The sequence below is a fragment of the Scyliorhinus canicula genome, chromosome 2, assembly GCF_902713615.1.
Source record: "Scyliorhinus canicula chromosome 2, sScyCan1.1, whole genome shotgun sequence".
Classification (NCBI taxonomy): Eukaryota; Metazoa; Chordata; class Chondrichthyes; order Carcharhiniformes; family Scyliorhinidae; genus Scyliorhinus; species Scyliorhinus canicula.
Genome location: NC_052147.1, coordinates 81,965,268 through 82,541,983, shown reverse-complemented (window position 1 = coordinate 82,541,983; position 576,716 = coordinate 81,965,268). Strand labels below are relative to the sequence as shown.

The window sequence follows — 576,716 nt, the reverse complement described above, 5'->3', positions numbered from 1 at the left end:
TCCTCCTCAAGGTTGCCTTGACCGGCCTGGTTAAACCAATCGACATGTAGATTAAAATTCCCCATGATAACTGCTGTACCATTTCTACATGCATCAGTTATTTCTTTGTTTATTGCCTGCCCCACCATAACGTTACTATTTGGTGGCCGATAGACTACTCCTATCAGTGACTTTTTCGCCTTACTATTCCTGATTTCCACCCAAATGGATTCAACCTTATCCTCCATAGCACCGATGTCATCCCTTACTATTGCCCGGATGCCATCCTTAAATAACAGAGCAACACCACCTCCCTTACCATCCACTCTGTCCTTCCGAATAGTTTGATACCCTCGGATAATTTAACTCCCAGTCGTGACCATCCTTTAACCATGTTTCAGTAATGGCCACTAAATCATAGTCATTTACGATGATTTGTGCCATCAACTCATTTACTTTATTCCAAATACTAAGAGCATTCAGGTAAAGTACACTTATGTTGGGGTTTTTTTTACCTCTGTTTTGAATCTTAACATCTCCAGTTTTATTCCTTTTAGTATTACTGGGCCTATTCACTGAGCTCCCCTCAGTCACTGTACCTTGTACTGTCGCCCTTATGGATTTCTGACTATGTCTTCTCTGCCTTACACTTTTCCCCTTACTTCCTTTTGTTTCTGTCCCTGTTTTACTACCTTCCAACTTCCTGCATCGGTTCCCATCCCCCTGCCACCTTAGTTTAAACCCTCCCCAACAGCTCTAGCAAACACCGGTTCCAGTCCTGCCCAGGTGCAGACCGTCCGGTTTGTACTGGTCCCACCTCCCCCAGAACCGGTCCCAATGCCCCAGGAATTTGAATCCCTGCCTCTTGCACCATCTCTCGAGCCACGCATTCATCCTATCTATCCTAACATTCTTACTCTGACTAGCTCGTGGCACTGGTAGCAATCCTGAGATTACTACCTTTGAGGTCCTACTTTTTAGTTTAACTCCTAACTCCCTGAATTCAGCTTGTCGGACCTCGTCCTGTTTCTTACCTATATCGTTGGTGCCTATGTCCACCACGACAGCTGGCAGTTAACCCTCCCCCCCTCAGAATGTCCTGCAGCCGCTCCGAGACATCCTTGACCCTTGCGCCAGGGAGGCAACATACCATGCTGGAGTCTCGATTGCGTCCACAGAACCGCCTGTCTATTCCCCTTACGATCGAGTCCCCTATCACTATAGCCCTGCCATTTTTCTTCCTGCCCTGCTGTGCAGCAGAGCCAGCCACGGTGCCATGAACCTGGCTTCTGCTGCCTTCCCCTCTTGAGCCATCTCCCTCAACAGTATCCAAAGCGGTATATCTGTTTTGCAGGGAGATGACCGCAGGGGACACCTGCACTGCCTTCCTACTCTTGCTCTTTCTTTTGGTCACCCATTTTCTATCTCCCTCATTAATTTTCACCTGCGGTGTGACCAACTCGCTAAACGTGCTATCTACGACCTCCTCAGCATCGCGGATGCTCCAAAGTAAGTCCATCCGCAGCTCCAGAGCCGTCAAGTGGTCTAACAGGAGCTGCAACTGAACACACTTCTTGCACGTGAAAGAGCCAGGGACAGTGGATGTGTCCCTGAGCTCCCACATCGCACACGAGGAGCATGACACGGGTCTGGGATCTCCTGCCATGTCTTAAACCTTAGGTAAACTTATACAACTACAATTTCAAAATAAAAATAAATAAATTAGACAATGAAAAGAAAAACTACTTACCAGTCACTTACCAGGGTTAAAAAGCACCTCCGAAAAAGCACCTTCTCTCACTCTGCACCGAATTACCTCACTGCACCAAATTACCAAGTTGCAATCCCCACTCTAGATGTGTCTCACTCCGGCTGTGTCTCCTTGAAAAGCGCTATCTTACTGAGTGCGTTTTCTGTCTGTCTTTTATGCAGACCTCAGCTAATCGATGACTCAAAAAATACCTAAACTTCAAAGAGAAGAATACAATGTGCCCTTTGTGCCCCTAAACAGGCCTCAGGTGATTGACAGATAACTGCCTCTCAGCAATTAGGGTGGGGGCAGCTTCAACCAATCAGACACTAAGCTACACACTGCACTTTTAACTGAAAAACAGCATAATTAGATTTTCCACTTACCTTTCCTGATGACCCCACTGCACCAAATTACCAAGTTGCAATCCCCACTCCTCAGGATGTGTCTCCTTGAAAAGCGCTAACACTCGGACTGGTAAACACCCAGACCGGTAATCACTCGGAATGATAATCACCCGGACTGTTAATCACCTGGACTGGTAAATACCAGGAATAATCATCACCCAGACTGGTAAACACCCGGACTAGTAAACACCCGGACTGGTAATCACCTGGACTGGTAATCACCTGGACTGGTAAACACCCGGACTGGTAAACACCCGGATTGGTAAACACCCCGACTGGTAAACACCCTAAATGATAATCACCCGGAATGATAATCACCCGGACTGGTAAACACCCGTAATGATGATCCCCTGACTGGAAATCACCTGAATTATAGTCACCTGGACTGCTAATCATCCGGACTAGTAAACACCCGGAATGATAATTACCTGAATTGGAAATCACCGGAATGATAATCACTCGGACTGGTAAACATCCGGAATGATAATCACCCGATCTGCGAAACACCCAGAATAATAATCACGCAAACTGGTTAACACTCGGACTGGTAAACACCCGGAATGATAATCACCCGGATTGCTAATCACCCGGAATCATAATCACCCGGAATGATAATCACCCGCACTGCGAAACATCCGGACTGGTAATCACCCGGAATGATAATCACCCGCACTGATAAACAGCCGGAATGATAATCATCCGCACTGATAAACAGCCGGAATGATAATCACCCGGACTGCGAGACACCCGGAATGATAATCAATCACCCGAGCTGGTGAGCACCTGGAACGATAAACACTCAGAACGATAAACACCCGGGAGGGTAAACACCCGGACTGCTAATCACCCGGGAATGATAAACATCTGGTCTGGTAATCACCCGAACTATTTTTGGAGTTTATACTTTTAGTGATTTTACATTCGGGTGATTATATTTTGACTGTGTTTCGTTTCGAGTGTTTATAATGTGACTGGTTTTTGGTTCGGGTGTTTATAGTTTGGCTGGTTTTTGGTTCGGGTGTTTATAGTGTGACTGGTTTTTGGTTCGGGTGTTTATAGTTTGGCTGGTTTTTGGTTCGGGTGTTTATAGTGTGACTGGTTTTTGGTTCGGGTGTTTATAATGTGACTGGTTTTTGGTTCGGGTGTTTATAGTGTGACTGGTTTTTGGTTCGGGTGTTTATAGTGTGACTGGTTTTTGGTTCGGGTGTTTATAATGTGACTGGTTTTTGGTTCGGGTGTTTATAGTTTGGCTGGTTTTTGGTTCGGGTGTTTATAATGTGACTGTTTTTTGGTTCGGGTGTTTATAGTTTGGCTGGTTTTTGGTTCGAGTATTTATAGTGTGACTGGTTTTTGGTTCGGGTGTTTATAGTGTGACTGGTTTTTGGTTCGGGTGTTTATAGTGTGACTGGTTTTTGGTTCGGGTGTTTATAGTTTGGCTGGTTTTTGGTTCGGGTGTTTATAATGTGACTGGTTTTTGGTTCGGGTGTTTATAGTTTGGCTGGTTTTTGGTTCGGGTGTTTATAATGTGACTGGTTTTTGGTTCGGGTGTTTATAGTTTGGCTGTTTTTTGGTTCGGGTGTTTAATAGTTTGGCTGGTTTTTGGTTCGGGTGTTTATAGTTTGGCTGGTTTTTGGTTCGGGTGTTTATAGTTTGGCTGGTTTTTGGTTCGGGTGTTTATAGTTTGGCTGGTTTTTGGTTCGGGTGTTTATAGTTTGGCTGGTTTTTGGTTCGGGTGTTTATAGTTTGGCTGGTTTTTGGTTCGGGTGTTTATAGTTTGGCTGGTTTTTGGTTCAGGTGTTTATAGTGTGACTGGTTTTTGGTTCGGGTGTTTATAGTTTGGCTGGTTTTTGGTTCGGGTGTTTATAGTTTGGCTGGTTTTTGGTTCGGGTGTTTATAGTTTGGCTGGTTTTTGGTTCGGGTGTTTATAGTTTGGCTGGTTTTTGGTTCGGGTGTTTATAGTTTGGCTGGTTTTTGGTTCGGGTGTTTATAGTTTGGCTGGTTTTTGGTTCGGGTGTTTATAGTTTGGCTGGTTTTTGGTTCGGGTGTTTATAGTTTGGCTGGTTTTTGGTTCGGGTGTTTATAGTTTGGCTGGTTTTTGGTTCGGGTGTTTATAGTTTGGCTGGTTTTTGGTTCAGGTGTTTATAGTGTGACTGGTTTTTGGTTCGGGTGTTTATAGTTTGGCTGGTTTTTGGTTCGGGTGTTTATAGTTTGGCTGGTTTTTGGTTCGGGTGTTTATAGTTTGGCTGGTTTTTGGTTCGGGTGTTTATAGTTTGGCTGGTTTTTGGTTCGGGTGTTTATAGTTTGGCTGGTTTTTGGTTCGGGTGTTTATAGTTTGGCTGGTTTTTGGTTCGGGTGTTTATAGTTTGGCTGGTTTTTGGTTCGGGTGTTTATAGTTTGGCTTGTTTTTGGTTCGGGTGTTTATAGTTTGGCTGGTTTTTGGTTCGGGTGTTTATAGTTTGGCTGGTTTTTGGTTCGGGTGTTTATAGTTTGGCTGGTTTTTGGTTCGGGTGTTTATAGTTTGGCTGGTTTTTGGTTCGGGTGTTTATAGTTTGGCTGGTTTTTGGTTCGGGTGTTTATAGTTTGGCTGGTTTTTGGTTCGGGTGTTTATAGTTTGGCTGGTTTTTGGTTCGGGTGTTTATAGTTTGGCTGGTTTTTGGTTCGGGTGTTTATAGTGTGACTGGTTTCGGTTTTGGGTTTTGTTGGTTTAATGTAGCTGGATTAATCTCCGAACCGAGTTCTTGGAGGCGAATTCCTGCTCTGGTCACACTCTGACTTGCAAAGTTTTGCACTGGGTATCGAATGCTTCATAATTGTAAACTCCCATTCCCGCCGCATTGCCAAACATTTTGGGGAAAAAAAACTCAGATTGGCCAAGGTGGCGAGCTGGATGGCCAACGTGACGCAGCTTTGCGTATTTAGGTGAATTTGAGAAGTTTGGGTAAAGCCGCATTTTGCAGCTTTGCGCTGAATCCGGCTGCAGATACGCGGAGTCTGGGTGAAGAGGAACTTGTTGCACACAGGTATTTGCTAAAGACGAGGACGAAAGTTTGGTTCTCATTTACTGTTAACGAAAGCCCTGATTCTGCAGTGTAGTTGGGTCATATTTATTTATTTATCCGAGGGAATTGTAAATAAATAATCAAAGTAGAGTTGCTACTTAATATCGAATACCGAATGCCTTCGCTTGGAATGAAAGAAATCTGTCGGCTCCTGTATTGACAAGTAGGTCAGGAGGATAAACTAACAGCACAGCGACTTGATGAAAACCCTTGCTGGGAATTTCCTTACTACTTTCATTTGATATGGTTAATATCCCGAGAAGTGTATCTGGGTTTATTTTGTTCTCTGGTATCATTCGATGAATGGAGTGTGGAAGACAGCGCAATGTCCCATTCTGCCTCGGGATCTGTCACTGGGGACGGTGACAAGGCATTTGTGGAGCTCCTTGTGGTGAATTCAGGTTGTTGTGGTAAACTTTCTTGTTGATGGTATTTTTGATTCAGACACTATTGATCCTGTAGATGTGTTGCATTGACTGTGGGGCATGTGGTTTAACCTTGCTGTAGGTAATGTGTGGTTTCTAATTGAGCAGCTCTGGCACTGGGATTCTGGAGCCTGTTAACAATGTCTGTTCTGAGAATGACGATCTTTTCTCTCGGTAAGTACCTCATTCCGATCAATAATTCAGCAAACAGTTGTGATGGTGCCAGTTACGGAACTGGCGCTTCAGTTGATTCCGGGATTGAGGGGGCGGGGAGGGAGCCACTGGACTCGCCTAAAACTTGCCTGTAACACCAGAGCGATGTAGTGACAGAATAGTCGATTGGGTGTGTGGGAATAATGGGTGTGATCCCGGGCCCCGACTTTCCAATTCAGTCCAGGAGGGGAAGAGCAGCCAGCCCAGGGGCTCTGTCCAGAGTATACGGGGTAGATATTTCATAGAATCCCTGCACTGCAGGAGAGAGGCCATTCGGTCCATCGAGTCTGCACCAACCCTCCGAAAGAACGCCCATTCTCCCACCCTATCCCCATAACCCCCCCCCCCCCCCACCACCACCTTTCTAACACTAAGGGACAATTTAGCATGGTCAATCCACCCCACCTGCAAATCTCTGGACTGTGGGAGGAAACCGATCACTGGAGGAAACCCACGCAGATATTTACAGTCACCCAAGGCCAGAATTGAACCCGGCTCCCTGGTGCTGTGAGGCAGCAGTGCTAGCCACTATGTCCCCATGCCACCCTAAGCCTATGAAAGTGATGAAGTGGCGGGTGAAGTAACTGCACAGCGGTGGGCACCAGGTCCCAAGGAAAATCAGAGTGCTGCTTCCTGAAGTTACAGAGATTTTCACAATGTTGTAATTTCCTTCAAATTTAAAGTTGCTCCATTCACTTAATCAATCGTGGTGAACACAAAATTGCCAATTTGCTCACTTATTTATGCTGCTCAATTCACATTTTTAATGAAAAATTAGTTTTGTATTACTGGAGTTATTTCATGCTGTGTTTTGCTGCACTTACCTTTGAAGGCGATGCTCTGGAATTATAGATATTGTTCACTTTGATATGTGCAGGAGTCTTAACATTCACTTGGCCAGCAAAAGGAGAGCAAGGAGCAGGTAGGTTTTGTAAAAAAAATAATCTTCTGCATGTTTGTTTGTTTTATTGGCCATGTTGCATATAAAAGATTTTAAAAGTACTGTACAATCAATCAATTTATCGGGGCTCAACATCGAGGGCCGAAGGGCCTGAACTGCGCTGTAATGTTCTATGTTCTATAATATGCTCTTATACTGACCTCATTGCACCATGAAGTCCATGAAGTCACACAATGTAAATGTAATTTCTTTGTGCATTGCCTATTCAACATGAAAGGGACAATTTCTGCTAGATTGCCAGGAGTTTACCATTTTGTGTCAATATGTTAAAATATGTTGAATGATGTCTTTAACCATCCTGCTTCTTTGATGTTTATTGCGATTATGTTACAAAGTATGTTTTGTTCTTCAAGTGCCAATTTCAATTGACTGTGGCACCAGGGCTACGCACTACGAGGAGGATCTGGTGGATGTCCTGTGCCCACCAAGTTGTGATCACTCTCGGCTTTCAGTATGGGGATCTAGAGTGTATGCCTCAGTCTCCAGTGTCTGTGCAGCTGCAGTTCACAGGTGAGACCTTCAAATGACACAGAAATGACCCCAAAGCTAATGAGTGAGACCTAAATGAGAAATTAATATTCACAAGCAATGTGATAGGAAGCCATCCAAAACTCATGGTGACTCATTTCAAAACTCATTTGATACATATGAAATCTCAAGGAGACACTTGACATGACAAAGTGTACATGATATTATGGAAATAATGCACTTGACTATATTTTCCTTTATAATATTTTCTTATCTGTAGATATACAAATTTAAAATTTTTGAATATTTGAACAAACAGCTGCCATTTGTAGATGATGGAGAAGAAATTAAACTCATGGCTGTCTATTTTGAAATGAAATAAAATGAAAATCGCTTATTGTCACGAGTAGGCTTCAATGAAGTTACTATGAAAAGCCCCTAGTCGCCACATTCCGCCGCCTGTCCGGGGAGGCTGTTACGGGAATCGAACCGTCCATCTCAGCCACCCAGTTAATGCCCAAGGCATGTCTGATCCCAATTTTCAGATAAACCTCCAGGAAAGTAATTCGGGCTTTACCAAATTCACTTTTGGCTAGGTTTATCACCAAACCCGCCTCCTGAAGCCGATCGAATAACTCTATCAGATGTTTTGAATGTTCTTTCCATGTTTGGCTGAAATGGGTATAAGGCTGCTTAACTATCAAAGTCAGGGTGCTTGATTCAGGTAAAAATGGCAGATCTTGCACAGCCAATCTATCAACCACAGAAATACAGCCTGGCCTGATGCAAGGTTCCCCACGGTCGGCTATTGCAGAAAATACGGAGGCTGGGGATTGAGGGTGATTTTGAGATGTGGATCAGAAATGGGCTAGTTGAAAGAAGACAGAGAGTGGTGGTTGATGGGAAATGTTCAGAATGGAGTTCAGGTACGAGTGGCGTACCACAAGGATCTGTTCTGGGGCCGTTGCTGTTTGTCATTTTTATAAATGACCTAGAGGAGGGCGCAGAAGGATGGGTTAATAAATTTGCAGATGACACGAAGGTCGGTGGAGTTGTGGATAGTGCTGAAGGATGTTATAGGATACAGAGGGACATAGATAAACTGCAGAGCTGGGCTGAGAGGTGGCAAATGGAGTTTAATGTGGAGAAGTGTGAGGTGATTCACTTTGGAAAGAATAACAGGAATGAGGAGTATTTGGCTAATGGTAAAATTCTTGGTAGTGTGGATGAGCAGAGGGATCTTGGTGTCCATGTACATAGATCCCTGAAAGTTGCCACCCAGGTTGATAGGGTTGTGAAGAAGGCCTATGGTGTGATGGCCTTTATTGGTAGAGGGATTGAGTTCCGGAGCCATGAGGTCATGTTGCAGTTGTACAAAACTCTAGTACGGCCGCATTTGGAGTATTGCGTACAGTTCTGGTCGCCTCATTATAGGAAGGACGTGGAAGCTTTGGAACGGGTGCAGAGGAGATTTACCAGGATGTTGCCTGGTATGGAGGGAAAATCTTATGAAATGAAAAAATGAAAATGAAAAATCGCTTATTGTCACGAGTAGGCTTCAATGAAGTTACTGTGAAAAGCCCCTAGTCGCCATATTCCGGCGCCTGTCCGGGGAGGCTGGTACGGGAATCGAACCATGCTGTTGGCCTGCTTGGTCTGCTTTAAAAGCCAGCAATTTAGCCAAGTGAGCTAAATCAACCAGGAAAGGCTGATGGACTTGAGGTTGTTTTCGTTAGAGAGAAGAAGGTTAAGAGGTGACCTAATAGAGGCATACAAAATGATCAGAGGGTTAGATAGGGTGGACAGCGAGAGCCTTCTCCCGCGGATGGAGGTGGCTAGCACGAGGGGACATAGCCTTAAATTGAGGGGTAATAGATATAGGACAGAGGTCAGAGATGGGTTTTTTACGCAAGGAGTGGTGAGGCCGTGGAATGCCCTACCTGCAACAGTAGTGAACTCGCCAACATTGAGGGCATTTAAAAGTTTATTGGATAATCATATGGATGATAAGGGCATAGTGTAGGTTAGATGGCCTTTAGTTTTTTCCATGTCGGTGCAACATCGAGGGCCGAAGGGCCTGTACTGCGCTGTATCGTTCTATGTTCTATGTTCTAACATCTCGGGGTGCGAGATATCTTAATCTCAGTGGATTAAACATGCCCAACCAATGCAAAGCAAGTAAAATGTTGAAATACACAGCCAAAAAATACAGAGTGGGAAAAAATGATCAACCTGTGCAATGTTCAATATATTGAGCATTTGTTCACCAAGAAACAATGGAATCCAGTGCAGAAAAGAGTTAAAGCGTTGTCCCTGGTGTTATGGCTCTGAAATATGAAGAAAGGCTTGAGATGTTTCGACTTTTCAGTGAGGAAAGGAGACATCCGGGAGTCAAAAGACAAATTCAAACGACGAAAGGGGAACTGCAAATTTAATATCAGAAAGTTCTTCTTCACAAAGAGAACAATTAACAATTGAGATGGATTTGGAGGCAGAGTGGCAAAAATTACAACATCAAAATCTTTTAAGAAACAAGTAGGTGTAGATCAGAGCGAGTGAAGGCTTGTTTTTGATGAATGAATATAATGAGCTAGATGGTGTTAATTATCTGTAATTATACTTCAACCCTGTGACATTCTCCCACTTGAGACCTCTTGATATCACACAGCAAGTCCATCAGTGGAGCAATTGTGCTACAAAACGTTTGCACAAATATTCGATCAAATCCACTCATGCCAAAAAATCACATTATTTCCCTTTGTCTCGAGGGTATCGAAAACTCCTCAAGGAAAGTAATTTGGGCTATGCCAAATTCACTTTTGGCTAGGTTTATCACCAAACCCGCCTCCTGAAGCCGATCGAATAAATCTATCAGATGTTTTAAATGTTCTTTCCATGTCTGGCTGAAAATTTCCAGATCGTCAATGAATACCGCACTATTAGGTAATCCAATGACTGTTAGTTAACCGTTGAAATGTGGCTGGGGCGTTTTTCATGCCAAATGGCATAGCTTTGAATTGGTATATACCATCTGGAGTCACAAAAGTTCAAATCTCCTTCGCCCTCTCGGATAAAAATACCGGCCAGTAACCTTTAAGTAAATCCAGTTTGGAAATAGAAACTGATTGTCCTACTTTCTCAATGCAATCCTCCAAACGTGGGATAGGATAAGAGTCCGTTCTTGTAACTGCATTAACCTTTCGAAAGTCCGCACACAACCGTTGGGTACCGTCTGGTTTAGGCACCATCACTATGGGTGAGCTCCATTGGCTGCAACCCACTTCAATTATGCCATTTTTAAGCGTCCTCTCAATCTCTTTGTTAACCTGCGCCAATTTTAAAGGGTTAAGTCTGTATGGGTGTTGTTTGATCGGAACAGCATTTCCCACATCTACATCATGTATAGCCATTTTAGTACTTCCCAATTTATCACCACAAACTTGCCCATGTGATATCAATAACTTTTTCAGGTCAGTCCGTTTTTCCTCTGGAAGATAACTCAATAATCCCAATTTTTAAGAACATCCTCATTTTCCAATTTAATTTGAGGTATGTCAAATTCACAGTCATCTGGATTTGGTTCGTCACTTTGAGTTAGAATAATTAAAACCTCCTTTTTATCTCCGTCCCTTTCAAAGTACCCTTTAAGCATATTCATATGACACACTCGGTGAGTCTTCCTTCTATCAGGTGTTTTTACCACATAATTCACCTCACTTAATTTCCTTTCAATCTGATAAGGTCCACAAAACCTAGCTTTTAAAGGCTCACCTACCACTGGTAACAACACTAAAACTTTATCTCCACTGGCAAAACAATGAACTTTAGATTTCTTGTCTGCTACCCGTTTCATCACATTTTATGCAACTTTCAAATGTTGTCTAGCCAATTCACCCGCTCTGTTTAATCCGTTCCCTAAAATTTGACACGTAATCCAATAATGTAATTTCCGATGTCTCACTCACCAATTTTTCCTTAATCAATTTAAGCGGTCCTCTTACCTCATGACCAAAAATTAGTTCAAAAGGACTAAACTTGGTTGACTCATTAGGTGCATCCCTAACTGCAAACAGTACAAATGGAATTCCTTTATCCCAATCCTCTGGATAATCTTGACAATAAGCCCTCAACATTGTCTTTAATGTCTGATGCCACCTTTTTAACGCTTCCTTGATTCTGGATGGCACACAGTTGATTTAAATTGTTTTATTCCGAAGCTATCCATAACTTCTTTGAATAACTTTGAGGTAAAATTTGATCCTTGATCCGATTGTATTTCTGTGGGTAGCCCAAATCTAGTAAAGAATTTAAGTAATTCCTCCACAATCCTTTTAGCTGTAATATTACATACTGGAATGGCCTCTGGAAATCCAGTAGGCACATCCATTATTGTCAAAAGATATTGATTCCCACTTTTTATTTTAGGAAGCGGTCCTATGCAATCAATTAGGACCCTTATAAAAGGTTCCTCAAATGCTGGAATGGGTATTAAGGTTGCTGGTTTTATCATTGCTTGAGGTTTCCCTATCACTTGACATGTGTGACATGATTGATAAAATTTAACTACATCTTTATGTAATCCAGGTCAATAAAAATGTTTTTGTATTTTAGCTTGAGTTTTCCTTATCCCCAAATGACCTCCCACTGGTACCTCATGTGCAACTCGCAACATCTCCTTTCTATACCCGACGGGCAATACTACTTGATGAACTTCTGCCCACTTTTCATCCGCCTGCATATGTACAGGTCTCCATTTTCTCGTCAAGACATCACTTTTACAGTAATAACACTTTGGTACACACATAGATTCTTCTTCCGTGTATGCTTTCTGATACATCCGTTTTATTTCTATATCTTTTTGTTGTAACTCCGCCAATTTTCCTGAACTAAAAATATCTGCCTCATCCTCCACCTGTTCTTGTTCTTTTTCAACCATCTGATCAAAAATCGTTTCTGACAATTGCACTTCAACGTCATCTTCACTCTTTAATTTCTCCTCTTGTCTTAACCTATGACTTTGCGACCTTGTTATCTGGAAAAGTCCCAGGATATTCGTCCTTCAACACTTCAGTTGTTTGATTGTGCACTGGTTTATCAACCACAGTAGGCATCACTCCCACCTGCAATCCAGCTATACCATTACCCAAGGTAAACTGTATTCCTGGACAAGATAGTTTCTCTATTACTCCTACTACCACTTCATCAGTCTTCACTGGACTGTCCAACCTTACCTTATATAATGGAACGCTACTCCTCTCACCCTGAATTCCACATATTACTAACCTTTCTGGCCACATTCTTCCCAAACTACATAATTCCTCATCTCTTACCATTAAAAATTGACTAGCTCCCGTACCTCTTAAAATTGTGACTTCTTTACCTGCTCCTCCTAATATACATGAGTAAACTTTACCCACACAAGTAAATTCTTTAAAGAGATCTGGCATCTTCTTCTCAATCGCCTCTTGATCAGGCTGTACAATCTTTTGCACCTCCTTCGCTTCGCTTCCCTTGGGCTTTCCTTCACCACTTTAGCAAACCCCACTGTCTTATCCTCTTTTACCACATCAGCCTTCCCAGTGCTTTTCTTCAACCACCAACACTGTGACTTTACATAGCCTTGTTTATAACAGTGAAAACATTTGAAACTTTTCATTTCTTTTCCACCCTCCTGGATTTCTTTTTTAATCTGAGGTACACTCTCCTTCTCATCTCCCATCAGATCACCTTTACCTTTACCACTTGAGTACTTCTCACGTGTCCAGTTTCTACCCCTCACACGCTGAAACTGATGTCTGAAACCAAGCTTTGATTTATGAACTAATTCATAATCATCTGCCATTTCTGCTGCTAATCTCGCAGTTTTAACCACATTCTTCCACATGAGTTCTCACTACATCAGGAATTGAATTTTTAAACTCCTCCAAAAGTATAATTTCTCTGAGAGCTTCATATGTTTGATCTATTTTGAAAGCCCTTATCCGCCTATCAAAATTACTCTGTTTGATCCTTTCAAACTCCATGTATATTTGACCAAAATCTTTCCTTAAATTTTTAAACCTTTATCTGTGAGCTTCAGGCATTAGTTCATATGAACAAGGAACAAAGAAAAATTACAGCTCAGGAACAGGCCCTTCGGCCCTCCAGCCGGCGTTGATCCAGGTCCTCTAGGTAAAACTGTCACCTATTTTCTAAGGATCTGTATCCCTCTGCTCCTTGCCCATTCAAGTATCTGTCTAGATACATCTTAAATGCCGCTATCGTGCCCGCCTCTACCACCTCCGCTGGCAATGCGTTCCAGGCACCTACCACCCTCTGCGTAAAGAACTTTCCACGCATATCTCCCTTAAACTTTTCTCCTCTCACCTTGAACTCGTGACCCCTCATAATTGAGTCCCCCACTCTGGGGAACAAGCTTCTTGCTATCCACCCTGTCTATACCTCTCATGATTTTTCAGACCTCAGAGGTTCCCCCTCAACCTCCGTCTTTCTAATGAAAATAATCCTAATCTACTCAACCTCTCTTCATAGCTAGCACCCTCCATACCAGGCAACATCCTGGTGAACCTCCTCTGCACCTTCTCCAAAGCATCCACATCCTTTTGGTAATGTGGCGACCAGAACTGTATGCAGTATTCCAAATGTGGCCGAACCAAAGTCTTCTACAACTGTAACATGACCTGCCAACTCTTGTACTCAATACCCCTTCCGATGAAGGCAAACATGCCGTATGCCTTCTTGACCACTCTATCGACCTGTGCAGTCACCTTCAGGGTACAATGGACCTGAACACCCAGATCTCTCTGTACGTCAATTTTCCCCAGGGCTTTTTCATATACCGTATAGTTCGCTGTTGAATTGGATCTTCCAAAATGCATCACCTCGCAATTGCCTGGATTGAACTCCAGCTGCTATTTCTCCGCCCAACTCACCAATCTGTCTATATTCTGCTTATTCTCTGACAGTCCACTTCACTATATGCTACTCCACCAATCTTAGTGTCATCTGGAAACTTGCTAGTCAGACCACCCATACCTTCGTCCAGATCATTTATGTATATCACAAACAACAGTGGTCCCAGCACGGATCCCTGTGGAACACCACTGGTTACAGTTCTCCATTTTGACAAACTCCCTTCCACTACTCCACCAGTAGTGATGCAAATACTTCACTAGCTCTACCTTCCAGCTTTGTTTCAATCAGTAACACCCACATGTCCTGTGGCCATTTCATTTGTTTAGCTGTCTTCTCAAATGAAATGAAAAAGGCTTCTACCTCCTTCTCATCAAACCTTGGCAATGCTTGGACATATTTAAATAGATCCCCACCAAGCCTTCGACTTTGACGCTCTTTCTCACTATCCTCATCACTATCATCCAACTGTACATTTACGTCTGACAATTTTAACTGACTGTCATGTTTCATGGTAATTTTATGAAGTTCAAACTCTCTGTCTTTATATCTTTTTCTCTGATCTGTATCTCCCTTTTGCGTTGTGGTAGCATTGTGGATAGCACAAATGCTTCACAGTGCCAGGGTCCCAGGTTCGATTCCCCGCTGGGTCACTGTCTGTGTGGAGTCTGCACATTCTCCCCGTGTGTGCGTGGGTTTCCTTCGGGTGCTCCGGTTTCCTCCCACAGTCCAAAGATGCGCAGGTTAGGTGGATTGGCCATGATAAATTGCCCTCCGGGTCCAAATTGCCCCTTAGTGTTAGGTGGGGTTTCTGGGTTATGGGGATAGGGTGGAGGTATGGGCTTGGGTAGGGTGCTCTTTCCAAGAGCCAGTGCAGACTCGATGGGCCAAATGGCCTCCTTCTGCACTGTAAATTCTATGAAATGAAATTCTATGAAATTCTGCTAGGGCTATTCTTTCTTTTCTCCTTTCTGAAGGGTAGGTCGTGCCTCACAAACCTCATTGAGTTCTTCGAGAAGGTGACCAAACAGGTGGATGAGGGTAAAGCAGTTGATGTGGTGTATATGGATTTCAGTAAAGCGTTTGATCAGGTTCCCCACGGTCGGCTAGTGCAGAAAATACAGAGGCATGGGATTCAGGGTGATTTAGCAGTTTGGATCAGAAATTGGCTAGCTGATAGAAGACAGAGTGGTGGTTGATGGGAAATGCTCTGACTGGTGTCCAGTTACTAGTGGTGTGCCACAAGGATCTGTTTTGGGGCCGTTGCTGTTTGTCATTTTTATAAATGACCTGGAGGAGGGCGTAGAAGGATGGGTGAGTAAATTTGCAGATAACACTAAAGACGGTGGAGTTGTGGACAGTGCAGAAGGATGTTACAAGTTACAGTGGGACATAGATAAGCTGCAGAGCTGGGCTGAGAGGTGACAAATGGAGTTTAATGCAGAAAAGTGTGAGGTGATTCATTTTGGAAGGAATAACAGGAAGGCAGAGTACTGGGCTAATGGTAAGATTCTTGGTAGTGTGGACGAGCAGAGAGATCTCGGTGTCCATGTCCATAGATCCCTGAAAGTTGCCACCCAGGTTGAGAGAGTTGTTAAGAAGGCGAACGGTGTGTTAACTTTTATTGGTAGAGGAATTGAGTTTCGAAGCCATGAGGTCATGTTGCAGTTGTACAAACTCTGGTGCGGCTGCATTTGGAGTATTGTGTGCAGTTCTGGTCGCCACATTATAGGAAGGATGTGGAAGCATTGGAAAGGGTACAGAGGAGATTTACAAGAATGTTGCCTGGTATGGAGGGAAGATCATATGAGGAAAGGCTGAAGGACTTGAGGTTGTTTTCGTTAGAGTGAAGAAGGTTAAGAGGGGACTTAATTGAGGCATACAAGATGATCAGAGGATTAGATAGGGTGGACATCGAGAGCCTTTTTCCTCAGGTGGTGATGTCCAGCACGAGAGGACATAGCTTTAAATTGAGGGGAGATAGATATAGGACAGATGTCAGAGGTAGGTTCTTTACTCAGAGAGTATAAGGTCATGGAATGCCCTGCCTGCAACAGTAAACACATTCAAATGGTCATTGGATAGGCATATGGACGATAAGGGAATAGTGTAGAGGGACTTTAGAAGGGTTTCACAGGACGGTGCAACATCGTGGGCCGAAGTGCCTGTACTGCGCTGTAATGTTCTATGTTCTATGTTCCTTTTCTTTTTCCTCTCTAGTATTCAAGCTGCTTTAATTCTTTCTCATGTTCCATTTGTTTAATTTGCAACTGAATTTTTGCCATTTCCAATGAGTCAAACTGTATCTCGGGCAACTTTAAATGCTTAGCCATCGCCATAATTACCTCATCTTTTCACATTTTGTCAGGTAATGTTAACTGCAATGTTTTTGCCAAATCTAAGTCTGCTTTTAGTCTCTGTCCGTAAGGTACTGTGTGTGACCGTCTCCACCCCCAAAACTTCAGAGCCTCTGAAAGAGCCATTGTACACAACACATTCCCCACTTAAACTATAATACCACATCTGAAAAGCAACCACAATATCCTCACCCCTTGCTGTCTTTAAGTTCACTAAGCCAATCCAATAGATAGACTTTTATCCCCCTCGAGCCCCCAATTTTTATGGGCCAGGGTTTAGAGAATCCCAAAGTGTATCATGGAGTTCACCTGACCCACAACTTTTAATAGATTATGGTATGGGGAGCACACTCTACAGGTGTGGTACAACAGAAATGGACGAGTATTTTTGTTTATTCCATGAACTCAAGTTAACCTTTCTCAAGCAAACAGTGAACATCTTGGCAACCAGTAATTCAAATACATCACCCAAAGAATACAACACTAAGTAATCTGTATGCTGTTCTTTTAACATCCAAAAGACTAAACAAACCTCCAAACAGGAGCACATTAGGTTTACATTCAATAATGAGACCTTTTACAATTCTGATTTCACCAAATGATCCATAGATAGTCTTTGAATGGCAGAGATCAACAGTACAGCTTTGTTTAAACTTCAGATGCAGCTCACTGAAAAACACACACCCAAGTGTTTCTCAAACTGAACTAAAAAGCAGAAGTAGAGCTCTGCTCCACCCACACTCTGACATCACTCCAGTAACATGAGCAGCTCCATTTCCTAAAGGTACATTTCTTAAATACTCATTTCTTAAAGGTACTCTCGCATGACAGATGTAAGGCAGGTATTCAAGGAGCTAGAGTGGAATCTTAGAGCTAGAACAAAAAGAGATATTATCTCTGGGTTGTTACCCGTGCCACGTGCTAGTGAGATGAGGAATAGGGAGAGAGAGCAGTTGAACATGTGGCTACAGGGATTATCATAGATTTTCATAGATTATCATAGAATTTACAGTGGAGAAGGAGGCCATTCGGCCCATCGAGTCTGCACCGGCTCTTGGAAACAGCAGGGACAGGAATGGTTGTTGCAGGTTCCGGGGTTTAGATGTTTTAGTAAGCTCAGGGGAGGTGGTTAAAGAGTGGGATTGTTAGTCAAGGACAATATTGCGGTGGCAGAAAGGACATTTGATGAGGACCCATCTTCTGAGGTAGTGTGGGCTGAGGTTGGAAACAGAAAAGGAGAGGTCACCCTGTTGGGAGTTTTCTATAGGCCTCCAAAAAGTTCCAGAGATGTAGAGGAAAGGGTTGCAAAGATGATTCTGGATAGGAGCGAAAGTAACAGGGTAGATGTTATGGGGGACTTTAACTTTCCAAATATTAACTGGAAACACTATAGTTCGAGTACTTTAGATGGGTCCGTTTTGTCCAATGTGTGCAGGAGGGTTTCCTGACACAGTATGTACATAGGCCAACAAGAGGCGAGGCCACATTGGATTTGGTTTTGGTTAATGAACCAAGCCAGGTGTTAGATCTGGAGGTAGGTGAGCACTTCGGTTATAGTGACCACAATTCGGTTACGTTTACTTTAGCGATGGAAAGGGATAGGTATAAACCGCAGGGCAAGAGTTATAGCTGGGGGCAAGGCAATTATGATGCGATGAGGCAAGACTTAGGATGCATTGGATGGGGAAGGAAACTGCAGGGGATGGGCACAATTGAAATGTGGAGCTTGTTCAAGAACAACTACTGCATGTCCTTGATAAGTATGTACCTGTCAGGCAGGGAAGAAGTGGTTGAGCGAGGGAACTGTGGAGGAAGTGGTCGAGCAAGGGAACTGTGGTTTACTAAAGTAGTTGAATCACTTGTCAAGAGGAAGAAGGAGGCTTATGTAAAGATGAGACGTGAAGGTTCAGTTGGGGCGCTTGAGAGTTACAAGTTAGCCACGAAGGACCTAAAGAGAGAGCTAAGAAGAGCCAGGAGGGGACATGCGAAGTCTTTGGCAGGTAGGATCAAGGAAAACCCTAAAGCTTTCTATAGGTATGTCAGGAATAAAAGAATGACTAGGGTAAGAGTAGGGCCAGTCAAGGACATTAGTGGGAAGTTGTGTGTGGAGTCCGAGGAGATAGGAGAAGCGCTAAATGAATATTTTTAGTCAGTATTCACACAGGAAAAAGACAATGTTGTTGAGGAGAATACTGAGATACAGGCTACGAGACTAGACTGGATTGAGGTTCATAAGGAGGAGGAGTTAGCAATTCTGGAAAGTGTGAAAATAGATAAGTTCTCTGGACCGGATGGGATTTATCCTAGGATTCTCTGGGAAGCTAGGATGGAGATTGCAGAGCCTTTAGCTTTGATCTTTATGTCGTCTTTGTCTACAGGAATAGTGCCAGAAGACTGGAGGATATCAAATGTTGTCCCCTTGTTCAAGAAGGAGTAGAGACAACCCCGGTAACTATAGACCAGTGAGCCTTACTTCTGTTGTGGCCAAACTCTTGGAAAGGATTATAAGAGATAGGATTTATAATCATCTAGAAAGGAATCATTTGATTCGGGATAGTCAACATGGTTTTGTGAAGGGTAGGTTGTGCCTCACAAACCTTATTGAGTTATTTGAGAAGGTGACCAAACAGGTGGACGAGGGTAAAGCAGTTGATGTGGTGTATATGGATTTTAGTAAAGCGTTTGGTAGGCTATTTCAGAAAATACGGAGACATGGGATTGAGGGTGATTTAGTGGTTAGGATCAGAAATTGGCTAGTTGATGGGAAATGTTCAGCTTGGAGTTCAGTTACTAGTGGTGTACCACAAGGATCGGTTTTGGGGCCACTGCTGTTTGTCATTTTTATAAATAACCTGGAGGAGGGCGTAGAAGGATGGGTGAATAAATTTGCGGATGACACTAAAGTCGGTGGAGTTGTCGACAGTGCGGAAGGATATTGCAGGCTACAGAGGAACATAGATAAGCTACAGAGCTGGGCTGAGAAGTGGCAAATGGAGTTTAATGCAGAAAAGTGTGAGGTGATTCATTTTGGAAGGAATAACAGGAAGACAGAGTACTGGGCTAATGGTAAGATTCTTGGTAGTGTGGATGAGCAGAGAGATCTCGGTATCCATGTGCATAGAACAGTACAGCACAGAACAGGCCCTTCGGCCCTCGATGTTGTGCCGAGCAATGATCACCCAACTCAAACCCACATATCCACCCTATACCCGTAACCCAACAACCCCCCCCCCCCCCCTTAACCTTTAGGACACTACGGGCAATTTAGCATGGCCAATCCACCTAACCCGCACATCTTTGGACTGTGGGAGGAAACCGGAGCACCCGGAGGAAACCCACGCACACACGGGGAGGACGTGCAGACTCCGCACAGACAGTGACCCAGCCGGGAATCGAACTTGGGACCCTGGAGCTGTGAAGCATTTATGCTAACCACCATGCTACCGTGCTGCCAAAGATCCCTGAAAGATCCCTGAAAGTTGCCACCCAGGTTGATAGGGTTGTTAAGAAAGCGTACGGTGTGTTAGCTTTTACTGGTAGATGTATTGAGTTTCGGGGCCATGAGGTCATGTTGCAGCTGTACAAAACTATGATGCGGCCGCATTTGGAGTATTGCGTGCAGTTCTGGTCACCACATTATAGGAAGTATGTGGAAGCATTGGAAAGGGTGCAGAGGAGATTTTCCAGGATGTTGCCTGGTATGGAGGGAAGATCTTTTGAGGAAAGGCTGAGGGACTTGAGGCTGTTTTCGTTCGAGAGAAGGTTGAGGTGACTTAATAGAGGCATACGAGATGATCAGAGGATTAGATAGGGTGGACCGTGAGGGCTTTTTTCCTCGGACGGTGATGGCTAGCATGAGGAGACATAACTTTAAATTGAGGGGAGATAGAAAAAGGACAGATGTTACAGGTAGTAAGGGTGTGGAGTGGTGATGTGTAGTTCCAAATGAGGTTGATTTGTGGCATTTACTGTCTTTGTGAGGGATGTATTGTCCACTGTCAAAATAATATTCCAAACAGCCATGATTCAGGAAGGGAAAATTTAGATAATATCACTTTTTTTCCCTAATCCCGCAGCCCCAAAGATTAAAAACAGCTTATTTGCTTTGATCCCCATCATCCCTATCTTTGCTGACATACTGCTTTCCCACAATGCCCAGAAAAGCTCTGAATATGTGGACAAGAGTTTTTAGGTGGCCCAGTGGTTAGCATTGCTACCTCACAATGGCAGGGACCTGGGTTCAGTTCCAGCCTTGGGTGACTGTATGGAGTTTGTTTGTTCTCCCCGTGTCTGCGTGGGTTTCCTCCGGGTGCTCCGGTTTCCTCCCACAGTCCAAAGACGTGCAGGTTGGGTGGATTGGCCATGTTAATTTGCCCCTTAGTGTCCAACAATATGCAGGTTAAGCAGGCTTACGGGGATAGGGCGGAGGAGTGGACCTCGATAGGGTGCTCTTTTGGAGTGTCGGTCCAGATTTGATGGACCAAATGGTCTCCTTTTGCATGAAGGGATTCTATGGATTTAAAAGTAGACTGTGTAATTAATTAATAACCAACTTTGGTTATGCCATGCAGTGCAGGATAAGATGAATTGCCAGGTGATTTGTGGTTACTCACATTTCCCATTCACCATTTTAAGATTTGCAAAGGGATGCCTGCATTTATTTAAGAGCACCAGTGCATGAACTGAAAACAAAATATCCAATCTAGCCTCCATTTTGAGTTTAAGTTGCTATAATGTATATATTCATTTTCATCTGCTTTTTGCAACCTCCCATTTGGAAATTGCCTATATGTGTTTGAGACAGTGATTTGCCATTGACCCCAGACTGTTTCTTCGGCCAGTTAGGATACTGAACACCATTCAGCAAGCAAATTATATTGTTGGAGCTACCAATTGAAATAGTTACGCTAAAACAGTCATTTTCAAACCCAGGGTCGCAGGTGGGCAATCAGTAGCTAGTGGTGTCCCTCAGGGATCCGTGTTGGGCCCACAATTGTTCACAATTTACAGAGATGATTTGGAGTTGGGGACCAAGTGCAACGTGTCCATGTTTGCAGACGACACTAGGATGAGTGGTAAAGCAAAAAGTGCAGAGGATACTGGAAGTCCGCAAAGGGATTTGGATAGGTTAAGTGAATGGGCTAGGGTCTGGCAGATGCAATGCAATGTTGACAAATGTGAGGTTATCCATTTTGGTAGGAATAACAGCAAAAGGGATTATTATTTAAACGATAAAATATTAAAGCATGCCGCTGTGCAGAGAGACTTGGGTGTGCTAGTGCATGAGTCACAGAAGGTTGGTTTACAGGTGCAACAGGTGATTAAGAAGGCAAATGGAATTTTGTCCTTCATTGCTAGAGGGATGGAGTTTAAGACTAGGGAGGTTATGTTGCAATTGTATAAGGTGTTAGTGAGGCCACACCTGGAGTATTGTGTTCAGTTTTGGTCTCCTTACTTGAGAAAGGACGTACTGGCACTGGAGGGTGTGCAGAGGAGATTCACTAGGTTAATCCCAGAGCTGAAGGGGTTGGATTATGAGGCGAGGTTGAGTAGACTGGGACTGTACTCGTTGGAATTTAGAAGGATGAGGGGGGATCTTATAGAAACATTTAAAATTATGAAGGGAATAGATAGGATAGATGCGGGCAGGTTGTTTCCACTGGCGGGTGAAAGCAGAACTAGGGGACATAGCCTCAAAATAAGGGGAAGTAAATTTAGGACTGAGTTTAGGAGGAACTTCTTCACCCAAAGGGTTGTGAATATATGGAATTCCTTGCCCAGTGAAGCAGTTGAGGCTCCTTCATTACATGTTTTTAAGGTAAAGATAGATAGTTTTTTGAAGAATAAAGGGATTAAGGGTTATGGTGTTCGGGCCGGAAAGTGGAGCTGAGTCCACAAAAGATCAGCCATGATCTAATTGAATGGCGGAGCAGGCTCGAGGGGCCAGATGGCCTACTCCTGCTCCTAGTTCTTATGTTCTTATGTTCTTATGTCCCAGGTTCAATTCCAGCAGGGGAGTCTTGCATCCCTTCCCGGTGTTGCCAGCTCTGTCTTTGTAGCTCCAATAACTGAGGTATGACCAAGTCCAGGGGCTCATCATCTGACTGAGCCTCAGCAGATCCCTGGCCTCCAGCAATCCACTATGTGCCGACACTCTGGGCCATTCCTGCCACTACCCGTTGTGGATCAGAGAGAGCAAGGTGCTCCAGTTTGTGATCGCGAGGTCTCTCGATTGATGTGTCCCATCGAGGTGTGTGTCTGCGCTGGTGGAGGGTGTGAGTAAAAGTTGTGACAGCTCTTGGATTATCGCCACTTCCAAGAAGTCACCTGTGATGGTCTTTGAGATGGGCTCTTGGACCTGGCTGGTGATGTGCCTGCAAAAGGAGAAATTTCATTAGTGCAAAGCCTGTAGAGAAGATATGACTCACATTAGATTGGTGTGATGGATGATGGTGTTCTGGGTCCTTACTTGGTTTATGGGCACCCACAGCGCAGGTGCGGTCAAGTTCCTCCTTGGTTCTCTCCTCAATGAGAGAGGTCTTTCAACTCTGGCATCTTTCCGCCCATCTTGGATCTCTCCCTCGTGTTGTGAGCCAACTTGTCCTGTATGAAAACAAATGGGAGGGTGAGATATAGCAGCCCCACTTGCAAATCCTGTTACGGTCACTAAGTCTTGCGAGAGGACCAAAGCAGGATCTGTGCTGGTGGGATCTTGATTTGACATCTTCCTCTTCTCTGCCTATCCACTTGTGGATAGCACTGTAGGGCATCCTATAGGACAGCACGGTAGCACAAGTGGATAGCACTGTGGCTTCACAATGCCAGGGTCCCAGGTTCAATTCCCCGCTGGGTCACTGTCTGTGCGGAGTCTGCACGTTCTGTGTGGGTTTCCTCCGGGTGCTCCGGTTTCCTCCCACAGTCCAAAGACGTGCAGGTTAGGTGCATTGGCCATGCTAAATTGCCCTTGTGTCCAAAAAGGTTAGGCAGGGATAGGGTGGAGGTGAGGGCTTAATGTGGGTCGGTGCAGACTCGATGGGCCGAATGGCCTCCTTCTGCACTGTATGTCCTATGTTGTGCCTGTGTCGTGGCTGCTGAAGGAGAGGTTCAAATCATAACGAATCTGAAAACACTGGACAAGTGACTATCTTAAATAGACATAGCAGCATAGAGATAATCATCAAATTGAGGAGTAAAATGACACAAATATAACTGCTTAAACTTGATCAAATTACATTGCTGCTTGATTTCAGGGTTATATAAATCTAGCATTCTGTTTGTGTATGCCTTTGAATAGCTTTCACATTAAACACTTGCATTAAGGGAAACCTGCCAGTTGTCAACCAGATCAGTGAATGGAGCACTGTAAAGAAGCAGAGTGCACCGCAGGTCAATTTGCAAATCTTCACATCAGGTATAAATTACATAGATTGATTACTGAATAAGAGGGCCCGAAATTTACTAGAAATGCAGTAACAAACTTCCTGTTTGGCAGTACCTATTACTCAAGCAAACAAACTTCCTGTTTGGCAGTAACTACTACTGGAGCAAACTAGAGCTTTAGAGTGCTTTTTGCTTTTTGTAACTATTCTTGCAGAAATCTTTGTACGCTATTTCAATAATTCTGCAAGAGTTTATTAAGGGCAGCACTGAAGCACAGTGGATAGTGTGGTGGATAGTGTGGTGATTGTGTATCAGTGTAGATGCAATACAACTGAGCAAGCACTAGAGGGAGCACGGGAGAGCTATAAATACAGAGGGACAGGAAGTGAGGACACACTTCACAGAAGGGGGACTTGGCAGCAGGACAGGCAGGCAGCATTTGAGGTAGCCGTAAGTTAAGCTCTGAAGACAGAACAAATTCACAATAAAGCATCTACTCCAACTTTGAGACTACGAGCTTTATTAAGACACAAGGAACAAGACCTTGGTACCAAGGAGTGACTTCGGACGCTTACTACAAGACAACTCAGCTGCAGACACAGAAAGACCAAAATGGCAAGAAGAACTCCTTCCGGGCATTGGACTCAGGAAGACCTCGCTTATTCGATGATGTGGGTTGGAACCTCACCTCAGCTGGACCTAACCGGTAATGAAAGTAATGTCTGGAAAAGATTTAAACAAGTGTTCGATATATATATCGTAGCTAATGATTTAGCAGCAGCCTCAGACGAAATGAAAATAGCACTGCTCATCGCAGGACATGCAAGAAGCATAACAAAGATAGCGACAACAACAAAGACAGAAACAACAGCAATAAAACAACATCTTGTACAAAATGGTACAACTCTGCACATGAAGGACATTGCCACAGCACACGGCAAAGCAATGACAAGACTACAAACATGCCATGGGATGACAACGAATTCCACAAACTCACATCTGCTCCAGAACATGCCAGCACACCAGCTTTCAAGGCAGATGACAATAATAAATCGATACCACAAGCACAGAAAAAAGTCCATATCAGTCAACATCAGTGGTTCAACCATGCAAACACCTCGGGATGACGTATTGGTTACTTAAAATAACAAGAACACCAACAACATTCACAACAGAGTTGCAATATCAATATCACCACGTCCAACAACGTAAAAGAAAAAACTCAATGAACAAATTCATCAAGTTTGGACTCACAAATGTTTTTATTATGATTGGACTCCTAAATATAAATTGGCTATGTAAAATATGCAATAGCACCATCACTTGTATAGATACACATATCGTAAGTAATCTAACTGTTTTGTACAATTTTCTTAACGATGTAAAGAAAAAAGGGGGATGTGGTGATTGTGTATCAGTGTAGATGCAATACAACTGAGCAAGCACTAGAGGGAGCATGGGAGAGCTATAAATACAGAGGGACAGGAAGTGAGGACACACTTCACAGAAGGGGGACTTGGCAGCAGGACAGGCAGGCAGCATTTGAGGTAGCCATAAGTTAAGCTCTGAAGACAGAACAAATTCACAATAAAGCATCTACTCCAACTTTGAGACTACGAGCTTTATTAAGACACAAGGAACAACACAGATAGCATTGTTTCTTCACAGTGCCAGGGACCTCGGTTAATTCCCGGATTGAGTCACTGTCTGTGTGGAGTCTGCACGTTCTCCCCATGTCTACGTGGGTTTCCTCCGGTGCTCCGGTTTCCTCCCCAAGTTCTGAAAGACGTGCTGTTGGGTAATGTGAACATTCTGAATTCTCCCTCTGTGTAACCGAGCAGGAGCCGAAAAGCGACTAGGGGCTTTTCACACTAACTTCATTGCAGTGTTAATGTAAGCCTGCTTGTGACAATAAATATTATTATTATCATTATTATTGTCATCATTATTACCAGCTGCCACATTCAGCAATGCAGTTACTGCTGCTACTCACTCAATCTAGATAAACGCTTTTCATTAATTTAAAACATCTGGGGTGGGATTGTCCATCGGCCGACGCTGGAATCGGGAAACACAATTGGGCGGAGAATCAGTTCCAACGCTGAATTTGCGGTGGGCATCGATTTCATGCAAAACCGCAATTCTTAGTTGCCTTGACAGCAGCGTCAATGCGTTCCAGAATGCACGTACAGTAAACACCATTAGCGGGTCTGTCCCGGTATGGTATTCTGCGGGGCCTCCGTGATTCTCTGCCTCCAATAGTCAGAATTCCTAATGGCGAGGTTCACTTGTGCTTTTAAAAATCGTGAAACAGGTGCTGTGGCTGATAAGGGAGAGAGGGGGGTACGGAAAGTGTCCAACATCGTTATAGTGTGCTGACAGTTATGCCGCTGGCCGGGGAGCTTCTGCCAGAGCCAGGGGAGTAGTGGGGGATGGGGGGGGCCAGGAGGTGGGCTGTGGGGTTGGGGTGGACAGGCACGCCGCTGACTGTCCACTGTGGGCTTAGGGCCCACGGGTCTTGTGGGTGTCGCCCAGGACATCTGCCTAGGTGCCTAGGTACAGTCGACCCATCAGCTGTATGGGCATGCTCCAGCACAATCTGTGCCATCTTGTTGACTGCGTTGGTATGTGTGGGGAATGAAGTGTATCTATGTGGCTACGGCTTGTTGGCCTCCTCTGAGTGTCAATCGCAAATCGGCCACCTTTTCTCATTGGAATTCTATTGTGTTCCACGTGGCATTGGTGCTAGCCCCAAGTCGCTGCATCGGCCCAGGTGCAGTACCAGTTTTGATGTCGTGGAAGTCCACGAATCCTGACCCGGCATCAACAATCCAGTCGCTGCTTCTCCCAGGCGAAATGATAGCACCAATCTTATAATGTTGTACACTTTTCCCAAAGGTAGGTTGACTTGAGTATTGGAACCATAGGTTCAAGGCTTGAGCGATGGTCAGTGCTGTGTTGACTAAACTCAACCAGTTTTGTGTTGTGGCACTACAATTTAGCTCTTAGGTTAGATTCCGAGGTTAGAGAAACTAATGGTCGAAAGAATCCCGACAGTGCAAAAGAAGGCCATTCGGCCCGTTGTGTCTGCACTGACCCTTCGAAAGAGCACCCTACTTAGGCCTGCACCTCCTGTCCTATTCCCATAACCCTGCACATTGATTATGGACAACTCTCCTAACCTGATAATCCCTGAACACTAAGGGGCAATTTAACATAGCCAATCCACCTAACCAGCACCTCCTTTGGACTGTGGGAGGAAACCAGGACACCTGGAGTAAACCCATGGAGATACAGGGAGAATGTGCAAACTCTATATTCCTCCAGTTGACAATCCAAACACCTTGCAGGAAGCACACATGCTGCTGTCATGGTGTCAATTTATACTTTGGAGCAAAATGCTTACCTTCATGAAACAAAAATCTGTTTTGCAAACTTGATTGTCCTTCCCACTCACATTAGTGGAGTCAGAGTATCTTTTCAAAATTCGGTTTAAAAAGGAGAGCTTTGTTAACTAGTGTATTCAGCCTGACTAGAGGGCATGGTGAGCTGGATGATTCCTAGATTTCCAGAGTTGAATAGCCTGTCACCACTCATTTTCTATGTTCCTTAGTCATGCCATCAGAAAGTGCCAGGTGAGAAAGGATGGCAGAAAATTGGAAGGGAAACCTGAAATGCCACAAAAATCTGAAATCTAGGAATAAAATATGAAAAAAGCATCTAACATTTAGTATAGTGTCATGGACAGGGGGGTGACGTGTGACAATATCCCCCTTTCTTCCCACCTCTTGACTGACTGCAACAAGACATATTTTTCACCCCCCCCCCCCCCCCCCCTCAGACTGCGGCGATCCAGATCCTTTATCTGAACCTGTCGCCTATTTTCCAAGGATCTACTTCCTCTGTTCCCCGCCCATTCATATATCTGTCCAGATGCATCTTAAATGATGCTATCGTGCCCGCCTCTACCACCTCCGCTGGCAAAGCGTTCCAGGCACCCACTACCCTCTGCATAAAGAAACTTTCCTCGCACATCTCCCTTAAACTTACCCCCCTCACCTTGAAATCGTGACCCCTTGTAATTGACACCCCCACTCTTGAAAAAAGCTTGTTGCTATCCACCCTGTCCATACCTCTCATAATTTTATAGACCTCAGTCAGGTCTCCCCTCAACCTCCGTTTCTTCCAACGAAAACAATCCTAATCTACTCAACCTTTCTTCATAGCTAGCACCCTCCATACCAGGCAACATCCTGGTGAACCTCCTCTGCACCCTCTCTAAAGCATCCACATCTTTCTGGTAATGTGGCGACCAGAACTGCACGCAGTATTCCAAATATGGCCTAACTAAAGTCCTATACAACTGTAACATGACCTGCCAACTCTTGTGCTCAATACCACGTCCGATGAAGGCAAGCATGCTGTATGCCTCCTTGACCACTCTATCGACCTGCGTTGCCACCTTCAGGGTACAATGGACCTGAACTCCCAGATCTCCCTGTACATCAATTTTCCCCAGAACTCTTCCATTGACCGGATAGTCCGCTCTTGAATTGGATCTTCCAAAATGTATCACCTCGCATTTGCTTGGATTGAACTCCATCTGCCATTTCTGTGCCCAACTCTCCACCTATCTATATTTTGCTGTATTCTCTGACAGTCCCCCTCGCTATCTGCAACTCCACCAATCTTAGTATCACCTGCAAACTTGCTAATCAGACCACCTATACCTTCGTCCAGATCATTTATGTGTATCACAAACAACAGTGGTCCGAGCACGAATCCCTGTGGAACACCACTAGTCACCCTTCTCCATTTTGAGACACTCCCTTCCACCACTACTCTCTGTGTCCTGTTACCCAGCCAGTTCTTTATCCATCTAGCTAGTACACCCTGAGCCCCATGCAACTTCACTTTTTCCATCAACCTGCCATGGGAAACTTTATCAAACACCTTACTGCAGTCCATGTATATGACATCTATAGCCCTTCCCTCATCAATTAACTTTGTCACTTCCTCAAAGAATTCTATTAGGTTTGTAAGACATGACCTTCCCTGCACAAAACTATGCTGCCTATCACTGATAAGTCTGTTTTCTTCCAAATGTGAACAGATCCTATCCCTCAGTATGTTCTCCAACAGTTTGGCTACCACTGACGTCAAGCTCACAGGTCTATAATTCCCTGGATTATCCCTGCTACCCTTCTTAAACAAAGGGACAACATTAGCAATTCTCCAGTCCTCCGGGACCTCACCCGTGCTCAAGGATGCTGCAAAGATATCTGTTAAAGCCCCAGCTATTTCGTCCCTCGCTTCTCTCAGTAACCTAGAATAGATCCCATCCGGTCTTGGGGACTTGTCCACCTTAATGCCTTTTAGAATACCCAAAACTTCCCCCTTCCTTATGCCGACTTGACCTAGAGTATTTAAATATCCATCCCTAACCTCAACATCCGTCATGTCCCTCTCCTTGGTGAATACAGATGCAAAGTACTCACCCATTTCCTCTGACTCCAAGCATAAATTCCCTCTTTTTTTGTCTTTGAGTGGGCCAATCCTTTCTCTAGTTACCCTCTTGCTCCTTATATACGAATAAAAGGCTTTGGGATTTTCCTTAACCCTGTTAGCCAAAGATATTTCATGACCCCTTTTAGCCCTCTTTAATGCGCGCTTGAGATTTGTCCTACTTTCCCGATATTCCTCCAAAGCTTCATCGGTTTTAAGTCACCTAGATCTTATGTATGCTTCCTTTTTCATCTTAGCTAGTCTCACAATTCCACCCGTCATTCATGGTTTCCTAATCTTGCCATTTCTATCCCTCATTTTCAAAGGGACATGTCTGTCCTGCACTCTAATCAACCTTTCCTCAAAAGACTATGTACTATGTACCTGTCAGGCAGGGAGGAAGTTGTCGAGCAAGGGAACTGTGGTTTACTAAGGAAGCTGAAGCACTTGTCAAGAGGAAGAAGAAGGCTTATGTTAGGATGCGACATGAAGGCTCAGTTAGGGCACTTGAGAGTTACAAGTTAGCCAGGAAGGACCTAAAGGGAGAGTTAAGAAGAGCGAGGAGAGGACACGAAAAGTCGTTGGCGGATAGGATCAAGGAAAACCCTAAGGATTTCTATAGGTATATCAGGAACAAAAGAATGACTAGAGTAAGATTAGGGCCAATCAAGGACAGTAGTGGAAAGTTGTGTGTGGAATCAGAGGAGATAGGGGAAGCGTTAAATGGATATTTTTCGTCAGTGTTTACACTGGAGAAAGACGTTGTCGAGGAGAATACTCGGGTACAGTCGACCAGGCTAGATGGAATTGTGGTTCACAAGGAGGAGATGTTAGCAATTTTGGAAAGTGTAAAAATAGATAAGTCGCTGGGCCAGATGGGATTTATCCTAGGATTCTCTGGGAAGCCAGGGAGGAGATTGCAGAGCCTTTGTCCTTGATCTTTGTCATCTTTGTTGACAGGAATAGTGCCGGAAGTCTGGAGGATAGCAAATGTTGTCCCCTTGTTCAAGAAGGGGAGTAGAGACAACCCTGGTAATTATAGGCCTGTGAGCCTTACTTCAGTTGTGGGTAAAATGTTGGAAAAGGTTATAAGAGATAGGGTTTATAATCATCTTGAAAAGAACAAGTTGATTAACGATACTCAACACGGTTTTGTGAAGGGTAGGTCATGCCTCACAAACCTTATTGAGTTTTTTGAGAAGGTGACCAAACAGGTGGATGATGGTAAAGCAGTTGATGTGGTGTATATGGATTTTAGTAAGGCGTTTGATAAGGTTCCCCACGGTAGGCTATTGCAGAAAATACAGAAGTATGGGATTGAAGGTGATTTAGTGGTTTGGATCAGTAATTGGCTAGCTGAAAGAAGACAGAGGGTGGTGGTTGATGGCAAATGTTCATCCTGGAGTTCAGTTACTAGTGGTGTACCGCAAGGATCTGTTTTGGGGCCACTGCTGTTTGTCATTTTTATAAATGACCTGGAAGAGGGTGTAGAAGGATGGGTTAGTAAATTTGCAGATGACACGAAGGTCAGTGGAGTTGTGGATAGTGCTGAAAGATGTTATAGGTTACAGAGGGACATAGATAAGCTGCAGAGCTGGGCTGAGAGGTGGCAGTTGGAGTTTAATGCGGAAAAGTGTGAGGTGGTTCACTTTGGAAGGAGTAACAGGAATGCAGAGTACTGGGCTAATGGCAAGATTCTTGGTAGTGTAGATGAACAGAGAGATCTCGGCATCCAGGTACATAAATCCCTGAAAGTTGCCACCCAGGTTAATAGGGCTGTTAAGAAGGCATATGGTGTGCTAGCCTTTATCAGTAGGGGGATTGAGTTTCGGAGCCACGAGGTCATGCTGCAGCTGTACAAAACTCTGGTGCGGCCGCACCTGGAGTACTGCGTGCAGTTCTGGTCACCACATTATAGGAAGGATGTGGAAGCTTTGGAAAGGGTTCAGAGGAGATTTACTAGGATGTTTCCTGGAATGGAGGGAAGGTCTTACGAAGAAACGCTCAGGGACTTGAGGTTGTTTTCGTTAGAGAGGAGAAGGCTGAGAGGTGACTTAATAGAGACATATAAGATAGTCAGAGGGTTAGATACGGTGGACAGTGAGAGTCTTTTTCCTCGGATGGTGGTGACCAACACAAGGGGACATAGCTTTAAATTGAGGGGTGGTAGATATAGGACAGATGTCAGAGGCAGTTTCTTTACTCAGAGTAGTAGGGGTGTGGAACGCCCTGCCTGCAACAGTAGTATACTCGCTAAATTTAAGGGCATTTAAGTGGTCACTGGATAGACATATGGATGAAAATGGAATAGTGTAGGTCAGATAGACTTCAGATGGTTTCACGGGTCGGCGCAACATCGAGGGCCGAAGGGCCCATACTGCACTGTAATGTTCTATGTTCTATGTTCTATTTCAAATGTGGATTTACCCTTAAACAGCTGCTCCCAATCCACATTCCCTTGCTCCTGCCAAATTTTGTTATACTTGGCCTTTCCCCAATATAGCACTCTTCCTTTCGGACCACTCTCGTCTTTGTCCATGAGTATTCTAAAACTTACGGAATTGTGATCGCTATTCCCAAAGTAATCACCGACTGAAACTTCAACCACCTGGTCGGGATCATTCCCCAATACCAGGTCCAGTATGGCCCCTTCCTGAGTTGGACTATTACATACTGCTCTAAACAAACTCTCCTGGATGCTCTTTACAAATTCTGCTCCATCTACGCCTCCAACACTACACGAATCCCATTCGATGTTGGGGTAGTTAAAGTCTCCCATCACAATCACCCTATTGCACCTACATTTTTCTATAATCTGTCTGCATATTTGTACCTCTACTTCACTCTTGCTTTTGGGAGGCCTGTAGTAAAGTCCCAACAATGTTACTGCACCCTTCCTATTTCTTAGCTCTACCCACATTGCCTCAGAGCTCGAATCCTCCATAGTGCCCTCCTTAATCACAGCTGTGATATCATCTCTGACCAATAATGCAACTCCTCCACCACTTTTACCTCCCTCTCTATCTCTCCTGAAGAATATTTCGTTGCCAATCTTGCCCTTCCCTCAACCAAGTCTCAATAATACCAATAACATTATATTCCCAGGTACTAATCCAAGCCCTAGGTTCATCTGCCTTACCTGCTACACTTCTTGCATTAAAACAAATGCACCTCAGGCCACCAGTCCCTTTTGCGTTCATCATCTCTTCCCTGTCTACTCTTCCCCTTAGTCACATTGAGTTTATTATCCAGTACCTTCCTGGCTTTAGTTGCTGCCTCTTTACTGACCATAACTTCCTCATTTGGTTCCCATCCCCCTGCCACATTAGTTTAAAACCTCCCCAACAGTGTTAGCAAAAGCACCCCCTAAGACATTGGTTCCAGTCCTGCACAGGTGTAGACCATCCGATTTGTAATGGTTCCACCGCCCCCAGAACCGGTTCCAATGTCCCAAAAATCTGAATCCCTCCCTCCTGCACCATCTCTCAAGCCACGTATTCATTCTGACTATTCTTGAATTTCTACTCTGACTGTCTCATGGCACTGGTAGCAATCCTGAGATTACTACCTTTTGAGATCCTACTTTTTAACTTATCTCCTAACTCCATAAATTCTGATTGTAGGACCTCATCCCGTTTTTTTACTTATATCGTTGGTGCCTATATGCACCACAACTGGCTGTTCACCCTCCCCCTTCAGTATGTCCTGCAGCCGATTGGAGACATCCCTGACCCGAGCACCCGGGAGGCGATATACCATTCGGGAGTCTCGTTTTCAACCACAGAAACAAAAGAACATAAGAACTAGGAGCAGGAGTAGGCCATCTGCCCCTCGAGCCTGCTCCGCCATTCAATGAGATCATGGCTGATCTTTTGTGGACTCAGCTCCACTTTCCGGCCCGAACACCATAACCCTTAATCCCTTTAATCTTCAAAAAACTATCTATCTTTACCTTAAAACATGTAATGAAGGAGCCTCAACCGCTTCACTGGGCAAGGAATTCCATAGATTCACAACCCTTTGAGTGAAGAAGTTCCTCCTAAACTCAGTCCTAAATCTACTTCCCCTTACTTTGAGGCTATGCCCCCTAGTTCTGCTTTCACCCGCCAGTGGAAACAACCTGCCCGCATCTATCCTATTCCCTTCATAATTTTAAATGTTTCTATAAGATCCCCCCCTCATCCTTCTAAATTCCAACGAGTACAGTCCCAGTCTACTCAACCTCTCCTCATAATCCTACCCCTTCAGCTCTGGGATTAACCTAGTGAATCTCCTCTGCACACCCTCCAGTGCCAGTACGTCCTTTCTCAAGTAAGGAGACCAAAACTGAACACACTACTCCAGGTGCGGCCTCACTAACACCTTATACAATTGCAACATAACCTCCCTAGTCTTAAACTCCATTCCTCTAGCAATGAAGGACAAAATTCCATTTGCCTTCTTAATCACCTGTGGCACCTGGAAACCAACCTTCTGTGACTCATGCACTAGCACACCCAAGTCTCTCTGCACAGCGGCATGTTTTAATATTTTATCGTTTAAATAATAATTCCTTTTGCTGTTATTCCTACCAAAATGGATAACCTCACATTTGTCAACATTGTGTTCCATCTGCCAGACCCTAGCCCATTCACTTAACCTATCCAAATCCCTCTGCAGACTTCCAGTATCCTCTGCACTTTTCGCTTTACCACTCACCTTAGTGTCGTCTGCAAACTTGGACACATTGCCCTTGGTCCCCAACTCTAAATCATCTATGTAAATTGTGAACAATTGTGGGCCCAACACGGATCCCTGAGGGACACCACTAGCTACTGATTGCCAACCAGAGAAACACCCATTAATCCCCACTCTTTGCTTTCTATTAATTAACCAATCCTCTATCCATGCTACTACTTTACCCTTAATGCCATGCATCTTTATCTTATGCAGCAACCTTTTGTGTGGCACCTTGTCAAAGACTTTCTGGAAATCCAGATATACCACATCCATTGGCTCCCTGTTATCTACTGCACTGGTAATGTCCTCAAAAAATTCCACTAAATTAGTTAGGCTTGACCTGCCCTGTCTACTCCCCTTACGATTGAATCCCCTATGACTATAGCCCTGCCAGTCTTTTTCCCATCCTTCTGTGCAGCAGAGCTAGCCACGGTGCCATGAGCCTGGCTACTACTGCCTTCCCCTGGTGAGCCATCTCCCCCAACAGTATCCAAAACGGTATACCTGTTTTGGAGGGAGATGACTGCAGGGGACACCTGCACTGCCTTCCTGCTATTTCTCTGCCTTTTGGTCACCCATTCCCTGTCTCCCTCACCAATTCTAATCTGCGGTGCGACCAACTCACTGAACGTGCTATCCACGACCTCCTCAGAATCACGGATGCTCCAAAGTGAGTCCATCTTCAGCTCCAGAGCCGTCATGCGGTCTAACAGGAGCTGCAGCTGGACACACATCCCACACATGAAGGAGTCGGGGGCATCGGCCACGTCCCTGAACTCCCACATTGCGCACGAGGAGCATAACACGAGTCTGGGATCTCCTTACACTTTACCTTAACTGATTACAAATATAATATAAATAATGAATAAGTGAAAGGAATAAAGATTTTACTTACCAATCAAAATCCTCACCAACACACGAAGAGTTAAATTTCTCCCAGCTGCTGCAAATTGGAGCACTTTCCTTACCAGCCAATCAGGTCACTGCTTTGCTGTGACGTCACTCTTCAAATTTATCCCCAAAGACCCTGTGGCCGCTGTTTAATCCGTGAAGCAGCTAGTTTACATACTCACCGCTCCACCCACGACAACAGCTGAATTCACGCCAAAAAGACTCGAATCCGCGAAGCAGCTAGTTTAAATACTCACCGCTCGTCTCTGTAGCTCTGCCCACTCCAACAGCTGAATTCCCGCCAAAAAGACTCGAATCCGCGAAGCAGCCAGTTTAAATACTCACCGCTCGTCTCTGTAGCTCTGCCCACTCCAACAGCTGAATTCCCGCCGAAAAGAGCAGAAACTTCATAGAGCAGACACAAATCAGGCTTTGTATGTTTAAATCAAAATAAAGACTAAACATGGAATAAAAAGGGCAGTAGCAACATGGATAAAATAATTAGCGGAATAACACGAGGCCAGTAAATAGCAGGAGAGACCAAAATGGCGAATTGCGCCGGGCGCCAAACCTTTTGCGGTGCATAAGGCCTGCTCCAATAAGGCGAAATCGGGATCCAGCCATCGCATGGTGAGAAACCAAATATCACCAAGTGGTTGCATGATGGCGATTAGTGGTCCTTTTTAAAAACGTAAACCTGGCACTGTGGGGACCCGATGGGATAAGTAGCCATCTTTGTTCACTGGCAAAGAGCCTGAGGGCACTGGGCTTGCTGCCCCTATACTCGAGGGGGGTGGGGTCCAACCAGGGAGGTGAGGCCAGCCTCAGTTGGGTTGGCCCACCATGGGGGGGGGGGGGGGGGGGGGGGGAGGTCTCTGCCGGGAGAATGTTCTGCCAGGCCATACCCTGGATCAGGTGTACCCATTCCTGGGCAACCCTTATCCCTGCCTATCTGCCTCCCCAACAACCCATAAACCGCGGAGACCTTTGGTCATGCGGCTAAAGGCTATCGCTGATAGGGAATTGGCATTTGTGGTTATGCGAGCGCCTCAAACATCCCAAATAGATTCCCATGGGTGGGCGTGCCAGGTTGGAGGGGGGAATCAATCGGGGAATGGAGGGTCCCAGGCTGGAAGATATTGCTATTTGTCAGTATCTTGCCTTCTCCCAATCCCTTACAGATATGGGTGATATTTTGGACCCCGCTGAACTTGCCCTCGTGGTGCTGCTGGCAGGCCGGGCGGTCAGGCGCCAGAGACTATGGCGGCAGCAGCAGCGTCAACAAAGAGTCGAGGTGGGACTTCCATTGGCACTCACGAGCAGAGTGGCTGCGTCGAGATGAGGCTCCTGCCGGTCTGTGATTTTTCTGACTTTTTCAGGGTTTCCCAGTGGTTCTCTCTTCCTGGGTTTCTTCGGCCTTTGGGGCCTGAGGGACGGGCCTCGGGTTGGTCCGGTTTGGAGCCGGTGAGGAGCCCCGCAGAGTGTCTAGCAGCCGGAGCAGGAGGCATCGCGCAGATGTCGGATGCGTGGGCGGAGCTTGACACGAGGCGAGGCAATCGAGGTGGCAGGCCTGAGTCCAGAACGCGATGTGGAGGGGGAGTAGAGCACACTGGGTGGCTCCCACTGAAAATGGATCTTTGAGGAGTTTGAAGCCGGTCCCCGGGGAAAGAGATTTTTTGATTTTGGAATTTTTGGAAAAATTGGTGAAAATAATTACTTAGTTATTTTTGGATTGAAGAAAGAGAGAAAAAATAATAAGTCGTTAGAGGATGCGAAAAGCAGCTAGGAAGAAGGAAGAAAATCCGGGTTCGCCGTTGAATGAGAATGCCAGCAAAAGCGCTGACAGGATGGCAGATGCAGGACCGCATTGTGGGGCCTCACTACTTACAGTGGAAAAGGTGACCGAGGTGATGGCGGTGGAGCTGGAAAAGCAGTTTGCGAGGCATATGGAGGCTTTGAGGAAAGAGACGGCGAGCGCATTGAAATCATTGGTGGAGGAGGCAATCGCCCCAGTGAGGGTAGTTGTGGCAAAGACATCAGCTGAGATGAGAGAGCAGGGTGAGAAGACGAAGAAAGTGGAGGAAGCCGTGTTATAGCACAGCGACCAGCTCACCTGGATGGGGGACGAGTTGCGGAAAGTGGTGGAGGTCAACAGAGGACTCCGAGCAAAGCTCGAGGACTTGGAGAACCGCTTGAGACGGCACAATCTGAGAATTGTGGGCTTGTCCGAAGGGACAGAGGGCCCAAGGCCAACCGAGTACTTCGCTAAGAAGTTGGCGGATCTGATGAGGGAGGGTGAGAACTCCTCCCAGAACGAGCTGGACCGACCTTATCGGTCATTCAGGCCGAAGCCCAAGGTGAATGAGCCGCCAAGAGCAGTAATTATCTGCTTCCATAAAGTCTGCATGAAGGAGGTGTGAAGCTGGGCAAAGCAGAAGGTGCAGTGGGACGGTTCTGGAGTTCGGATCTAGCAGGACTTGACGGTTGAGTTAGATAGAGAAATACAGCACAGAACAGGCCCTTCGGCCCACGATGTTGCGCCGAACTTTTGTCCTAGGTTAATCATAGAATTTTGGACAATTTGTCATGGCCAATCCACCCAACCTGCACATCTTTGGACTGTGGGAGGAAACCGGAGTACCCGGAGGAAACCCACGCAGTCACGGGGAGGATGTGCAGACTCCACACAGACAGTGACCCAAGTCGAAATCGAACTTGGGACCCTGGAGCTGTGAAGCAATTGTGCTATCCACAATGCTACCGTGCTGCCCTTAAGAAGTTAACCTACACTCCCTTATTCTACCCTAATCCAAGTACCTATCCAATAGCCGCTTGAAGGTCCATAAATTTTCCGACTCAACTACTACCACAGGCAGTGCATTCCATGCCCCCACTACTCTCTGGGTAAAGAACCTACCTCTGACATCCCCTCTATATCTTCCACCATTTATCTTAAATTTATGTCCCCTTGTAATGGTGTGTTCCACCCGGGGAAAAAGTCTCTGACTGTCTACTCTATCTATTCCCCTGATCATCTTATAAACCTCTATCAAGTCGCCCCTCATCCTTCTCCGTTCTAATGAGAAAAGGCCTAACACCCTCAATCTTTCCTCGTATGACCTACTCTCCATTCCAGGCAACATCCTGGTAAATCTCCTTTGCACCTTTTCCAAAGCTTCCACATCCTTCCTAAAATGAGGTGACCAGAACTGCACACAGTACTCCAAATGTGGCCTGACCAAGGTTTTGTACAGCTGCATCATCACCTCACGGCTCTTAAATTCAATCCCTCTGCTAATGAACGCTAGCACACCATAGGCCTTCTTCACAGCTCTATCCACTTGAGTGGCAACTTTCAAAGAACAATGAACATAGACCCCAAGATCTCTCTGCTCCTCCACATTGCCAAGAACCCTACCATTAACCCTGTATTCCGCATTCAGATTTGTCCTTCCAAAATGGACAACCTCACACTTGTCAGGGTTAAACTCCATCTGCCACTTCTCAGCCCAGCTCTGCATTCTATCTATGTCTCTTTGAAGCCGACAACAGCCCTCCTCACTATCCACAACTCCACCAATCTTCGTATCATCTGCAAATTTACTGACCCACCCTTCAACTCCCTCATCCAAGTCGTTAATGAAAATCACAAACAGCAGAGGACCCAGAACTGATCCCTGCGGTACGCCACTGATAACTGGGCTCCAGGCTGAATATTTGCCATCCACCACAACTCTCTGTCTTCTATCGGTTAGCCAGTTTGTTATCCAACTGGCCAAATTTCCCACTATCCCATGCCTCCTTACTTTCTGCATAAGCCTACCATGGGGAACCTTATCAAATGCCTTACTAAAATCCATGTACACTACATCCACTGCTTTACCTTCATCCACATGCTTGGTCACCTCCTCAAAGAATTCAATAAGACTTGTAAGGCAAGACCTACCCCTCACAAATCCGTGCTGACTATCCCTAATCAAGCAATGCCTTTCCAGATGCTCAGAAATCCTATCCCTCAGTACCCTTTCCATTACTTTGCCTACCACCGAAGTAAGACTAACTGGCCTGTAATTCCCAGGGTTATCCCTATTCCCTTTTTTGAACAGGGGCACGACATTCGCCACTCTCCAATCCTCTGGTACCACCCCTGTTGACAGCGAGGACGAAAAGATCATTGCCAACGGCTCTGCAATTTCATTTCTTGCTTCCCAGAGAATCCTTGGATATATCCCGTCAGGCCCGGGGGACTTGTCTATCCTCAAGTTTTTCAAAACGCGCAACACATCTTCCTTCCTGACAAGTATCTCCTCAAGCTTATCAGTCTGCTTCACGCTGTCCTCTCCAACAATATGGCCCCTCTCATTTGTAAATACTGAAGAAAAATACTTGTTCAAGGCCTCTCCTATCTCTTCAGACTCAATACACAATCTCCCGCTACTGTCCTTAATCGGACCTACTCTCACTCTAGTCATTCTCATATTTCTCACGTATGTGTAAAAGGCCTTGGGGTTTTCCTTGATCCTACCCGCCAAAGATTTTTCATGCCCTCTCTTAGCTCTCCTAATCCCTTTCTTCAGTTCCCTCCTGGCTATCTTGTATCCCTCCAGCGCACTGTCTGAACCTTGTTTCTTCAGCCTTACATAAGTCTCCTTCTTCCTCTTAACAAGACATTCAACCTCTCTTGTCAACCATGGTTCCCTCACTCGACCATCTCTTCCCTGCCTGACAGGGACATACATATCAAAGACACGCAGTACCTGATCCTTGAACAAGTTCCACATTTCACTTGTGTCCTTCCCTGACAGCCTATGTTCCCAACTTCTGCACTTCAATTCTTGTCTGACAGCATTGTATTTACCCTTCCCCCAATTATAAACCTTGCCCTGTTGCTCGCACCTATCCCTCTCCATTACTAAAGTGAAAGTCAGAGAATTGTGGTCACTACCTCCAAAATGCTCCCCCACTAACAAATCTATCACCTGCCCTGGTTCATTACCAAGTACTAAATCCAATATGGCCTCCCCTCTGGTCGGACAATCTACATACTGTGTTAGAAAAGCTTCCTGGACACACTGCACAAACACTACCCCATCCAAACTATTTGATCTAAAGAGTTTCCACTCAATGTTTGGGAAGTTGAAGTCGCCCATGACTACTACCCTGTGACCCTTGACAAAGAGACGAGCGGCATTCGGGCGGGTGAAGGCGGCACTGTACAAAAAGGGGTTGTGATTTGGTACGGTGTACCCGGCGAAACTGAGGCTAATGTATAATGCCTTTTATTTCAAGACAGCTGAGGCGGCTGAGGCGTTTGTGAGGGCAGAAAGCTTGGGACAGATGTGAGGAGCGGAGATGGAAGAGAGACTGTGGACTGTGATTGGGGAGCTGGAAAATGTACAAAGTCATAACTTCCTTTTTACTGATTTGTATTGTAATTTACTTCTCTTCACATTGTTACAGAGTTCAAGTTATTGGTTGGGTTGATTGGCATTCTGTGTTGCGATGGCGATATCTTATTTTAGTGAATTGTATGGGCTGGATTGTTGTTTTTGGTTTTTCTTTCTCTGGGACTGGGTGGGAGGGGACGGTATACCGTGGCGGGGGGAGCCACTGGCGCTGGCTAACTAAAGTCGGCTAGTGAACGAAGGTGAGGTGAGAGGAAGGCTGCGGACATTGGAGCCTGGGTAGCAGGTTTCGATGGGCCTATGAGGCGAACGGGGGGGTATTGAGGCTGGGAGATGTTTTTTCGAGAGGAAATGTGGGGGGGGGGGGGGGGTTCGATGTTAATAATGGATAGGGATGGGTCAGGCTCACGGGGCAGGGCCCGGTGGTATGATGATGGTGGATAAGAAGGGTGGGGGGGGGGGTGAGAGACCCCCAGTTAGGATAGTCATTGATGTGTTGGGTATGCAGGGTCTGTGATGACTGCGTTTACCAGAGCAGTAGAAGGGACAGGCTACCAACACTTGTAGAAGTACAACTCTATTTTATTTAACTATGAGCTGTTAAACATACTTGCACTGTGGGTCGACACTATGTTAGGTTGACTGAAGACCTATGGCTAACCTGACCAGACTATACTGCTAGCACATGGCAGATGCTTGTGCTGCTGATTACGGGCTCTGGCTATCTCAGAGGCTGCATCCCGAGAGAGCGGGAAAACTAGTGCCCTCTAGCTTTATAGTGACCGTGCCCTGTCTGGCGATTGGCTGCTGTGTTCTGTGTGTTGATTGGTCTTTTAGTCTGTCAGTCAGTGTGTGTCTATGCACCATCATATACTTGTGTGTATATTATGACATCTCCCCTTTTTTTAAAAAAAATTATGTGTACGTGGCAATAAATAGTCTGATATGTGAATGTCCCTGACTATGTGGGAAATATGAGCATATTTACAGGGCTATACACAAAATTGCTAACATATATACACGGGAAGGTGTCTAGTGCAGATAGACTGTATGTAACGTAACACGGAACATGAACAAACTAGTGAACGAATAAACATGGTAACGAAACAATCAGTCCATGAGTTTAGAGAGATCATAAATTCAGGCAGTTCATAAATTGAGTCTCTGTGGTGGGTGCCGAATTCTGGTTGTCCACCTCAAGGGTGGGTCAGGGGCCGCCTGCTCTGGAATGGGCGGGACTGTGTCAGTCTCAGAGGGTGGCAGCACAAAAGGTAGATCTGCAAACTGTGTGATGGGCCTGTCCTGAGGGCGAGGCAGGGCATGACGATCTGGCGGCGAGCGTGGAAGGAGTTGTAGTGCCTGCCTATTTCGGCGAAGAAGAGAGCCATCCTGCAGATGAACCAAAAATGACCTGGGGGCCACTTGTTTGAGTACCACAGCGGCGGCAGACCAGCCACCTTCAGAAAGTTGGACACAAACCTTGTCATCAGGAGCAAGAGCAGGGAAATCCGTGGCGCGGGCGTCGTACGCCGATTTGTGTTGGGCCCGAGACAACTGCATTCGTGCAGGACCGGAAGGTTGTCCAAGTCTGGGACGGGTATGGCCGGCACCGTCGTTCGCAACGTGCGGTTCATCAACAATTGAGCTGGTGACAGGCCAGTGGACAGCGGAGCTGACCTGTAAGCAAGTAGTGAGAGGTAAAAGTCGGATCCCGCATCGGGCGTCTTGCACAGGTGTCGTTTGACAATGTGCACCCCCTTCTCAGCTTTGCCATTGGACTGGGGGTAGTGGGGACTGGAGGTGACGTGCGTGAAATTATATTGCCGGGCAAAATTGGACCACTCCTGACTAGCAAAACACGGGCCATTGTCGGACATGACCGTGAGCGGGATGCCATGGCGAGCGAAGGTTTCCTTGCACGCACGGATGACCGCTGTCGATGTGAGGTCGTGTAGCCTAACTACCTCCGGGTAGTTAGAGAAGTAGTCCACTATGAGGACGTAGTCCCGGCCTAGTGCATGGAAAAGATCAATGCCAACCTTGGTCCATGGGGACGACACCAGCTCATGTGGGTGCAAGGTCTCTTTTGGCTGAGCTGGCTGGAATCGCTGGCATGTCGGGCAGTTGAGAACAGCGTTGGTGATGTTCTGGTTGATGCCAGGCCAGTACACTGCCTCACGGGCCCTCCGGCGGCACTTCTCCACCCCCAGGTGACCCTCATGGAGCTGCTCAAGGACGGGTTCCCGCATACTGTGAGGAATGACAATCCTGTCCAACTTTAGCAGAATTCCACCTACCACTGTCAGGTCATCTTTGATGTTGTAGAATTGCGGGCATTGGCCCTTGAGCCATCCGTCTGTCAGATGGCGCATGACACGTTGGAGCAGAGGATCATTGGCTGTTTCACGACGAATCTGGAAAAAAAGAGTGCCTGGGCCTTCTCACGGGAATTGTCAAATTCCATGACTATGTTTATGGACTCCCTAAATTTACGGTCGAACCAGACCACAGGCCATTGGTCAACATTATTTAAAAGGACCTTGACACCGTGCCTGCAACGCATCCTCCTTAAACTCAGGCGGTATGACTTCGAACTGGTCTACACCCCGGGTAAGGAGCTCATCGTCGCCGATGCACTCTCCCGTTCTGTCACTACGCCCTGCGACCCGTCGGGCTTAGTCTGCCAAATTGATGCTCATGTTGAGTTCTGCGCATCTAACCTGCCCGCCACGTATCAACGGTTCATTGAAACCTACTTGTGACAATAAGCGATTATTATTATTGCGTCTAAGTGCTCCCACCAGCGGGAAAACAGGAGTGTTTCCTGTTGTCGTAGGAACGCTGGTCACATGCCATTCTTTGGCACTTAGAGACTTTTTTAACAGGGCCAGGTGTTACTTTGGTCTTGAAAGGGGCAGGGCCTAAATTTTCTGACCGGTCCTGCACCTTATAGATTGATCAGACCTTTAAAAATGGTAGGTGTACCTGCTCTTTTTTTGGAAGCTCTTCAGAACAAAGAGACAGCCTCATTAAATAAAATTGCAGTTAGAAAAAACACCTGCTCAAATGAGGAAGCAATTTAGAGTTTTTGAATTATAGAATCATAGAATTTACAGTGCAGAAGGAGGCCATACGGCCCATCGAGTCTGCACCTGCCCTTGGAAAGAGCACCCTACTCAAGCCCACAACCCATTAACCACAGCTAATCGTTTTTGAACACTAAGGATAATTTATCAGAGCCAATCCACCTAACCTGCACATCTTTGGACTGTGGGAGGAAACCAGAGCACCCAGAGGAAACCCACGCAGACACAGGGGAAAAGGTGCAGACTCCGCACAGACAGTGACCCAAGCCGGGAATCGAACCTGGGACCCTGGAGCTGTGAAGCAACTGTGCTAACCCCTGTTATATCATGCTGCCCTATAATACTCCTATTGAACTCCTATACAGCTGTAAAAATAAACAATGGTATAACTTCCTTTGAAACTTCCTGTACCTGTTGATCAAGAGGCTTGTAAAATACAATGGATCAGAAAATTGAATGTAAACAATGCAGTTCAAAACGTTTAGGCTTCTAAGCACAAAGGCTTGAAAAAGTTAAAGAAGAATGAAATTGACTGTGATAAAAGTACTTCATCTAACAGTTTGACATTTTAGATGAGAGTTTAAGGGCGAGATTTTCCATCCCGCTGTACCCATTTTCTGGAGCGGCGTGCCTCCGCCAGCAGCGGAATTCTCCATGGTGGCAGCCGGCCAATGGGGTTTCCCATTGTGGGCACTCCCACACTGTCGGGGAAATCCACGGGCATGAGTGCACTGACGGCGAAATGAAGAATCCCGCTGACGGTGAAACCAGCCCTAAAGGCTTTAAGGCTACAGAGGGAACACTTTCACCTTCATCTGACAGATCATTAAAGTTAACATGCTGGGAGAGGATTTAAAGGATTTAAGATTACAAAGGGAACACTTTCACCTTCTTCTGACAGATCTTTGAACTTGCTGGGAGAGAAATCAAAGGTTCAAACACATCAGAGAGGAGACTTTAAAATTAAACTTTAAAACACTGACTAGTTTAAAGGGTTTAAAGTGGAAACCTGCCAAATGACCCCATCCCGGGAAAGACCCCCGACCTGAGCCCCTCCAGCCCAGTACAACCCCCCACCTCCCCAGAAGGACCCCCCCCCCCCCCCCTCAGCATCCTCGAGGAACATGTAGGAAGGGTACTCATCCCTTTGCGCCCCCCCCCCCCTTCGGAGTGCAAGGCACCAGGTCTCCACTTATCATTACTTGCACCACGTCATGCCAGCATGACTCCCGGCTTGTTTGGGGTGGGGGTGGGAGGGTGGAGAGACCATCCCAGGAGGCCGGTGAATTGGGATTCCTGCCCAATAATGTTGAAATGAAGTTTAATTAGCTGTTTGCATGTTCCCGTCCAATTTTGGCAAGAACCTCATTGGGGTCGATAAGTCGGGCCCGGAGACTTACAACGGGTTTGATACCCGGCAGGTATCCCATTTTTGCCCTCATGCCCGATTCAGTGGGCCGTCACTATTTCCGCCTGGGGCTAGCAGGTCCGGAGAATCTCCTCCTGTACCTTTGGGAATGCAACACACTTCAGTTTCATAGCATTGTGATTAAATTTTTTAAAATGTGTATTTAGACGGCAAATAGATGTCTGGGAGGTTTCACAGCCAGTCACTATTGTAAAGGAGGGAAACATGACAGGGAAACTAATATTTCCCCAATTGAAGCATGAAAGATCTTTCTCCACTGATGCGTTGTCTTTTCTTGTTGTTTATTCCAGTGGTGTGATTAACACTTTGGGAGGAGTAGTTCGTCTTCAGAAACTACCAGGACAGGAAAATTATCAGGCTTCTTCTGCAAATGGGATAAGATCCTTATCACTTCCTCGATGGATGAGCTCCTTTTCAGTATCCAGTGAGCGTCACTTTATTTTCCTCAAGAATTTCAACTAATAAATGAGCAAGTGGGGTTGAAATTAGAAAAAAAGAAGAGTGATTGGATACTTTCTCAATTAATCACCTTCTCATGAAATTGCACATTTTGATTGGGAAGTATCAGCAATCATTAAATGTGGAGAAAAAAAAGAGTTGTGTCCTCAGCAAGGTGTTTTTACCAGGCTTTATGCAGTCTGGCAAAATTTAAATTCCAGAAGTACACTTTCAAGAGTTGAGCACTGTGCTATCGCTAGGGAAAGACATCTGCGTAGGATTCCCTGCCAGCTGCCGCTGGTGGCGGAGTTCCCGATGTGGCGGAGAATCCAGCATCAGGAGAATACGGAAACCGTTTCCAATGTTCCGGTACCCCTCTCGAGGTTCGTGCCCCGTGCCAGTGGGAGGATGTAATTAGGTTAAAATGATCCAGTTGCACCTTATTAATAGGGCACCAGATTCTCCTTGCATCCTCGATTCCCTGGCCCTCTGGGCCATGATTCATGTGGGCGTGAATTGGTATAAATATTTACCAGCGTTGCCCTGATGTGGTGGACCTAGTGGTGGGCCAAGGGGGGTAAGAATTTAAGATGACCCCCAAATCCATCAGAGGCCCCCCCACCAGAAACCGCATCACAGACACCCATCAGATCACTGGTGTGGGACTCAAACCTCAATGTCTATAAACACCTAGGAGTTAAGTGCTTTCACTTTCTCTTTTTCTCAGCAGAAAGCACATAACTGCTTTTGATGTGATCATGAGCTGTCAATCATAGCTAGATGTTTATAAACATTGCGGTTAGTTTCACAGCAGGGTACTTGAGGTCTGTTATGGGCCAAGGTTTAGAGAACCCCAAAGTGTATCATGGAGTTCACCTGACCCACAACTTTTAATAGATTGTGGTATGGGGAGCATACGGCCCACTCTACAGGTGTGGTACAGCAGAAATGGAAAAGTATTTTTTAAAGCAAAACAATGTTTATTCTATGAACTCAAGTTAACCTTTTTAAAACATGCAGTGAACATCTTAGCAACCATTAATACAAATATAACCCCCAAAAAATGCAACACTAAGTAATCCTTAAGCTGTCCTTTTAACATCCATAAGACTTAAAAAAATAAATTTTAACAGAAGCACATCAGGTTAAAAGTCATTACTGAGAGCAGTTGTTAGTTTTAAATCACCAAAGGATCGATTTACAGTTTTTAGATTACAGAGAGAGAGACACTAATACCCCTTCTGGTTGTGACTGCAGCTATCCAGCTCTGAAAACAAAACTAAAACACACCCTGCAGCAAACAGCCTAAAACGAAAGTAAAAAGCTGACAGACAGCCTAGCTCCACCCACTCTCTGACATCACTACAGTAATAAACACCCAATTCTTAAAGATACTCTCACACAACATCTCCCCCAAGAAAAAATAATAAACCATCAACTTCAAGATGGTTTCATTTTCCACCTTTTCACTATCCTTTAAGAAATGCACACAGTAAATACACTTTTTCGTTTAGAAAAAAACACACGCAAACAGATATAATAATATAGTCCCTTTTTTTTTTGTTCTTCCTCCAACTGAAATCCTTCTCGATTGACAGTCTCTTTGAACAAGGAGGTCCTTGCACGATCCGTCCATTTCTCTACGCCTCAGCATTTCTCTTTAAAGTCACATAATTTAGTTCAATCTGATCAGAGTCCCTTGTAATTCTCCAATACATGAACATTGGTTATCACAGCTTTCACGCCGTCAAATGCCTGTTGAAACTCCGCTGTCCACTGAAATTTTCAACGTTTCTTCAGCAAGTCCATCAGTGGAGCAACCACGGTACAAAACCTTTTCACAAATGTTCGATCAAATCCACTCATGCCAAAAAATCACATTATTTCCCTTCGTCTTGAGGGTATTGAAAACTCCTCAATAACTGTTGGTTTCACATCCCGTGTGACCATTCGACCCTGTCCGATTGTATGGCCAAGAAAAGTGACTTGGGCTTTTCCAAATTCCCTTTTGGCCAGGTTTATCACCAGACCCGCCTCCTGAAGTTGATCGAATAACTCCATCAGATATTTTAATATTCTTTCCATGTCTGGTTGAAAATTACCAGATCGCCGATGTATACCGCACAATTAGGTAATCCTGAAAAGACTTTGTTAGTTAACCGTTGAAATGTGGCTGGTTTTTCATGCAAAATGGCATAACTTTGAATTGGTATATACCATCTGGAGTCACAAAAGCTGAAATCTCCTTCGCCCTTTCGGATAAAGGTACCTGCCAGTAATCTTTAAGTAAATCCAGTTTGGAAATAAAAACTGATTGTCCCACTTTCTCAATGCAATCCTCCAAATGTGGGATAGGATATGAGTCCGTTTTTGTAACTGCATTAACCTTTCTATAGTCCATACACAACCGTTGGGTACCGTCTGGTTTAGGCACCATCACTATGGGTGAGCTCCATTGGCTGCAACCCACTTCAATTATGCCATTTTTAAGCGTCCTCTCAATCTCTTTGTTAACCTGCGCCAATTTTAAAGGGTAAAGTCTGTATGGATGTTGTTTGATTGAAGCAGCATTTCCCACATCTACATCATGTATAGCCATTTTAGTACTTCCCAAATTAGCTCCACAAACTTACCCATGTGATATCAACAACTCTTTCAGGTCAGTTTGTTTTTGCTCTGGATGATAACTCAACAATATATCCGAATTTTTAAGAACATCCTCGTTTTCCAATTTAATTTGACGTATGTCAAATTCACAGTCATCTGGATTTGGTTTGTCCCTTTGAATTAGAATCATTGAAACCTCCTCCTTTTTCTCTCCTTCCCTTTCAAAGTACCTTTTCAGCATATTGACATGACACACTCGGTGAGTCTTTCTATCTGGTGTTTTTACCACATAATTCACCTCACTTAATTTCCTTTCAATCTGATAAGGTCCACAGAACCTAGCTTTTAAAGGTTCACCTACCACTGGTAACAATACTAAAACTTTATCTCCACTGGCAAAACTATGAACTTTGGATGTCTTGTCCGTGACCCATTTCATCACACTTTGTGCAACTTTTAAATGTTGTCAAGCCAATTCACCTGCTCTATTTAATCATTCCCTACAACTTAACACGTAATCCAATGATGTAATTTCCGATTTCTCACTCACCAATTTTCCTTAATCAATTTAAGTGGTCCTCTTATCTCCTGACCAAAAGCTGAAAAGACTGATTAGGTGCATCCCCAATTGCAAACAGTACGAATGGAATTCCTTTATCCCAATCCTCTGGATAATCTTGACAATAAGCCCTCGACATTGTCTTTAATGTCTGATGCTATGTTTCTAACACTCCCAGCGATTCTGGATGGTACGCAGTTGATTTAAATTGTTTTATTCCTAAGCTAACCATCACTTCTTTGCATAACCTAGAGGTAAAATCTGATCCTTGATCCGATTGTATTTCTGTGGGTAGCCCATATCTAGTAAAGAATTTAAGTATTTCCTCCACAATCTTTTTAACTGTAATATTACGTACTAGAATGGCCTCTGGAAACCTAGTAGACACATCCATTATAGTAAAAAGCTATTGATTCCCACTTTTTGTTTTAGGAAGCAGTCCTATGCAATCAATTAGGACCCTTGGAAAAGGTTCCTCAAATGTTGGAATGGGTATTAAGGGTTTTATCACTGCTTGAGGTTTCCCTATCACTTGACATGTGTGACATGATTGACAAAATTTAACTACATCTTTATGTCGTCCAGGCCATTAAAAATGTTTTTGGATTTTAGCTGAGTTTTCCTTATTCCCAAATAACCTCCCACTGGTACCTCGTGCAACTCGCAACACCTCCTTTCTATACCCTACTGGCAATACTACTTGATGAACTTCTGCCCACTTTTCAACGGCCTGCATATGTAAAGGTCTCCATTTTCTCATCAAGAAATAACACTCTGGTATACACGCAGATTCCACTTCTGTGTTTGCTTTCTGATACATCCGGTTGATTTCTACATCTTTCTGTTGTAACTCCGCCAATTTTCGTGAACTAAAAATATCCGCCTCATCCTCCACCTGTTCTTGTTCTTTTTCAACCCTCTGATCAAAAATCGTTTCTGATAATTGCACTTCAACTTTATCTTAACTCTTTGATTTCTCCTCTTCTCTTAACATGTGACTTTACGACCTTGTTACTACACAATCCAGAAAAATCCCAGGATATTCGTCCACTGGCTTATCAACCACAGTAGGCATCACTCCCACATGTGATCCAGCTGTATCATTATCCAAGATAAACTGTATTTCTGAACAAGATAGTTTCCCAATACTCCTACTACCACTTCATCAGTCTTCACTGGACTGTCCAACCTTACCTTATATAATGGAACACTACTCCTCTCACCCTGAATTCCACATATTACCACATTTTCTGGCAACATTCTTCCCAAACTACATAACTCCTCATCTCTTACCATCAAATCTTGACTAGCTCCCGTATCTCTTAAAATTGTGACTCCTTTACCTGCTCCTCCTGATACACATGAGTAAACTTTACCCACACAAGTAAATTCTTTAAAGAGATCTGGCACCTTCTTATAAATCACCTCTCGACCAGGCTGTACAATCTTTTGCACCTCCTTCGCTTCACTTGGTCTTTCCTTTGCCACTTTAACAAACCCCACTGCCTTATCCTGTTTTACCACATCAGCCTTCCCGGTGCTTTTCTTCAACCACCAACACTGTGACTTTACATGGCCTAGTTTATTGAATGAAATGAAAATGAAAATTGCTTATTGTCACAAGTAGACTTCAATTAAGTTACTGTGAAAAGCCCCTAGTCGCTACATTCCGGCGCCTGTTCGGGGAGGCTGGTACAGGAATTGAACCGTGCTGCCTGCCTGCCTTGGTCTGCTTTAAAAGCCAGCGATTTAGCCGAGTATGCTAAACCAGCCCCTGATTATAGTGAAACCATTTGAAACTTTTCATTTCTTTTCCACCCTCCTGGATTTCTTTTTTAATCTGAGGTACAGTCTCCTTATTACCTCCCATGAGATCACCTTTGCCTCTACCACTTGAGTATTTCTCATGTGCCCAGTTTCTATCCCTCAGGCAGAAATTGATGTTGGAAACCAAACGTTGATTTATGAACTAATTCATAATCATCTGCTATTTCTGCTGCTAATCTCGCAGTTTTAACCCTCTGTTCTTCCACATGAGTTCTCACTACATCAGGAATTGAATTTTTAAACTACTCCAATTTCTCTGAGAGCTTCATAGGTTTGGTCTATTTTCAAAGCCCTTATCCCGTACCAGTCTCCCCGGACAGGCGCCGGAATGTGGTGACTAGGGGCTTTTCACAGTAACTTCATTGAAGCCTACTCATGACAATAAGTGATTTTCATTTCATCTATCAAAATTGCTCTGTTTGATCCTTTCAAACTCCATGTGTGTTTGACCAAATTCTTTCCTTAAATTTATGAACCTTTGTAAGCTTCAGGCACTAGTTCATATGCATCTAAGATGGATTTTTTCACCTCCTCATATATCCCAGATACCTCCTCCGGTAGTGATGCAAACACGTCACCTAGCCCTATCTACCAGCTTTGTTTGAATCAGTAAAACCCACATATCCTGTGACCATTTTATTTGTTTAGCTACCTTCTCAAAATAAATGAAAAAGGCTTCTACCTCCTTCTCGTCAAACCTTGGCAATGCTTGGACATATTTAAATAGATCCCCACCAAGCTTTTGACTATGACCTCTTTCTCACAATCCTCATCACTGTCATCCAACTGTACGTTTCCCTTTATGCCTGCCAATTTTAACTGACTGTCATGTTTCATGGCCATTTTCTGAAGTTCAAACTCTCTTTCTTTATCTTTTTCCCTGATCTGTATTTCCCTTTCTCTTTCTTTTTCCTCTCTATCTCTTTCGTATTCAAGCTGCTTTAATTCTTTCTCATGTTCCATTTGTTTAATTTGTAATTGAATTTTTGCCATTTCCAATGAGTCAAACTGTATCTCGGGCAACTTTAAATGCTTAGCCACCACCATAATTACCTCATCTTTTTGCATTTTGTCAGATAATGTTAACTGCAATGTTTTTGCCAAATCTAACAGTCTGTTTTTAGTCTCTGTCCGTAAGGTACTGCGTGTGACCTTCTCCACCCCCAAAAACGTCTAAACCTCTGAAAGAGCCATTGTCCACAACACACGCCCATTTATAAACACCCATTTCTTAAAGGTACTCTCACATGACAGGTCCATACAAGTGTAAAGGGAAATAAATTAAACAATTCTGACTGCCTGGAGGAGATCAATTAGTCTGGTAAACGTATTTTCACTTTGAAGTGAATAGAAACCTTGCAGATCAAAGCGTCTGAGGGGATTTAATCCCTGGTGATGTGGTTTTTGCTTTTGATGAAGTTACAGCTACTATTTTCTCTGCCTGAGGCAGCTACTTTAAGTTTTAAAGCAGTCATTTTTTTTACTGTTTCTGTGTGGACTGGTCTTTAGCTTCCAGCAGGGCTGACTGATGGGGGGGGTCTCTGTTATAGGATGGTCTCTATTATGGGGGGGGTCTCTGATATGGGGAAATCTCTGGTGGGGGGGATGGGGGTTCGATTCACTCGTGTGTGTGTGTGTGTGTGTGTGTGCTCTGTGGGGGGGGGGGGGGGAGCAGCAATTCCTGTGCTGGGGTTGTGCCAGAATTGCGTTCTGGGTGCCGGCGGCTGGATCTCGCTGTCAGGCTGCCTGCTCAAATAGCAGGATTCACGACGGAATCCCTTGCGGCCCTCACCATACATAAATTTGCGTGGCAGGGGACAGTGAATCGTCTCTGGGCGCTGCTCACAGCGTGAGCAAAGAGGCAATTCAGTACCAGCGGGAGTACATCTCCCATACGGACAATCCTGCCCGGACTGCTCATTATCCATCTGTAAGTTTGATTCAAGTATTGCAAAGTTAATTCAGATTTAGGTCGTCTTGTTTACGTGGTTGAAGTTGTACCAACTTAAAATTTAAAATTTGAGCACGTGATTGCTAACTACGGGCTGGATTCTCTGTCACCCACCACTGTACAGAGTTCCCGATGTGGCAGAGAATCCAAGGTCAGGTAAAAAAGGGCTGATCCGTTTTTGATGCTATGGTCCCCTATTGGCGGCGGCATTAATGTGGGATTTCCCTTGAAAATACCCCATGCCACTGGGAAACCCATGAGCAGATTGTTTTGCCAATGGGATCAACGAATCCTGCTGCCAGTAAATGGCTGGCACAGCTTATTCATATGTGGTTAGCAGGAGGGCGCCACACAGCCCATTGATCCCACTTGCATTCAGACACAAAGGATAGATTAATGCACAAGACAAACATATTGGGCAGCACGGTAGCATTGTGGATAGCACAAATGCTTCACAGCTCCAGGGTCCCAGGTTCGAATCCCGGCTTGGGTCACTGTCTGTGTGGAGTCTGCACGTTCTCCCCGTGTGTGCGTGGGTTTCTTCCGGGTGCTCCGGTTTCCTCCCACAGTTCAAAGATGTGCAGGTTAGGTGAATTGGCCAGGCTAAATTGCCCTCGGGGTCCAAATTGCCCTTAGTGTTAGGTGGGGTTACTGGGTTATGGGGACAGGGTGGAGGTATGGGCTTGGGTAGGGTGCTCTTTCCAAGAGCCGGTGAAGACTCGATGGGCCGAATGGCCTCCTTCTGCACTGTAAATTCTATGAAAACAAATATTCTACATCCATACAAAAATGTGCCTCACAATTGTGTAGGAACTGACATACCTCGGGTATATGTGCATCCGTCTTTGAAGGTGACAGGACATATTGAGAGAGTGGTTAGCAAAGAATATGAGATGCTGGATTTCATAAATAGAAACTTTAAAGAGTGAATGTTTGCTGAGCCTTCATAAACTCTGGATATGCCCCAACTGGACTGGTGCCTCCAGTTCCGGTCACCACAGATTCTGGGGAAGAGTTGACGATTTCAAATGGAAACTGCTGGGCACTTGAGGGAAATTAGCCTGCAGGGTTACGAGGAGCAAATGGCCTATGGGAACAGTGTTCCTCGGTTGTGCAGGAACTGAGTTACCTTGGCGCGTTTGTGCATCCACCTTTGGATTTCTCCGAGGAAAGCTAGCATGGACTCAGTGGGTTGAATGGCCTTCTTCTGTGTTGTAAATGACTCTGATTCTAATTAGTTTGAAATCATAACCTTAATTTCTTCTGCAGAAGTTGAAAGGCAAGCACTTGAAGTATCTGGACAGCCAAAAGCAACAATAGTTCCAACCGTTGGTGCGTATTGTTTAGCTGGAAATCCCAGCATACTGTATGTTACCTTATTGGAATGGAATTCATGCACGAAATGTAACGACGTCAGTTCTACTTGACCGCATATAAATTGATTTCATTCAATATTCCATTCATAAGAGGGCTTTTATTCCTATTTTGAGTGGCTAAAAATGTCTAAAATTAGTAGCAAGTCCTCTAAAATCTCGGCTTTTAAAATTTGATCACTTTTTTTCCAATCACCTTATTCACTGTTTTTTTTAAATATATTTTATTCAAGGCATTTTCAGATTATATGCAGAACAAATATAAAAAACTTTGTTCAAGTATTTCTCAACATGTCAGAACTAAACTTTAAAGAATCGAGTAAAAAAAAAGAAAAATCCCCAAAAAATCCCACTCCCGAAACCACCTCCCCCCACCCAGCCACCCACTGGTCATCACCCACCCCTCTGCTGACACTTACCAATCCTTAAAGAGGGAGATGAATGTGAATGGAAACCCTCCTCTGATCCCCTCATGGCAAACTTTGGGCTGGATTCTCTGATCCCTGACTCCGAAATCGCATACAGTGATGGGGATGAGAATCCCCGATAACGACAAAATTGGGGGCGGCGCCGCTTTCGCGATGCTCTGTCCCCTGAAAAAGGGCGTACTCGCATGCCATATCCAAGGCCTCAGGTCCGCGATGCTCCATCCTGGACCGGCCCAGTTCCTGACGGAATTGGACTCTCGTGGTCTCACCGGTCAGGAACTCAGCGTGGCGGCTGTGGACTCAGTCCAGAGCTGCCACAATCGGGGGAAGGCCAATCTGCAGGCGGGGGGGGGGCTTTATTAGGGGGCTGAGGGCACTGTAGGGGGGGCAGTCAGGGGCGCGTGAGCCGACCGAAGGGGGGGGACTATTTTTGCGGTCCGGGTCCGTGGGCTGTGTCAGCCATGAAGCACGGAGCGGCTGCTGCAGGCCGTCGCCATATGCATGCGCAGCCACGGACCCGGCAATGCCCTGGGCCAGATCGGCAGCTAGAGCTGCTATTCCCCCCCCCCCCCCCCCCCGGAGCAAGGAATCGGTGGCCGTTTTGCGCCAGATTTCCTGCCGTAAAACATCAACGTTTTCACGACTCAGTCTCCCAAATGGAGAATCCAGCCCTCTATCTTTTCCAAATGGAGGAATTCTGCCATATCACTCACCCATCTCGCTGTATTAGGCGGCTCTGGGCTCGCCAACCAAACAAGATCCTCCTCCAGGCTATCAGGAGGCAAAGGCTAACCTGTCTGCCTCTCTCCCCGTCTGCAATCCCAGATCCTCTGAAACTTCAAAAATCGCCCACCACAGGCTTGGTGCTACATTCAGCCCTACAAACTCTGATATAGTCCTAGCAAAGGATTCCCAAAACTCACCCAAGGCAGGACAAAAGCTTTTGGGTGTGGTCTGCTGGCCCACTGGATGATCACCCACATTTATCCACCTCTGGAAAAAAGCGACTCTACGTGACTTTGTCATGTACATTCTCCACCACCTTACATTGAAGCAAACTTAACCTCGTGCACCAGGAAGTTGAATTTATTTTCCTCAGTGTCTCACTCCAAATCCCTCCTTCAAAGGTTTCACCTATGTCTTCCTCCCATTTCCCGCTAATGTGTTCCAACAAGGCTTTCTCCCTTTCCATCAGCTGTCCATAAATGTCAGAAACCTCGCTCTCTCCAATCTCGTCCTCTGACACAATCCTTTCAAACAGTGAGGGGGTGACAACCAAGGAAATGTGGCCAACTCTTTTTTTTTTAATCTATGATCAGTAGATACTGGAACCCATGTTGAAATTTCTCAAAGTTCCTCTAATTTTGCAAATCTCCCTTCCACAAAATGATCTCTAAACCACTCTATTCCCTTTCGCCTCCACCCCTTGTATGTTGAGTCCAACACTGCTGGGGTAAATCTATGATGATTACAGGTCAGAGTTCACAATGACATGAACCTCTAAGTTAACAGGTTGCCTGAACTGGTTCCAGATCCTCAAAGAGGCAACATCACTGGACTTATGGAGAACCTCCTGGCGAGAACAGAAAGGACATCAACAGTAGTGCTCTCAAACCTGTCCTCCTACATGAAGCCTCCTGTTTTTGTCTCCGCATTGAACCCTTCTCTGTAGCTCACTTCCGAATCTTCTCCCCATTCGCTGCCCAACAGTAATTTAGTAAATTCGATAAAGCTAAACCGCTTGACCCTCTGTCCTGCTCCAAAAAGACCCTCTGAGTCTATGTAATAACCTTCCCCGCTCATGTAAAGTTCAACATCATCCTGTTCACCCTCATGAAAAAGGATTTAAGCAAGAAGATCGGTTGGTTTTGGAAGATGACCAGACACTACGGAAGGACCATCATCTTCACAGTCTGGATCCTCCCCGCCAGCAAAAATAGGAGAACATCCCATCTCTTGAAGTCAGGTTTAATTTTTTTAAATTTAGAGTACCCAATTCATTTTTTCCAATTAAGGGGCAATTTAGTGTGGCCAATCCACCCAGCCTGCACATCTTTTTGGGTTGTGGGGGTAAAACCCACGCAAACACGGGGAGAATGTGCAAACTCCACACGAACAGTGACCCAGAGCCGGGTTTGAACCTGGGACCTCAGCACGTGAGGCAGCAATGCTAACCACTGCACCACCGTGCAGCCCCAATTTATGTTTAATTTATGGAGCTGTGCCCAGTTATGTGCCATCACGGATTCCTAGATACCAAAAGCTCATTCCAACCAGCGAAAATGGTAGCATCTCCAAATCCCTCCCGTGTATCTGTGCATTGACCAGGAATACCTCGCTCTTTCCCATATTAACCTTATATCCCGAGAACGAGCCAAATTTTGTCATTACCTCCAAAATCCGATCTACACTGGAAACCGGGTCTGTGACATTTAACAGCAGGTCGTCTGCATACAGGGAGACCTGGTTCCCCACTCCTCCTCTCAATTCCTCTCCACTCCATCGATGTTCTAAGCACAATTGCCAATGCGAAAATCATCGGTGACTATGGACATTCCTTGTTCCTCGTTGCAAGCAAAATAACCCGAACTGATGGAGTATGTACGCACATGAGCTGTGGGGGTCTATGTAATAACCTAATCAGTTAACAAACCCTGGCCCAAGACCAAACCATCCTAATATTTGAAAAGGTACACCCACTCGACTCAATCAAAAGCCTTTTCAGCGTCCATATATGTTATTATCTGCGTTTCTGGCCCAATTGTTAAACGACATTTAACAATCCCCTGATATTTGACGATAATTGCCGTCCCTTTACAAACCATGTCTGGTCCTGCACTATCATCCCTGGTATCTGATCTTCCAGGCTCAGGCCCTGGCCAACAACTTTGCATCCACGTTTAGAAGCATAATTGGTCGACGGGACCCATGGTCCTCCTAATCTTTAGCTCTCTTTAGAATAAGTGAAATCGAGGCCTGTGTTAATGAGGGTGGAAGCTCCTTCTTACTCACCGAGTCATTGTACATTCAACCAGGAGTGGTCCCAGAATCGTGGCAAACCTTTTATAAAATTTCACTGGTCATCCATCCAGCCCCGGAGCCTTTCCAGTTTGCATGAGCCGAATGCCTCCCATCACTCCTCCAGTCCAAATGGGGCTCCCAACCCTTGCACCTTGCTTTCCTCCACAACCGGGAAGTTTAAGTCATATTAAAACTATTTCATACATGGGCCTTTTCCCGGAGATTCTGATCTGGAGAGCCCCTGATAGAAGACCTTAAATGCTCCGTTCACCTTCCTTGGGTCAGTGACTACCCTGTCCCCACAGTCCTTTACCCACCTAATTTCCCTCGCTGCCCCCTGTTGCCTCAGCCAGTGTGCACGCAGCCTACTTACCTTTCTCCATGTTCGTAAAATATGCCCCTGACCCGGCATAGTTGTCCCATCGCTTTCCTCGTCAATATCAGATCGAACTCCGTCTGGAGCTTCTTCCTCTCCTTTAATAGATATCCATCAGGAGACTCCAAGTACCTCTATCAACTGCTCCGATGACTTCCACCAATCTCAGCCTTTCCATCTTTTGACTTTATGAGCCTTAATCGAGATCAGCTCACATCTGACTACAGCCTTCAAAGCCTCCTAAAGTGTGGAACGGAAGGTCTCCTCATTTTTGTTGATCTCAATATAGGAGACCACAGCTGCCTCAATCTTTGCACAAGCCCCCCCATCTGTCAGCAAGCCGACATCTAGCCTCCGCAGCGGTCACTGAGTTACCCCTTTCTCCACGCACAGGCACACACCACACCACCCCATCTTCTCCATGAACTCCGATATTTATTTCGCCACCCAGCACTTGGAACATAACTTGGTCCAGCATAGGATCAGGCTCCGTATTGAAATCTCCGCCTATGATCAACTGATGTGTATCCAAGTCTGGGATCTTAGACAACAGCTTCTCCACAAAGTCAGTGTCATCCCAATTGAATAATAAACATTCACCATAGCCATGGGTGTACCTCCCAATTTTCCACTCACCATCACGTACCTACCCCTTGGATCTCCCTCTCGGTTGCTTGCCGAGAAGCTCACCTTTTGCTAATGAGGACTGCCGCCCCTCTCATTTTCGAGTCCAACTTCGAGTGGAACAATTCATAGAATATTAAAATTTACAGTGCAGAATGAGGCCATTCGGCCCATCGGGTCTGTACTGGCACTTGGAAAGAGCACCCTACTTAAGCCCACGTCTCCACCCTAATCCCAGTATCTAACCTTCTAGATACTAAGGGGGAATTTATCACGGCCAATCCATCTAACCTGCACATCTTTGGACTGTGGGAGGAAACCCACGCAGACACAGGGAGAAAATGCAAACTCCACACGGACAGTCACCTGTGGCCAGAATTGAACCCGGGACCCTGGAGCTGTGAGGCAGCAGGGCTAACAACTGAGTCACCGTGCCTAACTTGTCCCACCCATCCCTTCCTCAACCTCATTTGACCTTTGACCTTGAGGTGAGTTTCTTGCATAAATACTATGGTCACGATTCTTCGATCCCGTGGCCAAGTTCTGACGCCGGCATGAAAAGCGGCGCAAACCACTCCGGCGTCGACAGTCCTCGATTGTCAGGTATTCACCCCTACCTAGGTGGCTAGGTCAGCGCCGACTGGTCTCCGCTGCTGCAGCCGGCGTGAGTCCGTGGATGCCCACTACGGCCGGCGTGAGTTTGCACATGCTCGTGGGTTCCCGTCTCCGTGCCGGCCCCTGGGCAATATGACGGAACCCTAGAGGCCCGGCGCGGAGGAACATCGGCCCCCATGGAATTAGCCCGGCCGCCGAATGGTAGGCCCCGAACGCGGGCCAGGCCACTGTGGAGCCCCCCCCCCCCCCCCCCCCCCCCCCCCCCCGTGTCAGAATACAGGAGGGAGATAGAGAACCTAGTGGAGTGGTGCAGCGACAACAATCTATCCCTCAATTCCAGCAAAACTAAAGAGCTGGTCATTGACTTCAGAAAGCAATGTACTGTACACACCCCTGACAGCATCAATGGGGCCGAGGTGGAGATGGTTAGCAGTTTCAAATTCCTAGGGGTACACATCTCCAAAAATCTGTCCTGGTCCACCCATGTCAACGCTACCACCAAGAAAGCACAACAGCGCCTATACTTCCTCAGGAAACTAAGGAAATTCAGCTTGTCCACATTAACTCTTACCAGCTTTTACAGATGCACCATAGAAAGCATACTATCACAGCCTGGTATGGCAACTGCTCGGCCCAGGACCGCAAGAAGAGAGTCAGAAAACACAGCCCAGTCCATCACATGAACCTGCCTCCCATCCATTTACTCCATTTACACCTCCCGCTGCATGGTGAATGGTCAAAGATCCCTCCCACCCGGCTTACTCACTTTTCCAACTTCTTCCATTGGGCAGGAGATACAAAAGTCTGAGCAAATGCACAAACAGACTCAAAAACAGCTTCTTCCCCGCTGTTACCAGACTCCTAAACGACCCTGTTATGGACTGACCTCATTAACACTACACCCCTGTATGCTTCACCCGATGCCGGTGCGTCTGTAGTTACATTGTGTACCAGGACCCAGCTGTGTCCCAGTCGGATGCTGAGCCTCTGGAACAGGTTCACCAAAGCCGATACAGACACTAGATTTAGAGGGAGATGTCAACAACCCTCCAGCAGGTCCAGATCTGATTGGAGGAGTCCCAGAAGCTACAGATGTAGGAGATGGCATCAGTAATGTGTGGCACCGAGGCGAACACTGCTAGGGTGGCAACCGCAGTGGAGAGACTTGTGCATGACGTTAGCAGCATCAGTGGAGATGTCTAAGATGTGGCTCAATCAATGCATGTCCTGGTTGTTGGGGGATGTGTCCAGGTCACTGAGGAGCATCACCAAAGCCATCGACACTTGCTGCATTGGGGAGCCACGGGGGCTGGCGCCGAGGTAGCCGGGGCTCGATCCAGCTGACTCTCCGTACCGAGATGCACCAAAGGGCCCTTTGGGCACCAACCGGATGGGGTGCTGGGTGTCAACCAGGAGCCATCCTACAGAGTGGCGACGGCGGCCACCTGCACCCCTGAGATCTCTGAGGGTTATCAACACCCCCTGCCCCTGCCTTCTCCGGCGCCTGGCCTACCACCAGCACCACGAGGGCAGCTTCCACTGGGTCCAAGATATCATCCATCGCATGTAATATCTGTAAGGAATTGGAGAGAGGTTGGGAGACTGATAGCAGCTGAATCTTCCATCCCAGGATCCTCCATTCCCCCATTGCTCCCCCACCCCTCAACACGCCCTGCCCACGCACCCCCGGCCACTTGTGTCCCCAGTTCACCGGACTCTTGGAGCAAACAGTGGGAGATAAGTTGCCCATTGTTATTGCAATACAATGCTTTTTGGGTTCCAAAAGAAAAGCAGGGCAAAGATTTAGCAAATTCACAGGAAGACAATACACAAATGGCTCAACTTTATTAGTTTTAACAATATATCAAATACTGTAACAGGCAAATGATTAAAAGTGGATTGTTTTCTGAAACAATCTGCCCACATTTAAAAATGCAATTCTCTCTCTCTCAATTTAAAAAGATAATGTAATAGACAAATAGACAAAGCAACCAAGCGGGAGATCCAAGGAGTAGGTACGTGATGGCGAGTGGCAAATTGGGAGGCACATCCATGACTTTGGTGAATGTTTATTATTCAGTTGGGATGACACTGACTTTGTGAAGAAGTTGTTGTCTAAGATTCCAGACTTGGATACACATCAGTTGATCATGTATATTACATTGCGTATCAAAGCATAATGCATAAAAACTGTACTTTAACTAATATTTTACACAATTGAAATATTTCAGCAAGGCCTACAAAGAAAAAAGCTGCAAAAATTGGGAAAAAGAATTCAATGGTAAACAAAGGTAAGTGACTCTGCACTAATTGCTGCTTTAAGTTGTATTATAAGACAAAGCATCTGGGTGTCGTGTGTCACATGATTATGCGGTGACATTATCCGAGGCATTTGGGAGATTTTCCCTCCATGCTACCTAGGGCTGCAAGCAGCACCTCTAATAAAGTCTGACTAGCTGCTTAAGTAACCTACGGGCACCCTTTTCATCCTTTGTTTCTACTGTAAAGAAACAGCAGAACAACTCCAACATTTTTTTCCGAAAATATTTTATTGAAGCATTTATAATTTTCACATTAACATTTCTTAAACAACCGTGCCGGCCGACACACGCAAAACACCTCAAAAGAACAAAAAACAGAAAACTACGACCCCCGCCCTATTCCTTAATTACCCGTTCACTAAGTTCCCTGACCGCATCTAACATTGCCATGCCTCCTGTTTTCCTTCCCCCCGCCCAAATACTGCTGACGTTCAATTTTCCTTGAAGAAATCGATGAACGGCTGCCATCTCCGGGCAAACCCCTGAGTTGATCCTCTCAAGACCAAATTGATTTTTCCCAGACTGAGAAACCCTGCCATGTCACTAACCCATACGCCTGACTTTGGAGGCTCCGAGTCCCTCCATCCCAGAAAAATCCGTCTCCGGGCCACCAGGGAGGAGAAGACCAGGATATCGGCCTTCCTCTGCCCTGGCCCCCGGATCTTCCGATACCCCAAATATTGCCAGTTCTAGACTTGGAGTTACCCTACCTTCCAGGATTCTGACATAACGTCCGCAACCCCCTGCCAGAATCCCCTCAACTTCGGACATACCCAGAACCTATGCACATGGTTCGCCGGGCTACCCCCACACCGCCCACATCTGTCCTCCACCTCCTCAAAGAACCTGCTCATCTGGGCTGCCGTCATGTGGGCCCTATGGACCACCTTGAACTGGATCAGGCTGGCACACAACAAGGATGAGTTGACTCTCTTCTGTACTACGTAAAGATAATAGGGGCAGCAGTGTAGCATGGTGGTTAGCATAAATGCTTCACAGCTCCAGGGTCCCAGGTTCGATTCCCGGCTGGGTCACTGTCTGTGTGGAGTCTGCACGTCCTCCCCCTGTGTGCGTGGGTTTCCTCCGGGTGCTCCGGTTTCCTCCCACAGTCCAAAGATGTGCGGGTTAGGTGGATTGGCCATGCTAAATTGCCCGTAATGTCCTAAAAAAAGTAAGGTTAATGGGGGGGGTTTGTTGGGTTACGGGTATAGGGTGGATACGTGGATTTGAGTAGGGTGATCATTGCTCGGCACAACATCGAGGGCCGAAGGGCCTGTTCTGTGCTGTACTGTTCTATGTAATTGAACAAAATAGGTAGATAAGTGATGACATGGACAAATCATGATGACAGTGATGATTATACAATACCAAATAATATGTATGAGTCCAAAGTTCATGAATTAATATGCTTTCGTGGTTTTCTCGTTTTGTCATTGAGTGGTGATGTTGATGGTGGCATGTCCTTGCCATCAGTGTCCCTGTGCTTAAGGAACCAAGAAGTTGTCAAATTACTTGGTTGTCAGATTTGGACTTTTTTTTTGTATGCTTGTGGTAGTGATGCTGTATGCCATCTGTGTTGAAAGCTGGTTTGCTTTGTTGTGGAGCAAACTTGAATCGGTGAGATTTGCTGTTATGCCATGGTATGGATTTACTCCTGCCAGTGTTGGGAGCTGTGCTGTTACATTGTCCTGCATTTGCAGACTTGTACCAAGTAGTACCAGTTGTTCCAGTGCTTTCGTTTTTGTTGTGCTTGTTGACGTTGGTGCCTTTGGTATGCTTCTTGTTGTTGTCAGTGTTGTTGATTTTGTCGGTTTTGATGTTGTGCTTGTTGCACTCAATGACCACACCGAGTGGAGAATTCGAGTCATTCACAAGGTTACTTGTGTCAGTGTCCTTTGTGGCATCTGCTTTTTCATTGAGCGTGCCGTCTCTGATTCCTCGGCTCTCCCGTCTGGAGTCATGTCCGGTTCACTGGAAGTATCTTTAGCTTGTCGATGCTTCCCGTTTGGAGTACTTTCTGGTTCACCTGATTCAGCTTTGGTTTCTTGACACTCCCCGTCCAGAGTCATTTCAGGTTCACTTGAATCATCTGAGGTGTCACTTGAATCTCCTGAGGAGTCTTGATGCTCCCTGTCCGGAATCAAAACGTTCAGGAATGCATTTTCTTTTGGAGAGGCTCAAGTGGATGAGGTTTGAATTAACGTAGTGTCACTGGAGTCACTAGTAACCTCACTTGGATTGTCGACTGCTTCTGTACATACTAGCTATCATGTTGCACATCTTGTATGGGAATTGTGAAGCCTTTGTCACTTGTCGTACATACAGTGGGTAGATCTTCAGTGTCTTCTTGTCGGTTAGATGAGCTGGGTAGACTGTCAGAGTCTTCTGGTGGTTCAAATAATCTGGGTAGACTGTCATAGTCGTTCTGTTCACGTGAGCGTGGTAGACTGTCATAGTCGTCTTGCTGTGCACTTGAGTGTGGCAGACTTGCATCGTCTGCTGTTGGTTGCACAGAGGAGGTTGCTAGACCTTCATGGTCTTGTTCATGCAAGGACTGCGCTCTGGAGTCTTGCATTGCTTCCATCGTGGAGTCTGTCAACAAGCTCGCTGTGGAGGCTTGTATTGCTCTCTCTATGGAGTCTGGCTTCGTTCTCTGTGTGAAGACGTGCAGTGGCCTCGCTGTGGAGTCTGTCACCACTTTCTGTGCTGAGTCGGGGACTCTTCATGGTGCGTGGACCACTGGTGTGGCATCAGGCCGCTCTCTGTGGGCTTGTACCACTCTCTGCCTCTTGGCTTCAGGCCATAGGAGAATCCTGTACTCATGGGTCGGGTTATCGTCTGTGCTGGGCTGAGGATCCTCAAATCCGAAGAACTCGTCCATGTCCGTGTCGGAGTCTTCACTGTACAACACATCTCGTTGCGGATTTGGAGTTGGTACTCAGGTCGCCACGTCCAATGATGAAATCATCTTCTGACTCGTAGTCTTCAAGGACCATATCATCACTTTCTGTGTTGGAGCTGTCATTGTGCTCGCGACGTCCAAAGAAGAAATCAATGTCTGAGTTGTAGTCTTCAAGGACTGAATCATCTCTTGGGGCGTTGCTAACTGCTTGTTGCAGGGTTCTGCGGAGGTTACTTTCAGCTACTGGTTGAAGTTCAGGCATTATGCTGTCGTTCCAGGTGAAAGAATTGTATTTTCCGGCTTTAAAATCTTTTCCCACTATTTTGAGACATTTCCCCTTTAAGTGGGCGTGGTCCGGGGCCTCGATGTCATGACGCTAGTGACGTAGAGCATAGGAATGGATTGCTCAGATCGCTGTTCTTTTACTGTGCCCTGTTTGCGCAACTGTAACTTCTTTTTCTGTGCGCACTTTGCGCTATTGCGCATGCGCGGCTTCTCGCGCATGCGCAAACCACTGTTTTGCCGGTACGCTTGTATGGCTCCTTTCCCAAGATGGCTCCCAAAACAGCCGTTTTCTGCATTTGCAGGCCTACCTTCGCCTTGTGGTGAGTATTGGCGCCTCTTTTACTGTTCTCTCTTTTGTTTTCCTTGCAGTATGTTTGAAACTTTTTCAGGACTGTCTGGAAGTCTCTCTTGTCTTGCCCTTTGGAGTACTTGAAGGTCTTGAAGATTTCTGCTGCTCTTGCACCCGCAATGGCGAGCAGAAGCTTTATTTTCTCTGCATCCGCCATGCCATCTAGGTTGGACGCTACCAGGTAGATCTCGAATCTCTGCCTGAACGCACACCAGTTTGCACTGAGATTGCCCTGGTACCTGAGCTGCTGTGGAACTGGAATCTGAAACATCTTGCCTGGGTGCTGTTGCTAGTAGTCACGGATTTGTTGAGTTGAACTATAGAGATTTAACAGGCACTCCTGGAACCATGTTGTGTTATGCTTCTTCATGTAGCATAAGCTACTTCCTTGATTTATGCTCTGACAAAGGAAGGTGCAGACTTGGAGATAGGTTTAACACATTTATTGAACAGTTAACAATTCTCCTACTTGAGTTTGACTCTCCTGCTAACCTTGCTATAGTAACCCAATCTAACTAACCAGTCTGCTCTAATCCATGCGGTGGGTGTGATGCTTCCTGATCTGCCCCTGTCTTTCTAAGTGTCGCCTATGGAAAGAGAAAGAGCATGTGTGCCCTGTCCTTTTCTATGGGTTGCCCCCTTGTGGTAGTGTAACCTCTGGGTGTTTCTAGATTTCCCATTGGTTGTGTCCTATCTTACTGAACTATTGGTTGAATGTCTGTGTGTCATGATGTCTCTGGTGCTCCCTCTAGTGTTCACTTAGTTCTAGTGTATCTACATTAACCCCTTGTGCATCTAAAGTGATGCATATCACCACACCTGGCATATGTTGCGGTCGCGTTGACCCTACTCAACGCATTTGCCCAAAGGCCCTCTATCTCTTCCCCCCGGCTCCTCCCACTTTTGCTTCAGCTCCTCGGTCTGCGTCTCCTCCGATCCCATAAGCTCTTTATATATGTTCGAGACACTCGCTCTCCTATCCATCCTCTAGAAACCACCCTATCCTGAATCCCCCTTAGTGGCAGGAGTCGGAAGGTTGGCACCTGCCTCTGCAAAAAGTCCCGTACCGGCAGATATCAAAATTCATTTCTCCTCGCCAATGCAAACTTCTCCTCCAGCTCTGGAGGAGCTTCTCCTCCATACTCGGGAAACTTCCTTCTATAAACAAGTCCCCCATCCTCTCAATCCCTGCTCTCCGCCAAATTCGGAACCCCCCATCCATCCTCCCCGGGGCAAACTGGTGATTATCGCAGATTGGGGACCAGACCGATTCCCCCTCTGCTCCCACATGTCTCCTCCATTACCCCCAGACTCTCCGGGCCGCCACCACCACTGGACTGGGGAGTACCGCGCCTGCGGGAACAGCAGAGGCGCTGTTACCAACGCCCCCAGACTTGTGCCCTTACAAGAAGCCGCCTCCATGCGCACCCATGCTGTCTCCCCCCCCCCCCCCCCCCGGGCCAGCCACCTCCTCATCATGGCGGGGATGGGACGTTTCGGCGTGGCCAGTTCGGCGTGGCCGATTCGGCGGGGCCAGTTCGGCGTAGCCGATTGGAATGGGACGTTTCGGCGTGGCCGATTCGGCGGAGGAGTTTTTCGGCGGAGGGACGTCAAATTAGTTATAGTCGCAAAATGTTTGTGCAGCCCATTTCTTGTATCTTTTCCTTCCAGCCGCCTCAGATATCGTGTTTGTGCACCAAACCGGGTCTGACTTTACACAGCCGGTGTTACTGAAGATATTGTGACTTTACACAATGTGTTAAGTCAGACAGCAGTGTAGATCACTGGGCAGCTGCTTCAATACTTTCAGTAACACCGGCTTTCTTTAAGAGACCCGGCTTGTGCACAAACACGATATCTTCAGTAACACCGGCTGTGTACAGTCAGACAGCAGTGTAGATCACTGGCGAACTGGTTTAATGTTGGTGCCTTTCTTTAAGAGACCCGGTTTGGTGCACAAACATGATATCTGAGGCGGCTGGAAGGAAAAGATACAAGAAATGGGCTGCACAAACATTTTGCGACTATAACTAATTTGACGCCGAAACGTCCCTCCGCCGAAAAATTCCTCCGTCGAATCGGCTACGCCGAACTGGCCACGCCGAAACGTACCAAACCCCATCATGCCAATATTAGCCGCCCAGTAGTAATTGCTGAAATTCGGCAGCGCCAGCCCACCATCCCCCCGACTCCGCTCGAGCATTGCCCTCTTCACTCGCGGGGACCTGCCCCCCAACACAATGCCCACAATAATCTTTATTGATCCGCTTAAAAATGGACTGTGAGATGAAGATGGGGAGGCATTGAAAAACGAATAGGAATCTCGGGAGGACCGTCATTTTTACCGTTTGAACTCTGCCCGCCAGAGACAATGGGAGCGCATCCCATCTCCGGAAATCCTCCCTCATCTGATCCACCAACCTGGCCAAGTTCAATTTATGTAGCCGGTCCCAATCCCGCGCCACTTGGATACCTAGGTACCTGAAGCTTTCCCCTACCAATCTGAACGGCAGTTCCCCAGTCGCCTCTCCTGACCGCTCGCCTGGACCACAAACATCTCGCTCTTCCCCATATTGAGCTTATACACTGAAAACAGGCTGAATTCCCCTAAAATTCCCATAATTTCTTCCATCCCCTCCATTGGGTCTGAGACATACAAATGCAGGTCATCCGCATACAACAGGACCCTGTGCTGCAACACCCCCCCCCCTTCCCGGACCAGCAATTGCCAGCGGCTCTATAGCCAGCGCAAACATCAGTGATCAGTCCTGTCTTGTCCCCCGGTGCAGTCTGAAATAGTCCGAAGTCACCCTGTTCGTCCAAACACTTGCCACAGGAGCCTAGTACAGCAACCTGACCCAGTCAATAAAGCCCCTCCCAAATCCGAACCTCTCCAGCACCTCCCATAAATAATCCCACTCAACCCGGTAAAAAGCTTTCTCCGCGTCCATCGCGACACTAACTCAACCTCCCTACCTTCCAGGGGGCATCATGATCACGTTTAGCAGCCTTCTTACATTGGCCACCAGCTGCCTGCCCTTAACGAACCCCGTCTGATTCTCCACAATAACGTCCGGTACACAGTCCTCAATCCTGGAGGACAACATTTTGGCCAACAGTTTGGCGTCTACGTTCAACAAGGAAATCTGCCTGTAAGACCCACATAGCTCTGGGTTCTTGTCCCATTTCACGTTAAGCGAGACCATTACCTGTGACATCGTCTGGGGCAGAACCCCTTTTTCCCCAGCCTCGTTAAACACCTTCATGAGCACCGGTCCCAATATCCCAGAGAACCTTTTATAGAACTCAACTGGGTTCCCATCCGGTCCCGGGGCTTTACCCGACTGCATGGCCTTCAGGCCCTCCACTATCTCCTCCAGCCCGATTGGGGCCCCCAGCCCTTCCACCAGCTCCCGTTCCACCTTCGGGGAAGTCAGTCCCTTCAGGAAGTGCCTCATCCCCTCCAGCCCAGCAGGGGGTTCTAACCTATACAACTCACTATAAAAGTCCCCAAAGGCCTTGCTCACCCCCGCCGAGTTTCCAACTAAGTTCTCATCCATCGTCAATAACTTTCCCTATTTCTCTAGCTACCTCCCTCTTTATGAGCTGCTGTTCAGGCATCCTGCTGACCTTCTCACCGTGCTCCTAGATCACCCCCCTCACCTTTCTGAGCTGCTCCACTGCCCTTCCGGTGGTTAACAAGCCAAATTCCGCCTGTAGCCTCCGGCATTCCCTTAACAGCCCTGCCTCCGGAGTCTCCGCATACCTCCTGTTGACTCGTAGAATCTCTTTTACCAGTCGGTCCATCTCTGCCCTATCTGTCCTGTCCCTGTGAGCCCGGATCGAGATCAGCTCTCCTCTCACCACTGCCTTCAGCGCTTTCCAGACAACCGCTGCTGAGACCTCCCCGTATCATTTACCTGCAGGTAATTCAGCATGCACTGAATAAAAAGACTAGAGGGGTTGCGATCCTGGTTAATAAGCAGGTGACATTTGAGGTAGGAAGAATAGTCTCGGATGTGGGAGGTCACTGGGCAGCACGGTAGCACAAGTGGTTAGCATAATGGCTTCACAGCGGCAGGGTCCCAGGTTCGATTCCCGACTAGGTTGCTGTCTGTACGGAGTCTGCATGTTCTCCCGTGTCTGCGTGGGTTTCCTCCGGGTGCTCCGGTTTCCTCCCACAGTCCAAAGAACATAGAACATAGAACATAGAACGATACAGCGCAGTACAGGCCCTTCGGCCCTCGATGTTGCACCGACATGGAAAAAAACTAAAGGCCATCTAACCTACACTATGCCCTTATCATCCATATGCTTATCCAATAAATTTTTTAATGCCCTCAATGTTGGTGAGTTCACTACTATTGCAGGTAGGGCATTCCACGGCCTCACCACTCTTTGCATAAAAAACCCACCTCTGACCTCTGTCCTATATCTATTACCCCTCAATTTAAGGCTATGTCCCCTCGTGCTAGCCACCTCCATCCGCGGGAGAAGGCTCTCGCTGTCCACCCCTCTGATCATTTTGTATGCCTCTATTAAGTCACCTCTTAACCTTCTTCTCTCTAACGAAAACAACCTCAAGTCCATCAGCCTTTCCTCATAAGATTTTCCCTCCATACCAGTCAACATCCTGGTAAATCTCCTCTGCACCCGTTCCAAAGCTTCCACGTCCTTCCTATAATGAGGCGACCAGAACTGTACGCAATACTCCAAATGCGGCCGTACTAGAGTTTTGTACAACTGCAACATGACCTCATGGCTCCGGAACTCAATCCCTCTACCAATAAAGGCCAACACACCATAGGCCTTCTTCACAACCCTATCAACCTGGGTGGCAACTTTCAGGGATCTATGTACATGGACACCGAGATCCCTCTGCTCATCCACACTACCAAGAATTTTACCATTAGCCAAATATTCCGCATTCCTGTTATTCTTTCCAAAGTGAATCACCTCACACTTCTCCACATTAAACTCCATTTGCCACCTCTCAGCCCAGCTCTGCAGCTTATCTATGTCCCTCTGTAACCTGCAACATCCTTCCGCACTGTCTACAACTCCACCGACTTTAGTGTCGTCTGCAAATGTACTCACCCATCCTTCTGCGCCCTCCTCTAGGTCATTTATAAAATTGACAAACAGCAACGGCCCCAGAACAGATCCTTGTGGTACGCCACTCGTAACTGAACTCCATTCTGAACATTTCCCATCAACTACCACTCTCTGTCTTCTTTCAACTAGCCAATTTCTGATCCACATCTCTAAATCACCCTCAATCCCCAGCCTCCGTATTTTCTGCAATAGCCGAACGTGGGGAACCTTATCAAACGCTTTACTGAAATCCATATACACAACATCAACTGCTCTACCCCCGTCTACCTGTTCAGTCACCTTCTCAAAGAACTCGATAAGGTTTGTGAGGCATGACCTACCCTTCACAAAACCATGCTGACTATCCCTAATCATATTATTCCTATCTAGATGATTATAAATCGTATCTTTTATAATCCTCTCCAAGACTTTACCCACCACAGACGTTAGGCTCACCGGCCTATAGTTACCGGGGTTATCTCTACTCCCCTTCTTGAACAAAGGGACCACATTTGCTATCCTCCAGTCCTCTGGCACTATTCCTGTAGCCAATGATGACCTAAAAATCAAAGCCAAAGGCTCAGCAATCTCTTCCCTGGCTTCCCAGAGAATCCAAGGATAAATCCCATCCGGCCCCGGGGACTTATCTATTTTCACCTTGTCCAGAATTGCCAACACTTCTTCCCTACGCACCTCAATGCCATCTATTCTAATAGCCTGGGTCTCAGCATTCTCCTCCACAATATTATCTTTTTCTTGAGTGAATACTGACGAAAAGTATTCATTTAGTATCTCGCTTATCTCCTCAGCCTCCACACACAACTTCCCACCACTGTCCTTGACTGGCCCTACTCTTACCCTAGTCATTCTTTTATTCCTGACATACCTATAGAAAGCTTTTGAGTTTTCCTTGATCCTACCTGCCAAAGACTTCTCATGTCCCCTCCTTGCTCGTCTCAGCTCTCTCTTTAGATCCTTCCTCGCTTCCTTGTAACTATCAAGCGCCCCAACTGAAACTTCACGCCTCATCTTCACATAGGCCTCCTTCTTCCTCTTAACAAGAGATTCCACTTCTTTGGTAAACCACGGTTCCCTCGCTCGACTCCTTCCTCCCTGCCTGGCTGGTACGTACTTATCAAGAACATGCAATAGCTGTTCCTTGAACAAGCTCCACATATCCAGTGTGCCCAACCCTTGCAGCCTACTTCTCCAACCTACACATCCTAAGTCATGTCTAATGGCATCATAATTGCCCTTCCCCCAGCTATAACTCTTGCCCTGCGGGGTATACTTATCCCTTTCCATCACTAACGTAAAGGTCACCGAATTGTGGTCACTGTTTCCAAAGTGCTCACCTACCTCCAGATCTAACACCTGGCCTGGTTCATTACCCAAAACCAAATCCAATGTGGCCTCGCCTCTTGTTGGCCTGTCAACATATTGTGTCAGGAAACCCTCCTGCACACATTGTACAAAGAACGACCCATCTAATGTACTCGAACTATATCTTTTCCAGTCAATATTTGGAAAGTTAAAGTCTCCCATAACAACTACCCTCTTACTTTCACTCTTTTCCAGAATAATCTTCGCCATCCTTTCCTCTACATCCCTAGAACTATTAGGTGGCCTATAGAAAACTCCCAACAGGGTGACCTCTCCTTTCCTGTTTCTAACCTCAGCCCATACTACCTCAGAAGAAGAGTCCCCATCTAGCATCCTTTCCGCCACCGCAATACTGTCCTTGACTAGCAGCGCCACACCTCCCCCTCTTTTGCCCCCTTCTCTGAGCTTACTAAAACACCTAAACCCCGGAACCTGCAACAACCATTCCTGTCCCTGCTCTATCCATGTCTCTGAAATGGCCACAACATCGAAGTCCCAGGTACCAACCCATGCTGCCAGTTCCCCTACCTTATTTCGTATACTCCTGGCATTGAAGTAGACACACTTCAAACCACCTACCTGAACACTGGCAACCTCCTGCGAAGTCAAATCTGTGCTCCTGACCTCTATACTCTCAATCTCCCGTACCCCAAAACTACAATCCAGGTTCCCATGCCCCTGCTGAATTAGTTTAAACCCCCCCAAAGAGCACTAACAAATCTCCCCCCCAGGATATTGGTGCCCCTCAGGTTCAGATGTAGACCATCCTGTCTATAGAGGTCCCACCTTCCCCAGAAAGAGCCCCAGTTATCCAGAAATCTGAATCCCTCCCGCCTGCACCATCCCTGTAGCCACGTGTTTAATTGCTCTCTCTCCCTATTCCTCATCTCACTATCACGTGGCACGGGCAACAACCCAGAGATAACAACTCTGTTTGTTCTCGCTCTGAGCTTCCATCCTAGCTCCCTAAAGGCCTGCCTGACATCCTTGTCCCCCTTCCTACCTATGTCGTTAGTGCCAATGTGGACTACGACTTGGGGCTGCTCCCCCTCCCCCTTAAGGACCCGGAAAACATGATCCGAGACATCACGTACCCTTGCACCTGGGAGGCAACATACCAAACGTGAGTCTCTCTCGCTCCCACAAAATCTCCTATCTGTGCCCCTGACTATTGAGTCCCCAATTACTAATGTTCTACTCCTTTCCCCCCTTCCCTTCTGAGCAACAGGGACAGACTCCGTGCCAGAGGCCCATACCCCATGGCTTACCCCTGGTAAGTCGTCCCCCCCACAAGTATCCAAAACGGTATACTTGTTATTCAGGGGAACGACCGCAGGGGGTCCCTGCACTGACTGCTTCTTCCCAGTCCCTCTTACAGTTACCCATCTATCTCCAGTCTTTGGTGTAACTACTTCCCTGAAACTCCTATCTATGACCCCCTCTGCCTCCCGAATGATCCGAAGTTCATCCAGCTCAAGCTCCAGGTCCCTAACATGGTTTTTTTTTTTTTTTAAATAATTTTTATTGCGAAATTTTGATTTTATACAACAATAACGCACCTTAGTAAAATACCGAAAATAACAATAATATTAACAAGTATACATTCGCCCCATCCCCATGAACAACCCAGCATTTTAACAACAACGCAAATTAACACACTATAAAGTTACAGAATAAACACTACAATACTGCACCCCCCCCCCCCCCCCCCCCCCCCCCGGGGTTGCTGCTGCTATTGACCCAGTGACCTATCTCTGAGCCAGGAAGTCCAGAAAAGGCTGCCATCGTTTATAGAACCCTTGTATTGATCCTCTCAGGGCAAATTTGACCTTTTCCAATTTTATAAATCCCCGCCATGTCACTGATCCAGGTCTCCACGCTTGGGGGCCCTTGCATCCTTCCATTGTAACAGAATCCTTCGACGGGCTACTAGGGACGCAAAGGCCAGGACACCGGCCTCCTTCGCCTCCTGCACTCCCGGCTCCACCCCAACCCCAAAAATCGCGAGTCCCCACCCTGGTTTGACCCTGGATCCAACCACCCTCGACACCGTCCCCGCCACCCCCTTCCAGAATTCTTCCAGTGCTGGGCATGCCCAGAACATATGGGCGTGGTTCGCAGGACTCCCCGAACATCTGGTGCACCTGTCCTCACCCCCGAAGAACCTACTCATCCTAGTCCCGGACATATGGGCCCGGTGCAGCACCTTAAATTGGATGAGACTAAGCCTCGCACATGAGGAGGAGGAGTTGACTCTCTCCAAGGCCTCCATCCAAGTCCCATCCTCTATCTGCTCCCCGAGTTCCTCCTCCCATTTAGCCTTCAGCTCCTCCACTGACGACTCCTCCACCTCCTGCATTACCTTATAGATGTCAGACACCTTCCCCTCTCCTACCCACACCCCCGAAAGCACTCTGTCCATCGTCCCCTGCGAGGGCAGCAAAGGGAATCCCTCTACCTGTCGCCTAGCAAACGCCTTTACCTGCAGGTATCTGAACATGTTCCCCTGGGGAAGGCCAAATTTATCTTCCAGTTCCCCCAGGCCCGCAAACCTCCCGCCAATAAACAGGTCCGTCAATTTGCTGATGCCCGCCCTTTGCCATCCCCTGAATCCCCCATCCGTGTTCCCCGGGATGAACCGATGGTTGCCACCCAGTGGAGCCTCCATCGAGCCCCCTGTTTCCCCCCGATGCCGTCTCCACTGTCCCCAGATTCTTAGGGTCGCCGCCACCACCGGGCTCGTGGTAACCCTCTTGGGGGAGAGCGGCAACGGTGCCGTTACCATGGCACCCAGGCTTGTACCTCTACATGACGCCATCTCCATTCTTTTCCACGCCGCCCCTCCCCCCTCCATCACCCATTGACGCACCATTGACACATTGGCTGCCCAATAGTACCCCAGAAGGTTGGGCAGCGCCAGCCCGCCTCTATCCCTTCCTCGCTCCAGGAATACCCTCCTCACTCTCGGAGTCCCATGTGCCCACACAAAGCTCAGAATACTGCCGGTCACTCTCCTAAAGAAGGCCCTGGGGATAAATATGGGCAGGCACTGAAAAAGGAACAAGAACCTCGGAAGCACTGTCATTTTGACGGACTGCACCCTCCCCGCCAACGACAATGGCAGCATGTCCCACCTCCTGAACTCCTCCTCCATCTGATCTACCAGTCTGGTAAAGTTATGCTTGTGGAGAGTCCCCCAGTCCCTGGCCACTTGCACCCCCAGGTACCTAAAGCTCTCCCCTGCCCGCCTAAGCGGGAGCCTACCAATTCCTTCCTCCTGGTCTCCAGGGTGCACCACAAACACCTCGCTCTTGCCTAAGTTTAATTTATAACCTGAGAAGGTCCCAAACTCGGCTAGTAACTCCATCACTCCCGGCATCCCTCCCACCGGGTCCGCCACATACAGTAACAGGTCGTCGGCATACAACGACACCCTATGTTCCTCTCCACCTCGCACCAAGCCTCTCCACCTCTCTGAATCTCTCAATGCCATCGCCAGCGGCTCGATTGCCAGTGCAAACAACAAGGGGGACAAGGGGCAACCCTGCCTGGTCCCTCGGTAAAGCCGGACGTACTCCGACCTCCTATTCGTGGCCACGCACGCCATCGGGGCCTCATATAGCAGCCTGACCCATCTAATGAACCCTTCACCAAATCCAAACCTCCCCAACACCTCCCATAGGTACCCCCACTCCACTCTATCGAAGGCCTTCTCCGCATCCAGCGCCACCACTATCTCTGCCTCCCCCTCAATCGCCGGCATCATAATGACATTCAGCAATCTCCGCACATTCGTGTTCAGCTGCCTTCCCTTCACAAAACCTGTCTGGTCCTCATGCACAACCCCTGGCACACAGTCCTCTATCCTGGTGGCCAGGATTTTTGCCAGCACCTTAGCATCCACGTTGAGGAGAGATATGGGCCTGTATGAACCACACTGCTGGGGGTCCTTGTCCTTCTTTAAAATTAACGAGATCAGCGCCCGTGACATCGTCGGGGGCAAAGTCCCCCCTTCCCACGCTTCGTTGAGTGTCCGCACCAGCAAGGGGCCCACTAGGTCCACGAACTTTTTATAAAATTCCACCGGGAACCCATCCGGCCCCGGTGCCTTCCCTGACTGCATCTGCCCGATCCCCTTAACTAGCTCCTCCAGCTCAATCGGCACACCCAGCCCCTCCACCTTCTCCTCCTGCACCTTCGGGAAAGAAAGCCTGTCAAGGAACCTCTCCATTCCCCTCCTCTCCCCCGTTGGCTCCGACTGGTACAGTTCCCCGTAAAAGTCCTTGAAGACCTCATTCACCTCTACCCCCTTCCGCACCACATTCCCACTCTTGTCTCTCACTCCAGCAATCTCCTTAGCCGCATCCCGCTTACGGAGCTGATGAGCCAGCATCCTACTCGCCTTTTCACCATGTTCGTACACTGCCCCTTGTGCCTTCCTCCACTGTGCCTCAGCCTTTCTAGTGGTCAGCAAATCAAATTTAGCCTGCAGGCTGCGCCTCTCCCCCAACAGTCCCTCCTCTGGTGCCTCTGCATACTCCTGTCCACCTCCAGCATCTTTCCCACCAGTCTATCCCTCTCACTCCTCTCGCTCCTCTCCCTGTGTGCCCGGATGGATATCAGCTCCCCACGAATTACTGCCTTCAGGGCTTCCCAGACCATCCCCACCTGAACCTCCCCCGTTTCATTCACCCCAAGGTACCCCTCAATACTTGCCCGGACCCTCCTACACACCTCCTCCTCCGCCAACAACCCCACATCCAACCGCCACAACGGACGTTGGTCTCGCACCTCCCCCATTTCCAACTCTATCCAATGCGGAGCGTGGTCAGAGATTGCAATGGCCGAATACTCGGCCTCCTCCACTCTCGGAATCAGTCCCCTACTCACCACGAAGAAATCTATCCGAGAGTAGACCCTATGTACGTGGGAGAAGAAAGAGTACTCGCGTGCCCTCGGCCTTACAAACCTCCATGGATCCACCCCACCCATCTGGTCCAGAAACCCTCTCAGTACCTTGGCCGCCGCCGGCCTCCTACCCGTCCTAGAGCTGGACCGATCCAGTGAAGGATCCAACACCGTATTAAAGGCCCCCCCTATGATCAGACCTCCCGCCTCCAGATCCGGGATCCGTCCCAACATACGCCTCATAAAGCCCGCATCGTCCCAATTTGGGGCATACACACTAGCCAGTACCACCTTCTCTCCTTGTAGCCTGCCCCTAACCATCACATACCCCCCTTATCCGCCACCACCTCCGATGCCTCAAACAACACATTTTTCCCCACCAGAATCGCCACTCCCCGGTTCCTCACATCCAACCCCGAGTGGAAAACCTGCCCCACCCATCCCTTCCTCAGGCGGACCTGGTCCGCCACCCTCAGGTGGGTCTCCTGAAGCATTGCCACATCCGCCTTTAGCCCCTTCAGATGAGCCAGTACCCTTGACCGCTTCACCGGCCTATTCAACCCTCTCACATTCCAGGTGACCACCGGATCAGAGGGCGTCCCGCCCCCCTCCCCCGTCGGCTAGCCATAGCCCGTCGACTGCCCGCCCCAGGCCAGCGTCCCCTGCTCGACCCAGTCCTCATAGCGACAACCCCTCACCTCTGTCCCCCCAGCCCCCACCAGCTCCTTCTTGACCCTACCAGCAGCAACCCGGTATTCCCCTTTCCCCCCCTCCCTTCCCCCCCAGGCTAGGAACCCTCCCAGCCGCGAACCGTCCTCCATTGTACTTCCGTGGGTCAGCTAACTTCTGCTGACCCCGGAAACTCCCGCCAATAGCCCGACCCCTCCCGAAGTGGGATCATCCCCCAATCTATCCCTCCTCCTGGCACCGCTCCAGCGCGGGGAAGAACCAGTTAAGGCCCCACCTCCCCCGTCACCATCTCCGCCCCCCCAGCCCCGCAGCGCGGGAAACCAGAGGAAAGCCCGCGCTTTCGCCCTGCCCCACCACACCCTTCTGACGCAGCTCCCAAATATCAGCCCCCCTCCATACCCCCACTCCGACATAGAATACAACATACCCCCCCGACCCTCCCCGCAAGATACACAGCCCAAACAATGCCCCAAGCACAAAAATAAAAACATAGCAGAACAACCCCCCCGTAAATAACCATATCAAAATTGCAAAAGTACTAAAACAAGAAGAAAAAAACAGAAGAATAAGAGAACACAGCAACAGCCGAATCCAGCACTAATATCTTACAGCCGACCTCGCAACCCCCAACCCCTAGTTCAAGTCCAGTTTCTCCGTCCGCACGAAGGCCCACGCCTCCTCCGGGGAATCGAAATAATGGTCCCGGTCCGAATAAGTTACCCACAGGCGCGCGGGCGGCAACATTCCGAACTTTATCTTTTTTCTATAAAGCACCTCTTTCGTCCGATTAAATCCGGACCGCCGCTTAGCCACCTCCGCACTCCAGTCCTGGTAGATCCGCACTAGCCCATTCTCCCAATTGCTGCTCTTCACCTTCTTGGCCCAGCGCAGCACGCAGTCCCGATCACTGAACTGGTGGAACCTCACCAGCACCGCACGCGGGGGTTCATTCTCCTTAGGCCTCCTGGCCAGTACTCTGTGTGCTCCCTCCAGCTCCAGGGGCAGATGGAGAGACCCGGCCCCCACTAGCGAACCCAGCATTACAGCCACATAGGCTGTCAGGTCCGATCCCTCCAGCCCCTCCGCCAGGCCCAAGATCCGCAGGTTTTTCCGCCTCATGCGGTGATCCAGCTCCTCGAAGCGTTCCTGCCACTTCTTGTGGAGTGCTTCGTGCCCCTCCACCTTACTCACGAGGACCACGGCCTCCTCCTCTCGTTCAATGGCCTGCGTCTGCAACTTCTTGATGGCAGCACCCTGGGTGGACTGAATCTCTGACAGCCTTCTGTTTGTTTCCTGCAGAGAGCTCAGTACTTCATCCTTGAATTCTTTAAAGCAGCGCAGGAGATCAGTTTGTTGTTTCTGGGCCCAGAGTCTCCACTCCCCTGGAGCTTTGTCGGTGGCCATCTTGGATCCCTTCCCCCGTTTTTTCTGAGGAGCTGCTGCTGTTTTTTCCACCTTTCCACTCCGAGTTCGAGTCATGGACTGCAGGGAAAGTCGTTCAGCACACCTTCCCCCACCGGGAGACGTCGAAAAATTTCCGTTTTGGGCTCTCAAAAGAGCCGAAAAATCTCTTTAAAACGGGAGCTCCCACATGTGTGGCTTATTGCTGCATAACTGCCACCGGAAGTCTCCCTAACATGGTTTTTGAGGAGCTGGAGTTGGGTGCACTTCCCACAGATGAAATCAGCAGGGACACTGACGGCGTCCCTCACCTCAAACATTCTGCAGGAGGAGCATTGTACTGCCTTCCCTGACATCACCTCTAGATTTAAAAAAAAACAAGAAAAAGAAAAAGAAAGGAAGAGCTTACCTGATGTGCAGGGGTAGGTGGATTGGTCATGATAAATTGCCTCTCGTGTCCAACAAAAAAAAAGTAAGGTGGGGTCACGGGGATAGGGTGGAAGTATGGGGATAGGGAGGAGGTATGGGCTTAGGTAGGCTGCTCTTTCCAAGGGTCAGTGCAGACTCGATGGGCCATATGGCCTCCTTCTGCACTGTAAATTCTGCGTTCTGTGGATGCCGCCTGACTCACTTCCTCAGCCTCTCGCACACTGCTTTGTCCGCCAATAGCCCTACATCCAACCTCCATTGCGGGCGCTGCTTGCTATCCATACTAACCTGCAGGTCCACCCAGTGCGGAGCATGGTCCGAGATCATAATCGGCGAGTACCCCGTGTCCACCACCCCAGCCAGTGGGGTCCTACCCAAGACAAAGAAGTCGATCCGGGAACACACCTTATGTACGTGGGAGTAAAAAGAAAACTCCTTCGCCCTCGGCTGCCTAAATCTCTCCCCCCCCCCCCCCCCCCCCCCCCCCCATCTGCTCCATGAACCGTTTCAGCTCCTTTGCCATTGCTGGCACCCTGCCCATTCTCGAGCATGACCGATCTAGGCCAGGATCAATAACCGTATTAAAATCCCCTCCAATGATCAGTTTATGCGAGTCCAGGTCCAGAATCTGCCCTAGCACCCTCTTTATAAAATCCCCGTCATCCCAATCTGCCGCATATACATTAACCAGCACTACCTTCATCCCCTGCAGCTTGCCGCTAACCATGATATATCGACCCCCCACATCTGAGACTTCCTACCTCAAATGTCACCCGTTTGTTAACCAAGATCCCAACCCCTCTCGTCTTTGTATCCAGCCCCGAGTGAAAAACCTGACTAATCCAGCCTTTCCTCAACCTGACCTGGTCCACTACTCTAAGGTGCGTCTCCTGCAGCATTACCACGTCCACCTTCAGTCCCCTCAGGTGCGCAAACACACATGCCCTGTTTACCGACCCATTTAGCCCCCAAACATTCCAGGTGATCAACCTAGTTGGGGGGCAAAGTACACCCCCCTCCCGCCGATCAGCCATCCCCTTTCTTGGGCCAACCTCCAGCCCCTGCGCCACACCTCCTCCAGCCCGCCCCAAAGCGACCTCCTCACTGTCCCTCCACTGAAGTCCCTCCCTCGTCAGCAGAACCAATCCCCCCCCACTCTCCCCCCAGCAACACTACTCTAAAACCCAACCCATCTAGTAAACTAAACATATGCACACCCCCCACTGTGCTTCCCTGAGCTAGCTCACCCAGCTAGCTTGGCCCCCGGCGCCAAGAAGTCTCCCACCTATTATAGACCAGTACAGCACAGAACAGGCCCTTCAGCCCTCGATGTTGTGCCGAGCAATGATCACCCTACTCAAACCCATGTATCCGCCCTATACCCGTAACCCAACAACCACCCCCCCCCCAACCTTACTTTTTTAGGACACTACGGGCAATTTAGCATGGCCAATCCACCTAACCCGCACATCTTTGGACTGTGGGAGGAAACCGGAGCACCCGGAGGAAACCCACGCACACACGGGGAGGACGTGCAGACTCCGCACAGACAGTGACCCAGCCGGGAACCGAACCTGGGACCCTGGAGCTGTGAAGCATTTATGCTAACCACCATGCTACCGTGCTGCCGTTTCCTTGCTCCCCTCCCCCCGCTCATACAAACAAATTCCCTCATCTAACAATCCCCAGACAAACACCCAACAGCAAGAAAACACGTAAAACAAAAGCACCACCCACCGAAACTCAAACAGGCACGTCTCCATCCCATCTCGCCCGATCCTGGGCGTCCTGATCGATCAATTCTTTAATCGAGTCCAAACATTCCCGCTTCTGCTTGGCAAAACCATCCCGGATGACCTGCATCAAATGCTCTGTTGGTCGCTGCGCTGCCAGCCCAGGGGTCCGGCCCTCCGCCATGATGTCTCCTATTGCAGCTTCAACACAGCTCTTGGCTAACATTTTATTTCTGTCTTTTCGTGCACTTCTGGTTCTTTGCTCCATACACCGATGCGTGGAAACGATGCCCAATTGCCTCAGCCTGGATAGAGAGGGGGAGGGTCGTGGAGCACAGCGTCTCTCTCTATGAGGACAACTTGCTGCTCTATGTCACAGACCCGGTGGTGGGAGGGGTTGGCCGAAATCATGGGGATACTAGGGGAATTTAGGCGATTTTCAGGTTACAAGTTAAATATGGGAAAGAGCGAGATGTTCTTGATCCAGGCACGGGGGCAGGAAAGGAGACTGAAGGAGTTACCTTGTAAAGTGACTGAGAGGAGATTTAGATATCTAGGGATTCAAGTGGCTAAGGATTTGAGGCAGCTTCATAAGTTAAATCTGGGCAAAGCAGTTGATTGAATGAAAAGGGAATTCCGCAGATGGGACATGTTCCCGCTGACGCTGGCGGGGAGGGTCCAGACAGTGAAGATGATTGTACTTCCGAGACTGCTTTTTTTTCAATGTCTTCTGATTTTTGTCCCAAAGGCTTTTTTCAGGAAAATGAAAAAAAACAGAAACCGTTTAAAACCAGAAACTTTCCGGGGGAAAGGTCCAAAAATCCGACCAGAGCGGGAGTCACCAAATATGCGACGTACTCCTTCATAGCCGCCACCAGACGTCCCCGTTGCCATCTCTTAAAGCCCCCATCCAGCCCCCCTGGGGCAAACCGGCGGTTATCACAAATCAGTGACCACACTGGCATCCCTTCCAATCTCATATGCTGCCTCCATTGCCCCCACACCCTTAGGGCTGACACCACCACAGGGCTTGTAGAGTACCGAGCCAGCGAGAATGGCAGGAGTGCTGTCAGTAAAGCCAACTCATACCCTTGCAGGATGCCGCTTCCACTCTCTCCCAGACTGACCCTCCCCCACTACCCACTTCCTGACCATCGATATGTTGGCCGCCCAGTAATAGTTAATAAATCTCTGGAGGGTCAAGTCTCTGCGACCCCGTTGCAGGATTACCTTCTTTACTCTGAGTTTTACCCGCCCATACAAAACCCAATATCGTTGCGTTGATTTTCCTGAAAAAAGCCTTTGGGAACAAATCGGAAGACATTGAAAAAGAGCAGTCTCGGAAGAACAATCATCTTCACTGTCTGGACCCTCCCCGCTAGTGTCAGCGGGAACATGTACCATCGGTGGAAGTCCCTTTTCATTTGATCGACTGCTTTGCCTAGATTTAACTTATGAAGCTGCCCCCAATCCTTAGCCACTTGAATCCTCATATCTAAAACTCCTCTCAACCACTTTAAAAGGTAACTCCTTCAGTCTCCTTTTCTACCCCCGTGTTGTGTCACGAACATCTCGCTCTTTCCCATTTTAACTTGTAGCCTGAAAATTGCCTAAATTCCCCTAATATTCCCATGATTTTGGCTAAAACCCCCCCCCCCCCCCCCCCCCCCCCCCCCCCCACTATCCACCGCTAGGCATTCGATGATCTGAGGGCCATTGCTAAGGGCAATGGCCAGGGCAAACAATAATGGGGAGAGCAGGCATCCCTGCCTTGTCCCCCTACAGAGACTAAAGTATTCTGACCGGAGTCGCTTGAACATAGAACATAGAACAGTACAGCACAGAACAGGCCCTTCGGCCCTCAATGTTGTGCCGAGCCATGATCACCCTACTCAAACCCACGTATCCACCCTATACCCGTAACCCAACAACCCCCCCCTTAACCTTACTTTTATTAGGACACTACGGGCAATTTAGCATGGCCAATCCTCCTAACCCGCACATCTTTGGACTGTGGGAGGAAACCGGAGCACCCGGAGGAAACCCACGCACACAGGGGGAGGACGTGCAGACTCCACACAGACAGTGACCCAGCCGGGAATCGAACCTGGGACCCTGGAGCTGTGAAGCATTTATGCTAACCACCATGCTACCCTGCTGCCCCTTGCTACCCTGCTGGTTCTTACATTTGCCACTGGAGCCAGGTACAATAGCTGGACCCACTCCACAAATCCCTGCCCGAACCCAAACCTGCCTAAAATATCCCATAGGTACTTCCACTCCACCCGGTTGAAAGCCTTCTCCGTGTCCATGGCTAATGCCACCTCAACATCGCTCCGCTCCAATAGTATTATTGTAACATTAAGAAGCCTTCTAATATTCATTTCATTTATTGGACGTCAGGTGCCTGCCCTTCACAAATCCCGTCTGAACCTCCCCGATTACCTCCGGGACATAATCCTCTATTCGGGTGGCCAAGATCTTTGCCAGCAATTTGGCATCTACATTCAAAAGGGAAATCGGCCTGTACGATCCACAGCTCTCCAGGTCCTTGTCTTGCTTCAGGATGAGAGAGATTGATGCCTGTGATAGCGTTGGGGAAAGCACTCCCAGCTCGTTGGACTCGTTAAAAGCCTTGACCTGAAATGGCCCCAGCAGCCCAGAAAACATTTTATAAAATTCCACTGGGAATTCATCAGGTCCCGGGGCCTTACCCAATTTCATCACCCCCAATCCGTCTATCACCTCCCCGAGCCCAATTGGGCCCTCCAGGAATTCCACCAGCTCCTCATCTACCTTTGGGATCTCTAGCCTCTCCAGGAATTGATTCATACCCTTCTCCCCGACCGGGGGTTCCGACTCGTATAGTCGACTATAGAATTCACTGAACACATCGTTAACCGTCTCCGGGTCCATCACTACCTTCCCCCTCATATCCTTTATTTTCCCTATTTCTCTCGCCGCCTCCTGCTTCCTCGGCTGATTTGACAGCATCCTGCTAGCTTTCTCCCCATATTTAAAAACAATTAAAACATAACTGTTGATTTATCAAACAGATTGAAAAGTAATTATTTTATCCACAGAGTGCAAAGCTGACATCGCTTTCTTGCTTGATGGGAGTTGGAATCTTGGTAAACGCAGATTCAACTTGCAGAAGAATTTTGTCGTTAGAGTTACGAGTTTGCTTGGTGTCGGACTACAAGGACCACTTGTTGGTATTGTTCAAGTCAGGTAAACAAAGTGGGGGGAAAATTGTGCCAAAATTCCGTTGTAAATCTTTCTGTAAATCAGACTTTACCGATATTTGCATCTAATCAGTGAAAATGCAAGTGTCTGAATTGGTATAAGAGTAAGAATTATGATGTTTCCTGTTGCATCTTATCTATTATTTGTACAGTGAGAATCCTAAAACTGAGTTCATCTTGAAAGAATTCACTAATTCAAAGGATGTGATCAATGCCATCAAAAATGTGACTTACAGAGGAGGCAGCACTAATGTTGGTGAGTGACATGATCTCACAACAATATTATTCTCAAGGACACATTTTGCATTTTGGGAAATATGTGTTTTTTTCTGTTTCTTTCGCTCTGCTTCTCAACACTCGATTAATGTGTTAACCTGGAACCGCATATTGCCCTGGAACTAAATAATATTGCTTCTCCCTTACTGTAGGTTGTACACGTTCCCTGAACAAGATGGTTACAATAAGCAATTATTATTTCCATCATTTCCTTTGGTTATTGCAGCTGTGCATGATTTCAGAATAAACCCTGTCCTGGATTCTTCTTGATATTGTGCATTTGTATAACACTATACTGCACCTCATGACCACTGTTTTGGGGTATCAGGCCTAGAAACTGATTTCTTTTAGGAAGCCTTCATTTGTCTGACACATTTACTTTTCCTTTGTGTTAGTAAATAGCTACCTGTGTTTGTTTCAAAGCACAAATAATTAATTTCCTAGTTATCAAATGCAAGTGAAAAGTTTCCACCAATGTCATTAAATCTGCATTTTCTTTCCAGACAGTTGCACGCAGACTTGCTGGCAACAAATTTCAAAATCTAGAAACAGTAAATTACTGTAGATAAAATAAAGGGCTTGGTTTTAATGCAAAATCCATTCTGTAAAATGGTCAGTAAGACAGGCATTGGTGATGGTGAGTTATATTTTTAGCATACTGTTGGTTTAAATTAGTCATTGTAATTAACTGAAAGGCTGCCATGTGCGAGGAAATACTTCCCCCTATTACCCATTGCCACTGCGGATAAATGATGTGGAGATGCCGGCGTTGGACTGGGGTGAGCACAGTCTTACAACACCAGGTTAGAGTCCAACATGTGTGTTTCAAACACTAGCTTTCGGAGCACTGCTCCTTCCTCAGGTGAATGAAGAGGTATGTTACAGAAACATATATATGGACAAATTCAAAGATGTCAGACAATGCTTAGAATGCGAGCATTTGCAGGTAATTAAATCTTTACAGATCCAGAGATAGGGGTAACCCCAGGTTTAAGAGGTGTGAATTGTCTCAAGCCCGGACAGTTGGTAGGAATTTGCAAGCCCAGGCCAGATGGTGGGGGATGAATCTAATGCGACATGAATCCCAGGTCCCGGTTGAGGCCGCACTCATGTGTGCGGAACTTGGCTATAAGTTTCTGCTCGGCGATTCCGTGTTGTTGCGTGTCCTGAAGGCCGTCTTGGAGAACACTTACACGGAGATCAGAGGCTGAATGCCCTTGACTGCTGAAGTGTTCCCCAACTGGAAGGGAACATTCCTGCCTGGTGATTGTGGCGTGGGTGTCCATTCATCCGTTGTCGCAGCGTCTGCATGGTCAATGTACCACGCTTCGGGACATCCTTTCCTGCAGCGTTGAGGTAGACAACGTTGGCCGAGTCGCACAAGTATGTACCGCATACCTGCTGGGTGGTGTTCTCACGTGTAATGGTGGTATCTATGTCGATGATCTGGCATGTCTTGCACAGACTGCCATGGCAGGGTTGTGTAGTGTCGTGGTCACTGTTCTGAAGACTGGGTAGTTTGCTGCAAACAATGATTTGTTTGAAGTTGCGCGGTTGTTTGAAGGCAAGTAGTGGGGGTATGGGGATTGCCTTGGCAAGATGTTCATCTTCATCGATGACGTGTTGAAGGCTGCGAAGAAGATGTCGTAGTTTATCAAGTTTATCAAGTAAAAATCGATAATTAACTATGAAGTTTTGTGACTTCCGGTGGCGACTATGCTGTGAACAAGAGCTCCCTCTCTTGGTGGTTTTTCCTCGGCTTTTAAGCTGGATTTTCGAGGAATTTTTTTCCAACATAAGTGGATAAAGGTGAGGGGAGGAGAAGGCGACCCCTATCCTATGGAATTACCCTCGAAAAATAATCGCCAAAGAAGGAATCAAAAGTTGGTTGGCAGTGAGGGTCTGAACTTGGTGGCTGCAATGGCAGAGAAGTGAGATCCGGCCCTGTCGGCTCAATGGTCGATGGATCAGTTGGATACATACCTGGATGAGAAGTTCGCCCGGCACCGTAAGGAGTATGCAGAGGACCTGACCAAGGTGGTAGCCTCGATTAAGGAGGCTGTCGATCGGATGGAGGTGACTGACAGCCTAGGGACAGTCGATCCAAAAGCTACAGGAACAGGCAACGGAACAAGAGGAGCAGTCCACTGGGATGGCACTGCAACTTGGTATTTTACAGGATCGGCAAAAGAGGCTGCAGGAAAAGGTGGAAGACCTGGAGAATCGTTCCCGCAGGAAGAACGTTCAGATCGTCGGTCTCCCAGAGGGAAAGGAAGGATCGGATGCCAGTGCGTATGTTGTGAAGATGTTCGAGAAAATGATGGGGGCAGAGGCGGTTCGACAGGCCTTCGGAGGTGGACCGGGCCCACAGGGCACTTGTGCGCACAGGGACGTGAGCCCCTGAGGGCGTTGGTGGTGAGGCTACACCGTGGGCAGCACGGTAGCATGGTGGTTAGCATAAATGCTTCACAGCTCCAGGGTCCCAGGTTCAATTCCTGGCTGGGTCACTGCCTGTGTGGAGTCTGCACGTCCTCCCCGTGTGTGCGTGGGTTTCCTCCGGGTGCTCCGGTTTCCTCCCACAGTCCAAAGATGTGCTGGTTAGGTGGATTGGCCATGCTAAATTGCCCGTAGTGTCCTAAAAAGTAAGGTTAAGGGGGGGGGGGGGGGGGGTTGTTGGGTTACGGGTATAGGATGGATACGTGTGTTTGAGTAGGGTGATCATTGCTCGGCACAACATCGAGGGCCGAAGGGCCTGTTCTGTGCTGTACTGTTCTATGTTCTATGTTCTAATTCCTGGACAAGGAACGCATCATGAGATGGGCTCGGGAGACAAAACGGTTTGTATGGGAAGAAGCTGGGCAGCACGGTAGCATTGTGGATAGCATAATTGCTTCACAGCTCCAGGGTCCCACGTTCGATTCCGGCTTGGGCCACTCTCTGTGCGGAGTCTGCACGTTCTCCCCATGTGTGCGTGGGTTTCCTCTGGGTGCTCCGGTTTCCTCCCACAGTCCAAAGATGTTGGGTGGGGTTACTGGGTTATGGGGTTGTGGGGACAGGGTGGAGGTGTGGGCTTGGGTAGGGTGCTCTTTCCAAGAGCTGGTGCAGACTCGATGGGCCGAATGGCCTCCTTCTGCACTGTAAGTTCTATGATTCTATGAAGCTGAGATCCGGGTCTACCAGGACTTGGGAGCAGAACTTGCTAAGAGGAAGGAGAGTTTCAATAAAGTTAAAGCAGTGCTGTATGCGAAGGGAATAAAACTTGGACTTCTCTACCCGGCCCGTCTTTGGGTAACCTACGAGGAACGGGAACTGTATTTTGGCTCGGCGGAAGAAGTAGCGGGCTTTATGAAAGACAACAACCTGGGGGACCCATAAGGACTTAATAAAAAGAGAAAACTGGTCGGTAGCGATTTAAATCAAAACGTTCTGCGGTGCACTAACTTGAGTTGCGATGGCCGGGAAGAGAAGGGTTTTTTTTTAAAGTTATCTAACTTTGACATTTCGGTGTATGACTAAGTTAGTTTCTTCCTTTTTTTGTGTTTGTATAAAAGAAAAAAAGGGAAAATTAAAAAAAAATGGAGGGGGGGTGAAGAAAAGTTTTCAAGGAGGGAAAGACATCTGTCTGAGTTTTTGCATGCATAATTATTTTCTGTCTCTTCATTTAACCTGTTTGTTTACAATTTCACTGTTTGGGGCTCTGTTTGAAGGTGATGGGATTAATAAGATGTTGTAAAGGGGAGGGGTGGGCCGTTGAGGTTAGACCTTAAGTGGATGGTGTGTTTGTTTGCTTTTTGTGCTTGGTGATATTGTTTTGAAAACTTATGTTAAGAGCTGGTGTAAAAGATCCAGCACCTGGTAGACATTTAGGCATCAAGGGTGGCGCTGCTAAGCTAGCTGGTAAGGCTAACCCACGGAAGCAAAGTGGGGGGTGAGCTGAAAAGTGACGAGGTGGGTGGGGAGGAGGGGTACTGCTGACGATTAGGGGACTTCCAGGAGGCTGGAGATGGAGACAAGATGGGGCTGCTGCCGAGGGGCGGATCTGGGGAGGTGCGGGCCATGGGCTAAGGGCTGGCCTAGGAAATGTCATGGCTGATCAACAGGCATGTTTGTGGCCTGAATGGACCGGTCAAGAGGGCCCGTGTGTTTGCATACTTGAGACAGTTAAAGGCGGATGCGGCCATGTTACAGGAAACAAACTTGAAGCTGGGGGATCAATTTAGGCTGAAAAGGGGATGGGTCGGGCAGGTGTTCCATTCAGGATTGGACTTTAAAACAAAGGGGGGTGGCCATCCTGATTAACAAAAGGGTGGCGTTTGAGGTTGGGAAAATGGAGACAGGCCTGGGAGGCAGATTTAATATGGAGAGCAGGAAACGGGAGGGAATGGCAGTGGTGCTGCTGAATATATATGCCCCAAACTGGGATGACGTTGCGTTTGTTAGGAAGATGCTGGGAAAAAAAAACGGACCTTGACTCTTACTGGTTGATTATGGGAGGTGATTTTAACACGGTCTTAGATCCTAGGATGGACCGGGTCGAGTTCTGGGTCGGGGAAAGTGTCAGCAATGGTGAAAGAGCTGCGGGGGTTCATGGAGCACATGGGAGGTGTTGATCTGTGGAGATTTGAGAAGCCAAGGAGCAATGAATATTCATTCTACTCTCATGTGCACAAGTTGTACTCCAGGATCTTTTTTTTATATTGGAAAAACATTGTTAGCAGGGGTGGTGGACACAGAGTTTTCAGAAATCGTAGTATCGGACCATGCACCACATTTGCTAGACCTACATGTGAACACGGGAAATTCTCAGCGCCCATAGTGGAGGCTAGATGCAGGGCTGTTAGCAGACGATATGATATATGAACAAGTGAGGGAGGCCATTCGGCGGTATATAAAAACCAACGACACGGAGAGACCGCGGCCGGGGTGGTGTGGGAGACATTGAAACTGGTCATCAGAGGGGAATATATTTTGATTTGACCCCTTAGGGTGAGGGCTGAACGGGCGGAGTTCGACAGGCTAGTAGGAGAAATCCTACATGTGGATAGGAGATATGCGGAGTCCCTGAATGAGGCGCTCCTGAAGAAGCGCCAACTGGATTTTAGGCTCCTTTCCACAAGCAAAGCGGAGGGATAGCTGAGGAGGGTAAAAAGGGCAGCGTACAATATGGGGAGAAAGCTAGTAGGATGTTGGCACATCAGCTAAGGAAGCAGGAGGCAGCGAGAGAGATGGTAAAAATTAAGGATGCGAGGGGGAAAGTAGTGAGGGACCCGGGGGTGGTTAATGACCTGTTCCGCAAATTCTATAGCCGTTTGTACGAGTCGGAACACCCTGCGGGGGAGGAGGGAATGAACCAATTCCTGGAGAGGCTAGAGTTCCCGAAAGTAGATGAGGAGCTAGTGGAAGTCTTGGGTGGGGCCCAATTGGGCTTGGTGAAGTGATACATGGATTGGGGGTGATGCAATCGGGTAAGACCCCAGGGCCTGACGGATTCCCAGTGGAATTTTATTAAAAGTTTTCGGGGCTAGTGGGATCGTTGTGAGTCCAGGCTTTCAATGAATCCAAGGAGTTGGGAGTACTTCCCCCAACGCTATCACCGGCATCAATCTCTCTCATCCTGAAGTGAGACAAGGACCCGGAGAGCTGTGGATCGTACAGACCAATTTCCTTTTTAAATGTAGATGCTAAATTACTGGCAAAGATCTTGGCCACTTGAATAGAAGATTGTGTCCCGGAAGTAATAGTTGAGGAACAGACGGGATTTGTGAAGGGCAGGCACCTGACGTCCAAAATTAGACGGCTTCTCAATGTTAACTGGGTCCGGCTGAAATATCAGGCCCCAGTGACAAATGTGAGAACCAACCGAACCCGGTCAGAATATTTTAATCTTGGGAGAGGGACAAGGCAGGGATGCCCGCTCACCCCATTACTGTTTGCCCTGGCCTAGCGCCTTTAGCAATGGCCCTTAGAGCATCGAGTGCGTGGTGGGGAATAGTGAAGGGGGAGGGGGGGTGGTGTGGAGCACAGGGTCTCTCTTTATGTGGATGACTTGCTGCTTTGTGTTACAAACCCTGTGGGAGGGGGGAATGACCAAAATCATGGAGGTACTGGGAGAATTTGGGCGATTTACAGGCTACAAGCTGAATATGGGAAAGAACGAGATGTTTGTGATCCAGGCACGGGGACAGGAAAGGAGACTGAGGGAGGTACCTTTTAAAGTGGTGGTGGGGAGTTTCAGACATTTAGGGATTCAAGTGGCTAAAGAGTGAGGGCAGCCTCGCAAGTTAAATCTGGGCAAAGCAGTCGACCAAATCAAAAGGGATTTCCACAGATGAGACATGCTCCCGCTGACGCTACTGGGAAGGGTCCAGACGGTGAAGATGACAGTCCTCCCAAGAATGTATTTCTTTTTTCAATGCCTTCCGATTTTTGTCCCAAAGGCTTTTTTTAGAAAAATAAATGTGGCGATTACAGGTTTTGTGTGGGCAGGGAAAACCCCAAGAGTGAAGAGGGCATTCCTGGAGCAGGGTCGAGGGGAGGGGGGCCTGGCCCTCCTGAGTTTTATTAACTATTACTGGGCGGCCAACATATCGATGGTCAGGAAGTGGGTAGTGGGGGAGGGTCGGCCTGGGAGCGAGTGGAAGTGGCATCCTGCAAGGGTACGAGTTGGCTTTACTGACAGCGCTCCTGCCATTCTCGCTGGCTCGGTACTCTACAAGCCCTGTGGTGGTGTCAGCCCTAAGGGTGTGGGGGCAATGGAGGCAGCACATGGGATTGGAGGGGGCGTCAGTGTGGTCTCCGATTTGTAACAATCACCGGTTTGTCCCGGGGAGACTGGATCAGGGCTTCAGGAGGTGGCAGCAGGCAGGGATCGAGAGATTTGGGGATTTATTTATCCAGGAGGGCTTTCCGACCTTGAATGCACTAGAGGAGGAGTTTGAGCGACCGGCGGGAATGGGTTTCGATATCTTCATGTCCGGGACTTTGTCCGGAGGCAGGTCCCACGCTTACCTCGCCTCCCCCTGAGGGGACTACAGGATTAGCTGATGTCAAAAACTGCAGAGGAGAGGGGAGGATTTCGGAGAAAAACAAGGAGTTGATGGGGCCCTGATCAGGGAGGTGAAGCGGAAGTGGGAAGAGGAGCTGGGAAGAGAGCTGGAAATGGAAAAGTGGGAAAAAGCCTTGAAGAGACCTAATTCATCTTCGTCCTGTGCCAGACTTAGTCTGATCCAGTTCAAAGTGGCCCACAGGGCCCACATGATGGTAGCCCGGATAAGCAGGTTCTTTGAGGAGGTGGAGGATAGATGTGGGCAGTGTGGGGGTCGCCCGGCTAACCATGTGCATATGTTCTGGGCATGTCCAAAGTTGAGGGGATTCTGGCAGGGATTTGCGGACGTTATGTCAGAAGTCCTGGAAGGGAGGGTAATCCCGAGTCCAGAACTGGCAATATTTGGGGTATCGGATGATGCGGGGGCCAAGGGGGGGGAGGGAGGCCGATGTCCTGGCCTTCTCCTCCCTGGTGGCCCGGAGACGGATTTTGCTGGGATGGAGGGACTCAGAGCCCCCAAAGTCGGGAGTGTGAGTCAGCAAAATGGCAGGGTTTCTCAGTCTGGAAAAAATGAAGTTCACCTTGAGAGGATCAACTCAACAGATGACTTCTTCAAAGAAAATTGAACGTCAGCAGTAAGGGGGTGGGGGGGGGGGGGAAGAAAATAGGAGGCATGGCAGTGTTAGATAAGGACAGGGAACTCGGTATATGGGTAGTTAGGAAATAGGGCACGGGCAGTTGGGGACATTGTTTTTTTTTAGGTTTTTGTACATGTGTCATCGGCCCACGTGGTTGTTTAAGAAATGTTAATGTGTTAAACTGTGAAAATTACAAATGCTTCAGTAAAATATTTTCTAATAAAAAAGTATGAAGTTTTGTGATATGGGGAAGATTTTCCTGCCATTCTCTTCACCGGGATCTTCTGGACCCGCTGATGGCGAACCCCCACGAGGGGTTTCCCAGCGACAGAGGGGGTGGATTCAATGGGAAATGCCATTGACAGCAGCGGGACACCTCCCAGCGCTGAGAAAGAAGCCAAGGATTCCCTGCCATTGTGCTGAAATCATGTGAAATATTAATATGGAAGGGCATTTATTCATTGGTTTGCCAGTTATAAATCATAAATTTTGAAATTACTATTAATTTTTCCTGGCCCTTACCAAGTGCTGTTCTGCTGAGGTATTTCTTACTGTCAGAATAGGCAGACTTTGAGCTTCTGCCACTCTGAGACTAACTGTTCAGATGGGTGAGAGAACTCCTTAAGATGTCCTGTGAATGATCCTTCACTGCCTTCTCTCAGTTTATGAACTGGGAATTGGAACATGTGGATAACTGTGGGTGATAATATGCACTAAGTGCCATTGGATTGAAACACCAATTTATTCTGCTAAACAACTCTAATACTGCATTTAAAAAATGTTTTGGACAAATATTGACGTCAATTTGGAAGATTCTCCAGTGACCAATTACTTCCTCTTTAGTAATGCCAGCAGGATTAATTATTTGCAATTAATAATAGCAATTGTGGGTATAGTGGTAAACGATTGATCACTTCCTGAAGGGAAAGGATGTCCCCATCTTTGGATATTATAACACAAATTCTGTCACAGATTTAATCCTAGTCCCTAGGCAGTATTCTCTGCCGGCGGTATTCTCTGTTCCGCCAGCTGTGCACCCATGTCCCTGGGTTTCCCAGCAAAGTGGGGTGGCACGCCGGCTCACACACGCCGATCTGGAGACCCTACTGGGTGCCATTTGGGAGAGGTGGGCCATCCTGTACCTTTGGGTGGGAAGGAGGTTGCCACCATTCACTGGGCCTGGGCGCAGGTGGCAGGGGTCATGAGTGCCGTGGGCCCCACCACCAGTTCTGCAAAAAGCTGCACGACCTCGGGATGGCCAGGATTAGTAGGCGCACTGTGCCCCATCCCACACACCTGTAATCTCCCACCCAGCCAGAGGGGAACCAGGCGCCACCCGCCGGCAGTGTGCGTGCTCCCCACCCTGGACCACATGCCAAAACCCATACTGGCCCCCATGGGTGGGCACTCTGGCCACAGAGGCCACCAGCTGCCCACCCGCTGTGCTGCATGCATCCAACTGCCTAATACTTTACCCTTTCTGCCTCCCCCGCCCCACAGGAGAAGGCAACACATAACAACAGGGGGAGAGAGAAAAGACCGGAGGGGGTCCGGCCGATCTGCAACACCTCACAACAGCGGAGTGGAGCGGCAAGCATTGGACCTGGTAGGTGGGCCAGAGAGAGGGCAGCCACCAAGGAGGAGGGCAGCCACCAAGTGAACAAGTGAACCTCCGCTGAGTTGCGGTTCCCACGTGTGGCTCCATCCCCTCACATCCCCCACACCACCACCCACTACCCCAATGCACGATCCAATCATGCATCATGCCCTTCTGGTGTCGTCCACCCCTGACCCCAATCCCAAGTGAATACCAGCAATGAGGAGGACACAGATACTGAAGGTAGCCCCAAAATGCCAACCTGAGACATCCCGGAGCACCAGTCTGGGAACGACACTGGCTTCCCGATACAGCTGTCTCCAACACCCACAACAGGGCATTATAGTGAAGATTCTAGAGGGTGGTATCTGGTGTGCATCACACATGTACTGCGATACATCGGGTAGAGGTAGGAACCCCCGAGAGGGCGGATGCTAGGATGGCGACCTGACCCCAGGGACTAACTGCCGTCTGGACAGATTTTGGACTTCTGGAAAGAGCGGACCTATCGATAGTGGAGACGCAGACACAGAGCCAGGGACTCCATGAGGGGGTGTCAGCATCCAGCCAGCGCCTGCCAGGTGCAGTTGGAGGAGTCCAACCACCTGCAAGTGGCATGAATAGGGGGCAGTGCTGACCATGCATGCCACCCAGGCCAACACTGTATGGGTGGCGTCCACAGTGGAGGCCTTGGCGGCGACCGTAGCGGCCATGGGCCAGGATATCCAAGATCTGGGCCATTCTATGTGCACGGTGACCATGGTACAGGACAGGGCTGGCCTGTCACAAGCAGCCATGTACCAGAGTCACCTGGACATTGCCTCTGTTTAGAACGTTGCTCTTTGATTTTGTTGAGAACATACAAATGATCAGGATCCTTGACTTGTATTAACAGCTAACATTGTTCTGATGTCTCTGTTAAAAAGCATCTGACCTTAATGGAGTTGCTCGGTACACTAACGAAGCCAAATGAATGTCAGATTGAGAATAATTCGCCTTGCTAATGAGTTGCTTGATGATATGAACACCTTTCTCCACCCATTAGATTGTGGGTAGTGTGGACTAGATGTCACATGACGACAGTTGTACTTATTTGAAAACTCTGTCCATTCCCAACCCCCGAAACAAGGACCATTAACGGACATTACCGTGTGTGGATTCCCATGTCGCGAAAATGTTTCCTTACAAGCCTTTATTACAGATGAAGACGTAAGATCCGGAAGTTTCATAACCTCAGGAAAATTTGAGTAGTTGTCCACGATGAGAACATAGTCACGACCCGTAGCATGAAACAAACCGTTGCCTATTTTAGTCCACGGTGACATTTTAGAACATAGAACATAGAACAGTACAGCACAGAACAGGCCCTTCGGCCCTCAATGTTGTGCCGAGCCATGATCACCCTACTCAAACCCACGTATCCACCCTATACCCGTAACCCAACAACCCCCCCCCCCCTTAACCTTACTTTTATTAGGACAACTACGGGCACTTTAGCATGGCCAATCCACCTAACCCGCACATCTTTGGACTGTTAACATTGTTAACTCATGTTGTTGAAGTGGCTCTTTACACTGTGCCGGTTGATGTTTCTGACAGGTGTCACATGTCATGACCATGCCCGTTATTTTTTTGTTGATGCCAGGCCAGTAAACTGCCAGTCGTGCACTCCTCTTACATTTCTCGATTCCGAGATGTCCCTCATGAATCTTGAAATGAATGAATGAAAATCAGTTATTGTCACAAGTAGGTTTCAAATGAAGTTACTGTGAAAAGCCCCTGGTCGCCTGCCTTCGTCTGCTTTAAAAGCCAGTTATTTAGCCCACTGTGCTAAACCAGCCCCTTGTGTGGCATCTCAGAATGAAGGCTCAGTGGAATAACAATTTGGTCATTGCGTAACAATAGCCCATCAACTACTGTTAACTCGGTCTGAATGCTCTGATATTGTGGACATCGTCCCTTTGGTCAACTATGCTGGAGATGCTGCATCACTCTTAGCAAAGTTGCATCTTTCTTCATTTCTTGACCAATCGGTTGTAGCTTCTCATCAGATGCCGGAAGATTCTCCGTGCATAACTGTGTTTGAGCTTCGATGTCTCTAATAAATTCTGGTGGTGAACTTTCTGTGTCAATTGATCTGGGTAACGATCAGCAATGGTGAGACCTTTTCCCGGAGTGTATACCAAGGTAAAGTCATACCTCCTTAACTTCATCACAATACGTTATTGGCGAGGATTCACGTCATTCAAATTCTTATCCATTATGTGAACTAACGGTCTGTGATCCGTTTCCACTATAAATGTAGGAAGTTTGTAGACATAGTCGTGGAATTTCAGTATTCCCATAAGTAGTCTGAGACATTCCTTTTCTATCTGTGCATATCTGCACTCTTGCAGTTACAGACCTGGAAGAGTATGCAACTGGAACCCAATCAGATTGATCGTTTTGTTGCAGAAGAACTGCACCTATCCTGTCTTGACTGGCGTCAGTGGAGATCTTGGTAGTCCTAGTTGGGTCAAAAAAGGTAAGAATTGGTGCTGTTTGAGATCCACCCATTCATTTTGGTGACGTTGTGTCTATTCAAAATCAGTGGTCTTCCTTATCAAATTGCGTACAAAGAAAAGTACAGCACAGGAACAGGGCCTTTGGCCCTCCAAGCCTTTGCCAACCATGCTGCCCATCTAAACTAAAATCTTCTGCACTTCCTGGCTCCATATCCCTCTATTCCCATCCAATTCATGTATTTGTCAAGATGCCCCTTAAACGTCACTATCGTCCCGGCTTCCACCACCTCCTCCGGCAGCAAGTTCCAGGCACCCACTACCCTCTGTGTATAAAAAAAAATTTGACTCGTACATCTTCTCTAAACCTTGCCCCTCGCACCTTAAACCTATAAAGCATAAAGCTGACGTCCTCGTGGACTGGTTTGAGATAAACTTGCCCAAGAAGTTTACAAAGCCCAGAAATCTTAACACAGTCTTTTTATCCTGCGGCGTTTTCATATTATGGATCACAGAAATTTTCGCATCATCATCTGGTCTGGCACCATGAGATTATATTGTATCTCCCAAGAAGTTTAAAGATGTTTGTGCAAACATGCTTTTTGAGTGGTTTGGTTTCAATCCATACTGATGGTTTCTTTGAAACACCTTCTTCAAACGACAAATGTGGTCTTCTTCTGTTGTGGACCATATAATTATGTCATCGACATAGACTCTTACACCAAATTATACCCTCTGTCATCTGTTCCATTATCCTATGGAAAATCTCTGGAGCAGAGATTATCCCAAAAGGCATGCAGTTAAAGCAGAAGCATCCAAATGGAGTATTGAAAGTGCACAACAATCTGCTCAAGTCATCAAGCTGCATCTGCCAGAATCCCTGCGAAGCGTCGAGTTTAGTGAAGATGTGAGCATTCGCCATCTCGCATGTGATCTCTTCACGCTCAGGGATAGGATAATGTTCCCTATGAATATTTTGGTTCAGATCCTTTGGATCAATGCAAATTTGATGATCTCCAGATGGTTTCTTAACACATACTAGAGAACTGACCCAGTCAGTTGGCTGCGTGACTCGAGAGATGATTCCTTGTGAATGTAGCCTTTCAAGTTCTAATTTCAACCTCTCTCGCAAAGGAGCTGGAACCCTCCTAGGCGGATTGTATTGCAGGTTTTGCATCTTTCTTCAGCAAATCTTTTACTGGTAAGGTAAAGTGCCCATACCTTTAAAGACGTCAGGGTATTCTTGAAGTATCTGCTGGATCTCATCCATGCGTGATGTATCCTAAGTATTCATAAAAATTATTTGAACAAGCCGCAAGTCTTTGCAAGCCTGAGCGCCTAACAGTGATGATTTCTGGTTGTCCACGATCTCAAATCGTAGTGTCGTCTTGACTTTCTTATTCACGACCTTAAGATGGCACAATCCTCGTGAAGCTATCTGGTTGTCATTGCAGCCTTTCAGCCTAGATGCAGCAGGTATCATCTCGTGCTCCCCTGGAATCGAGTCGAGATCTTTGCTTGTCAGTAGATTGACTGAAGCCCCAGTGTCAAGCTTGAACAATACTGGAAAATTGTTAACTTGCACTGTTAAGGTCCATTGACTGTTGGAGTTAATCATGTTAATCTGTTGGATTGACTGTTGGAGTTAATCATGTTAATCTGTTGAGGAACATTAGGTATTGCTTGGGGTTCCTCAGTCTTTTCAATTATTCCTGCGAAAAACGTGTTCTCTAAGGAAAAATTATCCTCTTCAGTTGAATAATTTTGTTCTGCTCCGATGAATCCACACTGCGAACGTTGATGTTCTTTTGTCTTGGTGTTGGAGATTGATGTTGCGCTGTAGATCTGCATTGTGAGGCACAGTGATTCAGTTTTCCACACTTCAAACATTGTTTGCCTTGAAATGGCCATTTCCTTTTTCGTGGGTGTTGCCACATCAGTAACACGTCATGACGTTGTCCCTCTGACACACGAGACACGTTCGCGCATGCGCTGACTTCTTTTCTTCAGTCTCGCATTTCGAGTGAGTTGCGCATGTCCCGGGCTGGAGTGTGCGCGCCACGCAAGATAGCTGCTGTTTGAAACATGCTTTTTTTACTGCCTGCGACACCATTTTAACACACACTGGACCTCGTGGTTGACTTTCGCGCCCTTTTCACGGTGATAAAATTCTAGATGTTGATTTTTACTCTTTTCAATTGCGATTTTAGCGTTAAATCTTCTTTGCCCTAACAATGTTTCCCTTAGACCCTCATCACATAGTTCATACACAATCTGATCACAGATCAGTGATATGCAAATCTGCGTAGTTACATGTCTATGCTGGCAATTTTAAGTCGGTGACAAAGCTGGTGGGTGACTCGCCATGTTTCTGCGACCTTTCGTGAAACCTAAATCTTTCAAAGATTTCATTTGTCTGCGTTTTGCAGTGGTCATCATATCTGGTGATTATCAAATTAAATTTGCTTTTGTCCTCCCCTTCAGAGTAAATGAACGAGTTGTAAATATCAATAGCCTGCTGTCCTGCCATGGATAAAAGCAGAGCTATTTTTCTAGCTTCAGAAGTGGTGGTCAAATCATGTGCCTCTAGATAAATTTGGATTGCTGTTTGAAAAGTTTCCAATTTGAGTAAGACTACCGATTTAGATTTTAGTTGACGAGGTCGTTGAACGTGGTCCATCGAGTTGATTGTTCTTCGGGGGATCTGAATACTGTGAAGCCTTCCAAAGTCGAATAATAGTTGGTACAAATTTTTCTTTTTTCTTGCTAATTCTTATCTAATCTATCTAGTAAGCTTTCTTGAAGTGAATAACCTGGTACCTTATTATATTACTTTGTGTAATATATTTTACTCATTTGCTTCTTACCAAGATGATCTTTAAATCAGTGTTGATTAACACATGTAGCCTTCCAATTAAAGAAAATAATTTATTGAGTAACGTTAACAAATAAACTGAGTTCATTCTCTCGCCAACACTTATGCTAGATATTAAATAAACAAAATTGATTAAGAATTAAGTATGATTAACTACCCCTGCACTCTGAGCTACCTCTCTCTACTTCTGGTCACTAGTCACTACACGCATGAAGAGGCGGGAGCTTGGTTTGAGCCTGTCTTTTATACCCATCTCTAGTGCTACCATTTAATGATTACTTAGCTGGTATGTCTGTACATTAACCCCTTGTATACATACAGATGTGCAGATCACTACAGGGCCTAAGACACTACCCTGAGTAACTCCTGCAGTGAAGTCCTGGAGTTGAGATGATTGACCTACAACCACCACAACCATCTTCCAGGAATGACTCTAACCAGTGTAGAGTTTTCCTCGATTCCCATTGACACCAGCTTAGCTAGGGCTCCTTGATGTCATACTAGGTCAAATGTTCACCATTTCACAATAAACATCTGTTCATAACATTCCAACCTGCCTTGGTGCTCTGTCAGAAGGGTGTAAGAGAGGGCTGGGCTGGCTGCAGAGAGGATGGTGGGAAGCGGGGAGGAGATGGGTGGGCTCAGGTCAGGGACCCCAGTTCAGCCACGCTCACCACCCAGTACACTGCCCCATCCCCATCCATCTCTATCGCAAACCCTTCCCACCTTCCCCACACCAAGGGTTCAGTGGGACTGTGTGATGGGTTGGCCAGCTCGCATGCAGGGATCACCTGGGTGGATGGTGAAAGTGCTCCTCTGGGCATAAATCAGACATTGTCAAACGATGTGGAGCACTAGAGATCATCGCAGAGCAGGTCATCATCATCATCCATTCCGTGGATAGACCTGCTGATACTGCCAAACCAGGGCCCACACCCCTGAGGCAGGTAGGAATTGCAGAGGGGGGAGGTGGCGCAGGGGTGGCAGTCATGGGAGGGGGTGGTTGGCTGGGAGGGCTGTAGGGGTGGGATGTGGTGTCCTTGCCGCTGAGCAGGTCCCCTAGTCGGTGAACCTGGAGGAGTTAGAACATCCAGGCGGACACATTGTGCGGCCTCCTGTGACTGCCCAGGCCCATCCTAGCCCTCCCCCGCATCCTCCACAACAGACGAGGCCTGGCATTCATCCTCTTACTCCAGCACGTTGCCCCTCTGCTGCACGGTGTTGTGGAGGAAGCAGGAGGCCACCACGATGTGGAGACCCTCCTAGCGCTATACTGGAGGGCCCCATCGTAGCGGCCCAGACACCTTGAAACGTATCTTCAGGATACTGAAGCACCGTTTGATCATGTCCCTGGTTGCTGCATGGACGTCGTTGTAGCGGGTCTCCGCATCGGCCTGTAGTCTCCAGATAGGTGTCATCAGCCATGACCACAGCGGATAACCCGTCGCCCAAGAGCCAATCTCGAAGGTGTCAGGAACTGTTGAATGTGGCAGGATGAAGGCATCGTGCACACAGCCTGGGTATAGGGCTCAGACATGCATGATGTGCAGCTCATGGTCACACACCAGCTGCACATTCATAGAGTGGAACCCCTTTTGGTTTGTGAAGACCTGCCTGTCATGGGCCAGTGTTCATAGGGCTACATGCATCCCGTCGATCACCCCCTGGACCTGTGGGGCTTCCTGGCAATGGCGATGAATCCTGCTGCCCGGGCACCCTCTGGCAGGTCCTCAAATGACAGGCACTGCCAATACACATGAAGCCTCACGCAGCTCCTCCTTCCCATTTCCTCTTCCTTGACCTGTTGGGCAGCAAATCCCTATCCTCCATGGCTGGCTCGTGTTCGTCTGGATCATGCTCCGCCGCTGCAAGGCCCACCCCGAGCAGCACCAGCTTGTACAGCCTCAGTGCATCCCCCAGGGCTGCGGCAGCTAGGATGAAGGTCACCATTCCTGGTTGGATCCGATAACCATTGTCTGCAGGGGTTGAAATGCAGACATGTTACCCCCATGCCGAACCAGGTCAAACGGGCTGCACAGTGACCCTGACCTGCACTGCAGCCCCTGCCCCCACATGTCCCCCTACCTCTTCTACTCCCTCTGGCACTCTGCCCTCCGTACCGCACCCCTGGCCTCATCAGTTCCCAGCACCGTGGGGCCGCTAGCCCCAGCATCCGTCCCTGCTGATGGGGGTACGGGTGGCTGGCACTACCCATGCCTGCAGAATGTTCTGCGGCCCTCGTCCAGGGCCCTCCTGTAGGGGCTGCGGGTGGCACCTTATTGGACGCGCCAGTCCTGCCAAGTGACAGAACTGGAAGCCCATGTCGCGGCTCTGGGAACATGTCCTACCTCCTCTCTCGTCCTCAGCAGCCACGGCTCCTGTTTCCCGATTTTTAAAACCACAAGTGAAACTCGCCATTGGCAATTCCTCCTGGCGGAGGGGGAGCATTGTGAAGGCCTGGAGAATACCGGGTCAGACCCGTTAATGACAGGACAACAGTGTTTACTGTATGTATGGAATAGAATGCATTGACGCCGCTGTCGAGGCACCGGAGCATGGCATTCTGGCAGACGCCAGGCGCCATTCATGATTTTTGCCTCGCGTGGGATTCTCCGCCCAATCACGTTCACGATTCTGGTGTCATGGACGGAGAGTCCCGCCCCTATTTCTAGACTATTGACGTTGCTGATGTTACGGAAACGAGCAACTGGAGAATCTCCAAGATTCCGTCATTGGAAAGTAGAAAGCTTTGCTTTCACATTCATCCCAATGGGGACCAGTTTGACGCTGTTCCAAGTGACTTTATATGCTTGGTCTGAAACTCATCCATTGCAAACATGGAGATTTAGCAATAAATAGACTGTAACAGTTACAGAACTAAACTTTCTAAGGGAAAATTTTTAATTTCATGTTGAAATTGAATTGTAAATGTAAGTAATTCTGTATAGTTAATCCCCATTAATTTGCAATGTATCCATCATATTATTTTCTTTTTTTGTTTAAAGTGATTTTTTGCTTGCTGTTTTCAGTTTTGAGCTGGGAACTGATCATAGAATTTACAGTGCAGAAGGAGGCCATTCGGCCCATCGAGTCTGCACCGGCTCTTGGAAAGAGCACCCCACCCAAGGTCAACACCTCCACCCTATCCCCATAACCCAGTAACCCCACCCAACACTAAGGGCAATTTTGGACACTAAGGGCAATTTATCATGGCCAATCCACCTAACCTGCACATCTTTGGACTGTGGGAGGAAACCGGAGCACCCGGAGGAAACCCACGCACACACTGGGAGGATGTGCAGACTCCGCACAGACAGTGACCCAAGCCGGAATCGAACCTGGGACCCTGGAGCTGTGAAGCCATTGTGCTATCCACAATGCTACCGTGCTGCCCACCGTGAGTGACAGCAGCTTGGTAATGGGGCAAATAAGCTGATTCCCCTCCCTTCTTTCTCTCAGCCCAACCCTTTCTCTGGAAGTGTAACCAAATAAGGTGCGGGAATTTCTCATCATGTTTCCAAGTGTCGACTTGGGTGGGAAAAGTGACGTGACTGCCGGCTTTTCCTGCTGGATTTTTGAACACTTTGGGAAGGAAAATCCAGAAGGCGGATCCCGTGACATCACAAGCCCACCCTGTCAGCAACCTCAGCTTTCAACAGATTGGGGCACCCTTTCTGAAGGTAGCCCAATATAAGCTTAGGTGAGGAAGGAGCTGCGCTCCGAAAGCTCGTGTTTGAAACAAACCTGTTGGACTTTAACCTGGTGTTGGAAGACTTCTTACTCTGATCACTGGCAGAGGGTGGGAACAATCAAGTGAGGAAATCCAGCCAGTGTAAAGCTGTTTTGGGGTGGCTCCTCAATTCTCCACCCCTTCCTCTAGTCCCACCCACTGAATTGGGTTGAAAAATCTTCCCCAAGGAATTCCTATGGAAAATCCCAAATGCAAAAAAAATTCACAGAAACATAGGGCTAGATTTTAGGCTACGCTGCCAGCAGGTTTGAAGGCCAGGGCCACATAAAACTCAACAGGTGTTCTTCCCAACTGCTCAACTTCTCTGCAATTTTATAGGGAGACATTTTGAGATGTTGAGCTCATTGATGCCAATTATCGGCCAGAAACTCATTCTGCCCCTGCCAAGGGATCTAGTATATATGGGAACCCAGTATGGACTCGGTGGATCTCCTTTGCAGATTCCCTGGGCCCATTGGAGGTCATCCTCTCTTTAACCCGCCCCAGGCGCCTTGAACCAGCCTACCATCCGCTTACTGAGACCCCTGGCTTAGCTGGGCTCCTCGGCATGGTTGGACTATCTATAGTCCCCGATGTGGCCATCACCTCTGCTGGAACGACAGAACTGTGAGCACAAGTGCCGTCTTAAAAGTAATTAATGCTTCCCAGCATTAAATTGCTGCAGGTAGCCATCAAGGTGATGGGCAGTACAGAAGGTCATCCAGCCCTTCCTGCCTATGCTGGCTCTCCGCTAAAACAACACGCCTAATGCCATTCTCCTGTCTTTTCACTGTAGCAGATATTTCTTCTTCAGATTGTCCTGTGAGAGTACCTTTAAGAAACGTATGTTTATAAATGGGTGTGTACATACATTTCTGTAGTGAGAGTACCTTTAAGAAATGGGTGTTTATTACTGCATTGATGTCAGAGAGTGGGTGGAGCTGGGCTGTCTGTCAGCTTTTTATTTTCATTTTAGGCTGTTTGCTGCTGGGTGTGTTTTAGTTTCGTTTTCAGAGCTGGGTAGCTGCAGTCACAGCCAGAAGGGATATTAGTCTCTCTCTCTGTAAATCAATCCTATGGTGATTTAAAACTAATAACTGCTCTAAGTAGTGACTTTAACCTGATGTGCTTCTGTTAAAAGTTTTTTTTAAAGTCTTATGGATGTTAAAAGACCAGCTTACGGATTACTTAGTGTTGTATTCTTTGGGGGTTGTATTTGAATTGATGGTTGCTAAGATATTCACTATGTTTTAAAAAGGTTAACTTGAGTTCATAGAATAAAGATTGTTTTGATTTAAAAAAATACTTTTCCATTTCTGCTGTACCACACCTAGAGTGGGCCGTGTGCTCCCCATACCACAATCTAGTAAAAGTTGTGGGTCAGGTGAACTCCATGATACACTTTGGGGTTCTCTAAATCCTGGCCCATAACAAGACATCTTTTGAAAGTCACAATTAAATCTGCCTCCGCCACATTCTCTGGCAGTAATTCCAGATCACTAACCACTTGCTCATTAAAAATGTTTTTACTCACATCATTGCTGCTTTTTTTGCCAATCATCCGGTTCTCCATCCTTCCAAAAATGGGAGAGGTTTCTGCTTCTCTGCTCTGGCCAGACACCTCAATTTTGAATACATCTACTAAATTTCCTCTCAAAATTCTCTTCTCCTGGGAGAACAGCCCCAATTCCTCCAATATATCTGCATAGTTGAGATTCCTCAGCCCTGGAACCTTTTTTGCACCCTCTCATGTCTTCACGTCCTCCCTAAAATATACTGCCCACAACAAGGATGCAGCAGTATTCCAGTTGATTCCAAACCACTGTTGTACAGGTTTACCATAGCTCCCTAGTTTTGTATTTCTGTGCCTCAATTTATAATGTCTGGGAACTCTTATGCTTTATTAGTCTCTGTGTTCTCTGCCACCTTCAATAATTTCTGCCCATGTACTCTCAGGACCTTGCATCCACTTATCTTGTACCGTTTCTCCATTTTCGTACTAGCGAATGAATCACTTCACACTTCTGTGTATTAAATTTCATCGGCCATATGTCTGCCCATTCCACCAGCTTGTCAATGTCCTTTTGAAGTTTAACACTTTTCCTCCTCACAGTTCAAAATAATTAAAGGTTTTGTATCATCCTCAAAGTTTGAAACTGAACCTTTTACACCAAAGTCTGTCATAATAATAATCTTTATTAGTGTCACAGCTGGCTTACATTAACACTGTAATGAAGTTACTGTGAAAAGCCCCTAGTCGCCACATTCTGGTGCCTGTTCAGGTACACTGGGGGAGAATTCAGAATGTCCAATTCACCTAACAAGCACATCTTTCGGGACCTGTGGGAGGAAACCGACACAGGCACAGGGAGAACGTGCAGACTCCCCACAGACAGTGACCCGAACAGGGAATAGACCCCGGGTCCCTGGTGCTGTGAAGCAACAGTGCTAACCACAATGCTACAGTGCCACCCATTAATTCATCAGTGTCATGAAGCACACTGATGTTATCAGCGAAGGTATCCCAATTGGGAACACTAGCATGTATAGTTTTGTTTTGGTGTGAGGAGACAAGTGAAATCCCAGTGAGAATAAACAGCCCAGTTGTTGTCTAACAATTATTAAAGACTATTTATTAAAGTAAAGAAAAGACCAATATACGACAATTAAAATATGAGTTACCAAACATAAACACAGTTTATGTAGAATGTACGCCATATTCCAAATTATATTTATGATACCTGAACTTCATAAGACTCCCAGGTTCCCCAAACAACATCCGAAGTAAATAAATCTATAAGTTAAACTTAGCTTAATTTTACCACACAATACAGGGATGATAATCAAGTCTGGGAAATGTCTTTTCCTGGGCCAGCGAAGATATTTAAACCGCCTTTATGAAGGTTTTCTGCACTGCCTTGACTCTGAGACTTGGAGGCTGTTAGCTGTAAAACCTCACCTTTAGGTGTAGTGGCTGGAAACTGGTATAACTGCTTGTGCCTGCTAGATGTTCGCTGGCCTCTTTTGCTTCTGAGGTTCTGGCCAATTATATTATTCTTCTAATCAACCTCCTTGGCTCTAGACATTAACATAAGCATATCTCATTGATATTTCCCAATTGTCTATGTAAACTGTTTCTACTCATCAGCTATTCACATTGGATTCTTCTCTAAACTACCTTCTAAACCCATTACTAGGAGAGACTCAACTTATTGGGGTCATTTGAATACTGGCTATTGCTGTCTCTAGGCAGATTTCTACCCATTGCCGAACATGTCATGTCCTATTATGTTTTGTTAAATTCAATTTACTGTTGTTGCTAGGCAAATTCTTGACAGTCCCCCTTTATTAAAATGAAATGTCTGAATATGAAAGAGGTTTCATTTCTTAACCCTTGGCTTACTAGTTATATCATATCAAATATTACAAAATTGAAGAGCATGCATTCCCAGAAAAGATACCCCAGAAAAGTTTCCACTGTTCCCACAAAGTTTCTTTCCCACTCGAGATAAAGCATCCACAATGATGGTTTATCTCCTGGCCATGTGAAATATTTTTTTTTAAGTTACATGTTGCAATAATACACTCCATTGGAATAACCAGGAACCAAGTGTTCCAATCTTAAAATTTCTCCAGAAATGATCAAAGAATGTGGTCCGTTTATGTGATTGTCTCTGCTGGGTTGCTGGCAACATAAATCTCAAAATGTAATGCCAGTACCAGTCCCAGTAAAGTCTCTTTTCTGGTGGTGGGTTCCAAGAAGTCTCACATTATCTGTATTTTTGCATCTCACGGTGCTATTTGACCATGTCCCACAATGTGTCCCAGTTATGAAATTTTGGGTCTTAGCATATTCGCTTTTCATTCGGTTCATTGCATGCTTTGCTTCGTCTAAACAGTCAAGCAATTCGTTGATGTGATGAAGATGCTCTTCTCAATTCTGGCTGAACACCACTAGGTCATTAATATATACGGCACAGTGATTCAGTCCTGGAATCACTCTGTTCAGGAGCCTTTGGACAGTTGCAGGGATGTTCTTCATCCTGAACATCTCAACTTTGGATTGATAAAATCCTTGGAGCATCACACAACCGACAATCTTTTTGCCCCCTCAGTCAGAGGTACTTGCCAATAGCCCTTTAGCAAGTCTATGTTTGCAGAATCACAGAATAATACAGCGCAGAAGGGGCTCTTACGCCCATCAAGTCTGCACCAACGCATGAAAAACACTTGACCTGTCTACCTAATCCCTTGGGCCAAGTGCTCATCCAGGTACTTTTTAAAGGATGTGAGGCAACCTGCCTCTACTACCCTCCCAGGCAGTGATGAATTAGTGATGAATTGCGGCCATCCAATGTTTTTGATGCAGTCTTCCAAATATGGAATATGAAACGTGTCCCTCTGGGCTATGGCATTCCTCCACCCGTTGTCCCCACACAGCCTCTGGGTTCCATCTGGTTCAGGCACAGTGAGAATAGTGAAGCTCCAATCAATTCAGTAATGTCAGTACTCAATTTCCTTGCGTACCTGCGATAACTTAGCATTTGATAAGGTTCTTCATGGTAGGCTCATTCAGAAAATTAGGGGGCATGGCATACAGGGATATTTGGCTGTCTGGATACAGAATTGGCTGGCCAAAAGAAGACAGCAAGTGGTAGTGGATGGAAAGCATTCTGCCTGGAGGTCGGTGACCAGTGGACACCACTGGACACCTGCAAGGATCTGTTCTGGGACCTCTGCTCTTTGTGGTTTTTATAAATGACTTGGATGAGGTGGTGGAAGGGTGGGTTAATAAGTTTGACGATGACAAAGGTTGCGGGAGTTGTCGATAGTGTTGAGGGTTGTTGCAGGTTACAGCAGGACATTGACAGGATGCAGAGCTGGGCTGAGAAGTGGCAGATGGAGTTCAACCTTGATAAATGTGAAGTGATTCATTTTGGAAGGTCGAATTTGAATGCTGAATACAGGGTTAAAGGCAGGATTCTTGGAAGCATGGAGGAACAGAGGGATCTTAGGGTCCACGTACATAGATCCCTCAAAGTTGCCACCCACGTTTATAGGGTTGTTAAGAAGGCGTATGGAGTGTTGGCTTTCATTAACAGGGGGATTGAGTTTAAGAACCGCGAGGTTTTGCTGCAGCTTAAGAAAACCCTAGTTAGATCACACTTGGAATATTGTGTCCAGTTCTGGTTGCCTCATTACAGAAAGGATGTGGATGCATTGGAGAGGGTGCAGAGGAGATTTACCAGGATGCTGCCTGGACTGGAAGGCATGTCTGATGAAGAAAGGTTGAGGGAGCTAGGGTTTTTCTCACTGGAGCGAAGAAGGCAGAGAGGTGACTTGATAGAGGTGTACAAGGTGATGAGAGGCATGGATAGAGTGGATAGCTAGAGACTTTTCCCCAGGGTGGAAATGGCTGTCACGAGGGGATATAATTTTAAGGTGATTGGAGGAAGGTATAGGGGAGATGTCAGAGGTAGGTTCTTTACACAGAGAGTGGTGGGTGCGTGGAATGCACTGCCAGCAGAGGTGGTGGAGTCAGTCATTAGGGACATTTAAGCGACTCTTAGCCAGGCACATGGACATCAGTAAATTGAAGGGGTGTAGGTTAGGTTGATCTTAGATTAGAACAAAGAACAAAGAAAAATTACAACACAGGAACAGGCCCTTCGGCCCTCCAAGCCTGCGCTGATCCAGATCCTCGATCTAAAACTCGCCTATTTTTTAAGGAGCCCTCTGCTCCCTGTCCATTCATGTATCTGTCTAGATACATCTTAAATTATGCTATCGTGCCCGACTTTACCACCTCTGCCGGCAATGTGTTCCAGGCAGCCACCATCCTCTTTGAAAAGAACTTTCCACGCATATCTTCCTTAAATTTTTCTCCTCTTCACCTTGTACTCGTGACCCCAAGTATTTGAGTCCCCCACTCTGGGGGAAAAAGCTTCTTGCTATCCACCCTATCTATACTTCTCATCATTTTGTAGACCTTAATGTCCCCCTTCAACCTCCGTCTTTCTAATGAAAATAATCTTAATCTACTCAATCTCTCTTCATAGCTAGCACCCTCCACACCAGGCAACATCCAGGTGAACCTCCTCTGCACCTTCTCCAAAGCATCCACACCTTTTTGGTAATGTGGCAACCAGAACTGTACGCAGTATTTCAAATGTGGCCGAACCAAAGTCTTATACAACTGTAACATGACCTGCCAACTCTTGTACTCGATACCCCTTCCGATGAAGGAAAGCATGCCATATGCCTTTTTGACCACTCTATCGACCTGCACAGCCACCTTCAGGGTACAATGGACCTGAACACCCAGATCTCTCTGTACATCAATTTTCCCCAGGGCTTTTTCATTTACCGTAAAGTTCACTCTTGAATTGGATCTTCCAAAATGCATCACCTCGCATTTGCCCGGAGTGAACTCCATCTGCCATTTCTCTGCCCATCTCTTCAATCTACCTATATTCTGCTGTATTCTCTGACAGTCCCCCTCGCTATCTGCAACTCCACCAATCTTAGTATCATCTGCAAACGTGCTAATCAGACCACCTATACCTTCGTCCAGATCATTTATGTATATCACAAACAACAGTGGTCCCAGCACGGATCCCTGTGGAACACCACTGGTCACAGATCTCCATTTTGAGAAACTCCCTTCCACTACTACTCTCTGTCTACTGTTGCCCACCCAGTTCTTTATCCATCTAGCTAGTACACCCTGGACCCCATGAGACTTCACTTTCTCCATCAGCCTACCATCGGGAACCTTATCAAATGCCTTACTGCAGTCCATGTATATGACATCTACAGCCCTTCCCTCATCAATCAACTTTGTCACTTCCTCAAAGAATTCTATTAAGTTGGTAAGACATGACCTTCCCTGCACAAAACCATGTTGCCTATCACTGATACGCCCATTTTCTTCCAAATGGGAATAGATCCTAACCCTCAGTATCTTCTCCAGCAGCTTCCCTACCACTGACATCAGGCTCACCGGTCTATAATCACCTGGATTATCCCTGCTACCCTTCTTAAACAAGGGGACAGCATTAGCAATTCTCCAGTCTTCCGGTACCTCACCCGTGTTCAAGGATGCTGCAAAGATATCTGTTAAGGCCCCAGCTATTTCCTCTCTCACTTTCCTCAGTAACTTGGGATAGATCCCATCCGGACCTGGGGACTTGTCCACCTTAATGCCTTTTAGAATACCCAACGCATCATCCCTCCTTATGCCGTCTTGACCTAGAGTAATTAAACATCTATCTCTAACCTCGATATCCGTCATGTCCCTCTCCTCGGTGAGTACCGATGCAAAGTACTCGTTAAGAATCTCGCCCATTTTCTCTGATTCCACGCATAACTTTCCTCCTTTGTCATTGAGTGGGCCAACCCTTTCCCTAGTTACCCTCTTGCTCCTTACATATGAATAAAAGGCTTTGGGATTTTCCTTAACTCTGATTGCTAAAGATTAGCCCTCTTGATTCCTCGTTTCAGATTGGTCCTACATTCCCGATATTCTTCCAAAGCTTCATCTATCTTCAGTCGCCTAGACCTTATGTATGCTTCCTTTTTCCTCTTAGCTAGTCTCACAATTTCACCTGTCATCCATGGTTCCCTAATCTTGCCATTTCTATCCCTCATTTTCACAGGGACGTGTCTGTCCTCGATGTTGCGCCGACCCGTGAAACCATCTGAAGCCTATCTGACCTACACTATTCCATTTTCATCCATATGTCTATCCAGTGACCACTTAAATGCCCTTAAATTTGGCGAGTCTACTAGTGTTGCAGGCAGGGCATTCCATACCCCTACTACTCTCTGAGTAAAGAAACTGCCTCTGACATCTGTCCTATATCTACCACCCCTCAATTTAAAGCAATGTACCCTCGTGTTGGTCATCACCATCCGAGGAAAAAGACTCTCACTGTCCACCCTATCTAACCCTCTGACTATCTTGTATGTCTCTATTAAGTCACCTCTCAGCCTTCTCCTCTCTAACGAAAACAACCTCAAGTCCCTGAGCCTTTCCTCGTAAGACCTTCCCTCCATTCCAGGAAACATCCTAGTAAATCTCCTCTGAACCCTTTCCAAAGCTTCCACATCCTTCCTATAAAGTGGTGACCAGAACTGCATGCAGTACTCCAGGTGCGGCCGCACCAGAGTTTTGTACAGCTGCAGCATGACCTCGTGGCTCCGAAACTCGATCCCCCTGCTGATAAAGGCTAGCACACCATATGCCTTCTTAACAGCCCTATTAACCTGGGTGGCAACTTTCAGGGATTTATGTACCTGGATGCCGAGATCTCCTGTTCATCTACACTACCAAGAATCTTGCCATTAGCCCAGTACTCTGCATTCCTGTTACTCCTTCCAAAGTGAACCACCTTACACTTTTCCGCATTAAACTCCATCTGCCACCTCTTTGTCCATGAGTATTCTAAAACTTATGGAAATGTGATCACTATTCCCAAAGTAATCTCCAACGGAAACTTCAACCACCTGGCCGGGCTCATTCCTCAACACCAGGTCCAGTATGGCCCCTTCCTGAGTTGGACTATTTACATACTGCTCTAGAAAACCCTCCTGGATGCTCCTTACAAATTCTTCTCTATCTAGACCTCTGACACTAAGTGGATCCCAGTCAATGTTGGGAAAATTAAAATCTATCACCACCTCCCTGTTGCTCCTACATCTTTCCATAATCTGTTTACACATTTGTACCTCTGTCTCACGCTCGCTGTTGGGAGGTCTGTCGTACAGCTCCAACATTGTTACCGCAACCTCCTATTTCTGAGCTCTGCCCACATCGCCTCAGTGCTCGAGGCCTCCATAGTGCCCTCCTTCAGCACAGCTGTGATATCCTCTCTGGCCAGTAATGGAACTTCTCCATCCCTTTTACCTCCCTCTCTATCCCGCCTCGATATCCTGGGATATTTAGTTGCAAATCATGCCCTTCCCTCAACCAAGTCTCAGTAATAGCAATAACATCATACTCCCAGGTACTAATCCAAGCCCTAAGTTCATCTGCCTTACCTACTACACTTCTCGCATTAAAACAAATGCACCTCAGACCACCAGTCCCTTTGCGTTCATCATCTGCTCCCTCCCTACTCTTCCCCTTAGTCACGCTGACTTCATGATCTAGTTCCTTACAGGCTTTAGTAACTACCTCCTTACTGTCCAATAACCTCATCATTTGGTTCCCAACCCCCTGCACCTTAGTTTAAACCCTCCCCAACATCGTTAGCAAAAGCACCCCCAAAGACAGTGGTTCCAGTCCAGCCCAGGTGCAGACCGTCCAATTTGTAGTAGTCCCCCAGAACCGGTCCCAATGTCCCAAAAATCTGAACCCCTCCCTCCTGCACCCTCTCTCAAGCCACGCATTCATCCTGCCTATTCTTTTATTTCTACTCTGACTACCACGTGGCACTGGTAGCAATCCTGAGATTACTACCTCTTGAGGTCGGACTTTTTAACTTGGCTCCTAACTCCCTAATTTCTGCTTGTAGGACCACATCCCGTTTTTTACCTATATCACTGGTGCCTATATGCATCACGACAACTGGCTGTTCACCCTCCCCCCTTCAGAATGTTCTGCAGCCGATCTGAGACATCCCTGATCCGTGCACCTGGGAGGCAACATACCATTCGGGAGTCTCGTTTTCGACCACAGAACTGCCTATCTACTCCCCCTACAACTGAATACCCTATGAGTATAGCCCTTCCAATCTTTTTCCAGCCCTTCTGTACAGCAGAGCCAGCCATGGTACCATGAACCTGGCTACTGCTGCCTTCCCCTGGTGAGCCATCTCCCCCAACATTGTCCAAAATGGTATACCCTATTTTGGAGGGAGATGACCGCAGGGGACACCTGCACTGCCTTCTGCTCTTTCTCTGCCTTTTGGTCACACATTCCCTTTCTCCCTCAGCAAACTTAATCTGCGGTGTGACCAATTCGCTAAACGTGTTATCCACAACCTCCTCAGCATCGTAGGTGCTTCAAAGTGAAAATGAAATGAATGAAAAATGAAAATCGCTTATTGTCACGAGTAGGCTTCAAATGAAGTCACTGTGAAAAGCCCCTGTGAAAGTGAGTCAATCCGCAGCTCCAGAGCCATCATGCTGTCTAACAGGAGCTGCAGCTGGACACACATCCTGCACGTGAAGGAGCCAGGGATATCAGCCACGTCCCTGAGCTCCGACATTAAGCAAGAGGAGCATAACACTGGTCTGAGATCTCCTGCCATTTTTAATCTTAAGCTCAACTTAGTCCAACTATAATATCAAATAATAGATAAATGAAAAAGGAAAAAAAAAGATAAATTGTTACCAATCAGACGATTTAAAAAAAAGTAGAAATAGAAAAACCTTACCTTATTAACACACCTTAGGGTAAAGAAAAACTACTTACCAGTCATCAGTCAATCACTTACCTACTGGGTGTGACGTCACAGTTAAACTTCTTTCTACTTCTACCTGCCCTCTAGTCTCCCTCTTGATCTTTCCTGGGCTGGGATCCTTCCAGTGATTCTTTTTTTTTGGTTAGAGGAGGAAGGAAACACTGAAGAAGTGTTTGGGGTTTAACTGTCACTTGACAACAGCTCCTCCACAAACCACCTTCGGGATACAGTGACCCCAATGCACTGATGCAAATTTTCCCCGCAACAGCCAATCAGCAGCTCCGCTCTGCTAGATGCTTGCCTTCATTTGAACACTGAGGGTGTCTTTGCTCAGTACACCTTCTGGATACAGTGAGCGCAATGCACTGATGCAAATTTTCCCCACAACAACCAATCAGTGGCTGCCCTCTGCTGGATGCTCGCCTTCACTTGAACACGGAGGGTGTCTTGCTCAGGGACAGCTTCTGGATACAGTGACCGCAATGCACTGATGCAAATTTTCCCTGCAACAGCCAATCAGCGGCTCCGCTCTGCTGCCCTCTGCTGGATGCTTGCCTTCACTTGAACACGGAGGGTGTCTTGCTCAGGTACACCTTCTGGATACAGTGAGCGTACTGCACTGATAAAAATTATCCCTGCAACAGCCAATCAGCGGTTCTGCTCTGCTGCCATCTGCTGGATGCTTGCCTTCACTTGAACACGGAGGGTGTCTTGCTCAGGTACAAAGAACAAAGAACAAACAAAATTACAGCACAGGAACAGGCCCTTCGGCCCTCCCAGCCTGTGCCGATCCAGATCATTTATCTAAACCTTTCTCCTATTTTCCAAAGGTCTATATCCCTCTGTTCCCCGCCTGTTCATATATCTGTCTAGATGCATCTTAAATGATGCTATCGTGCCCGCCCCTACCACCTCCGCTGGCAAAGCGTTCCAGCCACCCACCACCCTCTGTGTAAAAAAACTTTCCACGCACATCTCCCTTAAACTTTCCCCCTCTCAATTTGAAATCGTGACCCCTTGTAATTGACACCCCCAATCTTGGAAAAAGCTTGTTGCTATCCACCCTGTCCATACCTCTCATAATTTTGTAGACCTCAATCAGGTCCCCCCCTCAACCTCCCTCTTTCCAACGAAAACAATCCTAATCTACTCAACCTTTCTTCATAGCTAGCACCGTCCATACCAGGCAACATCCTGGTGAACCTCCTCTGCACCCTCTCCAAGGCATCCACATCCTTCTGGTAATGTGGCGACCAGAACTGCACGCAGTATTCCAAATGTGGCCTAACCAAAGTCCTATACAACTTTAACATGACCTGCCGACTCTTGTACTCAATACCCCGTCCGATGAAGGCAAGCATGCTGTATGCCTTCTTGACCACTCTATCGACCTGCGTTGCCACCTTCAGGGTACAATGGACCTGAACTCCCAGATCTCTCTGTACATCAATTTTCCCCAGGACTTTTCCATTGACCATATAATCCGCTCTTGAATTTGATCTTCCAAAATGCATCACCTCGCATTTGCCTGGATTGAACTCCATCTGCCATTTCTCTGCCCAACTCACCAATCTATCTATATTTTGCTGTATTCTCCGACAGTCCTCCTTGCTATCTGCAACTCCACCAATCTTAGTATCATCTGCAAACTTGCGAATCAGACCACCTATACCTTCCTCCAGGTCATTTATGTATATCACAAACAACAGTGGTCCGAGCACAGATCTCTGTGGAACACCACTAGTCATCCTTCTCCATTTTGAGACACTCCCTTCCACCACTACTCTCTGTCTCCTGTTTCCCAGCCAGTTCTTTATCCATCTAGCTAGTACACCCTGAACCCCATACCACTTCACTTTTTCTCTGCCATGGGAAACTTTATCAAACGCCTTACTAAAGTCCATGTATATGACATCTACAGCCCTTCCCTCATCAATTAACTTTGTCACTTCCTCAAAGAATTCTATTAGGTTTGTAAGACATGACCTTCCCTGCACAAAACCATGCTGCCTATCACTGATAAGTCTATTTTCTTCCAGATGTGAATAGATTCTATCCCTCAGTATCTTCTCCAACAGTTTGGCTACCACTGACGTCAAGCTCACAGGTCTATAATTCCCTGGATTTTCCCTGCTACCCTTCTTAAACAAAGGGACGACATTAGCAATTCTCCAGTCCTCCGGGACCTCACCCATGCTCAAGGATGCTGCAAAGATATCTGTTAAGGCCCCAACTATTTCGACCCTCGCTTCCCTCAGTAACCTGGGATAGATCCCATCCGGTCCTGGGGACTTGTCCACCTTAATGCCTTTTAGAATACCCAAAACCTCCCCCTTCCGTATGACAACTTGACCTAGAGTATTTAAACATCCATCCCTCGCCTCAACCTCCGTCCTGTCCCTCTCCTTGGTGAATACCGATGCAAAGTACTCATTAAGAATCTCACCCATTTCCTCTGACTCCACGCATAAATTCCCTTTTTTGTCTTTGAGTGGGCCAACCCTTTCTCTAGTTACCCTCTTGCTCCTTATATACGAATAAAAGGCTTTGGGATTTTCCTTAACCCTGTTTGCTAAAAATATTTCATGACCCGTTTTAGCCCTCTTCATTCCTCGTTTCAGATTGGTCCAACATTCCCGATATTCTTCCAAAGCTTCATCTGTCTTCAGTCGCCTAGACCTTATGTATGCTTCCTTTTTCATCTTAGCTAGTCTCACAATTCCACCCGTCATCGATGGTTCCCTAATCTTGCCATTTCTATCTCTCATTTTCACAGGGACATGTCTGTTCTGCACTCTAATCAACCTTTCCTTAAAAGACTCCCACATTTTAAATGTGGATTTACCCTTAAACAGCTGCTCCCAATCCACATTTCCTAGCTCCTGCCGAATTTTGTTATACTTGGCCTTTCCCCAATATAGCACTCTTCCTTTAGGACCACTCTCGTCCTTGTCCATGAGTATTCTAAAACTTACGGAATTGTGATCGCTATTCCCAAAGTAATCACCGACTGAAACTTCAACCACCTGGCCGGGATCATTCCCCAATACCAGGTCCAATATGGCCCCTTCCCGAGTTGGACTATTTACATACTGCTCTAAAAAACTCTCCTGGATGCTCCTTACAAACTCTGCTCCATCTACGCCTCCAACACTACACGAGTCCCATTCAATGTTGGGGAAGTTAAAATCTCCCATCACAACCACCCTATTGCTCCTACATTTTTCTATAATCTGTCTGCATATTTGTACCTCTACATGCTCGCTTTTGGGAGGCCTATAGTACAATCCCAACAATGTTACTGCACCCTTCCTATTTCTTAGCTCCACCCATATTGCCTCAGTGCTCGAATCCTCCATCGTGCCCTCCTTAATCACAGCTGTGATATCATCTCTGACTAGTAATGCAACTCCTCCACCCCTTCTCCCTCCCTCTCTATCCCTCCTGAAGCATCTATACCCTGGGATATTCAGTTGCCAGTCCTGCCCTTCCCTCAACCAAGTCTCAGTAATACCAATAACATTATATTCCCAGGTACTTATCCAAGCCCTAAATTCATCTGCCTTACCTGCTACACTTCTCGCATTAAAACAAATGCACCTCAGACCACCTGTCCCTTTGTGTTCATCATCTCTTCCCTGTCGACTCGTCCCCTTAACTCACATCGAGTTTATTATCTAGTTCCTTACTGGCTTTAGTTGCTGCCTCTTTACTGACCTCTAACTTCCTCATTTGGTTCCCATCCCCCTGCCACATTAGTTTAAAACCTTCCCAACAGTGTTAGCAAAAGCACCCCCTAGGACATTGGTTCCAGTCCTGCCCAGGTGTAGACCATCTGGTTTGTAATGGTCCCACCGCCCCCAGAATCGGTCCCAATGTCCCAGAAATCTGAACCCCTCCCTCCTGCACCATCACTCAAGCCACGTATTCATCCTGACTATTCTTGAATTTCTACTCTGGCTGTCCCGTGGCACTGGTAGCAATCCTGAGATTACTACCTTTGAGGTCCTACTTTTTAACTTATCTCCTAACTCCCTAAATTCTGTTTGTCGGACCTCTTCCCGTTTTTTACCTATATCGTTGGTGCCTATATGCACCACGGCAACTGACTGTTCACCCTCCCCCTTCAGTATGTCCTGCAGCCGATCTGAGACATCCCTGACCCGTTCACCCAGGAGGCAACATACCATTCGGGAGTCTCGTTTTCGACCACAGAAACGCCTGTCTACTCCCCTTACGATTGAATCCCCTATGACTATAGCCCTGCCAGTCTTTTTCCCGCCCTTCTGTGCAGCAGAGCCAGCCACGGTGCCATGGGCCTGGCTATTACTGCCTTTCCCTGGTGAGTCATCTCCCCCAACAGTATCCAAAACGGTATACCTGTTTTGGAGGGAGATGACCGCAGGGGACACCTGCACTGCCTTCCTGCTCTTTCTCTGCCTTTTGGTCACCCATTCCCTGTCTCCCTCACCAATCCTAATCTGCGGTGTGACCAACTCACTGAACGTGCTATCCACGACCTCCTCAGCATCGCGGATGCTCCAAAGTGAGTCCATCCGCAGCTCCAGAGCCGTCATGCGGTCTAACAGGAGCTGCAGCTGGACACACATCCTGCACATGAAGGAGTCAGGGGCATCGGCCACGTCCCTGAACTCCCACATTGAGCACGAGGAGCATAACACGGGTCTGGGATCTCCTGCCATTTTTACCCTTTACCTTAACTGACTACAAAATATAGTATTAAATAATTAATAAGTGAGAGGAAAAAAGATTTTACTTACTAATCACAATACTCACCAACACACGAAGAGTTAAATTTCTCCCAGCTGCTGCTAATTGGAGCACTTTCCTTACCAGCCAATCAGGTCACTGCTTGCTGTGATGTCACTGTTCAAATTAAGTTTTTTAAAGTTTTAAAGAGGTAAACTTACCTTCCCAACGACCACTCGCCGCTGCTCCCACCGAAAATCTGAAGGCCGCTGCTCCTTATCACCTCAGTCTTTTTTTTTTGGTTAGAGGAGGAGGGCGGGTGGCAGACACTACACGTGTAGTGTCTCGGGTTTAGCCGCTGCCCAAATATAAGTTCACTCACCTTCCCAGAGCGCAATTCGGCCGCTCCTGCTCAGCTCCTCCCACGCACTGCAAACTGCAAGGTAAGATTTTAAAGTAGGAAAACTTACCGCTCCCGCTCAGCTCCTCCCACGCACTGCTCCTTCAGCTCCTGCTCCTGCTCACTGCTCCTGCAAGGTAAGTTTTTAAAATAGGAAAACTTATCTTTCCAAAAGCCCCCTGGTTACTGCTCTTCCTGGAAACAGTGACCGCAACGCACTGGTGCAAATTTTCCCTGCAACAGCCAATCAGCGGCTCCGTTCTGCTGCAATCTGCTGGATGCTGGCCTTCACTTGAACACGGGGGTGTCTTTGCCCAGGTACACCTTCTGGATACAGTGACCACAATACACTGATGCAAATTATCCCCGCAACAGCCAATCACCGGCTCCGCTCTGCTGCCCTCTGCTGGATGCTTGCCTTCACTTGAACATGGAGAGTGTCTTTACTCAGTACACCTTCTGGATGCAGTAACTGCAATTAGGATAAATGGTCGGCACAACATCGTGGGCTGAAGGGTCTGTACTGTGCTGTACTGTTCTATGTTCTGTGTTTGATTGGAATGGTGACCCCAAATAGAATCACATAATCCCTGAAGTGCAGAAGGAGGCCATTTGGCCGATTGAGTCTATACCGACCATTGTGGGACAGCCCGCACCGTCGGGAAACACCCAGGTTGCCGGCAAAACGGAGAATCCTGATGGCGGAGAATTCAGCCCCAGGTCCCTGGCACTGAGGCAGTATTGCTAACCACTGTGCCACGTGCCGCCCTATGGCATGCATTGCCATATAGTATATTCCCGCAAATACATTTATAGGACTGCAGTAACTCTAAGTTCCCGCCAGCTCTTATTTGGGAGATGACGTTTTAAAAAAATAAATTTAGAGTATCCAATTCTTTTTTCCAATTAAGGGCAATTTGGCATGGCCCAATCACCTACCCTGCACATGTTTTTGTGTTGTGGGGGTTAGACCCACGCAGACATGGGGAAAATGTGCAAACTCCACATGGACTGTGACTTGGGGCCGGGATCAAACCCGAGTCCTCAGTGCAATAGGCAGCACTGCTAACCACTGCGTCATCATGCCCCCTTTTGGAAGATGACTTAACCATTGGTTTAAATGTTCCAGTGCTTCCTCATTGTCCAAATTAAGTCACTGTCAGGATTTGATCCTTGCTTCATTAATAACAAGACCTCCTGCTTGGTGTTATGTTCACAGGACACACTCTGTGTGATTTGTATCTATCTGGGGTGCGTACGAGATAGGTTTCCTCGCTCATTTTCCTTTCAATATAATGTAGCCCATTGAATCTTGCTTTCAGGGGTTTACCTGACACAGTTGACAATAGGAGCAATCTCACTCCAGTTATCAATCTCTGAGTCTGGGCTTTTGTATCAGCCCTGGATTTTACTCCTAGCTGAACTGTCTTTAAATGTTATACTTTCGAGTCACTCTGCTGCAATTCAATCAACCTCTTTGAATTGGATACATTTGCCTTGTTTTCTTGTCTGTCTCATTTTTATTTAACTTGCTAAAAATGGTATCAGATTACCTGATCTCACTGGCCTCATAACTCCTCCCTCTTAATTTATGAGCTTCTGATTGCATCACCATGCAATCCAGAAATACTCCAGGGGGGGTCCATTGGTAATTTTTCTGTGGTACAATTCTCTATTTACTAAGTAGGCATCACTATCATCTGGGATCCCGTTATATAATTCCTGAGAATGAGTTGCATGCCTGCAAAGGACAAAGTTTCCACCAGTCCTAATACTACTTCCCCTGTCTTCAAGCTATTCCATAAGCTTATTTTTACTAATGGAATTTATTGCCTTTCTCCAAGAATGCTTCTGACCAGCACCTTTTCTTTTAATATCCATTCTGGACAACAAATATCTTTATTCCACAACAATAGGGATTGACTTGTGCCTGTATCTCACATGATTTTAATATATTTTCCCAGTTTATCCTGTCCACATGGAAATATTTTACCCTAGCAGACAAAATCTTTAAATGTGTCTGCTACTTGCTGGTCATCTGCCCATGTGCAAGTTGTGCACAAATGTTCCTTCCTATTATCTGTTCTTTTACTCTGTGTACAAATCCTAGTTGCTTCTCCTGTTCTCCAGCCTCTTGTTTCATATTTCCCATTTTAAGATTTGTAATCCCAACCGGCTGGCTATTTAATCTCCAGTTTAGTGATTTGGTGTGGTCTAGTTCATTACACTGAAAATATCTGACCGTTTTCATCTCCCTCATCCCTCCAGCAGACTCTGTTGTATTCTGAGGTGAAATCTCCTTGGAGTTTCCGACCACTCCCTCTCTGGCTGACCTGTCCTCTCTTGCACCATCCCAATTTCTAGCTTTCTCCAATTAAATCTGGGCCTAAAGAAAGGCTTTGGTCTATGAACCAGCTCATTGTCGTCCGCAAGCTCCATGGTCTGCCTGGCAGTTCTAACTTTCTGCTCCTCAACAGGAGTTCTAATCATGATAGGCAACAAATCTGTAAATTCCTCCAACAGAATTATCTCTCCATGGGCATCATGGGTTTCTTCTATTTTCGATGCTCGCACCCACCTATCAAACTGATTTTGCTTAATCCTTTCAAATTCACAGCAAGTCTGTTCATTCTGACAGCTTGAAATTTCTATCTGTATGCCTACTAGCTTGTAAACATCCAATTTAACTTTCTTCATTGCCTCATAGTACCCAGATCTCTCCACTGATAAAGGCACAGAGGCTTCACAAGCCCTACCTACAAATTTAGCCTGTGAGAGTAGAGTCTAAATGTCTTGTGGCCACTTCATTTGTTTAGCTATTTTCTCAAAAACACAAAAAATGTTTTGGCATCTTTTTCATCATATTTTGGTCCCCACTAGTTTCCCATCTAGAACCACCTTCCTCTGCCGTCTGCTCTAACCTTTCAGTTGTTGCTGTTTGTGGGTGAAGTTGAAAGTCTGTCTGTCTCCCTCTCCCTCTCTCGCGCTTCCCATGTGGCTTGCTCTGTTTACCTTTAAACTTCCTCTCCTCTTATTCCCATTGAATGCTCTCTCTTTTTCCTGTATTTCTAACTTCTTAATTTCTATGTCTCTTAGTAATTGAAAGTTTGCTAGTTCAATTTCTTCACTTCTTGAAATTTTGGGTTGTATATTTAAATAGGGTGCTGGGCTTTTAATAATCTCCGCCTTCCTAGCTCCTGTAGATCAGACTACTTCCAATAGGGCAGCACGGTAGCATGGTGGTTAGCATAAATGCTTCACAGCTCCAGGGTCCCAGGTTCGGTTCCCGGCTGGGTCACTGTCTGTGCGGAGTCTGCACGTCCTCCCCGTGTGTGCGTGGGTTTCCTCCGGGTGCTCCGGTTTCCTCCCACAGTCCAAAGATGTGCGGGTTAGGTGGATTGGCCATGCTAAATTGCCCGTAGTGTCCTAAAAAGTAAGGTTACGGGTATAGGGTGGATACGTGGGTTTGAGTAGGGTGATCATTGCTCGGCACAACATCGAGGGCCGAAGGGCCTGTTCTGTGCTGTACTATGCTATATCTATGTCTGCCAATTCCATCAATTTGGTTTTGGGCACACTTCTCAAACTTTCTACAGTTACATTGTCTATGTCCAGATAAGAGCCATTGTTGCAGCCTTATTATTTAATATAACATGTTTGTACCTGGTTCCACTTGTTTCCCACTCCTTGTTTAATTCAAAAGTCAAAGTTCCCTGCACCCAAGGAATTAAACTTCTAAGATCTTGGACCCCCAATTTCCTGTCATGTAGCACCAGCGTGCTATCTGCGAGGGTATTCCAACTTGGAACACCGGTTCATGGGAGGAGACGAGTGAAACCCCAGTGAGAATAAACAGCCCAGTTGTCGGGTAACAATTATTAAAGACTATTTATTAAAGTAAAGACAAATACATTAAACAGGACTACTTTGCTAAATGATAATTGAGGTAAACACACACAGTTTGTGTAGAACCTACCTCTTATTCTGTCATACCTGAACTCCATAGGACTTCCCCATTTCCCCAAAACAACATCCAAAGCAAATAACCTACAAGTTAAAACCAGCTTATAATTACCACACAATACAGGGATGATAATCAAGTTTGGGAAATGTCTTTTCCTGGTCCAGCAAAGATATTTAAACCGCCTTTATGAAGGTTTTCTGCACTGCCTTAACTCTGAGACTTGGAGGCTGTTAGCTGTAAAACCTCACCTTCAGGTGTAGTGGCTGAAACTGGTGTATCTGCTTGTGCCTGCTAGATGTTTGCTGGCCACTCTTGTTTCTGAGCCTCAGCCAATCATACCTCAGTTCTACTTTTACAGTCTTCTGTATGTTTGGCTGTCTGCTCCTATCAACCTCTTTACTCTAGACATTGACAATTAACGTTAAGGAAAGGGGCTGTACTGGACCTGGTATTAACGTTAAGGGAAGGGGCTGTACTGGACCTGGTATTGGGGAATGAGCCCAACCAGGTGGTAGAAGTTTCAGTAGGGGAGCATTTCTGGAACAGTGACCACAATTCAGTAAGTTTTAAAGTGCTGGTGGACAAGGGTAAGAATGGTCCTAGGGTGAATGTGCTAAATTGGGGAAAGGCTAATTATAACAATATTAGGCAGGAACTGAAGAACCTAGACTGGGGTAAATGTTTGAGGGTAAATCAACATCTGACATGTGGGAGGCTTTCAAATGTCAGTTGAAAAATTCAGGACCGGCATGTTCCTGTGTGGAAGAAGGATAGATACAGCAAGTTTCGGGAACCTTGGATAAAGAGAGATATTGTAGGCATTGTCAAAAAGAAAAAAGAGGCATTTCTCAGGGCTAGAAGGCTGGGAACAGACAAAGTCTGTGTGGAATATAAAGAAAGTAGGAAGGAACTTAAGCAAGGAGTCAGGGGGGCTAAAAGTCACAAAAATAGGGTTAAGGGTTAAGGAAAATCCCAAGGCTTTTTACACGCACATAAAAAGCAAATAGGAAGGATGTGGAAGCATTGGGAAGGGTGCAAAGGAGATTTACCAGGATGCTGCCTGGTTTGCAGGATAGGTCTTATGAGGAAAGGTTGAGGGAGCTAGGGCTTTTCTCTTTAGAGCAGAGGAGGATGAGAGGCAACTTAATATTAAGGTTTATAAGATGATGAGGGGGATAGATAGAGTGGACGTTCAAAGACTCTTTCCTCGGGTGGATGTAGCTGTTACAAGGGGGCATAACTATAAGGTTCAGGGTGGGAGATATAGGAGGGATGTACGAGGTAGGTTCTTTACTCAGAGAGTGGTTAGGGTGTGTAATAGAGGGATACAGACCCAGGAAGTGTAGAAGATTTTAATTTAGACGGGCAGCATGGTCGGCACAGGCTTGGAGGGCCAAAGGGCCTGTTCCTGTGCTGTACTTTTCTTTGTTCTTTGTTAACTTTCCCTCATAATGTAATTTCCCCCTCCCTATTTTAAGTCATTCTTTAAAATTCTGTCCAACCTTCTGACTGATTACTAATCTTCACAGAATTGTATGTTTATTGAGTTCAATTTGATACTACCTTTAACTTCCATAGTTATCAATGGATGGTGCATCCTTCTCTCAGAGTCTTTACTTCCCACTGGAATGTACCCTTGCTAAGTGTTCTGAAATGCTCCTTCAGTATCTGCTATTGCATCGCTACTGACCTACCCCTTAACTTAATTACCCAGCCGAATTTAGCCAGCACCACCTTCCAAAGGGATTGGAGGCCCCCTGGTGCTTGCTCTCTGGGCAGGGTGGCACCCTGGCACTGCCAACCTGGCAGTGTCACCTGCATGCCTGCCTGGCACTGCCAAAGTGCCACACTGGCATTTTTCACATGGTGGGGACCAGACAAGTGGGGGGGGGGGGGGCAGTATGTGAGTTGGGGCTTCGGGGGGAGGGAGGGGGGCAGTTTGAGGGGTTGGGTCAGGGGCTAGAGAGGTTGGGGCACCTGCACTGAGGAGTTCGGGCAAGTGGAGCTCCTCAGTGCAAGGAACGAGGCTAAATGTGGCCTTGGCTGCGCTTTCCCCCCTGAGGTCCCCAATCCACCTGGTGGGCGTTAGATAGTTTGGCATTTCTCGGTGATCCAAACACTGGGGAACACCTGGCTAATCGAGTGCTGCAGGATTCTGTCCTCATTTAGGTAGATCACACCCAATGTTAATGTTTTGAGTCCAGATTTCCAGAATCTGTAATGTTGTGCTTTTATTTCTAAATTGAAGAGATTAAAAACAACAAAGCTCTCAACACCTGGGAGAGGTGCAACAATAGAGGGAAAATGGTGACTCTGTTCAAGCTCATAGGAAATGTTACAATGACAATAAATGGATGACTAAGGAGGGCAGCCATCAATCATGTGTCATACGTTGAGCCCATATGAGGTTTCCCTAGTTCTCCTGAGGTTGTGTCAATCATGTAGTGATCATACAAGGATATGTAGGCCAAGCATATTTCCTTCCCTGAAATCCATTCGTGAACCATTTGGATTTCTACAAACAATCCAGCAGCTTTCACATCCATTATCTGGTGGTTGCAGTGCTGGAATTGTGAACTCTCAATGGCTGGGTTATTGGCCCAGAAGCAATACCACTGGGTTACCGAGAGAAGGAGTGCTGTTGAATGAATTTTCTTCAAACGATTGAAAAATCTTGATTATCCCAAAAAGCACAAAGATTAACAGGTAGCAATTCAACCAGTGCAATTAAATTGTGCATGAATCTCAGAAGGTTAGCAAGTAACTAGGAAAGTCAATAGAATGTCCATTAATTGTGAGGGGAATTGAATACAAAGTGGTGGTTATGCTTCAGTTATGCGGAGCAGTAGTCAGACTACATCTGAAGTCCTGTATTGTCTTCTTGTTTAGGAAGGATGTAAATGATTGGAAAAGTTCAGAGAAGGTTTACTAAACTAATGCTTGGAATGGGAGGGTTGTCTTATGAGGAAAAATTGAACAAGCGCCTGCTGGAGTTTGGCCTACATGTGACTCCAGATCCACAGCTCTGGGTGACTCTTAAATGCCCTCTGGGCTGGGCAATAAATGCTAGCCCAGCCCACGTCCCATGAACAAATTTTAAAAAAAATAAGATTTTGAGGGATTTTGACAGGGTGTATGTAGAGAGGATTTTTTCTCTTGTAGGAGAATCTAAAACTGGGGTCACTGTTTAAAAATATGTCACCTTATTTGGGAGGAGGAACTGCCTGAGGAGGAGCTCACTTGAGATAGAGATGAGGAGAATTGTTTTCTCTCAAAAGGGCTGGGTGTCCAGATTCATAGCTTATCATAGCTTTTACAGTGCCATTTGGCCCATTGAGTCTGCACCAGCTCTTGGAAGAGCACCCTACCCAAACCCCCACCTCCACCCTAACCCCATAACCCAGTAACCTCACCAACACTTAAGGGCAATTTTGGACAATAAGGGCAATTTAGCAACCTGCACATTTTTGGACTGTGGGAGGAAATCGGAGCACCCGGAGGAAACCCACGCACACAAGGGGAGAACGTGCAGACTCCGCACAGACAGTGAACCAAGCCGGAAATTGAACCTGGGACCCTGGAGCTGTGAAGCAACTGTGAACATAGAACATAGAACATAGTGCAGATGGAGGCCATTCGGCCCACTTCCACCCTCTCCCCATAACCCAATAACCCCTCCTAAACTTTTTGGACAATAAGGGCAATTTATCATGGCCAATCCACCTAACCTGCCCGTCTTTGGACTGTGGGAGGAAACCGGAGCACCCGGAGGAAACCCACGCAGACACGGGGCGAACGTGCAGACTCCGCACAGACAGTGACCCAAGCCGGAATCGAACCTGGGACCCTGGCGCTGTGAAGCCACAGTGCTAGCCACTTGTGCTACCGTGCAGCCCACTGTGCTACCGTTTGCCGTGTCTTTGGAACTTTGTTTCAAAGGGTATTGGAAACAGAATACCCTTTGATAAACAGAGTCTTTTAATATTTGTAAGGCAGAGATGGATAGAGTGTAGATAAGCAAGGGTTAGCAGGTGTAGCTGGAATTATGGAGTTTCGGTTACAACCAGATCAGCCATTTTCTTTGTGGTGATCTACCACTGTATATATATATATGTGTGTGCTTGCATTAGGGGATGTATGACAGTACCTGTATTACAGGTTTTCCGGTAAGCCCCTGCCGGCTAGCTCCGCCCACAGGGAGCAGTATAAATATTCAAAGTTTCCCTGAGATGCCATTCTACAGCTGCAGCCGAAGGAATAGCATCTCACTGTAATAACGCCTCTCTTGTACCGATTCGAGTCTTTGTGAGCAATAGTTAGTGCCACAATTTATTACCGTGAGATTTTCCAACATCATGGACATCAGAATTAAGCCTGATCACCTGCAGCTGGATCCGCAGTCGCCACACGCCAGGAAAGACTTTAACCACTGGCTGGCTGTTTTCGAGGCCTACATCACCTCAGAAGACCCTACACCATCGGAGGCTCAGAAGGCACAACTCCTATACTCAAGGTTGAGCTCCAGCGTGTTCCTGCTGATTCAGGACGGGCTGATCCTACGCCCGGGCCATGGAACTTCTCAAAGAGAATTACGCCCAGTCGACGAACACTCTGTTTGTAATACATGTACTCTCCACTCGTGTCCAGCAACCGGGTGAGTCGATTGAGGACTTCTGGCGGGCCCTTATCCCTCTAGTACAGGACTGCGACTGCCAGGCCGTCTCGGCCACGGAACATTCGAATCTCCTCATGCGGGATGCCTTTGTGACGGGTATTGCATTGGACCCCATCCGGCAATGACTGCTGGAAGAGGCCGCTCTCAAACTTGCGGCAACAAAGACTTTAGCGCTTTCAATGATGGCCGCTTCCCGTAACGTGCAGTCCTACAACGCCCGCCGCGCGGCCCACCCATCCTACCCCTCGTGGACCCGCAACCGACCCCCTCGACTAGGGCCGCTCCCGCGCAGTATGCCTGCGCTGCTCGCCGTACCGCGCACCCTGGGGGTCCCCGCTGCTACTTCTGCGGTCAGCAGAAGCACCCCCTCCAGCGCTGCCCGGCCCGCACCGCGACCTGTAAATCATGTGGCAAGAAAGGCCACTTTGCAGCGGTGTGTCAGGCCCGAGCAGTTGCCGCTATCGCGCCCGAACTCTCCCCCTCGCCTCAGCCGATCGTGCAATGGGCCCTGCCGTCTGCTGCTCCCGGGGCCACGTGCGATCAGTGGGCACCGCCATCTTCCTTCCCCGACTCCACGTGTGATCAGTGGGCGCCGCCATCTTGCGTTGCCCCCGCCATGTGCGTTCCATGGTCGCCGCCATCTTGCCCCACCCCCGCAATGTGTCCTGCATGTGCGCCGCCATCTTCTTCCCCGCAGGTACTCCAGACGCCGCCATTTCGTCCTCCCCTCGGAACTGGACCACGGGACCTGGTTTGCTGCTGCTACTCGTCGGACTCTTCGGTCGATCGCCCGCTACTCGCCTCCATGACACTCGATCAATCCTGTCCTCGCAACCTGGCCATCACTTCTACGATGGTGCTTATCAACGGCCACGCGACCTCCTGCCTCATCGACTCCGGGAGCACGGACAGTTTAATCCATCCGGACACGGTAAGGCGCTGCTCCCTCATGGTCCATCCCACCAACCAGCGGATCTCCCTGGCCTCCGGATCCCACTCTGTCCCGATCCGGGGCTTCTGTCTGGTCAAACTCACCGTACAAGGCGTGGAATTCAGCCTTTCCGCCTGTACGTTCTCCCCAACCTCTGACACTTTTACTGGGCCTGGACTTCCAATGTAACCTCAAGAGCCTCACCCTCAAATTCGGCGGACCCCTACCTCCCCTCACCGTTTGTGGCCTCACGACCCTCAAGGTTGACCCTCCCTCCCTCTTTGCCAATCTGACTGCAGATTGCAAGCCCGTCGCCACCAGGAGCAGATGGTACAGCACCCAGGACAAGACCTTCATCAGGTCCGAGGTCCAGCGGCTGCTTCGGGAGGGTATCATCGAGGCCAGCAACAGTCCCTGGAGAGCCCAAGTGGTGGTGGTTAAAACTGGGGAGAAACACAGGATGGTCGTGGACTACAGCCAGACCATCAACCGGTACACGCAGCTCGACGCATACCCCCTCCCTCACATATCTGATATGGTCAATCAGATTGTACAGTACCAGGTCTTCTCAACAATTTACCTGAAATCTGCCTACCACCAGCTCCCCATCCGTAAATCGGACCGTCCCTACACTGCCTTCGAGGCGGACGGTCGACTCTAACAATTTCTTAGGGTTCCCTTCGGCGTCACTAACGGGGTCTCGGTATTTCATCGAGAAATGGACCGAATGGTTGACCGGTACGGACTGCGGGCCACATTTCCGTACTTAGACAATGTCACCATCTGCAGCCACGACCAGCAGGACCATGGCGCCAACCTTGCAAAATTTCTGCACACCGCATCTCTCCTCAACCTCACTTATAACAAGGAGAAGTGCGTGTTCAGCACAGACCGCTTAGCCATCCTCGGCTACGTAGTACAAAACGGACTACTGGGGACCGATCCCGACCGCATGCGCCCCCTCATGGAGCTTCCCCTCCCCCACTGCCCCAAGGCTCTCAAACGATGCCTGGGGTTCTTTTCTTACTACGCCCAGTGGGTCCCACAATTCGCGGACGAGGCCCGCCCACTGATCCAGTCCACGCAATTTCCCCTCACGACCGAGGCACAACAAGCCTTCGCTCGTATTCGCTCAGACATAGCCAAGGCCGGGATGCACGCAGTAGACGAGACACTGCCCTTCCAAGTAGAGAGCGATGCTTCAGATGTCGCCCTTGTCACCACTCTAAACCAGGCTGGCAGACCCATGGCATTCTTTTCCCACACCCTCCATGCCTCCGAAATTCGACATTCGTCTGTTGAAAAGGAGGCCCAGGCAATCGTTGAAGGGTTGCGGCACTGGAGGCATTATCAAGCCGGCAGGAGATTCACTCTCCTCACTGACCAATGGTCGGTAGTTTTCATGTTCAACAACACGCAGCGGGGCAAGATCAAAAATGATAAAATCTTGCGGTGGAGGATCGAGCTCTCCACCTATAATTACGAGATCTTGTATCGCCCCGGCAAGCTCAACGAGCCCCCAGACGCCCTCTCCCGAGGTACATATGCCAGCGCACAAGTGAACCAGCTCCGTGCCTTGCACGAGAGCCTTTGCCATCCGGGGGTCGCTCGGTTGTACCATCTGGTCAAAACCCGCAATCTGCCCTACTCCGTCGAGGAAGTACGGACAGTCACCAGAGACTGCCAGGTCTGTGCGGAGTGCAAGCCGCACTTCTATCGGCCAGACCACGTGCGCCTGGTGAAAGCCTCCCGCCCCTTTGAGCACCTCAGCGTGGATTTCAAAGGGCCCCTCCCCTCCACCAACCGCAACACCTACACCCTTAGTGTGGTCGATGAATTCTCTAGGTTCCCCTTTGCCATCCATGCCCGGATATGATGTCTGCCACCGTCATCAAGGCCCTCGATTCCTTATTCGATCTGTTCGGTTTCCCAGACTATATCCACAGTGACAGGGGATCCTCATTCATGAGCGATGAGCTACGTCAGTTCCTGCTCAGCAGGGGTATCGCCTCCAGCAGGACGACCAACTACAACCCCCGGGGAAACGGGCAGGTAGAGAGGGAGAATGGGATGGTTTGGAGGGCCGTCCAGCTGGCCCTACTGTCCAGTAACCTCCCAGCCGCTCGCTGGAAGCAGGTCCTCCCTGATGCCATCCACTCCATTCGGTCACTGCTGTGCACCGCAACTAACAACACACCCCATGAACGTGTTTTTGCCTTCCCTAGGAAGTCTACATCTGGGCTGTCGCTCCCGACTTGGCTCGCAGCTCCAGGGCCGGTCCTACTTCATAGGCATGTCAGACTCCACAAGGCAGACCCTCTGGTGGACAAGGTACGCCTGCTCCACGCGAACCCCCAGTATGCCTACGTGGAGTTCCCCGATGGCCGCCAGGATACAGTCTCGCTCAGGGACCTGGCTCCCTCGGGTGCCGATCCCATGCCCACACTCCTCCCTACCCACTCGCCACCCTCCTTTTCCCTGGCGCCCCCGACTTCAGCCCCACCAGATCCACCCCTCGTTCCCCTGCCCACACTAGAGGACATGGAAGATTTCGGCTCGCTCCCGGAGTCATCCAGTCACTGGCCAGCACCAAAACTGCCAGCACCAACACCGCCAGCACCTACACCATCGACGCCAACACCGCCTGTGCAGACGTCCCCACCACTGCTGCGTCGCTCACAAAGGAACGTCCGACCACCGGTCCGACTCAACCTGTGACGGGCACCGGGTTGCCCGATGGACACTTGGTTCTTTCCCCCCCTCCCCCTCTGTAAATAGATTACGTTTATGTATTTAGTTTCACGTCACCCCCGCCGGACTCATTTTTTACAAGGGGTGAATGTGGTGATCTACCACTATATATATATGTGTGTGCTTGCATTAGGGGATGTACGACAGTACCTGTATTACAGGTTTTCCGGTGAGCCCCTGGCGGCTAGCTCCGCCCACAGGGAGCAGTATAAATATTCATAAGTTTCCCTGAGATGCCATGCTACAGCTGCAGCTGAAGGAATAGCATCTCACTGTAATAAAGCCTTTCTTGTACTGATTCGAGTCTTTGTGTGCAATTGTTAGTGCCACAATCTTATTGGATGACCGATCAGGCTCAGGGGGCAGAGTACTCCCGTTCCTAATTTGTATGTTCGTTTGCTAATGAGAAAAAACGTACGTTCTGAAGGTAGCTGAGAAATGCAAGGGTGAATTCATTCAAAATACATGAAGACTGGATATTGTGAGAACAAATGCATTGCATTTAAAGAAGAAACAGCGATAAGGAGAACAAACTGTGAGCAACCACTTATTGTAGTTGAAGAATTAACTATTAACTACAGCCAAAGAGGAAATATTTAATGTTAAATGGTGCAGAGTGCTACTGCCAGCACTCAGCAGCATCCATGTCCTCTGATTTTGAAGTATAAGCTATTACAAGATAAAACATCATAGTTGAGGCTCGTAAGTGGTACATGTTTGTTTATATTTGCTACACCATTGAATTCTATGTATTAACTGGGATGAAGAGAATTTAAATCCAGATCTAGTGTTCTTAAAAACAAACCAGCTTATTATGGTTTCTTTCCCCATTTTCAACTCTAATTAGTTTTCTTCCTACTTTAAAAAAAATCTGAATCTGACCCTTTATGATCTGTTGAGGATCCTCAGTGTTTCACTTCTGAAATCATGGATGTTTTCCTTTATTCTAATTTAATTTTGTTTCCTGGTTAATGCTTAAATGACATTTGTCGTACATTAAATTAAACAAATATTTGAGGGGAATATATCGGCACAGCTACTGCAGGCATAAAACGTGTTGGTTACAAGTTTAATTCCATTGAAATCCAAATGGAGCGATATTGTTTGATATAGGGTGGGGTGGGGAATGGGTGTATTTGTCTGGATGGTGCCTCATATCTCTTAGCAGCTGGTCAGGAGCATAGATTAGCCTTTCCTTATGCCCACTGATCTCCAACTATCTACATGGACCTGGAAGACTTAAAGATATGATGATAAATCTTAGAGAGGTTGATTAACTGCTTTAATGTACCATAGAACAATCCATTTTCATCAGAGGAAACACCCTAGCATCTCAAAATCAAATAGCTCAGAGTTTCTGTCAACATTCTCTTACAGTTATTCATAATGTTAAATTTATACATTAGGTAAAGCACTACTCCATACAACAGAAAGCTTTTTCACATCCGATAAGGGTACACGGACTGGGTATCCGAAAGTCATCGTTGTTCTGGTGGACGGATGGCCCTCAGATGAAACTGAACGAGCGGCAAATCTGGCCAGAGAGTCTGGCATGAATGTCTTATTGTCTCAGTTGCCAAAGCTCTTCCAGAAGAGCAAAAGCTGGTCCTGGACCCCAATTACATGGAAAAGGTAAGGCTATTGCAAAAACTATTATAATGAAAACATAAAAGGAATAGGAGCAATAGTCGGAGCAGGCCTGAGGGGCCAATTGACTATCAGTCAATGAGATCTGATGTGGCCTTATTTCCACCTCCCTGGCCGATTCCATAATGTTCGTCTTGCTTGTCAATCAAAATTCTGTCTAACTTGAATATATTCAATGACTTAGCCTCCACCACTCACTGGGGAAGAGAGTTCCAAACATTAATCACCCCAGAAAGAAATTCTTCCACACTTCCGTCTTAAATGGGAAACTCCTTTTCCAAAACAATGTCCCCTGGTTATAGATTTTTTTTTTATTGCTTGTCACGAGTAGGCTTCAATGAAGTTACTGTGAAAAGCCCCTAGTCGCCACATTCCGGCGCCTGTTCGGGGAGGCTGTTATGGGAATTGAACCGTGCTGCTAGCCTGCTTGGTCTGCTTTCAAAGCCAGCCCTGAGCTAAACAGCCCCAAGAAGAGGAAACATTCTCTCAGCATCTACCCTGCCAAGCTCCGTCAGCATATTGTATATGTTTATGTATATATTATATAATAATAATCTTTATTATTGTCACAAGTAGGTTTACATTAACACTGCAATGAAGTAACTGTGAAAAGTCCCTAGTCCCCACATTCCGGCGCCTGTTTGGGTACAAAGCAGGGAATCGAACCTGGGACTCTGGTGCTGTGAAGCAACAGTGCTACCACTGTGCTACCGTGAGATTCGACACAGCAAGTGAGTCCTAGGAGGGAGGAGGTAACACCTCAAGAACTTTCCCAAACCCTCCTTGAAAAAGTGCAACATCCCCACTGCCACCTGGGCACCCCTGACCCCTCCTGGCCCAAGACCCTCCAAAGTGGAGGAAAAGAATCCAGGAAGGAGCTGAACATCTCGTGTTTCACCGCCGAGAGCAAGCTGAAACCAGTATCGACAGCAGAAGGAACACGTGGCAACCCAAGCACCCCACCCATCTAGAATTGAGCCATAGAATTCCTACAGTGCAGAAGGAGGCCATTTGGCCCATCGAATCTGCACCATCGAACCTACCTAGGCCCACTTCCCTGTAACCCCATAACCCCACCAAACTGGCACATCTTTGGACTGTGGGAAACTTTCCCCACTGCATCACCATGATATGACCCTGGTCATTGGGAGTACGCAAGCTATCACCAGCAGACAGGGGTCAGACATTCACAGAAGCTCTCGCAGGACTGTTCCCACTGCAAGTTGCCATCATCCTCCTCCTACAATGTAGGGGCTATGGGTATCTGCGCCCTCTCCATGACAGGAGCCTCATCACAAAGGGTGTTCACTGTGTCATGTGAGAGTACCTTTTAAGAAATGGGTGGTTATAAATGGGTGTGTATATAAATATCTGTCGTGAAAGTACCTTTAAGAAATGGGTGTTCACTACTGCAGTGATGTCAGAGAGTGGGTGGAGCTGGGCTGTCTGTCAGCTTTTTACTTTCGCTTTAGGTTTTTTGCTGCATGGTGGGTTTGATTTCATTTTAGTTTTGGAGAAGCTGCAATCACAGCAGGATGTGTGTCAATCTCTGCAAGCTTATGAATGTCCATTTGCTGATTTCAATGTGGTAACTGTTCTCAGTAGTGAAGTTAAATCTGAGATGCTTCTGTTAAAGGTTTTGTGTTTTAAATCTTATGGATGTTAAAAGGAAAGAACATAAAAACATAAGAACATAAGAACTAGGAGCAGGAGTAGGCCATCTGGCCCCTCGAGCCTGCTCCGCCATTCAATTAGATCATGGCTGATCTTTTGTGGACTCAGCTCCACTTTCCGGCCCGAACACCATAACAACATCCCTTTATTCTTCAAAAAACTATCTATCTTTACCTTAAAAACATGTAATGAAGGAGCCTCAACTGCTTCACTGGGCAAGGAATTCCATAGATTCACAACCCTTTGGGTGAAGAAGTTCCTCCTAAACTCAGTCCTAAATCTACTTCCCCTTATTTTGAGGCTATGCCCCCTAGTTCTGCTGTCACCCGCCAGTGGAAACAACCTGCCCGCATCTATCCTATCTATTCCCTTCATAATTTTAAATGTTTCTATAAGATCCCCCCTCATCCTTCTAAATTCCAACGAGTACAGTCCCAGTCTACTCAACCTCTCCTCATAATCCAACCCCTTCAGATCTGGGATTAACCTAGTGAATCTCCTCTGCACACCCTCCAGCGCCAGTATGTCCTTTCTCAAGTAAGGAGACCAAAACTGAACACAATACTCCAGGTGTGGCCACACTAACACCTTATACAGTTGCAACATAACCTCCCTAGTCTTAAACTCCATCCCTCTAGCAATGAAGGACAAAATTCCATTTGCCTTCTTAATCACCTGTTGCACTTGTAAACCAACCTTCTGTGACTCATGCACTAGCACACCCAAGTCTCTCTGAACAGCGGCATGCTTTAATATTTTATCGTTTAAATAATAATCCCGTTTGCTGTTATTCCTACCAAAATGGATAACCTCACATTTGTCAACATTGTATTCCATCTGCCAGACCCGAGCCTATTCACTTAACCTATCCAAATCCCTCTGCAGACTTCCAGTATCCTCTGCACTTTTCGCTTTACCACTCATCTTAGTGTCATCTGCAAACTGCTTAAAGGATTACTTAGTGTTGTAGCCTTTGGGGGTTGTATTTGAATCGGGGGTTGCTAAGATGTTCACTATATGTTTTAAAAAGGTTAACTTGAGTTCATAGAATAAACGTTGTTTTGCTTTAAAAAATACTTTTACATTTCTGCTGTACCACACCTGTAGAATAGGCTGTGTGCTCCCCATACCACAATCTATTAAAAGTTGTAGGTCAGGTGAACTCCATGATACAGTTTGGGGTTCTCTAAACCCTTCATTAAATGTTTTTAAGATAAAGATAGATAGTTTTTTGAAGAATAAAGGTTGAAGGGTTATGGTGTTCGGCCGGAAAGTGTAGCTGAGTCCACAAAAGGTCAGCTATGATCTCACTGAATAGCAGAACAGGCTAGAGGGGCAAGATGGCCTACTCCTGCTCCTAGTTCTTATATATGGGCCCGATACTGATATGCTAATATATTATTATATTATTATTACATTCCCACTGTTGAACAGCAGGAAGGGATTGGGGGGGGGGGGGGGGGAGAGAACAGACAGGGATGGGGAGGGGGGGATTGCATCCTGGATTCATGCCACCTAAGGCCTTTGTGTCATATTTTCTGATTGTGGTGTTAAACCCGCTCGCTGCAAACCGGAGCGGAAAATCCCGATCACTAAATTCAGACCCACATTTCTCACTCTCAAACTGAATGTGAAATTCTGTGTTATGAGCACTCTTATCTCGAGAATCCTTCATTATGAGGTCCTCAATAATCCGGTCTCATTACACTTTACAAGATTCAAAATAACCCAATCCCTGGTAGGTTCCTGAAAGTATGGTTCAAAGAAACTGTCCTAAGTACACTTGATAAACTCTTCCTCCAAGCCACCATTGCCAATTTGTTTTGACCAAGTGATGTGAAGATTGAAACTACCAGCGAATATTGTAGTCCAATTCTTGCAAGCCCCAACTATTTCTTGATGCATATTCTGTCCAACTGTAATTATTGGGTTGAGTAGATTAGGATTATTTTCGTTAGAAAGACGGAGGTTGAGGGGGGACCTCATTGAGGTCTACAAAATCATGAGAGGTATAGACAGGGTGGATAGCAAGAAGCTTTTTCCCCAGAGTGGGGACTCAATTATTAGGGGTCATGAGTTCAAGTTGAGAGGGAAAAAGTTTAAGGGAGATATGCATGGAAAGTTCTTTACGCAGAGGGTGGTGGGTGCCTGGAACGCATTGCCGGCGGAGGTGGTAGAGGCGGGCACGATAGCGGCATTTAAGATGTATCTATGAATGGGCAGGGAGCAGAGGGACACAGATCCTTAGAAAATAGGCAACAGTTTTAGATAGAGGATCTGGATCGGCACAGGCTTGGAGGGCCGAAGGGCCTGTTCCTGTGCTGTAATTTTTCTTTGTTCTTTGTTAGGAGGCCTACGAACTACTCCCACAGGAATCTCTTTCCTTTGCTATTTCTTATCTCTACCCAAACTGATTTTTATATCTTTATCTTCTCGATAAAGATAATTCCTCACTACTGCACTGATCCCATCCTCTATTAATAGAGCTAGCCCATCACCTTTTCCTTTCTGTCCTATCCTTTCAGAATATCAAATAACATTGACTGTTATTGTAGCCTTGACAACATTGGCTATAAATTACAGTTTTCAATGAGACAGGTTAAATAGTGCAAACAGTTGTGTTTTGCATTTATATAGCAGTAAATGAGAACATCTTATCATTATCATTCAATGACTTATTATTTTCAATCTACTGCACCTGCTGACATTTCAATAGCTTCCCTCAGCACTTTGTTACTTCTGTGTGTGCTTTGCTTTTAGCCTTCATTACCTTGCGAATTAGTTATTTTAATAATTCCCTAACTAATAGTGTCTAATTTGATGCAATTCTTAATGATTTCTGAGCCGATATTATGAACTTAACAAATTTGCCAAATTCTAGACAATTCAGAAACAAAAACAGATTCACTGAAACTCTGCTAGATACACACTCCCAAGAGAACCTAACTAAAATTGGCTGGATACAATCATTTTATAATTTACATAAATCGTTCTGGGTTCATCACTAATTCAGCCTTTTATGCAGTACTACTTACTGCTCTATTGTCTTTTTCTTAGCTAACATTGTATTATAGGACAGACATATTGCCAGTTTTCAAGGTTGAGGCTTCACATTGTTGCAAAATGTACACAATTAGAGCGTGAAGTTGTTGCTTGTAGAACGAGTGCATTCGAGGACAGCAATCACGGACTGCTTCACCATCACTGCCACCAATAAGAAGCAAATTTAAAAGGTTTAATCATCTGCTAATATTATTTTTAAACATTTTAATATCAGCAAGAACCAACATTGTTTTTCTTATGAACATTATAAATATAACCAGCATTTGGACATTTACTAATTCCGGATACTGGTATATCATTTATTATTCAACAATGGTTGCCTCCAATAATAGAGGAAATGTAGCAGAAATGTTTTAGCCACCACAGTAATGGTCAATATTTGCTTTCTGATCATTTTCTCCATTCTCAGACTGTTTGCAAAAACAACGGGCTGTTTTCCTATGCTATTCCAAACTGGTTTGGGATGTACAAGTTTATAAAGCCTTTAGCACAGAGGTTGTGCTCCTACAGCCAGATGACATGCAGTAGAACATGTTACAATTCCATAAACCTCGGCTTCCTCATCGATGGATCCAGCAGCGTTGGAGATGTCAATTTTCGCACCGTCCTAAGCTTCATCTCTGAAATTGTGAAGCCCTTTGATATTCATCAGATCGGTGCAAGAGTTGGTGCTGTTCAATTCACGTACAATCAGAGAACTGAATTTGATTTTGGTGAATATGTAACAAAGGACGCAGTGCTAAATGCGGTCAGTAACATCCGTTACTGGAGTGGTGGCACAGCAACTGGGGAAGCAATTACTTACACCACAAAGAATCTGTTTGGAAAATTGACGAACAACAATATAAACGTGCTGATTGTCATTACTGATGGCCAATCTTATGATGATGTTCGGGCTCCAGCGACTGTGGCACATCAATCAGGTAACTAATTTGTCTGGATAATAAAAACTTAATCACAGCTAAGATAGTTAGAATGGATATATGTGGTGCTACTTTTTTTAACAAAACATAAAATGCTCTTCAGTTTACACTTCACCCTCTTTGGGTTTCTGACACCATGTCATTCCCCAGCTGAAGGATAAAGCAGTCAGTGGTCTATTCTGAACAGTCAGTAGGAAGAGCTGCTTGGGTTTAATTATCTGCCAGTTTCTGTCCCTCTTCCTAGAAGTGACTCCTGTTCATATGGCTGATAGCAAGGATACATTTGTAAAATTCCTGTGGATGCCACTGTGAGCCAAGTTATCTATACTAGGTTAAAGTCCAACAGGTTTGTTTCGAATCACTTGTTTTCAGAGCGCAGCTCCTTCCTCAGGTAAATGAAGAGGTGGGTTCCATAAACACATATATAGACAAAGTCAATGATGAAAGACAGTACTGTGAATGCGAGTCTTTGCAGGTAATTAGGTCTTTACAGGTCCAGATGTTGCGACTGGAGAGAGGAATAATCACAGGTTGAAGAGGTGTGAATTGTCTCAAACCAGGACAGTTGGTAGGATTTTGCAATCCCAGGCCAGATGGTGGGGCGTGAATGTAATGCGACATGAATCCAAGGTCCCGGTTGAGGCCGTACTCACGTGTGCGGAACTTGGCTATCAGTTTCTGCTCGATGATTCTGCATTGTCGCGCGTCCTGAAGGCCGCCTTGGAGAATGCTTACCTGAAGATCAGAGGCTGAATGCCCTGAACTGCTGAAGTGTTCCCCGACTGGAAGGGAACCTTCCTGCCTGGTGATTGTCGCGCGATGTCCGTTCATCCGTTGTCGCAGCGTCTGCATGGTGTTGCCAATGTACCACGCTTCGGGACATCCTTTCCTGCAGCACGGTAGCATGGTGGTTAGCATAAATGCTTCACAGCTCCACGGTCCCAGGTTCGATTCCCGGCTGGGTCACTGTCTGTGCGGAGTCTGCACGTCCTCCCCCTGTGTGCGTGGGTTTCCTCCGGGTGCTCCGGTTTCCTCCCACAGTCCAAAGATGTGCGGGTTAGGTGGATTGGCCATGCTAAATTGCCCGTAGTGTCCTAAAAAGTAAGGTTAAGGGGGGGGGGGGGGGTTATTGGGTTACGGGTATAGGGTGAATACGTGGGTTTGAGTAGGGTGATCATGGCTCGGCACAACATCGAGGGCCGAAGGGCCTGTTCTGTGCTGTACTGTTCTATGTTCTATGTTCTATATGAGATAGACAATGTTGGCCGTGTTGCACGAGTATGCACTATGTACCTGGTGGGTGGTGGTCCCACGAGTAATGGTGGTACCCGTGTTTACGATTTGGCACATCTTGCAGAAGTTGTCATGGCAGGGATGTGTGGTGTCGTGGTCGCTGTTCTGCTGAAGGCTGGGTAGTTTGCTGCAAACAATGGTCTGTTTGAGGTTGCGCAGTTGTTTGAAGGCAAGTAGTGGGGGTGTAGGGATGACCTTTGCAAGATGTTCGTCTTCGTCGATGACATGTTGAAGGCTGCGAAGAATATATTGTAGTTTATCCGCTCTGGGGAAGTACTGGATGATGAAGGGTATTCTGTTGGTTGTATCCCGTGTAGGTTTTTTGCACTGGAGTGCTGAACTTGTGGCATTTGAGTGCAACAGTGAAAGTTTGGTGACTGAGGGAGTATAAGGGTTCATTTTTATTTAAAGTCTAGTATTTCTTTTATTTAGTTAATTAACTTAAAATTTGCTGTTTGGTCTATAAGGTGAACTTTGAATCAGCTTTAAACAAGGTTCTACTTGGACTTACTTGCAGCTGGAGCTTGTTAATTAGTTAATTGCATTAGGCCAGTTTTCAGAAGCTAGAGTCACAGTATAAATAGGAGCTAGTTACAGTGCAGACTTTGTTTGCACTGGAGTGCTGAGCTTGTGGCATTTGAGTGCTACAGTGAGAGTTTGGTGACTGAGGGAGTGCTGAGCTTGTGGCATTTGAGTGCTACAGTGAGAGTTTGGTGACTGAGGGAGTATAAGGGTTCATTTTTATTTAACGTCTAGTATTTCTTTTATTTAGTTAATTAACTTAAAAGTTGCTGTTTGGTCTATAAGAAGGTGAATTTTGAATCAGCTTTAAACAAGGTTCTACTTGGACTTACTTGCAGCTGGAGCTTGTTAATTAGTTAATTGCATTAGGCCAGTTTTCAGAAGCTAGAGTCACAGTATAAATAGGAGCTAGTTACAGTGCAGACTTTGTTTGCACTGGAGTGCTGAGCTTGTGGCATTTGAGTGCTACAGTGAGAGTTTGGTGACTGAGGGAGTGCTGAGCTTGTGGCATTTGAGTGCTACAGTGAGAGTTTGGTGACTGAGGGAGTGCTGAACTTGTGGCATTTGAGTGCTACAGTGAGAGTTTGGTGACTGAGGGAGTTAGGTGAGGAGGGAGTAAGGTGCTCCTTACATTTCATTTCCTATATTTATCAAAGAGCGTGAAGGGAGCCAGGAGTTTAAAGTACAGCTGACTGGAAGTAGAGTCGGAGGGTGGAGGTCCAGTTGGTCCAAGGGGCAGCTAATTCTGTAAAGTAAGAGGGGATGGAGGCTAGGGGAGTTGCATGCTCCTCCTGTAGGATGTGGGTGGTGAGGGAAACCACTGGTGTCCCCGCTGACTATACCTGCGGGAAGTGCACCCAACTCCAGCTCCTCAGAGACCGTGTTAAGGTACTGGAGCTGGATGAACTTCGGATCATCCGGGAGGCAGAGGGGGTTATAGAGAAGAGTTACAGGGAGGTAGCCACACCAAAGGTACTGGACAAGAGTAGCTGGGTTACAGTCAGGGGAAAGAAAACTAACAGGCAGACAGTGCAGGGATCCCTCGTGGCCGTTCCCCTTCAAAACAAGTATACCGTTTTGGATGCTGTTGGGGGGGATGACCTACCGGGGAAGGCCCCAGCGGCCAGGTCTCTGGCACTGAGTCTGGCTCTGGGGCTCAGAAGGGAAGGGGGGAGCATAGAAAAGCAATAGTAATAGGAGATTCAATGGTTAGGGGGATAGATAGGCGATTCTGTGGTCGCGAGCGAGACTCCCGAAAGGTATGTTGCCTCTCGGGTGCCAGGGCCAGGGATGTCTCGGATCGTGTCTTCAGGATCCTGAAGGGGGAGGGTGAGCAGCCAGAAGTCATGGTGCACATTGGTACCAACGATGTAGGTAGGAAAAAGAGTGTGGAGGTAATAAACAAGTTTAGGGAGTTAGGCTGGAAGTTAAAGGCCAGGACAGACAGAGTTGTCATCTCTGGTTTGTTGCCGGTGCCACGTGATAGCGAGGCTAGGAATAGGGAGAGAGTGCAGTTGAACACGTGGCTGCAGGAATGGTGTAGGAGGGAGGGCTTCAGGTATTTGGATAATTGGAGCGCATTCTGGGGAAGGTGGGACCTGTACAAGCAGGACGGGTTGCATCTGAACCAGAGGGGCACCAATATCCTGGGGGGGGGAGGTTTTCTAAGTACTCTTCGGGAGGGTTTAAACTAATTTGGCAGGGGAATGGGAACCGGATCTGTAGTCCAGCAACTAAGGAAGACGATAGTCAGGACGCCAAAGCACGTAGTGATGCAGTGGGGAAGGTAACAATGACAAAGGAGAGTACTTGCAGGTAAGGAGATGGGTTGAAGTGTGTATACTTTAATGCAAGAAGCATCAGGAATAAGGTGGGTGAACTTAAGGCATGGATCGGTACTTGGGACTACGATGTGGTGGCCATCACGGAAACTTGGATAGAAGAGGGGCAGAAATGGTTGTTGGAGGTCCCTGGTTATAGATGTTTCAACAAGATTAGGGAGGATGGTAAAAGAGGTGGGGGGGGGGGGGGGGGGTGGCATTGTTAATTAGAGATAGTATAACAGCTGCAGAAAGGCAGTTCGAGGGGGATCTGCCTACTGAGGTAATATGGGTTGAAGTCAGAAATAGGAAAGGAGCAGTCACCTTGTTGGGAGTTTTCTATAGGCCCCCCAATAGCAGCAGAGATGTGGAGGAACAGATTGGGAAACAGATTTTGGAAAGGTGTAGAAGTCACAGGGTAGTAGTCATGGGTGACTTTAACTTCCCAAACATTGAGTGGAAACTCTTTAGATCAAATAGTTTGGATGGGGTAGTGTTTGTGCAGTGTGTCCAGGAAGATTTTCTAACATAGTATGTAGATTGTCTGACCAGAGGGGAGGCCATATTGGATTTAGTACTTGGTAATGAACCAGGGCAGGTGATAGATTTGTTAGTGTGGGAGCATTTTGGAGGTAGTGACCACAATTCTGTGACTTTTACTTTAGTTATAGAGAGGGATAGGTGCGTGCAACAGGGCAAGGTTTATAATTGGGGGAAGGGTAAATACAATGCTGTCAGACAAGAATTGAAGTGCAGAAGTTGGGAACATAGGCTGTCAGGGAAGGACACAAGTGAAATGTGGAACTTGTTCAAGGAACAGGTACTGCGTGTCTTTGATATGTATGTCCCTGTCAGGCAGGGAAGAGATGGTCGAGTGAGGGAACCATGGTTGACAAGAGAGGTTGAATGTCTTGTTAAAAGGAAGAAGGAGACTTATGTAAGGCTGAAGAAACAAGGTTCGGACAGGGCGCTGGAGGGATACAAGATAGCCAGGAGGGAACTGAAGAAAGGGATTAGGAGAGCTAAGAGAGGGCATGAAAAATCTTTGGTGGGTAGGATCAAGGAAAACCCCAAGGCCTTTTACACATATGTGAGAAATATGAGAATGACTAGAGCGAGGGTAGGTCCGATTATGGGCAGTAGCGGAAGATTGTGTATTGAGTCTGAAGAGACAGGAGATGTCTTGAACAAGTCTTTTTCTTCAGTATTTACAAACGAGAGGGGCCATATTGTTGGAGAGGACAGCGTGAAGCAGACTGATAAGCTTGAGGAGATACTTGTCAGGAAGGAAGATGTGTTGCGCGTTTTGAAAAATCCAAGGATTCTATGGGAAGCAAGAAATGAAATTGCAGAGCCGTTGGCAATGATCTTTTCGTCCTCGCTGTCAACAGGGGTGGTACCAGAGGATTGGAGAGTGGCGAATGTCGTGCCCCGGTTCAAAAAAGGGAATAGGGATAACCCTGGGAATTACAGGCCAGTTAGTCTTACTTCGGTGGTAGGCAAAGTAATGGAAAGGGTACTGAGGGATAGGATTTCTGAGCATCTGGAAAGGCATTGCTTGATTAGGGATAGTCAGCACGGATTTGTGAGGGGTAGGTCTTGCCTTACAAGTCTTATTGACTTCTTTGAGGAGGTGACCAAGCATGTGGATGAAAGTAAAGCAGTGGATGCAGTGTACATGGATTTTAGTAAGGCATTTGATAAGGTTCCCCATGGTAGGCTTATGCAGAAAGTAAGGAGGCATGGGATAGTGGGAAATTTGGCCAGTTGGATTACAAACTGGCTAACCGATAGAAGACAGAGAGTGGTGGTGGATGGCAAATATTCAGCCTGGAGCCCAGTTATCAGTGGCGTACCGCAGGGATCAGTTCTGGGTCCTCTGCTGTTTGTGATTTTCATTAACGACTTGGATGAGGGAGTTGAAGGGTGCGTCAGTAAATTTGCAGATGATACGAAGATTGGTGGAGTTGTGGATAGTGAGGAGGGCTGTTGTCGGCTTCAAAGAGACATAGAATGCAGAGCTGGGCTGAGAAGTGGCAGATGGAGTTTAACCCTGAAAAGTGTGAGGTTGTCCATTTTGGAAGGACAAATATGAATGCGGAATACAGGGTTAATGGTAGGGTTCTTGGCAATGTGGAGGAGCAGAGAGATATTGGGGTCTATGTTCATAGAGATCTTTGAAAGTTGCCACTCAAGTGGATAGAGCTGTGAAGAAGGCCTATGGTGTGCTAGCGTTCATTAGCAGAGGGATTGAATTTAACAGCCTTGAGGTGATGATGCAGCTGTACAAAACCTTGGTAAGGCCACATTTGGAGTACTGTGGGCAGTTCTGGTCACCTCATTTTACAAAGGATGTGGAAGCTTTGGAAAAGGTGCAAAGGAGATTTACCAGGATGTTGCCTGGAATGGAGAGTAGGTCATCCGAGGAAAGGTTGAGGGTGCTAGGCCTTTTCTCATTAGAACGGAGAAGGGTGAGGGGCGACTTGATAGAGGTTTATAAGATGATCAGGGGAATAGATAGAGTAGACAGTCAGAGACTTTTTCCCTGGGTGGAACACACCATTACAAGGGGACATAAATTTAAGATAAATGGTGGAAGATATAGAGGGGATGTCAGAGGTAGGTTCTTTACCCAGAGAGTAGTGGGGGCATGGAATGCACTGCCTGTGGAAGTAGTTGAGTCAGAAACGTTAGGGACCTTCAAGCGGCTATTGGATAGGTACATGGATTAGGGTAGAATAATGGAGTGTAGGTTAACTTCTTAAGGGCAGCACAGTAGCATTGTGGATAGCACAATTGCTTCACAGCTCCAGGGTCCCAAGTTCGATTTCGACTTGGGTCGCTGTCTGTGTGGAGTCTGCACATCCTCCCCGTGTCTGTGTGGGTTTCCTCCGGGTGCTCCGGTTTCCTCTCACAGTCCAAAGATGTGCAGGTTGGGTGGATTGGCCATGATAAATTGTCCAAAATTCTATGATTAACCTAGGACAAAAGTTTGGCGCAACATCGTGGGCCGAAGGGCCTGTTCTGTGCTGTATTTCTCTATCTCTATGTCTTCTGAGAAGGTCAGTGCGGTTTTTTGCTGTGGTGCGTCGGAACTGTTCATCGATGAGTCGGCACCGTATACCACGCTCCAAACGCTAGTGATTTGAAACAAACCCGTTGGACTTTAACCTGATGCCACATCAGTATTACTAAATGTTTAGGTTGAACAATTAGTGATAAAATCACAGCTCTGGTGTACCTCTATTGATTTTTGTGTTCTTTTCAAGGGCCGGTGTAGGCTGGATGGGCTGAATGGTCTCCTTCTGCACTGTAAATTCTATGACCTATGGTCTATGAATAATTACATTCAGCTGGAATGTAGACTTAACAAGTTGTCTAATACAAGAGAAATAAATAAATAAAACTTTTTTAATAAATGTTTTTTATTGGGTTTTTCGAACATAGTATATTTACAGGTATACACAAATAAGAGAAAGAGAAAAAAATGAGAAGATAATACAGACAAGATGTAAACAAAATGCTACATAATTAGCAAAATCACGTAAATAGAAAGTTTAAAAAAAACCAAGGTGTTGGTAAAAACTGGGGAAGTGTGTGTATACATCGAGGTACTGGAGAGACAATTGCAGTATACTTGTATACGTGTCTTGTGTATTCTTCCGTTTTTTTAAAACAAAGAGAGTACATACAACATTAGTAATACGAAACAGATCTGGGTGGGAGTGGGGGGGGGGGGGGGGGGGGGGGGGGGACGCCCCTTATGTTGCTTGTTTCTCCAGGTCGGCTGTTGTGTGTTTGCCTCTGCTTCGGCCGTTTGTCTTTTCTTCCTCCTGTGCTTTCTTACTCTCTGTTGCTGTGTTTGTCATGTTCGTTGTCATTTTCTGTGTTCTCCTTCCAGTTTGTGTCCCCTCGTCTTTCCTTCCCCCTCTGCCTCTATTGTTCTTTTCCCCCTGGTCTACCTTCCTCCCCCCCCCCCCCCCTCCCTCTGCAGCTCACCTTTCTTTTCTATTGTGTTTAGCTACCCCTTCCTGCATTGATTTCCCCCCCACCCCCCAGGTCTTTCCCACCTTCCTTCTCTCGTGTTTTGGCTACCCCAATTATTAAGTAAGGTGTTCTTTCAAGGGCCAGTGTAGACTCGATGGGCTGAATGGTCTCCTTCTGCACTGTGAATTCTATGATCTATGAATAATATGGCCACAAACAGGCCCATGTTCGGAAGAAGCCATCATCCGATCCTCGGATGGCTAATTTGATTTTCTCCATTTTGAGAGATTTTGATAGGTCGAACAGCCAGTCTGCAGCTTTGAGTGGTGCTGCTGACCGCCAGCCGAACAGCATTCTACGGCTAGTGATCAGGGAGGCTAAGGCAAGGGTGTCGGCCTTCCTCCCTCTGATGAAATCTGGCTGTTCTGATATCCCGAAGACGGCCACTTTCTGGCACGGCTCTACCTTCATCCCCACCACTTTGGCTCGAAGAATGCTGTCCAGTACCCAGTAAGTCTGGGGCAAGACCAGAACATGTGGGTGTGGTTGGTCAGGCCTCTTTGGCACCGTTCACATCTGTCCTCCATCTCCGGGAAGAACCTGCTCATTCGGGTTCTTGTTAAGTGGGCTCTATGCACCACTTTTAGTTGCGTTAGGTTGAGTCTTGCACACGTGGAGGTGGAGTTGACCCTGTGCAGGGCTTCACTCCAGAGTCCCCACCCTATTTTGAGCCAGAGGTCTTCCTCCCATTTTTTCTCGTTGCGTTCAGGCCCTCTCTCCCAGTTGTTCGTACATGTTGCTACAGTTTCCTTTACCTAGACTTTTTGAGTCAAGTAACTCCTCAAGTAGTGTCTGTCGTGGGTATGTCCTTGTCTCCCCCCGCGGTACAGGGGGAATTTGTTCCTGTCCATCCTGCTCTTTTTGTTTTGGTGAAACCTGCGCTCCGCCGCCTTATGCGCCGTATGGCTCGTCCGAGTGTGGTCGTCCCTGGCCCCTTCTACGCCTGGTGTCTGTTCTGTTCTGCCTCTAGCTTGATTTCCTTCGGGCATTTTTCCTTCTACTTCCCTCACTTCTTCCTTTCTCTATTCTATTAAGGTTGGGGAATGGATTGCTGCGTCTTTTTGGCAAATTATGTTGAAAAGTGGCTGTTTTTCGAGTCCACAGGAGGAGAGTCACCTAACGTGCGACTGCTTAGCACATCGTCATCACCGGATGTCCTAAATAAAACATTTTAATCATTTTGTATTGAATAAGGAGACAAATTAGCATTTTGAGAGGCTGCTTGGGAAAATATGATGATGAAAGAAAACCTGCTTTTATACAATGTCTTAAAAGAGCTTTGGGTGATATAAGATATAGGAGAAGTAGGCCACTCAGCCCATCGAGTCTGCTCCGCCATTCTTGATTAATGGGGAGAAGGCAGCAGAATGGGGATGAGAAAAATATCAGCCATGATTGAATGGCGAGCAGACTCGATAGGCAGAGTGGCCTAATTCTGCTCCTATGTCTTATCATAGAATTTACAGTGCAGAAGGAGGCCATTCGGCCCATCGAGTCTGCACTGGCTTTTGGAAAGAGCACCCTACCCAAGGTCAACACCTCCACCCTATCCCCATAACCCAGTAACCCCACCCAACACTAAGGGCAATTTTGGACACTTAAGGGCAATTTATCATGGCCAATCCACCTAACCTGCACATCTTTGGACTGTGGGAGGAAACCGGAGCACCCGGAGGAAACCCACGCACACACAGGGAGGATGTGCAGACTCCGCACAGACAGTGACCCAAGCCAGAATCAAACCTGGGACCCTGGAACTGTGAAGCATTTGTGCTATCCACAATGCTACCGTGCTGCCCTTATGGTCTTAATGAGATCATGGCTGATCAGAGAATCCTCAACTCCACTTTCCTGCCTCATCCCAATAGCATTTGATTTCCTTGCTGATTAAAAATCTGTCCATCTCAGCCTTGAACATACTTAATGGCCAAGCAGCTACAGCAATCTGTGGTAAAGAATTCCACAGATTCACTACCCTCAGAATGAATTTCTCATCTGTCTTAAAAGGCCAACCTCTTAGTCTGAGATTATGCCCTCTGGTCCTAGACTCTCCCTGGGACCAGGGGAAACATCCACACAGCATCTACCCTGCCAAGCCCCCTGAGAATCCTCTATGTCTCAATGAGGTCACGTTTCATTCTTCTAAACTCTATTAGGTATAGACCCAATCTATTCAACCTCTCCTCATGAAAAAAAAGTCCCTCCATACCTGGACTGAATGAACCTTCTTTGGACTGCCTCCAGTTAGTCTAGGCGTAGTCTGACTAATGCCTTGTATAGTTTTAGTAGGACTTCTCTATTTTTATACTCCATTCCCTTTGAAATAAATGGCCACATTCCCATTTGCCTTCCCAATTACCTGCTGAACTTGCAGGCTAGATTTTTGTGATTTATGCACAAGGACCCGTAAATCCCTTTTGATCTGCAGCTTTCTGCAGCCTTTCTCCATTTAAATAATGTTCTGCTCCTTTACTCTTCCTACCATAGTGCATACCTTCACATTATATCCTATCTGCCAAGTTTTTGGCCACTCGCTTAAGATGCCTGTATCCTTCTGTGGACTCTGTCATCCACACCATTCATGTGTCATCTGTGAACCTGGCAACAGTGCATTCACTTCCCCATATAAGTCATTAATATATGTTATAAATAATAATAGCTCCAGTATGGATCCCTGTGACACTCCACTAGTTACAGTTTGCCATCCTGAAAAAGCTCCTCTTATCCCAACTCTCAGTAGCCAATCCTCTATCCAATCATGCTATTATAAGACCCAATACCATAGGCTTTTATTTCATTAAGTCGCCTTTTGTGTGGTACCTTACAAAATGCTTTTTGGAAATCCAAGTACATTACATCTACAGGTTTCCTTTCATCTATCCTGCTCAATACCACCTCAAAAAATCTAATAAATTTGTCAGGCATAATTTTCCCCTTCGTGAAGCCATGCTGACTCTGCTTGATTATATGCTGCATTTCTAAATGCTCTGCTATTACATCCTTGATAATCGAATCTTAACACTGCCCCAATTATGGAAATTAAGCTAACTGGCTTACAGTTGCTTGCTTTTTGTCTCACTCCCTTTTTGGGAGTTTTCCAGTTCTCGGGGACTTTTCCAGAATTTAAGGATTCTTGGAAGATTACTACCAATGCATCCACTATCTCTGTATCGACTTTTTTCAATACCCTGGGCTGCAACCCATCAGATCCAGGGAACTTATCGGCCTTTAGACCCATTAGTTTCCCTAGTACTGTTTCCCTAGTGATTGTTGTATTTATTTCCTCCCCCCTTCTGCCCTTGATTATTTAGTATTTTTGGAATGTTATTAGTGTCTTCAACCATGAACACTGACACAAATTAGTTGTTTATCTCCTCTGCCATTTCCTGGTTCCCCATTATTATTTCTCCAGTCTCGTTCTCTAAGAGGCCTATGTTTACTTTGATGTGGAGATGCCGGCGTTAGACTGGGGTGGGCACAGTAAGAAGTCTGACAACACCAGGTGAAAGTCCAACAGATTTGTTTTGATTCACTAGCTTTCAGAGCACTGCTCCTTCGGAAGGAACTGTGCTCCGAAAGCCAATGAATCGAAACAAACCTGTTGGACTTTAACCTGGTGTTGTCAGACTTCTTACTATGTTTACTTTGGCCTCTCTTCATATATGTGTGTGCATATATAGATATATATTTAAAGAAACTCTTGCTGTCCATTTTTATATGCCTTGCTAGTTTACCCTTGTAGATCATTTCCACAGAACCATAGAATTGCTGCAGTGCAGAAGGAGGTCATTTAGGCCACGAGTCTGCACCAACCCTCTGAAAGCATCCGACCTAGGCCTGCTCCCCTGCCGATCCCTGTAACTCCACCTAGCCATTGGACTGTGGGAGGAAACCGGAGCACCCAGAGGAAACCCATGCAGACACGGAAAGAATGTGAAAGCTCCACATAGACAGGCTGGAAATGCATCCAAGTCCCTGCGACTGTGAGGCAGCAGTACTAACCACTGTGCCACCATGCCTCACATTTCTTGGTCATCTTTTGTTGGTTTATAAATCTTTCCCAATCCTCTGACTTACCACAAATCTTTGCCACATTATATACATGCTTTTCTTTCAGTTTAATACTATCCTTCATTTCCTTGGTTAACCTCAATTGATTTATCCCCTTCTTAGAATCCTTCTTCCTCACTGGGATATATCTTTTACTATCTTCATTATTTTCAAAATCATCTGCTATTGGTGATCAACACTCTTTCCTGCTAAACGCCTTTCCCAATCCATTTCAGCCAACTCTGCCCTCATTCCTTTGTAATTACCTTTAAATCATAGAATTTACAGTGCAGAAGGAGGCCATTCGGTCCATCGAGTCCGCACCGGCCCTTGGAAAATAGCACCTTATTTAAGCCCACACCTGCACCTTATCCCTATAACCCAGTAACCCCACCTAACCTCTTTGGATACTAAGGGAAATTTATTATGGCCAATCCACCTAACCTGCACATCTTTGGACTGTGGGAGGAAACCAGAGCACCCGGAGGAAACCCACACAGACGTGCAGACTCCACACAGACAGTGACCCAGCCAGGAATCGAACCTGGGACCCTGAAGCTGTGAAGCAACTGTGCTACTGTGCTGCCCATGTAGCACAGTTGTTTTTGATCCAAGTTTCTCACTCTCAAATTGAATGTCAAATCATTCCATGTTATGGTCACATCTGAGAGGATCTATTTCTCTGGAATTGTTTATTAAACCTGCCTCATTACACATTACGAAATCCAAACTAGCCTGATCCCTGGTTGGATCCACAACATATTATTCTAGGAAATTGTTCCAAAAACAATCTATGACTTCTTCCTCGTGGCTACCTCTGCCAGTTTGACTTTTTCCAATCCACATGAAGATTAAAGTCACACAATAAAAATACTGCCTTTTCTACATGTCTTTGTCCTCTACAGATGTAGTCTCCATCCTACAGTATAGCTACTGTCACGGGGCTATAGGTTACTCCCACCCGTGTCTTCTTCCCCTTGTTATTTCTTACCTCCACCCATATGGATTCTACATCTTCCAGTCTAGGATAATTTCTTGCTATTGTATTTATTCCACCTCGTACTAACAAAGCCACCCCACCACCCTTTCCTTCCTTTTTAAAAATAAATTTAAAGTACCGAATTATTTTTTTCCAATTAAGGGGCAATTTAGTGTGGCCAATCCACCTACCCTGCACATCTTTGGCATTGTGGGGGCGAAACCCACACAAACACGCGGAGAATATGCAAATTCCACACGGACCGTGACCCAGGGCCGGGATCAAACCTGGGACCTCAGCGCCGTGAGGAAGCAGTGCTAACCCACTGCGCCACTGTGCTGCCCACCCATTCCTTCCTGCCTGTCCTTACGAAAAGTCACATACAACATACGGTGCGGAAGGAGGCCATTCGGCCCATCGAGTCTGCACCGACCCACTTAAGCCCTCACTTCCACTCTATCCCCGTAACCCAATAACCCCTCCTAACCTTTTTGGACACTAAGGGCAATTTAGTATGGCCAATCCACCTAACCTGCAAGTCTTTGGACTGTGGGAGGAAACCGGAGCACCCGGAGGAAACCCACACAGTCACAGGGAGAATGTGCAGACTCCGCACAGACAGTGATCCAGTGGGGAATAGAATCTAAGACCCTGGTGCTGTGAAGCCACCTGTGCTACCGCGCTGCCCACATACCACTGACTATGTAGTTTTGATCTCCCTGAAAACACGTCTCTCAAATGGCTGTAAGATCATACCCATTAATCTTAATCTGAGCCATTAATTCATTTATTTTCTGCCATTTCATGTATTTAAGTAAAGAGACATTAAGTTTTCCATTTTACCATTTTTTCCCTTTTTTAACCCTATTTGTTGCTTTTTTAATGTTTGTACATTTTGTCCCTTCCTGTCACACTCTGGGCATCAATACCTAAATAGCTACCTTGTAATGTTGCCATAACCTTTTGCTTTTTGCAAGAACACTGATCCTAACAGTTCAGGTGTAGACCGTCCAAATGGTACAGCCCCCACTTTCTCCAGTACTGATGCCAGTGCCCCATGAACCAAAACCCACGTCGCCCACAACAGTTTGACCCACGTATTCATCGCTCTAATTTTATGTACCCTATGCCAATTTGCATGCAGCTCAGTAATAATCCAGTGGAATAATCCAATAACCGTGGGAGGTTCTGTTTAATTCATTGCCCAACTCCTCGAGCTCTCTGTGTTGAACTTCTCTTCTCATTTTATCCATGTTGTTGGTGCCTACATGGACCACGACAATGGGATCTTCCCCCTGCGCTGCAAGTTCCCCTCCAGCCCAGAACAGATGTAAAGCCCTGAATGCTGGCACCAGTCTGGCAAGAACCTTTTGGACTCTTGATCCTGGCTAAAGGGAACAGTGTCTATTCTCCTAACTATACTATCCCAATTACCACTTCTCCCTCCACTTAAATGACTCCTTGTATCACGGTGCAATGGTCAATTTGCACATACTCCCTATAGTCCCCACTCTCATCCACACAGGGAGCAAGAATCCCAAACCTGTTGGAAAAGGGCAGGAGCTGAGCCTCCTGCAGTGCTATCTCTTGGATCCCTCTTGGAGTATGATGACGGTCAGTGGTTTTGGTCATTGCCAAATGTAAACAGAATGAAATTCAATAAAATAGAATTTGTTCACAGTGGCGTTCAGAAGCTACGTGTCACAAGGAGACACATTAACTCATCAGTCAGCAGCATTCTATGCAATAAAGCACATTTCCTTTCAATCCACACCAGAATCCAAAAATTGAGCAATTCAAGTTGGCACCAACTTGGACATCACAAGGAGATGAAAGGTTATCGGGATGGGTGGGACTGTGGAGTTGAGTTTACAATCAGTTCAGCCATTACCTTGTTGAATGTTGGAACAGACTTGGGGAGAGGTGGGGGGGGGGGGGGGGGGATTTGAATGTCCTTTTCCTGCTCATAACTTGAATGTTCAAATCAACCCCCGAGGAGGTTTATGCACAGAACCTAATGTAATATAGAGTTTGCTTTTCAACAAATTGTCTTAGGAATTTATGATTTTCTGCATTTTGTTTTAGGTACCATAATATATTCAGTTGGAATTTCATGGGCAATGCAAAATGAACTTGAGGCAATGGCTTCAGAACCCAAAGATTCACATAAATTCTTTGTGAGAGATTTCCCGATGGTCAACAAGATTGTGCCGGATATCCACAAAGGCATTTGCAAAGATTATTTGGCAGCAACAAAGTGATCCAGCAGCTACCATGTGTCTTGATATTCAAAAGGGAATGAACTGGCTCTCGCCAGCAACATACTTAGACCTCTTACGACAATACTAACAAACATGCTGGTGCAGTATTTTGCAGAAATCTAGGCCTGAATATTAACATATAGTACTGCATGTGCTATTTCTCCTACTTTACAAATTATTCAAAATTAAACCAGGAATGGAAATGCTTAGTTTATATGACAGTATGTAGGAAGAGAAGCTTTTATAATTGGAGCTTGTATTGTGTAAGGATCAAGGTATTGCATGTTTGAGAAAAATGATTCATTAAGAGTGTGTTTTGAAAAACATAGTTTTGGCCATTTGATTTCAGTGACATGTAACCTCAGTTAAAGGCTCTATACATAAAATGACTTGATTAAAATGTATTTAATGTGTCCTTATTGTCTCTAAGCTAATTAACAAATACTTTAAAGTTTGAATTAAATTACACTTAAATTTGATTAAGGAAGTGGATATTTATTTTTATAATGGGTCCAGTCCTAGATAATTTAGCTATTTTCCCCACATTGTTGGTTTTCATTGATATGGAAATTTATCAGCAAAAGTTAAAGTGCAGAAGAAAAACTGGAATCAATCCCGAGCATTTTTTGTTTCATGCTAATTTCGAGCAGAAAACCAACAAACGGTTGTCAACTGCCCTAGCAGCCTCGGACATACGCGTACATGTCACAGCCTCTGAAGTCAGATCGGCCTCTGAAGTCAGATCGGCCTTCTTGAACTTGAACCCGTGGAAACTTGAACCTAATGGAGTTCCTGGTGACGCACTCAGATCCTGCGTGAACCAACTGGTAAGTGTGTTCGCGGACATCTATAGAACATAGAAAACTACAACACAGAACAGGCCCTTCGGCCCACGTTGTTGTGTCGAACTTTTGTCCCAGATTACGAACAAATTAATCTACACCCCATCATCCTACCATAATCCATGTACATATCCAATAACCGCTTGAAAGTCCCTAATGTTTCCGACTCAGCTACTTCCACAGGCAGTGCATTCCATGCCCCCACTACTCTCTGGGTAAAGAACCTACCTCTGACATCCCCCCCTACATCTTCAACCATTCACCTTAAATTTATGTCCCCTTGTAATGGTTTGTTTCACCCGGGGAAAAAGTCTCTGACTGCCTACTCTATCTATTCCCCTGATCATCTTATAAACCTCTATTAAGTCGCCCCTCATCCTTCTCCGTTTTAATGAGAAAAGGCCTTTCCTCGTAAGACCTACTCTCCATTCCAGGCAACATCCTGGTAAATCGCCTTTGCACCTTTTCCAAAGTTTCCACATCCTTCCTAAAATGAGGCGACCAGAAATGCACACAGTACTCCAAATGTGGCCTTACAAAGGTTTTGTACAGCTGCATCATCACCTCACGGCTCTTAAATTCAATCCCTCTGCGAATGAGCGTTAGCACACCATAGGCCTTCCTCACAGCTCTATCCACGTGAGTGGCAACTTTCAAAGATCTATGAACATAGACCCAGATATCTCTGCTCCTCCACATTTCCAAGAACCCTACCGTTAACCCTGTATTCCGCATTCATATTTGTCCTTCCAAAATGGACAACCTCACACTTTTCAGGGTTAAACTCCCTCTGCCACTTCTCAGCCCAGCTCCACATCCTATCTATGTCTCTTTGCAGCTGACAACAGCCCTCCTCACGATCCACAACTCCACCAATCTTCGCATCGTCTGAAAATTTACTGACGCACCCTTCAACTCCCTCATCCAAGTCATTAATGAAAATCACAAACAGCAGAGGACCCAGAACTGATCCCTGCGGTACGCCACTGGTAACTGGGTTCCAGGCTGAATATTTGCCATCCACCACCACTCTCTGACTTCTATTGGTTAGCCAGTTCGTTATCCAACTGGCCAAATTCCCACTATCCCATGCGTCCTTACTTTATACATAAGCCTACCATGGGGAGCCTTACTAAAATCCATGTACACTACATCCACTGCTTTACCTTCATCCGCGTGCTTGGTCACCTCCTCAAAGAATTCAATAAGACTTGTAAGGCAAGACCTACCCCTCACAAATCCGTGCTGACTATCCCTAATCAAGCAGTGTCTTTCCAGATGCTCAGAAATCCTATCCCTCAGTACCCTTTCCGTTACTTTGCCTACCACTGAAGTAAGACTAACTGGCCTGTAATTCCCAGGGTTATCCCTAGTCCCTTTTTTGAAAGGGGCACGACATTCGCCACTCTCCAATCCCCTGATACCACCCCTGTTGACAGCGAGGACGAAAAGATCATTGCCAACGGCTCTCCAGTTTCATCTCTTGCTTCCCACAGAATCCTTGGATATATCCCATCAGGCCCAGGGGACTTGTCTATCCTCAAGTTTTTCAAAATGCCCAACACATCTTCCTTCATAACAAGTATCTCCTCGAGCTTACCAGTCTGTTTCATACTGTCCTCTCCAACAATATAGCCCCTCTCATCCGTAAGTACTGAAGAAAGGTACTCGTTCAAGACCTCGCCTATCTCTTCAGACTCAACACACAATCTCCCGCTACTGTCCTCGCTCTAGTCATTCTCATATTTCTCGCATGTATAAAAGGCCTTGGGGTTTTCCTTGATTCTACCTGCCAAAGGTTTTTCATGCCCTCTCTTAGCTCTCCTAATCCCTTTCTTCAGTTCCCCCCTGGCTGTCTTGTATCCCTCCAGCGCCCTGTCTGAACCTTGTTTCCTCAGCCTTACATAAGTATCCTTCTTCCTCTTAACATGACATTCAACCTCTCTTGTCAACCATGGTTCCCTCACTCGACCATCTCTTCCCTGCCTTATAGGGACATACATATCAAGGACACGTAGTATCTATTCCTTGAACAAGTTCCACATTTCAATTGTGTCCTTCCCTGACAGCCTATGTTCCCAACTTATGCACTTGGACATAGACATAGAACAGTACAGCACAGAACAGGCCCTTCGGCCCTCGATGTTGTGCCGAGCATTGTCCAAAACCAAGATAAAGCTATCCCAGTCCCTATCATTCTGGTGTGCTCCATGTGCCTATCCAATAACCGCTTGAAAGTTCCTAAAGTGTCCGACTCCACTATCACAGCAGGCAGTCCATTCCACACCCTAACCACTCTCTGAGTAAAGAACCTACCTCGGACATCCCTCCTATATCTCCCACCCTGAATCTTATAGTTATGCCCCCTTGTAACAGCTAAATCCACCCGAGGAAATAGTCTCTGAACGTGCACTCTATCTATCCCCCTCATCATCTTATAAACCTCTATTAAGTCGCCTCTCATCCTCCTCCGCTCCAAAGAGGAAAGCTCTAGCTCCCTCAACCTTTCCTCATAAGACCTATCCTGCAAACCAGGCAGCATCCTGGTAAATCTCCTTTGCACCCTTTCCAATATGTTTCCACATCCTTTCTCTAATGAGGTGACCAGAACTGCACACAATACTCCAAATGTGGTCTCACCAGGGTCATGTACAGTTGCAGCATAACCCCGCAGCTCTTAAACTCAAGCCCCCTGTTAATAAACGCTAACACACTATAAGCCTTCTTCACGGCTCTATCCAGTTGAGTGGCAACCTTCAGAGATCTGTGGACATGAACCCCAAGATCTCTCTGTTCCTCCACATTCATTCCTCAGAACCCTGCCGTTGACCCTGCAATCCGCATTCAAATTTTTTCTACCAAAATGAATCACCTCGCACTTATCAGGATTAAACTCCATCTGCCATTTTTCGGCCCAGCTCTGCATCCTATCAATGGCTCTTTGCAGCCTACAACAACCCTCCACCTCATCCACTACTCTACCAATCTTGGTGTCATCAGCAAATTTCCTAACCCAACCTTCAGCCCCCTCCTCCAAGTCATTAATAAAAATCACAAATAGCAGAGGACCCAGCACTGATCCCTGTGGTACACCGTTGGTAACTGGTCTCCAGTCTGAAAATTTTCCATCCACCACCACCCTCTGTCTTCTCTGTGATAGCCAGTTACTTATCCAATTGGCCAAATTTCCCTTTATCCCACACCTCCTTACTTTCTTCATGAGCCGACCATGGGGAACCTTGGCCGGGATTCTCCCCTACCCGGCGGGGTGGGGTGTCCCGGCGTAGGACCCCTCCGCACCTTTATGGGCTAGGCCCGCGCGGGAGTGGTTGGCGCCACGCCGACTGCCGCCAAAACCGGCACCAATGGCCTTTGACGCCCGCCGCCCAGCGTTGGGGCTGGCCGAAAGGCCTTCGCCGGTTCGCGCATGCGCCGGTGCGTCAGCGGCCGCTGACGTCACCACCGGCGCATGCGCGGTAGGGGTGTTCTATTCCACCTCCGGAGGCGGTGGCGGAAGAAAAAGAGTGCCCCCACGGCACTGGCCCGCCCGCCGATCGGTGGGCCCCGATCGCGGGCCAGGCCACCGTGGGGGTACCCCCTGTTGTCCAATCGGCCCGCGCCACACCCCCCTGGGGGCCCGCTCGCGCCGCCAGTCCTGCCGCCACCAGAGGTGGTTGAAACCACGTGGGCGGGATTGGCCTGTCAGCGGCAGGACTTCGGCCCATTGCAGGCCGGAGAATCGCCGCAGGGGGCACGGCGATCGGCGCGGGGGGCACGGCGATCGGCGGGGCGTGATTCTCACCCCCGCCAATTCCCAGGTGGCGGAGAATTCCGGCCACGGCGGGGGCGGGATTTACGCCGGCCCCGGGCGATTCTCCGACCCTGCATGGGGTCGGAGAATTCCGCCCCTTATCAAACGCCTTACTAAAATCCATGGGCGCGATTCTCTGCTCCCTACGCAGCGTGGGAGAATCGCGGGAGGGCCCCCGACAAAATTCATGCCACCCTCGGCCCCCAGCGATCCCCCCCCCCCCCCCGCTCAGAAGAATCGCCGTCTTTCACGGTGATTGCCGATTCTCCGACCCAGATGGGCCGAGCGGCCTGCCGTTCGCGTACGATTCACGACGGCGGCAAACACAGCTGGTCGCTGCTGTCGTGAAACGGGAGTGAGAAGCCCGTTTGGGGCCAGTAGGTGGCCTAGAAAGGAAAGAGCACCACGACTGTGCTCGGGAGGGGACAGGCCCACGATCGTCGGGCCGGCGTCCAAATCGGATGCACTATTTCCCCTCCGCCGCCCCGCAAGATTAAGCCGCCATGTCTTTCATGGCGGCTGAGGGGAAAGACGGCCACCGAGCATGCGCGGGTTCATGCTGTCAGCGTCATGACGTAACATAGAATTCTACAGTGCAGAAGAAGGCTATTCGGCCCATCGAGTCTGCACCGGCTCTTGGAAAGAGCATCCTACCCAAGGTCAACACCTCCACCCTATCCTCATAACCCAGTAGCCCCACCCAACACTAATGGCAATTTTGGACACTAAGGGCAATTTATCATGGCCAATCCACCTAACCTGCACATCTTTGGATTGTGGAAGGAAACCGGAGCACTCGGAGGAAACCCACGCACACACGGGGAGGATGTGCAGACTCCGCACAGACAGTGACCCAAGCCGGAATCGAACCTGGGACCCTGGAGCTGTGAAGCGATTGTGCTATCCACAATGTTACCGTGCTGCCCCTTCCGGAATAGAACCCCCCCTACCGCGCATGAGTCGGCCAACTTGCGCATGCGTGGCTGATGTCATTAGGCGTCATTCTCGGCGCGACGCCCCTGCGGCTGAGATTTACAGAGCGCCGCTCCTCGCCCCGCCGGGAGGGGAGAATAGAGGGCGAGGAGCGGCCTCCGAGGCCGTCGTGAAACTCGGCCGACTTCACGATGGCCCTCCCGATTTTTCCCGGGAGCGGAGAATTCCGCCCCATGTATACAACATCAACTGCTCTACCTTCATCTACACACTTAGTTACCTCCTCAAAGAATTCAATCAAATTCGTGAGGCAAGATTTACCCTTCACGAATCAGTGTTGACTATCCCGGATTAAGCTGCATCTTTCGAAATGGTCATGAATCCTATCCTTCAGGACCTTTTCCATTAACTTACTGATCACCGAAGTAAGACTAACTGGCCTATAATTACCAGGGTCATTCCTATTCCCTTTCTTGAACAGAGGAACAACATTCGCCACTCTCCAGTCCTCTGGCACTATCCCCGTGGACAGTGAGGACCCAAAGATCAAAGCCAAAGGTTCTGTAATCTCATCCCTTGTCTCCCAAAGAATCCTTGGATATATCCCATCTGGCCCAGGGGACTTGTCGACCCTCAGGTTTTTCAAAATTGCTAATACATCCTTCCTCAAAATATCTACCTCCTCCAGCCTACCCGCATGTATCTCACACTCATCCTCAAAAACAAGGCCCCTCTCCTTAGTGAACACTGAAGAAAGGTATTCATTCAACGTCTCTCCTATTTCTTCTGACTCCATGTACAAGTTCCCACTACTGTCCTTGACCGGCCCTAACCTCACCCTGGTCATTCTTTTATTTCTCACATAAGAGTAAAAAGCCTTGGGGGGTTTTCCTTCATCTGACCCACCAAGGACTTCTCATGCCCCTTCGTAGCTCTCCTAAGCCCATTTTTTAAACTTATTCTTTGCTACCTTGTAACCCTCGAGCGACCCAACTGAACCTTGTTTTCTCATCCTTACATACTCTTCCTTTTTCCTCTTGACAAGACATTCAACCTCTTTTGTGAACCATGGTTCCCTCACATGGCCATTTCCTCCTTGCCTGACAGGGACATGCCTATCAAGGACACACAGTATTTGTTCCTTGAACAAGTTTCACTTTTCATTTGTCCCTTTCCCTGACAGTTTCTGTTCCCATCTTATGCTCCCTAATTCTTGCCTAATCGTGTCATAATTACCCCTCTCCCAATTATAAACTTTGCCCTGCCGTATGTTCCTATCCCTCTCCATTGCAATAGTGAAAGACAACAAATTGTGGTCACTATCTCCAAAGTGCTCTCCCACAAACAAATCTAACACTTGGCCCGGTTCATTACCCAGTACCAAATCCAATGTGGCCCCACCTCTTGTCGGCCTATCCACATATTGTGTCAGGAAACCCTCCTGCACACACTGTACAAAAACTGCCCCATCCGAACTGTTCGGCCTATAGAGGTTCCAATCAATATTTGGAATGTTAAAGTCACCCATGACAACTACCCTGAGACCTCCACACCTATCCATAATCTGTTTTGCAATTTCTTCCCCCACATCTCTTACTATTTGGGGGCCTATAGAAAACTCCTAACAACATGACCGCTCCTTTCCTATTTCTAACTTCAGCCCACATTACCTCAGTAGGCAGATCCCCTTCGAACTGCCTTTCTGCAGCCGTTAAACTACCCTTGATTAACAATGCTCCACCTCTTTTACCACCTTCCCTACTCTTACTGAAACAGCTATACCCCGGAACTTCCAACAACCATTCGTGTCCCTGTTCTAACCATGTCTCTGTAATGGCCACAACATCGTAGTCCCAAGTACCAATCCACACTCCAAGTTCACCCACCTTATTCCAGATGCTCCTTGCATTGAAGTAGACACACTTCAACCCACCTTTCTGTCTGCCGGTACACTCCTGCGACCTTGATACCCTCCTCAGTACCTCACTCCTCTCAACACTGGCTTCTGGACTACAGCTTGTTTTCCCATCCCCCTGACAAATTAGTTTAACCCCCCCCACTGAAGAGCCGTAGCAAATTTCCCTCCCAGGATATTGGTGCCCCTCTGGTTCAAGTGCAAACCTTCCTGTCTGTACAGGTCCCACCTTCCCCAGAATGTGCTCTAATTATCCACGTACCTGAAACCCGCCCTCCTACACCATCCCTGCAGCCACGTGTTTATCTGCACTCTCTCCCTGTTCCTCACCTCACTAGCACGTGGCAGCGGCAACAAACCAGAGATGACAACATGGTTTGTCCTGGCTCTCAGCTTCCACCCTTACTCCCTAAATTCCTGTTTTAAATTCCTGTCCCTTCTCTTACCTATGTCGTTGGTACCGATGTGTACCACGACTTGTGACTGTTCTCCCTCCCCCTTAAAAATTCTGAAAACACGGTCCGAGACGTCATGGACCCTGGCACCCGGGAGGCAACATACCATCCGTGAGTCTCTTTCGCTGCCACAGAACCGTCTATCTGTCCCTCTAACTATCTAGTCCCCAATAATTGCTCTCCCTCCTTCCCTTCTGAGCCACAGGGGTGGGCTCAGTGCTGGAGATCTGTTCACTGTGGCTTACCCCTGGTAGGTCGTTCCCCTCAACAGTATCCAAAACGGTATACTTGTTACTGAGGGGAATGACCACAGAGGATCCCTGCACTGACTGCTTCCTCCCAGCCCCTCTCACTTCAGTTCTTGTCTGACAGCATCGTATTTACCCTTCCCCCAATTGTAAACCCTGCTCTGTTGCACGCACCTATCCCTCTCTATTACTAAAGTGAAAGTCACAGAATTGTGGTCACTATCTCCAAAATGCTTCCCTACTAACAAATCTATCACTCACCCTGGTTCATTGCCAAGTATCAAATCCAATATGGCCTCCCCTCTGGTCGGGCAATCTACATACTGTGTTAGAAAAGCTTCCTGGACACACTGCACAAACACCACCCCATCCAACCTATTTGATCTAAAGAGTTTCCACTCAATATTTGGGAAGTTGCACCTTTCCAAAATCTGTTTCCCAATCTGTTCCTCCACATCTCTGCTGCTATTGGGCAGGCCTATAGAAAACTCCCAACAAGGTGACTGCTGCTTTCCTATTTCTGACTTCAACCCATACTACCTCAGTAGGCAGATCCTCCTCGAACTGCCTTTCTGCAGCTTTTATACTATCTCTAATTAACAATGCCACCTCCCCCCCACCTCTTTTACCACCCTCCCTAATCTTATTGAAACATCTATAACCAGGAACCTCAAACCACCATTTCTGCCCCTCTTCTATCCAAGTTTCTGTGATGGCCACCACATCGTAGTCCCAAGTACCGATCCATGCCTTAAGTTCACCCACCTTACTGATGCTTCTTGCGTTGAAGTATACACACTTCAAACCATCTCCTTGCCTGCAAGTACTCTCCTTTGTCAGTGTTACCTTCCTCGCTGCCTCACTACACGCTTTGGCGTCCTGAACATCGGCTACCTTAGTTGCTGGACTACAAGTCCGGTTCCCATTCCCAAATTAGTTTAAAACCTCCCGAAGAGACTAGAAAACCTCCCTCCCGGATATTGGTGCCCCATCCTGCTTGTACAGGTCCCACCTTCCTCAGTTTGCACTTCAATTATCCAAATACCTGAAGCCCTCCCTCCTACACCATTCCTGCAGCCACGTGTTCAACTGCACTCTCTCCCTATTCCTAGCCTCGCTATCACGTGGCACTGGTAACAAACCAGAGATGACAACTCTGTCTGTCCTGCCTTTTAACTTCCAGCCTAACTCCCTAAACTAGTTTATTACATACACACCCCTTTTCCTACCTACGTTGTTGGTACCAATATGCACCACGACTTCTGGCTGCTCCCCCTCCCCTTAAGGATCCTGAAGACACGATCCGAGACATCCCTGACCCTGGCACCCAGGAGGCAACATACCTTCCGGGAGTCTCGCTCACGACCACAGAATCTCCTATCTATTCCCCTAACCATTGAGTTTCCTATTCTGAGCCCCAGAGCCGGACTCAGTACCAGAGACCTGGCCGCTAGGGCCTTCCCCCGGTAGGTCATCCCTCCCCCAACAGCATCCAAAATGGTATACTTGTTTTGAAGGGGAACGGCCACGAGGGATCCCTGCCCATTTGTTTTCTTTCCCCTGACTGTAACCCAGCTACTCTTGTCCTGTACCTTGGGTGTGGCTACCTCCCTGTAACTCTTCTCTATTACTCCCTCTGCCTCCCAGTTGATCCGAAGTTCATCCAGCTCCAGCTCCAGTTCCCTAACTCGGTCTCGGAGGAGCTGGAGTTGGGTGCACTTCCCGCAGGTATAGTCAGCAGGGACACCGGTGGTATCCCTCACCACCCACATCCTACAGGAGGAACATGCAACTGCCCTAGCCTCCATCCCCTCTTACTTTACAGAATACCGCTGCACTGTGGACCAACTGGAACTCCGCCCTCCGACTCTGCTCCCAGTCAGCTGCACTCTCTGTAAACACCGGGCTCCCTTCACGCTCTTTGTGGAAATGTAGGAAATGAAATGAAAAGGAGCATCTTACTCTCTCCTCATCTAACTCCCTCAGTCACCAAACTCTCACTATAGCACTTAAATGCACCAAATTCAGCACTCAGTGCAAACAAAGTCTACACTGTAGCTGGATCACTTTTATACTGTGACTCTAGCCTCTGAAAACTGGCCTAATCCAATTAACTAATTAACAAGCTCCAGCTGCAAGTAGCTACAAGTAGAACCTTTGATTAAAGCTGATTGAAAATTCACCTTCTTCTCAACCAAACAGCAACTTTTAAGTTATTTACCTAACTCCCTACCCCGAGGTTCCCACCTGCTTCAAGACTACCGATGCCAAAGAAGAACCAGGCAACATGCCTCAATGGCTAATGACCAGTGGCCTTGACATCGATCATTGTGAAGTGCTTTGAAAGGTTGGTCATGAGAGCATAATAAACAAGCCCCAAGAATTGTGGAACTCCTCCTTCGTCTCCCTCAGCTCAAACTTCACCTTCTCCAGGGTCAGCTCTATATTCCCAGAATGCCCTAATCCACTGTAATTCGCATACCACCACAACCGGTCCACAGCAGACACAATCTCCCTGGCCCTACACTCAGCCCTGGAGCATCTTGACATTAAGGACTCCAACATCAGATTCCTAATCATTGACTAGAGCTGCATCTAAACACCATAATCCCAGGCAAGCTAATATCAAAACTCCAAACCTAAGACTCAGCTCCTCCCTCTGCAACTGGGTCCTCGACTTCCTGACCCATCGACTGGGTGGCAAAATTTGGCTCCAACTCCATCTACCACGTTTGATGATGACACAAGAGTAGTGGGTTGGATCTTGAACAACGATGAGTCAGAGTACAGGAGGTAGATAGAGAACCTAGTGACGTGGTGCAATCCCTCTCTCAATGTCAGCAAAACTGAAGAGCTGAACTTCAGGAAGCAAAGTATTGGATACACCCCTGTCTGCATCAATGGTGCCGAGGTGGAGATGGTTGACAGCTTCAATATCCTAGGTGTGCACATCACCAACAATCTGTCCTGATCCACACACGTCAACGCTACGACCAAGAAAGTACAACAGCACCTATACATCCTCAAGAAACTAAGGAAATTCAGCATGTCCAAATTGACTCTTACCAGTTTTTACAGATGCACCATAAAAAGCATCCTATCTGACTGCATCACAGCTTGGTATGGTAACTGCTCGGCCCAAGACCGTAAGAACCTACAGAGAGTCGTAAACAAACAGAATGGCAGCCTCCTCCGCCCCTACTCCCGGCTGTGAGACCATGAAATTCTCGCTCATGTCTCAATTCAATTTATACCCAGAGAACGTCCTAAATCTTTGGAGCAGTTCCATTATACAAGCACCGCGACGTGCTCGGTTCCGAGATATACAGTAGCAGATCATCAGCATAAAAGAACACCCTATGCTCCACTCCCCTCACAATCTCCTTCCACAGCCCCGAGCTCCTCAGCATGATGGCCAAGGGCTCTATAGACAATGCAAACAACAGGGAAGCCATAGGGCACCCCTGCCTCATACCCTGGTGCAGTGCAAAGTCCAGGTTCATTAAATTTATTTTGGAATTCAACTGGGAACCCATCAATTCCCACCGCGTTCCCTGCCTGCACCCTCCTTCACCTCCTGCTGCCCACTAGCCCCTCAACCCTGCTCTAGCCTCCTCTCCCAGTCTCAGATACTCCAACCCGTCCAGGAACTCCCTCATCTCTCACTCTTCCCCTAGTGGCTCTGACCTATATTGATCCCTATAAAACTCTTCAAATACTTTATTGATTTGCTCCAGAGCCACCATCAGCTTCCCCATCCTATCCTGTACGTGAACTATCTCCCTTGCTGCTCCCTCCCTCCGGAGCTGACGGCCAGCATATTCACTGTCTTCTCCCCGTGCTCATAGACTGCCCTCCTCACCCTATCTCAACTGGAGAAAGAGTAAGAAGTCTTACAACACCAGGTGAATTCACCTGAGGAAAGCTCAGTGCTCCGAAAGCTAGTGTTTGTAACAAACCTGTTGGATTTTAACCTGGTGTTGTAAGACTTCTTACTGTGCCCACTCCAGTCCAACGCCGGCATCTCCACAACTGGAGAAAGGCATCTGCCTACAACTCCTTCCTCTTGGCTAAAGGGGTGAGGTCCAGGTCCCCTGCGTACCTCCCATCCACCTCCAGAATCTCTATCAATTTTTGGCACTCCCCTCTCTCCTCCTTGTCCACCTTAGCCTTGAATGAGATCACTTCCCCCCTTATCACTGCATTCAGAACCTCCCAAACAACCGACTGCAAAACCTCCCCCATACAGTTAAACCCCACATATTAGGGTGGCACGGTGACACAGTGGTTAGCACTGTTGCATCACGGCACTGAGTATCCAGGTTTGATCCCTGCCCCGGGTCACTGTCAGTGTGGAGTTTGCACAGTCTCCTCGTGTCTGCGTGGGTCTCAACCCCGCAACATAAAAAGGTGTGCAGGGTAGGTGGATTAGCCACACTAAATTACCCCTTAATTGGGAAAAAAATGAATTGGGTACTCTAAATTTATATTTAAAGAAAAAACATATATTCCTCGATCACCTTCCTGGGGCTGGATTCTCTGCACTCCGATGCTGAAGTTGCGGCCGGCGCGGGGGTGAAGAATCGATGTTCCCGCAAGAAATCGTGACCGGCGCTGGTTCACCGATTCTGCGGGCCGCCTGAGACCATTGCCAGAGACCCGCTCAGCTATTCTTCACCCCCAACCGGCCAAAGTCCCAACAGCGTGGAACTAATGTGCTCCAGCCTGTTGCGGACTCTGAGACAGTCAGAGTTCGTGAGCAGTAGCCAGTGCAAACACCATGTGGTAGTCAGTAAGTCTGGTCAGGTTAGTGTCAGGTCTCCAGTCAAGTCAGCATAGTGTCAACCCACAGTTGAACATGTATAATAGTTTAGATGTTAAATAAAATCATGTTGCATCTCATCAAGTGTTGGAAGTCTGTGTCTCGCTACACTGCATCAAGTGCAGTCCACATCGACCCAGCCTGCCCAACACATCAGCGGTCTCTTTTGTGTGGCCACCAACCCGGAAGTGTAGGGGATTGTATCTGCAGCAAAATCTGCAAAACACTCCGTGTCCCTGCTAGCCCCCTGCAGGGCTGGGAATTCGTGTCCCTTTGAACCAGCTTTTTCTACCGTTTTGATGCTGGTGTGGGGACATAGTCCCAATAATGGAGAATCCAGACCCTGGTCTTATCACAAAAGCTCTGGCCTGCTAACAATCCCATGTCCACTCTCCACCCTGTCACCTGTGCTATCCCCTCTCCAAAGCCACATCCAGCAAATGTGGAACATGGACCAAAATCACTATTGCTGAATACTCTGATCGCCTAACCCGAGAAATAGCGCCTTCCCCACATTGAAAAATCCTATCCTCGAGTACACCTTACATACAGGGGAGAAAAACAAATACTCCCATTCCCTTGGATACAAGAACCTCCACAGGTCCCCTCCTCCCATCTCTCTCATGAGCCCAGCCAGCGTCTTTGTCCCCGTTGACTGGGCCAGTGAGTGCGGCTGAGACCTATCCACCTTCAACTCCTGCGCCATATTCCAACCCCCCCCCCCCCCCCAACCATTAACTCGTGGGTATCCAGATCCGGAATGGCACACAGCACCCTCTTCACAAACCGCACATCATCCCATTTGGGACTACATACGCTCGCCATTACCACCAACATCCCCTCCAATGCTGCCGTCAGATCACGTACCTGCCCTCCTGGTCTGCAACCACCTTCTCCATCTGAAACCTTCCCCTCTTGCTCACCAATACCACAACCCTCCTCCGAGCCCTGGTCTCGAACCCCAAGTGGAAAACCTAACTCACCCAACACTTCCTAAGCCTCACCTGATCCTTCACCCTCAGAGAGGTGTTCCGCAACATCATTCTTTAAGTGCCTAAAAAGCCTTGATCTCACTGGCCCCCTAATCCTCTCACGTTACACATCACTATTCTGACCGGGGGTTTCTCACCTCTCTGGTCCCTCTTATGCACCATCATCATAACCCTGGCCCTGCCCTTCAGGCCTGACCCGCCCCCATCCCTTTGTTACCGTCAAACCCCACCCCCCTGCTCAGAATCCCCCCATCCACTTCCTCTTGCAAACACCCCTCCAACTATTGGTGGGGCCTTCTCCCCCCACCTTACACACCTCCCAGGCCCATCGAAACCTGTTCGACCAGGTTCTAGCAACCATGGCCCCTCCTCCCAGCACCCGCCCATTCACTAGCCAACCTTTGTTTGCTAGTGTGGAGGCCCCTGCCCAGGCCCCCCTCCTCCCAATCCCCTCCCCCATGCTCAGTCCCTGAAAACAAAGTAAGAAGTCTTACAACACCAGGTTAAAGTCCAACATGTTTGTTTCAAACTAGCTTTCGGAGCACTGCTCCTTCCTCAGGTTCCTCAAGTTCAGGAGCAGTGCTCCGAAAGCTAGTGTTTGAAACAAACCTGTTGGACTTTAACCTGGTTTTGTAAGACTACTTACTGTGCTCACCCCAGTCCAACGCCGGCATCTCCACATCCTGAAAACAAAGACAAACAAACAAAGTCAGTGCAGCACGGTAGCATAGTGGTTTGCACAATTGCTTCACAGCTCCAGGGTCCCTGGTTCAATTCCCGGCTTAGGTCACTGCCTGTGCGGAGTCTGCGCTTTCTCCCCGTGTGCGTGGGTTTCCTCCGGGTGCTCCGGTTTCCTCCCACAGTCCAAAGATGTGAAGGTTAGGTGGATTGGCCATGATAAATTGCCCTTAGTGTCCAAAATTGCCCTTAGTGTTGGGTGGGGTGCTGGGATATGGAGATAGGGTAGAGGTGTGGACTTGGGTAGGGTCTTTCCAAGAGCCGGTGCAGACTCGATGGGCCGAATGGCCCCCTTCTGCACTGTAAATTCTATGAATCTATGAAAAAACCACGCCCCAGTGAACCACCATAACCTCAAAGCCTTATATTATTGTAACCAACTATAGGTTATAACACAAAGGTAAGCAACCCTTCCCCAACCCAAAAACCCAGCTGATTCTCCCCCCCCCCCCCACAAATACAGAACAAAAAACCAAAACAACCTGAAACGAGAGATAAAGGCCCCATCCCCTCAGTCAAAGTCCCAATCCCACTCCCATCTCTCATTTCAGTCCCAGTCCTTTGGCCTTCACAAACGTCTCTGCCGCCTCCACTGTCTCGAAGTAGAAGACTCTTGAATTATAGGTCACCCTCAGCTTCGCCAGGTGGACCACGCAAAACCTCACACTGTTACTGTAGAGTGTCGCCTTCACCTGTCCGAAGGCCGCCAGCCTCTTACCAGCGCTACCGTCAAGTCTTGGTATATTCAAAATGCTAACTCCTTCCCACTTCACCTCACGCCTTTGCTTCGCCCAACTCAGTCCTTCTCCTTGACGTGAAACTTGTGAAAGCAAATTATAACTGCCCTCACTGGCTCATTTGCTTTTGGCTTGGGCCTGAGGGACCAATGAGCCTTGTCCAACTCATATCAGGAGGGTTTTTCCCCCTCCCTAACAACTCTACCAGCATCTTTGCAAAGTACTCAGTGGGCCTCAGGCCCTCCACCCCCTCAGGCAGGCTCACAATTCATAAATTCTGCCACCTTGACCTGTTCTCCAAGTCCTCCACCTTGGCTCTGAGTCCTTTGTTAGCCTCCACCACCTTCCGCAGCTCCTCACCCATCGAGGTGAACTGGTCACTGTGCTGCGACGGAGCTTCCTCCACCCCCTTCAATTTCTCTGCTTGCTCCTGTACCTTGGCTGATGTCTTCGACACTGCAGCCTTCATCGGGTCAATCGCCTCCTTCACCCACTCCTTCATCGCAGCCATAATCTCCTTTCGCAGCACCTCCATATGCTCGGCGAACAGCCTCTTCAATTCTCCAGATTTTTATAACATAAGAACTAGGAGCAGGAGTAGCTACTGATTGCCTGCCAGAGAAACACCCATTAATCCCCACTCTTTGCTTTCTATTAATTAACCAATCCTCTATCCATGCTACTACTTTACCCTTAATGCCATGCATCCTTATCTTATGCAGCAACCTTTTGTGTGGCACCTTGTCAAAGGCTTTCTGGAAATCCAGATATACCACATCCATTGGCTCCCCGTTATCTACCGCACCGGTAGTGTCCTCAAAAAATTCCACTCAATTAGTTAGGCATGACCTACCCTTTATGAACCCATGCTGCGTCTGTCCAATGGGACAATTTCTATCCAGATGCCTCGCTATTCTTCCTTGACTACCGAAGTTAAGCTAACTGGCCTATAATTACCCACTTTTTGCCTACCTCCTTTTTTAAACAGTGGTGTCACGTTTGCTAATTTCCAATCCGCCGGGACCACCCCAGAGTCTAGTAAATTTTGGTAAATTATCACGAGGGCATTTGCAATTTCCCTAGCCATGAACTTGGTTTCGGACAATGCTTGGCACAACATCGAGGGCCGAAGGGCCTGTTCTGTGCTGCACTGTTCTATGTCTTTTAGTACCCTGGGATGCATTCCGTCAGGTCCAGGAGACTTGTCTACCATTGGCCCCATTAGCTTGCCCATCACTACCTCTTTCGTGAAAACAATCATCTCAAGGTCCTCACCTATCATAGCCTCATTTCCACCTTCCACCCTTCTGCTGACGGTTAATTTTCCCCAAAGAAATCGACAAACGGCTGCCACCTCCGGACGAACCCTAACATTGACCCTCTCAGGGCGAACTTGATTTTCTCCAGATAGAGACATGTCAGTTAGCCAGGTCTCCGACTTCGGGGGCTTTGAGTCCCTCCAAGCTAATAATATCCGTCTCCGGGCTACCAGAGAGGCAAAGGCCAGAACGTCTGCCTCTTTCTCTTCCAGGATTCCCGGGACTTCCGACACTCCGAAAATCGCCACCTCTGGACTCGCTGCCACCCTTGTTTTCAACACCTTGGACATGACATCCGCAAACCCGCCAGAATCCCCTAAGCTCTGGGCAAGTCCACAACATGTGGACATGGTTTGATGGCCCTCCCACACGCCTTGCACACCTATCCTCAACCCAAAGAACCTGCTCATCCAGGCCACTGTCATGTGAGCCCGGTGAACGGCCTTGAACTGTATCAGGCTGAGCCTGGCACATGATGTGCAGGCGAAGACTTTGCTCAACGCGTCCGCCCAGAGATCGTTCTCTATCTCTCCTCCTAACTCCTCTTCCCATTTGTGATTCAGCTCCTCGGTCTGCGTTTCCTCTAACCCCATGAGTTCCTTATAAATGTCCGAAACCCTTTCTTCTCCCACGCACATTCTGGAAACTACCCTGTCCTGTATCCCCCTTGGCGGTAGGAGCGGGAAGGTTGAGACCTGGCTGCGTAGGAAGGCCTGAAGTCATCGTTCCCTCCCGCTAATTCAAATTTCACCTCCAGTTCCCTCAAGCTGGGAAAGCTCCCGTCTATAAACAAATCGCCCATCCTCTCGATCCCTGCTCTCTGCCATCTCCGGAACCCTCCATCTAACCTCCCCGGGGCAAACCGATGGTTATTGCAGATTGGGGACCAAACTGATGCTCCCTCTGCTCCCACATGTCTCCTCCATTGCCCCCAAAGTCTCAGGGCCGTGGAGTACCGTGCTGGCGGGAATGGCAGTGGCGCCGTTACCAACGCTGCGAAACTAGTGCCGTTACAAGATGCCGCTTCGACTCGCTCCCCCCCCGCCCCCGCACCATCCACTTTCTAATCATGGCTATATTCGCCGCCCAGTAATAATTACTAAAGTTCGCGAGTGCCTGCTCGCCCTCCCCCCCCGGCTGCGCTCCAACATCCCCTTTTTAACTCGCAGGGTCTTACCCGCCCAAACAAAGCCCAAGATCACCTTGTTGACCCGTTTAAAAAAGGACCGAGGAATAAAGATGGGGAGACACTGAAACAAGAACAGGAATCTCAGGAGGACCTTCATTTTCACTGTCTGTACCCTCCCAGCCAGTGACAATGGGAGCACGTCCCACCTCTGAAAATCCTCTTTCATTTGGTCTCCTAGTTGGGCCACATTAAGCTCGTGCAGTCGTTCCCATTCCCGCGCCACCTGGATGCCGAGGTACCGAAAGCTTCTCCCTACCACTCTAAACAGCAGCTCCCACATTCGCCTTTCCTGCCCCCTTGCCTGGATCGCAAACATCTTGCTTTTCCCCACGTTCAATTTATAACCCAAAAACCGGCCAAAATCCCCCAGAATCCTTATAATTTCTTCCATCCCTTCCAATGGGTCAGACACATATAGGAGCAGATTGAGGTTCTCAACGCAATTGTCAACGGTTCTATGACCAGTGCAAACAACAGCGGGGAGAGGGGACATCCCTGGTGCAGCCTAAAATAGCCCAATGTCAGCCTGTTCGCCCGTACACTCGCCATAGGCGCCTGATACAGCAGCCTGACCCAGTCAATGTAGCCACGCCCAAATCCAAACCACCCTAGTAGCTCCCACAGATAATCCCATTCCACCCGGTCAAATGCCTTCTCTGCGTCCATTGCGACCACTTCCTCTACGTCCCTACCCTCTGGGGGCATCATGATAACATTCAGCAATCTTCTTATGTTGGCCACCAACTGCCTCCCCTTAACATATCCCATCTGGTCCTCCCCAATCCCATCCAGACGCAGTCTTCAATCCTTGAGGACAAGATCTTAGCCAACAGTTTGGCGTCTACATTTAGTAGGGAGATCGGTCTGAAGGACCCGCATAGGTCCTTATCCCACTTCAGGATCAATGAGATAGTGGCATGTGACATTGTCGGGGGAAGCCCCCCTCTCTCCCGTGCCTCATTAAATGTCTTCATCAGCAGTGACCCCAGTATCCCAGAGAACTTTTTGTAAAACTCCACTGGGTACCCGTTCGGTCCCGGGGCTTTACCCGACTGCATGGCCTTCAGCCCATCTGCTATCTCTTCCAACCCGATCGGGGCCCCCAGCCCTTCTACCATGTCTTCATTAACCTTCGGGAACCTCAGCCCCCCTAATAATTGCCTCATCCCCTCCGGCCCAGCTGGGAGTTCCAACTCCTACAGCCTGCTGTAGCATTCCTGAAATGCTTTATTGACCCCAGCTGAATCTCCGACCAGGTTCCTATCCCTAACTTTCCCAATCTCCCTGGCTGCCTCCCGCTTTCTTAGCTGCTGCGCAAGCATTCTGCTGGCCTTCTCCCCATGTTCATAGATCACCCCACTCGCCTTCCTCAGCTGCTCCACCACCTTCCCTGGAGTTAACAAGCCAAACTCCGCCTGTAACCTCCGTCGTTCCCTTAGAAGCCCTGCCTCTGGGGCCTCCGCATACCTCCTGTCGACCTGTAGTATTTCCTTTATCAGTCGGTCCGTCTCTGCTCTGCCTGCCTTCTCCCTGAGGCCCGTTTTGAGATCAGCTCCCCTCTAACCACCGCCTTCAGCGCCTCCCAGAGCACCGCAGCAGAAACTTCCCCCGTGTAGTTGACTTCCAGATAGTTCTGGATACATTTCGTCAGCTGCCCACACACCTCCTCATCTGCTAAAAGTCCCACGTCTAGCCTCCAGTGCGGGCGTTGGCTACTCTCCTTCCTCACCTTTAGGTCCACCCAGTGCGGGGCATGATCTGAGATCGTGATCGCTGAGTACTCAGTATCCACTACCCCCGTCAGTAAAGCCTTATTCAGGATAAAAAAGTCAATCCGGGAGTACACTTTATGCTCGTGCATAAAACTCCTTCACTCTCGGCCACCCAAATATCCATGGGTCCACCCCCCCCCCCCCCCATAAACCCCTTTAGCTCCTTTGCCATTGCTGGCACCCTGCCTGTCTTTGAGCTGGACCGGTCTAGCCCTGGGTCAATGACTGTGTTGAAGTCCCCGCCCCCCCCGCCATGACCAGCTTATGCAAATCCAGGTCCGGGATCTTCCCCAACATCCACCTTGTGAACTCCACATCATCCCAACTTGGCGCGTACACATTCACGAGTACCACCGGCAGCCCCTCCAGCTTCCCGTTGACCATGATGTATCAACCCCCCACATCTGCAACTATTCTTTCCGCCTCGAATGACACTCACTTGTTGATCAGGATTGTGACCCCTCTAGTCTTAGAGTCCAGCCCGACCCATCTCTTCCTTAATCTGACCTGGTCAGTTACTCTAAGGTGCGTCTCCTGCAACATTACCACATACGCCTTCAGTCCGCTCAAATGCGTGAACACGTGTGCCCTCTTAACCGGCCCATTTAGCCCTCTAATGTTCCATGTGATCAGCCTGGTCGGGGGGCTTCTCGCCACCCCCCCCACCCCTCCGCCGATCAGCCACCTTTCTTGAGCCAGCCTCCAGCCCACGCCATGCATCCACAGGCCCGACCCCAGGCAGCCTCTGTCCCCGACCTCCCTATTGTCCACCAGCAAAAGTCTCTCCCCTGTCAGCAGAACATTTCCCGCCCCCTCCCCTCCCCAGTAGCAGCACTATACAAACAGCCCCCTTTAACAAGCATAACATCTGCTCATCCCCCCTACTGCGCTTCTGAGAGCTAGCCCGTCCAGCTAGCTTGGTGGCCCATGCTGCCAGACATTTCCCCACCTATTTCTCTCCCCCCCCCCCCCCCCCCCGGCCTCCCGGCTCGGACACACAAATGCAAACGAAAACAATCCCAACCCAATTGCCCAAAAGAAACGCAAAGAAAATCAAAAAGAAGATCCAACATCTAACATCAACATCTCCATCCCCCATCAGTGCAAATGCAAATTTTAACTCACACAGCTCATCCGCAGGCCCCAAATCGATACAGAAGGCATTACAGATAACGTCCAAAAACAAAAACTATTTTAAACATGAACGCCGCAGCAAAGTTCAGTCCAAACGCATCAGTCCGCTACCAGCCCTTTCCTTCTGGCAAAATTCATCACTTCTTCGGGTCACTCGAAGTAGAAATGTTGCTCTTCGTGGGTAACCCAAAGACGGGCCAGGTACAGAAGTCCAAACTTAACCTTTTTTTGAAAAAGGTCGATTTTATCGGGTTGAACCCTGCTCTTCGCCTGGCCATGTCCACACACAGATCCTGATATATACGCTGTTCTCCCATTTAGAGCTCCTAGTCAGTCATTGAAACCCTTCACTCCCCAACTCTCTGTGCCCCCCCCCACCCTATTTCTCACCCTCCCAGGGTCTATGTTACATCACTGTCAGCGGGTCACTGTGGAGGGCAGGGTGGTGATGATAACCTGCAGAGAGCTGAATGCTGGTGCTCCTCATTCTATGCCATAGTCTGACCCCTGCCTCTCTGCTGAGTGCTTGCTCATCCGATGTGCCAGTGGGTGTGGGGGGTCCAGGACCCCCCCATGCCTGAGGGGATGGGCATGGGTTTGGTGGCCAGCCCACATTATTGAAGAAAATGTCAGAGCCGTCATACTGGTTGTGGCGAAGGTCTTTTAATGTATCTTAAACAAGTGTACATCGTTGCCCCACTCACCCCGCCCCCCCACCCAGTGCCCGCTCAGTGATCCTCAATGTGCTTATCCTTCCGTGCTCTACCACTGCGTCTTGGTGTTTCTCCAGAATACACATCAGAGGTGGAATCTTACCATGTCCCGTGCCTTCGATGCCCCTGGCAGACGTCCCCCGAGGCCAGAGAGCCCCGGCGCACAGAGGGTGCTGACTGCGAGACACGGCTTCATCAGAGGGGTGGAACCTGGGGCAGCTGGTGGCCACCGTTGCCACTGCATAGGACGGGCTCAAGTCTATGACCATAGGGCCCTGGTGTTCACCTCGGAATGGCAGAGCAGCTGGATTGAGCCCCGGCTGGTCCTGCTTCATCTGGCTCTGCCAGTCCCGGTGGTTCACCAGTGTCTGCACCATGGTGTCGATACCCTCGGCAATGCTCCTCAATGACTGGGACATGTTGTGCAGCGCCTCGGCTATTCCCATCGGAGACTGGGACATGTCCCGCACCACCTCTCCAAGGTCCACCTGTTCCTGGGTCACGTCTCCCAGTCAGTCGGACATTCTACTGAGGCCCGAGGCCATCATCGTCACTGAGCCACATTTTGGACATCTCCACTCATGTTGCTGGTGTCTGCACTGTGGTTGGCACCCTAGCAGTGTTGGCCTCTGTCATGCATTGCCTGCGCCATCTTCTGCACCTTCAGCCTCTGGGACTCCTCCAATCGGCTATGGACCTGGAGTGTCGCTGACATCCTCCTCCGAATATCAGGACTGTACCCTATCGTCTGCGGCATCTCCGGGTAAACAGGTTCCAGAGGTTGAGTGTCTGAGTGGGACCCAGCTGGGATCCGCCTGGTGTCTTGCCTGGGCATTCCTGCCTCCACCCAATGTACATCAGCAACTGTGTGGTGCTCACCAGAATTTGCCCAGAAGCCTCCCCACTAACATCCACCAAGGTGTGTGTCCCTGGTGGAGGGTGGGGATGAAAGTTGTGATGCATCGATGGTGGCATTCTCAAAGCTCTCCTCACCAGCAAAATAAGCAGGAAACTCCCTGAAAAACCCACCACAAATGAACTTAGAAATTTTTCCATTCGATTCTGCACACAGACTCTTAATTTAGAACGTGTGCTGGTGACAATTGCTCTTTTTATGTTTGTAAAATGTGCCAATTTGTTGCACCCTGCACTCACGGGAAGCCAGAGCTAGCTGCGAAGCTGGTTAATCTGGCAGCCTAACTATCTTCATCCAGAGTAAGCCTGATATAATTATCGGCCTTCTTGTGAAGGACATTGGTCACGTCCTTTATGCACCAATCTGTTGTGAACGGAGAGATTCCACACAGATCTCTTGTTGATCCCTTGAAAGAGCTGGAGGCAAAGAAATTGAGTGCTGCGGCCACCTTCAAATATCTGGAGGCTTCCAATCCCATGTGAATCGGATCTTCACGAGGAAGGTGGCCTACGTGATATGCAAGGTTACTTCTCTTTGAACGTAAACATCAAAGACAACAGCGGGGACTGCAGACCTTTGGGTGCCTTGATTGCATTGTGCATAATCCTGCTTTACCCCTGAGACTCTAGCACACGCAGAGGTGAGCAACATTCCATTCCAGAAATGTGACATCTGGAACCCTGAGGGGAGTGTGATAATGTGTAAATGAAATGACAAAACCAAGGAGCTCTGCGCTCCATCCTTTTGAACTGACATTGACAAACATGGTTCGCACTAAAACCGGTTCCTGTAGGAAGGCTGTGGCTGTTAGAGCACCAAGGAAGGCACTTAAATGTACAAGTACAGCCAACATCTCTCACCTGGGAAACAAGGCGGCAAATATACCCCAAAGTGACAGAAAGGGAGTCGTGAATTTTTTGGTGGTCCTTCCAAACAGCCCGAGAAAGATGTACCCTCAGATGATGAAGCTGGTAGCAGCAAGGCTGGAACAAGTGAAGCTCCAAGAAGGGAGCGTGTTTTGCCTGAGGACTCTTCAGAAGAAGCTGCATCAGAGGAAGAGAACTGAACACCTCTTCAGTGAACATGGCTGATACTTCAACTGATATTGCTCTTTGTATATTTGTACATATGTCTATTGCTATGTAATATGGATTTTAATTGTTTTGGACAGAAATTTAACACCACCAATTAAAAGCCATAATTCTGGTACCCAATTCAAAACTTATTGGCTAAAATATTTGGTCCAGGGCCAGTGGTACCCTCGGCTAAATAAGACTTTTTAGTATCTAGTTACTGCATTTTGGTTTTCATAAAATCTTTTTTCTCCTCATGGTTGGAGGGAGGAGATAACTGAACATGATCCAAGGTGTTTCTTTAGTTGCCTTATGTAGCGTTGCAATGTTTGTCTAAATCTTAAAAGAAAAGGGGACAACACAGTGGTTAGCACTCCTGCCTCACAGCTCCAGGGACCTGGGTTCGATTCCAACCTCGGGTGACTGTGTGGAGTTTGCACTCTCTCCCCCTGTCTGCGTGGGTTTCCTCTGGGTGCTTCCTCCCACAGTCCAAACATTAGGTGGATTGGCCATGCTAAATTGCCCCTTAGTGTCAAAAAGGTTAGGTGGGTTACAGGGATGGGGTAGAGGCGTGGGCTTAAGTAGGGTGCTCTTTCCAAAGGCCAGTGCAGACTCAATGGGCTGAATGGCCTCCTTCTGCACTGTAAATTCTATGATGTACCAATGACCTTTCAATTGCTCATGGCCATGAGTGAAGTGCATTTGGCCAATGATGAATGGCATTCATGATTAATCTATTCCTGCCCTTCACTGATGGATGCAGATAAGATGCACCCATATCCCTTTCACTATTGCCTTCACTCGCCAAGGCTGCATTTTGATGGTATACGCTGTCGATGTTGAGACTTTGAGTCACAGAATAATACAGCGTAGAAGAATCTGCACCGACGTATGAAAAACACCTGACCTGCCTACCTAATCCCATTTGCCAGCGCTTGGCCACAGCCTTGAATGTTATGACATGCCAACTTCTCATCCAGGTACTTTTGAAGGATGTGAGGCAACCCACCACTACCCGCCCTCCGAGGCACATTCAGGTGAGGTTATTGAATTCTCTCTATGCCTTTAACAATACTGAATGAAATGATGACTTTCAGTTGCTTCCTGGGCAACGGGTCTCTCCCTTTTTGACAAAAGTGAGTCTGTGTCTCAAGAAGGAATCCACAGACTAGATTAGCGTTCCTCCCACTCTCATACCACTCTCAGATCTTACTTTTGTTTTCGCATGCCACTATTCTTCTGGGACTTCACCATGGTGCTGCTACACCTGTATTTCAGAACAGAGTTTAACCCTCCCTCACTGTCCGAATACCTCCGATGTACCTGGAGTCCACGATGCACAGTTAGAACTACCCCATTACTTTTTAGCCTCCCTCACCAATACTGGATTCCATCATCATTTTGGTGAAAATTCTGACCCTCTCCACCCCGTCCAAGCCTATCATCTGCAGAGTGCCCATGTGGACCTCTAGCCACCCCATCTGAAGGCTGTGTGCACAATACTGTTCAGAGGTGGCCCTCCTGCATACCCCGCCCCCCCAAATTGTCTAACCTGGGCTGGATTCTCCGATCCTGTGGCTACGTCCGGTGGGGCCTAGCTGCCGCAGGATGACCAGGTCCGTGGCCTCGTGTGCGCAGGTGGCGGCCTGAGGCAGCCGTACCGTGCAACATGGCAGTAGCCGCGCACGGACCTGGCCTTCTAAAAACTGCCTCCATCTAGCCAGCCTCGCCACCCCTAGACCACCCCAGTGTCTCCAGACCCCACCAAAGCCCTCTCTGCCCACAGAATAGCTCCCCCCCCGACTGTGGTGGCATTGGACTGAGACCTCAGCTGCAACGCATGGTTCCCAAATGGTATGAACACACATGTCCCACGCCGTTGGGGACTCGGCCCATTGGGGGCGGGCCGCAGGTGACATCCCGAGGCCACCCATATAGTGTGTGGCATACTCCCGAGTATGCCGTTTTTGAGGGGGCGGGGCATCACAAAACGGCACCGCCCCAATTCGGAAGTGAATAAACAGGGATTCTCCGGCCAATCGCTAAATGCGATTTCGCCGTCAGAGAATCCCACCCCCCATCTCTGAGCTGCAGACACCCCAGTGACTATTGCCTCTGCAGCCCAGTATAGAGCCCGCCAAGCCCAGGGACATCCACTGTAAGACAGCTCCAAACACCAGGCTGTATTGTTTTCCTGTGGAACACGCAACTCCCTTGCCCCTCCCTGCAGCTGGAGCACACCATGCTTCCAGCTGCATACCTGCTACCTTTCTGCAATGTCTCCAGTCTCTGAATATGAGGTCCACATGGTTCCTGGACTGCTTGTTATCTGTGAATCCTTTCTATTTTACAACAGGAATCTCTGCACTCTGTGAATCCTGTCCGCAAGCCCCTGAACTAAAACTGAAACATTTGACATATTTCACCTTTCCAAAGTGGACTAAGGACAACACTGACATTGTCAAACCATACCACGTCCAACCTCTGCGTGTTGGTGCTAACCATCCCTAATGGGCCACATTAACGACATCCCCAACCCTCATTCCAGAGTCTGCATCCTCTTCCAGTAAACAATGTGGTATCCCTTTGACCCAACTGAGAAAAAGTTAGCCCCAGTTGGCTGGATGGCTGGTTTATGATGCGGAGTGACGGCAACAGCAGGGGTTCAATTCCTGTACCAGCTGAGGTTACCCATGAAGGCCCTGCCTTCTCAACCTTGCTCCTCGCCTGAGGTGTGGTGTCCCTCAGGTTAAATCACCACCAGTCAGCTCTCTCTCAAAAGGGGAGCGCAGCTTCTGGTCTGAGGGGACTGTCGCGACTTTAATTTTATATAACAATGTCCAAAGATGTGCGGGTTAGGTGGATTGGCCATGCTAAATTGCCCGTAGTGTCCGAAAAAGTAAGGTTAAGGGGGGGGGTTGTTGGGTTACGGGTATAGGGTGGATACGTGGGTTTAAGTAAGGTGACCATTGATCGGCACAACATCGAGGGCCGAAGGGCCTGTTCTGTGCTGTACTGTTCTATGTTCTAATGTGGAGGGCAGCGATAAATCAGATTTATAACTGGGATGATTCGACCACACCGCTCTGATTCTAATATAGAAGTGCACCAATGCCGTTGGGTGCAACACAAAAATGCAGGTTAGTCTGGGCAGGTTAGCCTCAGGTCTCCAGTCAACTCAACATAGTGTCAACCCACAGTTCAAGTATGCTTAACAGTTCATAGTTCAATAAAAGAGTTGCATTTCTACAAGTGTTGGAAGCCTGTTTCTCTCACTGCTATGGTAAACACAGTCCTTGCAGACCCAGCATACCCAACACATCAGCCATAATATAGTTACATGATAAAATACATTTCACATTCAAATTCTACACCAACCCAAGTCAGACTGCAACAAGCAGAAGTAGTGAATAAAGGTAAATATATGGAATAACACGATACACATTTGAAGTAATTAATAAATAGAAAGATGATATTTTATCACTATTGTGTCAAGTAATAAGATTCAAAATTAGAAGGAAGCATCCAATTCTTAGTTCGGAGTGGTTACAATTTGAATTTACCAAACGGATCTCCCCCATTTCTGTTGAAAGATTATAATTTCCTTGACCTGAATTATTGAGGTTTCCTATTATAGGAAATATAGCTTACACTCGTGTAACTTTGTCAGTAGGTAACTGGTGTATTTCAAAACCATACTGGCGACACTAGAAACAGGTTATTCTGCCATTTGATCAGATGAGGCATTCTCAAACTGGGATGTGTGGAACTCTGTGAAATAATCAACCATTTTGCATAAATTAACAACAGTCCTGCATGAGTAGTTGACAAGATGTGCAATTGGCAGCCATGAATTTCGGAGGTATGCCACGCATTCATATTTGGTGGGAGGAGGCCAGCCACTGCTATGATATTAGGATGCATTCAGTTTGGACACAAGTGTCATATTGGGAGTGTCATGGGAATGCCACTTTAAGAAATCTTTGTCTGCTCAAGTGGCTGTGGGTGGAGCCGAGCTCTGCTTTTTAGTTTCGCTTTGAGGAAAAGCTTGGGTGTGTCTGTGTTTTTTGGTTTTGTTTTAGTGTTGGAGCTGAAGCCAGCCAAAGGTGTAATTTTGATCTCTCTGCCATCTAAAGACTATCTCTAGTCATTTGGTGAATTCAGAGTGATAACTGCTTTCAGTAGAGAATTTAAACCTGATGTTTAAATTCTGTAACAAGGATGTTAAAAGGCAAGTTTAAGGATTACTTAAGAGTGTTATATTCTTTGGGGGGTTGTATTTGAATTGATGGTTGCCAAGATGTTCACTGTATGTTTTAAAAAGGTTAACTAAGTTCTAAGAATAAACATTGTTTTGCTTTAAAAAATAGTTTTAAATTTCCGCTGCACCACACCTGTAGAGTGGGCCGTGTGCTCCCCATACCACAATCTAGTAAAAGTCGTGGGTCAGGTGATCTCCATGATATACTTTGGAGTTCTCTAAACCTTGGCCCATAACAAATTGGGGGCTCGAGAGGGATAAAAGTCTATCTACTCGATTGGCTTAGTGAACATAAAGACAGTGAGAGGTGAGCATATTATGGTTGCTTTTCAGGTGTGGTATTATTGTTTAAGTAAGGAGTGTGTTGTGGACAATGGCTCTTTAAGAGGCTCTAAAGTTTGTGGGGGTGGAGACGGTCACACGCAGTACCTTAACGGACTGAGACTAAAAACAGGCTTTTAGAGTTGGCAAAAACATTGCAGTTAACATTACCTGACAAAATGTGAAAAGGTTAGGTAATTATGCCGGTGGCCGGAGCATTTAAAATTGCCTGAGATAAAGTTTGACTCATTGGAAATAGCAAAAATTCAGTTACAAATTAAACAAATGGAACATGAAAGAATTAAAGCAGCTTGAATACGAAAGAGATAGAGAGGTAAAAGAAAGAGATAGAGAGGAAAAAGAAAAAGAGAGAAGGAAAACAGAATGAATAGCCCTAGCAGAACAAAAGAAAGAAAGGGAGATACAGATCAGGGAAAAAGATAAAGAGAGTTTGAACTTCAAAAAATGGCCATGAAACATGAGTCAGTTAAAATTGGCGGACATAAAGGGAAACATAAAGTTGGAGGATAGTGAGAAAGAGCGTCAGAGTCGAAGGCTTGGCAGGGATCTATTTAATTATGTCCTCGCAGTGCCAAGATTTGATGAGAAAGGTTCATTTCATTTGAGAAGGTAGCTAAACAAATGAAATGGTCACAGGACATGTGTGTATTACTGATTCAAACAAAGCTGGTAGGTAGGGCTAGTGAAGTGGCGAGTGAATTGGAAATTGGAGGAGGTATCTGGGGTGTATGAGGAGGTGAAATAATCCATCTTAGTTGCATATGAACTAGTGCCTAAAGCCTACAGACAAAGGTTTAGAAATTTAAGGAAAGAACCTGGTCAAACATAAATGGAGTTTCAAAGGATCAGAGTAATTTTGATAGGTGGATAAGAGCTTTGAAAATAGACCAAACGTATGAAGGTATCAGAGAAACTATACTTTTGGAAGAGTTTAAAAATTCAATTCTTGATGTAGTGAGAATTCATGTGGAAGAACAGAGGGTTAAAACTGCGAGGTTAGCAGCAAAAATGGCAGACGATTATGAATTAGTTCATAAATCAAAGCTTGATTTCCGACATCAGTTTCAGCCTGTGAGGGATAGAAACTGGGCACATGAGAAATACTCAAGTGGTAGAGGCAACGGTGATCTCATGGGAGATAATAAGGAGACTGTACCTCAGTTTAAAAAAGGAAACCAGGGGGGTGGAAGAAAAATGAAAAGTTTAAAATGTTTTCACTGTAATAAACTAGGCCATGTAAAGTCACAGTGTTGGTGGTGGAAGGACTGGGAAGGCTGATGTGGTAAAACAGAATAAGATAGTGGGGTTTGTTAAAGTGGTAAAGGAAAGCCCAAGTGAAGTGAAGGAGGTGCAAAAGCGTGTACAGCCTGATCAAGAGGTGATTGATAAGAAGATGCCAGATCTCTTTAAAGAATTTACTTGAGTGGGTAAAGTTTACTCGTGTGTATCAGGAGGAGCAGGTAAAGAAGTCACAATTTTAAAAGATACGGGAGCTAGTCAATCTTTAATGGTAAGAGATGAGGAGTTATGTAGTTTGGGAGGAATATTGCCAGAAAAAGTGGTAATGTGTGGAATTTAGGGTGAGAAGAGTAGTGTTCCATTATATAAGGTAAGGTCCAGTGAAGAGTGGTGAAGTGGTAGTAGGAGTAATAGAGAAACTATCTTGTCCAGGAATACAGTTTATCTTGGGTAATGATATAGCTGGATCGCAGGTGGGAGTGATGCCGACTGTGGTTGATAAACTAGTGGAAAATCAGACAACTTAAGCGTTAAAGGACGAGAATCCTGGGATTTTTCTGGAATGTGTAGTAACAAGGTCGCAAAGTCACAGGTTAAGATAAGAGGAGAAATCAAAGAGTGAAGATAAAGTTTAAGTGCAATTATCAGAAACAATTTTTGATCAGATGGTTGAAAAAGAACAAGAACCTGGATTTGAATCCTGGCCCTGGGTCACTTTGTGTGTGGAGTTTGCACGTTCTCCCCGTGTCTGTGTGGGTTTCGCACCCACAACCCAAAGATGTGCAGGTTAGGTGGATTGGCCACGCTAAATTGCCCTTAATTGGAGATAATAATTGGGTACTCTAAATTTATATTAAAAAAAGAAAAAGAACAAGAACAGGTGGAGGATGAGGTGGATATTTTTAGTTCAGGAAAATTGGTGGAGTTACAACAGAAAGATATAGAAAAAAAAAACGGATGTATCAGAAAACATTCATGGAAGAGGATTCTGAGTGTATATCAGAGTGTTATTACCATAAAAGTGATGTCGTGATGAGAAAATGGAGACCTTTACATATGCAGGCGGATGGAAAGTGGACAGAAGTTCATCAAGTAGTATTGCCGGTAGGGAATAGAAAGGAGGTGTTGCGAGTTGCACATGAGGTACCAGTGGGAGGTCATTTTGATCTTTCTGCAATCTATCTCGAGATTATCTGGTGAATTCATAGTGATAACTGCTCTCAGTAGAGAATTTAAACCTGTTGTACTTCTGTAAAAAGGATTTTTGTCTTATGGATGTTAAAAGGAAAGTTTAAGGATTACCTAGAATGTTGTATTCTTTGGGGGCGTGTATTTGAATTGATGGGTGCTAAGATGTTCAGTGTATGTTTTAAAAAGGTTAACCGAGTTCATAGAATAAACAATGTTTTGCTTTAAAAATTTATTTTAGATTTCTGCTGCACCACACCTGTAGAGTGGGCCGTGTGCTCCCCATCCCACAATCTAGTAAAAGTCGTGGGTCAGGTGATCTCCGTGATATACTTTGCAGTGCTCTAAACCCTGGGCCGTAACAGGAGCGATTTAACGGAAATGTTTCTAAGTGTCATTTGTGGCAGGCTTGGTGGGAGTTTCCCGCCGCCTCGTTCCCCACCACTACCTAATAACATTTAGTCACTATTCTGGGCCCTGAGGGGGTTTCTCACCAGCTTAGCCGACACTTAGAATTCTTTTCATCACTGGGGAGCTGAAAATGGGCTGCCATTTTGAAAAGGTGCCCCTATCTTTAAGTGAATACAACCCCCCATCCATGGGCAATATGATCTGCACACACCTTCCCCCCCAAGAGAGGACACCCTGCAATGGGGTGGGGTGCGACGTGGCTGGCAGATTGCGCCCATAGTCTCCAGCATTTCTCCTTACAAGAATCTAGCCAATGAAATTAATATAATAAAGAAACATAGCTACCATGGTTTGTTTTGCTTAAATTTCCCACACTATTGTAATAATGTAAATTATTTGAATGATTAAATTTCATTGCGAAGTTGGGCTGTGTTGTAATAATATAAATTAGTTGAATGATTATATATCACTGTGAAATTTGGCACAGGTCTGGAGAACATTCCTAGGAATGTCATGCTCTGCAATAAATTGAAGGTTATGTGCTAGGCCTAACCATCTTCAGCTGTTTCATTAATGATAATAATAATCTTGATCAGTGTCTCAAGTAGGCTTACATTAACACTGCATTGAAGTTACTGCGAAAATTTCCTCGTCGTCAAATTCTGGTGCCTGTTCGGGTACATTGAGGGAGAATTCAGAATGTCCAATTCACCTAACAAGTACGTCTTTCGGGACTTGTGGGAGGAAACCGGAGCACCCGGAGGAAACCCATGCAGATGTGCAAACTCCGCACAGACAGTGACCCAAGCCAGGAATCGAACCTGGGACCCAGGCACTGTGAAGCAACAGTGCTAACCACTGTGCTACCGTGCCACCCCATGAATGACTTTGACTTCCCTCCAGAGGTGGTATGTTCTGTTCACTGATGATTGCAGTGTTCAATTCCATTTAAAAATCCTCAGATAAAGAAGTTGGTGTCTGCATTCAGCAAGATCAGCACACCTGGACTTGGGCTGCTAAGTGGCAAACAACATTTGTGCCATACAAGTGTGATGCAATGAACATCTCCGAAAAGAATCCTTCACCACCTCCCGGTGACATGCATTGGGTTTATTGCTAAATCTCCACCATCAACACCGTTAGTGTCAATTTTGCCCAATAACATAAACAATACAGCAAAAAGAGGTCAGAAGAACTCACCTCCTGACTCCATGCATTTCCATCACCTGGAAGGCAGAAGTGTGATGGAATACTTGCTTGATGAAAGCAACTTCAGCAATACTCAAAAAAAGCACTGAACACCATCTAAGAGAAACCAGCCTGTTTGATTAGCAGCTCTCCCTTAACAAGGGCAATCAGGGATAGCCAATAAATGCTACCTTTGCCAGTGACACCCACGTCCCAAGCATGAAGTTAAAGAGAGATTCATTTTCTTAGCTAATCACTCAATTGCAGAATATTAGAGCCCATCGTCCTCATGTAAGCTTTCTGAAAAGAACACCCACTTTTTCCATTCACCTTCCCTGATACCGTTTAAATGTTTTTTGAATTATCCCTTTCTAAATATATCAGGTGTTCTGATTCCCCAGCTATTTCTGTTGGGTTCATTCCATGTTTACTTATGCCCTCTACTTTACTGACTCAACAACCACTGAAATAGGTTTTCCATTTACCTTATCAGAAACCTATGATTTTCAGCATACTAATCATCTTGATTCTAACTGAAAGTATCAACAATGCCTGTAGCCTCTACTCACTGCTATAATGTTTGCACAGTGGTTGGCTTGATGGCAGGCGCAGACACGATTGGCTGAAGGGCTTTTTTCTGTGTTGTAAAACTCCGGTGGCTTTATGTCTTGTGTCCTAACCATAATCCTGCATCCTTCCTAAAATAAGGCACTCAAAATTTGAATCAATATATTAACAAGAACCTAAATATTGATTTACATAGGCTTACCTCAGAGTAAAGAGTACCCCTTTATTCAGTACTCCTATTTCGAAAACCTAGAATTCCATTAACAACGTCTGCAGATTTATCAACTTGTCCTCTCATCTTTAAAAAAACTTGTGTACTTAAACCCTCACATTTCTATGCTCTCAAGTTTTATCATTTCGATATACATTCCTTCGACAGCAAATTCCAAACCGGCAACACTACCAAGAAGGACAAGTGCAGCAGATGCAGGGAACACCATCACCTGCAAGCTCCCCTTCAAGTCAAACACCATGCTGACTTGAAATATATTGCCGTTCCTTCACTCGGTCAAAATTCTGGATCTCCCTCCCTCACAGCACAGCACAGTTGGCGTACCTACACAATATGGACTGCAGCGGTTCAAGGCAGCTCATTACCACTTTCTCAAAGGCAATTAGGTTTCAGCTATAAATGCTGAACTAGTCAGCAATGCCCACATCCATGAATTAATAAAAAATAATTGTCTCCTTATTCTTCCTCCTGGAATGTATCTCAAATTTTTGTCTTAAATTTCATCTGACAGGTCTAGATCATTCAAATATACTGAAACAAATACTGATTGTATACATTCTTTAAAAAAAAAAATTGGAAATTTTTACAGCAGCTTTAGATGACTAATTCAAAATGCTTTGGTTTAAACAAGTTCACATTCAGGTTAAAATAAAGTTATACTTTACCTCTGATGATTATATAGAAAAATGCCACATTTACCAAAGGACATAAAAAGAAAATACAGTTCAACACAAGTTTTTTTTATTTCCAAATCCCTTTCTAAATAGATAAATGATAAAAGGAGGGACATAATTCCAACATAAATCTCACTTTACATATTTAAGACGATTAAGGATACTTTGGATTCCACAAAATAATAGGAGGGCATTTTTGAAGCTATACAACTCAAGTAATGTAACAAACACTAATTTACAGGTACACCATTTAATATTTATTATATGCATTTTATATACATTACTTTTAAACAGCTGTATTTTAGCTATGTGGTACAATCTTATAAATTTACTTAATCATGTATTGTAAAACAAAAACCTTACAAAACTCGTCAGAACTTGCAAACTCATCAGAAATCTGCGTAAGACTAGAAAAAATACTTTATTGTGTTAATCATGCATTACACAAACAAAATCTTTAGTTACACCATTAACTGAAGCACTTTGTAAAGCTGGGATAGCTCGACCAAACACAGCAGATTTCTGAATCTTGATTTGGCTATTTCAATATTCTATATTTAATCCAAAATAAAACCTTTACACTCCAGATTTCACACAAATTCTTCAGTTACACGGGGTTAGGGTCAAGCCCCCAAAGCAAGTATTCTGACAGGAAACCCTGGGCTGTGATATAAACAGTGCTCCATTTTAAACCTATATTTCGAGCTCTCTAGTTTGTAAAAGTCCCATGCTGGACAAAGACATACAGGGCCAGTTAACACGCACAAAACATGGAGGGGTATAAACACCAACAGAAAAGTGAAATAAATAAATGCCAAAAACATTAAGATGGTTAACCCTTGATAAATAAACTTGTAAATACAGTAAGATGTACAAAATATCACATAGTGATAGGATGCTGCATTTTTTTTAAAAGAGTTAATTATGGGTGTTTAAACCCCTTGTGTTTCATCTCAACACATTTACAGTTTTCAATGATTACACTTAACAGCTTTTATAGTGATGTTAAAATAGCATCCACGTGGAAGGATTCACTGAGGATTTTGTTTCATTTAAGCTGGGCAAGGGAAAAATGTAGTTACATAATAGTGGGTCAGTGAGGGTGGTTTGATTAGGTTTTAACCCAATGAAACATTAAAGTATTAACCCTGTTTGGAGCATTATTCTGACAGGAAAATTATACAAAAAGGCTTATAAAAACTAGATATCCTGTCAAAAATTCTGTAAAACAAAGGTTAAAATATATTTAATTTATATTTTCATTTTAATGTTGAAAATTGACTAAAAGTATGTTTGATGTTGGAAAACTGATAAAAGGAATTGACGGATGACATTCAATGGTATAGTTATAAGCTTACTGCCCACCATTGTACCACATCCCATCGATAAGGCAGGACACAAGAGCCCAAAGTATTTACTGCTGTATGAATATGTTCCACGTGACTTTGAAAACACCTACATAACAGTAAATTAGCTCTGTTCAAATCCAGTCAAGGCTACAAATACTGATGTATTCCTTTTTTAATTACAGTAATTACAGTTAAATGGATTAGCCTGACGTTATTTAAGGATTTGGTGATACTTGGCCACTAAGCGCCTGCCTTGACAGTCTACCAGGAAAGAGCATTGCCCAGGCAGAGCAGTGCGTAGTGTTACATAATAACCAGGTAACTAATGGCAGTGAAGCAATTCCTGTTCATTTCCAGCTCACCTGCTATGATGGGGCAAACATATTTTAGCAATTGTTACACAAACACTTTGGCAAGGGCATCAGCTCCTGCACTAGCAATATATGCCTTTGATGGATGGAAGGCTACATCATAAATAGATTCATCACATTTTTTCCGATGAGCAGTAATTTCTTGAACACATGTCTTGCTATCCAGGTTCCACAGGCGAATAGAACAATCATGACCTGATATGATTAAAAAAAGTCTGCTTAATGTTTTGACTGTTATTGTTCAACCACTATCAATGTTAATCTAATTTCTTAGACTTATGAAAATGTTGATCATATTATAAACAAAAGCCAATGTAAAGTATCTTCCAGAGACAAACATATACAACAAAAAGCCACAATATTTTATAACATTAACAGAACAGTTTAAATGAAATTATTTTTGGAAACAAATCAGCCATGATTGAATGGCGGAGCAGACTCGATGGGCTGAATTGGCTAATTCTCCTCCTATGTCTTATGGTATTAGATCATATGGATTTCTTAAATATTTGGATGAGTTATTTATTTTATTTGGAAATTTTAAAAATAGTCTACGTAGATAAAACAAAAATACAACTCTTGGAGATCAATTTGCTATAAACATCTAATTACAGAAAGCAGTTACATACTTCCAGACATCAAGTAGATTCCATTAGGATCCACTGCCAGACTAGTGACAGCATCCAGATGAGCGACCATAGCATGGATCAATTTACCTAAAAAGAATAAGCAAAATATTTACATGTATGTCAGATAGTTCTGTAACTTTATATTAATAATGTAGACAATTCTCAATAAGTTGCTATTACTTACCCGTTTTATTATCAAAAAACTTAATGTGCCTATCTTCATGAGCCGTGATGGTAACCGGCAATGTGGGATGGCTGACAACTCTATTAATCTGATTGGCTAAAGGAGAAGCTGTGAACACAAAGCATGGCAAATACAGATGAAAATTATTCTAGTCAGAAAATTATAATCATATTAAAACTGTGAAGCAGCTATTTTGCCACATCAGGTACTTGCCAATTGAAATGTTGATGAAATGGAAAAGGTACAACTTAAATTTTAATTTTTAGAAGTGCAATCTTTCAATTAAGTGCTGATTTCTTCCCAAAACTTCTTTCCACATCTCCACCTTCCTTTCTTCCTTTAAAACACTCCTTAAAAACTACCTCATCTTGGTCATCTGATTTAACTTTTAGAAAATAGAACATACAACAGTACAGCACAGAACAGGCCCTTCGGCCCTCAATGTTGTGTCGAGCCTTGTTCGAAACCAAGATCAAGCTATCCCACTCCCTGTCATTCTGGTGTGCTCCATGTGACTCCATGTCAAATTGTGGTTGATAGCCCTGCTGCAAAACACCTTGGAACATAGAAATGCAACTTCAACTTGTTGCTTGCATCAAGAAATGATAATACTTCTTCATTTCTGGAAATCCAGGGTGACTGTTGCAATATGTTGGTCATACAAATTTTTGTAGGTTTTGACAGTTGGGTTGTCTTTTGGTGAGGCATGTCCAGTTAAAAAAAAAACAATGGGGTCATGAAAGAATGATTGCACAAGCTGAATTCTCAAAAGAAATGCATGAGCCTCACAGTGCCAGAGACCCGGGTTCAATTCCAGCCTTGGGTGACTGTGCGGAGTTTGTATGTTCTCCCTGTGTCTGCGTGGGTTTCCTCCGGATGCTCCGGTTTCCTCGCAATTTATCATGGCCAATCCACCTAACCCATACATCTTTGGAAAGATCCAAAGATGTGCGGGTTAGGTGGATTGGCTATGGTAAAGTGCCCCTTAATGTCCAGGGATGTGCAGGTTAGGCTATGGGGTTACAGGTGTAGGACGCAGTGGATTGGTGCAGACTTGATTGGCTGAATGGCCTCCTTCTGCACTGTAGGGATTCTGTGATTCTATGAGGAATTGACACCAGTTGAGCTGAACAAAATAAAAGTTCAATTGAATTTATGATCCATTATGATCCATAAATATCTTCTTCCATTGACATTTATCTGGTATAAATTCTGGTATTAGCACCCATGTGCTATTGCTCTCACTATCATTACTATGTTTTCAAATCTGTCAGTGATAATCCTGTAGGCAATTAGTGCATTCTAAAATTTTAACGGGTGTTAGTAGAGGCTGTGGATAGTGGATGAAGCAAACTGACACCAGGTTGGTGAACTTGGCCTGACCATTGGAGAAAGCTAGGCTTCTGCAAAGACAGAAGGAAAACTACCATGTTATCCATGCCTCGTTCCACTCCTCCCATTAGCTGGTCTAGTTTCAGGGAATCTGCCCCCTTCTCAGGGAATGGTATATGATGCAGGAACTGAGGTGCGATTCTCCGGCCTTTTTGCACTCTTGCTCGAGCGTAACGAGGCTGGTGAATAGCAGGATAGGCCGAAAACGAGAACCATGCTAGGCGTCAAATAGTTTGCGATGCAATCAGCCCACTACCGTAGGTGAAATCGGGATCCCGCCGTAGTGTGGCGAGAAATCAATTCTCACCACTTAAGCCCTATTTCCATACGATAAAAGGGAGCCACCCCATATCCAACAGCCTCCCATCACTCAGCAGCCTCCCCAGCAAGTAGTCACACTGGCGCCGATTGGAAAAGTTCTTCCAGTGTTGAAGACTGTGACACTAGTTATGAGATATAACCCTATGCAGTGTCAAGCTGCTATCAAAAATACAGAGACACACAGAAGAACCAGGGTATCAGGAGGATTCATAACTGGAGGAAATAGATTGAAGATGTTTGCTAAAAGAATCAGAGAGGAGAAATAATTAATTCAGCAAGTTATGACCCAGTGCACTGCCCGAGAGGATTTGATGGTGACTTTCAAAAAGGAAATTGAATATATACTTGAGAAGGAAAAAAGTTGCCAGGCTATGGAGAAAGAACAAGGGAGTGAGACTATATAGAGAGGTATTTGTTTTTAAAAAAATTTAGAGTACCCAATTAATTTTTTTCTAATTAAGGGGCAATTTAGCATGGCCAATCCACCTACCATGCAAACACGGGGAGAATATGCAAACTCCACACAGACAAGACCCAGAGCTGGGATCGAACCTGGGACCTCGGCGCCGTGAGGCAGCAGTGCTAACCATTGTGCCACAATGCTGCCCCTTAGAGAGGCATTTTAACGAACTGCCACACACATAATACACAGGTCTTCAGTTTTGTTTTACTCTATACCAACGTTATACATCAGATACATTGATGACATTTTTTCCTTTGGGCCCACGGCGAGGAATCACTGAAACGACTACACAATGACATCAATAAGTTCCATCCCACCATCAAACTCACCATGGACTACTCTCCAAAATCGGTTGCATTCTTGGACACACTCGTCTCCATCAAGGACGGTCACCTCAGCACTTCACTTTACCGCAAGCCCACGGATAACCTCACAATGCTCCACTTCTCCAGCTTCCACCCTAAACACATTAAAGAAGCCATCCCCGATGGACAAGCCCTCCGTATACACAGGATCTGCTCAGACGAGGAGGAGCGTAACAGACATCTACAGACGCTGAAAGATGCCCTCATACGAACGGGATATGGTGCTCGACTCAACGATTGACAGTTCCAACGCGCCACAGCAAAAAACCTCACCAACCTCCTCAGAAGACAAACACGGGACACAACCGACAGAGTACCATTCGTCATCCAGTACTTTCCCGGAGTGGAGAAACTACGACATCTTCTTCGCAGCCTTCAACACGTCATCGATGAAGGTGAGCATCTGGCCAAGGCAATCCCCATACCCCCACTACTTGCCTTCAAACAACCGCGCAACCTCAAACAAACCATTGTTTGCAGCAAACTACCCAGCCTTCAGAACAGTGACCACAACACCACACAACCCTGCCATGGCAATCTCTGCAAGACATGCCAGATCATCGACATGGATACCACCATTACACGTGAGAACACCACCCATCAGGTACGCGGTACATACTCGTGTGACTCGGCCAACGTTGTCTACCTCATACGCTGCAGGAAAGGATGTCCCGAAGCGTGGTACATTGGCGAGACCATGCAGACGCTGCGACAACGAATGAACGGACATTGCTCGACAATCACCAGGCAGGAATGTTCCCTTCCAGTCGTGGAACACTTCAGCAGTCAAGGGCATTCAGCCTCTGATCTCCGGGTAAGCGTTCTCCAAGGCGGCCTTCAGGACGCGCAACAACACAGAATCGCTGAGCAGAAACTTATAACCAAGTTCCGCACATGAGTGTGGCCTCAACCGGGACCTGGGATTCATGTCGCATTACATTCACCCCCACCATCTGGCCTGGGCTTGCGAAATCCTACCAACTATCCTGGCTTGAGACAATTCACACCTCTTTAACCCGGGATTACCCCTATCTCTGGATGTGTAAAGATTTAATTACCTGCTAATGCTTGCATTCTAAGCATTGTCTGGCATCTTTGAATTTGTCTATATATATGTTTCTGGAACATACCTCTTCATTCACCTGAGGAAGGAGCCGTGCTCCGAAAGCTAGTGTTTGAAACAAACATGTTGGACTTTAACCTGGTGTTGTAAGACTTCTTACTGTGCTCACCAACGCCGGCATCTCCACATTATAATTTTATGAATAAGGTTTTACTGAAAACAACTTCAGCGCATTCAGGCTTGTATGTTAGCTTGCCTTGATGTTAATTCTCCCAACTTCTGCATCAGAATTCCAGACTGTACTTCTGGAACTCAGCATATTATCTAAGCTATGTGTTCAGTGAGGAGGGAAAGTTGCACTGCAGGATTTAACTACCTGCTGTGTTTGCCTATGTAACAAGTCACCACAAGTCTGTGTCATTCAATGTTTTGAAGTTAGCACTGTTGCTTCACTGCGCCACAGTCCCAGGTTCGATTCCCAGCTTCTGTCACTGCCTGCGTCGAGTCTGCACATTCTCCTCGTGTCTGTGTGGGTTTCCTCCGGGTGGTCCGGTTTCATCCCTGCTGCAAGGTAATTTGGACATTCTAAATTCTCCCTCTGTGTACCCGAACAGGCACCGGAGTGTGGCGACTAGGGGCTTTTCACAGTAGCTTCATTGCAGTGTTAATGTAAGCCTAATATGACAATAGTAAAGATTATCATTACCGTTTTATAAAAATGTGAACCCCGCAGATACTGTGGGGAGACGATAAGGTTAGTAGCCATCTTTGCTCACAAGCAAAGAGCCTGGGGGCGCTGGACCGGCTGCCCCAGTGCTCGGCAGGGGGAAGGGCACCCTCGGCTGGGGTGGGCCACTTGGGGGGAAACCGCATGTGGCTCCACATGCCAACCCCTGCATCGCGTGTGCCCGTTCCGGCGCAAACCCTTGTCCCTGCCCGTCTACCCCACCGACCACCTATAACTCTCACCGACAGCTGAGGCCTCAGGCCGTGCGGCTGAAGGCTATCGCTGAATTGCTAATCGTAGTTAAGTGAGCACTTCACACACCCAAGTGGATTCCTGTGGGTGGGCCGGCGACGTAGCATGAGAGAGTCATTGGCCAGCATCCCAATCAGACTGTGATGCCTGACATTGTGCCTGAACACTGTGGAAGGCAACACCACGGACGCAGCAGCCACCATCCGAACACCTAGGGACATGTCCACGGCTGGAGGGTGGGTGTGCGCTACGGGGAGGGAACCAGCACCCGGTCCAGGCGATGTACTGCACGGGTACCTGGTGGACAGGGTCTGGGGCCCGTGCTGCCGAGAGTGTGTGGGAGTTCCAGGTGTGTTGGGTGGGGTTTCAATGGGGGAATGGAGAGTCCCTGGGGTGGGAGCCACTGCTGTTTGTCAGTTCGACACCCTCTCTCAGTGTCCCATGTGCAGGGACCCGGCCCACAACCTGAGGATCCAGCCGCCCATCTGGCCAGGCAGAGACCCAGAGGGAGAGGCCTGCGACAGCCCAGGGTGTACAAGGCGTCGCTGGCTCTTTGAACAAATTGTGGACATCACGTGCCACAGGAGACTCTGCCTCAACAGGCAGTCGATGAACCTGTGCCATGTCCTCGCGGACGTGGCACTATGTGGAGGAGGAGGACACCCACCGCAGCCCTGAACTTTTACGCCTCGGGATCATTCTAGGGCTCGAGCTGGGTCTTGTATGACATCCCGCAGGCCACAGCCCACAGATGCACCTGACAGGTCACGGATACCCTGTTTGCCTGGGCGCAAAACTATATGAAATTTGACATGGACCAAGCCCAACAAGATGCCTGGGCAGCAGGATTCTCCACCAATGCCGGGGTGGCACATGTCCAGGGGCTGATAGACTGTACAAAAGTCACCTTGCACTCACAGGGCCATCTGGGAGTGCCCTCCGTTAACAGGAAGGAATTCCCTGATCATATAGCTCGTGCATTATCACCATATGAAGATCATGCATGTGGATGCACGTTTCCCAGGGAGTGTGCACGATAGCTACATCCTGGGCACTCGGCCTCTTCAAGGACCATCCCAGGATGGCCGACTGGCTCTTTAGGGCTAAGCAGTACCCACTGAGGACCTGACTAATGACGCCAGTACGGAGGCTGGAGTCTGAAGCGGAGATCCGTATTAACGAGGCCCATGTGACAATGGGGCTGTCATAGAGCGGTTTGTCGGACTGCTCAAAATGTGGTTCCGATGCTTTGACTGCTCCGGTGGTGCCCTGCAGTACACCGCCCGGAGGGTCATCTACTTTCTGGTTGGATTGGATTGGATTTGTTTACTGTCACGTGTACCGAGGTACAGTGAAAAGTATTTTTCTGCAAGCAGCTCAACAGATCATTCAGTACATGGGAAGAAAAGGGAATTAAACAAAATTCAAGAAAATACATAATAGGGCAACACAAGATATACAATGTAACTACATAAATTTCATAGAATCTACAGTGCAGAAGGAGGCCATTCGGCCCATCGAGTCTGCACCGACTCTTGGAAAGAGCATCCCACCCAAGGTTAACACCTCCACCCTATCACCATAACCCAGTAACCCCACCCAACACTAAGGGCAATTTTGGACACTAAGGGCAATTTATCATGGCCAATCCATCTAACCTGCACATCTTTGGACTGTGGGAGGAAACCGGAGCACCCGGAGGAAACCCACGCACACATGGGGAGGATGTGCAGACTCCGCACAGATAGCCGGAATCAAACCTGGGACCCTGGAGCTGTGAAGCAATTGTGCTATCCACAATGCTACCGTGCTGCCCGGACTGGCATCGGATGAAGCATACAGGGTGTAGTGTTAATGAGGTCAGTCAATAAGAGGGTCATTTAGGAGTCTGGTGACGGTGGGGAAGAAGCTGTCTTTGAGTCTGTTTGTGCGTGTTCTCAGACTTCTGTATTTCCTGCCCGATGGAAGATGTTGGAAAAGTGAGTAAGCCGGGTGGGAGAGATCCTTGATTATGCTGCCCGTTTTCCCCAGGCAGCGGGAGGTGTAGATGGAGTCCATGGATGGGAGGCAGGTTTGTGTGATGGACTGGGCGGTATTCATGACTCTCTGAAGTTCCTTGCGGTCCTGGGCTGAGCAGTTGCCATACCAGGCTGTGATGCAGCCAGATAGGATGCTTTCTATGGTGCATCTGTAAAAGTTAGTAAGGGTTAATGTCGACATGCCGAATTTCCTTAGTTTCCTGAGGAAGTATAGGCGCTGTTGTGCTTTCTTGGTGATAGCGTCGATGTGAGTGGTCCAGAACAGATTTTTGGTGATGTGCACCCCTAGGAATTTGAAACTGCTAACCATCTCCACATCGGCCCCGTTGATGCTGACAGAGGTGTGTACAGTACTTTGCTTCCTGAAGTCAATGACCAGCTCTTTAGTTTTGCTGGCATTGAGGGAGAGATTGTTGTCGTTACACCACTCCACCAGGTTCTCTATCTCCCTCCTGTATTCTGACTCGTCGTTATTCGAGATCCGGCCCACTATGGTCGTATCGTCAGCAAACCTGTAGATGGAGTTGGAACCAAGTTTTGCCACGCAGTCATGTGTGTACAGGGAGTAGAGTAGGGGGCTAAGTACGCACCGGTATTGAGGACTACTGTATTGTGGAGGAGGTGTTGGTGTTCATTCTTACTGATTGTGGTCTGTTGGTCTTGAGGTCTGTTGGTGATCTGCAGCGTCCTCCGCAACCTGGCACAGCACCGTGGCAATGTGCTGGAGGTGGAGGATGAGGTACATGTGCCCACCTCCGAGGAGTATGAGGACGACGAGGATGGTGAGAAGGCGCGGATCAGCAGGGGCTGGAAGATGACCCCGGGGATGAACTGGAGGACCAGCCGGAGGCTGCAGGAGAGTTGGCAGCGGCGAAGGTCCAGCCAGGCTGGAGTGCAAAGGAGACCCTCTTATTCACCCTCTACACTTCGGACGTGACCTGGTCCATAATCGCTAAATTCCCATCCACCTCATTTCTCACCCTCCCAGGGTACGTGTTAAATCATTCCAGGGACTGTGTCGGTACCGTCAGTGGGTCACTGTCGAGGGGTGGGGAGTGATGATAACCTGCAGAGAGCTGAGCACCAGTGCTCCTCAATCTATATCATAACTGCACTCCTGCCTGTCTGCTGAGTGCTCGCTCACACCCATCACCCGCACGTGGTTTGCCGTGTGTTAGCTTTTATTGGTAGAGGGATTGAGTTTCGGAGGCATGAGGTCATGTTGCTGCTGTACAAAACTCTGGTGTGGCCGCATTTGGAGTATTGCGTGCAATTCTGGTCGCCGCATTATAGGAAAGATGTGGAAGCATTGGAAAGGGTGCAGAGGATATTTACCAGGATGTTGCCTGGTATGGAGGGAAGATCTTATGAGGGAAGGCTGTTTTCGTTAGAGAGAAGGTGAAGAGGTGACTTAATTGAGGCATACAAGATGATCAGAGGATTAGATAGGGTGGACAGAGAGCCTTTGTCCTCGGACGGTGATGTCTAGCACGAGGGGACATAGCTTTAAATTGAGTGGAGATAGATATAAGACAGATGTCAGAGGTAGGTTCTTTACTCGGAGAGTAGTAAGGGCATGGAATGCCCTGCCTGCAACAGTAGTGGACTCGCCAACACTAAGGGCATTCAAATGGTCATTGGATAGACATATGGATGATAAGGGAATAGTGTAGATGGGCTTTAGAGTGGTTTCACAGGTCGGCGCAACATCGAGGGCCGAAGGGCCTGTACTGCGCTGTAATGTTCTATGTTCTAGATGGGCCAAGGTTCGGAGGTCGGCCCACATTGTGGACGAAAGTGACAGAGGCATCATATTGATTGCGGGGAAGGATTTTTAATGTTTCACATTTGTCCGACAATATCCCACTCTCCCGATGGTGCTGCCCCACTCTCCTCACCACCCCCTCACCTCCCCAACTCATCCCCTATCTACTGCCCACCCACCCTCTCTTCCCCTCCCTCCCCCGATGCCCTCAGTTATCTTCAATGTGCTTAGACTTCTGTGCTCTACCGCTACATTTAGGTGTCACCAGGATGCACATCTGAGGTGAAGGCAGCTGGCGGGTTACCACGTCCCGTGGCCTTCGATGCCCAACGGGCGTCCTCTGGCGGCTCTGGGGCTGGAGGGCCTGGCTCATTTGTCGACGGCACATGCACAGCCATGTCGCTATGTCCCGTGTACTGACTGCGAGCCTACTGTACTGACCAGGCTCTCACTGCGGTCGCCAGCCTTCTGCGGCCGTAACCTCTGGGACTCCTCCAATTGGCTATGGATCTGCTGGAGTGTCGCTGACATCTCCCTCTGAATGTCCCAGCTGCTCCCTATCAGTTCCAGGATAGCATGTTCCATAGGCCCAGCATCTGGCTGGGACCCAGTTGGGCCCTGGGATCCAACAGACTTCGGACTGCTGTCTCGCCTGGGCATTACTGCCTCCATCTGATGTATATCTGCAACTGTGTGGTGCTCACCAGATTGTGCCCCAGAAGCCTGACCACTCGCATGTCCCACCGAGGTGTGTGTATCTATGCTGGTGCAGGGTGGAGATGACAGCTGTAATGCGTGGATCGTGGCATCCTTGGAAGGTGGACTCATGGGAGGTAGGGGAGGGAGCCACTCCGGATGGGCTGGCCCCGTCAGCTGGACAACCTGCGGGAGAATGAATACGAGGTCAGTGGAAGGGATAGGTTCGTCTGTAATGAATTAACAACTCATGTGTGACAGGTCTTTGGGTGGGGCCCTGAGGATCCGCACCTTTGTGGACTGCGCCAACCTCCGCATTGATGACCTCTCTGTCCTTGGCCACCCCAATCACCTCTGGGGCCCAGTTCCTCGAAGGTCATGAGGATTCTTACTCCGCCAGTCTGGACAATCTCCTGGCGAATGTGAGAGAGCTTCTTCTGCGGCATCGTTAGCCGCACGGGTGGTTCACAGTGGTGTTGGTGAACGGTAAGTCGAGGTGTGGGGTTGTAGATGCTCACGTGGGGGCAGAAGGAATTGGGGGGTGGGGGGGTGGGGTGCTGGGCGTAGATGTCAACTCATCTGTGATGCCCGGTGTAGGTCGTTGACCCTCTTGCGGCACTGGAGGCCAATCCTCCTGGTCACTCTTCCCAAACTGACGGTCGCTGCCACTTCGTCCCAAGCGGCACTGGCTGCCCTGTGGCTCAACCTCTTGCGAACAGGACATTCCTCCTGGCCTTGACCGCACGTAGTACCTCCCCAGGTATGAGTCTCCAAATCTTGGGGCCGGACTTCTCGGCATCATGGCTGCGAGCTAAGTGGAGTTGGCTGTGCAAGTGCTGTTTAAGTGCTGCTTGACCTTGTTAGCTGGGGGGGAGGGGGAAGAGTTGAAACCCATTGAGGGCTTGTTAAGTGGACTAATTAATGTTGAATAGCGTTCCCGGTCTCACCGGGCTGAGCGCCGGGAAGCTCGCGACAGTTTCCGCTCGCTACCACACATAGAAATATTTCCGGAGTATTGCGCCCCAAGTTTCCATGCGAGGGGCAAAAGAGGGAACAACAGAAATAATGAAAAAATTTAAAGTATGCAATACGTGTGAATAAATGCATCAATTTTTATAATAATCTTTACTAGTGTCACATGTAGGCTTACATTAAATTAAGTTTAGTTGCTACATTTGGAAGGAGTGTAAAAGTACATCAGTTTATTTCACAATGTGAAAGCAACACTCTTCTTTTATATCATGATCTTGCTAAGCATCCACAACAAGATGGATGAACTTGTTTGATGATCAAGTGTGGGAAATAAACTTTTCCAGACTGGTGGAACAGATGGAGGAGGAGTTTAAGAGGTGGGACATGGTGCCGCTGTCGCTGGCAGGGAGGGTGCAGTCAGTTAAAATGACGGTCCTCCCGAGGTTCTTGTTTTTGTTCCAGTGTCTGCCCATCTTCCTCCCCAGGGCCTTTTTCAAGAAGGTAACGAGTAGTATCATGGGGTATGTGTGGGCACATGGCACCCCGAGAGTTAGAAGGGTCTTTTTGGAGCGGAGTAGGGATAGTGGAGGGCTGGCGTTACCCAACCTTTCAGGATATTACTGGGCGGCAAATACATCGATGGAAAGTGGATGATGGAAGGGGAGGGGGCAGCCTGGAAGCGCATGGAGAGGGCGTCCTGCGGCAACATAAGCTTAGGGGCACTGGTAACGGCACCATGGCCGCTCCCTCCCACGAGGTATACCACGAGCCCGGTGGTGGCGGCCACCCTCAAGATCTGGGGGCAGTGGAGGCGACACAGGGGGGAAGTGGGAGGTCTGATAGGGGCACCACTAAGAGGGAACCACAGATTTGCGCCGGGAAACACAGGAGGGGGATTCCAGAGCTGGCAGAGGGCGGGTATTAGACAACTGAGGGACTTGTTTATAGAGGGGAGGTTTGCGAGCCTGGGAGAGCTGGAGGAGAAATTTGGGCTCCCCCCGGGGAACACGTTCAGGTACCTCCAAGTGAAGGCATTTGCCAGACGACAGGTAGCGGGGTTCCCCGCGCTCCCCGACAGGGGGGTGAGTGATAAGGTGCTATCAGGGGTCTGGGTCGGGGAGGGGAAGATCTCGGACATCTATAAGATTATGCAGGAGGTGGAGGAGGTACCAGTAGAGGAGCTGAAAGATAAGTGGGAGTTAGAGCTGGGGGAACAGATAGAGGACGGGACATGGGCAGACGCCCTGGAGAGGGTCAACTCGTCGTCGTCATGTGCGAGACTAAGTCTCATTCAATTTAAGGTACTGCATAGAGCCCACATGACGGGGACAAGGATGAGTCGGTTTTTCGGGGGTGAAGACAGGTGTATTAGATGTTCGGGAAGCCCTGCGAATCATGCACATATGTTTTGGGCATGTCCGGCACTGGAGGAGTTCTGGAAGGGGGTGGCAGGGACGGTGTCGAGAGTGGTGGGGTCCAGGGTCGAGCCAGGATGGGGACTTGCGATCTTCGGGGTTGGGGTGGAACCGGGGGTACAGGAGGCGAGGGAGGCTGGAATATTAGCCTTTGCGTCCTTGGTGGCTCGGAGGAGGATCCTGATTCAGTGGAGGGACGAAAGGCCTCCGAGTGTTAACACCTGGTTAAACGACATGGCAAACTTCATCCAATTGGAAAGGATCAAATTCGCCCTGAGAGGGTCGGTGCAGGGGTTTTCCAGGCAATGGCAACCCTTCCTAGACCTCTTGGATCAGAGATAGAAACTGAGGCCGTGACAGCAGCAACCCGGGAGGGGAGGGGAGGGCGGGAGGGAGGGGGGAGGAGGGGGGGGGGAGGGGGGACAAAAACGAAGGAAGTACGGTAGCGGTGGTGGCACGGGCAAGGCCTGCCCGAGGACGCTGCTAGAAAGGATAAGTTGGTCTGACTGTCGGTTCGCCGGCGGGGGGTGGGGGGGGGGGGGGGGGGGGGGGGGGGTGGGGGGTGGGGGGGGGGGGGGGGGTGGGGGGGGGACGCGCGGGTGGGGGGGGGGGGACTTTTTTCTTTTTCTTGTTAAGTAGGGGGGTTTGACTTTGTTTTGTTATAATTTAAATGTAAATTAAATGTAAGTTAAAATGTTTTGTATTTTGAAAAATTCAATAAAAATTATTTAAAAAAAAAAAGTGTGGGAAATAAACATTCTGAAAAAACAGTGAGAATGGAAAACTAGAAGGGGTGTTCCTGAAAACATAGGTTGACATGAGGACATAAGTGAGAAAGGATTTTGGCTCAGAGGATCAGGGAGTAGAATCATTATGGGTGGATATTAGGAATAGCAAGAGTCAGAAAACCCTGATAGTAACAGTTTATACAGCCCTGAACAGTAATTATACCAATTTATAGTGTATGAACAAGTAATTATTGGAGCTTGCAACAAAGGCAATATATTCATTGTGACCAACTTTAATTTTCACATAGACTGGACCAATCAAATTGTAATGGGTGGTCTGGAAGATGAGTTTGCAGATTGCTTTTGTGACAGTTCCCTAGAGCAATATCTTGTGGTACCAACAAGGGAAAAAACTATTTAAGGACTAGTATTCTGTAACAAGGCGTGGTTAATCAGCCATCACATTGTAAAAGATCCACTGGGAAATAGTGATTATATAATTAAAATCCATATTTACATAGATTTACATAGAATTTACAGTGCAGAAGGAGGCCATTCGGCCCATCGAGTCTGCGCCGGCTCTTGGAAAGAGCACCCTACCCCCTACCCAAGGTCAACACCTCCACCCTATCCCCATAACTCAGTAACCCCACCCAACACTAAGGGCAATTTTGGACACTAAGGGCAATTTATCATGGCCAATCCACCTAACCCGCACATCTTTGGATTGTGGGAGGAAACCGGAGCACCCGGAGGAAACCCACGCACACACGGGGGAGGATGTGCAGACTCCGCACAGACAGTGACCCAAGCTGGAATCGAACCTGGGACCCTGGAGCTGTGAAGCGATTGTGCTATCCACAATGCTACCGTGCTGCCCTAGTTTGAACGAAACATATCCCAATCACAAATGCGAATCTTAATTTTAAACAATCACATTCATTTCAGGGCACAGCTAGGTACGGTAGGTTGGGTAAATAGACTAAAAGGTATGGCAGTAAATAAACACTGGTAAAACATTTAAAGAAACAATTCAATGCTCAAAAAAATTCATTCCATCAAAAAATAAAAAGCCAGTAAGATCCATGGTTTAGAGAGCAGGTAAAGGACAGTATTAGATTAAATTAAGAGGTTTATAATGTTTCAAAGAATAGGAGCAAGTATGAGGGTTGGTAGCGTTTTAAAGACCAGCGAAATGCCACCAAAAAGTTGTAGAAAAGGGAAAAAATTAGAAAAAGAGGAAAATAGCCAGGAATAGAAAAATATTGTAAGAGCTTTTACAAGTATGTAGAATGGAAGAGAGAAGCTTAAGTAAACATTCGTCTATCAGATGTACAGACAAAATATTATTCGGGAGATCAAGGAAATGGTAGAGATTAAACAAATATATTGTGTCCATCATAGAGTAGTTTCATAGAATTCCTACAATGAATCGGCCCACTGAATCTGCACTGACCCTCTGAAAGAGCACTCTACCTAGGCCCACTCCCCCGTCCTATCCCCATAACCCCACACATTGATCATGGTCAATTCACCTAACCTCCACATCTTTGGACACTGAGGGGCAATTTATTATGGCCAATCCACCTAACCTGCACATCTTTGGACTGTGAGAGGGCAGCACGGTGACGCAATGGTTAGCATTGTTGCCTCACGGCGCTGAGGTCCCAGGTTCGATCCCGGCTCTGGGTCACTGTCCGTGTGGAGTTTGCACATTCTCCCCGTTTGCGTGGGTTTCGGTCCCACAACCCAAAGATGTGCAGAGTAGGTGGATTGGTCATGCAAAATTGCCCTTTAATTGGAAAAAATGAATTGGGTACTCTAAATTTATTTTTTTAAATCTTTGGATTGAGAGATGAAACCAGAGCACCTGGAAAAAACCCACCCAGATACAGGGAGAACATGTCACCCAAGGCTGAATCAAACTTGGGTCCCTGGTGCTGTGAGGCAGCACTCCAGGGTGCCCGTTATGGAGGTTTTTCAACAGGGATGTGTGCCCCGATTCGGGTACGACCACCCGTGTTCCCCATAGGAGGATGTGGTCTTCGACAGTCATTTCAGGTAGCTTGGAGGTGGAGGCCCTCAGCTCGACTGGTATCGCTCCATGCCGGGCCCAGTATTGGACCATATGGCAGACCCTTGATAATTCAGGTTTGGTCTGGGTCCACTCTCTGATGTGTGCTGCCGTTACTGGCAAAGTGTCCATGAAATGGAGGGCGAATATCACTCTGCAGCTGCAACGGGAGCAGGCAGGTTTGTAGGTAGGGGCAGGCGGCTCAACGTGTCTGCATGTGGGATTCTTGTCCCCGGGCGATGTTCTAATAAACACTTTTTTAAAAAACTTGTTCTTATTCAAATTTTAACCGAATTTTTACAAAACCACTACTAAAAGGAGAAAAAAATGAGTTAACAACTTAACAAAACAAGGTGGGATAACTACCATTTACAAGAAAATTCTATCCACAACCCATACAGTGCCCCCCCCCCCCCCCCACCCCCGGTTTGCTGCTGACCTCACTTAACGTTCCGCGAGAAAGTCAAGGAACGTTGCCACCGCCTGGAAATCTTATGAGGAAAGGCTGATGGACTTGAGGTTGTTTTCGTTAGAGAGAAGAAGGTTAAGAGGTGACTTAATAGAGCCATACAAAATGATCAGAGGGTTAGATAGGGTGGACAGCGAGAGCCTTCTCCCGCGGATGGGGGTGGCTAGCACGAGGGGACATAGCCTTAAATTGAGGGGTAATAGATATAGGACAGAGGTCAGAGGTGGGTTTTTTACGCAAAGAGTGGTGAGGCCGTGGAATGCCCTACCTGCAACAGTAGTGAACTCGCCAACATTGAGGGCATTTAAAAGTTTATTGGATAAGCATATGGATGATAAGGGCATAGTGTAGGTTAGATGGCCTTTAGTTTTTTTTTTCCATGTCGGTGCAACATCGAGGGCCGAAGGGCCTGTACTGCGCTGTATCGTTCTATGTTCTATGTTCTATGGAGAACCCCAGCAAGGACCCTCTCAAGGCAAACTTTATCCTTTCCAAACTTAGAAACCCAGCTATGTCACTAACCCAAGTCTCCACACTTGGGGGTTTTGCATCCCTCCACATTAACAAGATCTGTCTCCGGGCTAACAAGGAGGCAAAGGCCAGGACCCTGGCCTCTTTCGACTCCTGCACTCCCAGATCTTCTGACACCCCAAATATCACTATCCCCAGACTCGGCTTTACCTGAGCGTCCAAGACCTTGGACACCAAGATCTTTGCCTTTGTAAAGCCTCGCCAGAATTCTTTAAGCGCCGGGCATGCCCAAAACATATGGACATGGTTTGCTGGGCTCCCTGAACACCTCACACACCTGTCCTCCACCCCAAAGAACTTGCTCATTCTTGCCGCTGTCATGTGCGCCTGGTGGACCACCTTAAACTGAATCAAGCTAAGCCTGGCATAAGATGAGGAGGAATTGACCCTGCCCAGGGCATCCGCCCACAGGCCCTCATCCAGCTCCTCCTCCCACTTGCCCTTCAGCTCCTCCGCCGAGGCCTCTTCCGCCTCCTGCAGCTCCTGGTATATGTCTGATACCTTTCCGTCTTCTACCCCCATGCCCGAGATCACCCTGTCCTGTATCCTGTGGGAAGGTAGCTGCGGAAATTCCACCACCTGCTTCTTCAAGAAAGCGCGGACTTGCAGGTACCCCGGGGACAACCTGAATTTCTCCTCCAGTGCCTTCAGGCTAGCAAAAGTCCCATCTATAAACAAGTCCCCCATCTGTGATACCCGTTCTGTGCCAGCTTAGATACCCTCCGTCTATTCTACCCGGGATGAACCTGTGGTCGTTTCATGTCGGGGTCCAGACTGAGACCCCTACCTCCCCCCTGTGCCATCTCCCAGATCCTCAGTGCCGCCATCACCACCGGGTTTGTGGTGTACCGTGCCGGCAAGTGCGGCAGTGGTGCCGTTATCAGTGTCCACAAGCTAGTAACCCTGCAAGACGCCACCTCCACGCTCACCCCCCCCCCCCCCCCCCCCCCCCCCCCCCCAAACTACCCATTTCCGAATTATGGATATGTTCGCTGTCCAATAATAGCCGCAGAAGTTCGGCAGCGCCAGCCCCCGACCCTCCGACTGCGCTCTAAGAACAGTCTTTTAACTTGAGGGGTGTTGTTTGCCCACACAAATCCTGTGATAATCCTGTTCACCCGCTTGAAGGACGACTTGGGGATGAGGATGGGAAGGCACTGGAAGATGAACAAGAACCTGGGGAGGACCGTCATCTTCACGGACTGCACCCTGCCCGCCAAGGAAAGCGGGAGCAGGTCCCACCTCTTAAAGTCCCCCTCCATCTGATCCACAAGCCGCATTAGGTTGAGCTTGTGCAGGGCATCCCAACTCTTAGCCACCCGTATGCCCAAGTAGCGAAAGCTTCTCTCCACCATCTTAAGCGGGATCTCTCCCAGTCTCTTTTCCTGGCCCCTCGCATGGAATTACAAAAAGCTCGCTCTTTCCAACATTCAACTTATACCTCGAGCAATTCCTGAAATCTTTTAGAATCTGCATGACCTCCCCCATCCCCTCCACTGGATCTGAAATATACAGGAGCAGGTCATCCGCATACAGGGAAGCACGATGTTCCTCCCCTCCACGAACCAGCCCATTCCAGTTTCTAGAGATCCTCAGCGCCATGGCCAACAGCTCGATTGCCAGCGCAAACAGCAGGGGGTACAGGGGGCACCCCTGCCTCGTTCCTCAATGCAGCTTAAAATACTCTGACCGCAGTCGGTTCGTGGACACAATCGCTACAGGGGCCTGATACAGTAATTTGACCCACCCTATGAATTCCTCGCCAAATCCAAATCTACCTAACACTTCCCACAGATACTCCCACTCCACCCGATCAAAGGCTTTTTCCGCATCCATTGCCGCTACCACTTCTGCATCCCCTCCTTCCGAGGGCATCATGATCAAGTTCAGGAGCCTCCGCACATTCGTGTTCAGCTGCCTGCCTTGACAAACCCCGTCTGGCCCTCATTAATCACCCCTGGGTCACAGTCCTCAATTCTAGTGGCCAGGATCTTGGCCAACAGTTTGGCGTCTACATTAAGGAGCGATATTGGCCTGTAGGAGCCACATTGCAATGGGTCCTTATCTCGTTTAAGGATGAGCGAAATCAAGGCCCGCTACATCGTCGGGGGAAGGGTTCCCCTTTCCTTAGTCTCGATGAAGGTTCTCAACAATAGCGGGCTCAACAGCTCTGAGAATTTCCTGTAGAATTCTGCAGGATGTCCAAAGAACAAAGAAAAGTACAGCACAGGAACAGGCCCTTTGGCACTCCAAGCTTGTGCCGACCATGCTGCCCATCTTAACTAAAATCTTCTACACTCCCCGAGTCCGTATCCCTCTATACCCATCCTATTCATGTATTTGTCAAGATACCCCTTAAATGTCACTATCGTCCCTGCTTCCACAACCTCCACCGGCAGCGAGTTCCAGGCACCCACTACCATCTGTGTAAAAAACTTGCCTCGTACATCTCCTCTAAACCTTGTCCCTCGCACCTTAAACCTATGGGGCATAGTAATTGACCCCTCTACCCTGGGGAAAAGCCTCTGACTATCCACTCTGTCTATACCCCTCATAATTTTGTAGACCTCTATCAGGTCGCCTCTCAACCTCCATCGTTCCAGTGAGAACAGATTTTATTCAACCGCACCTCATAGCTAATGCCTTCCATGCCAGGCAACATCCAGGTAAATCTCTTCTGCACCCTCTCTAAAGTCTCCACATCCTTCTGGTAGTGTGGCGACCAGAATTGAACACTATTATAAGTGTCGTCTAACTAAGGTTCTACACAGCTGCAACATGACTTGCCAATTCTTATACTCAATGCCCCGGCCAATGAAGGCAAGCATGCCCTATGCCTTCTTGGCTACCTTCTCCACCTGTGTTGCCCCTTGTAGTGACCTGTGGACCTGTACACCTAGATCTCTCTGACTGTCAATACTCTTGAGAGTTCTACCATTCACTGTATATTCCCTACCTGCATTAGACCTTCCAAAATGCATTACCTCACATTTGTCCGGATTAAACTCCATCTGCCATCTCTCCGCCCAAGTTTCCAAATGATCTAAATCCTGCTGTATCCTCTAACAGTCCTCAACGCTATCCGCAATTCCACCAACCGTTGTGTCATCTGCAAACTTACTAATCAGACCAGTTACATTTTCCTCCAAATCATTTATATATACTACGAACAGCAAAAGCACTGATCCCTGCGGAACCCCACTAGTCACAGCCCTCCAATTAGAGAACCACCCTTCCATTGCTACTCTCTGCCTTCTATGACCAACCAGTTCTGTATCCACCGTGCCAGCTCACCCCTGATCCCGTGTGACTTCACCTTTTGTACCAGTCTACCATGAGGGACCTTGTCAAAGGCCTTACTGAAGTCCATATAGACAACATCCATTGCCCTATCTGCATCAATCATCTTTGTGACCTCTTTGAAAAACGCGATCAAGTTAGTGAGACACAACCGCCCCTTCATAAAACCATGCTGCCTCTCACTAATACATCATTTGCTTCCAAATGGGAGTAGATCCTGTCTCGAAGAATTCTCTCCAGTAATTTCCCTACCACTGACGTAAGGCTCACCGGCCTGTAGTTCCCTGGATTATCCTTGCTACCCATCTTAAACAAAGGAACAACATTGGCTATTCTCCAGTCCTCTGGACCCGGGGCCTTGCCCGACTGCATACCCTCCAAAACTTTAACCAATTCCTCCAACTCAATCCCATTACTAGCTCCTCCACCTTCGGAAACCTCAGTTAGTCCAAGAATTGCTTCATCCCTTCCCTCCCCTCCGGGGGTTCTGACTCTACAATTTACCATAAAAATCCTTGAAGACCTCATTTATCCTTTCTGAGCTCAGGACCGTGTTACCCCCCCTGTGCCTAATTCCCCCAATTTCCCTGGCTGCCTCTCTCTTCCGAAGTTGGTGCACCAGCATCCTACTTGCCTTCTCCCCATACTCGTACACCGCTCCTTGTATCTTCCTCAACTGAGCCTCTGCCTTCCCCGTGATAAGCAAATCAAACTCCGCCTGCAGGCTTCGGCACTCCTTCAGCAGCCCCTCCTCGGGGGACTCCGCATATCTCCTGTCCACCCCGAGTATCTCCCCCACTAACCTCTCCCTCTCCATCCTGTCCTCTTCTCTCTGTGGGCTCTGATAGAAATTAGCTCCCCCCTGATAACTGCCTCAGGACCGTGATCAGCGCCTCCCAGACCATACTCACTGAAACCTCCCCTGTATCATTGGTCACCACATAGTTTTGGATATTCCTCTTAATCCGCCCACAGACCTCCTCATCCGCCAATAGTCCTAAGTCCAGTCTCCATAGAGGGCGTTGGCCTCTCTCCGCCCCCAGCCTCAACTCCATCCAGTTCGGAGCATGGTCCGAGACCGCAATGGCTGAGTACTCTACCCCCTCCACTCTCGGGATTAGCGCCCTGCTCACCACGAAAAAACTCGATCCACGAATACACTTTGTGGACATGGGAGAAGAAAGAAAACTCCTTCGCCCTTGGCTGAGCGAATCTCCACGGGCCCACTCCGCCCATCTGGTCCATAAACCCCCTCAGGACCTTGGCTGCTGCCGGCCTCTTACCCGATCTAGACCTAGACCGATCCAGTGCCGGGTCCAGGACCGTGTTACAGTCCCCCGCCATTACCAGACTGCATGACTCCAGGTCCGGAATTTTACTCAACATTCGCTTCATAAAATCCGCATCGTCCCAATTCGGGGCATACACGTTCACTAGCACCCCCCGGGCCCCCTGCAGCTTCCCACTCACCATAATATATCAACCCCCTTTATCCGCCACAATACTCCTCGCCTCAAATGCCACCCGTTTTCTCACACAGATTGCGACCCCCCCTGGTCTTCGCATCCAGCCCTGAGTGAAAGACCTGCCCCACCCATCCCTTCCTAGGCTATAGTTTGATCAGCGAGCTTCAGGTGCGTTTCTTGTAGCATGGCTACGTCTGCCTTTAGCCCCTTTAAGTGTGAGAACACACGGGCCCTCTTGACCGGCCCATTCAGGCCCCTCACGTTCCACGTGATCAGCCTGGACAGAGGGTTGATTACCCCTCCCTCCGTCGACTAACCATCCCCTTTTTTAGGCCGACCAAGTGTCCGCGCCTCCTGCACACTCCAGCCCCCCAGCGGAAGCTCCCTGTCCAGACTCCCCCTTTGACTTCGAAAGGTGTTTCCCCTACAGCCTGCAAAGCAGCATCCCAGCCCCCCCCCCCCCGGAATCCCCTCTCCCAAGTCAAACAGTTCTAAAATATACTCATAGGTGGACAGAAGCAGGGCCCATTGCTGATCCCTGGCAGATGCTATCAGTGGAATCACCCCATCTTCCTTGAGTAGTCCCAACAGGGTTTGTGATCGGTATATACTGTGACTGCACATCCACAACTGGTGGAATTTTCTCACTGCAAACACAACGGCTAAGCAGTCTTTTACTACCTGTTGTAGTTCCACTTGATGTCCGCGAGTGTGCAGAACGCAGACTATTGGTCGCTCTGAGCAATCGGGCAGGAGGTGTGCCAGGACTGCCCCGACGCCATATGGTAAGGTGTCGCACGTGAGGTGCAGGGTTGAAGGAGGAGTGTCTGGGTCGAAGTGGGTCAGCAATTCATCTGACAGAGATGTTACTTCATCTGTTGAAACACCTTATGGTACGAGGGGCCCCAGTCCCATTTCTGCCCCTTCATCTGCAGCTGGTGGAGCGGGCTGAGCAGCATGATGATCCTGGGTATGAACTTCCCATAGGCGGATCCCAGCCTAAGAAAACCGCTCGAGGATCTCAGTCAGTTCTCCATGTGGTCCTGATGCGAGGTTCTGGTGATGAGAAAATCTACCAGGTGAATGGCCACCCAGTGTCGCCCTTGCAAGATATTCTCCATGACCCTCTGAAATATCACACAAGTGGAGGAGACTCTGAATGGCAACAAACAGTTCCTGATGAGTATTGATTGTCATATATTTCCGGGAACTCTGTTCGAGCACCAGCTATAAGTACGATGGCTCACCTCTAGCTTTGTAAATGTTTTTTCCTCCACTGAGCCGTGTGTAGAAATCTTCGATCCGATGGACTGGGTAACTATCAAGGCAGGGACACACTGTTTACAGTTATTTTGTAGTCCCAAAAGAGCCGTACCGACTCGTCCGGCTCCAACACGGGGACTTTCTGCGTGGCCCAATTGGCATAGTGGATGGGTAAATAATAGCTGTTCCAAACAGTCCAATTCCTGGTCTGCCATGGGGGGGGGGGGGGCGGGGAGGGGATCTCTTCCACATTTATCCTGCCCACCACTCCTTTTATAGTACCGAGGCCCTCAGCAAAAATCGAAGGGAACTTGGTCAGTACACCTTCTGGTCCATGGGAGTACATCTGGCACAGGCATTGCCAATCTAGACGCAGGTGACGCAGCCAATCACATCCCAAAAGGCTGGCCCGGCACCGCGGACAACGACCAATGGAAGGCACGCGGACTGGTCTCTGTATGCCATGCGGGGCTGGTTTAGCACACTGGGCTAAATCGCTGGCTTTGAAAGCAGACCACGGCAGGCCAGCAACACGGTTCAATTCCCATACCAGCCTCCCCGAACAGGCGCCGGAATGTGGCGACTAGGGGATTTTCACAGTAACTTCATTGAAGCCTACTCGTGACAATAAGCGATTTTGATTTGATTTGATGTGCATATGGACAGTGCCTTCGATTTTTAAGGACTCTACAAAGCATCAAATTATTCAGGAGAGGAAGGGCGAGATCTTTAATGTGCATTGTACATTACATCATGTTATACTTCAGTGCTAGGTTTTCGGCTTTAGGAAGAAAGCGGGCGCGGGTGGAGGAGTTCCTGGAGGGGACCAAAGTTGCGTCCCACTCCTCGCTGAGAACTTGCAGCCAAGGGGGCAAATTCACCCGTTTGCCCCCCCCCCCCGGCAACAGTGGGGATGCAGAAAAACCCGGACTCCAAAGCTCATTAGAGCGGAGCGATCCGTCGGCGACAGCACCCCCTGGGCCCGGCATGAGAGCGCAGGGTAAGACGAGCCCGGACCAAGGCAGGGACCAAAGTGGGGGGACCGAGGCAGCAGCAGGGACCGAGCCAGCAGCAAGGACGGACCCCCCCCCCCCCGGTGGAGACCACCACGAGGCAGGAACAAAGAAGGACTACCGGCCAGAAGCCTCTCTTTCTCTCTCGATCCTGGGTGAGGGAAAAGAAAAAAAAACTTCCCCTTTTGCAAAAACAAAACTTTGAAAAGAAAACTTTTCAAGAGAAAGAAATTTTTTCACTTTTATTCCCCACTTTTTTTTATTTTTATTTATTTTTTTAAATTTAAGAGTACCCAATTCATTTTTTCCAATTAAGGGGCAATTTAGTGTGGCCAATCCACCAAGCCTGCACACTTTTGGATTGTGGGGGCGAAACCCACGCAATCACGGGGAGAATGTGCAAACTCCACACGGACAGTGACCCAGAGCCGGGATCGAACCTAGGACCTCGGCGCCATGAAGTAGCAGGGCTAACCCACTGCGCCACTGTGCTGCCCCACTTCTGTTTTTAAAAAAACAAACAAATTCTCTTGAAAAGAATCTTATAAAAAAAAGTGGTAAAGGAGAGAAGGGAGGGGGAAAGAAAAAGGGGGAAAAGAAAGGGGAAAAAAGGGAGGGGGAAAAAAATGCCAGAAGGGAGCCAAAGCAGAGGGAGAAGGGGCACCAAAACCAGATGGGGCAATGGGCGAGCCCGTTCAGAAGAGTTAATCTACGCACAAAGCGGCGGAACAGAAGGTTCGCCGCAACAAAAAGAACTCGACAGCCAGGAGCATTTTCCCCCTGGGCCAGAGGGGAACTGGATCTGGAAGGCAGCCTTTGCCGAGGCACTGAGGGACATTCAGCAGGAAAACAAGGCACAGGCCAGAGCAGACATAGAGGTTGCAGTGCAGGCAGCAATGGCCAAGGCCCTGGCGGTGGTGCAGCTCGCCCTGGGCAGAGCAGAGGAGAGACTGGAAGCTCAAGAGGAGAAACTGGAAGGCCAAGAGGCGACCATTGAGGAGCTGGAGAAAGCAGCGAGGGGCATGAGCAACCGGATCACGACCCTGGAGAAGGAGGTGGTGAGACTGGGCACAACGCAGGGGAGTCTGAAGGGCAGAGTAGACGATCAGGAAAACCACTCGAGAAGGCAAAATTTAAGGATAGTGGACCTACCAGAGGGGATCGAGGGTAGAAACCCCACGGCATACATGGCCGAGATGCTAGGCAACTTAGTGGGGAGGAAAACTTTTCCCAACCCACCATAAATGGACATAGCACACCGGTCGCTGCACCTGAAGCCCAAGGCAGGGGACCACCCAAGAGCAATTACAGCTGAACTGCACCGGTTCCAAGATAGGGAAACACGCCGACGGGGAAGGGGGGGTAAAGAGGCAACACCAGGCCACCCCACCCCAACCACGGTGAGCGCACCCTGAGCAAAAAGCAAACCAATGCCCGAGGGAGTGGGAGACCAGCCCCCAGCACGAGGGAACGAGAGTAGTGGAGAAGGGAGAGCAAGCAAGAGGAGTGCAGGGTAGGATGGGGAAGAGTGGGCAGAAAACCGCAGAGGCCGGGCAAGGGAGAAGCGACTCAGTAACTCCAGAGAAGGGGGGGGGGGGGTCACTACACTAGCCGGAAAGCTAGCACCGGGGACATGCAACAAAGCAGGGCCGCAGCGCCAGGAAGGTGGTGGGGGGGAATCACTTAACAGAGGCGGGAGAGCAAACGGGGATAGGAACAGGGGAAAGAGAGACAAAGGAGGGGGTCTACGGGAGAGGGAGGAAAAAGGGTGGGAAAGGGAGAGACTGGGGGGGGGGTGCGGAAAGACACAGGGATGGACCGGGGGGGTGATGGGACACAGGGAAGGAGGGACAAACAAGGCCAGAAAAGGAATAGCAATAGGGCTACAAAGTGCTACAACCAAGGGCTCGAAACAAGGAATCGCTGCAAGCAGCCACCCGCAGACACACAGTAGGCGGCCATGTCGGGTGCCTCCTGGACAAAGGGAAACCCCGGAGCGCAGGGACCCGACCGCATGGAGAGAGCAGCGACACCGGCCATCCTGGACAGCCCCCAAACAAAGGGAAACCCCGGAGAGCAGGGGCACGTCCACCAGGTAAATATGACAGAAGCCCCCCACCAGGATAGTCACCTGGAACGTAAGGGGACTCAACGGCCCAGTGAAAAGATAGAACATAGACCAGTACAGCACAGAACAGGCCCTTCGGCCCTCAATGTTGTGCCGAGCCATGATCACCCTACACAAACCATTGTATCCACCCTATACCCATAACCCAACAACAACCCTAGCCGCCCTTTCCTCCCTATCTCTTCGCGCTTTGAAAGCGATGATTTCCCCTCTTACTACGGCCTTTAGTGCTTCCCAGAACGTGGAGGGTGAGACATCCCCATTCTGGTTGTTCTCCGTGTACTCTGCTATGGCCCGTGATATCTTTTCGTTGAAGGCCTTGTCAGCTAGTAGGGCAATGTCCAACCTCCATGTGGGGCGTTGAGCCCTGCCCGTCTCTAGCCGCACGTCCATGTAATGTGGAGCGTGGTCTGATATCACAATTGCGGAGTATTCCACTTTGTCTATCCCCAGAAGCACTGTTTTCCCCATCACGAAGAAGTCAATTCTGGTGTATACTCCTTCTCCCCTGAGTGGGGGAACCTCCAGGGGTCCACCGCTCCCATCTGTTCCATAAAGTGACTGAGTTCCCTTGCCATGCTTGAGGTTTTCCCCGTTTTGGGTTTGATCTGTCCGTCGTTGGATCCTGTACACAGTTGAAGTCAGTCTCCCCCTCCCCCCCCCCCACTACCGGTGCCCCGTCCAGGGCCCTTCTGACCATGACGTTCCATCCCCTTGGGTCCGTAACCGTTTTTGTCGCCCTAAATATCGTCCTCTTGCTGATTCAGTATTGCCACCCCTGGCCCTTGTCCCATGGCAGGAATGGTAGGTTTGTCCCACCCAGCCCTTTCTTACCCGCAGTGAGTTCTGCTCTCTCAGGTGTGTCTCCTGGAGGAGGAAGACTATGTCTGCCCTCATATATTTCTTAGGTGGGTGAGGATCTTAGTGCAGCAGGGTAGCATGGTGGTTAGCATCAATGCTTCACAGCTCCAGGGTCCCAGGTTCGATTCCCGGATGGGTCACTGTCTGTGTGGAGTCTGCACGTCCTCCCCGTGTGTGCGTGGGTTTCCTCCGGGTGCTCCAGTTTCCTCCCACAGTCCAAAGATGTGCGGGTTAGGTGGATTGGCCATGCTAAATTTCCCTTAGTGTAAGGTTAATGGGGGGATTGTTGGGTTACGGGTATACGGGTTACGTGGGTTTAAGTAGGGTGATCATTGCTCGGCACAACATTGAGGGCCGAAGGGCCTGTTCTGTGCTGTACTGTTCTATGTTCTATGATCCCAAAGAAGGTCCTACAAAAAAAACAGGCTAGCCCTCCCAAACCTACAATTCTACCACTGGGCGGAGACGGCCGAGCGAATAAGGGGATGGATTGAGGAGCCAGAAACCGAGTGGGTGCGCGTGGAAGAGGCCTCCTGCATGGAGACCTCCCTCCGGGCCCTCGCCACGGCAGCACTCCAATCCCCACCCAAAAGCCACCCTCCAATCCCGGACAGGCGCCGGAATGTGGCCGATTTTCATTTCAATTTGGCCTGACCAAAATGTCGGACAAAGCTCCCATCTGCAACAAGCATAGGTTCACACCAGCACTGAAAATGAAAAAAAAAAATGAAAATCGCTTATTGTCACGAGTAGGCTTCAATGAAGTTACTGTGAAAAGCCCCTAGTCGCCACATTCCGGCGCCTGTCCGGGGAGGCTGGTACGGGAATCGAACCGTGCTGCTGGCCTGCTTGGTCTGCTTTAAAAGCCAGTAATTTAGCCTGGTGAGCTAAACCAGCCACAGTGACTGACGCCACTTTCAAAAGGTGGGGGCAGGACGGAGGGACACTGACAGTCAGGGACCTATACATGGATGGCAGGATCGCAACACTGGACGAACTGTCAGAGAAATTCCAGCTAGCCAGGGGGAAATAGCCAAGGTATCTATAACTCAAAAACTTCCTACGAAAGGAGACAAGGATGTACCCACAACCGCCATGACAGACATTACTGGAAGAGTTACTGGACGCAAGCATCCTAGATAAAGGAACCTGTAGCAACATGTATGACCGACTGGTAGAACGGGCCAACACCGTACTGGCCGCAACAAGAATGAAATGGAAGGAGGACCTGGGGATTGAAATAGGGTGGTGACTCTGGAGCGAAGCACTGCACAGGGCCAACAGCACCTCCACATGCGCAAGGCTCAGCCTGATGCAACTAAAAGTGGTACGTAGAGCCCACTTAACAAGAACCCGTATGAGTAGGTTCTATTCGGAGGTGGAGGATGGATGTGAACGGTGCCAAGGAGGCCCGGCCAACCACGCCCACATGTTCTAGTCTTGACCCAGACTTGCGGGGTACTGGACAGCCTTCTTCGAGGCAATGTCCAAAGTGGTGGGGATGAGGGTGGAGCCATGCCCGAAAGTGGTGGTCTTCGGGGTTTCAGACCAGCCAGATCTATTCCTGGGGAGGAGGGCGGACGCCCTTGCCTTTGCCTCCCTGATCGCCTGCCATAGAATCCTGTTTGGCTGGCGGTCAGCAGAACCACCCAAAGCTGCAGACTGGCTGTTCGACCTCTTGGAATCTCTCCAAATGGAGAAAATCAAATTCACCATCCGAGGGTCAGACGACGGCTTCCACAGAACGTGGGAGCCATTCACCCAATTTTTCCAGGACCTGTTTGTGGCCAACGAACAAGCAGAAGGATAGCCAGGTAGCCAAGAATCAGGGGAAAGTAGCCAGAGCATGAGAGGGCGAGATAGACCAGGAGAGAGAGAGAGGGGGGGGGGGGGGGGGGGGGGAGAAGAGGGAAGGGACAGGGAAGAAGGCAGGGAAATGACAGCCGGAAGGAGGGCACAGGATACGATAAGAAACTTGGCATCTCCAGGAACAGAGAACAAGGAGAATACAGGCGAATGACGGGAGAAACGGCTGAAGCGGAGGTGAGCGCGACACGACAACAGCAGCAAGATCCGTCCGGGAGAAGCAAGAGACAATACCAACACCAAACCCATTTGAGTATTGCTCACTGTAATTGTTTCTCCGGCACCCAGATGTATATTTACCTCCCCAGTTTCCAGCCCCCCCCTCCCCGCCTACTTATGTGTTGTAAATAATTTTGCCAGTTGTACGGAGTTGCGACTGTTGAGCTGGTACACAATACCCAACCAGTTATTCTATTTTCTTTTTTATTTTCTTTGATATTATTACTTTTTGTTTTGGTATGTTTGGGTGCGCCCTTCTCTTCTATATACATTTCGTATTCTGTGTACATAACGGTAAATATACTTTGTTCAAAAACCACATTTATAAAAATAATACTTCAACGTTAGACATTTAAATGTCTACCGAGGGGAAGAAATGCAGTAACAGTTCTTGAATTTACCTATTTAGCAAACAAATGCTTCAATCACAGTAAAAAGATATTATTGTGAGAAGCCAGAGCAGATGTGAGGAAATAACAGAGTGAACTCCGAGGGAGAAAACTAATATGCGGGAATAAATCTCCCGACATGCAAAATGAGAATTGAGACTTACAACAAATTATCACTTTAAGGGTCAGGTGGGGAACAAATGGCATAAGAGAAAGAGGGAATGGAAGAAATAATTAATGATTTTCCTCAGTGGTCACCAGATAGTAGGCTGAAGAACCGATAATTTCGCCTAAAGTAATTTTGTTTGCAATAGACTCAACACATAAAAGTTCAATCACTTATTTGCATGCAACTCACCTGCGTCTACCTGCGATGCCAGCATCACCAAAGGCTGAGAAGTTTGCATATCGTAAATGACTGTGTTGCCTCTATTAAAGGAACCCAAAATATGTGCAGGATCATCACCCACAAAATCAACTGATGTGGGAATTCCATTTTCTGCAAGTTCAAATGAAAACAAGGTAATCATATATTTTAGCATCTTAACTAAAATATTAACTAGGTACACAGCGTAACATTTGGCATTAAACAGACAATCTAGAAATTAACACCAAGAACCTATAGGATAGATGTTATGGAAAAGGGAAAAAATAGTTTGTTGATATTAGGGCTACTCATGTAGAGTGCCTTGTATAGTTTTAACAAGACCACTTGTTAAAATAATTTTTTAAAAGCTTGGTCCACGTTTCTGTCAATGCTACTAGCCATATGTCACAGAGAAATTTCTGCTTCCAGTTCCCAATTCTGTTCACAATAGTCCATGCATTTACATAAATACAATTTAACCCTGCCCATATATCTTTCTTTCCCTTTGGGAGGTGACCATTTCTTTGTTCACTGTCAACATTCAAGCTCACTTCCATTTCCTTATTCCCCATCTCTCTTTTGCCCTCACTGGTACTTCTAAGACTAGGCCCAACCACCCCTGCCGTACAAGTTTATTCCTGCTCTTTGTTTCCTGTCTGCCAACCAGTTTTTTATCCATCTCAATACACTACCCCTAATTCCATGTGCTTTAATTTTAGATGCTAATCTCTTATACGAGACTGTCAAAAGCCTTCTGAAAGTCCATATATATTATATTTTTAAAAATTTCAATTAAGGGGCAATCTAGCATGGCCAATCAAGCTACCCCACACATCTTTGGATTATGTGGGTGAGACCCAATCAAACACGGGGAGAATGTGCAAACTCCACATGGACAGTGACCTAAAGCTGGATCGAACCTGGGTCCTCGGAGCCTTGAGGAAGCAGTGCTAGCCACTGCGCCACCGAGTCACCCTGGAAGTCCAAATATACCACATCCACTGGTTGCCCCTTGTAAACTCTATTAGTTACATTCTCTAAGAATTCCAGTAGATTGCCAAGCAGATTTACCCATCATAAATCCATGCTGACTTTGTCTGATCCTGCTACAGTTTTCGAAGTGCCCTGTTATAAAACATTTGATAATATATTCTAGAATCTCCCCCAATACCGATGTCAGGCTGACTGGTCTATAATTCCATGTTTTCTCTCTAATTTCTTTTTAAATAGTGGAGTTACATTACTACCCTCCAACCTGTACGAACTGTCCCAGAGTCTATAGAATCCTGGAATATGACCACTAATGCATCCACTATTTCTAGAGCCACATCCTTAAGTACTCTGGGAGTAGATTATCAGGCCCTGGGAATTTATCATCCTTCAATCCCATCAATTTCCCCAACACCATTTCTCTACTAATATTGATCTCCTTCATTTCCTCCCTCTCACTAAACACTGCATTCCCTAACATTTCTGGTATCTAATTTGCGTCATTTGTGAAGACAGAACTAAAGTAAGTGTTTAGTTGCACAGCCATTTCTTTGTCCCCTATTATACATTCCCCTGTTTCTGACTGCAAGGGACCTACATTTGTCTTCACCAATCTTCTTCTCTTCACGTACCTAAAAAACTGACTGTAAAAGTTTCTAATGTTCCCTGTAAGCTTAATCTCATGCTCTATTTCCCCTTCTTAATCAATCCTTTGGTCCTTCTTTGTGGAATTCTAAACTGTTGTTTTACTTGGCCAATTTGTATAAGTCACCCTTGGATCAAATACTATCTCTAATTTCCCTTGTAAGCAACAGATTGGCTTGGTGGAGGGATCAATAACCATGGGGCGCAGTGAAGGGAACAATAACCAGGGGGCGCAGATTTAAGGTAAGGGGCAGGAGGTTTAGAGGGGATGTGAGGAATAATCTTTTCACCGAGAGGGTATTTGGAGTCTGGAACTCACTGCATATTTTTAAGATAAAGATAGATCGTTTTTTGAAGAATAAAGGGATTAAGGGTTGTGTGTTCGGGCCAGAATGTGGAGCTGAGTCCACAAAAGATCAGCCATGATCTCATTGAATGGCGGAGTAGGCTCGAGGGGCCAGATAGATCATAGAATTTACAGTGCAGAAGGAGGCCATTCAGCCCGAGTCTGCACCGGCTCCTGGAAAGAGCACCCTACCCAAGGTCAACACCTCCACCCTATCCCCATAACCCAGTAACCCCACCCAACACTAAGGGCAATTTTGGACACTAATGGCAATTTATCATGGCCAATCCACCTAACCTGCACATCTTTGGACTGTGGGAGGAAACCGGAGCACCCGGAGGAAACCCACGCACACACGGGGAGGATGTGCAGACTCCGCACAGACAGTGACCCAAGCCGGAATCGAACCTGGGATCCTGGAGCTGTGAAGCGATTGTGCTATCCACAATGCTACCGTGCTGCCTTACTCCTGCTCCTAGTTCTTATGAAGGATGGTGGTGGCTGAGATCCTCATAACATTCAAGAAGTACTTAGATGTTCACTTGTAATGCCATTGTATACAAGGCCACATGTTGGAAAATGGGATTAGAATAGTTAAGTAGCTGTTTTTTGACCAATGCAGATGTGATAGGCTGAAGGAACTTTTCTGTGCTGTAGACCTCTATGAATCTAGTGCACTTCATATTTTTTATGTAAATCAGTCAGCCACAGCAAGCTTATTTGCATTAAGCAAAGTGCGGCATGGTTGCACCTTATATTTTTATGTAGAATTCACAGAATGTATTTACTTTGTGTCGAGCTGTCAAAATTTTCCTCTTGTTGTCTATTACTCATTTCACAACTGATCCAAAAAAAGGTTTAAAAACTGTACTTATATCTTTACATTTTTAATGATACAAAACATAGCATTACAAAAGAATATGTATCAAATCAATAACTGAAAACATATTTACACTTACCCCCTTCTACATTATAAGTACTGAGGCAAGGTGACTTCTCAGTTGGGTTCCATAACCGAATTGTGCCGTCTGCTGAGCAGGATAACAACCGGTTCTTGATACCACTAAACGAAAGACCCCATACTGCGTCCGTGTGAGCCACCAATGTATTTAATATGACACTTGGATCTGCAGAACAATAAGACACAAAATAGTTAAATTGGAGGTGCCCAGAGTTCTTTAACATTTCCTGATATTAACATGTACCAGCCTCCCCGGACAGGCGCCGGAATGTGGCGACTAGGGGCTTTTCACAGTAACTTCATTGAAGCCTACTCGTGACAATAAGCGATTTTCATTCATTTTCATGTATCCTTTTTTTTTAATAAACAATTTTATTGAGGTAGTTTTTGGCTTTATAAACAGTTACAGACATCAGAAAGAAAGAAAGCAAAAAAGGCAAAAATGTGCAAACATCCACGTACTTTCAATACTTCCATCGTAACATATTACACAAGCCCGCTCCTCTCCCACCGGTACTACCCGCCATATTTTCCCTCCTACTTTACTCTACTGCCCCCCCCCCGCCCCCCCCCCCCCCCCCCCCCCCCCCCCCCCACCCCCCCCCCCCCCCCCCCCCCACCCCCGCCCCCCGCTGACGATTAACATGTATCCCTACTAAATGCACTAGTCTCCAGTAAATTCATGCAGGAAATTCTAAATATTGAAGTGAAGTCAGCCTGCGAGAGCAAAAGTGGTTTATTATCAACCGTGATGCAGATTATTAATTTGGAAAGCACTCAATGTAGTAAAGTACACAGAAATATAGCAATATGTTAGTATACATTTCTTATTTTGGTGGTGTTGTGACAGATAGTGGGTTATTTGATTCAGGTAGGTAATTTGATGATCAGTGGTATCTTAATAAATGATTTCACATTGGAATTTGATTTTTCTTCCTCACAATGTAATTTCTAGATATCAATTGACAACTGCATAGATTTTATATTAAAGGCTAAAAAAATAAAATTAATTAATTTTAGGGCAGCAGGGTAGCATGGTGGTTAGCATAAATGCTTCACAGCTCCAGGGTCCCAGGTTCAATTCCCGGCTGGGTCACTGTCTGTGTGGAGTCTGCACGTCCTCCCCCTGTGTGCGTGGGTTTCCTCCGGGTGCTCTGGTTTCCTCCCACAGTCCAAAGATGTGCGGATTAGGTGGATTGGCCATGCTAAATTGCCCGTAGTGTCCTAATAAAAGTAAGGTTAAGGTTAAGGGGGGGGTTGTTGGGTTACGGGTATAGGGTGGATACGTGGGTTTGAGTAGGGTGATCATGGCTCGGCACAACATTGAGGGCCGAAGGGCTTGTTCTGTGCTGTACTGTTCTATGTTCTATGTTCTAATTGACAAACTAATTTTCAAATAACTAGCACAAACAATAATGAAGAAAAATAATTGTGTTCCTTTAATTTATATATATTTTTATTTTAGCCCCCACTCCAACGCATTCCTCCCAAATGGCATAGCAATGTTCTTCTAGGCAGGGCAAAGGTTCACAAGGACATTCTGTGCAGTCATGTAAAGCTTGGCTTACCAAAGAGAAACACGATCCATCTCTCAAGTCAATTTTCGAAAATTGGTGCAAAAACCAGAAATACAAACTATGGCCAGGAGTTTGCACCCGCGGAATGGCGGCGTAAACACAAAATCTGGTGAGAGGTCAGAAATCATATTCTTGCCAGCGAGATCACATTGACAATGAGGTTCTCGCTCAGAAGGGCAGGATGTAGGGTCAGCCAGCGATGTAATAACTGATCACATAAGCTTTAATGTAGAGCCATGAGAGCAATGAGCTCACCATTGCCTGCCAGATCAGTAACCCATTAGTCATGTAACATTCCTCACCTTCGACAGACGAGCCAATTTTGTCCACTAAGTTCCGATGTGTTAGTGGCACTGTTTGTCGCTCACAGGTTAACCCTTTGCACGATGCTCCATTCAGTTAATTTCAAGGCTTGCTTTTGTTGAGAGGCAAGGCCAAAGATTTCAGAGCTCCCCAGGCTGTCCCACAAACAAGCATTGTTGCAGTGGCGCTCTCATAGACTATTTCCCCTGCTACCCTTGAGGGGCAAGGCAAGAGAGACAACACCTGCACCTCCGTCTGGCTACCCGGAGGCAGGTGTCATTGCGGCCCTGAGTGTGTAGATGGTGGCTGCTTTTCCAGGAAATGGGCAGAACCAGTCCAGGAGGAGCTACCGAAAGTCCAGGAAAATGGTTGATCACTTGCCAGGTTCCCCAAGAGTTGGCACCTCATTGTCTCAGAGGCCACCCACTGCCTGTTGCCCTGAAGGTCACAGCTACCCTAACTTTCTATGCCAGTGGCTCCTTTCAGGCTCTATTGTGACCTTTGTGGCATCTCCCAGGGCTCCGCACATAAGTGCAATAGGGAGGTCACAGGTGCACTGTTTGCAAGGGCCCATCACTACATAAATTTTGACTGGCACCAGGCTAGCCACGCCACCAGAGTTGTTGGGTTCGACTGCAAAACTGGCTTCCCACAAATGCAGGGAGATATTGATTGCACGCACATGGCTCTCCGTTCCCCATGGTATCAAGATGTTTCTTTCAAAGACTGTAAGGGCGTCCACTTCCCGAATGTCCAGATCGTCTTCGACTATACCAAGCACATCCTGTAAGTGTGTGGTAGGTTCCCGGAGAGCTACATCATTGGCCACTGTCAGATACCGGAGGTATTTGATGGAGCTCATCAGCTACAGAGTTGGTTCCTCGGGGACAACGGATATCCCCTCAGGAACTGGCTGATGAAGTTGTGTGGAGGCCACAGAGTACAATTATAATGAGATTCATGCTGCTACTCATGCTTTGCTTGAGCAGGCGATTGAGATGCTTAAGAAGCAGTGCCAAGTCTAGACTGATCAGGTGGAGCTCTCCAATATATTCCCCAGAGAGTGTTACACATCATGGTTGTGTGCTGCGCCCTCCACAACCTGCCACAGGAACAGGGTAAGGACTGGGCAGAGGAGGATATGGATGAGCAGCACATATCTTCTTATGAGGAGGACGGCAAAGAGTCCACCAAGGGGAACCCCAGGAGGAGACAGAGGAAAGCTGCCAGGCAATGGCGAGGGCCCGATTGGGGAGGGGAGCTCAGTACGCTTTAGTAGAGTCCGGCTTCAAGGATGACCAGGATGGACACAGAAATCCCATCATGGGAGACAGTCCTTCCTCACTGAGTGGTAACAACCACATTCCAACCATGTAACTGGTTCTATCATGTGAATGGTCCGGTTGCCCTTAATCCAAACAGTGCAGGAGGATGAAGATGATGACTGACAGTGAGGACAGAGTATTGGTTCTGAAAGAGCTACTGTGAATGTTGGACTCCGGTCTGGCTAAAGGCAGCTTGCAGACTCTCTGTGACCAAGGTTATATCAGGGTGATGATGCATTGCTAAACTCATCTCTCCTATTGTAGGTTCCTCCTTAGAAAGGGTGGTGATGAGGATCTGTGTCACTGGTGCCAGAGGAATGGTTCTCAGCGTATAGTCGCAGGATTCTTGGTGCCGAGATGACTGGGTTGAGTGGTAGGCTTGACCAGTGTGTGTGCGTCTGTGTATGGGGGTGGGGAGGTCTCCTCCTCATTACCAGGATTATACTGACATGACTATGTCCTGTAGGCGTGAGGAAACGCCAACCACTGAGCCAATATCCTTGCAGGCGGGAGATGGAGGTGGTGCAGTTCTTTTGCATCCAGCCTCTACGTGCTAGATGGACGGCACTTGTGTATTCAGCAGGTTATGGATCAATGGAATGAGAGCAGAGAGGCACAAAGACGGATCCAAAAGTGAGGTTTAATACATTAGAGAGGTATTCACATACTTACATAAATGCTCGCTATGTACATGTATGCATTCTATGCTTGTTTCGCATTCAATGCAGTGGAGTCTATGCTCGTTTCGAGCAGGAAACCAACAAACCATTGTCAACTTCCCCAGCAGCCTCGGTACACCTATACCTACCGTCACAGCCTCCGAAATTAGATCGGCCTCCTTGAAAGTGAACCCTGAGAAAGGAAGGGTCCTGACGAAGTCCCTGGTCACGCATTCAGATCCTGCACTGAACGACTGGCGGGTGTGTTTACGGACAGCTCAACCTCTCCTTACCCGGAGGTTCCCACCTGCTTCAAGAAGACCACCATCATACCAGTGCCAAAGAAAAACCAGGCAACGTGCCTCACCGACTACCGTCTGGTGACTTTGGCATCCCTCATTATGAAGTGTTGTGACGTTGGTCATGAGACACATCAACTCCATACTCCCAGAATCTCTTAATCCACTGCAATTCGCATACTGCCACAACCAGTCATAGAACATAGAACAGTACAGCACAGAACAGGCCCTTCGGCCCTCGATGTTGTGCCGAGCAATGATCACCCTCCTTAAACCCACGTAACCCGTACACCCGTAACCCAACAATCCCCCCATTAACCTTACACTACGGGCAATTTAGCATGGCCAATCCACCTAACCCGCACATCTTTGGACTGTGGGAGGAAACCGGAGCACCCGGAGGAAACCCACGCACACACGGGGAGGACGTGCAGACTCCACACAGACAGTGACCCAGCCGGGAATCGAACCTGGGACCCTGGAGCTGTGAAGCATTGATGCTAACCACCATGCTACCGTGAGGTAGCATCCACAGTGATTGCCATCTCCCTGGCCCTACACTCATCCCTGGGGCATCTAGACAATAAGGACTTCTACGTTAGACTCCTAATCATTGACTTAAGCTCTGCCTTCAAAACTATAATCCCAGCCAAGCTCATGTCAAAACCCCAAAACCTAGGACTTGGCTCCTCCCATTGAAACTGGATCCTCGACTTCCTGACCCATGGACCACAATCAGCAAGGATAAACAACAACACCTCCTCCACGATAGGCCTCAATTCCGGGGCCCTGCAAGGCTGCGCACTTAGCCCCCTACGTACTCCCTATACACATATGACTGTGTGGCAAAATTTGGTTCCAATTCCATTTATAAGTATGCTGATGACATGACCTTAGTGGGGCGGATCTCAAACAGTGATGAGTCAGAGTACATGAGAAAGATAGAGAACCTAGTGGAGTGGTGTAAGGATAGCAATCTCTTCCTCAAATGTCAGCAAAACTAAGGAGCTGGTCATTGACTTCAGGAAGCAAAGTATCACACACACCCCTGTCTGCATCAATGGTTCCGAGGGGGAGATGGTTGACAGCATCAGATTCCTAGGTGTGCACATCACCAACAATTTGTCCTGGTCCACCCATGTCGATGCGCCAACCAAGAAAGCACAACAGAGCCTATACTTCCTCAGGAAACTAAAGAAATACGGCATTTCCTCATTGACTCGTACCAATTTTTAACAGCTTGGTATTGCAACTGCTCGGCCCAAGACCGTAATAAACTGCAGAGAATTGTGAACACAGTCCAGTCCATCACGTGAACCTGCCTCCCATGCATAGACTCTGTCTTCACATCACGCTGCCTTGGAAAAAATGAGCCATAATCAAAGACCCCTCCCACCCGGGTTATTCTCTCTTCCAACCTCTTCCATCAGATAGGAGGTACAGAAGTCAGTGAACATGCACCAAGATTAAAAAAGAGCTTGTTCCCCACTGTTACCAGACGCCTCAATGACCCTTCTATGGACTGAACTGATCTCTCCACATATTGTCTTTACTGAGTAGGACTACACTCTATATGCTTCTCCTGATGTCTATGTATTTTGTGTCTTTATCGTATGCCCTATGTTTTACCTGTATGGAACGGTCTGCCTGGACTGTACGCAGAACAATACTTTTCACTGTACCTCGGTACACATGACAATAAATCCAAATCCAAAGTGGCTAACAACACACGTGCAACACCACTGTGCAACTACAATTTCTTAACCGTTCTAACCTTGCTGTATTCCCACGAGCCACAGCTGAGGAGAAGGCAGCACATTATCTGAAAAGTCCTGTTTTCTGAGATGACTTTGGAAGACCCTGGCCTGCTTGCGGGCTGCACAGCTATGCTGGTGCCATTCTGTTCTATCTGTAGGGCAGAGCTGTGTCAATCACAGGAAGAGAGGAATCAGATGTGCTCGATACACCCAGGATCTCCTGAGTGGAAGGCCCTGAATATGCATCAGCTGATCCTTCTCCTTATGGGTGCTCGGGAAACCCTGGATTCCTCCTTGGGATTGAGGGGCAACTGGAGTGAGATCCAAAGCCATGCCGTCCTCTGGGGCTCGCACTCGTTGATGCCCTGCACCATGGAGTTGGTGCCCTGCACCATGGAGTTGATGCCCTGCACCATGGAGTTGATGCCCTGCACCGCGGAACGCACGCCCTGCACCATTGAACGCACGCCCTGCACCATTGAACACACATCCTGCACTATTGAACGCACGTCCTGCACCATGGACAGCACGTCCTGCACCATGGACAGCACGTCCTGCACCATGGACAGCACGTCCTGCACCATGGACAGCACGTCCTGCACCATGGACAGCACGTCCTGCACCATGGACAGCACGTCCTGCACCATGGACAGCACGTCCTGCACCATGGACAGCACGTCCTGCACCATGGACAGCACGTCCTGCACCATGGACAGCACGTCCTGCACCATGGACTGAATGCCCTGCACCATGGACTGAATGCCCTGTACCATGGAGCGAATGTCCAGCACCATGGAGCGAATGTCCTGCACCATGGAGCGAATGTCCTGCACCATGGAGCGAATGTCCTGCACCATGGAGCACACGTCCTGCACCATGGAGTGAACGTCCTGCACCATGGAGCGAATGTCCTGCACCATGGAGCGCACGTCCTGCACCATGGAATGAACGTCCTGCACCATGGAGTGAACGTCCTGCACCAAGGTCTTCCCTGCAGATGCCACCCTCGAAGTGTTGGCCAGATTGCCTCAAGAGCATCAGCACAATCTCCTCAGATAAAGGCAAAAAGGACTCCTCCAGTTAGCCTTGCAGTTCGAGCAGCGAAGCAGACATTCCTTCCTGATGTCCCCAAATTTGCATTTGGACTTCCAGAAGCTGAGGGATGAACGAGTCCAGAGGCACGTCATTGAACTGGCGATCAGCAGAGTCCTGGCCTACAGTGTCCTCCGAGTGCTGGGCCCCTGGGACATACCTGCCTCCGCCTGACATGGATCATCAGAAGTGCGGTGCTCACCAGTAAGTGACCCAGAAGCCTGTCTGCTAATAATTTCCACCAATGTAAAAGTCACTGCATTGGTGAAAGGTGCAGATGATAGCTGTGATGCCTCTTCCATGGAAATGACTGAGAATTTGTATTGGTGCTACTCTCATTGTTGGTCTCAAAAACCTTACTGATGGATGGATCAGAATACAGCTTTTCCTGCATGGGAAGGGGAATGGCATCAGTGCATGGCAGGAGCATAACGTCAGGGGATAGAGAGAGGAGTAACGGGAGGTTGGCAAGTTGCTTATTGTGTTGTCCTCACTTTTTCCCCTTGCATGCACCTTGGCCTCAGAGCAAGTGGAGAGGTCCACTTCCTTGCCGGCAAAACGGAGAGATTTCTCCTCAAAAAGCCAGAGGATTTTCAGTTCGGGCATGTGTGATGGGTGTATGAATGGATAAGTGGTGACAAATGAGAAGAGTGACTTATCCTGGTTGCATGGAGGTCATTCATCCTCCCCTTGCACTGGATGCCTGTCATCTTGTGCAGGGAGCTAGCGCTCATCAGGGCTGCCAACGCGTCCCGTGTGGGGTTGGTAACCTTGCTGGTGGGTCTTTGGCCTGCTTGGAAGAACAGGATGTCCTGCCTCTCCTCAAGAATTCTGTTTAATGCTCCCTCAGAGAACCTTGGGACAGCCTTCCTAGCACCCATCCTCTTGACTGGAATTGGAACAAGTGTTGGGGAGGCATTTAAATGGTGCGCCACCCCTTGATTAAAGTGCTTAAGTGATACTGGGGTGAGTGAATCAGAGTCAGCTCGCGATGGACACGGCATGAAACCTATGCAAAAATTCACATCCTGTGAACGAATAAGAAGTCATTTATATACTAAATTAAGAATTATGATTGAGTCTTACTTTTTGGGCAGGGATGTCCATGTAGTTCGGACTGGAACTTCTGTATCAGCACCTAAAAGTCGAATTCATCCCTACGGGTCCATCTCAATGTGGAAGTCATCTCTACTGGAAAAGTGAATTATCCACTATCTGTCTTCAACCTGCTAACTCGGAAAAAATATACCCTTGGGACTTCGATTTTGGACTCTGGACTCGTGTGAAACAATAATTCTTATGTTCTCTGTGGTCTTTGCCCTGTATTTTTTTCTTTCTTTCTGCTATCCGTCTTTTACTATTTGAATGCAAAAAGGGGGAAACATTATGAACCCTCTTACTGCATTTTGAGTGTGAGTAAAATAAAGTAACCCTCTGGTTTTACCCTATCTTAAGTTTGTTGTGGAGTTATTAATCATAATTAGATCACACCTGTACAACTACCTACAGGGACAGAGCTGCATAGCATCCACTTCCCTTCCTACACACCTGAGAATAGGCAATGCAAGTGACTAGGGGGTGATGCTCCCTCCTAATTGGAGGAGCTCCCCACAGAATATAAACCCCGACCTGGAAGCAGTTCGGGCAAGGTGAAATATTTTAAATTTATTGATAACTCAAAAAATACAAAAGAATCAGAAACATGCTGAAAACAGCCAGGAAAATCAGGAATATGCGAAAAGCATTGACAAGATACAAAAAAAAAACAAATCCACCAGCTCTCAAGCCAGCACACACACACCACCACCAACCACAATGGCAGCCCTACATTGAAGGAAAGGCGCCCAAACAAACAGCACACATCACCGGAAAAGGACAGACCGGTGCAGGGCACAATGTGAGAGAGAGAGACAGAAAAAACACCCCCTCCTCTCCCAAGAGGGGGTACAGTTCAACCCAATACAGTCCTTTCAACAAACCACCAGCTGCAAAGCTAGCATATGGCCACTTTGTCTCCAACTCCCGAACGATAACCCTACATCAGTGGAAAGGCGCCCAAAGGAGCAGTACAGACCATCGGAAAAGGACACATATCAACCCTGCCTCAACAGCAGCCCCACATCGGTGGGAAGGCACCAACAAGCAGCCCAGGCCACGGGGAAAGGACAGGCAGTGCGCGGGAGAGAGAGAGAGCGAGAGCGAGAGAGAACACCCCCTCCCCCTCACTAGCACTGGGAAGGCCCCTTCAACCCCCAGTGCACAAAAGCAGGAGGGCCACGACTGGCAAGCACCCAGCCACTTTGCCCAAAATAATACACAACAAAAATACGATAATAACCATACAGTCAGTTCCCTCAACAATAAACCAAAACCAACATCAGTATACATAGTCGATTGAGCCACCACCGTATTGCTCTCAGTTCCGGCATTCAGTCTCCAGACACCATCCAGTCTAAAACTGCAAAAGCGAGTCCATTCTCCTCCACTTTGAACCCAGCAGCGGCCAACCAAAATTCACCCCGTGTTTCACTCCCAGCCGGTAAGCAGAAAGGCAGGCAGTAACAAGTTTGAGTCCCAGCCGTGGCAACTGCAGGCAGGCAACTCCATCCTTTCTTACCCCTGCAAGCAACTTCTCCTCCATCCAACCGGTAGCAGCACCGTTCTCTCTTGCCGTTGTTTAGGCTTCAAAGTCCGGAAAAGGCAGCCAGCGTGCAGAATAACACACCAGGACTAGAAGCAGGGTTACAGCCAGAAGCAGCAGGCGCTCAAGAGAACACACAGCCTGTACGTGACAAGCCTGAAATTCATGAGTGAGAGATTATCGGGTAACTAGGCGGCGGGGTGCTCCCCCCTAATTGGAGGAGCTCCCCACGGAATATAAACCCTAACCTGGAAGCAGTTCAGGGAAGGAGACCCTTTGGGTAGTGGAGTGTGGAGAGGAGTGATTATTGTGACTAGTGTGAAATAAAGTGAGTTGTACCCTGTCAGCCTGGCCTCTTGTGGGAGTCTTTGCCTCTGTCTACGAAACCAAAACTGAAAATATTCCATGCTTATGAATGGGGAAATAAAATCAAAACACCTTTGAGTTTATGGACAGTGATGTGAGGAGAAATCAAGGATGTTTAAATTAAAGCCTTCTCCTATCCATAACACTACTGGACAAGTAAAGAACAAGCAGCAATTTTCAAAATGTGTTTTCCATTTAGTACCTACCATATGTATCATATGGATCAACATTGGGACCGGGCATATTCCAGCATCGTATTGTTGCATCAATTCCACCACTAAAACACTGCTCACCATTAGAACTAATTGCCAAAGAAAGTACAGGTCCACTGGAAACAAAAAGAATCAGTAAAATAATTATGTAATCTATGCAATATAGGAAGTTAACATCAAGTGATTCACTGTTATTAAAAGTAAGCGCTTGCTAAACAATTAATATTAACTATTCTAAAGGTCATACATTATTAATCATTATTAATTTGTATGTTCGTATAATATTAATTTATCTCACTGGAATTATTAAAGAATAAAGAATTATTTAGGTTTTCAAAATATCCTAATTTAACTATGAGTAAAACAATTTACTCTATTTTTCTATATATTTTTTGTTGTATATTCTCATTATAAAATGAACTATATGATGAAGCTGATATTACTTACATATGGGCTCTGAATGTATATATTGGCTCCACATCTAATGAGGTACTCCTGAAAGAAAAGAATTACTATTAACCGAATATTCAAGTTTCTTTGCTGCAGTTAAAGCTAGCTGACTATACTTGCCACATGTCTTCTATTTGTTTGTTATATGTATGTGGAACTATGGAGAATCGCCACGTACAATTTTAGCAAAACAGAACTAATCTTTAACACTACCATGAAAATGTGTGCTCACATAAAAGCTTGCAACAGAAACCTTTTAAACCTTTTAGGACTGAGTTGAGGAGAAAGTTCTTCACCCAGAATGGTGAATCTGTGGAATTTGTTACCACAGAAAGTAGTTGAGGCCAAATCGTTGTGTAATTTCAAGAAGTAATTAGATATAGCTCTTGGGGCTAAAGGGATCAAGGGATATGGGAGGGAAGGCGGGATCAAGGTATTGAACTTGATGACTAACCATGATCATACTTAACAGCCTGAAGGACCGAATAATCTTCTCCTGTTTGTATTTTCTATGTTTTTAACTATAGAAGGCATTGGTGAGACCGTACCTGGAGTACCATGTACAGTTTTGGGCCCCTTATTTGAGGAGAGATATAGTTGCATTAGAGGCAGTTCAGAGGAGGTTGATTTTACTTTTATTTGATTTATTGTCACATGTATCGAAGTACAGTGAAAAGCATTTTTTTGCGGCCAAGGGAACGTACACAGTAGACAAAAAGTCTACTACAGAGTACATTGACAAATGGCACATCAACAAATAGCGATTGGATTCACTAGATTGATTGCAGGGATAAGGGGTTTGTCTTGTGAAGAGACATTGAGCAGTTTCGGCCTATTCTCTCAAGTTTAGAAGAATGAGAAGATATCTAATTGAGGTATACAAGAGGATAAAAAGTATTGACAAAGTAGACTTAGAATGGATGTTTACTGTGGGGCAATTTAGAACGAGAAGTTTTAGGATAAGGGTAGCGGATTTAAAACAGAGATCAGGAGAAATTACTTCTCTCAAAGGTTGTGTATCTGTGGTATTCACTTCCCCAGAGTGCAGTTGATGCCGGGACTTTAAGATCAAATTTGAGGAGATAGACAGATTTTTAATTAGTAATGGGTTATGGAGAAGGGAGTTGAGGACGGGAGATCAACCATGACCGTATTCAATGGTGGAGCAGGCTTGAGGGACTGAATTGTCTACTCCTCCTTCTAATTCTCATGTTCTATTTTGGTAATTACTTGTGCAGAAGGAGGCAGTCAGATAAGTATGATGCTGGGTGAAGTTGTTGCCCACCATTGTACTTTGAGCTCAATCATCTTGGTAGAAAGAAACCTATTGAGAAAGGGAAATTTTGCTAAAGTAGAATCAAGCGACTATAGTTGATAAAAGATAATAGCTATGAGGGAACTGAGACAGAGTAATATGAAGAGGGGCAAGTAGACCAAAACCAGCATAAAATATAATTTGGCAAGACAGAAAATGAACTGTCCATTTGAACATGACAAAAACTGACAGACATGAAAATTAAATAGACTGAACAGTTGGTTAATTGGGGAAGAAATTTCCATGGGAATATTTTCGTTGAAGGTTGTTCTTCTCACATTCTAACAGAATATTAGTTGGAGAATTTTGATGGACAATTTTCTCAAGTTAGGTTTCATTCCCTGTTTGGCTAATCTTAAAACATGAAAATTTGGTGAGATATTGGGTTGGATTCCCCGGTTTCCCAGCAGCGTGTTTCTCGGCGGCGCTCCTTTCAGTGGCGGCATGATTCTCTCTTCCAGTCACTTGTCAATGGGATTTCCCATTGAAGCTACCCTTCACCGCTGGGAAACCCGGCGGGGCAGAGTTGTACTGCCGACAGGAAAAATTAATGCAACAGCTGGAGAATTTCGACCATTGCAAATACTCATATGCCTTGTCTAGTAATATGTCTACAGAGTATGTTAACCATTCTCACCGATATTTCAGCAATATTTTTGGACACTACCAACTGATTCGGAAAAAAAGACACACAATACTTTCTACAACCTCAGGGCATTCCAAAATGCTTTACAGCCAATTCAGCCACTATTGTAGGAAGCAACAGCCAATTTGGGTACAGCAATTTGCCTCACAAACAGCAATATCCTTAAATAGCAATGTGATAATGACCCGATAATCTGTTTTGGTGTTGTTGTTGAAGATAAATATTAGCCAGACACTGGGAAGAACTAACATGCTCTTCTTTGAAATAGTGCCATAATAACTTTTATATCCACTTGAGAGAAGGCATGGTTCTCTGACATCGCAGTATTTCTTCAGTACTGCAACTGAAGTCTAGATTTTGTGCCAATGCTCTGAAGTGGCATTTCTTTTAAATTTTGAGTACCCAATTTTTTTTTCAATTAAGGGGCAATTTAGCATGACCTACCCTGCACATCTTTTGGTTTGTGGGGGTGAGGCACACACAGACAAGGGGAGTGTGCACAAAGTCCACACAGACAATGACCTGTGGCCGGGATCAAACCCGGGTCCTGTGAGGCACTCCAACGTGCCGCCCTGGAGTGGCATTTTAACACAAGCTTCTGATTCAGAACGAATTGCAGTTGGCATCTGAACTTTTAAACTAGATGCTTATTCCATGTGTTAATTCCTTGTATGAAATGTAGTGCAGTAAGGTAAGCACTGTTGTAACGAAGGAGGCATAGCAATTAATATGCATACTGAAAGTTCAAGTTTACGCCATTCTCAGTAATAACAAATAATCTCATCTCTCAGTCAGAGGTTTATGGGTCAACTTCCATTTGAGAGACTTGGCGCGGAGTTTTACAGCTGTTCACACCAGTGGGTTCTTCCCGTCCCGCCGAAGACGGATTCCCGGGTGGCGAGGGATGCATTCAGTGGGAAACCCCATTGACAATGGAGGGACCAGAAAATCCTACCACTGGCGAATGGCAAGCTGCATCTGCTTCCGCGAAACACAGGAAAGGTTGCGTGGGAAATGCCAAGATCACAATATTTAGGCTGACACTTCAGGGCAATACAGAGGAATGAGGAAAAGGTATCATCTGTCAGATGAAATATTAAAACAAAACTCCATCTGTCCTCTCAAGTGGATGTGAAAGATCTTATGGCAAAAACTTTACTTTTTAAACATCAATACTTAAGTTAATTAGATTCTAAACCTTCACAACAAGTTGGTATCAGCAGCCTGACAGTTAAGAGCTGCTTTGCGTATAAACGAAACACAGGTGCATAAAAACTCATTTGTCTCGATCAGAGTTTTGAATTACCTGCTTCCTGGCTGGGCCGCAGGTCGGATTCACCACCAGGAAGGATTCATCGACAAATGAATCAACAAGATCTACTTCATTCATACATAGCAACCACAACATGGTACAATTTAAACTTGTTACGAACAAACAAATGGACAAGTTGCAAAAAAAACGTTTTGAATTGGGGAGAGCTGATTTTAGGAAAATAAGGCAGAATCTGGCCATGGTAGACTGGGGACAGCTACTTGTGGGGAAATTTACAGAAGATAAATGGGGGTTGTTCAAAAAGGAAGTGGGGAGGGTACAGGCCCAACATGTTCCCTCTAGAGTGATAGGAAGGAGTAACAAGGCCAGAGAACCATGGACGATCAGAGACATTCAAGATATGATGAGAACCCTGGGGGCGCTGGTAACGGCGCCGTTGCCGCTCCCTCCAACTAGGTATACCACGAGCCCGGTGGTGGCGGCTACCCTCAAAATTTGGGGGCAATGGAAACGGCATAGGGGGGAGGTGGGGGGCTCGATGGAGTCCCCGATACGGGGGAACCACCAGTTCGTACCAGGGAGCACCGATGGCGGGTTTCCTGGCTGGCACAGGGTAGGTATTAGGAGGTTGCAGGACCTGTTTGTAGATGGGAGGTTTGCGAGCCTGGGTGAGTTAGAGGGGAAGTTTGGGCTCCCCCCGGGGAACATGTTTAGGTACATCAGGTTAGGGCGTTTGCCAGGCGGCAGGTGGAGGGGTTCCCTCTGCTGCCCCCACGTGGGGTATGGGACAGGGTGCTCTCGGGGGTGTGGGTTGGAGGGGGGAGGATTTCGGACGTGTACCACGTCATGCAGGAGGTGGATGAGGCCTCGGTGGAGGAGCTGAAGGGTAAATGGGAGGAGGAGCTGGGTGAGGAGATCGAGGGGACATGAGCGGATGCCCTGGAGAGAGTGAATTCCTCCTCTTCCTGTGCGAGGCTTAGCCTCATACAGTTCAAGGTGCTGCGCAGGGCCCACATAACCGGGACGAGGATGAGTAGGTTTTTCGGGGGCGAAGACAGGTGTGTTAGGTGCTCGGGGAGCCCAGCGAACCACGCCCATATGTTTTGGGCATGCCCAGCGCTGCACGAGTTCTGCAAGGGGGTAGCAAGGACGGTGTCGAGGGTGGTAGGATCCAGGGTCAAGCCAGACTGGGGACTCGCAATTATTGGGGTTGCAGTGGAGCCGGGAGTGCAGGAGGCGATAGAGGCCGGTGTCCTGGCCTTTGCGTTCCTAGTAGCCCGGCAGAGGATTTTGCTTCAATGGAAGGATGCGAGGCCCCCAAGTGTGGAGGCCTGGATCAATGTTATGGCGGGGTGAAATTTGCCCCGAGGGGATCAGTACAGGGGTTGTTTCGGCGGTGGCAGCCTTTCCTGGACTTCCTGGCAGAACGGTAGGGAAATAGACTGGCGGCAGCAGCAACCCCGGTTTGAGGGGGGGGGGGGGTTTGTTTCGGGGGAAGGGAGAAATGTGTATGTGATATGTGTTTATTGAATATGCTGGGTGTTTATCTATTTCTTCTTTTTGTAGTTAGTGTGTGTGGGGGGGGGTTTGGTTTTGGGGGTTAGTGTGTTTTTCTTTTTGTTGTTGTTAATACTGGTTTCTTGTTGTTATTTTCTGTTTTTGATATGTTTTGGAAAATCTCAAAAAAAAAAATTATTTAAAAAAAAGATATGATGAGAAGGAAAAGAGACGTTTTAGAAGTTACAAGGGGAGCAAATCAGCAGAGGCATTCGTGGAGTACAGGAATTGCAGGGTGGAGCTTAAGAAAGCAATTAGGAGATCAATGAGGGGATATGAGAAAGCTTTGGCTGGTAAAAGTAGGGAAAATCCCAAGATATTCTACAATTATATCAATGGGAAGAGGATAACCAGGGAAAGAGTAGGGCCCATGAAAGACCAAGGGAGCAATCTGTGGGTGGAGCCAGAGGACACTGGTCTAGTGTTAAACGAATACTTCATATTTGTCCTCATCCAAGAGAATGGGGGAGACTGCGAGTAGTAGCCCAGGTGAGATTAAATCGAGACTTCTCACGAGTGTCAGTTGAATCTCGCGAGACGTCTCAAGTGTCACAAATCTCAGGGAAGCCTCTCGAGGGATTCAACAGCCTTGTTGTGTCACCAAGTCGGGCGCGATGGGGTCGGTAAATCACGCCCTGTGGCTCTGATTGTTCAAATAGGAAAATAACAAATCAAGCAAACAAACCCTTCAATCTTCCCGTTAAGGAACGGTATGTGATAATAGCCAGCAATTAGGTAAGTGAAACAGAAAGGCTGAATCAGCAGACTAAATTCAGCAATTCACAAAGAATTATAGTGCTATTAAACATATTTAAAAGTACAGTAAAAAGTCTTACAACACCAGGTTAAAGTCCAACAGGTTTGATTTGATTCACTAGCTTTCGGAGCACTGCTCCTTCCTCAGGTGAATGAAGAAGTAGGTTCCAGAAACATAAACAAAGTCAAAAATGCAAGATGAGAATGAGAGTCTGTGCAGGTAATTAAGTCTTTACAGATCCAGATGGAGCAGATTAAAGAGGTGTGAATTGTCTGAAGTCAGGACAGATGGTAGGATTTCGAAAGCCCAGGCCAGATGGTTGGGGGGGGGGGGGGGGGGGGGGGGGGGGGTGAATGTAATACGACATGAATCCCAGGTCCCGGTTGAGGCTGTCCTCACGTGTGCGGAACTTGGCTATAAGTTTCTGCTTGCCGATTCTGCGTTGTCGCGCGTCCTGAAGGCCGCCTTGGAGAACGCTTACCCAAAGATCAGCGGCTGATTGCCCTTGACTGCTGAAGTGTTCCCCGACTGGACAGGAACATTTCTGCCTGGCGATTGTCACGCGATGTCCCTTCATCCGTTGTCACAGCGTCTGCATGATGTCGCCAATGTACCACACTTCGTGGCATCCTTTCCTGCAGCGTATGAGGGAGCAGTGCTCCGAAAGCTAATGATACGAAACAAACCTGTTGGACTTTAACCTGGTGTTGTAAGACTTCTTACTGTGCTCACTCCAGTCCAATGCCGGCATCTCCACATTATATTTAAAAGTGTGAGAGATTAAGACCTCACACCATATATTTTTACAAGAATTCTCTTGGTGAGTCCTAACATTTTAAAAACTGAACAAACATCCTTAAAATGGCTTGGGCGCACTCTACTGGCCTTGTCCCACTGGGACTGGGGTGTAGGTCTTGAAGGAGGCCTCCCCGGGATTCCCGATGGATGTCATGCCCCGCGAGATCATTTTTTTTAGAAAATATTTTATTGAGGCATTTATAATTTTAACATTTTAAACAAGAGAGATCCAACACATGCAAATAACCTACAATAACATACCCAACTCCCCTCCAGCCCTAAACCCTAACTACCCATACATTAGATTCCCTGCCCTTATTTGCCACTTCCATTCCACCCCCCTCGACCCGTCTCTCAATTTTCCTTGAAGAAGTCGATGAATGGCTGCCGCCTCTGAGCGAACCCCTGTATTAAACCCCTTAAGGCAAACTTAATTTTCTCTAGCCTAATAATCCCTGCCATGTCATTTTTTTTTTTTTTTTATAAATGTTTTTATTCAGTTTTCATATTTTATATTGAACAAATTACAAATTGTTAGGAGAGAAAAAGAACAAAAAAAAAAAAAAAAAAAAAAAACAACAAACAAACACGCAAAAATTAACATACATATTTACAGGTAAGCATCTTCGTAGTAGTAACTGCGCCCGCCCCCCCCCCCCCCCAACATGTTTATTTAGTTTGGTTTTGGGCCTTAGCTAGCCATCGAACCCCCGTACCGAACCTGTAGCCCCTCCCGCTACCTTCCCCCGACTATTCTTCCTCTTGTACATTGGCCACAAATAGGTCCCGGAACAGTTGCATGAATGGCTCCCACGTTCTGTGGAAGCCGTCGTCCGACCCTCGGATGGCAAATTTGATTTTCTCCATTTGGAGAGATTCCGAGAGGTCGGACAGCCAGTCCGCAGCTCTGGGCGGTGCTGCTGACCGCCAGCCAAACAGGATTCTACGGCGGGCGATCAGGGAGGCAAAGGCAAGGGCGTCCGCCCTCCTCCCCAGGAATAGATCTGGCTGTTCTGAAACCCCGAAGACCGCCACTATCGGGCATGGCTCCACCCTCACTCCCACCACTTTGGACATAACCTCGAAGAAGGCTGTCCAGTACTCCACGAGTCTGGGGCAAGACCAGAACATGTGGGCGTGGTTGGCCGGGCCTCTTTGGCACCGTTCACATCTGTCTTCCACCTCCGGGAAGAACCTACTCATACGGGTTCTTGTTAAGTGGGCTCTATGTACCACTTTTAGTTGCGTCAGGCTGAGCCTTGCGCACGTGGAGGTGGAGTTGACCCTATGCAGTGCTTCGCTCCAGAGTCCCCACCCTATCTCCATCCCCAGGTCGTCCTCCCATTTCCTTCTTGTTGCGTCCAGTACGGTGTCGTCCCTATCTACCAGTCGGTCATACATGTCACTACAGTTCCCTTTCTCTAGGATACTTGCGTCCAGTAGGTCTTCCAGTAGTGTCTGTCGTGGCGGTTGTGGGTACGTCCTTGTCTCCTTTCGTAGGAAGTTTTTGAGCTGCAGGTACCGTAGCTCGTTCCCCCCAGCTAGCTGAAACTTCTCTGTCAGTTCGTCCAGTGTTGCGATCCTGTCGTCCGTGTATAGGTCCCTGACTGTCAGTGTCCCCCCGTCCTGCCTCCACCTTTTGAAGGTGGCGTCAGTCAGTGCTGGTGTGAACCTATGGTTGTTGCAGATGGGAGCCCTGTTCGACATTTTGGTCAGGCCAAGTTGCTGCCGCAGTTGGTTCCAGGATTGGAGGGTGGCTGTCACCACTGGGCTGCTGGAGTGTTTTTTGGGTGGGGATGGGAGTGCTGCCGTGGCGAGGGCCCGGAGGGAGGTTCCCATGCAGGAGGCCTCCTCCGCACGCACCCACTCAGCCTCTGGCTCCTGGATCCATCCCCTTACTCGCTCGGCTGTTGCTGCCCAGTGGTAGAATTGTAGATTCGGGAGGGCTAGCCCTCCCCTGGTTTTTGTTTTTTGTAAGACCTTCTTTGGGATCCTAGCATTTTTACCCCCCCATACGAACGCCATGATGAGTTTGTCCAGCGCTTTGAAAAAGGCCTTGGGGATGTAGATCGGAATGGATCTAAACAGGAAGAGGAACCTGGGCAGTACGTTCATTTTGATCGTCTGAACTCTCCCCGCGAGGGAGAGCGGGAGTGTGTTCCATCTTTGCAGGTCCTTTTTAACTTCCTCCGTCAGGCTGGTGAGGTTCCATTTGTGGATCCCTTTCCAGTCATGGGCTATTTGGATCCCCAGGTAGCGGAATTTATGTCGGGCTTGATTGAACGGCAGCCCCTTTAGTGCTGCCCCCCCCCCCCCCTTGCGGGTGTACTGGGAAGATCTCACTTTTGCTCATGTTGAGTTTGTAGCCCGAGAAGGCTCCAAACTCTTTCAGGAGCGCGATGATTCCGTCCATGCTGCTTTGTGGGTCCGAGATATAGAGGAGCAGATCATCCGCATAGAGTGAGACTCTGTGCTCTCTACCTCCCCTTCGGATCCCCCTCCAATTTTTTGCTGCCCTGAGCGCGATTGCTAGCGGTTCAATTGCTAGTGCGAACAGCAGCGGGGACAGTGGGCATCCTTGTCTGGTGCCCCTGTGCAGCTGGAAGTATTGGGAGTTGGTATTGTTGGTCTGTACACTCGCCATGGGTGCGTTGTACAGGAGCTTTACCCAAGCGGTGAACCCTGTTCCAAGCCCGAACCGCTCCAGTACCTCTATGAGGTATTTCCACTCGACTCTGTCGAAGGCCTTTTCTGCGTCCAGGGAGACGATCACCTCTTGTGTTCTCTCCCCGGAGGGGGTCATTATCACGTTCAGCAGGCGCCTGATGTTCGCGGTAAGCTGCCTGCCATGTCATTGACCCAAACCCCCAACCTTTGAGGCTCCGAGTCCCTCCATCACAGCAAAATCCGTCTCCGGGCCACCCGGGAGGCAAAGAGCAAAACATCGGCCTCTCCCACTCCCCGGGCTCCCGTATCTTCCGTCACTGCAAGTATCGCCATCTCTGGGCTTCGAGTCAGTTTTCCTTCCAAGACCTTATCCATGCCCTTCAACGCCTCACCTTCCTCCTTCACAGCTTTCGAAGTCATACCCAGTTGCTCCCGGATCAGGCCCAATGCCTCCTCGATAGTGGTTTTAAAAGACTTCTTCACCTCTTTTCCTTGCCACTCAAACTGCCGGTCCATCTACTTCCCAAACTTCTCTAGCTCCTTCATCATCACCACAGCTAGCATGCCTACAATGGTGGACACAGCCACCTCTGCCATCTTCTCTCCTTCAAATTGTCTTGCCGGGTTACCAGTGTGGGGTTTCTTTCCAGAGGGCTTTTTTATCAGGAACTTCAACATAGCTCTGTCGACTAACCGTTACCGAGATCTGCCAGCTGGATTTAAAAACAAAGAACCCCCAAAAAACGAGCAAAAGGGATCGAAAAACAAGGACCCTGGTGGGAGCCACCTTTCGTGCGACTTGCTCTTACACATCACCGTTGGTCCCCTCAACAGTAGACAATATGTTAAAGCAATGCTGCATTATGCCAGTGTGGTTGAGCACATATCATTTGCTATCATCTGTGTACATAACCTCACCCGGGGCCGGTTTAGCTCAGTTGGCTAGACTGCTGATTCAGAGGGAGACTAGCAGCGTGGGTTCAATTCCCATACCTGAAGTTATTCAACCGTGCCCCTTTCCTGAGGTGTGGTGATCCTCAGGTTAAATCACCACCAGTCAGCTCTCCTCCTCAAAAGGGGAAAGCAGCCTATGGTTACCTGGGATTATGGCAACTTTACACATAACCTCACCTATGCCACAAGCCCACAGCAATGGGGACAAAACAAATAAATAAAATGTCTCCACCAAGCCTCCCTCAAGTTATGATTATCACCCAATTATATTTTTAACTCACACTTGTCATACAACTGAATAGCTTACATCTTAGTTCACATACAATTGTAAAGTTATGAATCTATGGTGTAGAGATTGGTGTATGTACATTTCCAGGTGTAGAATGAGTTCTGTGTGAGGCGTGTTCCCACCATTAAAATAAATGGGCTTCCATCACTACTTGCACTGTTCATTGCAGATCACTTCATTGGTTTGGGGGGGGGGGGCATCAATATTGTGTTTTGCTGATGCTGTTTAATGGCAGTCTGCACTTGGGGCGGTGCACTTTAGCTGCAGGAAAGGATAACTGAGGATTGTGGCCAATGGTAAATCTGCAAGGGCCCCTCATTTTTCTAATGCTGTGCTGGAAGGATGAGTGGTGCAGGTTGGCAAAAGTAATAGAAGGGAATCTCCAATCCACCAGCAAGCCAGAATATATCAAAGCTAGCTGTGTGGTATGATTGTGCAAACGTGGCAGAGCAAGTAAGTGCCAGAAATATCATTCCTAGAGCTTAATAGGGTGGATACGTTGGCTTGAGTAGGGTGATCATTGCTTGGCACAACATCGAGGGCCGAATGGCCTGTTCTGTGCTGTTCTATGTCTATGTTAACTGCAATGCAGGAAGTTGAATTTCTTTCCTGAAACTTGCACAGGTGCTCATTACATATTTGCTCCATTGCTCACAATACTTCCTTCAATCAATTACAGCACTCTTCTCCTATCATCAGCACTCTTCATCTGCATGTACTCCCACTAATATTCTCCTCACTGGTACTTCCTTTACCACTTCACAATTCTGCCATTGATTATGCACCAGAAACACCTTGCTACCTTAATAAGCATGCCGTCAAACTTCGCACTGCACAAGCGCTGGCCTACTTCCATTTTTCTCATAGGGTAATCTTATATACAAGAGGGAGCAGGAAATTATATGACATGGCCATCATTCATTCTCTGCTGTCTCCACATAAATGATGAGCGATGGACATTGTGAGCAGAGATGTATCAGGAGCTTTCAATCTGATGAGGCTGGAGAACAAGTCCTGCAGGGTTTTAGACCACATTCCCCTAATTCCCTTACTCCTAAAACCTCACATTTTCACATCATGCTGCTTTCAGAAGCTGCTTTCAGTGGTTTCTGCTCATCCAAATCATTGAAGCTAAACCAGGTTACGTTTTTCCACTGCATGTCCAGAAACTCCACACAACCTTTGGAAAGCAGAAAAAGGGAGCAGCTCTTCAGAACAGGATGCATAACTCAATTTATAGACGTTTAGACACCAGTTCAGAGACTGGCGCTGAGAACAATTCACCAGATCTTTCTTTATTCATTCATGGGATTAGTGGGTCTCCGGCAAGATCAGTACTTGTTTCACATCACAAATTATCCGCAAGTGAGCCACCCTCTTGAATCATTATAATCCATGTGGTGTAGTTACACTCAGAGGTCTGCATGTTGGAGGTGCATCTGAACAACAATTGCTATCATTCCCATCTCAAGTGCCCTAAAGATCAGCAATCAAACATTTCCCATTTGTAGCCACTGAAAAACTACCTCAGAAACATTAATAGGTAACCAACAACAGAAAGGAGCTAGGACTCTGCCTAAGGGTAATTTTCAGATAGGCAATAGTTATGTAACTCGTAAAATTGACCAGGGAGAACCGATGGATGTGGTGTATTTAGACTTTCAGAAAGCTTTCGACAAAGTCTCACATACCAGATCCCTATGTCAAGTTAAAGTGCATAGAATTGTAGATAGTGTTTTGAGATGGATAGAAAGTTGGTTAGCAGACAGGAAGCAAAGAGTTGGAATAAATGGGTCTTGTTCCAATTGGCAGGCAGTGACTACTGGCGCACCGTACGCAGGGATCTCTGCTAGCACCCCAAATGTTCACGTTATATATTAATGATCTGGCCAACAGAACTAAATGTACTATCTCCAAATGTACAGATGATATAAAGTTGGGTGGGAGGGCGAGCTGTGAAGACGACACAAGATGCTTCAATGTGAATGAGTGGGCATATGAATGGCAGATGCAGTATAATATGGATTAATGAGGTTATTCACTTTGGTTGCAAAAATAGGACGGCGGATTATTATTTGAATGGGTGTAAATTGAGAGACGTGCAGATTCCCGAGGAACCCAAGGATTTGGAATTCATCCCCTTCGCCTCGGAGATCTCGGGTGAGCGCTATTCGGCACTGGTCCCCACAAACGGGGATCAGATGGAACGGCACTTGTGGGGGGGTCTCCCAGGGGATTGAAGTTCCCCAGCTGCATGCCCTTTGGGCAGGGTGGTGCCCTGTCACAGCTGGTTCCACCTGGGCACCCTGGCAGTGGCACCTGGGTGTCAGCCTGGCACTGCCAAGGTGCCAAGCTGGCATTTTTTACACATGCGCGGTCGGGCCAGGGTGCCTGGCTTGGGTGTTGTTGGAGAGGGTGTGACGAGGGCTCAAAACGCCTATATGCGGCCTTGGTCACGCATTCCCCGTTCAGGCCCCTTATACAATGCGAGCCGCGTTGAATAGCGATGTGCTTCTTGGCACTGCGAATGCTGGAAATACGCAGCTAAACACGCTCACTGGGGATTTTGTTCCCTTTTGGGAGAATCGCGCCCTATGTTATAACCAGTTGTCAAAGTAAAGAGTATTTTGGAGCAGTAAAGTAAAATGTTGTCTTTAGTTTAGCTGTTGTCTTCAGAGGGTTAGGAAAAAATAAAGGGGACTTCCGGTGGTGGCTGTGGAGTGAGTGGTCGCATATTTGGTGGCTCCCGCTTGTGGCGTTTTTTTCGGACCTTTCCCCCAGTTAATAGGTGAATATGAGGAGACAAAAAGGTGTAGGAGAGTGAGTGGAAGAGATTGACCCACTGGTGTATGGAGCTGAGGGCCAGATGCGGTCGAAAAAGAGAGAATCAGTCGGTTGGAGCTGGCGTGGCGCCCGCAACGCATGTGGAGATGACGGAGGGGCAGGGAGCGGCCCTGCCGTCTCAATGATCAACGGACCAGCTGGTGAGCTTCCTGAATGAGACGTTCACACAGCAACTCAAGAAGAGTCTGGAGGACCTGGCCCGGGTGGTGGATTTGATTAAGGTGGTGGTCGACCGTGTGGAAAGGAAGCTGGCAGCCCAGGGTCAGGTGATTCAGAAGATGGAGGTGGTGGCGAGGGAACACGAGGAGCAGCTTGCCTCGATGGCAGCAGAGATGGGGCTGATGTGAGACCAGCAGAGGCGGCTTCAGAAGTTTGAAGACCTGGAGAACCAGTCACGTAGGCTGAACATAAGGATCGTGGGCTAGCCGGAGGGGAGTGAAGGAGCCGATGCTGGCGCGTATGTGGGGAGGATGCTGGAGAAGCTGCTCAGAGAGGGTGCATTCGCATGGTCTTTGGAGGTGGATTGAGTGCCTAGGGCGCTAATGAGGAAGCCCCAGGGGAACAAGCTGCCATGGGTGATGGTGGTGCGGTTGCACCGGTTCCTAGACAAGGATTAAATAATGAGGTGGGCCAGGCAGACAAAGCGCTGCACCTGGGAGGGCAAGAGGCTGATCACGTGTAACGTGCATGGAATGAATGGGCCAGTCAAGAGGGCCCATACGTTTGCACATTTAAAAAGATTGAAGGCGGATGTGGCCATGCTACAAGAGACTCGCCGGAAGGTGGGGGACCAGACTAGGCCGAGGAAGAGATGGACTGGGCAAGTATTTAATTCGGGAATGGACTCTAAAATGAAAGGGGGCGATTTTGGTCAATAAGCGGGTGGCGTTTGAGGTGAGAAATATAGTTGCTGACTCTGGGGGAAGCTACATTATGGTAAGTGGGAAACTGGAGGGGATGCTGGTGGTGATAGTAAACATCTATGCCCTGAACTGGAACGATGTTGAATTTATGAGGCAAGTGCTGGGGATGATCCCTGACCTGGGCCGGGATTCTCCACTAACCGCCGGGGCGGGGGGTCCCAGCGTAGCGCCAACCACTCCGGCGTCGGGCCTCCCCAAAGGTGCGGACTTCTCTGCACCTTTAGGGGCTAGGCCCACGCCAGAGTGGTTGGTGCCACGCCGACTGGCGCCAAAACCGGCGCCAACGGCCTTTGACGCCCGCAGCCCGGCTTCGGGGCTGGCCGAAAGGCCTTCGCCGGTTCGCGCATGCGCCAGTGCGTCAGCTGCCGCCACCACCGGCGCATCCGCCATGGTGGAGGACGTGGCGGTGGCGGAAGAAAAAGAGTGTCCACACGGCACTGGCCCGCCTGCCAATCGGTGGGCCCCGATCGTGGGCCTGGCCACCGTGGGGGCACCCCCCGGGGTCCGATCGCCCCGCGCCCCCCTCCCAGGACCCCGGGGGCCCGCTCGCGTCGCCAAACACGCCACCACCAGAGGTGGTTGAAACAACGGCGGCGGGAGAGGCCTCTCAGCGGCGGGACTTTGGCGCATCGCGGGCCGGAGAATCGCCGCAGGGGGCTCGCTGATCGGCGCGGAGGGCACGCCGATCGGCGAGGCGTGATTCCCGCCCCCGCCAATTCCCGGGTGGCGGAGAATTACGGCCACAGCAGGGGCGGGATTTTCACCGGTCCCAGGCGATTCTCCGACCCTGCGGGGGGTCGGAGAATTTCGCCCCTGGACTCTCATCGGTTGATTGTAGGGGTACGACTTTAAGACGTTGTTGGTAGGGGTGGTTGATATTGCGTATTCGCCGATAGTGCTATCGGACCATGCCCTGCACTGGGTGGATTTACAAAGAGCAAAGGGGTGGGCCCAGCGCCAGCAATGGAGGCTGGATGTGGGTCTGTTAGTGGAGGAGGAGGTGTGCGAGCGGGTGAGGAAGGCAATCTAGGGCTATGCAGTGATTAATGACACCTGGGAGGTTTCGGCAGGTACAGTTTGGGAGGCAGTGAAGGCAGTGGTCAGGCGGGAGTTATTTTGATTTGGGCACATAGGGAGATGGCGGAGATAGAAAGGCTAGTGGAAAAAATCCTGCAGGTGGACAGGAGATATGCAGCGACCCCGGAGAAAGGGCTGTTAAAGGAAGGGCAGAGGTTGCAAATGGAATTCGGGCTGTTATTTACGGGTAGACAGTAGGGCAGTTGAGAAGGTTGAGGGGCGGTATATGAGTATGGGGAGAAAGCGAGCAGGATGTTAGCGCACTCGTTGAGGAAGCAAGAGGCGGCGAGAGAGGTTCGGAAAGTGAAGCACACAGGTGGGAATACGGTCCTGGACCCGGCGGGGGTGTTTTGGGACTTTTATAGACAATTGTATGAGTTGGAAGCCCCAGCCGGGGAAGAGGGAATGAGGAGGTTTCTGGGAGGGTTGGAGTTCCCAAAGGTTGATGAGAGGCTGGTGGAGGGCCTGGGGGCCCCAATTGAACTGACAGAAGTAGTGGAGGGGCTGGAGGCAATTCAATCAGGTAAGGTCCCGGGACCAGACGGGTACCCGGTGGAATTTTACAAGAATTTCTCGGTGGTGTTGGGACCACTGTTGGTAAGGGCCTTCAATGAGGCAAAGGAGTTGGGAGTGCTCCTCCCGACTTTGGCACAGACGTCGATCTCCCTCATTTTAAAGCGAGATAAGGACTCGGAAAATTGTGGGTCATACAGACCGATCTCTCCGTAAAATGTAGATGCCAAACTGTTGGCGAAGATCCTGGCCACGAGGATTGGAGATTGTGTCCCAGGGGTAATAGGGGAGGACCAGACGGGGTTTGTAAAGGGGAGGCATTTGGTGACCAACATTAGGAGGTTATGATGCAAAGTTGAGGTGGTGGTGGCCACGGACGCGGAGAAGACCTTTGATCGGGTGGAGTGGGAATACTTATGGGAGGTCCTGGGGCAGTTTCGGTTTGGGCAGGGCTTTGCGGACTGGGTCCGGTTGCTACACTAGGCACCGATGGAGAGTGTGCAGACGAACAGGGTGAGATCAGACTAGTTCAGGTTTCATTGGGGTCCAAGTAGGGGTTCCCACTTTCCCCACTGTTGTTTGCCTTGGCGACAGAGCTGTTGGCAATGGCACAGAGCATTGAGGGTCTAGCAAGGGATAGTACGGTGGTGGTGGTGGTTGGGGGGGGGGGGGGGGGGGGGGTCTTTCAAGGTGGTAGGGGGATCTTTCGGTATTTGGGTAGCCAGGTGGTGCCGGAGTGGGAACAGCTGCATAACCTGAATTTGGATCGGTTGGTAGAACAGATATGGGGGCCTTTCGGAGGTGGGATGCGCTCCTATTGTCATTGGCGAGGCGGGTACGGACATTATCATTGGCGAGGCGGGTACGAACAGTTAAAATGAAGGCCCTCCTGAAGTTGTTGTTTGTTTTTCAGTGCCTTCCAATTTTTATCCCCAGGGTGCTTTTTAAAAAAGTGAATACAATGATCTCGGGATTAGTTTGGGTTGGTAAAACCTCACGGCTTAAAGAGGTGCTGCTGGAGCAGAAACGTGGGCTGGCTGTTCCGAACTTTATCAATTACTACTGGGCGGCGAATATTGCGATGGTCAGGAAGTGGGAAGCGGGGGAGGGTTCGGTTTCGGAATGGGCGGAGGCGGGCTCATGTAGGGGCATGAGTTTAGGGACACTGTTAACGGCATCTCTGCCATTCTCGCCGGCCAGGTACTCTGAAAGCCCGGAAGTAGTGGCAGTCCTGAGGGTGTGGAGACAGCACATGGGGTTGGAGGGTGGGTGGGCTGGATGGGGAGGTTTTGTAGGTGGCAGCGGGCAGGGATCGAGAGATTTGGAGATCTGTTTATTGATGAGGTTTCCCGAGCTTGGAGGAGCTGGAGGAGGTGTTTGAGTTGCCAGGTGGGAATGGGTTTCGGTATTTACAAGTGAAGATTTGATGCCGAGGCAGGTTTCGACCTACCCGCACCTGCTGCACCGGGGACTACAGGATATGGTGGTGTCGAGAACAGAAGTAGGAGAGGGGAAGGTCTCAGAGATTTGTAAGGAACTGATGGAGTAGGATGGAGCCCCACAAATACACAAATTGACAAATACATGAATAGGATGGGAATAGAGGGATACGGACCCCGGAAGCGTAGAAGATTTTAGCTTAGACGGGCAGCATGGCTGGCGCAGGATTGGAGGGCCGAAGGGCCTGTTCCTGTGCTGTACTTTTCTTTGTTCTTTGATAGGGGAGGTGAAGAGTAGGTGGGTAGAAGTGTTGGGTAGGGAGTTGGAGGCCGGATTATGGGAAAAGGCTCTGAGGTGAGTCAATGCATCCTCGTCGTGTGCCAGGCTCAGCCTGATACAATTTAATGTGGTGCACAGGGCAGATATGACTGTGGCCCGAATGAGCAGGTTCTTTGAGGGGGTGGAGGTAGATGTGGGCACTGTGCAGGGGGGCCTGCGAACCACGTCTATGTGTTTTGGGCATGTCCGAGGCGGAGTGGATTTTGGCAGGGATTTGCCGACGTCTGGTTTATTCCCACAGTCTAAAGATGTGCAGGTTAGGTGGATTGGCCATGCTAAATTGCCCTTAGTGTCCAAAAAGGTTAGGTGGGGTTACTGGGTTACGGGGATTGGGTGGAGGTGTGGGGTGTTCTTTCCAAGCGTTGGTGCAGACTCGTTGGGTCGAATGGCCTCCTTCTGCACTGTAAATTCATGTCTATGTCTACGTCAGAGGTATTAAAAATAAGGGTGGCACCGAATCTAGAGGTGGCGATCTTTGGCATGTCAGAAGATCCGGGAGCCCAGGGGATGAGAGGGGTTGATGTCTTGGCCTTTGCCTCCCTGGTGGCCCGGAGACGGATCCGACTAGGATGGAGGGACTCGGAACCCCTGAAGTCGGGGGTATGGGTTAGCGACATGGCGGGGTTTGTCAGACTCGAGAAAATTAAATTCGCTTTGAGGGGTTCGTTGAAGAGTTTTGCTCGGAGGTGGCAGCTGTTCATCGCCTTTTTGAGAAAAATTAAGCTGTCAGCATGGGGAAGGGGGGGTGGGGAAGGGGGAGACGAGTAAGGGCAGGAGAAACAACGGCAGGGGGCTGGGGAAAGTGACTCTATTTGTGTAAGCCATGTTGGCGGGGGTTTGTTATCGGTGGGTTTTTTTTTGGTTATATTGTTGGGTTTTTGTTCTTGAAATTTGATGTTTAAAATTGTTAGAATTCTAAATGCCTCAATAAAATACTGTCTAAAAAAAAACGAAAAAATTAAACATTGTTTTGGGACTGGGTCAGATTTGAGAAGGAATGTTGATGACTAGGTGGGGGAGTGATTATTCGGGAGAAACTGTTCAATAATTTTTTATTACTCTGGCAGCCCTAATGCTGCTGCATTGTGCTCTTTCTCTGCATCCTCTGGTTCCTCAAGCCATTCTTTATCTTTCTGCTCCACTTCCTTCTCAGATAACTCAACAACAACTCAGCTTTGAGTGATAGAGCTGTGCTTCCCAATTTTCTAGCACTTGAAAAGTAATATTTCATAGATTTCATAGAATTTACAGTGCAGGAGACCATTCAGCCCATCGAGTCTGCACCAGCTCTTGGAAAGAGCACCCTACCCAAGCCCACACCTCCATCCTATCTCCATAACCCAGTAACCCCACCCAACACTAAGGGCAATTTGGACACTAAGGGCAATTCGGCATGGCCAATCCACTTAACCAGCACATCTTTGGACTTTGGGAGGAAACCGGAGCACCCGGAGGAAACCCACGCAGACAAGGGAGAGAGAACGTGCAGACTCTGCATAGACAGTGACCCAGCGGGGATTCGAACCTGCGACCCTGGAGCTGTGAAGCATTTGTGATAACCACTATGCTACCGTGCTGCCCAATATGACCCAGATGCCATTAATAACAAAAAGCAAATAAGGCAGAACAACAACATTTTGTATACAAGTTCAGTTATTATAGATCAACATATATTCAGAGATTATTTATAAGAATCTGGTTTTAAAGAACTTTGAAAATTTTTTATTTAATGTTCTCATGTAGCTTTCAGTCAAATGTTCCATATTCTCTGGTAATAGAGGATTCAACCCCCCCCCTCACACACTTCTTCCTAACCTCCCTCCGCACCCACACATACTGGCCAGCCCGTCTTTTGGTTTACTAGCCCAGAGTAAGGAGCCTGTGCAACAGGCAAACAGGGATAGAGACACAGTAAAGTTTGAAGTTACCACTCAACTTCAGGTATCAGCCTCACATTTTCTCCTGTACTTCGGTTACAGTTTCTATCAATCTCTGCCTGTGCCAAGTCAGCTCAGCCCATTCACACTCGCCGCTAAAAGTGCTGTTTGGTGCAATTGATCCAGTGGGTTCAGGGCTGTCCTCCTTGACTGGGAAGAGGAGACAACCCATCCAGATTGGGTTGTCTCCTCTTACACAGTAAGAAGTCTTACAACACCAGGTTAAAGTCCAACAGGTTTGTTTCAAACACGAGCTTACGGAGCACGGCTCCTTCTTCAGGTGAAGAAGGAGCCGTGCTCCGAAAGCTCGTGTTTGAAACAAACCTGTTGGACTTTAACCTGGTGTTGTAAGACTTCTTACTGTGCTCACCCCAGTCCAACGCCGGCATCTCCACATCATGGCTACCATTGACTCCTCTTACACAGTTACCATTGCTGCTAAGAGAAGGGGGAGCTGGCAATTCCAAATGTGACTCCAGTGATCTCCTGGGGGTCGCAATCCACATTTGGGAACTGCTGCTGCAGAACATGCAGCAAATGATTATGAATCTTGACAACTACTCTGGGTTGTACTGAGGATCCTTCTCGAAATGCCAGACGGTGGATCTATTGTTTTGGATTCGACAATAGTTTGCTCAATCAGAACCATTGTTATGCAGTTTTCATTATATCGATGCTTAGCATCTGTGCCTGAATTCCTGGAAGGAATTAAGAGCCACTGGTGAGGGGAAAGCCATCATTTCCAGCAGCCAGATTGCCAAGACGGCTGAATAAAGAAGTTGAATACTGCGATACCTGAAAACCTCATGGTTATGCCATAAAAAATCACATGATTCAGAACATGTGCGCACAAAACGAAGATTGAGGAAATGGAAGTCCTTCCTGTTGAAGCAGTGCTGACTCGTTATTGGAAGCATGCAAGCATTCAAGGGTGTAGTCCATGATGTCGTACATCTGCGGGAATGCCGGCAAACCGTTGTGCTTTGTTCCTGCTCATGAGCCTAATCGAGGAAGGCAATGACACTCACAGAACACCGAGTGCACCACAGGCTGATGTCACGAGAAGCACTTTAGAAGGAGCCAGAGGGATATATGTTTAGAGGCACACTAACTTTCATTTTGTTTTAATTAAGGGGCAATTTAGCATGCCAATCCACCTAACCTGCACATCTTTGGATTGTGGGGGTGAAATCCACGCAGACACAGGGAGAATGTGTAAACTCCACACTGACAGTGACCCAGGGCTGGGATTCGAGCCTGGGTCCTCAGTGCTGTAGGCAGCTATACTAACCATTGTGCCACGTGCCGCCCTAACCTTCATTTTCACAGGCAGCTCACTGCCTGCCTTGTGTTACACTCCAATTCTCATGCTAACAGGAGGCATAGGTTAAGTGCCTATTTTCCATTGCCTCATACATGAAAACCCAAATATTGCAATGCCTCGTTTGGCCACTTCTTGCAGCTGATATAGATCTTTGCTGCTGCTGCTCTTCCTGATTTAGGAGGTTAAGTGGCAGCATTTACATAGTCAGCGATTGATAACAAGCAAATCCTGTGAATTAGTTCTTGCCCTCCACAAATTCACTGTCTAGAGAGATGTCTCTCACAGACGAATACTTGCCAGGGTGGTCTATAAGGACCTAGAAAATTAAAAAAGATCTGAGACTTAACTAAATAAAGATTAAAATTATTTTTAAATAGTACTGATGCAAGCTGCCTCATGCTATAACTGATGGGTAAGTTAAGGGAGCCACATTTCAGGAGCACAAAGGCATTAATTTCATAAAAGGGTCCTGTCTCAGACACAGTACCCTGATTGACATATTTATCTAATGCCTATATTTTGTTTCAGGCAGCCACCTGGAATGGGCATCAATATGGTGTTGTGCATATATAGAATGTCATTCCGGTACAGAAAGTCATGCTGCAAAACCTCTCTTTGTGGTACCCACCTGGACCTGGAAACGTGCACGCAAAAATATTAATTTCTACCTCTGTCATATGTAAATTTCAATTATACAAAAGCAACTTAAAAAACATACTTTTTGGCAGGGACAGTTTTCTGGAGATTCCAAAGCTTAAGGGTGTGGTCTTCAGAGGCTGTAACCAGCACAGGCTCTACAGGATGGAAAGCTAAAGCACGTACTCCATCAAAGTGACTCCGTAGTGTGTACTTGGGGTTCCATGTCTTCCTAAATGCATCCTTATTAGCTGGTAACTGAAAATGAACATATGGTTAAAAATATATTATGTTGCTGCACCAGAATAAAATAATAATATTGGCAAAACGAAACAAGATATCCCCACTTCCACACAAAAGAATCCTGACTATAAAGTTTTCCAAATGTGATGAGAACTGCAGAACACTGTTATATACGTTTTTTCTCTCAGGTTCTCTGTTCCGCTCATATTTGCTCTGATGCTACCTCCACAATTGTGTTTCCTGCACTTCTGGTCTCCGCCTTCCCCTCCCTCCCAGAACCGCAATAGGGTTCCGCTTGTCCCCACCTGCCTCCATATTGAAAGGATCCTCTTCCACCATGATGCCACTACCTTACACATCTTCCACTCCCCACTGCCCTGCCAGTATGCTGAAGAAACGGTTTCTTATGCAACTGTGCACAAAAAGTTATTTCCAAAAATAGTTTTTTTCAAAAAGCAGTCCACAGCGGGAAGAGAGAGAGAGAAGCGCTGTGACATATCTTACTTATAGTAACAGTGGGTACCTTGTGGTAATATTACTGTATTTTTTTGTAAATTAAATATCTATAGGGACTATTGCCTAAAGGGGGGTTTACTTGTGAGTCTATCCAAGTAGAAATCTTTGGGGGGGGGGAGAGAATGGGGGAATGTTCTGCAAGACTAATTTTCATTGTGTAAATGTAATATTGCATGTCTAAGTTTTCTTTTGTTAATAAATGTTTTAATTTACTATTTAAGGTCTCCTAAAGGGGCCTCACGGTAGCAGGGGCCTCACGGTAGCATGGTGGTTAGCATCAATGCTTCACAGCTCCAGGGTCCCAGGTTCGATTCCCGAGCTGGGTCACTGTCTGTGTGGAGTCTGCACGTCCTCCCCGTGTGTGCGTGGGTTTCCTCCGGGTGCTCCGGTTTCCTCCCACAGTCCAAAGATGTGTGGGTTAGGTGGATTGGCCATGCTAAATTGCCCGTAGTGTAAGGTTAATGGGGGGATTGTTGGGTTACGGGTATGTGGGTTTAAGTAGGGTGATCATTGCTCGGCACAACATCGAGGGCTGAAGGGCCTGTTCTGTGCTGTTCTATGTTCTATAAAGTGTTATTGGAATTTGGGACTCCTGACTTCAGCACACATCTTCTCAGTAAAATTGTTGATAGCTTGCCAAGTTTCCTTTGGTCAGCACAGCAATTAACACACACCAGATCATAACAAAATGGGGGGGGGGATCCTTTTCAGGATTTAAAAAAATATTTGATTGGCTTGGAGTTGGTAAACTTAAAAGCTACGTGTATCACATTCCAGAGAGAGTGTTGAGATTTTAAAGTAGTTGGACTGCAAAATGGCTTTGGCAAAGGCCAAGAGTGGAAGATGTAACCCTGACTGGTTTACAGAGAGTAACAATGGCTCAGTAAACGGAACTGGTGGATAAATTTCAGTTAGAATTAGCCTTAGAGGGCGAGGAGAGCAGACATAGTTGAGATGATAGCGCAGCATTCGAAATTGGAAGGGATACCAGAGATCACATTCACCAAGGGATCACGTTCGCCAAGGGATGAGTCACTAGAATTGTCTAAGGTTCAGTTGTAAATGGAATAACTTGAATTGGAGGTAAAAGGAAGAGAACGAGAGGAAAGAGAAAGGGAAGAAAAGGAGTGGGAACCAGCATTTCCAGGGGAGCAAACAGAAAGGCAGCAACAAGAAAAAATACATGAAAGGGAGAAGTTAACATAGGAGGAAAGGATAAAGTGAGAGATTACCAGCTTGAAAGTCTGCAAGTTAATAAAAGAGTAGTGGGGAAGAATTTATTACCAGACCTGGGCCCATTTAAATTTGCGAAAGCCCTCTCAAAGTATGAGGAAAGGGTTGTGGAGGTATTCTTTATTTCATTTGAGAAAATGGCTGAGCAAAGGAATTCTGGACATTGCGCTTAGAATAGGTTCAACACATGTGGTATATGCATTGCTGTCAGAAGAGGTATTTGGTGAAGTACGACGCAGTAAAGAAAGCTATCCTTAGTTTGTATCAATTGTTTTCTGGGTCATACAGACAGAAATTTCAGAGTGCAAGGAAACAGCCTGGACACACTTACATTGAGTTTGAGATGTTAAAACAAAGTAATTTTCACTGTTGGATATGGGCATTAAGGATAGAGACAACATATGAAGCTCTCAGAGAAATAATTATTTTGGAAGGATTTAAAGAACAACTTCCTTTGGTAGTTAGAATCCATGTTAAAGACTAGAGGGTTAAAATGGCTAGGTAGGAAGAGCTGGTTTACAGATCAAAAGCTTTTTCCATCACCCCCTTAAACTAGAGAAAGATAGAAGGTGGATGGTAAAAGGAAGGCGAATAGCCAGGGAAGAGAAGGGACAGCTGGACATTCTCAGGAAATGTCTCCTCAGATCACAGAGTAAGGTGCTGATGGAGGAAATTATACTCAAAGGCTTAAGTATTTCCATGTAATAAGGTTGAGCACACAAAGTCAACTTGTTCGTGGTTGAATGGAAAACCTAACATGGCAGTAACATGGGACTCAAAAGAGTTCTGTAAGAGTGCTAGGGGCTCTGAGAATTTGGGGCAAGACAAGCTTTTGTACAAGTGGAAAAGAAGAGATTAGTAATAACTAAATAAATAGGAATGTGTTCACACCTTACCCAAAGGAATTTTGAAGGGCAGGTTAGAGAGATGTTCAAAGATTTTATATGCGAAAGAAGCGTAGATTCACATGTACAGGGATGAGCAAGAAAAGATATTAAAATTGTTTCTAGACTGTTGAGTAAGGTCACAAACTCACATGTTGAAAATGGGAGAGGAAGAATCTAAAAGACATGGAAATATGCTGATATTCAGTTAGCTGATTCTTCAGGAGGAGATTGTTGGAGAGAGTGAGGCTGAAGTGTTTAGTTCAGTGAAATTAGTAGAGTTACAGCAGAAAGATCCACAAATAAGGCATGTTGATAAGGAAATGGAAACTTCACGATCCGGCAGATGAAAAGGGGTAAAATATTGAGAATGGCACATGAAATTTCAGCCACTGGGCACTTAGGAATTTAGGAAAACATTTCTATTGGCCTAGACTACGTAAAGATGCAGTCAAATTCTGTCATACATGTCACACGGCAAGTGGTAGGAAAACTTCAAGCAATAATTAAACCTGCATCTTTAATTCCAATTCCAGCGTTTGAGGAACCTTTTAACAGGGTCCTGATTGATTATAGGGCCCCTCCCTAAAACTAAAAGTGGAAACCACTACTCGCTAACAATCATGGATTTCCAGATGCAATACCTTTAAGAAATATTACAGCAAAGAGGATTGTAGACGATTGACCAAATGCAAGATGTGGGTTACCAAAGGGAAAATCGTTGGATCAGAGTTTGAATTTCATGTCACAGCAGTTTAAAAAAGTATTGAGGGTATAGGAATAAAGAAGTTGAGGTCAACAGCCTATCACCCGGAATCACAAGGTGCCTTAGAGAGATGGCATCAGAGTTTAAAGATTATGATGAGAGCAGATAGTCAAGACTACTCACAGGATTGGAATCGAGGGATTTCATTCTTGTTGTTTGCTATTAAGGACGCCCCTAATGAATCAACAGGCTTCATTGCTTTTGAATTAATTTATGGCATGAGACAGTGGAACCACTCTAGTTGATTCAGGGGAAATTACCTCCCTTTGAAATGCAACAGCTAAAACTCCAAATCCTCACTTATCTCCCAATGCAAATTTCTACCCATGTTGTGTTTACATAGAACATTCAACTTGGCCCTATTCATTTTAAGTGCCTGCTTGCCTGAGTCAAAGTTCCGAAAAGACTCTCCTGGATTATGCAACAAAATTCAAAGAAAGATTGAGCAGAACATCTGAGTTAGCTAGGAAACATTTACAGACATCGCAGCAAGTAATGAAGGAAAATGCAGATTAAAATTAAAGAGGCTTGCAGTATTGTGGCTAGGGAAAAGGGGTTAGTATTGTTGCTGGTTTCAGGCACACTGTTAAAGGCAAGGTTTAGTGGATCTTGTTGGATTGAAAAGAGATTGAATTAAGTAAATTATTTATTTAATAAACACCCCATAAAGAAGGAAAAATCAAACCATGTGCCATTTAAATATGCTTAAAAGTACTTCAACAAGGAAGATAACCAGGAGGTGGTATTGGTACTGGTAGACAAGGAAAAGAGGGTAAAAATGAAGGATTCTGAATTTGACTGAAGTTTCATAGAATCCTTACCGTGCAGAAGGAGGCCATTCAGCTCACCGGGTCTGCATCGAGCCTCCGAAAGAGCACTCTATCCAGGTCCATTCCCCTGTCCACTCCGCAACCTAACCTGCCCATCCCTGGACCCAAAGGGGGAATTTAGCATGGCCAATCCACCTAACCCGCACATCTTTGGAAGTGGGCGGAAACCAAAGCAGCCGGAGGAAAACCCATACAGACAGGCGGAGAACAAGCAAACTCCACACAGTCACCCAAGGCCGGAATTGAACTCAAAACCCTGGCGCTGTGAGGCAGCAGTGTCACTGCTGCCATGGACAACGTAAGTGCTTAGGAATCTAACACGTGATGCTGAGTTACCTTCCAGACAAGTGTCAAAGTGAATTGGGAAAGCTATCAGTCATGCAAAGCTTTTTGTGGAATAAGCTGGGAAAAACAAATTTATAATACATGATGTGGATGTGGGGGATTCTGTTTCAATAAGGCAACAATAGATTAAATCCAGTAAAATTAGCTCAAGTGCAAAAGAAATTGAATTTATGCTTCAGAATAACACCCAGTTGTAGCAATTGGAATTCACCCAGTTGCAGCAATTGTGATGGTACCAAAACCGGATGGAACACAAAGGCTGTGTATTGATTATTGGCAAGTGAATGCAGTAACAAAAGCGGATGCATATCCAATTCCATGTTTGGAAGATTGTATTGAGAAAGTGGTTCAGAGTTTATCACAAAAATCGACTTGCTGTGACAACATTGGCCAAGTACCCTTATCTGAAAGGGCGAAAGAGATATTAGCTTTTGTAATGCCAGGTGGGCGATATCAGTTCAAAGTTATGCCATTTAGTATGAAGAATTCACCGGCAACTGGCAACATTTCAAAGACTAACAAAGTAATTGCAGAAGTGAGAAATTGCACTGTTTATATTGATGACTTGGTACGTTTTCAGTCAAATGTGGAAGGAGCATTTGCAACATTTGAAGGAACTGTTTGATCGACTGCAAAAAGCTAATTTTGTTGTAAACATGGCTAAGTGAATTTGTAAAGTGCAAGTTACATATGTAGGCCACACTGTTGGACATGGTCAAGTGGCCTCACAAAGTGCAAAAATAAAAGGCATTGTGGAATTCCCAGTGCCTACACCAAAATTAGAAGTTTTGAGATTTCTTGGGATAAATGGATTTCATCAGACGTTTGTGCCAAATTCTATTAGTATGGTTGCTCCATTGACCGAATTACTAAAAAAAGAACAGAAAATTTCAATGGACACAAGAGTGTCATAATGCATTTGACAGTTTGAAAAACGTGCTGATTATGACACTGGTTCTAGCGGCACCTAATTACACAAAGCAATTTAAGGTGGCCATTGATGTGAGTGCTATTAGTGTTGGTGCTGTGTTATTACAAGATGGAGAACTGGAAATTGAAAAGTCAGTATGATACTTCTCACAGAAGTTGAATTAATCAGAATACATTCACTCATCAAAAAAGAAACTCTAAGTCTGATGTTAGCTTTGCAGCCTTTTGAGATTTATGTTGTAAGCAATTCGTAAATGTAATCTTGCATGTTTACGTTTTCCTTTCTTTATAAATGTTTTTATTTACTATTTAACATCTGAAAAGTGTTGCTGGAATTTGAGACTCCTGACTTCAGTACATATGGTCCTTCATAGTAAAAAACAAATTAAAAATCGCTGTGATCGCTGGCAAAGTTTCCTTTTGGGATTTGGTTAGCATGACAATTACCACCTTCCAGATCATAACTGCAAAGCATTGCTCCTCTATCACCATAACATTTCGTCCCTTCCCAGGCACCTCTATGAAATCACAGGAAACGTAACACCTGCCCTTTTACCTCCTCTCTACTCACTGTTCAAGCCCCCAAACACTCCTTGCAGGTGAAGCAGCAATTTATGTGTACTTCTTTCAATTTTGTATGCAGTAGTCGCTGTTCACAATGTTGTCTCCTCTACATTCAGGAGACCAAACACGGAGTAGATGACTCTGTCGAACATCTCTGCTCACTCCGCAAGCATGATCTCAACCTTCTCGTTGGTTGCCATTTCAATTCACTACCTTGCTCTCATACTCGCATTTCTCTCCTTGGCCTGATGCAACATTCCAGTGAAGCCCAATTCCAGCTCGAGGAACAGCACCTCATCTTCGAATAAGGATTTTTACAGCCTTATGCATTCAAAATGGAGTTCAATAACTTCAGACCAGGTCTGACATTTTGATTTGCGCTTTTTCTTTGCCAAGGGCCAGTCTTCATCTTGATTTCATGTGTTCACTTTCACACAGAGCTGTCCATTGTTCTGCCATTAAGACTTTGCTTTGTTTCTTTGCAACAACAAGCACCACTTTTATGTGCTGCACTGAAAAATCCCAACCAAACTCTTTTCCTTGTACTCAATGTGAAAATGAATCAGTTGTAATCAAAATGCCCCATCACATTTTTAGGTTGCAAAGGTAACTCCCAGCTTCTTTTCTCTACTGCAAAATATTCTCTTTAAACCCTTCTTCACCATTGTCTACAGCCTCACCTCCAACACTAAGTTGGTTAGCACAGCTTTGCTGTCACCAAGATCGTGAACATCTGGTCAGCTAACGTTGCTGAGTCTCTCTCTGCCACTAGCCTATTAGGCTAATCTTCCTCAAAAGTTTCCAACTTCCCTTCCCCTGACTTCAGATATTTTTCTCCCATCTCCCCTTATGCCATCTCGGAGTTCATCTTGTGCATGAGACCCACCTCCTGTTTCCTCTACTTGTCCACTAAATCTGACAACTCGTCTACCCATGTTAATTATTTTTATTTTTTTAGCAGTTTTCTCTCTCCAGGTGCTTCTGCCTCATTTAAATGTGTTTTCAAAAGCCTTCTTCTCAAAAAACCAAAATGCCCTTGCAAACTACTGCCCCATCGCCCAACACCCCATCTTATTTAAAATTACCTTACAAATCATAGAATTCCTAGAGTGCAGAAGTCATTTGGGTGCCCGCTGATACTGCCAAGGTGCCAACCTGGCATTGTGTGTGCTAGCGATCGGGCCAGGAGTGCCCTGCGCAGGTATAGGGGGAGCGGGGACATTCCCATAGGGCTGGGGAAGTCGTGTCGTGGGACAGTGCTGAACTACGCTTGCCAGAGGTCTCCGAGGCGAATAGGTAGATTCCACACCTTGGTTACCTCAGGATTCTGCACATTAAAGTGAGACTAACTGTCTTGCTCTAATATGCAGATTTGCTAAAAAGTGATGCCGCCCAAAATGGGCAGGATTTATATTGCAACGTTTATATACAACAAACATATCAGGCTAGATTCTCCAGTCCTCCATCCATTTGTTTCTCAGCAGCAAGCCATTCGCTGGAGGCGGGATTCTATCTTCCCGCTTGTCAATGGGATTTCTCATTGAAGTCACCCCACACCATCGGAACCTGTGGGTGACGATGCGCTGGCAACGGAAAAATAAATTCCTAACGGCCGAAGAATTTGGGCCATCATCTATGTATCAGAAGTAGGTCAGACAGGAGGTTAAAGGCCAGTCCATTGGAAACTACAAAAATATTAACAAGAGCATGGATTAACAATGGGGCATGGATTGCAGCAATTGCAGGCAGTGCTCATCCCTCACCATCAAGGTCAAATAAAGATGGCAATAAATGCTGGCCTGGTCAGCGATGCACACGTCAAGCAAAACAGAATAAAGAGAGATGCAGCAGACAAGACTGGTACCCACAATGGAGTGGTAATGGTTAAAAGAGTATATGCATTGCCTTCCTTAAAGCAACACCAGAGTTGGTAAATGGGATAGTAAGATCAGAAGCTTGCATGTTATTGAATAGTTGTGGAAATATTTCTGCACTGAATTGTGGCAGTGCTGTGTGGCACCAGTAGATGGTGATTTCGAACTTTCTGGAATGCTTGGTGCTCTGAAACTTTGTCTCATCTTTTGCGCACAGCTCCATCTGCTGGCTGATGTTTTAAATGACAATTTAAATTTTTATCACTACTTGGCCCAAGTTGATTTTTAAAATTTTAATTTTTTAAGTGTCTTGCTTAGTGATATCTCAGCTAGTACTTGCTTTCTTTCGCTTCCAGCTCGTCACAAACGGGGATTCTCCGGCTGATCGCCAAACGTGATTTCTGCATCAGCAACGGGAGAATCCTGCTCCTGATATGAGCAATTCAATTCCAAGGGAATGTCGGGAGAGACTGAAGCTACATTTAAGACTGTGGTAAGAGCAGTTCCAAATTATCCAACACATCTCTGCCCACACAAACTCTTCAATATCTCAACTCTGGGAGACAGTGGCCTTAAAAGCATACCAGGGCACACATTCACCACAATATCATGACTGTTTGGCTCGCTGAAGCACTTGAGCTCATCTGGTTTTCACTCACGGCAACAAGATGGTAGATAGTATAAAACTTAAAAGACAATGCTATTCATATGCCGTTTCCCCATATTCCTGTACATTGTGTCTATTCAAGTAATAATTTAATGCCATCTTCAATATCTCAACTGAATCTGCATCCACCATACTGTACTGGAAAATGGGATTAGGATAGGTGCTTGATGGCCGGTGCAGACATGATGGGCCAAAGGGCCTCTTTGTCTTGCAGTGAGCTGTTATAGGGGGGATGGTCTTTGGGGCTGGTTCTGTTTTGGGTGTTTTTGTTCCTAAAGTGGCTGTTTCTTCACTGTTTTTCTGATGTTTTATTTACGGGGGATAGTGATGCTTTTAATATGTTTATCCAAGTTGGGGGGGGGGGGAAGAGAACAATGGGGAGGCAGACTGCTTGGTTCCACGGGCGGGCGCTACCAAGTCAGTATGGGTCAGCTGACTCTCGGAAGCACAGTGGGGGGCGAGCAGGTGTTAAGCTGGAGCTTGACTTGTGGGGTTGGGTTTCTAGTGCTGTTGCTGGGGGGGGTGGGGCGGGAGAGGGGGGGTAGCTGCTTTGGCCACGGAGGGGGGGGGGACGGGACTGTAACTAGGGGACAAATGGGAGGTCGGCAATGGCGAATGCCCGAGAGAGAGCTCGAGGAGACGGAGGGCGCGAGCTAGAGGCTGGCCTAAAAAGGATGATGGGCAGTCGGCTGGGGGGAGAGGGGGGAGGAAGCACCCCCAACCACGCTGAAGGCTGATTACATGGAACGTCAGAGGGTTGAATGGGCCGGTCAAGGGGGCTCGCGTGTTTGTGCATTTGAGGGGGCTGAAGGCAGACGTGGCAATGCTACAAGAGACACACATAAAGGTTATAGATTGAGAAAGGGGTGGGTTGGCCAAGAATTCCACTCAGGGCTGGACTCAAAGACCAGGGGGTAGCGATCTTGATCAATAAACAAGTGGCATTCGAGGCAGAGAGAATCGTGTCAGACAAGGGGGATACATACATAATGGTGAGTGGGAAGCTGGAGGGGGTGCGGGTGGTACTCGTGAACATATATGCTCTGAATTGGAACGATGTGGAATATATGAGGCAGGTGTTAGGTAAGATCCCAGACTTAGAGTCACATAACCTGATCATGCGGGGGGAGATTTTAATAGTCATTGATCCGGAATTCGACCGGTCAAAATCCAGGACAGGGAGGAGGCCAGCTGCGGCAAAGGAATTGAAGGGTTTATGGAACAGATGGGGGGGGGGGGGGGGTTTAGTCCCATGGAGGTTTGCACGGCCAAGGGAGAAGGGTTTTTCTTTTTTTCTCACATATCCACAAGGTACACTCTCGCATCGACCTTTTTGTTCTGAGCAGGGCGCAAGTACCGGGGCGGTGGATACGGAATACTCGGCAATCGCAGTGTCGGATCATGCCCCACATTGGGTGGATCTACAGGTTAGTGTGGAGAGAGGGCAACGCCCGCAGTGGAGACTGGATGTGGGGTTGCTAGCGGACGAAGCGATCCAGAACTACCTGGAAACAAATGATACGGGTGAGGTCTCTGCAGCAACAGTTTGGGAAGCTTTGAAGGCAGTGGTCAGAGGGGAATTAATCTCGATACGGGCCCACAGAGAAAAGGCGGAACGATGCGAGAGGGATAGGTTAGTGGAGGAGATACTCCAGGTGGACAGGAGATACTCGGAGGCCCTGGACGCGGGGCTACTGAGGCAGCGGCGGAGGTTACAGGCGGAGTTTGGGCTGTTGACTACAGGGAAAGCAATGGAACAGTTGAGGAAGGCAAGGGGGATGATTTATGAGTACAGGGAAAAGGCAAGCAGAATGTTAGCACACTAGCTCAGGAAAAGGGAGGCGGCCAGGGAGATAGGGAGAGTAAAGAGTAGAGGCAGAAATACTGTCCTGGACCCAGTGGGGGTGAATGAGATGTTTCAGGATTATTATTGTAATTTATATGAGTTGGAACCACCGGCGGGGGTGGAGGGGATGAGGCAGTTTTTGGATCAGTTGAGGTTCCCGAGGGTTGCTGTGGATCTAGTGGAAGGGCTGGGAGCCCCAATTGAGATTGAGGAAATAATTGAGGGGCTGGAGGGCATGCAGTCGGGCAAGGCCCGGGGCCTGACGGCTATCCGGTGGAATTCTATAAGAAGTTTTCAGAGATATTGAACCCGTTGCTGGTGAGGACATTCAATGAAGCACGAGAGAAGGGAATCCTCCTCCCAACAATGTCACAGGCCTCGATTTGACTGATTCCGAAATGGAGAAGGATCCGGAGCAATGCGGGTCATACAGGCCAATATCTCTACTGAATGTCGACGCCAAACTGCTGGTTAAGATACTGGCCACAAGGATAGAGGACTGTGTCCCGGGGGTGACAGGGGAAGACCAGACAGGATTTGTAAAGGGCAGGCAACTCAAGGCTTTTAAATGTTATTATGATGCCCTCAAAAGTCGAGAAGGTGGAGGTGGTGGGAGCAATGGATGTGGATAATACTTTTGATTGGGTGGAGTGGAATCACCTATGGGAGGCGCTGGGACGGTTTGGGGAGGGCTTTATTGATTGGGTGCGGTTGCTCTATCAGGCACCAGTAGCGAGTGTGCGTATGAACTGGCTGAGGTCGGGCTATTTTGAACTACACCGAGGGATGAGGCAAGGGAGCCCCCTCTCCCCATTACTGTTTGCTCGGCCATATAGCCATTGGCCATGGCATTAAGGGCCTCTATGAACTGGAAAGGGCTGGTTTCGGGGGAGGGGAGGGAGTTGGAGCCCCGGGTCTCGCTTTACGCAAAGGGGATTGAATTACCAGCAGGGAACAGGTTTAGGTATTTGCAGGTGCAAAACTTCCCGAGAAAGCAGGTTCCGTGCTGCTGCCACGGGGGATACAGGATAGAGTCGCCTTCAGTACCTGGGTGGGAGAGGGTAAGGTATTGGATATTTACCAGGAGCTCTCGGAGGCAGAGGACACTCCGGTCCGGGAGGAGCTTAAGGGCAAGTGGGAGGGTGAGCTAGGAGGAGAGATAGAGGCGCGTCTATGGGCGGATGCCCTAAGCAGGGTTAATACATCCTCATCATGTGCCAGGCTCAGCCTGATACAGTTTAAGGTAGTCCACCGGGTACACATGACAGTGGCCCGGATGAGCAAGTTCTTCGGTGTTGAGGACAGGTGTGCAGGGTGTGCGGGAAGCCCAGCAAATCATGTCCACATGTTTTGGGCATGCCCGAAACTTAGAGGGTTTTGGTAAGGCAATGTCCACGGTACTAAAAACACGGGTGGTGCCGAGCCCGGAGGTGGCGATCTTTGGAGTGTCGAAAGAGCTGGGTGTTCAGGGGGCAAAAGAGGCCGAAGTCTTGGCCTTTGCCTCCCTGGTAGTTTGGAGATGGATCTTGCTAATGTGGAGGGACTCAAAGCCCCCGAGTGCAGAGACCTGGATTAGTGACATGGCTGGGTTTCTCAGTCTAAAGAAGATAAAGTTTGCCTTAAGAGGGTCAATGGTTGGGTTCACCCAGAGGTGGCAGCCGTTAGTCGGCTCTCTCGGGGAAAAAAAGTTCAAAGTTAGGGAGCCATATTCCCCGTTCCTGAGACTAAGTGTTGATGTCGGGGCAGGATTAGTGGACTTCCACGACAGCCAATTTGGCATCGCAATTCACTGACCATTAAGTTGTTAGTACCGGCGCTACATGGAATGCAATCAATTCCAATGAGAAATGCTGTGTGGAGGGATGGCAGCAAGACAAGCAGCACCAATGTTCATGGATGCTGAACTAAAGACCCTGCTGGATACCATGCAGGAGAAGTGGCAGACCCTGTACCCCAGGGTGCCAGCTGCTGCCATTCGCTGGGCCTGGATGCAGGTGACAGAGGCCATCAGCGAAGTGGGCAATACCACGAGGACCGACTAGCAGTGCCGAAAGAAACTGCAAGACCTCCTCAAGGCGGCCAGGGTGAAGAGGCAGCACTGTGCCCCTAGCACCAACACCCCTCCTCCCCCCACACCCGTAACCTCTACCCCCATTAGAGAGCAACCGAACCCCACCCTGCACTACATGCCAGCTGCCAAGGCCAGGTATCCTGGCCACTGAAGCCACCAGCTACCCAAACCCTGGGCTGCATGCGTCAAATTGAAGGTCATTCACAATTGCTAATAGGGAGAGAAGAACCACTAGACCTGCGGCCCCTCCCTACAGCAGAGCAGGGGGCACTGGACGCGGGTGGAGGCCCGAAGAAAGGGCAGTCGCCGGGGCAGAGGTCAGCATCAGGTGAGCAAGTGAGACCCCGCTGCTTTGCAGTTCCCCATGGAATGTGTGTCACCTCCCCCCACCCCCACCCACTGTCACCCTCACACCCCCGCTCCATCACCCCCATACCCGCTTATCCACCACCACTCCCCCCACACACCCCCATCACTGAGCCACGATGCAATCATTGTCTGGTGTCTTGCAGGAGCTGCTGGTGATAAGGCAGGCCCTTCTGGTGGCCCCCTCCCCCAACCCCAGGGGTCGACCAGCAACGACAATGATACCGATATGGACGGGAACCATCGACCCGCATCCCGTGAAACCCGGAGCTCGAGTCTGGGAAAGACACTAACTTCCCGTCACAGTTGTCTCCAATATCCTCCACCCTCCCAGAGACACCTCGGTTCGGCACTTTAATGAAGAGGCTCCTGGGACACTATCTGCGCACCACACACATGCTCCAGTACAGATGGAGGTAGCAACCCCCAAGAGGGAAGTCGTTCGGAGGGCGGCCCGATCTCTGGGGCTAGCTGCCATCCAGATGGGTTTTGGGCTTCTGGAATAGACGGTCCCATCGATTGTGGAGATGCAGTCGCAGAACCAGGGACTACGCGAGGGGCTGTCAGCAAGCGTACAGGTGCAGTGAGAGGAGTCCCACCACAGAAGCAGGAAGTGGTGCCGACTATGCATTCCACCGAGGCCAACACCGCACAGGTGACTTCTGCTCCCTGTGCTCCATTGCCAGTGAGCATGCAGATCCTGGTCGAGGCAAGGGTGAGCCTCTAGGACTGGCAGAGCCAGGTGGCGGGGATCCTCATGGGTTAGCTCCAGACACACCCCGGTCCCATGGAGTAGCCCAGGGGCCATTGGACACCAGCAGCCATGATCACGCCTCTGCGTGTCCTCCTTCTCTCCCTCATCAGCTACGACTGATTTCCGATTTTTAAATGCACAAGTGAATCTCGCCATCATGAAATCCCCCGGAGCGAAGCATCTCGGAGGTCCCGGAGAACACCAGGTCAGAACTACTAATGATATACAAACGCCGTTTAGTGTACGTGTGGAGTCGAGGTACTAGAGAATTGCAATTTGGCGTGAACCAGGCGCCAGCCACGATGGCTTCAAGACTGATTCTTGGCCCAATCGCCTTTCCAAATTTTGACGTTGCCTGACGGCAAATCCCACCCAGGATCTATCAAGCTTGGTTCCGCCCTGGGATTTGACTTGTCCAGTAGTAAGGTGAGCTGGGATTGGAATATCTGTCATAGGGAAAACGTTAGAAGCTATTATTAAAGACGTTACAGCAGGCAAGGTAATCAGGCAGATTTGGTGAAAGAGGAATGGGTAATTTCCTGGTTGGCAAGATGCAACGAGTGTTATGCCACTGGGATCAGTGCTAGTGCCTCAACTTTTTATAATTTATTTAAATAATTTGGATGAAGGGACCGAGGATATGGTTGCTAAATTTTCTGATGACAAAGATAGGTAGGAAAGAAATGGTGGAGAGGACATATAGAGGCTACAAAGGGATATGGACAGGTTAAGTGAATGGGATAATCTTTAGTGATTCATGCAGTAGGATCCCCAGATTTCTCTGCATCTCAGAGTTCTGCAATCTCTCACCATTTAGATAATATGTTTCTTTTATTCTTCCTGCCAAAATGGTTAATTTGTCATTTTCCCGCACTATAGTCCATTTGCCAGATCTTTGCCCATTCACTTAATCTATCTATATCTCTTTGTTAGCCTCTTTACGTTCTCTTCTTTCTACTTATCATTGTCATCAGCAAATTTAGTAACCATATCTTGGGTCCCTTCATCCAAATTGTTTAAATAAATGATAAAACATTGAGGCACTAGCACTGATCCCAGTGGCATACCACTCGTTACATCTTGTCTACTCTTTCTCCTAATTCGTATGTTCCTCTCTAATTTAAATATGGGTAATTCATCTCTGAAAACCTTAGTGGAACTGGGGAATCTGGAGAGAGGGCAATTACATCTATTAGAAATATAAATTATGCACATGGGTTCGACAGTTAAAGTAATTAATATTTCCCCTCGAGGACACCCCAAAGTATACCACTTTCTCACAGAGATAGGCTGTGGATTGAAGGTTCCATTTAAGTTATCTAGGCATTCACTCAAAGTCAGCCACTGCAATTCTGATGTAGACTACAGTTCACTGGATTGATAGCGCCAACAGGGGATGATGGCTTGTCAGGCCTGCACTTTAAGCAGAGAAGAAACTAACTTCTGTTCACCGTGCAGAATGTGGGTGGGGTTCAAGCTCAGTTTGGATTTCAGAAGGGAAAGCTCAGCTGGAAGATTTGCCTGGCTTGTAGCTAGAGGAAGAAATATATAATTGTTCCCGCATACCCTTGTGGCTGAAAATGGACGGCTGGAAGGTGTGAGAAGGCAAATGGGTGTCTGCCGTCAATCAGAACAAGAAATGAAGGCATCAACAATTAGAACATAGAACACTACAGCGCAGTACGGGCCCTTGGGCCCTCGATGTTGCGCCGACCTGTGAAACCATCTGAAGCCTATCTGACCTACACTATTCCATTTTCATCCATATGTCTATCCAGTGACCACTTAAATGCCCTTAAAGTTGGCGAGTCTACTACTGTTGCAGGCAGGGCGTTCCACACCCCGACTACTCTCTGAGTAAAGAAACTGCCTCTGATATCTGTCCTATATCTATCACTCCTCAATTTAAAGCTATGTCCCCTCGTGTTGGTCATCACCATCCGAGGAAAAAGACTCTCACTGTCCACCCTATCTAACCCTCTGACTATCTTATATGTCTCTATTAAGTCACCTCTCAGCCTTCTCCTCTCTAACAAAAACAACCTCAATTCCCTGAGCCTTTCCTCGTAAGACCTTCCCTCCATACCAGGCAACATCCTAGTAAATCTCCTCTGAACCCTTTCCAAAGCTTCCACATCCTTCCTATAATGTGGTGACCAGAACTGCACGCAGTACTCCAGGTGCGGCCGCACCAGAGTTATGTACAGCTGCAGCATGACCTTGTGGTTCCGAAACTCAATCCCCCTGCTTATAAAGGCTAGCACACCATATGCCTTCTTAACAGCCCTATTAACCTGGGTGGCAACTTTCAGGGATTTATGTACCTGGATGCCGAGATCTCTCTGTTCATCTACACTACCAAGAATCTTGCCATTAGCCCAGTACTCTGCATTCCTGTTACTCCTTCCAAAGTGAACCACCTCACACTTTTCCGCATTAAACTCCATCTGCCACCTCTCAGCCCAGCTCTGCAGCTTATCTACGTCCCTCTGTATCCTATAACATCCTTCAACACTATCCACAACTCCACCGACCTTCGTGTCATCTGCAAATTTACTAACCCACAGATCCTTGTGGTACACCACTAGTAACTGAACTCCAGGATGAACATTTGCCATCAACCACCACCCTCTGTCGTCTTTCAGCTAGCCAATTACTGATCCAAACCGCTAAATCACCTTCAATTCCATACTTCCTTATTTTCTGCAATAGCCTACCGTGGGGAACCTTATCAAACGCCTTACTGAAATCCATATACACCACATCAACAGCTTTACCCTGATCCAACTGTTTGGTCACCTTCTCAAAAAACTCAATAAGGTTTGTGAGGCATGACCTACCCTTCACAAAACCGTGTTGACTATCGCTAATCAACTTGTTCTTTTCAAGATGATTATAAACCCTATCTCTTATAACCTTTTCCAACATTTTACCCACAACCGAAGTAAGGCTCACAGGTCTATAATTACCAGGGTTGTCTCTACTCCCCTTCTTGAACAAGGGGACAACATTTGCTATCCTCCAGTCTTCCGGCACTATTCCTGTCGACAAAGACGACATAAAGATCAAGGACAAAGGCTCTGCAATCTCCTCCCTGGCTTCCCAGAGAATCCTAGGATAAATCCCATCTGGCCCAGGGGACTTATCTATTTTGACATTTTCCAAAATTGCTAACATCTCCTCCTTTTGAACCTCAATTCCATCTAGCCTGGTCGACTGAACCAGAGTGTTCTCCTCGACAACATTGTCTTTCTCCAGTGTAAACACTGACGAAAAATATCCATTTAACGCTTCCCCTATCTCCTCTGATTCCACACACAACTTTCCACTACTATCCTTGATTGGCCCTAATCTTACTCTAGTCATTCTTTTGTTCCTGATATACCAAAAGAAAGCCTTAGGGTTTTCCTTGATCCTATCCGCCAACGACTTTTCGTGTCCTCTCCTCGCTCTTCTTAACTCTCCCTTTAGGTCCTTCCTGGCTAACTTGTAACTCTCAAGTGCCCTAACTGAGCCTTCATGTCTCATCCTAACATAAGCCTCTTGACAAGTGCTTCAACTTCCTTAGTAAACCACGGTTCCCTTGCTCGACAACTTCCTCCCTGCCTGACAGGTACATACTTATCAAGGACACGCAGTAGCTGTTCCTTGAAAAAGCTCCACATTTCGATTGTACCCATCCCCTGCAGTTTCCTTCCCCATCCTATACATCCTAAATCTTGCCGAATAGCATCATAATTGCCTTTCCCCCAACTATAATCCTTGCCTTGCGGTATATACCTATCCCTGCCCATTGCTAAAGTAAACATAACCGAGTTGTGATCACTATCACCAAAGTGCTCACCTACATCTAAATCTAACACCTGGCCCGGTTCATTACCCAGTACCAAATCCAATGTGGCCTCGCCCCTTGTTGGCCTGTCTACATACTGTGTCAGAAAACCCTCCTGCACACACTGCACAAAAACTAACCCATCTATAGTACTCGAACTATAGTATTTCCAGTCAATATTTGAAAAGTTAAAGTCCCCCATAACAACTACCCTGTTACTCTCGCTCCTGTCGAGAATCATCTTTGCAATCCTTTCCTCTACATCTCTGGAACTATTCGGAGGTCTATAGACAACTCCCAACAGGGTAACCTCTCCTCTACTGTTCCTAACCTCGGCCCATACTACCTCAGTAGACGAGTCCTCAAGCGTCCTTTCTACCGCCGTAATACTTTCCTTGATTAACAATGCCACACCCCCCCCCTCTTTTACCATCTTCTCTGTTCTTACAGAAACATCTAAATCCTGGAACCTGCAACATCCATTCCTGTCCCTGCTCTACCCATGTCTCCGAAATCGCCACAACATCGAGATCCCAGGTACCAACCCATGCTGCAAGCTCACCCACCTTATTCCGGATGCTCCTGGCGTTGAAGTAGACACACTTCAAACCAGCGTCCTGCTTGCCGGTGCCCTCTTTCGAACTTTTAACCCTATCCCTGACCTCACTACTCTCAACATCCTGTACACTGGGACTACAATTTAGGTTCCCATCCCCCTGCTGAATTAGTTTAAACCCCCCCAAAGAGCACTAGCAAATCTCCCCCCCAGGATATTGGTACCCCTCTGGTTCAGGTGAAGACCATCCTGTTTGTAGAGGTCCCACCTACCCCAGAATGAGCCCCAATTATCCAGGAAACCAAAACCCTCCCTCCTGCACCATCCCTGTAGCCACGTGTTCAACTCCTCTCTCTCCTTATTTCTCACTTCACTCGCACGTGGCAAGGGTAACAACCCAGAGATAACAACTCTGTTTGTTCTAGCTCTCAGCTTCCACCCTAGCTCCCTGAATTTCTGTCTCAAATCCCCATCTCTCTTCCTACCTATGTCGTTGGTACCTATGTGGACCACTACTTGGGGCTGCTCCCCCTCCCCCTTAAGGATCCCAAAAACACGATCAGAGACATCACGAACCCTGGCACCTGGGAGGCAACACACCAACCGTGAGTCTCTTTCGTTCCCACAGAACCTCCTATCTGTTCCTCTAACTATGGAGTCCCCAATGACAAGTGCTCTGTTCCTCTTCTCCCTTCCCTTCTGAGCAACAGGGACAGACTCTGTGCCAGAGACCTGTGCCCTATTGCTTACCCCTGGTAAGTCGTCCCCCGCAACAGTATCCAAAACGGTATACTTGTTATAGAGGGGAACGACCACAGGGGATCCCTGCACTACCTGCCGGTTCCCTCTCCCTCCCCTGACGGTAACCCATCTACCTTCTTCTTTTACCTGAGGTGTGACTACCTCCCTATAACTCCTCTCAATAACCTCCTCCGCCTCTCGAATGATCCGAAGTTCATCCAGCTCCAGGTCCCTAACGTGGCTCTCGAGGAGCTGGAGTTGGGTGCACTTCCCGCAGATGTAGTCAGAAGGGACACCAGAGGTGACTCCTTCCTCCCACATTCTGCAGGAGGAACATTCAACTGCCCTAGCCTCCATTCCCACTGAACTAACTTCCCAACTACTGAAAAATAAAAATAAAAAACTTGTTAGTTTAGCAATCCAACAGACAGAACTTTTTTTTGGTTAGAGGAGGAGGATGGGTGGGAGACACTACGTAAGTAGTGTTTCGGGTAAAGCTGTCACTCGAGAACAGCCCCTTCACAAACCACCTTCAACTTACGCTGACCGCACTGCACGTATGCAAATCTCCCCGGAACAGCCAATCAGAAGCTCTGCTTGTGAGGTATCAAATAAAAGGGGCACTTAGTCAAAAACCTAATGGAAGAAAACCCATGAAATATTACCTCTGAAACTGCTGGAACATCGAGGAGCATTGAAGTTAAATCTGGAGTGCAGTGACATACCTTGTGGGCTGGTGGGACCACAAATGGAGTACTGTGTACAGCATTGGTCTCCTTATTTAAGGAAAGATGTAAATGTGTTGGAAGTGCAAGATAGTTGTAGTGTATAAGGAAATTCAATGGGGCAAGTAAATGGTAGAACTGATTTCATTAAAAAAAATAAAAATTTGGAGTACCTAATTCATTTTTTCTAATTAAGGGACAATTTAGTGTTGCCAATCCACCTAGCTTGCATATCTTTTGGGTTGTGGGGGCAAAACCCACGCAAACACGGAGAATCTGCAAGCTCCACACGGACAGTGACCCAGGGCCAGGATGGAACCTGGGAACTCGGCGCCGTGAGGCAGCAGTGCTAACCATTGCGCCACCGTGCTGCCCAGAACTGATTTCATAACATATGTAACTAGAAACTATAGTGTTAAGTTAATAGTGTTTGCTTTGACTAATTCTTATGTAAAGTTTATTTTTGTTTAAGATCATGACATCTTGTGACATCGTTTTGTCGGTCAATTGCTGGATCCTCAGGTTCCTCTTTAAATGTCAATAGTCTCCAATAGGTTCACAAGAGAGTTAAAAAAGAAAAGCATGGGTGGTCAATGTGCTACAACTTATTTACGAGGTCTTCATGCAAATTAACTGCATCTCTGTTTAGCTTTAATAACTCGTGGTTTCATCACTTAGATTACAAAATTAAGTATTTTCCTTTTCTTAGCAAGCACAATTTTAAAACAACTGGGCAGCACGGTGGCACAGTGGTTAGCATTGCTGCCTACGGCGCTGAGGACCCGGGTTCGAATCCCGGCTCTGGGTCACTGTCTGTGAAGAGTTTGCACATTCTCCCCGTGTCAGAGTGGGTTTCACCCCCACAACCCAAAAGATGTGCAGGATAGGTGGATTGGCCACGCTAAATTGCCCCTTAATTGGAAAAAATAATTGGGTACTCTAAATTTATTAAAAAAATAAAAATAAACATTTTTTTTTAAAACAACTGAATCAGCTCCCGATGGAGGCCTCACAGGCATGGCCATCAGCTCCCAGGCGGTGGGTGAATGCAGCTTCTGGATATTTAAATGAACCAAATGGCTCATTTAAATATCATTATCTGAATCCCACCGTCGCAGGGTAGCGTGTCGGGTGACTCGAGATCGGCCCAGCACCCGGCGCGAATCCTAATGTGGGGCTCTCTCGGAATTCACCCGTCGTGCCCGACAAGGCCTAACCTCAGCCAAAGAATCGAAGCAAAGTAAGGTGTGCTTGACAGATGGTTCTTACTATTGCCATATGATTTTTTGCAGGGGCTTACATTTATTGGGATCTTCTGTATTGCACGATTCATCATCAACAGGATGATCAAGAAAATAATTTCCAAGAGTCCCTCTAAAGATTTGCACAATCAAATATTTGTAAGCCTACTTTTTGAAGTTGTATGGTAATTGAGGAAAGATTAATAGCTGAAGCAAACATTAATACACATGTTCGACCAGTGCGTTGCAGTAAAGTACTCCTCATTCCATGTGGAGACTGGTTAGCATTCAGAAATTAGAAATCATTTAATTTAAATAGAACCTTTCATGTTCTCTGGACATTCAGAATAAATTCATAGGCAATAAATATTTTCAACTATAGTTACTCTTTTATCATAGAATCACAGCTTTGGAGGCCATTTGGCTCATCATGGGCGGGATTCTGTGATCCTGAGGCTAAGTGTTGACGGTGTCCGAAACGCCGTCGCGTTTCTCGACGGCATCAACACGGCCTCAGGATAGCAATTCTGGCCCCTACAGGGGGCCAGCATGGCACTGGAGCGATCCACGCCGCTCCAGCTGCTGATCCCGTGTGAACTGGGCGCCGCGGGTTCCGCACATGCGCAGTGGCTCCCTTCGCTGCACCGGCCCCGACGCAACATGGTGCAGAGCTACAGGGGCCGGTGCAGAAGAAAGGAGGCCCCCAGCCAGAGAGATCGGCCCGCCAATCGGTGGGCCCCGATCGCGGGCCAGGCCACATCGGAGATGCATTCCAGATCCTAATCACTCATTGCATGAAAACAGTTTTTCCTCATGTGGCCTCTCGTACTTTCGCCAATCACCTTAAATCAATGTCTGCTGGTTCTCGACCCTTATGCCAATGGGGACAATTTCTCCCCATCTACTGTGTCCAGAGCTCTTGTGATTTGGAACACTTCTATCAAATTTCCATTCATCCTCCATTTCTCTGAAGGGCCCCGATCGCGGGCCAGGCCCCCGTGGGGGCCCCCCACGGGGTCGGATCCCCCCCTCCCCCCCACCCGAGGACCGCCCACGCATACTCATCTGCCAGGTCCTGCCGGTGCGCGAGTTGAGTGATTCACGCCAGCGGGACTGACCAAAATGGACGGCAGCTCAGCCCATTGGGGCCCGTAGAATCGCCGGGAGGCCAGCTGCCAACGGCCCCCGAGCAGTGCAGCGGGAATCCCGCCCCCGCCCGAAAAGCGGGCACCTAAGAATACGCCAGCCGGCGCGGGATTCGCGCCCCCCCCCCCCCCCCCCCTCCCGGGGATTCTCCAACTCGGCTGGGGATCAGAGAATCCCACCCATTGTATTTTGAGCAAGGTTGCATTTATTGTCTGTCGCTAGTTCACAGAATCATAGAATTACAGAATTGTTACAACACAGAAGACGACGATTCAACTCATCTTGTCTGAACTGGACTGGCTCTCCAGATGAACAATTCAGCGAGCATCATTCCCATAAGACAAGGAGCAGTAGGCCATTCTTTGAGATCATGACTGATCTGATAATATAATCCTCAACTAGTCTTATCCCCATAACCTTTGATTCCTTGACTGATTAAAAATCTGTCTATCTCAGCCTTGATCATATTTAACGATCGAGCCTCTACACCACTCTGCAGTAAATAATTCCACAGATTCACTACCCTGAGAGAAGGAGCTTCTCCTTATCTTGGCTTAAATCTGTGACCCTTTACTCTGAGATTATGCCCTCTGGTCCAAGACTCTAACAGCATCTACCGTGTCAAGCCCCCTGAGAATCCTATATGTCTCAATCAGGTCACAAAATCCTTCTAAAACTCCAATAAGTACAGGCCCAATCTACTCAACCTCTTTTCACAAGAAATTCCCTCCGTACCCAGGATCAACTTAGTAAACCTTCTCTGGACTGCCTCCACTGCCAGTATATATTTCTATCTATTAGGGCGGCATGGTAACACAGCGGTTGCTTCACAGCGCTAAGGACCCGGGTTTGATTCCCGGCTTGGGTCACTGTCTGTCCAGAGTTGGAACGCTCTCCCCGTGCCTGTGTGGTTTTCCTCTGGTTTCCTCCCACAGTGCAAATATGTGCCGGTTAGGTGGATTGGTCATGCTAAATTGCCCCATCGTGTCCAAAGGTTAGGTGGGATTTTTGGGTCTCAGGGATAGGGTGGAGGTGTGGGCTTTGGTAGGGTGCTCTTTCAGGGACCGGTGTAGACTCGATGGCCCCCTTCTGAACTGTAAATTTTATGTTTCTATGATCTTTCCTGAGGTAAAAGGACAAAAAAACTGTTCACAGTATTTCAGGTATGGAATAATTGAGCTTTGTATGGTTTTCGCAAGACATACCCATTTCTCTACTCCATTCCCTTTGAAATAAAGGTCAACATACCATTTGCCTTCCCAATTACCTGCTGAACTTGCATACTAGCTTTTTGTGATTTATGCAAAAGGACCCCCAAATACTTTGGAGCTTCAGCTTTCTGCAGTCTTTCTCCATTTAAATAATATTCAGTTCCTTTATTCTTTCTACTAAAGTGCATAAGTTCACATCAGCTACATAATATTCCATCTGCCAAGTTATTGCCCATTTACTTAACTTGTCTATGTCCTTGTGTAGACTCTTTGCGTCATCCTCACCACTTGCCTCTCCATCCTTGGGTCTCCATCCTGGGTCCAGAACATAGTTGAAGTCACCCCCCAAAATAAGCTGATGCGAATTCAAATCAGAGATAGAGGCCAGCAGCTTATTAATAAAATCTGTTTCGTCACAGTTTAGAGCATAGACCACAAGACATGGGAGCAGAATTAGGCCACTCGGCCCATCTAGCCGATCCTAGCCATTCAATCACGGCTGATATTTTTCTCATCCTCATTCTCCTGCCTTCTCCCCATAACTCCTGATCCCCTTATTAATCAAGATCCTATCTTTCTCTGTCTTAAAGACACTCAGTGTCATAGATCCATAGACAATGACAGTCTTACATCATGGTTAGGCAAGATCTTAGCGGCAGAAAACGGAACACTTTATTGATTAAAATTGCTGCACCTCAGCCCCTACTAACAAATGAAAACCTTTTCCCACCCACCCCTTCTGCAACCATAGAAACAGAATTCCCACATTGCAGAAAGGGGCCATTCAGCCCATCAAATTTGCACTGACTCTCTGAAAGAGCAGACTACTGGGCCCCACTGTCCCGCCCTATTCCCGATACCCCATACCCACCTAACCTGCACAATCTTTTGGACCTTGTCTTCTGTCTGACCCGCAAGTGAGTCTCTTGCAGAAACACCACATCGGCATTTAAACTCTTAAGGTGAGCAAATGCCCTCGACATTTTCACTGGGCCCATTCAACCCCCTGACATTCCAGGTGCCCAAGTGAAATGGTAGCCTCCCACCACCCGCCTTGGTCTCCGGAGTCAGCTAATTCCGCCAAGAGGGATTATCCAACAGTTACATAGAATGTACAGCAAGCAGGCCCACCCAAGATGGCCACGAAACCCAACAAGATTGATTTGAAGTTACCATCAGCAATAACCCCTGCCCCCCCCCCACTCGCCTCTGCCCTCAGACACTGCTGCACTCAAATACGCATACAGAAAACAGTATGGTGAACGTAAACCACTAAAACCTACTTCTAATAAACCTAACCCCAAACAGAACAAAACATTAAGCTCATGATCTAAAACAGAGCTGCAGTCAACCCCTCAGCACCCTCCAGTTAGCTAACATTTTGACTAGCAGGGCAGCTTCTGCCCTGAGAGTGAAGAAAAACGCTTACAGAAAAAAGACACGAAGTATAAAACCCCCTTAAAACTTAGTACTCCAGCAGGGAGCTATATATGTTCACAACTGTGTTTTTTTTTTGTTCATGGGACGTGGGCGTCGCAGGCTGTGCCAGCATTTATTGCCCATCCCTAATTACCCTCAAGGGAGCAGTTAAGAGTCAACTGTTAGAACAAATAGAGCAAAAACCCACAAAAGATGAAACCTCCTACCCAAATCTAACTTGCAAAACATTCAACCCAAACAAAAAACAAAAAAATGCATGAATAAGGGACCCCAACAATTCTACATATCAACACACCTATCCCCAAAATCCAAAATCCTCCATCAGCCCGTGCTTCTTTACAAAGGCATCCGCTCCTCCTGAGAATGTGAAGCAAGGGTTAATAGCTAGAACAAGCCAGAATTAATGGGACACATTAGTGGAAAGTTACAAATAAGGGAGTTGTTATTGAATTTGTGAGCCGACTCATGACTGTAAGCCGAATAGCCTTGAGAAACAAGGGAAGATGGTTGGATGACGGAATATGAAATGTGGGAGCCATTGATACTGTGGCTAAACACCTGCTGTTTTTGCTAAAACTGCTATATACTCATGTGCCAATAGATAACCTCAAATTCTGTAAAATAATGTATCGAAATTATGGCAATAACAAGTTAATCATGTATTGGATCTATGGTAAAAACAAGCTATGCTTTGTAATGGGCGCAAGCTCAAGTGAATGCAAGGGACAGCCCTCTTAAAAAAACATATAAAAAAAGGATGTTTTGAGCAGACCTTTGGCACTCTCAGAGGTGGTTCTTTAGAATACCTAGAGGGCTGCCCCGATCGCAATAAAGAATATTCTAAAGTACGAACGTGTTCGAAACCGTTTCTTCCGGACTGAGAGACAAGTGAATTAAAGACACATTCACACTCCGATGCATCAAAAAAACGTATTTTCCCGCAATGTACTCTTAGCCGTGCCGGGTACACCACCCCAAACCCCAAAACCACTTTTATACAGAGTGGCTTTGGCCATGTTCAACACCACCCTCTTCTATGCCAGCTCCACTCCCACATTCTGATAGAACCTGATGGTGTGGTCATCCCATTTGTTGTCGCGATACTGCCTTGCCCACCTTAGAGCCCGCTCTTTTTCTTGAAGTTCTGAAAATTCACAGATATGTTGGGCGGGGCTTCTATCGAAGAGGCCGCTGGGCTCGGTCCAGCTTGGGAGGGGATGCGAGTCCACTCTACCTGACCATCTTTCCACCCCCACCATCTTCCCAAACATCTTTGCAAAAGTTGGGCCTTCCGTCCCTTCTGGCAGCCCCACAATTTGGATATTTTGTCTCCAATAGCGATTCTCCAAATCATTCACTTTGGCCTTCAGCACTTTATTTTCATCGGCCATCAAAGACATTTCCAATTCCAATGGCGCAATCTGGTCACTTTCCCTCGAAAGAGCCACCTCCTTGCCTTCCATCGTTTCACCCCGTTTCGTTGGTTCTCTCAAATGCCAACGAGTAGGAGCCAAGGCCTCTTCCATTGATTTGCGGAAGTCCCCAGATTCAATCCACTCCTATTTGTCAAATTTTGCTGCCAAGCTGCTAGTAAGCATCTCAGCTGTTAGTGGAGTGGCTGGAGTCACAGAGGGTGCCTCCATCATTTTTTCTGAGTCAGTCGTCGAATTTCTACTTTCAGGCTTTTTCCCCCCTGGGTTTTCCAGGCAGTTCACCTATGTGGTAACTTATTCCATTAAACAAGTGGGTTTCTAAATGAAAATATCCCCAGAAACAAGTGAAAAGGACGAAACGAACATCATCCTACCGGGAGCCACCTCGTCTACGTCTTCCCCCTACATAACGCCAATGGAAGTCCCCTCAACTAATTCTCTAAAGGGACCCATGTTCTCTTTGGCCTCTCTCTTCCTTTTTATATATTTAAAGAAGTCCATTATTATATTACTTGCAAGTTTACCTCTTTTTTTGGTCACCTTTTGTTGCTTTTTAAAGTTTTCCTAATCCTCTGGGTTACCATTAATTGATGCCACACAATGATTTTTCTTTCCGTTTAATACTATCCTAACTTCCTTGGTTAACTGTGGTTACTTTATCCCCTTCCTAGAATCCTTCTTCCTCACTGGGATATGTCTTTGTTGTGAGTCATGAACTATTTTTATAAACACCTGCCATTGTTGATCAACCATCTTTTCTGCTAAACCTCTTTCCCAGTATTTTCCAGCCAACTCTGCCCTCATTCTTTTGTAATTGCCTTTATTTAAATTGAGCACAGCTGTTTCTGACCCAAGATCCTCACTCTCAAACTGAATGCTAAATTCTACCATGTTATGGTCACTGTTCCTAGGGGATCCTTTAGAACATAGAACATAGAACGATACAGCGCAGTACAGGCCCTTCGGCCCTCGATGTTGCACCGACATGGAAAAAAAAAACTAAAGGCCATCTAACCTACACTATGCCCTTATCATCCATATGCTTATCCAATAAATTTTTAAATGCCCTCAATGTTGGCGAGTTCACTACTGTTGCAGGTAGGGCATTCCACGGCCTCACCACTCTTTGCGTAAAAAACCCACCTCTGACCTCTGTCCTATATCTATTACCCCTCAATTTAAGTCTATGTCCCCTCGTGCTACTGCTGAGATTTTTATTAAACAAGCTCCAAAATAGCCTGATCCCCAGTTGGACCGTCAAAATATTGTTCTAGCAAACTGTTCCAAATGTCACCCATGATTAATGTACTGCCTTTTGCAAATGTCCTCAATTATTTTCTGATTTATTCTCCGTCCTCCAATATAGCTGTTAAGCGACCTATTGAGTACTCCCGCTACTGTCTTCTTCCCCTTGTTATTTCTTACCTCCACCAGTACGAATTGTACATCTTCTGAGCCAAGATCACTTCTTGCTATCGTAATTATTGCATCTAATAGTAACAAAGCTACCTCCTCACCCACTTTCCTGCCTGCCTGTCCTTATGAAAAATCACATACCCCTGAATATTTAGTTCCCAGCTTTGATCTCCTTTTAACAAAGTCAAAGTCTCTGTAATGGCTGTAAGATCATAGCTATTAACCTCAATTTGTGTCATTTATTCATTTACTTTGTGTTGAACCTACATGCATTGAAGTAAGCAGCCATTAATTGCATCTGCAGGCGCTAGAAAGTTGCTGACACCCCTCCTGTAGATCCTGGCTCTGCGTCTGCATCTCCACCAGTGATGGGATCATTCTTTCCAGAAGTGCAACCTGTCCGGACTCCAGCTGGTTCCTGGGATCAGGCAGCCCTCTGCTTGCCCGCTCCTTTGGGAGGTCCTACCTCCACCTGATGTGCTACAGCATGTGTGACGTGCACTCTAGAAGATGACTTAGTAGCCTCTTCATTAAAGTGCCCGACTGAAGTGATAGTCTCTGCAATGGGGAGCGTGCAAGTGAATGCAGTGCCGTGAAGTCAATGTCGTTCCTGGACTGGTCCTCCAGGGTGTGTTGGGTTGTGGCTGAGGCAAGGAACCCCAGACGGGCCAGCATGGTCTGTTGGTGATCCTGCAAGGCAAAAGAACAGACACATGGTGATATTTTGGGAGGGGGGGGCACTCACTTGCTATAGGGATATCATTTTGCATTAGGGGCTCACGCGGTTGTTGCATGCCAACCTCCGCCTCGGAGATAGCCCTCTCATGCACCTTCCTGGATAATGCCATCGCCCTCTGCTTGGCGGGGATGAGAACCCAAAGGTCAGGGACTCCCTCTTCGGTCTTCTCCCGCTCCTTTCTGTTATGGGCCGTCTTTTCCTAGGGGACACATGAAGAACATGTGAGATGCATGAAGGTGAGTTACACGAGGGGGTGGGGGGTTGTAGCTGGTGGCATGGTGGTGCAAGGTGGGATGTAAGGAAGATGTAGGCACATGGGTTTTGGTTGGTCTCTAGAGGAGTGGGGGGGGTGAAGCGAGGTGGCAGAGATGAGAATGATGCCAGGGGGACAGAGGTGGTGACTCACCCGAGCTGCCCTAAGGAAGTTGTTCATCTTCTTGCGATACTGCATGCCAGTCAGCCTGGTGAGACTCGCAGCACTCACCCGCTCTGCCGAGGCCCGGTGCTGACCGCAGGCGGTAGCCTCCTGCCCACCCTAGGGAAGAGGGTATCCTGCATTTCCTCCATTGCATCCAACATTTGATCAAGCTCTGGGTCTGCAAATCGGAGTTGGGGGGGGGGGGGGGGGCACGCAGCTCATATCTGGGCCGTCATCTTCTTGGCTGGAATGAAAGTGTGTGGGGTCATGGGGTCTGAGTGGGTTACAGATAATGTAATTAGTGTAAGGAGCCAGGTCTATAGCAAGCTGTAGGATGTTTAGTATGACAGGGACAGAAGAATTTGCAGGCTGTCCCTGAAAAGGTTTCCCTCTCTCTCCAAGCAGTTTTTCCAAGAAATCTCTATACAAGTGTACATCAAGTAAACCTGTGTTTACTAACTTTATTTAGAAGTGGCTTTTGATCTGTAATGGGCTTTGCTTAATTAGAAATAAGAGAAAGTTATAAGGTAGTAGTTAACATGTTTCCATTTTTAAAAAACTGTTTAACTGTTAAATGTAGAGTTGGTTTCCTGTGATGTTAATGTGGTTAATACTGTGTTAATATTAATGTTTGTTTTAATATTTAAAAATCCCTATTTGTCAATGGAATCACTCTGGGCCTAAGTATCCTTTCCTCACAGTTTTACAAATTAAAAATTGCTGGGGTTTCTCATCTGATTTCTTAAGATAAATTGGGGTCTAGTCGGGGCAGCACAGTAGCACAAGGGGATAGCGCTGTGGCTTCACAGCACCAGGGGCCCAGGTTTGATTTCCCGCTGGGTCACTGTCTGTGCAGAGTCTGCATGTTCTCCCCGTGTCTGCATGGTCTTCCTCCGAGTGCTCCGGTTTCCTCCCACAGTCCAAAGATGTGCAAGTTAGGTGGACTGGCCATGATAAATTGCCCATAGTGACCAAAAAAAGGTTAGGAGGGGTTATTGGGTTATGGATAGGGTGGAAGTGGGTCGGTGCAGACTCGATGGGCCGAATGGCCTCCATCTGCACTGTATGTTCTATGTTGGTCCGGTAATCTCCTCGATACTCAATGTCTTCACATCCTTCCTCAAATATTGGCCCAGAACTGGACACAGTACTCAAGATAAGGTCTAACCAGTGTCTTCTGAGCTTAACATGACCTCCTTACTCTTGTACTCAATACCCATACTGATAAAACCTAGCATACCATATGCTTTATTAACTGCTCTCTCAACATACCCTGCTACCTCAATGATTTACTTACATATGCACTGAAGTCCCTTTTGTCCCTGCATCTCCTCAGGAGTTTCTCCCTTTATTTGATAGTCTCTCCACATTTCTCCTGCCAAGTGAATCACCTCACATTACTCAGCATTGAATTTCATCTGCCACTTGTCTGTCCAATCCACCAACAAACATGTCTATATCCTTATATAAATCAGGAAGAACAAGGGTCCCACTGTACCCTGTGGAACTCCACTGCAAACCTTCCTCCAATTTTAAAAATATCTATTTATCACCACTCTGTTTCCTGTAGCCAATTTCTTATCCAAGTGCCCACAAGCCCTTTTGATTCATGAGTTTGAATTTTGCTCACAAGTCTGTTGTGAGGCACTTTATCAAATGCCTTTTGAAAATCCATATGCAGCACATCAACAGCATTGCCCTTATGAACCTTCTGTTACCACCTCACAAAATTGCAGCAAATTACTTCAATATGATTTTCCTTTACGAATCCATGCTGACTTTCCTTAATTATCCTGCACCTATCTAAGTAGCTATTGATTTTGTCCCGAACTATAGTTTCCAGAGGTTTCCCTACCACTGAAGTCAAATTGATTAGACTGTAGTTGCCTGCATTATCCTTGCACCCCTTTTTGAACAATGGTGTAACATTCATAATTCTCCAGACCTTCCATGTTGGTAAGTGAGAATTTCCTATCTGAAAGATGTAACCAGACCAGATTTTCCACATGCCTCTCTCTTGCAGTCTGGTGGAAAAGATTATGGCTGGAATTCTCTGGCCATTATATTCCCGCCAGCAGCACACACCAGTCCGCCGGTTTCCTGGCAGTGTGTGTTGGCTTCAGTAGGAAATCCCATTGACAAGTAGCGGGAGTGGAGAGTCCCGCCACCAGCAAACGGCACGCGGCTGAGAAACATGCGGCTGGGGGAACCAGAGAATCAAGCCCTATATTACAATTGGGAGATCCTCAATAGGTCAATACTTGGAAATCAATTTAGTAATATACATTTGTTATTCACAACATGGTTCTGATAGTATACCTAATTTAGGAGCTAACAAGGAGCATGGTTTCTGGAATTATCTGCTAAAAAAAACATTAATTTCTCTTTGGCATTGATAATAAATTTAGAGTACCCAATTATTTTTTTCCCTCAATTAAGGGGCAATTTAGTGTGACCATTTCACCCACTCGGCACATGATAATCAAAGTTAATAACAGCAAAAGATAACAAACAGTTAACTGTTCAATAATGTTCATCCAAGAACACAACTTATACCCATTGCACTGACACTGGTTGACCGTGACAGTGAAGTATCTGTCAATCCTTTAACTAAGGGTTTTATATGAATCGCACTTTACTGAAAATATGCAAATTAGAGAATGTGCCAAATCTTATGAAAGACTTGCGAAATTCAACTGCAAATTTGTAAAGTTTGAAAAGTGCCATGCCAATAATGTATTTTCTCAATTCAGAAATAACACAAAAGGAAATAAGGACAACTTACAGCTGACTGCCCCAAGCGTTCTTGCTGAAGGCAGCAGTTCTCAAATTTCTCTAATGTGGTAGACACAGGCAAGTGTATTTTACTTTGTGAAGGGAATAGTAGCACCAGTGTATTGAACCTACTGAATGTTCATCGAGTTGCTATAGCGAGAAGACAATATATTTCTAAAGCAGGGGTTCCTAAACTGAGGTTTGTGGACCCCAAGTAATCCATGAAGAGTCTCCAGGAGATCCTTGATGCTGGTGGCCACCACATATCCATCAAACTCCAGCTCCAATGCTCAAAATTTTAAAATAATTACTGAAAACAAACAGGCCAATCAGAGCAAGGCCCCTTGGAGCACTGGATCAGGCTATCAGCATCCAGTACTCTGAGATGCCTTGCTTTGATTGGCCCATTTGATTCATTCGATCTCACTGTTGCTGGGCAGAAAAGCCCACGAACAACAGCAAAGATGAGCCGGCAGGAGACGAGAAGCGGAAAAAAGTAGTTTGCGGCAGCGACAGGAGAGGCATACTGGATTGTTTTTTTGAGAGATAATTGTCCGACACTGACGATTATGATCAAGACCATACACAGTGGACTTTGGAAACATGGAATAGAAATAGGAAATGTTGGAAATATCCAGTGGGACCCTCAGCATCTGTGGGAGAGGGAGTAACAGGATTACATCCAACTTGTTTAACTTCCATCAGAACTGATGATTATTTGCACTGCAACAGGTTTTGAATGTGAGGGGAGAGGGGAGAGGCAGGGAATGGTGGAGAGAGGAGGAAAGAACAAAAGTTGTGCTCCGTGATGGAAAAAAGGCAAATGGCACGAATAGCAAAACAAAAGAAAGTAGAATGCAAAGGGGGTGTAATGGGAGTTTTTAAATAGGTGTTTTTCAGGTAAGTTCTATTCAATCCATCACTTCTGCATTGGCTCTTTCGAAATGCAACACAATGTATCCAGTCAAACCTCTCTTCACCAGAAACCATGAAAATTTCCTATGTCAAATGTATACCCATTCCATTTGATGGTATTTATTTTATCCTTACCCAACATGCTCTAAGGCATTGCATTCCAAACTCAATGCACAGATATATTTTCTTCATATCCATTCTGGAACTACCGCTTATTAAACTAAGTCATTGTCCATTGGTTAGCTATCCTTCAGATATTGGGGGTAGGTTATTTTTATTTATTCTATCTAAAACTTTCTTGATTTCAAACACCACTATCAAAACCCCCTTAGAGTACATAGGCTGGATTCTCCTTCCTGCATCTAGGTGCTGACGCCATCGGAGGATCCGTGGAGTACCATGACAGAAAAATCGGGACCACACCTGCACCGATTCCGCTACCGGTGAGGGGCTAGCACCAGCACCGCGTGAAAAACATGCGGAAAGCGACGGGAGAATCACCAGGTCTGTGCTGGTTGTCCAATACACGGATCTGCACCTTAAGTGCTCTAAGCTACAAGGCTGTGAACCGGGTGCAGGAAGGTGGCATTAGAAAGGGCACCTGGGTGTCCGAGGACAGGCATGGATAGGATGAGCCAAATGGTCTCCTGTGTTGTAACCTTTCTATGATTCGATAATGTCAATACAGAATGCAAAGAAGGAACCATGAAAAGCAAATAGAAAATGTTAAAAATATTCATTAGGGCCACTAGCAGCTTCTTAGGGAGAAACAGAGTTACATTTCTTCTTGGTGAACTTTCATCGGAATTTGCAATGGTTCGCGTATGTGTGCGTGCGTGTGCATGAGGGGGGTGAGCATGTGTGAGTGAGGGGTGTGCGTGCGTGAGACTGGGGTGTGCGTCTGTTGGACATACAGGTGAGCCGGACAGTGAATATCTCACAGCTCTGCCAGAAGAAGCCAAACTTCCGATGGCATTCGCAAACGGAGCGGCCGCAGATCCACAAAATCACGGCTATTTTTCGGGGGTTTTTCCGGCGGGTTCTTAAAAAGAATTAGAGCCCTGCGAAATTGGCCCCGCCTCCCTCGCCCTGCCTAGGCGCCAAAGCTCTGTTCCACAGAGCTGAAGAGAAAAAGAAGAGGAGAGACTGGTCCCGGTCAGCGGGGCAGCTTCACGTGGAGGAGGAGTGGGGATCGCAACAAGAAACTGCCTGAAAGTCGGAGCACAGAGAGGATAAGACAAAAACAAAATAAAAATGTTCTTTTTAAAAAAGAATCTCTTTCTTGCACCAAACCTCAGGGAAAAAAGAGAAAGGCACATAACAGGCATATGCCTGCAAATAATAATAAATCGGGGGGACGGCGAGATGCAAGAAGGAGCAGCAGCGAAGGCGAAGGAAAAAAGCAGGAGCTGCGGCCGCGTAGGCAGACGACCCCACGGGGCGAGGTGGAGGTTCAGGCGAACCGGGAAGCGGAAAAGCTGGCGAGCCGAGCAATGGAGCAGGAACGGGTCGCGGCGGCGGCCGCCACCCCCCCCCCCCCTCGCACAGGGGGAGGAATGGAGAAGCGCGCTGAAAACGGAGATAAACGCCATAAAGGAGGAGATAAAAACGAAGATAAACACCATGAGGGAGGCGCTCAGGACGGAGCTCCACACAATGATGAAGGAGATGCTGGCGGAGACAACGGACAAAATGCAGCGAACCATCGATGGCCTAGAAAGGAAGGTGGAGGCGCAGGAGAACACGATTCTGGAGTTGGAGAGGGCCGCCTCAGACCAGAGCGATAGGATGGTAACTCAGGAAACCGAGGTGCAAAGGCTGGTAACCACTCAGGGGAGCTTAAAAGGGAAAGTGGAGGACCAGGAAAATAGGTCCAGGCAGCAGAATGTTAAAATAGTGAGTCTGCCAGAGTGGATGGAGGGCAGAGGCTAAGTCACTCAAATGCTGGGCAAGCTAGTGGGAAGGGAGAAATTTCCAAACCTCCCAGAAATCGACAGGGCGCACAGGTCGCTTTGACCCAGGCCCAAAGCCGGGGAGCAGCCCAGAGCGATTATCATGAAGCTGCACAGGTTCCAAGACAGGGAAGAAAATCCTTATGTGGGCCCGGCAGACGAAATCAAGCATTGGGAAGGGAAGATCATAAGGGTGTACCACGACATTGGGGCGGACTTGGCCAAAAGGGCTGAATTCAACAAGGCCAATTCAGCACTCTACAAAAGTAATGTCAAATTTGGGATGTTATTCCCGGCCAAACTCTGGGTAACATTCGAGGGGAAGGAGCTGTTTTTTAAATACCCCAGCAGCAGCAGAGGAGTTTGTTACAGCGAACAAACTGGAGGAGGGACAGCCGCAACGGCCATCATGAAAACGACAGGGATGGAAAAGAAAGGAAGAATCAGAACAAAGAGCGGAGGGCAGACTGCAAACAGAGACAATAAGATCAGGAACTGTACACGTGTTTGGTGTACTGCGAGGGACTGTGCTGACTCGTTCCCGGGCTCGTTCCTTCTCTCAATGCAATGGGGGAGCGGAGCAAGGTGAACGAGGGCGAGAAAGGCGGGCAGGAGGACGAGACAAGGGCTAGCAAAAGGAAGGTAAAACAGGACCAGAGCAGGGCAAGTACTGGGAGATTGATAGATGAGACCGGTTGGGCTGCGTCCCGGACAAACCGCCCCGCAGATGTGTCAGCAGCAGCGCTCTGTGATAAATGCCGATGCTGCCCATGTTCTAGCCGCCCCGCCGGGCTAGTAACAGCGTCCACCGCAGACGCGAGACCTTTTAGACAATACCTCCTTCCCTATTGGGAGCTGAGTCCGGGTGCCAGACTAGAAAGACCAGTATCCCCAATAGTTGATGACACTAACACTGCTATAGAAGAACCTGAGCGGGCGACCCACCCGACAGGAGTATTAGTAACACAAACCTTCTATAGCAAGAAATACAAGAACGGGAAACAGGGAACGGAAACGGGAAATAATTTGGGTGCACAAAATCTGTGCGATGAACCAGCCGATACGGTCGCCTTCGTGGAAGAGGTCGTTATCGAACTCATTTATGACCGAACAGCAGTTAAAGAGGTAACGATCCACTATCCCACCGATGGGTTCTACTGCAGGATCTGCGATTCCGTCCTCCCCAGCATGGGACTATTTAATAGTCATATGACAAAAAACCATCAGGTCAAATCCATCAGAACCAAATGCTCGAAATGCGGCAAAACAGGCGAGTACCACGCTATCGCCTGCCACTTTGCAAAATGCAACGGAATAAGGCAAACGGCTCCGGCCGGTGCCTTTGGTTGCAGCATTTGCGAGAAACGGTTCTCGACCAAAATTGGACTCGGGCAACATGAAAGGCACGAGCATCCGGCTCTGCGAAACGAGAAACGGCTCGAGTCCATCAAAGTCATTACCAAGCCGGGGAGGCGAGACCAAAAGTGGTCCGTTGAGGAGGTTGCCCTCTTGAGACAACTTGAGGTACAGTTTGTGGGGGAGCGGTTTATCAATAAAAAGATTGCCACTGTCTTGACAACTAAGTCTGCGAAACAAATCTCAGACAAACGCAGAATTCTGCCAAGGACCCTAGCGGTAGCCCCAGCAGCACCTGAGGACCATCTTGAGGAAGAGGTCCCAGAACCAGAGTCTGAAGGGGAGACGAGCAGACCCGATACGTCAAGCCCACGTCCACAGATAGTGATAAGACCACCGACAGCCACCCCTAGACACAGGGAGGTGGATGAACAGCTTACTAAAGCTGAACGATTACTGTGCGTGAGGAATAACCCCGACAGCCGGGCTGAAGGCATTGGGATAGTGGAGAGTATCACCAATGTACTGCTGAAAAAGGGGAAGAAACCCCAAAGAGCTCAAGGGCCTCGCAGAGGTCAGGAAGGAAGGAAACGGAAAGAGACGTGCAACGTTAATAGCAGAGCACGCAAAAGATGGGCCACCCGGAAGGCAATCTTTAGAGACACTCAGATACTCTATAAGAATAATAGACGCCAACTGGCAAGACTAATCATGTTTCCCACACTAATCCCTTCCACATCCACATGTCCTCTACCCATTGAGGAGCTTTCGAAACAAACTCTCGAAACCCAATAACAAGGCAAACGTAAGCAAGTTCGCCACTTACAAAGGTAATACTGATAAGGGGGAGCTAATGAAACCAATTGAGGTAGAAGAAGTAACTAAAGCAATCAAGGGCGTGGATGAGAAAAGCACGCCCGGTCCGGATGGCATGAAATTGATAGACATCCAGGACATTCATGACGAGGATGAGACACGGCTACCTCGGCTCTTCTCCCTTTGGTTAAAATCAGCAACGATCCCTGATTCACTCAAAAAGAGTCGAACGGTCTTGATTCCTAAGTGCGAGGATCAAGAACGATTGAAAGACATTGACAACTGCCGCCTGATTACCATCGGTCCTATGCTGCTTCACCTCTTTACAAAGATCATAGCGAAACGTCTCAGCGAGACAGTTTGGATTAACCCTAGGCAGAAGGGTTTCCTAGCAGCTACTCCCGGATGCAATGAGAACATTGCAATCCTTGAAAATATCATCAAGGGAGCAAAAAAGAAAAGAAAGGACCTCGCAGTTGTCTTTGTCGATCTAGCAAAAGCGTTCCGACTCGGTTGGGCACAAACTAATTGTCAAAACACTACAAAGGATGAAATTACCAGCGAATTTCATTACATTGGTCAAGGACCTGTACACGGAAAATACCACAATGGTCGAAGGGAACAAAACTAAGACCGCTCCAATAAACATTGGGAGGGGTGTCAAACAAGGAGACCCACTCTCGCCAATTCTATTCAATATAGCTCTGGATCCATTGATATGCTCCCTGGAGGAGGCCAACTCAGGGGTCGTCATGCCCCTTGGAGAGAACCGAGTCAACTGCTCTGCTTTGGCCTTCGTGGATGACATTGCCCTTCTGAGTGACTCTCATGCAGGGATGGTTAAGAACCTGAAGCTACTCCGGTCTTTTTGCATAAATACGGGCTTGGCGATAAATATCAACAAGACCAAAGGTTTTCACTTCACCCACAAGTCGAAAACCTTCATTTACAACCACTACGAAAACTGGAAGCTCGGGGACGAGGTAATCGCCTACATCCCTCCAGATGACACAGAGAAATACCTGGGAGCCCGAATAGACCCATGGGCTGGCGTGACAGAAGGGGAGTGGTCGGAGAAGCTCAAAGCCTGGACTTGTGCTTTACAGGCGGCGGCCCTCCGGCCAGCACAGAAACTCGAGGTCCTGAAGACCCATGTCATCCCCAGGATGTATTTTCACTTGATCCTGTCCGAAGTATCGCAGAATACGCTCCGAAAACTGGATCAACTCATACGGAACACCACTAAGGAAATCCTACACCTCCCACCGCACGTGACTGACGGACTCCTATACTCGAGCTACAGGAATGGTGGTCTGGGAATGCCCAAACTCGAAGTGCAGATTCCATCCGCGATTGTTCGCAAACGCGAAGCACTCGAGAAATCCACGGACAGGGTCATAAGGGCGTCCTTCCAGTACCGGGAGGAAAGCAATACTGACACCATCAGGGGACTGCGCAGGCTCAAGGTCCTAAAGGAAGTCGAGGACTTCCTTTCTAACGCGTCAGATTGTAACCCGGACGAGGAGGACCCCGGAAATCTTGTCGAGGCGGCATTGCCCATGTTGAGAGACCAAGACCGGCCCCGAGAGAAGCCGGTGAACCGGTACGCTGCGTGGAGGGAATGGGAGTTCCAAAAGTGAAGAAACCTGATCAGCCAGGGCGCTGGCATTACATATTATCATAACGATAAAATATCCAGTACATGGATAAGATCCTTCCATCAATTGAAGTCGCATAGACTGATCAATAACCTGTTGCTCCGCACCAACTTATACCCTACACGGACTACCCTATCAAGGGGACGTCCAAACTCTGTCAAAGCGTGCAGAAGGTGCGACGCACCAAATGAGACGCTGGCACACATTTCGGGTGGCTGCCCGTTTGTAAAGATGGCTAGATCAAGCGTCACAACAAGATCCTAGACCAAGTACGCATGTATGTATCCAAGTACGGATGGACATCCTACGTAGAACCAAGGCTAGTGGCTAAAAACGGAACCCTCTGGAAACCTGATATTATATTCAGGAAGGACCAGAAAATAGCATTGGTGGATGTCACAGTCCGTTACGAGGACAACATCACTTGAGAAAGCATGGAATGAGAAAAGGCTCAAATATAACTACTTGGGATCGGAGATCATGGAGCTAACAGGAGGCTCTCAGCTGGAACACTTTGGCTTTGTGCTGGGCGCGAGAGGCAAATGGCTAGAGTTGAATAACACCCTGTTAGTTCCTCGGAATAGAACGGTATAAGAGTTTCGCCCAGCAGGTATCCCGACTTACAATCTCCCTGACGCTGGAATTACTGCAAATCTTCAGCGACAGGTAAGGGATACCAATAGACATTCCCAGACTCTAGCTGGTGAAGACAAGCTCACCCCCGAAGGGTCGGGTAAAGGCAGACAAATGGCCTTATCCCGGGAGTGCGAGATGGCCGGTTGCTCCCATTGTACATATGTAGCCGGTAGTTAGAGATAACTGTTAGTTCCGTCACAGTAAGCCTTTTGTGATCAAATTATGACAAATATGTCTGCACATAAAGGGTTGGCCGTCTCCGGACGTATCGTTTATAACTAACCGGTCTACAGCTCGTAATTGGTGGGTGGTGACACCACGCTTGGAAACCTGCGGAATGAAAGGTCGTTTAGTACTGAACAAGATCCCCTCCTCCCCAGTCCACCACACAGTTCCGGCTGTGGTAATATGCTAAGGTGGTAGTACAAACCGTCGACGACTCGGACAAGGCACTCTCCGGAGTGTGATTACTATCTAATCTAATCTATCTATCACCGTGCTAGTGCGGACGGCCAACGCGGGAGGGCAGGAAGAAAGGAGGGCCGTGGTACGCCTCTCAAGGGAGAGGGAGCGCTTGGCACAAAGAGGGGGAGGGGGGACAGGGCAGAGGGGGTGGGGTGGGGGGAGAAGAACACAGAGGGCGAACAGAGACTATGGGAGGGAGTGAGAGGAGTTGGGGGGGGGGGGGTAAGAGCGCAGAACAGAAGAGAAGCAAAGAGAAGGGTGAGGTAGATAAACAGCACGAACACAGACCTCGGCAGGCATGGAGCAGGGTGAGGAACCAAGATGGCGCCACAAACAACCACTCGGGAGGGCTTCAGGGCGAAGGGAGACCCTGGAGTGCAGGGGCGCAGCCATGTGGCATACACACAGCTGGCGGCCATGTTGGGTGCCCCCTGGACAAAAGGAAACCCCGGAGCCCGACCTCATGGCGAGAGCAGCGACCGCGGCCATTTTGGACGGCCCCCTAACGAAGGGAAACCCCGGAATGCAGGGGCGCGTCCACCAGGTAAGTATGGGTGATCCCGCAGGCCCGGGGAGTCAGAAACCCCCCACCAGGATTGTCACCTGGAACGTAAGGGGATTCAACGGCCCGGTTAAATGATCCAAAGTCTTCAAACACCTAAGCAGCCTAAAAGCAGACATTATCTACTTACAAGAGACGCACCTGAGGGAGAAGGACCGACTGCTGGTAAGAAAGGGCTGTGTGGGACAGACATACAACTCATGCTACGGGACAAGGGCTAGGGGGCGTGGCAGTATTAATTAGCAAGAGGGCGAGGTTTACGGAAACCAAGACAGTTACAAACCCAGGGGGACGGTACGTCATGGTCAGCAGTGTCCGGGAAGGGGCACCGGTCATACTGGTAAATTTGTATGCTCCCAACTGGGACAACACAGGATTCATAAAGAAGACCATGGCAGAAATCCCCGACCTTGATACACACTGACTGATCATGGGGGGTGACTTCAACTGTGTACAGGATCCACTGACCGACCGATCAAACCCCAAAGCAGGGAAAAAGACTGGCATGGCCAGGGAACTAGGAGCATTTATGGAGCAGATGGGGGCGGTGGACTCATGGAGTTCTCAAAAGTACACCCGTATTGACTTCTTTGCAGTGGGGAAATCGGTGCTGCCAGGGATCACAGGAACAGAGTACTCTGCAATCATTATCTCTGACCACGCTCCACCGTATATGGATGTGAGGTTGGAGACAGGCCGGTGCCAGCGCCCCACTGGAGGCTGGACACGGATCTCTTGGCTGACAAGGCCTTCTGTCAAAAAACATTGCTGGCCATAGGTGACTACGTTAGTAACAACCAAAACGGGGAGATTTCACCCTCCATGTTCTGGGAGGCACTGAAGGCCATGATTAGAGGACAGATCATAGCCTACAAGGCAAGCAGAGATGGGGAAGAGAGGGTGGCCAGGCAACAACTGGTGGACTCCATCCTGGAAGTCGACAGAAAATACTCCGAGGACCCGACTGTAGAGCTGCTGGTGGAGAGAAAAAAGCTGTAAATGGACTTTAATCTGCTATCCACTAGGAAAGCAGTGTACCAACTCCACCACACACGGGGGACCTTCTACGAACACGGAGACAAGGCTGGCCGCCTATTGGCTCACCAGCTGAGAAAGCAGGCAGCCACAAGGGAAATAGCGCAGGTAAAATATAGCAGAGGCAGACCGGTAACAGAGCCAAAGGAGGTCAATCGAGCATTTGAGACCTTCTACTGGGGACTGTACGAAGAGAGAGAGAGAGCTGGAAGCACCAATAGACCTGGGAGAAATCATGGAGTGCATCAGCTCCATGCAGCCGGGAAGGCACCGGGACACGACGGGTTCCCGGTGGACTTCTACTAAAAATCCGCACCAGTCCTGTCCCCACACTTAAGGGATATGTTCGCGGACTCACTGACAAGGGGCACCCTGCCCCCCACATTAACGCAGGCCACAATTTCACGGATACCCAAGATAAATACCTGATGGAATGTGGATCACACAGACCCATAGGCAGCATGGTAGCATTGTGGATAGCACAATTGCTTCACAGCTCCAGGGTCGATTCCGGCTTGGGTCACTGTCTGTGCAGAGTCTGCACATCCTCCCCGTGTGTGCGTGGGTTTCCTCCGGGTGTTCCGGTTTCCTCCCACAGTCCAAAGATGTGCAGGTTAGGTGGATTGGCCATGATAAATTGCCCTTATGTCCAAGGTTGCCCTTGGTGTTGGGTGGGGTTGCTGGTTTGTGGGGATGGGGTGGAAGTGTTGACCTTGGGTGGGGTGCTCTTTCCAAGAGCCGGTGCAGACTCGATGGGCCAAGTGGCCTCCTTCTGCACTGTAAATTCTGCGATTTCACTGCTGAACGTGGATGCGAAAATACTCGCAAAGGTCCTGGCCAAAAGGCTGGAGCGCTGTGTACCAGAGGTGGTCGCAGAGGACCAAACAGGCTTTGTGAAGGGTAGGCAGCTCACAGCGAACATCAGGCGGTTGCTAAACGTACGAATGACCCCCTCTGGGGAGAGAACACCAGAGGTGATCATCTCCCTAGGCGCAGAAAAGGCATTTGACAGAGTCGAATGGAAATACCTCAGAGGTACTGGAACGGTTTGGGGTAGGAGCGGGGTTCACCGCCTGGGTGAGGCTCCTGTACAACGCTCCCAAAACGAGTGTCCGAACTAACACCACCAGCTCTAAATACTTCCAGCTGCAGAGAGGAACAAGACAGGGCTGCCCCCTGTCCCCACTCTTGTTCGCGCCTGCGATCGAACCCCTGGCGAGAGCCCTGCGGGACGCGAAAAGCTGGAAGGGATTCCGGAGAGGAGACAGAGAGCACAGAGTCTCACTCTATGCAGATAACCTGCTCGTCTATGTCTCGAAGCCACAGGAGGGACTGAAGGCAATACTGCAAATATTGAAAGAGTTTGGAACCTTCTCAGGCTACAAACTTAACCTGGGCAAAAGTGAGGCTTTCCCAGTGAACCCAAACGGGGGAGGGAGAGAGCTGGAGGGGCTCCCGTTCAAAACAGCCCAGAACAGATTCCATTACCTGGGGATCCAGATAGCGAGAGATTGGACACAGATCCACAAGTGGAACCTGACCAGCCTGGTGGAGGAAGTAAGAAGAGACCTTCAAAGGTGGGGCTCACTCCCACTCTCCCTGGCAGGGAGAGTGCAGACGATCAAGATGAACGCACTGAAAGGTTCCTCTTCCTCTTTAGATCCATTCCGATCTTCAGTGAGGGGATGGGTACAAGAACCCGACACAGGTTGGGTACAAATGGAGGAGGCATCCTGTGAAGAAATGACCCTCTGGGCCCTGGCCACAGCAGCACTCCCATACTCCTCAACAAGATACACAACGAGCCCAGTGGTAGCGGCCACGCTGAGAACGTGGACCCAGCTGAGACAACACTTCGGGATAGCCAAAATGTCCCCCATGGCTCCCATATGCGGCAATCACAGATAAACCCCCAGCCATGCTGGATACCACCTTCAAAAGATGGAGGCGGGACGGGGGCACATTGACGGTCGGGGACTTCTACGTAGGACACAGACTGGCGACACTAGATGAACTGACGAGGAAGTGGAGGCTAGCGAAAGGACAAGAAATGCTACACCTCCAAATAAAACACTTCCTCCGCAAAGAGACAGTAGGGTACCTGGGACCCCAGAAACCACACTACTAGAGGACCCGATAGGCACAAGCAACGAAGGGGGGGCTATGTGGGAAAATGTACAGACAGCTACTGGACATAGCCCGGACTCCACTGGACGAGAGCAGACAAAATTAGGAGGACGAACTGGGGACAGAGGTGGGATGGGGACTCTGGAGCGAAACACTGAGCAGGGTGAACTCCACCTCCTCCTGCACAAGGCTAAGCCTAACGCAGCTCAAAGTGGTGCACAGAGCGCATCTGACCAGAACCCCAATGAGCAGGTTCTTCCCAAAGGTGGAGGACAAATGTGAGCGGTTCACCCACATGTTTTGGGCTTGCCCCAAGCTTGCTGGGTTCTGGGCAGCCTTCTCCGAGGCAATGTCCAAGGTTGTGGGGGTGAGGGTGAAGCCATGCCCAATAGTGGCAACCTTCGGGGTATTGGAGCAGCCAGAGTTACACATGGGGAAGGGGGCCAACGCCCTTGCTTTCGCTTCTCTAATCGCACGCCAGAGAATCCTGCTCGGCTGGCGATCGGCAGCACCACCCTCAGCTGCAGACTGGCTCCCTGACCTCTCGGAATATCTCCACCTGGAAAAGATTAAGTACGCCACCCGAGGGTCAGAGGAAGGCTTCCTGGATACTTGGGGGCAGTTCGTCGGTCTGTTCCAAAACCTGTTCGAGGCCAGCAGCAAGGAGTAACCTAATGAGAATTTTTTAAAAAGCAAGATAGATGAGGTACCAAAAGACTGCGCAACCCGGGAAAGGGGGGGAGAAGGTGGGGAAACCACCCTCTCCCTTTTTTCTTCTCTCTCCACCCTGTCTGTAAAATAAAAGAAAAGCACATACGAGGCTGTGTGTGTGGTGGTGGTGGGGGGTGGGCCAACGGGGAAGGGGGAGAAACCGTAGATCAATCCAGAGGGCAACAAAATGCACATAGGGTCAGTTAAACAAAGGACAATCTAAACCTCTGTATAATTAAGGAAATTAAATGTGATGTATATATATATATATTAAAAAACTGCTTAGAAATATAGGAAATGCCAACAAAATGATTTATAAAAAAGAAGCTCTGCCAGAAGAAAAGCTGGGCAGGGCAGGGGTGCTCCAAAAAGGCAGACTTCCCAAAGAACCAGATAAAGTCCATACAGCCTGGGAATTGGGAGAGAAAGAATGTCTCAGAACATAGAACATGACAGCGCAGTACAGGCCCTTCGGCCCTCGATGTTGCACCGACCTGTGAAACCACTCTAAAGCCCATCTACACTATTCTCTTATCATCCATATGTTTATCCAATGACCATTTAAATGCCCTTAATAAAGGTGAGTCCACTACTGTTGCAGGCAGGATATTCCACGCGCTTACCTCTGAGTAAAGAACCTACCTCTGACATCTGTCCTATATCTATCTCCCCTCAATTTAAAGCTATGTCCCCTCGTGCTAGCCATCACCATCCGAGGAAAAAGGCTCTCATTGTCCACCCGAACTAATCCTCTGATCATCTTGTATGGCTCAATTAAGTCACCTCTTAACCTTCTCTCTAACGAAAACAGCCTCAAGTCCCTCATCCTTTCCTCATAAGATCTTCCCTCCATACCAGGCAACATCCTGGTAAATCTCCTCTGCACCCTTTCCAATGCTTCCACATCCTTCCTATAATGCGGCGACCAGAACTGCACGCAATACTCCAAATGCAGCCGCACCAGAGTTTTGTACAGCTGCAACATGACCTCATGGCTCCGAAACTCAATCCCCCTACCAATAAAAGCTAACACATCGTACGCCTTCTTAACAACCCTATCAACCTGGGTGGCAACTTTCAGGGATCTATGTTGTTAATGAAAATGCAAAGATGTAATTTGAAACATGAAGGTCTGATGTTAAAACCCAAGGAACATGAGAAAAAGCAAAGTAACAGAAAAGATCCCATTAAAGTAAATGTAATGAAATGCTAAAATGAAATAGCAGAAGGCGCTCGAAGGGTTAACTGCAGACAAAGGTTGTTTAGAAAGCAGACAGCCATTATCACACAGGTCTTGAGATAAGGAAGCAGTTCATGCTGTAACTTAATATCTTTAGTTCAAGAAATTATTATAAAAAATTAAGTTTTAAGTTAAATAAAGAGAATGAGTTTTATACCCTTTAATAGAAGTTATTTAGTTTAGCAAGCAATTGATTGGAATTGTCAGAATCATAATTTTGAATAACTTGAAACATTTAAGAATACAAGAAAATACAATACTTTCAAAAGATAAAGGAATGAAAGGCTGGAATGCCCCAGAATAATTAACAGGAAACCTCCCTGCCAGTAAGCTGGCAAACCAAGGTCAGGTTAACATGAAGGCCCTCTCATGATATTGAGTACTTGATGTGGAATCACATGGACAGAAAGGGTATTGCGATCAGGAGCAGAAGAAAATACTTTAGAATAATGTCATGTAACCAGCAAAGCTGTTTTAAAGGTGATATATATCCTAGATCGGCCCCAGCCTGCAGGGTGATCTCGGTCATGGGAAGAACTGAACACGAAAACCGAGCAGAACAGCAAATCCACCGGGAGGAGACCAAAAGATAAAGAAGAGAGATTGTCGAGGAGGCCCAGGAAGGTCTGATTAACCGACCAGGAGAATCCAGATGCAAGATCTTTTTACTTTTCTGTAAAGACAGTGATTTTATCTTTTAAAAGAAAAAATAAAATAACTTAAAGTTTAAACCTGAAACAAGAAAATACAATACTTTCAAAAGATAAAGGAATGAAAGGCTGGAATGCCCCAGAATAATTAACAGGAAACCTCCCTGCCAGTAAGCTGGCAAACCAAGGTCAGGTTAACATGAAGGCCCTCTCATGATATTGAGTACTTGATGTGGAATCACATGGACAGAAAGGGTATTGCGAAACAGGGGCCTCACGGTAGCATGGTGGTTAGCATCAATGCTTCACAGCTCCAGGGTCCCAGGTTCGATTCCCGGCTGGGTCACTGTCTGTGTGGAGTCTGCACGTCCTCCCCGTGTGTGCGTGGGTTTCCTCCGGGTGCTCCGGTTTCCTCCCACAGTCCAAAGATGTGCGGGTTAGGTGGATTGGCCATGCTAAATTGCCCGTAGTGTAAGGTTAATGGGGGGATTGTTGGGTTACGGGTATACGGGTTACGTGGGTTTAAGTAGGGTGATCATGGCTCGGCACAACATCGAGGGCCGAAGGGCCTGTTCTGTGCTGTACTGTTCTATGTTCTATGTTCTATGTTCTAGTGGTTTATTACAAAAGTCTACTTTACTTACCTAGCAACGCGGGACCCAGGATCGATGCTACTAGGTGGTAAGTAGATCAAATTCTTCTATAAAGATACGGGTTATCCCAGGGAATAACTTGAAAAACTAGTTTGACCTGAATAGCACCTGCTAAAGTCTGTATAAGAGTTGGGGAGTGTGAATCCCTGGCCACCATTTAGAATCTCTTGACCCTTGTTTCGTAAAGGGGAAACCTAAGAAGTCTAAGAATAGTGGTGAGGTTTAAATACAATGTATATGGACACCGAGATCTCTCTGTTCATCCACACTACCAAGAATCTTACCATTAGCCCGGTACTCTGTCTTCCTGTTATTCCTTCCACACTTTTCTGCATTAAACTCCATTTGCCACCACTCAGCCTAGCTCGGCAGCTTATTTATATCCCTCTGTAACCTGCAACATCCTTCCGCATTGTCCACAACTCCACCGACTTTAGTGTCATCTGCAAATTTACTCACCCATCCTTCTATGCCCTCCTCCAGGCTATTTATAAAAATTACAAACAGCAGTGGCCCCAAAACAGATCCTTGTGGTACGCCACTAGTAACTGAACTCCAGGCTGAACATTTCCCATCAACCACCATCCTCTATCCTCTGTCTTCTTACAACGAGCCAATTTCTGATCCAAACTGCTAAATCACCCTGAATCCCATGGCTCCATATTTTCTGCAATAGCCGACCGTGGGGAAGTCTGAAGTTAAGGGAGCAGAGACCGAAAGGTTTAACAAGGTATTGTTCAGGAGAGTTTTAAAAAAATTTTAGAGTACCCAATTATTTTTTCCAATTAAGGGGCAATTTAGAGTGGCCAATCTACCCAGCCTGCACATCTTTGGGTTGTGGGGGTGAAACCCACGCAGACACGGGGAGAATGTGCAAACTCCACACAGACAGTGACCCAGGGCCGGGATTCGAACCCGGGTCCTCAGCGCCGTAGGCTGCAATGCTAACCACTGTGCCGCCCTTTGTTCAGGAGAGATCAAGGGAAAAGCAGATAAAGTATTCTGAATTAAAGGGACAGTTGCAGTGACCAGATTTAAAGTGGGAAAACAGACGTCAGAGAAAAATCAAAAGTTTGGTGCCACCTTAATACAGTCCAGGAATCAATAATTAAAGCAAATTGTGAGGAATTTGTGCAAGAGTCAAGACAAAGGAATCAGGAAGGAGGAGGCGTAAAACCTGGAGGCAAAACCTTGATAGAAGCAGCTGAGGTAAAGCATTGTTTAAACAAAGATTTGAAAGTGTGTCTTTGTGGAAGCCGGACTTCAGTGGCTCACGGTATAAGAATAATCGGGGGGATTTTGAGGAAGAATTCTTCTCCAACAGTTTGCCTACCACTGACGTCAAGCTCACAGGTCTATAATTCCCTGGATTTTCCCTGCTACCCTTCTTAAATAAAGGGACAACATTAGCAATTCTCCAGTCCTCCGGGATCTCACCCGTGCTCAAGGATGCTGCAAAGATATCTGACCCCAGCTATTTCGTCCCTCACTGCCCTCAGTAACCTGGGATAGATCCCATCCGGACCTGGGGACCACCTTAATGCCTTTTAGAATACCCAAAACTTCCCCCTTCCTTATGCCGACTTGACCTAGAGTATTTAAACATCCATCCCTAGCCTCAACATCCGCCATGTCCCTCTCCTTGGTGAATACCGATGCAAAGTACTCATTAAGCATCTCACCCATTTCCTCTGACTCCACGCATAAATTCCCTCTTTTTTGTCTTTGAGTGGGCCAATCCTTTCTCTAGTTACCCTCTTGCTCCTTATATACGAATAAAAGGCTTTAGGATTTTCCTTAACCCTGTTAGCCAACGATATTTGATGACCCCTTTCAGTCCTCTTTATTGCGCGTTTGAGATTCGTCCTACTTTCCCGATATTCCTCCAAAGCTTCATCAGTTTCAAGTCGCCTCGATCTGATGTATGCTTCCTTTTTCATCTCAGTTGGTCTCACAATTCCACCCGTCATCCATGGTTCCCTAATCTTGCCATTTCTATCCCTCATTTTCACAGGGCCATGTCTGTCCTGCACTCTAATCAACCTTTCCTTAAAAGACTCCCACATTTCAAATGTGGATTTACCCTTAAACAGCTGTTCCCAATCCACATTCCCTAGCTCCTGCCGAATTTTGTTACACTTGGCCTTTCCCCAATTTAGCACTCTTCCTTTAGGACTACTCTCGTCTTTGTCCAGGAGTATTCTAAAACTTACGGAACTGTGATGGCTATTCCCAAAGTAATCACCGACTGAAACTTCAACCATCTGGCCAGGATCATTTGCCAATACCAGGTCCAGTATGGCCCCTTCCCGAGTTGGACTATTTACATACTGCTCTAAAAAACTCTCCTGGATGCTCTTTACAAATTCTGCTCCATCTACGCCTCCAACACTACATGAGTCCCATTCAATGTTGGGGAAGTTAAAATCTCCCATCACGACCACCCTATTGCTCCTACATTTTTCGATAATCTGTCTACATATTTGTACCTCTACTTCACGCTTGCTTTTGGGAGGCCTGTAGTAAAGTCCCAACAATGTTACTGCACCCTTCCTATTTCTTAGCTCTACCCATATTGGGGTGGTACAATTGTGTTGCAAACTGCAAGTGCAACTATACTTTTGACCTTCCTTTTTGTGTCTCCTGGATTACTACACCTTGAATATTAAGCACCCAGTCCTCAGCATTTGTAAGCCACATTACCCACTATATCATATTCTCATGCAGCTATTGGAGCGCACCAAAATTATTCATCGCACTTTGCGGATTTAGATACAGCATCGCAAGCCTGTATTTGACAGGAGATGGTTGACAGCTTCAAATTCCTGGGCTTGCACATCACCAACGATCTGTCCTGGTCCATCCATGTCAACGCTACAACCAAGAAAGCACAACAACGCCTATACTTCCTCAGGAAACTAAGGAAATTCAGCATGTCCACATTGACTCTTATCAATTTTTATAGATGCAACATAAAAAGTATCTTATGTGGCTTCTTCATAGCCAGCTATGGCAACTGCTTGGCCCAAGACCGCAAGAAACTTCAGAGAGTGGTGAACATCGTCCAGTCCATTCCGTGAACCCGCCTCCCATCCATTGACTCAGTCTACACCGCCTTGGGAAAGCAGGCAGTATAGAATTTACAGTGCAGAAGGAGGCCATTCAGCCCATCAAGTCTGCACCGGCTCTTGGAAAGAACACCCTACCCAAGGTCAACACCTCCACCCTATCCCCATAACCCAGTAACCTCACCCAACACCAAGGGCAATTTTGGACACCAAGGGCAATTTATCATGGCCAATCCACCTAACCTGCACATCTTTGGACTGTGGGAGGAAAACGGAGCACCCGGAGGAAACCCACGCACACACGGGGAGGATGTGCAGACTCCGCACAGACAGTGACCCAAGCCGGAATCAAACCTGGGACCCTGGAGCTGTGAAGCAATTGTGCTATCCACAATGCTACCGTGCTGCCCCTAATCAAAGACCCCTCCCACCTGGGTTATTCTCTCTTCCAACCGCTTCCATCAGGCAGAAGCAGATTCAAAAACAGCTTCTTCATCGCTGTTACCAGATTCCTCAGGGCTGTTTAGCACAGGGCTAAATTGCTGGCTTTGAAAGCAGACCAAGCAGGCCAGTAGCACGGTTCGATTCCGATAACAGCCTCCCTGAACAGGCGCTGGAATGTGGCGACTAGGGGCTTTTCACAGTAACTGCATTTGAAGCCTACTCGTGACAATAAGCGATTTTCATTTCATTTCATGACCCTCTTATGGACTGAACTGGCCTCTCCACGTGTAGCATTCTCCGTATGTTCCAATGTCTATGTATTTAATGAATGAATGAAAATCGCTTATTGTCACGAGTAGGCTTCAATGAAGTTACTGTGAAAAGCCCCTAGTCGCCACATTCCGGCGCCCGTCCGGGGAGGCTGGTACGGGAATCGAACCATGCTGCTGGCCTGCTTGGTCTGCTTTAAAAGCCAGCGATTTAGCCGAGTGAGCTAAACCAGCCCCTGGTTTACATTGTGTATTTATCATATTTTTCATGTATGAAACAATCTGCCTGGACTGTACGCAGAATACTTTTCACTGTACCTCAGTACACATGACAATAAATTCAAATCTAAATCTAGGGAAGCACCTACCCTTAATTTGACACCTGCCAATGACAGTCTGGTGAAACTCTCAATATTGTAAACAACAAACAAGCTGCTCAAGTCTGACAATATATGTTTGCATACAAATAAATCATAAACTCTACGCCTAACTGAACAATAAAACAACCTGTGGGTTTGAAAAAAAAAGGCTCATCTAGCGCACTATTCAGCGATACTTTTTGACTGATTGACAGTAGCTTGAACCAAATAATTTGCCACGAGTTCACAAAACAAACATTTCCAATGCATCATAACAACAAAAATCATGGAATGGTGCATCTATCTCAGGAGTATGGCCATTTCATGTCTGCGCTGACTTTAATTTACATTTCAGAGTTGTCAGCTTTGACTTGAAATTTTGACATGCAGGAGGTCATGACTTCAAGCCCCTTCCAGAAACTTCAACATATATAGGCTGACACTTCAGTCCCGTATGAAGGGTGTTGCATTGCCTTTGTCAAACTGACATCCTGTCTAAAGTAAAAGATCACATGATAATATTTGAAGGAAAGAAAGTTCTCCATATGTTCTGGTCAACCTTTATTCCTCATCCAAATTCTCCCAAAATATATAATCTATTTCACTATTGTTCCTGGAACCTCGCAGTGTGTAAATCTGCTAGCATATTTCTCTGCATTACAACAGTGAACATAGAACATAGAACATAGAACGATACAGCGCAGTACAGGCCCTTCGGCCCTCGATGTTGCACCGACATGGAAAAAAAAACTAAAGGCCATCTAACCTACACTATGCCCTTATCATCCATATGCTTATCCAATAAATTTTTAAATGCCCTCAATGTTGGCGAGTTCACTACTGTTGCAGGTAGGGCATTCCACGGCCTCACCACTCTTTGCGTAAAAAACCCACCTCTGACCTCTGTCCTATATCTATTACCCCTCAATTTAAGGCTATGTCCCCTCGTGCTAGCCACCTCCATCCGCGGGAGAAGGCTCTCGCTGTCCACCCTATCTAACCCTCTGATCATTTTGTATGCCTCTATTAAGTCACCTCTTAACCTTCTTCTCTCTAACGAAAACAACCTCAAGTCCATCAGCCTTTCCTCATAAGATTTTCTAATGGTGGTGTTGTATAGGCTATAAAATGCAAGTTCTTATTTTCTTTCTATTCTTTATACTGAGACATATCGAAGCTTGCTAACAAGAATTGAAGACACAATGGGTTGTTCATATTAGCGCTTTTTCTATCAGTCTTGGGAAGGACGGTCTCTGGTCCTTATTTTATCCCAAACTATGATCTGTCCAAAACAATTATAGCTGCTTAAATACAAAAAATGCAAAGTTAGAATCTATTTAAGTTACATTAATTAGATACTTACATCATAACTGAAGTCTGCATCATTTGCTACTGTCAAGTCTGCAAGGTCACCAAGGCCCAAAACACTTTCCAGCACATCATCTGAACCCATAATAAATGATTGGCCAGTTCCAGACGGAAAAGTCAGTGGCTCAGCTATTTAAAAAAAACAAATATCTTATATCAAATGAATAAATCAAATGTAAACAATTTTCAGAACATGCATAGTATTTTGATATGTCTTCAATAAAACACTAATTCGCTTTATCCAAGAGCATGCTGAGATAAAGCAACATCACAGAAATTATGGTGGGCTGCGTATTTGGATTGATGTCTGTACCTGTGTAGAGTGTATTATCTGATGGATAATGCCTGGGTGCCACAATTTAAGGTGCATGAACAAGCCTGTACCAGGACATCAGATCCTCACTGTATCATTCAGGCCCTTTTATTTAGCATGTAAATATGGTCAAATTACTGTTATACTAGTTTACATGCCTGACTAAAGAATAAAGAAGCTGCTGAAAGGATTGCGAATAGTTTTAATGGTGCACTTTCACGATCAGCCGATCAGTTAGTGTTTGTACTTTTGGATTTTAATACTCTTTCCCTCTTGGCGCAACTTCCCACTCTGCAGCAGTATGTCACCTGTCCCACTCGTTCGACTCGCACTCTGGATCAACGTTATGGCAATATAGTGGACGCATACAAGGCAGTGTGTAGACCACCTCCTGGGAAATCAGATCATAACGTTATCCATCTCCTACCAATGTACAGACAGCGTGTGAAACTTGAAAGACCTATCCTGAAGACAGTTCAGGTGTGGACAAAGGAGAGTAGTGAAGAGATCATCGACGGTTTAGATGTCACTGACAAAGGTGTTTTTTGATTGGTGTGCTGACCCACATGAGTTGACAGAAACTTTAACATATATCAAGTTTTGCGAGGATACAGTTATTGACACCAAAACAGTTAACACATTTCCACACAATAAACCTTGGGTGTCAAGAATTTTTTTTAAATGTCTGAATGGAGAGGATGTTGGCATTTCTTAAAGATTAAATTGATATTGATATTGGGAATTCAAATCCAAAATGAGGGAAGCAAAAATTGATTTTAAAAATAAAGTAGAACATAGGTTTTGCATGGACAACCCAAGGCAAGCATAGAAAGATCTTAAAAATGATAGGTAGGCAAAGAAAAAGCAATGTGTTTGTGCACTGTCCTACTGTGGACTGTTAATGATCTTAATCAATTTTATGAAAGATTTGATGTGGTTGATTTTAGAAATGAATGTAAAGTATGTGATAGGATCCCTGTATATTCACCAGTGCAGTTATTTAAGAATGAGGCTGCAACATGGCTGTCCCGTATTAAACTATATGAAGCTCCTGGTCCACATGGATATGGGTAAATTACTGAAAGAATGTGCTTATCAATTTAAAGGGGTATTCACACAATTATTTCAATTTTTAATTGCATATATGTACTGTTTCAAATAATTGGAAAGCATCAACCATCATACCTGTGCCTCAGAAGCCAGGAGTCAAAACATTTAATGATTTTAAACCTGTAGCTGTTACTTCTTTATTGGTTAAATATATGGAGAGTGTCATTAGTAACCACCTCACCTTGTCTGTTTCAGATTTTCTTGATCCTCTACAATTTGCTTGTAAAGCACGTAGGAGAATTGAGGATGTTACTGTTTCTCTCGTGAACCTGATAACTATCAACCCCAACAGCCAAAATCTTTTGTGCATGTATTATTTATCAATTTTAGTTCAGTATTCAACACAATGCGAATTCACAACCTGTTACAAAAGTGGTTTACTTTGAACTTGAATGGGGGCCCAATTCATTCAATCAGGGATTTTATACTGACAACTCTCAGCATGTTTTTATGAATGGCTTTTTATCGGATGAACTTATTTCAAACATAGGTGCTCTTCAGGGCTGTGTTTATACAATCCCTACATTGCAGGAGACGGCCATTTGGCCCATCGATTCTACACAGACCTCTGAAAGAGCATCCTACCTAGGTCCACTCCCCATATAACCCAGTAAGCCCACCTATTGGACACGAAGGGGCAAATTAACATGGCCAAACCACCTAACCTACACATCTTTAAGCTATGGGAGGAAACCGGAACATCCAGAGGAAACCCACACAGACAGGGGGAGAATGTACAAACTCTACACAGACATTTAACAAAGGTCAGAATCGAACCCGGGTCCCTAGCGCTGTGAGGCAGCAGTGACCCTTATGTCACTTCTGTTATTTTCTGTATACACCGAGATAAGAATCCGAAGAACTAATACTTACATGTAGATGATGTAGCCTTGATGGGGTTGTTTTTTAAAGATAAAACGACGACTGAAGGAAATTACTTTGAAGATTCTGCCACCCTTCAGAAATTGTGTCAAATTGAGTGATCTGCAGATCAATGTAGATAAATCCAAAGAACTACTTTTATATGGCAACGGGCAGCGCATGTGTGAACCTCTGTATATTAATGATCAACTGGTCGAGCTTGTTGAGTGCTTCAAGTATTTGAAAAAATATACAAGACAAAATATACAAGACAATAGAGAATACCGACTGTATCTTTATAAAGAGTAGTCGGTGCCTATTTTTTATTAGAAAACTGAAAGAGTTTGGAGTGAGTCAAGGTGCTATAGAGAAGGTATACAAAAATCTGGTAGAGAGTATTTTAACATTCAACATGACAATCTAGTGACAATCTGGTATGGTAACCAGAGTGTGAAATGCAAAAGGTGGCCAGAATTGTCAACACTGCAGATAAAATCACTGGCACAGATACAGCTCGATAATTTAGCAATGCAGTTAGGAGGGAAGCTCAGGTCATCATCAGTGATCCCTCTCATTCTTTATATCATCAGTTTGATTGGCTCACTTCAGGCCGGCACTTTAGAATGCTTATTGCTAGGAGAAATCTGTTCAAGAGGCCTTTTTTTACTAGTACCATAAGCTTACTAAATGACAATGTAGATTTAACTTGCTGTTTTTATTTATTTTAACTGCAGTAAGTGCTTTAATGTGTTATGTTTGTATGGTATGTGACAAGCAAGGAGGGGACATGAGAAGTCTTTGGCAGGTAGGATCAAGGAAAACCCAAAAGCTTTCTATAGGTATGTCAGGAATAAAAGAATGACTAGGGTAAGAGTAGGGCCAGTCAAGGACAGTGGTGGGAGGTTGTGTGTGGAGGCTGAGGAGATAAGTGAGATACTAAATTAATACTTTTCGTCAGTATTCACTCAAGAAAAAGATAATATTGAGCAGGAGAATGCTGAGACCCATGCTATTAGAATAGATGGCATTGAGGTGCGTAGGGAAGAAGTGTTGGCAATTCTGGACAAGGTGAAAATAGATAAGTCCCCGGGGCCTGATGGGATTTATCCTAGGATTCTCTGGGAAGCCAGGGAAGAGATTGCTGAGCCTTTGGCTTTGATTTTTAGGTCATCATTGGCTACAGGAATAGTGCCAGAGGACTGGAGGATAGCAAATGTGGTCCCTTTGTTCAAGAAGGGGAGTAGAGATAACCCCGGTAACTATAGGCCGGTGAGCCTAACGTCTGTGGTGGGTAAAGTCTTGGAGAGGATTATAAAAGATACGATTTATAATCATCTAGATAGGAATAATATGATTAGGGATAGTCAGCATGGTTTTGTGAAGGGTAGGTCATGCCTCACAAACCTTATCGAGTTCTTTGAGAAGGTGACTGAACAGGTAGACGAGGGTAGAGCAGTTGATGTGGTGTATATGGATTTCAGTAAAGCGTTTGATAAGGTTCCCCACGGTCGGCTATTGCAGAAAATACGGAGGCTGGGGATTGAGGGTGATTTAGAGATGTGGATCAGAAATTGGCTAGTTGAAAGAAACAGAGAGTGGTAGTTGATGGGAAATGTTCAGAATGGAGTTCAGTTACGAGTGGCGTACCACAAGGATCTGTTCTGGGGCCGTTGCTGTTTGTCATTTTTATAAATGACCTAGAGGAGGGCGCAGAAGGATGGGTGAGTAAATTTGCAGACGACACTAAAGTCGGTGGAGTTGTAGACAGTGCGGAAGGATGTTGCAGGTTACAGAGGGACATAGATAAGCTGCAGAGCTGGGCTGAGAGGTGGCAAATGGAGTTTAATGTGGAGAAGTGTGAGGTGATTCACTTTGGAAAGAATAACAGGAATGCGGAATATTTGGCTAATGGTAAAATTCTTGGTAGTGTGGATGAGCAGAGGGATCTCGGTGTCCATGTACATAGATCCCTGAAAGTTGCCACCCAGGTTGATAGGGTTGTGAAGAAGGCCTATGGTGTGTTGGCCTTTATTGGTATAGGGATTGAGTTCCGGAGCCATGAGGTCATGTTGCAGTTGTACAAAACTCTAGTACGGCCGCATTTGGAGTATTGCGTACAGTTCTGGTCGCCTCATTATAGGAAGGACGTGGAAGCTTTGGAACGGGTGCAGAGGAGATTTACCAGAATGTTGCCTAGTATGGAGGGAAAATCTTATGAGGAAAGGCTGATGGACTTGAGGTTGTTTTCGTTAGAGAGAAGAAGGTTAAGAGGTGACTTAATAGAGGCATACAAAATGATCAGAGGGTTAGATAGGTTGGACAGCGAGAGCCTTCTCCCGCGGATGGAGGTGGCTAGCACGAGGGGACATAGCCTTAAATTGAGGGGTAATAGATATAGGACAGAGGTCAGAGGTGGGTTTTTTACGCAAAGAGTGGTGAGGCCGTGGAATGCCCTACCTGCAACAGTAGTGAACTCGCCAACATTGAGGGCATTTAAAAGTTTATTGGATAAGCATATGGATGATAAGGGCATAGTGTAGGTTAGATGGCCTTTAGTTTTTTTCCATGTCGGTGCATCATCGAGGGCCGAAGGGCCTGTACTGCGCTGTATCGTTCTATGTTCTATGTATGGATGTATGTTATATATGCACAAATGTACAAATGTAGGTAGACATGAAATATTTACTGTTTTTAACTAATGACTGTATGATTATATGTTACATTTGAGTGACTGGATAATATTTTATAATGGAGATAAACGGGGGCAACACGGTAGCATTGTGGATAGCACAATCGCTTCACAGCTCCAGGGTCCCAGGTTCGATTCCGGCTTGGGTCACTGTGTGTGTGGAGTCTGCACATCCTTCCCGTGTGTGCGTGGGTTTCCTCCGGGTGCTCCGGTTTCCTCCCACAGTCCAAAGATGTGCAGGTTAGGTGGATTGGCCATGATAAATTGCCCATAGTGTCCAAAATTGCCCTTAATGTTGGGTGGGGTTATTGGGTTATGGGGAGAGGGTGGAGGTGTTGGCCTTGGGTAGGGTGCTCTTTCCAAGGGCCGGTGCAGACTCGATGGGCCGAATGGCCTCCTTCTGCACTGTAAATTCTATGATCAATAAAGCCAAAGACAAATTGTGTGTGGACAATAAAGTTCTATTCTATTCTAATTTCTCAGCTATCAGGCAAATATTTCCACCCTGGTGCACCAACTGATATTAAACTCTACCTGGGCCATAGGTAGCCCACAGGTATTTCACATAAAGCAAAAGATTCATAAAGATCAATTTAATACATTTAAAACTCAATTTTAAAGCAACATTGAATAAGTGTTGGAGGAGTTCCCTATTCCTAAATTAAATCATGGTTATAAGAAAGGGACAAAGGAAAAAATACCATAAAAGAGGCAAGTCTCACCAACAATACCCCAAAACGTCACATTTTCTTGTAAGCAACCTGGCAGTTTCAATTGTGGCTTTTAAAAAGGAAATTGGATAATTATCTAAAGAGAAACAATTCGCAGGACTGGCGTTGGGGTTGAGGCGTGGTAAAGGTGAGAGAGTGGGATTAGCCGAGTCGCTCCAATAGAAGATATGATGGGCCAACTGACCTCTGTATAATTCAACCAATATTTGTGTAACAAGTAAATATGAAGTCATATTTAAGTATTATACAAGATTAAAACCATAAAATAGATCTTTCAACAATCCCATGAATCATGCGCCTTTTAAAAAATAAATTTAGAGTATCCAATTAATTTTTTCCAATTAAGGGGGCAATTTAGCGTTGCCAATTCACCTACCCTGCACATCTTTGAGTTGTGGGGGCGAAACCCACGCAGACATGAGGAGAATGTGCAAACTCCACATGGACAGTGACCCAGGGCAGGGATTGAACTTGGGACCTCTGCACCATGAGGCAGCAGTGCTAACCACTGCTTCACCGTGCTGCCTTCCTGAATCATACACCTACCTAATGCATTTTTTCTCAATTATGCTCATTTTTATAGTTCAATGTTTAAGGATTTGCTCCTAAGAAGTCTACTACGCAAGAATCGTAACTAAATAATTAGTATAACCAAATAATTGTCCATCCGCCAGTGGTTTGTAAATAGACTGTTAAATTAGTGATCAGAGACACAGCACAATATACACCAATATGCTTGACTGTGAGTTACACAATGAGTTCTCCACAGTTACGTTATTTATAGGCAGAAGTAGGAATGGCAAGAGACATAAAGAGATCCTTAGAAGGAGGCAAATGCTCCATCTAAGAGAAGGAAAGAAGGCAACACAAGTCAGCAGACAAGTCAACCAAGATCAATCTCATACATATACCAGCTACTAGTAATTGGGCGGGTTATCAGTTTGATCACCTTCTTAATCAGGGAAGCACAAGAGTGTCAGAAGGATTCCCAAATAGGGAAAGTGAGGGAGAGCACATGCATCAAAGTTAACCTTGACATACTTAATAAGTTTAAGCTTTATATCCTTTATTTAAGGAGCCACTTAACGGGAGCATTAATGCAGACAAAATGCTTCAATTCTTTTGCTTAGATAAATTTCCAATAATTGTGTTCCTCAAATACTGAACATTGAATCACTTGGTTAACTAGACTATTATTTTTAAATTGCAATACCAAATAATATAAACCAATGGAGAAATTCACATTTATGTACAAAACCAGAAGGTGCCACATCAAAGGTTATTGCGGAAAATAAAAGTTCATGGTATAGGTAACATTATTATTGATAGAAGATCGCCCGTCTGGCAGAAAATAAAAAGTAAGCATAAATGAGTCTTTTTCTGCTTTGCAGGATATATATTTTTTTTTAATTTAGAGTACCCAATTCCTTTTTTCCAATTAAGGGGCAATTTAAAGTAAGCGTCCCTGGGTGGGCCCAAACCATTAAGGGGGGGGGCAATTTAGCGTGGCTAATCCTACCTACCCTCCACATCTTTGGGTTGTGGGGGCGAAACCCACATAAACACGGGGAGAATGTGCAAACTCCACATGGACAGTGACCCAGAGCCGGGATCGAACTTGGGACCTCGGCACCGTGAGGCAGCTGTACTAACCACTGCGCCACCATGCTGCCTGATTGGCAGGATATGAGTGGAGTCCCGCAGGAGTCTGTGCTGGGGCCTCAGTTTTTTATAATTTATACCAATGACTTAGATGGGGGGGGGGGGGGGGGGGGGGGGGGGGAAGAGAAATATAGGCATGGTAGTTACATTTGCAGATGACAAATATAGGTAGGAAAGTATATTGTGAAGAGGAGATAACGCAGTTGTAGATGGACATGGATAGATTGAATGAGCAGACAAAAATCTGGCAGATGAGGTATAATGTGAGAAAATGTGAAAATGTTCATTTAGGCAGGAAGACTAAAAAAAAAGCAGAGTATTACTCAAACGGGGAAAAGCTGCAGAATTTCGAGGTGTGGAAGGATTTTGGTGCTCCAGTGCACGAGTTACAAGAAATTACAGCAAGTAATTAAGGCAGTTAATGGAATGCAAGCCTTTATTAAGAGTAATTAAATGTAAAAGTATGCACGTTATACTTCAGTTCTCAAATAGTGCGTGCAGTTTTAGTCTCGTTATTTAAGGATGTAAATGTCCAGAGGAGGTTTACTAAATTGATACCTTGAGTGAGAGGTTGTCTTATGTGGAAAGATTAGACTGGGTTTGCTTCCACTGGAAGTTAGAAGAGTGAGGGTGACTAGACTGAAGAATATAAGATACTGAATGGTAGCAACAAGGTGTACGGGAAAGGATGTTTCCTTCCCTGGCGCTGTGAGGCAGCAGTGCTAACCACTGTGCTGCCCTAATTTGGAAAGTGTTGATGTCCAAAATGGAACTGGGTATCCTTGTTCATGACTGAAAGCTAACAAGCAGGTGCAGCAAACAATTAGGAATTAAATGAAAATGAAAAGCCCCTAGTCGTCACATTCCGGCGCCTGTCCGGGGAGGCTGGTACGGGAATGTAAATGATATGTTGGCTTTATTGCAAGAGGATTTGGGTACATCAGTAATTATACCTTCATGCAATTGTACAGAGCTTTGGTGAGACTGAAGTAGGTATATTGCATACTGTTTTGGTATCCTTGCCTGCAGATGAACGTTCTTGCCACAGAGGAAGCGCAACAAAGGTTCACCAGGCTGATTCCTGGGATGGAAGGATCGTGCTGTGAGGTATTCTCTTGAGTTTAGAAGAATGAGTGGTGATCTCATTGAAACTTACAAAATTACAGGGCTGGACAAGGTAGATGCAGGATGGATATTTCCCCTGGCAGTGAGTCTAGAACCAGGGGACACATTCTCAGATAAAGGGTACACCATTTACTGAAAAGAGGAGAAACTTCTTCACTCGGGTATAAGTCTTTGGAAATCTCTACCCCAACGGGCTGTGGAGGCTCAGTCATCGAGTATGTTCAATAGAAATTTCTATATAGTAAAGACATCAAAGGGATATGGGGACAGTGAAGAAAATGGCTTTTGAGACATGGTCTAATTAAGTTGGGGAGCAAACTCAAAGGGCCAAATAGCCCACTTCTGTTCCTATTTCTTATGTATTGGATAGGCTGTTTGTACTTATAAGTCGGTAAGCAAACAGGACTGGATGAGATGCATCCGAGGATACAGAATGAAGTACAGCTAGAGATTGCGGAGGCACTAGCCATAATTTTTCAATCTTCCTTCAATAGGTTTGTGGTGCATACTTGCCAGGGCATCGAGTACAAGAGTTGGGAAATCATGTAACAGCTATATAAAAACCTGTTTTCTCTCTACCTCCCTTTTTGAGTAGCGGGATTATATTAGCTACCCATTAGAGTCCAGGGGCTGGATTCTCCATTCCTGCATTTGAGTGCTGATGTCAATGGAGGATCCATGGTGTTTTACGACGGAAAAATCGGCACCCCACACGCACCGATTTTGCTAATGGTCAGGGGCTAGCACCGGCGCCGTGTGAAACACCCACGGAATGCGTGGAAAATGGTGGGAGAATAGCAGGACTGACAAGCTGCAGACGTGCGTACGCCTACACCCCCCACACACACTGCATATCCATCCACCCCGACCCCAAAGCTCACCTCCTGGTCACCTTCCAGTACTCCCACCAGCCCTGGCAGAAGTCCCCCGGCCAGCGGCACGGCTTTCGGCGGAGTATGGCGGGGCTGGACACTGTCCACATGCCCTCTCTCTTTCTCCCCAGTCGCCATGCCAGACTCACGATTGGTGAGACATGTGGCCCGCGCCGTCGGGAACTCCGCCCATCGGAGACCCAGCACAGCCATCCTTAGATTAGCAATGAGTGTATGAGGCGAGGGGCAAGTTTGAGAAGGCGGGGCCTTAGAATCATACAGTGCAGAAGAGGCCCTTCAGCCCATCAAGTCTACACCAAAAAAAACCTATTCTAAATGAATAATCTCAGCCAGTATGGGAAATGAACCCATGATGTTGCCGTTGCTTCGCATCACGAACCAGCCAACCCTCAAGTTAAATCCCCACCAGTCAGCACTCTCTCAAACGGGAGAACAGCCTATGGTCCTGTTGGACTGTAGAGACATTTACATTCACAAATTTGTATTAATCAGGTAACGAGGTCCTGTTTTCACACAAATGCATCTCTATGTAACCTGATATGCCTGCAAACACAGTTTATGTTAAAAGCAACAGACCCAAGTGCTAAATGAAAAAAAACAATAAAGTAATAAATGTATGAAGAAGCCTTTTCTCAACTTGTGCACACCTTACAGTTGCCTGACCTTGTAAAAGGCTAGAGGTTTACATTAGAAAATATCAGGAAATAGCTCTGGAAAGGTTTGGCTAATCCAGAGTTATCAGTGAAGAATTGCAGCTCATTGTGGGCATCGTTCTATGTGACTTGCTATCCTGCTGGCAGAAATGGCTGATGACTGCGACACAATATGATTTTTGAGTCATCGAGTCTGACTCATTGAGATAATCTCAATACCGGCGGGAATGCAGGATTTGTAGACTTGCAGTTTGGTGTTCTCAGACAGGTTGCCATTGTTTCACCTTCTCTTGCTCAGCTTGGACGTAACAGTTGTAGCTTTTGTAATGAATGTGATTTTAGCATCAAGTGACAGATTGCTGATGATTGTAAAGCCTATATATTTGAAGCTATCAACAACCTTCAACATCGCATTGTCAAAGATGTTACAATGTGGTATGGCAACATGCTAGAAAATTATATTTGCCTTCCTGTGTACAGTTTTGGTCTCCTTACTTGAGAAAGGATGTACTAGCACTGGTGGGGGTGCAGAGGGGATTCATTAGGTTGATTCCGGAGTTAAGAGGATTAGCTTGTTAGGAGAGACTAAGTAGACTAGGACTCCTTGGAATTTAGGAGAATGAGGGGGGGGGGGGGGGATCTTGCAGAAACACATAAAATTATGTAGGGAATAGTTGAATAGAAGCAGGGAGGTTGTGTCCACTGGCGGGTGAAACTAGAAATAGGGGGCATAGCTTCAAAATGAGGGGTATAGATTTAGGGCGGAGTCGAGAATGAACTTCTTCACCCAAAGTATTGTGAATCTGTGGAATTCCCTGCCCAGTGAAGCAGTTGAGGTTACCTTGTTGAATGTTGTTAAGGCACAGATAGATAGATTTTTGAATAGTAAAGGAATTAAGGTTTATGGTGAGCAGGCTGGTAAGTGGAGCCGAGTCCACGAGGGGATCAGCCATGGTCTTGTTAAGTGGCGGGGCGGGCTCGGGGTCACAGTGGCCTGCTTCTAGCTCTTGTGTTGTGTTCCTGATGCAGCTAGTCAACTCAAATTATTTGCAGGCCTGAGTGTCCGTCTATATGCCGCTGGAATGTCAGTGCAGCATCTTTAGCATATACTAACTCTCTGACAAGGGCTTGATGCACTTCTGCCTTGGATTTCAGGCAGGCAAGGCTGAACAGCTTTCCATTGGTTCTGGTTTGTAAACAGACATCCTTTGTAAATAAACAGAAGGTACAGTACAGAGAGGAACATACCAAAGCATGAAGCAACCCTATTTGGCCCCACTGAAGATCTCAAAGGTTTTCAACGTTGTTGTCAAAACTGACCTAAACCATTAGGTTGTCAGAAAAAGAGCCGCTTCGGAGGCCAGCCAATCTTCACAGCAGCTCAAACAGACTGTCTCTGTTCACATGTCTTGGTGAAATCAATGAAGGCAATAAACAGTGGTCTTCTTTGCCAAGGGCACTTCTCTTGCAACTGCTAGGCTAGGATCAGGTCAATTGTGGATCCTCCAATTCGGAAGTCACACTGAGAGCTGGAGTAGATGTGTTCAGCCAACACCTGTAATCTGATGAGGGCGACATGGGCAAATACTTTTCCTACAATGCTCAGCAAGGAGATGCCTCGATGATTGATGTTAAGCGCTATTGTTGCACTTGTTCTTACGCAGGTTCACAATCTTTGCATCATGTATATTCTGGGGTACTTCTCTCCACCCCCTCCCTCACCTCCAGCAGAAACACAGACATTCTCGCAGATGCTGCAGGAGTGCCAATTTCCCGTGTTTGATAGGTTCAGGTGGTAGGAGCATCAGCAGCTTGAGTTCGGCTTGGGGCATGCAACTCAATAGGTTTATAAAGCCCCTCCATTATGGACTCCATATCCAGATCTTCCATGACAGACAGATTTTATGGTGTCAACAGCTTCCTCAGTGACTGTGTTCTCCCTGGTGTAACGATAAGGCCCAGCTAATGCTAAAAGGGCAGCACGGTAGCATAGTGATTAGCACAATTGCTTCACAGCTCCAGGGTCCCAAGTTCGATTTCCAGCTTGGATCACTGTCTGTGCCGAGTCTGCACGTTCTCCCCGTGTGTGCGTGGGTTTCCTCCAGGTGCTCCGGTTTCCTCCCAGAGTCTAAAGATGTCAGGCTAGGTGGATTGGCCATGCTAAATTGCCCTTAGTGTTGAGTGGGGTTACTGGGTTATGGTGAAGGTGTGGGCTTGGGTAGGGTGCTGTTTCCAAGAGCCAGTGCAGACTCGATGGGCCGAATGGCCTCCTTCTCCGCTGTAAATTCTATGATCTAAAATGACTTACAGCAGGTATGGTGAGAGATTTGGCTAACTTCAAATGACAATATTCAGGGACCTTGTGACTGGGCTTATTTAAGGTATATTTCCAACATGGAAAATAGGAGTTTGCAATGCCAAATCGAAAGTTTAAACAGGAACTTTATAACAATCAGAATCTCCATCTGCGACCACCATGTCGGAATACTGGAAAAACTGTTGTCTGAAGGAAGGACCTACGGTTGGATTTAGATTTCTCACATGTACCGAGGTACAGTGAAACGTATTGTTCTGAGTACAGTCCAGGCAGATCATGCATGAAAAACATAGAACATACGATAAATACACAATGTAAATACATAGACAGATATCAGGTGAAGCATACAGAGTATAGTGCTAACACAGTGCTGTGGCACTGTGGCTGCGTGTGTTGAGAATGCTGCTGAGAAAATCACATCCGGTAATGGTTCAGCTAGTGCCAATGCCCTGATCTTGGATGTCGTCTGAAAGAAGGTGTTTGTTACAAAAAGCTCAAGTAGTCTCTGTCTGTACTCATTTGTCTTTATCAAATGTTACAATGCCCAGAGACCATGATAAGATTTCATGTTTTAAGCCTTTTTCTGTAAAAGCCCAGAAAAATCAACACAGAGTGAACATTACTTAAACAACTATTACTTTGAAGTACAGAAAAAGTATTCCTCAGCAACTTTTCAACACAACCGTAAGCCCGATGCCACTTTTATGCAACATAACACATTCTTAACAGACAGGGGGCGGGATTCTCCAATCCCGCGACAGTGTCCCCGCCGTCGTAAATGGCGTCGCGTTTTATAACGGCATGAACGGGCCGCTCCCAGGTCTAATTCTGGCCCCTACACGGGCCAGCACAGCGCTGGAGCAGTTCGCGCCACTCCACCTGCAGATCCCAGCGCGAACTGGGCGCCAGCGCCATCGAGGACATGCGCAGTGACCTCCTTCAATGCGCCAGCCCCGACGCAACATGGCGCTGGGCTACAGGGGCCGACGGGTAGGAAAGGAGGCCCCCAGCCACAGAGGCTGGCACGCCATCGGTGGGTCCCGATCGCGGGCCAGGCCACATCGGAGGCCGCACTTGGGTCGGACCCCCCCCACAGGCTGCCACCCGACCCTTACACACTAAGGTCCCGCTGGTTCAGAGCAGGTTAGAACGGCGCCGGCGGGACTCGGTCCTTTTCCTACGGCCGCACGCGAGAATCGGCGGGCCGACTGCGTGGAGCGGCCCACGACCGGCGCCGCGCCAACCACGCTGATTCTCCACACGGAGAATCTCGTGCCGGCGTCAGGGCGGCATGGCCCGTTCGTGGGCATTCTCCGGCCCAGTGCGGGGCTGGGAGAATCCTGCCCATAGTCTTGTATGATACGTAACCTTGTATTTGAAGTCCCAAATTTCTCCTGGGGATTCAACAGGCTCGCTTCACCAGTCCTACTGGTGTGAATCTTCTAGCGCCCCCTTAAACCAAGTTACTTCCAAGCATACTTGAATGAACTTCCAGCAGCAAGGCTCCTTCATCTTCAATTCTCCACAACAAACTTTCTTCCTTCAAACAAGGGTTCCATCATCTCCAGCACTCAGTTTGGTGATTAACCTAAAATCAATCCCTTTCTGGCATAGAAGTGCCTGCGATGGGTCCTCCCAAAATACTTAGTTTGACTGCCTCAGACACCAAGAGCCTGAAAAGTAGCAATGACTTCTCTTTTGTATTCAGGAGTTAAAGTTTATACCTGACTCAACAGTACTTGATCTGGACAACTAGGTAACATGGGCTTGAATCCAGGCAGACCTGGAATAATGGCACTTCCCACTTCTGTGTCTTACTCCCCCACCAAAGACAATCTGATTTATTAGGGATTCCGCTGATACCAGTGCAAGTGCCTACCTCTGTGGTGGAGCAGTGTCGGCATCTTCAATGTCGGCATCTCCACATCATGTTTGATGGGTGGTTAGAGGACATATTTGGAACCATTTGGGGGTGGGACGTGGTTTCTCTCATTGTGTGTAGTAAGTTGCTTACAGCAAAGCCTACACCTCTGAACTCTCCTCTGCCAGATGAACGCATATTTTTTTTTTCAGTGATTCGCTGTTGGCGAACCTCATTTCTTCAAATTCCATGTCAGTCACAGCTGTCTTAGGCATGTTATTCACCAGCTGACATGGTTCATGGTGATCTAGTACATGGTTCTGATCTAGCTTGCCAGAGTTGACATCTACTTTCCTTCTGTTTGCTCTGCTTGTTCTGGTGCGTCTGTGCGGTGAGTCTGGTGCGATGGATTTAGTCCACTTGTCAGACAGAAGCTCAAAGCACCCTATGAAGTGGATAGCGGCTCACTAGTGGGATATGGCAGTCCCTCTCAGCTGATACAACTCTTAGCACCTGTTTTATACACTGACTGGGCTTGTCACTTGTAACTGCTATTTCTCATTTTGTGTCAACACCCTGAAGCAAATCTGGAGTGAACTCTCCAGGGCAAAAAATTTACGGACTGCCAAAAACATTAGGATATCACTCTCGACCACTCCAGATGAGTCCAAAGAAAAGCAAAGCACAATGGTTGGCTCCGGCCTCGTTGCGGGAGCTGCCAGAAAGATGTTATGATCCTTAGCCAGACCCAAAGTTGTTGGTGAGATGCGGTTACGGGCCAATAATGTTTTGCTTAAAGTAGACAAAGTTTGAGATCTAAGACACTCACTAAGTGAAGAAAGTCACATGATTCCACAGGTTTTGAATAAATAAAAATAAACTTCACTATTCAAGTTCCGGATGATAAAACAATTTAAAGTACCTATCTTAACTTTAACATTAAATTCTATGTAAATTCTCAGTGCAGGAAGAGGTCAATCGGCCCATTGAGTCTGCACCGGCTCCCGGAAAGAGCACCCCACCCAAGCCCACACCTCCACCCCATCCCCACAACCCAGTCACCCCACCCAACATTAAGGGGAATTTTGAACACTTAAGGACAATTTATCATGGCCAATCCACCTAAACTGCACGCCTTTGGACTGTGGGAGGAAACCGGAGCACCCGGAGGAAACCCACGCAGACACGGGGAGAACGTGCAGACTCCGCACAGACAGTGACCCCAGCCGGGAATCGAACCTGGGACCCTGGAGCTGTGAAGCAATTGTGCTAACCACTATGCTACAATGCTGCCCAAGTTAAGATTCAAGGTAAGCTTTTAAAAATTAATTTACAGGATGTGGGCTTTGCTGGCAAGGTCAGCATTTATTGCCCATCCCTAATTGTGAGCTGCCTTCTTGAACCACTGCAATCTCTGTCCTGCAAGTAGTGAGGGTGTGCCAGGAATTTGACCCAGCGACAGTGAACGAACAGCAAACTATTTCCAAGTCAGAATGGTAAATGGTTTGGAGGGGAACTTCCGGATGTTTCCAAGTGTTTGCAGAAAATAAGCAAGCGAAGACCTATTAATTGGGAATGCATTTTCCTGGCACTCCAGCCCATCTCACCTTTTCTCTTGAGAACAATGCTGCAGATGCTCTTCAGTATCTCACTGATGTTACCATCCTTCGTGAGATGGTAAATCAGTGCTGGAAAGTTATTATTGAAGGAATAGCACCACGGTTTGCTGCCAACCTTCATATGGGTACATTCCAGCAATTTGTGTTCTCTTATTCTTTTATGGGATGAGGTGTTTCTGGCAAAACCAGCATTTGCTGCCCAATCCTAATTACCCTTGAACTGGGTGACTTGTTAGACCATTTCAGAGGGTAGTTAAGAGTCAACCACATTGCTGAGTCTGGAATCACAGGTAGGTCAGACCAGGTAAGGATGGAAGATACTTTTCCCTAAAGTCTCCCTTTATTTTAGGGAAGGAAATTAATGAAAGAACATTAGTGAACTATAGGGTGGCACTGTGGCGCAGTGGCTAGCACTGCTGCCTATGGCGCTGAGGACCCGGGCTCGATCCCTGCCTCAGGTCACTATCTGTGCGGAGTTTGCACATTCTCCCCATGTCTGCATGGGTCTCACCCCCACAACCCAAATATGTGCAGGTTAAGTGGATTGGCCATGCTAAATTGCCCCTTAAGTGGAAAAAAATAATTGGGTTACCTATTTATTAAAAAAAATAGTGAACCATGTGTGTTTTTACAGAAATCAATGATAGTTTCATGGTGACTATTACAGAGATTATCTTACAATTCTAGATGTTATTAATTGAATTTATATTCCATCAGCTGTCCTGGTGGGATAAAAACCATCCCCGGAACATTAACCTGTGCTACTGGATTACTCGTCCAGTGACATTATCACCATGCCACCATTTCCCCTTGTTGGAAATAATAGAATTTGCAATGCATAAAGGTGTAAATGCATGCTTTAAAAAGCAGTTGACAATAATAAACTTCTATGAAAACATAAAAAATAAATCAGTTTCTAGCAATTAACACTAAAATTCCTTTTCAACATCATCACAGAGATCCATTCCAGGATCGGACCTCCTACATCATAGAGAGATACATGGATTCTACTCCACGTGCGAAAAAGATGAAATGACAAAACTTTTATCATTGCATGACAAAATCAAGTATTTATTACAATTGTGGTCATTTAGTTAGAAACATAAATATTTATCAACAGTTTATTTCACAATACCATAGATCCATTTTTCTAGTAATTTAAACTAAGTGGTGATACCTTTCCATTTTGTACATTCTCACACCAGTAGATATGGCTGCTAATAGATATGTTAGGATGGGAAGATACCAACATGACCTACAGATACAAAAGCAAAATATCACAGATGCTAGAAATCTGAAATGAAAAAAAATGCTGCAAATACCCAGTAAGTCAGGCAGCATCTGTGGAGAGAGAAATAAAGTTAATGTTTCAGGTGGATGATCTTTCATCAGAACTGGAAAGAAATGAGAGATGTAGCAGCTTTTAAGCAAATACATGGAATAGGGGGAGAAAGAGAAAAAATGTCTGATAAAGTGGAAGGCAGGAGAAATTAAATGACAGAACAGATGATAATGGGACAAGTAAAGAAACAAAAGATCGATCTGGAAGAGATGCAAATTGGAATAGCAAAATCACTTCCCACAGCTTCTGCCTGAAAAAAATGGGGGTGGTGGCTATGATCTTCAAATTGTTGAACTCAACGCAGAGTCCAGAGACTTATCATGGATATTAGTCCATATCCCATCTCCAGAGATGGAAAGGGTTGAAGATGGATGATGTAAAGCCAAGGGAGGGGCTGAAATTGGAAGCTAAGTTGATGACATTTTTCAGTTCAGGTTGACAGCAGGAAACTGAGAACAGTCATCAATGTACCGAATGAGTACCAAAAAGAAAGAGGTGACAGAAGGGATCCTAGTGGGGCTGGATACGAATAGTACATAACACATAGAACATACAGTGCAGTAAGAGGCCATTCAGCCCATCGAGTCTGCACCGACCCACTTAAGCCCTCACTTCCACCCTACCCCGTAACCCAATAACCCCACCTAACCTTTTGGACACGAAAGGCAATTTAACATGGCCAATCCACCTAACCTGCACGTCTTTGGTCTGTGGGAGGAAACCAGGAAACCAGAGCACCCGGAGGAAACCCACGCAGACACGGGGAGAACGTGCAGACTCTGCACAGGCAGTGACCCAGCGGGGACTCGAACTTGGGACCCTGGCTCTGTGAAGCCACAGTGCTAGCCACTTGTGCTACCGTGCTGCCCATTCCAATATTTCATGAAAATGTTCCTTTCAAATGAAGCAGAGAATTGCTTGTACTTTTTCAATCTAATATACAGCATTCATTGCCCACAAAGCGGTCTCTTCTAGTTTGGGGAGATCAAACTCAAGACATTTTGGGGAACACCTCTTTAATCTGTGAGCATGATCCCAAACCCCAGGAACCTGTCATTTTAATTTTCTGTCTAACTCCTACTCTGATCTCTCAACTCCTTTGCCCACTCCAGAGTTCTGATGAAGCTTATGGAAGTGTCTCATCTTTTTATTTAGCCTTCTGTACTTAACACTTAGGAGTTCAACAATGTCTGATCATAACCAGTACCCCGACAGCCAGTCAGCACCTGCTGGTAATAATTCCACCATTTCCATCGACATGTCCATTAGATCTTTGTTTCTTTTCATTTAATATCCCAGGGGCTGGATTCTCCGCAGCCCCCGCCGAAATTGTGTTCGGCATGGAGACAGAGAATCCAATTTCACGCCGAAATCGGGCGGGCGCCCGTCCGGTGATTCTCCGGGACCCGAGAATCAGCGTGATCGCGGAGTACGGTGCGTGCCTGGGGACCTATGGACAGAGGTCAGCCCAGTGATCCTCCGCTCCCGACCAGCTGAGTTCCCAACGGCATGGAACTAACCTGGTATTGCTGGTCGGGATGCTGGTGTGGTCGCTGTGGACTCGGTCTGTGGCCCTCCTGGTAGGGGGCGGGGGGATCAGACTCCGGTTTGGGGGGGGGGGGGGGGGGGGGGGGAGGAGGAGGAGAAACCTTATAGGTGGCCGGGGGATAGATCCGCATGGTTAGATGATCGGGAGGGGATCTAACTTTTATGTCTGCCTCCGCGATCCGAGTCCGCCATGGAGCTCAGCGCAGCCACTGGAGGCCACCGCCGTGCGAATGCGCGGACTCAAAACCAGAAGAGCGGGGGCCCATATCAGCAGCTAAAGCTGCGTGAGTTACTCTTGGTCCCTGCTAGCCCCCTGCAGGCATTAAATTAGCTGTACTTTTTTCCAGGAATCTCTAGAATAAAACTCCAGCATTTGTACGCCGGCGTGGGGGACATAGGCCCATTTTTGGAGAATCTGTCTTCCATCCCATCACAGACCTTCCCTTTTGCTTACTCCACTTTCCCTTTTCCCTGCTTCTGTATTTGTTTAAAACATGTTACTAGGTTAACTTTTTCCAGTTCTGATGAAAGATCACTCACCTGAAATATGAACCGTGTGTCTCTCCACTGATACTGCAGGCCTACTGAGCATTTCCAGCTTCTTTTGTTTTTAAAGATACAGTAACAATTTTAATTATACCTTCTTCTGTTCTTGAGTTGTCATGATCAGCCAGTCTGGAAGAGGTTGGCCTGGACTGAATCATGGTTCCAGGTGACATGTGAGGCAGCTCATCATCTCGGAGATCTGCAATCATATCCTGAAGTTTTGACCGATTTACCCCTGTAAATGAAAGCCATCAGTAACTGTCCAGTCACTTATCCAGCATTCTTCTTAGCTTGAAATAGGTTCTATCATTACATAATTTATTTGCTCTGGCAATCAACTAAAATATATATTATAACAGTTTTAAAAAATCAAACCACCCTGAATAATATTTTATACATGAATCAACATTCACATGTATTCATACTCTGTGCAATCATTAAAACTATTTTTTTCTAAATGGATTATAACCTACTGCATGCAACTTTAAATAGCTACCAAAATTGAAAAACAAAAGCCAATATCTTACTGATTCAATTATCTATACAGAGGATTTCACAGATGAGGCAAAGAGAAAAAAACAAATCAAGGAACAGTCATTTGAGCAACATGAATGGAGGACAAAACAAAGATAAGATGTTTATACTAGGGGTGCAACAAACTAGCACTTTAAATATGCCTGTCAAAAGGTTGTTTTTACGATCATCTTCCACACTTGTGTTCTTACTTCAGTTGTTCAGTGTTTCAGTTAAAAGCAAAGTCAAATTGGGGCACAAGTATGAGGAGCAAATATGAGGGGAAAATGTTATTCATTGCTTCCCTCTTTATTGACTATACCTCATGTACTCATCTAAGATATTTCATCAAAGCAAAAAATAAACTTCAGATACGTTTTTAAATGAGGAACTATTAATGCTAGTTTCAATTTCTCAGATAGCAATTACTCACCACAGTAATTACAATCCTCTGTGGAGGGTCTTCTATGTTGTCAGGTATGTATCACACCACCTAATGGTACAGAGTTTGGGTGTAAAGTCTTAACTGTCCATTCATAGAATTAGTTTCCACCATAGATATCTTCGCAGGCTAGAGGAATTTGTGCACCAAAGGCCTTTGCAGGTAATGGCTGTGGAAGTTCTCTTGATTCAAATCACTCCTGGGGCCATCTGGCGTATCCAAGTGGAGTCCTCACACTCCAAGAAAGTCTGTTAAGGAATATGAAACTGAGGAGCGAGACCCAAACATAGACTGAAGGAGTTCATTCACCAAAACAGAGGAATGGATTTAAGTGCCAAGGATTTTCTTATTTAGAGATGGCCAGTGGAAAAGTCCAATGGTAATAGAGTAAATAAATGCATATATGTGCATGGCAAGTAACAGTACTTCAATGTTCAGTTTGCTTTCTGCTTCAAGCCTCACCTCTGGAGTGAAACAGGTTAGCAACTGACAAAGAGCAAGATATTGCCCAAAGGGACACAGAACATGGTTTATGAGGAAAGACATTCCAGGCAAGGCAAAAAAAAAGTTTAGTCGTCCTGCTTACTTGGCAGCATGTGCTTCATCCTGTAGAAACCAACGGCTGCTCATTTAAGGGATGGAAGGCATATATAGTCTGCATCATTTATTTTCCACAGACACAGCCTCTCAAAAGCATGTGAACTCTCACATGGACATACAGCTATACACTCTTCCAAGTTTTCTGCAACTTCTTGTCTTCACTTGGAAAACTGGACATGTACTCCCAAGTGTACAAAATTGTACTCACATATGGCACTCCGGTTCTCTGTTATATACGTACAAGTGTTTGCTGCCTAATGAAATGCTTAAGAAGTTGCATACCAATATCATTTGCAACTTACAAAGGAAGAATTGCCAATCTATGTGTCACAGGAAGCAAAATCTTTCTCTAAGTGAGTAGCATGTAAAAGTAATTTACCCAGCCCCCTTATCATCCAATCACGAGTGTCAATCACAGAAATTGCAGTCTACTGTTTTGTCCTGCCATTGAAACCAATGCAGAGATGGGCAAAAAGTACAAAATAACACATTTCACAAAAGAAATACATGTCAATCTAAACTAATTGTTCCTCAATAGCAGTATAAAAACAGAAAGGATCGGAAATTACATCATTCAACCAATGATCTTGTCCAGGTCAAGTGATCTCAGCTGGACTGCAGTTGGGATGTTACAACTGACATTTCTGTCATTGGGCTATCAGGTGATGAGTGAAGAAGAAAGGTGGAAATTCAGCTTGTGTTTCACCTCCTGTGACTCCTCATAGAAAGTACATATGTGCACATCAAATGTGAACAAATTCAGGGTCAGCTGTGAAGCATCCCTCTCCCACAAAAGTATTCTGCTGAACTCAGTATTAAGAACCACACAAGAATCATAGTTATTTGAACAAAGTATCAGATGGTTTCAGGAGCCAGTGAAACCACTGGAGCAAGAGTCAGCATCTTCAACAGACCAGCAAGATTAGAAAATGGAACTATCGCTACTGAAATTTTTTTCAAATTCCAACATGGAGATTATTGTATGAAGTGAATAAGATGTAATTTCATTAAACAGCTTTTGAGTCTTTGACTCAATATTGAGAATATGTCTACAGCTTAATATTTGTAACAAAATCCATTGCTCAAATATATAATGTTGTGAGATTATTTATTGGACTTGACAAGTTACTTCGTTGAACCACAGGAACATTCAAAATACAATTCTTGGACATATATGTTCAATCATTAACCCGTAAATTCAACCACCTGCTCCTAAGTCTTATGGTCTAATACTAAATGTCCACATACAGTCTAAGGCTAAAACACGGAGGTTAAAAATCATTAACTATTTCTTATTAGATACGGTTCTTCAACGAAGCGACTCCTAATTCAGCAGTTGCTGTAAATTAATGTTCACATGGTAAAAAATTACAAATATACATTCTGTTGCAATGCAAGAATTCAGGTGCATCAAGATACTCACAAAGCTCAAATACTGAGTAAGGATAATCATTCCGATCCTAGTCAAAGGGAGGGGGTCCCGCGCTGGAGAAGAGGGGGTCCCGCGCTGGAGAAAAGGGGGTGCTATTCACAATCAGGATGAACTAACACTACCGACCCAAACCTCACCCCCCCCCCCCCGGCTCACTCATCAAAGCACCCCTCAAAAGGACACCCAGGGAGGGAAGGCCGACTCCTTTCCTATCCAGCAACAGGCAACCCACTCCACCAACTAGAACCACCCAGAAGAAAAACCGACACCACCTTAAAACTACCATTCAAAGTGGACCCACACATTATCAGTTCAAAGACTGTTCAAAGACAGCCGGCCTCAACATGGCCAGAATTGAGCTGCATCTCCAAGTAGCTCAGGCGAAAAACAAAAGCAAAATGAGAGATGCAACAGAGATCTCAGCCTCAGAGGCATCCCAGAAGAAAAGGGTGGACAATAGCAAATATCCTCAGAACTAATCACACAGATAACATCCAATCCAGACTCCACCACTCTCGGGCAATACTGAAAAGAACCTCTTGTAAATCCTTATCAGTCCCCATGTTTCCCTTTGTGATTTCTGGCCCTTTTGTATCTGGATGATTACTGAAACACCCCCGATACAAGGTGTTAGCTCATGGTGTGGCCCAAGGAGACCCCCAAGGCAATGTGCTATTTAGTTTGGTCCAGTGATGTCACATTTTGATGGACTTGGCCAGCAGCAAATCGGCTCCACTGAAATCTCAGGATTTAGCAAATACTCAATGCGGATTAGTCCGGATTATTGCAGAAGGTTCTGACAAAGAAGGCAGACTCCATTTTTGTTTAAGTGTTTTGTTTGAACCAGGAGAAGGAGACACAGGTTTGGACTCCTTCTATCATCTTTTGCCTGGTGATTAAAGCTCACTCTCTGTAGCCAGCCTGCAAAAAGTTTCACTTCTTATTAAATGGCTGCAAGTAGACTGGGCTGTTTGAAAACATTCCTTTAATCTGGAAGATCCAGGCCAGCGGTAAATAAGTGGAGTGGTCATAAAATCTTATTTTAAATTCTCAGGGCGGGAACTTTAATTTTACCTCAGTGAGACTGAGCGCCAATCAGGCGGTAGCCAGTCAGGATTAAATAAACCTGAGGGAAAACCTTTAGTGTGAAGACTCAGGTTTCACAAAATGAAAGCGACACCCCAGAAAAATTCCCACAGCCCAAGAATCTGCCGTGTAGGTTATTGCAAGAGGATCCAAACCAGCTGGTGGTTTCAACAATCTGTGCCTTGAGAAGATAGCCGACTACAATCTCAGCAGCAAAATTATTCATCTCCCGTCCCCATTTAAATTGCCCCATCCTTCCCTTCATACTCTGTGTCTGTCTTCTGTGCAAATGGGTGGAAGGTGGAACATTAAAAGGGGAGAATAATTAGTTTGGCAGACCATTTATTGACATTACATGTTTATCTCTTGCTGTAATTAAACTTTTACAAATCTGGTGCCTCTAAGTCACTGAAGCAGTTGAGGGTCAACGGTCTCAAAAATTATGTACAAATAATTGGTTAATTCATTTATGTTGGGACTTCGGAATCAGTGGGGCTGGAATTGACCGTGCACACAACCATGGTGTCGAAACAATAGCCTGACCCATTATAACCATCTATCCAGTCAACAAAGGGCATCTTTCACCTCTCTCAAGAAAAAAAACAATATATCTATTCAGTGCAGCGCTCAGCACATTCAAGTCCCCACACACCCGAAGGGTCGAACTCAGCCCACTAGCCCCTCCCTGAGGGCAACCCCAGAGGAGGGCACCCCAGATCCCCGCGGACAACAGGGTACCAAACCTGGCCTAGCACAGCACTGTGCAAAAAAAAAGCACAGGGAATTATGCCCCCAAGACCTCTCACACAAACCCTAACCTATGCCCCACTGTGCCTACACCTAACCAACCCCATCTAGAGTAGCCATCAGGTGAGTCTCACCCGAGGAAGGAGCAGTGCTCCGAAAGCTAGTGATTCCAAACAAACCTGTTGGACTTTAATCTGGTGTTGTAAGACTTCTTACTGTGCTCATCTGGAGTAAGCACCACTCTGACTCACAGGAGGGGGGAATGGATAACAGTCCAGCCCTAGCTAGGAGGGGACCACCATCTGCAGGAAGAAGAATCATCAAGACACCCATTAATTGGGCATCCTGGGAGGGAGGGCTGGTCCTCCACCCCCAGTCCCCAAGGGCACCTCCTCCTACTCCACCATCCCCCAGATTCCACTGGGCCAGACCAGAAACAGAGCCAGCACCACTCTTACCAAGACAAGACAAGACAAGACAAGAACTAGGAGACCTCCAGCGTGATGACACTCAAACCAATTTGCGTAAACCACCACCAAAGGATCTCCAGGGCCACACTCATCCCCATCCCACATCTTCAACAACGGATACAGATTCCACTTCAGTCTGTTCTAATAACATAGAAATCGCAGCTCCAAAAGTATCAAAAACAGTAAAGAGACCCATGTAAGAAGAAAAAACTCAACCCGAAGAAAGAGTCAGACAAAACCCAATCCTCCCCAGATAACAAAAAGTCTGTCCTGGCTGATGAAAGATAAAACCACGGATCCATATATTCGAATCAAAAAGGAAAAAGGATAGACAAAACACTGAAATGGATTAGCTCTAACTGGGGGTGCTATTCGCAATCAGATGAACTAACCTTACCCAACCCAAACTGTCCACTGCTCGCCCCACTCCAGCTCCACTCATCTTCCCATTAATGGAGACATTCTTCACCCACAAGGATTATAAGACATTACTTTTAGGAATAAAACTATGCACAAAACCTATATTCCATATTCAACTAAACATGAACTTGCTAAATCAGGATAATCACCAGGCCATCACACCCATGATACATACACTCCCCTGTAGGAAAAGACAGCATCAATCAGATAACAACGTGATCAACAGGGAGTAATGTCCAGGATAACAACTGATTTGCAAGATAGTCCTCAGGATAAAGACATCTTCCCAGGCTCACAAAGAAAGCAAAAGCCAAGGATAAAACAGGATCAACGAGCACTCTTCATGATCTTTCAAGGAGTCCAATGATCAAAGCACAAGACACCATTACTTGTGCCATGCCGTCTCACCAACACCCAGGCAATCCACCGCCTAGGCCCCTGCCAGGGCAGGGAAATGACTCAACTTGTATGGCCACCACCAATCTCCACGACAAGCGACAGGAACAGAATACAGGCCCAGTGATTGGTAGGTCAAAGCCTTGAAGGCAGGATACGATGTTTCCCATCAAATCGGAAAAGTCCAGTCTCCCAATAGAGATTACCAAAACATGGCAGCCAATCCACAAACACACTCGATGACTCTTCACTCACCTCTCGCTGAGGACCAGGCTCAATGTGCCCCCTCTCAGTCCCCCTCTCCTTCTCCCAACCCCATCAGGATGGAGGACAAGCCATGTAGCAGGAACTTGACAATACGGAGATGGGCCCCCACCAGAGAAAGTGCTGTCTCAGATCCAGGAATCTCCTTGTGTGCCTCCATAAAAATACCCTGTAATTCTTGGACGTGAGCCCTGATGACCTGCACCTCAGAGCCAAGACTTTCAGCCAAGACAACGCTACGGTAGCACAAGGGCGGCATGGTAACAGAGTGGTTAGTGCAGTTGTTCACAGCTCCAGGGTCCCAGGTTCGATTCCCGGCTTGGGTCACTGTCAGTGCAAAGTCTGCACGTTCTCCCCGTGTCTGCGTGGGTTTCCTCCCTGGTGCTCCGGTTTCCTCCCACAGTCCAAAGATATGCAGGTCAGGTGGATTGGCCATGCTAAATTGCCCTTAGTGTCCAAAAAGGTTAGATGGGGTTACGAGGTTACTGGAATAGGGTGGAGATGTGGGCTTAGATAGGGTGATCTTTCCATGGGCTGGTGCAGACGCGATGGGCCGAATGGCCTCCTTCTGCACTGTAAATTCTATGATCTATGAACATCAACGTTGGCAGTCATCATCCGATGCACACAGCACCACTAACCGCCCAATAGCAACTACGCCAGTGAAGTCCCCACCCAAGCCCTGCCCACTACGGCTGTCATGGAAAAACTAGGATTTCAGCATTTTATTCTCGGCTCTTAGGTGCAAAAACATTGACCAAACATTTCTCAGGATATAGCACAAGCCATGCATCCCAAGAAAAGGCAACAGGATGTAAAGACGGATTAAAAGATGAATATCGAGTGAATTAAAAGATAAATAAATGCAGCCGCCTCTGTGCTCACATCATGTGATCTCCTCCCCCCCAAAGAATCACAAATTTAATATAGAGGGGATAAACTTGAAACGCACATCTTTATTAGCATATTTGTTTATTTAGAAACCTTTGCCAACATAGTCAAGGATACTTCAAGCAATGATTTAGCAGTGATATAAATAAGATTTATTTACTTGTCTCTCAACAAGATTAGTAACAAGCAACTATAACACTGGATTAATTTAGTCCTCTTGTTCATCCGGGGAGTTATGTCTGGTATCACCTACAATCTTTCACTTACAAATGAGCTGTTTTGGGGTTGGTGAATTCAAAACCAAATATATTTAACTACCAGCAATATTTAATTATTGTCATTGAAACCTGAAATCAAATCATATTCTCAACTATGTAATTCTTTCATAATGTATATTCGTCTTTTTTTTTAAAGGGTTAACTTACTTACAAGTTTCAGCATGGCAAGTATAAATGTAATTAAGGATTTAATTTAAAAGGAAGAAAACAAAATTTTACTCAGCAAATACAGAATACTTACTTTCTTTCAAAACAGGTTTGCACTCATGCTTTGAAGTAGTATCGTTACAAATGCATATACTGCACACCATTAAAGAGAATAAAGACAGAAAATGCTGGAAATGCTCAAAAGCTTCAGAAAGACATGCTAACATTTTGTGGCCTCCCCATTTCATATATTTAAGGGAACAATGGATTTTTCTGTCAGAAATCTAAGGCAAATTTGACTCATTAGACTGCTCGACTGAAAGTCCTCTCCTTAGAAAAGTTTCCCTGAACAAAATTACTTCCGGCAATCTTATCCCAGTTTTTTTAGTAGTTACGGCCATAACATAAAGATTTGCACGATAATTTTTTTAACGATGATTATATCTGCTTAGCAAATCTTAGACAGAAAAAAAAACTAAACTCGGATCTTGAAAATCCAACGGGCGTGATTCTCCGTCCCACCGAAGAATGCCTGCCGCCGATCACAGAACCCGTCTGCACTGCTCTCTATCTTCCAGGCAGGAGTCACTTTCACTTTCCTGCGAAGGGCGGGGGGCGGGGGGGGGGGGGGACCTGTGTGTGTGAGGTGAGCAGTATGTGTGTGTGTGTGTGGGGGGGGGGGGGAGGGGAGGAGAGAAAGTGGGTTTGTGTGTGTGTATATGTATGTATGTATGTATGTATGTATGTGTGTGGGGGGTTTCTGTGGAGGGGGTTCCTTTAGACAGGGGGTTCCTGTGGGGGGGACTCTGGAAGGGGGGGTGGGTTTGGAGTCATCCCCGTACTTGGGGGTAGAGGGGGCAGGGTGCACCCAGACAATCCAGGGGAGGGGGGCTGTGCTGGAAGTAAGTGTGTGTCAGTACTTGCATGATGGCATATTCAATGGACCTGTGCCATCACAATGGACATGATCTACCCGAATGGGAATCCACAGTCCCATACCAAGTGCATTTTAGCTGGGTGTTTCCCAGCAGCGCTGAGGAACCCCACGCTATTGAACGGGACTCTGTTCCCTTTTGGGTAGATTTGGGGCCTCGGTGGGGAACTCCTTGACCACAGCCGAAGAATTGTGGAATGGCAATTTTTGATGATTCGCTTTGCTTCAGCTTTGACACCCCAAAATATGCATCAACTACCTTTCTTTGCTTTTATTTCTAAGCGGAGAAACTGGATTAAAAGGTGTGTATTAACAAGAAAGCACCATTAATCTGTTTCCTGTCACTTGGCCAATTTCCTATCCATATTCTTACTGTCCTTTTTATTCCATGAGCTCTAACTTTGCTCAGAAGCCTGCTATGCAGCACTTTATGAAATGCTTTTTGGAAGTCTATGTACACCACGTTGTTTACCCTCACCAACCCACTTGTTACCTCAAAAAACTCCAGCAAGTTCATTAAACCTGATCTCCCCTGGACAAATCTGTGCTTTCCTTGATTAACTCCATTTTCCCAAATTACTCAATTTTGTCCCAAATTATTGTTTCTAAAAAGCTTTTCCACCAATCGACAGGCCTATAGCTGCGAAGCTTATCATTGCATCTTTTTTGAAGGGTATAACATTTGCAATTCTCAAGTCCTTTGGCAACACACGTGTATTAGATGATTAGAAAATCATGGCTAGAGCCCCTGCAATTTCTCCCTTTTTCCCTCAGTATCCTTGGTTTCATCTTATCTGTCCTGGGTACTTAAGTGCAACCAACCTAGCTAAAACCTGCTCTTTATAGCTGGTTGGTTTAGCTCACAAGGCTAAATCGCTGGCTTTTAAAGCAGACCAAGCAGGCCAGCAGCACGGTTCGATTCCAGTACCAGCCTCCCCGGACAGGGGCCGGAATGTGGCGACTAGGGGCTTTTCACAGTAACTTCATTGAAGCCTACTCGTGACAATAAGCGATTTTCATTTCATTTCATAAATTTTTAAGTCATCAAGTGCCTCAGTGATCTTGTGTTGCACCACGACTTGGATAGATGCAGAGAACTCATTTAGCAGCCGTGACCTGTGCCTCCATGTATAAATCCCCGTTTAAGTGTCTAATCAACCCCATTGTTTTACCATTGTTTTGTTATCCACATGCCTGTAGATGATTTTTGTATTCCCTTTTTTGTTAGCTGCTACACTTGTCTCATACTCTCTCTTTGATTCTCTTGCTTGTTTTTTAAATTCCCATCTGAACCTTCTACATCGAGTCAGAATCTGAAAAGTATTATCCACCTTATGCATGTTTTTTCGGCTTCATCTTACTCTCGTATCTCTTTCATCATCTAGGGAGCTTTGGATTTCTATACCCTCCCTTACCGATGAGTGGCATTGTACCGTGACTGGACCCGAACAGCCTATTTTTTCACAGCAGCCAATTGTCCAGTTACTCTTGGATTTATCTGAATCAGATTTGTTCTCGCTTGTTTGAAGTTTTCCCTCCCCCAATGATTTATTCTTGCTCTTTGTCCTTTGCTATAGCCAACCGAAATCTTATGATACAATGATAACTACCCCTGAAAATGTTTCCGCAATTAGAACATACAGTGCAGAAGGAGGCTATTTGGCCCATTAAGTCTGCACCGACCCACTTAAGCCCTCACTTCCACCCTATCCCCATAACCCAATAACCCCTCCTAACCTTTTTGGACACCAAGGGCAATTTATCATGGCCAATCCACCACACCTGGCCCAATTCATTTCAATGAATCAGGTCCAACAATGTCTCCTTTTTCACTGGACTGAAAGTATACCGATGTAGAAAATTCTTGAACAGAGTCTAGGAATTCTTGCCCCTCTCTGCCCTTTACACTGTTACTATCCCGGTATACATTGTTAGGATACTGGACCAAACTCCAACATTTGTTAGGGTACCGGACAAGAATCCCAAACATTTTTTGACATTTGTAAAACTGTAAGGAAAGGATACTTTACCCCAGGAGTGATGACTCTGACCAATAGATATCTTTTATGTTAAAACAAACTTTAATTTAAACACATAATTAACCACAGTTACATCAAAGAAGTAGCTTTACAATTATCATTTAATCAGTTCTTAAACAAAAAGAAAATCTTTAACTTACTATCTATAACTGCTACTAACTCCAACTCCAATTAAGCAATCCAATGCAGTTCAAATGTCGCCTTTAACAAACCGATTACTTGTTCAACTGTAGAGGCTTTCTGAGTGACCCTTCAGAGCAGAATCAGTACACTTCTGCTCAACCTAGCAGCATGTGGCAAAACTACAGTTCAACTTAAACTCCTTCTGTCTTGTCAGACTTAAATCCTACAGCAAACTGCAAAACTATGGACAGACCTGGCTCCTCCCATTAATTACATCATCTGTATCCCACTAAAATATTACATGACCTGCTTAGCTAGGACTAAATACAATCTCTCATAAATGATCTACTCTCCAGGGAACTTCCAGAAATCATAACAATGTTCCATTAGCCCTCAATATGTAAACAAGTAAATGGTTAGAATCAATCCTCACCTTTTATGACTCTTAATTACTGCTTTAGCAGACCCACAGTCTGGATACCTTAACCTAGATTCTTTAATACTATTACTGCAACAAATATATACCTTAACCCAGGCTTAATATTACTGCAAAAGATATAAAATATCACATATAGCAATTTCTATACCACAATATTTTGGATAATTAAAGTTCCTCCATTACAATTACTCTATTAACATTGCTATTACCATTGCACTTCTCTGTAATATCTTTGTAAATTTGCTCTTCTACATGTTACCCACTAGTAGGAGGCCTATATAATACATCAATGGTTTCTTAGACACATAGATTCTGTCCTAGAGCCCTCGCGGACATCCTCTCTCTCCAGCACTGCAATGTTCTCCTTAAACAATTCTGCTGCCCCTCCACCTTTCTTTCCTTCCACATCTTTCCTGAATATCTTATATCCAGGAACATTAATACCTAGTGAGCCTCATGTCCATGGTGACATTTCCATGTGACTAAATTGACCACAGTTCATCAACCTTATTTACAACACTCCACAGGTTCACGCACATACACAATAATCTTATTTTTGATTTTATTACATTCTCTCTACATTCTTTCTGCTCAACCTTAGTATTTCCAACTGTAGTATTGTCCGTCTGTCTCAATTTCTGTGCATATTTGTGTTCCTCATTAATATAACCTCTTGGTTCCCAGAACACAGCCAAAAGTTAGTTGAAATCAAACACAATTGTGCTAATAAATCATGTTGCAAGGAAATGTGTCCCAGCTCTGTCCAGGTGCAATTCGAGGACAGGCTAACAGAGGGAAAAAAACATATAGGCCAAAAACAGCTACTATCAAAAAGGCCCTGGCCGGTACGGATATCGGCGGTGTGTCGACCACTCAAGTCTTAGCATTAAATGGAACTTTATCATCACCCAATTACAAGATTTATCACAGTAACACAAAAGGACCTGCTATGAATATGTAACTAACTTCTAGACAGTAGAGATCAACTTTGCAACAGGAAGAATGATAAACAAAGAGGCCATCAGACTCCATAATTAGGTTATAGCTGGTCAAAACCAAGTGTTTCAGAGGACAATGGATCTTGATTAAATAACCCTGAGTAAATAGGAGTATCCTGTTCATTTCTATTAATTCTCTTGATGTGACTGTGTGTGTGTGTGTGTGTATGTGTGTGTATGTGTATGTGTGTATGTGTGTGTGTATATGTGTGTGTGTGTGTGTGTGTGTGTGTGTGTGTGTGTGTGTGTGTGTGTGTGTGTATTTAGAACATAGAATATTACAGCACAGAACAGGCCCTTCGGCCCTCGATGTTGTGCCAAGCCATGATCACCCTATTCAAACCCACGTATCCACCCTATACCCGTAACCCAACAACTCCCCCCCCTAACCTTACCATTAGGACACTACGGGCAATTTATCATGGCCAATCCACCTAACCCGCACATCTTTGGACTGTGGGAGGAAACCGGAGAACCCGGAGGAAAGCCACGCACACACGGGGAGGACGTGCAGACTCCACACAGACAGTGACCCAGCCGGGAATCGAACCTGGGACCCTGGAGCTGTGAAGCATTTATGCTAACCATCATGCTGCCCGTGTGCACATCAGCACTAGCAAAGCCTGGATAAAAGAAGGGACATCGGAACACAATCAGCAACAGCCCAGCAGCAACCATCGCAGAAGAGGAGCCCTGAGCTCTTAGAAGATATCGATACCAAGTAATCATAGCCTGGCCAGCCTCCTTCACGAGTATGGGTAGTATCTAGATCCCAGTAGCGATTTTGAGTCATCTCTGTACCATATCCTCACAAATCGCTCACTCTTCTGTATAAAGTAGAGTTATGCTAAATTCAGGTGTCGTTATTGTGTCTGGCAAGCCACTCGAGCAAGGTCTTAGTCATCAAACCTATCTGGCCTGTACAGGCTCCAGCTTAGCCAGCACTAGTCCCAATGTCACAGGAATCTAAAGCCCTCCTTCCTGCACCATTTCTTCACACATGGATTTATCTGCTCTTTTCCCACTTGCAGATGGCACCTTTGATGCTTGCTAATTTCCTTCCTAGCTCCCTAAATTTTGATTGAAGGACCACATCCTGTTTATATATTGTCTGTACGAATGTGGAATACAACTATTGGCTGTTCATCCTCCACCTCAAGGTGCTCTGCAGGCATTCAGTGACATCCTAGACCGTGGCAACAGAGTGGCAATACATCAGCCTGGATTCACATATGTAGCTATAGAAAGGCTCACCTGTTTCCCCAACTATCGAATCCTCTATCACTATTGTTATTCCGGAGGCCATGTGGCACAGTGGTAGCTTCCTACCTCTGGACTAAGAAGCTCTGGGTTAGAGCCCCAATGCCAGGGCTTGGTGGCCATAGAAAGAGCATTCACTGTAATTCAAGGGGCTGATAATCATCTCAGGAATCCTTCCACCACTTCCTCCCACTATTCCCCAAAGGCTAAAAGACAATTCGGGTGTGAAAATACGCAAAGAAAATGCTTTTCCAGTCCTCCTTTTGTTCACCTATATAGCTTAGCTGGCCGTGATGCCATATACTTGGTTCTGGCTGCACTACCAGATGATCATCAATTGCACCAGTATTAAGAACTGGCTGGAGTGTGAAATATATTTAGGGGTAATTGCTTGGTCCTTCTTGACATCCTGGTGGTAAACCATTCCCTCTTTACCTGCATGTTGATAAGTTAAGAGGGGAACATATCTATAAATGTGCTTTCTACAATCCTCTCAACCTCATGGATGTGCTGCAGTGTCGCCAGCTTCTCAATTGCTGAAATCTGGAGCTCAAGTTGTTGCAGCTGCCGACATCCTGCAAATATGTTTATCCAGGACATGAGAAGCATCCTTGGGTTTCCAGGTGCAGCAGGAGGTGCATTTCACAGGTCCGAGCTGCCCTGTTATTCCTCTTTTTATGAGGCTATCAAACTTACTACTTAAATAAATAAAAGACTCACCAGCTATTCACTGATCAGCACCTTCTCTTGTGCTGATGTCACTTTACTAAATAGGGAGGTGAATTGAAATATTTTCACTTAATTGTTAATTAGAACCCTTGATTATAGTTGATTTTTAGATTGAACAACACGAAGGACAAAACAAATTTGAGGTTCAAACCCTCAACGTTACATGGTTCACACTTACATTTTTGCTTCTTACACTATTCTATTTTAAAGTTAATGATGAAATTCTAAAAAAACTGATCACATAAGAAACAATGGACATATACATCACCTAGAGAAGAATACCAGCAAAACCACACAAATAAGTGTGCATGCTCTTCTAATAGGTTAGTATAAAATGCATGCAGTACCAACTTATTACCATGCACTGTTAGTTTCCATGTGCTGCATTTCAGTTTTGTTCTAAGCTAGAGTCGTTTATACTCCATATCCAAAACTTGAATCAATAAAATGATTTTCTACATTCAGAACTTCTCACGAGTTACTTGCAATACGTACCTTTCAATCAAATGGTAGAATCCCTACAGTACAGAACGGAGCCATTCGACCCATCGAGTCTGCCCCGAAACTTCGAAAGACCACCCTACCCGGGCCTAATAACTCTACCCAACCTTTGGACACTTGGGGAAAATTTTATATGGCCAATCCACATTACCTGCACATCTTTGGATTGTGGGAGAAAATCAGAGCACCCGGAGGAAACCTACACAGATATGGTGAGAATGTGCAACTCCACACAGACAGTCACCCAAGGTTGGATTCGAACCCAGGTCCCTGGTGCTGTGAGGCAGCAGTGCTAACCACTGTGGGACCATGCCACCCTGTGCCACCATGCTGCCCTGGTGCTCAAGTTTTCAGCCATCAGAACTGAATCCACAACTAAACTGATGTACATTATTAGAAACACAACCCTCTCTTCAACTGAAGAGTCACATTCAACTTGTGGGTTTCGTCCCCACAACCGAAAGATGTGCAGGGTAGGTGGATTGGCAACACTAAAATTGCCCATTAATTGGGAAAAATGAATTGGGGAAAAATGAATTGGGTACTCTAAAAAAGAATTTTTAAATAAAGAGCAATTTCTGCTCCTCAAGGTTTGAACTGTACAGGTTCTTACCAGATAAACATGTTTACCAAATAATATATTTTCCAAATGACGCAACTGCAGATATCACAGTACTTCCAAACAGCTTGCCAATAAAACTTCCATTTTACAAACAGGAAAAACTCTAACCCCGCTAAATGAAAGGAGCGTTCGTTGCACCCCTAATCTATTGTTTCTTTAGAGAGTAAAGAAATGTATTCAACAAACAGAAACAAAGCTGATGAAAGACAGATATTTGGACAATGTTACAAAAATATAGGAGTGCTTTCAAGGAAATGCAAAAGGCATACTACACGTTTCAGAATTATCTGCACTTACTCTTGACCCCCTTCTTGCCCTTCCGCTCCTTCTTGTATTGTTCCTTCAGTTTACTTATTAGTCCCTTGTCTACAGCCCAAACCTCCGAAGATGGGGAGAAGTCATCCTTGTCTACATGCAGCATATCATTGAAAAATCAGCAAATTGGAATGCAAGCAGTCAATGCTGCTATATCATGAAGGTTAGTGGTTTAATCACAGCCTTTAAAAAGTTACTGGAGAAGAATTATCATATCATTTTTTAAAACACAATTCTAAATTATAACAAGTCATTGTTATATTTTGTTATAAACTCTTAGGACGATGCAAGCTTAAAAAAAGCAAGTTCATGCCACCGCATCCAAAACAGCAAAGCACAAAGCAGCCAACAGGTTTAGAAAGCATGTCTTTTCTTACAAGCTATAAATTGAACACAAGCTTATGAGGAGGGTTCTCACTTCACTCTGCTAACAAATCAGCTTCAAGGGACGAATGTGAACTAGTATGAACATGATTGCCAACTTTTTTTAAAGTCAAAATACAGCTATGTTTCAATCAAATAGAAGTCGTCGAATTATTTAATTATTGTAATAACCACTAAATAGTTCAAATATTATGTATATATTATTCATGTTGAAGATTATTCATGAAGGCCCTGCCTTCTCAACCTTGCCTCCAGCCTGAGGGATGGTGATCCTCAGGTTAAATCACCACCAGTCAGCTCTTCCCCTCAAAGATGAAAGAAGCCTATGGTCATCCTTTCCAGTTGGGGAACACTTCAGCAGTCAAAGGCATTCAGCCTCTGATCTTTGGGTAAGCGTTCTCCAAGACAGCCTTCAGGATGCGCGACAACGCAGAATCGCCGAGCAGAAACTTATAGCCAAGTTCTGCACACGAGAACGGCCTCAATTGGGACCTTGGATTCATGTTGCATTACAATCACCATCCGGCCTGGGCTTGCAAAATCCTACCAACTAGTCCTGGCTTGAGACAATTAACATCTCTTCAACCTGTGATTATCCCTCTCTCTAGTTGCTCCGTCTGGACCTGTGAAGACTCAATTACCTGCAAAGACTCACATTCAAAGTATCGTCTTGCATCATTGAATTTTGCTATATATATGTTTCTGGGACCCACCTCTTCATTACCTGAAGAAGGAGCTGTGCTCAGAAAGCTCGTGATTCGAAACAAACTGTTGGACTTTAACCTGGTATTGTAAGACTTCTTACTGTGCTCGTATTTTGGAACATGGTTGTAACATATTGACCTAACACTAGTTCGTTTTGCAACATTCCAATTTACAGTTTAACAAAGTAGCGACAAATATTCACTTCTTAGAATTATGTTGATCAATTTACAACACATTTAACAGCAGGAAAGTTCTAAGGAAAGTAAAATGTGTTGCAGGGATTGTGATGCCATGCTAGAAATGCTCAGGGAAGACATGCAAAATTATCCTCTTGGGTCAAGGCTGAACATTAACACATGCTGTTTTATACTAACTTGCAGCACAGACTGCCAGCTAATTACTCTTTTGTGTAGCAATACTAATACAATGTTATATAAAACTTATTAACTAATCAAGTAGAATGATCCTTAAATATATTTTTGGGTATTTGTAATTTTTATCAAAATTGCCCACCTCTGGTTACACTTGACATGATGAGGTATCTGTGGTGAAGGATATTAGGTAAAGTTGTTGCAGAATGTTGACTCTGCGACAATGTCCAATAGGGAAGGTACATGACTTTAAAGGAAACTTGGCAGTTGTGTATACTTTATACTATTCTAGTGGAGGTCAATGTTTTGGAAGTAGGTGCCAAAGGAGCCTTGGCAAGTTGCTGTTGAGTAGGTTATAGATACCAAATATTGCAGCCATAGTATGCCAGTGATTCAGCAGCTGAATATATAGGCTAGTAAATCAGGTGCCAGTGAAACAGATAGTGTTATGCTTCTTGAATGTTTTCTGGCTTCATCCATTCAGGTCAGTGGAGAGCATTCCATCACAATTATGAATGGTACCTTGTAGATGCTGGAGAAGTTTAGGATTTTTAACTTTTGATTAATGGTAATCCCCCCCCAATCACCTTTCCGCCAAATAATGATATTGATGGTGAGGGTCCCATGTTACTGCTAATCAATGTTGTGGGGAGGTGGTTAGACTCCCTCCTGTTGGAGATTCACCAGCTGGCACTTGTGTGACACAAATTTTACTTGCCACTTAACAGCCCAAACCTGCATGTTGTCCCAGGTCTTCCTGCACGTGGATACAGACTGCTTTAATATAAAGAATTGCAAATGGGGCAATTGTTAGTGAACAGCCCATCTCTGGTCTGTTGATGGCAGGAAGGTTATTGAGCAACTGAAGATATTTGGGACTACCAATTGAAGATTTATGCAATTGTATAAACATTAAGCTCTCTAGCTGTTTGAATCAACACGTTCAACATCTTTCAGCATTAGCTGTTAATTAAGTTGTAGTACAAAGAACAGTAAAACTAGAATCGTTCATCTCAGTCTGCTTCTACCAAAAACACTCGATCACACCAGATATGACATTAAAATAATTCCAAAGATCTATTTTTTCTGGTAATGTTTCCAGCAGAATCATTTGAATTTAAACAAAAATCTATAAATGACATAACACAGACAATGGGATGAGTTTTAAGTGTAATTCGTCAGCAACTCCACTGATTTTCTTACCCCATTCTGTTCCATCCCCAGAGCTCCGAGCTTCCCCGGCTCCTTCTCCATCTTCAGCGGTCACTAAAAAATCAAATTCTTTCAAAGCTTCTTCAGTATCATCAGGCAAGTCAGTAGCTAGCCCTTCATTGCCAATCTAAAAGTAACAAATATTGATTATTTTAAAATTATCTTGGTATCAATTCAGATATTTGCTGTTTATCTTCAACATATCTGGATGATTGAGTTGGAGTGTCAAACTTGTGTTATTAATGCATACTGAGCATTTAAATTTTAAAAATGTTCAACATATCTTGTAAGATCTTGAACAAGAAAACAAACCGTACACAAATTCAGATAAGTATGGTGTACATAAATTATGTTTGCGGACTAAAACTCACAGACTGAGATAGTGTTCAAAAGCCTTATGATGACTTCCCAATGTGAACCGCGGGCCTCCTCCCCTCCCCCAACCCCAACTCACCTGTAAGGGGATCCTCACCCCCATGTGCAATTTAGGTGGATTGGCCACACTACACTGCCCTTTAATTGGAAAAAACATAATTGGGTATTCTAAATTTATTTTTAAAAAAGAACCACAGCGGTACTTTTTGTGTGAAGCCTTAGGTAGGGTTCTAAATGAGTACTTTGTGCTAATGTTCATGAGTCAAAGGGCCGCTGTGGGTATAGATATCGGGCAACATGGCAGCATGGTGGTTAGCACAATTGCTTCACAGCTCCAGGGTCCCAGGTTCGATTCCCGGCTTGGGTCACTGTCTGTGCGGAGTCTGCACGTTCTCCCCGTGTCTGCGTGGGTTTCCTCCGGGTGCTCCGGTTTCCTCCCACAATCCAAAGATATGCAGGTTAGGTGGATTGGTCATGCTAAATTGCCCTTAGTGTCCAAAAGTGCCCTTAGTGTTGGGTGGGGTTACTGGGTTATGTGGATAGAGTGGAGGTGTGGGCTTGGGTAGGGTGCTCTTTCAAAGAGCCAGTGCAGACTCGATGGGCTAAATGGCCTCCTTCTGCACTGTAAATTCTATGACTCTATGACTATGCCAGGGAGAAGGACTGTGATAAAATTTAAAAAATTAAGAGACAGAGAGAAGGTTCTGCATGGTCGGTCATGCTTAAAAGTAGACAAATCTGTTTGCACATTCTCCCCGTGTCTGCATTAGTCTCACCGCCACAACCCAAAGAAGTGCAGGGTAGGTGGATTGGCCACACTAAATTGCCACTTAATTTTTTAAAAAGTAGACCAATCTCCAGAGCCAGATAAAACATATCCCACACTGTTAAGTGAGGCAAGGGAGGAAATAGCAGGGACACGGCAATAATTTTCAATTCCTCACTGGCCACAGGAGAGGTGCTGGAGGACTAGGTTAGCCAATGTGGTATCATTATTCAAGAAGAGAGGAAGGGATAAACCAGGAAACTACAGGCCAGTTAATCTAACGTAAGTGGCGGGGAAACTATCGGAAACAATTCTGAGAGACTGAATTAATCTGCATTTGAAGATGCAGGAATTAAATCAAAAACAGTCAGTATGGTTTTGTTAAGGAGAAGTCTTGCCTGACCAACTTGACTGAATTTTTCGAAGAGATAACCAGGTGTGTACAATGCATTTTACATAGTCTACTTGGACTTCAGCTAGGCTTTTGACAAGGTCCCACATGGGACACTGATGCAGGAGCCCATGTGATCCAAGGAAATTTGGCAAATTGGATCCAGAATTGGCTGAGTGGCAGGAAGCAGAGAATGATAGTCGAGGGGTGTTTTTCTGGCTCGAAGCCGATGTCCAGTGGGGTTCCATAGGGATCAGTATTGGGGCCCTTGCTATTTTTGGTTTATATAAATGATTTAAACATGAATGTAGGAGGGTTGATCAGTAAGTTCACAGATAATACAAAAATTGGTAGGGTGGTAAATAGTGAGTGAGGCTTTCAATTACAGGAGGATATAGACAGGCTTGACAGATGGACTGATCAGTGGCAAATGGAATTCAGTCTGGATATGTGCGACGTTATGCATTTGGGCAGGACAAACAAGGCAAGGGGACACATGATAAACAGCAGGATCCTGGGAAGCACCGAGGATCAGAGGGACCTTGGCTGCTTGTACACAGGTCACTTAAGATAGCAGGGCAAGTAAATAGAGCGGTTAAGAAGGCATAAGGTATATTTGCCCAGTCTTAGGTTTAAGAGAAGGGAGGTGATGCTGGAGCTGTATAAAATATTGGTTAGGCCACAGCTGGAGCATTGTGTGCAGTTCTGGAATTCACATTCTAGGAGGGACATGATGCACTGGAAAGAGTGCAGAGGAGATTTACCAAGATGTTGCCTGGGCTGGAGAGTTTTAGCTATGAAGAGACATTGGATAGACTGGTATTGTTTTCCTTGGAACAGAGGAGACTAAGGAAGGACATGATTAGAATGTATAAAATTATTAGTGGCATTGATAGAGTAGCCAGGAAGAAACTTTCCCCCCTTGGTGAAGGAGGAATCAATGACCAGGGGGCTTAAATTTAAAGTAAGCGGCAGGAGGTTTAAAGGGGATGAGAGAAAAAATATTTTCACCCAGAGCGTGGAACTCACTGTCTGAAAGGGTTGTGGAGGCAAAGACCCTCGTAACATTTAAAAAGTATTTAGATGTGCACTTGCGATGCCAAGGCATACAAGGCTATGGACCAAGTACTGGAAAATGGGATTAGAATGGTTAGGTGGTTATTTTTGACTGGTGCAAATGCGATGGGCCTAGGGGCCGTTTCTGTGCTGTAGATCTCTTATGACTCTATGATCAAAATACTGTTATTTATTATAGTTTTTGACTGGTCACCAATTAGCCCTATGATATCATACTATGATATAAGAAAATGATCACTGAACTACATTATAATATTGTCTCTTTTGCTAATCATTGTATTTTTTTTTCAGATCTTCAGACAACAATCATGTTGTAGTTCAGTCTGAAGTCTCAGTTGTTAATTAAATTACATTAATACCACAAGGACGTTTTACTGTCGCTTCTTATCTTGCAAGATGTGCCTAATATGTTGCAAAAATTCAAAGACATTGGTACAATAAATTAGAACATTTACTTTATGTTTCTTGTTTATTCGGTGCTTTTCTTTGCTGTCTGTGATGTCCACTACCATTTCATCTTCCTCTTCATCATCATCACTGTCATCATCCGTATTTTCTAGGAAATTAAATGTTTCAAGAACAGCCTCAGCCAAGCCTCCCCTTGGCTTATCTCCTGTGTTCCTATGTTCAGAAGAGAGTAGGGGAAAAACTTGTTAGCAACTACAAATCTTTTTCCATCAACCTGAAAGTCTGCATTATAATCCTGGAACTGGCGGACTGAAATGCTGACAAGTTGCCTGGTTTGCTTTTGGTAGTCCAATCCTTCTTCCCTCTTGCTATCTTTTTATCTCCCTGTCCTAAATATTTGAAATGCAGGAGGTAAGCATCTCCAAAATTATGTATACATTGTCAATCTCTGGGTGAAATAAGTACATTTACTTAAGGAAAATTAAGTTTCGACAAGGCAAAATAATAGCATGCCGTTAAGCTTTCTGATTAAGAATATCAATACTCCAAGCACTTTAAATCAGTTTTGTTACAGAAACATCTAAAATGTTATTTTTTTTCAGTAAATTTAATCTAAAGAGTGTATTGTTGCATGCCAATGGTGTTAGCTGTGGATCAACAATGTTAATTTACCTTTATTCCGCCCCTTAAAGATAGTAAAACATTCCAAGCCTATAAAATTCTCACAGGACTAGAGAGGGTGCAAGTCTGAGGATATGGAGCAGACCGTTCAGGACAGAGGATGAGGAGGACTTTCTTCAGCCAGAGAGTGGTCGGCTTGTGGAATTCATTACCACAGGAAGTAGTTGATGAAACATTGCATGTTTTCAAGACGCAGTTAGGTATTGCACTTAAGGTGAAGGGGATCAAAGGGTATGAGGGAAAGCGGGATTAGGCTATTGAGTTGGATGATCAGCCATGATCATAATGAATGGCGGAGCAGGTTCGAAGGGCCAAATGGTCTCCTCCTGCTCCTATTTTTTATGTTTCTAAGATATGGGCGGCATGGTAGCACAGTGGTTAGCACTGTTGGTTCACAGTGAAAGGGTCCAAGGTTCTAGTGCCGGCTTGGGTTACTGTCTGTGTGGAGTCTGCATGTTGTCCCAGTGTCTGGATGGTTTCCTCTGGGTGCTCCAGTTTCCTCCCACAAGTCCTGAAAGATGGGCTGTTCGACAATTTGGACATTCTGAATTCTCCCTCAGTGTACCCGAATAGGGGTACCTAGGGGCTTTTCACTGTAACTTAATTGCAGTGTTAATGTAAGCCTACTTGTGACAATAATAAAGAGTATTATTATTTTACAAGAAAATTGTATGGTGGCATGGTGGTTAGTAAAGCTGCCTCATAACACCAGGGACCCAGGTTTGATTCCGGCCTTGGGTGACTGGCTATGTAGCATGTTCTCCCTGTGTTTGCATGCGTTTCCTCTGGGTGCTTCGGTTTTCTCCCACAAAACATATGCAGGTTAGATGGGGTTATGGGGATAGGGCGGGGAGTGGGTCTGGGAGGGGTGCTCTTTTAGAGGGTTGGCGCAGACTCCATGGGCGGAATGGCCTCTTTCTACACTGTAGGAATTCTATGGTTCACACAAACGTGGACCAGGTGCAATGGCACCTGGGGATCTCCCAGGACTTTTCAGGCCCATAGGTAGTCTGAGACAAGGCAAGGTGGCATCCTGGCTCTTCCCCTGACACCCGAGTACTGCCAGGCTGGCCCCTTGCCTCTCCCATAGTCTTTCCATCCCTTCACTCTACCTTAGTCCTTCCACCCCTACCGTCTCACTTAGTCCTTCACACCTTCCCCCAAGCCATTTACTCCTTCCCACGACTTGAGCTTCCCCCTCCTCCCCCCTCAGAATGCCACAGCAGCATCTCCACAGGCTGTTGGCCCTGGGTTGGCAGAATCAGCAGGTCCTGTCCACAGAATGGAGGATGATGAGTTTGCGATGTGAGATGAGCTGTGGTGCTCCTCATTGACTAACAAAGCCGGACTCCTGACATTAAGATGACTGACACACACACACGACAGAGGTTAGAGCAGGGATGGGCAAACTATGGCCCGCGGGCCGCAAAGGTATTTCTGCGGCCCACCAAGTCATTTAAAAAAAAAAAAAAAATTTCTTTTTAAAAAAAAAAATTTTTTTTTTAAAAATTTTTTTTTAAGGTTAATGGGGGGGGGGGGGCTGTTGGGTTACTTACTGGTATAGGGTGGATACGTTGACTTGAGTAGGGTGATCATTGCTCGGCACAACGTCGAGGGCCGAAGGGCCTGTTCTGTGCTGTACTGTTCTATGTTCTATATGAGGCGCCCAGAATCATAACCGGGTGAAGTAATTATTTTACTTAATATACTATGCGGCCCTTTGTGAATTGTGAATTTCTGAATGTGGCCCTTGCACGGAAAAGTTTGCCCACCCCTGGGTTAGAGGCACATCGGACTGGTGGTGCAAAAGTTTTTAATGCGGAGTATCTCTCTTTTCACTCTTTTGTGCTCTACCGCTTCTTCTAGGTATTACACCAGACGGCACATCAGAAGTGGAAGCGGCCTGCTGCTTGTCTTGTCTGTGATGCCCTTGGCAGGTGTCCTCTGGAGGGTGCAGGGCTGGATGGCCCTGGTCGACTTTCAGGATTCAACGTGTCAGCCTGTTCTGCCCGCTGCCCATGAGATGTACGGGAAGCACCGGCATGAATCCCATCACTTCTTCCTTCAGAGAGACTTGGGTGTGCTAGTGCATGAGTCACAGAAGGTTGGTTTACAAGTGCAACAGGTGATTAAGAAGGCAAATGGAATTTTGTCCTTCATTGCTAGAGGGATGGAGTTTAAGACTAGGGAGGTTATGTTGCAATTGTATAAGGTGTTAGTGCGGCCACACCTGGAGTATTGTGTTCAGTTTTGGTCTCCTTACTTGAGAAAGGACGTACTGGCGCTGGAGGGTGTGCAGAGGAGATTCACTAGGTTAATCCCAGAGCTGAAGGGGTTGGATTATGAGGAGAGGTTGAGTAGACTGGGACTGTACTCATTGGAATTTAGAAGGATGAGGGGGGATCTTATAGAATCATTTAAAATTATGAAGGGAATAGATAGGATAGATGCGGGCAGGTTGTTTCCACTGGCGGGTGACAGCAAAACTAGGGGACATAGCCTCAAAATAAGGGGAAGTAGATTTAGGACTGAGTTTAGGAGGAACTTCTTCACCCAAAGGGTTGTGAATCTATGGAATTCCTTGCCCAGTGAAGCAGTTGAGGCTCCTTCATTGCATGTTTTTAAGGTAAAGATAGATAGTTTTTTGAAGAATAAAGGGATTAAGGGTTATGGTGTTCGGGCCGGAAAGTGGAGCTGAGTCCACAAAAGATCAGCCATGATCTAATTGAATGGCGGAGCAGGCTCGAGGGGCCAGATGGCCTACTCCTGCTCCTAGTTCTTATGTTCTTATGTTCCTCCCTAGAGGTGCTCAGTGGACACAGGGCTACTCCATGGTACGGAGGGGAGACCGGAGCGAGCTCGAGGTGCCACCGTCACCTGGCACTGCCAATCCTGGAGGATAGCCCTTGTCTGAAACATGGTCTTGATGCCTACAGCCAGGGCGCACTGAGACTTTGCCGTGTCCCTCAGCGACTGCGCCGTGTCCCTTAGCGACTGCGCCGTGTCCCTCAGCGACTGCGCCATGTCCCTCAGCGACTGCGCCATGTCCCTCAGCGACTGTGACATGTCCCTCTGGGAGTGACTAAGGTTAGCCAGCGCCTAGCAAATGCTCTTGGCCCATCCACAAAGGGTCATGGCTGAAGGCATCAAGCTCTTGAATGGCGCAGCAATGTCCTTGAGCATCTGGGACATGTCCGTCTGTGACTAAGCTCTCCTGTCCTGCGCCTCAGCCATACACATCACAGTGTGCCCTAAGCCTTGGATGTTCTGACACATGGCTCCGACGTCCAGCCCCAGACCTTCCACCAAGGCCACCACCCTTTTAGTATTGGCCTGGATGCCATGCATTGTCGGCACCATCTCTTGCGCGTGACGGAGGCTGGACTCTTCCAGCTGTACTTGCAGACGCTGAAAAGCTGCTGCCAGTCTCGCCTGTAGATTCTGGTTCTGCTTCTGCATCTGAACAGTGCTGGGATCATCTTTTCCAGAAGCACAACATCTGTCTGGTGCCAGCTGTTCCCTGGGATTGGACAGTCCCCTGTCCTGTCCACTCTTGGCAATCCCTGCTCCACCTGATGAGCTGCATCATCATGTGTGTGGTGCTCACCAGAGCTTGACCAAGGAACCTGATTGCTAACATTACCCACCGAGGTGAGAGTCTCTGCGATGGTGGATGGTGCAGGTGAAGGCAGTGGCAAGATGTTGGTGTCTTTCCCGGAGCGGTACTCAGGCATATGCTGATATTAACCCAAGTTATTCTTTCAGAATCTTTACACACCACATCTGAATTTAATGCCAGAAACAGTATGCAGTTATCAGATGGGGGAAATGTGGAATAGTTAAAATGAATGTCTGGATGGGGGTCAGTGACCCCAAATGGCCCGACCTCATCTGACGGTGATCCTGCAAGACAAAAGACATTAGGTGAGATCTTGCGATGGACTGGTCTGTGGGAGATGGGTGACTCACTTGCTACAGCGACAACTGCGTTACATTGGACTCTCACTTGTTTGGCACATGCCAAACTCCACCGCAGCCACTGCCCTCTCCTCAGCCTTCAGGACCCAGGGTAGTGGGTGCCTGGAACTTGCTGCCGGAGGTGGTGGTGGAAGCAGGGACGATAGTGACGTTTAAGGGGCTTGTTGACAAATACATGAATAGGATGGGAATAGAGGGATACGGACCCCGGAAGTGTATAAGTTTTTAGTTTAGGTGGGCAGCATGGTTGGTGCAGGTTTGGAGGGCCGAAGGGCCTGTTCCTGGCTGTACTTTTCTTTGTTCTTTCCTCAGAGGAGGTGTGGAACCGAATACCTGGGACTCCCCTTCCCGTTTCCTGGTGCTCCCAAAAATTATGGGTCGCCTTATCCTTGGTGACACAGAAATGACATTGTGCGACACTGGTAGGCAAGTTTTATGGGGAGTCTGTAGCTGGTGCATATGTGCGCAAGGCTCCTGGCCAAAGAGGACAATAATGTGTTGGGGTTTTATGGTGGGTGGGTTTTAAGGGAGGTCCAGGCAGGTGGGGTGTTGATGAATTCTAGTGGATTGGGGGCTGATGTGAGGATTGGGGATGAGGTGATACCAGGGGCACAGGTGTGGCTACTTATCCAAGCTGCTCTGTTTATCTTCTTTCGGAATTGCGTCCCAGTCCTCATCCCAGACATGCCTTGCGGGAATGTGCAGTTCCCACAATTCTACTTCGGCGGCAGCACTTAGTCTCCAGAACAATGATGAATCATGGAGCCGCTCTTATGGCCATCCACCAGGAAGTGCTAGAAACCGCTTCTGTGCAATCTCCCTTCCCAGTTATATACCACAGGAAAATGGTGCAGCACAGATCAACTTGCCTCAGATCAGAAACAAAGTGCACAAAAATATTTATTAATTTACAAAATGTGGGTGTCACCGTCAAGAACAGCATTTATTGCCCATCCCTAATGGTGGGCCTCCAAAAGTCCTCACACCATACCCGAGTTTTAATGTTCCAAAACCCAGTTCCACTAGAAACTTAGCTAAAATTAGAAGCTTGTTTGAATGGTAAACAGATTCTTTGGTAAATTAGTTCAACAATGATACCATTTTGTTCACTTTTTTAAAAATTGTCTCCATTTTCTCACTTGCCAGGGATTCAGCTATTTGCATCATGATATAGCCAAGATCAGAGATGGTACAGAGCATTAACTTAAAAATCACCATCAGTACAAGTACAATATTGGGAAATGTAAGATGTAATTCAAACATGCCAAATTTGATGCAAATATTTTCCCTTCCTGCCAAAGGGAGCACTTTATTTCCATACCAAATTCCATCTAGGAAAACATCCAATAAATATCCATTCATGTGGTACCAGCCAAATTGGGGGTGGGGGGCATGTAGATTTAAATTTTTATATTGATCTTTCTTTGTGTTTTCCTTCGTGTTTTTTCTTTATCTCTCTTTTGTAAATTTCAATCATTCCTTGGTTGCTTTGCTTTGTACTATACGCAGTTAAGAAACGTGCATGTTAACGTACGAACTGGGGGCAGCACGGTGGCGTCGAGGTCCCAGGTACGATCCCAGCTCTGGGTCACTGTCCATGTGGAGTTTGCACATTCTCCCAGTGTTTGCATGGGTTTTGCCCCAACAACCCAAAAATATGCAGGGTAGGTGGATTGGCCACACTAAATGCACCTTAATTGAAAAAAATGAATTGGGTACTCTAAATTTCGCTTTTTTTAAGTTTTAAAAAAGTTAACATATGAACTGAAATGTGTAACATAAAAATGCGAAAACCAATAAAAACATGCTTTAAAAATGAATACAAAGGGTAAGGAAATCACCAACATTTAGTTTCTCACCTTTTAACTTCTTGCCCCTTTTGTTTAGATGTTGAGTCACCCCCATTAAGAATCTGTTCCAAATTTTTCGTCTCCACTGACCCGTTCTGCTCAGAACCAGAAAGGCCTAGTAATGATCGCACTCTCTGTGACCGTACATCTAGAATTGTGTCTGTGTAACCAACTTCTTGTAAATACCTGTGAAATTCGAAATAAAAATATCTGAGGATCTAATGCCAAACTTTGTTAAGCGCATATTATATTTTCAGCTTTCATATCAAAGCGTTTTACATTTTCTACTATTTCTATTGATTTTTTATAATGTTTACAAAAAGCCAAGTATTAAACAGTTTTCAGTATTCTTTAATAGGAGATGAACAGCAATCCCTTGAAGTCAGTATGAGGCTTTACTGTTAACATTAACAAGATTTAGCAAAAGATTTAGCTGTCGAAGTAATATTGACAACATATTAGCCAATTACAATCATCATTTGGGCGCAAGATATTTCTTACACTAAATCAAAATTGATATTCATAATAAACCATAAATTTCTTTATTAAAATATATATATTTAAATTAGTAACTGTTAATTCTATGAGTGCATAATATAAACCAATAAAACACTCTTATGAACCAGTTGGTAAAATAAAGCAACTTCTTTGAAAATTAACCAAACTTCCGATGGGCAATTACCCTGGTGACCAGAGCCCTCCAAAAAAGTATTTGACTCGGAATTAGAGTCAGGGACTTCGGACATAGAATCATAAAATATCCATACAATACAGGAGGCCATTTGGCCCATTTGAGTCGGCATCGACCCGCTGAAAGAGCACCCTACCCAGACCCACTCCCTCAACCTATCCCCATAACCCCACCATACCCGTGTACACTATGGGACAATTTAGCACGGCCAATCCACCTAATCTGCACATCTTTGGAATGTGGGAGGAAACCGGAGCACCCGGAGGAAATCCACGCAGACATGGGGAGAATGTGCACACTCCACAAGGACAGTCACCCATGGTCAGAAACGAACCTGGGTCCCTGGTACTGTGAAGCAGCAATGCTAGCCACTGTGCCACTCATGTTCTGATTTACTTACCTGAGATGAGAAACTTCAGTTATGACGATAGGTTGGAGAGGTTGGGACTATTCTTCTTGGAGAGAAGGCGACTAAGATATTTGATTGAGATGCACAAAATCATGAGAGAGCTGGACAGAGTAGATAGGGATAAACTGTTCCCGCACGTAAAGAATCAAGAACAAGAGTGCACAGATTATAGTGATTTGCAAAAGAAGGATATGTGTTATGAGCAAAAATTTCTTCACACAATGAGCGGTTCAAGTCTGGAATGTATTGCCTGGAAATGTGGTGGAGGCAGGTTCAAGTGAGGCATTCAAAAGCGCATTAGATGATTATTTTAATAGAAGCAATATGAAAGGGTAGGGGGAAAAGGCATGGGAATGGCACTAAGTCATAACGTTCATTTGGACAGCTGGCGGAGACAGGATGGACCGGATGGCTTCCTTCTGCGCTGTAACAATTCTGTGGTTCTGGATTGTTACTGAGGAAATATTAGTCAGAAAATTCTTAGTCTAACATCCAAATACCTACATGACCCCATCTGCTACCACCTTGACTCCACGAATGCCCCTCCACCTGCCCCAAATAATTCTCACCATCCCATTACCCCCATCCCCCTCCAAACGACCTGACCAGTCCCCACTCCTGACATTTCCCCCCACAATCCGATGTGACTAGCCCCCTGCCACCCGAGTCCCTTGACCCAAACTGACCCGATTAGACCCTGCCACTTGACTCTCCCAACTGGACTAGCCCCCCCACCACCTGACTAATTCCTTGACTAAACGGAGAAGACCCCACCACCCGACTGCCCCGAACCCACCGACTAGATCTGCCAATCCCTCAATCCACCTACATGCGCACCTACCACTTGCCAACCCACCAATATACTGAGGACTTTCAAACACTTACCAGAATACTGCAGCTAGTGCTGTATAAAGGGAAAATGGGTTATGTGTAGATCGCATTGCTGCTCTCTGAGGGTTCCTACGCTGAGGCAGTTCTACAGATCCACCATCGGAAGTTAGAGCCTTTTCAATGTATGCAGATACATGGATAGTTTTCTGTCTGACCAGAGTCAGACATAGGGGTTCTGACTCTGTTCAGAGGTTTTGGGCCAATATAGATATATTTCAAATCTGTTTATTTAAAATTCTGCTTTCAATTGCTTAGATAGGAGCAAATAAAGTTCATAGTACTCACTGCCTGAGCAACTGTCTGCCTTGTTTCCAAGTCAACTGACTGTTCTGAGGCACAGGTAGCACCTCTGTCTCTTTGGTTTCTTCTAGAAAAGCAAACAAATGTCACTAGAAGATTAAAATAGCAAAATCCCATCAAAAAAAGCAGCAGGCAGCCAGAAGGGTACACTATTGCAAAAAGTGATTCTTGAGGCCACATTCTTATCCTGCAAATTTGGTCCTCCATTATTTAAGCCTTAATGTTTGTGAAAATTTCAACTACCACCATTACCCTACCCCACCCACCACCTTCCAGGTCATCCCAAATAAAATTAGAACAAAGTCACAAACTAAAAATCTCATTCTGCTATGCCACAAAGAGCATTGACCTCACCTTACTTTCTTCCACCACACAGTCAGAAATGTCAAAGAATGTCAAATCATTGGGTCCTGTCTTGAAAATAATCCACTGGCTCAGTAGCAGTCATCTGTTTTTGGTTTTGCCTGACATGGGTATCTTTAAACTCAGCCAAGTATAATTTAAGCTCATGGAGAAACTTGAAGGGAAATGGATACTCTATTAGCAGGTTTTATTTAGCCGTAAATAAGAGAAAAATATGTGATGACTTCTTCCAAAAGAGAAGAAATAAAATGGTTTGATATTCTGGTTAAACTTGGTGGAGAACGGACAAAATATTTAGCTCACAAATGGATTTTGTCTCCGGAGAGAAGTGAAAACATATTTTCAACAGCATCTTCCCTCAGTCATTAACTTCTATAACTAAATTAATTCTGATTTTTTTTCTTTAAAAGAAAACCTCAATCCTTAAGAAACAGAATAAGTGCACTCTGTTAAGATTGGTCACTTGATACCAAGAGGGGATTGGTAGATTAGAGCTCTTGGTTCTTTGTGTACATGTTGGAGTCAAGCAAATCTAAATTGGTCATTAAAGATGCTTCCATTGAAATGATACAAACCTTTGAGACACACTTCCTCAAGATCTGAAACGGCAGCTTTTCGTGAACTCTGACCATTCTTCTCTTATTAGGCGAAGTTGAGATTATTTTCAGTTTACCAAGGTTCCCTCAAAGGCATGAGTGCCTTTGCACAGCAACCTTGAATGCACTGTGCATTGAAATAAACAAGTCATTTACAACTTCCTTTTTGTTACTTCCAGACTTGACTATTCCAATGCAACAATCTCGCAAACTACCTTCCATAAACTTGAACTCTGCTGTCCATGACTCAATCCCCCATCAAATCCGGTTTACCCATTTCCTCTGTGTTTATTGTCCCAACACTGGCACTCGTTAAGCAATCCCTCAATTTTAAAATTCCCATGCTCATTTTCAAAGATCTCCATAGCTTGCCCCCCCCCCCCCCCCCCCAATACCCCAACTTTAACCTGCTTCAATCCTTACCCCTTGGAGATAACCAATTCTGGTCTCTTAGGAATCACCAATTTTAGTTGCTTCACCATTGGTGGAGGCCATCGATTATCCGATTTCCAGGCTATGTCTGGAGGATCCGTGGCGTTTTATGTGGGGAAAAAACGGTGCAGCCCCAGCACTGATCCTCCGACCGATGAGGGGTTAGGAGCCACGCCACTAAAAAACACGGCCATCCCAATATAAATGCCTGGAGAATTGCCGGGCCCGTGGCCACGCATGCGCACGGCGATGACCTGCAGTGGTCGCGCTGTACAACATGACACCGCCCATGCACGGACCCGACCTGCCATATAGTGCCCTCCCTGAACACTCTCTCGACACCCCCAGGCCACCCTACACCAGTTCCCCCCAGACCGTGCCGAAGCCAGCCCCCCCCGGCCAGCAGCATGGTTCCCACCCGACTGTTGGCGGCGCTCGATACAGTCCGCAGCCGCCATGCCAGATTCCCGACTACTGAGACCACAAATCCCCCCAAGGTTGGGAACTCAGCCCATCAGGGGAGGGCCTTCAGGTAACGTCCTGAGGCCGTCCCAACGACCTTTGGCGTGCTCCTCGATGACGCCGTTCTGAAGAGGGCGGAGCAACTGAAAACAAGCACCGTCCCGATTCCATCGTAAAAAGGGATTCTCCGCCCAATTGCCGATTATGAAATCGGCGTTGGGGAGTGGAGAATCCTGCCCCATGTCTCCAACTGCCTTTCTATCCCTCCATCTCTCTTTTTTCCTTTAAGAAGTTCCTTAAAACCTCTCTCCTTAACAAGTTTTGGGTCATCTGCCCCAATATCTCCTCTTGTGGCTTGATGTCAAATGTTGCTTTTTAATGCTCCTGTGATGTATTTTGGAATGAACATAAAACATAGAACAGTACAGCACAGAAAAGACCCTTCGGCCCTCGATGTTGTGCCGAGCATTGTCCAAAACCAAGTTCAAGCTATCCCACTCCCTGTCATGCTGGTGTGCTCCATGTGCCTATCCAATAACAGCTTGAAAGTTCCTAAAGTGTCCGACTCCACTATCACAGCAGGCAGTCCATTCCACACCCTAACCACTCTCTGAGTAAAGAACCTACCTCTGACATCCCTCCTATATCTCCCACCCTAAACCTTAGTTATGGCCCCTTGTAACAGCTACATCCACCCAAGGAAATAGTCTCTGAACATCCACTTTATCTATCCCCCCTCATCATCTTACAAACCTCTATTAAGTCGGCTCTCATCCTCCTCCGCTCCAAAGAGAAAAGCCCTAGCTCCCTCAACCTTTCCTCATAAGACCTATCCTGCAAACCAGGCAGCATCCTGGTAAATCTCCTTTGCACCCTTTCCAATGTTTCCACATCCTTTCTATAATGAGGTGACCAGAACTGCACACAATACTCCAAATGTGGTCTCACCAGGGTCATGTACAGTTGCAGCATAACCCCTGTTTTATAATGTAAAATGTTCTATATAAATGCAAATTCTATTGTTTGTCAGGACCTGTAAAGAGAAACTGCCCAGACAGAAAAATGATATAGAAGTCTCTTGCTCACCCAGTGCTAAGAAAGTTTAGAAGAAAAATTGGACTTCGAATTTTTCCTTCAATGAATTAGTCTTAGAAATGGCACTGAATTAGAAATAATTTTGTATTCAATGTGACAATCTAGCGTTGGGTACACAAGAATCTAGGGTTTGGTCCACCACAAGCCAACTTCAAAATAAAGACATAGGTATAACTTGGAATTACAATATAAATTGTACCCATAATACTTTGTAAAGTATTGCCCCTTACTCAAACTCATTTGTATTTCAGCAAATGTTAAATCTGCCATGAAGCTCCCCAAGAGGGCGGAGTGTGTCGACTCTCTGCGAGCTCTCTCAAACAGATCCTCTTCCTACATTTCTTTTAACCATGCCTTGTTTTTTTCATGTACTAAATGATCTGTTTGGGCTGCACGTAGAAAAATACTTTTCACTGTACCTCGGTACAGATGACAATAAACAAATCCATCTAGTGGCACAGTGATAAAAATAACTTTTAAAGTTGCTTTAGAAACATTTTCTTCCAATATAAAGTCAGACGTTAAGTATGTTTGCTGATGTATGCACAATGTTCAGCACCTTTCGCGACTCCTCAGGTATTGAAGTAGTTTCCAAATATCGCAAGATCTGGATAATATCCCGGCTTGGGCTAACAAATGGCAAGTAACATTTGTGCCAAACAAATGGCAGACAATGACCTCCTATATGAGAGAATCAAACCATCACCACTTGACATTCAATGGCATTTCCATTGCTGCATCCCTCACTATCAACATCTTGGGTGTGGTTTGTTTCGAATCACTAGCTTTCGGAGCACAGCTCCTTCCTTATCTATATATATTTTTCTGGAACCTACCTCTTCATTCACCTGAGGAAGGAGCAGTGCTCCGAAAGCTAGTGATTCGAAACAAACCTATTGGGACTTTAACCTGATGTTGTAAGACTTCTTACTGTGCTCACCCCAACAACGTCGGCATCTCCACATCGTGGCTACCATCAACGCCGCAAACTGCCGGCTCAACATCTTGGGAGTTACCATTGACCAGAAACTGAACTGGACTAGCTATATAAATACTGTAGCTACAAGAGCTGGTCAGAGGCTCGAAAGCCTGCGGTGGGTAACTCACCCTCTCATTCTCCAAAGCCTGTCCACCAGCTACAAGGCGTAAGTCAGAGGTCTGATGGAATACTCTCCACTTTCCTGGGTGAGTGGAGCTCCAACAACACTCAAGAAGCTTAACACCATCCAGGACTTGGCAGCCTGCTTGATTGGCATCCCTTCCACAAACATTCACTCCCTCCACCACTGTTATTTTACAGCATAAAAAATAAGAATTGTTGAAATATAAAACCTGAATTCAGGCTGATTTGTGGGGGATTTTTTAAAATTCTAGATGAGAGTTGTCCTCACAAAACAAGTCTCCAATGCCACATAGTGATAAGTGTACATCTGCACATCAACATTCTCTATAGCATTTTTCTTATGTATGACCTTATCCATTTTACTGCATTGGGCCATTTATTTTGGTTGTACAGCACGGGCGGCACACGTGATTAGCACTGTTTATTCACAGCGCCAGGGACCCGGGGTTCGATTCCCGGCTTGGGTCACTGTCTGTGCAGTCTGCACGTTCTCTCAGTGTGAGTTTGTGCTGGGTGCTCTGGTTTCCACCAACTAGTCCCAAAAGACGTGCTGTTAGGTGATTTGGACATTCTGAATTCTCCCTCAGTGTACCCGAACAGGCGCCGGAATGTGGTGACTAGAAGCTTTCCACAGTAACTTCATTTCAGTGTTAACGTAAGCCTACTTGTGACACTAATAAAGATTATTATAAAAACAGCTGTTTCCGAATTATGGATCGTGTTCCCCAATGGGGCTCCAGAAACAGCATTTGGGGTCATGAGCTGCCTCTCGTCCAATTCAGCAATGGTGGCTATGGGAAGGAAACTCTGGCAAGACAGCCCTGGGCCCACTGGATCAATGTCACTGAGCAGCAATGGGATTGCTGTGTATGTGGGAGGAGGGAGCTTATATGGGATGGGGAGGGCGGGGGGGGAAGAGACAGAGAGAGAATGGGCTGACTACTCTGTGTTGGGGTGGTAGCAGAGGTAGGGGAAATGGGAGTGCTTACTGTGCGTGTGGAAGAGAAGAGGTGATTGAAGAGAGGGCTCATTCCTATGAGCATGGACACGGCAGAGGGACTGATTATAAATGTGAGGGGGGGGGGTTGTTGTCGAGGAGAGGGGCTTCACTAAGTCATCACAGGTGAATATGGAGAACCTGGCTGAAAGTCACGAGTATACTTAAGTTTTACACAGTACTTTAAAAACAATTTCTCACATCTATATGATGTTGAACTATAATGTGAACTCTAATAATTATACACTGGATGTCACTACGCTGCTCCATTGCTGTTTAACACTTAGTTTTGAAGAATTAAAATGAGATCTCATTGAAATATACTTTGGGGAGCAATACCTTAGAGGAAAGAAACATTGCTGCACACTCCATCAGTTCACTGCTTAGCTCCAAAGGTAAAAAAGTCAAAATTCAAACAAATTTACTTTGATTTGATTTAGTGTCACACGTACCGAAGTACAGTGAAAAGTATTTTTCTGCGACCAAGGGAACATACACAGTATACATAGCAGACAAAAAAAGAATAATCGACAGAGTACATTGACAAATGGTACATCGATAGTCATCGGTTACAGTGTGGACCAAAGGGCCAAACAAAGCAAATACATGATCAATAGCAGCATAGGGCATCGTAAACAGTGTTCCTATAGGGAACAGATCAGTCCGAGGGAGAGTCGTTGAGGAGTCCAGTAGCTGCGGGGAACAAGCTGTTCCTATGTCTGGATGTGCAGGTCTTCAGACTGCTGTACCTTCTGCCTGATGGAAGGATCTGGAAAAAGGCAAAGCCTGGGTGGGAGGGGTTTCTGATAATGTTGTCATGTTGTCTGCCTTCCTGAGGCAGCGGGAGGTGTAGACAGAATCAATGTGCGGGTGGCAAGCTTGAGTGATGCATTGGGCTGAGTTCACCACACTGCAGTTTCTTGCGATCTTGGGCCGAGCAGTTGCTATACCAAGCTGTGATGCAGCCAGATAGACCAGCAGCACAGTTCAATTCCCATACCAGCCTCCCTGAACAAGCGCCGGAATGTGGCGACTAGGGGTTTTTCACAGTAACTTCATTGAAGCCTACTCGTGACAATAAGCGATTTTCATTCATTTCATAGGATGTTCTCTATGCACATCTGTAGAGGTTTGTGAGAGTTGATGCAGACATGCCGAATTTCTTTAGTTTCCATAGGAAGTAGAGACGCTGTTCGGCTTTCTTGACTTTTGCATCAATGTGAGTGGACCAGGATAGACTGTTGGTGATGGTGCCCCCAGGAACTTGGTCTTTCCGACATTTAGAGAGGGGTTGTTTTCAGTACACCATGTGTAGTAATCCACAGGAGGCAGGAGTTCCGTCACCACACCAATATTTATTTACAATAACGATATTACAGGAGCAGCTACAAACAGTGCTGCTAGCAGTCCAGTCAACTTACGACTGGCTCACAAAGCCTACACAGGTGATTATATGGGCTCCCTCAATGAGCTATCATTGAGGGAGCTCATACTCCAATTGGCCAATCAATAAAGCCAATTGGAGTTCATTACACCCCTCCCCCCCAAGGTCCGAGGAATTCCTGCCAGCTGGCATTCCTCTGAGCTTCTTCCTGCTACTCATGTCTGGGTCTGTCACCTCTGTGTCGTCCGCCGGGTCGTTCTCCGAAGTGGGCGGGGTGTACCTTATAGGTGCCCGTCTTTTCCTTGACGACCTCCTTGGAAGTTGTTCTTCCTCCTCCTTGGGGAGAGGTGTCGCGGCGGCCTCGTCGAGCGTGCCCATCTCCGACTCCGACGACTGGATGACGGGGTCTGGAGAAATTGCTTGGGGCTGGGGTGTGGGTATCCTTTCCGTCTGGGCTATCCCAGCTTGAGGCGGTCCTGCTTCGCCTGCCTCCAGGTGTGGTTCTGCTGCCCTTATTTGGACTAGGTGTTTCTTCAGCACCTTACCTCCTATTGAAATCTCATAGGATATGGGCCCTGTTTGGGACTCTACCGTGCCTTTGACCCACGTTGGTCCATTCCCATAATGTTTGACCCAAACCGGTGTCCCTACCTGAAAATGTCTCTGCTGCCGACTATTATCATGCCCCCTGCGTTGGGCCTCCTGTTGTTTCTCCACTTTCCCCATTAAATTTGGGAAAAGGAGACTCAGCCTCGTTCGCAGCCGCCTTCCAATTAAGAGTTCAGCTGGCGGTATGCCCGTTGTGGAATACGGTGTGGTCCTGTAATCAAACAGCCAGCGGGAGAGCTTTGTGTCCATTGATGCTGCCGGCTGCTTCTCGAGTCCCGCTTTAAGTGTCTGGACCACTCTTACTACCAGGCCGTTGGTCGCTGGATGGTAAGGGGCTGTTTTGATGTGACGGACTCCGTTTTCCTTCAGGAATTTTCCAAATTCCCCAATTCCAAATTCCAAGTTCCGTTGTCCGACACCAATACCTCCGGAAGTCCATGTGTTGCAAACGAGGCCCTGAGCTTTTCAATTGTCGATGCTGTGCTTGCCGTGTTTACCCGGTGGATGTCCAGCCATTTGGAGTGGTCATCCACTGTCACCAAAAACACTGAGCCCATGAAAGGGCCGGCGTGGTCAATATGCAGGCGGGTCCACGGTCTGCCTGGCCATTCCCACGGGTGCAATGGCGCCGCTGGTGGCACTCTTTGCCCCTGTTGGAACTCCTGGCACTGACGTACCAAGGCTGCTATGTCTGTGTCCAAACCTGGCCACCAAACGTAGCGCCGAGCTAGCATCTTCATTTTAGACACTCCTGGGTGTCCGTGATGTAACTCGTTAAGATTTCCTGACGGCCCTGAGCTGGAACGATTACCCGGGCGCCCCATAATAGGATACCGTCTTCTACGGTTATTTGGTCCCTTCTGCTCCAATATGGGTGCATCTGGGGCTCCACTGGTCTTTCCAGTTCCCCTGTTAGCAGTAAATGCTTCATCTTGGCTAAAACTGGGTCTTTTTGCGTCCACAACCGAATATGTTGTGCGTCTACTGGTAGGGTGTCCAAAACATTTAGAGTCATTACTGTCTCCTCTACTTTTGGTATTTGCGGCAGAGTGTCCGGGAGGGGAAGTCTGCTCAAAGCATCTGCATGTGCTACTCGCGTTCCCGGTCTGTGCTCCAGACGTATCTGTACGCCGCCAGTAGCAACGCCCAGCGTTGGATTCTAGCTGATGCAATCGGGGGTATTGACTCGTCTTCTTTTAATAACCCTAATAACGGCTTATGGTCCGTCACTATGGTGAATTTCCGCCCGTATAGATACTGGTGTAATTTTATTACTGCGAATATCACCGCCAGTCCTTCCTTCTCGATTTGGGCGTACTTCCTCTCAGCCATCGCCAAGGTCCTCGAAGCATAGGCTGTTGGCCGTTCTTCCCCATTCCTTCCTCTATGGGCTAAGACGGCTCCTACCCCGTAGGGGGATGCATCACAAGTGACCACTAACTCCTTCCTTGGGTCATAATGCTCTAGGACATTTTCGGATGACAGCTGTTCCTTAATGTCCCTAAATGCTCGGTTTTGGCGGGTGGACCATTTCCATTCTTGTCCCTTTTTTAGTAGCTGGTGGAGGGGTTCTAGGATGGATGCCCTATTTTCAATAAATTTTCCATAATAGGTTACCAACCCTAGAAATGATCGTAACTCCTGGACCGTGGTGGGAGCTGGGGCTTCTTTTATTGCCCTTACACGGTCTTCTAATGGGTGTAAGCCTGACTCGTCTACTTTATATCCCAGGTACGTCACTTGTGGGACCAGAAAAACACATTTTTCCCTTTTTAGCCGTACGCCTGCCTTTGCGAAACGCCTGAGCACTTCCTCCAGGTTCCTTAAGTGTTCCCTGTTTGTCCTACCCGTGACCAAGACATCCTCCAAATAAATCGCCACCTGCGATAGTCCCTGCAGAATATTTTCCATCGTACGCTGGAATATAGCGCAGGCTGATGACACTCCGAAAAGTAGCCTAGTATAACAAAAAAGCCCCTTCAGGGTGTTGATCGTAGTGAACTTCTGGGAGCCCTTGTCCAGTTTTAACTGCAGGTAGGCGTGGCTCATGTCCAGTTTCGTGAACAAAAGCCCACCTGCCAATTTGGCATATAGGTCGTCTATTTTCGGGATTGGGTATTTGTCCAGCAGTGCGTATTTGTTTACTGTCTGTTTGAAATCTCCATAGAGACGTATCGAGCCGTCTGGCTTCAAAATTGGTACCACCGGCGCTGCCTATTTCGTCATCTACTTTCTTCCTTAATGCAAAAGGTACCGGCCTGGCCTTACAAAATTTCGGACGGGCTTCTGGGTCCACGTGCAAAGTTGCTTTGGCGCCTATGATTTCCCCCAAACCTTCCTGGTATTTTTGGAAGGGGACTTCCTTCGAGCCGGAATTGAACCAGCGACCTAAGGATGTCAGTTTTAATCATCTACAGTCCTCCGCTCTACCAGCTGAGCTATCGAAGGAGAGCCTTCCTGGTATTTTTGGAGTACTCCACTCAACTGCCCGCTTCCACTCTGAAAAATTTTCAGCCAATCTAATTTTAGGTCTTTCAGCCAGTTCCGTCCAATTAAGCTCGGTCCGGAGCCCTCTACTATAGTCAACGGTAATCTGAGCAATTGTTTCTCATATTCCACGGGTACATGAGTCGTGCCTAGAACTTCCAGGGGTTCCCCCGTGTAGGTTTTAAGTTTCGTCAATGTTTTTGTTAGGGTTAGTGACTGGAGTCCATCTTTGATTTTTCTAAATGCTGCCACTCCCATTACTGATACGGCCGCACCCGTGTCTATTTCCATTATTGTCGGCCGCCCGTTCACCCGTGGGGTAACCTTAATGGGTTCTGCTTTCTACGTTGCGATATTATATAATTGTTCCCCTTCAGAGGAGGATGGGGCGTCTTGGTTGTGTACTTCCCTGCGTCCCCACCTGCTATTCCTCTTTTGCCACCTCCTTCTAGGATTTCAGTCGTTGTTACCCCACTCTGTCTGGTGCCAGAAACGGTCCTTTTCTGTTGGGGGAGCCTCAGCCGGTACTTCCCTCTGTCTCCAGTTAGTCCTGGCAGACTTGGGGGCAGTTCTGGGGTTTTCCTTTTTCACTCTATTCCTCAGGTTTTTCCTGAGGGCGGCTATCTGGTAGCAGGACCCGTTGTGGTAGTCCCGCTCACAGGTATCTACCGCCATTGGCGTGCCCTGTAGTTCCTGCGCCCCACTTACTGCCTTTACTAGGGACAGTGCGAGCTGTAACGCATGCCTGCAGTCTAGCTCCGTTTCCGCCAACAGGCGTTTCTGTATTGTGAGGTCGTTTATACCACACACTAACCAGTCCCGAAGCATTTCATTTAGCGTTCGGCCGAACTCACATTTTTCCACCAGCCTTCTCAGGCGGGTCAAGAAATTTGTGACTGACTCCCTGTCTTCCCGCTTCGCTGTGTAGAATCTGTACCTATGCAACATGAGGGGTGATTTTGGGTCATAGTGCTCTTTCACCAATTCCGTTACTTCTTGGAAAGTTTTCGTGTCCGGAGCATCGGGATAAGTCAGGCTACGTATAATGGCGAAAGCGGAGGGTCCGCACGCTGACAGCAGGATAAGCCATCTCCTTTCGTCCGTCAGTATATCATTTGCCCGGAAGAAGTAACACATTCTCTCCACATACTGGGACCAGTCCTCAATAGCCAGGTCGAATGCCTCTAACCTTCCAGAAAACAGCATTTTTAAAATGGCACGGCTTACCCTCCGAGTGCGGCAGCTGGTCTCCGCAAAATTCTTAGTTTACCTCGTCGCCACTGTAGTACTGTAGTAATCCACGGGAGGCAGGAGTTCGGTCACCACACCAATATTTATTTACAATAACGATATTACAGGAGCAGCTACAAACAGTGCTGCTAGCAGTCCAGTCAACTTACGACTGGCTCACAAAGCCTACACAGGTGATTATATGGGCCCCCTCAATGAGCTATCATTGAGGGAGCTCATACTCCAATTGGCCAACCAATAAAGCCAATTGGAGTTCATTACACCATGCAACCAAGTGATTTATCTCTCTTCTGTAGTCTGATTCGTTGTTGTTTGAGACCCACCACAGTCGTATCATTCATAAACGTATAGATTGAGTTGGAATTAAATCTTGCCACACAGTCGTGTGTGTGTATAGGGAGTACAGTAGAGGACTGAGCACACATCCTTGTGGGACCCCGGTGTTGAGGCCTATTGTGGAGGAGGTGCTGTTCCCTAACCTGACAGATTGCGGTCTGTTGGTGAGGAAGTCAAGGATCCAGCTGCACTGGGAGGAATCAAGTCCAAGATTGCAGAGTTTTGTTATTAGTCTTGTCGGGATAATGGTGTTGAAGGCGGAGCTGTAGTCTATGAACAGCAGTCTCACGTAAGTGTGCTTGTTGTTGAGGTATTCAAGTGTTGATTGTCGAGCTAGGGAGATAGCACCTGCTGTGGACCGGTTGCAGTGACTGCAATGGATCAAGACCGTCTGGGAGGTTGGTGTTGATCCGTCTCATGATTAGCCGCTCAAAGCATTTCATGACAATAGACGGCAGGGCCACAGGTTGGTAGTCGTTGAGGCACGCTACCTTGTTCTTCTTTGGTACCGGTATCATGGTGTCAATAAATGTCAATATTTATAGATTTATAATCCAACCAAGTTATTTCTTTAAAAGGTTTTCCAAAATAAAAATTTTCTTAAACTGATTTAATACTATAATGATCAAATAAAATCCTTTGAACCCATTATTTTGATGGGCTCCTTCCACAATTGGTTCTATTATGCCATCTCACATCCTCATTGCTACCTATTTATACTACAGGGCCATTCATCAACAGACAGAAACATTTTTAAAGGAGCTGAACATTTTTAAATGACTGCTTTAAATAGTCTGGTAGTGTCTTTAAGTAAGAAAAAAAATCTGTATTGTACCTGTATCTGTACCTGTATGTACCTCGACACTTGCAAGTGAAAGTATATTAAACAGGCAACCATATTTCTTTGGCTAGTTTTGATTGTAACAGGAGGGCTAATCAGACTGCTCTGAAGCCTATTAATATTATACGGCTATTGATTTATCTTCATGCTGTAATATTGTTAACCTTTATCCATTGTTTGTTAAGCACGTTTAAGTCACTTTAGGCTTTTCAATTGGAGGTTCTGTAGAGGTAGGACACTGATCCAGTGCCATTCTGCATCACAAAGACTGACATAAAGGATGTTTGATTTGATAGAATAGCAATTCTGTGCAACAAGATTAAAACAACGGATGAGGTAATAATATAACTGAGCTCATCACTCAGCCAACTAAAGCAGCAAGATTGGGTCAAATCTTCCAGGTATGACAATCAGGTTGCCATTCCCCTCCTATTTACTATTTTAGACAGGAGCACCACATTTCTTGTCCAGACTTCTGATGTGGACATCCTGAGAATGGTGCAGTGTAGCTACGCCTGCAGTTGTTCAGCGTATTGTAGGAATGGCGGGGGGCACAAAGCCACACCCTTTGTCTTTACTAGCTGTTGTAACAATTAAGTTTAAACATCCCAGCCACTTTAATGAGCGAGGAAAGTAGGTAACTGTGAAAGGTAAGTAGCTGAGGGTATAGGATGGCTCGGGGAAGGGAGGGGTAGAACTGGTTTTAAGTGTTCTAATTTTTCCTGGGTACTTATTTTGTTAGTAAGTCATAACATCCAAATTGTCTGACTTTCGGAGTTTTGTGGATCCTAGGTACATGCAAGTTGAAACTTCCAGGAAAATTCCTATGCAGTCCTTGCGTGGGAACTTCCAAGGCATTCCCCAGCACTGGGATCTCTTTGGATACTTCTGGGATACAGCCCTTTGGAGGCCATAAGATCTGGGTCACTGTTTTCGCTAAGTACTGTCTTAGGCATAAACTATGTACTGTGATAAATCTGTGATACTCTATTTTCAACATTTAGAACCTTATTGATTGAGAAACATAGAAAATAGGAGCAGGAGGAGGTCATTCAGTCCTTCGCGCCTTCTTTGCCATTGATTATGATCATCGCTGATCATCCAATTCAACAGCCTAATCCCACTTTTCCCAAATCCTTTGATCTCCTTTGCCCGAAGTTTTAGAATTAACTGCTTCTTGAATACATGCAATGTTTTGGCCTCAACTACTTCTTGTGGTAATGGATTCCACAGATTCAAGAAATTTCTCCTCATCTCTGTCCTAAATGGCCTACCCCATATCCCCAGACTGTGCAGTGAACTGTGAGGAAAATAGTGATAGACTTCAAAGAGGACACAGACTGGCTGTTGGAATGGGTAGAAACATGATAGCTGAAAATTAATGCACAGCCATGTGAAGTATCGTTTTCGTAGGAAGAGCAAGAAACAACAATACAAAATAAAGGGTACAATTGTATAAGGTGTTAGTGCGGCCACACCTGGAGTATTGTGTTCAGTTTTGGTCTCAGGACGTACTGGCGCTGGAGGGTGTGCAGAGGAGATTCACTAGGTTAATCCCAGAGCTGAAGGGGTTGGATTATGAGGAGAGGTTGAGTAGACTGGGACTGTACTCGTTGGAATTTAGAAGGATGAGGGTGGATCTTATAGAAACATTTAAAAATATGAAGGGAATAGATAGGATAGATGCGGGCAGGTTGTTTCCACTGGCGGGTGACAGCAGAACTAGGGGACATAGCCTCAAAATAAGGGGAAGTAGATTTAGGACTGAGTTTAGGAGGAACTTCTTCACCCAAAGGGTTGTGAATCTATGGAATTCCTTGCCCAGTGAAGCAGTTGAGGCTCCTTCATTACATGTTTTTAAGGTAAAGATAGATAGTTTTTTGAAGAATAAAGGGATTAAGGGTTATGGTGTTCGGGCCGGAAAGTGGAGCTGAGTCCACAAAAGATCAGCCATGATCTAATTGAATGAAGGAGCAGGCTCGAGGGGCCAGATGGCCTACTCCTGCTCCTTGTTCTTAATACTGAAAGGGGTGCAATAGCGGAGACACCTGGGGTTACATATGCCGAAGACCATTGAAGGTGGCAGGGCAGCCTGAGAAAGCAGCTAAAAAGGCACGTGGGATTGTGTGTTTTAATAATTTAAAATATAAAGGAAGATATGGAGAACCTTTATAAAACAATGGGTTGACTTTAACTGGAATATTGTATCTAATCCTGGGCACCATGCACCATGTAGAAATTATTTCGAGAGATGTTAGACTTCAGTCTAAGGATTACCAAAAAACCAATGACAGCTGAGAAAGAGTTCTTTACATGCAGCCAGTGGCTAGGAATTGGAATATGCTTCCCGAGAGCATGGTGGAGGCAGATTTAATCATGGTTTCCAAAAGCACCTGGAGAGAAAAGATCTGTAGACCTAATGAGAAAAAGCAGGGGAGTGGAACTAACTCTTGCAGATAGTTAGCACAGACATAATGGGCTGAATGACCTTTGTGCTGCAACCATTCTATGATTCATTCTATAATTAAAGATACTGAATATTCCAAGGCAGATATTTATACTTAACTAACCTAATATCTCCCACGAGACCCATGGGGACACCCAAATTGATCGCGGAATATGAGCTCCCCTGCTAGTGGGCGGAGGACCATCAGCTGGAGCTTGTAGAAATCGCCTCATAAAAGCTGGCCCGGACTGGGACCAGCGAGAACTTAGTACCGATTGGAATTGTGAAATTGTAGACCGCATTGTGGCCTTTACTTTTGTTGTCAAATTTAACTTCTTTTGGATTTACCTTTTCAGGCCTCCTGAGGATATATACTGGCGACGAGGAAAACAACAGCTGCGATCCTAGACATCCTAACCCTACTGGAATTCCCCAGTAGAATAACAAGATCAGTGAAACTTTAAAAATGCTGTTTTTCTGAAGGCTCGAGGCCTTTGATAGAGGCACGGAAGACTGGGCCCAGTATATCGAACGGATGCGGTAGTTCTTCCAGGAAAATGCTGTTGTTGGAGACGTGCAGCATAAGGTAATAATCCTGATCGCCTGCATACCCCGAAATTCAGGTTAATTAAGAGCCTCACCTACCCGACAGCCCCAAACTCGAGTACCTTTCACAAACTCGTGGAACTTGTTACAAATCATTATGACCACAAGCCATCGGTAATCATGCAAAGATACCGCTTTAATACGGCTGGGCGAACACCTGGGGAATTGGTTATGGAGATTTTGATGCACCTTCACATGTTTACTAGTAGAGTATTAGGACTTCAGCCCACCCCTCCCAGAGATATTGAGATATCAGTTGTTGTGCGGCATAAACAATATGGTGACCCAAAGGAATTTGTTAGCCTTGGATCTAAAAAGGGCCATAAAGTTGTCACTCTCCTGCAAGATTGCAGAAAAGGGAGTTCAGGAACTCCAGAGTGGACTGAGTTGGCTGGCCCCCATTCTGATGAGCAACATCCCCCAAAGATATGATTTTCATGACCCAGTCACCCCCAAAACAGCGCCATGGACAGACTTGCTTGCTCCACAGTCTAATGGTGAATCGCCTCAAGAGGACACTGGAGGTACCCACAACAGTGCACACTTACCGTCACGGGAACCGTGGCGGTCGAGGCCACCAGAATCATCAGTGACTGCATCGCCATAGCCAGGTGATACAAGCACCCCATGCCAGGACTTTGCACACTGCCCTGCCCGAAGAAGACAGCTTCATGCAGTTAAACTGCATCAGGGGCCCCAAAGTAGTCCCAATAAGAATAACGATCCAAAGTGATGGTCACCCATTAGACATAGAAATCAATACGGGGAAATTGTTTCAATTATTGGACAATAGACGGTCCATAAGGTTTGTCTGGGATCCAACACCTGGGCTTGAAAGATACCAAGGCCTGGCTGGCAACATACTCTGGAGCACCATTAACCATCAAGGGACCACAGTGACCCTAAGTTACCCACGGACAGCAGTTGGATCGGCTACCACTGGTAGAGCTTCAGGGATCCGGAATCAGCCTTCTGGGCCCTGACTGGTTAGAATGACTCCACTTGGACTGGCAACAAATCTTCCAGATAGGTACTGAGTATCCAGACATTTTCCAGGACAGCCTAGGAAAGACAAGGGAGCAACAGCTAAAATCTATGTTGATCCAGAGGCCCAGCCCAAATATTTTAGGGCCCATCCAGTCCCATACACTCTACTGTCGAAAGTGGATGATGAGCTGAGCCAGCTGGAGAACTTAGGCATCATATGGCACTGGTGTTGAAGCCAGACAAGACCATTCACCTGTATGGCGATTAAAAAATGACAGTCAGCATGGCCTCCCACCTGGACAGGTACCCCATGCCACGCACAGACAACCTGTATGAAAAGTTAGCTGGGGGCACTCCTTCACGAAGCTGGACATGAGCCATGTGTACCTCCAGCTGGAGTTAGACACCGTGTCTAGAAAATATGTCACCATCAACACCCACAGGGGGCTGTACGAGTATACCTGGCTTACATTTGGGGTCATCGGCGTGTGCAATTTTCCAGCGGGTGATAGAAAACATCCTCCAAGGGTTTCCCAGGGTGGCTGTCTACCTGGACGATTTAGTTATTACAGGAGCCACCGAGAAGGAACACCAGGGTAACCCAGAAGAGGTTCTTGGACGGTTTTCCAACATGGGCATCTGCCTGAAATGGAGCAAGTGCATCTTCCAGGCGAAAGAGGTCACATATGGGTGCCGTGCCGATAAGGATGGGTTTCACCCAGCGGAGGAAAGAGTTGGACCGTCAAGGGAGCCCCGACACCGGAGAATACGACAAGAGCTGAGGTTGTTCCTCAGGCTTGTCAACTAGGCTGGGAAATTAATCCCGAACCGGACAACCTTATTGGCGCTTCTAAAAAAAAAAGTAGGAATGGGTATGGAAATCACCATAAGTGGAAGCATTCGTCAGGGTGAAGTGGAAATTGCGATCTTCAAAACTGTTTAGATATTATAACCTGTCGAAGGCGCTCATCATCACCTGTGACGCCTCTCAACATGGCGTTGGACAGTGTTGTCCCATCGGTGGGACAATGGAAACGCCGATAGCCTATGTGTCCAGGACTCTGGGTGACGCAGAAAGCCACTATGTGCAAACTAAAAAGGATAGTGTAGCTGTGATTTTTGCAGTTAAGAAATTTCATCAGAATGTCAACGGGCATCATGTTACAGTATTCACGAACCATACGCCTTTACTTTGCCTGTTCAAGGAGGATACTGCCGATAGCTTCGGCCAGGATCCAACGGCGGATTTTGCTGTTGACGAAAAACGAATAATACATTCAAATATGGTTCACGTGCACAGATTGCGCATGTGGATGCCTTTAACTGACTCCCACTGCCTGTAAGCCTCGCTCCCCACCAGAAGTGGAGTCATTTTGGCATTAAACTTTATGGATACATTACCATCTCAACCGGTGACACGGTAGCAATGGTTAGCACTGTTGCTTCACAGCTCCAGGGTCCCAGGTTCGATTCCCAGCTGGGTCACTGTCTGTGCGGAGTCTGCACATTCTCCCAGTGTCTGCTTGGGTTTCCTCCGGGTGCTCCGGTCTCCTCCAACAGTCCAAACAAAGATGTGCGGATTAGGTGGATTGGTCACACTAAATTGCCCCGTAGTGCCCAAACGTTAGGTGGGGTTGCTAGGTTACGGGGAAAGGGTTGAGGTGTGGGCATAGGTAGCGTAAACTTGATGGGCCAAATGGCCCCCTTCTGTACTGTAAATTCTCTGATTCTATTACCGCACAAATCCATGCGTGGACCCAAAAGGGCCCTACATTGGCAAAACTGTGCCTCGTCATCCTACATGGTGCGAGAGAAGCTCCCAGAGGGACTTCAGGCCTACATTACAAAATGCAGGAGCTCAGCATGGAGGACAGCATCATCCTGTGGGGAACTCGTGCAGGCCAGTGAACCATCTTGCAGGACTTGCATAGCGGACTCCTGAGGACTTAAGAGTTTTGCAGCGGCCAGGGTTTGACTACAACTTCAAGTGACTGGTGCAGCAATGTGCAGCTTGTCAGGAGCACCAGAATCCCTCCCCCCCACCGGTCTCGCTCCACCCGTGGGAGTGACCGGGGCGCTCCGAGGAGCATTTACAAGACGTCGCCGGGCCCTTCTTGGGCTGAATGTTTCTGCTCTTGATCGAGGCCCACTGAAAGTGGATGATGTGCACCAGATGTCTTCCATCGTGGAGAAGTTGAGCCAATCCATGAATTCCAGAGGAGGTGATAATCACTGACAACGGTACCCCCCTTTCCCAGTGACCAATTTCAAGGATTTATGCACACTAATGGGGTGAAACATATCCGAACTGCCCTGTCTCACCATTCTTCCAAATTTCTGGCGGAACAAGCAGTTTAGACATTTAAATGAGTTATCAAAAACCAGACTGCAGGGTCAGTTGATACAAGCTGGCATGGTTCCTTACTTACCAGACTATGCCTGCTTCATGCTTGCTAGGGGCTGCTTTAGCACACTGGGCTAAATCGCTGGCTTTTAAAGCAGACCAAGGCAGGCCAGCAGCACGGTTCAATTCCCATACCAGCCTCCCTGAATGGGCGCCGGAATGTGGCGACTAGGGGCTTTTCACAGTAACTTCATTGAAGCCTACTCGTGACAATAAGCGATTTTCATTTTATTTCATGCCACAACCAGGGTAGCGCTGGCAGAGTTGCTGATTGGCCGACGGCTCCAGGCCGGCCTACATGTTACCTAATGTTGGCGGGAAGGTGGAAAAGAAGCATGGCCTCCAGAAGAGATACCTTATCCAACGCATGACAGAGGCTTTAAACGTTGGGACACAGTCCGCTTTCAAAATTTCAGACTCGGCGCCCAGTGGCGCCAGATGAATCGGGGTCCCCCCCCCCGCCATCCTGGAACCAAAGTGCAGACCTGTGCCCAGGCCAGCAGGATGCAGACAACTCAGTATCTGATATGGACACTGAATCTTCAGTATTTGCGGAGGACATTACAGTCAGAGACGGACCTCCAGCTATGGTCGGAAAAGGCACTCCCCCAAGTTGATACACACCCACAAAATGACCCCACAGTTGCAAGAAGCACAGTTACAGGCAAAATGGCAAAGGAGACCCTCTCTGCCCAGCCTACCAAGGGATCTTCAGACCTTGGGGGGTGAGGGATGTAATAATCCTCACAAGAGGTATGGGGACACCCCAATTTATTTCCCCATGGGATTTGTAGAATACGAGCTCCCCTGCTAGTGGGCAGAAGCCCATCAGCTCCAGTTTGTAGAAATCACCCTATAAAAGCCGGCCCAGGCTGAGACCGGCGAGAATATTACTCCCGATTGGGACCGTGAAAGTGGAAGATGCGTTTACGTTTGTTGTCAAATTGGATTTACCTGCTCGGGTCTCCTGAGCTTAATAACTAATTAATAATTAATCCCGAGATAACTAATATCTAATTAAGAAATCAAAATTTTCATGAATTGTCCGATAGCTACCTCTGCTGTTTCTTGAGGTACACATCATTGACTGGAGATGATACCAGAGGTCTGGTAAATTGCAAATCTTACACCACAGTTGATGAAAAGGAAAGGGATAAACCCAGTAATTAGAGGCCAATCAATTTAACATAGGTTGTTGGGATGATTTTAGAGACGTTATGATCCTTGGCTAGTCTGTGGGGGTGGTTGGGGGTGAGAGAGAGAGAGAGAGAGAGAGAGAGATCAGATCTGATTAGGGCCCAATAACATTTTGTTTAAAGTCGATAAGATTTGAGATTCAAGACAACTGCTTTTGGAGAAAAAGTCTCAAGAGTCCACAGGTTTTGAACAAAAAAAAACTTTAGTATACAAGTTCAGAAAGGAAAACAATTTGCAATATGTATCTTATAGTCTCAACATTCAGGGCAAGTATGAAGTACATAAGAATTAACAGATGGACACACAACACTGCAGAGTAAATAACAAATGCAACCAAGACTGAGTCCATGGATTTCTCAAGAACCCATCCAACATCAGTGTAAACACAAAATCAAACAATCTTGTTGAAACTCTGCCTCACAAAAGATTCTCAGCTTCAACTTCAAAGATCTCTCCTTGGGAATCTCTCCAAAGTGTGTTCCACTCGGGTGGTTTAAACAGTGGCCTACCTTACAAAATTTCAATCCTGCCTTCCGAGATTCCTTTTCCCTGGATTCCCGAGTTGTTGCACGTTTTACTTGAGTGTATTACGCGTTTATTGGAGTGTATTAACACGCCTCCGTTTAAAGGCCGTGTGCTTAACACTACTACAGCTCTGTGTATGTAATTCTGCTCGGAGTCGCCAGGTGCCATATTTAGACACCTCACAGGTATATCAAGGTCAGGTTCAAAGTAATAAAACTGTACACCGATTAGTAAGTTCAAACGATTGATATTTATTATAACCAATATAATAAATACGCATGCATACGCTAAAGACTAATACTTATTTCTACTATTAAACGACTAAATACTTATCTAAGTAGGAACCAGCAAGGTCAGGGGACAAGGCCTTTGTTCCTTTCTGGACTGCACCTTCTGTTCACTAATAGTCGGCTAGAGTATAAGCAATGCCTGGGTCACGTAGCGAGCGTTGTTTTGGCACTTACTGAACGATGGCTGGTGCTCAACGGCTGGTAATGGAACTGGAGTCAGGATGCGATGTATCAGCAAAGCGATGAAGACAGCAGAGAGTCGGAGCCAAACAAGAGCCGGAGCAAAACAGAACGGACCATGTGCGGGGTCTACTTTTATAGGTCCCCCCAAAGTCCGTGCCTCTTCGGGGCGGTCTCTACCTGCTGTATATCGATTGGGTCTTCTCCCAATCGATATTTTCCAAACCCCCCAATCTGAGGGTCTCTTCTCGATGGGTGGGGCGGTCTCTAGGGTTCTTTGTGATGGATACTTCTGGTGCCGTTTCGTCTGGGCGTCCACTCAAAGTATCCATTCAAACCCAAATGTTTCTATTGTGTGGGCCCAGATCTGGATCACCTCATTACTATGCAAATCGTTGTTGCCATTTACACCTTAAGCTGAGATACTGCACCTGGCCATAAACTGGTTTTTGTACGTGCAGAATGCTAATTAGCCTTCTGCAAACTGCTTGTCCTGACTAAGACTGTTTTCTCCCTGCAGCCTTAGCAGTTCTCCATTTTGGTAGCCCAGTGTCCATCTTAGGTGGCTACAGAGTACACTAAAACACTAGCTCACACACACAATTTCAGCTCTTCGGCTGTGCCGAGCAGAACACTGCTCCAAAGAGATACTTTTGCCCCAGCAGCCCACAATACGGAGTTAGTCTGCTAAGTTCATTCTTTAATTTGGAGCCTATTTGCTCCCTTCTTTTAACTTCCTTAACAGGACCTATTTCTATCCCTGTGACCGTGTGGGCAGCACGGTAGCATGGTGGTTAGCATAAATGCTTCACAGCTCCAGGGTCCCAGGTTCGATTCTCGGCTGGGTCACTGTCTGTGCGGACTCTGCACATCCTCCCTGTGTGTGCGTGGGTTTCCTCCGGGTGCTCCGGTTTCCTCCCACAGTCCAAAGATGTGCGGGTTAGGTGGATTGGCCATGCTAAATTGCCCGTAGTGTCCTAAAAAGTAAGGTTAAGGGGGGGGTTGTTGGGTTACGGGTATAGGGTGGATACGTGGGTTTGAGTAGGGTGATCATTGCTCGGCACAACATTGAGGGCCGAAGGGCCTGTTCTGTGCTGTACTGTTCTATGTTATTTTCTATGTTATTTCTGGCTGACACACTGCCTCAAGAGGAGTGGTTCACTTACCCTTGAACTGCTCTGGGTATCTCAAAAGTCTACCCTTGTTACCAGGCAGGAACAAGTATTGAATTGTCGCATACCTTAAATGTTACAATCTCCACATACTGCAAATTTAGCACTCAGGGAGACAAGACGTCAATGGGTTTCATGAGATAACAGTCCAGAACAAATTTAACTGACACCTGGACAAGTACAGATCAATAGATTTTAATAGAATATTATATTTGACTAATTTGATAGCATTCTTTGATGAATTAATAGGGAAAACTGATGAGGGTAGTGTTTTGACACTATTTGCATGGACTATCAAAAGTATATGGCAAATAATCACATCATAGACTGGTTAGCAAACTTAAAGCCCATGGGATTAAAAAGTGCAACATGAATACAAAATTGGCTAAAGATCATAGTGGTGAATTACGGTTTCAGACTATAGGGAAGTACATTGTTTTGTTCTCCAAGAGTATGGATTAGGACTTCTTTCTGAAATATATTAATGACCTGGAATTTGGTATACATGGCATAATTTCAGTCTGTAGATCAATCTCAAGAGATGTAATAAACAATGAAATGAAATGAAAATCGCGTATTGTCATGAGTAGGCTTCAATTAAGTTAGTGAAAACTCCCCTAGTCGCCACATTCCGGCACCTGATCGGGGAGACTGGTACAGGAATGAAGAGAATGGGAACACACTTTCAGAAGAATATAACTGTCCAGTGAAATGGGCAAGCACACGGCAGATAAAATTTAATTGAGAGAAGCATGCAGTGATTCATTTTGGTAGAAAGAATAAGGGGAGGCAATATGACTTGCATAGTACAATTTTAACGGCACTGCAGGAACATACAGATCTGGGGCTTGACGTACACAAATCTCTGAGAAGGTTAAGTTGGGAAACTATTGAAAAAGTGCATGGAAGCTTGGTTTTATTAAGAGAAGAAGAGTACAATGGCAAGTTGCAAAACCTTTATTAAACACTGGTGAGGCCTCAGCTGCAATACTGTTTTGATTTCATGTAAAGGAGGATAGAAGGTCTTGGAGAAGTGTAGAAGAGATTTACTGGAATAGTACGAGGGATGAGGAACTTCACTTGTGAGAGATTGGCAAAGCTGGGGTTTTCTTCTTCGAGCAGAGAAGGCTAAGCAGAGATTTGATTGAGCTGTCAAAATCATGAATGTTTTTACTTAATACAGTTTTTTATATTTATTATTTCATAGGATGTGGGCGTCGTTGGCCAGGCCAGCGTTTGTTGTCCATCCCTAATTGCCCTTGAGGTGGTGGTGATGAGCCACTTTAGAACATAGAACATAGAACAGTACAGCACAGAACAGGCCCTTCGGCCCTCGATGTTGTGCCGAGCAATGATCACCCTACTTAACCCACGTAACCCGTATGCCCGTAACCCAATAATCCCCCCATTAACCTTACACTACGGGCAATTTGGCATGGCCAATCCACCTAACCCGCACATCTTTGGACTGTGGGAGGAAACCGGAGCACCCGGAGGAAACCCACGCACACACGGGGAGGACGTGCAGACTCCACACAGACAGTGACCCAGCCGGGAATCGAACCTGGGACCCTGGAGCTGTGAAGCATTGATGCTAACCACCATGCTACCGTGAGGCCCCAACACTTTCTTGAATTGCTGCGACCCACACAGTGCAGGTACAACCAGTGTTGTTCAGAAGAGAGTTCCCATCACAGCGAAGGAATAGCGATATAGATCCATGTCAGGACGTGGCTTGGTGGGGAATTTGTGGTGATGTTTCATCAAAAGCAAATGTATTCCAGTTGTAAAAGGGTTGGTAAACAGAGGACAGATTTGGGTCAACTGCCTGTCTCCTTAATGTAAATTCTAGGAAATTTTACGCAGTCCATTTTAAAAACCATCAGATTTTCCATAGATAATAAATAATAATAATAACAACAATCTCTACAATTGTCACAAGGAGGCTTACATTAACACTGCAATGAAAATCCCCTGGTCGCCACACTCCACGCCTGTTCGGGTACATAAAGGGAGAATTCAGAATGTCCTATTCACCGAACAGCACGTCTTTTTGTCTTGTGAGAGAAAACCAGAGCACACGGAGGAAACCCACACAGACACGGGGAGAACGTGCAGACACTGCACAGACAGTGACCTAAGCTGGGAATCGAACCTGGGACCCTGGAGCTGTGAAGCAATAGTAGATTTTCCCAGATGCACTGATAGAATCACCCATCTCAAACTATTCAAATTGTATGCAGGATGTCAGGAGTTTTCTTGCCCACTAAACAAAATGGTGGTGTGCTGTCAAGTATCTAGGCTACATGCCCCAGCGACTAGACTGTATCAAGCAGCACGTCCCCATGGCTGTTCACAACAGGCAAAATACTGACTGTACTCAACCAGCCCATGCTTACAAAAGTCAAAATATAGTGTCCAATATTAGAAATGATCTGAAATTAGACAACACATGCTCAATAATCCTGATTGCACTAAAAATTACACTAATAACCAACTGAGGATTATCAGTCGGGTTCACAGTTTGGCTCACTTTAGCATACGAGAAGCTACATATTCCCACACAGGACCCTATCGTTTCCACTCATTCCAGCTTTTCCCAATCGATAAAAGCCAGGGGGACGGCCATTTCCTGGTTCATTCCCCGTGGCAATGCCCTGATCAGAGTTGACTTGCCCGGTTTGAATTCAAACAAAAGCTTGTTAGTTAACTGTCCTGCGATGCATTCTCCATAGCTACACAGAGTCCACTTGCCAACAAATGAGCACCTTCTTCTCATGCAGTATAAATTGCTGTTTCGTTGAGATTTGATATTCTTGGAATTCAATTCTGATAAATGCAAGGTGAAAAGCTTCAACAGCGTGTCCCTTTTTTTAAGAAATCCTCGAGTTCAGTACCAGCATTTGACTACAGTAGAAGCTAGTTTGTTCCAATAAGATTTCAGCTATCATATGTGAATTGACAATTTGTAGCATGTCATTCAAACATACAAACAAGGATCAGGAGCAAGTCATTCGGTCCTGGAGTCTTCTCCGCCATTTATTAAGATCCCGGTTGATCTGATAGTACCCTCAAATCTGCATTGTGTCTGAACCCCGATAAACTATCATCCCCTTAGTTACCTTAAATCTATTCACCTCTGCCTTAATTCAATGGCTCTGCTTCCATGCCTTTTCAGGAAGTGAGTTCCAAAGATGTACTACCCTGTGAAAGAAAAAAATACTGCCTCGCCTGTTTCAAAAAGACCAACCTCTTATTTTTAAACAGTGAACACTCGGTGCAGATTCTCTGACAAGAGAAAACATCCTCTCCCCATCTACTCTGTCAAGACCCCTTGGGATGTTATATTTCAAACAAATCTAAACGCCAGCGGATACAAGCCTAACCTATCTAATCTTTCCTCATAGGACAAGCTACCCATTCCAGGTAAACCTTCTCTGAACTGCTTCCAATGCATTTACATCCTTCCTCAAATAAGGTAACTAATACTGTACACAGTACTCCAGGTGTGGGTTCACGAGTGCTCTTCCTATTTTTCCTATGATGTGGAGATGCCGGCGTTGGACTGGGGTGAGCACAGTAAGAAGTCTTACAACACCAGGTTAAAGTCCAACAGCTTTGTTTCAAACACGAGCTTTTGGAGCGCAGCTCCTTCCTCAGGTGAATGGAGAGGTATGATCATTTGATCAGGATATAAATATTTCTGGATCATACCTCTCCATTCACCTGAACATAGAACATAGAACAGTACAGCACAGAACAGGCCCTTCGGCCCTCGATGTTGTGCCGAGCAATGATCACCCTACTCAAACCCACGTATCCACCCTATACCCGTAACCCAACAACCCCCCCCCCCCCAACCTTACTTTTTAGGACACTACGGGCAATTTAGCATGGCCAATCCACCTAACCCGCACGTCTTTGGACTGTGGGAGGAAACCGGAGCACCCAGAGGAAACCCACGCGCACACGGGGAGGACGTGCAGACTCCGCACAGACAGTGACCCAGCTGGGAATCGAACCTGGGACCCTGGAGCTGTGAAGCATTTATGCTAACCACCATGCTACCGTGCTGCCCACTGCTACCGTGCTGCCCACACATGAGGAAGGAGCTGCGCTCCGAAAGCTCGTGTTTGAAACAAACCTGTTGGACTATAACCTGGTGTTGTAAGACTTCTTACTATTTTTCCTATGACAGATGTCATGCTAACTGGCCTGGTTTCCAACTTTCTGTCTTCCTCCTTATTTGAATAAAGGTGATACCTCTTCCATTTTCAATGGTAAAATTAAAACCAATGCACCATTTCACTAGCCACTTGTTTTACAACCCTGGGACAGTCCATTAGGACCTGGGCACGTGCACCACATCTGTGGTGATTGTCATTTTCCCCGAATTCCCCCTTCCCTTTCATTTCCTGATTTATAGCTGCTTCTGGGATGTTATTTGTATCCTCCATAGTGAAAACTGATGCAAAATACCTGTTAAATTCATCTGCCATTTCCTGTTGTCCATTATCAATTCTCCAGACTCACTTTCTATAGGACCAATTCTCATTTTGTTAACTTGTTTCTTTTTTTTAAAAATAAATATTTATAGAAACTTACCATCCATTTTTACATTTCTGGCCAGCTTTTGCACACTCCAATTTTCCTCCTTTAGTTATCCTTTGCTGTTCCATAATTCTGTCCAATCTTCTGACCTTACCTACCTTTGCACAATTATATGCTTTTTCTTTAAGTTTGATATGATCTTTAACCTTTCTATTGAACCATGAATGGTGTATTCATCCCTTGAACTTTTCTTATTCACTGCAAAGTGTCTATTTTGTATATTCTGAAATATCCACTGAAATGTTTGTTACTTAGCATGGTGGTTAGCATAAATGCTTCACAGCTCCAGGGTCCCAGGTTCGATTCCCGGCTGGGTCACTGTCTGTGTGGAGTCTGCACGTCCTCCCCGTGTGTGCGTGGGTTTCCTCCGGGTGCTCCGGTTTCCTCCCACAGTCCAAAGATGTGCGGGTTAGGTGGATTGGCCATGATAAATTGCCCGTAGTGTCCTAATAGTAAGGTTAAGGGGGGGAGTTGTTGGGTTACGGGTATAGGGTGGATACGTGGGTTTGAGTAGGGTGATCATGGCTTGGCACAACATCGAGGGCCGAAGGGCCTGTTCTGTGCTGTAATGTTCTATGTTCTAAATACACACACACACACACACACACACACAGTGTGTGTCAATAGGGGGAATACTGGGGCTGCTTCGGGAATTTGAGGTAAAAATTAAATCTACACAACAGTGAATATTTTGTGGTGTCTCGGCCGGGGATGGGGGGGCTGCCAGTCCATAGGGCGGGGACTCACTTTAGATATGTGGGGGTACAGGTTGCTCAGGATTGGAGGGGGGGTAGGTACGACATTTCTAGTTTGGTGGGGAGGATGAAAGCTGATCTGACAAAGTGGGATCATCTCCCTCCGTCACTGGCGGGTCGGGTAGAGATGTTTGAAATGAACGTGTTGCCACGATTTCGGTTTATTTTCCAATGCCTGCCGATTTTCCTGCCAAAGGCATTTTTTAAAGAGATTGAAGGGATGATTACCTCATTCATATGAGGAGGGAAGGTGGCCAGAATTAGAGGAAGGCAGGCAGGGGGTTTGGGCCTTCCGAACCTGATGTATTGTTACTGGGTGGCAAATGTGGAGAAGGTATGAAGCTGGGTCGGAGAAGGTACGAAGCTGGGTCAGAGGGGTTGACTCCCAGTGGGTCAGAATGGAGGAGAGTTTGTGTCGGGATTGAAGACACTAGCAACAGCTCTGCTCCCGAAGGCACCGGGGAAATACCCGGAGTCCGGTAGTAATAGCTTTGTTGAGAATTTGGAGGCAGTTTCGCCAGCATTTTAGGTTGGGGGCAAGGTCAAGGGAAATGGCAATTTGGGGGACCCATAGATTTGAGCCAGGGCAGTGGAATGGAAATTTTCAGAGATGGGAGGAGAAAGGAATTAGGACACTAAAAGATTTGTTTCTTGGGGATCGGTTTGCAGGATTGAAGGAGCTGGGAGCGAAGTATGGGCTGGAGCAGGGGGAAATATTCAGATACATGCAGGCTCGAGACTTTGCCAGAAAGGAGATACAGAGATTCCGGGTAGAGACGGCCTCCACATTACTGGAGGAGGTGCTGACAACAAGGGTACTGGAGAAGACATCACTGGGTGGAATCAAGGCAAAGTGAGAGAAAGAGTTAGAAGAGAGTATGGAGGAGGGGTTCTGGTGTGAGGTGCTCCAGAGGGTGAACGCCTCCACCTCGTGCGCGAAGTTGGGGCTGATACAGCTGAAGGTGGTATACAGAGCACACCTCACAAGGGCGAGGATGGGCCGGCTCTTTGTGGGGGTAGAAGATGTGTGTGAGTGTTGCGTGTGTGTGTATGTGAGCGTTGTGTGTGTGAGCGTTGCGTGTATGTGAGCGTTGCGTGTGTGTGAGCGTTGCGTGTGTGAGCGATGCGTGTGTGTGTGTGTGTGTGAGCGTTGCGTGTGTGTGTGTGTGTGTGTGTGTGTGTGTGTGTGTGTGTGTGTGTGTGTGAGCGTTGCGTGTGTGAGCGTTGCGTGTGTGAGCGTTGCGTGTGTGAGTGTGTGTGTGTGTGCACAAACCACGCTCATATGTTTTGGTCCTGTCCAAAACTGGAGGATTACTGGAACGAGGTGTTTAGAGTAATCCCTAAAGTGGTGCACATGAAACTGGACCCGGGTCTCCGGGAGGCCATATTCGGGGTGTCGGATTAGCCGGGGTTGGAAACGGGTGAGGAGGCAGATGTTACAGCCTTCGCATCGTTGATCCCACGAAGGTAGATCCTGTTGGGATGGACATCAACCTCTCCACCCTGTGCCCTGGCGTGGCGTGGGGACCTGCTGAAATTCTTGACTCTTGAGAAGGTCAAATTTGAACGGAGGGGAAGGATGGAGGGGATCTACAATTCATGGGCGTTATTCATTATGCACTTTCGAGAATTGGATTACATCAAACATGGGGGGGGGGACTGACTATGTGTTAATGGTGACTGGGGTGATTCCTGACTCCTTTTTGTTATTTGTTTATGTTAACATGCAGGATGCTGTTTGGGGATTTGGTTGGAGGATGGGATTGTTGTTATTGATATGGGGATTGACATTGCATTCATTACTGATTATTGTTTATTGTTGGTGGGTCTAAATTTGGGAGCAAATGTGAAAAAGGAGAATAAAAATATATATTTTTTTTTTTTAATGAATGCATCTGATCTCATTACACAATACCAGGTCTAGGTTAGCCTGCTCTCTAGTTGGTTCCAGAACATGCTGTTCTCAGAAACTATCCCGAAAACTCTTCATCTAGGCTACCTTTGCCTATCTGACTTTCCCAGTCTGTGTCGATTAAGATCTCCAATGATCATCCCTGTGCTTTTCTGACAACATCCCATTATTTCTTCCTTTATTAAAACAGAGAAAACAGGAGCAAGGGTAGGCCATTCCGCCCTTCGGCCTTGCTTTGCCGTTCATTATGATCATGGCTGATCTTGCAAATCAGTAGCCTGTTCACGCTTTCCCCCCATATCTTTTGATCCCTTTAGCCCCCATCTAACTCCTACTTGGAAATATACATGTTTTGGCCTCAACTGCTTTCATGTTCAATGTGCAGTAAGAAGTCTTACAACACCAGGTTAACGTCCAACAGGTTTGTTTTGAATCACTAGCTTTCAGAACACAGCTCCTTCCTCAGCTCACCCCAGTCCAATGCCGGCATCTCCACTTCATGTTCGATGTGCAGGATGTAAATGCATTAGAAGCAGTTCGGAGAAGATTCAATAGGAATGGGCGGATTGTATTACAAAGAAAGGTTGGAGGCGCTAGGTTTGTAGAAGCAACCTTTGAGATCCTGAGGGGTATTGGCAGGGTGGATGTTTCGTCTTGTGGGACAATCTAGAACTAGGGGTCACTTTTTAAAGGGGAGGGGCCACTCATTTAAGACAGAGATGAGGATTTTTTTTTCTCTCAGAGGTTTGGGAGTCTCTGGAATTCTTCCTCAAAAGACAGTGGAAACAGTCTTTCAATATTTTTAAGGCAGAGCTGAATAGATTCTTGATTAATAAGAGGGGTGGGGAGGTGATCCAAGGTATACCAGAAGGTGGGTTTGACATTATAAACAGATCAGCCACGATATTATTGAATAACGGAGCAGGCTCGAGGGACCGAGAGGCCCATTCCTGCTCCTAATTCAAACTTTGGTAAATCAGAGTCATCACTGTCACATGGCTATGGGATAGATTTTCATCTTAACCACCTGAAATCAATCTATTAAAATCAGGCAAGTCCTGGAATGGACTTTTCCAGTGGATCATAGCCCAGGAATAAAGATGGTAAAGATGCTACACTTTTTCAGTCCACACTCAAAAATGTCAGGATAAATAATGATAAAAAATTGATAATAATTCAATCATTTGGATAAAGCACATATAAAGCATGAATACTCTCCCACTATGTACTTCTGATTATTATGGATGCAGAAATATCTGTACGATTAATCACTTGTCACTGGCTAGAAGAGACACATTTGAAGATCTCTCTTTCTAACATTTGTCATTACAATATGTAAATATTTAATATAGAATCTTTCCTTTTAATATCCATAGAACTCCTACAATACAGGAGGCCACCATTTGGCCCATCGAGTCTGCATCAATCCTCTGAAAGAGCACCCTACCTACGCCCAATCCGATACCTTATCCCCATAACCCCACCTAACCTGAGCATCTTTGGACTATGAGAGGAAACCAGCGCATCTGGAGGAAACCCACGGAGACACGGAGAGAACGTCCAGTCACCCAAAGCTGGAATCGAACCCGGATCACTGGGGCTGTGAGGCAGCACGCCCAACCACCGTGCCGCTCACATTATTTATCCTGACATTTTTGAGTGTGGACTGAAAAAGTGTAGCATCTTTACCATCTTTATTCCTGGGCTATGATCCACTGGAAAAGTCCATTCCAGGACTTGCCTGATATGACGTAGAAGTTATCCAAATAGTGTATGTAAATTTAATTATAAAATCGATTGGCAAATACTTTAATCAGCTGCAAAAGTGTTCTCTTGCTAGATTAAAGACATGGGCCTCATTTTGCTGAAGTAGGGCATCTCGTGGCTCATTCTGTTACTTAGATTTACAACTGCGCATTTAGGTTCTTAACATTTCTTGCCCAAAGGTTGCTGGTAGTGAGAGTTGAAAATAGAGTGGTGAGAGCAACTGGACAATGGTGAACAGGGCAAAATATAACTCATTAACCAATGAGAATTAAGGATTGAGAAAAGACTGGGAAATGTCAAATCAGATACAGAAATATAAATAAGATAGAGCGGGAAAATTAAAAATGTTAAATTTGACATCTTTAGATCTTCTGAAACAATTGGCAACATAAAAGAATGAGACTTCAAATTAATAACTTTACTTTTTGGGCAAGAGGGGATGATTAGTAGTCATTAACAATGATCACATTATTAAGCTTATTTGAATTATACAACTTAACATTCATGAGTTTAATGGAGATGTAACAACCTCATTAAAATCACATGGAGATTAAGCAAGAGAACATTTTTGTGAAGCAGGGTGGCATAGATTTAGCAGAAACATTTGACAATGAACTCATGAAATATGTCTTCCTCACCACAAATTATTGGCGTATTTCTGCATTAATAAGGCATGCGCTGTTCTTTCAGCAAAATCTGGCCCCAAGTCATCCCAACTGCATCTGGAACAATTTAAACTTAAAACTTATTTAACATGGACAAATGGTTCTCAAAATAATTTTATTGGGCCCTGAAAAAATATGAAATGGTGTGTGACAATGTGGAAGTACAAGAAAAATTTCAAAGCAACTTCAAATTAAAGCCTGTCAAAGAGAGTCAGAAACTATAGTAAGACATTGTGTAAAAAATTAGAACACAAGCTTCATAAGAATATTGAATCACCATTTATTACCTGATTCAAATGTTGGCATCTTTAAGTCACCTTGATTCAACTCTGTGCCATATTTTAATTTATGATATTTTGCCCTGAAAAGAAACAAAATTGTTAGTGCACATGTAGCTTTTGAAAAATCCATTTCAGCGAGAAGGCAATTCTAATGTTGTAGTCTATCTTTATTTTATCTATTCATGAGATGTTGTCCATTCATAATTTCAGCAGTGAGTTACCTCAAATGTAATTAATTGAGTTAAGAGTCAACAACATGGCTTTCAGTATGGTGTCACAAATATACCAGACCTGGTAAGGATGATTGTTTCACTTTCAGAAAAGGAAATCTATGAGTTTTCCCGACAATCTCGTAGTTACATCATGGTCCCCATAAATGACACTAGATTTTGTTTCAAACTGTTATAATTAATTATTTAAATTTCCCAGTTTTGGGGATTTCAGCTCATCATAGAATTTACAGTGCAGGAGGAGGCCATTTGGCCCATCGAGTCTGCACCGGCTCTTGGAAAGAGCACCGTACCCAAGTTCAACACCGCCACCCTATCCCAATAACCCAGTAACCCCACCCAACACTAAGGGCAATTTTGGACACTAAGGGCAATTTATCATGGCCAATCCACCTAACCTGCACATCTTTGGACTGTGGGAGGAAACCGGAGCACCCGGAGGAAACCCACGCACACACGGGGAGGATGTGCAGACTCCACACAGACAGTGGCCCAAGCCGGAATCGAACCTGGGACCCTGGAGCTGTGAAGCCATTGTGCTATCCACAAGGCTACCGTGCTGCCCTCATGCATCTGGATCATCAGTTCAGACCTCTGGGTTACTAGTCCAGTGGGCAACATGTAAAAATAATGTCTCACCGAATACTGGTTTTTAGGATCAATTTTCTTCTGTTCTCATAAATTTTCTCCACTTCTGAAAGTGTTGAACCCATTTTAGGTTACAGTTTGTGGTCAACTTACAACATTAAGGCTTCCGGTGGCGGCGATGACGTAAGAAGCCGCACATTTGGGAGCTCCCGTTTCAAACTGACTTTTCGGCTCTTTTTAGAGCCCAAAACGGAATTTTTTCGACGTCTCCCGGTGGGAGAAGGTGTGCTGATCGACTTTCTCCGCATTTCATGATTAGAACTCGGAGTGGAAAGGGGGAAAAAACGGCAGCAGCTCCCCAGAAAAACAGGGGAAGGAATCCAAGATGGCGGCCGGCAGAGCACCAGAGGAGTGGAAGCAGTGGGCCCAGAAGCAGCAAGCTGCTCTCCTGCGCTGTTTTGCAGATTTCAAGGCTGGAGGTACTGAGCTCTCTGCGGGAAATGAACAAAAGGCTCTCGGGGATTCAGACGACCCAGGGTGCTGCCATCAAGGCGTTGCAGACGCAGGCCACTGAATGAGAGGAGGAGGCCGTGATCCTCGTGAGTAAGGTGGAGGGGCATGAGGTACTCCACAAGAAGTGGCAGGACCGCTTTGAGGAGCTTGATCATTGCATGAGGCAGAAAAATCTGAGGATCTTGGGCCTTGCGGAGGGGCCGGATCTGACAACCTACGTGTCTACGATGCTGAACTCGCTAGTGGGGGCCGGATCTTTCCATCTGCAGCTGGAGCTGGAGGGAGCCCACAGGGTACTGGCCAGGAGGCTGAAGGAGAATGAACCCCCGCGTGCGGTGCTGGTGAGGTTCCACCGGTTCAGTGATCGGGAGTATGTGCTGCGTTGGGCCAAGAAGGTGAAGAGCAGCAACTGGGAGAATGGGGTAGTACGGATCTACCAGGATTGGAGTGCGGAGGTGGCTAAGCGGCGGTCCGGGTTTAATCGGACGAAAGAGGTGCTCTATGGGCAGACGCATTGAGTACAGTCAACATGTCCGTAACATATGCCAGGCTCAGCCTGATCCAATTTAAGTTTGTTCACCGGGGTCACATGACAGTGGCCCGGATGAACAGATTCTTTGGGGTGGAAAACAGGTGTGCAAAATGACGGCTTTTGTACTACGTTCATAGTTTCATGTACACTGGTATTATAACAACAACACAATAATCAAAAAATACCTCAATAAAATGTTTATTTAAAAAAAAGCTTGGTGTACTGCTCACCAATGCTGACAGAGTATTCAACAGCACAAGCACTTCAACCACCATACTAGAGTTCCCTGGAGTTCCAAAAATTAGATCAAAGAAAGTCAGGCTCACATTCCAGATTGCTTGAAGTGTGATGTATGGATGTTAGCGGAGAACAGGATTGGACTGTGGTGCATGTGCTGTCAAATACCCTGTGAACAATATGAGCAATGTATCAAGCTGGATTTTTTGCCCTGAACTGTCTCCTAAAATGGATTCAACAATTTCAGACGAGGAGAACTTATGAGGAGAATTTATAAGAATTTTTAAAAATCCATTCAATTGTACAAAATCACTTACCCAAGTTTCAGACTTTGGAAGGCAGCCTAAAAATTTGCAAAGTCCAATTTTCTCAATACATCAGGGTCGGAAGCATGACCACAACAAAAATTATTACTAATCTGAAGAGTAGTAAATAATGGAGACATGCAAAACTAGATATATTGATATTGAGGGAACAGATCAATCCGAAGGAGAGTCATTGAGGAGTCTAGTAGCTGTGGGGAAGAAGCTGTTCCTATGTCTAGATCTTCTGCCTGATGGAAGGGTCTAGAAGAGAGCAATGCCTGGGTGGGAGGGGTCTCTGACAATGCTGTCTGCCTTCCTGAGGCAGCGGGAGATGTAGGCAGAATCAATGGGAGGGTGGCAAGCATGTAATAATAATAATAATAATAATAATAATCGCTTATTGTCACAAGTCGGCTTCAATGAAGTTATTGTGCAAAACCCCTAGTCGCCACATTCCAGCACCTGTTCGGGGAGGCTGGAATGGGAACTGAACCCGCGCTGCTGGTCTTATTCTGCATTACAAGCCAACTGTCTTAGCCCACTGTGCTAAACCAGCCCGTGTGATGCGTTGGGCTGAGTTCACCACACTGCAGTTTCTTGCGATCTTGGGCCGAGCAGTTGCCATACCAAGCTGTGATGCAGCCGGATAGGATGCTCTCTTTCGCACATCTGTAGAGGTTGGTGAGAGTCAATGCAGACATGCCAAATTTCTTTAGCTTCCGTAGGAAGTTGAGATGTTGTTGAGATATCTTTACTGTTGCATCTACGTGAGTGGACCAGGACTGACTGTTGGTGATGGTGACCCCCAGGAACTTAAAGCTATCAACCATCTCCACTTCTGAGCCATTGATGTAGACGAGGAGGGGGGAGGGCATGCTACACTTCCTGAAGTCGGCGATCAGTTCCTTGGTCTTTCCAACATTTAGAGAGAGATATATCTGGAAGACTATCAAAAAGTGCCATCTTTTGAACATGATATTATACTGAGGTGCCATCTGTCCTCTTGAATGGATGAAAAGAGTTCTTAGTCAATACTAATTTCTAACGCAAAGTTACCAACAGGGAGTATCTGGTCATTTATTTATTGCCGTTTGTGGGCTCGGACAGCGCATAAATTGGCTGCTCCATTCCCTACCTTACAACAGAGACTAGCTTTGAAGCATGCAACTGGCATGAAAGGCATTAAATGTTGACATATGCTTTCACATACAGTCAAATGCCCAAGCAGCTGAAAGAATCAAAATTAATTCACAGAAGCATTACGGCACAGGAGGCACCTTGGCCGATTGGGTCTGCACTGGCTCTCCAAAATGAACAATCCACTGTGCCTTCGCCTTGCAACCTGACAAATTGCTCCTTTTCAGGTAAGTCTAATTCCCTTATGAATGATTCAATTGATTGTTGTTTAAAGATGATATTGATAAAATATTGAAGAAATATATTAGTACAGATGATATGGGGTTTGTCTGTGTTGAAAAAGAAACATCATGGGGCAATAAACATTTGTAAGGGTGGTATAACAGACCACTAAACTGCAGTGGTAATGTTGGGAACAGCATCAGACAGAAAATCCGAGATGCATGTGATAAAGGAACCTCTACAATTATAGGTGACTTTAATCTGCATATAGATTGGGTGAATCAAATTAGACACAGTATAATAGAGGAGGAATTTCTGGATTGTATACAGGATGATTTTCTGGGCCAGTATGTTGAGGGACCAACAAGAGAACAGGCCATCTTGGACTGGGTATTGTGCAACGAGAAAGGATTAGTTGGCAATCAAGTTGAGAGAGAACCCCGAGGAATGAGTGGGTGCGATCCTCCGGCCAATCGGATCGATCCTCCGATCCTCACTGCGCCAGAAAAGCAGCTCGCCATGCATCTCAGTGTGGCCGGTAAAACCGGGAGACCCGCTCCCAGGATCTACCTGGCTCGCAAAGCCGCGCGGGATTCAACGCCATCATGTGGGCAGCACGGTATCACAGTGGTTAGCACAGTTGCTTCACAGCTCCAGGGTCTCAGGTTCGATTCCCGGCTTCAGTCACTGTTTGTGCGGAATCTGCACATTCTCCCTCTGTCTGCGTGGGTTTCCTCCCACAGTCCAAAGATGTGCAGGTCAGGTGGATTGGCCATAATAAATTGCCCTTGGAGCCCAAAAGGGTTAAATGGGATTACTGGATGCACGGGGATGGGATGGAGGCCTTGGCTTAAGTGGGGTGCTCCTTCCAAGGGCCGGTGCAGACTCAATGGGCCAAATGGCCTCCTTCTGCACTGTAAATTCTGTGATTCTGTGACTTTGCAAGGGGAATCCCACCCACAATGGGCAGGATCACTTTTCCGCAAATCTGATGTTAGAATGAGGCAGAGAGCTCACAGCGCCAGGGACCTGGGTTCAATTCCAGCCTTGGGTGACTGTCTGTGTGGAGTTTGCACGTTCTCCCATGTCTGTGTGGATTTCCTCCGGGAGCTCCGGTTTCCTCTCACAGGGGCAGCATGGTAGCATGGTGGTTAGCATCAATGCTTCACAGCTCCAGGGTCCCAGGTTCGATTCCCGGCTGGGGCACTGTCTGTGCGGAGTCTGCACGTCCTCCCCGTGTGTGCGTGGGTTTCCTCCGGGTGCTCCGGTTTCCTCCCACAGTCCAAAGATGTGCGGGTTAGGTGGATTGGCCAGGCTAAATTGCCCTTAGAGTCCTAAAAAATAATGTTAATGGGGGTTGTTGGGTTACTGGTATAGGGTGGATACGTGGGCTTGAGTAGGGTGATCATTGCTCGGCACAACATTGAGGGCCGAAGGGCCTGTTCTGTGCTGTACTGTTCTAATTCTAATTCTAATACTATTAAAAATTATATATTAGCCATAACAGCAGAAAAGGCTGAGAGCATGGGAAAAGATCAGATAAGGAAGTCAGTTTGAAAACTGACCATACACTACAAGGCCACGTTGCAGAGTAAACTCATTGTTATCATTACTGGGCAAAGATCTTCTAGAAAACACGATGGGAAACAGGTGGTTTGATCACACCATATTATGGAAACATATAGAAATTATCCCATGCCACATTATCTCTTAAAACTTGATAGACAGACATTTTGGTCGAATTAAATGAATTATAATTATTTTAAACCAATCACAGTCAGAAAGGGTGTGGAGATGCCGGCGTTGGACTGGGGTGAGCACAGTAAGAAGTCTTACAACACCAGGTTAAAGTCCAACAGGTTTGTTTCAAACACGAGCTTTCGGAGCACGGCTCCTTCTTCAGGTGAATGGAAAGGCTTGTTCCAGAAATGTTTATATAGACACAGTCAGGGATGCCCGGAATGCGAGCACCTGCAGGCAATCAAATCATCAAAGATGCAGAGAGAGAGGTAACTCCAGGTTAAAGAGGTGTGAATTGGACAATTCACACCTCTTTAACCTGGAGTTACCTCTCTCTCTGCATCTTTGATGATTTGATTGCCTGCAGGTGCTCGCATTCCGGGCATCCCTGACTGTGTCTATATAAACATTTCTGGAACAAGCCTTTCCATTCACCTGAAGAAGGAGCCGTGCTCCGAAAGCTCGTGTTTGAAACAAACCTGTTGGACTTTAACCTGGTGTTGTAAGACTTCTTACTGTAGTCAGAAAGGGGACAGAACCTCAAAAGATTATGATTTCCTTATGAGACTGGGAGGGAACCTTTTTTTGCTCTCTCTGAAATTATCTTTAATCTCTCTCTCTCTGAATTCATCTTTAACCTAACCTTTGAAACCTATTCTTACTTTGCTAAACAGCTATTTCCTTTTGTTTCATTTTTGTATTGTGCATTTTGATCTGAAGAAATTACCACAAACTGAATTGTATTTTGAATTCACCTCAACCATCTGTATTTGCGTTGGACAAACAACTTTCCAGATTCTGTACTTGCATTTAATTCATTTGATCAGTAGACTTTAAAACTAATACAAATAAAGCTATACTTTACTTCACCCAAGAAGCGGAGTCTCAAGTTCTGTCGATTAATATATAGTGCGGCGACACAAACATATTTACAAATTACAGATCCATCGGTTAGGTAGGGTTAGGGTTACTGGGATAGGGCGAGCGTGTGGGCATAGGTGGAGTGCTCTTTCAGGGGGTCAGCGTGGGCTTGATAGGCTGAATGGCCTCCTCCTGTACTGTAGGGACTCTATGGAATGGGTGCCATACTAATTATATAATTAATCCATTGGAGAGAAACAGAATCCATGTCCACATCATCTGGCACAAGTCAAGTTAATCAGTTTGTGACTACCAATATTTATGACCTCTAGTTTTAGACTGAGCGCAAATGGAAACATTTGATCTCAGTCTATAGCCAGGATAGTCATTCATAAGCCAGGATAGTCATTAATAAATACAATAGGGCATTCAGGAGAAACGTATTTACCCAAAGAGTGGTAAGAATGAAAAATGCACGAGCAAGGAGGAGCAACTGAAGAAAATCGGCAAGATAGGTTAAAGGGGAAGCTAGAGATAATCACTTGCAGGACAATTTAATAGAATTCTATATCATCAAACTCAATCTTAAAGGCCTTTATTAGAGCAAATCTCAGCCCTTTCTTTTATACAGTAAACATATTTTAGCCCTTCCTCCTATCCAATGCCTCTATCTTCTTTTTATGATATGCAGATCAGAACTATACATATTTCTCCAAGTGTGATCCAAAGTTCGGTTTAACATAACTTCTGTGGAAATGAACCATGTGTTTTATTTGCTTTTTTTAAAAAAAATTACCTTTTAAAACTGTCACTAATTTTAGTGGATTGTATTTTTTTTTTCTTAAATCCCTTTGTTCCTCTATCCATTTCGACCATTATCCAAGTAGCACGTTGTTTCCTTATTTTTCCTACCAAATGCTCTACCACATACTTTACATCAATTTGCAAATTACACACACATTCTGCAAGCTTCTTGTACAATCATTCCTTCTAAGTACTAACTAACAGCAGGCCCCCAGCAAATTCTCCCGAAATTTATGTTATCAACAAATTTTGAAATTAGTTTCGGAATCATTTATCTAAATGGTGAACAGTAGCTGCAGCGCCAATGCCTATAGAACAGGGGTGGGCAAACTTTTCCGTGCAAGGGCCACATTCAGAAATTCTCAATTTTAAAGGGCCGCATAGTATATTAAGTAAAATAATTACTTCACCCGGTTATGATTCTGGGCGCCTCATATAGAACATAGAACAGTACAGCACAGAACAGGCCCTTCGGCCCTCGACGTTGTGCCGAGCAATGATCACCCTACTCAAGTCAACGTATCCACCCTATACCAGTAAGTAACCCAACAACCCCCCCCCCCCATTAACCTTTAAAAAAATAATTAAAACATTTTTAAAAAAATTTTTTTTTTTTTTTTTTTTTTAAATGACTTGGTGGGCCGCATAAAGACCTTTGGCGGGCCGCATGCGGCCCGCGGGCCGTAGTTTGCCCACCCCTGCGATAGAACATAGTCTCCCCCCTTTTGCTCGTCTAAGGACTTACCCCCAACTCCAATTTCAGTATGGTAGCTAGCTTGCTACCCATTGAACTACATATCCCCAGGCTCCACCTTGTAGTATCTTATCATAGAACATAGAACAGTACAGTACATATCAAAGGCCTTTTGAAAATCCAAATACATTGCCTCCACCAATTTACCTTTCTATTACTTCTTCCAAGAATTTAAGTTCAATGCTGACTACTACTTATTTTGTTTTTGGTTTCAAAATGTTCCCTTATATCTTTACACAAAGATTGCATTATCTTTCCCATCACCAATGTAAAGTAAACTAGTCCATAGCTGCCAAGACTGCTTCTATCTCCTCTTTTAAATGTAGGAATAACTATAAATATAGGAATAAACTCTGTACAAGAAAGAATATGACTAGACTTCAAAAGGTCCTTTCAGTGATCTCACTAAATTTATTTAATCTATTTCTTATATTTAAAAATCATTTCAAAGCTGAGTGACACAGGGCGGGATTCTCCAGTCTGTCTTCCAAAGATGTGCAAGTTAGGTGGATTTCCCTCCATACCAAGCAACATCCTGGTAAATCTCCTCTGCACCTGTTCCAAAGCTTCCACGTCCTTCCTATAATGAGGCAACCAGAACTGTACGCAATACTCCAAATGCGGCCGTACTAGAGTTTTGTACAACTGCAACATGACCTCATGGCTCCGGAACTCAATCCCTCTACCAATAAAGGCCAACACACCATAGGCCTTCTTCACAACCCTATCAACCTGGGTGGCAACTTTCAGGGATCTATGTACATGGACACCGAGATCCCTCTGCTCATCCACACTACCAAGAATTTTACCATTAGCCAAATATTCCGCATTCCTGTTATTCTTTCCAAAGTGAATCACCTCACACTTCTCCACATTAAACTCCATTTGCCACCTCTCAGCCCAGCTCTGCAGCTTATCTATGTCCCTCTGTAACCTGCAACATCCTTCCGCACTGTCTACAACTCCACCGACTTTAGTGTCGTCTGCAAATTTACTCACCCATCCTTCTGCGCCCTCCTCTAGGTCATTTATAAAAATGACAAACAGCAACGGCCCCAGAACAGATCCTTGTGGTACGCCACTCGTAACTGAACTCCATTCTGAACATTTCCCATCAACTACCACTCTCTGTCTTCTTTCAACTAGCCAATTTCTGATCCACATCTCTAAATCACCCTCAATCCCCAGCCTCCGTATTTTCTGCAATAGCCGAACGTGGGGAACCTTGTCAAACGCTTTACTGAAATCCATATACACCACATCAACTGCTCTACCCTCGTCTACCTGTTCAGTCACCTTCTCAAAGAACTCGATAAGGTTTGTGAGGCATGACCTACCCTTCACAAAACCATGCTGACTATCCCTAATCATATTATTCCTATCTAGATGATTATAAATCGTATTTTTTATAATCCTCTCCAAGACTTTACCCACCACAGACGTTAGGCTCACCGGCCTATAGTTACCGGGGTTATCTCTACTCCCCTTCTTGAACAAAGGGACCACATTTGCTATCCTCCAGTCCTCTGGCACTATTCCTGTAGCCAATGATGACCTAAAAATCAAAGCCAAAGGCTCAGCAATCTCTTCCCTGGCTTCCCAGAGAATCCTAGAATAAATCCCATCAGGCCCCGGGGACTTATCTATTTTCACCTTGTCCAGAATTGCCAACACTTCTTCCCTACGCACCTCAATGCCATCTATTCGAATAGCCTGGGTCTCAGCATTCTCCTCCACAATATTATCTTTTTCTTGAGTGAATACTGACGAAAAGTAGTCATTTAGTATCTCACTTATCTCCTCAGCCTCCACACACAACTTCCCACCACTGTCCTTGACTGGCCCTACTCTTACCCTAGTCATTCTTTTATTCCTGACATACCTATAGAAAGCTTTTGGGTTTTCCTTGATCCTACCTGCCAAAGACTTCTCATGTCCCCTCCTTGCTCGTCTTAGCTCTCTCTTTAGATCCTTCCTTGCTTCTTTGTAACTATCAAGCGCCCCAACTGAAACTTCACGCCTCATCTTCACATAGGCCTCCTTCTTCCTCTTAACAAGAGATTCCACTTCTTTGGTAAACCACGGTTCCCTCGCTCGACCCCTTCCTCCCTGCCTGACTGGTACGTACTTATCAAGAATATGCAATAGCTGTTCCTTGAACAAGCTCCACATATCCAGTGTGCCCAACTCTTGCAGCCTACTTCTCCAACCTACACATCCTAAGTCACGTCTAATGGCATCATAATTGCCCTTCCCCCAGCTATAACTCTTGCCCTGCGGGGTATACTTATCCCTTTCCATCACTAACGTAAAGGTCACCGAATTGTGGTCACTGTTTCCAAAGTGCTCACCTACCTCCAGATCTAACACCTGGCCTGGTTCATTACCCAAAACCAAATCCAATGTGGCCTCGCCTCTTGTTGGCCTGTCAACATATTGTGTCAGGAAACCCTCCTGCACACATTGTACAAAGAACGACCCATCTAATGTACTCAAACTATATCTTTTCCAGTCAATATTTGGAAAGTTAAAGTCTCCCATAACAACTACCCTGTTACTTTCGCTCTTTTCCAGAATCATCTTCGCCATCCTTTCCTCTACATCCCTTCATTCTATGTGACCATCTATGTCTGCAACTGATCAATCTTATTTACCGTACTCCATGCATCCACATACATGCACTGCAACCCTGATTTTGATTTAATTACTTTCCCTCTTATGCTGAATTCACCTTACTACTTCCTACCCTCAAACTACTTGACTCCCTGTTCTTTGCATCCTGGCATCCCTCTCCAGAGTTACCTCCTGATTCCAACACCCCTGCCAAGTACTGTTAAACCCTCCCCAATGGAGGGAGCAAGGAAATTCATCGCAGCTCGGTTTAGGTGCAACCCATCAGACCTGTAAATGTCCCCTCTCCCTGATTACAATCTCCCAAGAATCAAAAGTCCTCCCTCGTGCACTATTTCGCCATCCATACATTAATTTCTCGATCCTCCTATTTCTATACTCACTGGCACATGATACCAGAAGTAATCCGGAGATTACGACTTTTGAATTTCTGTTTACTCATTTCTTACCGAGCTCCTTACTTGATTCAAACATTAATACATGAAAATCAAGGCCTTGGACACCAATAGAAAGTATTGATGGGCAGAGAATGCACTGCTTTGCACACTGATACTCTGTGCAGAGCAGCCTACACAGATGCCCTTACAGGGAAAGATGCAGGCCTTCTCAAAAACAGAGGCAGGTTTTTTTTTTAATTCTTGTGATGCTTGTTGTTCCTCCTATTCAACAATTGTTTTTTAAAAAAAGCATTGTAGTGCCTCAATGTCAGCCATCTGACAATGTCAGCTGAGATCCCCAACTGAAAAAGCCTCCAGGAATGCTGGTGCGTGCTCGCTGGTGAGCAATTCAATGCAAATATTAAAACAGCTTGATTTCTGGGGTGATTCCTCTACCCATGTGAAGTAGAATCACCCCTAGTTCCAGCATGGGCAACAGCAGTAGCAGAAAAACATCTAGAAACAATAAAATGTAATATAGCCAGCTGAAAGCAAAGGAAATAACAGTGGAAGAATTATTATCTGTCACTCTAGACACCTTGTTACAGCCAAATCAGATCAACATAACTAAGGCAAGCATTTAACTTCCACACCAGTGAGACTTAGAAGTTAGCGGTCGATGGGGATGGAATAATATGCAAGGGAGAAGCATTTGTTACAATTCACCAAAATACTTCTTTATTTTCTTTGGGTTTTGAATCCATAACAAACTAAGTGATGGACTGAAGAGTGAGGAAGATATAATCAGCTGTCAACAAACGGACTATATCTTTGAACATTTTAAATAAGTTAAATGAAAAATGAAAAGGCACATGTTATTTCGTCTTTCATGATAGATAATGAATACTGGAGCCTGGGGAGCCACTGTCATTAACAAAATGCTGCACCTCCTAATACAAGGGAGTCTAATGCAAGTACACATTAGGTAAACAAAAGCAGAAAATGCAGGAAAAACTCAGCAAGTTGGCAGCATCTGTGGAAAAAGAAAATAAGCCGTTAATGCCAGGAGAGGGTGCAAGATATCAGAATGTGTTAATGGGAGAATAAATGTCAGTGTTCAGCGAAAGCAAAACGCAAGAACAAATGACACTGGAAGATTAGATGCTGCTCTTCCAGTTTGCGCCAAGCTTCACTGGAGCAATGCTGCAGACCAAGAACGGACATGTGAGCAAGATGGTTGAGTTGAAATGGTGAAGTGACAGGAAGGTTGGGGGTCATGCTTGCGGATGGAGTGAAGTTGATCCGCAAAGTGGTCACCCAGTCTGCGTTTAGTCTCCCTAATGTAGAGGGGAGCGCACTGGGAACAGCAAACACAGTAGAGCAAGTGAAATGTTGCTTCATCTGAACGGCGTGTTTGGGGAAGGTGATGCTCCTTCTGTGATTGTAAGCGAATATGCTGTAGGAAGGGGATGAGGAGTTGGAGATGATGTAGTCAGCCAGGAGGGAGCAGACCCTGTGGAATGCTGACATGAGAGGTGAGAGGAGGAATGTGTTTCATGGTGGCATCATCTGGAGTCGGCAGAAATGGTGGAGGATGATCCTTTTAATGCGGAGGCTGGTGGGGTGGCAACAGAGGACAAGAGTGGATGGGGTGAGAGCAGAGGTGTTGGAAATGGATCAAACCCAGTCGAATGCCCTGCCAACCACAGGGTGGGATGGGGAGAAATTGGTAAAATTAGCTTCAGCAGAGGTGAGTGACAGTAAGAAATCAGCCAGTACAGTGGAATATATTACGCACGCCCATTATTTGAATGCATTTGAATCCTAGAAATGGCAGCACGGGAGATCATACAGTCTACTACATTTGTAAATATCCTAGTTCAACTGAAAGTATCTACTAAAATTGCAGCTAGATCTTGTTCTAAATTTTCCCTTTTACATTCCATTTGCTCAAAGACTTAGCCAATCCTTTTTTAAATTGTTACAGCATCTGCCCAATATAAACTTTTGCGGTGAAGCATTTAACTTCCAATAATCCTCTGTGTGGAAAAAAAACTCCTTTGTTCTTCTTGTGATCATTTGAAACCCAAGACCCTCATTGCCAATCACGGGAACGTTCTTTCACTATTTATCTTCTCCAAATTTCCCATCCTTCACAATGCAGGGAAGTAGCGCAGTGGCAGAAAGCTTTCTGAATCACTTGTTTCTAAACATATTACACTGACGTATGCATGCCTCAAATTATTTAGAGACCACAAACTAAAATATTTTCTGAAAAACAAAATGCATTTAATTTGAATACACTAATACTACTTTAAGGGCAGCATTGTAGCACAGTGGTTAGTACAGTTGCTTCACAGCTCCATGGTCCCAGGTTCGATTCCCACCTTGGGTCACTGTCTGTGCGGAGTCTGCACGTTCTCCCCGTGTGTGCGAGGGTTTCCTCCCACAGGATTGGCCATACTAAATTGTCCATCATGTTCAAAAAGGTTAGGTGGGGTTACTGGGTTATGGGGATAGGATGGAGTTGTGGGCTTAGGTGGGTTGGTCTTTCCGGTGCGGACTCGATGGACCAAATGGCCTCCTTCTGCACTGTAAATTCTATGTCTACTTCCATTTGGATTCTGTTGCACAGTTACTGAAATGCTTCCACAGCATGAATTTACCTCCCTTCAAGCACAGCATATATTGAGTTCTAATCTTACACACAAAACAACTCCGTATGGCCTACTTTAGAAACTGAAAAAGTAGCAATTAAATCACCGCTCAGCCTTCCTTTTCCAGTGAGCATCTAATCTGCACAATCACTCCCCATAATTCAATCCCAACATGGTGGTAGCTCTTTTCTGTATCATCCAGCAGAGGGCAGCAGAGCAAAGCTACTGATCAGCTGTTCTGGGGGAATTTGCATACGTGCAGTGCGGTCAGCCTAAGTTGAAGGTGGTTTGTGGAAGGGTTGTTGGCAAGTGACAGTTAAACCCGAAACACTTCGTGAGTGTTTCCCACCCTACCTCCTCCTCTAACCAACCCCCCCACCCCACGGTGGTTGGGAAGCGGGAGCAGGGGCCTGTCGTGAAGGTGAGTGAGTGCCTTTAAATTTGCTTAACTTTCAGCGGGAGCAGGGTTTGAGGTAATATCAGGTAAGCTCTTCCTTTCTTTTTCTTTTTCTTGTTTTTTTTTTAAAATCTAGAGGTGATGTCAGGGAAGGCAGTACAATGCTCCTCCTGCAGAATGTTTGAGGTGAGGGACGCCGTCAGTGTCCCTGCTGATTTCATCTGTGGGAAGTGCACCCAACTCCAGCTCCTCAAAAACCGTGTTAGGGACCTGGAGCTTGAGCTGGATGAACTTCGGATCATTCAGGAGGCAGAGGGGTTCATAGATAGGAGCTTCAGGGAAGTAGTTACACCAAAGACTGGAGATAGATGGGTAACTGTAAGAGGGACTGGGAAGAAGCAGTCAGTGCAGGGACCCCCTGCGGTCGTTCCCCTGAGTAACAAGTATACCGTTTTGGATACTTGTGGGGGGGACGACTTACCAGGGGTAAGCCATGGGGTACGGGCCTCTGGCACGGAGTCTGTCCCTGTTGCTCAGAAGGGAAGGGGGCAAAGGAGTAGAACATTAGTAATTGGGGACTCAATAGTCAGGGGCACAGATAGGAGATTTTGTGGGAGCGAGAGAGACTCACGTTTGGTATGTTGCCTCCCAGGTGCAAGGGTAAGTGATGTCTCGGATCGTGTTTTCCGGGTCCTTAAGGGGAGGGGGAGCAGCCCCAAGTCGTAGTCCACATTGGCACTAACGACATAGGTAGGAAAGGGGACAAGGATGTCAGGCAGGCCTTTAGGGAGCTAGGATGGAAGCTCAGAGTGAGAACAAACAGAGTTGTTATCTCTGGGTTGTTGCCCGTGCCACGTGATAGTGAGATGAGGAATAGGGAGAGAGAGCAATTAAAAACGTGGCTACAGGGATGGTGCAGGCGGGAGGGATTCAGATTTCTGGATAATTGGGGCTCTTTCTAGGGAAGGTGGGACCTCTATAGACAGGATGGTCTACATCTGAACCTGAGAGGCACCAATATCCTGGGGGGGGAGATTTGTTAGTGCTCTTTGGGGGGGTTTAAACTAATTCAGCAGGGGCATGGGAACCTGGATTGTAGTTTTGGGGTACGGGAGATTGAGAGTATAGAGGTCAGGAGCACAGATTTGACTTCGCAGGAGGGTGTCAGTGTTCAGGTAGGTGGTTTGAAGTGTGTCTACTTCAATGCCAGGAGTATACGAAATAAGGTAGGGGAACTGGCAGCATGGGTTGGTACCTGGGACTTCGATGTTGTGGCCATTTCAGAGACATGGATAGAGCAGGGACAGGAATGGTTGTTGCAGGTTTCGGGGTTTAGGTGTTTTAGTAAGCTCAGAGAAGGGGGCAAAAGAGGGGGAGGTGTGGCGCTGCTAGTCAAGGACAGTATTACGGTGGCGGAAAGGATGCTAGATGGGGACTCTTCTTGTGAGGTAGTATGGGCTGAGGTTAGAAACAGGAAAGGAGAGGTCACCCTGTTGGGAGTTTTCTATAGGCCACCTAATAGTTCTAGGGATGTAGAGGAAAGGATGGCGAAGATGATTCTGGAAAAGAGCGAAAGTAACAGGGTAGTTGTTATGGGAGACTTTAACTTTCCAAATATTGACTGGAAAAGATATAGTTCGAGTACATTAGATGGGTCGTTCTTTGTACAATGTGTGCAGGAGGGTTTCCTGACACAATATGTTGACAGGCCAACAGGGAGGCCACATTGGATTTGGTTTTGGGTAATGAACCAGGCCAGGTGTTAGATCTGGAGGTAGGTGAGCACTTTGGAAACAGTGACCACAATTCAGTGACCTTTACGTTAGTGATGGAAAGGGATAAGAATACCCCGCAGGGCAAGAGTTATAGCTGGGGGAAGGGCAATTATAATGCCATTAGACATGACTTAGGATGTGTTGGTTGGAGAAGTAGGCTGCAAGGGTTGGGCACACTGGATATGTGGAGCTTGTTCAAGGAACAGCTATTGCATGTTCTTGATAAGTACGTACCAGTCAGGCAGGGAGGAAGGGGTCGAGCGAGGGAACCGTGGTTTACCAAAGAAGTGGAATCTCTTGTTAAGAGGAAGAAGGAGGCCTATGTGAAGATGAGGCATGAAGTTTCAGTTGGGGCGCTTGATAGTTACAAGGAAGCGAGGAAGGATCTAAAGAGAGAGCTGAGACGAGCAAGGAGGGGACATGAGAAGTCTTTGGCAGGTAGGATCAAGGAAAACCCAAAAGCTTTCTATAGGTATGTCAGGAATAAAAGAATGACTAGGGTAAGAGTAGGGCCAGTCAAGGACAGTGGTGGGAAGTTGTGTGTGGAGGCTGAGGAGATAAGCGAGATACTAAATGAATACTTTTCGTCAGTATTCACTCAAGAAAAAGATAATATTGTGGAGGAGAATGCTGAGACCCAGGCTATTCGAATAGATGGCATTGAGGTGCGTAGGGAAGAAGTGTTGGCAATTCTGGACAAGGTGAAAATAGATAAGTCCCCGGGGCCGGATGGGATTTATCCTAGGATTCTCTGGGAAGCCAGGGAAGAGATTGCTGAGCCTTTGGCTTTGATTTTTAGGTCATCATTGGCTACAGGAAGAGTGCCAGAGGACTGGAGGATAGCAAATGTGGTCCCTTTGTTCAAGAAGGGGAGTAGAGATAACCCCGGTAACTATAGGACGGTGAGCCTAACGTCTGTGGTGGGTAAGGTCTTGGAGAGGATTATAAAAGATACGATTTATAATCATCTAGATAGGAATAATATGATTAGGGATAGTCAGCATGGTATTGTGAAGGGTAGGTCATGCCTCACAAACCTTATCGAGTTCTTTGAGAAGGTGACTGAACAGGTAAACGAGGGTAGAGCAGTTGATGTGGTGTATATGGATTTCAGTAAAGCGTTTGATAAGGTTCCCCACGGTCGGCTATTGCAGAAAATACGGGGGCTGGGGATTGAGGGTGATTTAGAGATGTGGATCAGAAATTGGCTAGTTGAAAGAAGACTGAGAGTGGTAGTTGATGGGAAATGTTCAGAATGGAGTTCAGTTACGAGTGGCGTACCACAAGGATCTGTTCTGGGGCCGTTGCTGTTTGTCATTTTTATAAATGACCTAGAGGAGGGCGCAGAAGGATGGGTGAGTAAATTTGCAGACGACACTAAAGTCGGTGGAGTTGTAGACAGTGCGGAAGGATGTTGCAGGTTACAGAGGGACATAGATAAGCTGCAGAGCTGGGCTGAGAGGTGGCAAATGGAGTTTAATGTGGAGAAGTGTGAGGTGATTCACTTTGGAAAGAATAACAGGAATGCGGAATATTTGGCTAATGGTAAAATTCTTGGTAGTGTGGATGAGCAGATGGATCTCGGTGTCCATGTACATAGATCCCTGAAAGTTGCCACCCAGGTTGATAGGGTTGTGAAGAAGGCCTATGGTGTGTTGGCCTTTATTGGTAGAGGGATTGAGTTCCGGAGCCATGAGGTCATGTTGCAGTTGTACAAAACTCTAGTACGGCCGCATTTGGAGTATTGCGTACAGTTCTGGTCGCCTCATTATAGGAAGGACGTGGAAGCTTTGGAACGGGTGCAGAGGAGATTTACCAGGATGTTGCCTGGTATGGAGGGAAAATCTTATGAGGAAAGGCTGATGGACTTGAGGTTGTTTTCATTAGAGAGAAGAAGGTTAAGAGGTGACTTAATAGAGGCATACAAAATGATCAGAGGGTTAGATAGGGTGGACAGCGAGAGCCTTCTCCCGCGGATGGAGGTGGCTAGCACGAGGGGACATAGCCTTAAATTGAGGGGTAATAGATATAGGACAGAGGTCAGAGGTGGGTTTTTTTACACAAAGAGTGGTGAGGCCGTGGAATGCCCTACCTGCAACAGTAGTGAACTCGCCAACATTGAGGGCATTTAAAAGTTTATTGGATAAGCATATGGATGATAAGGGCATAGTGTAGGTTAGATGGCCTTTAGTTTTTTTCCATGTCGGTGCAACATCGAGGGCCGAAGGGCCTGTTCTGCGCTGTATCGTTCTATGTTCTATGTTCTACAACTGAAATATCATTTTTTGTAAACTTTTTGTAATCCACATACTCCACATTTTATCTACATGAGCAGAGTGAGATGAATACTTCAGTGCTGTTGCAATAGGTAATTGCAATTCAATAAACCATTTGTGGGGGGGATATTAAAATAATTCAGTTCCTCACTACACTTATATCTTGCATTTCAACCAGTGAAATTCTGACCTGCTTCACAATCCCAATTAAATGTTATTAATAAATTAATCTAACCCATATTCTTTATTGTAGTCTAAGGCTCTCTGTAATCAATTATGAAGTGTACCTAATTAGAGTGATATTTTGGTGCTTCTCCCGCGATCTGGACCACCGTCGGAACAGCGGGACCAATCACTCTGTGACCCTCTCGACACCGGGCCATACTAAATTGTCCATCACCCACCGCTGGTCGCTACCCTGAGTTTGAAACGTTTGCCGATAAGAACCAATCTGGCAGAGGCAGAACTGATAGAATGTCCAAATGCAACTGTGCCAAGAGACAACCTGGATCTTCCAGAGAACCGGACACTAACCGAGTCAACTGGGGAAAGTAGCACCTCAATTGAAAATCAAACACCGAGTAACTTCATCTCATTATGTCAACTCTGGTTAAGATAACCACCGATGACGCTCAGACCAAGCTAAAGACACCAGAGGTTTCAGAAAATACTAAAAAGCAGACGCCACCGACAACCTCACAGAGGATGACCATCTCCGGAATGTCTGACATATTGACTGTTTTTGTTGACTGACTGTTCATGTTGCTAATTGATTGCTAATGTTTATTGTGTAAGGAACCTTCAATTTAAAGTGGGAGGAAATGTTGTTTATTCGTTTTTATGTTTCCTCACAAGTAGCTTTGTAGCTGAACAGGAGCACTTTAAAAGAACAATTGCATGTTGTCATTGGATCGGCTGTTTGCGCAGGAAACTGGGCAGCCTGACGTCACAGCCTCTAGCGTTAACATCTTTTCAATAAAGTTCTACATTTTGGTTGAACCTCCAAGGCCTGCAGACTCGGGACACAGTTTATTGCCTGTGTTGCACCCGGTAAGGATCTGTGCGGGCAGTCAGACCACGAGAGAGGCCCAAATTGGTAACCGTGCAGGGCGCCGAGTGGTTTGCAATCTAACCAGCCCACTCGGGATCCCTCCTGGACGCGGCGCAAAGCTAACTGAGGCCAATTAAGATCAATCTCCATCTCATTACCGAGATGGAAGCCTGAGAGGTCACACAGGCGCTGATTAGTACTGCTCCATACAAATGTGGACCAGGGGTCGTGGACCTGGGAGGTCTCCCAGACCATTGGAGATCACTGGATGGTCAGGGGGAAAAGGGTACAGTGGCACCTTGGCTCTCCCTCTGGCACCAAAGCACTTGGGCACTGGCAGGCTGGCACCGCCAGACTGGGAGGAACACTGCTAGGGTACCAGTGCCATGGTGACTAGGTGGCACTGCCAAGGGCCAGGGCCTGAGGGGGACCATGCCCATGGACGGAGGGATTAGGGAGGTGTGTTTGTGTGTGTGCGCATGCAATATTGCCCATGGGTGGGGGCTCACTTACAGATCAGGGCACCCTTTCAAAACTGTGGCCCGATCTTCGAGGTGCCAGCCTGGCCAGCGGGTTCAGCTCCCCAGTGATGGAAAAGTGCGGGCTAACCTGGGGAAGAACTCCTCAGGAGCGAAAAAAGTGACTAAGTGTGGTTTGATAGTGGGAAATCCCGTTGACAACGGCGGGGTCAGTAGATCCCATCGGCAGACCATCCACAACACCAAAAAACACACGGTGGGGTGGTCGGTAAATCCCGGCCTTAGAAATGTTTCCATTAGATCGCACCCTCAATCTTGAACCCACCTCAAACAGGTGTTGGAGGAAAAAAAATAACTTTGATCGGCTTTGTGTGTTCTACAAGACTATGGCACGATCTACAGAAAAGTTCTTAGTGTCATTTGTGCCGGTGTTGCTGGGAGTTACTCTGCCAGCGGGTTCCCCACCGCTATCTAACCACAATTAGTCACTTTTTTGGACCCTCGTGGGTTTCTCACCAGTTTAGTCCACACTTAGCATTATTTTAATCACTGGGGAGCTGAACTCACTGGTCGGAACGGCTCCTCTGAGATCGGGCTGCCGTTTTAAAAGGTTTCCCCGATCTTTAAATGAGCTTGAAGGTCCCCCACCCATGGACATTATCACCACCCCACACACATGGGCATTACCCCACACCCACCCCCAAGTGAGGCCACCCTATTACGGGGTCCCTGAGGGCCCTCCTCTTCAACGAGCTGGGCTCTCAGTGCAGAAAACGGGATGATGTGCGGCCTCGGCCACGGGTTCCGCACTTTGGCCCCCTATCTAACCACGGTGCATTAAATAGCAGGGTGTTTCTCGCTGCTGCAAGCACTGGGAAACACCCTACTAAATACGCTCACTATGGGGCTTTGTTCCCATTATTTTCAATCACATCCAATGGTTTGCACTTGTTTGTTAGTTTGTTTGTCTGTAAACAGTACATTTCGAACTAAGGGAAGTATGTCAACGAAACCTGAACATAGACAGGGTATGGCTCAAACAAGAACCGACTAGCTTTTGGTGGAAATGTGGATCCAGATCCTGAAAGTTTTTCAAACGTAAGTGTTAACATTGGGAGATAAGCCAAATTGTCTTTTTGTTTAAAAAAAATAATGTTGTGTGCCGTTTTAGAGTGTTGTGGATTGTCTCAGCTACTCTGGTACATTTTGTTACAGTTTCAGAAAGGAGTTGGAAGCTCTTAATAAAAATACGTTTTTCAGATTAGTTGTAGAGCATCAGTCAGACAGTGAAATGCCACAAGGAAGAGCCGTGTCACCGCAATAGGACAATAGTGGGAATTTGTGCATGGAGTCAGAAGAAATAGGAGAGGCGTTAAATTAATACTTTTCTTCAGTGTTCACCAAGGAGAGGGGCCATGTTTTTGGGGGTCAGTGTGTGATACATGCGGGTAGGCTGGAGGAAGTAGATGTTCTGAGGAAGGATGTATTAGCAATTTTGAAAAACCTGAGGGTCGACAAGTCCCCTGGGCCAGATGCGATATATCCAAGGATTCTTTGGGCAGCAAGGGATGAGATTGCAGAGCCTTTGGCTTTGATCTTTGGGTCCTCACTGTTCACGGGGATAGTGCCAGAGGACTGGAGAGTGGTGAATGTTGTTCCTCTGTTCAAGAAAGGGAATAGGAATGACCCTGGTAATTACAGGCCGGTTAGTCTTACTTCAGTGGTCGGTAAGTTAATGGAAAAGGTCCTGAAGGATATGATTTACGACCATTTGGAAAGATGCAGCTTAATCCGGGATAGTCAAAATGGATTCGTGAAGGGCAAGTGTTGCCTCACAAATTTGATTGAATTCTTTGAGGAGGTAACGAAGTGTGTAGATGAAGGTAGAGCAGTTGATGTCGTGTACATGGATTTTAGTAAGGTGTTTGATAAGTTCCCCATGTCAGCTTATGAAGAAAGTAAAGAGGCGTGGGATAGAGGGAAATTTGGCCAATTGGATAAGTAACTGGCTATCACATAGAAGACAGAGGGTGGTGGTGGATGGAAAACTTTCAGACTGGAGACCAGTTACCAGCGGTGTACCACAGGGATCAGTGCTGGGTCCTCTGCTATTTGTGATTTTTATCAATGACTTGGAGGGGACTGAAGGGTGGATCAGTAAATGTGCTGATGACACCAAGATTGGTGGAGTAGTGGATGAGGTGGAGGGCTGTTGTAGGCTGCAAAGAGCCATTGATAGGATGCAGAGCTGGGCCGAAAAATGGCAGATGGAGTTTAACCCTGATAAGTGCAAGGTGATTCATTTTGGTAGAAAAAAATTTGAATGCGGATTGCAGGGTCAACGGTAGGGTTCTGAGGAATGTGGAGGAACAGAGAGATCTTGGGATTCATGTCCACAGATCTCTGAAGGTTGCCACTCAAGTGGATAGAGCAGTGAAGAAGGCCTATAGTGTGTTAGCGTTAGAGTTTACGAGCCGGGGGGTTATGCTGCAACTGTACATGACCCTGGTGAAACCACATTTGGAGTATTGTGTGCAGTTCTGGTCACCTCACTATAGAAAGGATGTGGAAGCATTGGAAAGGGTGCAACGGTGATTTACCAGGATGCTGCCTGGTTTGCAGGATAGGTCTTATGAGGAAAGGTTGAGGGAGCTAGGGCTTTTCTCTTTGGAGCAGAGGAGAATGAGAGGCGACTTAATAGAGGTTTATAAGATGATGAGAGTGATAGGTAGAGTGGACGTTCAGAGACTATTTCCTCAGGTGGATGTAGCTGTTGCATGGGGCCATAACTAAGGTTCAGGTTGGGAGATATGAGAGGGATGTTCGAGGTAGGTTCTTTACTCAGTGGTTAGGGTGTGGAATGGACTGCCTGCTATGATAGTGGAGTCAGACACTTTAGGAACTTTCAAGCGGTTATTGGATAGGCACATGGAGCACACCAGAATGACAGGGAGTGGGATAGCTTGATCTTGGTTTTGGACAATGCTCGGCACAACATCGAGGGCCGAAGGGCCTGATCTGTGCTGTACTGTTCTATGTTCTATAACACTGAGTTAACACAGTGTGGTGATGTGCACTTTGATGAGGGCCCTCTTTACTTCTCTTTAAATTTACTTTTAGAGAACAGCTTTCGGTCCTTCACCACAAACTCTTTTGTTGTTTAATTTCTCCTGCCTTCTTCCTTATCATACATTCCCTTTTGGTTTTTTTCCACCTACCTCTAATAGAATACAGTAGTGGGCTTTCCACTACCCAACCTTATTTAGTTTGTGCATAGTTGTACCATTTCTAGACAGCCGTTCAGGTCAGCTGAAACCTTCTGGGTTTCCCGGCAGCTAAGGGGGCATTCAATGGGAAACGCTGTTGATAACAGAGGGACCAATGGCAGGCCGCCTCCCGCCACCATGAACATACAGCGGCTGGCGGGCTGCTTGGTAAATCTCTCCCTAAATCTGTATTCATGCATATTGCAAAATGATCAATTTTTCAGTTAATTTACCTTTGTTCATATATGTGTCCAACCATATGAAAACTTGATGAAGAAAAAGTTAAAAAATCTCTATTCATCTGTGACCTTAATTTTATAAAGAGAAGTGTTCACAAGTGGTACCAGCCATTCAGCACTCGTTCCCATTATACCCAAGAGGTGAACAAATTTCCTGTGACAGGAATCTCTCCCATTTCTCAGTCTGAGTCCACTGAGTTTCATTACGTATGACACAGAAACAGGCCATTTGGCTGAACCAGTCCCTGCGAGTGTTCATGGTCCACTCAAACTCCTTGCACCTTTTCTATACAAATCTACAATCTTTATGCTTGAACTACTCCCTCCAGTAGAGAGATCCACATTTTCACAACTCTTTGGGTGAAAAGGTGTTTCCCAAATTCCCTGTTAGATTTCTTGGTGACTGTCTTATATTGATAGCCTACTGTCCCTTTGCTCCGCTTGCACTGCAGTCTATCACATTCTAACTCAGCTTTCACACTTTCAGCTTCGTGTGCTGAACTCTGTGCCTTAGCGAGAGCTAATATATTTCATTCTAAGCACTCATCTGCTCTTGGCAAGTTCGCGGAATCCCTACAATACCAAGTCTACACTGGCCCTCCGAAAGAGCATCCCACCTAGGCCCACTCACCCGACATATCAACATTACTATTGATCATGGCCAATCCACCTAACCTGCACATCTATGGGCTGTGGGAGGAAACTGGAGCAGCCTGACGAAACCCACGCAGATATGGGGAGAATGTGCAATCTCCACCCAGTCACCCAAACATAGAACATAGAATTTACAGTGCAGGAGGCCATTTGGCCCATCGAGTCTGCACCGGCTCTTGTAAAGAGCACCCGACCCAAGCCCACACCTTCACCCCATCCCCACAACCCAGTTACCCCACCCAACACTAAGGGCAATTTTGAACACTAAAGACAATTTAGCATGGCCAATCCACCTAACCTGCACATCTTTGGACAGCGGGAGGAAACCGGAGCACCCAGAGGAAACCCACGTACACACGGGGAGAACGTGCAGACTCCGCACAGACAGCAACCCAAGCCGGGAACCGAACCCGGGACCCAGGTACACAAAGCATATGCCCTGATTGACTTCTTTGTAGTGGGGAAAATGGATGCTTCCACGGATAGTAAGAGCGGAATATGGGGAGACGACGGCATAATGGTATTGTCACTGGACTAGTAAACCAGAGACCCAGGGTAATGCTCTGGGGATTCTGGTTCAAATCCCACCACTGCAGATGGTGAAAAATCTGGAATTAAAAGGCTAAAGATGACCATGAAACCATTGTCGAATGCAGTAAAAATCTATCTGGTTCACTGATGTCCTTTAGGGAAGGAAATCTGCCACCCTTACCTGGTCTGGTCTGGCCTCCATGTAACTTCAGATCCACAGCAATGTGGTTGACTCTTAATTCTCTTAATTACCCTTAAGGGCAATTAGGGGTGGGCAATAAATGCTGGCAATAGCCTGCAGTGCCCATGTCCCATGAAATAATTTTTTAAAAAGACTCCGCAATTGTAATCTCTGACGATGCTCCACACTACATGTAGATGGGCCAGCACTGCCCCCATGGAGGTTGGTCATGGCCCTCCTTGCCGATAAGGCCATTTGCGAAACAATATCAGAGACCGTAGATGGGTACATTACTAATAACCAGAACGTTCCGGGAGATGCTGAAGGCTATGACCAGGGTATGGATTATTGCTTATAAAGTGCGCTGACTTTAGGAAGGAGAGAGTGGCAAGACAACAACTGGTCCACTCCATATTGGAGGTGGACCGGCAATAAAAAGCTGGAATCAAGCCCAGGTCCCTGGCACTGTGAGTCAGCACTGTTAACCACTGTGCCATTTCGCCACCCAGTTGCATTTGTATATCTATCCTGGGCTTGTGGCTCCGTTCTCTCACACCCTTCTCTCCAGAAGAGTCCTGCACACTATCTTCCATTGTCATGGCTGCACATAGGGGTAAACTGGGAGCTGGAAAGAGACAGGAGGCGAGTAGGAGAACAGTCACCTATTTTTAAAATTCACATAAATATTTACTTCTTTACATTTGCACTTATTTTCAAAGTATTTAAACTCGGTTTTGTTCCATTCATGCATAAATCATAAAAGTTATGGGATTGTTCTGTCAATCTGCATGACTGAGCAACAACTTTAATAGTTTCCTTTTTTAATAAGTTGTCTGGTGTCAATACAAAAGTAAAACACTACAGATGTTGAAAATCTGAACCAGGTGTGGAGGCACATGTTGAGAGAGAACATAAGAACATAAGAACTAGGAGCAGGAGTAGGCCATCTGGCCCCTCGAGCCTGCTCCGCCATTCAATTAGATCATGGCTGATCTTTTGTGGACTCAGCTCCACTTTCCGGCCCGAACACCATAACCCTTAATCCCTTTATTCTTCAAAAAACTATCTATCTTTACCTTAAAAACATGTAATGAAGGAGCCTCAACTGCTTCACTAGGCAAGGAATTCCATAGATTCACAACCCTTTGGGTGAAGAAGTTCCTCCTAAACTCAGTCCTAAATCTACTTCCCCTTATTTTGAGGCTATGTCCCCTAGTTCTGCTGTCACCCGCCAGTGGAAACAACCTGCCCGCATCTATCCTATCTATTCCCTTCATAATTTTAAATGTTTCTATAAGATCCCCCCTCATCCTTCTAAATTCCAACGAGTACAGTCCCAGTCTACTCAACCTCTCCTCATAATCCAACCCCTTCAGCTCTGGGATTAACCTAGTGAATCTCCTCTGCACACCCTCCAGCGCCAGTACGTCCTTTCTCAAGTAAGGAGACCAAAACTGAACACAATACTCCAGGTGTGGCCGCACTAACACCTTAAGAGAGAGAGAGAGAGAGAGAGGGAGAGAAACAGAGTTAAATCAGGTTGTGTCTTTTCTTCAGAACTCTGTTAACTCTACTCTCCCCACTGATGCTGCCAGACCTGAGCGCTTCTATCATTTTCTGTTTCTATTATCTTATGTTAATTATGTTAAGAAGTCTTACAACACCAGGTTAAAGTGACTTTAACCTGGTGTTGTAAGACTTCTTACTGTGCTCACCCCAGTCCAACGCCGGCATCTCCACATCATGGCTACCATCGACACCGCAAACTGCCGGCTCAAAGTGAAGAGGATCTCCAGGAAGATCGTACATATAGACACTGACATTAAATTTCTACAAAAATGCAAAAAAGCAGACAAGATCCCAAAAGGGCTACAGATCACAAACCCACTCAAGTCGACCTACAACACAGACTACGCTGAAAGGCTCTGCCGCCGCACCTCTGTCACACTCCTCAAACACCTCGTACACCAGCTCTACAGCAGTCGACGCAACCTGGAAACCAAGATAGAGGCCATATTCTCAACTTGCGCTCAGGACACAGCAGACCAGCTGCGTAACACCGGCAAACAGATGAGACAATGGACTTTAACCTGGTGTTGTAAGACTTCTTACTGTGCTCACCCCAGTCCAACGCCAGCATCTCCACATCATGGTTAATTATGTTGGCCACACCCTTGAAGCTGGCTGACTCAAATAACTTCTAGGACTGAATCATAAGACGCAGGTCTGTAATACTGTTGTGATTTTGGTTGAGAACAGTAACTTTGAAAAATAAATCCCAGTTATTTACTGAAAGAATAATACCACAAGATTCCACGGTTTAAACAAAATAAATTTTACTATAAAAGAGTATAAACAAATCGCTAAATACGATCTTAGCTAACACCCCATAATCTAAAACCAAACCAATGCAAGTTAAACATGAATTAATAGGCAAATTGTGAATGAATTTAACCAAAAATTACATATTAAATGGCAGATACAACTGGGATAGATCTCTGAAATTGGCTCAGCAGTCCATACAGCACGTCATCACTTTCGAACTCTGTCTTTCTCACAAGGAATTTCAGCTCTTCTTTGCTTCAACCTGATCGTCAGCTGACAGCATAGTTAAATCTACTCAAGTTCCATGGCACAGTCTTCTCCAAAACTTCAACTCTGCTTACAAAGTTCTGGATGGCATAGATCCGATGAAACCACTATTTGCCAGATCTCACTGCTTCCCAAACATGACAATCACTTCATTTTAAAGTTGGCAGCCACTAAATTTGTTTCAAGATTTCAGAAAAAGTTTTCATCCCTGGAAAATTAATGGCCCCTGGAAGAACTGTTTTTAAAAATGTATTCATGGATGTGGGCATCACTGGCTAGGCCAGCGTTTATGGCCCATCCCGAATTGCCCATGAGAAGGTGGTGGAGGTGCCGCCTTGAACCGCAGCAGCAGTCCATGTGGTGTAGGTACACGCTCAGTGCTGTTAGGGAGGGAATTCCAGAATTTTGACTCAGCGACAGTGAAGGAACGATTATATATTTTGAAATCAGAAGTATGTGGCTTGAAGAAGAACTTGCAGTTCCCAAAGCATCTGCTGCCGTTGTCCTTCTAGGTCAGGGGTGGGCAAACTTTTCCGTGCAAGGGCCACATTCAGAAACTCACAATTTTAAAGAGCCGCATAGTATATTAAGTAAAATAATTACTTCACCCGGTTATGATTCTGGGCGCCTCATATAGAACATAGAACAGTACAGCAGAGAACAGGCCCTTCGGCCCTCGATGTTGTGCCGAGCAATGATCACCCTACTCAAGTCAACGTATCCACCCTATACCAGTAAGTAACCCAAAAGCCCCCCCCCCCCATTAACCTTAAAAAAAATGTTTTAAAAAAAATTTAAAAAAAATTTTTTTATGACTTGGTGGGCCACATAAAGACCTTTGGTAGGCTGCTCGGCCCACGGGCCGTAGTTTGCCCACCCCTGTTCTAGGTGATTGGAGTCCTGGGTTTATGAGTTGCTGTCTTGGTGAGCTCCTGCAGTGCTTCTTGTATACGGTACATGAATGAATGTTTGTGGATGGACTGCCAACCAAGTGGGTGGCTTTGTCCTGGATGGGATCAAACTTCTGTTGGGGCGGCACTCATCCAGGCAAGTGAAGAGTATTCCACCATACTCCCGACTTGGACAGGTTTTGGGGAGTCAGTAGGGGTGTTACTTGCCACACGACTTGTAGCCTCTGACCAACTCTTGTAAACACAGTATTTATGTGGCGAGTCTAGTTCAGTTTCTGGTCCATGGCAAACCCCAGGATGTTGATAGTAGGGCATTCAGCTTTAATTATGCCATTGAATATCAAGGTGTAATGGTTAGAATCTCTCTGGTGGAGATGGTCATCATAATGGTACAAGTGTTACTTGCAAGATGTATACCCAGACCCAAATATTGCCCGGGTCTTGCTGCATTTGGACATTGGCTGTTTCAGTGTCTGAGGAGACGTGAATGATGCTAAACACTGTGCAATCATCAGTGGACAACCCTACTTATGACATTCCACAAGGTCAAATAGTGCCTTGGTGCCAAGGTCAATCACTCTCACCCACCTCAGGAGTTCAGCTCTTTGGTCCATATTTGAACCAAGGTTGTAATAATGTCAGCAGCTAAGTGACCCTGGCAGAACCCAAACTGAGCAGCAGTGAGCAGGTTATCATTAAACAAGTACAGCTTAGGCTGCAATGTTAGAACATCGAACATAGAACGGTACAGCACAGATCAGGCCCTTCGGCCCTCAATGTTGTGCCGAGCATTGTCCAAAACCAAGATCAAGCTATCCCACTCCCTGTCATGCTGGTGTGCTCCATGTGCCTATCCAATAACAGCTTGAAAGTTCCTAAAGTGTCTGACTCCACTATCACAGCAGGCAGTCCATTCCACACTCTAACTACTGAGTAAAGAACCTACCTCGGACATGCCTCCTATATCTCCCACCCTGAACCTTAGTTATGGCCCCTTGTAACAGCTACATCCACCTGAGGAAATAGTCTCTGAACGTCCACTCTATCTCTCCCCCTCATCATCTTATAAACCTCTATTAAGTCGCATCTCATCCTCCTCCGCTCCAAAGTGAAAAGCCCTAGCTCCCTCAACCTTTCCTCATAAGACCTATCCTGCAAACTAGGCAACATCCTGGTAAATCGCCTTTGCACCCTTTCCAATGCTTCTACATCCTTCCTATAGTGAGGTGACCAGAACTACACACAATACTCCAAATGTGGTCTCACCAGGGTCATGTACAGTTGCAGCATAACCCCACCTTCCTCAGAACCATGCCGTTGACCCTGTAATCCGCATTCAAAGTTTTTCTACCAAAATGAATCACTTCGCACTTATCAGGGTTAAACTCCATCTGCCATTTTTCAGCCCAGCTCTGCATCCTATCAATGTCTCTTTGCAGCCTACAACAGCCCTCCACCTCATCCACTACTCCACCAATCTTGGTGTCATCAGCACATTTACTGACCCACCCTTCAGCCCCCTCCTCCAAGTCATTGATAAAAATCACAAATAGCAGAGGACCCAGCACTGATCCCTGTGGTACACCGCTGGTAACTGGTCTCCAGTCTGAATATTTTCCATCCACCACCACCCTCTGTCTTATTTACCACGGTGGTAGTGTCGCACAACATGATGGAGGACATCCTCAATGTGAAGATGGGAATACAGGGAAAATGAAGACCCCAATATGTCACTCATCCAGTTCTTTGATGGATACCTCATAAGATGGCAGGAAACAGCAGAGAAAATTCAATTTGTGCACTCAAACTGAAAGGAAAGCAAACTCCTGTGCTGCCTGGGAGCAGCCAAGTAATAATCAGATCAGCAACCAAGTATCAACTTTCTGGTTGTCTGCCGACCACCAACCACAACACTGTAACTGACCAGAATAGTGAAGACCCAGGTTTCCATTTTCCACAGAAAGTTTGGATAATCATCAACTGCTCGAGGACAGGCCAGGAAAGATGTGGCAACTTTCTCCACAAGAAAACATGACAAATAGCTCAAATTATGACTGTGGCTATCCAAGTCAAACTACCACCCATATCCTGAATGTCGGCTGCGAGAGATCCATTCCTGATGGCATTATAACCATACATCAGTTGGAGCCATTGAATTGTTAACCTCAACATCAAACCATACAAATGAAAACAGACAACTTCATAGAGGTAAAAAAAATAAACCCAATCACGTCATTGCTCAGCACGGTGAGTGAAGCAATGTGTAGTATGTTGGTATCAAAAGTAAACCCAATCATGTCCTTGCTCAACTTCTAGAAACGTAGATACACACTCCAGCAAACGGTTAGCAGACAGCTAGAAAGAATACAATCACTTAATTTTTCCCTACCCCCCCCCCCCCCCCCCCACCCTGTAGAAGGTGCAGTAGTAACCCAACTGCCAACTCCACTGAGGCAATATAATGCGGAGCAGATCACAGATTAAACGAGAAATTGTGTGATCTGAGATTTAGCGACATGCCAAGAAGTGCATCACCATTTTACTAAAATATTTCTTACAGGGAATTGGTTAAGATAACAATGTTGCCTATATTGCATTTCAATAACTACTTATTTCATGCCAGTTCTCCAAGTCATTCCTGATTAAAAGGAACAAAATTAACTGACAACCATATAGGATAAAAGACCAAAATAATCACTCTGATCAGTTCAATAAATGAAAATACATGGTAGTCACACTAAAGAAACAAGTGGATAGGGGCAGCACAGTGGCACAGTGGGTTAGTCCTGCAGCCTCACGGCGCTGAGGTTCCAGGTTCGATCCCGGCTCTGGGTCACTGTCCGTGTGGAGTTTGCACATTCTCCCAGTGTTTGCGTGGGTTTCGCCCCCACAACCCAAAGATGTGCAGGGTAGGTCAATTGGCCACGCTAAATTGCCCCTTAATTGGAAAAACTGAATTGGGTACCTTAAATTTATATATTTTTTTTTAAACTTAGCAATTGGACAATTATTCAGATACGAGCATTTTAATCCCACTTTGCTGAAAATTAATAGTTGCTAATTAATGTTGGAAAGTAATAATTTGCTGATTTGACATATAAATCCAATTCTTTTCTTAGAAAATAGGATTCTAGTCACGAGTTGAAAATTTTCAACACAAAACTATATACAAAACACTCACCTTTCTTGTTTTAAAGCATATTCTAACATTTTTATTCTTCTTACTAGGTCCTTCTTTAAATTTTCCTGACCTTTCCTTTCTCCTTGTAAAAATGCTATCCGAGCCTGTAAAAAAAATTAAATAGCTATATCAATACTTCAATGTTTTTTCTACGTTAAAGGATTTTTATTTTGAATCTCAGAAATAAGTATGTGATTAAACAACATTGACACTCATTAAATATCACCTGTGCTTGTAAAAACAAAGAGCTCTTTTCCCTCAGGTGAGAGAATAAAAATAATTTTACAAAAAACATGAGCCGAACAGGAGGATGAGTCTGGGGGGGGGGGGGGGAAAGAGCACAGGAATATAACAGAAACTTTAAAAGAAAATTAAAATCTTCAACTTCAAATGTTCTTCTGAGAAAATGAGACTCCACTCTGTTTAAGACTCAGTGCCTCTTGACTGAACCAGGCACAACACTTTCATTTCCTTTACACGAGAAGGGAGTGCAAATAGTTGAATTCACAACAGATCAGTGATTTCTAATTATTCCATCTGCAAAGAATATAACTATAGACTCCATGGAGGAGCAGAGCATCACTCTCAGCAAATTACTGTGCGCAGATGTCAGAGGTTTCTGTCAGTTTTATATGAAACTTACTTGAAGGTAGTCAAGAAGGCAAACGGTATGCTTGCCTTCATTGGCCAGGTCATTGACTACAAGAATTGGCAAGTCATATGGGGGCAGCACGGTATAGCATGGTGGTTAGCATAAATGCTTCACAGCTCCAGGGTCCCAGGTTCGATTCCCGGCTGGGTCACTGTCTGTGTGGAGTCTGCACGTCCTCCCCGTGTGTGCGTGGGTTTCCTCCGGGTGCTCCGGTTTCCTCCCACAGTCCAAAGATGTGCGGGTTAGGTGGATTGGCCATGCTAAATTGTCCGTAGTGTCCTAAAAAGTAAGGTTAAGGGGGGGGGGGGGTTGTTGGGTTACGGGTATAGGGTGGATACGTGGGTTTGAGTAGGGTGATCATTGCTCAGCACAACATCGAGGGACGAAGGGCCTGTTCTGTGCTGTAATGTTCTATGTTGCAGCTGTATAGAACCTTAGTTAGGCCACACTTGGAGTATAGTGTTCAATTCTTGTCACCACACAACCAGAAGGATGTGGAGGCTTTAGAGTGGGTGCAGAAGAGATTTACCAGGATGTTGCCTGGTATGGAGGGCATTAGCTATGAGGAGTGGTTGAATAAACTCGGTTTGTTCTCACTGAAACGACGGAGGTTGAGGGGCAACCTGACGGCACTAAGGACCCGGGTTCGATCCTGCCCCGGGTCACTGTCCGTGTAGAGTTTGCACATTCTCCCCGTGTCTATGTGGGTCTCTCCCCCACACCCCAAAGATGTGCAGGGTAGCTGGATTGGCCACGCTAAATTGCCCCTTAATTGAAAAACTTTAAAAAGAAATTATTTGCTAAGACAGCAATTAGACCTTTTTAATTGTATTGCATAATTAACTACATGAATATAACTGTAAATCACTAGAACAGTACTTTAATATGCCAAACAATAAGTGACATCAAAAAACTGAAATGCCAAGATCATAGCTTTCAAGACCTAATTCCTACTCCCGCAAGTAAATTCTCAATTAACTATAAAATCCATTTAGAGGTTTCTGGGAGAAAATGTGTTCACATAGACCCGAGGTCCACACAATGCTGCTCATTTTTACTTTTCTTTTACTTTTGAAAAATTCCATGCAAGGGGAGCAGGTAGTGGCATTACACACATTTTTCTCCAATCAGACCTTTGGATGCATTTGTCAAAATGTTCTGCAACATCTTCTGTTGAAGAATCATATCCCAAATTAGCAGTACTCCTATTCTGCATAATACTCTAAGCCTGAGTGGAGTTCAAGAGCTTCTTCCAGATCGACAAATCAAAGGCCTACTCCAGTGGATCAAAACACAAAGCTCTTGGAACAGAAAGCTTCAATTAGCCTATGTCTTCTTTCCTGACATGAGAGATGGAGGCAAACAAGTTGGGCACAGATGTTATAACTAGCCAGTTAACTAGGACAGCCAGAGCTTCACTGGAAACATTTTTGACCCTCCATGGACCATGAACATGAGGACATGGTGATTCAAAATGAATCGCACTGTTATTCTTGATTATAAAAGAAATCATGAAGGTGCAATATTTTTTTCTCTTCTTAATGTTACTTGATCATTGTTCATTGATATCCTGCACTGAAAACACAATTTGTGGGTAAGAGCATAACTAGAGATCATCAATATAAGACAGTCACCAAAAACTCTAATGGGGAAATCAGGGCAATTCCTTTATCCAACGAGTTAGTGAGAACGTGGTATTCACTACCATGGGGGAGCGATTGAAGCACATATATAGATCATTTAAGTGGATATTAAACAAACATATGAGCAAGAAGGGAATTGAGAGATACTTTGAGGGACTTAGTTGAGCAAAAATAGGAAAAGGCTTGAATGGAGTAGAAACGCAGGTATGGACAGTTGGGTTAACTGGCCTTATTCTGTGCTATATATCCAATGCCCTTGGGAGTGCATGATTAAATAGGACTGAGTCAGCACAGCTTTGCCAAGGGGAGGTCAAATCTGATAGAGTTCTTTGAGGAGGTAACAAGGAAGTTAGACGAAGGAGAGCCTGTGGGAATGATTTATTTAGATTTCCAGAAGGTGCTGCATAGGAGCCTGTTGAATAAGTTACGAGCCGGACAGTGATGTGCTGAGCGGATGCACATCAAGTGGCTTGCCTCCCAACCAGAATCAAAAAAGGACTTTTAGGCGAATTTTGGCCGAAAAATCAAAATCAAAATAACCCCAACGGAAGAGAACAATTGCAAACAAAAAAATTGCAAAACATTGCTCAAGGGGCAGAAGAGACGGCAGAAGTAGTGGAAAGAGCCACGAACGGCGAGCGGACAAACCGGCGGACCCACAGGGAGAGGGGGGCCCCGGCCAACCAAGAGAGGGCCAGACCATCGACCCGAGCATCAGCCTCCCTCTCGCCACGTGGAGACGGATGGAGGACCCTACTCAGGAAGGAGCTTGCCGCCATGAACCTGGCGATCAGAATCGAAATCCAGGTGGTGGTTAAGGCGGTAGTGACGGAGGCAACGGTCACCCTACAAAAGACGGTCGACGGACTGGGGAAGAAAGTGGAGGCGCAGGAGAGGATGATCCACGACCACGAGAGCCTCGATATACCAGAGTGACAGGACCGTTGCTCTGGAAGCAGAGGTGAAAAGGTTGGCGGCGGTCCAAGGGAGCTTGAAGGGGAAGGTCGAGGACCAGGAAAACAACTATGTACGGGCCAGAGGCCTGGACAAAGGACAGGCGAGGCAGCAATTCATAGATACATAGAAGTTGAGGCAGGAGGAGGTCATTTGGCCCTTCCAGCCTGCTCCGCCATTCATCACGATCATGGCTGATCATCCAATTCAACAGCCTAATCCTGCTTTCTCCCCATAGCCTTTGATCCCATTCTCCCCAAGTGCTATATCGATCCGCCTCTTGAATATATGCAAAGTTTTAGCATCAACGACTTCATGTGGTAATGAATTCTACTGGCTCACCACTCTTTGTGTGAAGAAAATTCCCCGCCTGTTGAAGGCGGGTTGGAAGAAGATCACTGAAAGAAACAGAAACTCGTAGACAATTGTAACATGTTTGCACGGGACTGTACTGCAACTTTCTGATCAGAAAGACTACACACAGGAAAGAGCGAGGACAGGGAAGTGCAGGTGAGGGGGCAGCCAGAGAAAGCAGCCAGTCGGCAGGCATATGCAATGGGCTAGACCAGCCCTGGGAGGGGAGCCACCGTACTAGCAGGGAGGGCTAGCACGTTTCACTGGAAGACAGGCAGTAAGGGGGGCGCGAAGCAGCTTCCGGCAAGGAGAGAGCGTCTGGCCAGAATGGGGGGGGGGTGGGGGGAGAACACAGGGGCAGGGAGGGGTAAAGGATGGGAAGGGAGAAAACAAGGAATAGGTAAGAATCAGGACGGGGGGGAAAAAAAAAAAAGAGTTGGAATTCGGATTGACTTTGGCAGTCAGGGAGCAGGCTGAGGAAACAAGATAGCGCCGCAAGCGGTGGCCCCTGAACAAAGGGAAATCCCGGAGTGCAGGAGCACATCCACAAGGTAAGTATGGTTGACCCGGGGGGGGGGGGGGGGGGGGGGCTGTGGCAGGAGAACACACAACAGACACCCCCATCACGATCATCACCTGGAATGTTAGGGGACATAACGGCCCAGTGAAAAGATTCAGAGTCTTCGCCCACCTGAGAAGCCTGAAGGCTGACATAATCTACCTGCAGGAGACACGCCTGAGGGAGAAGGTCCGATTGCAGGTAAGAAAGGGCTGGGTGGGACAGAGGTACCATTCATGTTACGGGACAAGGGCTAGGGGAGCAGGTATACTGATTAGCAAGAGGACGAAGTTCATGGAGACAAGGACAGTTACGGACCAGGGGGGACGGTACGTCATGGTCAGCAGTGTCCTAGCCGGGGCAGCGGTAGTACTGGTAAATCGTATGTGCCCAACTGGGACGACACAGACTTTATAAAGAAGACCATGGCAGAAATCCCAGACATTGACACACACCGACAGATGATGGGGTGACTTTAACTGCATACAGGACCCGCTGCCTGACTCATCAAACACCAGAACGCAGAAAAAAACAGGCATGGCTAAGGAATTGGGAGCATTCATTTTTTTTTGTAAATGTTTTTTATTGAGTTTTCATATTTTATATATGACAAATTACAAATTATTAGAGAGAAAAAAAAAGAAAACACAAAAATTTAACATGAATATTTACAGGTAAGCATCTTCATAACAACAATTGTGGCCGCCCCCTTTAGCCAGTATACATATTTTACATTCCCCAATATGGCCGAGGCACATGTTTATAGGCATTTATTTATAGTTTGGTTTTGGGCCTTGGCTTGCCAACAAACCCCCATAACGAGCCCGTAACCCCCCCCCCTCCCCCCCCCCCCCCCCCGGCTACCCTCCCCCGATTCGCGTCCATTTTCCCCTGATTCTTGGCACCCGACTATTCTTCCTCTTGTACGTTGGCCACAAACAGGTCCCGGAACAGTTGCATGAATGGCTCCCACGTTCTGTGGAAGCCGTCGTCCGACCCTCGGATGGCGAATTTGATTTTCTCCATTTGGAGAGATTCCAAGAGGTCGGACAGCCAGTCTGCAGCTCTGGGCGGTGCTGCTGACCGCCAGCCAAACAGGATTCTACGGCGGGCAATCAGGGAGGCAAAGGCAAGGGCGTCCGCCCTCCTCCCCAGGAATAGATCTGGCTGGTCTGAAACCCCGAAGACCGCCACTATCGGGCATGGCTCCACCCTCACCCCCACCACTTTGGACATAGCCTCGAAGAAGGCTGTCCAGTACTCCACAAGTCTGGGGCAAGACCAGAACATGTGGGCGTGGTTGGCCGGGTCTCTTTGGCACCGCTCACATCTGTCCTCAACCTCCGGGAAGAACCTACTCATACGGTTTCTCGTTAAGTGGGCTCTATGTACCACTTTTAGTTGCGTCAGGCTGAGCCTTGCGCACGTGGAGGTGGAGTTGACCCTATGCAGTGCTTTGCTCCAGAGTCCCCACCCTATCCCCATCCCCAGGTCGTCCTCCCATTTCCTTCTTGTTGCGTCCAGTACGGTGTCGTCCCTATCTACCAGTCGGCCATACATGTCACTACAGTTCCCTTTCTCTGGGATACTTGCGTCCAGTAGGTCTTCCAGTAGTGTCTGTCGTGGCGGTTGTGGGTACGTCCTTGTCTCCTTTCGTAGGAAGTTTTTGAGCTGCAGGTACCGTAGCTCGTTCCCCCCAGCTAGCTGAAATTTCTCTGTCAGTTCGTCCAGTGTTGCGATCCTGTCGTCCATGTATAGGTCCCTGACTGTCAGTGTCCCCCCGTCCTGTCTCCACCTTTTGAAGGTGGCGTCAGTCAGTGCTGGTTTGAACCTATGGTTGTTGCAGATGGGAGCCTTGTCCGACATTTTGTACAGGCCAAATTGCTGCCGCAGTTGGTTCCAGGATTGGAGGGTGGCTGTCACCACTGGGCTGCTGGAGTGTTTTTTGGGTGGGGATGGGAGTGCTGCCGTGGCGAGGGCCCGGAGGGAGGTTCCCATGCAGGAGGCCTCCTCCGCACGCACCCACTCGGCTTCTGGCTCCTGGATCCAACCCCTTACTCGCTCGGCTGTTGCCGCCCAGTGGTAGAATTGTAGATTCGGGAGGGCTAGCCCCCCCCTGGATTTTGTTTTTTGTAGGACCTTCTTTGGGATCCTAGCATTTTTACCCCCCCCATACGAACGCCATGATAAGTTTGTCCAGCGCTTTGAAAAAGGCCTTGGGGATGTAGATTGGAATGGATCTAAACAGGAAGAGGAACCTGGGCAGTACGTTCATTTTGATCGTCTGGACTCTCCCCGTGAGGGAGAGCGGGAGTGTGTTCCATCTTTGCAGGTCCTTTTTAACTTCCTCCGCCAGGCTGGTGAGGTTCCATTTGTGGATCCCTTTCCAGTCATGGGCTATTTGGATCCCCAGGTAGCGGAATTTATGTCGGGCTTGTTTGAACGGCAGCCCCTTTAGTGCTGCCCCCCCCCCCCCCCCCCCCCCCCCCTTGCGGGTATACTGGGAAGATCTCATGAGCTTTTGCTCATGTTGAGTTTGTAGCCCGAGAAGGCTCCAAACTCTTTCAGGAGCGCGATAATTCCGTCCATGCTGCTTTGTGGGTCCGAGATATAGAGGAGCAGATCATCCGCATAGAGTGAGACTCTGTGCTCTCTACCTCCCCTTCGGATCCCCCTCCAATTTTTTGCTGCCCTGAGCACGATTGCTAGCGGTTCGATTGCTAGTGCGAACAGCAGCGGGGACAGTGGGCATCCTTGTCTGGTGCCCCTGTGCAGCTGGAAATTGGGAGCATTCATGGAGCAGATGTAGCAGTGCACCAATGGTGGTTCCTACAACCCGGTGAGAAGGAATTCTCATTCTTCTCACCGGTCCACAAGGTATACACCTGGACCAACTTCTTTGCAGGGGGGAAATCGGTGTTTCCAGGAATAGTAAGATAATAATAATACTCCGCGAAAGTCATCTCCGACCATGCTCCACACTACATGGATGTGAGGTTGGAGATGGGCCGTGCCCAGCGCCTCACATGGAGGCTGGACATGGACCTCTTGGCCGACAAGGCCTTTTGCCAGAAAACAACACAGGCCACAGGCGAGTACCTTACCAACAACCAGAACGAGGAAGTCTTGCCATCCACATTCTAGGAGGCACTGAAGGCCGTGATCAGGGGAGAAATTACAGCCTTTAACGGTCACAGAGACATGTAAGAGCGGGTGGCCATCCTGGAGGTCGACAGAAAGTACTCATAGGCCCTGACCAGCTTCTGGTGGAGGGAAAAGCTACAAATGGACTGCTATCCAATAGGAAAGCAGTGCACCAACTCTGCCAGACACAGGGGGACTTTCTACGAGCAAGGAGAAAAAAGCTGGCCTCCTACAGGCTCACCAGCTCAGAAAGCAGGCAGCCACGAGGAAGATAGCGAAGATAAAATAGCAGAGACAGACTGGTAACCGAGCCAGTTTGACAACAGAGGTGTTTGTGACCTTCTACCGAGGGCTGTACACCTTCGAGCTCGCCGACGGGGGCCGGGGATGAAACAGTTCCTCGATGCGCTGGACATGCCAGTTGTGGGGGAGGACAGGCGGGGGAACTGGAAGCACCAATCCTCTGGGGGAAATCATGGAGAGCATCAGCTCCATGCAGGCAGGGAAGGTGCCGGGACCAGGTGGGTTCCCCGCGGACTTCTATAAAATATCTGCGCTGGGCCTGGCCCCATACCTTTTTTTTTAAAATATAAAGTTAGCGTACCTGAAGGAAACCTGCTATTTCTGTTAGGTAAAAGGATAATTAATTAGCCATTTTGTTATAAATATTAAAGCCCAGTTCAAAATCATCACTGCAAAACTGATCAAACACAACCTCAGTTTGCAAAAGCACAAAGGTTGCAAAAATAAAAGCATAGCATTTGAAATATTTGCAGTCAAACTAGAAGTAAATGCAACATTTCTACTGAGGGTCAAATTGACATTATAGTTAGAATTAGAATTAGAACAGTACAGCACAGAACAGGCCCTTCGGCCCTCAATGTTGTGCCGAGCAATGGTCACCCTACTCAAGCCCACGTATCCACCCTATACCAGTAACCCAACAACCCCCATTAACATTATTTTTTTAGGACACTAAGGGCAATTTAGACTGGCCAATCCACCTAACCCGCACATCTTTGGACTGTGGGAGGAAACCGGAGCACCCGGAGGAAACCCACGCACACACGGGGAGGACGTGCAGACTCCGCACAGACAGTGACCCAAGCCGGGAATCGAACCTGGGACCCTGGAGCTGTGAAGCATTGATGCTAACCACCATGCTACGGTGCTGCCCGGAAAGTTCATATGAACTCTCCATTGTTCAAATGAAAGGAATTGCAAATTTAAGCACACACCAGTTCAATATTAGGAGCAGAGTTTCTAATACACATTTAAGAATTCCACATGCAACATTTATATTGACTTTTAAGTTCAACAAAATAACGTTGCACATTGAAGACTGACAACCCAATCATCGAATCAAATGGTTTGGAAACTCACCCAAACCAATCAACACGTTACAGGGGTAGGAATAGATTCACTCAGATTGATAACAAATTCCTTAAAAGCAGAGGTCCAGCAGCCATTTTCTATTCTAGAATCACTCTTTATTTCGTATTTTCATATTTCCACTCTAGCTCAGCGCTAGCTGTTTTGCTTTGAGCAAGAAACCATTACTGTATTTTGAAAGTTCAAGTTGTTTGTAAGCTACTAAGTTTAATTATATCTTGGAAAAGTCTTCTGCTGGCAGGGGCTTTCTTGAGAACATTTGATTTGTAACCACAAGAAAATTTCAAACTCTCAATTATAATCAATAGACACCCAATTAAGATTTAATTTCGCATCCGTGACGTGTAGTGCAAGTTTCTACTTAGTTAGGTATATACGAGACTACACTTAACCATGGATAGATTTTAATCGGTACCCAATTCATTTCTTTTTCCAATTAAGGGGCAATTTAGCATGGCCAATCCACCTACCCGGCACATCTTTGGGTTGTGGGGGCAAAACCCACGCAAACACGGAGAGAATGTGCAAACTCCACACAGACAGTGGCCCAGAGCCAGGATCAAACCTGGGACCTCGGCGCTGTGAGGCAGCAGGACTAACCCACTGCCCCACCTTGCTGCCCTCCTGTCCCCAGACCCAAGGGATATGTTCGAAAACTCGCTAGCGAGGGGTACCCTGCCTCCTACGATAACACAGCCCACAATATAGTTGATACCCAGAAAAGGCCTTCGACAGAGTCGAGTGGAAGTACCTCTTTGAAGTACTGGAGCGGTTTGGGTTAGGAGCAGGGTTCACCTCCTGGATGAAAGTCTGAAAGTCCTGTAGACTGCCTTGAAGGCGAGCGCTCTGATCAACACCACCAATTCGGAATACTTCCAGCTGCACAGAGGCATATGGCAGGGGTGTCCATTGGCCCCGCTCCTCTTTGTCCTACCAATGAGCCCCTGGTAATCGCTCTGCGAGACTCAAAAAGCTGGAAGGGCATCCAAAGAGGAGGCAATTTTACTCAAAGTGGATGACCTGCTCCTCTATGTCTCGGAACCACAGAAAGACCTGAGAGCAATCATGCAGTTCCTGAAAAGGTTTGGAGCCTTCTTGGGCTACAAACTCAACCTGGGCAAGAGCGAGGCTTTCCCGGTGAACCCAAATGGGGTAGGGACAGATCTGGGGGGACTCCCATTCAAACTAGCCCAAAACAAATTCCGCTACCTGGGGATCCAGAGAGCCCATGGCTAGACATGGATCCACAAGTGGAATCTGACCAGTCTTGCGGACGATGTTAAAAAGACCTGCAGAGATGGGGGGGATGCTAACAGTTAGGGACTTTTACATGGGGGGCATACTAGCAACACTGAGCGAACTGACAGAATAAAAATAGTCTTTATTGTCACACATAGGCCAACATTAACACTGCAATGAAGTCAGGTGCACAGAGCGCACCTAACCAGAACCCGAATGCGCAGGTTCTTACCAGAGGTGGAAAATACATGTGAATGATGCCAGGGAGGCCGGCCAATCACACCCACATGTTCTGGGCTCTCCCCAGACTTATAGGGTCTGGACAGCCTTTTCCGAGGCAATGTCTAAGGTTGTGGGGCGAGGGTGGAGCACTGCCTGAGAGCGGCTGTCTTCGGGGTATCGGAGCAACCAGATCCACATGGGAAAGGGCCCTTTCGCTTCCCTAATTGCACGCCGGAGAATTCTCCTTGGCTGGCGATCAGCAGCACCACTCACAGCTGCAAATTGACAGGGGGACCTGGTGGAATTTCTCCACCTGGGGAAGATCAAGTACACCATCCGCGGGTCCGACGAAGGCTTCCTTAAAGGATGGGTACACCAAGAAGGATATATAGATGTATGTAAATTTAAAAACTGTATAAATTGTAAATATTGGACACAAACGTTCTACTCTGTAAAACTGAAAAATGCCAATAAAAACATTTCCATTAAAAAAATAAGTTAAGAGCCCATGGTGTTAAGGATAGAGGATTGGCTGACTGGCAGAAGGCAGAGAGTGGGGATAATGGGGTCTTTTTCAGGATGGCGGCCGGTGACTAGTGTGACTCCTGGTTCGGTGCTGGGACCACAACGTTTCACAATATACATTAATAATCTGGAAGAAGGAACTGAAGGCACTGTTGCTAAGTTTGCAGATGATACAAAGATATGCAAAAGAACAGGTAGTATTGAGGAAGCAGGGGGCTGCAGAAGGATTTGGACAGGCTAGGAGAGTGGGCAAAGAAGTGGCAGTGAGCAAAGAAGCGGAATACAATGTGGAAAAGTGTGAGGTTATGCAGTTTGGAAGGAGGAATGGAGTCATAGACTATTTTCTAAACGGGAAATGCTTAGGAAATCAGAAGAACAAAGGGATTTGGGAGTCCTTGTTCAAGATTCTCTTAAGGTTAACATGCAGATTCAGTCGGCAGTTAGGAATGTAAATGCAATGTTCGCATTCATGTCGAGAGGGCTAGAATACAAGAGCAGGGATGTACTTCTGAGGCTGTACAAGGACTGGTCAGACCCCATTTGAAATATTCTGAGCAGTTTTGGGTCCAATATCTGAGGAAAGATGTACTGGCCTTGGAAAGGGTCCAGATGAGGTTCACAAAAATGATCACTGGAATGAAGATCTCATCGTATGTGAAACGGTTGAGGACTCTAGGTCTGTTCTCGGAGTTTCGAAGGATGAGGGGGGATCTTATTGAAACTTACAGGATACTGTGAGGCCAGGATAGAGTGGACGTGGAGAGGATGTTTCCACTAGTATGAAAAACTAGAACCAGAGGGTATAATCTCGGACTAAAGGGACAATCCTTTAAAACAGAGATGAGGCGGAATATCTTCAGCCAGAGGGTGGTGAATCTATGGAATTCTTTGCCGCAGAAGGCTGTGGAGACTAAATTACCGAGTGTCTTTAAGACAGAGCTAAATAAGTGTTTGATTAATAAGGGGATATGGGATTATGGGGCAAAGACAGGAGAATGGGGATGAGAAAAATATCAGCCATGATTCAACGGCGGAGCAGACTCGATGGGCCGGGTGACCTAATTCTGCTCCTAAATCGTCAATGTAATCCTATGAATGTATTCTGTGCCAAGTGTTGAGAGGTAGAAAGGATTTTGACAATGGCAATAAGATTCCAAACAAACTAAAAAGCATCAGAAGGCACAAGGATGCCAAGAGAAACCCAAAAGATGTGGCCAAAGAAATAAGATTTTATGGAGGCTCTTAAAGGGAGAGAGGGGAAATGTGGGAGAGTTTACAACTGTATTCCAGAGAGTGAAAGTTACGCAACTGAACCTGAAAATTGGGAGGCGAAAGGAAAGGAGTGAGGAACAGAGTTCGCGCCTTGAACTTGGTGAGACCACAGCTGGAGTAATGTATGCGGTTTTGGTCTCCTTATCTAAGAAAGGATATACTTGCCATAGTCTGCGTGCAGCGAAGGTTCACCAAACTGATTCCTGGGATGGCAGGATTGTCGTAGGAGGGTTGCCTGTATTCACTGGAATTCATAAGAAGGATAGGGCTTCACAGTGAAACATATAAATTCTGACAGGGCTGACAGACTGGATGCAGGGATTTGTTGCCTCTGGCTAAGTGGCGGTGGTCTAGAACAAGGGTTTATAGTCGCAAAATACAGGGTAGGTCATTTAGGATTTAGATGAGGAGAGTTTTCTTCACTTAGAGGGTGGTGAACCTGTGGAATTCTCCACACAGAAGACTGTGGAGGTCAAGTCACTGAATATATTTAGGAAGGAAATAGATAGACTTCCGGTGATGAAGATGTGCTGAGCAGACACATGAAAGGTGGCTCTCCTCCTGAGAATTTAGATTTAGGCACTTTTAACTGAAAATAGCCCACCAGAATCAGGAAAAAACATACCCTCACCCTCTTCCAACAATACCAAGCAGTAGCAACTCCATAGTCTGAAAGGAAGCCAAAGGCAACAAAAGCCTAGGGAAATGTGCAGAGGAGATGGTGAACCCATGAGGTGACGAAGACCCAACCACGCCCGACAGAGATGGGCCAACAGGAGTGCACTGAGCCCCCTCCCCTTGCCGGTGGATGGAGTTGGTCCTCACGAAGGAGCTACAAGAACTCAAGGAGGTCATCAAGGACGACATGAGGGGAATGGTCAAGAGGCAGTGGCGAAGGCACTGATCGTCATGCAACCAAGAGGTAGCTAGACGATCAGGGGAATACCATAAAAGAGCTGGAGAAGGCCTCAATGGACCAGAGCAACTGAATTGTCACACTGGAATTGAAGGTGGCACAGGGGACCCTAAAAGGGGAAAAGCGAAGACCAGGCACCAGAACCTGCAGATAGTGGGTCTACCAGAGGGAACTGAGGACAGGAACCCCATGGAATACGTGGCCCAGAAGCTGGGAAACCTGGTGGGGAGAGGCACCAGAAATGGACAGGGCAAACAGGTCACTCTGGCCAAAGTCCAGAGCTGTAGAACATTCGAGGGCCATAACTGCTAATCTGCACCGGTATCAAGACCGGGAAAGAATCCCGAACTAGGTCAGCCAGACAATGTCCTGCAAAAGGGAACTGTACCTGATCAGGATCTATCAGGACATTGGGATAGACCTGCCAAGCAATGGGCAGAATTTAATAGAGAGAAGGCAATCTTGTCCAAAAACGGGGTGACGTTCAGAATGCTGTACCCAGCCAAACAATGGGTCACCTTCCAGGGCAGGGAGCACTATTTCACTGTACAAATTTGTCCTCCATACAGGCTGGGACAGATCACACATGGCAGCAAAGAACACAAAGGCACTGCAAACAGCCACTTTGGAGGGTCCCCAAACAAAGGGAAATCCCAGAGTGCGGGGAATCACCCACATGGCATACGTACAGCTGTTGGTCATGTTAGGTGGCCCTTGGACAAAGGGAAACCCCGAAGCACAGGGGCCTGGCCTCAGGGTGAGTATGGTGACCGCGACTATCTTGGACGGCAGGGTCACATCCACTTGACCCCGCAGAAGGGGGAGACAAAAACCCCGCATCAGAATAGTCACCTGGAATATCAGATGGACGTAACAACCCAGTTAAAAGATCCAGAGTCTTCACCCACCTGAAAAGTATGAAAGTCGACAGACAGCCTCCAAGAGATATACCCGAGATAAAAGGACCGACCGCGGGTAAGAAAGGGCTGGGTAAGACAGATGTACCACTCATGCTACAGGATGAGAGCTAGGAGGGTATCCATACTACTTAATAAGAGGGCGGTGTTTACAGCAATGAGACCGGTTATGAACCAGGGGGACAGTATGTCATGGTCAGCAGTGTCTGGAAAGGGGAACCAATGGGCCTGGCCAACCTGTACGCTCAGAACTAGGACGACACGGAATTCAGAAATAAGACCATGGTGTACATTCCGGACATAGAAATGAAACGACTCATTATGGGACAGGGGATCTTTAACTGCGTAACTGAATAGAACCTTAGTTCGGCTTCACTTGGAGTATAGAACATAGAATTGACAGTGCAGGAGGCCATTCGGCCCATCGAGTCTGCAATGGCTCTTGGAAAGAGCACCCGACCCAAGCCCACACCTTCACCCTATCCCCACAACCCAGTTACCCCACCCAACACTAAGGGCAATTTTGAACACTACGGGCAATTTATCATGGCCAATCCACCTAACGTGCACATCTTTGGACTGTGGGAGGAAACCGGAGCACCCCGAGGAAACCCACGCACACGCGGGGAGAACGTGCAGACTCCGCACAGACAGTGACCCAAGCCGCAAATCTAACCTGGGACCCTGGAGCTGTGAAGCAATTGTGATAACCACTATTCTACCGTGCTGCCCGATAGTGTTCAATTCTGGTCGCCACACCACCAGAAGGATGTGGAGACTTTAGAGGTGCAGAAGAGATTTACCAGGATGTTGCCTGGTATGGAGGACATTAGCTATGAGGTGAGGTTGAATAAACTTGGTTTTTTCTCACTGGAATGAAGGAGGTTGAGGGGCGACCTGATAGAGCTCCACAAAAGTATGAGGGGCATAGACAGAGTGGATAGTCAGAGACTTTTTCCCAGGGTAGAGGGGTCGATTACTAGGGGGCATAGGTTTAAGGTGCGAGGGGCAAGGTTTAGAGGAGATGTACGAGGCAAGTTTTTATTTTTTTATTTTTACACAGACAGTAGTGGGTGCCTGGTACTTGCTGCTGGCGAAGGTGGTGGAAACAGGGACGATAGTGACGTTAAGGGGCATCTTGACAAATACAAGAATACGATGGGAATAGACGGATCTGGAACCCGGAAGTGTAGAAGATTTTAGTTCAGACAGGCAGCATGGTCGGCGCAGGTTTGGAGGTCCGAAGGACCTGTTCCTATGCTGTACCTTTCTTGGTCTTTGCGCACAGGACTCACGGTTAGACAGATCGAACCCCAAATTGTGGATACATCAAACATAGGAGCTAGACACCTTCATGAAACAGATGGGGGCACTGAACCCGTGAAGGTTCACACACCCAGAGGGAGGGATTCTCCTTCTTCTCCCAGGTAAAGCATATGCCCTGATTGACTTCTTTGTAGCGGGGAAAATGGATGCTTCCACGGATAGTAAGAGCGGAATATGGGGAGGCGATAGCATAATGGTATTTTCACTGGACTAGTAAACCAGAGACCCAGGGTAATGCTCTGGGGATCCTGGTTCAAATCCCGCCACTGCAGATTGTGAAATTTGAATTCAATAAAAATCTGGAATTAAAAGACTAAAGATGACCATGAAACCATTGTCGAATGCAGTAAAAATCTATCTGGTTCACTGATGTCCTTTAGGGAAGGAAATCTGCCACCCTTACCTGGTCTGGTCTGGCCTCCATGTAACTTCAGATCCACAGCAATGTGGTTGACTCTTAATTACCCTTAAGGGCAATTAGGGATGGGCAATAAATGCTGGCAACAGCCTGCAGTGCCCATGTCCCATGAAGCAATTTGAAAAAAAGACTCCGCAATTGTAATCTCTGACCATGCTCCACACTACATGGATGTGAGGTTGGAGACGGGCCGTGCCCAGCACCCCCCATGGAGGTTGGTCATGGCCCTCCTTGCCGATAAGGCCATTTGCGAAACAATATCAGAGACCGTAGATGGGTACATTACTAATAACCAGAACGTTCCGGGAGATGCTGAAGGCTATGACCAGGGTATGGATTATTGCTTATAAAGTGCGCTGACATAGGAAGGAGAGAGTGGCAAGACAACAACTGGTCCACTCCATGTTGGAGGTGGACCGGCAATACTCCGAGGACCCGATCATGGAGCTGCTGGCGGAGAGGAAATTTTAATACAACGCTCCCATGGACAGCGTGCAGGCCAACACAACCAGCTCTAAATACTTCCAGCTGCAAACACGCAAAGGCAGGGATATCCTCTGTCCCCGCTTCTATTCACCCTAGCAATCGAGCCACTGGCAATTGCCCTCAGACCAGCGAAAAGTTGGAGGTATCCAGAGAGGGAACAGAAAGCATTGTCTCAAAAGACTTGCGGGGCAGACCACAGATCACAGGCGGCACAACAGCGGTGGAGGGGCCCGAAAAGAGAGAGCAGAGTCAAAAACAGCACTCACTCACAACAGCACACACGTCAGGGCCAACAAACAGTGCCCAAACAGGGCAGAATGGCCAGATAAGGCCCGCAGACACATGGAAAGAAGGGAAAGAAATAAACAGCCAGAAAGTTCCAGATTGAAACACTTATGTATGTATGTATACTCAACTCACTCTGTTCCACAGGGGGGGAACCCTCAGAGCCAAGTAAATAAAACTCTGCGCATATGCACCGATGAGCGGGCACCCACACCCAGTGCGGGCGCATTTTTTTAATATGGTAAAAAGGCCACTCGCAGCCGGCAGAGTTAAAAGCCGGCTGTTGCACACAAATTTGTGCAATCGGGAGTGCCGCGATGGACGGCTCCGTGACCCTCCCGACACACGCCCATGACCCACCCGCAGGTCGCGCCCCAGACTTTGAAGATCACTGGTGTAGAGGGACCAAGTGTCGATGCACTTACTTGATATACTTGCCATGGAGGAAGTGAATTGAAGGTATACCATGCTGATATCGGGGTTGGTGAGACTTTTGAATGAGGAGAGATTGGTCCGACTGGGCCTGTATTCACTGGAATTTAGAATGATATGGGGAGATCTGATGAAAACATGTAAAATTCTCACAGGGCTCGACATTCAAAGGGTAGTAAACCTGTGCAAATCTCTACCACAGAAGCCAATGGAAGTCAAGTCATTAAATGTGTTCAAGAAAGAGACAGATAACATTTTTAGATTTTAATGGCATCAAGGTTATGGGAGAAAGTATGAATATGGCATTGAGATCGAGTTATGATCACATTGAATGGCAGCACGGTAGTTAGCACTGTTGCTTCACAGCTCCAGGGTTCCAGGTTCGATTCCTGGCTTGGGTCCCACAGTCCAAAGTTGTGCTCCTTAGGTGGATTGGCCAGGCTAAATTTCTAACTTCAAATGTTTAACTGTTTTGATAGAATTGGAAGATTGCACCACACGCGTATATCATGTTACACTTTACTATTTTATTTGTCTAGTTCGAACTGCTGAAAAATATCAAAGGAGTGAGGTCGGATGGACCACCCGGCATCAATCTAGGCACCGGAAACAACTGCAAACCCAGCTCTGTCGACCTTGCAAAGTCCTCTTTACTAATATCTGGGGGCATGTGCCAAAATTGGGAGAGCTGTCTCACAGAGGTTACTGTGAAAAGCCCCTAGTTGCCACATTCCGGCGCCAATTCGGGTACACAGAGGAAGAATTCAGAATGTCCAAATTACCTAATAAGCACGAGTGTGTCGCAGACGGGTGTCGGGAGGGTCGTAGAGCCGTCCATTGCGGCTCTCCAAATCGCGCAAATCTGCACCCGAACGCGCAAATCTGCACGTAACAGCCGCAGCATCCGACTGTTAATAACACAGGCTGCAAGTGGTCTTCAAAATGGCCGCGAACATGTTAAAAAAATGCGGTCGCACTGTGCATGCGTGCCAGATCATCGGCATGCATCTGCAAAACTATGCCCATGCGCGCCGATGATCGGGCATGCATGCGCAGTGCAGCTGCTTTTTTTTTTTAAACAGTCGCATTTTTATTTTACAAGTTCGGGGGGGGGGGGGGGGGTTATTAATTTTATTCATTCATTTTATTTTTTTTTACAAGTTTTTATTTGGTAAGATTTTACAGGGAAAAAAAATGCAGAACTTTGGACAGATGAAGACTCCATACTTCCCGACACCGGAACGCTTCACCTTCATCCAACAGGTTCCATTGGAGGAGCATGTACGAGGGCCAAAGGGACCAAAACCATTTCCTCCATTTTGTCAGCAGCAAACAAGGCAAGAGGAAAATGGTGGGTCGCGCAGGTCAGCCACATAGGCCGCGACGGTCGGCCGGCGTGGGTCACGAAAGCCGGTCAGGTTGGGTCCTGAAGGTTGGCCGCTTGGTAAAAATGGGTGCCCGGAAAAAAAGTTTGAAAAACACTACTAAAAGACATAGCTGCTCAACTGGATCTGCAGCAGATGGTGAAGGAAAATCATACTAGACCTCATCCTCACTAGCCAATGGAGTGACCATTGCACACACAGTCCTTGTGTAGATAGTGGTATCTTCACATTGAGGATACTCTCCACAGAATTGTCTGGCATGACAGTGCTAAATGTGATAGTTTTCCAACAGATCGAGCAACTCAAGGCTGTGCAACTATGAGGCGCTGTGGGCCATCAGCAGAATTGTACTCAACCACAAAATGTAACATCTACCAACACTCTCTTCCATCTGGCCAAACTTGTCCTCTCCTTTAATGTGCCGCATTTCCTCCAAACCAAAGGTGTGGCTATGGGTACCCGCATGGGTCCCAGTTTTGCACGTCTCTTTATGTGGGTTTATGCAATGTTCCTTATTCCAGTCCTACTCAACTTTATCTCACCATCTCAACTTTATCGGTACATTAACGACTGTTTCGGTGCCGCCTCATGTCCCCATCTGGACCTGGAAAATTTTAGTAATTTTGCTTCCAATTTTTACCCCTCTATCACCTTCACATGGTCCATCTCTGACTTCCCTTCCCTTCCTTTATTTTCCTATTTCAATTTGTGGGGATAGACTGTCCACTAATATCCATTACACACCTACCGACTCCCACAGCTACCTCAACTACAGCTCTTCACACCCCACATCCTGCAAGGACTCCATCCTATTCTTCCAGTTCCTTCACCTCTGTCACATCTGTTCTGATGACCCCATTTTCCAAAATGGTGCTGCTGACATGTCTTCATTCTTCTTTTATTGTGCTTTCCCACCCACTGCCGTCAACAGGGCTCTCAACCATATCCGACCCATCTCTCGCACCTCTGCTCTCACCCCTTCCAATCACTCCCAGAACCAGGAAAGGGTCCCCCTTGTCCTCACTTTTCATCCCACCAGCTTCCGCATTCAAAGAATCGTCCTCTGCCAGGTCCGCCAATTCCAGCATAATTCCACCATCAAACACATCTTCCCCTCTCTCCTCTTTTCAGCATTTCGCAGGGTCCGTTCCCTCCGGGATAGCCTGGTCAATCAACCCCAGCACCTCACCCTCTTCCCATGGCACCTTCCCATGCATTCACAAAGGTCTAACACCTGCCCCTTTCTCCTCCCTGCTCACCATCTCAGGCCCTAAACACTCTTTTCTTGTGAGGCAGCACTTCATGTGCACCTCCTTCAATCTAGTCTATTGCATTTGCTGCTCCTAGTGCAGTCTACTCTACATTGGAGAGACTAAACGCAGATTGGATGACTGCTTTGCAGCAGGACCCAGACCTTCCTATTGCTTGCCATTTCAACTCACTGTCCTGCTCTTACATCCACATGTCCGTCCTTGGCCTGCTACAATCGTAGAATCCCTACAGTACATGAGGACATTTGGTCCATTGTGTCTGCGCCGACCCTGCGAAAGAGCACCCTATCTAGGCCCAATACCTGCTCTAGTGCTGTATCCCCATCCAATCTTTGGACACTAGTGGGTAATTTAGCATTATCAATCCACCTAATCTGCACATCTTTGGATTGTGGCACGAAACTGGGATCACCCGGAGGAAACCCACGCAGACACGGGGAGAACATGCAACTCCACATAGACAGTGACCTAATCGAACTTGGGACCCTGGCGCTGTGAAGCAATAGTGCTAACCACTGGGTTACCGTGCTGCCCAAATCTTCCGATTAGGCATATTACAGCCTTACAGACATTAATTTAGAGTACTTAATTTTTTTTTCCAATTAAGGAGCAATTTAGTGTGACCAATCCACCTAACCTACATATCTTTGGGTTGCGGGGGTGAAACCCATGCACACATGGGGAGAACGTGCAAACTCCTCACAGTGATTCCAACATTTTCCCCTGCTACGGATTTCAAGCTAACTAGCCTATAGTTAGTTCCCTTTTCTTTCTCTCCCTCCCTTCATTCAAGTAATTTATAACTATAAATGAAGGAATAAAGAGACAAATATCTAAATTTCATGGGAGCAGAAATTTACAAAGGGACATTGATACATTGAACTCCATCTGTCATTATATGCAATGTGGGAAGTGTTGATCATCTACTTCAGACCTCAAGACAAATTGGAATATTTTCTAAATGGTGAAAAGCTAGGAGCTGTGAATGGGGAAAGAAATTTAGTGATCCAAGTATTGAAATTACCAAGGACGGGTACAAGAAACAATTAACGGTTAATGAAGTATCAGCTTTTATATCGAGGGTTGGAGTGCAACAGTGCGAAAGTTTAGTTTTGGCTGTGAAGAATTCTAGTTAGAACCCTGCATTCAATCTGGACACTACACCTCAGGAATTATGACGACAGGTTGCCTTGACTTGTCTTGCACTATCTTAAATTTGGAATATTGAAGAGTGACCTAATTGAAATGTTCATGATAATTTAAAAGATTTCATGGAGAGAAATTATTTCATCTGTTGGGGAAATGGGGAAATGCAGAATAAGGGGGCATAACATAGAACATAGAACGATACAGCGCAGTACAGGCCCTTCGGCCCTCGATGTTGCACCGACATGGAAAAAAAAAACTAAAGGCCATCTAACCTACACTATGCCCTTATCATCCATATGCTTATCCAATAAATTTTTAAATGCCCTCAATGTTGGCGAGTTCACTACTGTTGCAGGTAGGGCATTCCACGGCCTCACCACTCTTTGCGTAAAAAACCTTTGCATAAGATTTAACCAAAAAACAGAGTCCATTCTCGGCAGAATTAGAGGGCCATTCTAAGCACTTAGTGCGCCGAGAACGACCCCGCTATCAAATGGCACTCTCTTTTTTTCAGGCCTTGAGGGAGAACACCCTGCCACGGCCACACTTAGCTGTATTTCCTGCAGTGAGGGGTTCCGACAAGCGGAGCTCCTCAGTACAGAAAAAGATGGGGCCCTGATCTTTTGACCCTTCCCCCAGCAAAATGCCACACGGACACATTGGCACGGCCAGGCTGGCACCCAAGCGGCACTGCTAATGTGCCAAGCTGGCAGTGCCAAGGTGGCTTCTCCCAGAATTTACCAAACACGTCCCATTCCAATAAACCGTGCCTAGTGTTCTCAAGAGTGATGTCACCACCTACACCTTTGCATAAAAAGTTACAGAAATTAGGGACTCTTCCCCCTAAAGTTGTTAGGCTAGGCCATATGAAAATTTCAAAAGGATTTGATCGAGTTTTGTTACGCAAGTGTGCTAAGATTATGAAACCAAGGCAGGTAACGGTACATGGTAGAGATCAGCATTAATCAAATTCAATGTGGAACAAACAGAAAGAGATGAATGGCCGACTCCAGTTTCTCTATATAGTTCAGGCACTCATTTGAGTCTTTGGAACAGGCATTGCTTCAATATTTATTTTCAACTTCATATTGTTAGTAATATGATTAGTTTGGAGACTGGCCATACTAAATTATCTTCAGATAAGACATACTGGGAATGAAAAGTGGCAGCGAAGGTACAAGATGTGATAAATCATTGCTTCACATTCCATTCTGTAAGATGATAGTGATATCTAAGAAAAGCATTCGAAGAGTTACAATAATGCAACACATGTTTACATTCTATTTTTGTACATCCATACTACATGTTGGTATCTGTCTTTTATTCTGTTTTTGTGAGGATATCAACTTCTAGAAGGTATTGTATTCTGCTCTCACTATTTTTTGCTGTTTCATGTACTTTTGAGTTCACTTTAACACTGACAATCACTTATTTATATTAACAAATTCTAATATGTCCAGAAAAAAATATCAGTAGATTAGTTAAGACCCAATAAAGCTTCTTGAATACAAGTTGTCCAGAGAGCTTTAAGGCGTCTAGTATATCTTCAACTGGACAATTTAAATAGTTTACAATGGTTTACAGTGATAATTTAAACAATAACATTTAAAACAGTTATAACCCCTTGAGGACCATGGGGAAACCATTATTGATCTCACCATAGGGCTTGCAGAGTACAATCTTCCTAGATAGGGAGCGGAGAACACCCAGCTGGAGCTCATTACAAACATAAAAGCCGGCCCAATGCAGGGCCTGGTGTGGTTAGTTCTCCCAACAAGGACTGTACTGGGAGCGAGTTGCTGCCTTGAGCAGAATATTATAGTTAAATAAGCCTCTGTTCTCTCATCGCTGGCTCCCTTGAATTACTAAACTGGCGACGGGGATACAAGGAACCTCCAGACTCACTCATGGAACTGCCCAGTTGCCCAGTAATTTGATATCCCAGAGCACAGGGACGTAACAGTTCAAGGTGGCACTATTGGGGAAGTTGGAAGTTTTTGATGCAGGCCTGGAAGACTGGAACCAGTATGCGGATTCATCACCACATTCAACAGCCGTCTTATATTACTCGTAAGATGCCTGCCCTTCTCGAAGCCGGTTTGATCTTCTGCAACCACCCCCGGGATACAATCCTCCATTCTCCCTGTCAATAACATAGCCAATACTTTCATATCCGTGTTCAATAATGATATGGTCTATACAATCCACATTCCACCAGGTCCTTTCACTTTTTCCAACCACGTAACTATTCAATGCTTCAAAAATCTCTGCACCGGTATTGTGGGTTGGTAATGTTAGGCAGCACAGCAAATCCTTCTCCGCCCTGTGCCTCGGCTTGGCGGGGTGACCTGCTGGACCCTCGAGACGGTGAAGTTTGAGCTGGGAGTGGAAGGATGGAAGGGTTCTACAATTCATGGGTATTGTTTATCATGCATTTTCAGGAATTCACTGTGCCAAACATACCTGATATAAGCAATGATGGTTGCACAATCTGAAGCGTCTGTACTTTCATTCAGTTGTATTGAGAACTTCTGTACTGATTTCAAACAAGAAATAAGCTGGGCTTCTAAATTCTCAGCATTATCACGAATTTGGCAAGCTACTGTGTTATCACTAACTGGGATGCATTTCACTTTTTCAGCTAACCTTTCATCTAGGACCATGCAAACTATGTCTATTGCTGCAGGAAGAATTAATCTCTCTGCAGTGGATTCTCCTGAGCCACTCTCTCCAGCAGATTTAGCTGTGAGACCTGGCCTATTTGTGTCTTTGGACTTCTCTTCCTCATTACAAAACAATCCATTTTCTCTTTAGCTACCATGTAAGAGGCTAATTGTACTTGTCATTGAATGTAACATTTTTGCTGCGAACTTCAGCTGACGATTTAAGTTCTCGCTGCATCCTTTGAAAAAAATCAAGGAGGTTTGTCCTCAAACTCACCATCCCTTTGAAGTTTTGAGGGTTTTAAACTTTCATTTGCCGGTACTTCCCTGTATATAACACACGTGAACTTTGCATCCTGATTTGCATTGGCACAATTAATGAAGCCATACCTTGGCTTAAGAAATCATCTTCATACTACTTTTTCCCAGGGTAGCGGGGTCAATTACTAGGCAGCATAGGTTTAAGGTGAGAGGGGCAAGGTTTAGAGGAGATGTACGAGGCAAGTTTTTTTTTTACACAGGAGGGTAGTGGGTGCCTGGAACACGCTGCCGGAGGTGGTGGTGGAAGCAGGAATGATAGTGACGTTTAAGGGACATCTTGACAAATACATGGATAGGATGGGAATAGAGGGATACGGACCCCAGAAGTGTAGAAAATTTTAGTTTAGACGGGCAGTTTGGTCGGCACAGGCTTGGAGGGCCGAAGGGCCAGTTCCTGTGCTGTACTTTTCTTTTCTTTCTTTCTTTGCTTTTGCCTGATTTCAGCTTCTTCTTAATGGGCTGTTCACCAGAGGCCCTTGAGCTCGCATTAGTACTTTGTACTGCTGTGGATCCTCCTGAACAGCTCACGCCAGCACTGCTTTGTCCTGCTATGGATTTTCCTGAGCCACTCACTCCAGCACTGCTTTGTCCTGCTGTGGATTTTTATGAGCCACTCACTCCAGCACTGCTTTGTCCTGCTGTGGACCCTCCTGAACAGCTCACACCATCACGGCTTTGTCCTGCTGTGGACCCTCCTGAACAGCTCACACCATCACGGCTTTGTCCTGCTGTGGACCCTCCTGAACAGCTCACACCATCACGGCTTTGTCCTGCTGTGGACCCTCCTGAACAGCTCACACCATCACGGCTTTGTCCTGCTTTGGACCCTCCTGAACAGCTCACACCAGCACTGCTTTGTCCTGCTGTGGATTCTCCTGAGCCACTCACTCCAGCAGATTTAGTTGTGAGATATTGGCCTGTTTGTGTCTCTGGTCTCTCTTCCTTATTACAAAACAATCCATTTTAAATTCTTCAGCCCTTTGCTTGCTTGCTGCTAATAAAATGGAGGAATTGCAATTGCACCCAGAGCATGTGACATCAGTGCTCGGCATGCGTGTCCTGCTCTCTGCAGTTGCTTCAGGCAGGAGCACTGCATCAACTTTTTTTTTTAAATCTTCTCCTGGGTCAGTGCGCTGTTGTCAGGAGGAGACAGTCTTTCTCACTGCTCCAGACCTGCGCACTGGTGAGTGGGCACGCATGCGCAGCACGCTCAGCATTCTGAAAGCCAGTCGCGACCATCATTTTTAAAAGCAGGTCGCAGCCAGCATTTTTAAAAGCCGACTGCTCTGGCCGTTGGGCACTACTTCCCTCGATCGGAAATGCCACGATGCATGGTCCCATGGTGTTTGTTGTCAAGCTACTGTAACCACTCATGGAGACACATGCCTGCCCACAGATGCCATTTTTCTCCGTCATCAGCTAGTGTCTTCTTAGTGCAAGAATTGATTTTAAGAGTCTTCACGTCATGCTTTCAAGCATCCTTGAAACGGAGGTTTGGGCATCCTACTGGTTATCTGGCTCCAATTACTTTAGCACGCAGAAAATCCTTTGGTATTTGACTGTCTTCCATCCTGCAACCTGATCTTGCAGATAAGTTTTTGCTAGATGAGTCCCAACATATGGGAAAGCTTTACAGTTGAGAGAACTACAGTGTTCATGGTTTTCTTTCCATGAGATGCTACGGATGTGCTGCGAACAGCGAAGGTAAAAGCTGTTGTGCTTCCTTCCTTCACAGCTGCAGGTCCTGCATGATTCACAGCCATACACGGTGTTGAGAACACAGGCAATGATGCAGGTTTATACGGCCTAAGAGTCCGCTTGATGTTACTCCATGCACATTTCATGATCCAGCTTTCTCTAAACGTGTGTAGAGCTCTGCATCGAGAGACAGATTGTCTATCATTGCACACCTATGATAACAGAATTTGTTATACACTACCAGAGAGGTGTTTAGTGCGATTAGGGCGGAGATGTGTCACTTGTCCCATGATCATAGTTTTCTTGTCAGATAGTACAGAGAACAAGTTTCAGGCATGGAGGAGACCATTCATGAGGCAATGTAGCTTAGTTTCCATCTGAGCGACTAGCGCAGAATCGCCATTGTAGAGTTTTTTGACCCAGTACAGTTACATCTATCTGACAATGATAAAAATTGCCCCAATATGCCTTGTTAACCGAAAACAGAAAATTATTGCCTCATTCGACTACGCTCAATCATAGGAAACGGGTGGCAGCAAGGTGGTGCAGTGGGTTAGCCCTGTTGCCTCACAGCGCCAAGGTCCAGGTTCGATCCCGGCTCTGGGTCACTGTCCGTGTGGAGTTTGCACATTCTCCCCGTGTTTGCGTGGGTTTCACACTCACAACCCAAAGATGTGCAGGCTAGGTGGATTGGCCACACTAAATTGCCCCTTAATTAGAAAAATGAATTGGGTACTCTAAATTTTTTAAAAATCATAGGAAAAGTAATGGAAGACGTTATCAAAAGCGCCATCAAGCACAAATTACTTACTGTGATAACCTTCACGAGGACCACATGGGATCGGCGATTGATCGCACAGTACAACTAACCTCATAGGTGCACATGCAGCTTCATCGCCATTTTAGTTCAATTTCTCTTGGGCAATATAGTTTCTAACTGGAAATCATTTAGTAAGTGCATTTGTGCATATGTAGATAGCTCCAGAATTACTTGGAATATAAAAATGTACTTGACCATGTAAATGAAGAGTTGATAAAGTATGTTGCGCATTTTTAAGCAAACGGAAACACTTGTACTTTCTTACCGAAACTAGCTAAAAGTTTCATGATTAATTTGTTTCTAAATAGAATATGTTGCCAAAGAATACAATGTTAAAAACACTATGAAACATGCCACATTGAACTGGCAGAATTGGAAGTCATTGAAAAAACAACAATGTACAATTACAAATGTGCATAACATTAAGTGGCAGTGCATTAAAAGCAAGTTTTATAATTGCTCAAAAAATTGCAGCTTTTTCAACCTCATTTTCTGAGGACGAGCTCATGTAAAAAAATGCACAATGAAAGCAGTGAACATTGTACATCCAGATAAGCAACAGCATTTTCAAATCTTTCTTCCCAGAAACACAGTTGCGAACAGAATTTGTGAATTAACAGAAAAATTGACAATCAACTCTGGGAAAAGGTGAAAACTTCTATTGCCTTTTCAATAGTGATTGATGAAAGCACCGACGTATGTGCCACGGTGGTGAGCACTGCTGCCTCACAGCATCAGAGACCCGGTTTCAATTCTGACCTTGGGTGACTGTCTGTATGGAGTGCACTTTCTCCCCGTGTCTGCGTGGGTTTCCTCCCACAGTCTAAAGATGTGCAGGTTAGGCCATTGGCCAAGATTGGCCATGCTAAATTACCCCTTAATGTCCAGAGATGTGGTTAGGTTACAGGGATTGGATGGGTGGGCGGGAGAAAGGATCTGGGCTGGAGAAAGGATCTGGGCAAAGCTGGTTTAGCACACTGGGCTAAATCGCTGGCTTTTAAAGCAGACCCAGGCAGGCCAGCAACACGGTTCAATTCCCGTACCAACCTCCCCGAACAGGCACTGGAATGTGGCGACTAGCGGCTTTTCACAGTAACTTCATTGAAGCCTACTCGTGACAATAAGCGATTTGCATTTTCATTCATTTCATTTTCATTTCAGAGGCTTCTTTCGGAGGGTCGGTGTGGACTCGATGGACCAAATGGCCTCCTTTTGCACTGTAGGGATTCTATGATTCTATGTGACAAAGCATATCATGGTTTATCATGGTCATGATACTGAAGAAAATATTAATGCGACAAAGGAATTTGTGGAGTTGGTGCCGATGAATGAAGCTGCCAAGGGGGTGGTTGTTTGTAAACAATGTATAAACAGCACTGGATAAATTAGATGTGGATTGGTGTAGGGTGTTGAACATTGCAACGGACAGAGCACGATCAATGGTGGGCAGAAATGCAGGAGTAGCTGCAACATTAAAACAAAAGTCCTGACTGACAATCCAAATAGAGAGTTCTGTACATTTCATTGCATTCTTCACCAGGAAGCACTCTGCTAAAACCCTAGATATGTGACACCCTATTCAAAAAGGGACGGAGGCAATAAGTGGGTAGCTATAGGCCAATTAGCCTACCACCTAAGATGGAAAATGTTGAAATCAAAATAGCAACATATTTGGAAAATCATAATCTAATCAAATAGAAATAGCGTCTGATTAATTTATTAGGGTTTTTCGAGGAAGTCTCAACCAGAGTGGATAGAGGGTATCCAGAAGGTGTGTTGTACTCACATGGCATTCAACCAGGTACTTGACAAAAGATTAAGTCATGAGATAAGAGCATATGGTGTTGGAGGTAGCATATTAGCATGGATAGAGAATTGGCTAATGGGCAGGACACTGTGGGGATAAGAGGTTATTTTTCAAGTTGGCGACCTGCAAACTAGTGGAGTGCCACAGGGATCAGTGCTGGGACCGCAAATGTTTACAATATATTAATGACTTGGAAGAAGGAAGAAAATGTACTGGAGCCAAATTTGCAGAGGTCACAAAAATAGGTGGAAAGGCAAGTTGCAAAAGGGATACAAACAATCTGCAAAGCGATATTGATAGGTTAAGTCAGTGTTCTTCAAACTTTTTTTCCGGGGACCCATTTTTACCAACCGGCCAACCTTTGGGACCCAACCCGGCCGACCTTTGCGACCCACGCCGGCCGACCTTCGCGACCCACCATTTTCTCTTACCTTGTTTGCTGCAGACAAAAATGGAAGCCATGATGTGGCAATGCGGTATTGGACTGGGGTGAGCACAGTAAGAAGTCTTACAATACCAGGTTAAAGTGTTTGTTTCAAACACTAGCTTTCAGAGCACTGCTTCTTCCTCAGGTGAATGGACCGAAAGCTAGTGCGTTTGAAACAACCCTGTTGGACTTTAACCTGGTGTTGTAAGACTTCTTACTGGACAAAAATGGAGGAAATGGTTTTGGGTCCCTTTGGCCCTGGTACACACTCCTCCAATGGAACATGCTGGATGAAGGTGAAGCTTCCGGTGTCAGAAAGTATGGAGTCTCCATCTGTCCAAAGTTCTGAATTTTTTTCCTGTAAAATTTTATCAAATAAACCCCCCACCCCGAGCTTGTAAATAAAAAATAAAATGAGTAAAATAAATGAAAAAAAAGAATAAACCCCCCAAACTTGTAAAAAAAAATGAATAAAATAAATGAAAAAATAAATAAAAACCACTACAGAACTTGTAAAACAAAAAGCTGCAACGGTTTAAAAAAAATAGCAGCCGCACTGCGCATGCATGCCCGATTATCAGCGTGCACACGCATTTGCGCATGCGCGCATACGCAATGCGGCCGATTTTTTTCTTAACATGTTAGCGGCCGCTTGCAGCCGGCGTTATGAAAAGCTGGCTGCTGCGCGGGGATTTGCGCAATCGAAAGCGCGTGGACAACGGCTCCGCCACCCTCCCGCGAGTCGCGCCCCCGACTTTGAAGAATACTGGGTTAAGTAAGTGGGCAAAAAGTTGGCAAATGGAGTATAATGTGGGTAAATGTGAAGTTGTTCCTTTTGAAAGGAAGAACAAAAGAAGAGTATTATTTAAATGGAGAGAAAATGCAACATAAGGGGAAATTGGGTGTACTTGTGCACGACACACAAAGCTAGCACACAGGTGCAGCAGGTAATCAGGAATGCTAATGGAATGGTGGCCCTTATTTCAGTTCGAGAAGTAGTTCACGAAGATCCCACCTGTTGATGATCCTGGTGGCCGGATCGAAGCAGGCCCTGGGTTAGTTGGTGGGCCCATGTTGCCCGCCGCACTCTGTGGGGGAGAAACCGGGTCCGGAGGGAGACTGTCCAAAGGCAGTCAACCGCCCGATGTCAAGAGCAGAGGGTGCAAATCGGGCTCTCTGTAGAGGGGTGCAGAGCTCACTTGCATCCGACATTGTTGCCCCTCACCCCTTCTGGGGGACTCCCGGAATCTGTCACATCATAATTGAAGGTTCTTTTATTTCTCTGCCTCCGTCGATAGTTCAGGCAGAGCACTATTGGGCCCCCCTTCACCAACTCCCTGCCCCCCCAACACCCACCTCCCTCCTTCCCCAACACCCTCTCCCCTCTCATTCCCCCCCCCCTTCCTCCCCCTTGTGTTGGTACAGAACAAGGGTATCTAGTATCTCCAGTGCAAAGTTTACCATAGTGCTTGTACTGTTTGTTTTTGTATAACTGCGTTGTTAACCATTTTAATAAGCAGAATATTCTACCCCCTCCCCATATGTCGGTAGAGGGGACTATACCCAGTTTCTCCAACGCAAAATTGATCTTTGTACCGTTTGGCCTTGTGCAACTGTAATGGTTACTGTTTTAATAAAAACTATTTATGTCCAAAACAAAAAAATTATAATAGGGAAGTCTTTCTGCAACTGTACACACTTCTGGTGAGACCACATCTGGAATATTGTGAGCCGTTTTGGTCCCTTATGGTCTCAAAATAAAGAGGTGTCAATTAAAGACTGAGATGAGGAGGAATTTCTTCACAGGGCTGAGAGTCTTTGGAACTCCTTGTCACAGAAAGCTATGTTGCCGAGTCCATGAGTACATTTAAGACTGCAATACATAGATTCGTGATCAGTAAGGGAATCAAGTGGATGGAAGGAATGTCAGATCAGCTATGATCCTATTGAATAGCGGAGCAGGATCAAGTGGCCGAATGGCATACTCCTGTGCCTATTCTCTATGGACTTATGTTCAACACCTGAGCCCACTTCTAAAGGCTCTACTCCCAGGCTTAATTTTTTTAAATTGTATTTTCTTCCTTTCCACATTTTAAAAAAATGTATTCTCCTCTTTTTTTCCCACATTTTCTCCCAAATTTGCACCAACAATAAATAATAAGCAGTAATGAATATAATGTTAATCCCCATATAAGAACATAAGAACATAAGAACTAGGAGCAGGAGTAGGCCATCTGGCCCCTCGAGCCTGCTCCGCCATTCAATTAGATCATGGCTGATCTTTTGTGGACTCAGCTCCACTTTCCGGCCAGAACACCATAACCCTTAATCCCTATAATATTCAAAAAACTATCTATCTTTACCTTAAAAACATGTAATGAAGGAGCCTCAACTGCTTCACTGGGCAAGGAATTCCATAGATTCACAGCCCTTTGGGTGAAGAAGTTCCTCCTAAACTCAGTCCTAAATCTACTTCCCCTTATTTTGAGGCTATGTCCCCTAGTTCTGCTGTCACCCGCCAGTGGAAACAACCTGCCCGCATCTATCCTATCTATTCCCTTCATAGTTTTAAAAGTTTCTATAAGATCCCCCCTCATCCTTCTAAATTCCAACGAGTACAGTCCCAGTCTACTCAACCTCTCCTCATAATCCAACCTCATAATATCAACAACAACAATCCCATCCTCCCACCAACAGGTCTAACACAGGTAGGGAATATACAGTGAATGGTAGAACCCTCAAGAGTATTGACAGTCAGAGAGATCCAGGTGTACAGGTCCACAGGTCACTACAAGGGACAACACAGGTGGAGGGGCAACACACGTGTAGAAGTTGGCGTATCAAAACTCCAATGTACATTGCAGGATTCAAACACAATGCATATGTTACTGTTACCAGACTCTGCAGTCAGAGCATAAACAATAAATTTACCCCTCCAGAAAGAGTTTTCATCTTGTAGATTTTGTTTTATGCATTCTGGTTCCTGGTTTCATGCAGTAGTTTTGTTTTTAAACTATCTGCCAGAGGCACAAGCAAGGTGGCATGACTGTGCCTGACACTATGCTACATCGCATAGTTCTTGTTTTAGATCATGGACTGAATTAGGATATTATCTTACACATTTATGTATCAGAATTGCATACAAGAGTAAATGACTAACACTGACAAGTGACATTAAACATTGGACAATTTGACTTTCAAACAACATTTTGAAAATGTTCAATTCATTTTAAAGAGTTAAATGAAATGGTTATTTCTTACACTTTCATAATTTGATTAGAGATTACATACTTAAATGAATACATTAGAATAATGTAGTAAAATCGGAGACCTGTCTTTCAGACATGGCAGGCTTCCTGTGTCTGGAAAAAATTACGTTTGCCATGAGGGGGTCTCTGTTACGGTTCGCCCGGAGGTGGCAACCATTCGTCGACTTTCTCGCAGAGAATTCAAAATCGGGGGGGGGGGGTTAGGTTAGTGTAGCGTAGGGGAGTAAGTAATGGCAGAACCTGCGGAAGAGAGTGGCGGAATTTGCACTATGTATATATTTTTTCTTTGTTTGTTATTTGTATTGTGGATTTTGTTGCTATTAAACTGCCAAAGAAAATACCTCAATAAAACATTTATAACAAAGTAATGTAGTATTAATGTAATATAATGTAATAGTGGTTAATATTTATGGAACTAGTAGATTGTACATTCAAATCTAACAATTGATTGTTTGCTAAATATTTCACAGAACAGGTGTTGCTGTTCTCATTCTCTGTGAAAACAAAGTAAAAAAAAAAAATACATTTGTCCAATGAAAAGAATGACCAGGGTGATGTTAGGGCCGGTCAAGGACAGTAGTGGGAAGTTGTGCATGGAGTTAGAAGAAATAGGAGAGGCGTTGAATTATTTACTTTTCTTCAGTGTTCACCAAGGAGAGGGGCCATGTTTTTGAGAATGAGTGTGATACAGGCGGGTAGGCTGGAGGAGGTAGATGTTCTGAGGAAGGATGTTTGGGGCAGCAGGGTAGCATGGTGGTTAGCATAAATGCTTCACAGCTCCAGGGTCCCAGGTTCGATTCCCGGCTGGGTCACTGTCTGTGCGGAGTCTGCACGTCCTCCCCCTGTGTGCGTGGGTTTCCTCCGGGTGCTCCGGTTTCCTCCCACAGTCCAAAGATGTGCGGGTTAGGTGGATTGGCTATGCTAAATTGCCCGTAGTGTCCTAATAAAAGTAAGGTTAAGGGGGGGGTTGTTGGGTTACGGGTATAGGGTGGATACGTGGGTTTGAGTAGGGTGATCATGGCTCGGCACAACATTGAGGGCCGAAGGGCCTGTTCTGTGCTGTACTGTTCTATGTTCTATGTTCTATGTATTACCAATTTTGAAAAACCTTAGGGTCGACAAGTGGGGCCAGATGGGATATATCCAAGGATTCTTTGGGAGGCAAGGGATGAGATTACAGAGCCTTTGGCTTTGATCTTTGGGTCCTCACTGTCCACGGGGATGGTGCCAGAGCACTAGAGAGTGGGGAATGTTGTTCCTCTGTTCAAGAAAGGGAATAGGAATGACCCTGGTAATTACAGGCCGGTTAGTCTTACTTCGGTGGTCAGTAACTTATTGGAAAAGGTCCTGAAGGATAGGATTTCTGACCATTTGGAAAGATGCAGCTTAATCCGGGATAGTCAACATGGATTTCTGAAGAGTAAGTCTTGCCTCACAAATTTGATTGAATTCTTTGAGGAGGTAACTAAGTGTGTAGGTGAAGGGAGAGCAGTTGATGTCATATACATGGATTCTAGTAAGGTGTTTGATAAGGTTCCCCATGGTCAGCTTATGAAGAAAGTAAGGAGATGTGGGATAGAGGGAAATTTGGCCAATTGGATAAGTAACTGGCTATTACATAGAAGACAGTGTGGTGGTGAATGGAAAATTTTCAGACTGGAGACCAGTTACAAGCAGGTGTACCACAGGGATCAGTGCTGGGTCCTCTGCTATTTGTGATTTTTATCAATGACTTGGAGGAGGGGGCTGAAGGGTGGGTCAGTAAATTTGTTGATGACACCAAGATTGGTGGAGTAGTGGATGAGGTGGAGAGCTGTTGTCGGCTGCAAAGAGACATTGATAGGATGCAGAGCTGGGCCGAAAAATGGCAGATGGAGTTTAACCCTGATAAGTGCGAGGTGATTCATTTTGGTAGAAAAAATTTGAATGCGGATTACAGGGTCAACGGCAGGGTTCTGAGGAATGCAGAGGAACAGAGAGATCTTGGGGTTCATGTCCACAGATCTCTGAAGGTTGCCACTCAAGTGGATAGAGCAGTGAAGAAGGCCTATAGTGTGTTAGTGTTTATTAACAGGGGGCTTGAGTTTATGAGCCATGGGGTTATGCTGCAATTGTACGTGACCCTGGTGAGACCACATTTGGAGTATTGTGTGCAGTTCTGGTCATCTCACTATAGGAAGGATGTGGAAGCATTGGAAAGGGTGCAAAGGAGATTTACCAGGATGTTGCCTGGTTTGCAGGATAGGTCTTATGAGGAAAGGTTGAGGGAGCAAGGGCTTTTCTCTTTGGAGCGGAGGTGGATGAGAGGCAACTTAATAGAACATAGAACAGTACAGCACAGAACAGGTCCTTCGGCCCTCAATGTTGTGCCGAGCCATGATCGCCCTACTCAAACCCACGTATCCACCCGTAACCCGTAACCCAACAACCCCCCCCCCCCCCCCCCCCCTCCTTAACCTTACTATTAGGACACTACGGGCAATTTAGCATGGCCAATCCACCTAACCCGCACATCTTTGGACTGTAGAGGTTTATAAGATGATGAGGGGGATAGATAGAGTGGACGTTCAGAGACTATTTCCTCGGGTGGATGTAGCTGTTACAAGGGGGCATAACTAAGGTTCAGGATGGGAGATATAGGAGGGATGTCTGAGGTAGGTTCTTTACTCAGAAAGTGGTTACGATATGGAATGGACTGCCTGCTGTGATAGTGGAGTTGGACACTTTAGGAACTTTCAAGCGATTATTGGATAGGCACATGGAGCACACCAGAATGACGGAGTGGGATAGCTTGATCTTGGTTTTGGACAATGCTCGGCACAACAGAGGGCCGAAGTGCCTGTTCTGTGCTGTACTGTTCTATGTTCTCTGTCTTACCTTTGTCAAACCAGACAAAATATTATCCACACTTTACAATAAGTAAACTTCCTTGGTAAACATTTGCAAAATTTTGACTGTTTTGAAAACAATTCTAATGTTATGGTTAAGTTTTTAAATCCAATATTTCACTTTAATATTACTGTAATAAGAATTACGTTGCAGTCATGCCTTCAAAATTGAATCACAAGCAAGTGTTTCTTTAGTTGATGCGAGGCTAAGCAACATCAAATATAATATTGCATGCCAGAAAGTTTCTTGAGACAGGCTGGAGTGGGAGAAGTAGGAGCAACAACTTCACCTTCAAAACTTGTCCTATGCTAATTTAATTCAATATTTGATTCTGACTCGGGGAAACTTAAAATTTCAATTGAAATTCAGGTGATCAAACAGTCCTCAATTCAAACTAAAGAATGTTCTTGCTTGCTAAAATTACTTCCAAACACTCTGCAACTGAACATTGCGAATTGTTCAAAGAATTTGAAGGCAATATTGGGCAGTAACTTCCTCAGCTGATTGCCACTCCATGCCCACTTACCCAAATAGAATTTCTTCCATGTTTGTCTCATCTGATTCAGGCTGGCTGAGACCCAAGTAGCATAGAAGTCGAGGCCCAGCATCGCAGAGGAGCAGAGTCAGGTTGGAGCAGGACAGTCCCCTTTTTTACAGCATTAGCTGCCGTAAACCAATTAAGCTTAAAAGGTCCCACTGAATGTGACAGTCCAGGAAGAAGTACCTACATAATGAACATAGAAAAATACAGCACAGAACAGGCCCTTCGGCCCACGATGTTGTGCCGAACTTTTGTCCTAGATTAAGAACAAATTAATCTACACCCCATCATTCTACCGTAATCCATGTACCTATCCAATAACCGCTTGAAGGTCCCTAATGTTTCCGACTCAACTACTTCCACAGGCAGTGCATTCCATGCCCCCACTACTCTCTGGGTAAAGAACCTACCTCTGACACCCCCGCCCTATATCTTCCACCATTCACCTTAAATCTATGTCCCCTTGTAATGGTTTATTCCACCCAGGGAAAAAGTCTCTGACTGTCTACTCTATCTATTCCCCTGATCATCAGTAAGCGGATATGATTTGGGGGGTAGTTGGAGTAGGTCAGACATCAGGGGACAGTGAGGGGTGGCGGCAGGGAGGGCGGGGGTGTCTGGCCCACAGGGTAGATGAGGAGTCCCATGTAGGTCGAGGGAATGGGGGTTACTTAGTCAGTGTCGGGGGCGTCCCCTGAGGATGGGCAGTCTGAAGTTAGAAGAGGTTAATTATTCTAACTTTTTCCAAGTAACTATTGAGGGTAACTCTATCAGAACCTTGCCATGTCTGTGATTTAAATCGCATTTTTGGATGGTGCACAGCTCGGAAGTTACAAACCAAGGTGTTTAAATCACAAAATCCCAACTCCTAGCAATGAAAATCGTGACAGCCAGAAAACCAATCAAAAATGCAGTCTTTGCTTTGTAAGCAGTAAATCTTTCAAATCTTTTTCTAGCCAGAAACTTTAAAATCTGAATAACTCCTTTCAGTCGTGCTCTTTAGAAAAGTTGGCGGTGCTGGTTGAGGAGCGGAGAGAGCTAAAGGCCAAGGTTGATTATCTGGAGAACCTTCCCAGACGACAGAACTTGCATACATAGAAAATAGAAGCAGGAGGCGGCCATTCAGCCCTTTCACATTCATTTGGTCAGAAATTTCAGGATGCTGAGGAGTTGTATATAATGATTGTCATGCACCTGAATTTTCTGGCCAGAAGTCAAATATATTTGACAGCACGGTGGCACAGTGGTTAGCAATGTTGCTTCACAGCACCAGGGATCCAGGTTCAATTCCAGCCTTGTGTGACTGTGGAGTTTGCGTCTTCTCCCAGTGTTTGTGTGGGTTTTCTCCTTGTGCTTCGGTTTTCTCCCACAGTCCAAAGATCTGCAGGTTAGGTGGATTGGCTGTAATAAATTGCCCCTCAGGGTGGGGCTGCAGGAATGGGGACGGGGATTGGACCTGCGGTGGTCTTTCGAAGGATCGGTTCAGACTCAAAGGGCCGATTGGCCTCCTTCTGCACAGTAGGGATTTTATGATTTTACCGAATTAACTTGAGGCTTAAAATCAGATGTGTCTTTTTACGTGATTGCCTTTCCTAAATAACCATCCCTCATATGAAGCTCCATCCTTCTAAGAATATGGAGCGATTGTGAGCAAATAATACAGTAGGTCACACATAGGTGCGTGCAACAGGGCAAGGTTTGCAATTGGGGGAAGGGTAAATACGATGCTGTCAGACAAGAACTGACATGCATAAATTGGGAACATAGGCTGACAGGGAAGGACACAATTGAAATGTGGAACTTGTTCAAGGAACATATACTACATGTCCTTGATATGTATGTCCCTGTCAGGCAGGGAAGAGATGGTCGAGTGAGGGAACCATGGTTGACAAGAGAGGTTGAATGTCTTGTTAAGAGGAAGAAGGATACTTATGTAAGGCTGAGAAAACAAAGTTCAGACAGGGCGCTGGAGGAATACAAGATAGCCAGGAGCAAACTGAGAAATGGATTAGGAGAGCTAAAAGAGAGGGCATGAAAATTTTTTGGCGGATAGGATCAAGGAAAACCCCAAGGCCTTTTACACATATGTGAGAAATATGAGAATGACTAGAGCGAGGGTAGGTCCGATCAAGGACAGAAGCGGGAGATTATGTATAGAGTCTGAAGAGATAAGAGAGGTCTTGAATGAGTACTTTTCTTGAGTATTTACGAATGAGAGGGGGCATATTGTTGGAGAGGACAGTGTGAATCAGACTGGTAAGCTCGAGGAGATACTTGTTAGGAAGGAAGATGTGTTGGGCATTTTGAAAAACTTGATGATAGACAAGTCCCCCAGGCCTGATGGGATATATGCAAGGATTCTATGGGAAGCAAGAGATGAAACTGCAGAGCCGTTGGCAATGATCTTTTCGTCCTCATCGTCAACAGGGGTGGTACCAGGGGATTAGAGAGTGGTGAATGCCGTGCCCCTGTTCAAAAAAGAGAATAGGGTAACCCTGGGAATTACAGGCCAGTTAGTGTTCGGTGGCAGGCAAAGTAATGGAAAGGGTACTAAGGGCTAGGATTTCTGAGCATCTGGAAAGACACTGCTTGATTAGGGATAGTCAGCACGGATTTGTAAGGGGTAGGTCTTGCCTCACAGGTCTTATTGAATTCTTTGAGGAGGTGACCAAGCATGTGGATGAAGGTAAAGCAGTGGATGTAGTGTACATGGATTTTAGTAAGGCATTTGATAAGGTTCCCCATGGTAGGCTTATGCAGAAAGTAAGGAGGCATGGGATAGTGGGAAATTTGGCCAGTTGGATAACGAACTGGCTAATCGACAGAAGTCAGAGAGTGGTGGTGGATGGCAAATATTCAGCCTGGAGCCCAGTTACCAGTGGCGTACCGCAGGGATCAGTTCTGGGTCCTCTGCTGTTTGTGATTTTCATTAATGACTTGGATGAGGGAATTGAAGGGTGGGTCAGTAAATTTGCAGATGATACGAAGATTGGTGGAGTTGTGGATAGTGAAGAGGGCTGTTGACGGCTGCAAAGAGACATAGATAGGATGCAGAGCTGGGCTGAGAAGTGGCAGATGCAGTTTCACCCTGAAAAGTGGGGTTGTCCATTTTGGAAGGATAAATATGAATGCGGAATACAGAGTTAACAGTAGGGTTCTTGGCATTGTGGAGGAGCAAAGAGATCTTGGGGTCTATGTTCATAGATCTTTGAAAGTTGCCACTCAAGTGGATGGAGCTGTGAAGAAGGCCTATGGTGTGCTAGCGTTCATTAGCAGAGGGATTGAATTTCAGAGCCGTGAGATAATGATGCAGCTGTACAAAACCTTGGTACGGCCACATTTGGAGTAGTATGCGCAGTTCGGGTCGCCTCATTTGAGGAAGGATGTGGAAGGTTTGGAAAACGTGCAAAGGAGATTTACCAAATGTTGCCTGGAATGGATGTTGCGAGGAAAGGTTGAGGGTGCTGTCATAATATCCACTCATGTATATAATGAGATGCAAACAGGCAGTGATTGACACACAGGATGACCAATGAACACACAACACAGAACAACCAATCACCAGACAGGACACCACCACTATAAAGCCCACAGGGCATTAAGACTCCCGCTCTCTCAGGACCCAGCTACTGAGACAGTCAGAGTGCACAAGATAGTGAGCACCATCACCATGCGGTAGCTAGTAAGTCTGGTCAAGCCAGTAAAAGGTCATCAGTTAGATTAGTAGTGTCCACCCACAGCTGAACATGTACAGCAGTCCACTAGTTAAATAAAACAGTGTGGGATCATCTCCTGCGTCAGGCGCCTGTTTCTAGCTTCACTGCATCCAGTTGCAGTCAACGTCGAACCAACCTGCCTAACACATCAGGTGCTAGACCTTTTCTCATTAGAACGGAGACGGATGAGGGGTGACTTGATAGAGGTTTATAAGATGATCAGGGGAATAGATAGAGTAGGCAGTCAGAGACTTTTTCCCCGGGTGGAACAAACCATTACAAGGGGACATAAATTTAAGATGAATGGCGGAAGATATAGGGGGGATGTCAGAGGTAGGTTCTTTACCCAGAGAGTAGTGGGGGCATGGAATGCACTGCCTGTGGAAGTAGTTGAGTCGGAAATATTAGGGGCCTTCAAGCGGCTATTGGATAGGTACATGGAATACGGTCGAATGATGGGGTGTAGATTAATTTGTTCTTAATCTAGGACAAAAATTCGGCACATCGTGGGTCGAAGGGCCTGTTCTGTGCTGTATTTTTCTATGTTCTATGTTCTAGTACAGTGGTTATTAAAATCTGCATAAAGAGAACCACACACTGAGCAAGACAAGTAAACCTTCATGAAATCAACAAATTAGCTGCTGGTTCTTCTGCCCACTGGATGCACGCAGGAAACCTCACTTTAAAAAGGACAATTTATAATAGGTTTATGGGCTTTATTTTGAAGAGCGCTTTAATGTTTGGTGAGGTTGCTTTTCAGGTGAGATTCTGCACCTTTAGACAGGCTAGTATTGTATTAATACTAGGATTAGTATTGGAATATTTTACTGTAATATTCGGGTAATCTGGGTGGTATGGTGGCTGGCACTGCTGCCTCACAGTGCAGTGTCCAAAGATGTGCAGATTAGGTGGGGTTACGGGAATAGAATGGAGGAGCGGGTCGAGGTGGAATGCTTTTTCAGAGGGTCGGTGCAGACTAAATGGACCGAACAGGCTCCTTCTGCAATATAGGGATTCTATGAACAAACGGTGCATTTATTCCAATGGGACTGGCCTCCCATCTTGCATTCTTCGTGTACCTGAACTCATACAAAACTCCACTGATGGTATCTCTCATCATACCAAGTTTTATTCACCGAACATCCCTGCGCTCAGTGGCCAATGCTTCAATTTTAAAAACTCTCATCCCATTTTCAAATTCTTCAAGGCCTCACCCTTGCTCCCTATATCTGCACTTCCTCCAGCCCTAGAAACCTCATGGATTTCTGCATTGCTCCAATTCTGTACCTGTGTTTGCCCGATTTTTAATCACCATCATACCTTCAATTACATCCCTGAACTTCTCTGGTCTCTTCCCTTCTTCAAGATACTTTATGAAGCCTCTCTCTTTTACCCGAGTCACCTGTCCTATGTGGCTCATCGAAGTGTGTTTGATAATGCTCCTGAGGATTTCCGGTAGTGGTGTGTGCTCACACATGCAGTGGCTCCCGCCAAGGTACTTGGTTTTGGCCCTTTCTGCCACACGGTTTATGGCCGATTTTTTGGAAGAAAGTGGTGCAGTTCGATGGAATAATCCCCTCGTTCAAGTAATGTCCAGAAAAAAATAGCACAAAGCGGAAGCCGGGCAAAGGACATCGACAAACTCAAAGGTTTCCTGAGCTGCAGCAGGGGGGGAACATGGTGGCGGCTTCTGCTGAGCCAGTGACTCCTCGGGGATCAAATCAGAAGTTGGTTAGCTTCTTGACCGACAACTTTAAGAAGCAGCAAGGGCAGCACGGTGGCACAGTGGTTAGCATTGTTGCCTACGGCGCTGAGGACCCAGGTTCGAATCCCGGCCCTGGGTCACTGTCGTGTGGAGTTTGCACATTCTCCCCGTGCCTGCGTGGGTTTCGCCCCCACAACCCAAAAAAGATGTGCAGGATAGGTGGATTGGCCACACTAAATTGCCCCTTAATTGGAAAAAATAATTGGGTATTCTAAATTTTTTTTTTAAACTTTAAGAAGCAGCGGCAGGCAGTCGCTGAGGATTTGGAGACGGCAATGGAGGATTTGGCACCAATTTGGCAGCTAGGGCAAGGTGGACCGGCGGAATGTGCTGCAGGGAGCGACGATACAGATGGTGGAGGCGGCGCTGTCTAACCGGTGATCGGATTGTCTCCCTGGAGGCAGAGTTGGCGGTGCTGGTTGAGGAGCGGAGAGTGCTGAAGGCCAAGGTTGACTATCTGGAGAACCTTCCCAGATGACAGAACTTGCATACATAGAAATATACATAGAAAATAAAAGTAGGAGGAGGCCATTCAGCCCTTAAAGCCTGCTCCACCATTCATTATGATCATGGCTGGTCATCAAGTTAAATACCCTGATCCCGCCTCCCCCCATAGCCTTTAGTCCCAAGAGCCATATCTAGATCCTTCTTGAAATTACACAACAATTTGGCCTCAACTATTTTCTGTGGTAGTGAATTCCACAGATTCGCCAACTCTCCGGGTGAAGAAATTTCTCCTCACCACAGTCCTAAAGGGTTTACCATTTATCCTCAAACTCTGACCCCTAGTTCTGGACTCGGCCACCATCTGGAACCTTCTTTCTGAATCTACCCTGTTAGAAATTTGTACGTTTCCATGAGATCCCCCTCATTCTTCTAAACTCCGATGAATATAGTTCTAACCGATTTAGTCTCTCCTCACATGACAGTCCCGCAATCCCAGGAATTAGCCTGGTAAACCTTCGCTGAATTCCCTCCAAAGCAAGAACATCCTTCCTCAGATAAGGACACCAAAACTGCACAGGATACTTCAGGTGTGGCCTCATCAATGCCATATACAATAGCAGCAAAACATCTCTATTCATATCATCAAATGCTCTCGCTATGAAGGCTAACATATCATTTGCCTTCTTTACTGCTTGCTGTACCTGCGCACTTACTTTCGACGACTGATGCACGAGGGCACCAAGGTTTAAAAAAAAGGTATACACTCCAGAAGTTCCTCCTTTATTGTACTGTGATTAATTTGACTCACCAAATCTATATGCAGATTAAAGTCACCCATAATCACAGATTTCCTTTATCACACGCATGGTGGCATAGTGGTTAGCACTGTTGCCTCACAGCACCAGGGGCCAGAGTTCAATTTTGACCTCAGGGGACTGTCTGCGTGGAATATGCATTCTTCCCATGTCTGCGCGGGTTTCTGCCAGGTGCTCTGGTTTTTTCCCCACAGTCCAGAGATGTGCAGGTTAGGTGAATTGGCCATGCTAAATTGTCCCTTAGTGTCCAACGATTGGGTGGGGATCCAGGGTGAGCACGGATTGGGCCTAGGTAGTGTGCTGTTTCAAAGGGTCCACGCAGATCTGATGGGCCGATTGGCCTCTTTCTGCACTGTAGGGATTCTATCTTTGATTTCCTGTCTAATGCCATTTCCAACATTATCATTGTAGTTTGGTGGTCTATATACCACTGCTACGAATGTTTAGTGTCCCATGATATTTCTTAACTCGACGCAGACAGTTAATAAGACCAGCGGGGAGAACAGGAAGGAAAAGAAATAAAAACATCAATACCCTGGAAATGATGATGAGTTTGAGGGCACAATAGATGTCGCAACTATACAACTGCATGGAAAGAAATTCACACAACCATTCAGATCAGCAAGGTAAAACTGAAGCTTAATATCAGATTACAGAGTAACATCATCCACTCAGACTAGATCAGAACATACTTCCTGAAAATTTGAAATAAAATGCTGAGACTGTTCAGCCCTTGGAGCCTGCACATTGAATAGGTCATGGCTGATTTTTTTTTGTAGTGTTTCCAGTCTGCCGGCTTCCCACCCCACCTCTTGATTCCCTTATCTAATAAAAACCTGTCTAGCTATGACTTCAATAAATTCAATGATCTGGCCTTCTCAAAGGACACGCAAAGAAAAGGCATCAACTACATGCTCTATGGCCCTGCATTCCTGTAGTTCAGCAGTGGCGCGGAACTACATCTGATCTCAGTAAACCATGAGATGAAGGAGATGTCATTGAGGGTTGAAGGAGATGTCACTGAGGGTTGAAGGAGATGTCACTGAGGGTTGAAGGAGATGTCACTGAGGGTTGAAGGAGATGTCACTGAGGGTTGAAGGAGATGTCACTGAGGATTGAAGGTAGCACACCCATTGAAATGGACCCACTGACCAGAAGCAAGCAAGTGATTAGCAGAATCACAGAGCTTACAGGTTGGGTAAATTACATTGTTGAGAGAGACAACATGCAAAGCCAAGTGAATAGGTTGCTGTCAGATGTTCTCACCCTCAAGGTCAATATTGAAAGACACGGTGACGCAGTGGTAGCACTGCAGTCTCACGACGCCGAGATCCCAGGTTTGATCCCGGCTCTGGGTCACTGTCCGTGTGGACTTTGCACATTCTCCCTGTGTTTGCGTGGGTTTCACCCCCACAACCCAAAGGTGTACAGGGATTGGCCACGCTAAATTGCCCCTTAATTGGAAAAACAAATGAATTGGGTACTCTCAATTTATTTATTTTTTTAAAGATAACAATCGATCAATTACAGCCTGATCCATTCGCAAACTATCATAGGTCAAACAGATGAGCGTTGACAGTATGGCTCAAAATGCAGTGTTGGAGTCAGGAGTTGAGATTCATAGGGCACTGTCACCAGGCTGGGGAAAGAGGGAGCTGGTCCACTGGAATGGACTTCACTTAAAAGCAGGTTGTAACTAGTGTCCTTGTAAATTGCATAACTAGGGCTTTAAACTAAACAGGTCACAGGGAGGAGATACAAGAGAGCAAATTTTTTTAAATCCAAAGAGAAAAGTCAGGACCACAGAGCGTTGTTGCGATTTAAGTAAAAATAAGAGGAGTGTGACAGGAAGAGTCTGTTTAATAGTATGGTAAAAATTCAACAAAAGTGGAAAATTTCAAAATGAAGCCACTTTAATCTGAACAAATGTTACAAGTTAGGTGATTTGTTGACACAATTAGATATGAATGGGTTTGACCCACTGGAGAGATGTGATTGCATGAAGACCTAGATTAAATATTCCAGGAGTACTTGGAGGGCTGAAAAAGACAGACAAAAATTAAAATGTAGGCTGGATATGCCTGATAATAAAGGATGACAAAGGGACACTTTTAGGCTGGGAAGAGCAGGAATTAGACACCATGAGTGGAGTATAACAGGTGAGAAAACACTGGTGTGAGTAGACTGTAGCCATCTGGGATGGCCACTTACAACTAGGTACAGAGAAAATCGAAAATCCCAGCAGGTAAAATGGACAAGCTAAGACTCGGGCAGAGCCTGAAATGTATATTTGCAAGCAAGAAGTCCAGACGGTATCGAAACTCTGACCAATTAGCATTTTAATGCAGCCGATTAGCATTTTAGCCCATCTTCACTAGAACAAAGGACTGGTACTCGAGCGACCAGTACAGTCCCAGACATTTCGGCGCCACTCCCTGTTCAAGGGAAACGCAAACAACGGGGTCAGTGACCGCTTGGGACACACCCAGCCATCCAGATCCCCGCCCACTTATTGGTTCAAAATCAAACATAGTGATCAGGGATCACCCAATTAATGGCGCCCAAACTGAAGGACCGCCCACAAGAGCGCAAAAACCCCCAAGTATAAGAAGAAGAGTTCACCACATGTTCATGCTCTCTTGGACCTGGTGCCCCGGTCACGGCCATTTCCAATTGCAACAACACCAGAAGCAAGTCCAAGTTCAATGCTCACTACCAGGTGGATGAGCCTAGCTGAGCAGCAGTTACTCCTTCGGACTCGATAGATCCAGAATCGAACAGCGGCCACTGTTTCTCTGACCTAAGCCGGGCGCCCAAAGTCAAGTACAGGTTGTCTTAGTTGATAGGTGTAGTTAACTAGTGTTAACTAGTAGTGTTTATGTTGCATGACTAATTGTGTGTAAATAAAGTACCCTTGACCTTGAACTAACTAATTGGTGTTTGGCTCTTTGATCGATAGCCAGTTGAACCTTGTGGTGGTATCATTTGATACCTGGCGACTCTGAGCATTAGAACATAGATATCAAAAGAAAGAAGGGTAAACTCACTGATTGCCATAATTGGCACAGAGCCACAGAAAAAGAAACTCGCAACAAGACATCGAAAATAAGAACAAGAATTGGCCATTCAGCCCTTCGAGCCTGCTCAATATGATCATGGCTAATCCTCGATTTCAATGCCATATTCTCACTTTCTCCCCTTAGATCTGCATGCCATTAAAATCTTTTAAAATTATTTATCATCTCTTTCTTGAAATACATTCAGTGACTTGGATCTACGGCTTTCTGTGATGGAGAAATCCACAGATACACGACTCTCGAGTGATGAACTGTTTTCTCATCTCAGCCCTAAATGGTCAACCCCGTATCCTGACTGTCCCCTGGTTCTAGATTTCCCCAACCTGGGAAAACTTCCTCCCTGCACCTCGTATGCCCTACCCTGTTAGAATTTTATAGGTTTCAATCAGATCTCCTCTCATCTTTCTAGTGAATGCAGGCCCAGTCGAACCAACCCATCCTTATACGACAGTCCCATCAACTCCAGTATCAGCCTAGTGAACATCCAGTGCACTCATTCTATGGCACGTATATACACAGATACACACGCATGAGGTAGGCACCACCCACCAGGTACGCAGTACATACGCATGCGACTCGGCCAACGTTGTCTACCTCATACGTTGCAGGAAAGGATGTCCCAAAGCGTGGTACATTGGCAACACCATGCAGACGCTGCGACAATGGATGAACGGACATCGCGTGACAATGGCCAGGCAGGAATGTTCCCTTCCAGTCGGGGAACACTTCAGCGGTCAAGGGCTGGTTTAGCACACTGGGCTAAATCGCTGGCTTTTAAAAAGCAGACCAAGCAGGCCAGCAGCACGGTTCAATTCCCGTACCAACCTCCCCGAACAGGCGCCGGAATGTAGCGACTAGGGGCTTTTCACAGTAACTTCACTGAGGCCTACTTGGGACAATAAGCGATTTCATTTTCATTTCATTTTCATTCAGCCTCTGATCTCCGTGTAAGCGTTCTCCAAGGCGGCCTTCAGGACGCACGACAACTCAAAATCGCCGAGCAGAAACTTATAGCCAAGTCCCGCACACATGAGTTAGGCCTCAACCGGGACCTTGGATTCACGTCACATTACATTCATCCCCACCATCTGGCCTGGGCTTGCAAAATCCTACCAACTGTCCTGGCTTGAGACAATTCACACCTCTTTAACCTGGGGTTACCCCTATCTCTGTATCTGTAAAGACTTAATTACCTGCAAATGCGCGCTTTCAAAGCATTGTCTTGCATCTTTGACTTTGTCTATATACATGTTTCTGGAACATGCCTCTTCATTCACCAGAGGAAGGAGCAGTGCTACAAAAGCTAGTGATTTGAAACAAACCTGTTGGACTTTAACCTGGTGTTGTAAGACGTCTTACTGTGCTCACCCCAGTCCAACGCCAGTATCTCCACATCACTCCTAACCATTAGTCAGAGCAGCATTTTCTAAACAGGGTTCCAATGAAGCCTGAAAGATTCATTCAGGGGTTTGTGGTAGGTTTTGCTGTGGTAAATTTGAACAAAAGCCATTTTTCCAACCTGACGGCAGCTTTCACACTCCATTGGCTACTGATAGGAACACTCGTCAGCCTATCAGCCAGTGCAATGAGAAGTTGATCTCTGCTTGAATAAAATTATGAAATGTGCACAAAGTCAAGCCAGAGCTCGTGAAAATGCAGCTGTTTCCCCCCTCTCTCCACCCCCCCCCTCTCCTCCCCCCCCCCCCCCCCCTCTCCTCTTCTCTTCTCTTCCCCCCCCCTCCCCCCCAACCCACCACCACCCGCCGGCCCCCATTTCAAAATTTTTCAACACTATCAAGTACTGAAAATGTGAACAGCAGATGGGAGAAATGGCACAGTGAAGTTGGTATTAATGGGTCAGAATTTTTTCTAGCAGGACATCTAACAGTATTACTCACTTCCTTGTCGTTACATCTTTTGGGTCAAAACATTCTGCCCACAAAGTTACTGAAAGTGCAATCTAATAATCGCATGGCAAAGGAAGCAGGCATCTAAGCCCGAAGTAAGGGGATTTATAAAGAGGAGACGATGGCAGGGTGTGGCTTAAGTGCAAAGTTGGGAATTTGTTCATGTGGGAATTTGGTGGAGAGAAGGAGGAAGTGCTCCATCAGCCTACATTTTTCAGCCTCCAGTAGCTTCCTCCAAACTAGGAGAGAATAACTTCATATTACTTTAGCTATGAAAATTAATAAATAATTGGCTAATTAAATAAATACAGTTGCACAGACATGTCAGTGATGGTGGTTCATGATTGCAGCACATGGGAATCTCTGGAATGCACTGCAATCCCGAACAACCACATATGCAGTAAGTATCTGTAGCTTGTGCAACTTTGGCTTTTAGCTGCTGAGTTGGAGTCCAAGATGCAGATATTGCAGGGCATCACGGAGGGGGAAAGAGTTGAGCTTTTCCATTTGGATGACTAAATTGAACTGCACTTCAACCAGTATTCTAGTCAATTATACACCTGGGGCTGTGGACGGGGCTTTAAATTAGTATGGGGTGGTGGCTGTGTTCGGTAAAGGGCGATATGGCAATCTAAGAAAAGGTCGAGGCAACAGAATTGTGGTGACGTGGGCAAAGTTTATTTTTATAAATTTAGAGTGCCCAATTCATTTTTTTCAATTAAGAGGCAGTTTAGCGTGTGCCCCACCCACCCACTGCTGGATCGAATACCGTTTGTAGGCCAGCCCACAAGACTTTCCTCCGCACCGGCCGGTCTTTTTTTGCCTTAACTTCCTGCTCCTCCATCCCCTTTCCTCCCTTGAACTTGGGGCCCACCGTGGTCCGTCCCCCTGTGCCCCATTCTCCTGTGCCTTTCCCCCCACCCCCTTCAGTTACTCTCTCTCTCTCTCCTCTTTCTCCCCTATCGTACACCACCCTCCCCTTTCTCCCCTATCGTCCACCACTGACCGTGATGGCAACAAAGATATGGCCAATCGATCTACCCTGCACATCTTTGGGCTGTGGGGGCGAACCCCACGCAAACATGGGGAGAATGTGCAAATTGCACACGGACAGTGACCCAGAGTCGACACCGAACCTGGGACCTTGATGCCGTGAGGCAGCAGTGCTCCATGCTGCCCTTGATGTGGGCAAAGATAATCAGAGTGGGACAAAGAGTTTAACCCAAAGTGTACATCAGCAAGCAAGGTCACTGCAGGATGCAGAAATAAAAAATATAATTAAAGGTTCTTTATCTAAATGTGCAAAGCATCTGCAACAAAATAGATTAACTAGTTGTGCAATAGAGGTAAATGGTTTAGATTTAATCACCATCATAAAAACATGGCGGTAAGGTGATCAATGCTGGGAAATAAATATTCCAAGGTAGACAATATTTTGGAAAGACAAACAAAATGGAAAATGAGAAGTGTTAACCCTGATAGTAAAGGGTGACATAAGGGCATTCATAAGGAAGGATCTGGCTTCAAGATCATGAAACACAATCGGTATGGGTGGAAATTAGGAACAGCAAGAGTCAGATAACATTGGTGGGAGCATTTTATAGGCCCCCTAACAGTAGTTGTACTACTCGACAGAGCATTAAATAAAAAATTATCAGAGCCTGTAACAAAGGCAACCTGATAATTATCATCTTTTTAAAAATCTTTTCATTCGCCATATTTTCGGCATTTTCACCATACAAAGAATAAACAGAGAAACAACAGAACAACTCCACCAATATGCAACCTTAAACATCACCTTGTATGTTAAAAACAAAAAGCAAACAACAATATCAACCATGAATGTAGACAAAAACAGAACCAAGGCCAGAGAAAGCTGGTTATTGAAGAGAAACTGACGAGGCTCTTCAAGAGAAACTGTTCAAGTCAAAAAACCAAGACTGAGAGTCTCTCTTCAACAAGCGTAAAATTACACATTCTGTGACCGCTGAAGCCAATCTGACACAACTGTTTGATTTGAAAACCAGCTGTCCCTACCAGAAAAATAGCTTAATAGTAATTTTTCCACCCCTTCCACTCCCTTAATGTTCAATGGCAACCAACTCCCAAAAGTGTATGATAAACAAACTCCTCTTTCACCCCCTCAAACTTCACCTTCTCCAGGGTCATAAATTCCAGAAGGTTCCCCCACCCCGCCATGCACAAGGCAAAGAAGCTGACCTCCACCCCAACAGGACCCATCTATGAACAATCAGCGAGGCGAAGGCTAAAACGTCTGCCCCCGCACCCATCTGCAACTCGGCTGGTCCGTCACCCCGAAAATGGCCTCTAGGGTACCTGGCTCCAAATCCATATGCAGCACCCCTGAGATGTTATATACCTCCCTCCAATACCTTTCCAGCTTTGGGCAAGACCAGAACATATGCATAAGGTTTACAGGGCCCTTCCCACACCACTCACAGACATCCTCCACCCCCTCGAAGATCTGGCTCATCCTTGCTTTTCTGAGGTGCACCCTATACACTACCTCAATTGTATCAGCCCCAACCTTGTGCTATCGGGAGATCAGGAAGGTCAGGAACCCCTTCCTCGCAAGATCTCGGACTTGTGCGTACTTAACTCTTCCTCCTGCGCCAACCCATACTTCTCACTCAGCTTCTCCCACCTCGCAAATCGTCCGCCCAGGAACAGATCCTTTCACTGCCCCAATTCCCCTCTCCTCCCACCTCCAAAACCACACATCCAGCCTCCCCAGCCTCCTCAGCCAAACCTATGATTCCCCCTAATCAGCAACACCCCCCCCCCAAAATAAATGAGGTAACCAACTTGTCAAACTCCTTGAAAAATGGTTTGGGTAGAAATACCGGGAGGCACTGAAATTGGAGCAAGAATGACAGTAGCATATGAATTTTAACTGCCTGCATCTGGCCCTTCAACGTCAGAGGGAGGTTGTCCCATCTTACCAAATCAGCCTTCAGCCTCCCCACCAAACTAGTGAAATTATATCTTTGGGCAGACGCAGCATGGGTTCATAAAGGGCAGGTCGTGCCTAACTAATTTAGTGGAATTTTTTTAGGACATTACCAGTGCAGTAGATAACGGGGAGCCAATGGATGTGGTATATCTGAATTTCCAGAAAGCCTTTGACAAGGTGCCACACAAAAGGTTGCTGCATAAGATAGAGATGCATGGCATTAAGGGTAAAGTAGTAGCATGGATAGAGGATTGGTTAATTAATAGAAAGCAAAGAGTGGGGATTAATGGGTGTTTCTCTGGTTGGTAATCAGTAGCTAGTGGTGTCCCTCAGGGATCCGTTTTGGGCCCACAATTGTTCACAATTTACATAGATGATTTGGAGTTAGGGATCAAGGGCAATGTGTCCAGGTTTGCAGATGACACTAAGATGAGTGGTAAAGCGAAAAGTGCAGAGGATACTATAAGTCTGCAGAGGGATTTGGATAGGTTAAGTGAATGGGCTAGGGTCTGGCAGATGGAATACAATGTTGACAAATGTGAGGTTATCCATTTTGGTAGGAATAACAGCAAACGGGATTATTATTTAAACGATAAAATATTAAAGCATGTCGCTGTGCAGAGAGACCTGGGTGCGCTAGTGCATGAGTCACAGAAGGTTGGTTTACAGGTGATTAAGAAGGCAAATGGAATGTTGTTCTTCATTGCTAGAGGGATGGAGCTTAAGACTAGGGAGGTTATGTTGCAATTGTATAAGGTGTTAGTGAGGCCACACCTGGAGTATTGTGTTCAGTTTTGGTCTCCTTACTTGAGAAAGGACATACTGGCACTGGAGGGTGTGCAGAGGGGATTCACTAGGTTAATCCCAGAGCTGAAGGGGTTGGATTATGAGGAGAGGTTGAGTAGACTGGGACTGTACTCGTTGGAATTTAGAAGCATAAGGGAGGATCTTATAGAAACATTTACAATTATGAAGGAAATAGATAGGATAGATGCGCGCAGGTTGTTTCCACTGGCGGATGAAAGCAGAGCTAGGGGACATAGCCTCAAAATAAGGGGAACTAGATTTAGGACTGAGTTTAGGAGGAACTTCTTCACCCAAAGGGTTGTGAATCTATGGAATTCCTTGCCCAGTGAAGCAGTTGAGGCTCCTTCATTACATGTTTTTAAGGTAAAGATAGATAGTTTTTTGAAGAATAAAGGGATTAAGGGTTATGGTGTTCGGGCCGGAAAGTGGAGCTGAGTCCACAAAAGATCAGCCATGATCTCATTGAATGGCGGAGCAAGCTCGAGGGGCCAGATGGCCTACTCCTGCTCCTAGTTCTTATACTCCAGGTGGACAGGAGATACTCGGAGGCGCCGGACATGGGGCGACTGAGGGAGCGGCGGAGGTTACAGGTGGAGGTTGGGCTGTTGACCACAGGGAAAGCAGTGGAACAGTTGAGGAAGGCAAGGAGGGCGATCCATGAGTACAGGGAAAAGGCAAGCAGAATGTTGGCGCACCAGCTCCGGAAAAGAGAGGTGGCCAGGGAAATAGGTAAAGTAAAGAGTAGAGACGGTAATACAGTCCTGGACCCAGCGGGGGTGAACGAGGTGTTTAAGGACTTTTACAGTAAATTATATGAGTTGGAACCCCCGGCTGGGGTGGAGGGGATGAGGCAATTTATGGATCAGTTGAGGTTCCTGAGGGTGGAGGAGGACCTGGTGGAGGGGCGGATCCCCAATTGAGATTGAAGAAATGATCAAGGGGCTGGAGGGCATGCAGTCAGGCAAGGCCCCGGGGCCTGATGGCTACCCGGTGGAATTCTATATGAAGTTTTCAGAGATATTGAGCCCACTGCTGGTGAGGACATTTAACGAAGCAAGAGAGAAGGGAGTCCTCCCCCCAACAATGTTGCAGGCCTCAATTTCATTGATCCTGAAACGGAAGAAGGATCCGGAGCAATGAGAGTCATATCGGCCCATTTCTCTACTGAATGTGGATACCAAACTGCTGGCTAAGATACTGGCCACAAGGATAAGAGGACTGTGTCCCGCGGGTGATAGGGGAAGACCAGACGGGATTTGTTAAGGGCAGGCAACTCACGGCCAATGTTCGAAGGCTTCTAATTTGATCGGGTGGAGTGGAATTACCTGTGGGAGGCGTTGGGAAGGTTTGCGTTTGGTGAGGACTTCATTGACTGGGTACTGTTGTCCTTTCAGGTACCAGGAGCGAGTGTGCGTACAAACCGGCTGAGTTTGGGGTATTTTGAACTACACCGAGGCAAGGGTGCCCCCTCTCCCTGTTACTGTTTGCTCTGGCCATAGAGTCATTGGCCATGGCGTTAAGAGCCTCTAGGAACTGGAAGGGGACTTTTAAGAGGTGGGACCTTCTCCCGCTATCACTGGCGGAGAGGGTACAGACCATGGAAATTACAGTCCTCCCCAGATTTCTGTTTGTCTTTCAGTGCCTCCCCATCTTCATCCCCAAGGCCTTTTTCAAGCGGGTGAATAAGATTATTTTGGGCTTTGTGTGGGCAAGTAAAACCCCATGAGTGAAGAAAGTGTTGCTGGAGCGCAGACCTTGGGGGGGGGGGGCTAGGAGGAGAGAAGCCCTAAGCAGGGTTAATACCTCCTCATCATGCACCAGGCTTAGCCTGATACAATTTAAGGTAGTCCACCGGGCACACATGACAGCGGCTAGGATGAGTAAGTTTTCAGGGTAGAGGATCGGTGTGCGAGGTCTACCTTTCAGGGTCAGGTACAACCCTGTCCAGCAAATCATGTCCACATGTTTTGGGCATGCCCGAAGCTTAAGAGGGTTTTGGCAGGATTGTGCTGAGGCAATGTCCACGGTACTAAAAACACGGGTGGTGCCGAGCCCGGAGGTAGCGATCTTTGGAGTGTCAGAAGCTCCGGGAGTTATGGGGCCGAAAGAGGCCGACGTCCTGGCCTTTGCCTCCCTGGTAGCCCAGAGACGGGTCTTGTTAATGTGGAGGGACTTGAAGCCCCCAAATGTAGAGACCTGGTTATTGACATGGCTGGGTTTCTCAGTCTCTAGAGGGTCAACGTTAGGTTTCTCCCGGAGGTGGCAGCCGTTCGTTGACGAGGGGGCAGGGGGGAGACGGGACTGTTGTTGTATGGTTGAGGTGCATGAAGATTGGGCTGGGTGGAAATGTTTATTGTGCCATGTTACTGTTATAAAAATTTTCAAATACCTTAAGAAAATATTATTTTAAAAAAGGAAGGCAAATGTCATCACTTTCCACTCATCATAAAAGGGATTGGACCACACAAATGAACAAATCTGTTTGGTGAGATTACATTTGGAATACTGCGTGCAGTTTTTATCTCCATATTCCCCACCCCAACTTAGCTGTGCTCTCACCCCACCTCATAAAGGCAGAGCACCCCTGGCAGTGCCAACCTGGCACCCCAGCACTGCCACCCAGACACCCTGGCACATGCCAAGGTGCAAGCAGGAATGCCAGAGTACCACCCTGTCCAGAGCCTGACCACCAGGGGGCCTCCAATGGCCTAGGAGCCCAAGTGTATATGTGCAGAAGTCATTGAAGATGGCAGGACAGGATGAGAAAGCAGTAAATAAAGTAGACCGTGGGGCAGCAGATGGCGCAGTGGTTAGCACTGCAGTCGCACAGCACCGAGGTCCCAGGTTCAATCCCGGCTCTGGTCACTGTCTGTGTGGAGTTTACACATTCTCCCCATGTTTGCATGGGTTTCGCCCCCACAACACAAAGATGTGCAAGGTAGGTGGATTGAACACGCTAAATTGCCCCTTAATTGGAAAAAATGAATTGGGTACTCTAAATTTGAAAAAAAAAATCTTTTAAATTTAATAAAATAAATAAAGTAGACCGTATTTTGGGCTTTACTATCAGGGCATAGAGTACAAAAGGTTATACTGAACTTGCGCAAGACACTGGTTAGAGCTCAGTTGGAATGTTGTGCGTGGTTCCTGGGCTCCACAGTATAGGAAAGATGTGAACACATTAGAGAGAGAGCAGAAGAGGTTTACAAAGATAGTTGCAGTGATGTGAAACTTTGGTTATGATGTTAGATTGGAGAGGTTGGGACTGTTCTCCTCAGACATGGCGAAGAGGAGATTTGATAGAAATGTGCAAAATCATGAGAGGGGTGTATATAGAATAGAAACTGTTCCAGTTTGTAAAAAGATCAAGGAGAGGGCACAGATTTAAAGTGATTTGCATATGAGATGGGAGAAACCATTTTCATGAGTGATTCGGGTCCAGAATGCACTTCCTGGGAGTGAATAGAAACTGTGTGTAGGGATAAGGGCAAAGGGCTATAATGGTTTGGAGAGCTGGTGCAGACACAATGGGCCAAATGGCTGCCTCCTATACTGTAACTAAATTCTGTGATTCCGTGACTGGTGAGAAAAAATTACTTCACTCAAAAGGATTTAAAGCTTTGGAACTCTCTACCCCAGTGTTGTGGATACTCCATTTTTGATTACATTGAAGGCTAGATTTTGTCTAGACATGGTCTGTTATGGAATCGAGGGATATGAGAGCAGGAGGGCAAATGGAATTGAAGCGGATGGGGGATTAGAGAGGGGGAGGGAGAGAGAGTGACATTGCCCATGGGTCAGGAGTGTGGGGGACCCACAAACTCACTTAGAGATTGGGGTACCCTTTCAAAATAGCAGCCCAATCTCGGAGTTCAGCTCCCCAGTCCTGAAAAAATTCTAAATCTGGGCTAAACTGGTGAGAAACTTCCCGGGGCCCAACAGATGTTCACGGTAGGTGGATTGGCCATATGTTTTTATTAAAACAGTAAAAAATATATACAAGGCCAAACGGTACAAACACTAATTTTGTGTTGGAGAAACAGGCTACCTTCGCCTCAGTGCCAATGTACGGGGAGGGGTGGGTGGATATATTAAAACAGTTCACAACACATTTCTACAAAAAACAAATGATACAAACACACTTTGCACTGCAGAGACCAGATACCCTCACCTCTGTACCAACAGAGGGGAAAGGAAGGGGGTGGTGGGGAGAGAGGGAAAAGGAGGGTGGTGGGCTAAATTGCCCCTTAATTGGAGAAAAAAAAAGAATTGGGTACTTCAATATCTGCTGCAGGTTTATAGCCACCATACAATTACAGCAATTTCATGACCTTCATGTCAAGTGAGGCTGAAAGTGAATTATGTTTTCACAAAGCTATCTGTGGAGTGGCACAACTCTGACAACTTATGGATAGTTGCACTTAACTGCAAATCTGCAGCTCACCTGAAGATGCTGTACTACTGTTACATAAGTAACAGCGATCATCTAAATCAATAAGGGAATCGAGGGTTATTTTAATAATCCTTTTTAGTATCACAAGTAGGCTTACATGAACACTGCAATGAAATTACTGTGAAAATCCCCTAGTTGCCACGTCCAGCATCTGCTCGGGTACACCAAAGGAGAATTCAGGATGTCCAATTCACCTAACAGCACGTATTTCGCGACTTGTGGGAGAAAACCAGAGCAACCGGAGGAAACCCACGCAGACATGAGAAAGTGCAAGTTCCACACAGACAGTGACCCAAGCCAGGAATTGAACCTGGGACCCTGGTACGGTGAAGCTACAGTGCTAACCACTGTGCTATAATGCTGCCCTAGAGTTGAGGATTATCATATCAGATCGGGGCAGAGTAGACTCATCCCTGCTGTGCAGGAGGAGGCAATTTGACCCATTGACTCTGTGCTGACCCTTTGAATGAGAATTCTGCTGTTTTACAAGTGTCCACCGCTACCTATCCTTGTAATCCCACAACCTAACTCGCACATCCCTGGATATTAAGAGGTCATTTAGCATGGCCAATCCACCTAACCCACACATCTTTGGACTTTGGGAGGAAACGGAGCATCCAGAGGAAACCCATGCAGATACTGAGAACATACAAACTCCACACAGTCAGCCAAGGCCAGAATTAAACCCAGTCCCTGGCGCTGTGAGGCAGCTCGATGGGCCAAATAGCCTACTTCTGCTGGCCTTACCATTACTCCCACAGAAAATTCCAGCCCATCAATTAAAACTCCACAATTATTAGTAAATCTTTTGGTTGACAACAGAAACTCACTACTGATATAACTTGGCTCCATTCTTTTGTCAAGAGTTGCTTACTTTCAATAGCAGTCCTATATCAACAAAAATAACACATTTTAACACATGCGGATCAATGGTTTATCTGTTGTGATTTTTTTTTTAAATCAGCACTTTAAATTCCTAAAATGACAGAATGCTTCATATACATTATTGTTCCTTCTAACATTATTTTGAAACCCAATAGCAAAATAAATTGAAGGACATAATTTATAAATAAGGAAGAAACAAATCGAGCAATTGAAGCAAAAAAACATATATATTAGAAATGTGTGCCTAACTGCCAGCCAGGATAACATTCCATCCTGGCTTTTAAAAGGGAATTGGATAAGCACCTTGGATTCTTGTCTTCAGTTTTTTTCCTCAAGGCGCAAGCACGGAAAGTCACTGCACAGCAAAATGTGAGTTTGATCATTTAACCCAAATATAGTGGTGCAAATCAAATTTGTAATTAAATCAGTAAATTATGTAACTGTGCCATATGTCAAGTGGTATTTATTACCATATATATTTAATGGGATATGAGCATCACTGGCTAGACTAGCATTTATTGCCCATCCTAATTGGCCTCATGGTGGTGGTAAGCTGCCTTTTTGAGCCGCTGCAGTCCATGTAGTGTAGGTACACCGACAGTACTGTTTGAGAGAGTGTCCAAGATTTTGACCCAGCAAGACAGATATATTTCCAAGGATGGTGTGTGGCTGGAGGGGTACTTCCAGGTGGTGATATTTCCACAATGTTAGTGGCAAATAAGGGCAGCACGGTGGCCTAGTGGTTAGCACAACCGCCTCACGGCGCTGAGGTCCCAGGTTCGATCCCGGCTCTGGGTCACTGTCCGTGTGGAGTTTGCACATTCTCCCCGTGTCTGCGTGGGTTTCGCCCCCACAACCCAAAAAAAAAAATGTGCAGAGTAGGTGGATTGGCCACGCTAAATTGCCCCTTAATTGGAAAAAATAATTGGGTAATCTAAATTTATTTAAAAAAATGTTAGTGGCAAATGTCACAAAGCTAAATTCAACAGGAAAATATATTATTGGTTATGACACTGGCCTTCCTCTCCTTTGAAATTCTAGTAAGAAGTCTTACAACACCAGGTTAAAGTCCAACAGGTTTGTTTCAAATCACTAGCTTTCGGAGCACAGCTCCTTTCTCAGGTGAATGAAGGTTCCAGAAACAGATATAAAGACAAAGTCAAAGATGCAAAGATACTTTGAATGCAAGCATTTGCAGGTAATTAAGTCTTAACAGATTCAAAAATCTAGGCTTGAAATTCTAGGCTTGAATTTGAGATTGACAAAAACAATAAAAAATAAATGTTATTGTTTAAGCTTTTAAATACAAAGTACAAATTACCTCAGTAGCAATGATACCATCAAATCCAATACTTAAACAATGGTAACAACAGCTTAAAAATCAATGTTAAAACCAACTATGGTAGAAAATTCTACAAACTCTCTTGTGACTGACACCACTATTATATAATTTAAGACTCCGTCTAAAGAACTGAATTATCCAATCTATTTGAATTAAGGAATAGACGAAACAAAATAGGAAATGTGAAAAACATTTAATTAATGCTGCACAAATTTCATTTAAATCTTGTTAAATGAATCAGATTGAATGATGAATTCTAATGTTAAAACAAAATTAAAAATTGAATTATTCAGTACAAGTAGAACAGCTGCCTGCAAGCCAGATGGTACTGGATTTGTCCCATGGCTCTTTGTTATTCAAAATTATTAGCCAATATAAAGTTTTGTCAATTCTCAGCTAGGCTAGCAACTGCAAGAACAGTCAGAAGTGAGATTCTCCATTCAAAAAGTATTGCCTAACTCAGGTGCCAATGCAAGGGCAGCACGGTGGCCTAGTGGTTAGCACAACCGCCTCACGGCGCTGAGGTCCCAGGTTTGATCCCGGCTCTGGGTCACTGTCCGTGTGGAGTTTGCACATTCTCCCCGTGTCTGCGTGGGTTTCGCCCCCACAACCCAAAAATGTGCAGAATAGGTGGATTGGCCATGCTAAATTGCCCCTTAATAGAAAAAATAATTGGGTAATCTAAATTTATAAAAAAAAACAAACTCAGGTGCCAATGCAGAACACTTTGTAGATGATTTAAGTTATAGCCTCACAACATTCTGAGACACCGTGGGTTTTCTGCAGAGAATGAAAGGAAGGGCAAAAGGAGGATTTTGTTTTTAAAAATAATGACTTTCAAGAAATCTGGAATAGTTAACTTGCAGCATTTTCCTAAATGAGTAAATTTTAAGAGTAAATACAAGAAAGGTTATCCCTCTTCCTACTCCTAAGTATCACCAGTCATCATTAGCACAGTTACTCATCTTGAAGGCATTCTCCCAATTTACATCATCTGTCACCGCCTAGCTACTCATCACCAACTGGCAGTGCAGATGCACATACCTTTGAACAAAAAATAAATAAAAGTTTCATGGGTGACAGTAATCAGCAAGTGGGAGGCTGCAGCTTACCAATCTTCATAACACTTTCGCCTCATCCCAACTTCAAGAAATAAAAGCAAAACAGTTTTCCTGACCATTTATTTTATAACTGGTCAAAACCTAATTATAAGTTTACTATCGATCTAGCTTTAATTCAAATTTAATACCGAGCTGTCGAAGCCACCAAATGTTAGTATAATTTTGAAAATAATTAACTAGTTAAGAAAGAAATGTGCAATTATATAATTTCAGTAATTATACAGGCATTTTGTGAAGCAGTGGCAGCAACCGTGCCGCTTAAGCCAGAGGCTCAGAAACAGCCAAACAGGTTGAGTATCAACCTGTGAATTCTTCCAATGTAATGGCAGGTGGTTAAAGGAGGAGAGATTCCTGGCCAGCCATGTAAGAAATTTGAGCCTCTGCCATCATTATCCATAGCTCCAGGCTACAACATGCATGTAAAATTGCATGTTGCCACAGCAACTCTGACTCCTTGGATCAGATCGGTGCCAACACTGCAAGGTTTGTTCTGGTTGGGGTGAATTTGGGACCTTGCCCTTCAGTGGAGACTTGACGCTGTGGGGCAGACCTGCCCACAGGCAGAGATCTCCAGAATTCTAATTCTGGAGCGGATGAGAATACTTTGGTCATGCATACTCCCTGTGTATAAGGACCAAAAGGATACAATTTTTTGTTTATAATAATAATAATAATCTTTATTATTGTCACAAGTAGACTTGCATTAACACTTGCAATGAAGTTACTGTGAAAATTCCCGAGTCGCCACATTCCAGTGCCTGTTCGGGTACACAGAGAATTCAGAATAAAGCACGTCTTTTGGGACTTGTGGGAGGAAACCGGAGCACCCAGAGGAAACCACAGTCACAGGGAGAACGTGCAGACTCCGCACAGACAGTGACCCAAGCAGGAATCGAACCTGGGACCCTGGCGCTGTGAAGCAACAGTGCTAACCACTATACTACTGTAATTTTTGTGATGCTGCACCAGGACACCCAGATCCCTCTGTAGCACCAAGTTTTGCAATCTCTCTATTTAAAGAATAAACTGTTTTCCTATGTTTTCTGCCACTTGGCCAGCCTGCTTTTCAAAATGGAGAAAGGCACATATTGAATTAAACTGAGTCACAATTGGCACCAATACCTCTGTGGGCCTCTCTCAAATAACAAATAGTACTGCTATGGTCATTTAGTACATTCCTCAGTTTTGTGACACGAAAGCAAACAAGACATGAATAATACAAAAGTAAATATCCTTCATACCAATGAACATTGCTGTTATTAATGCAACATGAAAATCTCTGATTATATTGCTCTTTTGTTTAGGAGGGACATGTTGTACCACCCAATTTATATTAGTCCCAATGGTTCAAAGGTAAAGTAAATTTTCAGAGCCATACAAACTATAAAGATCTCAGCCACCAAAAGGTTATCTAATATCAGGGATAAGCAGTTAAGCGAAGACAAAAAAAGCAATGTCTCAGACTCCAGATCGCGGTGTGTCAGCTCCTGCTAAAGGTGAGGCCAGGACCAAGTCTTATATGCAATCCAATCATTACTCCAACAAGTAGTAGAAGCTAGCTCAATTAATAATTCTTAATTTTGGATCAAGATTTTTGCTCAAGAAGGCTGTGAAAGTATATGGAGCCAAGGCAGATGGATGGAGTTAAGATCAGCCAAGATCTCAAAATGGCAGATTAGGATTGAGCAGCTAAATAGCCTACTCCTGTTCCCATGAATAATGAATACTTGAAGACCCCCACCAAAAAAAATTGTATTTCTGATGTAGTCAATGCTTTCAGCTGAGGAGGGATAGATAAATGTTTAGTCCATAAAACAAAACTTTGTATGATGGTGTTTTTATGTTTTAAGAAAATCTAGCAATCAGCATCACATAATTACTGGTTGAGGTCCAGCAAAGTTAATTTACTGGTTGTGAGAGAAATATTTCAGGGCATAATCTGCTTTATAAAATATTCACATTATAGAAGAATTCAGGCAAACAAACCGACTATAAACCGAGATTACTGGTGATTGAAAAATAATTACGGTGCTTACATTAAAAAGTAAATACAAATAAAATTAATGCCCCACTGTTCCATGCTTAACACATTATCAGGTAGACAATGCTTCCAGAACAACTAGCATTTATTAAATTAATTTATGCCCTCAAAAACACTTCAAAGTAATAGTAATTTTTGATGTGTAGTCACTATAATGTACCAAACTCTGCAAACCAATTTCTATGCAAGCTCCAACATGATTAGTTTATCTGGTTTTCAATGTTGTTGAAGAAATGATTTGCCAGAACTACGAAACCTAAATAGTATTGAACAATTATTCATGGTATCAAAGCAGGCACAATGGACCTCAGTTTAACATATGGTACCTCTCTAACAATACAGTACTTCTTCAGCAGTGCAATGAAATGCATGCTTAACCTAAAATTCTGAGAGGGGCTGAAAACCACATCTATGGTGACACTTATTACTGTTTCAAACGCATAATATTTATAAGGATACTGAGAAATATTTGTGTGAATGATAATTCTTTGGATCGATTGGGCTGTTAGAAAAGAGATGTGGTAGAGATTTCCAAATTCATGAGAGGTTTAGACATAGATGGAAATAAATTGTTTTCATCCATGGAAGGATCAGAACCAGAGGGCACAGATATAAGCAATTGGCAAAAGAGGCATGGAGAAAAGCTATTGCAGTGAGTGGTGAGGGCAAATTTAATCATGACATTCAAAAAGAAAATCGGAGAAACACCTTTTGAGGGGAGGAAAGATTTGCAGGGCTACAGTGAAAGGGCATTAGAGTGAGACAAGTTAAATTGCTCCTGCAGAGAGCTGACACAAGCTCTTCAACCAAATGACATCTGTGCTGCAATTATACCATGATTTCATTTGCACAGTTCAATATGAAATGCATGGAATACATAGACAGATTGCCAATGTATTTAACAGTATTAATAGCAAAATCAATGGGACAGGGATGAAATTCTTAAAATGTGAATCATCCTAAATGGCTCAAGGCGATAAAACCACATCCAAATACATGTTAATCAGTAATTTCTGAATATTTTTAAGAATGAAAACAATCCACAGCTTTCATCAAGTTTCTTTTCATAGATTTTCTCCTTCATCATTCTTAGAGTCATGTATGGCGCAGAGGAGATAATTCAATAACAAAGATCAAAGAAAATTACAGCACAGGAACAGGGCCTTCGGCCCCCCAAGCCTATGTTGACCATGCTGCCCGTCTAAACTAAAATCTTCTGCACTTAAAGAACAAAGAAAATTCAGTTCATTGAACCCATGTCAGTTCTCAGCGGTGCAATTAAATCAGTCCCATAGCCCTACAGGTTTATTTCTTTCAAGTGTCCTTCCCATTTCCATTCAAAATCATTGATTGTTTCCATTTCCACCACCCTCTTGGGCAGAGAGTTCCAGGTCATTATCACTCATTGTGTAAAAAAAGTTCTTCCTCACATTGCCTCTGCGTCTCTTGCTCAAAACCATCAGTGCCCTCCTAGTACTTCATACCAGCTAGATCTACTTTATCCAAACCTGTTAATCTCCTGACCCTGGAACCATTCTGGTAAATATCTTCTGCACCCTTTCATCCTTCCTAAAGTGTGGTAACCAGAACTGGACACAATAATCTTGTTAGGTGTTAATCAGAGTTTAGCGAGATGAATATTACAGTTGTTACAAGGTGATATCATAGATATAACCCAATTTTTTTGATGAAGGTATAGGATTAAAATTGCAACTGGCGAAAGAGTTACAAATCCACCAACATGACTAAACGTTAGTGAGGTGTACGCCTCCCCATAGTTACAATAGCACTCTTTCTTCTACACAAGACATAATTCTCCCTTGGAGCCATAAACGAGACAATATTTTGTACAAGTCGTGCATTACAAAACATCACTGTTGAAATTAATTTCAGAAGTGGATATCAAGTAGTATAACATTAATAACTTGTTGAACCGAGACTGAACACGATGAACCATTGTTGCTACAAGTCACTAATGCGAGAATACATACCTATTTATAACTTCAAAAATGAAATTGCAAATCAACATACTAAAATAATCTATTAAAACCGCCTCACGTCATTCAGCTGTATGTCACACTATGCCCAATGATGTGGTCAGTCCCAACTTGCCGGATCACAACTGAATCGCTTCAAAAATCCATATTGAATTTCGAGCAAGTTACGGAAACTAAGTCATCTCCTGCATCAAGTGTTTATGAATGCTTTCCAAACAATCCATTCCACAAGACTAGATCCTAGTTTTCAGAACCTTGTTCATACCACATGCAAAAATAGCACAATATCTGACAGTAACACCAAACGGGAACGAACTAGAAGAAACAAATTAAGTTGACAGAACAGGGCCATCAGATGCGCCGAAGGTTGGGCATCCACACATAAATGTTCCAAGTTATTTACACCCAGCTGCTCGGCGCCATATTGGAAACAAAAATGGCGGCGGTGAGGATGGCCCCACATTTGGGTAAATACCGGCCTCTATTTCAATCCTTTCCCCCTAGCCCGGGTGACCACTGGCCGCAGAACCGTATCGCTCACTCCGAGCCCGACGTCCGCCCTATCTCCGATTCCCCAGCACCGGTGTGTCAGCGTCGCCTGTCACTCTACCTGCAGCTCGGCCCTCTCCACCTCCCAATGTGCTCGCTCCATCTCGAAGCGGGCCCACTCGTGCTGGATATAGTGTAAAATGCCGGGGATAGTATACTGGGGCCGCTGCAGTTCCTCCGGCTGACCCTGCTGCTGCCGGACGCCGTTGTTGTTGCTGCCGTTGCTTCCCGGGCCCAGCAAAGGGCCTCCGGAATTGTTGTGCGAGGACATCCCTATAGGATGATCCTCCATGTTTATTATTACTAGGGTGCTGTTGTTATTTTGGATAATTAGTGGGAAGGGTTCATGAGAAAAGGAGAGTGGCCGGATGAGTCTCAACAACGCAAACGAGCCGCCATTGCCCTTCTGTCTGCAGAATATGGCGGCGGCGGCGCTGCGCTGTGGGTGGGGGAGGGGCGCCCGCGGCCTTTTGGCCAAATACAGCGGCGGTACCAGTACGCAGGCGCACTTCGCCGCCGCCGCCGCGCACACCTGCCCAGCGTCTGCTGGCCGCTCGCTGACAGCACAGGGGAAAGGCGGCTCCAACACCCGAGAATCAGTACTCAAAACAAAAAAATTACAGTGCCCACTTCAGGACCGATTGATGTTCGTTAGAAATGGTCTGGGACTCAGTTTGATGTAAAAAAAATTTACTACCGTCAAAAATTAATTCAGTGGCTGCATCACTGTTTTGCAGAAACCATTTTAGGAGCATGTTTATTGAGATACTAGAGGTGTTTCATTTAACGGCCTGCTAACCAAACAGGAAAAAGTTTGAGGTAACTTTCTTGAGGTAATAATAGAGCATACAATGCTCTATAGGGGCTGGTTTAGCTCACTGGGCTAAATCGCTGGCTTTTAAAGCAGGCCAGCAGCACAGTTCGATTCCCGTACCAGCCCCCCCCCCCCCCCCCCCCCCCCAGGCACCGCAATGTGGCGACTAGGGGCTTTTCACAGTAACTTCATTGAAGCCTACTTGTAACAATAAGCGATTTTCATTTTTCATTTCATTTTTTCAGAAGGAGGTAATTTGGCCCATCGAGTCTGCACCCACTTAAGCCTCACTTCCACCCTATCCCCATAACCCCTCTTGGTCACTAAGGGCAATTTATTATGGCCAATCCACCTAACCTGCACGTCTTTGGACTGTGGGAGGAAACCCACGCAGACACGGGGAGAATGTGCAGACTCTGCACAGACAGTGGCCCAGCGGGGAATCGAACCTGGGACCCTGGTGCTGTGAAGCTACAGTGCTATCCACTTGTGCTGCCCCCTTTTTTTTCTCAAAAACATATTTAATGCTCTTTCGGTCCCAAAGGTATAAATAATAATCTATTCACAAAAACGGCACCTTGCAGCTCATTAAAAAATGAATCAAGTGCCATCTTCTACCAGAAAAACAAAAGACAAAAACTCAAGGCTTCAAATCAATAGGATTCAAAATGTGAAGTTTGAGCCAATGTGGTACTGAACCATTTGGGCCATCAGGAGTCAGCTTTGATTCTGATCTTTTTTGGCTTAAATAGGACAGTGGTTAGTGTACATGAGTTTCTTTGCTAAAGAGGAAAGAAAGCAGCTATTGTCTTACTCTTGGTTGCTATCCAGTTGTCTTCACTATGAAGGCATACAGCCTTAATGATCCATCTAACGTTCATTGTCTCAGCTCGCCCGCACTGAAACAAAAGGTGAGATACCAGAGTAAACGCAGGAACAGGGGTAAATCATACTATGGCCCCTTGAGCCTGCTTGTCCATTCCATATGATCACGACTGATCTTCTGCCTTCTCATATGTCCCTTGATTCCATGTGAGATCGCCTTGAGTATATTCAATGATGGCGAAATCAAACTCTCGAGTGTACTAAATTCCAAAAGATTCACAAACCTCTGAAGAAATTTCTCCTCAGCTCCATGTTAAATGTTTATAAATTTTATTATATTCTCAAGCATTACAAAGCCAATGTTCAGTGTGGACAGGGCAAGCCATTAACCCATCTACTCGCTTGCTCCAAAGCCAATTCAAATTAGATCCAATTCATAGTTCACACAAAGGAGATATACTAGATCCAAGCTGGTAAGAACTGGCATTACACCTGATCTCATGCTTGATCTTAGCCAAAAGGCCAAATTATCCTTATCCTGATTCCTAGATTCCCAGACCAGGGCAAACAACCTCTGTGACTAATCTGTCAAGCCGCTTCAGACTTCTGTATGTTTCAATTAGATCACCTCTCATTCTTTTAAACTCCAAAGAATACAGAGGTCTCCCTGGTGTGTGACCCTTTCCCCAGCAAACTGGTTCGTTCCCACAGATATCACACCCAGTCCCCGAAAGAAAAGAGGCAAGGGAATAGTGAGGAAGTCCCAGAAGGTAGTGCAGCCCCCCGAGCAAGTTGCTTCGCCCAGTGCAATTTAGCACCCCGAACGTGTTCAATTTCTCACGGGGGGAGGACAGCGAAAACCCCCTGCTTCTTGGGTTCATAGCGAGTTATGGTTTGGATGACCCTCTGTCCCAACCGCTGTCTTCAGGCACCTCTGCCACCATCCCGGACCTGTTTGCAGGGTTGTTTCCGGGCCTTCTGTTGACCGGGCAGCGGGACGGAGCAGGGATCGGCACCACTGCCTCCAGCTGGCCCGGGATCCCGAGGAGATCCCGCCTGTCGATGATCTTGGAGGCAGGCCCTGGGTTAGTCGGTGGGCCCGTGTCGTCTGCCGCAATCAGTGTTGTGGAGGGCCCGGGCCCGGAGGACGACTGTCCAAAGGCTGTCAACCGCCCGATGTCGGGAGCGGAGGTTGCAAATTAGGCTCTCTGCAGAGGGGTGCAGAGCTCACTTGTGTCCGACCCTGTGTTGCTCCTCACCCTTTCTGGGGTACTCCTGGAATCTGGCACATCATAATTGAAGGTTCTTTTCTTTTTCTGTCTCCACATATAGTTTAGGCAGTGCCCTATTGGGGCCCCCCTCCATTAACCTCCCCCACCACCACCCCCCTTCCCTCCCCTTCCTCCCCCTTCTGTTGGTACAGAGAAGAAGATATCTCGTCTCTCCAGTGCAAATTTAGTGCTTGTACCGTTTTTGTACAACTGTGTTTGTTAACCGTTTTAATAACCAGAATATCCTACCGTCCCCCTCCCCATACGTCAGTACAGATGGGAGGGTATCCAGTTTCTCCAATGCAAAATTAATGTTTGTACCGTTTGGACTTTTACAACTGTAATGGTTGCTGTTTTGAGAAAAATATTTATAGACCTAATTTACTCAGGATTGATGGAGTAGGACAAAAACTGCATTATTAAACATTGTTTGTAATTATCTTTAAATATGTTTATTTTTGGCAATTAATGCTATTAGTGTTTTACTCAGTCTAAAATCATAACATTCATCAGGTGTTGCTAATTAAGTACTGTAATTGAAGTAACGTTCTAAGACTTGAGATGTAGGGGCATGCATGTTTCATGGGTTAAAACTATTTTCTTCTGCAAAACATTTGTTTGGTCAATAATGTATTTATGCTGATGGATCTATTATTTTTATTCTGCTGAACTACTTAAAAAAGTGTTAGTGTATAACAGTTTGAATTTGATTGTATAGAATAATGGTTAGTAAGAGCCAGGATGGAATCCTAACTCAATTGAGAGAATGGGTTGTAATCAGCTGAGCCATCCCTCAGTGGATCTGGCTCTAGCACATCAAGCTGCACCACACCTTGCTTTCTTTTTTTAAAATTAAGAATACTCAGTTTTTTTCCAATTAAGGGGCAATTTAGCGTGGCCAGTCCACCTACTTTGCCCATCTTTGCGGTGTAGGGGTGAGACCTAAGCAGACACGGGGAGAATGTGCAAACTCCATACAGACAGTGACCCAGGCCGGGATCGATCCCGGATCCACAGTGCCATGAGGCAGCAGTGCTAACCACTGTGCCGCCCTCAGGCCTTACTTTCTGCTGCAAAAGTCACTTATACTCTAAGATCATCCTGGAGCATAAAGATAACCCTAACCTTTGCTCTGTTCCCATCACGTCTTTGTTGACCGTGTCTGGGAAATTGTGTTTTACAAATTTATTAGACTTTTTTTGATGATGTAACTAGCAGGGTGGATAATAGGATTGCCAGCATTTGGATTTGCAAAAGGCATTTGAGAAGGTGTCACATAAAAAGTGACTATACAAGTTATGAGCTCATGGTGTTGGGCTGATAAACCATGAATAGACGATTGGCTAATGAATAGGAAACAGACAGTCATGATAAATGGCTAATTTTCAGGTCAGCAAACTGTAACTTGTGGAGTGCCGCAAAAATCAACCTGGGGATTCAAACATTTACAATTTGTATTAATGACTTGAATGAAGGGACCAACTGGAGCCAAATTTGCTGATGATACTCAGATAGGAAAGCAAGTTGTGAGGAGGATACAAAAAGTATGCAAACTGCAAAGAGATGTATATAGGTTAAATGAACAGACAAAAGCTTGGTAGATAAAATATAATGTGGGAAAATATGAGGTTGTCCATGTTGAAGAAATATTGGCAAGAGAAATGCAGAATATTATTTAAATGGAGAGAGACTTCCTACAAGAGGTGGCACAGTGGTTAGCACTGCTTTCTCACAGCACCAGGGTCCCAGGTTTGATTCTGACCTTGTGTAATTGTATGGAGTTTCTACATTCTCCCTGTGTCTGCGTGGGTTTCCTCTGGGTGCTCCGATTACCTCCCACAGCGCAAAGATATGCAAATTAGGTGGATTGGCCATGCTAAATTGCCCCGTGTCAAATGAAATGAAAATCGCTTATTGTCACAAGTAGGCTTCAAATGAAGTTACTGTGAAAAGCCCCTAGTCGCCACATTCCGGCGCCTGTTCAGGGAGGCGGGTATGGGAATTGAACCGTGCTACTGACCTGCCTTGGTCTGCTTTAAAAGCCAGCAATTTAGCCCTGTGCTAAACCAGCCCCTCCAAATATCAGTGTCCAAAGATTAGGTGGGATTGCAGGGGTGGGGCAAGGGAGTGGTCGGCGTAAGGGTGCTCTTTCGGGGGGGGGTCGCTGTGGGCTCAATGAGCAGGATGGCTGCCTCCTGCACTAGGGATTCTATGAACTGTAGAGGGCATTGGTGAGACCACACCTAGAGATTCTTGTATTAGTTCATGGGAGTTTGGCATCACTGGCGAGATCAGCATTTATTGCTCATCCCTAATTGCCCCGAGAAGACGGTGGTGAGCTGCCTTCTTGAACTGCTGCAATCCATATGGTGTAGGTACACTCACAGTGCTGTTAACATAGAACATACAGTGCAGAAAGAGGTCATTCGGCCCACCGAGTCTGAACCAATCCACTTAAGCCCTCACTTCCACCCTATCCCGGTAACCCAATAACCCCTCCTAACCTCCGCACAGACAGTGACGCAGCGGAGAATCGACCTGGGACCCTGGCGCTGTGAAGCCACAGTGCTAGCCACTTGTGCTACCGTGCTGTTAAGGAGGAAGTTCCAGGATTTTGACCCAGCAACAATGAAGATACGACAATATAGTTCCAAGTTTGAATAGTGTGTGGATTGATGGGTAATTTGCAGCTGGTGGTGTTCCCATACATTAGCTGTTCTTGTCCTTACAGATGGTAGAGGTTTGGAAGTTGCTGTTGAAGGAGCCTTGGTGAATTGCTACATGTGCTTTGTAGATGGTACACTGCTGCCACAGTGTGTCGGTGATGGGGGGAGTGAATGTTGTAAATCAAGCATGTTCCTTTGTCCTGATGGTGTCCAAATTCTTGAATATTGTTGGAGCGGAAATCATCCTGGCAAGTGGAGAGTATTCCACACACTTCTGACTTGTGCCTTGTAGATGGTGAACAGACTGTAGGGATTCAGGAGGCCACCTCAGTCAGGAGGTAGCAATAATATTTAAATCGCTGGCCCAGGTCAGTTTCTGGTCAATGGTAGGCCCCAGGGTGTTGCTAATGGGGATTGACCAATGATAATGCTGTTGAATGCCATGGATAGTTAGATTTGCTCTTGTTGGAGCTGGTCATTGCCTGGCATTTGTATGGCGTGAATGCTATTTGTTATTTATCAGAGGGAGCCTGAATAAGGACATGGTCTACTTCAGTAACTGAGAAGTTGTGAATGGTGCTGAACATTGTGTAATCATCAGCGAATGTTCCTATTTCTGACCTTGTCATGGAGAGGAGGTCATTATGAAGCAGCTAAAGATGGTTGGGCCTAAGACTCTACCCTGAGGAACCATGGTAGCAATGTCCTAGTACTCCAACTAGTGGAGAGTTTTTCCCTGATTCCCATTAACTTTCATTCTCACCTCCATTTTTGAGCTCAGCTTCTTCTGTCCATGTTTGGATCAAGAGTGTAATGAGGTCAGGAGCTGGGTGGCCCTGCTGAAACCTAAACTGAGCTCAGTGAGCAGGCTATTGCTGTATAAATGCCACTTGATACAGCTGTCAACGACACCTTCCATCACTTGGCTGGTGATCGGGAGTAGACTGATGGGGTGGAAATTGGCTGCATTTAATATGCTTTTTGTGGACAGGACATACCTGATTAATTATCCACATTACCGGGTAGAAGACTAGAGGCTCAGCTAGTTCAGGAAAACAAATCTATTATTGCTTAAACGGGGTTAAAGTCAAAGAGTTTTACAGCACAGTAATAAGTCCTTCGGCCCTTCGTGTCTGTGCCAGCTACCAAACACCTACCAGTTCTAATCCCATTTTCCACCACTTGGTCCGAAGCTTGTATGGTATGGCGTTTAAAGTGCTCGTCTAAATGCTGCCTCTGCCATACCTGAGTTCCAAATTCCCACCATCCTCTGGGTGAAAAAGAATTTCCTCAAATAAAACATAGAACATAGAACAGTACAGCACAGAACAGGCCCTTTGGCCCTCGATGTTGTGCCGAGCCATGATCACCCTACTCAAACCCACGTATCCACCCTATACCCGTAACACAACTCCCCCCCCCCCCTTAACCTTACTATTAGGACACTACGGGCAATTTAGCATGGCCAATCCACCTAACCCGCACATCTTTGGACTGTGGGAGGAAACCGGAGCACCCGGAGGAAACCCACGCACACACGGGGAGGACGTGCAGACTCCACACAGACAGTGACCCAGCCGGGAATCGAACCTGGGACCCTGGAGCTGTGAAGCATTTATGCTAACCACCATGCTACCGTGCTCCCATGCACTTTAAATATCTTGCCCATTACCTTAAATCAATGCTTCCTGATTTTTGACCCCCTATTAAGGGGAAAAGTTTCTTCCTATCTACCTAGCTATGTCCCTCATAATTTTGTACACCTCAGTCAAGTCCCCCCCCCCCCCCCAGCCCCCCCCCCCCCCCCCCCCCCCCCCAGCCCTCTCTGCTCTTAAGGAAAACATCCCCAGGCTGACCAGCTCCAATCCAGGAATTATCTTGGCGAATCTCCTCTTCATCCTCTCTGGTGCAATCACATCCTTCTGATAGTATGGCAACCAGAACGGCACACAGTACTCTAGCTGTGACCCAACAAGGGCTTTGTACGGCTCCATCATTACCTCACTGCTCTTGCCTAGGTTAATAAAGGCAAGGTCCCAGCACCAATCCCTGCAGTATACCACTGGATACACCACCGCTTCAATATACAAAAGCAACCTTTGACCGTCACCCTCTGCCTCCTGCTGCTAAGCCAGTTTTGGATCCAATTTGCCAAATTGCCCGGGATCCCATCGACACTTAGCTTCTTGATCATTCTCCCAAGTGGACCCTTGTCAGGGCCTATAGTCTATGCAATATGTAGTGCCTTCAGCCATTTCTTAACATGGCATGGAGTGATTCACATAAAAATAATCTTTATTGTCACAAGTAGGCTTACGTTAACACTGCAATTAAGTTACTGTGAAAAGCCCCTAGTCATCACATTCCGGCACCTGTTCAGGTATACAGAGGGAGAATTCAGAATGTCCAAATTACCTAACAGCACAACTTTCGGGACTTGTGGGAGGAAACCAGAGCACCCGGAGGAAACTCTCACAGACGCAGGGAGAACGTGCAGACAGCGCACAGAGAGTGACCTAAGCCTGGAATCAAACCTGGGACCTTGGCGCTGTGAAATGAAAAAATGAAAATCGCTTATTGTCACGAGTAGGCTTCAATGAAGTTACTGTGAAAAGCCCCTAGTCGCCACATTCCGGCGCCTGTCCGGGGAGGCTGGTACGGGAATCGAACCGTGCTGCTGGTCTGCTTGGTCTGCTTTAAAAGCCAGCGATTTAGCCCAGTGAGCTAAACCAGCCCCTGATGCAGCAGTTCTAACCACTGTGCTACCGTGACTGAAGACTGGCATCTATGATACTCAGGATAAGGCCAAGATGGATCACTTATCTGGCACTTCTGTCTGAAAAACTTTGCAAATGCTTCAGCTTTGTCTTTGGATTGATGTGCTGAGCTGCTCCCATCATTGAGGATGGGATATTTGTGCAGCCACCTCCTCCTGTCGTTGTTTAATTGTCCTCCTTCATTCCTGACTGGATGCTGCAGGTTTGCAGAGATAATATCTGACCCGTTGGTTGTAGAATTGCTGGTTCCATCACTTGCTGCTTTACTGTTTGGCACATAAGTTGTCCTGTGCTGTAGCTTCTCCAGGTTGGCACCTCATTTTTATGTATGCCTGGTGCTACTCTTGGCATGCTCTCCTGCAATCTTCATTGGACCAGGCTCGATCCCTGACTTGCTGGTAATGGTAGAGTGGGGAGAATCACAGTATTGTTACAGTGCAGAAGGAGGCCATTTGGCCCATTGTGTCTGTACCAGCTCTCCAAATGAGCATCATGACTTAGTTCCATTACCTGCCTTTCCCATGCCTATAGTTTCTATTCAAGTAATCATCTAATGCCTTCTTGAATGCCTTGATTGAACCTGCCTCCACCACATTTCCAGGCAGTGCATTCCAGACCCGAACCATTAGTTATGTGGAATGTTTTTTTTCCCATCACATTTGCTTCCTTTGCATATCACTTTATATCTATGCCCTCTTGTTCTTGGTCCTTTTATGAGCAGGAACAGTTTCTTCCCATCTACTCCGTCCAGTCCCCTCTTGATTTTGAACATTTCTATCAAAGCTCCTCCTCTCCTAGGAGAATGGTCCATGGAATCTGCTCCACCATCATGACTGATCTGAAATTATAATCCTCACCTCCACTTTCCTGCTTCATCCCCAGAACCCTTGATTCCCTTACTGATTAAAAATGTCGACCCAGCCTCTACATCTCTGTGCAGTAAAGAATTCCACAGATTCGCTACCATCTAAGAGACAAATTCCTCATCTCTGTCTTAATCTTTTGATTATGTCCTCTGGTCCTAGTTTCTCCCTCAAGGGGAAAAAAGCTCTCAGCATCTACCCTGTCAGGCCCCCTGAAAATCCTATATGGCTCAATAAGGTCACCTTGCATTCTTCTAAGCTCTACAATCGCAACCTACTCGACCTCTAACAAATTCTCTCCATTCCTGGAATCAACCTAGTAACTCCTCTGGACTGCCTCCAATTCCAGTATATCTTTCCTTTAGATATAGGGACCAAAACTGTTCACAGTTTTCCAGGTGTGGTCTAACTAGTGCCTTGCAAAACTTCCCTACTTTTATACTCCATTCCCTTTGAAATGGAAGCCAAAGTTCCATTACCTGCTGAACTTTCATTCTAGTTTTTTGAGATTTGTGCATGAGGAACCCCACATCCTCCTGAGCTTCAGCCTTCTGCAGTCTTTCTCAATTTAAATAATATTTAGCTCAATTATTCTTCCCACCAAAGTGTATAACCACATTTTCCTACATTGTATTCCATCTGCCAAATTTTTGCCCACTCACATAACCTGTCTATATCCCTCTGTAGACTATTGGGGCTGGATTCTCCAATTTTGAGGCTATGTCCCCACGCCAAAGTGGGCATGGTGGCGTTTTATGACAGAAAAAATGGCATAAAACGGCCACCCGATCCTCTGTTTGGTTGGGGGCTAGCATCAAGGCAGCATACAGCACCCGGCTCTAGCTGCCGATTTGGCCTGGAGAATTGCCAGGTCCATGGCCGCACTTGAATACGGCGGTGGCCTGCAGCGGCCGCATCATGCAACAATGGTGCTGGCCGCTCGCTGACCCAGCCTGGAAAACAATGCCTTCCGTTTGGCTGGCTCACGGACCACCCACCAACAATGCCTCCAGCCCCTGGCAAAATCCCCCCCTGCCAGCGAATCTACCCTGCCCCTACTGGCGACGCTCGGCTGAGTCCGCAGCCACCACACCGAGTTCCCGACAGATGAGACCATTTGCGACCGACGCTGTCGGGAATCCAGCCAGTCGGGGGTGGAGCATCAGGAGTGGGCCTCAGGCAATGTCCTGAGGTCATTGATATGGCGCGGCGTACTTGGAGAGTGCGCTACTTTGGAGGGGGCGGAGCATCGCTTAAGTGGTGACGCCCCTGATTCGGTCTTGAACGGGGATTCTCTGGCCGATTGCCGAACACGATTTTGGCACGCCGACCAGAGAATCCGCCCTCTTTGTGTCATCCTCACCACTTGCCTTCCCCATCTATTTTTGTGTCATGCATGAACATTGACACAGTGGTTAGCACTGCTACTTCACAGCACCAGGTACCTGGGCTCAATTCCGACCTTGTGTGGAGGTTGCACATTCTCCCTGTGTCTGCATGGGTTTGCTCCAGATTCTCTGGTTTCCTGCCTTCAGCCCAAGGATGTTCAGGTTAGATAGATTGGCCATGCTGAATTTCCCCTTAGTGTCCAAAGGTTAGGGGGGGTTACGGGGATTGGGTGGGGGATTGGCCCTAGGTAGGTTGCTCTGTCGGAGAGCCGGTGCAGACTTGATGGGCTGAATGGCCTCCTTCTGCACTGTGGGGAATCTATGATTCTATTAGTAAAGCCCAGAATACTACATGCTTTATTAACTGCTCCCTCCATTCTGCCACCTTCAGTGATCTGTGCACATATACGTGAAGGCCCCTCTGCTAATGCACCCTCTTAAGAATTTTATCCCTTGTTTTATATTGTCTCCATATTCATCATAACGAAATGCATCATTTCACACATCTCTGCATTGAACCTCATCTGCCACCTATCTGTCCACTCCACCAACTTATGTCCTTTTGAAGTTCTACACTGTCTTCAATATTTACAATAGTTTACAAATATTTTCAAGTTTTGTGTCATGTGCAAATTTGAAATTGTCCCCTGCACCCAAGATCTAGATCATTAATATATAACAGGAAAAGCAAGGGTCTCAATACCTACTCTGGGGAACACTCAAGTCTGCACCAACCAAAGAACAATCTATCTAGGCCCATTAACAGTTACTCTTTGCTTCCTATTAATCAGCCAATTTTGTATCCATGTTACTACTACTGTATATCATTTGTTTCATGAGCTGTAATTCTTCTCACGTAATTCAAGTGCAGCACTATATAAAATGCCTTCTGTTAGTCTATGTACACTACTTCAACAGCATTACCCTCATCAACCCTTTCTGTTACCTCTTCAAAAAAACTCCCTACAGGTTAATTAAACATCATATCCCCTTTAGAAATCCAGTCTGGCTTTTCTGGAGCAATCACATTTTTCCATGTGACAACTGATTCTATCCTGGATAATTGTTTCTGGAAGCCTGCTCACTACTGATGTTAAACTGACTGCTCTAGCTTGGGTTATCCTGGCGATTTTTATTGAACAAGGGCATGACAGTTGCAATTCTCCAGTCCACTGGCACCTTCCCAGACTTGAGAGAAGAGTGGATGTTTGTGGCCAGCGCCCCTGCAATTTTCATTCACACTTCCCAATATCCTTGGATAGATCTTATCCGGACCTTGTGCCTTGTCAACTTTCAGTACCGACAGTCTATTCAACATTTCCTCCTTATCAATTTTGAACCCTTCTGGGGACAGAGCTTTCTTGTCTCTCACTAAATCCTGGATAGTATCTACCTCCTTAGTAAAGGTAGAAGCAAAGTATTTATTTAATATCTCAGCCATGCCCCCAATCCCCATGTGTAAATTCTCTTTTAGGTCCCTAATCAAACCTACTCCTCTGTTTACCATTCTTTTTCGCTATTTATATGGCACTAGAAGACTTTGGGATTCCCCTTATTTTGGCTTCCAGTCTTTTCTCAAAATCCCTCTTCACGTGCATTTTCAAGCCCCGCCTCACAACCTTCTGAATTCCTCTTTGTTTTCAACTGTTGTATCTACCTGACACCTGTAATTTAAAAACAAATTATAATTTAAAGTGCCCAATTATTTTTTTTCCAATTAAGGGACAATTTAGTGTGTCCAATCCATCTATCCTGCACATCCTTTGGGTTGTCTGTGTGAGACCCACGCAAACACGGAGAATATGCAAACTCCACGCGGACAGTGACCCGGGGCTGGAATCGAATCCAGGTCCTCGGCACCGTGAGGCAGTACTAACCACTTTTGGGTAATTAAAGTCTCCCTTTATAATTATTCTATAATATTTTCATCCATTTCCCTGCAGATTTGTTCTTCTGAATCCTTCTCACTAGTTGGCGGTCTACATCGATCAATGTAATTGCACCTTTTTGTTCCTTTGCTCGAGCCAGATTGATTCTGTCCTTGAACACTCTAGGCCATTTCTTTCTCCAGCGATGCAAATCTCTCCTTAATCAATACTGCCACCACTCTTCCTTTCCTACCTTTTCTGAGCACCTTGAACCCAGGAATATTTAACAGCCAGTCCTGCCTTTCCTTGCGCCAGGTCTCCGTTATCGCCACATCATATTTCTGCAATGCAATCTGTGCCTGTAACTCCCCAATCTTATTTACTATTACTTTGTGCATTTACGTACATGCACAGTTACCCTGATTTCAACACCATTATTTTCTCCCTTGCTCCAATATGTTAGTGCTTTCTGTCCCTCCCAGTATTTTGGGCATCCTGGTTTAACGCGGCTGGTTTAGCACAGTGGGCTAAACAGCTGGCTTGTAATGCAGAACAAGGCAGCAGCGCGGGTTCAATTCCTGTACCGGCCTCCCCGAACAGGTGCCGGAATGTGGCGACTAGGGGCTTTTCACAGCAACTTCATTGAAGCCTACTTGTGACAATGAGCGAGTATTATTATTATTGTTAAATTCCTCTCTAATATTCCATCTTGGTTCCTGTCATAATATACACACAGGTATATGATGTTGCATAGACAGACATTGATTGACACACAGGATGACCAATGAACACACAGAACACAGCAGCCAATCACCAGACAGGACACGGCCACTATAAAGCCAGAGGGCACTAGTTTTCCCGCTCTTTTGGGATGCAGCCTCTGAGACAGTCAGAGCCTGTGAGCAAAAACTAGAAGATCCACCATGTGGTAGTAAGATAGTCTGGTCAGGTTAGCCTCAGGTCTCAGTCAACTCAGCATAGTGTCAACCCACAGTTCAAGTATGTTTAATAGTAAAGAATTTAATAAAATAGAGTTGCATTTCTTCAAGTGTTGGAAGCATGTCTCTCTCACTGCAATGGTAAACGCAGTCCTCGCAGACCCAGCATACCCAACACATCAGTTCCGACATTCCTGCGGAGTTGATTTAAAGCCCTCCCGACAGCACTAGCAAAACGCCCGAAAGGAACTCAGTCCCAGCTCTGTTCAAGTGCAACATGATCAACTTGTACATGTGCCATCTCTCCCAGAACCAGTCCCAGGTGGTGTGTGCCTTGCAGCCTCTCCCAACTGACCTCTGCCCTCCCTCAGGCCTCCAGGCGCTCTGGCTGCTGACTGGCATCTATGACCACTATTTGTTAGGTAGCCATGCCCACCTTTATGTCCTTTTGCACAAAGAGCTATCCACTCTTCTCCAGCTCAATCATCTTCCTGGCACCTGGGTGCACGAGTCAGGATGGGCAGAAATAATTGTGCTGCAAAACCAGGAGCCATCCTTCATAGAATCCCTACAGTACAGAAGGAGCCCATTTAGCCCATCGAGTCTCACTGACCCTCTGAAAGACCGTCTTACCTGAATGAAATGAAAATCGCTTATTGTGACGAGTAGGCTTCAATGAAGTTACTGTGAAAAGCCCCTAGTCGCCACATTCCGGCGCCTGTCCGGGGAGGCTGGTACGGGAATCGAACCGTGCTGCTGGCCTGCTTGGTCTGCTTTAAAAGCCAGCGATTTAGCTGAGTGAGCTAAACCAGTGGACCTAGGTCCACTTCCCCGCCTTATACCTATAACTCTACTGGACCTTTGGACACTAAAGGGAAATTTAGCGTGGCCAGTCCACCAAACCTGCACATCGTTGGACTGTGGGAGGAAACTGGAGCACCCGGAAGAAACCCATGGAAGAAACATCTCTTGTGTTAAGGGAAGACAATTGGATATGTTTTGTGCCACTCCTAGGGCTCTGAATAAAAATGTATGGCAAATTCTACAGGATATGCTACTTCTCTGCAGGTTTCCCTTGACATCTCTGCAGGGTTCCCCTGGCTAAGTTCAAACCTGCTGCTGTCAGATCTACTTTGCACTCTTCAGGATGCATACACCTACCAAAGGCTACCAAATTCAGACTAGAGTGAGGGCAGTTAATGATTGAAGTGGTCAGATGCCTCCATAAAATGTGCATGCCCTGCAAGAATAGGGATGAACTTGTGATTTTTGGGCTGTTCCGCTACTTTCACCACAACAACAATTTTCCATCATCCCAAAAACTAGGCCAGTATCTCCATTTTAAAGACCTCCCATCCAACTCTGTAACATTACCTACCTTCGCTCCTACTACAGCATTCTGTCCCCTCCAGATTTAACTATTCCACTGATCTGTTGACCATCCTCACATTGTCCATGCTCCACACCTTCAGCTTATCAAAAACTCTGCTTTTGGTTTATTCGTTCATTAGATGTGGGCGTCACTGGCAAGGCCACATTTATTGCCCATTCCTAATTGCTCTTAAGGAGGTGGTGGTGAGCTGCCTTCTTGAACGACTGCAGTCCATTGGATGTGCGTACACCCACAGTGCTGTTAGAGAGGGCGTTCCAGGATTTTGCCCAGTGACAGCGAGGGAATGGCCTCTGATGCCTATATTCTAACAATGCCCCCACTACCCCATCTTTGGAAGCATTAATTGAGCACCAACTTGGGCTTTTGGGCTCTCAACCTAATCCTTCCTTACGCTTGTGTCATTTATTTCCTTGCCCCTCTTTCATGCGCCTTGGGACTTGTTTCTAGACTAAAGGCATACCCTATAATGCAATTTTCATACTTTATTCTCATCAAATCCTGAAGACAGCGAGTTACCTAAGTGCAGGCATTTTTCAACACTTTATTCAAATGCTCCTTGATTACATTTGTGAATGAACATTAGTAGTTAGTAAAGAGCTGTCTTGGCCCAATAGTAGCATTCTTGAATTTTCATCAACAAATTGTACTTTAAAGCCTGAAGTACGTACCTCAGAGCAGTATTGAGTGGGTGCTCTTTGTTCAGAGTGACGTCTTTACGACGATATATCAAACTGGATCATGATCTGCTGATTGAAGTCACTTACTTGAGGAAGAGCAGGGTCTATGAATAATATATATCACTCAATCAACATCACTTGAATGTTGCTAACTGGTCATTTATCTCATTTTGGTTTGTGGCATCTTTCTGTGCACTAGTTGCTTTGTCTACTTGCAAAACAACCATGACAGCATCTTCAAAATGACAATATTCTTTGTGAAATATTTTAGTATGTGTGCTTGGCACTAAACAAATACAAGCTTTCTTTTGGTTTAATGGCCTTCGTAGCCTGATGCTCACATTGGCTGGATTTTCACTGAGTCCAGATGATTCAGAAGTCCTTTAAAAATGCTGCCCGAGACCCATACCCAGCATTTCCAATTTTTAGCAGATCCTTTAAAAGCTGCGGATGGCTCATTTTGTGAGCCCATACCCTGCATTCCCTACCTGTGGGGATAGGCAAGCCCTTGGTCCCCCACAGTTTTCATGGAATCGGACCAGTTTTGCAATGAATCATGATTTGTGACACTTCAGAGGAGTCATGATCCATAATCTGCATGAGGGTTCCTTTCAAAAGGTCCTTCTAATGCCTCCCACTCACCTCCAATGCCCCCTTATGCACCTAAACATCCCCTATGAATGAAAGAAATGAAAAAAATGAAAATCGCTTGTTGTCACAAGTAGGATTCAAATTAAGTTACTGTGAAAATCACCGAGTCGCCACATTCTGGCGTCTGTTCGGGGAGACTGGTACGGGAATTGAACCGTGCCGCTAGCCTGCATTGGTCTGCTTTAAAAGTCAGCGATTTAGCCCTGTGCTACACCAGCCCCGCAATGTACGTTACCCCAGACAACCCATATGGTCTCTCATTCTTTCCATGACAAGATATGCCTCCTGTCCAACCCCATGGCCCCTCATGCCCTCACATGCCAAGTTGTGGCACTTACACACTCACTCACCCACAATTAACCTTAAAATGGCAGTAGGTTGTTTAATAAATCTTTATTTAGTGTAATAAAAGTGCCAATTATCTTTAAAGTTTCAATAGCTGAAACCACAGGCACTTAAAACTTTATCTTGTGTAAATATTGTGAAATTGACAGCAGAGGTCATGAGATGGCATAGATGGGGCATGGGAAGTGTATGGGGAGGAGTGAAGGCTCGGAAGCCTTTCTGTTTTGATTTTAACACGGCCAATGTGACAATACCAAGGTAGTCATTTATTATGGACCAGGGTTTAGAAAACTCCAAAGTATATCTTGGAGTTTACCTGACCTCCAACTTTTAATAGATTTTGGTTATGAGGAGCACAAGGGCCTACTTTCCAGGTGTTATGCAACAGAAACCTTAAGTATTTTTAAACAAAACAATGTTTATTCTATGAATTCAGTTAACATTTTATAAACACACAGTAAACATCTCATCAACTACCAACACAACCCCCCCCCCCCCGCCCCCCAAAGATACAGTACTCTATAGTACTGTAATAACTTTCCTAACAACATCCATAAGCCAAACACCCCTTTTCTACAAAAACAGTAGGTTTGAGTTCCATGCAGAAAAACAGGTAATACTTTGAAGTTATCAAGTGGTCTGGAGACATTCTTTAGCATGCAGAGAGAGAGAGACCAAAAATACACCTTCTTTGTTTGAATGCAGCTCTCAACAGAAAACGAAACTAAAAAACTCAGAGCCACAAAGCAGCTTCCAGCTCAAAACGAAAGTAAAAGACAGAATCACAGCCCAGTTCCACCCACACAGTGACATCACTGCAGCCAATTGATAAAACACTCTTTTCTTAAAGGGACCCTTTAACATGACACCTTTTAAACAGCCCATCTCGGCATCCTGTAGCCGCAGTGGCTACCGCTCCAAATTATTTCCTGGGTTGGCAGACGCAACCATAGTCGGCAACCACCCTCCCGACACACATACACACACAATAAAAATGTCACCATTTGCAGGTAATTTCTCCTGAGGCAGGCGGACCAAGCCGGGAATTTTCCCAACTCTCGCTACCTATCTCAATATGAAAATTCAGGCCATAAGATCCATATAGATACTTTTCAGCAGCAGTGAGTAAACACCGAAACTAAAGGGCAAGTAAGCCATTCGGCCCTTGAGCCTTCTTCGTCATTCAATATGATCTTGGCGGATCCTTCAGCTCAATGCCATATTCCCACTTTCTCACCATACTCCTTGATGCCATCACAATCTAAACAATTATCGATCTCTTTCTACATTGTGACTTGGCTTCCTTGGCCTTCTGCGCTAGAGAATTCCACAGGTTCACTACCCTTTAAATGAAGACATTTTTCCTCATCACTGAACACAGTGTGGTCCAATGAGCTGATCGTGCACTTTCAGGCATAGCTTAGAAGAATATGGCACAGCTATCAGCTGATCGGTTTTGGGGGAAGGGAGTGGGCAGCTGTATCTATTTTTATTGATTGCATTATTGGCAGTTTCTACGTACAGTGCTTCAAAGTAGCAATCCACACTGAATTACTATCAGTTCTGAGTGATTGGTCAACAATGGAGATTTTTACTTTGAATTGTGAATGAGGTTTCCTGTCATGCAGAATTTGGTTGGAATGTAGCTGCAGAAATATTGGAGTGGAACTCACTAACCATGAGCCACATTATCATGTTGCATGAGGCAGCTGTTGGCGTCTTTATAATGTTACCCTTCCAGTTGCCAGTTTATAATGTACAGTTAGTCAGAGGATAGTCCAAATATAGCTCTTCTGTATTGTAAGCAGTCAAGATTATCTTTCGGACACATCCTTTTAATGAATAACAGCTACTTTCTGACATCTACCTTGTATGTGTGAAGTGTTACTTCAAAAAGAAAATGTTTTAATTAAAAATATTTTTCATTTGAGTAATTTTAATATTTCTCTTTCTTCCAATAACGTTATATTTGCTTTATGTCTTCAAAGCGTTACACTTTGTTCCAAGAATGACCAAGCTCATCAAAATATACTTGATGTCACAGTGGCCTCATATTTCAGTCTGGTTCACATAGTTTCCCTGGACAGTTCCTAGTGTCCTTAGTTCTTGATATAGTTGATATCACGGTGACTAAAGTCCTACTTTCATATAGTAGTCACATATTTTATTAAGGAAACGTGTAAGGATGGTATGGCAATATCTGTTCTGTTTTTACTTTTGGATTTTACTTTTGTTTTGTATCAGAGATTACCGTACAATAAATGTAATAGAAAAATATTACCCACTGGTTTGTCAGGTAAGGTTTCTATTCTTCAAGGATTTAATATCCTGATATGAGAGCATGCACCCATCTATCATTAGCCACATTTTCAGTCATTGCTGATTTCCTAGCTGTTCAATTCCTGCCTCTAAAAGAGTAACCAGCCTGTACCAAGGTCCTCTAATAAGAGACGTGAGAGAACAATTCACCATTCAATTTTCCTGTCAGCTGTAGAAAGTTACCTAGTTGCCACCCAACTCTGTGGCTGTAGAACTTCAGGGGCAGGAGTGAGGACTCAATCTCTGCTACAGTATCGCAAAAGTCACAGTGTGTTACCACGCCACTAACTTAACTAAAACCCTCTGAAACCTTCAAAGTTAGCTTTGTGTCTGATAAAGGGATATTTCTGCCGCAAAACATCTTTATTGGTATTGAGGAGCTGCAGCAAAAAAGCAGAGAACAAAATTGCAGTTCAATAGGCACATCACTTGACACTAGCCCTGGTTAGTTATTGAGTTGAATTTTTCTTATTTACACTGTAAATCAGAATCACAACAAAAAAAATTATAAATGATAATGTATCTTTAGCAGTAATTCTAATAGTAATTTTTCAACTTTACAATTTATAACATTTATTAGCAAATTGAAAATCTTGGGCAGGATTTTACAGCTGCAAATTGGTACGATGATATTCGGTCAGCAATCCAGTGTCATCCCGCCGGTCTCAACAAGATATTGAGCTGTTCAAAGGCCAGTTGAATGCAGCATTTCATTGCCCATTTGATTTTTTGCTCGTCACTCAGGGAAAAACATGGGGAGTGAGTTATGCCAGGTATGAGGAGGCAATGCAAGGGGGTGTTAAATAGCCTGAAAATGGAACACTGGCTAGATTTAGGAGCAGGGTCTATAGCAGAAGGTGGCGCTGTTAGGCTGTTGGTAGACTTTTATTTATTCAGTTTTTATAGAATGACATAACAATTAAGAAGAGTCAAGCGGAATGGGGTGAATAAATTGATGGCCTGAACCAATTCTGTTTCACAACCTAACCCTTCTCCCACTGTTCATTCTGCACTAGACTCTTGATGGGCATAGACACCCCTGCAGAATGCTAATAGGCTGGCATTCCACCAACCAGCCGCTAACTGACCGGCCAATCATAGAATTTATAGTGAAGAAGGAGGCCATTCGGCCCTTTGAGTCTGCCCCGGCCCTTGGAACGAGCACCCCACTTAAACCCACACCTCCACCCCATCGCCGTAACCCAGTACCCTACCTAACATGTTTTGGACACTAAGGGCAATTTATCATGGCCAATCCATCTACCTTCCCATCTTTGGACTGTGGGAGGAAACTGGAGCATCCAGAGGAAACCCACGCAGACACGGGGAAAACTTGCAGACTCCGCACATGCCAGAATCAAACCTGGGACCCTGGAGCTGTGAAGCAACTGTGTTAATCACTGTGCTACCGTGCTGCCCCCGTGCTACAAATGCTTGATGCGATGTACTGAAATAGTGGGGATGGAATGAGTGGGCTGCGCACTTCCCTTTCTGTCTCCCTTAACCCCACTGGAAACCATATAATCCAGCCCCTTGTTTTTAGAGTTGAGGTTTGTTTCTAATTCTGAGGATAAATTTAATAACCTATAATATCTTGTTGCTTTTTTCAGAAATACTGTGAAAGAAAAATAAAGAGGAATACCATTTACCTTGGTTCAGAGGTTACTAATATGATTAAGTTTTTCCTCTTGGTGAACAAACAAGGGCAAATAAGACTCTCCAGGTATTATGAACCCGTGGAAATCCACAAAAGAACATTGTTGGAAATTGATATTATTAAGAATTGCCTCCCACGAACAAAAGACCAGGTAAAAGCCTTAATACTTTATCAAAGTTAGTGAAGTTTTCTTGGTATAATGAATGAACCTTTGTTAAAAAATATATATTTTTTTTTGCTGACAATACAAAAATGGAAAGAAAATTGTGATAAAGACATAGGATTTAACTAAATGAGAACAAAGTCCCATAATGAGCGCGTTTAGCCGCATGTTTCCCGATGCTCGCAATGCCAAGAAACACAACGCTATTGAACTGCAATCGGGTTAGATAGAGGGCCTCATCCGGGAACACACAGCCGAAGCCGCACATAGTCCCGTTTCTGCACTGACGAGCTCCACGTGCCGGAACTCCTGAGTGTAGCGAGAGATCAGGTCGCCATTTATAAATGGTGTCTCGATATCTGGTGGTCCGGACCCCCTCTGTGCCCCCCAGCCCCTTATACCCCAACTCACTATGAGGGGATCCCCGCACCCTCTCCAACACCCACTTGGGGCATCCTGGCCTGATTGCCACCGTGTGAAAAATGCCAACCTGTGCACCTTGGCAGTGCCAGGCTAGCACCCAGATGGCACTACCAGGGTGTTTGGCTGGCATTGCCAGGGTGCCCAAGTGGCACCACCAGTGCATTGGTACCACCCTTCCCAAAGTCATGCAGCGGGGGTCCTCCGATCCCCTGGGAGACCCCTACAAGTGTCGTTCTGAAGGTCCCGTTTGTGGAGACCAATACTGAACGGCGCTCGCCCAAGGACTCTGATGCGAAGGGAATGGATCCCAGCGTCTCGGTAAACTGCATATTAGAGCGAGGCTAGCTGTCCCATTCTAATATACAGATTTGCCAAAAAGTGATGCCGCCCACAATGGGCGGGATTTATATTGCAAAGTCTCCCGAGATCTACGCGATCTCACGAGGTGTTGCGAGCCTGGTAGATCCCGATTGCGGGGTCTCCTGGCTTCTATCGGCCACCTAGCACTGCAGCGCGCTGCTATGGCGCCGCAGCGTGGCCGTTCAATCGTGCCCGCAGAGTCTAAAGGTAATACGTCAATGTCTTGATGTATCCTTTAACAAATACCTTCTTAAGCCAATTCTTTTTTTTTTTTTTTATTGGAATTTTTTGCAGAAAATATAACAAAAAGTATAGCAAAAAACAGTAATATGCAACTAACAGCCCCATAACACCCACAATTCCCCCCATACCGTAACATCACATGTATCACATTCCCCCACCCCCCCCCTCAAACAAGAGATATTAACAATAAATTAAAATTAGATAAATCAAATTTAAATAAAATAAGCTAACATAATCAACGCCCCCCCCCCCCCCTCCCCCCCCCCCCCCCCCCCCCCCCCCCCCCGGGTTGCTGCTGCTACTGTCCCAGTACCCTATCGTTGAGCCAGAAAGTCGAGGAAAGGTTGCCACCGTTTAAAGAACCCTTGCACCGATCCTCTCAGGGCGAATTTAACCTTCTCAAGCTTAATAAAGCCCGCCATGTCATTGATCCAGGTCTCCACGCTTGGGGGCCTCGCGTCCTTCCACTGTAGCAAAATCCTTCGCCGGGCTACTAGGGACGCAAAGGCCAGCACACCGGCCTCTTTCACCTCCTGCACTCCCGGCTCTACCCCAACCCCAAAGATCGCGAGTCCCCATCCTGGCTTGACCCTGGATCCCACCACCCTTGACACCGTCCTCGGCACCCCCTTCCAGAACTCCTCCAATGCCGGGCATGCCCAGAACATATGGGCATGGTTCGCTGGACTCCCCGAGCACCTGGCACACCTATCTTCACCCCCAAAGAACCTATTCATCCTCGTCCCAGTCATGTGGGCCCTATGCAGCACCTTGAATTGGATGAGGCTAAGCCGCGCACACGAGGAGGAAGAATTTACCCTCTCCAGGGCATCAGCCCATGTCCCGTCTTCGATCTGTTCCCCAGTTCCCCCTCCCACTTCGTTTTCAGCTCCTCTACTGACGCCTCTTCCTTCTCCTGCATAAGCTTGTAGATATCGGATATCTTCCCCTCCCCGACCCAGACCCCCGAGAGCACCCTGTCACTCACCCCCTTCGCGGGGAGCACAGGGAATCCCTCCACCTGCCGTCTAGCAAATGCCTTTACCTGCAGATATCTAAACATGTTTCCCGGCGGGAGCCCAAATTTCTCTTCCAACTCCCCCAGGCTCGCAAACCTTCCGTCGATAAACAGGTCCTTCAGCTGTCTAATGCCCGCTCTATACCATCCCCGAAATCCCCCATCCATGTTCCCCGGGACGAACCTATGGTTCCCCCTTAACGGAGCCTCCATCGAGCCCCCCACTTCTCCCCTATGTCGCCTCCACTGCCCCCAAATCTTGAGGGTAGCCGCCACCACCGGACTCGTGGTATACCTCGTGGGAGGGAGCGGCCACGGCGCCGTTACCAGGGCCCCCAGGCTTGTATCCCCACAGGACGCTCTCTCCATCCGTTTCCATGCTGCCCCCTCCCCCTCCATCACCCACTTACGCACCATCGACACGTTGGCCGCCCAGTAATACCCCGAGAGGTTGGGCAACGCCAGCCCCCCCCCATCCCTACTCCGCTCCAAGAAGACCCTCTTCACCCTCGGGGTGCCATGCGCCCAAACAAATCCCATGATGCTGCTGGTCACCCTTTTAAAAAAGGCCCTAGGGATAAAGATGGGCAAGCACTGGAAGAGGAACAAGAACCTCGGGAGAACCGTCATTTTGACGGATTGCACTTTGCCCGCCAGCGATAGCGGCACCATGTCCCACCTTTTAAATTCCTCCTCCATCTGTTCCACTAGTCTGGTGAAGTTAAGCTTATGAAGAGCCCCCCAACTCCTGGCCACCTGCACCCCCAGGTACCTGAAACTCTTCACTGCCCTCCTGAAGGGGAGCCTCCCAATTCCCTCCTCCTGATCTCCCGGGTGCACTACAAATACCTCGTTCTTTCCTAAGTTCAGCTTATAGCCCGAGAAGCCCCCAAATTCCGCTAACAGTTCCATCACCCCCGGCATTCCCCCCCTCTGGGTCCGCCACATATAACAGCAGGTCTTCTTAAGCCAATTCGATTGCTGAGGACATGTAGTGAGCAATGGATCAAGAGTGTAAACAGAGAGAGCGGCATGGTGGTGCAGTGGTTAGCACTGCTGCCTCACGGCGCCAAGGATCCGGATGCGATCCTGGGACACTGTCCTTGTGGAATTTGCACACTCTCCCCCTGTCTGCGTGGGACTCACCCTCACACCCCAAAAAGATGTGTAGGGTAGGTGGATTGGCCATGCTAAATTGTCCCTTAATTGGAAAAACTTTAACAAGAGTGCAAATAGTTACTGCAGCAACAGTTGGGTGTGGAGAGAACCATAAGGAAGTTGTAACCCTACTCAGCTATTTGAAGAATAAACTTGCTAAAGGTGAAAGACAAGCTGCTGCATTATTCCTCCACCATATACAATTGGTAGCAGAGGATGAACATTAAGCTTTGGTAATTGGTTGTGTGAAAAAGAAGGTTTTTGTGTCTACTCTCTGAAGGAAAAGAAGTATACTGGTGCTGGCAAATTTAAGTTACAGGGTGGCAGAAAGCAGATGCAAAATGTCAGGTTTTCTTTACACACCAATTTTCTCAGAAGTGGAGCCATATGAGCAATGGAAAACTGAAATTGAGATGTGGACACAGGTTACTTCATTATCCCGAAAGAAGCACTGTATGGCTTTGCTTTATCATTACCAGCAAAGGGTAAAATTAGGAGTGTTTTTAGAGTGGTGTGTGAATTATTTGGATAATGAAGAAGAACTGAACTTTCTGTTACAGTTTTTAATTAAATTCTACTGAAAGGGTGACTTACCGGAAGCATATGAAGCTTGGTCAGTCTTTGACGAATTTCAGAATATAAATGATCAGTCCACGGTGGAATATGGAATGGACTTTGACAGATGGTACAAGAGACTGAAGAAACTTGAACTTTACATTTAAGTTACTTGATTGTGTACGCATTCCTCACGTCGATAAACTTTTCATATTGACAGGCGTTCAATTCCAAAGTAAAGTCTCTATTTAGGCCTAATGGCTGCTACCCAAAAAAAATGTCTGGGAGGATAGTAATTTTCAGCAATTTTTTCTTGAATGTTGGCAACTCCATGATAAAGCAAAAGATGGGAGATTCAATAGTGGCTGAGTTTCAAGATTGACATTAGACACTGATTCCAGTACAAAGATATTGATGGGCAGTCTGGTGATGGCTGTACTTTCAACCAATTTAAGAGTGAAAGCAAAAAGCAGGTCTGGGATGGTACCCACAGATACTTAAACCTGAGAAATGCACGGTGAATGATTAATCAATGTGATCAGTGTGGTTCCAAGTATCATTATGGAATGCGTTGCCCACAGTAGAACAAATAAGTGTGGCTCCACCCATTTAAAGCCGCAATGTCCGGCAAAATCGCAACAGTGTCTACAGTGCAGCAAGCTTGGCCACTACGCAGCCCTTTGCGGATCTGCTCCACTGCCCAGCATCCAGCAATCCCAGCCACGGCGCAGAAGCGTCCGTTCAATACAGCAGGCCATGCCAGACTCCGACAGCCCAACAGATCCTGATGCTGAGTGCCTCAAATCCCCATACTAGGTGGGCATCATTACGAAGCATGCGCTGTCTCGCTCCAAGATAGTGAAGCACCTCGCGATCCTCAGCGTGGATCCCGACGACGAGTGGTGTGCTGTCCTCACAGTCAACAAAGTTCGCATCCGGTTCAAACTGGACACCGGCGCAGCGGCGAACCTCACCTCGAAATCCGATCTCGACACCATCCGCGTCAGAGCAAGCGTTCTTCCACCGGCCTGCCAGCTCCTTGACTACAATGGCAATGCCATTGCTGCCAGTGGCTCATGCAACTCGGAGTTTCCAATAAGTAATTTAAAGCGACACTGCGATTTGAGATCGTAGGACCTGACAGAGCATCCCTGCTCAGTGCTCGGGCCTGCAAACTCCTGAACCTGCTTCAGCGAGTCCACACCATGTCATCCTCACAGGTGACGGCCTCACCTGATGAAAACTTCCAGGCTGCAATTGGTGACACCATCACGCAGTACCACAGCGTGTTCGACGGAATGGGCACACTCCCATACCGATACAAAATCCTGCTCAAACCAAACGCCACCCCTGTGGTTCACGCACCACGTCGGGTGCCGGCACCCCTCAAGGACCGCCTCAAGCAGCAGTTGCAGGACCTCCAGGACCAGGGCATCATATCAAAGGTCACAGAACCCACCGACTGGGTCAGCTCCATGGTCTGCTCAAGAAGCCGTCAGGGGAGCTTCGAATCTGCATCGACCCCAAGGATCTAAACCACAACATCATGAGGGAACATTACCGATACCAAAACGAGAAGAGTTGAGCAGCGAGATGGCTCATGCCAAATTTTTTACGAAGCTGGACGCCTCCAAGGGGTTCTGGCAAATACAGCTGGACGCATCCAGTCACAAGCTGTGCACATTCAATACTCCGTTCGGTCGCTACTGCTGCAACCGGATGCCTTTTGGCATCATCTCTGCCTCAGAGGTATTTCACCGCATCATGGAACAGATGATGGAGGGTATCGAGGGGGTGCGCGTGTATGTTGACAAAGTCATATTCTGATCCACAACTCCTCAAGAACACATCGATCGCCTCAAGCAGGTATTCCATAGAATCTACGAGCATGGCCTCCAACTCAACAGGGCCAAGTGCTCGTTCGGTCAACCAGAATTCGTCGCCTGCCACAAAGACTAAACTTAAAGACTGAACTTTTGCACAGTTTTGTTACCTCATCGTTTTGACTTCTGTAAATATCGTTTTTACCGTTTCATCTGCCCTATATCTGCGCTAGCGACACCTTCCTATGTATATAAGTTAATTTTAGCATATTCTGTATATAGTCACGCACATATACACGCACATGCACCTTAATATTTATTATCTGAACACAAACAATATAAAAAATAAGGGGAGGAGATGTCATAATATACATCTATGTATGTAATGGAGTGCAGACAGGCAGTGATTGACACACAGGATGACCAGTAAGCACACAGAACACAGCAGCCAATCACCAGACGGGACACGACCGCTATAAAGCCACAGGGCACCAATTTTTCCCGCTCTCTCGGGACCCAGCCTCTGAGACAGTCAGAGTTCATGGGCTAGCCAGTGCAAACACCATGTGGTAGCTAGTAAGTCTGGTCAGGTTAGTATCAGGTCTCCAGTCAAGTCAGCATAGTGTCAACCCACAGTTGAACATGTATAATAGTTTAGATGTTAAATAAAATCGTATTGCATCTCATCAAGTGTTGGAAGTCTGTCTCTTGCTACACTGCATCAAGTGCAGTCCACATCGACCCAGCCTGCCCAACACGTCAGGGGACAGGCAAGAAAGTGGAGTTAAGGCCACAATCAGATCAGCCATTGTACTATTCAATTGTAAAGTTGGCTTGGGATTCCAAATGGGCCACTTCTGCTGCTAAATCTTTTGTCCTGATGTACCATATTGATATAACTATTATTATTAAGTGAGGTAAAATTACATTGGGGTTTATCACTAGGGTTCTGTCGAAGGATCATATGACTCAATGTTTTTTCCCAATTTTCTTTTTTTATAAATTTAGAGTACCCAATTCGTTTTTTTCAATTAAGGGGCAATTTATCGTGGCCAAACCACCTACTCTGCACATCTTTTTGGGTTGTGGGGGCGAAACCCATGCAAACACGGGGAGAATGTGCAAACTCCACATGGACAGTGACCCAGAGCCAAGATCGAACCTGGGACCTCAGCACCATGAGGCAGCAGTGCTAACCACTGTGCCACCGTGCTGCCCTATGAGCCTCAATGTTAACTCTGCTTCTCGCTCCACAGATGCTACCTGACCAGCTGAGCTTTTCCAGCACTTTCTGTTTTCATTTCCGATTTCCAGCATCCAGTGTACTTTGCTTTTATTTGAGGGTTTACATAAGAAGATTGTTTACCGGAGAAATTGGGATTAGTAAAATAGTCGCAGCATCAAATAGTCTTTCAACAAATTAAAAATTGATGTGTTCCGTAAGGCAAGAAAAAACTTGCGCTTGATCAGCCTAATGCTTCATAACCCACTTTGGAACAGCATTTCTGAGACTTGGCATCACATTGCCAGCCAATTATTTTGCTTGGAAAATTGCAGGTGACAAAAGTATTTGACGATAGGAGTTTAAGGGGGGATTTGAGAAAAACAATTTTTACCCAGAGGATGGTGACGGTCTGGAATGCACTGCCTCCGAGGGTGGTAGAGGCAGGTTGCCTGACATCCTTTAAAAAGTACACGGAAGGGTGACGCAGTGGTTAGCACAGCTGCCTCACGGCACTGAGGTCTCAGATCCGATCCCAACCCAGGAACACTGTCTGTGTGGAGTTTGCACATTCTCCCAGTGTCTGCGTGGGTCTCGCCTTCACGCAGGGGCAGCACGGTAGCATGGTGGTTAGCATAAATGCTTCACAGCACCAGGGTCCCAGGTTCGGTTCCCGGCTGGGTCACTGTCTGTGCGGAGTCTGCACGTCCTCCCCGTGTGTGCGTGGGTTTCCTCCGGGTGCTCCAGTTTCCTCCCACAGTCCAAAGATGTGCGGGTTAGGTGGATTAGCCATGATAAATTGCCCGTAGTGTCCTAAAAAGTAAGGTTAAGGGGGGGGGGGGGGGGGGTTGTTGGGTTACGGGTATAGGGTGGGTTTGAGAAGGGTGATCATTGCTCGGCACAACATCGAGGGCCGAAGGGCCTGTTCTGTGCTGTACTGTTCTATGTTCACAACACAAAGATGTGCAGGCTCGGTGGATTGGCCACGCAAAATTACCCCTGAATTGGAAAAAAAATAATTGGGTACTCTAAATTAATTTTAAAAGTAGTACATGGATGAGCACTTAGCACGTCATAACATTAAAGACTATGGGATTAGGTAGGCAGGTCAAATGTTTTTCATGCTTAGGTGCAGACTGGATGGGGGAAGGGCCTCTTCTGCGCCATGTTATTCTGTGATTCTGATGGAATAAAATGCCTACGGGCAGCATGGTAGCACTGTGGCTTCACAGCACCAGGGTCCCAGGTTTGATTCCCCGCTGGGTCACTGTCTGTGTGGAGTCTGCACGTTCTCCCAGTGTCTGCGTGTGTTTCCCTCGGGTGCTCCGGTTTCCTCCCACAGTCCAAAGACATGCAGGTTAGGTGGATTCGCCATGATAAATTGCCTTTAGTGACCAAAAAGGTCAGGGAGGGGTTATTGGGTTATGGGGTAGGGTGGAAGTGAGGGCTTAAGTGGGTCGGTGCAGACTCGATGCCGAATGTTTTATGTAAGCAAAATAATTTTAAAACTTTTTTTAAGTGTGGAAAATTATTAGAATCCAATTTACAAAACAAAGTGACAAATTGAAATTATGCAGCTTCTAAAAATGCTTCTCGTTCTGCCCCTAGTGTTCCTTTGTTGAATACAAGGATATTAAGCTGGTGTATCGTCAGTATGCTGCACTCTTTGTTGTGATTGGGATTGATGATGCAGAGGTAAGCAGTATTTCCCATTCTCACTGGACCTGTATTCTTATGCATATTTTTAATATACATGCCCACATTTCAGCATGGATAACAAAATTGGGTACTTTAAATTTGTTTTTAAAAATATACAAAATAGTTCTGGTGAACTTAGTGTCACATGTAACATTGTATTTGCGTCAAACATATTTTGCTGACTTGCTTGACGGCGACAATCCTGCCCCCGCCGTGTCCCGAATTCTCCGCCACCAGAGATGCGACGGGGGCCCCCCGCCCCCCCCCGTGCCGTGGGGGCATTCTTTTCCTTCCGCCTTGCCATGGTCTTCACCATGGCGGAGGAGGAAGTGACCCCCTCCCCTGCGCATGTGCGGGGATGACGTCAGCTGATGCCCCGGCGCATGCGCGGACTTACGCCGGCCGGCGAAGTCCTTTCGGCCCCGGCTGGCATGGCACCAAAGGCCGTTCACGCCAGCCGGCGGAGCGCCAACCACTCCGGCGCGGGCATAGCCCCTCAAGGTGAGGGCTTGGCCCCTAAGGGGCGGCCCAATGCCGGAGTGGTTCACGCCACTCCATCACGCCAGGACCCCCCGCCCCGCCGAGAAGCGGAGAATCCCGGCCCTGATCTTATTAAAGTACACTGCAGTGAAATGACAACAGCCATTTTCTCATAATTCTGCTGTTGTGCAGACCCACTAATACCACAGAAACTTTCCCACATCAGTTGATCTACAAGGCAAACAAACCATGTGTTTTTGTCTGTTTCCATAACTAGTTTTTCCTGGAACAGGTCCCTAGAGTCTATGGCTTAGGGTACTATTCCGCATCAAGCATGGTTGACCAGGAGACACTACTGCTCTTGCATTATTAGAAGGGCAGGAGATACAGAAGTCTGAGAACACGCACTAAGAGGTTCAAAAACAGCTTCTTCCCCACTGCTACCAAACTCCTGAATGACCCACTTATGGACTGAACCGATCTCTCCACGCATCTTCTCTACGTATGCTCACCTGTGCCTCTGGATTTACGTTGTGTATTTATGTATGTCCTATGTTTTTTCATGTATGGAATGATCTGTCTGGATTGTTTCACTGTACCATGGTACACGTGACAATAAATCAAATTCAAATTTAACGGATATGGACAAACCTTCCATGGTCATCAAGTCCTGAATTGGGACTTGAACCCTGAGCTTTGGACAGAGTTGGGGATACTCCCGTTGTACCATAAGGCCACCAATCACGAAGAGAGGCTGAATTCATAATTAGAATTCTTTATTTTTGAAAAACACTTTATTACAGAGATTACAGAATAATATAATTACCCCCCCTACGGACAAACCCTAGTATTGAACCTCTTAGAGCGAACTTTATTTTCTCAAGTCTGGGAAACCAAGCCATATCACTAAACCAGATCTCTGAATTCGGGGGTTTTGAGTCCCTCCACGCTAGCAATATCCGTCTCCGGGCTACCAAGGAGGCAAAGGCCAAGACATCAGCCTCTCTCACTCCCTGGACTCCCGGGTCCTCTGACACTCCAAACGTCGTCACCTCTGGACTCGGCACCACCCTTGTTTTTAACACCATGGACATGGCATCCGCAAATCCCTGCCAAAATGCCCTAAGCTTCGGACATGCCCAAAACATATTGACATGGTTTGCTGGCCCTCCCGAACATCTCGCACACCTGTCCAATAAAAACTTGCTCATCTGGGTCACCGTCATGTGTGCCCGGTGAATGACCTTAAACTGAATGAGGCTGAGCCTGGCACATAATGAGGACGTGTTGACTCTGCTTAATGCATCCAACCAAAAACCTGCCGCTATCTTCCCCCCCAGCTCATCTTCCCATTTGCGCTTTAGCTCCTCTGTCTGGGTTTCCTCTGACTCCATGAGTTCTTTATAAATATCCGAAACCTTCCCCTCTCCCACCCCCGTTCTGGAAACTACCCTGTCCTGTATCCCCTGTGCCGGTAGGAGTGGAAAGGTCGAAACCTGCCTTCGCAAAAAATCCCGTACCTGCAGTTATCTGAATCCATTTCCTGCTGGCAATTCAAATTTCTCCTCCAAATCCTGCAAACAGGGGATGCTCCCATCTATAAATAGATCCCCCATCCTCTCAATCCCTGCTCTCTGCCATCTCCGAAACCCCCATCCTGCCGTCCCGGTACAAACCAATGGTTATTGCCGATTTGGAGCCCAGACCGATACTCCCTTCACTCTCATATGCTTCCTCCACTGCCCCCAGACTCTCAGGGCCACCACTACCACTGGGCTTGTGGAGTACCGGGCCGGAGAGAACGGCAGAGTTGCCGTTACCAATGCCCCCAAACTTGTGCCCTGACATGATGCCGTCTCTACTCTGTCTCAGTGGCTCTATGGCCAAAGTGAGCAGCAGTGGGGAGAGAGGGCATCCCTGTCTAGATCCCCAATGCAATTTAAAATATTCCGACTTCAACCGATTCGTTCGGACCGGTTGTACCACCGCTGCCTGGTACAACAACCGGACCCAACTGTTATGCTTCTTGAAAGAATGCTCGAAGTCGTCTTTAGGTTAACGGATGATTTATTGTGCCCCACAATAAATTACAGAATTGCACTTGAGAATATGCTGCTTCAATAGTCTGCAACTAGGCCCAAAAGACTTGAAGCCCCAGAGTTAACTTCCACACCTTGCCTCTTCAACCCTCCGGTTCCAGTGGGCGAAGGCGGGCCTTCGGCGTTCCTCTTATATGTCCCCGCGCTGCCCCCTGGTGGTACTTCCATGTCCCATCAGTCCCTTCTGTACACACTCAGGCGAGGATCACCACATCCCCCTTTTTCACTCTTTTTTTTCTTTTTTTTTTCGTAGTTGCAGAGCTGTAACAAAACACAAATGTAAACAGTTAGGTTTATATATACACAACAGGGCAGGGCAATGCATTTGTCAGTCCATGTTCACAGGTTCAGACGGTCAGGTGCACGTCTGATCCGGGTAGACCTCCTGAGTGGGCATGGAGATCCAGGGTCGTCTGTGTCCATGTGGACATCTGCTGCTGGAGTGTCAGGATGATGTATGACAGCGTCCTGTAGATCCAGCGTGTCCTGCAGATCGAGTGTCGGAAAGACCCGTGGACGAGGTGTAACTTTCAGAAGGTCTCGCCGATTTCGTCGAACCATTGTTCCATCGTCCGACCGCACGATGTAGGACCGTGGCGATATTTGGCGGAGGACCACCGCCATTTTGGACCAGCCCCCAGCCGGGTTTCGCAACCTCACCGTGTCGTTGATGGCCAACGGTTGCAGTACCTTGGCCTGCTGGTCATAGTGCTGCTTTTGCACTTGACGTTGGTGACGCATTTTATCCAGGACAGGCGAGTGATCAGGATTGGTGAATTGTAGCGCTGGTAATGTTGTCCGCACATCCCTGTTGAAAAGCATCTGAGCTGGTGATAGTCCCGAGCTCAAAGGTGACGAACGGTACGACAAGAGGGCCAAGTGTACGTCGGATTTTGAGTCCGCAGCCTTGCTGATGAGTTGTTTAACTATGTGGACACCTTTCTCCACCCTGCCATTTGATTGCGGAAAGTGTGGACTCGACGTTATATGCTTGAAATTGTAATGCTTGGCGAAGTCCGTCCACTCCCAGCTGGCAAAACAAGGACCATTGTCGGACATGACCGTCCGTGGGATGCCATGCCTGGAGAAAGTTTCTTTGCAGGCCTTGATGACGGCTGCGGCTGTGAGATCCGGGAGTTGCAGGACTTCCGGAAAGTTGGAGTAGTAGTCAATGATCAGAACATAGTTGCGGCCCATGGAGTGGAACAAGTCAATGCCCACTTTGTCCCATGGTGACGTGGCCATCTCATGCTGCTGCAGTGGCTCCTTGCATTGTGCCGGTCGATGTCTTTGGCACGTGTCCCTGGCCAGTAAACAGATTGTCGTGCTCTCCTTTTGCACTTTTCGGCACCAAGGTGCCCCTTGTGAATCCTGTGGAGGATGTCCTCCCGGAGAGCCATTGGAATGACGATTCTGTCGTTTCGCAGTATAATGCCATCGACCACGGATAGTTCAGTCCTGACGTTTTGGAACTGTGGGCACCGCCCCTTTGGCCAGCCATGTTGGAGGTTGTATAAGACTTGAAGGAGGTGGTAGGGTGGAAGGGTAGCGTCCTCCTGTGTCGCCTGACGAATTTGCTGTAGCCTTTCGTCCGTTGCCGGGAGCGTCTCCTTGCACCACTGTGCATGAGCTTCCACATCACTGATGGAAGCCGGTGGCGGGTTATCAGCGTCCATGGCTCGTGATAATGTGTCAGCTATCACAAGGTCCTTGCCAGGGGTGTAGACCAGCGTGAAGTCGTACCTTCGCAACTTCATCATCATGCGTTGTAGGCGCGGTGTCATATCATTTAGGTCCTTGTCGATGATATTGACCAGCGGCCTATGATCCGTTTCCACGAGAAAAGTGGGGAGACCGTACACATAGTGGTGGAATTTGGTCACACCTGTGATTAGCCCTAGGCACTCCTTTTCTATCTGTGCATACCTGCACTCTGTGGCAGTCATCGCTCGTGAAGCGTAAGCCACTGGGACCCAGTCCGACTGGTCGTTCTGTTGTAGGAGCACAGCACCAATTCCATATTGACTGGCGTCAGTGGAGATCTTGGTAGGTTTTGCCGGGTCAAAAAATGCGAGCGTTGGAGCTGCCATCAACTGGTGTCTCAGATCATCCCATTCATCTTGGTGATCTTGGGTCCAGGCAAACTCCGTGTCCTTCCTTGTCACGTTCCTCAACGCCGTCGTCCGTGCTGCTAGGTTCGGTATGAATTTACCAAGGAAGTTGACGAATCCCAGGAACCTTAGAACCGCTTTCTTGTCCTGTGGTCGCTGCATGCCCTGAATCGCAGCGATCTTCTCAACGTCCGGCTTCACCCCGTGCTCTGATATTGTGTCGCACAGGAAGGTCAGAGAGGACTGTGCGAAAGTGCACTTGGCTTGGTTGAGCTTCAGTCCAAAATGGTGGATCCGCTGGAAGACTTGCTTCACCCTCGCAATATGGTCTTCCTCTGTCGTGGACCATATTATGATGTCATCCACATAGACACGGACGCCTTCGATGCCTTCTACCATCTGCTCCATAATTCTGTGAAATATTTCGGATGCAGATATGATGCCGAAGGGCATCCGATTATAGCAGTACCTTCCAAACGGCGTGTTGAAGGTGCACAGCAGGCGGCTGGACTCATCGAGCTGCATTTGCCAGAACCCCTGCGATGCATCCAGTTTGGTGAAGATGCGAGCTTGTGCCATTTCGCTCGTTATCTCCTCGCGCTTGGGAATAGGGTAGTGTTCCCTGCGAATGTTCTTATTCAAGTCTTTGGGATCTAGACAGATCCGGAGTTCACCAGACGGCTTCTTGACGCACACCAGCGAGCTGACCCAGTCAGTCGGCTGTGTGACTCTTGAGATGACACCTTGAGTTTGGAGACGTTGAAGTTCGGCTTTTAACTTGTCCCGCAATGGAGCCGGCACCCTCCGTGGGGCATGAATGACCGGTATGACATTCTGTTTGAGCAGGATTTTGTACGTATAGGGCAGTGTACCCATGCCCAAGAAGACGTCAGGGTAGTCGCTGAGTAGCAGCTGTATGTTCTCGGCAATGCGTGATGCTGCAGCCGTGTTCATGAAGATCCGTTGAATTAGCCGCAAATCCTTGCAGGCTTGAGCACCTAGCAGTGAGGACCTTTTGTCCTCTACAATTTCAAATCGGAGTTCTGTTATGACTGTTTGGTTGGCAACTCGTAGGTGGCATGATCCCTTTGAGATGATCTGGTTTCCGTTGTAGTCAGTGAGCTTGCATGCTGCAGGTAACACCTCGTGCGTCCCTGGGACGGATGCGAGATCTTTGCTCGTCAGCAAGTTTGCTGAGGCTCCCGTGTCCAGTTTGAACGTGATGGGGAAGTCATTTACGTGCACCGTGGCAGTCCATTCGCTTGCAGAGTTGATGGCATGCACGTGTCGAGGTTTTGTCGTCAGGTCCTGTGGTTCCGCTGTGGCATTAATAATTCCAATGCTGTACGTGTGCTCCCAGGAGTTGAATTCCTCATGGTCGGAACAATTGTCTTCGGGTGCCTGAGTGTTCATGACATCAACTGTGCGGACCTTCATGTTTCCGTGCCGTTGCATTGATGAGTGATATTTTGCTGTAGACTGACATTGGGAGGCGAAGTGATTCATTTTTGAACATTTTCTGCACCTTTTTCCTTGAGCAGGACATTGCCCTTTTAAGTGGGAGGAGCCGCAATAATGACACGTCATGACGTCATGCGTATGTTGCGTTCGTGCATGCGCAGTGCGGTTTTCATTCCAGGGCCGGTATTGCGAGTAGTGCGCATGCGCGTACCGATCACTTCCGGGATCGCGTCTTTCAGGACGGTGCGCATGCGCAGACGGGCCGGAGAACGGAAGAGACGGCCTGGAGAACGGAAGAGACGACCTGTGAGGGGAAGCCACCATCTTTATATCTGCCTCGTGGTGAGTGTCTTGCAATGAATGCTTTTCAAATAACTCCTGTACCTGCTGCTTTTTCTGCTCATGTAACAAGCATTTATCTATGGTAGTTTTAAGTGTTAAATCGTTTTGTAGTATTAGTGATTCTCTTAGATTTCCATCAGCAAGACCGTAGATTAGCTGATCTCTAATGAGTGAGTTTGCTAAATCACCGAAGTTGCAGCCTTGTGCCAGCAAGCGTAGTTCTGTCACAAAGTGGGAGATAGTCTCCCCGTGTTTTTGGACTCTGTTACGCAGGGTGAATCTTTCAATGATCTCATTGGATTGAGACTTACAGTGTTCATCAAATTTCGCGATTACCACGTGATACTTAGTTTTGTCTTCAGTATCAGCATATGTGAAAGAGTTATATGTGTCTACCACCTGCTGGCCACCCGAAGCGAGCAAAAGTGCAATTTTTCTTTCATCGGTGGCTGTATGGAAGTCCTGAGCTAACAAGCACACCTCAAACTGTTGTTTAAACATTTTCCAGTTGGAATGTAGATTACCTGTAGTTCTCATTGGCGCTGGAATTAGCGTGTGTGCCATCGTTGCAGAAAGTCGTCTGGAGTTGAGAGGCTGCAAAGTCTGGCGACCTGCCTGTTGCTGTTTCTTTTGCTGGTAGCGCTGGTTCCTTCTGTTCAGAGAAGCCACTCCTGTACCATGTTATGCTTCTTGAAAGAATGCTCGAAGTCGTCTTTAGGTTAACGGATGATTTATTGTGCCCCACAATAAATTACAGAATTGCACTTGAGAATATGCTGCTTCAATAGTCTGCAACTAGGCCCAAAAGACTTGAAGCCCCAGAGTTAACTTCCACACCTTGCCTCTTCAACCCTCCGGTTCCAGTGGGCGAAGGCGGGCCTTCGGCGTTCCTCTTATATGTCCCCGCGCTGCCCACTGGTGGTACTTCCATGTCCCATCAGTCCCTTCTGTACACACTCAGGCGAGGATCACCACACCAACCAATAAAGCGCCGCCCAAACTTGAACCGCCCCAACACCTCCCACAAATAGTTCCATTCCACCTGGTCGAAGGTCTTTTCTGCATCCATTGCGACCACTACTTCCACCTCCCTCACCTTTGGGGGCATCGTGATAACGTTTAAGAGCCTTCTAACGTTGGCCGTTAACTGTCTGACCTAGGGCAGCACGGTGGCGCAGTGGGTTAGCCCTGTTGCCTCACGGCGCCGAGGTCCCAGGTTCGAATCCCGGCTCTGGGTCACTGTCTGTGTGGAGTTTGCACATTCTCCCCGTGTTTGCGTGGGTTTCGCCCCCACAACCCAAAGATGTGCAGAGTAGGTGGATTGGCCTCACTAAATTGCCCCTTAATTGGAAAAATGAATTGGGTATTCTAAATTTATTAAAAAAAACTGTCTGACCTTAACAAACCCCATCTGGTCCTCCCCTATCACCTCTGGGACACAATCTTCTATCCTTGAGGCCAAGATTTTAGCCAACAGTTTGGCATCAACATTCAATAGGGAGATTGGCCTGTATGACCCGCATAGCTCAGGGCCCTTCTCCTGCTTCAGGAGATCGACGCCTGTGACATTGTCGCGGGAAGAACCCCTTGCTCCCAGCCCATCCACCAACCCTTCCTCCACCTTCGGAAACTTCAACTCACCCAGGAACTACCTCATCCCCTCCCATATAGCCGGCTGTAAAACTCCTTAAACATTCCGTTCACCCCCGCTGGGTCCAAGACCGTGCTTCCAGCTCTGTCCTTCACTCTATCTATCTCCCTGGCCGCCTACCTTTTCCTTAGCTGGTGTGCAAGCAGCTGGCCTTGTTTCCATACTTGTATACCGCCCCCCTCGCCTTCCTCAGCTGCTCCACCACCTTCCCCGTCGACAACAGACCAAACTCCATCTGTAGCTTCCACTGCTCCTTCAATAACCCTGCCTCCGGGGCCTCCGCGTATCTCCTGTCTACTTGGAGTATTTCCCCAACCAACCTATCTATCTCTGCTCCTTCCACCTTTCTCCTGTGGGCCAGTATCGATATTAGCTCCCCTCCAACCACTGCCTTCAGCACTTCCCAAACCATTGCTGCTGAGACTTCCCCCGTGTCGTTTATGTCCAGATAGTTCTGGATGGACTCCCTCACACACCCGCACACCCCCTTGTCCGCTAACAGTCCAACGTCAAATCCCCCTCCTTGCACACCTGTAAATCCACCCAATGTTGGGCATGGTCCAACATGGCCAAATACTCGGTATCAACCACCCCCGCCGGTAGAGCCCTGTTCATGATTAAAAAAACGATCCGGGAGTATATTTTATGTACATGCGAAAAGAAAGAAAACTGCGCACTTGGCCGACCAAACCGCCAAGGGTCTACCCCACCCATCTGCTCTATGAACCCCTTTAGTTCCTTCGCCATTTCTGGCACCCGCCCTGTCTTTGAGCTCGACGGCTGACCATGATATACCTGACCCCCCATATCCGCAACTATTTACTCCGCCTCAAATAACACAAGTTTAAGATCGCAACCCCCCTAGTCTTAGAGTCCAAGCCCGAGTGAAATAGCTGCCCGACCCACCCCTCCTCAATCTGGTCTTGATCTGTTACCCTCAGGTGTGACTCCTGTAGCATTGCCACGCCCGCCTTCAATCCCCTCAAATGCGTGAACATGCGAGCCCTCTTAACCGGCCCAATCAGCCCTGTAACGTTCCACCTGACCAGCCTCCTCCACACCCCCCCCCCCACCCACCCTTCTTAGGCCAGCATCCCACTGGACCGCCCGTCGGCACCCTCTGTCCTCGACCTCCCATTTGTCTCCCAGAAACAATCCCTCCCCTGTCAGCAGAGCAATCCCCCCCCGCCCCCCCATTAACAACACAACAATTCCAACCCCCTTCAACAAACTTATCATCTGCTCACCCCCCACTGCGCTTCCATGAGCTAGCCCACCCAGCTAGCCTGGTAGCTCCCCCCCCCATGGCGCCAAACATCCTACTCACTATTGTGTCCCGTCCGTACCCCCCCCCCCCCCCCCCCCCCCCCCCGGACATACATATTCAAAAAACACAGTTCCAACCAAACACAAAGAAAAGAGAAAGAAGATCCATCCACCCTTCCCCCACCAGCACCAGGTTAACTTAAAAAACTGAGCAACAGCCCAAGAATCAATACAAAAAACATTTCACATACAGTTCAAAAGAAGAATTACTTTAACAAAATCGATACAGCATTACCCGTCCCAAGAATTCAGTGTCCTCTGTCACCTGCCAGCCCTTTACTTATAATAAAGTCCATCGCCTCATCCAGCGACTCAAAATAGAGTTCCTGATCTTCAAAAGTTACCCATAAACGAGCTGGATACAGCAGCCCAAACTTCACATTCTTTTACTCGGTTTAATCCCGCTCTTCCTTTGGCCAGATCCAGGTCATGGATGATGCGCAGCTCGCTGTTCTCCTACTTGCAGCTCCGTGTCTGCTTGGCTCACAGCAAAATCAGTTCCTTATCCAGGAACCGGTGCATTCGCACCACCATCGTCCTTGGCGGTTCGTTCACAAGCGGTCTCCTCGCAAGCGTTCTCTGTGTTCTATCCACTTCCAAGGATCGAGCAAACGCCCCATCAACCATTAACTGCTCGAACATATTCGCCACATAGGCCCTTGCGTCCGTTCCCTCGCAGCCCTCAGGGAGGCCGACGATCCTCAAGTTCTGTCGACGGGACCTGTTCTCCAGGTCCTCCACCTTCTCCTGCAGCCTTTTCTGCTGATCCCTCATCGTAAATCCAGCGCAGTTGGGCATTTCTCGTGCTCGACCACTTTCTCCCCAACCTTCTGGATCGCCTAACCGTGGGCTTCCAACCCCTGCTCCATCCTGTCGATCGATTCCTTGATCGGGTCTAGACCTTCCTTCTTTTGCCTGGCGAAACCCTCCTGAATAAATTTCACCAGCTTCTCCATTGACCACTGGGCCGGTGAGCCAGTACCCTGCACCTCCGCCATGTTTTTCCGTGCTGTGGGTTTTCCACGTGCTTTCTCTGCTCTATTTTTCCTTCTTATACGACCACTTCTGGTCCATGTCTCCATATACTGGTGTGGGATTCTCACTGTCCCATCCGCTCCCGACTTTTCAAATAAAATTCGAAAAAAGTCAGGGGAAAAGGTCCAAAAGGTCCATCACGAGCGGGAGCTACCAAATGTGGGACCTCCTACTCCATGGCCGCCACCGGTAGCCTAGAATTCATTTTTTGCATTGAACTTGCGCACCTAGTAGATACTTGAACTTCATAATCAATGAGTTATTACAACTGGAATTAGAATCAAAGTAATATGAATAATGGAGTACTGGTACTAGCCTTCTAGTTCAGAAACTGCTACTTCTGCAGCCAATCTTCCAATACTGAGGGATCATTAATTAACACCAGTCTTCCAATACAGGCTAACCATTTCTTTGAGCCCCTGCTTACTAATCGGGGAAACTTTGACATAAACACATTAAAAGGAACAGGATTTGTTTTTTTTCTAATGGTCAAAAGAACTGAAATTTACAGATCAAAAAATAACTTTGTTTCTTGCTACACCCAAAATTCAAGATGGAATGTTACGAGAACCGCAAAAACGCTCTATTGGAGGGTTAGGGTTACATTTGGGAGTCTGATCTGTGGCCACTATTGTGGGCTTAAATCTAAGGGCAGTTTGATGCACAGATCTGAAAGTTTGAGGAAACGTGGGTGTCTGAGGAGCATTTATGCATTTAACCTACTCTCAAAATTCAACAGTCTTTAAACTGTATAATTGATTAATGCCAATATATTTTACCTTCTGTGAAGTTTCCATTCTTGAGGTGCCATATTTAATCTAGAAAGTGTAAGTCTAAAACTAATTTGTGTCTTTCATATAGAAGCTGTAATCGATTGGTTATTGCAGAACCCTCTTTAGGACAGCATGAAGTAGGCATCGTAGTTTTCAGTTTATTAACAACTCAACTGTATACATATATGCAGTAGAGTATACATGTTTGGATCACTTCTCTGGTTCTGAGTCATATCCATTCTTGCATCACTGTGGGCAGTACGATACTCAGTACCACATTAATCCTGTGTGCACCAAACCTTCTACTACTGGAATTGTAGATACAATAATACGCAGTAAGGTAGGTAAAGCCTATGGGGCCGGTTAGTTCAGTAGGCTAGAAGGCTAGTGTGTGGTTCTGATTAACACCAAATTCCAGCTGAGGTAGATTGGAACCTACTGCCATGCCATGCCTCTAGAATGGAAACCAATGCTGACAAAAACTGCCAAGAAAATCTGCTCGGGATGAAGCATCATGCAAACAATGGGCCTAGGACCTGCCTTTGTGGAGAGCACATGACATGAGATAAGACCTGGAACAGTGAGAGCTTTCAGACCTTAGTGCCAATTTATAAAACAAAGTATGCAACAGAGAAGAGTGACTAACCCTGTTCTATCATTGAATATTCTTGCATCAAATCTAAATGACAAAATTATATTGTAAAAAGCAGTCATTTTATGGAAAATAACAATTTTATCATGATAGGAAACTGTTCAGCCCATAGTGTCTGCCAACAGTTAGTTCCACATTAAAGTTATTTATTCCATTCACATTTCCTTGTTTCTTCTACATACCCGTACCAGCCTCCCCGGACAGGCGCCGGAATGTGGCTTTTCACAGTAACTTCATTGAAGCCTACTCGTGACAATAAGCGATTTTCATTTTTCATTTTTTCATACCCTTTTGACATTTTTCATTTCTCAGATGTTTATTAAATCTTTATTGGGTGTTGTATTTGACTCTTGATTTCTATATCTATTTGCATTAATGATCTCATTTTAGTTTCATTTAGATCATTAGATCAGGGGCAGCACGGTAGCATTGTGGATAGCACAATCGCTTCACAGCTCCAGGGTCCCAGGTTCGATTCCGGCTTGGGTCATTGTCTGTGCGGAGTCTGCACATCCTCCCCGTGTGTGCGTGGGTTTCCTCCGGGTGCTCTGGTTTCCTCCCATAGTCCAAAGATGTGCAGGTTAGGTGGATTGGCCATGATAAATTGCCCTTAGTGTCCAAAATTAGTGTTGGGTGGGGTTACTGGGTTATGGGGATAGGGTGGAGGTGTTAACCTTGGGTAGGGTGCTCTTTCCAAGAGCCGGTGCAGACTCGATGGGCCGAATGGCCTCCTTCTGCACTGTAAATTCTATGATATCTCACCCCACACCAACCTTCTCTGCTCTAATGAATTCATTTCTAGTTTTTCTAGGAATATTATTCAGATTCATTCTTCCCTGGTGGTACAGTGGCGCAGTGGTTTGCACTGCTGCCTCACGTCACTGAGGACCCGGCTTCGATCCCAGCCCGGGTCACTGTGCGTGTGGAGTTTGTGCATTCTCCCTGTGCCTGCGTGGGTCTCGCTCCACAACCCAAAGATGTGCAGGGTAGGTGATTTGGCCATACTACATTGGCCCTTAATTGGAAAAATAAAAAATATATATTCACTCTTCCCTGGTATTTTCCTATTTAAATACCATGTCACATCTTTTCCATGGCTACAATATATTTTCTGAAGAGATGCCCAAACTCAACAGGTGCTCCAACTGAGATATAACCAATATCTTGTATGGATTTATTATCTCCTTGTTTTGTATTAAATGCTCTATATCAAAATACAAAATCGCACTTGCCCTTTTTGTGACTTTTTCCAGCTTCAGGTCTGATTTTGATGACCTGTTTAAATGTATATCCCACATCTTTCGAACAATCAGTTAACAATTTTACCATTTTGGGGTGGCAAGGTGGTGCAGTGGTTAGCACTGCTGCCTCATGACTCTCAGGACCCGGGTCACTGTCTGTGTGGAGTTTGCATTCTCCCCTTGTCTGCGTAAGTCTCACCCCCACAAACCAAAGACATGTGCAGGATTGGTGGATTGGTCATGCTAAATTGTCCCTCAATTGGAAAACAAAGAATTGGGTACTCTAAATTCCCATTTGGATTGGATGTCCATTTATTCCAAAATACATTACTTCACATTTGTCAATGTTGAAGTTCATTTGCCTTGTAACTTGCCCAGTCTGCGCCTGTCTTGTGTTACCCTGAAGCTTCTTAAATTTGTGCCATCAGATTTTAGTGCCAGCATTCCCATATCCACATCATTTATCCAGAGGATGCAAGTTCAAATCCTACCTTGGCCATTTGAGAATTTAAATTGTTTTTTTAAAATCTAGAAATAAATAACTAGTACCCGTAAATGAAGCTGTCAGATTACCGTAAAAAACAGCCACCCACTCGTGTCCTTCAGAGAAGGAAATCTGCTATCTTTGTAGGATCTGGACTATATGGGACTTCCATCCCGCATCAACTTGGTTGACTGTTAACTGCTCTCTGAAGTGGCTTAACAGGCACTCAGTTACATCAAAACTGTTACAAAAAATAACAAGCATTAAAGTGGGGAGCACTTTCACCACATAAACTACAATGGTTCAAAATGAGGGCAACTAGTGATGTGTAATAAACGCTGGCTTTTGCCATATATTAACAGAAAGGAAAAGTATCTGGGGCACACCACTGGCCACAACTCATCATTTCAAGAAACATCCATTTACTCCTACTCTCTGCTTTTTCCCTTTTATCCACAAATCATGCAGTTCCATCCGAGCTCTTCATATTCCTATGAAAGAACCCTTCAGTCCCAAATGGACTGGCTGCCATTCCAGATTATTGATAACATTGAATTACAAGTAATACAGACAAATAACTTCTATTTCTGCTTTCAGAATGAACTGGCAGTGTATGAACTTATACATAATTTTGTCGAGGTTTTGGACAAATACTTCAGTAGAGTGGTGAGTTAATAAACAACATTCATTAATAGTGTGATTTGCACAATTAATTCTGTTAAATGGTGGTGTACTGGCATATCTCACTGGGATATTAAAGGATCTTGAAAACGGTAAAAGAAATCAGGCCACAGCACTGAACTGAGTCAAGTATGTAACCAAGTAGTCTCTCAAAATTATTTTTATTCCTGGAAATATTGTATCCTTCTGACAACTTACATTTTATTCTGATTCAATTTTATAAAGGCAAACTGTCAAAGAATGGAGCTAGGTGAGAAAACAATTAGGACGAAAGTGGCATAGTGTCAATTTAAATTGCTGGATATGAATTATAGGATCCCTACAGCGCAGAAGGGAGCAATTCAGCCCATCGAGTCTGCATCGTCCGTCTGATAGAGCACCAGGCTCCCACCCTATCCCTGCAACCCTGTAACCCCACCTAAACCGCACAGCTTTGGACACTAAGGGGCAATTTAGTATAACCAATCCATCTAACCACATCTTTAAACTATTAATAATAATAATCTTTATTGTCACAAGTAGGCTTACATTAACACTGCAATGAAGTTATTCTGAAAAGCCCCTAGTCGCCACACTCCGACGCCTGTTCAGGGACACAGAGAGAGAATTCAGAATATCCAATATGAAGGTGGTTTGAAGTGTGTCTACTTCAATGTGAGGAGCATGAGGAATTAGGTTGGTGTGCTTGAAGCATGGATTGGTACCTGGGGCTACGATGTTGTGGCCATTGCGGAGACGTGGATAGAACAGGGGCAGGAGTGGTTGTTGGAGGTTCCGGTAGCCAGCAATTTTACATGTGCATGATGAAGCGAGATGGGCCTGTATGATCCACACTAAGTAGGATCTATATCCATTTTTAAAATAAATTTACGAGTACCCTCAGTTAAGGGGCAATTTAGCATGGCCAATCCACCCACCATGCACATCTTTGGGATGTGGGGCTGAGACCTACACAGACATGGGGAGAATGTGCAAACTCCACAAGGACAGTGACCCAGGGCCGGGATCGAACCCGGATCCTCAGCGCTGTAGGCAGCAGTGCTAACCACTGTGCTACCATGCCGTCTTGATTCATATCCTTCTTAAGCAACAGTGGAATAGATGCTAGCTGAAGAGAGGAAGATGGGCAACTAAGTTGCAATGATTCCTCAGACATAGATAGAAGGAAAGGGGCGTGCTGATCTGCGAACATTTAAAAAAACTCAATGGGATAGCCACCCGGTCCTGGAGCTTTCCCACTCTACATTAACTCTACGCAGTAGGGCAGCACAGTGGCGCAGTGGTTAGCATTGCTTCCTCATGGTGCCGAAATCCCAGGTTCGATCCTGGCTCTGGGTCACTGTCCGTGTGGAGTTTGCACATTCTCCCCGTGTTTGCGTGGGTTTTGCCCCCACATGCCAAACGGCAGCATGGTAGCACAGTAGGGCAGCACGGTAGCACAGTGGTTAGCACAGTTGCTTCAGAGCGCCAGGGTCCTAGGTTCGATTCCCAGCTTGGGTCACTGTCTGCGGAGTCTGCACGTTCTCCCCGTGTCGTTGTGGGTTTCCTTCGGGTGCTCCGGTTTCCTCCCACAGTCCAAAGATGTGCAGGTTAGGTGGATTGGCCATGCTAAATTGCCCTTAGTGTCCAAAAAAGGTTAAGTAGTGTTACTGGGTTACGGGGATGAAGTGGAGGTGTGGAGCTTAAGTGGGGTGCTCTTTCCAAGAGCCGGTGTAGACTCGATGGGCCGAATGGCCTCCTTCTGCACTGTAAATTCTATGTTCTATGAAGTGCAGGTTAGGTGGATTAGCCACACCAAATTGCCCCTTAATTTGAAAAAAATGGGTTTGGATACTCTAAATACAACCAATATGATTCCTAAACACACACACAGCTTTCAACATTTTAAAAGATTTTGGATTAGATCTAACTTTGGATCTGTAACGCAATTATGGTCACGTCCAAATTTCAAATTATGGGAATTTAATCTAAGGAAAGAGGATGTGTTAGTAATTGTTAGTATGTCTGCTTCCTCCCAATTAGGTGCATAAACATTGCCTAAACATACAGGTGTTTGGAATAGGGAAACTGCGACTATTATATAGCGACTCTTTGGACCCCATCACATTCACTTACCTTAGAAATTTACTTTCTCCCTCACAATGAAGCCTGTAAAAAGGGGCTGTGTCCTCTTTCGCTCCACTCCTCTTGCAGTTCGGGGCTGAAGCTGTGAACTCGCTTCTTCAGTCTCCATAGAATAGAATCATAGAGGCCATGGTGGCACAGTGGTTCGCACTGCTGCCTCACATCGCTGGGGACCCGGGTTCGAGCCTGGACCTGACTAACTGTCCATGTGGAGTTTTCACATTCTCCCCTGTTTGCGTGGGTTTCACCCCCGCAACCCAAAGATGTGCAGGCTCGGTGAATTGGCCATACTAAATTGTCCCTTAATAGGAAAAAATGAATTGGGTACTCTTTTTTTTAAAAAAAATTATTTTAAAAACTCTACGCAGTCAATAATTTTATCAAGCTCCAGTGACCAATCCATAGTTTGGCTAATCATGATATCAATTGTACAGACTTTGTTGTATTTAAAACATGCATTCATTCTGGTTTATCAGTGGAATACCCAGAAGAATATAGATTAGCATAGTAGGAGCAAAGTAAGAAGTCTTACAACACCAGGTTAAAGTCCAGCAGGTTTGTTTCAAATCGCTAGCTTTCAGAGCACTGTTCCTTCCTCAGGTGAATGAAGAGGTAGGTTCCAGAAACATTTATAGAGACAAAGTCAAAGATGCAAGACAATGCGTTGAATGTGAGCATTTGCAGGTAATTAAGTCTTTACAGATCCAGAGATAGAGGTAACCCCAGGTTAATGAGGTGTGAATTGTCTCAAGCCAAGACAGTTGATAGGATTTTGCAAGCCCAGGCCAGACGGTGGGGGATGAATGTAATATGACATGAATCCAAGGTCCCGGTTGAGGCCGAACTCATGTGTGCGGAACTTGGCTACAAGTTTCTGTTGGCGATTTTGCATTGTCGCGCGTCCTGAAGGCCGCCTTGGAGAACGCTTACCCAGAGATCAGAGACTGAATCAGAGGCTGAGGACGTCGCTGCGGACCCGCGTTCGATCCTGGACCCGAGTAACTGTCCATGTGGAGTTTTCACATTCTCCCCATGTTTGCATGGGTCAAAGAAATGCAGGCTAGGTGGATTGGCCAGGCTAAATTAGCCCTTAATTGGAAAATAAATAATTGGGTACTCTAAATTTAAATTTAAAAAATAAAGAATAGAATCATAAAACCATCAAATTCCTACAGTGCAGAAGGAGGCCATTTGGCCCATGATATCTGCACCGACCTTCTGAACGAGCACTCCACCGAGGCCCACTCCCCCACCCTATCCCCGTAACCCCACCTAACCTACATATTTGGACACTAAGAGAAAATGTAGCATGACCAATCCACCCAGCCTGCAGAGTGGCAATCCAAGAAAGTAATGGGCCATTATTCCAGCGCTGCTGTTGCTATTTTATTTCTCTCCTCAGGACAACAGCTCCTGAACAGTTATACAATGCATTTTCATCACAACAAGAACAGAAAGAGTTATGTTAAATATGAAAAAAATCATATCCTGTATTATTAGTTGGGGATCATGTTAACACACACGTGTACAACCATGGGTATTTAATAAATGCACATTAGCTCACTGGGCTGGACCGCTTGTTCGTGATGCAGAGCAAGGCCAGCAGCGCGGGTTCAATTTCCATACAGGTTGAGGTTATTCATACTCTGCCTTCTCAACCTTGCCCTTCGCCTGAGGTGTGGTGATTCTTTGGTTGAATTACCACCAGTCAGCTCTCCCCACTCAAAGGGGAAAGCAGCCCATGGTCATCTGGGACGATGGCGACTTTACCTAGCTCTGTTCTCTTTTTCAACACCTTGTACATTTATGACAAAACTGTTCCTAATGCCAAAACCATACACCATGAGAAGCATAACTGCTCTGAAATATGTAGCCCACATGTGTATCAATTCTATAAATCAGGCTAGAGAATAAACTTGCGTACTAAGCAACATAAGCAATTTGCAGGCATTACAGGTCATTCCAAATACATGATTTAAAAATTAGGTAAAATGATAGCAAGAGCAATGATATCAAATATCCGTTTCATCTCACAGTAGGCTGTTTCAATCAACTTTGCCTCCAAAGCGGAAACAAAGAGAGGCAACACCCTTCAGGGATAGCTGTGTCCGACGTTTAAAGAATGACTCCGCATCTGTTGAGGAACTGAAGAAAAACGTTTTGCCTGGAAAAAAAAACCCTAAGGGGGAAGCAAAGCTGCACTTATTCCATCTTAGAGGGAGGACTATATGTCTTTAAATGAGGCACTTTTCCTTCCAAGACTTGCACTGAAGTCAGGGAAAATGGACATTTTCTTATTTTGTTGGAACAGCTGACCACTTTCCCTTCCCAGTTTATAATTATAGCCCTGGGATGTTTGCCCTAACCTGGTCTCGGCTCTTATCTATTTCTGGCAGTGAGTTGAACCCATCCCTGCCAAGAACCTCCATGAAAAACTCGGACATAAACTGAGTCGGGCATCGTCCTTCAGCCGATTCACCCAGGCCAATGACCCTTAAAGTGTGGTGCTTCGAGCAATTCCTGAGGTCATCCAGTTTGTCCTTACACTTGCAATTCTGTCTGTGCAGAAAATGAAAGTTGCTTCCGGTGTGAAGATCACATCACTGGTTTGTTAAGGAGTCCTCCATATTATTCAAGTGTGGTCATATGAATCAACAGTCAGGCAAGTTACATCTAAAGAGGACTGAATCACTTAGAGCAAACTTTTAAAGTTTGTTGTAAGTTCTGCTACAAGGCTACTAATGATGCTTATCTAGCTCAGCCACGAGTGTGGAAATGGAGAGTTGCTCAGGTTGTGCCGTCGGCATTGCTGAAAATTCAACGTGCTCAGCATCGGGAACCTCCAGGCAAGTGGGATCTGAGATCTGTCCTTCGGCCTTGATTTGGACATTTCACCAGAGCATTGTGGTCAGAAAGAAACTTAAACTGGTTAAAGAGTCAAAACTGATGTATACAATGGAAAAAAAATAGAATGGGAGCAGCACGGTGGCATTGTGGATAGCCCAATTGCTTCACAGCGCCAGGGTCCCAGGTTCGATTCCCGGCTTGGGTCACTGTCTGTGCGGAGTCTGCACATCCTCCCCGTGTGTGCGTGGATTTCCTCCGGGTGCTCCGGTTTCCTCCCACAGTTCAAAGATGTGCAGGTTTGGTGGATTAGCCATGATAAATTGCCCTTAGTGTCCAAAATTGCCGTCTGTGTTGGGTGGGGTTACTGGGTTATGGGGATAGGGTGGAGGTGTTGTCCTCGGGTAGGGTGCTCTTTCCAAGAGACGGTGCAGACTCGATGGGCCGAGTGACCTCCATCTGCACTGTAAGTTCTATGAATTGTTACCCACGTTCAACCAGTGAAATTACCCAACCAGAAGCCAAAGGGTGACTCAATGGGATCGGATTTCTGGCCTATTAACAAATTCTAACTTTTTTTAACCTCCAAGGGAGGAAGCAGAAACTGCTGCATTTGAACAAGACCCTAAAGAAATATAGCCAAGTGAATAGAGTGGTGACCTGCTAACAAGCCTGGCCACCAGCCAGGAAGCAGTATACCACAGCCATAGACCCACTCTTTGAGAGAAGAGGCAACGTTGGTGCCAGCACTCAATGGAGATGCCGCGAGGGTTGGAATGAAGGTGAGGACACCGGTCGTTGTCACACTCACTCACCCGGTCACCATCGCCCAAGTGCTCCCCCTCCCGCGCATAGCTGTTCCTCAGGAACAGACTCCAAACAACTGGTGAAGGCCTCAAATCTCAAGTTAGTCTGTGCCGCTCCAAGGCTGGAGTGTGGCAGTCAGCTCGGGATTTGGCTCCAGGTAACTCTGGGCACCTGCTGCTCCCGGTGGCTCTGGGCAGGCGCTGCCGCTTGTGGCTCCCAGGAAACCTGTTGCTCTAGCTCTTATGCACCAACTTTCTTCATATTGCCATGTTATAGGACTGACCTCCACTCTGGAAAAGGTGCAGCAAAAGGCTGCCCATCTGATACCTTGTATTAAGTGCATGAGCTATCAGGAGGAACTGTAGTAAATGTGTTTGTTTACACTACAGAAGGAAGACTGAAAAGGAATCTTGAGATATTCAAGATCCTTAAGAATGTTAACAAGTTAAACCCTAAGGCCTGCCATTGCTGCAGGAATAATGAGAAGATATGGGATGAAGCACAGAATAGGTGAATGCACACATCCAATATAACTACTTCACATACAGTGTGGTGATTGTTTGGAATCGGCTTCTGAGGGAGGCAAGTGAAACCGATAATACAAATAATTTCAGGAAGGAATTGAGCTTTGGCAAATCTTTGACAAAGGGTCACCTGGACTCGAAACATTAGCTCTTTTCTTTCCCTACAGATGCTGCCAGACGTGCTGAGATTTTCCAGCATTTTCTCTTTGTTCACTGTCCGTGTGGCGTACGCCCATTCTACCCGTGTCTGTGTGGGTCTCACCCCCACAACCCAAAAAGATGTGCAGGGTAGGTGGATTGGCCATGCTAAAATGCTCCTTAATTGAAAAAAAAAGAATTGGGTACTCTAAATTTATTGTTAAAAAGTTTAAAATCCTTGTCCTCACCCTTGGATCACTCCATGGTATAATCCCACCCTAACTCTACATCCTACTCTAGTGCTATTTCCCCAAAGCCTCTCTTGGATCACTCCATGGTGTCATCCCACCTTAACTCGACATCCAACTGACGTGCTATTTCCCAAAGCCTCTCTTGCTCTAACTGTTGTGCATTGACTTCCTTCATATTACCATTAGTGGCAGGGCACCTGGGTCTTTCTCTGTGGAATTTACTTTATGAACCTGTCTCACACTTCTCTCTCTGCCTTAAAACACCACCTCAAGCTCCAGATCTTCGACCAAACCTTTGGCTACATCACTGGCCTTTCCAGATTCTGGATCTGTTTCTGATAGATATATTTGTGAAGCATCTTGGCTCTTTATTTTATTGAAGGTACAACATAAGGAGGATTAGTTGTTGATAGCAAGTAGGACATTTAATGATATCTGTTTCTGTTTCCAAGCTCAATGATGTTTTATGTTCAAGGCAGCAGGGCCAAACTCTGCTCAACATCTCATTTCTTTCTTTTATATAAATTTAGTGTACCAAATTCCTTTTTTCCAATTAAGGGGCAATTTAGCATGGCCAATCCCTGCACATCTTTGGCTTGTGGGGGCGAAACCCATGCAAACATGGGAGAATGTGCAAACTCCACACGGACAGTGACCCAGAGCCAGGATCGAACCTGGGGTCTCGGCGCCTTGAGGCAGCAATGCTAGCCACTGCACTATCGTGCTGCCATCTCATTTCTAATCACAATAACTTTACTGAAATACTAGAGAGAGGAGACCTTGATTTTGTTAGCTAACCATACCTGTATATTTTCTTTTTCAGTGCGAGTTGGATGTATCCTTTTACAGAACATTATTTGCAGTTGGCTGCATCTGGGAATTATCATCGAATCACAGAATTGTTACAGCACCGAAAGGAGGCCATTTGGCCTATCATGCCTGACAACACTAAGAGCTACTCAGCTAGTCCCACTACCCTGTCTTTTCCCTGTGGCCTTCAAATATTTTCTCTTTCGATAAATATCCAATTACCTTTTGGAAAACATGATTAAAACTGCCTCCACCACACAAACTATCAGGTAGTGCATTCCATAACTTAACCTATGTAAACCATATTTCCACATGTCACCTTTTTTTTTGCCAGTCACTTAAATTGGTGTCCTCTGGTTTTCACCCTTACGCCAACGAGAACAGTTTCTCCCTGTTTACCCTATTCAGACCCCTCATGATTTGGAACCTCTATAAAATCTCTTCTTCTTCCTTTCTCTAAGGAGAATAGCTGCAACTTCTCCAATTTATCTTTGTAATTGAAATATCTCATGCCTGGAACCTTTCCTATAAATGTTTTTGCACCCTTTCCGCTGCCTTCACACTCATCCTAAAGTGTGGTGCCAAGAATTGGACCCAATGATCAAATTGAGCACAAACCGGTGTTCACCATCACTTCCTTGCTTTTGTATTGTATGCCTTTATTTATAAAGCCCAGGATCCCAAATGTCTTACTAACCACTTTCTCAACCTGTCCTGTCATTATCTTTTTTTTAAATTTAGAATACCCAATTCACTTTTATCAATTAAGGGGCAATTTAGAGTGGCCAATCCACCTACCCTGCACATCTTTGGGTTGTGGGGGTGAAACCCATGCAAACACGGGGAGAATGTACAAACTCCACACGGACAGTGACCCAGAGCCGGGATCGAACCTGGGACCTCAGTGCCTTGAGGCAGCAGTGCTAACCACTGCGCCACCGCCCTACCATTATCAATGATTTGTGCACAGATGCCCCAGAAACCACTGCTCCTGCAATTGTGTCCTTTCCTCCATCACACTTCTCCACATTAAAGATGTTAGGAAAAGCTAGAAACAATTATTAAAAGAGTAGTGGAAATTATTAAAGGATGAAATTTTAAAAATCATAAAACTATTAGGCAGAGTCAACATGGTTTTATGAAAGGGAAATGTTAGGGTAGATAAAAGGGAACCAGTAGCTGTAGTATTTCCAAAAGGCATTTGATAACGTGCCACATAAAATGTGACACACGTCGCAAGACAAGAACGTATGGTGTTGTGGATGATATATTAGTGAGGATAGAGGACTGGCTAAATAACAGGAAACAAAAAGTCACAGTAAGTTCATCATTTTAAGTTTGGCATCATTTTCAGGATGGCAGATTGTAACTAGGGTAGTATCACAGAAATCAATGCTGGGGCTTCAAATATTTACGATATTTATTCATGACTTGCATGTAATGCATTGTATCCAATTTGTTGATGATACCAAATAGGTAGGAAAACAAACTGTGAGGAGGATACATAGAATATGCAACGGGATATCGATAGGTTAAGTGAGTAGGAAAAACTGGCCATTGGAGTATAATGTGGGAAAATGTGACCAATTTGACAGGAAGAACAAAAGCTGAACATTACTTCAATGGAGAGAGACGACAGAATGCTGCAATAATTAGATATTTGGGTTTCCTATAATAAATCATAAATCATGATTAATCATAAAAGGCCTGCGCACAGGTACATTGAGTAATTAGGGAGGCAAATAGAATGTTAGTCTTTATTGCAAAAGAGTTAACTATAAAAATAGCTAAATTTGCTATAACTGTACAGGACATTGGTGAGACCACACCTAGAGTAGTGTATACAGTTTTGGTCACTTTAGCTAAGCAGGGACATGCTTGCATTGGAAGCAGCTCAGAGCAGGTTCACTAGGTTGATTCCTAGAATAAGGAATATTTCTTTTGAGAACAGTTTGAGCAAGTTTGGCCTATACTCACTGGAGTTTCAGAAAATGAGAGATGATCTTATTGAAACATAAGATTCTGAGGAACTTGACAGGGTTGGTGCTGACAGGATTTTTCCTCTCATGGGGTAATTTCGAGCCAAGTCACCATTTTAAATGAGGGGTGTCTCAGTTATGGTGGCGATGAATTGGGATTTTTTTCTCTGAGCATCACCTATTTTTCTTTCAATTTAATCTCCTATATTTGCTGCTCACAATGTAGTCTCCTCCAAATTGCGGAGACCAAATGCAGACAAAGTGACTGACTGCGTTGTGCAACCCTGCCAATCAGTCCATAAGCATTATCCCAACCTCCTGGTTGCTTCCCATTTCAATTCTCCATCTTGCTGTTCATAGCATCCATACAGTGCATAAGGAGGCCATTCTGTCCTCTGAAAGAGCATCCTACCTAGGCCCACTCCCCACCCTATCACCATAACCTCATGTGTTGGTCATGGCCAATCCACCTAACCAGCACATCTTTGGACTGTGGGAGGAAACCGGAGCACCCGGAGGGAACCCACGCAGACGTGGGGAGAACATGCAAACTGCACACGGTCAACGGAAACTGGAATTGCACCCGGTGAGGCAGCAGTGCTAACCACTGTGCTACCATGCCACCCCTCAATCCTCCGTGAACATCCTTGTATCTAAAGAGGATTGGAAGATTATGGGCAGCACTACAAGTGCTTTGACACGTAGCAATAAATGCTGACCGAACCAGCGACATCCACACCCAAATGACAAATGATTTTTTTTTTAAATTAGACGTGTGTAGATATCTTAAAGGGCAATGGGACGGGAGGAGATTAGAGGTCGGGTAGGGTAAGACCATGATGGATTTGAAAGTAAGATAGAAAATTTTAAAATCAAGACTTTGCTTGACCAGGAGCAAATGCAGGTCAGAACGCACAGCGATGATAAGTGCTTGCAACATGAGCTACATGTGGATGACAAGTTTTAGGAGGGTAGAACGTGGAAGCGCATTGTAATGATCAAGTATGTACTAAAGGTTTGAATGAAGGTTTCAACAGCAGGTGACCTACAATGGGCAAAGATGGGTGATGTCATGGAAGTGGAAGTAGGCAGTCTTAGTGATAGTGTGGGTAGGTGGTTGGAAGCTCATTTACAGTCAAATATGACACCAGGATTGAGAAAAATCTGGTTCAGCCTCGAACGGGGAGAGTATTGGAGTCATTAGAGAGCGAATGAAGTTTACAGCAGGTTCCAAAAACAAAGCATCAATCTTCCCAATACTTAATGGAGGTATTTACTCATCCAGTACTAAAGTTCGGAAGAGGAGTCTAGGAATTTTATTTTATTTATTTATTTATTATCACGTGGACTGAGGTGCAGTGAAAAGTATAGTTCTGCTTACAGCCCTGGCAGATTTAGCAAGGTTTAGAATGCAAATGAGAGATTGGGAGCGGGGTGCAAGGATACATCCCTGGGGGACACCAGACAGCAGAGGGACGGAAGAGGAAGAGACACCATTGCAAATGATACAATGGCAATGATTAGATAGATAGAAAATGAACCATGGAAATGGACGACAATTAATCTGCATAATTGTTTAAATAACATCCAGATCCTCCAATTAGTCTATTGCTCACAATGTAATGAAATTAGGGTATTTGACATGCAGAGCTTCCATCTCCCCAAGCTAAAATTGTCTGAAGTCCCAAGAAGCTGCACAGAGGTAGTTAGCAGGCTGCACAGCTTCTGCTGTTCATCTGGCAATAACCCAACAACATTTAACTCCAATTTGCTTTTCTTTAAAACAGCAACACTGATCAAACTTGTAGCTGTCCACCCCTGCACCACTTCACCAGTTGCATAGGAATTTGTTTTTATTTGATCCTTTATTTATACTCACTTATTGTTTCATTAACCTTAATTTAAAGAAACTCTGACATCAAATGGGGAAAATTGGGATGCAAAAGATCCTTTTAGGTATTGTGGTCCCAGCAAGTTCAACATTTGAATGGCATAGCAAGTCTACCATGCATCTTCAGAATTAAATGTTGTGTTCAGTGACATTTTCTAATAATTTATCATTTCCTTTAACATTTGAATTAATCAGATCATGTTTAATCTAGACAAAGTGCACATCATCCTGGATGAAATGATTTTGAATGGTCGTGTTGTGGAGACAAACAAAAGCAGAATCCTTGTTCCTCTGCTTGCACTTGACAAAATGACTGAAAGCTAAAACAGGAAGGCGCAAAGAGTTCATAAGCTGCACCACCTATTTGTAGTGTTTTTTCCGGACATGTACGATGCTGCTTTATGAATGGCTATAGATGCGTGATTTACCAGAAAGAATAAACCTCCTTATAAAAACACAGCTTCAGTACATCAAGGTTATGTTCCATACAAAGAACAGGAATTTTCTGATCAAAAACTTCACAATTGCAATTGAATGGAACAACAGTTTGTTTATTTCTGTTAGTTTAAAGAATGGTTAGGATGCATTTCAGTTGAAACCATGGGATGTAACTTCTGAGAAGCAGGGCAACATTTTTGGGGGAGAAGGGGGGGGGGGTGCTGGGGAACCCCCACCTCCATCACCCTGGATGTTCCTGAAACATCCGCCTCCGCCCCTGTCTGCACCCCCCAACACGCGCTCTTCCCCACCACAAGAAATTCCAGCCCCTCCAAAAACCGATAAAGAATTTTATTAAAAGACTCAAACACACTGTTAACTCCATCTGGGGCAGACACCAGCTTGCAGCCTGAGTCCCTGACCTGAATGATCTCCCAAGAGGCCACCTCAACTGGTGGGCCAGGAGATGCCTGGCTATCTCCCCATATTCATAAATTCGAATGCCGCAGTTGGCACACTGCCTTGCCCGTATATCAAATCGTATCTGCAGTTTCTTATTCGCCAGGATTTTCTGGATAGGGTCATTCAAATACTTGCGGGCCACTTCCAGAATATCGTCCACTAGTTTTTGGCAGCACTCTTACCTCCCTATCCATGTGCACCTTGTATGATATAATCTCCCCTCTGATTAATGCTCTCAAGACGTCGCACAGCATGAAAGGAGACAGGCCCATTCCCATTGAACCCCACATACTCATCTATGCACCCACAAAATCCCATATCCACCAGTAGCCCCACATCCAACCTCCATGCCAGTCATTGAATGGGGTGCACTTCTAAAACCAAGTACGGAGCATGGTCCAAAATTACTACAGCCAAATATTCTGCTTTCCTCCCCCCTGGAAGAAAAGACCTGCCCATGAAAAATAAGTCTTTCCAGGAATATACCTTATGACCAGGGGAAAAGAATAGGAATTCCTTTTCCCAGGTGCAGCAACCACCACGGGTCTCCTTCCACCCCCACCCCCAATCTCTTCCATAAATGCTAACAGCACTTTTGCTACCCACAAAGGAGCCAACGACTTTGGCTGAGAACGTTCTAACTTTGGCTCCAGCTCCCAGCCCAGAGCTATTTTCAGTAGATCTTCCCTACACAGTCGACTTCTAAACTCTCCACAGTAACTCTTAAAAATACCCATTCCCCTTTTTCATTTTGGATACCGTTGCTCTCATAACTCTTTGAACTCAACTTTTCCAGAACGTAGAAACCTTTCATAGTCCCCACATTCAGGTCAAATAAAATTTAATAAACTTTCCTTGTTTACTTATGAAACATTTGTAAGTTGTAACAGTTCTTTTGAAACTTAACAGCTGAAAATAATCTCAAGTCCACATACTTGCAACCCCGATAACCTTTCACCAGTTGCTTATCAAAAATCATCTACCTTTGCCTTAAAAATATTCAGCGGCTCTGCTTCCCCAATCATTTGAGGAAGAGAGTTCCAAAGACTCATAACCTGTTGAAAGAGAAAAATTAATTCCTGTCTTAAATGGGTAACCTTTTCTTTTTAAACAGTGGCCCCTTGTTCAAGACTCTCCCAGAAGAGAAAACATCCTTTCCATATCCACCTTATCAAGGCCTCTCAGAGGAGTTGTGAACCATAGATTTGGGCGGTACAGTAGTGTAGTGGTTAGCACTGCTGTCTCACGGTGCCGAAGACCTGGGTTGATCCTGGCACTAGGTCGCTGTCTATGTGGAGTTTGCACATTCTCCCCATGCCTGCGTGGGTCTCACCCCCACAAACCAAAGGTGTGTGGGGCAGGTGGATTGGCCATGTTAAATTGCCCCTTTTTGGGGAAAAAAGAATTGGGCACTTTAAATTTATTTTTAAAATATGTTTAAAAAACAAAGTAAAACTTGAACTTTGGTGACTGCATGTGAAAGCAGGTGGCAAAAAAGGTCCCAGTATTTTGATCCTTTTTGTCTGTTTTTTCAGGAGATTTTGGGTTCTAACCCAGTAGATTGCTGTGGAGTCCAAATAAATTTGTTCAGGAATGTCAAAATCCTTGTTGAAAAACGTTCCAGGAAAGAAACTCCTGGCCGGGACCCCGACGAAGGAATCTGGGTGAGAAAAGATGGTGAAGGTGGCCGCACCCATTATGCTAAAAACATTGGCTGGGGTGACAGGCAATTGGACGGCCAATTCAAGCCTCAAGGAAAGGAGATTAAAGAGTCATTCAAAGCCACCATCGAGGGCCCGATACAGGAGCAGCGGGGCAAGACTGCCAAAGCTGTAAAAGGAGCAAGGGAAGATGCTGAAGGGCATGGCGGAGGCCTTGTCGAGGCACGAGGACCAGCTTGCCTAGTTGGTAGCAGCGATGCTGCTCATGTCAGATACGGTTAAGGGCCTGGTGGCCAAAGTGGAGGATCTGGAGAACAGGCCGAGGTGAACTGGACAGGGCGCATCAGACCTTGCAGCAGAAACTGTGGTCGGACAAGCCACACGGGTGGCGATCATCTGATTTCACAGTTACCAGAGGAAGGATCCTGGAGTGGGCCAAGAAGAGCCGGAACATCAATTGGGAAGGGCACACGGTGCGCATCTCCCAGGATATTGGTACCGAATTGGCAAAGTAGCCTTTAATAAGGCGAAGGCGGTGCTGTATAATAAGGGTGTGCAGTTTGGGGTGGTGTATCCAGCTAGGCTGAGAATCATGTTGGACTCGAACAATCATTATTTTGACATGCTGGAGCAGGCAGAGGCCTTCATCAAGGACAAAGGACTGGGACTGGTTTAAGGAGGGTCGGTGAGATATTTTTCCTGGATGTGTAAGTTGGGGTGACTGTAAATATTGCAATATGATGTGTTATGTTTTTTGCTCTTTTTTCTTGGAGGATGGTGAGGGGAATACTTAATTTCCTGGGAACTATGGTTATGGGGCATGGTAGTGTTGCTATATTTATTTGGTTATAAATATGGCAGTCAATGTGGTCGCCTTCCGTAATCCTAATTATGTTTACACTTAGAGTTGCCAGGTATCTCTTGATACCACCACAAGGTTCAAACCCGAATACTGATCAAAGAGCCAATACACCAGTTAGTTAGTTCAAAGACAATACTATTTATTTACACACACAGTAAGATCTACTCATGCACAAAGTACTACAAACTAAACTATCTCTAACGCTAACGCCTATACTTAACTTCGGGTGCCCACTCAGTCAGGGGAACAATGGCCGTTGTTCGGATCTGAGGTTGTTGGGTTCGAAGAGGTAACAGGAGAACAGCTAAGGTTGTCCGTCTGATAGCGAGCGTTGAACTTACTTCTGGTGCAGCTGGTGGAAGGGCCTCTCCGCTTTGAGAGCCAAGTCCAAGCGAGCGATTCTATCGTGGGGGTTCCTTCTTATACCTGGAGGGGCTTTGCGCGCTTTTAGGCGGGCCTTAAACTTGGCCCCAATTAATTGAGCCGCTTCTCAATCACTGTTATCGATCTTGTCCAATAAAGGGGTGGGTGACCTGATGGCTGGGCATGTCTTAGGTGGCCGTTGACCTGGCTTTGTTTGTGCGTTCGGTTTGGGGAACTGGCGCCGGGATGTCTGAAACAGTATCGGTTGCTTCAGTGCCTTTCCTTTGTTCCCGGAGATGGGTCATCAATATGTTAATTGACCTACAGTTTCAGTCTCGTCTGGGAGCTGCCTTCTCAATACGCATACAGGCCTGCTTGCTTTCCTAACATTGTCCACAGTACCCTACATTATTTGCGAGCGTCCATTTTGTATACTGGAAGTGGCCATCCCAGATGGCTACAGTAGAGCAGGGGGATTGTTATGATAAGTAGAAGGGAAGAGAAACATTGGGATGCTGGGATTATAGGTCTTTGCTCTGGTTGTTTTTGGGGGGGAGACCTTACTAGCACTAAGAGGTAGGCTAATTAATGGGAGTGGTGGGGGGAGGGGCTGCGACTTATTGGGCCAATTTGACGAGGATTGATGAGTCTAGAGGATCTGTGTGGGTGGGGGGGGGGGGGGGGGTAGCTGAGGTGGCAGGTAGTCTGCTGGCTTTGGGGGGGAGCTGACAGTAAACAGGGGTTTTTCTTTGTCTCACCCATTGGGTGTGGCAGGTAGCCATCTTAGGTGGGCCTGGGGTGAGCCAGGTGTTTCATACAGGCTTTGAAAGTACGGCCCAGTGAGGTGGCAATTCTAATTAATAAGACGGTTCAATTCCGGGTGGAGAGGGTTAGGGCTGATCCGGGTGGTTGATATGTGATGATAGTAGGGACATTAGAGGGGAAGTAGATGCTTCTAGTGAATGTGTACACCCCAAATTGGAACGATGCAGCATTTATGAAATGGTTGTTGGCTACGGTGCCAGATTTGGACACCCACCAATTGATTTTGGGGGGGTGATTCGAATTGTGTGCTGGTCCCAAAGGTGGATCGCTCTAGACCAAAATCATTCATCCTGGTTCGATTGGAGAAGATATTGTCAGTGTTTATACTTCAATGCAAGGAGTATTACAAACAAGTTGGAAGAGTTAAGGGCACAGATAGACACATGGCAGCAAGATGTCATTGCTATTATGGAAACCTGGCTAAAGGAGGCAGCTCAATATCTCTGGTTATAAAGTCTTCAGGCATGACAGAGTGGGAGATAAAAAAGGAGGGAGAGTAGTACTAATACTTAAAGATCAATTCCAGTTGTGAGAAGGGATGATATACTAAACGGGTCAATAAACAAGGCATTTTGGGTTGAGCTTAGAAATAAAAAAGGGGCAGTCAGACTACTGGGAGTAGGCTGGAGACCCCCAAATAGTGAAAGGGAGATAGAAGATCAAATATGTAGGCAAATTTCTGCCTGTAAGAACAAGAGGGCAACAATAATAGTTGAAGACTTTAACTTCCAATATCAACTGGGATTCAAACAATATAAGGGGATCTGAGCAAGAAACATTCATGCAATGTGTCAGGACGTTTTTCAAACAAGTAGTGATAAAGCCAACGAGAGGAGATGCAATTCTAGACCTAGTCTTGGGGAATGAAGAAGGACAAGTGGGTGAATTGACAGTTGGCGACCATATCACCAATTTGGGCGGCACGGTAGCACAGTGGTTAGCATTGTTGCTTCACAGCGCAGGGTCCCAGGTTCAATTCCCACTTGGATCCCTGTCTGTGCGGAGTCTGCACATTCTCCCCGAGTCTACGTGGCTTTCCTCCAGGTTTTCCGGTTTGCTCCCACAAGTCCCGAAAGACGTGCTTGTTAGGCGAATTGGACATTCTGAATTCTCCCTCTGTACCCGAATGTGGCAACCAGGGGATTTTCACAGTAAGTTCATTGCAGTGTTACTGTAAGTCTACTTGTGACAATAATAAAGATTATTATTATCAGAGATAGTGATCACAATTCAGTTTTTCAGTATTACCATGAAAAAGGAAGAAGTAAAGCAGAAGTAAATGTTTTGAATTGGGAGGATGGCAAATTTTCCAGAAATGAGAAGGGACTTGACTGAGGTGGACTGGCCAGCACTGCTAGAGGATGAACCAGTGAGATCTTAAATGTACAAAGTAGACATCTCCCCTCCAAGAATTAGAATGGTACTGCCAAATCTAGACCCCCCTAATTGTCTAGAGGAATGCAGGGGAAGATGAAATGGAAAAATAAAGTGTACGATAGGCACAAAGAACTAAGCAGTGCAGATAGCCCAGACCAATATTTTTCAAACTTTTTTGCCTGGAATCCATTTTTACCAACTGCCCATCTTTTGGGACCCACACTGGCTGACCTTCGTGACCCACACCACCTGAACTTCACGATCCACCATTTTCGCTTACCTTTAATGTGACAGGTGAGCCTGCTTGGTTCACCAATGCTTTGTCATTCAATGTTACATTTCTGCTAAGGACTTCAGCTGGCGATTTAAGTTCTCACTGCAACTGTTTAAAAAAATCTAAAGGTTTGTCCTCAAACTTGCCTTCAAATGCCTTTGAAGTTTTGAGGGTTTTAAACTTTCATTGCAAGTACTTCCCTGCATATAACAACACCCATGGACTTTGCATCCTGATTTGCATTGGCACAATTAATAAAGCCATACCTTAAAAAATCTTCTGTATACTGCTTTGTTCCTGATTTCAGCTTCTCCTTAATTGGCTGTTCACCAGAAGCCCTGGAAATCACACCTGCACTGATTTGCTCTATTGTGAATTCTCCTGAGCAGCTCTCTCCAGCAGATTTAGTTGTGAGATATTGGCCTGTATGTGTCTCTGGCCCTCTCTTCCTTATTACAAAACAATTCATTTAAAATTCTTCAGTCCAAGGGTGGCGCAGTGGTTAGCACTGCTGTCTCACGGTGCCGGGGACCCGGGTTTGATCCCGGACTGGGTCACTGTCCGTGTGGGGTTTGTAAATTCTCCCGATGTCTGCATGGGTTTCAGTCCCACAACCCAAAAATGGATTGGTAGGTGGATTGGGCACTTTAATTTTTAACAAAAATAAATAAATAAATTCTTCAGTCCTGTTGCTTGTTTGCTACTAACAAATGGAGGAAATTCTCTTCAGTCCAGGGCACGTGACATCAATGTACCTATTCTATGCCACCAGGCAGGAAGTCTCCATCAATTTTTTTTTTTATGTGCTCCTGGGTCAGCCCATTGACATCAGGAGGTGGTGATCTGCCCCACTGGGCTCTAGGCCTGCTGATTTCTGAGCGGGCATGCATGCACGGGACGGCCAGCATTCTGAAAGCCAGTGCAGCCGGCACTTTTTAAAGCTGGTCGTGGCCGTTGGGCACTAGTTCCTGTCATCAAGAGCGCCGCGACACATGGCCCAGTGACCCCCACCAACACCAGCCTGTGACCCACCCGTGGGTCACCACCCTGGGTTTGAAAATAACTGCCCCAGACAAATATAGGAAGTGCAGTGGCGAAGTGAAAAAGGAAATAAGAAAACCAAAGCGAGGCCATGGAAAAAGATTAGCAAGTAAAGTTGAAGAAAACCCAAAGTTGTTTTACCAATATATTAATGGTAAAAGGTTAGTTAAGGAAAAAGTAGGATCAAGAAGGGAACTTGTGCAGAGATGCAGGAGCCGTGGGAAGGGTTTTAAATGAATATTTAGCTCTGCGTTTACAAAGGAAATGGATGATGCTGATATAGAGGCCAGGAGGATACTGGATAAAGAGAGATAAAGAACCTGGGGGTGGGGGATTGCCATTTTGGGCGATGCCAACCCACTTTAGGTATTTGGGAGTGCAGGTGGCACGGGACTGGGCTCAGTTCCACTATATGAACTTTTCAAGTTTAGTGAACAGGGTTAAGGGGGATTTTCTGAAGTGGGATAACTTCTCCCTATCGTTGGCTGGCCAGATAAAGGCAGTCAAGATGAACATTTTGCCACGGTTCTTATTCTGGGGGTAGAGAGGTTGATTTTGTCATTTATATTGGCGGGTAAAGTTGCAAGTATTAGGAGGATGGTGCTTCAGAGAGGCGACAGTCAGAACGTTTGGTTCTTCTGAATTTGCTATATTATTATTGGGTGGCAAATGCATGGTCAGGGCAGGGAGTGAGAGATGTGGGTGAAGATGGAGACTGGTTTCTGTAAGGGCTCACTAGCAATGGCACCAGGGAGGTATCATAGAATTTACAGTGCAGAAGGAGGCCGTTCGGCCCATCGAGTCTTCCCCCGGCTCTTGGAAAGAGCACCCTACCCAAGGTCAACACCTCCCCCCATCCCAATAACCCAATAACCCCACCCAACACTAAGGGCAATTTTGGACACTAAGGGCAATTTAGCATGGCCAATCCACCTAACCTGCACATCTCTGGACTGTGGGAGGAAACCGGAGCACCCGGAGGAAACCCACGCACACACGGGGAGGATGTGCAGACTCCGCACTGACAGTGACCCAAGCCGGAATCGAACCTGGGACCCTGGAGCTGTGAAGCCATTGTGCTATCCACAATGCTACCGTGCTGCCCAATGGCCATGGCCACGTTGAACATTTGGAGGCAGTTTTGACAGCACTTTAATTTGGGGGCGGGATGGAAGATAATGCCGATCCGAGGAAACCGTGGGTTTGAGCCTGGCAGGATGGACACAAGGTTTTGGGGTTGGGAGTAATGGGGCTCTCGGGGTGAAGGGTTCAGGTATGTGCAGGTGTGGGGTTTTGTAAAAGAGGTCTGCCCAACCTTCCCGGTGGCAACGCCCTCCTCATTGTTGATGGGGGGGAGGGGTGCTGTCTTGGAGTTCTATGTGAGGATATTGGAGGAGGAGGACATGGTGTCTCTGGAGGTGGTCAAAGTGCGAGGTGAGATAGGGATGGAGCTGGAGAAGGTACTGTGGTATGCGGTGCTGTGGAGGGTGGATGCCTCAACCTTGTGTGCGAGATTGGGACTGGTTCAGTTAAAAGTGGCACATAGGGCACACCTAACAAAGTCAAGGATGAGCCGCTTGTTTGAGGTTGTGGAGGAGGTGTGTGAGCGGTGCGGAAGGGGCCCAGCCAATCATGTGCATATGTTCTGGTCCTGGCCGAAGTTGGAGAAATTTTGGGGTTGTTCTTTAGCACCATGTTGGCGATCTTACATGTGGACTTGGAGCCCAATTCCCTGGGGGCCATATTCGGGGTGTCAGCTGTAGACGGATAAGGACTTGCTGATCGCTCACAGGTGGGTCCTATTAGGGTGGAGGTCAGCTTCTCCACCCTCTGCCTCTCTGTGGCTGTGGATTTGATAGAGTTCCTGTGTTTGGAAAAGGGTAAATTCGCCTTGAGGGGGATGAGTGAGAGGGTTCCATAAGAGATGGGGTCTGTTAATATTACATTTTGGGGAGCTAGTTGTTGTTAATGGGTAGGGGTGAGGGGTGGGTTTGTGGGGTTACTTATAATAATAATCTTTACTGTCACATGTAGGCTTACATCAACACTGCAATTAAGTTACTGTGAAAAGCCCCTAGTCGCCACATTCCAGCGCCTGTTCGGGTACACTGAGGGAAAATTCAGAATGTCCAATTTACCTAACAGCACGTCTTTCGGGACTTGTGGGAGGAAACTGGTGCACCCTGAGGAAACCCTTGCAGACATGGAAGAACGTGCAGACTCTGCACAGACCATGACCCAAGCAGGAATAGAACGTGGGACCAAGGTGCTGTGAAGCCATCGTGCTAACCACTATGCAGCCTTGCTGCCCCTTTGGGCATACTTCAGTTGTAAATTTTGTGTGTGTGATTAATAAAATGTTAAAATTTCAATAAAAATATAATAATCATAGCTTATTGTCACAAGTAGACTTTAATGATGTTTCTGTAAAAAGCCCCTAGTTGCACCTGTTCAGGGAGGCCGGTATGGGAATTGAACCTGCGCTGCTGGCATTGTTCTGCATTACAAGCCAGCAATTTAGCCTACTGTGCTAAATCAGCTCCTTTATACTATCAAGCAGGAAAGAGAGGAAGTATTAGAAAGGGCACCTGGGTGCTCAGGTCTGCAATGGACAAGATAGGTTGAATTCCTCCTTCTGTGCTAAGGTTTATGGAAGAGACGGGGGCGCAAACCCATGGCACTTTATGCATTCCAGGGGAGAAGGAGTTCTGATTTTTCTCTTTGGTACACAAGGTGTATTTGAGCATTGTTATTTAATTATGAGTCGGACTCTTCTCGCTGGGATGAGGAAAGCTGAGTACTCAGTGGTGGTTATTTCTGACCATGTCCCACATTGGTCGGTAAGAGGTCAATCAAGAGCGCCATGGGAGTGATGATTAGACGTTGGGTTGCTTTTAGACTTGAGATTTTGTGTGAGGATTTCGAGGACAATAAAGGAGTATGTGGAACATATTGATAATGGGAGATCTCTCCCTCAATTTTGTGAGATGTTGAAAGTGGTGATCAGGGGTGAGATTATTGCGTTTAAGGCACATATGGACACAGATGCAAGGGAGGAGCAACAGAAACTGGTGGATGAGATTCTAGGGCTGGATCGTAGGTAAGTTTTGGAGCCTAGTCTGACCCTGGAGTTTTTGGCGTGCAGGAAAGAACTGCAAATGCGGTTGGACTTGCTGTCCATGGATAGGGCGGTGCAGCAATTGAGGCTGCAAAAGGGGCTGTGTATGAGGTTGGGGAGAAGACCAGCCATCTCTTGGTGCACCATTTGGGGTGGCACAAGGTAGACAGGGAGATTGTTCAGGTTAGGGATTTGGAGGGTAGGATGGTCTCCGCGGAGAAGGTGAATGGGGTGTTTAGTGCTTCCTATTAGAGATTGCATAGGTTGGAGCTGCCGGAGGTCAAATGAGGGATGGCAGGGTTTTCCAAGGTGGGGACGGAGCTGAGCTGGAGGCATTGTAGCCATCTGGGATGGCCACTTCCAACTAGGTACAGAGAAACTCGCAAAACCTGGCAGCTAAAATGGACATGCCAAGACTCAGGCAGGCTCCGAGCCTGAAATGCATATTTGCAGGCAAGAAGTCCAGACGGTATCGAAACCCCGTCCCATTAGCATTCTAATGGGGCCGATTAGCATTTGATGGCCCATCTCCCCCAAAACAAAGGACTGGTACTCGAGCAACAGGGGCAGTCCCAGACATTTCAGCGCCACTCCCTGTTCAAGGGAAACACAAAGGGTCAGTGACTGCTTGGGATACGCCCCGCCATCCAGATCCCTGCCCACTTATTGGTTAGAAATCGAACATAGTGATCAGGGATCACCCAATTAGTAAGGCCCAAATCGAAGGACCGCCCAAAAGAGCACGAAACCCTCCTCCCCCCCCGAGTATAAGAAGAAGAGTTCACCATATGTTCGCTCTCTTTTGGCCTTGGTACCCTGGTCACGGCCATCGCCAATTGCAGCAACACCAGAAGTGAGTCCAACACCAAAAGTGAGTCCAAGTTCAACGCCCGCTACCAGACTGATGAGCCCAGCTGAGCAGCAGTTACTCCTTCGAACCCAAGAGATCCAGAATTGAACACCGGCCACTGTTCGGGTGCCCGAAGTTAGCTTTGCACAGGTCAAGGAGACACAGCCTGAGTGAGTGAGACGCATCCAGAGTGGGAATTGGAACTCGGTAATTTGGTGCCGTGAGGTAATTTGGTGCAAAGTGGGAGAAGGTGTTTTTTCCCTACTGTTTTGTTCTCTTTATTCTGGCCTGTAACTGTTAATCTGCAGGGAGAGAACCAGAGAGCATCCTGGGAAGGTAAGTGATTTTTGTTTTTATTACCTTTTTAAATTGTGTGGGGTGAAAACTGAAGTGAAATCCGAGTAAAGCTGTGACCTGATTGGCTGGTTGGGAATCTGCATTAAATTTAAAAATTAAACATTGTTAAACTAATTAAACATAATTAATTAATTACTTAATTATAATTTATCTAAGCCAGAGATCGGAGAGTACTGTATTTAGCTTTCACATTTATAGTAGAAATCTAGTGCTAGGAAACATATAGTTAACAGTAACTTTTATTTAAAAATTTTTTTATTTAATTTACTAATTAATTAATGCAATGTCAATGAGAAGGGGGCAGTGCTCTGACTGTAAGATGTGGCAGGTCCAGGAGGCTTCCAGCGTCCCGGATGGCTTCATCTGCAGAATGTGCACCCGACTGGAGCTCCTCACAGACTGCATGGTTCAGGTGGAGCAGCAGTTGGATGCACTTAGGAGCATGCAGGTGGCGGAAAGCGTCATCGATAGCAGTTATATAAATGTGGTCACACCCAAGGTACAGGCAGAGAAATGGGTGACCACTAGAAGGGGCAGGCAGTCAGTGCAGGAATCCCCTGTGGTTGTCCCCCTCTCGAACAGGCATTCTGTTTGGATACTGTTGGGGGGGAATAGCCTATCAGGGGAAAACAGCAGTAGCCAGAGCAATGGCACCTCGGCTGGCCCTGATGTTCAGCAGGGAGGGCCAAAGCGCAGAAGAGCAATAGTCTTGGGGACTCTATAGTCAGGGGGCATAGATAGGTGCTTCTGTGGACGTGAAAGAGACTCCAGGATGGTATGTTGTCTCCGTGGTGACAGGGTCCAGGATGTCTCAGAACGGGTAGCAGGCATCCTGATGGGGAGAGCAAACAGGCAGAGGTCGTTTTACATATTGGTACTAACAACATAGGCAGGAAGGGGCAGGAGTTCAGGGAGCTAGGCAGAAAGGTAAAAGACAGGACCTCTAGGGTTGTAATCTTGGGATTACTCCCTGTGCCACGTGCCAGTGACTCTAGAAATAGGAAGATTGAGCAGCTAAACATGTAGCTAAACAACTGGTGTAGGAGGGAGGGTTTCCGCTATCTGGACCACTGGGAGCTCTTCCGGGGCAGGTGTGACCTGTATAAGAAGGACAGGTTGCAGCTAAACTGGAGAGGCATAAATATCCTGGCCACGAGGTTTGCGAGTGTCACACGGGAGAGCTTAAACTAGTATGGCAGGGGGGTGGGTACCGGAGCAATAGGTCAGAAGGTGAAAACATTGAGGGAGAACAAGGGAATAGGGCCAGTATGGCTCTGAGGAAGAACAGACAGGGAGATGATGTTGGAAACAGCGGGGCTTGTAGCCTGAAGTGCATATGTTTTAATGCAAGAAGTATTATGGGTAAGACAGATGAACTTAGAGCTTGGATTAGTACTTGGAACTATGATGTTGTTGCCATTACAGAGACCTGGTTGAGAGAAGGACAGGATTGGCAGCTAAACGTTCCAGGATTTAGATGTTTCAGGTGGGATAGAGGCGGATGTAAAAGGGGTGGCGGAGTTGAGCTACTGGTTAGGGTGAATATCACCGCTGTACTACGGGAGGACACCACAGAGGGCAGCGAGGCTGTATGGGTAGAGATCAGGAATAAGAAGGGTGCAGTCACAATGTTGGGGGTTTACTACAGGCCTCCCAACAGCCAGCAGGAGATAGAGGAGCAGATAGGTTGACAGATTTTGGAAACAAGTAAAAATAACAGGGCTGTTGTGACTGGAGACTTCAACTTCCCCAATTTAGACTGGGACTCACTTAGTGCTTGGGGCTTGGACGGGGCAGAGTTTGTAAGGAGCATCCAGGAGGGCTTCTTAAAACAATATGTAGATCGCCCAACTAGGGAAGGGGCTGGTATTGGGGAATGAGCCCGGCCAGGTGGTTAAAGTTTCAGTAGGCGAACATTTCGGGAACAGTGACCACAATTCAGTAAGTTTTAAAGTGCTGCTGGACAAGGATAAGAGTGGCCCAAGGGTGAATGTGCTAAATTGGGGGAAGGCTAATTAGAACAATATTAGGCGGGAACTGAAAAACCTAGATTGGGGGAGGATGTTTGAGGGTAAATCAACATCTGACATTTGGGAGCCTTTCAAATGTCAGTTGAAAGGAATTCAGGACCGGCATGTACCTGTGCGCAAGAAGGATAAATACGGCAAATTTCAGGAACCTTGGATAACGAGAGATATTGTAGGCCTCGTCAAAAAGAAAAAGGAGGCATTTGTCAGGGCTAGAAGGCTGGGAACAGACGAAGCCTGTGTCGAATATAAGGAAAGTAGGAAGGAACTTAAGCAAGGACTCAGGAGGGTTAGAAGGGGTCACAAAAAGTCATTGGCAAATAGGGTTAAGGAAAATCTCAAGGCTTTTTACACGTACATAAAAAGCAAGAGGGTAGCCAGGGAAAGGTTTGGCCCACTGAAGGATATGCAAGGGAATCTATGTGTGCAGCCAGAGGAAATGGGCGAGGTGCTAAATGGATACTTTGCATCAGCATTCACCAAAGAGAAGGAATTGGTGGATGCTGAGTCTGGAGAAGGGTGTGTGGATAGCCTGGGTCACATTGAGATCAAAAAAGATGAGGTGTTGGGTGTCTTGAAAAATATTAAGGGAGATAAGTCCCCAGGGCCTGATGGGATCTACCACAGAATAGTGAAGGAGGCTAGAGAGGAAATTGCTGAGGCCTTGACAGAAATCTTTGGATCCTCACTGTCTTTGGGTGATGTTCCGGAGGACTGGAGAATAGCCAATGTTGTCCCTTTGTTTAAGAAGGGTAGCAAGGATAATCCAGGGAACTGCAGGCAGGTGAGTCTTACGTCAGTGGTAGGGAAATTACTGGAGAGAATTCTTCGAGACAGGATCTACTCCCATTTGGAAGCAAATGGATGTATTAGCAAGAGGCAGCATGGTTTTGTGAAGGGGAGGTTGTGTCTCACTAACTTGATAGAGTTTTTTGAAGAGGTCACAAAGATGATTGATGCAGATAGGGCAATGGATGTTGTCTATATGGACTTCAGTAAGGCCTTTGGCAAGGTCTCGCATGGCAGACTGGTACAAAAGGTGAAGTCACACGGGATCAGGGGTACATAGAACACTACATCGGCCCTCGATGTTGCGCCGACCTGTGAAACCATCTGAAACCTATCTGACCTACACTATTCCATTTTCATCCATATGTCTATCCAGTGACCACTTAAATGCCCTTAAAGTTGGCGAGTCTACTACTGTTGCAGGCAGGGCATTCCACACCCCTACTACTCTCTGAGTAAAGAAACTGCCTCTGATATCTGTCCTATATCTATCACCCCTCAATTTAAAGCTATGTCCCCTCATGTTGGTCATCACCGTCCGAGGAAAAAGACTCTCACTGTCCACCCTATCTAACCCTCTGACTATCTTATATGTCTCTATTAAGTCACCTCTCAGCCTTCTCCTCTCTAACGAAAACAACCTCAATTCCCTGAGCCTTTCCTCGTAAGACCTTCCCTCCATACCAGGCAACATCCTAGTAAATCTCCTCTGAACCCTTTCCAAAGCTTCCACATCCTTCCTATAATGTGGTGACCAGAACTGCACGCAGTACTCCAGGTGCGGCCGCACCAGAGTTATGTACAGCTGCAGCATGACCTTGTGGTTCCGAAACTCAATCCCCCTGCTTATAAAGGCTAGCACACCATATGCCTTCTTAACAGCCCTATTAACCTGGGTGGCAACTTTCAGGGATTTATGTACCTGGATGCCGAGATCTCTCTGTTCATCTACACTACCAAGAATCTTGCCATTAGCCCAGTACTCTGCATTCCTGTTACTCCTTCCAAAGTGAACCACCTCACACTTTTCCGCATTAAACTCCATCTGCCACCTCTCAGCCCAGTTCTGCAGCTTATCTATGTCCCTCTGTATCCTATAACATCCTTCAGCACTATCCACAACTCCACCGACCTTCGTGTCATCTGCAAATTTACGAACCCATCCTTCTACACCCTCTTCCAGGTCATTTATAAAAATGACAAACAGCAGTGGCCCCAAAACAGATCCTTGCGGTACACCATTAGTAACTTAACTCCAGGATGAACATTTGCCATCAACCACCACCCTCTGTCTTCTTTCAGCTAGCCAATTACTGATCCAAACCGCTAAATCATCTTCAATTCCATACTTCCTTATTTTCTGCAATAGCCTACCGTGGGGAACCTTATCAAACGCCTTACTGAAATCCATATACACCACATCAACAGCTTTACCCTGATCCACCTGTTTGGTCACCTTCTCAAAAAACTCAATAAGGTTTGTGAGGCATGACCTACCCTTCACAAAACCGTGTTGACTATCGCTAATCAACTTATTCTTTTCAAGATGATTATAAACCCTATCTCTTATAACCTTTTCCAACATTTTACCCACAACCGAAGTAAGGCTCACAGGTCTATAATTACCAGGGTTGTCTCTACTCCCCTTCTTGAACAAGGGGACAACATTTGCTATCCTCCAGTCTTCCGGCACTATTCCTGTCGACAAAGATGACATAAAGATCAAGGACAAAGGCTCTGCAATCTCCTCCCTGGCTTCCCAGAGAATCCTAGGATAAATCCCATCTGGGCCAGGGGACTTATCTATTTTGACATTTTCCAAAATTGCTAACACCTCCTCCTTTTGAACCTCAATTCCATCTAGCCTGGTCGACTGAACCTGAGTGTTCTCCTCGACAACATTGTCTTTCTCCAGTGTAAACACTGACGAAAAATATCCATTTAACGCTTCCCCCATCTCCTCTGATTCCACACACAACTTTCCACTACTATCCTTGATTGGCCCTAATCTTACTCTAGTCATTCTTTTGTTCCTGATATACCTATAGAAAGCCTTAGGGTTTTCCTTGATCCTATCCGCCAACAACTTTTCGTGTCCTCTCCTCGCTCTTCTTAACTCCCCCTTTAGGTCCTTCCTGGCTAACCTGTAACTCTCAAGTGCCCTAACTGAGCCTTCATGTCTCATCCTAACATAAGCCTTCTTCTTCCTCTTGACAAGTGCTTCAACTTCCTTAGTAAACCACGGTTCCCTTGCTCGACAACTTCCTCCCTGCCTGACAGGTACATACTTATCAAGGACACGCAGTAGCTGTTCCTTGAAAAAGCTCCACATTTCGATTGTACTCATCCCCTGCAGTTTCCTTCCCCAACCTATACATCCTAAATCTTGCCGAATAGCATCATAATTGCCTTTCCCCCAGCTATAATTCTTGCCTTGCGGTATATACCTATCCCTGCCCATTGCTAAAGTAAACATAACCGAGTTGTGATCACTATCACCAAAGTGCTCACCTACATCTAAATCTAACACAGGGGCAGCAGGGTAGCATGGTGGTTAGCATAAATGCTTCACAGCTCCAGGGTCCCAGGTTCGATTCCCGGCTGGGTCACTGTCTGTGTGGAGTCTGCACGTCCTCCCCCTGTGTGCGTGGGTTTCCTCCGGGTGCTCCGGTTTCCTCCCACAGTCCAAAGATGTGCGGGTTAGGTGGATTGGCCATGCTAAATTGCCCGTAGTGTCCTAATAAAAGTAAGGTTAAGGGGGGGGGGGTTGTTGGGTTACGGATATAGGGTGGATACGTGGGTTTAGAACATAGAACATAGAACGATACAGCGCAGTACAGGCCCTTCGGCCCTCGATGTTGCACCGACATGGAAAAAAAAAAACTAAAGGCCATCTAACCTACACTATGCCCTTATCATCCATATGCTTATCCAATAAATTTTTAAATGCCCTCAATGTTGGCGAGTTCACTACTGTTGCAGGTAGGGCATTCCACGGCCTCACCACTCTTTGCGTAAAAAACCCACCCCTGACCTCTGTCCTATATCTATTACCCCTCAATTTAAGGCTATGTCCCCTCGTGCTAGCCACCTCCATCCGCGGGAGAAGGCTCTCGCTGTCCACCCTATCTAACCCTCTGATCATTTTGTATGCCTCTATTAAGTCACCTCTTAACCTTCTTCTCTCTAACGAAAACAACCTCAAGTCCATCAGCCTTTCCTCATAAGATTTTCCCTCCATACCAGGCAACATCCTGGTAAATCTCCTCTGCACCCGTTCCAAAGCTTCCACGTCCTTCCTATAATGAGGCGACCAGAACTGTACGCAATACTCCAAATGCGGCCGTACCAGAGTTTGGTACAGCTGCATCATGACCTCATGGCTCCGGAACTCAATCCCTCTACCAATAAAGGCCAACACACCATAGGCCTTCTTCACAACCCTATCAACCTGGGTGGCAACTTTCAGGGATCTATGTACATGGACACCGAGATCCCTCTGCTCATCCACACTACCAAGAATTTTACCATTAGCCAAATATTCCGCATTCCTGTTATTCTTTCCAAAGTGAATCACCTCACACTTCTCCACATTAAACTCCATTTGCCACCTCTCAGCCCAGCTCTGCAGCTTATCTATGTCCCTCTGTAACCTGCAACATCCTTCCGCACTGTCTACAACTCCACCGACTTTAGTGTCGTCTGCAAATTTACTCACCCATCCTTCTGCGCCCTCCTCTAGGTCATTTATAAAAATGACAAACAGCAACGGCCCCAGAACAGATCCTTGTGGTACGCCACTCGTAACTGAACTCCATTCTGAACATTTCCCATCAACTACCACTCTCTGTCTTCTTTCAACTAGCCAATTTCTGATCCACATCTCTAAATCACCCTCAATCCCCAGCCTCCGTATTTTCTGCAATAGCCGACCGTGGGGAACCTTATCAAACGCTTTACTGAAATCCATATACACCACATCAACTGCTCTACCCTCGTCTACCTGTTCAGTCACCTTCTCAAAGAACTCGATAAGGTTTGTGAGGCATGACCTACCCTTCACAAAACCATGCTGACTATCCCTAATCATATTATTCCTATCTAGATGATTATAAATCGTATCTTTTATAATCCTCTCCAAGACTTTACCCACCACAGACGTTAGGCTCACCGGCCTATAGTTACCGGGGTTATCTCTACTCCCCTTCTTGAACAAAGGGACCACATTTGCTATCCTCCAGTCCTCTGGCACTATTCCTGTAGCCAATGATGACCTAAAAATCAAAGCCAAAGGCTCAGCAATCTCTTCCCTGGCTTCCCAGAGAATCCTAGGATAAATCCCATCCGGCCCCGGGGACTTATCTATTTTCACCTTGTCCAGAATTGCCAACACTTCTTCCCTACGCACCTCAATGCCATCTATTCTAATAGCCTGGGTCTCAGCATTCTCCTCCACAATATTATCTTTTTCTTGAGTGAATACTGACGAAAAGTATTCATTTAGTATCTCGCTTATCTCCTCAGCCTCCACACACAACTTCCCACCACTGTCCTTGACTGGCCCTACTCTTACCCTAGTCATTCTTTTATTCCTGACATACCTATAGAAAGCTTTTGGGTTTTCCTTGATCCTACCTGCCAAAGACTTCTCATGTCCCCTCCTTGCTCGTCTCAGCTCTCTCTTTAGATCCTTCCTCGCTTCCTTGTAACTATCAAGCGCCCCAACTGAAACTTCACGCCTCATCTTCACATAGGCCTCCTTCTTCCTCTTAACAAGAGATTCCACTTCTTTGGTAAACCACGGTTCCCTCGCTCGACCCCTTCCTCCCTGCCTGACTGGTACGTACTTATCAAGAACATGCAATAGCTGTTCCTTGAACAAGCTCCACATATCCAGTGTGCCCAACCCTTGCAGCCTACTTCTCCAACCAACACATCCTAAGTCACGTCTAATGGCATCATAATTGCCCTTCCCCCAGCTATAACTCTTGCTCTGCGGGGTATACTTATCCCTTTCCATCACTAACGTAAAGGTCACCGAATTGTGGTCACTGTCTCCAAAGTGTTCACCTACCTCCAGATCTAACACCTGGCCTGGTTCATTACCCAAAACCAAATCCAAAGTGGCCTCACCTCTTGTTGGCCTGTCAACATATTGTGTCAGAAAACCCTCCTGCACACATTGTACAAAGAACGACCCATCCAATGTACTCGAACTATATCTTTTCCAGTCAATATTAGGAAAGTTAAAGTCTCCCATAACAACTACCCTGTTACTTTCGCTCTTTTCCAGAATCATCTTCGCCATCCTTTCCTCTACATCTCTAGAACTATTAGGTGGCCTATAGAAAACTCCCAACAGGGTGACCTCTCCTTTCCTGTTTCTAACCTCAGCCCATACTACCTCGGAAGAAGAGTCCCCATCTTGCATCCTTTCTACCACCGTAATACTGTCCTTGACTAGCAGCGCCACACCTCCCCCTCTTTTGCCCCCTTCTCTGACCTTACTAAAGCACCTAAACCCCGGAACCTGCAACAACCATTCCTGTCCCTGCTCTATCCATGTCTCTGAAATGGCCACAACATCGAAGTCCCAGGTACCAACCCATGCTGCCAGTTCCCCTACCTTATTTCGTATACTCCTGGCATTGAAATAGACACACTTCAAACCACAGACCTGAACACTGCCGCCCTCCTGCGAAGTCAAAACTGTGCTCCTGACCTCTCTACTCTCAATCTCTCGCACCCCAAAACTACAATCCAGGTTCCCATGCCCCTGCTGAATTAGTTTAAACCCCCCCAAAGAGTACTAACAAATCTCCCCCCCAGGATATTGGTGCCCCTCAGGTTCAGATGTAGACCATCCTGTCTATAGAGGTCCCACCTTCCCCAGAAAGAGCCCCAGTTATCCAGAAATCTGAATCCCTCCCGCCTGCACCATCCCTGTAGCCACGTGTTTAATTGCTCTCTCTCCCTATTCCTCATCTCACTATCACGTGGCACGGGCAACAACCCAGAGATAACAACTCTGTTTGTTCTCGCTCTGAGCTTCCATCCTAGCTCCCTAAAGGCCTGCCTGACATCCTTGTCCCCTTTCCTACCTATGTCGTTAGTGCCAATGTGGACTACGACTTGGGGCTGCTCCCCCTCCCCCTTAAGGACCCGGAAAACACGATCCGAGACATCACGTACCCTTGCACCTGGGAGGCAACATACCAAACGTGAGTCTCTCTCGCTCCCACAAAATCTCCTATCTGTGCCCCTGACTATTGAGTCCCCAATTACTAATGTTCTACTCCTTTCCCCCCTTCCCTTCTGAGCAACAGGGACAGACTCCGTGCCAGAGGCCCGTACCCCATGGCTTACCCCTGGTAAGTCGTCCCCCCCACAAGTATCCAAAACGGTATACTTGTTACTCAGGGGAACGACCGCAGGGGGTCCCTGCACTGACTGCTTCTTCCCAGTCCCTCTTACAGTTACCCATCTATCTCCAGTCTTTGGTGTAACTACTTCCCTGAAGCTCCTATCTATGACCCCCTCTGCCTCCCGAATGATCCGAAGTTCATCCAGCTCAAGCTCCAGGTCCCTAACACGGTTTTTGAGGAGCTGGAGTTGGGTGCACTTCCCACAGATGAAATCAGCAGGGACACTGACGGCGTCCCTCACCTCAAACATTCTGCAGGAGGAGCATTGTACTGCCTTCCCTGACATCCCCTCTAGATTAAAAAAAAAAAACAAGAAAAAGAAAAAGAAAGGAAGAGCTTACCTGATATTACCTCAAACCCTGATCCCGCTGAAAGGTAAGCAAATTTAAAGGCACTCACTCACCTTCACGACAGGCCCCTGCTCCCGCTTCCCAACCACCGTGGGGTGGGGGGGTTGGTTAGAGGAGGAGGTAGGGTGGGAAACACTCACAAAGTGTTTCGTGTTTAACTGTCACTTGCCAACAGCCCCTCCACAAACCACCTTCAACTTAGGCTGACCGCACTGCACGTATGCAAATTTCCCCAGAACAGCTGATCAGTAGCTCTGCTCTGCTGCCCTCTGCTGGTTGCTTGCCTTTACTCAAACTCCTTGGGTCTTCTTCGCAGGTTCACCTTCAACTTAGGCTGACCGCACTGCACGTATGCAAATTTCCCCAGAACAGCTGATCAGTAGCTCTGCTCTGCTGCCCTCTGCTGGTTGAGTAGGGTGATCATGGTTCGGCACAACATTGAGGGCCGAAGGGCCTGTTCTGTGCTGTACTGTTCTATGTTCTATGTACCTGGCCGGGTTCATTACCCAGTACCAAATCCAATGTGGCCTCGCCCCTTGTTGGCCTGTCTACATACTGTGTCAGAAAACCCTCCTGCACACACTGCACAAAAACTGACCTATCTATAGTACTCGAACTATAGTATTTCCAGTCAATATTTGGAAAGTTAAAGTCCCCCATAACAACTACCCTGTTACTCTCGCTCCTGTCGAGAATCATCTTTGCAATCCTTTGCTCTACATCTCTGGAACTATTTAGAGGTCTATAGACAACTCCCAACAGGGTGACCTCTCCTCTACTGTTCCTAACCTCGGCCCATACTACCTCAGTAGACGAGTCCGCAAGCGTCCATTCTACCGCCGTAATACTTTCCTTGATTAACAATGCCTCACCCCCCCCCCCCCCCTCTTTTACCATCTTCTCTGTTCTTACAGAAACATCTAAATCCTGGAACCTGCAACAACCATTCCTGTCCCTGCTCTACCCATGTCTCCGAAATCGCCACAACATCGAGATCCCAGGTACCAACCCATGCTGCGAGCTCACCCACCTTATTCCGGATGCTCCTGGCGTTGAAGTAGACACACTTCAAACCAGCATCCTGCTTGCCGGTGCCCTCTTTCGAACTTTTAACCCTATCCCTGACCTCACTACTCTCAACATCCTGTACACTGGGACTACAATTTAGGTTCCCACCCCCCTGCTGAATTAGTTTAAACCCCCCTGAAGAGCACTAGCAAATCTCCCCCCAGGATATTGGTACCCCTCTGGTTCAGGTGAAGACCATCCTGTTTGTAGAGGTCCCACCTACCCCAGAATGAGCCCCAATTATCCAGGAAACCAAAACCCTCCCTCCTGCACCATCCCTGTAGCCACGTGTTCAACTCCTCTCTCTCCTTATTTCTCACTTCACTAGCACGTGGCACGGGTAACAACCCAGAGATAACAACTCTGTTTGTTCTAGCTCTCAGCTTCCACCCTAGCTCCCTGAATTTCTGTCTCAAATCCCCATCTCTCTTCCTACCTATGTCATTGGTACCTATGTGGACCACGACTTGGGGCTGCTCCCCCTCCCCCTTAAGGATCCCAAAAACACGATCAGAGACATCACGAACCCTGGCACCTGGGAGGCAACACACCAACCGTGAGTCTCTTTCGTTCCCACAGTACATCCTGTCTGTTCCTCTAACTATGGAGTCCCCAATGACAAGTGCTCTGTTCCTCTTCTCCCTTCCCTTCTGAGCAACAGGGACAGACTCTGCGCCAGAGACCTGTGCCCTATTGCTTACCCCTGGTAAGTCGTCCCCCGCAACAGTATCCAAAACGGTATACTTGTTATAGAGGGGAACGACCACAGGGGATCCCTGCACTGCCTGCCGGTTCCCTCTCCCTCCCCTGACGGTAACCCATCTACCTTCTTTTACCTGAGGTGTGACTACCTCCCTATAACTCCTCTCAATAACCTCCTCCGCCTCCCGAATGATCCGAAGTTCATCCAGCTCCAGCTCCAGGTCCCTAACGCGGCTCTCGAGGAGCTGGAGTTGGGTGCACTTCCCGCAGATGTAGTCAGAAGGGATACTAGAGGTGACCCTTTCCTCCCACATTCTGCAGGAGGAACATTCAACTGCCCTAGCCTCCATTCCCACTGAACTAACTTCCCAACTACTGAAAAATAAAAATAAAAAACTTGTTAGTTTAGCAATCCAACGGACAGAACTTTTTTTTTGGTTGAGCTGGCAAGATGGATACAGAACTGGCTGAGTCATAGAAGCAATGGAAGGGTGCTTTTCTGATTGGACTGCTGTGACTAGTGGTGTTCCGCAGGGATCAGTGCTGGGACCTCTGCTGTTTGTAGTATACATAAATGATTTGGAGCAAAATGTAACTGGTCTGATTAGTAAGTTTGCAGACGACACAAAGGTTGGGGTAATTGCAGATAGTGATGAGGACTGTCAGAGGATACAGCAGGATTTAGATTGTTTGGTGACTTGGGCGGAGAGATGGCAGATGGAGTTTAATCCGGACAAATGTGAGGTAATGCATTTTGGAAGGTCTAATGCAGGTAGGGAATATACAGTGAATGGTAGAACCCTCAAAAGTATTGACAGTTGTTGCTCGTTATGAGTAAGTGTGCTTAACACTCACTTGGCTCTGTTTCTCTTTCTATGCTCTGGAGTCGCCAGGTGCTGTAAAAGACACCGTCACAAGTATCAAGGTCAAGTTCAAAGCAATAAAGCTATACACCGATTAGTAAGTCCAAAACAATTAGAGTTTATTATAAAACAATTATAATAACACTCATGCACACGCTAAAGACTAACTTACTTCTACCATTAAACGACTAATACTTATCTAAGAAGGAACAGGCAAGGTCAGGGAACAAGGCCTTCGTTCCGTTCTGGTCTGCAACTTCGAGTCACTATTGGTCGGCAAGGGTATAAGTAATGCCTGGGTCAAGTAGCGATCGTCGTTTGGCACTTGCTTATCGATGTCTGCTGCTCGACGGCTGTTGTAAAAGACAGGGGTCTGGAGGCTGGAGTCGGAGGCCGGAGACAGGAGACTGAACCATGTGCGGGACCTTCTTTTATAGGTCCCAGGAGGTCCGTGCCCCTTGGGGCGGGCTTCCTCACCTGCTGGGGATCGATTGGGCCTTTTCCCAATCGATATGATTTGAACCCCCCTATCCTAGGGCCGTTCCTTGATGGCTGGGGCGGTTCTGCGGACTCATTGTCCTGGCTTCGCTGGCTCCATCGTGTCTGTTTCGCTATTGAAACTATCGATTGATACTTGAGTGTATCTATGGTGCCCGGGACTGTCCCGGTATCACCTCATTAATATGTAATCCTTTTTCCCATTTACAGCACTGCCTGAACTCTGCAGCTGTCGGGAAACCGGTTTTTGCAAGTGTCTTAATGCTGAAAGCTTCTGCAAGCTGTTTGCTCTTTACTATGTCCGTTTTTCCCTGCATTCTTTGCAGTCTTCCATTTTGTGTTACCAGTGGCCATCATTTTGTGTTACCAGTGGCTACACAGTCTTGCATATTTCTGCAATCTGTAACTGTTTACAATGCCAAAAAATAACTCAATAAAATTGTTTTAAAAAAAGAGTATTGACAGTCAGAGAGATCTAGGTGTACAGGTCCACAGGTCACTAAAAGGGGCAACACAGGTGGAGAAGGTAGTCAAGAAGACATACGGCATGCTTGCCTTCATTGGCCGGGGCATTGAGTATAAGAAATGGCAAGTCATGTTGCAGCTGTATTGAACCTTAGTTAGGCCACACTTGGGAGTATGGTGTTCAATTCTGGCTGCCACACTACCAGAAGGATGTGGAGGCTTTAGAGAGGGTGCAGAAGAGATTTACCAGGATGTTGCCTGGTATGGAGGGCATTAGCTATGAGGAGCGGTTGAATAAACTCGGTTTGTTCTCACTGGAACGATGGAGGTTGAGGGGCAACCTGATAGAGATCTACAAAATTATATGGGGCATATACAGAGTGGATTGTCAGAGGCTTTTCCCAGGGTAGAGTGTTCAATTACTAGGGGTCATAGGTTTAAGGTGCGAGGGGCAAGGTTTAGAGGAGATGTACGAGGCACGTTTTTTACACAGAGGGTAGTGGGTGTCTGGAACCCACTGCCGGAGGAGGTGGCGGAAGCAGGGACGATAGTGACATTTAAGGGGCATCTTGACAAATACATGAATAGGATGGGAATAGAGGGATACGGACCCAGGAAGTATAGTGGAGTATATTTTAATTTAGAAGGGCCTGTTCCTGTGCTGTACTTTTCTTTGTTCTTTGTTCTAAGTACAGGTTGTCTAAATTGCTAAGTGTAGTTAACTAGTAGTGTTTATGTTGCATGACTAATTGTGTGTAAATAAAGTACCCTTGACCTTGAACTAACTAACACCTTTAGTTTGGTGTTTGGTTCTTTGATCGATAGCCGGTTGAAACTTGTGGTGATATCATTTGATACCTGGCGACTCTAAGCATTCGGACATAGATAACATAGAAAGAAAGGCAAATTCACTGATTGCCATAATTGGAACAGAGCCACAGAAAAGACCAAGCAGAAAAGAATCGGCAACAGTTATTGGCGACATCTGCCGGGATTCGACCCAGAAGTGATCCTGTCACTCCGAGAGAACCCACAAAAGCATTTGAATTAGAATCCAAATTGGCAAAGTAAAAGAAACCACAAGCGATACCGGTATCGATCAAACCTCCAGAATTCGGAAGTGTGTAATTTGCATGAGTACTAGCAAAGGGATATAAGGTAACCTCGATAAATTTTGTTGCGTGAAACTTGTGAGAGTTGTGTAAACCGGAAAATAGCTTCAGCCGTACCTGTGTTTGCACCACCGCTTTATTCCCCCTTGTTCCAAATTTCCGGGAGTCAGAAGTATTTGTAGCGATGGCCATGAAGGCAATGGAATGCCTTATGCATCCACAAGAGGTCGCAGTGACCAATAGATCAGAACAGTGTCCTGTATGGGAAGAAGAGATTAGGAGATACCTAAAGGGGAAAGGATGGCCCCTATGGTTTGAGTTTTGTGCTAATGAAGAGACAGGTCCTGGCAGCATAGGCCAGACTTGGTGGGACAGCCTGACCGAGATCCATAAGAAGAATTTGACTAAGGTTCGTAAGCCGATGGCAGTCGTGTCCTGTCTGGCGCAATTGCGAGACACAGAGGAAATCATGAAGACGCTCCGTAAGCAGCTTGAGGAGAAGGAGACAAGTAGAGAGGGAGATTTAAGTGAAAGCAAGAGATTAAATGTACAGCTCCGGGAGCAGTTGGCGGCGAAGAACAAGGAAATGGATGATGTCAAAAGGGCACATCAATCCTATCTCGCCCACCTTAGCAGCTTCCAAATCCAATACGAGAAGGCCTACCAGGACACACAACGTGCTGTAATGGTAAGAGAAGAGACAGAGAATCAGGTACAGCAGTTAAATAAACAGTGCGATGATCCAAAGGCAGCACTATGAGTACTCCACAGTTCCACCACGGAACAGAGGCAGAGTTCGGTGGATCATGCCAAATGCAGGCAGAAAATTGCAAGGTTGCAATCCCTGCTATCAGTTCAAAATGGGTTTAGAGACACCTTTGGCCCACAGCTAGACCAGGAAGACAGCCCCGATTGGCAGGAACTCAGTGAAACGGCCCAACGATACGTAAGCGAGACCGAGAATCAGAATAAAGCCCTCCAGGCCCCGAAAAGAAAAGCACCCGCACCACCGACTGCACAGGCAGCACCCAACCCAATGAACCCCATCACCGCGCAGCACAAGGTTACCACGGAAGGCCACCCCAATTTCCCGTACACCATCCCATTATCTATCACCCAGTTACGAGATGCCCGTGAGAAGATAGATACTTTCCACCCCACATCGGACCCACATCACTTTTTCGAGTTACTTAAACAACAAACCCTCATGTATGGTTTAGACGAGCCAGAACAGGGTAAGTTCATAGTTATGTGCTTAGACCCCTCAGTTAGTTCAGCCCTTCCCGACCCACAAAATTCCTCCAAGAAATGAAAACGGCCATTTTAGACGGCATTGGCTACAATAGAGGAGATCCGGTAGACGGACTCCCCGGAGCAGGGAAAGAAAAAGGGAGAGCATACAACAGCGTTTGCTGGACGCCTTTGGATCCATTTCACTGCGGTATTCGGTGAGTTAACCCGCGTCCATTTATCAGCAGACAATACGGCCAAATGGACCCGCACGTTAGTATCCCATGCCACAGAAGCAGGACAGAAGGCATGCGCCAGTTACGACCCCTCAGACCCAGTACATAATGAAGTTTGGGTTCTGAAACAATTGTCCAGAGTTTGTGAATAGTCTGTACAGAAAAAGACAGAGCATGAGAGATTAGACGCCACAATGAATCCAGTAAGGCACACCAAGACCCCGCATAGGTAAATGAAGGCAGAGGTACAGCGCCACACCCCAAGAATGTAATAAATGTGGACAGAAAGGACATTACACCCGAGAATATCAAGCCCGCCCGAAGCAGCAAAGGAATCAGCACCCAAATGCCCCCCCAGAAACAATTCCCGACCCATTCATAGCATTAGCGCCCGACCAGATAATTCGGCCATGGATGGCACTGAAGTGGTAAATAACTTATTCACATCAAAGAGTTGAGTCAAGTCAATTTATTGGCAAAAGCTTTTGGGAGAAAGCCAAGCACTCCACAGTGCTCGTGGTCACCTTCTCAATTGTACAACGGCAGTTAGCCTCTTTTATACATGTACACACTTGGTTAGTTCCTCATTAGCTTGGGGGGTTACATACACGACCAATTAGGCCCCCCAGCAACAATTAGCTTCCAATCACATTCCTCTGAAACCATTCGTTATCTAATGTCCACAACTCCTTGTCCACAATTACAAGGATAACAGGTGTCTCAGTAGTTAACGGTCAGTTTGTCAGAAACAGAATGACTCAGCAATTAATCGGAACATTGCAGATGTCAGTAGGTTAGTTCGAGAATGACCGTACTTAGCAGATCATTGCAGAATTAGATTGCCGTGGTCAGTAAGCGAGTATAGAATACCTCAGCAGTCCACACTATTGCAGGCATAAGCTAATAATTAAATATAATAAAATAGAGAAATTCTTAATGAATAAATGAATAACTTCTAATGTAAATTTCCCTTAACAATCCCTCCTCTTGGTCAAGAATTGTGTTAACAATTCCTCAGGCCAACAATATTCCGGTTGCTGTCTTGTTTGCATTTCTTATATAAACACATCATCATATTTGTCACCCCCTTTTTCTGCGTCGTCGTCTTCTCCACCTTGGTCGGTGGTGTGCATTAACGGGATGTCTTCTTGGTGATGGGTCGTGTCTACTGGCATCATCCGAGCCATAGCCATTATACAACACATATTAAGGCATCCAATGATTATACAGCATACAATTATAATAACGACAAGTATTATCAATCCATGCATCAGGTAAGACTGAGCTACGAGAGCTGGCTCTGAGCTGACCCCTTTTTTTAAGGTTTATATCCCCCTTCTAATTGTCCCTGATCTTTGTCATTTGTGTGTACATGTCGTGATTTTAAATTGTGCACCAAAATCAATTGTAAATTTATCCATATCGGAGACCAGTGTGGATAGACTCTTTTTCGTTCTTCCCTCAAGTCCAATCACCGTGAACCATAGCTGTAGCTGCACAGGAAGGTAACACAATGGTTATATCCGTGTGTTCCACTACCTCCAAAGCATTTTACTTCCTTGGGGTAGCAGCATTGTATAAGCTTCCTCATGTCCCTTAGAAACAGCACACAACTCAGTCCATCAGTAACCAAAAGGGTCTTTGTCCATCACTGGCTGTCTAGTGTCCCATTTTTCCATCATCCAAATTGCTTTCTGTTTCTCATTGGAATGGTAAATTATGATATCATGTACTATCCACTGATTCCCTTGCTTCATTAATTTAAAAGGTTCAATCGATCCTACTTCTATTCCTGACTTGCTTACATTAATGTCTAACATTGTTCTGAACCATGTACGTCTGCTAGCCCTGGTTTACAGGAGACAATAACTTTCTGCTAAGTTTCCTTCAAATCCCTTTCGTCCATTATCATTTGCCTTACAACTTGAAGTGTATATTTGCCATTATAACATTTGCAACATAATAAGCCAACAGTAGTCGCAAAACCACCTCAGGACATCAATAGGCACATTTAATACATTGGAGTTACAACCCAATTGAATCCATAATTTACATGACATTTCTTCCTTAATAGCTATTACAGCTCTCCAATGCAATATTATTTGCTGCATTGGTTACAAATTTCCCGCCATGGCATCAAGCTGCAAAAATTCTTAAACTATTGTTATTTAGCATGTGGGGGTTCCTCGTCAGTCGCTGCTGTCTGCCGAGACCTTAATAACTCCACCGCGAAATACGTGCCCCGTGGAGACCGGAGATCATCCATCAGTTGATGTCCAGGACACATGTCCAGGTAGAGATGTGTGACCAAAGGTTTCACTACTCAGTAATAATTTGATATTTTGATTTGTTTCTAACCCGTAAAGTTTTCCTATCATTTAATTCTCTCAAATATGTAGCAAATTGTATCATTAGTTTTCCCCCAATACTGTCCAAAATATTTTTCTCTGGAGTGTAGTTCTCTTCTTCATCCGAGCAAGTATGTCTGTATTATTTTTTCCATCTGAAAAATCAAATGAACAGGTGTATTTTCTATTTGTGTTTGGATACTCCAGAAGTGCCCTCTCCAGCACTTCCGGATTTCCTTTGCCATCATTTCTTTCCTTTTTCTTTTTTTTTGAATGGTTTGTTGTCCTTATCATTTATTTTTTTTTATAAATTTAGAGTACCCAATTATTTTTTCCAATTAAGGGGCAATTTAGAGTGGCCAATCCACCTACCCTGCACATCTTTGGGTTGTGGGGGTGAAACCCACGCAGACACGGGGAGAATGTGCAAACTCCTCACGGACAGTGACCCAGGGCCGGAATTCGAACCCGGGTCCTCAGTGCCGTAGGCAGCAATGCTAACCACTGTGCCACCATGCTGCCCGTCCTTATCATTTATGTACATCATACACTTAAGGCCTGTTAAGCCTTCTCCTTCTGTCATGCACCCCTGAGTGAGATTCGAAGAATCTCAAACTCCTCTTCTTTTGCTCGCTCAGTGATCTAACCTGGTTGAAACCTTACTCTGATACATTTCGGGTATTGCTACTGCTTTTACTTCAATTTCTTTATTTTTGATCATGACCAGATCGTCATGAAGGTAAGCTCCCAACATGACATTTTAACTTCATCATCTGTCCTATCAATGCTGCTAACGGGGTTTAATTCACAGCCTTCCCACCAATTGGATCATGTGTTTTAATAGTGATACATTTTCTTTTGCTCCAGACGCCATGCTTCTCTAATTCAACTGTATGTTTACCCAAATTCTGAACAATTGTGTCTTTACCTTTTACAGCGTCACTGATTACTTTGCCTGTGGTTTTAGTTGGTAGCTTCACCCAAACTTCCTCTGTATTATCAATTGGTTTTAATATCTTAATTTTTCCTGCATCTATTTTCATTAAATCTTTCCTGCCATCAGATTCTCATTTCCTGATACTGCAAATAATTCTCCTAATCTAATTCCTGGTCCACTATCTTTATTCCCTTAAACTCCTTCTACCATGTATTTAACATTCCAAACATCATTTTATTTTGCTTCTGAATTTCTTGTGATCTTGGGCACTAGGACCCTGGTGGAGCTATGCCTTGTCAATTTCAACATATTAGTTTCAAAGTAACTTCCTGCAAGCAGCTCTGACTGCTGTCAAGTTAACTTCTAATTGATGTGAAACTCGGTTTTCTAAAATACAACATTTTAAAAACTACAAACACCAAAGGAAATTCACAAATCCTTATTGAACACACACACATTTACCCACTTTAGTTTTGCAAATTCAGGGATAAAGCTTTCTATCTCCTCTTACAGCTGCCGGGCGTGGCATCTGTTGTAACCGCTTTCTTTCGGTCTACCGGTCCTTGAGTCCTTGTGAGATTAGATGTCCTAAATATAGCACTCGTTCTTTTCCAATTTGTGCCTTTTTGGGACTCACTTTAAATCCCGCAGTGTTCAATTCGCTTAACACCACATGTAATGCCGCCTTGTGTCCGGCTTGGATTCCGAGACTATCGCTATATCACCTACATACTATAATAATGTACATATTCTTTCATTAAGTCATTCCCCATTATTGTTCCCTCATTATTTTTACATACATAAAATCGCATTGGTATATACTAGATATTTATTTCCACCAGTGTGGTTTCGCTTAGATAGGCAGGTGTTTTACTTCCTCCTACCCCAGTTATATAAATCATTCTATAGGAGGTAGACAGGGGGAGATCGGTAATGGATATAGATTTACCCGTGTCCATCAGCATCTCACCTTGTTCCCCCCCCCCCCCCCCCCCCCAGGACACATAAATCATCCCCTCCTTTTTGCTATTAATAATGGTGTTGCACGTTTTACTTGAGTGTATTACGCGTTTATTGGAGTGTATTAACACGCCTCCGTTTAAAGGCCGTGTGCTTAACACTGCTACAGCTCTGTGTGTGTATTTTCAGCTCGGAATCGCCAGGTACCGCATATAGACACCTCACAAGTATTTCAAGGTCAGGTTCAAAGTAATAAAACTATACACCGATCAGTAAGTTCAAACGATCAATATTTATTATACAAATATAATAAATACGCATGCATACGCTAAAGACTAATACCTATTTCTACTATTAAACGACTAAATACTTATCTAAGTAGGAACCAGCAAGGTCAGGGGACAAGGCCTTTGTTCCTTTCTGGGCTGCACCTTCTGTTCGTTACTAGTCGATTAATGTATAGGCAATGCTGGGTTCACGTAGCGAGCGTCTTTTTGGCACTTACTGAACGATGGCTGGTGCTCAACGGCTGGTGATGGAAGACAGGATCTGGAGGCTGGAGTCGGAGTCGAAACAGCAAGCCGGAGCAACAACAGACAGCGAGGTCGGAGCAAAACAGCAACGGAGCCGGAGCACAACAGACAGAACCATGTGCGGGGTCTATCTTTATAGGGCCCCCAATGTCCGTGCCTTTTCGGGGCGGGCCTTTACCTGCCATGTATCGATTGGGTTATTTCCCAATCGATGTCTTACAAATCCCCCAATCTGAGGGTCTCTTCTCGATGGGTGGGACGGTCTCTAGGGTCTTTTGTGATGGATACTTCTGGTGCCGTTTCGTCTGGGCGTCCACTCAAAGTATCCATTCAAACCCAAATGTTGCTATTGTGTGTGCCCAGATCTGGATTGCCTCATTACTATGCAAAGCGTTTTGCTATTTACACCTTTGGTTGAGATCTTCCACCTGGCCATAAACTAGTTTCGCTACGTGCAAGAATGCTAATTAGCCTTTGCAGACTGCTTGTCCTGGCTAAGACTGTTTTCTCCCTACAGTCTTAGCAGTTCTCCATTTTGTTAGCCCAGTGTCCATCTTAGGTGGCTACAATGGGGCCACGGACTGTCAGTCTATCTTTTCCTCAGTCCCCTATTTGTGTTGCAGTGACTCCAATGGGGTCCTCCGTTCCCAGATCTGTTTCCTTTCTTTGCTTGTCGTCAGTTCTTCGCGAAATGTCCCTGTCTGCCACAGTTGTAACATTTTTAATTTGACTGTGTCGCACCTCGACTACCATAAGCGCTAATGTTTTCTTGTTATATTTTTATTTGGCCGCCGGTTATTCCACACGCCCACTCTACTCGTGCATCATACCCTCGGGGTGCGACTACTGCCATTTTTAAGATGGTCTGGTGGTTACTTGGGAGCCCATCTTTAAAGGCACGATCAGCGCCTGCTGGGTTTACTATTCCTCAACATTCTCCGCAGACTCTGAACAATCGTTCCTCATGTTCAGAGGCTCCCTCTCCCTTTTGTTGCTTAGTTGTGGTAATCTTACTCCAATTGGTTGGGGCGTTACGCAGGGCGGTTTGTCCAGCTGTTTTAAATGGGGCGAAGTCCGCCTGTTGGGCGTCCACTTCGGTAAGGAGGGGTAATGCCTGCGCCCAGACTCCAGTTTGGAAGCCATTTGTATTGCCTGGACCGTTAACCAGTCTCATTGTATCCTGAGGGCATGCGGCTCTGACTAATTGGTGAATGTCCTGCAAATGTAATTGATGTCCTACCCATACGGTGTCTAATTCCGCCCACAATTTGGCATTTGCACTTCGTGGTTGTAATTTGCCCAAGGAGTCCAATATTTGCTGTTTTTCCCTGAGGGTGAAGTGTTTATAAGTTGGCCTCGGTTGTGCGACAGTTCCTGTCCCAGTTACCGGGGCCATATTACATTCTTCCCTATCCCCCTGAGGTAGGAAAGGGGCTATTACCTCATGTGTTGTCTGATAAGGTGGAAGGAGACCCCAAGGATTCTCCTCGAACAGTTAGAACATATAGAACACTACAGCGCAGTACGGGCCCTTCGGCCCTCGATGTTGCGCCGACCTGTGAAACCATCTGAAGCCTATCTGACCTACACTATTCTATTTTCATCCATATGTCTATCCAGTAACCACTTAAATACCCTTAAAGTTGGCGAGTCTACTACTATTGCAGGCAGGGCGTTCCACACCCCTACTACTCTCTGAGTAAAGAAACTGCCTCTGACATCTGTCCTATATCTCTCACCCCTCAATTTAAAGCTATGTCCCCTCGTGTTGGTCATCACCATCCGAGGAAAAAGACTCTCACTGTCCACCCTATCTAACCCTCTGACTATCTTATATGTCCCTATTAAGTCACCTCTCAGCCTTCTCCTCTCTAACGAAAACAACCTCAATTCCCTGAGCCTTTCCTCATAAAACCTTCCCTCCATACCAGGCAACATCCTAGTAAATCTCCTCTGAACCCTTTCCAAAGCTTCCACATCCTTCCTATAATGTGGTGACCAGAACTGCACGCAGTACTCCAGGTGTGGCCGCACCAGAGTTATGTACAGCTGCAGCATGACCTCGTGGTTCCAAAACTCAATCCCCCTGCTTATAAAGGCTAGCACACCATATGCCTTCTTAACAGCCCTATTAACCTGGGTGGCAACTTTCATGGATTTATGTACCTGGATGCCGAGATCTCTCTGTTCATCTACACTACCAAGAATCTTGCCATTAGCCCAGTACTCTGCATTCCTGTTGATTCCTTTTTTCTAATTCCCTTATCCCAGATTCTAATTTCTTTATCTTATCTTTGTCCTCAGACCATTCTTTGGTCTGTTACCTGTTCAAGGCCAGATTCTGATTGGTGGACTAACAATACTCCTGCTTTCTTTGTTTTATCTTCCTTTTCCCCATCTATCCATTTCCTTTGTTGTTCCAATATCTGAGAGACATCCCAACCATCTTTCTGCATCTTCTTAATTAATGAGTGTCTGTCGGTCATATACTTATTTATCAGTGACCCCGTCGGTCCGTTTCACGTTCTCTCCTGCCATTTCGGTAACAATTTTTATACTCACGATTATCCCTGAGTCTCCAGATCGTGTTTATCCACCGGAGAGTGCTCTTCAACCACCAGTATTTAGAGCACCCCCCACCCCCCTGGCCACGTCTTTCTCTCGGGGGTCGCGTCACCCGAGTCCGACAAACTCTGAAATGATCAGTTCTCTCTTGCCGTATACACACGTTGAGATGAAAGTATACTTACAATCCGTATCTTGCTCCGACCTTTGACCGCTCACACACACTTTCTCACATATGCCTGAGTCTCCTTCACAAGTGCTCTTTCTCCACTCCCGACACTCACTTCAGGGTCCTGACCTTCGCGTGTGAGGATTTCCTCCCTTAACAACCGGTCTAAGGCTGTGTGTTAGGGACAAGCACTTCCTTGTCCTTAGGTTAAACCAGGTAGTTACCATTCTCTCAGTCACTGAACCTTTCATGAATTGACTCAAGTCTTACCAATGTTCGGTTATTCTGTCCCGGCTCTCTCGAAGTGGTGGCCAGCCGTTTTAGTCTGGAGACAGAATCCCATCCTTGTCGGCAGTTGAAGTGGTTAATAACTTATTCACACCAAAGAGTTGAACCAAGTCAGTTTATTGGCAAAAGCTTTTGGGAGAAAGCCAGGCACTCTGCAGTGCTCGTGGTCACCTTCTCAATTGTACAACGGCAGTTAGCCTTTTTTATACATGTACACACTTGGTTAGTTCCGCATTAGCTTGGTGGGTTACATACATGACCAATTAGCCCCCCCCCCTAGCACCAATTAGCTTCCAATCACATTCCTCTGAAACCATTCGTTATCCAATTTCCACAACTCCTTGTCCACAATTACAAGGATAACAGGTGTCGCAATTGATGTGTTAGGCAGGTTGGTTCGATGTGGACTGCACACAATGCAGGGAAGTTAGAAACAGACGTCTAACACTGGAGAAGATCCAACACTGTTTTATTCAACTATAGAACTGATAAACATATTCAGCTGTGGGTCGACACTATACTGAACTGACTGGAGACCTAGTAGTAGCCTGACCAGACTTACTAGCTACCGCATGGTGTTTGCACTGGCTAGCTCGTGGACTCTGACTATCTCAGTAGCCGGGTCCCGAGAGAGCGGGAAACCTAGTGCCCACTGGCTTTATAGTGGTAGTGTCCTTTCTGGTGATTGGCTGTGCTGTGTTGTATGCTGTGTTCAATCACTGGCTGTCTGCATCTCATTACATACATGAGTGGATATTATGACATCTCCCCCTTTTTTTTTAGTTAAATAAATACTGAGGTATGTATACGTATATATATGCCTGACTATATACAAACGTGCTTGAACAAACGTATATACATGGGAAGGTGTCGATAGTGCAGATACATGGCAAACAAAGCAATATTTACAAAGGTTAAATCGATGAATTCAGTCACAAAATTTACAAAAGTTCAGTCTACAGATTCAGTCTATGTGGTGGGTGACAAATTCCTGTCGATCGTGGTGGTCGCGTGGGCCGGCAGGATCGCTGGCAGATCGGTGGCCTCGTGGCAGGGTACGTCAGAGAGGAAGAGCACTGCGGTCAGGTGGTGGGCATGGAACTCCCATCTGTTGCGCTGTAGCAGGGAACCATCAGCCATGCGGACTTGGGGCAACTTGTTTGACAACAACAGCTGTGGCTGACCAGCCGCACTCAGGCAACTGGACGCGAACATGATCGGCTGGAGCCAACTTGGGTAGATCCGTGGTATGAGCATCATATGTGGCCTTCTGTCGGACCTGGGACTGCTGCACTTTCTGTAAAACCGTGAGGTGGTCAAGGTCTGGAACATGGATGGCTGGAACTGTGGTCCTCAGAGTGCGATTCATGAGCATCTGCACTGGAGACAACCCAGTGGACAGCGGGGTTGCCCTGTATGCCAGCAGCGCCAGGTTGAAGTCGGAGCCTGAGTCTGCAGCTTTGCACAGCAACCGCTTGACAATATGGACCCCTTTCTCGGCTTTCCCGTTTGATTGCGGGTAGTGGGGACTGGAGGTAACGTGACGGAAGTTGTAGGACTGTGCAAAATCAGACCATTCCTGGCTGTAAAAGCATGGACTGTTGTCGCTCATTACCGTGAGCGGTATCCCGTGCCTAGCGAACGTTTCTTTACAGGCTTTGATGACCGCCTTCGACATGAGATCGGACAGTTTCACCACTTCTGGGTAACTGGAGTAGTCGACCAGAAGTACATAGTCACGCCCCTTGGCGTGGAAAAGGTCTACACCTACTTTGGACCACAGAGAGGTCACAATCTCGTGCTGCTGCAGTGTTTCCTTGGGTTGAGCCGGTTGAAACTTCTGACAGGTGGGGCAGTTGAGGACCGTGTTGGCAATGTCCTGGTTAATGCCCAGCCAATAAACCGCCTCCCGAGCTCTGCGTCGGCATTTCTTGACTCCAAGGTGACCCTCATGGAGTTGACCCAGCACCATAGCCTGCATGCTCTGAGGAATAACGATCCTGTTGAGTTTCAGAAGGATTCCCTCCACAACCGTCAGCTTGTCTTTCACGTTAAAGAATTGGGGACATTGTCCCTTCTGCCAGCCATGGGTAAGGTACCGCATCACATGTTGCAGTAGAGGATACTTGGCTGTTTCCTCACAAATTTGGACCACCCGTTTGTCAGAGGCTGGGAGGTTGGTGGCACACAATTGTACTTGCACTTCTATGTGGCAGATGAAGTCACCTTGTTCACATGGTGTGGTGATGGACCAGGATAGGGGATCTGCAATGATCAGCTCTTTGCCTGGCGTGTAGACAAGTTCGAAGTCAGAGCGGCGGAGTCAAAGAAGAATTCGCTGTAACTGAGGTGTCATGTCATTTAAATCCTTCTGGATTATGTGGACTAGAGGCCTGTGGTCCGTTTCCACCATGAATCTTGGCAGGCCGTAAACGTAGTCATGAAACTTGACTATTCCTGTCAGGAGACCCAGACACTCCTTTTCGATTTGGGCATACCGTTGCTCAGTGGGCGTCATGGCCCTGGAGGCATATGCCACTGGGGCCCAGGACGAGGAGTCATCTCGCTGAAGGAGCACCGACCCAATGCCGTCCTGGCTTGCATCAGTTGATATCTTGGTTTCCTTGGTTGGGTCGAAGAACGCTAAAACTGGTGCTGTGGTGAGCTTTGTCTTCAGCTCAGGTCATTCCGCTTCATGTGTGGGGAGCCACTGGAATTCCGTTGACTTCTTGACGAGATGGCGGAGGGCCGTGATGTGGGATGCCATATTGGGAATGAATTTCCCGAGAAAGATGACCATCCCGAGGAAGCGGAGGACCGCCTTCTTGTCCTCTGGGGTCTTCATGGCGTTGATCGCCAAGATCTTGTCGGCGTCTGGCCCGAGTCTGCACCGGCTCTTGGAAAGAGCACCCGACCGAAGGTCAACACCTCCACCCTATCTCCATAACCCAGTAACCCCACCCAACATTAAGGGCAATTTATCATGGCCAATCCACCTAACCTGCACATCTTTGGACTTTGGGAGGAAACCCACGCGCACACGGGGAGGATGTGCAGACTCCACACAGACAGTGACCCAAGCTGGAATCGAACCTGGGACCCTGGAGCTGTGAAGCAATTATGCTATCCACAATGCTACCGTACTGCCCTTAAGAACAAATTAATCTACATTCCATCATTCTACCGTAATCCACGTACCTACCCAATAGCCGCTTGAAGGTCCCTAATGTTTCCGACTCAACTACTTCCACAGGCAGTGCATTCCATGCTCCCACTACTCTCTGGGTAAAGAACCTACCTCTGACATCCTCCCTATATCCACCACCATTTACCTTAAATTTATGTCCCCTTGTAATGGTTTGTTCCACCTGGGGAAAACGTCTCTGTCTACTACTGTCTGACTGTCATAGTTGGTAATAAAGTTCTGACTGTGGTGCAGCAGGTGCGTGATCATGCCAATTCTTAAAATTCTTAAAAGCAATTGAAGGAAAATCCAATTAGCGTGGAGAACCATCTTTTAAGAATAAAAGATAAGTTTTCTAATGAAAAACATGAACTGATGAGAACAATTGAGTGTTAGTCAAAGAAAAAGGAATTGATGATGAATCAGAACAGTTGGTTGATTGCAGAACTAAAAACTACAACTAACGAATTGTTAGCACTTCATCAGGCATTGGTGAGACCGCACCTGGAGTATTGTGCAGTTTTGCTCCCCTTATTTGAGGAAAGATGTAGTGGCATTGGAGGTAGTTCAGAAGAGGTTCACTAGATTGATTCCAGAGATGAGGGCTTATTTATGAAGAGAGGTTGAGCAGTTTAGGCCTACACTCTCCAAAGTTTAGAAGAATGAGGGGAGATCAAATTGAAGTGCATAAGGTGATAAAAGGTGTAGACGTGGAGTGGATGCTTCCTCCTAGAATAGAATCGTAAAGGGCAGCATGGTGGGGAAGCAATGCATTTAGCAGTGAATTGAATATTCAATACACAGGATGATATTGAGAGGGGCAAGAGACCTTGGAATGCATGTCCATAGGTCCCTAAAGGTGGCAAGACAGGTGGACAAGGTGGTAAAGAAAGGATATTGGAATGCTTTCCTTTATCGGACAAGAAATAAAATACAAAAGCAGGGATGTTGTGCTGGAACTGTGTATAACATTGGTTAGGCCACAGCTGGAATTTGTGTACAGTTCTGGTTACCACATTACAGGAGATAATTGCTCTTGAGCTGGTGCAGAGGCCCAGATAGGGAGACAGGAAAGACACATTTCCCCGAGCAGAGAGGTCGATTAGCAAGGGGCATAAATTTAAGGTGATTGGTAAAAGGATTAGAGGGGACATGAGGGAAAACATTTTCACCCAGAGGATTGCAGACATCTGCAATTCACTGCCCAAATTGGTGGTTGAGGCTGAAACAAAAATCATTTATAAGGTACCTGGATCTGCACAGAAGGGCTGCAACCTGCAAACCAGCTGCTGGAAAGTGGGATTAAAATTAGTGGTTAACTTATTTTTCTCTCTCTTTTCTGGTCGATGCAGACATGATGGGGTGATTGGGCCTTTTATGCGTTGTAACTTATGTAGTATAGTCCGAAAACAAAATTTCACTGAGAAAACAGAATTTGAGCATACTTGAGTATTTTGTGCTAATTTCCGAAACAAGTATGAAATCGTAACCAAAACTGTCACCTTAGTTCACCTGTTCTGGCTGAGAAAGGATCAGTCAGGAAGTTCAGCCATTTTTCATTGAACTGTGGGGAAAAACATTTGTTGATGTGCCAGGTGTAGCTAAAACCCAAATGTGTTTACAGACATTGAACATTTTGAAAGATCTCGCACGCAAGGTTGTCTGTTTGAACTTCCGAATTATGTAGTCTACAAAATCACTTTGATAGAACTAAACTCATTACCAACTGGATTGGTTATGTGAACAGAGCTCCTTTCTGTATCTTATCCAAGGCGAAAACACATATCAAAACAATAGACACCGCCGATAGAGTTGGAGGAGCTAGTCAGGGGGATCGGGCAAATGCAGTCAGGTAAGGCCCCGGGGCCGGACGGGTTCCCGGCAGAATTTTACAAAAAATATGCGGACCTGGTGGGTCCCCTGCTGGTGCGAACCTTCAATGAGGCATGGGAGGGGGGGGCTTTGCCCCCGACGATGTCGCGGGCACTGATCTCTTTGATCCTAAAATGGGATAAGGACCCCTTGCAGTGCGGATCATATAGGCCTATCTCGCTCCTTAACGTAGACGCTAAGTTGCTGGCGAAGATCCTGGCTACCAGGATAGAGGATTGTGTGCCAGAGGTAATTCATGAAGATCAGACAGGATTTGTCAAGGGGCGGCAGCTCAACACGAATGTGCGGAGACTGCTCAATGTTATCATGATGCCGGCAGTGGAGGGGGAGGCGGAGATAGTGGTGGCGCTGGACGCAAAGAAAGCGTTTGATAGAGTTGAGTGGGGGTACCTGTGGGAGGTGCTGGAGAGGTTTGGATTTGGGGAGGGATTCATCAAATGGGTGAGGCTGCTTTACGCGGCACCGATGGCGAGTGTAGTCACAAATGGAAGGAGATCGGAGTATTTTAGGCTCTATCGTGGGACCAGGCAGGGGTGTCCCCTGTCCCCCCTGCTCTTTGCACTGGCGATTGAACCGCTGGCCATGGCGTTGAGGGAGTCAGGGAAATGGAGGGGTCTGGTGCGGGGTGGGGAGGAGCACCGGGTATCGCTGTATGCGGACGACCTGCTGTTATATGTGGCGGACCCAGAGGGGGGAATGCCGGGGGTGATGGAGCTGTTAGCGGAATTTGGGGGCTTCTCGGGCTATAAGCTAAACTTAGGAAAGAGTGAGGTATTTGTAGTGCACCCGGGAGATCAGGAGGGGGGAATTGGGAGGCTCCCCTTCAGGAGGGCAGTGAAGAGTTTCAGGTACCTGGGGGTCCAGGTGGCCAGGAGTTGGGGGGGCTCTTCATAAGCTTAACTTCACCAGACTAGTGGAACAGATGGAGAAGGAATTTAAAAGGTGGGACATGGTGCCGCTATCGCTGGCGGGCAGAGTGCAATCCGTCAAAATGACGGTTCTTCCGAGGTTCTTGTTCCTCTTCCAGTGCTTGCCCATCTTTATCCCTAGGGCCTTTTTTAAAAGGGTGACCAGCAGCATCATGGGATTTGTTTGGGCGCATGGCACCCCGAGGGTGAAGAGGGTCTTCTTGGAGCGGAGTAGAGATGGGGAGGGGCTGGCGTTGCCCAACCTCTCGGGGTACTACTGGGCGGCCAACGTGTCGATGGTGCGTAAGTGGGTGATGGAGGGGGAGGGGGCAGCATGGAAACGGATGGAGAGAGCGTCCTGTGGGGATACAAGCCTGTGGGCCCTGGTAACGGCGCCGTGGCCGCTCCCTCCCACGAGGTATACCACGAGTCCGGTGGTAGCGGCTACCCTCAAGATTTGGGGGCAGTGGAGGCGACATGGGGGAGAAGTGGGGGGCTCGATGGAGGCTCCGTTAAGCGGGAACCATAGGTTCGTCCCGGGGAACATGGATGGGGGATTTCAGGGATGGTATAGAGTGGGCATTAGACAGCTGAGGGACCTGTTTATCGACGGACGGTTTGCGAGCCCGGGGGAGTTGGAGGAGAAATTTGGGCTCCCGCCGGGAAACATGTTTAGATATCTGCAGGTAAAGGCATTTGCTAGACGGCAGGTGGAGGGATTCCCTGCGCTCCCCGCGATGGGGGTGAGTGACAGGATGCTCTCGGGGGTCTGTGTCGGGGAGGGGATGATATCCGATATCTGCAAGGTTATGCAGGAGGTGGAGGAGGCGTCAGTAGAGGAGCTGAAAACGAAGTGGGAGGGGGACCTGGGGGAACAGATCGAAGTGTGATACATGTGATGTTACGGTTTGGGGGGGAATTGTGGGTGTTATGGGGCTGTTAGTTGCATATTACTGCTTGTTGCTATACTTGTTATATTTTTATATTTTCTGTAAAAAATTCCAATAAAAATTATTTTTAAAAAAACAAACAATAGACACAAAGCTTAAAATTCATAAGCATTCCTTTTAAAGCTAATAGAAACAAACATGTTGCTATAGTACAAGATTCCTTCAATTATCCTCTTTTTTTCTATCCTTGAACAGGCCCAAACAGGACAGTCGTCATATTGGACTCAAAAGTTCTCTCTCCCCACAAATACTGCCAGCATTTTGTTATTTCATAAAATCTGATAGGGAGCCTGTCCCCATGCGACTAGTAAACTGAACCTTGCAGCCAGTTCTTTCAAGGTAAACTGACCCAGAGATAACTCTCATTCTCCCCACTACATATGTTACAAATTAAAGATGAGTTAGCTCCAGTTGTTTGGCAGGGAGAACTTGATTCAGTGTGGAGATTAACCTTCATCGCTCAATGTTTTCACAATGCATCTCTCATTGGAAAAACTTGTTACATCCATTTGATGACAGGACTAAGAGAATTACAGCTGAATCAGCAGAGATCCTAAACTGTATTTTCTTCTCCCTCTCTTCCACAGAAAAAAAAAAGTAGGGGCAGCACGGCAGCATAGTGGTTAGCACAATTGCTTCACAGTTCCAGGGTCCCAGGTTTGATTCCCAGCTTGGGTCACTGTCTGTCCGGAGTCTGCACGTTCTCCCCGTGTGTGCGTGGGTTTCCTCCGGGTGCTCCGGTTTCCTCTCACTGTTCAAAGATGTGCCGGTTAGGTGGATTGGCCATGCTAAATTGTCCTTAGTGTCCAAAATTGCTCTTAGTGTTGGGTGGGGTTACTGGGTTATGGGGTAGGGTGGAAGACTGGGCTTCAGTAGGGTGCTCTTTCCAAGAGCCGGTGCAGACTTGATGGGCCAAATGGCCTCCTTCCGCACTGTAACTTCTATGATTCAAAGTAACTTATTCCTCTCCATAGCTTCTGGGGAAGACTCCAAGCTGCTGTGGAAAGAAAAAAAGTATCCTATTTATGCTGCCCCTGTGTGTTCTAAGAATTTGGCAGAGAGGCAAGCGTACAAGTGCACGACAATGGCAAACAGTCGAAATATGATACGAATAGATGTTGGCTGTCCTATCTAGCGTTTCCTCTCGATGCAATGGAAAGGCACC

General features: G+C 46.4%; 3 protein-coding genes and 1 non-coding gene across 10 annotated transcripts; 2 read left to right on the top strand and 2 right to left on the bottom strand.

Moving 5' to 3' along the window:
* The first annotated feature begins 4,939 nt into the window (after nt 1-4,939).
* coch (coagulation factor C homolog, cochlin (Limulus polyphemus)) lies at nt 4,940-152,699 on the top strand. The gene is given in 13 exon segments (XM_038781460.1): nt 4,940-5,156; nt 5,729-5,794; nt 6,711-6,755; nt 7,148-7,304; nt 45,237-45,370; nt 53,598-53,660; nt 60,997-61,056; nt 83,344-83,491; nt 83,658-83,761; nt 131,414-131,566; nt 131,569-131,639; nt 136,801-137,314; nt 152,111-152,699. Coding segments are annotated over 12 exon segments (1,659 nt in total). The 5' UTR covers nt 4,940-5,156; nt 5,729-5,760; the 3' UTR covers nt 152,287-152,699.
* A 33,532-nt stretch (nt 152,700-186,231) lies between these two features.
* On the bottom strand, nt 186,232-479,052 carry strn3 (striatin, calmodulin binding protein 3). Of its 5 annotated transcripts, none has more exons than XM_038781429.1 (19): nt 478,666-479,052; nt 415,733-415,836; nt 384,618-384,691; nt 352,823-352,904; nt 350,556-350,732; nt 344,085-344,250; nt 341,012-341,147; nt 340,544-340,585; nt 338,331-338,441; nt 322,797-322,937; nt 303,428-303,561; nt 251,669-251,844; nt 230,295-230,342; nt 229,842-229,963; nt 219,615-219,782; nt 216,666-216,806; nt 188,531-188,638; nt 188,347-188,433; nt 186,232-187,912 (listed from the first exon to the last, which is right to left on the bottom strand). In XM_038781429.1, the coding sequence occupies exons 1-19, from the start codon at nt 478,894-478,896 to the stop codon at nt 187,743-187,745; spliced, it is 2,418 nt and encodes an 805-aa protein (XP_038637357.1). In that variant the 5' UTR covers nt 478,897-479,052; the 3' UTR covers nt 186,232-187,742. The 5 variants fall into 5 exon arrangements, with proteins under 5 accessions (XP_038637357.1, XP_038637365.1, XP_038637368.1 ...); XM_038781437.1 differs by having other exon boundaries at nt 340,544-340,582; XM_038781440.1 differs by lacking the exon at nt 340,544-340,585.
* Nucleotides 362,259-362,346, bottom strand: trnay-gua. Its single transcript is given in 2 exon segments — nt 362,259-362,294; nt 362,310-362,346. It is a non-coding gene; the product is annotated as a tRNA-Tyr (tRNA).
* Nucleotides 478,457-536,926, top strand: ap4s1 (adaptor related protein complex 4 subunit sigma 1). 3 transcript variants are annotated; one of them, XM_038781448.1, is made up of 6 exons: nt 478,457-478,522; nt 499,010-499,207; nt 507,630-507,716; nt 521,972-522,040; nt 529,567-529,578; nt 533,619-533,880. In XM_038781448.1, the coding sequence occupies exons 2-6, from the start codon at nt 499,070-499,072 to the stop codon at nt 533,745-533,747; spliced, it is 435 nt and encodes a 144-aa protein (XP_038637376.1). In that variant the 5' UTR covers nt 478,457-478,522; nt 499,010-499,069; the 3' UTR covers nt 533,748-533,880. The 3 variants fall into 3 exon arrangements, with proteins under 3 accessions (XP_038637376.1, XP_038637371.1, XP_038637372.1); XM_038781443.1 differs by lacking the exons at nt 529,567-529,578; nt 533,619-533,880 and adding an exon at nt 535,859-536,898; XM_038781444.1 differs by lacking the exons at nt 478,457-478,522; nt 499,010-499,207; nt 507,630-507,716; nt 521,972-522,040; nt 529,567-529,578 and adding an exon at nt 535,859-536,926 and having other exon boundaries at nt 533,746-533,898.
* Nucleotides 536,927-576,716: the final 39,790 nt, after the last annotated feature.

Excerpts from the sequence above, each read along its gene's own strand:
- strn3 (XM_038781429.1), bottom strand. The coding sequence starts at position 478,896 with ATGGAGGATCATCCTATAGGGATGTCCTCGCACAACAATTCCGGAGGC. Across the intron at positions 340,586-341,011 it reads TGGGGATGGAACAGAATGGG|CAGTCTGTATCCACGTGCAG; the intron begins GTAAGAAAATCA and ends TTTATATTAAAG. Across the intron at positions 338,442-340,543 it reads AGACCTGGGACAACATGCAG|ACAAGGATGACTTCTCCCCA; the intron begins GTTTGGGCTGTT and ends TGCTGCATGTAG.
- ap4s1 (XM_038781443.1), top strand. The coding sequence starts at position 499,070 with ATGATTAAGTTTTTCCTCTTGGTGAACAAACAAGGGCAAATAAGACTC. Across the intron at positions 507,717-521,971 it reads TTGGGATTGATGATGCAGAG|AATGAACTGGCAGTGTATGA; the intron begins GTAAGCAGTATT and ends TTCTGCTTTCAG. Across the intron at positions 522,041-535,858 it reads ACAAATACTTCAGTAGAGTG|GAGATTTTGGGTTCTAACCC; the intron begins GTGAGTTAATAA and ends CTGTTTTTTCAG.